This window comes from Natator depressus, chromosome 7 (assembly GCF_965152275.1).
Source record: "Natator depressus isolate rNatDep1 chromosome 7, rNatDep2.hap1, whole genome shotgun sequence".
NCBI lineage: Eukaryota > Metazoa > Chordata > Testudines > Cheloniidae > Natator > Natator depressus.
Window position 1 is genome coordinate 103,109,987 of NC_134240.1, and position 576,716 is coordinate 103,686,702.

The 576,716-nt window shown below is 42.3% G+C and overlaps 6 protein-coding genes and 1 long non-coding RNA gene across 12 annotated transcripts; 5 read left to right on the plus strand and 2 right to left on the minus strand.

The window, feature by feature from the left end:
• The first annotated feature begins 284 nt into the window (after positions 1–284).
• FAM53B (family with sequence similarity 53 member B) lies at positions 285–127,168 on the plus strand. 3 transcript variants are annotated; one of them, XM_074959188.1, is made up of 5 exons: positions 285–784; positions 35,447–35,692; positions 39,070–39,121; positions 57,067–57,845; positions 123,800–127,168. In XM_074959188.1, exons 2-5 carry the CDS (start codon positions 35,624–35,626, stop codon positions 124,151–124,153), a joined length of 1,254 nt encoding a protein of 417 aa, XP_074815289.1. In that variant the 5' UTR covers positions 285–784; positions 35,447–35,623; the 3' UTR covers positions 124,154–127,168. The 3 variants fall into 3 exon arrangements, with proteins under 3 accessions (XP_074815289.1, XP_074815290.1, XP_074815291.1); XM_074959189.1 differs by lacking the exon at positions 285–784 and adding an exon at positions 966–996; XM_074959190.1 differs by lacking the exon at positions 285–784 and adding an exon at positions 1,146–1,165.
• On the minus strand, positions 100,808–101,119 carry LOC141991690 (histone H4). Its single transcript, XM_074960019.1, has one exon. The coding sequence runs from the start codon at positions 101,117–101,119 to the stop codon at positions 100,808–100,810; it is 312 nt and encodes a 103-aa protein (XP_074816120.1).
• Positions 127,169–134,373: 7,205 nt separating the features above from the next.
• Positions 134,374–300,051, minus strand: LHPP (phospholysine phosphohistidine inorganic pyrophosphate phosphatase). 2 transcript variants are annotated; one of them, XM_074959193.1, is made up of 8 exons: positions 299,857–300,051; positions 273,383–273,441; positions 270,461–270,614; positions 264,260–264,323; positions 262,632–262,724; positions 249,294–249,385; positions 139,380–139,418; positions 134,374–137,206 (listed from the first exon to the last, which is right to left on the minus strand). In XM_074959193.1, exons 1-8 carry the CDS (start codon positions 300,021–300,023, stop codon positions 137,014–137,016), a joined length of 861 nt encoding a protein of 286 aa, XP_074815294.1. In that variant the 5' UTR covers positions 300,024–300,051; the 3' UTR covers positions 134,374–137,013. The 2 variants fall into 2 exon arrangements, with proteins under 2 accessions (XP_074815294.1, XP_074815292.1); XM_074959191.1 differs by having other exon boundaries at positions 273,254–273,441.
• Positions 300,052–306,922: 6,871 nt separating this feature from the next.
• On the plus strand, positions 306,923–309,208 carry NKX1-2 (NK1 homeobox 2). Its single transcript, XM_074960021.1, has 2 exons — positions 306,923–307,167; positions 308,586–309,208. Exons 1-2 carry the CDS (start codon positions 306,936–306,938, stop codon positions 309,206–309,208), a joined length of 855 nt encoding a protein of 284 aa, XP_074816122.1. The 5' UTR covers positions 306,923–306,935.
• A 37,735-nt stretch (positions 309,209–346,943) lies between these two features.
• Positions 346,944–377,620, plus strand: OAT (ornithine aminotransferase). 3 transcript variants are annotated; one of them, XM_074959195.1, is made up of 10 exons: positions 346,944–347,062; positions 353,266–353,492; positions 363,699–363,923; positions 364,038–364,133; positions 368,721–368,848; positions 370,602–370,724; positions 372,447–372,575; positions 374,148–374,261; positions 375,295–375,439; positions 376,727–377,620. In XM_074959195.1, the coding sequence occupies exons 2-10, from the start codon at positions 353,294–353,296 to the stop codon at positions 376,885–376,887; spliced, it is 1,320 nt and encodes a 439-aa protein (XP_074815296.1). In that variant the 5' UTR covers positions 346,944–347,062; positions 353,266–353,293; the 3' UTR covers positions 376,888–377,620. The 3 variants fall into 3 exon arrangements, with proteins under 3 accessions (XP_074815296.1, XP_074815297.1, XP_074815295.1); XM_074959196.1 differs by lacking the exon at positions 346,944–347,062 and adding an exon at positions 351,256–351,426; XM_074959194.1 differs by lacking the exons at positions 346,944–347,062; positions 353,266–353,492 and adding an exon at positions 355,640–356,146 and having other exon boundaries at positions 376,727–377,619.
• A 77,003-nt stretch (positions 377,621–454,623) lies between these two features.
• Positions 454,624–509,828, plus strand: LOC141991692 (uncharacterized). Its single transcript, XR_012640437.1, has 3 exons — positions 454,624–454,728; positions 508,210–508,272; positions 509,586–509,828. It is a non-coding gene; the product is annotated as an uncharacterized LOC141991692 (long non-coding RNA).
• Positions 509,829–514,479: 4,651 nt separating this feature from the next.
• LOC141991349 (uncharacterized) lies at positions 514,480–535,035 on the plus strand. The gene is made up of 3 exons (XM_074959646.1): positions 514,480–514,882; positions 515,471–515,921; positions 534,735–535,035. Exons 1-3 carry the CDS (start codon positions 514,480–514,482, stop codon positions 535,033–535,035), a joined length of 1,155 nt encoding a protein of 384 aa, XP_074815747.1.
• Positions 535,036–576,716: the final 41,681 nt, after the last annotated feature.

Consider the following 576,716-nt stretch of genomic DNA (forward strand, 5'->3'; position numbering starts at 1 on the left):
ACTTCAGCTTATCAGAAACACCCCCGTTCCCCAGATCTGTAAACTGATGTGGGGAGCGACGCTCAAATACCACGGATCGGAAAAACCACGACTCACCCCCCACCGCCCCCTTCCTCGAAGGAACCCGAAAAGAACTTTAGACTGATGGGTGCCAGGGACTGCGGCTGCCCCGGGAAATCAGCAGCTCACCGAAGATTTGGCGTAAAGCAATGAGCCACCACCCTCCCGAAGAAAGCCGAGGCAAGTCGATGGCCCGGGTTTGGACGCCGCAACATGCTGCCGGGCTTTGTGGGTGCGTGCTCCAGCGCAGCTCGTTTCCCGACCGGGCCCCCCCGGCGCTGAGGCCGCCGGTTGCAGAGTGCCCAGAGCAGAACGCCCTCTCGCCACAGCCTGGCCGTGAGACGGTGACACCCCCCCGGCCGCTGAGAAAAGCAGCTCCCAGCCCTGCCACCAAAGCTACAGGGTCTGCGCTGCGCCCCACGCTGAAGCCATCGGGCTGTGGACGCCAGCCGATGAACAGCCTGCAAGTGCGATACAGGGTAACCTTGATGAGGCGGCGAGGGCGGCAGCCCTGCCCTGCCCCGTGGTGCGTTTTAAAGGGACGAGTTGAAAGCAGTTCAGGAAGTGACAAGCCTATTTCCTCTCGGTGAGCAGATCGGTACGAAGCACTCCAGATCCAGCAGGGGCGTCTTGCGGGCTCCTTCTGGAGACGGATGCTGCAAACCGTACCCAGGAGACCCACCGCCGGGTGCTGGAGGATGGGGACTTAATACAAAGAGACAGAGTAAGAGATCCCGCTGAAGATGGGTCGCTTTCTTAATGACACGCTGGGCATTCGCCTGGTCTCCTCTCCCCTTTTCCCCATCCCCCTGCCAGTGGTCTGGCCCTGAGCAGATATTGTTGCAATGTGTAAAATAGTAGAGCTGGGACACTTTTATTCTCTTCTCGGAGAGAGAGAGAGAGAGAGAGAGAGAGAGGCTGGCCTGATGGCTTGAGGTGGAGGCTATTTCTTTTTTGTTTCTCTTTGTGCTTGACTGGCTCGCCTGTATCTGAAGGGATGGGACAGGGAAGTGCCCGGGGGAGCCCCAACGAAGCAAGCAAGGGAGCAGGGTCCCGCTGAAAGTCTGGTCCACAGCGAGCGAGCCAGGGGATGATTGATCCTGCGGTATTCGTTTTATCCGGTTTATAACTTCATCTTTCTCGGCTGTCATTACAGAGCCGTTGTTAGGGAAGAGCGAAGAGGAGGGGGATGCGGTAGGGAGGGGGGCGGCAGCTTTCCGAAAAGTTTCGGCGTTATTACAGGACGGCGCTTTTGTTGCTTGAACTTTGCAGTTAGCCCAGAGATCTGGATACTGAGTCGCGCAGTTTTGTTTTGGTGTATTACTTTTGGACCGTGCGGAACCATGCAGTGGCTGCTGCTTGCCACTGGGAATTGCAACTGGAAGTGGGCTAGGACCCCTCCGTGGTTGGAGTTGTTGCTCTTCTGTTTGTGCTGGTTGAAAATTGCATGCTTTGCATTTGCACATGGCGATAGGATCCGTCCTTGAAAGCTTCTTGTAAAGTCACATTTTTGTAATACGTCATTGATTTGTCAGTCCCAGGGGAGTTTATTCCCCAAGCTTGGTGGCTCTTCTCTGAGGGCTAAAAGAAAGAAGTAAATCTGATCATAACCAGGCTTGCAAAGCTGACATGCGTTCTGTTGTCCCTGAGTGCTTTATAGTCCACTCCATAATAACATTTGTCCACAGTGCTCTATATGTGTATGTAGGGCCCACTGTATACTGTAGCAGCGATATTTCCTGCAGCTACTTTAACTGGATATTGTGTCTCCTCAGGTGTCTCACTGCTGGGCTGAAATACAGCTCCTGGATTCTTTATGCCTCAGTGTATATTTTAGACATACTGTACTTTGATGGTGAACAAAGAACAGCTCTTGGCTGCTATGATAAATGGCCTTCGGCCTCCTATAGGCTCAACTCTCTAGCAATATATATACAGTATGTTCTTTGACTATAGGGTACCCACTAGTAAACTGTACATTTTAACTTTAGGTGTATGTCTGTCAGTGCTTTTGTACAAGCCGGTGTATACTTTCCTATATCCAAAGCAAATGAGCGCTGTGGTTGGCTGTTGTCAAATATGGTGTTAGGATTTATTGCTCCCTTATCTTTTTGGGGGTTGTCTTAAGGCCAGTACAAATGTTTGCTATATGCTAACAGAGATATTCAAATGGCTTTTTTTCATTAAAACATGATAGCATACTTCCATGTGACTTCCTTGCCTATGTACTAATAGCTGTATTCACTGGTAATAGCAGACTGATTTCTTGCTGAGCCTACTTACAGCAGGCAAATAGACGGCGGCAGCATTAACTGGCCCATATGGTACATGATCTTGTTAGCCGAGAAAATCATGTATGTGAGAACTCATGACTAATGCTGACCAAAGTAACAGCTAGTCTTGTGAAATTATTATATTTGTTGTCAATTTTGTCATAGGCTCTGATTTCATCTTAATTCGAATACACTCTGTGACAAACCTGGTGCAGCTAAGATATTTGAGACTGGGTTATTACGTGTTAATACTCTGCACTTTTTCCACCATAAAATAAGTTGGGGATGGAAACAAACTGTGTGTCTCCATATTTGTATTACTACCCCTTTTTTGGATCATGGGTATATTATATCTTTGCTGAAATGATGGAAGATTGTGCTTTCATTTGTACTCCCGGTGGTACAGTGCATAAGGACTGCCCTGAGTTCAGCAGACTTTAGTGGTGAGTTGGCTATAGAGAAGCTGTATCAAGCTATAAAACCAAGCAAAATATAATGGTGAAGCTGGCATGTGCTGACAGAATGGCATCAATTAGGTGCTTTGATGTACATTTGTTGCAGGAAAAACAGACAAATTCATATAGCCTAGCCAATGAGGGTTGGGGATGGAGTTGCCCTTCAAGAGTTTGGGCTGTAGTGAACAACCATTTCTCTTGTGTTAGAATTAGTATGCTCTGCCTGTGTAATTTTTTTCCTGAATGTATCAATTTATTCCACTGCCCTTCCAGACTGGGAGTAACGGTTAGCACAGCTGAAACTTGAAAGTTCAAACCACCAGCTACAAAACTCTGATCCACCTAGCTGTACCAGGACTTAAATGCATAGCAGGATGGACATTTGACTGAATGTATTGCATTGACACACTTGCCAGCGCCATCTTTAGCTATTTAAAACTCTTCCCTTCAGTGAGTCCCTCATTTCTTCACATTATTTCTTCCTGTTGGTTGGTAGTAAAATTGTAGAATTTTACTTCCTGAATACCAGGGGTGAGGGGCGTATCTAAGTATCATTAGGTGAATCATTCCAGCAGAGGGTAATGAAGAGCAATCTGACTACCTTTATAGAGATGTCCAATGGAGTTGAATACATTTGGGTTTTACATATATTTAATTGGGTTCTGTAGAATTTACTCTACAAATCTATGAAGTAGTTTAGCCATCCAAAGCGTACTATAGCAAGGATACATTTCTCCATTAAATTATATGGGATTGTTCAAAATACCTACAGAGAGGTTATAATTTTCTTTGTATTGTTTAAGACTTTTCTCCCCAGGAGTCTTAAAAGATTTAATTTCCTTGACACCAAATAATATATATATAGCGTTTGTAACCGAGTGCAAGCTCATGCACAATGAGTAGTTCAAAGGATTCATTTTCCATGCAGCCAGCATATATATCTATAGCTGTCTTCAGCTGGATTTGTAGTTTGGAAATGTACCCATCTGCTTAAAAATCCCTCTAATGTGACATAATAAAAGGTATATAACATGCTGATAAAGTGAGCTTCAGCTGGAGATTCAAACCAGATGTGGATGTTTTCTTTTTAAATGCTCAAACAACAGTAAGAGTATATTTTGACAAATTAAAAGCTACTTGCAAATTGCAAAGGTAACATTATCTTGGAATAACCATCTTTGTAAAAATACTGAACACTTTGAGTGGCTTTACATTTCGTCTTCTATCCTATTTAGTTCCATCACCTTTTAGCCAGATTCTTCATCTCTCTCTTGAAGGAGCCATTTTCTAAACAGCAGTGATGCACATGGCATCTGCATGGCCTGGTCTGCTCAGCTCAATCCCTCTCCTGGCAGCACAGCTATGATTTCTGAACAAATACACAGAATATTAGAGTACAGAATGTGTCACTGTAACAGTTCTCAGCTAACAAAGTGCCCAATCCTGTAAGATAATAAGTGCCTTCAACCTGTGACTGATCTAGGACTAAATATTTACTAAGTCTGGTTGAAAAACCAGAAAATTTAAGACAGAATTTCTGTAAAAATTTTTTGGGTGGCTCAAAAAACCAAATTCTTGGTGAAAAATGTTGTCAAAATTTTCAAAATCTGAATGCTTTGATCAGTTCTATTATTTACGTATGTGGGGCCTCAGCCCACTGTAATTTTGGGGAGGACTATTCCACATATGGAGAGAAAGATGGAAACATTTCTTTGTCATAAAAAAATAAAAATAAAGGCACAGTGTGTGAAGTGTGTGTGTGTGTGTGTGAGAGAGAGAGAGTTTGCAAGGGGTTACAGACCCAGCCCCTTGGCCCCCCAGATTGAGCCAGGTGGATGAAGGGCACACTTTAAACACTGTCTTACCAAAGATGCTGCTTCTAGATTCCGATAGATTCTCCCCCCAAACCCCATTTTTTCAGGCCACTTTAAGCAGCACTGTTAAGGCTGTTTGAAGCTGCTCAGAGGTTTGGAATGTTAGAAGTAGCCCTGATGTAGCTGCATTAATTAGGCAGAATGCAGGTGGGGGCAGTCAAAGGTGCATGATAAGTGCCATTTATTACATGCTTCAAACAGCTGCCATTTTTAAAAAACTGTCTGCCATACAAGTGTTTCTTTCTTTCTTTCACTGTCAGAGGTAGAATTTCCCTCCCCAAATTAAACTGGCTTTAGAATGGCTACTGAAGACACACATTGTACTACATACATTCACAGAACGAGATGACCCACAGCAGGAATTGCTTGCACTCCTTTACATTTCAAAAGTGGGAAGGCAATTTTTGTTTCTGAATCTGCAGATTCAATTTTTTTGTTTCCAGGTCAGATCTAAAACAGGAAGGTTTATATTTCCTGGTTCTGGTTTGGATACAGGCCCGGTTTCAGAGGACAACTTACATGAGACTTCTGTCTTATAAGGCGGATATCTTGTGAGGAAAAACTCAGTTATGCAGCACTATCTAATCTGAACCTAGACCTGAATCATAGTCCTGACTGAACTCTGAACCTGATCCTATAAATGAATCAATATTTATAATATAAATGAATCAATATATGGTCCACTGCCTTCTAGAGCTCAGAATCAGTATATATAGGCTGAGCAGGCAGTGTACAAAGCAGATCCAGAATTGATTTAGGCTAGGGTTCTCATATATACATCTATATTATACAGTCCACTAAAATTATGTATGTAATTATTTATGTAACTTTAGTGTATTTTTTCAATATAACAAGTTGTGATTCAATTTCAACAACTTTCATGGCACAGTAAGGCATACAACTTTTGCCAGAATCAATCTATAATAGATTTGTGAGAACATGTTTAAAGAAGCTTTTCCAGTGAATGAATAGAGGTGTAACTGTGTTTTATACACTGTGTCCATTTTATATTACTGTTCAAGTTCTGATTTTGTGACAGGCTGCTACATGTTTTGAGGCTGTTTCTTCCATTCTTTCCTTTCTCCCAAAATTCTACAGGGTTTCTCTCCCTCACTCTGTAGTGGAAACTCCTTAGCTATTTCTGAGAGTGGATGAAGGAGATATATTTTCTGTGCTATTCCTACAAAATCCCAGTAAAAGAAAGAAAAACAAAACAAACTAACAAAATCAATTTGAATGGTCTGATTCTGATTCACTTACACACCCTTTCACACTGATGTGAAATTAACTTAATTTGAGTTCTTCGTGAGTGACATCAGGCTACATCAGGGCAGAATTTGGACCAAATAGGTGAAGCAGTGAGAACTGTCAAAGTTGTTCACTGGTATTTAAAGGGTTTAGCCCACAGAGCGAGCCTAGGGGTTTGGGATCCTCTTGGCATGTTGTAAGAGGGAGGAAATTATCATTCTTGTAAAATACCTGTACCCAGAAGAACTCTGTATCTTAGGGTGAAAAAACACTGAGGACAAAGTGTTGTTTCTTCTGGTGCCATGGAGAAGCAGGACAGCCAAGGTAGCATGAAAGAGCTAGGAGATGTTTGTACAGTGGAAAAGGAAGAGTGAGGGGTGTCTGTTTTTAGGAACAGAGACCTGTTTGGTTTCTTTTTGCCCCTGTTTCCCTGACAAGGAAGGGAGGGCGAAGGATGTGTGGCAGAAACGATTAGGGAAAATAAAAATATTTGAAGGGCCTTGGAGGACTTTGCATTTCAAAGGTCCCACTTTGTAGAATTTTGTATCATATCACCATGGTTAAAAATTGTGACTGTGACAGCCATTTTCCCCTCTCTTCTGCTGGGGGCAATGGCTGGGCAAGCTTGGCAATCTGTACCAGGAACCTGTGTTTTGCATTGCAGAGGTCCTTGCAAGGCCATTTAAGAAATATCATACTAACAGCCTCTCTTGTGTGTCTGATCCCAGGAGAACTAAATATAAACTAATCAGCATAAGAGAAGAGAATTTTCCACCCTACTACTCTTGTGAGATTGTGAGTGTATCAGCCACTAACAAGATCTGAACCCGAATGGCTGCAAATGGATAGCAGAGCTCTAAATTAGCATGTAGGAAAATTCAGATTTGCACAATAGCCCCCTGAATATTATGAATGCAATTTTATCAGAGTGCAGATTCCAGGCCTATAAAATTAGTGCTATTCAGAATGCAGACCTACTAGCATGTTTGTTAGACTAGATGCTACAGTGATGTGTGCATTAGAAATGCCTAGGAGAGACAGCTATGACATTTCAGAGAGAAATCTAATTCATCTACCTACCTGCTTTTATGGCCCTCTCACCATATGCTCTGGACACCTCTGTAATGATAGAATTCTTTATATATCATGTGGACCATGGACCTGATTTTGACCAGGCTCACACTGGTGTGAATATCTCCACGGAAGTCACTGGAGCTGATTCCTCTCTCACACCAGTTTTGCAAAAGTTTTCCTGTCTTCCATTGAGCTACTCCTGATTTTTATGGGAGTAAGGAAGAGCAGAATCAGGCCCGAGAGCTTCCGTTTTGTACTCTTATTTTGCATATCAGTAATGTGCATGATATACACATGATGAGGGAATTTATTGTTTCATAACAAGGTTATGCTACAAATTCACAGCCCAGCCAACTCTGACCTAGCTATTTGCTTAGGCCAGTAATGCAGAACATGGCTTCGGTACAGTGAACCAGCTAACAGATCATGAGGCTGTTTTGATTCTTTTCATGCTTTTATGGTTGTCCACCTTTAGAAAGACAAAATTTCCAAGCAAGAGTTTAATTTAGAAGTTCAGCCCTGTTGGTGTGAACCTCTGGGACTTCAGTATTACAGAGTTTGCATGCATGCATCTCCAAGTCATCAGCATGTTAAATTTGTTTTGAACATTAAGAGCCTGACCCAGCAATTAATTCACACTCAGGACTTCTGTTGGTTTGAATAGGTTGTTTCATGGGTTCTAAACTTTGTCTAATAAGATTTGCTGCAGAAAAAGCCTTCTATCCAAGGGAATTCTCGGGAAGAAATTGTTTGACATTAATAAATGCAGAAGTATAGAAACCACAACAAATTCCAGTCATTCTTTAGTATAGGGACAAATTCATCCCAGTGTAATTCTGTAGTAATAATTGTATTTAAAATGAAGGTTAAAAATTAGAATAATGAATGCAAAATCCGCTGTGCTCATTTTGTGCATTGTACCAAAAAGGGCCCAAGCAAACCTTGGTCATGGTTTTTGCTTTCAGAAAATTAAATATAACAGTAGCATCGGTGTTGCTGTACTGCAGCCCATTTGAGTCATCCCTTGGGTTACGTAATTCCCTATTTTCATTGAAGTTGGCCATAAAGTTTGCTTTTCACAGCCAAAGGTTTAGCACTTTTTAAATTACACTGTGCTGTAGGTACTGGAATGAAGTGAACAAAAAGAGTTTGTTGTTTGTGCCATAGCTTTACAAATACGAGGCTTTGTTAGAAATGGAATTTGGCAGATGTTGATATAGCAGTTTAAAAATTTACCAATTTTCTTGGTTGCCAGTTCAAAACCAGCTTAATTGGAAATGACCAGAAGTCTTTATGATGGTTATTTTATGGCAGATGAGAAATGAGGTTTGGTGATTGAAGTCACAAAAACGAGCACAACTGGTATAAATCAGCAACTTTGTTGACAGTCTCAGTGAAGGAGCTGAGAATTGGCTGGGTGTGAAGGTAGAGCTATCCTTTTACCCCTAAATATAATATCCTTCCAGGTCAGACTTAAAGCACATTATTGGAGTACTGTGGGGAAGCAAACCTTGCGATTGCTTGTGATGTAAGATAGGAGGACTTCAGTCTCCACAGGGGTCAGTCAGGTACCTTTCCCTTGCACTAAATTTGCATCAAAGCACCAAAATGCTAAGGAGAAGTACAAGAGAATAGCACAAGCATGTAGGGACAAAATGTAGAAAGGCTAAAGCACAAAATGAGTTACACCTACCAAGGGACATACAATGCAATAAGAAGAGGTTTTTAAATACATAAGGAGCAAAAGAAAGATGAAGGAAAGTGTAGGTCCTCTACTTAGTGGGGTAGGCGTGCTAATAATGGAGGATATCAAGAAAGCCTAGGCATTTAATGACTATTTTGCCTCAGTCTTCTTGATCTGTGGCCTTCCAGTATAAATGAAAAGTAGACTGCTCTCATTTGTGCTGGCTGTCAGAAGCCCCACAGCTGAGGAACAGCCAGGTGAACTGGAAACCCAGCCATGCCTCTTTAGTCAGTAGCCGAAATGTATGTGTGTGTGTGTATGGTAGAGGAGATGCTATGCCAACTCTAAACCACCTGAGGATTCCCTTGTGCCAGTGGAGTGGTATAAAGCAACTCCAACAGGCCAACCAATCACAACACTGTTGCTTTGAAGTGGCCTTTTGATGTGTTTGCAGTATTTCTGTGTTGGAATTCAGTTGCCATAACTAGGGCACCTCCATCATGAAAGGCTTCTTAGTTCCAGCTCTGGTTCTAAAGATCCTAAAGATCAGAAAGTCATTTTAAGAGATCTTTTGTTTTGTGTCTGTAATGCACATCTCCAGTAGCCTAGTTATGTGGCCATGTTTTGCCTTTGTTCTGCATGTGGATCAAGGCCTATGGTCCTATTTATTTAGACTGTCCCTAACTTACACATTATGGGAAACACTCACAGAGTCTCTTTGGTCATCACCAGGGCAACCTTCTACATTATATTTAGGATTTCTAGTTTTAGGTTTAGAGTTGTGGAGAAGAAATGATGAAACTAGTCCAACTCATCTTTCAGAGTTCAGTTTTTTTAGTTTTTAAATCAGCACTGGTGCTAGCTATTTTGAAATGTCAAATTGTGTTGTGGCCTGCTGTTATTCTGCATTGATTCTCCTCATGGTGATGTTATTATGAAAACTGGTTTTAAATTTGGTACAAATTTGAGGTATCTATCTCATTTATTTCACATAGCACATATTGTATACTCCACTCACATGCCAACAGGTTGTTTCTGATTGCTTCTGTAAAAGTTTCTTGAGTGGCAATATGTCTGATATAATCAGGAGTTCTATAATATGGTTTGGTAGGAGCAGAGAGATTTCTCCCTGTAGACAGCGGTAGTGTTTTATAGAAAAAAGAAAAGGAGTACTTGTGGCACCTTAGAGACTAACAAATTTATTTGAGCATAAGCTTTCGTGAGCTACAGCTCACTTCATTGGATGCATTCCGATGTGTTTTATAGGATAGCTTTTAATAGGGAGGCATGGTGATCTAATGGTTAGAGCATGGCACTTGGGGTCAAGAGACCTGGGTTCTAGTCCCAGCTTTATCACTGACTAACTGTGTGACCATGGGCATGTCATTTTTCCTCTCTGTGCCTTAGTTGCTTCAGCTATGAAACAGGAATAATAATACTTACCAAAGTGCTATGCATGGATGTAAAGTGCAAATGCAAAGTGCTATGGATGTAAAGCTTTAGGTACAAAATGTGTTCTTTATTATATATTTCTTTGGGATGGTATCTAACAGTTGAGCAAGGCTGGGTGCTCTAGCCATTTCTTGTGTCACAATGATATGCTAAAAGCGACAATACTTTTGAATGGTCTAGGTTTTATATTTGTGTGATAACCTTAGTAGCACTGAAGACTATTATCAAACCTTCTGTGTTGATAATAGTCATACATGTCATGAAGTCACTTTAAGTGTATGCTACTAAAACCAATTATGGGGTTTTTTTTTGCCATAGCCATTAAAAAACAATATCATATAACATTTTTGAAGGGGCAAATTTTAATACAATTAAATATATGTCAAAACATACCATCAAGTGCAAGAACTGAAAATCCATTACAATTAGGAAGACACAGAAAGCTTTAAAAGAAAAATCTACATTAGTCTTTTGTAGCATCTCCATTAACCTAGAAAAGATAATCCATTTATTGAAATATTAGTTGTGTTATAATTGAAATATAATGCAGTAGAGAGTGTTTTGCACAATGAAAGGATCATGTTTAAAGAAGATTTAAAATTACTGATAGATTAATTTGGAAAAACTTATTCACCCACAGTTTCTGTTGCTCATTGTGTATGCTGTTGGTCAAAATTACTTTTCCCATAGAGGTTTTGGATAAATTGTTATTATTGGATACAGGTCAGGAGGGGGCAGAGACTGGGTAAAATTGCAAACATTTTTCATTCTTGCTATCTAGAAGGCTAAACATTGGCTAAATAATTCAGACTATAGATGCGATCCTGTTTCCACAGAAGTGAAAGGCAGTTTTGTCATTGATTTCAGTGGCTGCTGGCGCAGGCCCTAGATCTCTATACAAATTAACTACTCTGGTTATAAACCCATGAACTAAATGAATGTACATTACTTACATGTAGTAGATCTGCTCTTTGTATATATATATATATATATATATATATATATGTATTGAAGTGAGCAATTTAATAATGCTGAATTCTTTGGAAACAAATTTATCCTAAGACTTCCTATCCCATTCCATGAATATAATACATACTCTTATATGTTTTGACAAATTAAGTATTTTTAACTTCATTTTTAAAATTCAAACTCTTTTATGTGATTGATTGGATTGCTAGTACCCTTGTTATATGCAAACTATTGTTTTAGCTGTGTGCACGCCTCTTGTGTAGTGTGACAATGGTGTAATTCACAGACACAATAAGATTACAGATTTTAAAATAATAATGTTAGAACTGAAATGAAAGTCCAAATTACAGACAGAGGGTCTGATTTTTCAAAGCTTGCTCATGGTTAGTAGCACTTACACAAGTAGTCCCATTGACTTCACTGGAACACACTGCTTCTCAGCATGTAAATTCAAACTAATTAGGGAGTATTAAGTTGAGCTTTATTCCTTTTTAAGGATATCTCAGGTATAAGGCATGGTGTAAAGCACTGCAAAGGGAAGTGAGTCTGTCACATTGACAGAATAGTTCTCAGTTATTGAAGAAACCCTGGAAGTTCTGTCACCAGCAGCCATTCTCCACACTAACTTCATAATGTTTGCTTGTGCTCATCAAGGGCAAATCCTGATGTCCTTACTCAGTTCTTCCCAGCTGGAGTTTGTCCAAATTGTGACCGAGTAGAACTTTAAGATTGGGCCCACACACTAACTTCTAAAAGCAAAAAACATTAACTATCTATTCTTTGATATTTATAAGAATCCTATCACCTTAGTTCTTAAGAACTGTACCATTTTCCATTCTATCTATGGAGAGCAGGCACTGACTTTGGCATAAACTCAATGTCTTCTTCTCTTTTAATACTATGTGCTGTTAGTTTTTCCATGCATACTCCTCATATTGACCGTCTAACCTACAAAAATGTGACCACTAGAAAACTCTCTCTTGTATTAATTGGCAGCAGATACATGCTAAAAGCTAATTAATAAGGAAGAACTCAAGAGAAGAGTGAAATCATCTTACACCTGTTGCACAGTATGAATTGGGCACCCTGTTGGAGATGGGTAGTCCAAATGTTTGCAGAAAACAAGAGGACTGTGGGTAGATGGATTTCTGCTCTGTTTAAAACTGGAGTAGGAGAGATAGAGCACGGTTTGATGTAAGAACAGAATTAGCTCTAGTGTTTTAAATTATTGGGTTTGTCATCATTGAGCCAATCATCAGTTTTACCCACACAACAGCTTTTAATTTACATAATTGATGAATGGAAACTTTATTAATCCTTTACACCTGATGTAACTTTTGACACCTAATGTGATAGAAAAGTCATATTTTGGTCATGTAACTGTGTTCTAACATTTCAGAATAATATCTGTACAATTTTCAAGTAGTTTTCGTCCTTAGGGATCTCAAAATACTTTGCAGATATTTTCAGTAGTGTATACAATACCAGCATTTACAGTTGCTAAAAAATCAGTACAGTGTGCATTTTGCATAGACTTTTTCCTGTAATAAATACATCGTTTTTCTATTATTTACTATTGTTATTATTTACTAATATGATGCCAAAGGTGTGCATGCTCTTTTACATATATGTGGGGAGACAAGTTCCCTGTCCTGAATAGGTGCAGAACATAAAAGATCTTATCAAATGAGATAATCTCTCTAGCAAGAGAACTAATTAGGGAACCCTTTGATATGCACACATAATTCCTACTGTTGCTAATGAGAATTGCATGATTTTATTGAAGGCAGAATATTATTTACTTTTTCTATGACTGAAGATTGATTGAAACATATCCTCAGCTGCTGCTAGCTGGCTCTCAATGGAGCTGTGCTAGTTTATACTGGCCCATTTTTTAAAAAGGAGGAAAGATGTCTAACATAGCGTATACCCATTCAGAGAAACAGGTCTTCTGATATTCAGATAACAAAATCCCATCCAGGAGATACTATAGCACTGAGTCAACTTTTATTATCTTGAAAGAGAGTCAGAAACATTCATTTTTCTTTCTCATGCTTTTCTAAGCAAAAGGAGGCCCCTTTAATAGAGAATCATAATGGTAAAAGTGTTTTATGGGACTAAAATAAAATGAAACATAAATCAATTAACATCAAGTAGCTACTGAACCTAAAGAGGGTTGTACCAAGGGGTGGAAGTGCAACACCAGGATTTCACGGGAGGGATGGAACAAACTGCCTCACCAGGCCAGAAGAAGCCAAGTTTTAAATGTCCAGTAGAGCTTATAAGTGAGTCTTTTTGCATTGGACAACCCAGTCACACACACAATTCTGAGAGGGTTTCTTTAAATTCACAAAGAAGCCAAGAAATGGTTACCAGTATCTGATCATAGACCTTTGGTTTGCCTTTTCGTTGGAAGGAAATACATGCAAATGTTGATGTTTCTAAAAAGGGGTTGATGTACGTTAATCAAGTAATATTAGGTAATTACAGTATTGCCAACTCTCGCAATGTTTAGTGTGTTTCTTAAATCCCCAACTGCTGGAATCAAGAGATTTTAAATGAAAGCTGAGCTTCTCATGCAAAGAAATGCATTATGAGCCGAGGCATGGTTGCCAAGGAATGCTTGAAAATGTGAAGCAAATGCTCCCTAAAGGCTCAGAAACCAGTAGACAAAGGGAAAGAACCCAACATTTAAAAAACAAATCTAATGATTTTTAAGCCAATCTCATGATTTTGGGCAGCCTAATTCATGATTTTCAAACGCTTGGAGTTGGCACTACTGTAATTAGCCCATGCAACATGTTGATATGGATTTTCCCGTGTAACAGGGATGAGTTTTCTAGCTTCTGTGTTTGTACTGAGGAATCATTCATTGTTGTGTACTGACAAAACAGCTGGCACAGTTGTTTATCCAAATAGCACAGGGACTGTCGTCAGCTTTGAAGCTGTGTCAGGATTCAGCATTGGGTCAGTTCTTCTCAGGATGTTGCTTTGGAAGAGAACTGTGGTGAGATCGGAGATATGCTGAAGGAGGCTCCTGGGAGCCCTTAGTTAAAAATCATGGCTCAAAATGGACTGAAACTTCTCACTTTTGTTCTTCCTATTTCTCTGCTGCATATGTGAGCACTGAGGAGTCCGTTTCACTTCCTGATTTTTATGGAGCAGGAGGGAGTGTGGATGGAGGTAAGCAAGAAATGAAGTAGATGTTCTGTCTGTGGAGATGGCTAGAAGCACTTGTGGAAGCTGCTGCCTCTCTTCATGCCACCACAGCCTTGCTACCACAGTCTTCTTTCCTCAAAACTGCTCAGAATTGAGAAGGGATAGAAGCCACCAAAAGAAGGCTGGAGTATGAAAGAAGGTTGAGAAATTATGGACTAAAATAAACTTCAGCCTGAGCCTTAACTTCATTCTGACTTGATGTTAATATAGACTTCAGAATAATTATTTTTGAATACCATAAGTAGATAATTATTCCCTAGCAAATACTACAAAGTCAGCTTGCTGTTGGGGGTATCAATGGGAAAATGCAGATTTTCTCTTTTGTGGATGTGCATGCAATTCTAAATGACTCAACACTGAAGGGAATTGAGCCGTATCTCAGAGGCAGCATTTGAAGAAAGCTGAAAATAAGGTGCTTGGTTCAGCCTGAATACAAGCAGATATTTCATTTGTGTTTGCTTTTCAGTATCTCTTTCTAACACTTCAGAGGCAGATTAGATTGCTTTACTTTGTTGGGGCACACTTGCTCATATGAGTAATCTCAGCAGTTTAGTGGAGCTATTCATTTGAGTATGTGTGAATAAGGGTTCCCCAACGTGGCCCTCAGGGAGCCCCTTATAGGTCCAGAATTATAAGAGTTCTAGTCTCCTGCTGTTTCTACCCTCCAGGAACTGAAATACTATGAGAATGATACTATGAGAGTGGTAAACACCCATTTTTTCATGGTTTGTGTGTATAAAAAGATCTTCTGTACTTTCCACAGTATGCATCCGATGAAGTGAGCTGTAGCTCACGAAAGCTTATGCTCAAATAAATTGGTTAGTCTCTAAGGTGCCACAAGTACTCCTTTTCTTTTTGCGAATACAGACTAACACGGCTGTTACTCTGAAACCTATGAGAATACCAGATTTTGTATTATTTCACCCCCATAAATGGCTCCCTGAGGTGTTAAAATGCAAGTGAAACTATAAACATAAATACTAGACCCCCAAATATATCTCACTAGAATGGTTTTCAAGAAAGCAGCTTCTTTAGGTGCTACTTGGCTTTGATTCAAAGGACAGTCATGGCAGGATGTTGCTTTGACTTCTTCAAAGAGGAAGACTTTATGTGAGAAAACATGGACAGGCTGAAGCAACAGCTACTATAACTCATCACAAAATTAAACCACTCCTGAATAGACAGATTCTGCCACTTTTATTCATATAGGGTAGTCTTACTTTGTGAGTCTCATTAAAACAACAAGTCAAATTCTGCCAGTCTTACTCTCACTGTGTAGTGCCTTACTTCTCAAGTGGTCTGACTGAAATTAGTGGAATTACTTGTGACCCTTAGATTTTCCTCATTACCCAAAGACCTGAGAAACTTTTGAAGATATAAGTAATGTTGTCATGCTCATTTGCTCTTGACTTATGAAGGCATCTGCATCCAGTCTGTCCACATAGCTGAGATGGTGGGTCATATGTAACACAGATTTCCTATCTGTCTTTTCATCCTCTCACTCCCTTACATCCCATCCCTGTTGAAGCTTCACAAAGTTCCATCAGCTCTGATGGATACTCTGATGTTCCAAATTTAGAGCTGAGCATTGTAGTGTAGTTGGCAATAGCTAAAGGAAATTGCTTGAGCACTTCCCTCCAAAGCTTCCTTAATTTAGCATAGTGGATGCAACTAGTGTGTCTCTTTGCACTGATGAATTGTGAAGAACAGGAAGGAGAGTTCCCTTCCCCCCTCTCTGTACAGTATTTCCATATTTCCACTGGAACTATCAAAATTGGTTCCTTTGCAGCTTCCACATATAGGAACCATCGTCTGGTAACAGATTGTTGTGTGTTTAATGAACCTGAGGAAAACAAGAAATTTAAAGGCTGCAGGGCTACACAAGTTTGCTGTTCAGTCTGCCAAATTCACACTAACTCAGACAACTCACGGAAGTTTGGCTTCTCATTCGTTAAAGAGATTTATGTAAGGTACAGGTTCCAAAATCTCGTTCCAGAATTCTGGAGAGTCCTGAGTGGCATCAGCCATTTGCAAGCGTGAGATGAAATCCAAGTGGAGCCAGCCACTTACACTGCTCATTACCATACAGAAGGGAATAACTGTCCAGACATTACCACCTCTGCAGGGGGAATCAGAGCAACCTAACTGGTAATAACTACAGTAGAACCTCAGAGTTACGAACTGACTGGTCAGCCACACACCTCACTTGGAACCGGAAGGACGCAATCAGGCAGCAATCAGGCAGCAGCAGAGACAATAGCAAATACAGTCCAGGAATGTTCTAAAAAAATAAAGGGAAAGTTAAAAAAAAAGATTTGGCAAGGCAAGGAACCTGTTTCAGTGCTTGTTTCATTTAAATGAAGATTCTTAAAAGAAGCATTTTTCTTCTGCATAGTAAAGTTTCAAAGCTGTATTAAGTCAATGTTCAGCTGTAAACTTTTGAAAGAACAACTGTAATGTTTTGTTCAGAGTTATGAACATTTCAGAGTTACGAACAACCTCCTTTGCCAAGGTGTTCGTAACTCTGAGGGTCTACTGTATTCCTTAACCAGTTGGCACTGTATTGGCTCAGTTGCCTAGGATCAGTGGGTTCTTTAGGAATGTGTGAATGGAATAACATCCACTGTTATAATTCTGTCTTAGGCCTATTTCAGTCCACTGCAAGGGCCCTTAGTCAGTCAATGTAAGGTACTCAAAAGCGATAGGCACAGAGAATCTATATATTCTAAAGAAACTAGAATAGCATTAAAAAAAGCAAGCCCCTATTCTTTTCAAGTTGCAAAGAAAGCCTCCGTTGTATAACACTTTGCAGTGCTGGTTATTTTGAGCCAGCAGGCTAAAACAAATATACCAACGTGTGTGAGCTTCACCCACGTATCTCATCAGGAATCTAACTTCAGCTACAGTACCTGGATGAGGCCAGTGAGATGTTAACACTAAATAATCAACACACCAATGTCCCTCTTAAATTATTGAAATGTACTAATAAGAGGTATAGCTAGTTTTCATTCTATGGTTCCCTGAAAAGAAGACACCAAAAACATCTCCAGCACTCCACTACTACCGTAAACATAAGACCCAGCTGTCCTATGCCAGCTGTGTGGTATCAGAACAAAGATGTATATATTATTGTAATTGATGCATTTGACCTTTTATCAAACTTTATTATGGCATATTAGCTCAACTGCGTGACACTTTATCTGGCTTGCTTCAAATGAATAGCTACATCATTTCCTTCCACCCTTAGATTTAGATAATTTCTCTCAGCACAGAGTCATTCTAGGCAGCCTTGTTCTTCAAATATTTTCCTTGGGTGGATGAGTAGCTTAAAACCCTGGTTTTTGAAAGGGGTGGTTCTTTCTATATCTGTGTGTTTTCTGAGGCTTTTCAACCAGTAGACTAATGGAAAGCTCTAAGCTAACAGCTCAGCAGTGGAAAGTGTCACTGAGAACATTCGCCTGTTCAGGTTATTTATTAACAAAGATTGCCCAATAACACAAATTATGACAATGGCAGTTAAGATTTTTGAACTGTCTCGAGCCCTACGGATTGTAACCATACTGATGGGATCTGTAATGGAATCTATACTAAATAATGGGGTTTGCATGCTTGTTGTGCCTTGATGACATACTTCATAGGTCACTAGGTTTGAGAAACTCAGATCATTCAGTCTACTTAGTTCATCTGAGCCATTTGAACTTTAGAACTTTCCTGACTAATCATTTTTCTAGGCTTTACACCAGACTCTATGATCTTAATGTCGCCTTGTCACTAAGTCAACAATGCCAGGAGAGCTCTGCCTATCCAGGTTCAGCCTTAAGAAAACAGAAGAATCTGGCTTGCTAACATTGTCCTAACCTGTCCTGTGAAAGACTGTATTCTCTGGTGGTGCAGGTGAATTTCACTAGTACTCAGTCCATCCAGTCCCTCTCTGGTGATCACCACTGACACTTTGACATTGTTATAGGGAACACCTGCATTCTGAGGTATAGTTTTGCAGCTTAAGCTTTCCTCAAGACAAACTCCTTCCTATAAATCATCAAGAACTCTGAGCAAGCAAGTCCTGAGTCCACCAAGAACTCTCTGCCTTTGGAGCATTATTGACTGGCTGTAAGTAGATGGACATCATTTCACAAAGGTAGGCATTGATATGGGTTTAAGTAATATTTGAAGTGTGCCTATGCTTTGAAAAGTGGTTCTGTAAAAATGGCATGGTAGGATTCCAAGTTTATTGTTTCTCAATGACTCTATATTATATTTATTCTGTTTATGGGAAAAAAGTTTTTCTATTTGCCAGCTCAATATGGGAAGTCAAAGTCAAGCTGGATTCTTCCTGGCTTGTGCAGCATCCTTAGTAATTAAGAGTCTGCAGCCGAAACAGTTCTGTAGATGATGCCCTTGGAACGGAATCTGCTCACTCTCCCATAGCTGTATTGGCTCTGAAGTGTTACTGGTAGTAAAAAGTGGTAAAATCTTATTTTTGTCACCAAAGTGAATAAACCAGACTCTGAATACAGGTCTATTCAGTAAGAAGGTGCCTTTTTACAATCATTTTTCTGACCATAACTGCACTTTAAGTTGAGATCTCCCAGTGGCTTAAGATATGAGTGATTCTTTTTGTGCCATTATCATGGTCCTCCACAAGAAGTTTCGTGCAGCCTGAACGGTGGGATCAAAGCCACCAATGGGTTTTCCCGTGTCTCCTTTCACTGTTTCTGTGTCAGTATCACATAGCAAATCAGATATTTGCAGGAGTCCATGATCCTCATGGTCTAGTCAATTAGAAAGCATAGCTGCCATCTCTGAGTAGCAGCCCAACACTCTTCTAGTTTGCTGGGTTCTTATCCATCAATTGGTATTTGCTGCTTGCAGTTACTAATTTTGCTCTTTTTTCCCCTTTCAGTTGCCAAGAAGGAAAATGCAAAAGCACTGCCAGCACTACGTCCTTAATCTGAGAAGGAACAGCAACTGAGATGACTCGGACAAACCACCTCTGACCCTCTCCTGTCATTTCTCTCTATCCCTTTCCGCTGTTTGTTTGTAAGGGAGTCTTTCCCCTGCCACTCCTATTCCTTAAGAGCAAGGGGACAATAAACTGATGTTGTTTTTCACTGACCAGATGGTGTATAATTTTCCTTTAATTACTCTTAATTCTTTCAGTTTAAATTTGTACCTAGAGATGGGCTCCAACCAAAATATTCAGATCTGGGTCTGTGTTTAGATTTCAAACTCTCCCAGCCTTTGGGGATATTTGTATTTAAGGTTTTGTGTTTGGCTCATTATAAAGATCAGGGCTGTTTGCAAAATTTGAAGGCATTTTGCATTTGAAGGTTTGCATTTTGATATCTGCTCGCTCCAAGTGCAGGGGTGTTTGGGACCAGGACTTGGTTCAGGCCCATCTCTACTTGCTTTAGTTATTTATATGTGATTGTGGGTAACCGTTGTTGTTTTTGTGATTTAGGGATAATCGTGGAACTCACAAGTGGGGTTGCACTTGGTCAGCCCTAATGACTGAAAGCTGCCATGCGTTCTGTTTACAGTGCAGCTCGTTTGAAGGTGTGCTTGTAACAGTAAATCTTTGGCTCTGCCTATAGCTGTCATTATTATTAGCATAGCTGTAGAGGACAACCGCTTAGTCTAGAACTATCCTGTACTGGCAATTATCCTCCCCACTTGAGTGATACGGGTTTCTTTGAAGAGAACCTCTCTCCTGCATTAAGATGTTAAACATAAATGAAGAGATCATGTGGGTTAGAGAGCCAAGCAAAGCTGCAGAGCTTCTGTCTTCTTAAACACCAGCATTTATTACTTTGCCCTTTGTTATATGTGTAGTTTAAGTGTTAAATCAAGGCAAGTCTTTTACTTATTAATTGTGAAAGTGTATCTTTATCTTGTTAGCCAGGCAAAACGTTATGGTGTCACTACCACTGGCAGGAAAACTGGGAGACTTCATAGTCCTGCTTTTTTTTTTTTTTTTTATGGCTGAACCATTAAGTCAAGACAAAATTATAGTCTCATGATAGAATTGTTCCTCTCCACGCAATTAAAGTGGTTCTTTTTTATTTATTGAAATCTTTCGCAACACTTGACAGCTACCTGAGTTATATCAGTTCCCTTTATTGTGGTGAGGCTGAATCACTGTTCTGCATGGTTAAGTTGAAGAGGAATGCTGTGGAAAGGAGCGTCGCCTCTTATCATAGAAAGAAGTAGTGTCTTGTTTCTTGGCAAAGAGCTACATGCTGAACTGTAATGAAATGGCAGGAGGATTGTGGTTGCCCTACTATAAATTTTACAACTAAATCCTAGATTTGGGTGTAATAGGTTACTATATTTTTTATAAACTTTACTTTTTCCTTAACATTGTGCTTTTCCATCTAAACAGATTCAGATAAATGACCAAACACACAATAAGTTATGAGGTAAAATGAATTAGAAAAGTGTTTAGGAGACAGTTGGAACTGGGGTTGGGAAAAGATTTATAACAATCCTTTATCCTTGCCCGTTACCTTTCATCTTTTATCCACGGCTCTCCAGAGGCCAGATCCAAAGCCCTTGGAAGTTAGTGGAAAGACTCTCATTGACTACTATGAATTTGAGTCAGTCTCAATGAACTTTACAAATATTAATCAAGCCTTGCAATATGCCTTGTGAGGTAGATAAGTATTATAGCCATTTTACAGATGGAGAATCTAAGGGCTGGTCTACACTAACTCTGTAAGTTGATCTAAATTATGCTGGTTCAGTTACATAAGTTATGTAACTGAAGTCGATGTAACGTAGGTTGCCTTACAGAGGTGTCTACACCGTGCTGTGTTAATGGGAGAGTGCCCTCCCATCGACTTAGAGTGTCTTCACCAGACCTGCTAAATTGACACCGCTGCATCGATCAGAGCAGTGCTGGTTTAACCAGTAGCGTAGACATGGCCTAAGACTGATAAAACTTGGGCTTGTGTGACGTAAAATACTCTTCTCGGCCCCAAAATGGTGGTAGGGATGTTTTATTGTGCTGTGTAGATTTTCTCCTCCTAAATGAAAACATTCTTCATTAATTATTTTGCAGAGTGTCAGAAACAGACCTAAATTACTCTAGAAAGGGGGCAAAATACACAGAACTGAGCCCCTATCATGTCCACTACAGAAGTTAAATTATTTCCTGAAAGAGTGAGGAAATGAGACCACATGTCAAATAATTATTAGAATAAACTTTAATCATACAGGGTTTTCCAAAATAGAAAAAAAAATGAAGTAAACATCAAAGTGAATATGGACCTCTTATCATTTCAGATGCCGATTCTGAGATATCTAAATTGCACAGAATGAGGATCTATTTGAACTGTAGCCTTTAATATCTCCATTCTTATCAGAATCTCTTTCTATTAATATTTAGTCAGCCCTCCAGTTTTGTTTGAAACCTTCTAGGGAAGTATGGCTGTTGTCACATGGACAGTCTCCCCTGACTGGGCAGAAGTATTACACAATATTTATAGCTTTAATTATACCTTTCAGCACATAACTACTGTCCCATACAAATTTTCTGGAGCAATTTGGATTCCTGTGAGAATGCTGGTTGATTTCTAATTTTTGTTTTAAATCTACAGGATGACTTGGAACTGGGAATTTTTTTTCTGTTGCAGAGCTCTGTCTGTGCTTATGCCGTCCTCTGATGACATACCTGCTATACTTTGAAGAGTATGTGCCTGATTCTGACACCCTTATGTGTGATGTAAAAACACTTCACGCCAAAAGAGGTCCCGCTGACTTCAGCAGAACCACTTACTGAGTAATGGACTAGTGAGCACGGGTAAGGGTATCAGAATCTGGTCATAGAAGCAAAGAGAGACTGAAATCTTCAGTATACTGGCCAAATTCTAGCAGAGCACTGCGTACATAAAGCACTCTTCAGAAAACCCTCCTATGCTAAGGAAAGCTAATCCTTCAAAATTCCAGGTAAGAAGTTGGGGATGGACATTTTGGGGCAGGGTGTTTGGCCTGCATGCTTTTGAACCTAGAGTCCCATATTCAGCGGTGGTTTTGCTGCATGTAGAGATTATAATCTGTGTAAAGGGGAGGGGATTTTTGTGTGTATATGCGGCTCCATTGCCAGTCAGAATATGGGTGTAGAATCTGGCCTAAGGGGACTTGGTTTGGACAATGAAACTTGTACATTGTCTAAAACTTGTCAAATAAGATTTGCAAACTGAGTAATTGTTCACATACATGATCTTCAAGTTTGTGATTTTCTGCTATGTGGAAGTGAGGTTTGCATTTTCCACAGTGAAGCCCCACTGCTTTTCCTCTTTGAGAGCCACTGGTGTAAAAATTACTTGTTCCCTTCTATGTCTCACATTCATTTTTCTGTAACTTTACTCGTGGTGTTATTTGCAACGGCTGGATTGCATTTACTGACCTCTCTTGCCCTGGTACAAGGAAAATGTTGCCTTTTCAGCAGTCTTCTAAATAGTAGCTGCCAAAAGATGAACTTAGCTTGGAGACTTGGCCTCACCTACCCTTTCTTATTGAAGCAGATATTTGAGTTGGACTTGGATATAAAGAGCTATTTTGTCACATTTTGCAGTATGGTGATGTGGAAGCTTTTCACAAATGGCCAAATTGGTTCTCAGTTACACTAGTGTAGCTTTGGAGTATTTCTATTGATTTCTGTAGAGTTAACTCAAGAGTTACATAAAGAGCAAATTCTGGACCTAAGTATTTTTATTCCATCACATTTCACAAAGTTTTGAAATTTCACAAAGCTTGTTACAGATTCAGAAGTGAATGGCAATTCTTAGGATGAGCAAAGAGATTTGATTCAGAAATGAAAATGACTGGTTCATTTATTCTTTCCTTTTCTTTTAACAGACACTGTTATATGTTTTGCAAAGCAAAACAGATGCCTGAATTGATTTTACTCTTGCAGTAATCAAAGGAACATTACCATGAGAGTATTTCATTCAAAAATTGAATCTTAGTTCAATCACTTCAGCTATGCTAAACACAGCTTTTTCACTGATGTTTTTTAGCAACCAAATTATTAAAAAAATCAATGCGGAAATGCAATCTGTATTCCAAGATCTATCAAATTTTACTGTTTTTGAGATATATAAATGTAAAATAAGGATCAATTTCTGATTTTCTGTATCCTCTTCTTATAAATGGATTTTATATTAGACTTTCTACTGAGAGATAAATTATTTGCAGCTGAGTAATTTTTGAATTTGTTCTGTACAGAGGGTCACTGTTACAAGAGAGTTTGAAATCTGTGTTTGCTGGTAAAGCACACATACTTGCCCACATTCTTCAGGGTAGAGAGTACGGAGGACAGGGTGGTATATGTGTACGTCATATTAAGTATTGGTCATGCTCCCTTCAGTCATGGCATAGTAGCTGAAATATGTTACAGCTTAATACATCTCTATGGTTGAGTCTCTTTTCCATACTTTTCATTGTGGTTGATGAAGGAGATGCAACTTTGAATAAATTGTAGGGTTTTGCCTAGTGTTTCATTGCTGAATTTGGAGCTGTATTCTGTGCATACCCAAAACTTCCATGGAGGCCACAGTAATATTTGCCTGAATGAGAACAGCAGCACTAAGACTGTAATCATTACAAGCATAATGTGTGGTATTCTTTCATTTACTGGGCATTACCTTTTAATCCCACGAATGAATCTTTGTCTGAGCAACTCGATTATTGCAAATACACAAAAGAGTGCTTCATGTCACTTAGGGGCTAAGAAAGGAGCTTCCCCCGACCTTGTTGGCTGAAAGGATGATGGTGGCCAAGACATGGGACTATGAGATTGAGAAGACAGAGCAAATGTGGGATCTTAGGGCGCTAAACTGGACTCTGAGGACTAAAAGGGCAGAGAGGAGGGAATAAAGTATTGTCAGTATTGTTTTGTCAAAATATCAGTTGCAAAATTGTTCCATAGTTTTCATTCATTCCTATCAGTATGGAATCTAATCTAAAAGTATCTAAGTATCTGCCTATAGTATCAGTCTGATTCTCTACCTGCCTCCCATACAGGGTGAAATCCATTTCACCTTCGTTAAGCCCACGTATCTATGTGGGTGAGTTCACAGATGCTGGGGAGCTGGAATGTACCCCCCCCCAACCCAAGGCCAGAGTTCAGAGCAGCTGCCATTCCAGTTTATAGGATGGAATAATGGCCATGGCCTCTCTGCACAGTTGCACAGGATAGTGATGCCACTGGATCTGTGTACAGGTAGATTTGTGGACCAGACCCTCATTGTATAAAGTCCTTTGAGATTTACTGATGACAAATGTTATATAAAAGAGAACGGTTTTGTTATTATTATTGTGGCCCTGCACACAAGACTATGTGGGACTGGCTCAGAGACCTTTTTGCTGCATGCAGAGGATGTTCCACCAGTGGATGCCTGGTGCACCCCGGTTTGGGGCTTATGTGGTGCAGAGGTCCTTTGACTGGCCCTCTGCATCATGGAGAAATCTCTCCCCTAGAGAACAGTGATGGTGCGGTCTGATATCATGTTCAGAATCTTTGTACTGACATGAGTTTGGGATAGCTGCTTTACTCACAGGTGGCAAAGTTTTACAGGTCATTACAAGCGAGTGCAGATAAAACTTCTGTGCCACACCACCTTGTATTCTATGTATACCACATATGTTACATACTATTTTAGAAATGTTTTAGAAGGGGTTTTAAATGTTTTCATGCTTTTTTTATCCTTCAGCCAGTAAAGCCAGGCTTCCCTAGTTACCAGAACCACTTCGTGCTTCAGTTTCTTCATCCGTAAAGTGGGGACAGTAATAGCTACCCAACTTTGTAGACCGCTCTGAGCAGTGTGGATGAAAAGAGCTAGTTGTAATCAAGCGAAGACATGATCCATGAAGAAGGGCCAGTAAACTGTAGGGAGAGGAAATACATTTCTGAATCATGAAGGAGGTTCTGCTGTGTGATGACATACACAACAATTTATTTGTTCATTAATTAATTTGACAGTAACAAGAGAAATGTACCATTAATTTACAGTATCAACAGCAAAAAATTGTAGACTAGCCTTAAGAAACTCTTCTGGCCATTGATGTTAATTGATAAAATAATACAAATTATGTAGGGTGTTGGCTTCACTTCTAAGTTTCAACACGGGTTACCTCTATCTTCAAACAGCATGAACATTTGTTTTGGCGTTTGATCACAAGACCTAGTGGCCTTACGTGACACTTAGCAATGTTGCTTTCTTCTTCTCATAATGCTGTTTGCTCGAAGAACAAACACTTGGTTGCTGTGATATTGTCCCAGAGAGCAGCTTTAAGATAACCCTGATTCCTCCTATAAAACTGTCAGGGCTACTACATGTGCTTCCACTCAGTCTGAATTTAGAAGTGGTAAATATGGGGGAAATTATTTGCTTGATGTTTCCAATTTCCATGAACGTAGTACTGTTGCTAGAGATAATACTAAAGATAGATATAACCATGTCCGCAATATATTTCTAGGTATGGTTATAGGACCAGTGGTTTTCAGTAGTATTCAGCTGGGTGGTAGTTGGGGAGGGACATAATTTATACCAAAAAGTAAATGTGAAGAAGGTAAGGGGAAGATTTGGACACATTATCATATTGAGTTTGCCTATGCATTAGTTCTCAGTAATGTAGCACTCTGCCCATAGCATTCCTATTGCAGAAGTGAGTCCTAAGAAATCAGGATGTATAAATAACCTTTGGCAGAAGCCGTGGAGTATAAAGAACAAACATGAGCAGAAAAGTAATTCACTTTGCCTCCAGAAGGACTGATCACGGGTGTAAACATGAAATTTGCATCGAGTTTTATAAAAAAGAAAGCCCTTAGCTATTGCCACTGAACTGCAATATACTCACAGAAATACAGCAAGCACAAAGAAGACTAAAGAGAAGTGATACACCCTCCCTTATGACATGTAGCACTGGAGCCCTATGAAACTCACTCTCTCCCATTGTCCCACAAAATGAGATTTTTCTGCTTCTGTTTTAAGGGGACACTGTCCAGCAGTATAGGCCTAAAATTTTGGTTTTGTAGAAAGCAAGGGTTTTATAAGACTGTGATAAGGCATAAAAATACTCCTTAAGTCCAAGAAGAGCCTTTCACATGGGTGATCAAGATGGGGATATAAAAGCAAACAAGCTGTTGCAGTAGCAGTTATCTACGGGGAAAGGTGTGACTCTTTTCTCCCAGCTTGCTAAAAGCTGGGAAGACCTTGGGGGTTGTTACCGCATTTTCTGAGACTTTGTTCTTATCTTTGAATCTTTGTGTTAATAAAGCCAGCCCTGAAGAAAGGGACTTGAACTGGACTATAGTTTGGGCTTTTATTTTACCTTTCCTAGCTAGTATACCTGCACCACTAGTTTACACAGACTCAATGTGAACTGAAGTGTTGGCTTAATTATTTTGTAAATTTCAGTGGTTATAGCAGTTCTGAGATCTAAACTTTCCCATGCAGCCTGGAGAAACCCGGACATAATAGCACTGTGCTGGTGCAGGAGAACCAGAACATGATGTTTCACTGTCTGAGCTGGGTAAAGCATGAAAAGTAAATATGCAGCAAAAATGCAAATTATATTTTGAAATGTCTTTCCATTTTAGTAATCTACTCAACCTTGAAGGTCCACTGGAAAGGAATCTTAGGGTGACATTGCATTGTGCTGTCCGTAGTGTAATATTATGTCATTAAAGTCTTCCCTGAGCCACAGATGGCTCATCAGGCTGACATGGGAATTAGGCATGTCAGTTTCCATAGCCACAGGTACAGATGGGAGTGATGTGGTGAGCATCACTTCCAGCCACCTTTGACTTCCCTAGCCTATGGATCAGGTCCCTTTTGCAGCTGGGTGAACTGGAAGCAGACTGTCAGTGTGAGATTGAGTGAGACTAAAATCCACAACCTCCAGGACTGTAGTCAAGCACCTTGACCACTCGGCTACCACACTTTGATGCACTCTGATTATAGCAAAGGAGTACTTGTAGCACCTTGGAGACTCTAGGGTACCGATGTGGGGATCTGCATGAAAGACCCCCTAAGCTTATTCTTACCAGCTTAGGTTAAAAACTTCCCCAAGGTACAAACTTTGCCTTGTCCTTGAACAGTATGCTGCCACCACCAAGTGATTTAAACAAAGAACAGGGAAAGAGACCACTTGGAGACATCTTCCCCCAAAATATCCCCCCAAGCCCTACACCCCTTTCCTGGGGAAGGCTTGATAACAATATCCTCACCAGTTGGTACAGGTGAACACAGACCCAAGCTCACAAAAGCTTATGCTCAAATAAATTTGTTAGTTTCTAAGGTGCCACAAGTACTCCTTTTCTTTTTGCGAATACAGACTAACACGGCTGCTACTCTGAAATCTGATTATAGTGGCTCTTTGTGTCTCCAGTCTGTGCTGCCTAGTCTTTCTTCCTCCTGGCTGCTGAGAGGTAAGAGGAGGTGTCTGTCTCCTGTATATGTCTTTTCTCTGTCTGCTTCTGAGCTGCTTGTACCTTGTAACCTCTTGGTTCATTTGCTCAGCACTATCATGCTACTTCCTGTGTGTTAAGTGGTGGGGACAGTGCACTTATGATAGGCATTCTTATGACAGGCTTACCTGGGAACAGGCAGAGTAAGAAAGTTCTGATTAAATGTGTGAACCCTGCAAGAACTGATTGTAGGGCCCAAAATGAGTATTACAGACTTAGGTGTTATCAGCAAATAGAAATAGGCCAAAGTTGGAATGCTGTGGAAAATTGAGCTGTGCTGTAAGTGGATGGAACTTCACTGAAATCAGTGGAGTTGTGCCTGCTTACCTCAGGGCTGAATTTAGCTCCTTGCATCTGATTCCATTTGAATTTCAAAGTTGGGTGCAATGGGGTTTTCCTCTTTGAATCTCTGGATCTGAACCCACCACTGAGGTTCTGGTATATGGCTGGACTCAAAAGTGCAGGAGGCCTTTTTTCCAGATCTATTTCAGATTCAGTCCAAGATGGTGGAAAACTAATGAGATTAACTGGTCTAGTGAGATTTCAGTCAGTTTGGTGATGAAATCTCACCAGAACAGTTCACAAGATGTCAGCACTATCTAACTCTAGCTCAGGTTCTGCCTTAAACTCAGCTTAAGCCTAATCTTGATCCAGGTATGAATATTATCTCCTCATCTCATGTCAGCTGAGGAAAATGTATTGTTTTAAAATATTTGGTTTTTATCTAAATAAGTGTCTCTTTAGAAACATCGGCCCAATTGAAAACTGAAGCCTACACCTACAATAGACAAGAAAACTGTACACAAATATATACACTGGCTTTCTTCAAAAAGAGAAAAGTTAATAAAAAGAAGGTAGAAAGCCTGAGGGACATTCTGTTTCTTGTATCATTGGTTTTCATGAATAGGGCATGACAGGGCATGGCTGTGCTCAGGTCACACCTTGCCTCAGGAGTGTTATGAGGCAGGATGGAAAGCCAAAGATTACATTTCAGTGGAAAGTTTGACTTTTCTCTTGGTGGCAAGGGTTTTGAAAAATCTATCATCAAGTGGTAGTTAAAACAAAGAAGTCCGAGTTGAAAATAGACCACCCATGAGTGGACAAACTGAGGGAGACCTGAACAGAAGGAGAACTTCAGATGATCTTAAAACCCAGTTTAGAAGACCCTATGTTTCTCTTTTTTGCACATAGGGAGCTTATTACTACTATACTGTTGCCACATTCTGAAATCCTCACTTATGGCCAGACCAAGATGCCTTGGGGGCACGCAGAACAGAGTACACCATAGTATGTCCAACCAAGGAAGAGTCCTTTTGCCTGAACTTGTCATTGTTGCTGCCTCCTGGGTAGTGCAGTCTTAGGTGTGTATAGGACCTTGTTGCAGAAGCATTAATCATTACCTTAGGGAAAGATAATTATTAGTAGAGAAATCATGCCCTATTAATAAGGAACTTTGCTTAACTGTTTGAATGTTGCTGAGTGCTCCAGGCACTGTACATCCTAACTTTCCACTTACTTATAATCAATAATAATGATACTTTGCATTTTTATAACACTTTCCATCTGATGATCTCAAAGCACTTTAGAAACACACTGAATTCAACCACATGACACCTCTGGAAAGAGGGGAAATATAGTTACCCCCATTTTATAGTTGGGGGAAACAGATACACGGAGAGATCAAATGACTTACCGCTGATGACCCAGGAAGTTTGTGGCAGAACAAAACCAAAATGCAAATATCACCATTCCAAGCCCTGTGGTTTAACCATTCTCTCTTCTCTATGCCTACAGAATGGTAATGGCAGCACAGAGATTAGCAGTGAAAGAGTTAAATCATTACTGTGAACTGGATCTTGAAGTTTCCCAGGGACTGTCTCCTGAAGTGGGAGGGATTTATGGAGCTACAGAATGGGTAGGGTCTTTGGCCTCCCAACCCAGTGGATCGTGGTGGTGAGAGAGAGGTAGGGAAGCTGCAGTCTAGCAGAGAGAGAAGACATCCACATGGAGGGCTGGCCACTTTGCAAAATTCTGCTGGAGCTGTGGCATTGGCTGAGTAGCACTAGCAGCCACAGATCGTGGTTAAAGCAGATCAAATTTGGAGAGGGAGCTCAGCAATTCTGGTGGCTGTAAGTCAGCACTGGTGTTAATGTCACGTGGTTAAGTACTGTTGCACCATCTTGTGGGATGGGATGTGGCACAGGAAAGAACAAGAACAAGAGAGTAAGTATACCTGAAAGGTATCATCTATGTCCCCGAGCAGGCCCTGAGCCATCCTGGAGGGGATGGACAGCTGGTATCCGCTCTCTCTCCCTCTTTCCCTCTCTGCCCCCTTGAGGGGAGGGGGAACCAGAAGGGACACAGATCTTCCTGCAGAAGAAGGGAGGCAGATAGGGGAATCCCAGCTTGGACAGCTCTTCTCCAATTAGGTGCTGCTCGACCTACTGACGGGAAGGCTTGGAGCCCTATAAACTCCTAGCCAGGCCCCAGCTCCTGCTGCTCCCACTTCAGATTCTCCCACCCAACGAGTCTTCATTTCACCAGCCACTGAAGAGGCAGGAAGAGGAGGAACTCTGGTGGAGCTCTGCACCTCTTCCCTTACCCCCAATCCCAAAAGAAGAGAGGAAAAAGAACTCTCCTTCTTGTGTTAGTGGAGGACGGGGAGCTGTGGCTCTCACAAGCTCCCTCTTACTTTAATGTCTGTTGAGCAACTCGCTTGCTGGTTTGACGCCAACGTACCTTGTTCAGCATCCCTAATGTCAGGGCTCAGGCCTCTGTGAAGTCACTAACTCAGCCACTTCAACTTGCTGGCCTTTTCTCAAGGGCAGGCCTCTGATGTCACTGACTCAACAGTGCTTGTTTGCTGGTCTGATGTCAGTGCATAGGCCTTTGTGGTATCATTGACTCATCTCCTTTAGCTGGCTAGGCTTATGTCAAGGTGGAGGAATCTCTGAGGGGAATGACTTTAGCTTATTGGTCAAATGTCAGGGCAGGTCATTGGCTCAGTAGTCTACCTTGTAGTGCAGATGCCAAGGCACAGGCCTCTGGGAGCTTACTGTCCAAGTGCTCAAGTTTTCTGGATTGATGTCAAAGCTAAGGCCTCATTGAGGTCACTAGTTCAGTAGCTTTAGTATGTTGGGATGATATTAAGAGACAGGCTTCTGGAAGCGCTCTCTCATACCTCTCGCTTGCTGGTCTGAAGCCAAGGTGTGCATCTTTGTCAAGTTACTGGCTCAGCCCCTTTCCCTTTAGAGGCCTGTGTTGAAGTAAAGGCCTCTGTGTGGTTACTGGATCTGCACTTGCAGCTTGCTGCTCCGATGTCAAGGGACAAGCCATGCTGATGTCACTGGATGAGTACTTCCAGCTTGACGAGCCTTTGTGAGGTTATTGCTCAGCTCCCACTGCTGGTTACATGTAGAGGTCAAGGCAGAGGACTCTCTGAAGTTACTGACCAGTAACTAGAGGTTACTGAGATTACCTCTAGATTGCTGGTCTGATGTCAAGGAATAGGCCTTTATGAGGTCTTTGGATCAAGAACCTTAAGCTTTTGGGGTATATGCGATGGCCTAGCGTTTTGTGAGGCCTCTGGCTCTGGATTGATAGGATGATGCAAAGCACAAGCTACAGTGAGCTCAGTGCCCTTCATTTGTTGGGCTGATGTGGAAGCACTGGTCTCTGTAAGGTTACTGGCTCAGCACAGAAAGCACCTAGCAACAAAGGCAGCATTATCTCTTTAGCCGATGGATCTTTGTTCGGACATTTATGGGACAGATGATTCTCTGCTCCATGCTCAACCACAATACATCTAGGAGACTTGACCCTATAAAATAGTAGTGGGGACTTCCATGGGGATCACCTGGAAGAGGAGATGAATCAGCAGAGCCACAGCTGTTCCGGGTAGGGTCTCCTAAGTTTCCTCTCTTTCCACAAGCAAAGGAGATGCTGGGATATTACAGGTAGAAATGCTAATTTTAAACCTGATTCCCACCCCCTCCTATAGGCTGAAAATAGCTGCAAGTGTGGCATTACAGAAACCCTACATACTCCAGAAATGTTGTAAGCCTGTGAAAAGAATAGCTTTGAGATTGGCATTTTGTATTTCTCTTGTATTTGCACAAAGTTTAAGTGACTATTGGAAAGCAGCTTTCTTTAAGAAAGTGGCCTCTCTCTCACAGGACCAGGAAAGGTTTGCATTTTTTTACAAAAAGAAAAGGAGTACTTGTGGCACCTTAGAGACTAACCAATTTACTTGAGCATGAGCTTTCGTGAGCTACAGCTCAAAGCTCATGCTCAAATAAATTGGTTAGTCTCTAAGGTGCCACAAGTACTCCTTTTCTTTTTGCGAATACAGACTAACACGGCTGTTACTCTGAAACCTGTCATTTTTTTACAGCTATTAAAGTCAGCAAATCACATAAAATACCACATAAGTGGTCAAGACACCAGTGAGAGTTTGTCTAGGCACCCCTTGCCTATGTACTAGTCTTCATAACAAAAATACTTGTAAGCAGTAAGAGTTTCCTCTATGTTCTGGCCCCCAAATTTCCTTCCCACCACTGTGACATGGCAGGCTGTGTGCTGGTTGTTTGCCAGGCTGCATTTCTAGTAGTGCTATATGGATTTGGTTGGCAAAGTGCTTTGGGATCCTGCCTACAAAACACTTGACAGTGGCTAAGCAGAAGGGAGGCCATTATATACCAGATATGATTGTTTCAATGTCACTTTGTCCTCCTTCCCACACATCTGTTTGTTTATCTTCATCTATTGCTCCCATGTCATAGGTTTAGATTGTTAGCTCTTTTAAGGCAGGCACAGTCTACACAGAGCCTAGCACAATGGGGTGCCCATCCCTGAATGGGACCTCTAAGTGCTGCCAGAATATAAATACATATATGATAAATAATACTAAAATGCTGTAATATAGAGATGTAAATCACTGGGATGTGCTAGTTAGTGCTTCTGTGGCTTGCCTGCTACAGGAGAGATTCAGAAGTGCACAGCTGTGGGTCACAGCCCCTATACTGTGTATAGGTTAAGCAGATTCTTCTTTAGCTCAAGCTTTAGGAGGCTGTGCATTTATAGGAGTACTTGAGTTCTATCTCTGCTATTGACGTGAAGTTCTGAACAGCGTGCCGCAGAGTAACAACTGGGCAGACTGCGGCTATTGCCCTATTATTACAGTGCTCTGCAGTTTGGACTATGGGGGTGTGAATAGCAGCGCATACCGAAGTGCTTCACTATAACTCCCCCATCTGGACACTGCGGGCGCGAAATAAAGGGGTCCTACTTCACGCTAACGTAATTCTTCAAACGGGAGTCTGATGTGATTGATTTCTGGGCCTCTCCCCACTCTGCCTTTTTTACATTGCACACTACTTGCACAAACCCAGGCTATCTGTATTACAAATATGTGGTTTGATTTTGGATAATTATGTGTAATTATGATTGCCTGAAATTCTTTGCTTTTAGCTTTGACAGTTTCCACCTGGTCATTGGGTTGGTCACAGATTTATGTGGAAGCTACCAGTGCATTAAGTTGACCAATCTAACGTGAGAATCTTGAGTCTCTACCATTGGCCCTTTTGAACCGTAAATCATAAGAAAAAAAAGTATCGATTCTTCCCTCTCCCCTTCCCCCAGTTTTGCACTCTGAGTGAACCTTGCTCTCACAAGACAATAGTAGGTAATTTTTTTTTTTTTACTAGCCAGCTGGTCTTTAACTGAACAATCTCAATAATATCCACCACAAACTCTAATCCAAATAAACAAGAAAATATGATTTACAATCTGCAAAGCCAATCAATATCAGTCCATAATGAGTTTTAATGCTTAGCAACATATTCTTAAATGTTATTCTTTCATATAGCAATTTCTTTTTAATTGCATATTAGGAGATAAGGATTTTGTGTTTTTCAAATCATTTATATGAATTATTTTTTCAGTTGCTTTAACCATAATACAGCAAAATGGTGAAAGAGGATTAGGGGAATTATTTAGGAAAAACACTGATTTCTATAATCAGATCTGAATTGCAATCTGTCTGGTTTTGAATAGCAGTAAATTTGCCACAGAGACTGCCAGAAGCTGAGAAATGATTGGGCTACTATTACTGAATATTTGGTAGTCTGCTCAGTACCATGGAAGTCTTACTTGATTTCTTTCTTTTTAAGACACACTGGGGCTTAATTCTGAAGCCCTTATTTCACCTTTTAGTCAGGTGAAATTCCCAAGTAAAGACTAAAGTAAAAAGTAAACTAAGACTGAGTGGAGAATTGTGGCCCTTGGGATTTGTGGATGGAGAACTCTTCCTCTCCCCACATGAAAGGGGGAATCAGCTAAGTCCACCACTCCATTGCCTTCTTCACAAGGGTTTTTTGTGGATCCAGGAATCCATGAGGGGGTGGGAAGCAGTGGAGATCATCAGAGGAAAGTTAATGCAATCAGAAAAGTGCCACTCCCTGCTGGGAAACCCCTAGCTTGGGAGTTTCTAGCAGAGCCCCAGGATGTCCAGAACTGATCTGGAGGCACAGGGCCTTTGTGAGATTGGTCCTGGGACCTTGGTGGATCCCTGTTTCAGAACCTTAATTTCTATTTTATAGGGGACAGAGCCTAGTGACCACTTTTTAATAGAGGAATTCAGAGAAAAGTCCAGAAAGGGAACCACATGGCGTTCCCTGGCCCAATGCATGTATTTCTCCATAGGGAAGTTGTCTGACCATAAGTAAAAATTTCAGAATTTGGCTTATGGATTTACTGGGTGTTTTGCTGGCACAAGAATTGATTAGAAACTGAGTGAAGATTTCAGGATTTGGCCCTGATAGAATTAAGTCAGAGTCAGAGGTGGTGCTAACCCATTGGGGGTCCTAAGCAGGAATAGTCCCCCTCCCTTCAACACATTCCGATAGGGGGTCCCCTTGAGTTGCTCTGGGCCCTAAGCAATTTCTTAATCTGCTTATGCCTCGTGCCAGCTCTGTTCAGAGTAGAGCTCAAGTAGCTACAACATCCCTGGAACTACTGACTAATAATACTTCGCGTTTCTATGGTGCCTTTCATCTGAGGAGCTCAAAGCTCTTATTCATCTTTAGAACAAATACTAAAACTACAGGAAGGTAGAACACACCAGACTTTGTGGTGGAAGAGCACTATATTTAATTTTTGAAAGCATCCTAAAATGACTGTTTTGTGGATAATGATGTGACTTTTACCTATCAGTGCATGTCATCAGTTGTGTAATATCCGTGTCTCTAGTTTAGTATAGATATCACAGCCAAAAGGATTTTAAGCACTGTTAACATATTTATGCATTTTAATACTTACATTACTCCATGTCATTTTATTTGCATCTTACATTTCATGAAATTTCCTATCCTCTAATGTGGTTAAACACAGAGTAAGGTAATGAGATGCAGTGTATCTTGAAGACATTTTTTTAAAAGTAACATGAATTTGAAGTAAATATTCCCCTTAAGTAGCCAGTAGCCAAGACAAGATTATTGCAGTAATTTTACACAATTCACAGGCTGATGTGTAGCCCATTGTTTCACTGACTACAGCACCCAAAATTTATCACATCTTTTCCCATCCTTCCCTCACAGCCTTGCACTTAACTCTCTGGTTTGTGAAAATGCTTGAAAAATGTTTGTGTCTTTCTTTTGTGTATGCAGGGAGTTAACAAGAGTTGGAAACTACGGTCAACCCATCCTGTGAGTGAAGCAGATGGGAGTTGGTTCTGTTGAACTTTTCACTTGGGAAAATGCATTAAAAAAGAAGCGTTGCTAGAACATGGCTGATGCTGACCTTTGCCTGTACTGTAATGGATCCCAGTGCATGATTTCATTACCATGGTGATGATCTTAACCAAAACGCTGGAAAACAAAGGTGCTGACTCTGTGACATGCGGGACTGAGCTGGTAAGATATGTAAAATCTTAATGACAAACTATCTTCCTGCTGATAGCTGCACTGTAGCTGTATAATATGTGTTTCAAATTTAGGGCCAGATCCTCAGTTGGTGTAAAATGGTGTAGCTCCAGACACTTCAGCTGAACTACATCCATTTACACCAGCTGAGCATCTGGCCCTTAGTAAATAACAGGAATGCCGTGGTTTTCGTATATGTGAATCTCAATCTATTGCCATAGAATAAACACATTAAAAAACTGGATAAACACCAACTAGATGAATAGCTTGGATTAGAAGTTGCCTGACTAACAGTGAACAGATGGTCACCGGTAATAGTAAGATGAGCAAGTGGGGAGCAGTATTAAGTGGGGGGTGGCAAGGGTCAGAACTGTGTAACTTAACAGTTTTGTTAAGAATCTAGAGAAAAATGCGAATTCAAACACCATCAAATGAGCTGGCAGCACAGAAAAATCAGAGAGGCAACAAACACACAGAAAGACCAAATTACATTGCCAAGTGAATTGGGGAGAGTGGAACAGTGGGCTGAGTGTACCTAAGGAGAAGAAATAAATGGCACAGATGCAAATTAGGGGCAACTGCCTGGAAAGCAATGAGTGCAAAAATGACCTGGGGGTGATAATAGAGAGCAATCTGAATAGGCTCTCAAAGTGCCAAATAGTCAATGCTAGTCTCAGACGTGTTTATATATAGTGGCATTCAGGAGAATTATTCACAGTCTAGAAAGAAATTAGAACAAGGTGCTGTTGCCTGGAAAATGCTTTGGGAGTTTCAGAAAAGATGCACAAGTACAAATACTCCTCTCTCTCCCTCCCCACCCCAGAAGAAGCAGAGACCTCCACCCCCTTAACTGACAGATCCGCCAAAGATCAATGCGGATTGTGGGGGAAAGCAACGGGCAGCTGCCTATAGCACAGCTGATGTCCCTGTGGAAGGAGGAGGAGCTTCTGTAGGGTTAGAGGAAGCATGTTGCAGAAGCTGAACTTCACCCTTCTGTGGGCACAGGGTCCCCTCTGAGAGCAATCTAGGAGGCATACGACTCAAATGTCTCCCAAAGAGGAGGTGAATATGTTCTATGAGGGAGCAAAGCCCTTGTCTGAACATACATTGTTTTGGTCATTAGCCAATAAAGGAAAAAATATGAAAAACATGATGAAATTTAACTGGTCTGAAAGATTCCCCCAGGCAGGCCTTCTGCAACCCATTGGCTAAAGTTCACTTGAAAGTTATTGGATTAAGTGGGTGGGCAAAGGGAAGTGACAAAGTGTCATGTACAAGCTTCTAATGAGATTTGGTGGCTGTGGGAGACTCACTGGTTTGGGATGAGTAGAAATTATTCTGTGCACTATGGAGCCACATGGAACCAGTCCACTGTAAAACAACAAAAGCAGCCCTTCCATTTCCTTTGCTGGGGGCAAAATTGTTAGCTTTTGATATACTGCAGACTCGTTAGAATGTAATTGCCTCGCTGCAGGGCCCTTGGTTATTAATTGCTTGTTAGCACTTTTGGTGCTGTGTAAATACAATAATAAAAATGGGTCTGGATATAAATTTCTAATTTTCTGGGATGTTACATTGGTGCAGATGTTCACACAGGGGCCTGATCCAAAGTCCACTGAATACAGTGGGAGTCTTTGTAATGACTTCAGTGGGCTTTGGATCCGGCCCAAAGAGTAGAAACCAAACAGTGAAAATTGAATAAAATCTAAAACCAAATCTAAAACCACATATAAAAAACAAAAGACCGGAAAAAACCTCCCAACCCCCGCCCCCAGTGAATTAGTTCACTGTTTTACTTCCCAGTTTTGATGTAAAACTCAAATCTTATGAAATGGCAATCGCACTTAATATAGGAACATATGTCATTTCAAAATGTTTCTTTCTTCCTCATTTTTAGACCTTAACTTTTGTCTCCGAACAGTACTTGCTCTTCTTTGATATTGGCTAGGCAGATGTATGCTGTGAAAACCTGGTTTTCTAGTGTTTGTTCTCTGTTCAAATTTGCTCTTGTTCAGCCTTACTTTTGATACAGCTATTTGTCATCTTTGTTCTCTAGTTCTCTGGTTACTTCATACCTTCTGTAACTAAATTAGGTCCCAATGGATATAAATGTTTCTACTTTACCTGGGAAGTGACAGGATGCTTCAAAAAGGTGGCCAAACTTTTACGTACAACTTAAATGACTTTTTCACATCTGCACAATTGGCATTTTCTGCCTCCTTAACATCTTGTATTAGATTGTAAGGTATGTGGTGTGCATATTTATTAGGATCATTTTCATTAGATAATTTTTATAATGGATTGTCAGAAGTAATCGGAGTATTGTTATGTAAGTGGCCAACATTTAAAATATGAATTGAGAGAGAAGTAGGTGCATATGCAATTGCCTAAACCCAGATAAAATGCAAATGTGGCAGAATGGATCACCCTGGAATTTTTTTGGTGCTGGTACTTGAATAAAATTATCATTACTTAAGTAAAGTAGGATGCAGGTGCAGGGAGAGAAATGTCAGAAGTAGAATAGGGACATTTTTGGGACAGCAGAAGAATGGTGTCCATGATAGGCATTGGTAACATATTCTGCACCTGTAGTGATTTATTGTGTTTAAAGCTGCAGTTTGGTCATGGCAGTTTTTAAGAGAAGGCTTAAGATGATCATGCTGTCAAGGGAAAAATTGTTGGAAAGGGTGTTTAAATAGAAAACATTACAAGTCACTGGAATTGGTTTGTACCTGTAAAACATTGATTTTTCCATTTTCAGTGTAAATAAGAAGAACAATCTAAGTGCTGCGAGAATCATTTGCAGAAGAGCTGTAGTGTGGGAGCCCACCTTTGTTAAAAATGGTCTTTCAGTTTCTAAATGGGAAAATGTAGTGAGCCTCTAAGAAATTCAAAATCCCACTAAGTCCACTGGTCTCTTGCTTGTCCCAACACAGAATTATTGATGAACTCCCCCTCTTTGTTTAGTTTCCCCAGTAGTTTAGGGTCCTGGGTCCAGCAATGAGTAGTCCCTGACTTCAGTGGAATAATCACACTCACGAGTAAGGGCTTGCGTGACTGGATCCTAGTGCTGCCACTTTGCAGTTTTTAACAAAGTTTGATTAACTGAAGGAAATATGGAGGGAGGATGGTTGGCTGGTTAATGCACAAGACTGGGTCTTAGGGAATTTCAGTTCTGTCCCCAGCACAGCCACTGAGTTCTTTGGGCAAGTCCCTATGGATTGCCACTTTTGCTCACGTTAACTAGTCCTACTGAGTGCTAACTCAGCAAGAATAAGGATGGCGGAATTGGGCCCTAAAGTTCAGAATAACTTCGAATGAATTAGTCAAGTCTGTGAGAAGTGAATAGCTTTTCTGGTTGTTTTCAGCACACTCCAAAGATGAGTCAAGGACCTACTCTCTTCTCTTGTGGAATTATGGGTAAGTAACAGAAATTTCTTCAATATTTACTGCATCTCTGCTCCGGTCATTTAATCAGTGACCTTTCATAACTGCATGGTATAAAGGGAAAGCATTTTTTTTGGGGGGGGGGAGGGGGGAGGAATCTTAGTAAGAATATATCCTAGAATTGTTTCCTACAAATCACAAGCTGTGTTGCTCTTTTTCTCTAAATACAATATCTGAACTCGGAAAGGCCTCAGGGCCCTTTACTTTGGAAGCCACATAGCTATTTGTTTATCTCCTGTATGCTACACCTCATGGCACTCTGGTGGGGAGCAGTGTGTTCATTTCCAGTTCGACAACCTGTATCTTCAGCTATATGGAAGCTTAGCATCATCCCAAGCAGTAGAATCTACTTAATCATCCAGCCTGATTATTGCCACATGCATTTAACTGGAACAGTTGCCAGCAATTCAGTGCAAAGCCTTTTGTGACTCTAAAAAATGGCCAAGCGCCACAGCCCCTGTGTCTAAATGGCACGTCCAATGGTGTCCGTAAGCCTGGTTGAAGGAGTTCACAGGTAGGAAATAAGTTAGTGTCTGCTGTCATGCACTACCTACCACTTATTCCAGGGTAGCTTTCCGGCTCCATTGGCAGCTGATAAATAAGTTATTTACCTTGTTTTTCTAAATACTTTGATGCTTTTGCTTATTTTTAGAGTATTCATACAGTACATAGATTGCAAGCCTTTTGGAGAAGGGACAGTCTTTTTATTCTGTATTTGTACAGTACCTAACACCAGGGGGTCATCGGTCAATGACTGGGGCTCTTAGGTGCTACCACAATACAAATAAATAAACAAACAATATTATCAGTAAAAAAGAATACTTCCGAGCCAAAAGTTTTTGGACAAGCCTCTGTTAGTAAGGACAGTTGCTTATTTGGTCCTTTTTTGTCTTTACCAAGAGCATGGATTGTAGTGTATGACTTCTAATGTATTTTGCACCAGAGTGCATCACTTTTTATGCAGAACTGCCATTGACTTCCATGGGAGTTTGGTGCATGGACTGACGATCCTGAGGGACCAATCAGACTGAAAGATGTGGCACTGTATTATGCTCAGTGGACTTTGTAATGTGGAGAGTGACTTGCTAGGCACTGGGCTAAGATCTCCAAACCCAATTAAAATTTTAGGCGGTGATTGAGTCAAACTACTTGATATGAAAGCCAGGGCTTTACAAACAGAGAGGCTGCCCCCTCCATTAACAGATGTAATTCTCATTAGTGTTAATGGGAGCTGAGTACATGCATTAAGGGGAGACATTTCCCAAGCCTCCAGATAACTAGAGTCATCTGAAGGGGGTGGGGGGAAGATTAAATATTTTGATTTTCCGAATGAAAGTCACAAGATTCAAAGTCAAGACCTGACAGAAACAGTCAGTTCTCTTTATTCTGCCTGTCAAGAATAAATAAGGAACAAAGAGTACTCAATCAGTTGGGTTAGCCTTGTGATAAGGCATTTACAGAACTGTCAACAAATATGAAGGGTCTAAGCCTAATTGAAAAACAGCTTGTTAATAGCTTTCTACAAAGCCGTTAGGATCTGAGCTACACTGTGCTGGTCTTCCTTGTGTGCCAAATTATCCTGTTTCCAAGGGAACCTAATCTTACCTCCTTGACCACAGCTCACCATGTAATTGTCTTTGTCATGCCCAGTCAAGAAGAGTGAGTCTCATTGGCATGTGAAGGCATTATTTTGTTTTTAGGCATCTTTCCCAATGCATTTCTTGATGTCTTCAAACTTGTGCCAAGATCACAAACCAATTCAGTGTTGAAACTTGTTCAATGTTTTAAGTCCGTTCAATGATTATAGTGGCATTGAATTTGAAATTGGTTGACTATTTCAGATCAGCTGGCTAGGTTCCCGCTTGTGAAAAGCAGAGAGAGAAATAAATACATTGAAGTTTGGATTGGCAGTAGGGCCAGCAGGAGGCCAAGAATTACAGTCCCATGTAAGATCTCTGGGGATTGGAGAGAACTTGGCTGGATTTCTTGTCCTTTCATTCAGGGTGTCTTAAAAAATTATCCTTTTGGATTCCACTGGAAGCAGTGAATGGAGAGGGAGATATTGCTGGGCAGTCTGTGGACCAAACTGGCATTACATTTTCAGAAGGAAATCCATGCCAACCTCTTGGCTTCAAGTAAGAGGCCATGAGGTTGACTACAGGGAACTGAAAAGTGTCAAGGAATGAAGTGGTGCCAAGTGGTGGAAAAGGGCATGTCCCTTCTTTTTCAATTGTCTATACCTTTGGCTGCAATTTGTTCAGAACTCAAGATCAGCAAGTCAGTTTTTGGATGGGAGTCATGAAAGAAAAACCCAGAATGCTCTAAGTGATTCAGTAAGTGGGTTTCTGGTCTGAATAAATATTGAACCAATACCCCATTTTGGTGACAGTGTGATATGAGAGTTATTGTCTTAAAGATGGGACAAAGTAAAACTCTTTGTATCCTGCTGTAGTAGGGATCCCATTGGCTAAGTAAAAGTGTGGTAAAACAGTTAAGTCATGCACTGCTTGCTGAAGCTTGTCAAACCTAGACTGTGCCAGGCTGCCAGAAAGAGTGAGGTCCAGAAGCACGGGCTCTCCGCAGAGAATACTTTGCACCTTTTTTGGAGAGTCTGTCTCCAAGAAGGAATAGCAAGATTGTAACCACTGGACCAAGGCAAGACATAAGAGGCTATGTATCAGAGATCTGGGTCTGAGACTGTGACCAACACCTTGAATTGCACTTGGGAGCACATAGCCAGTGTAGAGTATGGGGCATTTGGGGCTCTTCCAGTCAAGGGGTGAGCTACACACCAGCTGCACATTCCAGTTGCATTTCAGCAATAGCCTGGAGGAGAGTGGATTTCAGTCATTTCGTTTCACGGTGACAGAGGTGGGGATCACTGTAATAACATCTGGATCAGAGTGTCACAGCTGTCTGGACAACCGAAAAAAAAAAGTATGTTGTGCCACAGGTTACACCTGATAATCCAGAAGCCCGTCTGGCCTCGTTATGACTCTTAGACTATTACTAAGATGCAAAGCTTGGACATGAGCCTCCAACAGAAGGCAATCTCAGGTTCTTGCCCATTCCTCCAGATGTTTGCCCCTCTCCACCAGCATCACCTCCACCTTATTCTGATTGAGCCAAAGTCATTTTACTCTCATCCACATCTCTACTTCCGACAGGTCCTGGGAGAACATGGAAGCCACAGAATTCAGGGTTGCTGAAAATGAGATGTAGAGTGGAGTGTCATGTTCCTCCTGATGGCATTGCAAGCAAAAGCATCTCACGCTCTCCCTTGGCATTTGCACATACACACTAAACACGCTGGGTGACAAGTCAGAATCTTGCAGGATGCTGCATGTGAGGATGGAGAGTAAAACACTTATTACTACTCTCAAGAGGAAAGAATGAAGCCCAACCTAACTTCATGCATAGTGGCATTAAAGGCTGTGAATAAACTTAATAAAAACATAATGGACACAACTACGTCAGCTGCCAGATGGAGACTGTAAAAAAAGAATAGCATTCCCATTCCCATATTACATACCAGTGTCTTAATCCAAACATAAAGGGACTAAGATTTCCCAACATCACTTTATCAGAAATATTTCTCATCAATTGGAGGTTAGAGACCATGCTATAACTGGAACAGTTTATGGCCATTAAATACACCATAGTACTTTTCACACAAGTAAGGCTGCTGTTAGTCCTAGTTTCAGAGTAACAGCCGTGTTAGTCTGTATTCGTAAAAAGAAAAAAGAAAAGGAGTACTTGTGGCACCTTAGAGACTAACCAGTTTATTTGAGCATGAGCTTTCGTGAGCTACAGCTCACTTCATCGGATGCATAGCATATCGTGGAAACTGCAGAAGACATTATATACACACAGAGACCATGAAACAAAACTTCCTCCCACCCCACTGTCCTGCTGCTAACAGCTTATCTAAAGTGATCATCAAGTGATCATCAAGGAAGGCCATTTCCAGCACAAATCAAGGTTTTCTCACTCTTCCCCCCCCCCCCCCACACACAGACACACATACAAACTCACTCTCCTGCTGGTAATAGCCCATCCCTCTTTGAAACCTCTCTTTATAATGCGCATGATAATCAAGGTGGGTCATTTCCAGCACTAATCCAGGTTTTCTCACCCCCCCCCCCCCAAATTCTGATTTGGGTAATTACATTTGGCCTGTGTAAACTGACTAACAGTTTCAACAGGATATGGTATTCTGCTTCACTTCCTTGCCCTAACTGATGGCTAGTGTTGCTGAGCAGTGTTAAACAGCTGCCATGATACGCCTCAGAAGGTTGACTGTAGTTCACTGGTGGATGGAGTGGTATAATATATATATATTGTGACAGCTCTGTCCTTGCCTCCGTGGGTCCCACGTTTCCTGGCAGATTTTACTAGCCTCAGAGGCTCACTGTGACCCTCCACGTAACCCTTCTTTCTCTAGAGACAAGGGTCACAGTCTGCTGAGCCATTTTCATCATAAGCCAGCAAGGGAGGTGAGGAGAAGTTATCGTTCCTTGCACAGTCTCTGTTGTCTCCCAGTCTCAGTGATTAATCTGGGGGCAAAGGTTGGGGGGGGGGAGCCCGGGCCCACCCTCTACTCCGGGCTCCAGCCCAGGGATCCTAATAGTATCAGCTATGGTAGCTGACCTTTTAGAAACATGACATGTACAGTTCCCCGGGCTACTTCCCCCACAGCAGCCCTCACTTCCTCAAGCTCCACTTCACCCTTACCTCAGGGCCTCCTTCCTTGTGCCTGATATGGTGTGTACTACTCAGCCTCTCCAATAGCACAACTTCCTCCCACAGCTCTTGACATGCACACCCACCTGACTGACTGGGAGGCTTTTAACTAGTTTCAGCCAGCCCCTGATTGGCTTCAGGTGTCCCAATCAACCTAGCATTCTCCCTGCCTTCTGGAAAGTTCTTAGTTGGCCCCAGGTGTCTTAATTGACCTGGAGCAGCTTCCATTTCGCTTATCCTGGTACCAGGGATTTGTTTAGCCTGGAGCTAATATATCTATCTCCCACTACTTTTCTATAGCCATCTGGCCTTGCCCCGTCACAATATATATATATATATATAGTTTGCAAAACCCTTTAAGATTCTGCAGACTGAAAGTGCTACACCACTGGAAGATCTTGTCATTCATTCAGGGATCCTCTTCCTTTTGGAAATAAATTATTTTAGATGATTATAACAAATGAATCAATATGAAAACTCGCACAAAAGCTTTGCAATTGTCATATCAATACATCATACAAATGTTTTGTGAAGGAGGAAAAGGTACTGAAAACTACCCTAAGGGGAGAGGGGGGAAGAGAATGAACTAGAGCTTGTAAATCTTCTATATAATTTAGATATTTATAAAGCACTAAACATTATGAGAATCTATAAGAAACATTAAGCTATATAAAGAGCCATTAAAGATTTGATAAGTCAGAAAATCTAACATCAGAACCATTTTCCAAATGACCTAAAGAATTATCTTGTTTTTTATTTTGACATAAACAAGAAATGCTCTCCCAGTGTAATAATAATACTAAAAAGATTGATTCTGATCTTTATAGCTTTGCTTTGCTGGAAAGAGAACCAAAGTTGAAAACCCTACACCTATAAATTCAGCCCTGAGAAAGAACAATTTCTTGCACCTGGCTTGAGTGGTCCTTGAAACATCAGGGAATACAAGACATTTCCTATTATGAAACAGAATTTTTCCATTCCCCTCCCACACAGCCGGCATTACATGCCCGCAGTCAAAAGGCATGGAAATGTAATGGTAGCTGTGCCAGAGATAAAAGCCATTTTATTAGAAAGTTTGGTTATTGCCTCTTGATACAGATTTTCTGTATCTGAGGGGGTTGGGATGGTAAAATCTTTTAAAGAGTTTAACAATATAGTAACATCATCAACTAATTCTTCCCAACCAGATATTGAAGGAACACCCAGTATCTGAATGTCCAACATCAGATACCATTGTGATGGATGGCTGAACAGGAAACTAGATAGATACTTTACTAAAGCTAACATTTCAGGCTATGCATCAGAGCATTAGCCAAATCCAGTCAGCCTTTTATTTTGATTATGATAGCTCCAAGGTCCGTATTAGGACCTCATTGTGCGAGGCACTGTATACACACAGTAAAGACATCGTACAAAGGGCTTAAGCTCTAAAGAGACAGGACAGACAAACAGAAGTAGGCAGACAAAAATAATAACTAAGTAACATTTCATAACTAAAGAACTCTTTGCTCAGCAGAAAATCAGGCTCATAGTTTCTCAAGAAAGTTTATATGTGATGATTGCGTTCTGCAGTTACCGAAAGGAGAAGGATTTTGCATGAGGAACCAAAATGACAATGGGAGGTGCAAGAGTACAACACCCAAGTAAAAATAACGTGCTTATTTTTGGTAAGTTTATGAAACTCGTCGTTTTGGTTCATCATGTTCAAAAAGGATTGTTGAATCATATATTAATTCTTTATAAAACGCACTTTAAAAAAGCAGCCTGCCCTGTTCCTGGAGAATTTACCCAGAATTCATTCCAGTTTAGTACTTTGTCAAGAAAGAGTCCACAATAAAATATGGTGGTGAAGAAAATTCTGAATTTCGTGCATTCTGCTTCTGACACTGGAAGTGGGACTGGAGCAAAGTTTCTTTAAATTCTGTGGGCAGGATTTTACTCAAAGTGAATGGAACTGATGTCAGTGGGATTACTTTAAGAAGCAAGCATGCCCAGTAATGGTTGCATCACTGCAGCTAGTGTTAGTAACATGGCTACATGAAAAAGGTTCTGAGCGCTGCAACAAGGAAAACCAAGAAGTCAGAAGAAAAACTGATAATGAAATAAAAAAAATAAACCAAACCAAAACTTGAGCATATAACTTCAGACATCATCATCATATTAACCTTATACGAGTTGGCAAGGGCGAGGACAATCCTTGTGGCAAGGGCTACAGTCATGCCCTTTTAGACTGCTAATTTGGAAATGTTGCCTTTTTATTGGAATAAGACTGTTTTGCAGCTCTGTTTCCCACAATAAGGCACCATTTTCCCTTCTAATCCACACCTCCTATTTCTGAACTGCAATTTCCTTTGAAAACAGCTTGTCTGTGGAAGGTTCCATCTAAATGACTAATTGCTGTGTACTTGTAACAGGAAATATTGCTCAGAAAGCAGCTCCAACTCTATATGCATAGCCTAGGCTTTGCTTTTCAAGCCAGCCTAACCATGAGAGCTTTGTTCAAGTTTGCTTGGACGTGTAGTTGTATGTGAGAGTATGCATGTGTGCAGTGTATCTACCAGCATCTGAAAACTAGAAAAAAGCACAGCTGGGTAGAAAAATAGGGAGACATTTAACTCCACCAAGATTGGGAGAGCTGTATAGAGGGACATATTAAAGAATGAAATAATTTTTTGCTGAAAAAGAAGGGACTTTCCCTCTTAAATACAGTTGGCACGAATGGTGTGCAGACCACAGACTTGGTTTGTCGTGTTTGTTCTGAAGCGAGAGATTTTGGGACTATCATTTTCATTTCCCACTGAAGCATAGCTGCATGCATCATATTTTAATCTTGTTTGTGAAACAGGAAAGCAGGAGTACTGGTGTGGTTCTATGTCATTGCCATCAACTAATTACAACCATTAAATTTGTTCCACATTTAGAAGCCATCGCTTGCACATAAACAGGGGACAATGGAAAATACAGACTGTCTTTTCCCCTGTGCATAGAATGCAGAAAAGACTAAAATTTAAGTAAAAGAATATGTGAGAAAGTGAATTAAATACAAACTTATCACAAACAAGACATGCACAAAAAGAAGTGTTTGTAAATATGTGTTGTTAAATTGGGATCCAAACAGAATTCATACGCCAATTTAAAAAAAAATTGATTGAAACCCATAATTACTTTACGAGTTGCTGTAATAAATTATTGATTAATGTAAATTATTTCACAGGAAAAGAACATAAAGGAAACATGAGCAGAAGGATCATCCATTATGTATAAAAAGGAACTGTAAAAATATTATAGCAGAACATTTGTCTCGCTATAGTTAAAGTTGTACACCCTTATTTTCTGTGGTTAATAACTTGGTTGTTAAAATTTACACTGTGTCATCTGGGGAACACATTTTTAGTTACACTAATTTAAAAAGCAAATGTGGCCATTTTGAAGCTGTAGAGGTGGAAAAAAATGGCAAAGTTTCCTGTGCTTTTTACTTTGTGTGTGTGTGTGTGCTACAGTAATTCAGAATCAGGTCAATTACTTCATATGAAATTTTGTCGGACCCTAGTTAGTCTGTAATGTGGACTAAACCCTTTTAAAATGGCCAGCTTAAATTTGGCTACTGTGATAATGCAATTTCATATTTTAGATGTTTTTAAAAAAATCTCTCTCCCCCTCCCTGACCTTCCTGGGAGTTGAGGGAGTTCCTGCCCAGTGAAGGAGGAGATGGACTGCTGCATCCATTTGCTGGCTTTAAGGGGTTATTGAGAGGAGCAAAGTTTAGAGCAGGGCTCTCTGTCTCTTTTTTTCCCTGTGGTTGAGAGGTCGTGGAGCTCCAGCCCATGTGGGGCCTCCATTGGGCGTTGGGAAAAGGGGCCTGGGCCACTGTCACTGTTTGCTGGGTCCAAGAGGTGAGCCCATCCTGGTTCTCACCACCACCTTCTTGCTACAGGCATTCCCAGTACAGTGTCTGCTGTTTTAAAAGAGGTGCAAACCTGACTTTAGAATATGCATGATTTGTTATTATTTTGGCAGGCTACCAAAATTTTCATGAGACCTTCAAGAGAGAGATGGGAAATGGCAGTTTTTAAACAGATTCTATCTCAGCAACAGCTGAACAGAATTTCATGGAATTTTTCAAAGAAATGGCATTTCTGTAGCCAAGTGTATTTCCTCTGCCAGCTAACAAAAGACTGCTGCCAACAATGCAGGTGTAAGAAAGAAAAGGTCAAGAGAATCCTTCTTAATGAAAGGTGTGAGGCAATCTAAATATAGGAGTCACTGTCAACTCCCCTTATAATATGGGGCCATGACATGCCATTTCATGGAAAAACTTGTAGGAAGGATGAGGAGTATGTGGGATTCATGAGGGAAGGAATTTCCCCAGTCAGAGGGGTCAGTCCTTGTAACCTGTGGATTTCTGGAGATTTGCTGCAGTCACGTAATAGAACCACACTAACAAGTTCTCCTGACCTACTGCCCATGAAGGGGACTCTGCTGAAAAGCTAATAAATCCTCATGCTGTATGAAATTTCCATAGATTCCCTAATTGTGATACGAAGCTCCGCAGAACACTGCAGTTTTAAAGGGATCTAAATCTGGCCTCTCATTTTGTGCCTGCAAATTATTGTGGGCTTGGTTTTGCAAATGTAACTAAATGCAGGCACTGATAATGGCAATGAAACTTGTAACTGGGGGCACATCCATCTGCCATTATTTGCATCTGCAACTAATTGAACCTACAGTTATATTTCTGGGCACAAAAGGGGTGATCAGGTGTAAAAATCAGGCCCTGACTCATTTTAATGTATTTTTCAGTTTCAAAACACTGTAGAGCTCACCTTTAAATATCAAGTAGGAAATCTCTGCAGGAAAAAATATCAAATTGCTTCATCTAGGCACAATATGTCACAAAGCTTTCCCTTTCATGATATATAATGGAAGGAAGGAGCTCTTGAATCTGCAAAGGAGGCACTGGAAGTGCATTTCAGAAAGTACCTTTCGTCTTTTAACAGTGGATAGCATTACAGCATAGTGGGACAATTGTTGTAATTGTGAACTGATTAACTAAGGCTCCTTGAGCCTATAGGCGAAATTCATTATTGGCCCACTCTTATGCCATCAGTGAAATTTGTCCCTGAAATATTAATTGACTAAGGATGAAATGAATACTATGTAGAGGGCCACCATTTTTAACTCCTGCAGTTCAGGTTTCCTGACCATCTAAATAACTGGTTTGCAGGCACAATAAGTGACCCAGAAAGCCAAAGGATATAAATTGGAATTTCAGTTAGCTTTGCCTGAAAGTTACTTATGTAGAATTGGAGTCCAGCTTCTGAAAAGCTGTCCCTGAGGGTCCGAGCGGGATTCCTTCACCCACTTTGTGAGTTTTGGGTGTGCAAAGAATTCAAACTTCATGTAGTTTATCAAGGGAACTACAGTGTCCTCTTTTTGGCATTAGGGCTTAACTTCTGCTAGGCCAGATTCTGTTGTTAGTTATTTGAGCTTGAATCCCATTGTATTTCATTGGAGTTGGGTGTGTATAACTAAGTGCTGAATTTGACCTTAGATTCCAATGGCAGTTATGCTGTTTTATGGAGGAGAGAATAGATCCCACAAATCCCCTAGGAATTCCTAATACTACAGGATTAAGATCATTAATGCATAACTGCATTTCTTTGGGAATCCAGATGTACTGATTATTCTGATTTTAAAAGCATATTGTGTCAAGGTTCCTTCCCCACTCTGAACTCTAGGGTACAGATGTGGGGACCTGCATGAAAAACCCCTAAGCTTATTTTTACCAGCTTAGGTTAAAACTTCCCCAAGGTACAAACTATTTTACCTTTTGCCCTTGGACTTTATTGCTGCCACCACCAAGCGTCTAACAAATATATAACAGAGAAAGAGCCCGCTTGGAAACGTCTTTCCCCCAAAAATCCTCCCAAACCCTACACCCCCTTTCCTGGGGAAGGCTTGATAAAAATCCTCACCAATTTGCATAGGTGAACACAGACCCAAACCCTTGGATCTTAAGAACAATGAAAAAGCAATCAGGTTCTTAAAAGAATAATTTTAATTGAAGAAAAAAGTAAAAGAATCACCTCTGTAAAATCAGGATGGTAAATACCTTACAGGGTAATCAGATTCAAAACATAGAAAATCCCTCTAGGCAAAACCTTAAGTTACAAAAAGACACAAAAACAGGAATATACATTCCATTCAGCACAGCTTATTTTATCAGCCATTTAAACAGAACAGAATCTAACGCATATTTAGATTACTTACTAAGTTCTAAGACTCCATTCCTTTTCTGTTCCTGGCAAAACAACACACAGACAGAGAAAATCTTTGTTTCTCCCCCCCTCCAGCTTTGAAAGTATCTTGTCTCCTCACTGGTCATTTTGGTCAGGTGCCAGCGAGGTTATCCTAGCGTCTTAACCCTTTACAGGTGAAAGGATTTTTCCTCTGGCCAGGAGGGATTTTAAAGGTGTTTACCTTTCCCTTTATATTTATGACATATTGTCAAGGTGTTTTTCATCATCTGTAATATGTATGACCTTCTAGAAGCTTGAAGGTGAAATCTATATCCCTGCCAAACAACTGGGTCACCGCTCCTCACACCAGTATGCTTAGAAGGTTGCTCATGAGTGATAGGCCACTGCTGCTGATGTATTTATTTTTATCTTAGAAAAATAGAGCCTTTAATTTATTATGAAAAGAAAGCAAAAACGTACATAGTCTCTGCAAACAAATATAAGAAAAAAAGTGGTACATTGCTGTTCCAAGTTTGGGCCTTTCAGCTCCGTTCCTTTAAAGAAACCTTAGCATTGCAGCCTACTGGATTTTTCAGCAGGCCATATTTTCCAGATCTGTTTAAAGATCCTTTAAAGTTCTCTTTAATGTTAATACTCTAAGTTCAGATGATATTTTCAGTTCTGATAAGTGCTGGCATTTCCTAATTCGAGGCAGATTGAGGGGCCCTGATGTCACTGCAGAACCAGTAAACAGCACAGCTAGCATTTAGGCAGAAAGCAGCAACTTCAGGAGCGTTCTGCAGTGATGATCACCTGACCCCCTCCAACTGTCGTGTCTCTTGCCTCTGAAGCTAGGACCAGGTTAACCAGGTTTCAACACGCTTTTTGCTAGAATGCCTCTCGCCCAGTTTTCCTGTTTCATGGACATATGGGTAGGTTGTGTTGCAGTCAGTTTTAGAAAACCTTACTGGAGATTAGGGAGTAGGGCTTGTTTATAGCAGGATTTTGTAAAATGGTTCATACCATAACTAGGGCCTATCAAAAACTTGGTCCTAGCAACAGTCTGATGTATACATAGTTCTGCATCCTAAATCCAATATGGGATGTAGTCTCAGCAGCTGGGGTCGGTGAGGAAGTCCAAGGGATTGCTCAAAGGTCAGGCGGGCAGTGGTGTTAAGGAGCAGGGTGTACTGAACTTGATGCTAAGGAGAGCAGGGGAGATACCTTTCTGATTTCGGGCTACTACTGGCTTCAGGGGTGCAGAAATCAGCTCCTTCTCCCAGCACTAGCATCTGCAGTTCCTCCTCCCTCACTTGCAACTCTCCTAATGGTGTGAGACTTACGTTATTTTGAAATGACCAGCTTTAGAATGGAAAATGGACAATATTCCTTCTTTTAAAAACAAATTCTGCCCTCTTCAGAATCAGATGATATAAATCTTTACTTTTTGCCTTGAAGGAAAGTTCAGAATGTCATCATGGCAATGGCGATTTAACATGTTACCAAAGTTCTGAAGATCAGTTAAACCATATTTCACACACAAGCAGTTTCAGTTCCAACTTTCTGACTTGCCTTAGTCTCTGAACAGGTAAAACAGCATGCCCTAACATTAAAAGCACAGGATGTGTTGGCTCTAGTTGAGGCTTGTTCGTGGCTTGGTAATTGACAAAGCTAGTGTCAACCACAGTTGAGCAGACAAGTCTTAATAGCCGTCAACCACAGCAGATGTAGGTGAAACATTACAATTAATAAGCAGGCCATGGAGAACAATAGTGTAGCTACACTTCCAGCATCTTTTCACCCACATGTCTGATGTGTTTTAGGTTCTTAGCTTTTTGCAGAAAACCACACCTTTTACGGAGTCTTTAGGTTTATGTCATGAAATAGCACCATGTGTGAGAACAAAAGAATCAAGGTCAAATAGGTGCCTGAAGCTTGGGTCATCATGTGACTGTTCTGCTTTGATCACAAAGGGCTTTGGATCCTCTATAGTTAACTAGGTTAATTTGTGCCTGTGTTAAAGGCACAAAGAATATGAGGCTTGAAGACAAACCAGGCTTTTCAAGGTTAGAGGAACAAAGCCAAAGTGGTCAGATTCTAAAATGTAATTTATCTTAAAAAAGATACCGGACCAAATTCATCTTTGTGTAGTTCCTGTGAAATCAATGAAGTTACAATAGGGATGAATGTAGCCCTACTACTTTATTGTTAGCCTGACACAAAAAAGTTCTCTCTGTAGCTCTCCCAAACAATGTCCGATACAGCTTTAAGTTGCCGTCTCCTCAAGAACAAACTTAGAGCCTATACTCACTGAAGTCACTGAAGGTGTGTCTACACTGGAAGCTGGGGGTGTGATTCCCAGCTTGAGGAGACATACTCATACTAGCTCTCATTGAGCAAGTATGCTAAAAATAGAATGTAGCTGCAGCCACACGAGCAGTAAGATGGGCTAGCTTTCCTGAATACATACGTAGGGCCTCCGACAGGCAAGTCGTCAGGGCAGCTAGTCCATCCTGCTGCTCATACTCTGCAGCCTTATTCTGGTTTTAGTGTACTACCTCGATGAGAGCTGGTGTATGTCTCCTTGGGCTGGGAATCACACCTCTCGCTCCAAGTATAGACATATCCTGAGAGTTTTGTCATTAATTTCAATGAGAGGTGAGACTGAGCCCCTCAGGGCTTGATCCAGAGCCCACTGAGGTCAATGGAGACTCCATTGTGGGCTTCAGATCAGGCCCCTAGTGAGAGTTTTGAGTGCACAAGGAATGCAGGATCAGGCTGAACTGGTTGAATGAGATAGCACGTGTCAGAGGGTTATTCAAACGCAAGCTAGATTTTAATAATACTGCAAACTTGGTTTGGAGAGCTGGATCAGTCTGGTCACGTGTCCCTGTATGGCTGGGACAGCCTGTAAACTTGGAACTTCTTTTTAATTTGCTGCTGCTTCATGCCTGCCTCTTTCTTTTGTGCCAGGATACTGTAGTGTGAGTGGTAAGCATCGTTTTCAGACTTCTGCAACACTCAAACACAAAGAGACAAGTAAAGGAAAATTATTCATTATCAGAGTTCTCTGACTTCTGTGGTTGAATGTTACAACTTGAAGGTGCTTAATTGTAATACTTTTATGTCATTTCCTTTTCTTATTGGAGTGTTTAAAATAGAAAGAAGCGGGGGAGGCTATGGGAGGTCTGAGCATTTCTCTGACCACAGGTTTTAAAACTTCTGTAAAATTACTTTCTCGGTTCTTTTCCCAGTTTTTCCTGTGACCTTGGGCAATTCACTAAATCTCCGTGTGCCTCTGTTTCCCCTCTCACCCTTTGTCTTTTCCATGTAGATCGTAAACACTGGAGGGCAGGGACAGTCCCTTATTATGTGTGTTGTAGAGCCTATAGCACAATGGGGCTCTAACCTCAACTGGGATCTTGAGGTGCTACTGCAATAGAAGTAAAAGCTACAATAATCTGTTTGACAGTGACGGTCTGTATTTTGGGAGCTTTGAAAGCTATTTCATGATCAAATAGGTGCTACAAAATGGTATACTCTGCAAATACAGACCTGTGGGATAAAAAAAATTAGGAAAAAAATGTACTGGACATGTGCAATAAGCAACTTGACATTTTCAGTTTTATGGTTGTAAGTTAAACCCAAAAGTTAGTGGCCTGAGGGCCAGCAGTATTTCTTTTTAACAAACTAACTCACAACGATACCTTTTTAATTGCACCTGAGATTCTTTTTTTGTAGCTTCTCTTCCATTTATAAACGGGCAAATAAATGTTGTCGAACAAAGCAGTTTGCTTTTGAGTTGAGATGCTCTCATAGTAAATTTTGTTCTGGAACAAATTTCTGCAGCTGGGTAAACCACATTGAGGTGTATAACTTTAAAAAATTAACACATCCTTAACTACAACAGTATGAAGGGCTCCCCTACAATTAGTATCAGTGTTTAGAAGATGATAATCCTGTTCTTAAAAAAAACAGCAAAACACTTTTTCCTTAAAGGGCTTTATTGAGTCATTTAAAAAGAACACCTCTGCAATATCCTTTTTTTTTTTTCAGTTTAACATCTCATCAGTTTCAAGGTTAACATTTATTTGCTGTGAAAATGATTTCCTGGGTTATCATGTAATATTTAAAAATAATAATCTGATACTGATGGACTACAAGCAGGCTAAAACATATGACAGTCTTCATGCTGTAATTCTTCAGCCCAGAGAGAACCCAGCTAAATATGGCTGACTGAACATATATTGAATCATTTATATTGGCCACCATACTGTAAAGGACATTGCACAGTAGGAGTATGGCGATAGACTCCTCGGTAGCACACTTCATATGCAACGAGAATTCATACTCTCCACTGGTGAAAAGTACGTTTTGCAAGGTTTGTTCTAAAGTGCAAAGGGAAAAAAATCTTAAGTATTGCTCAAGATGGTACTGTACCTTTCATTTTCTTTGTAGTTTTTAGAGATTTATAGCTGTTTGTGCAAAAGTGATATCGAAAGAGGAAGGTATCCTGTATCCTCTTCTTATAGCTCACCAAGGCCTTTTGTGAAATATGACGTCTAGGACCTGAAGGTCATGGCAGCTTGCCATCAAAAATTAGCTTCTATTTCTGTTTCTTTTGTCTGGTGATCTGACCTGAGAAATCTCTCTGTTCGCTGCATTAAGGGGGGAGGGGTGGAATAATAAAGATCTAAATATAGATGTAATTGTTTAGTGTATATTTCTCACTCTTCATTGTGTTTATTAAAATGAGAAAGACAGCAAGGGTTAAAATAGAACTGAATTCATAGCTATGGCCACAAACAACATTTGGCTCTGCAGTTATTAAGTGGCATTCTCTTGGAATTAGAAATAATAAAACTCGCCCAATGCAGTGAGAAATGAAAGGACATCAACCTAGTTAAGTGCCAAATTTGGCCTCTCTGATTGAAATGATCATTATATGTTGGGGAATAGTCTGTTATTATTTATTAATTATTTGTATTATGGTGGTGTCTAGACCTGTGGATTGACTAGCTAGTTCTTTTAAAATCAGCATTCAATTGCTTACATAAAAAAAAACACACTATTTTGATGTGAACACATGAAAACTCTGCAGCAACAGTTAACTGATATATTTTGCCTCCGTTTGCAACAGCAGTCTACAAAAACAGTTGCCAGTCACGCATGGTTAGGTAATTACTTTTTTCCATCACGGCTGTTGATGGCATAGTTCTAACACGGTTTTCCTGTTGAGTGTGAACAAGGATGTTTTTAAAGAACTTCATTAGCCTTAACCATATTGTAGCATATGGGTCAAATCTTTCTTACTTGCGTACTGTCATTGACTTCAGTAGGACTATCTGCATGAATATGATCAACAGGATTTGCCCTCTGTCCTAGGTGGTCAACAGCAATATATCTGAACATAGATGGAACATGATTTGCAACCTTCTTTCGTGTAGCTGCAATCAGTGTTCTAAGCATAACCACATCTGTAAATATTTCCAAACATAATTGTGAGCTGTTGCATGGTTAAGTCAGGACAAATGCTATTCGCAGAGCCATTCACCAGGGACATGCTCGCTGATGGAGCTGATATATACACATTGAGAAATACTCAACAGGAGGTCATGTTGGCTTTTGTTCTGCTATATTAGAAATGCATTAAAAATTCTAAGTGAGATAGACAAAATTGACAGCTAAAGAAATTTCCATGTGGATTTGTTGAATGTAAAAGCCGGGGGCGGGGGGTAAGAGTATAAAAACTAAACACACATTGACTTGTCCCTTTAAATGAAGAAGTATTTAATTGTTACGTATTGTCAGGTTTATCACAAAGCCTGAACAATTTATTGCACTCTTTATGACTGAGAATTCCAAAGGAACCTAAAAGATGGTAAGCACCCATCTCCCACTGAAATTTAATAGGACTTGAGTGCCTAACTCCCTTTGGCTAATTTGAAAATCCCAGCCTATTTACATAAGTATTCTCATATGAACATAGACTGAAAGGCTACTCTGAATTCTTAAGAGACTCAACATTGAATGCTACTATCAAAGTAAGGGCCAACATTTTCAAATATGGGTTCACTTCAGTGAGACCTGTGGCTACTCAGCAGCTACCGTATGAAAATAAGGTCATTTACTTAAGTACTCGATTGTGGATAGAGGTATCTGATGTTAGGCATCCATGTTTGCAAATTTTGACCAAAGAAATTCCATTACAACAGCTACCTCCCCTCATTGATAAGGTCACATTATGTATTGTTCCTCCTACGTTACCCTGCTCTAAAGCCATTCTTTTTTTAAATAGAAGAGGAGTAAGAGCTATCCACTAGATCTCATTGGAGCTTACATGTACTTACTTCATTAGGATTGCTATCTTAAGGACAACTCCAAAGAAAACCTTGGAGCCAGATCCTCAGGTGGTGTAAATTGGTGTAGCTTCATTGACTTAAGAGAAGCTACACCAAAATATGCCGGCTAAGAACCTGGCCCTTGACATTTAATTCTGATTTTAAGTGTTCTTTAGACTCTTGTAACCTTGTAAACCTCTCAGGTAATTGTTGCTTATAGAGTCTAGAACTAAATGCATGATTCTCAAGCGTATTTTATCACAGAGATAAAATGATTATTCTATGCTTTTGTAAAGTTAAGTTCACCTTAGCTAGTTCATTTTGTGTAGTCTCTTCTTATAGCAGTTTTAGTTCAAGATTAACTTTTTTGCTGCTGCTATTATCTCCCTCTCTGTCCATTCATCTGAAAGCAATCACTTGGCAAGCACTCTGGGAAACCATATTCCATGGGTTAATTTATATTGGAAAATGTCCCATGTGTTATTTTTAGTAAATGGACACAGAAAATGACCCATATAATTAATTCATGCTAATATGTGTGTGTGTATAGATATATCGATGTATATAAATTTTTTTTTTATCATTTCTAAACTAGAAAATGACAGATGGAGAGATCTCAGCAGGAAGTATCCACTTCAAATTGAGCAACCTGGTACCATCATCTGGGACTGTCTGCCTGATAAAAGTGAAGATGGCTCAATATGGCACAGAGAGGCAGCTAACACATGTTCAGTGACCAACTTGATCAAAGACCTCAGTCTTAGTGACCATAATGGCAACCCATCAGCACCTCCCAGCAAACGCCAGTGTAGGTCACTCTCTTTTTCTGATGAAATGTCTAGCTGCAGGACATCATGGAGGCCTTTAGGGTCAAAGGTCTGGACTCCTGTAGAAAAGAGACGGTGCTATAGTGGGGGAAGTGTCCAGCGCTACTCCAATGGCATCACCACCATGCAGCGGAGTTCAAGTTTTAGCCTCCCTTCAAGGTCAAACATGCTTTCCTCATCATATGACCAGTCTGGATTTAGCAACAAATTTGGATGTCAGCCATGCCAGGGGCTGAGGAGGTCAACCACCTATGGACAGACAGGTGACATCTGGGGTTATGATCACAATTCTGTAGATGGTAGCCGGGTGGATATGCAGAGGTCCCTCTCCTGTTCACATGATCAGTTTTCCTCTTCAGAATATTGTGCACCCTCGGCAAACAGCACACCTGCCTCAACACCAGAGCTGATGAGACGCTCCAACGGGCTGTCCCGAAGCCGATCGCAGCCATGTGTCCTTAATGACAAGAAGGTTGGAGTTAAACGACGACGGCCTGAGGAGGTTCAGGAACAAAGACCTTCATTGGACCTTGCCAAGATGACCCAGGTAAGACATACTTATGTCACTAACAGTCAAACACAGGTGGCACAGACATTTACAGAACATAATTGAACATTTACGTGTGGACAGAACACAACACTGAACAGGCAGCACCAACATGGGGTTATTTTTTAGTCAACAGAAGCCTGAATTTTAACTGTTTCCATTTGGGTTAAAATTCATTTTCTCCTGACTCAGCTGTATAAATCTGCATTAAATAGATGTGGTTGTTATGGATAAGTGTGTTCCTTTTGTTAGAGCAGAAAACTAATTACTGTCCAGCTGGATGTGTAGCATTATTCTTTTAAAACCTTCCTTCTTTCTATTCCTGCACTCTGAGGCCTGTAGCACACCACATCAATATTTCCTCACAGTATGTATTTCTACCAGAAATAATTTTTAAAGTAGAATTTATGTAGGAAATGTTTAGAGGAAAGGAGCTTTGAGAGCATGCTGGAGGAAGTGAAGGCAACATCCTGGGTATTCAGCACTAACTTTATCACTAGTTGAATTTTCACTGGTAGGGACTGTACTGGCTATTAGCGATGACTTCAAGCAGTCTTGACTCCTGTAATTTTCCACTCCGGAGATATTATCATATTTCATTTTCAGGTGCAAACATAGGGCAAAATTTTCTTTCTCAATCTGCAGTGCAAATCTGCAGTGCAGATAAGAGATTTGAAGTGTGTATCTGAGAGGATTTTGCTCCATAACCCTCAACCTTCAAGACCCAATTACGTGATATTGGCCTTTAAAAATGCATGAGAAAGAATCAAAATGAAAGGATACATCAAAGAAACAGCACAAGAAGCAATTTCATTTTGCATATATAAATTTTTCCACAACCACAGTTTTATGATTCAGCGTTTCTAATGTCAATAATTTACAATAATAAACTCTGTGATAACACCAGCTTTGTGTGGTACAGAGATAAATTTGGGTCTAAAGATCCCATGGCTCTTTTTGCAAGAGTAAGGTATTAACCCTGCTGTCCTGGCCAAATTCCAATTTTTAATTTTACATTCTGCCTGCCAAAATTTTCTCCTAAAGTTTCAACTGGATACGATATTCTTCTTCACTCTCTGTTGTGTAATGTTGCTGTTAAACAGCTGTTGCATTTCATCCCAAAGGTGACAGCATTTCAGTAGGATAGAGCATAATGAACTTTAGTTTATTGTTAACAATAAAACTAGTGACATCTCGTAAGCAGGTACAGTTCAGAAATAGAGTTGCAAATTTCCTTTCCTTCCCGTCACCCAGAGTAATGACTTCTGATGTTATAAATACATTTTTTTCTTTTAGAATAATGTGATATTTTATGACATTTTATGGTTATATGGTTCAATGGTTGCTTGAATGAGTTCATTTGTGTTTGAGGAAGTGACTAGTCTGTCCTCTTCCAAAGAAGCTTAAATGATAAAAAGGGTCAGAAAACAGCGTTCTTGGGTGATGCACTGTGATTGCCATTTGATAATCTGTGTCAGTTACATTTAACACGCTTAGCTTCTTTTATTAGCTAATAAGCTGGATCGGTAGTAAAAGCAATTTACACATGTGGTTATATTTTATTAGCCACAAGTTGAAATAACACAACCGGCATCACTGAAGTCCTTTTCATTTCCTGGCATTGGCAGAAACATTTTAAAAATATAGTTCTGCATATTTGTGCCCACATATATAGGATACTTCATGTGTGCCAGACTGGTCTCCAAGAAAGTGATGGTGTCAGTGGTGGGGGTGGTAGGAAGAGGTAAAAGGGGCAGCTGTGAATGAAAACACTTCTGCTGATGGCTCAGTGTTCATCAACAAGTCTCTAGGTACATTAAACACACTTAAAAGTGGACAGCAGGGGATTTATAATCGCTTCAGGGAGAAGGAGCCTTGGAAGAAGTTGATACTGTGTGATTTGGAATAATTCTGGGGATTTATATTGCCTGAAAGACACAGGGCTGGCTTGTGCAACCTTTGTATTGGTGAGCCAAGTAGTAGTCTCATTGGCTGCAACAGCAGTACTCACACGAGTGAGTGCTCACCACCATGGGGAAGGGTTGCGCAGTCTGGTTCTAAATAAAGGTCGAGGCAAATTTGTAAAGTAGTGTGGAGAAGATGGCATGACTGCTGTGCAATTGAAGAAGCTTTTTCCTGGCACTACAGTCTCTCTCTCTCTTTGCTTTTTTAGAAAAAGCAAAACAGTGGCCCAGCTATGCTACCAAGTGGCCACGCAATCATCTGCCTTCCAAGCATGGTCCTTGAACCCAACCTCTCACTCTCAGGCAGGGGTGTGCTCAGTATTTAAAATTTGACCCCTTTAGGAGGGGCACCCAGGAGCTCGCTCCCCCCTGTGCCCGGCCCCGGCAGGAACTTGCTCTACCCTCCCCACAGCCCTGGCCCTGGCAGGAGCTTGCTCTTCCCTGCCTCCGTCGCCCTGGGGCTGGAGAAGTTCTGTGCCCCTGATGATTATTCGGGGGGGGGACATGCCCCTGTTTCCCCCCTTTGTGCACACCCCTGCTCTCAGGTGGTGGTGCTAAAGGGTGCTGCAGAGGCATTGATGGAGGAAGCCCTTTACGTTACTGTTACTGTGCAGAGAACCCTGGGCTGTTTGCAGAACACCTTTGTTAGGGTGCAGAGAGGGCCTTGTGAGCTGGCACAGACAGGGGGTACCATGCCATGACAAGAGGCCTTGAAGGTGAAAGAATAATGTGCAGCACATCAGGGGTGGGGAGCCATAGGACTTGGGAACACATTCTCCAAACCAGCTGAGTAACCACAGCCCAGAAAATGGATCCCACACTGGGAAAAATCCATTTTTCAGCTACCTTTTACTTAGTCCCTTTGTACCAAGTAGAAGAATACACTTCAATTCCTTTTGCAGCAGCTTCTCATTTAAGTTCAACTTCAGCCCCAGCTGCCTCTATTTCTGAGTGACGGTAAATGACACACTGGTTTGGATTGATGGAGAGGTTTAAATCTGCCTCCAGTGACAAAGACCTTTCAGATCTTCAGGGGCCCAAGAGTCCAGGGTCTGTGAAGAGGGAAGGGTGTGTGATATTCATTTTAAAAGAATGCAAACAAAAGCTAAATCACGTACTGCAAGGGAAGGAGACTATTAAAAAAATTAAATGTGCCCCATTTTTGTAAAATCCTGTACCTGTGCCCAGCGAAACAAACCAACCATAATATTCAGTATCCCCACTCAGCTGAACTCCCTCCTATCTGCGTCATGATTATGCCCCTAGCCGCTCTCTCAGTATTTAAACCCATGTGAAGCTGAAGGTATTTTATGTCCCTAAAACATTTTGGATTTCAGGTCTGTAGAACAAAATAATAGCGAAAAAGAAAAGCAGTGAACTGTAATGCTACACACTGGCTATGTGGCTATAGTATTCTGAGCACAGTTTTCACACACTAAAGATTTCTCTCTTCTGACTTTGGTTCCCACGATGGACCCAAGCTAAAGGGGTACGTACAGTATATCTGACAACACTGAAAAGTGTAGTGTTCCTGCAGCCTGCAGGAGTTTGCGGGTTCCTGCTGTGCAGGACAATGCTGCACAATAGAAATCCTCTGCAGGAACGGGTAACTGCATCTTTAGGACCGCATGACCCCCTCTCCTCCACCTTGTGTTGTTTCTTGAGTGATCTTACCATCTGGGATGGAGTGAACTAAGTAAATTAATCCCAAATAATTATCAAAGTAATGAAAAGCCCAACATTTTGGAATGATACAAGGACCCATCCAAGAAATGTAGCCTCTATGTAATTGTAATGATAACCACGCTGTATCACAACAGAAGTTGTTTTAAAGCAGTGCAAGGCATCATTCCTCTGATTCATGTACAAGGTGGTTTCATTTAGAGTTCACAAACAACTCTTTGCTATAAAAATACCTTATGAAACGGCTTTGACCTATTGCTTTCTGTGTTTAGCTGCAGGACCCTGAAAAATGACACAATATACTCTACAGTAGGGCAGGGCTTAAAGCAATCATTTATTTATAGCATCAGAGTTTTGCAGCTCCAGAAGCATGATCAGTATTTTTCTTCTTGCCACCACACACTGGTGACTGTATTTTTCTTTGGCTCCATTAGTAAGATGTTCATTGAGAAAAAGGTCACACAGGACTGTGTTGCTGCTTTTGAAATTGTGACGATAATGCAGTGATGTCCACTGACAGGAGATGGAGGAGGAAGGATGTTTCTGCAGATAAGGCACTGGACCGAGTCAGGAGAGATGCGCTCTCTTTCCAGTTCTGGCAGTCTTTGTGTGTGACCACTGGCAAACAACTTCACCTTTCTTGGCTCATGTTTCCTCAAAGGGAGATTGTGTGACCAAATTCAGTAATATTTGGGAAGCACAGTGACATTTTTGGGATAAAAGGCATTAAAGAGATGCAGAGTATATTATATACGAAAAAAATCTGCTTACAAGGAGCCAGGCTTTAGGCCGGTTTTTGCATCCTGGCTTGTTTTGTGCCTGGGTAACTTGGCATGCAACATTTGCACAGCATCTCACCCTTGGTCTGTTCCATGCTAGATAGGTTCTCCTACGGCACTCATCACAGATGATAAAATGGATATGCACCCAAACCTCAGTGTTGCATGCAGACGTGGGCTGGGCTTGTAAATCTACCTGATAACATTTTGCTTGTTTTATCTAATGACTTGTGTATGCAAAGTTTGGCATGCCCCAAATGCCCCATCAGCAACCTCAAAAGCGAGTGAAGGGTACTTAGAGATGCTCAGGACTTTTCAGGATCAGACCCAAATGGAGAGACAGTGCCCCTGGATGCCAAATCATTCCATATGCCTCTCTGTTACAATTGCATTTGTTGTAAGAACAGCTGTTGAATGAATAAAATAAATGTTAGTATTTTTATTCCTTAAGTTATTCTGAGAGTCTGCACAAAGGCCTCTAAACTCTCCTCTGTCTTGAGCAGGATTTTGGACATTATGGGAAGAGCAGAAAACAATCCGTACAAATCCTGGGGAAGGGAGAGTTGCAGGGATGGAAGGGGGTTGCAGGAAGAGAAGGGGTCAGAATCAGGCAGACCCTGACTACCAGGAGCTATCACTAGTTTGCAGTTTCAGCCCACTGGACATTGCAGGAGAACCCAGGATCAGTCAGGACCATATTTGGCAGTTTAAGAACGACAGAGGGAAACAGATATAAGAATCAAATATCTTAGTCAATGCTTTTTTTTTAATTGATATTCTCACTTCAGTTTTCTCAGTGTAATGGCCTGGGATCCTTTTGTTTGCTTGAGTCTGTACATACGGAAAGTAAGTTGAATGCTTTCTAAATATCAGGACGAGAGAGAGTAAAAAATGAAAGTGCAACTGATTGCCCCAGCCTACACAGTGAGCCCTGGAACAGCTGCTTGGCTACGCTTTAAATACTATGTTAGTAATTGTTGATGGGGCCTGTGTGTGTTAAACAGGGGCGTGCTGTAAAAACAGGAAAGTTGAGAATAAGTCATCTGTCTTGGCTCGTCATTTTGTATTAAAATGTGTTAGGCTGCTAGGAAAATTAAGAGAACCATTGAGCTGCAGGTCACTGTGCCGTTTGCTGTGGCTTTATGAATTACCCTGCCGTAAGCTGTCAGCGCTGTTATTGCACAAGTAATCTTCCTAAGGTCATGGCGACTGTGCACTCTGCAGCTTCGATCTCACGTTAAAAAAAATTAATGAGTTTATCTTTGAAAATGCCAATGAAGTAATTTTTTTCAAAGGCTCCTTGCAATTTTCTTGTCTTTAATTGTTGGCCATTTGCAACTAAAGATTCCTAAGAGGGAAAAGCCACTGAAAAAGGGAAAAGTAGCACGGCAGAATACACTGTTTCTTCCTTATACAGGGTAAAGAAAGAAATCCTGCTTCCTATGCAAGTGTTAAAATGTAGCTCCAGTCCACCCTTAATGTAGAAGCAGTCCGGAGACCAAAGACATTTGGGAAATTGCTATGGAGAGAGGAGACTTAGTGCCTGGCCCAATGAAGCCAATGGGCATCCTTCTCTTGGCTCAAATCATACATAAGTGCTCAAGGAAAAGCTGGAGAGCGCAGGCTCAGGTTCTCAGTGAAAATGTAGGGAACTTCATTCTGGAAGGGAGGGAGAATGGTCTTGTGGTTTAGTTGCTGGGCAGAGGAGCAGGAGAGCTGGCTTCCATTCCCAGCTTTGTTGCAAACTTCCTGTGTGTCCGTGGGCGAGTTACTGAATTATTCTCTGACTCATTCCTCGATGCGTAAAACAAGTATAATACTTTCCTACCTCACAGGGCGTTGTGAGGAGAAGTCCGTTAGCATTTGAGAGGTGCTCAGATGTCACCAGTGATGAGGGCTGTTGAAGTCGATAGATCGCTATTTGAGAGTCAGAGGAGGGATGTGGTGGAGAAAGGGGGACTCCACGCGCAGTCACTACTTGCCTGAGGTTGTAGGCCAAACTGTTGCTTTCCTATTTGTTTGCCGGTGATACAATGCCAGTTTATTTAGTTGTAAATATTTCACTCTTAAAGCTTTGGGGAATACGAGCTGGGAGGAGGAACACAGAGCCTGAAAGACTGTTTTTGTGGCTTTTCTTCCAGCTGACCCACCCCATCAACCGACATCCTGTAATACAAATGCTTCTTAGTTTTTAAATCAGTGCCTAATAGGTATTTAGACAAGGCAGTAGTGAATACAGATCATTTGTCTCCAAACCTTCCAGTCAGCTCCTTTGACTCTATAGAGATCTCTCTCAGCTGCCTGAGGCTCTGCAGGCATGGCCGAAGGCTTCCAGTTTGTCTCTGTTGTTTCTCTGAGGATTTAAACTACTAAATATTTTGGAACCTGAAGGTAGGGTTACATACTGCATCCTTTAACCCAGTTCTTCAGGTTTATTTCAGTTTTAGCAAAGCACAAAATACAAACAAGAAGGACCTTGGCTGCCAAATCTCGCAGTTTCTCCAACATCTGGTGGCTGTCTCTCACCTTTTCACTGTAGGAAGGACCTCTCCTTCCCCTACTGGACCCGGTAGATAATGTGTAATATTCCCATCGCAGACTGGCAAAAGGGTTTGAACATAGACTGTCACTACTGCAGCACAAACCTTTACCGTTTGTGCTAAGCCAAACTCCCACGGACTTCGGTGGATCCAAGATTTCACTGTAGGTCTCTTTGGTGGAAGCGGTAGTAGGCTGCTATACATAACATGTGCAGCCGATACATAACACACAGTGCAAAATGGGTTACAAATGCGTCTCTTGTGCTGATGGGAATGGATGGATCATCATAGCTGCCCCACTGAGAAAAATGAGAAAATAAATCAGCATAAAATCACCTTTATCACAATTCTATGTGCCATTCACAGCTATTGCACTAACAGAATTGCTCTTCCAGATGAAAGATCCATGTGAGGCAGCAGCTCCAGGGCCCCAGACTGTATAGTGCAGTGACTCTCAGCCTTTCCAGACTGCTGTACCCCTTTCAGAAGTCTGATTTGCCTTGCGTACCCCCAAGTAAAAACTACTTGCTTACAAAATCAGATATAAAAATACAAAAGTGTCACAGCACACTATTACTGAAAAATTGCTTACTTTCTCATTGTTCCCATATAATTATAAAATAAATCAATTGGAATATAAATATTGTTCTTACATTTCAGTGTATAGTTTATAAAATAGTAGAAACAAATCATTGTCTGTATGAAATTTTAGTTTGTACTGACTTCGCTGGTGCTTTTAATGTAGCCTGTTGTAAAAGTAGGCAGATATCTAGATGAGCTGAGGTACCCCCTGGAAGACCTCTGTGTACCCTCAGGGGTACGTGTACGCCTGGTTGAGAACCACTTGTATGGTGCACATTTTTTTCGGGAGGCTCCAAAGCAGTTGCAGGAGGACTTTGAAGGACAGTCCAGCAGCCACAAGAGAGCACTCAGAGATACTTGCAAACCATCTTCACTTAATGTGTGCATGGGTATATAGATAAGGCAAGTTAGAATGCCCCACCTAAAATATTAACTTAGAACCACCACTGCTTCCATCCAGTCTGACCTGTTCAGAGTGATGGAAGATGCCAAATGGGGTGTAGAGGTTTGAGGGTGCACGGAGGAAGATGTGGAACATGTATGATTCCTGCAGGGATGCCCTCCTTTGCTCCCCTCTACGGAGATAAAGAAAGAAAAGCTGCAATGCTTTTCTAGCGTTGAAATGCTTTCAGATTAAAAATGTATGTGGGAGGAACCCTGGATCCATGCTAGTTTAGATATTGTAAACCTCCAACAAATTTAACTCTTTACTTCCTACGGAGGCGCTATAAGTGCCTTTTTGTTCTTTCAGCTGCAGCAGCAAGCATTGACAGAGTTTTCCTTCCTCACTTTCTGTTTTGCAGCATTACTCTAACCCCTGACGTTGTACAGTCTGGGACACTAAAGGCACAGTAACACAAGAGCTCAGTTTGTTACAGTACTGCACTTGGCAATTAAGTGTATGCTGTGGAACTGATGGCATCATCAGAAGGGAACGAGCCTCTCAGTTCTAATAAAATTACACTACTTCTGATGACACTATTGTGAAACAGGACGAGGAAAGGAGCTTTACTGTCTGTAGTTTCACTGTTGGTCCCGAAGAACATGAGCTCATGGGGACAAAATGGTGGACCTAGCAGTCAGTCATATTTTTAAAGGCTACTTCAGATAGATCTCTGAGCCCTACCCAAATCCTCCATATCCAACTCTCAAGGCATTCCAAGTCGGAATTGTACAAATAGCCCCTATCTTTGTGACATCCCAATTGCCTGGATCTGAACTACAGAGGTATTTGAAATCTAGATTGAGGTTTTGTGGCTTAAGCCCTTCCATAATTTCATCATTAGTCTCAGAATCTCTTTCTTCTGTCAGTTTTATCCATGGACCCCACATAATGCAATAAAGTTAAAAGACAGCAAGATCCCCGTTAGTGCTCTGCTTGATAAAAACTACACGCTGTGTACATTTGCTAAAAATGAGCAACAGCAGGAAGAGCTCTGCTGTAGGTCTGGAGCTGAGTTTCCCTGTGTGTAGAAGTCACCACAGCTGTTTGGGTGTCAGTGTTAATTTTGTTTATTCAGATGTCAGTCACACTGGCTCTGCTCCTCCAATATGCTCTATTTTTAAAGTCTCCTTTCTCACCAAGAAAGATTTGAAGGTAAAATGACTTAGTGAGTTTACCCTAGGTGCCCAGTTTTTTCTGATATGACCAGTTTAAACCTACCGATATTGTGAGGTGCTCCTGATACCTTTGCCCTGCTGCGCTACTCAGGTAGACACTGCTGTATGTAAAGAGTTGCACATAAGCTACCATTTGTGGTATTCAACAAGTAGTTTTAATTGGTACTACAAACCCAGGAACATTGTATATTCTTGAGACCCATCGGCCAACACCTTATCTATTAACTATTCACATATACACAGTGATCTCTCTTTTCTAGAGCACTCCTGTAACACACTGCTGGTCAGTTTCATATTGGGGGAAACTGAGGCTAATGCTTGCAGGGCTAGGAGAGAAGTAGAAATCCCTGCTTTGCGAAATCTAAAAATGGACCTGAAAAATCCACCCCATCTCCAACTTCCAAAGATTTTGGCCAATGAAAGCTGATAAAGTGAACAGCCAGCCATAGGACTATCCCACTGATATTTCTGTAGTCCTTTATAAGGACCGATGTCTTAAAGTGTGACATGATCTTTAATTCTAATTAACTGCTCTTTCTCACACACTTGTCCTTATTCCTCTTTTGCACCTCCCATTCCCCTCATCTAAAATGCACACTGAATCTGGTTTAAGGCAAAACCGAATCTCTGACATTTTTGTATTGGGTTCGAAGCTGAAGAGAACAAATATCACAGTGAAGAACAGAAACTCTACAGAAATACAAACTTGATTTGACCGCATTCAAAGTGGGTGTTAATTACTTGTCTTTGGACAAAAGTTGAACAATTCTGCATTTGAAGGGCAGATACAGCAATACCCTTGGATGCTGGACCCAGGGGATGGATCACTTGATTACCTGTTCTGTTCTTTCCCTCTGGAGCTCCTGGGATTGGCCACTGTCGGAAGACAGGATACTGGGCTAGATGGACCTTTGGTCTGACCCAGTATGGCGTTCTTATGTTCTTATGCTTTGAAAAATAGTAGAAAAATAACTGAATACAAAATGTACCTCCAACACAGTAAAAGCCAGATTAATTTACACACAAGAGTTATGAGACTGCTATCAGTGATACACTGAAGGTTGTTAACAATACCAGCCTCTTTAATTGGCTGGTTACAAAGAAGAACTAATAATAAAGTTTCAAAAGACTTTTCAGATAGTGTAACAAACCTCACAGTTTGAGTATAAATCCCCAATCCAAAGCCCATCAAATTTGTTGGAATCGGATCATTCCCTAAATCCTCATGGTTTGAGAGAGAAATTAGTCCAGCTGGATTCAGGAAGAAATCCCAACCCCCTACTCCCCACTCTGTGACATCGCAAAGTATTAAACAAGTAGGTATATTCCTAACAGTTTACACCTCCCAGGTACATACTGTCACTGTTGAAGACAGATTTCCAGTCTAGGTAGACCACAGTTCTGTCTGAAAAAAGAAAAGGAGTACCAATTTATTTGAGCATGAGCTTTCGTGAACTACAGCTCACTTCATGAAAAAATGGGTGATTATCACTACAAAAGGTTTTCTCTCCCCCCACCCAATGAATCATACACATTGTAAGGAGAGTGATCACTTTACACAAGCTATTACCAGCAGGAGAGTGGGGTGGGGGGAGAGAAAACCTTTTGTAGTGATAATCACCCATTTTTTCATGGTTTGTGTGTATAAAAACGTCTTCTGTACTTTCCACAGTATGCATCCGATGAAGTGAGCTGTAGCTCACGAAAGCTTATGCTCAAATAAATTGGTTAGTCTCTAAGGTGCCACAAGTACTCCTTTTCTTTTTGCAAATACAGACTAACACGGCTGTTACTCTAAAGACAACTACAGTGCCCCATTTAGGTGTCGACTGCTTGCTGGATAGCCAAAGTACCTTGATGGGTTTATGGTGACCAGATAGCAAGTGTGAAAAATCGGGATGGGGGTGGGGGGGTAATAGGTGCCTATATAAAAAAAAGCCCCCAAAATCGGGACTGTTCCTATAAACTCGGGACATCTGATCACGCTAGATGGGTTAGAGAGGTGATCTCATCTAGTCCTCCTGGATGCAGGGATGTTGCTGTCACACAGGATTTGAGTGCTGGGTGTAGATAAAGTGGTATCCCCTACTACTCACCATCAACACCCAGAATAAAACATGGTGATGTATGCATCAGAAGGTAACCAGCATTAGAGACAGTGTGTAAGGATTTGGATCAAAACCTCTTAATTATAAAGGAACCCAGAATGAAGATCCAATGAGGAATTTCTTCAAGCCTGACTCCCTATACATCTTCTCTCTTTTTAACCAGTTAAGGGTTAATAAAAGAGTTACTAGCATCCATTTATTGCCTGAGCTATTTTTAGCGGCAGGAGATATTTCTACAGCTGACAGCACATATAGGAAACTATACTCAGGAAAGGTCACAAAAGAGGGCAGGATTGAATACTAGTCTCAGATCGAGAGTCAGTTGCAGTGTTTGAGACTGGGGCCTTGCTTACACTGAGGGCTTCCGTCTTTGGTCACCAGCCATGGGATTAATTTTGCTGGTGCAAGTCCGTAGCATAGACTGGCCAAGCTGCTAAAAGCTTCAGTCTACACCGCTGCAGCTTTATCTGTGCTTGAAACCAGGCTGCTCTAGTGCAAATCACGGCATATAACAGCTTTGCCTGCCTACAGTAGGGCCATCTGGCCACCGATGGCTAAGGGGGGTAAATTCACAGTGTAGACGAGGCCTACGAATCCCCACAGCAGCTGCCTGTCACAAGTTGGTGTTTCCAAATCCTGAGGAAGTAAGGCAGGGATGGGAAAGGCATATTTAACAGTGAGATAATGTTGAATGGAGATTTAAATGTGTTACAGCTTTGTCACACTACCACAGGGCCACTATGTCAGGAACACAGTGTCCACAGAGGCCACTATACAGCCTTGGTAGAAACTAACTATTCCAGTCATGCGGGGAACAAAAAAACCCTTACTAAAACAGAGGTGAAAGAGATTACTGTCGAGGCTTTTTTGTGTAAGACACCCAGGAAGTATAACTATTGGTGATTAAATCTTTAAATTGTTCTCTGAAAACATTGACCTGGCTTCAGGAGCCAACCCAGCCAGCGCTCTGGTATCCTGCAGAGAAGACACCCAGGGGAGGAGGATAGCATTATGACATAGGGGGATATAAAGAAGTACGGATAAGAGAAGTAAAATGAGGGCAAGTGGTAGAATTTAAAATCAAGATGGGCTAGACTAAAGCATCTGGTGTGCTCTCTCTTCACCTCCATTCCCTCCAGTACACGAGGAACATAGGAATCACCAGACTGGATCAGACCCCAAGACCCATCTAGTCCGGCAGCCTGTCTCTGACAGAGACTATATGCTTCAGAGAAAGATGAGAGAACCCTGCACTTGGCAAATGCCTACTGAATGCAGTGTGGGAAAGCCTATTAGTTGGATACCTTAGCTAATTACCAGCATGATACATTTCTGGGCTATATCTATATCCGGTTAGAGTAGTGTGGATCCATGCTCTGAAACTAGGAATTCAGTTCTAATCCTGGCTCCTGACTCTTGCGGGCCTTGGCCAAGTCAGTAGCCTCAATGTTTCAGTTCTCCCAGCAGGGATAATAATAATTACCCACCTCACCGGAATGTGGTGAGGACTAGTTAGTTAATGTTTGTACAGCATTTTTAAAAAGTGAAGCGATTGGTATTATTTCAGCTTTCTTTTGATAGGTATCTGTAGAATGGTTGCATGGATTGGCCGAGGGGTAAGAGAGAAACAGAGTTTGTGCTATGTTCCCCAAAGCCCAAGATGGTAATACACCTTCCACTTGCTGTAGTGAAAAGGCAAGCACTGTTCTTCACCCCTGCAGGGACCCAGCTGCTCCTCCTCCTTCCTAGGATTTGGCACCTTCTCCTTCAGATTCCTTATAGGGATTTGCCATTGTTTCTCTTGCAGCCTCTGCTGGGGTGCCTGGCTTGCAGTAATGTATGCCAAGCAATACTGAAGCCCCACACAGTAGCTCATGTTACATTGATGCTTATACACCTTTATCCAGTGGAATTTGAATTGCAAACCCCATAGGGAAAGGATGAGGAACTGTGGTGTGGAGGTGTGGGAGAAGGAAAACAGACTTACGGCCAGATTTTAGAATTAATTTATTTAAATTGCAGTAATTTTATGCCTTACATTTTTCAGAACAATGATAGATAGAATTTAGATCTTTTTCAAATTTGGTCTATGTGTCTTGAGTTTTGACAATCAGGTGCATTTCATTAATTAAAAAAAAAGTTACAGTACAGTTTTAACTGTTGTAGGTTTCAGGAATCACATGACTGGAGTCAGTGTGATGTCACTCTAGTTCCACGGTAGCGACTCTTGAATCATAACTTTTGAGGTGTGATAGTAACTCAAGACATGGCTCTGTTTTCATAAAAGTTTCCATAGCAAAGTGGCAGGACATTGTGGTCTAACGTTCACAGACCTGTATGCTGCACCAGATGATATTCTACTGTGTGTCTGAAAAGGACTTAGACATACAGTAAAGAGATGCTAATAAGGTCTCAGGAACACAAAAACCAAATGAGAAGTGCGACCAGACAGCCTCTATATTGTCCCATAGGAAGCTCTCCACTTCCACTGCTCAGTGCCGGGCTTGCAGACCCCCGCAGAGCAAGTCCCGCCAGGAGTATGCTCTCTGACTGCAAAGTGGGGCTTGTGTACAGCCAGCAGGTGTGGTTCTCTGGCCACAAGCAGCTCTGCAAGTGCACCAGCACATGCATTTTTCAGTTCTCAAGCTGCCTGACCTGAGACTGCAGGGAGCACCACGCTTGTCATTTGTAAATTGAGGCTGCTGCTGGCTTTGTCTCCCTGGTAATGTGGTTTGAAGCATGTTGTGGGTGGGGGAACCTTTTTTGAAAAGGTTCCTGGACTTTGTACTAAAGTGTTACAGCTTAATCATTAATAAGGGGCAGGCTTGGTACAGTAAGTGTGAAATTTTCTTGAATGGGCAGTATATCCCAACTCAGTGCCAGCAGGGTGAATGTGCTAAGAGGAGGGTGAGTCACATGTCAGATAGATACACCTGCCCTCCACCGAACTGCCCTGTATACCCATTTGCTTTTTGCCTGACTCAGGGGGTGTGTTATGTTACTTTCCAGTGACTGGCCCACAAACAGAGTAAGGGTATGTCCACATTGCAATTAGACACCTATGGCTGGCCAATGCCTGCTGGCTTGGGCTCACAGGGCTTGGGCTAAGAGGCTGTTTAATTATCATGTACAAGTTCAGGCTTGGGCTGCAGCCTGAGCTCTGGGACACCCCCCCCCCCACAGGGTCCTAGAGCCTGGGCTCAGCTCAAGCCTGAATGTCTACACTGCAATTAAAAAGCCCCTTAACCTGAGCCCCGCGAGCCCAAGTCAGCAGGCATAGTCCAGCTGCAAGTTTTTAATGGCAGTGTAGACATACCCTCAGAGAGCCTGCTGCAAAGCCTACAGGTGTCAATGGGAGTCTTTCCATTAACTTCAGTGGAGTTTGGATGCAAGCCGCTAGTGGTAGGTAAGGAATTCATTAGTTCATGTGCTACAGAGCTTTGTTTTTGCTGCCAAAAGTCTTGGGTTCTGTCCCAGATGCCCCATGTTTGAGGATCAGCTGATAACCATGGTGCAGGTGTGTATGCATCCATGGCTTTGTTACACGAGCTCTAATGCTGAGTTCTCTGTGCAACTCACTTGATTTCTCTCTCTCTGTGTTTCCCCATCTGTAAAAAGGCATTCCTACCATACCTTGTGAGTTAATATTTGTATAGCTCTTTGAAGATTTCATATATTATGTAAGTGCTAAGTATTGTTACAGGTGAGGAAAATATTATTTTTGTCCTTTGCTACCTGTTTTAGAGGTCACGGCTACCCATTTAAAGGTGTACTCTCTCAATCCTGTTACATATCTCCCCAAGATATTTCGAGCTGCACCTCCTTCAGGGGTAAACAAACACTCAACAGGGCTCCAGTCTATCTTCATATCTTCCCCACTGATCAAAGCCCTAACCACATACAATCCATCTTCAAAACTTCCTCACTAGGTTAATCAGAAATGAGTTTCATAAAGGGGATATTGTACAGTAGGTAGAAATGGCAACAGAAGAAAAACAGTAGAAGACTAAGAACTAGAGACAGCATGGTTTATAACAAGATGGTTGTGGTTATGAAATAGTCAAGATACTAAAAGCAGCAGTCTGTCACTGTAGCAAATGTATTTGATAATAGAATTTCAACAGATGTGGTGCCGATTATGCAGCATTAGCTGTTTGGCAAGAAACAGGAGATGTAATTTAAAATGGTGTGAGATTAATTTTCACTCACCAGAGGTACAAGAGCGACAGCTTGATTCACACAGAAAAAATAATAGAAAAGTAAATTCAGTGGTGTCAGCCTTAAACCTCTGAAAATCAGGACATTCCCAGTTATGGTTAAAACTCCTACTTGAGTTCATCTTGTTACACCTCTGGTATTGCAACCCATGTGGTGAATTAAATCACACACAGCCCCCATTTGCTAGGGGAGTAAGTCATTTCCCTGAATATAGAGAGAGTACTCACTAGTGGTTAAACCAGAGGAAGGCAGTCAGAATAGCTGGGTTTTATTCCAGATCTGCCATTGACATGCTCTATGATCTTGAGAAAGTCACAGAGAGACAGTCTCTCTTATTATTTGTTACTATTATTTGTTAAGTGCAGATGTCATCTCTGATTTACAAAAACACAGAAAAACCCATTGTCCCTGCCCCAGGAGGCTTACAAACTAAAGGGACAGACAAAACAATAACAAATCCAAACGATCCTGATGGCCAGACAGAAGTTACCAGTGTCATAGACTGGTCTGTAATTGGGTATGTAATTGCTTTTCTAACCTACTGTAAGTGGGTTTACACTGATAATCATTGGTCAGAGTCTGTACATTACTGGCCTATTAAGATAGTTTATGAGTTATAGGAGTAGAAAAAAATCTTAAGCTATTGAATCCATTTGTGTGGGCGTGTGTGTTTTCTTATAACTCAAAACACCACAGCAACCTGATAATTGTTCTTGTTTGAGCCCCATCCCATTGTATGACAGCACAGGGTCTTAATTCACCACTGTATTATTTTAGATGCCTGTGCAAATGGTTAACACAGCAGAATGGTGGCATTTTACACTCCCTTAGCCTTTCTGGAAATGACCACACAAAGTGCAGCAAAGCAGTGGGGAATCAGAGCCATAATTTCCTCTTTTTTGAAGGCAAATCCTGACAGATTCTCCCCAGACTGCAGTGGTATGAATGGGCCACTGTAATAATCTAAGTCTGAAATATGATGCTGTCTCTTGTTGTCATTCTGTCCTGTTTGATCAGATACTGTATTTCATGTCCAAATCAGCAGTTTTTGAAAAATGAATGTTAATGGCTCCTTACTCCTTCTTTGGTTTTGTATTGCATGTCACTTTATGTTCTTGAAGGACATCTAGGCTAGAATACATTGTAATTTTCAGGTCAATAGATACATCAATTAATGTGTAACTTGCATTTCCTACCCTTCCATTCATAACTGGACATTTCCTAACTATAGTTTTGAACCCTGGAGATGACAAGGTGCTGCCAGGATCCTGATACCTAGTGGAGGGTGGGAGGATGGGGGGGTCTTTTAAGAAGCAAAGCACTGAGAGAGTAGTGGATATGGATGGAAGCCCCAATAAAAGATGCTCTTGAGTACTTTAAGATCATACTAGCTTATTCTGTAACCTGATTGGCTCAGAGATCCTTAATGGCTCAAACCTTGACGGCTCTATTCCAGACAATAAAAAATTCTTAATGAAATCTAAATATCATTCTTGGGGCAAAACTGCAGTGCGTCAATGGAGAAATCATCAATTACTATGCATGCTGGAGTCTTGGAGTCAGAAGAGCTGAATGTAGGAGCACCTCTACTCCCCAGTCACGGGAGAACTCCAGTAGGTTTGAAAAATCAGAGCTTCCATTAGTTCAGAAAGATACTGTCAAGGTTGATACAGGCCCAACATTTAACTAATCTTTCCCTCAAAATTACACTCATTTGCACAAAAAATATCATGAAGCTAGTGAAAAAGCCCTGTCAATCTGCAAAACAAGAGCTGCAGGGATTGCTGTTCCTGAACTGGACCAAACAAACCCCACTCTCCATTCAGTCCCAGCCAGTGGTCTTGCAAGACAAGAAAGGTCAGGGAGAGCAGGTGCTGGTTCCCACGCAACTGAGAACCTTGGGTTTGAGGGTAGGGGAAGATCTGTGAGTTGACGCTGTTGCAGCCCTTGGTTTGAACATGAGTTTTCACTAAACATGTAGAAATTTTATAACAAGAAAAATAAGGCAGTTGTTTTTTCCCAGCTTTCAGTGATGCCACCAAAAGGTTGTGAGCGAGGATCTTCAGATCAGCAAGCGAGAGGTGCTTACATATATGCAGTTCTCTGACAATACATATCCCTAAAGTGATGTGGCTAAAGATTGTTATTACTGCAGTAGAGCATAGTCCTGGACCAGGACTTCATTGTGCTCAGTGCAGAATAAACACAGAACAAAAAGATGGTTCCTGCCCCATGAAGGTTACTATTTAAGTATAAGACAAGAGACAAGAGATGGATACAGACTGACCGACGGGGCAATGCAAGGAAACCATGAAATGGTCTTGGTCAGCACAATGGGCAGTGGGCTCAGCACACCAGAAGTCTAGTTCTTGTCAAGTGTTGTGTAGGCATAACAGAAAAGGAGCATTTGTAAGAAGGATTTGAAGGAGGATAATGAGTTAGTTTGGCATATTTTTAGGGGGAGCGTCTCCTCAGTATGCAGGGAGCATGGGAGAAAGCATGGAGATGCTAGTTTGAAAATTTAGCAAGTCAGTGATGGAGGCTGGCACCATTGGCATTCAAGGCAGGAGCTGACAGCTCAATAGGGAATGAGAAATGACAAGTAGGGTGGGGATAGGCTGTGAAAGTGAAGACAAGAAGCCTGTTTTTGATGCAGTAGAAAATGGGGAGCCAGTGGAGGGATGCAAAGACTGGAGTCAAAGGAATGGGCTACGAAAAGAATCTTTGTGGCAGCATTCATCTCTGGCTCCCATGCCACAAGTAGAATTACTGGACAACAACCTTATAGAATACATTAATTGATCCATGACCTTGGATATCCTAGAGGTATCAACTGAATAACTATTGGGCATGTTATTTGTCAGCTGAAGTGTGCTAACAAGGTTCATAAAACTATTTAAGATAATTTGTAAGTTGCTCCACTCATTCATACATGATTAATCTATAAAAAGTCTACAATTTATTTCTAAATGTGTTCTTTTTGGATTTTTAGGGAAACTAGGGGCTACTCTCCAGTAGGAAAGGCAGTACTGTGCTCTCCTGGGTAACTGCAAGTAGTAAGTTGCTTTGCCTTATGGTAGCAAAACCTGGAAACTAGTCCAGAAGCACCCTCCTTCTTTTAAAGGAAAATTTCACTCCTGAAACATTTTGTTATTCCTAGGGCAGGATACAAAACAATACATAAATAAATGTATAAATACATAAAGTAGCTTTTAGAATAGCATTTTAGGAACAATCTGTATTATCCTCAGAGGAGTCTTTTGGAAGTTTTAGTTAAAAAACAACTTTTCCATCATGTCTAACTAAGGATGGCAGCTTGTCAGTGGAAAACGAAACCACAGAGAGTTTGTTCTGGGAGACCCCTCATGAGGGAGAAGAAGTTTCCCTTTCCTCTAGAAGAAAAGAAAGCTTATGCCTGAATTTAGAATATGGATCATGGTTTCATCTTTGAGACAGACAGCCAAGCCCAAAACAATGAAATTTCTGTCTTTCACTCTTCCAAAAACAACCGAATCCATGTTCCTGGAAAACCAACTGCTTAGGAAATGGTTATGTTCATCTCCCAAAGGAGTAACCACACTAATTAGGAGAGAGTCATTAGTGTCTAATATCCTACAACTTGAAAAAGCTTTTATGGAGCACTGGATCAGACAAAAATGGTTTTCAAGCAGTAATCCTGCCAATTTTCATAAACTGATACAGATGTATCATATTGTATCATCTGTAAAATAAAGTGGGGTTAATGATCCTAAAAAGATGCTTTGTCCCTTATTTTTCATGCCATTGCCCTTTATTTCCTACAACCATAGTATACAGTGGCCTCAAGGCAGGGGCTGTAATGGGAAGACTTGACAAGGCGATGATGGGCTCTGATACAGTTACAGAACTGTCCCTCTTTAAAAAAACAAAAGGGTTGTAATTTTACTGTTAAGAAATCTCCCTCCTATACTGAAGTATTACCAAACATCCTGTCATTCTGGGACTACTGAATTTCTCCAGTCCCCATCACCTGGAAGGCAGTTGTCACTGTAAAGCATAGTAGAAGGCAAAGCATATAACCCTATACAAGGATACTGCACACTCATAAAATGCAAAGCATGGCTGATAAAGCAGCATGATCAGAGAAAGCTCTCCCTTATCTAAGAGACCAGGGTGCTAACGGTTGCCACACAGCTGGTCTTCCTCCACCAACCCTGGCAACAAAAGTCCCAAGGTCACTTCCAAGCACAGGTCTCCTTCGTTTTTAGATGCCATGGCGTGGCAGGCTCCAGACATTCTGGCCCTATCCACGCCATGATTGCAACCATGGTGATGAGCACGCATTGGGTAGTATGTGAATAATAAATGATCGTATGAATATAAAGCAACAAACAGTGCTCTATACATAGAGGTTTCCTAACTGGCTTACAGCATGGCTTCTCTGATGTGGGGGTGTTTTTGAGAACCATGTTAGCCCAGGCCTTTTTATACCAGGCTCATGTTTCGTAGAAAAAACAAATCCCTGTGCATGCTGATCAATGAACCCATGCTGGAACCCTGCTAGCAACACGCTTGTTTCAACATGACTGTTGTTTGCCGTTTCAGCCATATTTGCTCCAGGAACAAAATTTTCAAAAGTAAATTATTTTTAAATATTTTAGATCATGGTTTGGAAAATGATCAGGCTCGAGTCATTATCACCACGGACACCCCCATCATCCCCATCATAGAAGCGGAGATTTTAAGGCCAGAAGTCACTATTGTGAACATTTCGTATGACTCCTGCACAACACAAGCCATAGAATTTCACCCAGTAATTCCTGCACTGCACCTATTCCCGTGGGGCTGAACTAGAACATAAACGGCATCTGATCTTGACAAAGATTTCAAGAGGTGGAGAATCCACCACATCCCTTGGAAAATGGTTCCAATGGTTTATCCTTCGGGCCTGCAATCTATGGGTTATTTTCAATTCCTCCCCTTCCCTTGCTCCACATATCCAGGCCATATCCAAATCCTGCTTTCTCTTCTTCCTCAGCATCTTCACCCTTTTCTTTCCATCCCCAGAGACAAGTTTCTCGATCAGGCCCCTATTATATCCCACTTGGACTACTGCAACATCCCTCTTCCTGGCCTTCCAAACACACACGATGCAGCCCTTCAGTCCATAAAAAACATGGCCACAAAAGTAATCTTTCTTGGCTGTTGGTTTGATCATGTAACTCCCCTCTTTGCATCCCCCCTTTTGGCTCCTCATCCTCTATTGCATTGGATTCAAGTGTCTTGTCTCCAGTTTCAAAGTGCTATATAACTGTCTCTCTCTATTTATCCTCTCCTTGTCACGTTTCACCTCACCTCTGTGCATTCCTCTCTGCACCCCCTTTCCACCTGAGGGTTAGCTTCTTTCAGTGCCCAGGCAGAAGGCTTCCATGCCTCCTTCTGTGACTGGTTGGGCCTCCCTGAGCTCATCTGCAGGGACCCTACCCTATTCACATTAAGTCCCACTTTCAGCCCCACTTCTGCTGGGCTGGCTGCTGATTAAATCTGTGGATATGTATAAAATAACCCCCCTAAAGATTGTTCTTCTTCCTGTAACTTCTCTCCACCTATCAGGCATTAGACTAAGCTCCTTGTGCCAGGGACTTCCCTTCTTGAATGCCTGAAAAGTGCCTAGCTCATTGTGTGTGCTACCATAAATAAATAATACATAGCAATACAGTGACTTTGTAGCTTTTACTCTCAGCAAATACAGAGTAACTGTATTAACTTGAGTGGAGTATGTCTGGTTTTACACCATTGAAAATGTGAGCAAAATTTTGCCCCTCAGCTGGTGGTGGAGAGAACACTACAGGGTAACCATTTACCAATCATAATTCAGGAATTCTGTCATTGGCCTAAGTGGGAGCGGGAGTGTCGCTATAAATAATAAGAAAAAGGATCAGACCCAAGTATGGGCTGGAGTTTTATTACTTGTACAGTTCACTTAGGAAAGTAGCCCTACCACCTTTCATGCTAAAGTACAGGATATCTTCATGTGGGAGTAATATATTAACTGGCACAGAGCAACAGAGCAAGATTAGGCAAGTTATGTTGAACATTCTTGACTTTGGTGGAGTCGATTTTCATAGGTGAAAGGGATTTTGACACAGCAGGCAAGCAGGGCAGACTCCTGGAGGTAAAAGGAACATAATGTTAGTGACTTCATGCTGCTTAGGCAGCGGCAGAAACTGGCATAGCTTTGCTGTAGAGCCATGTGCAGTCTAGCACACTTACCATTCCCTGTGGCTGATTCTAATGAGATTACAGGAGTAAGATATGAATTAGAAGTCTGGAGTGTTAGTTGGTGTCAGATAAAGACACCGAATAATGGCTTGTCCTCTTTATTACTACATGTTTCCTCTGCTCTCCCCTTAAGTTTTGGGGAAAGGCTCTTTGTAATTCCTGGAGAAGGCAATCAAAATAAACAGCCTAAAAATTAACAAAATGATTCCAGGGGTGTTCTGAATTTCAGGATCTGGGTTGGCTAGTTACCTTCCAGAACTTTTCAGCAAAGAAGCAAATTTGTCGTAACCACAACAAACAAACAAACAAACAAACAAACTAACAACAAAAGTTTAGTAGACATTCTGTACTTCTGCCCAAATTGAAGTAAATGCTGCTGGTCAATTACCATGCCATGTTGCAATAAAAAATTTACCTCTTATCCATTACTTTTCTAAATTACTTTTTAAAAAAATGTTGAAGGCTGTTTGCATAAGCAGGCTAACTTAAAAGATGTTCTGCAAATCAAATGGATTTACAGGCATATTAAACATTTTTTTCCCCTAGAGGCAGAAAAAAAAAATAGAATGATGAAGTGGCAAGAAGAGAGCTCACTTAATGGGAAGATATAGAATTCCTTACTTCTGTTAATAATAACAACACGTGTTTGTACAAAGCTTAGATCGGGGTGGGCAAACTTTTTGGCCCAAGGGCCACATCTGGGTATGGAAATTGTATGGCGGGCCATGAATGTTCATGAAATTGGGGGTTGGGGTGTGGGAAGGGGTGCGGGCTCCGGCTGGGGGTGCGGGCTCTGGGATGGGACCAGAAATGGGGAGTTCAGGGTGCAGGCGGGAGCTCCGGGCTAGGACAGAGGGTTGGGGTGTGGTGGTGGTGGGGGCTCAGGATGGGGGTGCGAGCTCTGGGGTGGGGTTGGGGGTGCAGGAGGGTGCTCCGGGCTGGGACAGAGGGGTTCAGAGGGTGGAATGGGGTTGGGGTGCAGGTTCCAGGTAGCGCTTACCTCAAGCAGCTCCTGGAAGCAGCAGCACATCCCCGCTCTGGTGCCTACGCAGAGGCGCGGTCAGGCGCCTCTGCATGCTGACCAGTCCACAGGCGCCGCCCCTGCAGCTCCCATTGGCCATGGTTCTAGGTCACTGGGAACTGCAGGGCTGGTGCTTGGGGCGGGGGCAGCATGCAGAACCCCCTGGCTGCCCCTACGTATAGGAGCCACAGGGGGACATGGCACTTCTTCCGGGAGCTGTGCAGAGTCACCGCATACATGGAGTGGGGCAAACCCCCGACCCTGCTCCTCAGTGGGAGCTCGAGGGCTGGATTAAAATATCTGAAGGGCTGGATGTGGCCCCCGGGCCGTAGTTTGCCCACCCCTGCTATAGAAGAATAGTGGTACTAATACAAAGCACTCTTATACCAAAAAACTGTGTCCACACTAGGCCTGTTATATCCCATTTTAACTATCCCAGTACAGTTAAAGCAGTACAACTTGTGCATTTGGACAAGTCCTGAGACTCTTTTGAAATCGAGGCCCCAATATTTTTGACTCTTTGCAATTCCCTTAATTTAGATGGGGAAACTAAGACTGGTCCATTTCACTCTGTGATTCTCATTTAGTAACCTAATGCTCCCAGTTTTCCGATGCTAAATTTAAACAGTCGAGAAAAATTGTTTTCATTGAAATAAAAAAACCCTACCAAAATACTCCTCTTCTGCATTAGATTTTGTTAAAGCCTTTTTTTTTCTTTAACAAAACCCAAACCTATGTTTTGGTCTAAAATTAGTTGCCGTGTCCCCTTAAGGAATATACTCTGGGTAAGAACATAACTGAAAATACTAAAATGACAGCAAAGCAGATTGCAATCTTGCATAATATAAGTATTGAAAGGAAATCTCACCATTAGAAGGAAAGTGAAATGAAAAGTCAGTTTCCAAATCTCACTCCCCTACTCCCGGCCCCCCATCACCCCACAGAAAAGGAAAGTTTGCCTGGAGTTTGGCTTACGTTCTTTCACTGTGCCCTGTACACCTAAGAACTGCCCTCGATTTCTTATCACAGCAATGTTGTTGTTCCTAATGAATGGCAGACCTGTCAGACTTGTTGATTTATGCCTAAACCTGAATTACCTTTATAAATCTCATGTAACAGCATACTGGTGCAGATGCCAGTGTACTTCTGGTCTAAAATTGTTGAGCTGTCTAGACAGCTTGAGGTGATAGGTCATTCAGAAGGCGTTAAAGGACTCCATGTGCTGTAATTGGATTATTATGGAAATCTGAAACTTAGTCCAGTAGTGTGGCCCTTTTAAAAGGGTATGTTTACCAGAGGCCCAAATTAGAATAATAAAGCTGAATTTGATCAAATTACAGCAACCTAGCCACATAGATTTTTTTCTATGTAAATATGAACTTTCAAAGTTCAATATATACAGTGTCAGTAGCATGGATTCTTCTGAAATTATCTCCTCCATATCTAGTGAAACACTTGAGACCACTCGTGCTTAAAGTTAAGCAGGTGCTTAAGTGCTTTGTTAGATCAGGGCCATAGTTCTCCATTAGTATTTAGCTAAATTCTCATTACAGAATCAGGCCCATTAAACTGAATTGCATAAGGGAAAACATTCCTATGCATTTAAAATATAATATATTAGTCATTTATTATTTATAAAGCACCATATGTTTATGTTACTTAGCTATTCATTGATATCAATGGGAGCTCCGTGCAAGTTCAGATCCACTGCACAGATCTAGGAAGAAGAATCAGAATTTTTTCCAGTGTAAATAAAGCCTCTTGTTTCTGTAGAATTGTGCATCACTTTCATTGTATAATTCTAAATACAGAACCAAAGCCTCTTTCTTCTTCTCTTCTTGTTCCAATTTTGTTTTGGGGTTCCTTTTCTGTCATGAGCGTCTTTCCATTCATGTGAAGCTCCATCAACCTGCAAAGTCCCTCCTGTATCCAAATGACTGTCTTTCTAACATGTTAATTAATCCTGCAGCAACTTGCTCTATTTTCTAAATTTAGCTTCACAGCTTTTTGAAATGTTTCTCTACCAGCAAGCTGTAATCAAAGATGGCCAGAATTAAGGTTTATCTTTCAACAGTGCTCTTAATGAGCACAGAGTGTGATGAGCACAGAGTATGACATGAGAATTTCCCCAAAGGTTTGAGGGAGGAAAGAGAAGGGAGGTTTCCATGGAAGGGATTATAAAAGAGGAAAATAATTCGTGACAGGGTCACCTCGTACTGGGGCTGGATTGGAGCCTGCAGCTCCAGTTTCATTTTTGCATTAGATCCAACGACTAATTCGTATTTTGCATTTCTGGTTCAGATGTGTTGGAAATCTTGCAGGAATATCCAGTCTCTTGAGAATTTGGGTCAAGTTAAGGAAACATTGCAAAAGCACAGTGGATCCCATGAAATTTTAACCATCTAGGGCTGATTTCAGCCTAGATGAACCTGGACTCGAACTCTGGCGTGATTCACCTTAGAATCTGAACTCCAATCTCTAGTATATTCTAGCCCCAACTACAAACATCCCTTCTCAACCCATCTCAAGTCAGTGCAGTAAGAACTGGGAGGAAGGTGTGGATGTTGCATGGGATGGCACCAGAGTGTTTCCAGCTGTGTAGGGAAGGAGAAATTAAGCTTATTTTAACTTTTCACTCGTTTGAAAAACAGTATGTTCGTCAGTGATTCTGTCAGACCTCAAAAACCAAACACAGCTGGACCAGGTTAATACTTGTATGGGAAACCTCTGGAGTGGCCAGGGGCTCTAGGAGGTGGTGTTGGGAAATCAGAAGGTGGAGATCCACTTTCTCAAGCCAGACTAGTGTTAGAGGAAGGTACTGAGCTGTTGGAGGTTCTGTCTTTTTGATTGAGATGTTCAGCTGAGGCCCTGACCACCCATGTCAGGTGATAATTTATAATCTCTAGGCATTTTTCACAATAGTAATGGGTATTATAATCCCAGTGGAACGGTCAATAGTGCATAGTCTCATTTGGATAGTCAGTCCCAAACTAGATCTGATTTCGGAAGGTGCTGAGTCCTGGTCTATCTACAGATTTTGTACTGATATAACTATTTCCATTAAGGATGGGATTTTTTTTTTTTTTTTTACCAAAATCATTATACTGGTACAACCCTGGGTATGGATGCCATTATACTAGTATAAAGGTGCCTTTTACACCTAGGGTAGTTGTAGTTACAACTACGAGTATAGTTAATTATATCTGTACAGTTAACTATGCAACTTTTGTGTGTAGACAAAGCTGAAGAGTCCCTAACTCCCACTGACAATAGGGGGATTTGAGGGCTCCAAGGTGGGGCTTGAAACCTTCCAAGACCAGTTCCTAAATTAGACAGACAGTACAGTACAGACAAAGAAATCACTAGAAGGTCAGATGAAGGCTCAAGATCAAAGATGGAACACTTCTTTAATAAAAAGAAAAGGAGTACTTGTGGCACCTTAGAGACTAACCAATTTATTTGAGCATGAGCTTTCGTGAGCTACAGCTCACTTCTTTAATGTACATTTCCCGAAGGCTAGAGGAAGAATATAAATTCCAAACTCCCTTCAGTCATATTTTAGGGGACTTGTTATTTTGATCTACAGGTGGTTAGAAGAAAGTACTAAGGAAGCTGAATTTAGCTCCCAGTCAAATTTATTCCGGCATTGTTCTTGTTTATAATGCAGGATCTTTAGTGCTGATAAGTTCCAATGAAAGGCTATAGGTTTTTAGCTTCTACATGATTTTTTGAGGCATTTTTGGATTAAAGAGATGTATCTGCCACACTACATTTCAGAATCTCATTACTTTGTCCTCACCAGTTATCTCTGACTCTGACACCCTCCTGTTTTGCTCAGAGTCCTGCACAGTGATGACTGTCTGTATGCTGGGGAATCCTGTCGGGCTGGTAAGGCTAGTGTTCCTCCTAGATAAAACATTCCATTATGGAGTGTTCTTGTCTGAAAACAAATAATGCAATGAAAATTAAAAATACATTGACATCAATGGGAGTTCTACAAGAATGCAAGGAGGATGCACAATGGAGATTATGTCCTGCAGATGGGATATCTGCTGTCGAAATGGGATGGGGGAATTTTGGCCACACTGAACACTAACTTGGAAGAAGATGAAAATAATAAAACACTGCTAAAGTTTTTATAATAAAGGATTTTATGCCTTCTGGGTGTCTTTCTATGAGCTGAGTGTTGATTTGTTTGTGATATAGGCAATAAAACTGTTCATCTCTGCTTCCTGGCTCTCTCATGCATACTGTGACATACATGATGAGATTGCTGTCATGCTAGGAACACATACCCTGACACCGTAGATTCATAAGTTATGTAATATTAAGTGAATGCTATTAAACATATAAATGGATGACTCCTGCATTGTTCAGGATTGAAATAGTAACTCGAGCTTGATTTACACGTGCCTAAACCATGTGCATGTTACTGACCTTTGCATTAAGCATGGAAATTACCCCACTTTCTGCTGTAATTCTTTTCCTTGTTATATATGTATATGAGAGAGAGAGAGAGAGAGAGACATCCTCAGCTTGGGTATATCATCATAACTCCATTGACAAGAGGAAGGATGGTTTAAGTATTAGACTGGCCTGTTGGAGACCCATGTTCATTCCCTGCTCTGCCACAGATCCTGTATGATCTTGAGCAACTCACTTAATCTTTCTGTGCCTCAGTTCCCCACATGTAAAATGGGGATCCCTACCTCACAGGAGGTATTGTGAGGCTAAATACAATAAAGATTGTGGGGTGCTCACATACTGCAGTAATGAAGGGGCTCAAAGTATCTTAGACAGACGTCAAGACTGGTGTGAGCATAGGGGACAATAGAGCTGTGTTGATTCACGTCAGCTGTGGATCTGACCCAAGGATTTTAAAAAGTACTAGGTACAAGTTAGAGATGGACCTGAGCTGCAGAGTTTGGATCCAGAGCAAAGCTTTGGGGGTTTTCACATGTGGGATTGGGCTTAGCCCTTTGTAGAGAATAGACCCAAATCCAAAATTCAGTTCTAGATTGAGATCCAAACTTCGTGGGTCTGGTATTCTGCCTTGAGCCCTTCCCTCATGGTAATCTGATAGGAGCAGATTGTGGCGATGAGAACAACTACAGTTTGTGAGCTTTGGAGAGAGATGGTCCTGAGTATATATTCAGCATATGGCTCTCAACCAGAAGTGGCTCCCTCACATAGACTGGAAACACTTAACCATTTTGCTTGTGCAATCCAGCTGACTGAATGAGAATGGTGCCCTCTCTTTTACTTTGCAACAATGAACTAACATATACTGAATTAGACCCATATCTGCACACATTGACTTTGCTAATTCGCATACAAGAAAGTAAACAAAAAAGGGGTCTGTGTTGGCATGGTCTTTTTTAAGAAGCGTTGCATGCATTATTATTGTTGTTTTAAATAAGGGCATTCAACAGGTGAAGACGTTTTACTTACCATACCCACTTAAAATTTTGAAAACAACACAGATGTTATAATACTATAACAAATTAGTTGTCAGTTTCTTTATAACAATGTTCCTTACATTGTAAATCTGTAAAATCAGGATAAGGATACTGACCACCTTCGTACAGTTCTTTGAGATCAGCTGATAGAAAGCGCCACATAACGGCTGGTTATTATTATTGTTTAGAGTTGCCAACTTTCTAATTTCTGAAAACCAGACCTCCCCCTACTCCGCCTCTTTCCTCAGGCCCTGCTTCTGCTCCTCCTCTTCCCTTGAGGCCCCACCCCTTGCTCCACCTCTTTCTTCAAGGCCCCAGCCCCCACTCGCTCCTCTTCACCCGTCCCGCCGTCGCTCACTGCTCTCCCCCTACCCTTTCCTCGTGGCTTGATCCTCTTCACCTCCCTCCCCCACACCTCCCGATGGGGTTCCTCTGCTTCGGGGCTGGGACGGGAGCTGCAGCCTGATGTGGAGCTTGCTGCCTGCCTTCCCACAAGATGCAGGTAAGGGGCGGCCCTGACTGAGCAGGGGCTGGTGCAGATTGATGACCTGGCACATCCCCCCTCCTGCCCACGGTAACTGAATGTTTGGTGTTCATTCAGTACACCTGACCAGACACTGCCAGGTCCCCTTTTTGAATGGATTTTCTGGTTGAAAAACAGACACTTGGCAACCTTATTATTGTTATTAAATTCTGGGATCATAAGGCTCTTTCCCTCTCAGGTAAAATAAAAAAGTCTCCCCATAAAGATGTGCTGTGTGAATACTGACAGATTTCAGACTCGCATTCAGGTCGATTGTAATGGTTGGGACAGCAGCGAAAATTTGAGAGCTTTTGCACCTCAGCTCAAAGTCTCTGGTGGATGGCTCATTGCAGCTGTAATTATAATTGCATTGGTCAGTATAAAGTGATTTGATCTCACTTCCAGTACAGCACCCACTTAAATGAATGGTAAACGTAAAAAAAAAAAAATGGTATCGAAGGGTGAAAAAGCCACAAAGTTTAAATTCCAAATGTATCCCAGGAAATAGTTTGATTCTAATATAAGTCATGAGATAGGTTCCAACTTTTAAGCCTCAGTGTTTTTAAAATAAACATGTATGCAAGACAGTAAAAGTCAATTTGTGGCTTGGTGGGAAAACACATCAGAACTGTATTTCACTTCAAGATCAAAAGGAAATGGCATGGTGTAAATAGTGTAGAGGATATTGGAAGCAGAAGGATTTTTTCTTTGGTCAAATCATTACGCGTCTGGGCATAACTATTCATTATCCCTTAATTTTTATTTAAAAACAGAAATAATTGAAAAAATATTAAATCAATCTTGGAAATTATGTTTAGAACGACATTTAGTGCAGGGATGAAATCTTAATGTTTCTTCCCTTCTTGTTTATTTGACAAACAATTCACCCTATTCATTTCACTGGGCTATAACATCATTGGAATCACATTACTGCTCATGTTCACCAAAGAAAAAGGCAGAGTGAGTGGCACTAATGTGGGGTTACTCATTGGCATGACCCACATTTGAAGCTCAGTGCATCTTATGACCCTGGGAAAGTGGCTAATTTGCTATGATGAATTTCTCCAGGCCTGACATATTTACTTTGCGTTTATAGATCTTTGTGCGAAGCTTTTTCTACATTGTCGCAAAAAGAAGAACTTTTGTTAGTTATCATGGATTGGCCTAGCTTGAGCATTTCATGATCAAAGGAAAACTGCATACATTTTAATACATAAAGCACAGCACACAGAAAGGAAGGATGGTTTGTGGTTAAAGCACTGTATTGGGACTCAGAATATTGATTCAGTTCCTGGCTTGCCACAGACTTCCTGTGCGACCATGGCTCTGTGCCTCATTTTCACATCTGTAAAAATGGGGATAACAACATTTCTTTTCTCCCACCATTTGTCTGTCTTATTTAGTTAGAGTGTTAGTTCTTCAGGGCAGGGTCTGTCTCTGTAGTGAGTCGGTACAGTGCCTAGCACAATGGTGCTCTAATCTTAGCTTGGGCTTCTGTGTCATTCTACTGCTAATAATAATAATATAGGAAGACTGTCCATTTGCAGTCCGGGAATACAGTTTGATGGTAACCTACTGAAGCAGGATATCTTTGAGGTTCAGAAAGAGCCTGTAAGGATGTGATTTGTTGTAGCAGGCTCTGTCTCAGTTATAATCCATTTAGTAATAATATGTAACACAATGACATACTCTGTTTTTACTTGAAAATCAAAACAATCCCATCTACTTGAATTATAATTTGCCATTCTCTTTAAAAAACTTTATCACATTGGTTAAAAACTAATTCCCATCAGACAAACAAACTGAAGTGGATTTAGGGACACAGACAGACCTGGTTAACCTTTGCATAATTTAGCCAGATGTTTCTGGGGTAGTCAAAAGATTTCTGTGATGTCAGTCTCATGGCATGTACTCTGTGCAGCACTGTCTTGTGAACCTGGAATTGTTTTTGATTTTAGTCATTCGAATGATAGTTTTCCCAATGAATTCAGATTAGCTGGGATTTGACCATATAAAATTAACAAGCCAAAAAAGAAAGCTTGTTTTCCTGAATACCCTGGGAGACCACTCTAATCAAGCCTAAACAGTCTCAAGCCACAGAGTGTGTGGTATGAGCCCAGCGGGCACTGCCACAATGTGTACCCTATGTGTATGGTTCCCACAGGTGGCTAGTAGCTGTGGTAGGAAATGCTACTCTGAAGAGGCACATTACAACAGCATTATATGCTGCATTCTTGGGGGAAAGGAAGGGAAAACTGGATATTTTGCCAGTTCTGGAAATCTGAGGCCATAGGTGGCCACCTTTCCCAGTGCCCATCTACCTAGTGCCTGATGTAAGTATTCTGTAGGCTCTCCATACATCCCCTTAACCCAGTTAGTGAGGCCAGAATGGAATTAACATTTTATTATGGGGCAGACAAAGGCTGATCTATGTCCTTTACTCATGTGAATGGAAATGCAGGCATTGCCCTTTAAACAACATGTGAGGCCCAGAGTTGCCCTTATTTACCTCTGTGAAGTCAGAGGGGTGTAGATAAGGGCAAAGCTGGGCCAGCATGATTTCTGAAAGACAACAGTGGGTCAAGTGTTATGCCCTTGTTTGCACTCACATGAGAGGACTGGACTTAAAATACAACAAAGATGTACAGTGTTTCTCTTCAGAATGGGAACAGATTCCAATTGTATCCAAAAGGAATACATCTGAGGTATCACATGTCTGTGATTAACTCTGGAGTGTCTGGGAATATATTGCATACAGTCCCATAAACCAGCTTTTACATAGGCCTAGAGATGTATCCCAAACTTAAAAGATCAGCATTACCCCATTAAGGTTTCTGAAGCAAACTCATCTTTAAAAGGATACAATAATGTCAACTGATCCACAATTGACTGGAGCCACCTGCAGGGTCTGCTTTGAAATTCTTTCAGGAACCCATTGTTTGCCCCCAGAAAAAGATTCTGCTTCCATTTATTGTCAAAACTCTGTTGCTTTAAATGGAGATGGATAGGGCCCATTGTGTGACTTTCTGAGGGAACCACAGCAGGTCTGAATAAAGCTCCGTTTTCTGTATGAATTCCCATAAATGCCTGTCACATACTGGCTCAGAATACACTGTTGGTTTGCTCTTCACCCCAGTGAGCCACATGCCTTTTTATTTAACATTTTGAACAATTGCAAGGACTGGTTTGCAAACAAGATGGACAACTCTGTGGATGAAATGTTGAAGGGATGAATTTCAACCTGGGTTAACTCGGGCCACTGTTGTTGCTTCCTTTCTAAAAGTGACAAAATGTGGCAGATCTTAAACCCCCTTTAAATCTCGATGGGATATTTTTAGTTATGAATGAATACAAAAGAGTGAAGAGTCTAGGTGGGTCAGGGACCTTTGTAGCAAACACAGAAGTTGATTTAGACCCCATGTACCATTTCTTTGTTGGCTAAAATTGGCCTTCCCAGAAACACAGCCTGGCAAAAATTGCTGCCCTCACACAACTGCAGCATCTTTTCTGGAATGTCATTTATTGTCGATGGACAGCTAGCTAAATAACTACCCTGTCAGCCTGTCATATCATAACCTGGTATGTGACCTGGGCTGAACTCCTGTTTACTGAAGTCCTCAAGGCAAATGCCTGATCTAGAAAGCTAGGCAGCTTAAGGGTGACCTTGCATTTTTTTTGTAAGAAGCAGGTCCCTAGCAAAACCCCTTGGTTAACCCACAGCTACAGTACTGGTTCTCAAAACAATCATGAAGGAAAGGAAATTTATGGTGTAATGGAGAAATCAGGCCCTTAAAGTCTCTACAAAAGCTTCTGATTTGTGTTTCAAAAGGAATTGTTCCACTCTGAATGCTCTACTGGCAAGTCCATTGTTTAGCTGCTCTCTGACAAGCCACTAGTGACACCAACAAATTCCAGTTTTGAAGATTGCAAAATTATTCTGAAAGTTCCATCGCTCCTGTTAAGGTTGTTGCCTAACATATCACAGTGAGTCCTTATAGTCCTGGGCTGCTTCTTGATGAGCTAGAGGAGTGCTGACTGTTAATCACCCCTTTCTTAGGACTTGAATGGGGGTGATATAGAAAAAGCCTGGCTCTTTAGCTCAACCTGCAGATACTCATGTTTTTCTCTCTGATGGTTCTAGTTCATTCATTCAGTGTGTCAGCCAAGGCGGCGGCCATCACAATTGCACGTGCAATAAATTTGTAGGCCCACGTCTTTAGTGAGGAAGACTTGGGGCACAAGTCTGGGACTTGGGAGAGCCAGAGTCTGTTCCCTGCTCCAACAGACTTCCTGTGTGTCTTAGTCACTTAGTCTGTCTGTGCATCAGTTCCCCAGCCATAAAAGGGGGCTATATAGCACTTCCTTACCTCAAATGGGTGTGTTGTGAGGATAATACAGTAAAGATTATGATGCATTCAGATACTTTGGTACTGGGGTCCATAGATAGTTTCTGTTTATAGAAAAATAAAACCCTTTGGCAAAGAGTTTCCCACTTCAAGTTAAAGAAATGCTGAGAAAAAGCCCTCTGCTGAGACTCAAGAAAATTGCAGTTCAAGTTGTCATTGCTAGAACTTTACAGCTAATTGTTGCATTCTGCATCCACCTGTAGCCTGAAGATTGCCAGCCTGAGAGCTTGCTAGGGAAGCTTGGCTATTAAATAACAATTGCTTACTGACTTCTGTCTAATCTGCACACATCAGTTTAGCTAAGATTGTCTTATGCACGCAGCAGACATGGAAAGGCTCACCTGATCAGAGGTCAGCCTCCAGCTATTGCAAAGATCACCTCAAGCAGGGGAAATATCCTTTGTCTAATTTGGTGCCATCTAGTTGATGATGCCAACTTCAGCTTCAGCACACTCCATCCTTGAGGAGTGTGTGAGTCAGCAAATGTCATCTGTCCTTGCAAATCACAGTTCAGACTCGGTTATAAAGACTGGAAAAGTTCTTCCATGCACTGGCTGAAACGCACAAGATCTGACTTAGTTTGTCTGTCAGCTGCCACCTATTTTAAACTGAGTATATTCTCTTTGCTGGCTTGGTATCAAGGTCAGGCAGTGTGGCACTTTCTCGCTAGCTACTGCCAGATTCCTGACATACTGACATACTATAAAGAGGCAGCCAACAGCATTTGTTCACCATGTTTTAAGAAATCTAGAAAAAGATCTTTCTTTGCAGTTGTCTTAGCTTGAGAGCCTCGTCAATATTTCTGGTAAATATCACAGCAATGCAATCTGAAAACAGTAGTCTGATATTCCTTCCCCCCCCCCGCCCCCCCAGCTGATAATTGTGTCTTCTTTTTCTGTCTGAGGTTGTTGAAGAGAATCAAAGAGTGTGAGAGAGATCAGAAGAGAAGTAAACAGACAGTGTCCAGGGAACATGCATGGCAGGGCATTAAAAGAAGATTTTGGATCTTCAGCCAATTTCAGCACAGCTGTCATAACAGCTCCTTGGGCATGAGATAATGTTACCATGGTCTCCAGGGCAATGGGTGTTTTTTTAAAAAAAGTATTTTCCAATGGGAAGTTTTGGTAGTCATGGTCAAGCTAGTTAAAGGGGAATCCTGTGCACTGTAATATTTTGGTCTAATTTTGATTGTTGGATTTAGAATTTGGGTACTGGATGGTGTTGGTGGCCTGTGATATATGGGAGGTCAGGCTAGATGATGCTTCTGGCCTTAAACTCCATGACTCTTTTTTGTAGCTCTGTGAAATCATTACAGAAAGAGGAGCCAAATAAACTGAAGAGACAATCAATGCTTCCTGCACCACAGGGATGCTCCAAACTATGCCCAAGTGTGGGCTGCACTGGAAACTTACCTGAAACCAGAGGCTTTCACCTAATTTATATAAAATGAAGCAGATGATGACAGCTTTAATGTGATAATGTGACCCACAAAAATTACAAATCCCAGCATGCAAAATTCCACTGTAATCTGAGATGCCTGCAGATGATATATGTAGTTCTTTAGAAAGATGCACACGTATGCATACACAAATCTTTTATGATTCCTAAAAGCAAAAAAGGCCACTAGAGATAAGTGCTGGGAAATTAATTGTATTTGTAATTCACATTGCTAAATATATGCTTGTGCTTACAAGTTTTTGTTCAGTGACTCTTAAAGGAGCAGCATGATCTTGTGGTTAGTTCATGGGATTAAGCAACAGCAAAGCCTGAATTTTAAACCCAACTCTGCTGCACTGTTGTCAGCTCTTGCAATTTGATCATGAATCTCCTGATATTTGGCTATTTTCTTAAAGCCCCAAGTAACTGCAGACAGGTGATTACATGAATATCACAGTTATTTTTTTAAAGTAAGTTTCTAGGTTTCATGGTTGTGAAGAAAAAACATGAATACAAATGGCTCAAAAAACCAGAAGGCAAATAAAAAGAACTCCAAATCTATTGTTTTGTTAAATCTCATGATTTTGAAGCCAATCTTCTGATTTTTGAACATTCAGGGTTGGCAATACTTGCTTTGTGATCTCATACAGATCATTAAACCTAATGTGTCTCAGCTTCTCTATCGAAAAAATTGAGGGGGATAGTGCTTACCTCACATTGGATTTGTGAGGCTAAGTTGTTGTTTATACAATGCTTTGAGGCGGTTGTACGCTGCTAAGTAGTAATGTTTTAATGATAGCAAATTGCCACACTCCAATAAGACACAGTAAATCATTATACATACCACTTATTTTCAAATCACTGTGTAAACAATAACTAATTAAACTTCACAACTCCCCTCAAGGGAGGGAGGTCTCATGATTCCCATCTAGCACATACAGAAACTGAGAAAGAGGCCTCGTCTACATGGGAAATTCATTCGTGCTTTTCTGCAATGGTGCGGTTTCACTAGGGTGACCAGATGTCCCGATTTTATAGGGACAGTCCCGATTTTTGGGTCTTTTTCTTATATAGGCTCCTATTACCCCCCACCCCCATCCCGATTTTTCACATTTGCTGTCTGGTCACCCTAAGTTTCACAGGCAGTAGCAACATTAGAAGCTGGAGCTTCACCACATCTAGAAAAAGCTCTTGCACCTGTTGGATCCTATGGGAAAAGCAGTTACTGAAATAATCTTTGCCAGGGTGCAGTATGTGCTAACTCCAGCACAGGACCAGTTCTGCTGTCTATGAGGAGAAGGGGGAGAACGGAGTTTTGACCCCATCCCTGCTGGTATGGCTAATGCTGGCAGCAGTGCGAGGCTAGAAGATTGCAAAAGATTCTCAAGGGGACAGGAAAGCCCTGTTACACCCTCTTCCGTAATCCTTGTGCTTCTGCTCCACGATAGGCATAACAGAGCCTTGTGTCTAAATATATGGCAATGTAAAGAGAAACATGCGAATGGCGGCATTGTTATATGCAGTATGGTAGCATCTTAAGGCCAAAACTGAGGGTGGGGTCCCATGGTGCTAGATACTCTATAGACACAGCCCCTGCCTTAAAGAATTTATAGTCTAAATAGATAAGAGAGACAAAGGGTGGATATTCTCTCAGTTTTACTGGTGGTACATCTCTCCCAGTGCTCCTGAGGCCAAGGCTTGTGCCTTAGCCACAAGACCGTCCTTCCTGTCTTGCCAGGCGCAGAGCCCAGTTTTCAAACATGGATAGGTAAGGTCTGCACTTGGGTGCTCAAGTCACTACCTAGCCACCTAAAGCAGGTATTTGTCCAGCCAGATGCCACTGAGAGATGGATGCACATTTAGAAATCTGGCCCACCACACTATACTCAGAGGCTACTGTTCACCTCTCTACATAGGCCATGAAGGCTAGGTCATGTAGATACACCTTCTCTCTGTGTGTATACCCAAAGTACCTGAGATCTATCTGATTTTTGTTATAACCAATATTGGCATGTGCTGGTGGGAGTTGGACTCTGCTGCTTCTTAGTTTCTGTGCAGCACCCCTAGTAGCTGCCTGCACTTTTTCCCTGGTGTATTTCAAAATCTGAATGAGGGTCATATTTAAAAAGACATGGGTAAGCATTGGGTAGATCAGATGCAGTTGTTCTTGTCTACAGCCTGAGTTAACGTTTCAGGCTTAGTAGGTAGAGGCTACAATGCACTCACATCCCATGCACAGAGGGGGATGTGAAACACACATTGACCAGCGGGTTATGTTTCCACTGTTACGAGCCCCTGTGGAGCTATATTGGTGCTAAGGAAATGGTGCAAAAAGTCTTTTTATTCGTATACCCATGGAGTGAAAGAACTGCTGCCTTCAGTAGCTCCTGTTGGGGCACTGGATCTCTATATCATCCCACTACCATGGGCACTGCTTACAATTGCTGCTCTGTCTCCTGCAAATGAAAATCTGATGGATAATTTGCATGCATCCCTGGATATTAAGAAAACTACCTTAGTTAAGCTATAAATGTGGTTGTACAAAATAAGCAATATGGGAAACAAGGAGATCCCTCTGTGTAGATCACATAGGTCACAGTTAGTATTGAATTTTTTAATAGCCCTTTACTTAATTCTTATGGTTATTATTTGTATTTCAGTAGCAACTAGGGATCCCAATTAAGGGATCAGGGCCCATTGTACTACCTGCTGTACAAACAAGTAACAAAGTCCAGGCCCCAGAAAGCTCACAGTCCAGGTTTATGACAAGTTACAGCAGGTGGGTGAAACTGGCAAATTTTGTTCAGAGTGGTTGGAAGGCTGAAATAACAATAAAATAAGAAGGTGAAATAATAAGAAGCGGAAGTTTCAGCTCGCCACTTGTATAGTCATTGCTCAATGTTAGCGTTCATGCAAGAGATGAGTCTTAAGGAGAATGAGGTGGTGTCACCATGCATGTTGATGCGGAGTTCTTTCAACATCTGAGGAATGCCATGGAAAAAAAACAAAGTTGGCCCAGTAACCTAAACCGGTGGTTCTCAAACTTTTGTATTGGTGACCCCTTTCACACAGCAAGCCTCTGAGTGAGATCCCCCTTATGAATTAAAAACACTTTTAAAATATTTAATGCTTCTATAAATGCTAGAGGCAAAGCAGGGCTTGGGGTGGAGGCTCACAGCTCGCGACCCTCACATTATAACCTCACGACCCCCCTAGGGGTCATGACCCCCAGTTTGAGAACCACTGCCCTAAACAGTAACTAGAGACTGGATTAATTATTGTGGTTTCTACTCATAAACAGACACTGTATACTAATCCAAGTAAATTGCTCTAAAAGACAGACTATAGAAACAATCTCATCAAAGTCTGTTTGTCCAATTGTGCAGTGTTGTCCTCTTCCACTAATTCTTGGAAAATCTACTGACTACAGCATTTGACTGTGCAAAATATAGTATTGGACAAGCTGATGTTGACTCATTTGGAAAATGTTCCACTTTCTGAAACTCTTTTCCACAGCTTCCTTTGATGCCCACATTGGCATGCCATGGCAGTGCTCCTTTTGCTCCTAGTTATATTTATCCTGCTGGAGATGTAGACAGCTCTTCCATCACTGAATCTCCTTTCATATACCCACCTTTGCTATCTCTTGCTTAGTCCCTATGTGGGCTCCTATGCACCTGTGTTGGAGCTTCCAACAGAGAAAGGCCACTGCGTGGTGGCAGGGTTTTGATTCTGCTATTGTTAATATTTTCCTTTAGGTAGGCAACATTAAAAGTTCAGAATGATTGGGCTTGTTTCCATTCTGAATTTCCAGACATTCAGGAGCTCTTTCCAAGGGTGCACGTTGGTGCCAGCCACTCATGCAACCTCTCCCAGAACGCTTGGGAATTACCTGGGCAGGGTCATTTTTTCCCCAAAGCAGCTAGTTGGCCATTGATTTAGGACAAGAAGAAGAGTGTGAGGGGATGTTTCGTGCAGTCATACATGGTGCATAAGTCTAGAACCGGCTGCTATGCTAAAATAATTGGATTGCCTCCTCTCATGCAGCTCTAAGAACCTAATTAGGAAGTTGGTTCTCTAACTGAAGGCACATTCCGTTATATTCGGTATAGAGAGAGACATGGCCTAGTGGTCTGAGCATGGAGCTATGTGCCAGGATCACCTGAGTTTTAATCCCCACGTGGAGACATTGTTTCTCTCTATGGCCTCCCATAAATCACTTCATATCTCTGTCTCAGCCTTCCTAGGTGGGAAAGTTGTGAAATTTAATTAGAGCCGCACTGTGGCTCTTAGCTCCAGCCCATGATGGGAGAGAGGGGCAGAGATACACCGATTTAGCAGGAGTTGCTAGAGATAGGCACAATGCGTTGGATAGCACATGGGGGCTAGGGCAGAGAAATCCCTGCTGCATTCTTTGCACTCCCTGGGCTTCACACTAGCCCTTCCCTTTCCCCTCTCTGCCACTGGCAGAAAGCTTTGATTGTAGTTGGCAGGGTGGGGAAGGGGTGGTTGTTTGCAGCATTTCTACACCACCCCAGCTTGTGGGCCTGCCCAGAATTAGGCACCTTCTAAGCCCTTAAGGGTATGTCTACATTGCATCTGGGAGTGAACTTCCCAGCCTGGGTTCATAGACTTGGGTTAACGGGGCCCTGAAGATACCTGTAGATAGTGCTTTGACATTGCAGCTCAGGCTGGAGATTGGGCTCCAAAGCCCCCTCCTCTCTCCAGGTGTCAGAGCCTGGACTTCTGCCCAAGCTGCAATGTCTTCTTGTAGCATGCCAGTGTGAGTCCTGCTAGCACAAGTCTGTAGACCCAGACTGGGAGGCTCGCTCCTAGATGCAGTGTAGACATACCCTTCCTGGCCTGACTTTCAGAGGCGCTGAGCATTTACAGCTCCCATTCAAGGTGCTCAGTTCTCCTGAAAAAAAGGTGATGTGTTTCTAAATTGCTTTCAAAGGGGAAAGCACTAAGAGTGGGATTTTCAGATGCCTTTAGCTTTGGCCTAATGCTGCTCCGTTGACATCAGTGGAAGTTTGACCACTGACTTCAGCAGGAGTGGAGTTTGGCTAGTGCTGAGTGCTTTTGTAAATCCCACTCCAGGCTGCTAGGAGTGACCTTTAAAGTTGTTGAAATAAATGCAGATAAACAGAAGGCACCATAGCCAGGAGCAGTGGTGCACAAAGGCATGAAATGACGTGTAATGAACGAATGTGATTGGTTAAAAGTACTCCAGATTACATTTTCCTCCCATATTTTTTTTTAATCAAACAAAACATTAATTTGATGCCATTAGGAAAAGAAAGTTGACATTATTTTGTTAAAGTAGTTGCTCGGCACTAAACCTGTATCAGCTACATGCTACAGGAGACGTTGGATTTAAGAGCTGGTCCTAACTGTATACTCCCTCCTGTGCCAGCAAAAGTGATGTATATGCAGCATGCAGGAATCATGTATGAAATGCACAAGTACACGATCTTTAGATATTCATTGCATGTTCCTTGCATTATCCCTTAAATAAATGATCCCTGAATATTTTGCATCATCTATGCATGATCCCCCTCTCTCGTTTCTGTTCCCTGTGATAAAGACAATGCTGATGTATGTAAACTTCCTGTTGTAGTAACTGATGCTATCTCACAGAGGGCTCAATCTAATTCTCATAGAAGTCAATGGATTTATTTCCACTGCTTGTAACGAGAGCTGGATCAGGCCCATATTGCATTGTACTCTAACAACACCAAATCACATACCATACTCTATATAGGACTGGGCTGCCATTCATAGTGCACTAAAGATGCCTTGCTCTGGGTATCCCATAGCACTTCTTCACTTCACTTCCATTCCACTGAATCACAGCTTGCCTCATCTATTGTGCTGGATAAATGCTGCTGTGCTCCTTGCAGTCACTCTTGCATATAGTGACCCTGCCTTATGTCCTATCATTTAATGCTAATGTTTCCTTGCCTTTATGATTGCGTCTGGCCTGCTGTGAAACTAACACCATTTCTCTCCTACATGCTTCTGTAAACTACCATGCCTAAATGAAATTACACATTAATACAGTTACATGGTAATAGATTAGTACTAGGAATTTATTAGTATAGGGGTTATTTTCAAGGCACTGTGCAAACACCAACTAATTAGCCTTCCCAGCACTCTGTGGAGTAGGTTAGTAAGATATACCACTCAAGTTTTACCACCGGAGGAAAGGAGATATAGAAAGAATACGTGTCATTCATAAGGCCACTCCGTGAGTAAGTAGCAGAACAGAGATTGAAAACCAGAACTTCCTCACTCAGCCCCAAGATCTAGGCTGACATTGTAGTCCCACTGAACTCACTGGGAGTTTTCCCATTGATTTCAGTGGGGACAGCACATCACCCAGGTCTCTAAGACCAGGCTGATGATATTACTGGGATTGATTTGCATGGATCTTTATAATTCTGCCCTGTTCTGTCCTTCATATGACTAATGGAAGGCTGGAGTAAAATTGTATTCCTTTATTCTCTGGCAGTTCTGGAAACTGCATTGCTGAGTTATGAGACATTTAGCATATGCGGACGCCAAAGAGGAAGATCCAAACCCATGATGATTGTGGGTTCAGTTGACTCTTCCCTTGTTTTTCGGTTACCCTGTATACACGATTAGTCTCATATTATCAAACTCCGAATTCAGCAACCTGTGCCAAATGGAGACCAGGGCTTTTAGGGTAACTTCTGCTCTCAGTTATAACAGTGTAAATCTGCCACTGAAATCAGGAGTTACTTCAGATTTACAATGGTGTGACTGAGAGCAGAATTTGGCCCTTTGTATGTATGTTTTTGTAATGGTTGCTACAGAATAGATGGAGGTGGGGGCGGAGAGGAGATGGGCCAACTGGTAATAGCTCTAAAATCCAGTAGTTATATAGTAACTCTCCTCTGAGGCTTTAGATGCAGACAGTATAATGAACACAAATTTCCAGGGTTCCAGCCAGGGCACTACTGTTCTGTCCTCTGCTAGGCCTCAGCCATGTTTCCCTGCTGGCGGGAAAACTGCAGAAGGCTTTTCCCAGAACCATTTAAGGGATCAATCGTATTTGCATCCAATTTCTCCATAAAGTGATTAATTGAATCGCATTTGGGCTTGAGCGTCTTTCTGAACTGAAGGCTGATAAGAGACAAAATCACAGTACATCTGTTGGGTGCATTGCTGGCTGGTGCCATAGAAGTAGACACTGCCGCAGTATCAGCTATGATTAACAAAGCTGCTAGACTGAACAAGGAGTGAGAAATTAGAAAGGACCATGAAATATTTGGTAGTAGTTCTGTGCTTTCCAAATGAGCCAAAAAGAGCTCACAGCCCCTTTAAACTAAATGGACCTAATTCTCCTCTCACTTACGCTGGTGTAAGTCAGCAGTAACTCCACTGAAATCAGTAGCTACAGTAGCACGAACCTGTGCAAGTAAGAAACAAATTGGGATGTGTGTATTCCATAATGGTCCATAAACAAAAATCCCAGATCAGAATCACAAATGAGAGTATTCAAGGACCTGTATTGAGGATCTTTACGATGATTATTCATGTCACAGGAAAGTGCTATAATTATAAGTGATGTCACCCTTAAAACACTATGGCTCAAATTCATCCCTGGTAACATTCCATTAAAGTCAATGGAATTACACCAGGGATTAATTTGATCCAGTACTTGACAACTTATAGTAGAAATCAGTTTTTCACTTAGTCTTCATTGGAGAGCTGCTGTCTTTCTGTGCCTAACATGTAAATATAATATTTTCCTCATAGAGAATTTTTCTCCAGTATAGCAGTGGAGATTGTTTGAAGCACAGTTTGTTAGCCTGGAGAATTCCACCAGCTTCAGTGGCTTAGGCCAGGGGTTCTCAGCCTTTTTCTTTCTGAGGCCCCCCAAACATGCTGTAAAAACTCCACGGCCCACCTGTGCCACAGTAACTGGTTTTCTGCATCTAAAAGCCATGGCTGGTGTTAAGGGCAGTTGCCGAGGGCCCCATGCCACAGGGGGCACTGTGAAGCTAAGTTACTCAGGTTTCAGCTTCAGCCCATGGTGGCTCAGGGCCCCACACTTCACCCCACATGCAGTGGGACTTCGGCTTTCTGCCCTGGACCCCAGCAAGTCTAACACTGGCCCTGCTTGGTGGACTCCCTGAAACCTGCTCACGGACCCCTCGTTGAGAACCACTGGCTTAGACTGCATGATGTTTCAGGTTGTGGTAGCTGAATGTAGTCTCATATTAATACTATGTGACAGGGTCAGGCCAGATAGCTACAGGAGAGTGATCCTATTGGGATCTGGGAAGTGGGCGGGCTACAGGAGAGTGATTAAACTTAAGTCAAAAGAAAGGCTTAACCCCTGAATCCGTACAGAGTGCGACCCTGGTGTTTTAAAGTGTAAACCACGTCCGTGGCTGTCACAGTCTTCCGCTTCGCATGCTCGGTGTAAGTAACAGCATCATGGATCACGTGTTCGAGAAAAACTTTGAGCACGCCACGGGTCTCTTCATAGATCAACCCAGAAACACGCTTGACACCGCCACGACGAGCCAAACGACGAATAGCCGGTTTAGTAATACCTTGAATGTTATCATGAAGTGCCTTCCGATGGCGCTTAGCACCTCCCTTTCTGAGTCCTTTACTGCCTTTGCCCCGGCCAGACATATTGCTAGGCAGATATATTAGCCCCAGGTTAAGTAGGTCCCTTTTCCCTGGTAAGGTAACAGGGAAGGTTCCAGAACAATCAGGAACTTTCCGGAAACAATTAAGGCCGACAGGCTGATTAGAACACCTGCAGCCAATCAAGAAGCTGCTAGAATCAATTAAGGCAGGCTAATCAGGGCACCTGGGTTTAAAAAGGAGCTCACTTCAGTTTGTGGTGCGTGTGTGAGGAGTTGGGAGCAAGAGGCACTAGGAGCTGAGAGTGAGAAGGCATACTGCTGGAAGACTGAGAAGTACAATCATTATCAGACATCAGGAGGAAGGTCCTCTGGTGAGAATAAAGAAGGTGTTGGGAGGAGGCCATGGGGAAGTAGCCCAGGGATTTGTTGCTGTCACGCAGTTGTTACAGAAGCCACTGTAGACAGCTGCAATCCACAGAGCCCTGGGCTGGAACCCGGAGTAGAGGGTGGGCCCGGGTTCCCCCTATCCCTCCATCCCCCCAAACCTCCCAAATCCTGGTCAGACACAGGAGGAGTTGACCTGGACTGTGGGTTCACAAAAACAGCCAAACTGAGGGCTGCCGTGAATCTCCGAGGCGAGCAAATCCTCCAATAAGCACAAGACCCACCAAGGTAGAGGAGGAACTTTGTCACGACTACTACATGAATATTAATGATAGAGTTAGTTGAAAACGCTCCCGTGGAACAGTTTTCCACTGGAAAATGCGGATTTGACAAAATTGAAAATTTTGTGGAAGTATATCAGTTTTGTTGCATTTTTTTAATGAGAAATTAACAAAATGTGTTGTTTCTACTTTATCATTTTTGTTTATATTATATTGTCATAATATAATATAAAAAGTCAAAACATTTAAACTTTTATAGTTATTCTACTCTATTCTAAATTATAGCAAAATATCATTAATATAAAAGGAGAAACAATAACACTGAAATATTTTCAGAATATTTTGTTTCAAGAAAAATACTGAGATTTCAACTTTTCAGCATGATTTGGAAGGAGATCCTCTTTGATTAAATAGAACCAAAATGTACCAATGCTTTCCACCATGTATTCCTTGAGACAATCTATTCTGCAGAAGGGATCTACTTTTCTTCATGAATGGTACCAGTTAATTGCTCCCATTCTGAGTTAAGGGAACAACTACTGAAGAGTGAAGCCTGGCTTCCTGGGGTTCAGAGGATAACTGGAGGGAATATGGAAAAAACTGCCAGTTCCAAGATGTATGCAAATATATTTTTGCAGCTACTCCGGCTCCAGGAGCTTTAACTGAGCCAGCAGCTTGTTAATTTTGGACATGCAGGACATTTCCAGAGTGCAATTTTAAGTTTTATATATATTGTATAGAAGGAAAAAAAAAAGCACATTACTCAATGAGCCTGCTGTCTACGACGTTTGAACAATATCACAGGAAACCTCTTCCCCTGGCCTGCTTTTGGTAGATATTAGAGAGCTGCCTGCTTGTCTATGTTCAGAGAAAGTGCCCCTACTCATGCTGCAGGGCTTTTAAGACCAAATTGACTTTGCTTATTCTGGAGCGGATTCAGCAAACTTGTCACTGCTCATTTGTAGACCAATGCTCTGGGTGCATAGAGACATGAAACCCAGACTCAGTGGAATGGGCCAAATTCTGTGCTGATTTAACACTTCTAAAAAGCCCAAGTTAAGCCAGTGCATTGCACAGAACATCAATCAGCACAGGGTTTGACCCAGTGTATTTGCTGAACTGGTGGAAGGTGATATTGACATGCCAGAGCATACTCAGACCAATTAGGTGTTTAACAATGAACGCTCCTCTTCCCCGTTATTAGAGCCATGTGCTATGGCTTCCGTGCCTATGCAGCCTCCAGAGCCTCCCTTTAAGTCAATGTGGCCTTGAGTAGAGAGAGCTCTGTGGGAAAGTTAATACAGTTCCAGGTGCAGTCCCCACAGATAGCAGGCATCTAAGTTGCTATTTGTCTCAAACTGGACAGCACTGTTGCTCTTACAACATTCGTCCCGCCTTCAACCTCATCCTCTCCCCCTGGCCTGCCATGCATTCTTCCCACATATAGACAACAGGAGAGCTTGCTGCAGGTCCCAATTAGATAGCTTCCCCCATCCTCTTCAGAGCTGTGGGCAGTTCCAGGCACCGAGAGTCTCTACTGCTCTCCAATATATATGGGAGGCACAGTCAGGCCCCAAATTGGTTTTGTAATCCATGCACCATTCAGTATCTGTGTTACAGAATAAAGGGAAGAATGAGAGGAAGGATGGTCTTGTGGTTAAGGCACTGGAATGGGACTTAAGGGATCTGGGCTCTGTCCCAGACCTCATGTGTGACTTTAGGCAAGTCATTTAATCTCTCTTAGCTTCAGTTCCCCATCTGTAAAAGTGGTTAATAAACCTACCTTTTCCCTCTCTTTGTCAGTCTTGTCATGGCATTTCATAGCACCTCCCATCTGAGGGCCCTGCAGAAGTAGTATTACTTTTCCTTCATGATAACTATTAAAAAACACTTTACAAACTAAAGATGCCCATTAATTTGACTGTTGCTTTTTTCTTTATTATTTTCCATTAGAAGGGCACATGTAGGAGCTGTGATTTTAATTAGCATATTTCAGTGATGAATGCTATGAAATACCAGGAAAGAAATGTCTGTCACAGACAAAGAGCAAACACTGAGCATAGACACAATGTAACCATGGGGATCAAGGAGAAAAGGAGCCACAAAAATTCTGGGAATTTTTTTTTTAAATGTGTAATACTTGTATGGTTTCACAGTGACCTAAATGGGCATATAGACTCCTCCAGCATGCACTCCAGTGGTCAGGGGATATAGCAGAAGGGGTTTTCTTTCGCAAGCATTGATGATTTCTCCCCAATTATTATTATTATTTGTGTTGCAGTAACAGCTAGAGGCCCAACCAAGATCTGGAGGCCCCTTGTGCTAGGCACAGAATATGGGGAAAGACAGTCCCAGCCCCAAAGAGTTTACAGTCTAAATAGATAAGCTAGACAGAGAGTGAAGGGGAAACCAAGACAGGAAGTGACTCATCTAATGTCCTACAACAGATCAGTGACAGAGCCAGGACTAGCACCCAAGTCTTCTGTCTCTTAATTCAGTATCCAAGTTGCTAGACCATACTGACTTTCCAAATCTCTGGCATTTCTTGTTTTAACTTTGTCATTTTAAGAATTGGCTAGTTGATGTGCATCTGGATTAACCTGATCTTTCTCTTACTGCACTCTTCATTCTCTACTATCATGAATATGCAGGCCTATTTTATTCCTTTTTAGTGGGGATGGAAGAGTTTTTAAAATGATCACTCCATGCTGACACACATTTCACAAGAGAGTCCTACTGATGGGTAACATAACACCTTCAGGATTTTTTTTCCCATTCATAAAAACCCACTAAATTCTCCATGGTAATGGGACAATTACAGAGATGGAAAGAAGACGAAATTGAATTGCAAGCAAAATTAAATACAATCTGCAGATTCCAAGGTAGCTTTAAGGCTAAAGAGAGGCTCAAACGCTACAGCACTGGACTGAGACCTGAGGTTTCTTCCCAGCTCTGCCACTGGCTTGCTGGTGACCTCAAACAAGTCATTTCCCTGCTCTGTGCCTCAGTTTCCCCATGTATAAAATGAGGCTAATGATACCTTCTTTGTCAAGCGCTTTGGTGAATGAAAAGCATTATAGAGAGTTAGGTATTATGAATAACTATCTAGTACATAGGAATAATAATAATAATAATAATTAATAATAAAGTATCTAGTCTTTCGAATTCCCCAAGTCCTGCATAACCCTGATGCAGATCACTACGTGACTGGCCAATACAGAACTGCAAAGGAAGCCCATAGCTCAGAGAGCACAGTTCTGACCCCATCTATGTGTGTCACTTCAGCCAGCAAGAATTTGCTGTGAGTTGAAATAATTCAAAAGGGGTAAACAGGCATTAGCTATTAATTATCGGAAAAAATATTGGATGAGCAAGAATTTAATGACCGGACAATATCTGGGCCTGTTTCCCTAGGTATAATCCAGCTCAGACTCCAGGACAGAGTATTCTATTTGTATTTCACATATTTTATAACTGCCCAGTGTTTTTCTCCTTGGATATTTCAGTCATATTTTTTTCTGACACTTCATTAATCACTGGAAGTTTGTTCTAGGAAAAAGTAATGTCAGTATAAAATCTGCATCCTTTCCTCCAGTATGAATGTTGATCTTGGAATTCCTTAGCCTTTTCCTCATTGCCCTAGTATATGATGGCAGTGGTAGCCAATTACTGTTGGTAGAAGTAAGACAGCCACATCTTTCAGCATCCTTTGGAGACAGACTCCAAAGCTCACAGTCACGGTGTAAATTAGAAATCCAGTGCAACCAGCAGTTAGAAAGATTATAGTCCTGCAGTGGGATTAGTACACAGAATCAATGCATTGAGATATTTCATTTCAGCTCTGGGTTTAATGAGATGCTGCTATGATTAAAAATCATACATTTAAAAAAAGAAAAAAATTCCCAATTGCTCTTTCTAATCATATTTTTGATAATTAAAACAGAATGCATTCAAGAATGTAACATACTTTTGACTATTCATGATACCTATTTGTTTATTTCTTAGAGTTTGCACAGTGAAAACAGACTTGTTAGTTTAAATTTAGTCCAAGAATTGTATTATTATTGTTATCTCTTTTACTTTATGTTTTATGTACACTATTGCAATTTAGCAGGGTTTGAGTTGCAACCCTGCATGCCTGCTTGCATCTCAGGTAAAAGCTCACTCAAAATACTCTTTGGCCTAGGAGACCGGAAAGCCTGGATTTGCCTCTTCTACCAACTCATGTTAATACTTCTCTGCAGTTCACAACCCTTGCTACTGAACAAGGTCTCAGTACCCTTTCCCTAGGAGGCAGGCAACTCTCTTTCCTACCAGTTTTTAAGCAAGGTATTGAGAGGCTGCACAAGGTCACAGTTGGTAGAAATGGGAATAGGACCCAGCTCCCTAAGGTGACATATGAAAGTCTCCATCCCTGTGCCATATTCAGTGCTATAGTGTGCCTTTGGCCCAGCCATTAGTAGTGTGTGGTGTATTAGCTGCACCATCCTACGAGTAGTCCCCTGAGGGATTGTGACTGAGAGAGGAGGTGCTGAAGTTGCACAGGGTCACATCTGGCAAAGGGGTAGTGGCCTGCATCCCTTCAAAGGGCACTACTTCCTTTTCTTCATGTGCCCAGCCCCAGCTAGCTCCACTTGCATGGAATGGGGAGGAGCAATGGCTCTGCATACTATTCCCTTTCCCCTTCCACCTCCACCCTAACCACTTGCCTGCGGGTGGGGTGGGGGGAGGGAAGCAATAGCTATGCAGCCCTTGTGCTCTGGAAACAAGATCCTGGCACATGTAACATGGCCATGCATGGGGTGGGGGGGAGGTCTTACAACCTCATGTGCATACCAGGGTGTAAATTAGCCCTAATACATGGTGCAGGTGTGGATACTGTGTACTTTCATAGACTTGGCATGGCATAGACATAGTACTGTAACATACAAGATGCTACACCCATGTAGAAAAACTCTATGTTAAACTGTAGTTATAGTTGAAGACTATTGTGTTATGTACGATGGGGCAGGCAGAGATAACAGACTGCTTAATAATAAAACCTTAACATAAAACTTAACTTAGTTTTTGTAAGCCATTTCCCGGGTTTTGTAAAAGAAAGCAATCTCAATTGATGTTCTGTCCTCTCTGGGACTTGGCATTAGCCCTGCCTGGTGCCCAGCAGCCCTTCTTCTTTAAAAAACAACTATTTATTTATTTCGGAAGTTTTAACTGGTTTACAAATACTTGCCATGTAACTATCAGGGGCAGAACAATAGTCATTACAACAGTGAGTGTTTGTTTATACAGTCATATAATCATCAGACTCTGTTTAACAGGGTGCTGCCATATTGCAGAGGGAGCAGCTTTACACTATCCATGACATGCTGTTTCTGATGATTTTATTAAATGAGTGAAATCTCTGCTTACACATATTTAACAAACCAGGCATTTCTCAACTCCTTCACCTTTTAAGGCCTGCACAGACTGAACCATCAGTATACTCTTCATTACGCAGCTAAACTATGCAACACAGCCTACACTAGTAAAAAAACCTCTGTGCAAATGCACTGTGTATCTCTACAAGGAGTTTTCAAAGAGCCATAACTCAATGAAATCAATAAAAAATATCACCCAAATTCTCCAAATGTATTTCTCCTCAGTGAGAGCTATTTCCATGCCAAATTTCAGCTTTCTTCTCCCAGTCGTTTCCGATGGAGGTCTGTTCAAACAGAGTTGGTTTTTATCATTCTCTTTATATTAAAACATTGTTGAAACATTTTGGCTCAAACTTTCAGACGTGCACACACACAAAGGGGGTTGGACTAGATGACCTCCTGAGGTCCCTTCCAACCCTGATACTCTATGATTCTATGATATTACCTACAGGCTATGACCAAGTCTCAAATACAGTGGCCTAAAATGAAAGTTTGAGAAAATTATGGTTTGACTGAAAAGGGGGTTCGACTGGAAATTTATGGATCTTAAATATTACCAGTTGGTGCTGATCCTGCTATAATTAAGTTTAAAAAACCCCTAAATCTAATGTTTTGGTCTGAACCGCCTGCCTGCACCTCTTTCCCTTTAGTGCAAATGCTTGAGTAGCAGTTGCTGTGTTAAGGAAAAGGCTGATGGAGTTGTTCCATCACAGCAAGATTTCTCTGCAGCATGAGAAGGCGGAATACTTTCCACCCACAGGTCAGTTCTCAGTTTCCTTCTCATAGATAGTTATTTTCAGCCCTATGAAGAAACTGTAGCACCGTGTGTTAATAGGAGGTGCTGACAGTTTAGTAGGTAGGGTTGTTATTGTCGACAGCTTGTAGCATTACACCTTTAACAAGAAAATTGCAGCAATTACCTAACTGGGGGGAAAAGTGTTTGTGCAAAACCCATTCCAAGTGTTTTACCTTGGAGACTATAGTTCTGTTAATATTTATTCTAGCATATTTACTTGGGGATTTCTTATTTGAGGGAGACATTCTTAGAATTTCATTGGAGGAGAGAGTTTAAGTTTTACCTTTCATTGGGGCGGCAGAGAGTTTTATGAAGAAACATGTAAGGTGAATTTCCTTAGCTTTCGCAGTGGTTAAGTTGCCTGTGTTCCACATTTATTCTTAATATATAACTCTGTCTGTTAGATACAAAAACGGTGGCTGGAGGAAATTGTAAGTACCTGGCCCAAAGCCCATTAACTCAATGGAAAGACTCCCATTGACTCCAGTCAGTTTTGCATCCAGTGCTAAATTAGTGACTTGTCACAGAAGAGACATTGAATTGTAAAGTTGTCTTGGGATTGAGTGCTTGATTTGCACATCTTGGAAACTATTTAAAATGTAGTTAAAGGATTGACAGCTGCATCAGGAAGGTGCAAGATAGAAGCTGAAAAATCTAGCCAGCCCCTATATGGTGTATGCAAGGTGGTCATGAAAGAGTTATTTTCCTAAGAATTCAGGCCAAACATTCAACTTGGGTGCCTAAAGCATAGGCACCGAGAAAAGTCAGTCAGTGACCACTTAAGTCAGTAAGAGCTGCACATGTTCAGGTCACTTTTACATATGTTCCTCCAGCTAAGTTTGGGTGCCTGAAATTTGGCTGCCTGAAATTTGATAATTTTGACCACAGGGCTCAGTTGTGTATTCCTTGCATGTTCAGAATTCCCACTGAATGTAATGGTCACAGCTACTCTATAATTACTGCTCTGCTAAAGCACCCAGCTGCAGACAAGAGCCCAGTCTTGCAAACCCTGTAGCACATGAGGAACTTTATACAGATGGAGTAGTCCCATTGATACCAGTGGTACTGCTCAGCGGCCTGATACAAAGCATGTTGAAGTCAATTGAAAGACTTCCACCAAGGTCAGTAGGCTTTGGGTGAGTTAGTGTTTGCAGAATCAATGTGTCGTGCCACATGTGTTAAGAAGCGTAAGAAGTCCTGATTCCTTGTTTAAGGGTATATCTGTTGGTTCCCTCGGAGGTCAGGAAGAGGTAATACATGCTAAAGAAGCAAAAATACAAACAATAACACATTTTTCTCCTTTATTAACCCCTGATCCCAAATGCCTTGTTCATCTGTTATAAGCATTTTACAATCATGCATACAGGTGGTATCACTCCTATCTGAAACCAAGTGAAAACAAACACCAAGAGCTAATTTCTATTATCAGTTACATAGGGTCAGCTCCCACTGAAGTCAGTATAGACTTATCCTTGAAAATGACAGCAGAATTTGACTGCGGGAAAACCATTTAATAATTCACACAAAAGGAATAACAAAATGGATCAACTGACTGGAGGAAAAAGTAGATTCTATAATAGAGCTACTGTACTTTAAATAGAAAACATTATGTTAGAAGAACATTCCCAGCCTTGTTTAAACAGACTGAATCAGAAAAGGGCAGAGATAAGGCCAGCACAACTTGCCCTGGCATGTCTAGGCCTGTTTGGGTAATGCAGAACATGTATAAGTGTGTGCACTCTAAACAAGCAATGTTCTCCGAGCTGTGTAATACTGATTAACCAAAGGTTGGATTAAAGATGCAGGGATGGAGGTTAGGGAATATAAGGAATGCCCTGAAGTGCAAACAGCTCCATGGAATCCTGATCCATAAAACTTAGATTAATTAAAACCTAGATGAAAAATGCCAGTGCAAATACAAACAGTGAGGCCAGCTAGATAATTAAGTGTGCCCTGTGATGCTCAGATAAACACTGCACGTTGTTATTCCTCCTCAGATATGTGGATCGTATTGCTGTGTATTTGGAGTTTTTTAGACATGTTGCTGAGAGTGCTTCTGAGATCATCTCTCTTGCTTGAATTGTTCTGTGCTTCAAGCTTCCCACAAAGGAGGCCCCTGGATGGGGGCACAAGAGTATACAGCAAAAGGCAGAATAGAGAGCAAATAGGCACCCATGGACCTGAGCAATCCCTGTGTAGGGCATAGATACTCACAGGCAAGTTGACAAGATCAGAATAGGCCTTGAAACCAAATAAAGTATCATTTCCCTTTAGAATATATTGGACTCATTGGTCGCTGCACTGTGCCTAGTTTCACAAGACTGGACTGGCACAGAGTAAAGTGCAAGTCAAACAAGAGGTGAGCTGTAGCTCACGAAAGCTTATGCTCAAATAAGTTTGTTAGTCTCTAAGGTGCCACAAGTACTCCTTTTGTTTTTGCGAATACAGACTAACATGGCTGCTACTCTGAAACCTGTCAAACAAGAGTGTGTGTGCTTTATTTAGCATTTACAGCGGTCATACAAGAGGTCTTGGACAGTGCTAAAGGACCTGCCCTGAGGGTGGTCTGGTTTGCAAGAACTGAGGTTGGCAGCCTGTAGCTCCCTCAGGTTGATCTTGCAGCTTTGCGTTTTTATGGCTTTTCCCCTGCAGTTCGACCTTTCGGAGATGTCAGCAGCTCCTTAGCTCTAAAGATGCTAGAAGAAGAAGAGGAGAGATGTAGAAGTTTTGCTTTTTTAGGCTTTTCTTACATATATTTAATTTTTATGGCAATGTTGTTTCTTTAGCATCTTCTTACTTCCCTCCCATATATGTAGATTTATCAGCACTCTCTCTTTGGGCACCTAAGATTTCATATTTTTGGAAGGGATAACAGGATAAACTGAATGGCTCATGAGATTAGAAATGGACTATAGAGCCATTCACTGGTTCAGATTCAGCTTACTTATCGGTGACTGAAAGTTATTACTGCCTGATGGCAGTCCAGTGGGGAATATGAACCCAATTTAGTGAAAACAATGGTCCAAATTACCCACTAGTAATGATCTTACTGAAGCACCCAGTTGCAGACTGGATGTGCAGTGATGAACTCAGTCTTGTTCAAAGTGGATGAGTTTCTACATTACAAAATCTGCCAGCACACTAGGTGCTGTATGTCAACTTTGTTAACAGTCACAGAAGAAGCGAAGGGCTGAGTGGGTGTGGAGAATGAACTACTACTGGTGAGATATTGTGGGAAAGCTTGTACTGCTTATGTTGATGTTGTTTCTGTCTGGCAGATATAAATAGAGGACTTTTTGCCAGTCCAGCACTTTTCACAAGCACTAAATTCACCCAATAAATGAACAAAAAAAAATCCAGATGAATGTAGGACAGATGGTGCAGTGAATATAGCATCTGATTCACATCTGCTCACCAGGCAGCTGAGACATCCAACAGCAGGTGAAAATGTGGGCTTCATCATCACAAAAATATTGCAGATCCTTGCTCAAAAAGCCTTTCCATATTACCATATACAATAACCTCACTAGTGTGTTAAAGTTTCCTATCAAAGTACAGTTATTCCATTACAGACCCAAAATGTGTATGAAAAAGATCTTTTCTTCTAGAGTAACACATGAGAATGAGTGAGTGAAGCTTTTGTTGTATATATTTTACATACTCTATAGCTATAGATATATAACTGAGTTTGGAGAGTTTAAAATCATGGTAGAAGAGGTCCTATTTGTTTAACTGCACTGTTCATGTGTACACACACAGGTCTAATTCTGAATCATCTGCCCCTCCTTTGAAGTTTGATGTTCTCTGTCTGAGGAAAGTCCCTTTAATCAGATTTGGAAGTAGACGTCATAGCCTTCCCAAAACAAATGAGGTGTTTTTCAAGGTGTTTTCCCCCATTTCTGTAGGAGTATCCAAGAACTGCACTAAAAACAGTAGAGCCCATGGGCTGCTCTAACTTATGCCCGGAGACCGCCTTGCACTTAGCAGCCCCTCAGTCGGTGGAGTGCAATGTTGTGCTTGATGCTATTCCCTGATATGCACTGTGTGAACCTGATGCAAAGCCCATTAAAGTCAGTGGAATTCTTTCCACAGACTTCAATAGGCTTTTGGATCAGGCCTTAAATTCCTTGGCAGTAACTGAAGATGTGGCCCAATATGACCCTGCATATCATGGCTAATTCAACTCAGGGCTTCTATCTGAGAAAATATTTATGAATCATTTTTTTGGGGGGGTTTCCCCACATTTAACCATCTCTGGTCCTTACACAAGCACATTTCATTGGCAGCTTTGCGTGTGCAAGGTGTACAAAACTGAGCTCTACAGTGTACAGTGCAAGTGCGTATCTGCAGCTGGGTGACTTGAAAGAATGTTGTGCTTGCGGAGGGTACATTTTCTTTTGTTATAAGGAAAATTCTATTCATGCCAAAAGACGAGAAAGGGAGGTTTCTGGCTGAGTCTACAATGTAGGCAAGACAAACAAAATGTTTGTTTTGAAATTGTGCAAGAGTGAAAAGGTCCTTTGAAGACAATGTGGGATACATCATTAATCCTAGAATGCAGAGGAGATCATCTCCTTCAGGCACGAAGAACTTCATTTGCAACACTGTTCACAAACTTAATACCCCTCATCTGTTACCGGGTAACTAGAGTATCACAGATCCCGCCAAAGTTTATGACATTAAGATTAGCAAGGCTTCTGTTCCTGTTAAAACGGACAGCTGCAACAACCTCAGAATGCCAGCCAAATGAATTGTCATAGGGCCATCTTTTCCTCTCTTTACCCTCAGACCAGTGCAATGAGGATTAGTAACACAGAGGATTTCACAGAAACTCAGTGCCTGGGAAAACTTGCTTTCTAAATTGAGTGCTGGCAAATCAACTTTATAAACAGTGTCTCATTTATAAAGCTGCATGTAGCTCTGAAATAGCAATGTTCTTCCTTCATTAGGCATGGCAACAAAATATACAGCAACCCAAGAGCATATGAGCTTTTCATCAGCTTACACGTGATCCTTCTATTTAATGGTTTCAGTAATCTTTATGTCAGAGGTCGAATTGCAGCAGATGCAAATCTAATTGTGGATGTTATAGGACAATGAGAAAATGACTCTCTACAGATACAGGCTCAGATCCTGAAAAGGTACTTAGGCCCCTAATTCCCACTGAAATCAAGAGGTGTCTCAGGGGGACTTCCAAATCCCACTCCCAATACTTCCCCTTCCATTCACCATTACATGGACCACATCTTTAAGATTGTGTGGACACCTCTCTCCCATTCATGATAATACAACATCCCTGGAGCAACTGCAGCATTCGTTTACATGGAAAATTAATAGCAGAAACCTATTAGATTTATTTTAGCAGGTCTTTTAATACGAGTTGACAGGTGCAGGAGAATTAGCACCCCGGGCAACATTTTCAGAAGTGTTTAAGTGACTTAAGAGTAGAGCTGAGTGAAATTTTTTTGTCAAACTTTTTTTTGGTTGGGGGAGGAGTAAATAATGCAGATTCAACATCATCACACTGTTTTGCAAATTCATATCAGTTATGTGTTGTAAAAAATAAATGTTGAAAAAGCCAGAATGTTTGTTTTACCATTTTGGAAATGAAACATTCCAGTTTTTCAGCGCACAATGGCTTTGTTTCAAAATTTCCTTCACGTTTATTGAGAACAACTTTAAAATGTTAAATGCTCAAACCCCCAAAACAATTTTTTCCCAACTTTTCAATTCACTAAAAAGTTTTTAAAAATTGTTTTCGGTTCAACCTGAAACTAAATTTTTCCCCAATTTTTTCAAAATTGCTAATGAATTGAAAAATCCACTTAGGCTAAGTCAATTTTTAAAAAAGTCCTTGGCATTTAGGAGTCTAAGTCTTATTGGCTTTCAAGGAAACTTAGGCTTCTAAGTACCTAAGTCACTTTTGAAAAATAGGGCTTAGACTGTGAAGTCACTTAGATGCTTAGAAATTTATACTCTCTGTGGCTGACCAGCGGAGCTCCAATCCAAGGGGCCAGGTCAGTGGGTTAGGTAAGGCAATAAGGCAAGGTCAGGCCACACAGCAGGGCAGGATCAGGTGAGATAGGAGGATGGCAAGGTAAAGTTACACAAGGTAGCGAGGCAATGCAGTCGAGGCAGCAACCAATAGGCAATGGCCTGTTGCTCAGGCCAGCTTCTTCTTCTTGTTGGGGTCTTTATAGAGGCCAGGTATCCAATGAGAATGCTGTCTGTCCAGCCAATCAGGGGCTAGGGGCATGGCTGTTGTGAGGCCACAGGCCTTGAGCTCTCCAACTGTTGGTCAGGAGCAGTGATGTAGTGTACTATCTTGTCACAGAGCTGGCGTCCACCATCAGGGTCTTGCCACCAGACCACAAGCAAGAGCTCCACCAGTGGTCACGCACCACATTTTGAGAACCTCTTACTGAAATCATGCTACATCAGAATATTGAAATGACCTCTTTGGCACTGGAATCTCATATGTGTTTTACATAGACCCAGGATGAGAATATTCTGTCAACAAATGATATATGAAAGCCGTTGCAAGGGAAATAGGATATGGATAACTCATTGCAAAAGCACTATGCTCAGCATGCTAGTGTACTTCAGCTCTCCTGCAGCTTCCTAGGGATGAACAGAAAAGTCTGCATTTTGAGACAGGAGAACGCACATCACAAACCAGTTAGAATGCCAGGCCTTTCACATGTGCCATCTACCACTTTATAAAGGATAGTCCTTGGGGCAGTGATTCTTTGCTGTGTGCCTTGCGCAACACAAAGGCCTTTATATGGACTAATACCTAGTCTTTTATATGGACTAGTGCCTTTGATTCTTTGAGGGTTTTATTTTAAAGAAAAGAGCTATTTCCATTTGAAATGCAGCCGCTGAACTCATGCACTAGCTGTTATTTTTCACAAACAGGCTTCCAAAGAAATTCACTCATATGGCTCAATACGCTGCAGTAACCAAGCACCAGGAGTGATAAAAATGCTGTCAGATCAGTTCATTGTTTTCTGCCCCCCTCTAAGAAAAGACTGTTCCTGGCTGAATGTCTGTGCCCTTCCCTCTCCCCCCCCCCCCAAAAAAAAAAAGACATAACAAAACAAAAACACAACATTTCTTATTTCATTTGCCTAGTTGACACTTGCCTCCAGGCAAGTTCAGACCTGATGTAAGCCGGTGTGGTGAGGGGGGTTACCAAACCTAAGGGAGTGAAGGCGCAGTACGGTGGGGCATGCTCCAAGTGGAGGATCTGCTCAGAAAAAGACTCTGACAGTCAAGCAGGGAAGGAGGATGAACGAGAGACAGTTTGAAGGGAGGAACCTAGTTTGCAGCTTCTGAGGACAAAGCAGTCCACAGGAGAGGGTCTGGTAAGGCCCAACTGGGAGTGTAGGGGCCTGCCCCTTTTCCCTCCTACACACACTGCTGATGGAGCATAACTGGAGACTAGGAAGAGAGCTGGAATGATTGAGCTTCTGGGACTGATTGGGTACTCCAACTGGGCAGGAAAGTAGGCTGTGACCACACGTCAAAGAGAAGAGAATGCCGGAAGGTAGGAAGAGGTTGGTCAGGTGCACCAGGAAGAGGTGACAAGACATTCCACCCCTCTCCCCATTGGGTCCTAGGCCAGGACCCAGTGCAGAGGGAAGGCCTGGGTCTCTTTATCTTTCTCAATCTGTCCAGGAGAGCTCTGGAGTACTGGGGAATTGATTGGCTATAGTCTGCCTGCTGGCCCCAGAGCGAAACCTGCTATGGGGTTGAAGGACTGTCAAGCCTTGGCCTGGCCACTAGGCATGCTGGCCCCCAAGTGAAACCTGCTCCAAGGTGCAATTCCATTTAACTTACTGGGGCTACTCTGGCTTTATAGCAGTGTAAATGAGATCAGACTCTGGCTCTGCGTCCCTTGAGTTGGAGTTGCAGGGACTCCTAGTGGAAGACTGAATCACAACAATTTATTATATAGAACTGTGCTTTTGCTTGCAATATCTTATTTTTCTGATGATGCTTCATTTAACATAATGCTCAAGGATGGAGATTAAAGCATTTCAGGAGATGATCAATTTGTATAAATTTAGTGCCGGTGCCTTGGGTTTCTGTGTTTTGAAAAGATAATTGAAGTGTAAAGTAGCTGAGACACTGACACCAGATTACTCAATAGATATTTGGGGTCTGACTCTACTCTCATTGAGATGAGGCTTACACTGGTGTAAATTACCTCGATTGCGTTACTCCTGATGTGAGAGGCGCGCCAGAGACAAATCCCAAAACAAATCTGTGTAGAGTACTGGAGAATGCCAGCCATCAGCTTTACTTGGGAAGTTGGGGTTTTTTTAAATGAAAATTTCTAATAAAAAGCCACAGAATTCTTTGTTTGTATAATCAAGTGAGGCTCCAATGAAGTAATTCTGTATTACCCCAGTGGTGAATTTAGCCCACAGTCTTTAAGAGAATACAAATGCACATATAAACACAGTATGGAGACAGCACTGTTTTCTCCTTTTTATCTCTGCTATCACTAGCTAATATATACATACAAACCTAGTAATGGCCAGTATGAAAAACCAAGCTACTTCATCATTTAAACTCAGGGATCTCATGACCTGCCACCCTATTGCATTCCAAATATGCTACAGGTTATGCCATATGCAATTCCCATGTAGAGAAATGAGAGTTTGTGGGGATGAGAGAGTTTGAATCTAATCGGTTGTTTGTTTGTAATGCATTTATCTGCTTCAGCTTCTAGTTCTTTCAGAAGTGAGTGTCAGATGATCGTCTTCATCCAGAACAGATACTTTCTTCTGTAGGCACATTTATTAGATTCATATTCTAAACAGCTAAACCTGAACATTGGTGGCTACATAGCAGGCTACTTGGCCCATGAAAACCCCCCACATGTTTTTGCTGAGAAGGTCTACACAGCTGGTTTTCATCAGAGCCTTCCTCCTTTGGGAATCATGTGTTTCTGGGATGCAAAAGCAAGAGATAGGCATATGGAAAGGAGAGAGAATAAGTCACAGGAGATAATAATTTACACAAAGAGAGAGCATGTATAGCCTTTGCCCTGTGGTTTTACATAACTTTCACTCAAAACGGGATGCTAAAACGTTTGTATTGGCTGTGGTAGCCCTTTGGTTATAGAGTAACTGAGGTAAGTAGCAACAAACTGTTGCGTCAGAGTAGCTGAAGTAGCTGTAGCTTCTAGCATACACTTTTATTGCTGCATTAAGTCGTATTGTAGATCCCTATAAAAACGTAGATTTTGTTACCCATTTCCTTACACGGATGTACAGCAGGGCACATTTATTAGCTCTCAATACTCATCATAACATCTAGGGAAGTTTTTTTTTTTCCCTCATGGTCCAGACTAGGATTAGGAAAAACTGAAGTAGTGACAGTTCCTCAAAAGGCTGTCCCAGGTATTACATGAAGATCCAGTGCATGCTGGGACAGGAAGCTTGTGGAGTGAGAGTCAGTTCTTTGAAGACAATGAGACAGGTTGGATGTGTTGCATATGGCTCCTGGGGGGGGGGGTCACATGACTGTGCTGCCAAAATTTAATGCGCTCCTGCTGTTTTGGGGTCTGAGAGCAACATTTGCTTAAAATCAAGTCTGAGCTAAATGGTGTTTCTAGCCAGAGTACTTCATGTTTTGCTGGATGCGGGGGGAATAGGGCCTCAGTAGCAAATTGAAGGGTAGTTTCCCCCCTCTCTCCCCCAGAAACATAGCAGCTGGTACAATCTGGTGCATTTTAAAGCAATAAAAGGGGAAAGATGTTTTTCAGCATTATTTTTATGAATCATGGATATCAGTCATTCTGGGAGGGGAGTATAGCAGTATGGTCCCATGGGCTCCTGCAGGGACAGTCACATCACTTCCACTCACTCTTTTAAATCACTGCGTCTAGTACTGCTCAGATAGTGTGTGCACACCACATTGCCAGAACGTGTCATTAAAAAAACTAGATGCGGCAACGTAAAATGGCTGTGTGGTCTTCAGTGTCCTCTTTTGGAAAGTTTGTTATGGCATGGTTAACATAAGTCTTGATTCCTCTCTATGCGTGCAATGAGTTTATTACACCATGTATTTCACAGGAAACAGCCCATCTATTACATTCACACATGTATGCAAGGGGGTCATCTAAGCCAATCAGTAACGCTTAGACCAGTGGTAGGCAACCTGCGGGCCGCACATGGCCCGTCAGGGTAATCTGCTGGCCGGCCGCCATACTGTTTGTTTACATCCTCCCGCAGATCCCAGTGGCTGCAGTTCACCGTTCCCGGCCAGTGGGAGCTGCAGGAAGCAGCGCAGGCCTGGCCACCGCTTCCCGCAGCTCCCCTTGGCCGGGAACAGCAAACCACGGCCAGTCGGAGCTGCGGGCGGCTGTGCAAATGTAAACAAATGGTCTGGCGGGCCACCAGCGGATTACCCTGATGGGCCCATGTGTCACAGGTTGCCCACCACTGGCTTAGACCACAAGAACATAAAAATGGCCATAGTGAATTAGACCAACAGTCCATGTAGCCCAGTATTCTGTCTTCTGACAGAGGCCAGTGCCAGGTGCTTCAGAGGGAATGAACAGAACAGGGCAATTGTGGAGTGATTCATTCCCTGGTGTCGAGTCCTAGCTTCAGGCAGTCAGAGGTTTAGGGACACCAGATCATGGGGTTGCATCCCTGACCACGCTGGCTAATCCTCCATGATTTTATCTAATTCTTTTTTGAACCCAGTTATAGTTTGGGCCTTCACAACATCCCTTGGCATCGAGTTCCACTGGTTGACTGTGCATTGGATGAAGAAGCACTTCCTTGTGTTAGTTTTAAACTTACTACCTATTAATTTCACTGGGTGACTCCTGGTTCTTGTGTTATGTGAAGGGGTAAATAACACTTCCCTATTCACTTTCTCCATGCCATTCATGATTTTGTAGACCTCTATCATATCCCCCCCCAGTCGTCTCGTTTCTAAGATGGACAGTCCCCAGCCTTTTAAATCTAGCCTCATATGGAAGCTGTTCTTTACCTTTAATCTTTTTTGTTGCCACTCTATGCTTTTTCCAATTCTAATATATCTATTTTTGAGATGGGGGTGATCAGACCTGCATGCACTATTCAAGATGTGGGTATACTGTGGACTTATATAATGGCATTATGATATTTCATGTTATCTATCTCTTTCTTAATGGTTCCTAACATTCTGTTAGCTTTTTTGACTGCCACTGTACATTGAGAAGCTGTTTTCAGAGAACTATCCACAGTGATTGCAAGATTTCTTTCTTGAGTGGTAACAGCTAATTTATACCCCATCATTTTGTATGTATAGTTGGGATTATGTTTTCCAAGATGCATTACTTTGCACTTATTAACCTTGAATGTCAGCTGTCAGTTTGTTGCCAAGTCCTCCAAGTTTATTGAGATCCTTTTGTAACTCTTTGCAGTGAGCTTTGGATTTAACTACATTGAATAATTTTGTATAATCTGCAGATTTTGCCACCTCACTATTTATCCCCCTGTTTTCCCAGATCATTTACAAATATGTTGAACGGCATTGGTCCCAGTACAGATCCTTGGGGGACCGTGCTATTTACTACTTTCCATTGTGAAAACTGACCAATTTTTCCTACCCTTTGTTTCCCATCTTTTAACTAATTACTGATCCATCAGACGACCTTACCTCTTATCCCATGGCTTCTTATTTGCTTAAGAGCCTTTGGTGAGGACCTTTTCAAAGGCTTTCTGAAAGTCCAAGTTTACTATATTGACTGGCTCACCCTTGTCCACATGCTTGTTGACCCCCTCAAAGAATATTAAATACTGGTGAGACATGATTTCCCTTTAAAAAAGCCATGTTGACTCTTCCTCAACATACTGTGTTCAGCTGTGTGTTTGATAATTCTATTCTTTTACTATAGTTTCAACCAGTTTGCCTGGTACTGAAGTTAGGCTTACCGGCCTGTAAGTGCCAGGATCACCTCTGGAGCCTTTTTTAAATATCGGAGTTACATTAGCTGTCCTCCAGTCATTTGGTATTGAGGCTGATTTAAGTGATAGGTTACATACCACAGTTAGTAGTTCTGTAATTTCAAATTTGAGTTCCTTCAGACCTGTTGGGTGAATACCCTGTGGGCCAAGACTATAACAGGGTCCAAAAAAGAACTAGATTCATTCATGGGATAGGTTTCAGAGTAGCAGCCGTGTTAGTCTGTATTCGCAAAACGAAAAGGAGTACTTGTGGCACCTTAGAGACTAACAAATTTTTTTGAGCATAAGCTTTCGTGAGCTACAGCTCACTTCCGAAAGCTTATGCTCAAATAAATTTATTAGTCTCTAAGGTGCCACAAGTACTCCTTTTCTTTATTCATGGGATAGGTTCATCAATGGCTATTAGCCAGAATGGGCAGGGATCGTGTCTCTGGTGTCCCTGTTTGCCAGTAGCTGGGAATGGGCGACGGGATGGCTCGCTTGATGATTACCTGTTCTGTTCATCACCTCTGGGGCACCTGGCATTGGCCACTGTCGGAAGACAGGATACCGGGCTAGATGGACCTTTGGTCTGACCCAATATGGCCATTCTTATGTTCTTATGTCCTGGAAATTTATTACTGTTTAATTTATTAATTTGTTCCAAAACCTCCTCTACTATCACCTCAATCTGGGACAATTCCTCAGATTTGTCACCTAAAAAGAATGGCTCAGGTGTGGGAGTCTTCCTCACATCCTCTGTAGTGAAGACTGACACAAAGAATTCATTTAGCTTCTCTGCAATGGCCTTGTCTTCCTAGAGCTGAGGTGCCTGAACAATTTGTAGAGTGGGGGTGCTGAGAGCCATTGAACCAAACTGTAAACCCTGTATATGATAGAAACCACTGCTGTACCCCCAGTTCCAGTACCTATATACTTGAGTGCCCCTTTAGTACCTTGATCATCCACCCTGCTATTAAAGCCTGCCTGTGAGATATGCTGAATCAGTGCATTTCCCAGGGCAATTGACCCATTTGTCCGTGGGCAGCCCTTCCCACTTTCTAAATCAAACTCAGGAAGTGTAATTGAAAACAGACAAGACTAGCTATGAACTGTGCTCTTTTGAAATGCCATATAGGTTTTGCAGTCCACAATGGTGCACCATCATTACCAGTGAACGTAAACTGTACATCTGGAGGTGACTCAGAAATGTGATTGGATATTCTTGTGTCAAGTTCATGCTGAGTATTATCATCTGACCAGCAGTGTGGTTTGTGGCATAATCCTAATATAATGGGGATTTTTCACACCAGCATTCCAAAATACACTGAGCAGATTAGCAGCACCCGTTTGCAGTATAACATTGGTCTGTTCTGAAAGCTAATTATAACCCTAGCCTTGAATTAAAACAATCCTTTTCTACAGGAGGATACAGCAACATGAACTAAACATGTTAACCACCCTTATCTGACTATAGCTCTGATACAGCACTCAGATATTACAGTGCTGGGTTTATAGCAATATGTGGATGGAGAGCTTAGACAGGATATGGCCAGACCAGATTTCTGTGAAATGAGTTAATGCTTACATGATAGCATCACATGGTTGGCGTTTATTTTGGGAGAAGTGTACACAAACCGCTGGATATCCATGCATTGCTTTAACTGGCACTGTAGATGCCAAGGATTTTTAGATTCATGGGGCAGAGATGGGATTACTAGAAACTAATGATTAATAGTAGGCTACCTTTCAGTGTAAGTAGGTGCAAGGACATTTTGTCAGTTTGAGGGGAGTGACATTATTTCCTGTAATATTTTCAGTGATCACTTGACTTCTTAAAGTTATCTTTGTGCTTTCTTAAAGTCCTTGTTTAACTCAAAAGGGATATGCTTTCATTTCTTATCAGCTGATGTTAGATTTCCACAGGTCATTGTTTTTGTGAGACTTCTATCCCTTTTCCTAGGTTTTGCAACTTTGCATTGCCTCTGTCCATTTGTCTTTCTGGTCTCTCCCTCTTCAGTTGTTTTTGCCTCTTTTCACAAACCACTGGAAAATTCAGAACAGGGATTTCCTGTTCTACTGCAAATTGCACTGGTCCCTGGATATTCCTTGTTGCAGTACGTGCTTTGCTTACATAGTGAACATCAGGAAAGTAGCAATTTATTTTAATAAAGATAAGTGATTAGAATTTTGTTTGTTTCTTTTAAAAAGTGTCACTACAAATATGTATGCATGTGCAGTCAGCAGTATCTCCAGGGACGAGAACTGTCATGTCATACATACCATAGCTTAACGTGAGCAATTCTAAATGCCAGCAAAGATCTCATCATTGTCAGTGTTTTGAAACCATTTTGATCGGACAGTATGTGAGCTAATTAAAGAGTTTCAAGAAACTACAACCAACCACAAAGCCTGTTTCATACAGAGATGAGCGATACAGAGATCATCTTGTGTTCCCCTTAATAAATGGGCATGGTACTGAGATGCAGTGCTTATCACTGTGGCATAACCACAAAGGCCCCAATTCAGAAAAGCACTTAAGCACATGCATAAGTCCTATAGACATCAATGGGTCTTAAACACATGCTTAAAATTAGGGTCCTAATCCATATAAAATGGAGCCAGTTCTCCATTTCCTACTACAGAGGTGCAGCCTACCGAGACTACAAGATCAAAGGCTTTCCTGAATCTGGCCATAGATTTAAACAATTTGTAACGAGAAGCACGTATTTAGGAGCAATACTGCAAGCACTCCTATGAAAGGGAGAAGTCTCCTTGCTCAGTAGCTGTGATCCTTTTATGCATGATATTTCAGTAATATCAGCTTGTCCAAAATGTCCCATCAAATGGCAGTAAATGGCTTTTAAAAAAATTAATTCATTTAGTTACAACTGAATGGATCTGTGCTGATTGAGTTCTCAGATCTCAAGGTCCTAAAGCAGCCAGGCTGGGGTAATGTGTAATGTATCCAAAACTAAGTGGCTACATTTGCATCCAGCAGACATTACAGAAGGTGGAAGAAATGCAAGAACTACTGCAAAGGGAACTAACAGTAGGCCTGGATTTCCAGCATGTAAATTGCTGCTGCTAAGAGTACCTAATTCTTACTGGCAGATTTTGGGAAAGTAACATATTAAGTCTTTGAGGGCTTGAGAGAGGCAGATTGTCTGCTAGATGGGTTTGCTGATGGGATTTTTCTTTTTCACAAAGGGTTTACTAAGTGTAATTATTATCTTTTGAGAGACTTGAACAGCATTCTCTGCAGTGGCTTCTGAAGACTCTAAGAGGAACATTTCAATTAATCATTTTGAATGCTGTTGGAGTTCATTTATAGATCTCTGAGGCCAAAAGGGAATTTTAGATCATCTAGTCTGACTTCCTGGATAACACAAGCCTTAGAATTCCATCCGCTTACTCCTGTATTTAGCCCAATAAGTTTGCCTAAAGCATTTCGTCCGGCAAGGCATCCTGTTTCGATTTGAAGACAAAAAGAGATGGAGCATCCACCACATCCTGTCGTGGCTTGGTCCAATATTAATTTCTCTCTGTTAAAAAATTGGGCGTTCTTTTTATTATAAATTTGACGGGCTTTATCTTACAGCCACTGGTTCTTGTTATGCCTTTCTCTGCTAGATTAAAGAGCCCTTTAGTGCCTGGGGTATTTTCTCCCTGGGATAATCCTTAGAAAATGTCTGTGTCATGAAACTTCCATGGTGGGGTGGGGGGGAACACCGGTAAGTGTACAATAAAGACCATTTTTGCTCTGGCAGGGAGATGTCCTAAGGGAAGCAGTACATTTTCCCCTCTCTCTAAATTCAGCTGATTCTATGACCTTGTTTGTGTAAACTGAATGCCATTGTTTCATCTGCCTGTTTTATGTTCCCTTTGCAGAATCGTCAAACCTTTAACAGCCTTAGCACCACAGTAGACGACTGTGCTCCGCAGAATCAGTTCTGCCCTGGTGTCAACAGCCCCAAGTCATGGACAGCATCTCCTTCTTCCTCTGATGTCATGCCAGGCAGGACACCAGCCTGCACCCCTGTGCCAGAGCCGCACTCAAACGCAGAAGAATGTAGAGTTAGCAAAGACGACTCCTCTTGGGAAGAGTCAGATTATTGTGCCACGGAAGACGAGAGCAGTAGAAAAGAAGATGAAAGAGCTTCATGGAAGAATAGTGGGACAGGGGGGCGGAATGTCTTTCCGCTAGATGGTGAATTAGACATTGAGCAAATAGAAAACAATTAAAGGATGTTGTTTGCATCAGGGTTTGGGGATGTGAATTAAGAACAGGGAGTAGTAGAATCTCCTAGGTTTAATCCTCGGGTTATACTGTATTGAGGCATAAAAGCAAATCAATGTTCTCGTCCTATCAGCAATAGGAGACAAAAGCAGCCTTGCCAAAATGTCATCAGGTATCCTGAGAAATTTTTTTTTTAAATCTTGAAATTCTACATAACTACTGTAGCCAGATATCAGCTAGTTTGGTTAAAATAGCCCATGAGGCTTTGGAAAGAAGCATTCTAGAGCTCTCCAAACTGCATTTCCCCCCCTCCATCATTAAGTCAACAGCTTTTAGTAAACTTGAAGTTGGAGCTGTTGTAGTAACTGCAATTTCTTAGTGAATACTTGTGTTTAGATTTTTTTTTAAGGACTGGAAAATAAAGTACTGGTTTTGATTCACAGACTAGGTACTGTCTAGTACAGAGAGCCAGACTGAGAGGGGCTATGTTATGCCTCACTGGGACCCTCATCAGCCTGGACTTCCTGGGCAGCAAGATATAAGGAATGTTTCATTTTAACTGATTCATACCCCCTCTTCTGATTCCATACTGCACCTTAGACACTAGGAGAGGAGAGATTGCAAGGGGGTGATGAATCCTTAGTTTAACATTTCATCCTGGAGATCATTATTCAGCTCAAGTTTGAGTTAGGGAATCTTATAACTGAAACCTTGCAGTCCTTACTTAGGCAACACTCCTAAAGTCATAACCACAGAACCATCCCATATCGCCTTGTCATAAAGCCTTTTTAGTCCTGCAGTCATCAACAGAGCCATTAGAGGGAAATCACAAGCATAGTGCTTGACATTTGATCATGATCACAGCAAAGGATTTATATTTTCAGTTTCCTTAATTCAACGAAAGCAGAGGCTAGGGAACGCACAATAAAAACAAACCCCCCTGGGGCCAGATCATCAGCTGACGTAAGTTACCTTTGACAGCAATGGAGTTATGCCTGTTTACACCAGCTGAGGATCTGGCCCATGCCTCAGTGTTTGGGAACTTCAGATCAGTGTTAGAGCTGTGCCGGGCATTAGCATAAAAGCAAATGCTGCTGTTTCCAAAAGAAATTGCTATTAGACTCAGCTGCTTTAGTGTTCTTCCTTTCAAGCCTCTCTTTTAGACCCAGTGGAAAAATAGTCCAGGTTTCTATTGGGCTTGTGAAAGAAAGGCTTTTAGAAGAGGCAACTCAGTGTTTGGCAGGTAACATGAGTTCTAATGGTGACTGTTCTGATCTCGCTCTCACACCAGTGTCAATCTGAGTACGTCCAGTGTAGTCAGTGGAGCGAAGCCAGTAGAAAACTGGTATAAAGTGAGATCAGAATTGGAGACTTAACAATAAAACAAAACAAACATCCCAACAGGCTCAGATTTTCTTAGATGTCCTTGTCTGGTGTGATAAGAGTACATTGATTAAAGCCTTTGTGCTTGTCGGGCACGTCTGGCAGGTAACATAGAGTGAAATTCTGACCCAGAGGCAAAACTCTCATTGACTTTCATTGAGGGGGGGTCAGAATTTCACATTTAGTTTTGCTGAAGACAGAAGGTACTTCATCACTGCAGGAGAGTCCAAGTGAGTCATCCTCCTCTTTTTGAAGAACTCTTGTGAAAGCCTGTCCAAGGTTTCATACACCAGAACCTTTTTGATTACTCCTCTGCTTCTACCTTCATCTTGCCAGCCTTTTCTCCAGTACTTCTTACTTCAGGGATGTGATTTTTTTTTCTTTCTTTTAAGGGTTCATTAAAAAAAACAACACAAGTTTGTTTTAAATTTGGCATGGAACTCATAATGACTGTGAGCTGACCTACAGAACGCTGCCGGCACAAAGCATCTGGTGCAGCATTCGCTGTGCTGTACAGGGCTTGTTGCCAATGGTCATCCATGTTGTTAGGGTAGATGCAATAGGTGTGATGAGAAAATTGCTTTCTGGTCACTTAGAATTGGTTTTATACTGTGATTTACCAAATCACAGAAATAAAACATGTACATTCAGAGAGGGTTTAAACCCTGTCCCGCTAACAAATACAGATTTTCCGTGCTTTCGTTTGGCGTGTTTTACTGTGAAATGGTTTGATGTACAATGCAGTATGATTATTTGACAAAGTAAGCTCTCAAGATGTTGAAAAGCCAGGTAGCAGCACTGAAAGCTTCCCCTTTCCCTGTCCCCATTTTTAGCAACGATAAAGTGGTGAACATTAAGTTTATACAATTTATCATACCTTTTACCTTGGTAAAATAAGCTGTTCACTTGCTAAGAGGTCTATGAGGAAACAATCTTTTCTTTTCTTTTTTACTTATAGGAGAACAATAGCCTAGATATGGAATTTTAACCACATCTTCTTATGTTACTGCACTTTTTTTCTGCAGTGGTTCAAGATGTGTGTAGCATCTAGTATCACAGTGGAATCCATCCAGTTGTGTGGCTTTATAAAGTGTCCAGTCAAATTGCATAGAGTGTTTTGTTTGTGACAATGTTAATTTCAGCTCTCTCTCTAGATAAGGTGCTGGCACACAGCGGAAGCCAAACAAGTAATCATTTTGGGGGGATGGGCGAGGCTTTTATTTTTATTGTTCGGGAATTAACACAGCTCTGTGAAAACAATATTTTGTTCAATGCATTAATCAAGAAAACACACCTTGTCTAAATTCTTTAGGCACATCGTTTGGAAAGTGTGCAGTCAGAAGTTTGTATGCCCAAGTTGTGGGTGCATAAAGGTGATCACGCACACACTGACCCTTGCATTCAGAAGTGCACCCTGTGACACATGCACCACACTACCTGGGACACATGCACTTTTGTGTGCACACTTTTTAAAAAAGACACACTGACAAAATATCAGTTTCCTCAAAAGCAGACTATCTATTCCGTGAAACCTCTAAAGCAGTGGGTCTCAACCAGGGGTACGTGTGCCCCTGGGGGTACACAGAGGTCTTCCAGGGGGTACCTCAACTCATCTAGATCAGTGTTTCACAACCTGAGGGGGCATGGATGGGGGTGGGGGGGTTGCAAGTGCAGGGTGGGTATTAGGGGGTGGCAAGCAGGGCAATTGCCCGGGGTCCCATGCCACAGGGGGCCCCAGAAAGCTAAATTACATGCCTTGGCAGCGCTCAGGCTTGAGCGCCAGGCAGCAGGGCTCAGGCATCAGACTCCTGAAAGGGGTACAGTAGTCTGGAAAGGTTGAGAACCACTGCTCTAAAGGAACGGACAAGAATAAGATGCTTTGGGGTAGTGCCCTTCTCGTAAAGAACTGCTACTCAGTTCATTCCGGGATGGTCTCTTCTGCTGGAAGATTGCCTAATAAGGGTGGTTTCTTCACTGTATGAGAGAATACTTTGTTAATGTTTTATTGTCTATTTTATCTTTTATAGCCACACATCATACCATTTGGCTTCAGTGACTATTTTGAGTCTTCCTGTGAAAGTGAAATGACTGGTATTTCCCCCCAAATGATAGTTCCTAAACTCTGCTGGTGGCATAGCTCTGAGACATCATTAACATCCAATCAGCTACCAGTTGGACTGATCGAACAGTGTGCAAACGCTCCCAAATCCTTTACTGTCAGTTATGGCTCCTGAACTGTTAGTACTGCCCCAGCTTCTACAGCACCAATCTTGTTCCCATTCCCTCTCCTCTGTCAAGAGGTTGCCTCTCTACTGTGTATCCCGCTGCTGCAGATCCTTCTTTCTGACCTCTACAGCTCCACAGAGGTCAATATTCCTAAGCCTGATAGCTCACAGATGCAGTGGTGCAGTGGTTCACAGATGTAGTGCATTGGACCATCACCACAGTGCTTCTAGAGTATCTCTCTAGAACTATCTAGAGTATCTCTTGTTATGCCGATTTGTGAAAACCTGGACTGACTTGTTTTTTATTTGTTTTCTTTTAGAGCTATTGAAGCACTCTGGTATTTACATATCTCCAACTTTTAATTCATAAGGGCTTTTATTTTTTTTAAAGGGCTGCTATGTCATGTTAAAACATGCACAGTAGGAAAGTGACCAGATGGATCACTACCCAACTGTGTTCAACATAGCAGGAGCATACAGTTTACATTGCAGCACAACCTGTTTGCCTTACTAAAGATGCTTCTACAATGAGCAATGGCCTTAGATGGGCACATTAGCATAGACACAAACGACAATTAGCAACAATTTTAGGCCACAGTGGTGTTCTGTTTTGTTTTGAGGGTTGGTTTTTTGTTTTGTATGATTTTTGTACTGATTTTCAGGTTAATAAAGCCTTACTTTTTAATTTTTTTTCCTGTAGAGGTAAAACATTTCCGGATTTATATGTATATTAAAACAATTTAAAAAAATCTGAACTATAATATAGTATGTGGGGACATCCTATTGATTGTAAAATTAGAAGGTGTGTTGCTCTTCAGAACATGATGGAAGGTCAGCAAGGTCTTAGACATGCAGTGACACCAGCTTAAAAACAATGGATCCCTATGGTGAGGATTTCTTAGCTTTTTAGGACTTCACCAATATTACACAGATGCTTTGAATAACCCGTATTTCAAATTCCTACCATATGCAAGAGTCTGGCACTATGGAGCAAATGATTTTATATGCTAGGTAATTAACAGTCTAATCATCATGGAGATAGACTGTGACTGATTTGGAACATGGATCAATTTGGACTACAGATATTTAATGATGACAACAAAATATCAACAGCAATAAAATTTCAGCATTCAATAAAATTATTTTTAAAAAGTATATTAGTGGATAATGTCCTTCTTGTTAGCACTGGTAACTTACTCACAGGGAATTTGCTGTGTATTTGCAGGTATAGCTCATTGAGGTTGTTCTATGAAAGATTGCAATACATCTTCATATGGAAAAAAGGAGACACAAAGGAAGTATTTGTAGAGTAGATTGTAATTTCTCACATAATAGCCTATTTGGCCAATAAAGTTGTGTTTCAAGTGCATTGTTTAAAGATCTTGGATAAACAGGACAATGGACTTATGTAGGACATTTTAGGATTGTAGCAGTGCTTTACAGAGTCTGTTTTTGATGTTTAAGAATTGAAAGACGATGACGGACAAAAAAAGCCTTCTGAAAGCTATGAACTGAAGTAAGAGTCTCTCCATGTTAATTGCACAAATGCAAATGTACGTAAATGTATACAAAGTTGGATTTGTAGAAGGTGTGATCTTTGTTCAAAGACTGTTCTTTCACCTGAAAGTCAAGAAGACTGCTGATTTGTACTCTCTCAATGACTTTATTGCACTAGAGCAACTCAGTCTCAGGAATTTGCTTGTTACTTTTACTATGTAAATAAAGCTTCCTGGTTCAATAACCGGTTGCCCAGCACTGGTCTTTGTTTATGCTTTGCTGTGTTTCTCCATTACCAGGGTACCACTGGTGTTGACAGAAGACTTCCTCTGCTACTATAAAGACATGGAGCTTTGTGCTGTGGTTGTTAGGCTAGGTGGGCCTTACCAAAGGCAACAAGTACCTTTTAAATCTCCGGGAATAACCATGGTGCCTGAAAAAAACAAGATCCCAAATAATCTCCCTCACACCTGTACACAAATAGGACCCTCCACATGACTTTCCTTCCTGTCCCACATGGAAAGAGGTTGGAGATCAACCACTGCTGTGATAGCTTCACTCTTTCCTCTGGACCCCACAGACACACCCATGCAGGTCCAGTTCTACAGTGCGGGAGAGGCAGAGACTACGTAAAGTGGTGGACTGTTGCCCTAACAACCCTGCAGAAATTCCACTAGAAATTTATCAGTCTGGGACTCCTCTATCTTTTCCACAGGAACCTCTGGAGCAGCCTTGATGATGGGAAGCTACTGACCTCTTCCACATGGACTGCATGCATGTGGCTCCCAGTAGCCAATGGATCACAACCCTTGAGTAATGGTGCTACCCACATATGCCATGGTAGGGCTAGTATTTCTGTGTAGTTTTCCAGAAACACACAGATTTACTGTTGATGAACAAAGCTAACAATTGAGTCTGTTCCTTTAAAGGAAAGGGAATCTAGTAACCTCCCCTCAAATAATAATTGGTTATCTATATTTGGGTTTAGAAGGGCACGTTTACTTTTTGCCCCCACTGAACTTTAATATAACATATATATGTTCATTTTTCTTACAGCATTAAAGTACAATACTATATTTCCTCTGATTTGCTGTGCATTTGTATCATATTTATATAACGATTTAAGAGAGTCAAGCAAAAAGAAATAAGGAATTGATGCACAGAACAAATGGATAATGGAATGACATATACAACACATACACAATTTGGTTCATGATATTTTGGGTGCCAGCAATAATTAAACCTTCTTTATAGTAGATGACCTGTACTACTTAGAGCCACTAGATAATTCACTGTTTCTGTGACACTTTTGATAGCTGTCTTTAATGAGGGTTTATGTTGCCCATTACCAGGAATTAGTACCAGTCAAGCTGGCTTCAAAAAAATGTCATATATGCAACAACAGCATAACATTAGTTTCACTGCGCACTTGTGGTGTCGAGTTGCTGTATCATTCTGAGATCAGGATGCAAAAAGAAGGTGAGTGCGTGAGTACCAAAACCTTCCCTGGACAGCTGAATTGAAGGGGCAGATAATAATATTGGTGGGCTTATCCTAGGCCCAATTCATCTATCAACATTAGGGCTGTAAATTAATCGCAGTTAACTCACACGATTAACTAAAAAAAAATGAATCACGATTAAAAAAATTAATTGCGATTAATTGCAGTTTTAATTGCACTGTTAATAGAATCCCAATTGAAATTTATTAAATATTTTGGATGTTTTTCTACATTTTCAAATATATTGACTTCAGTTACAACACAGAATACAAAGTGTACAGTGCTCACTTTATATTATTATTTTTATTACAAATATTTGCACTGTAAAAATGATAAACAAAAGAAATAGTATTTTTCAATTCACTTCATACAAGTACTGTAGTGCAATCTCTTTATCATGAAAATGCAACTTACAAATGTAGATTTCTTTTTGTTACATAACTGCACTCAAAAACAAACCAGTGTAAAACTTTAGCACCTACAAGTCCCCTCAGTCCTACTTCTTGTTCAGCCAATTTACGGGAGATAATGCTGCCCGCTTCCTATTTATGAGGTTGTTGTATGAAGCTCATTTTAAGAACACTTTCACTGCCGATTTCACAAAATGCAAAGAAGGTTCCAATGTGAGATTTCTAAAGATAGCTACAACAATGAGGAGTCCTTGTGGCACCTTAGAGACTAACAACTTTATTTGGGCATAAGCTTTTGTGGGCTAAAACCCACTTCATCAGATGCATGGAGTGAAAAAAATAGTAAGCAGAATATATATTATAGCACATGAAAAGATGGGAGTTGCCTTACCAAATTGGGGGGTCAGTGCCAACAAGCCAATTCAATTAAGAGAAGTGGCCGATTCTCAACAGTTGACAAGAAGGGGGTCAATACCAAGGGAGGGAAAAGTACTTCAAAAACAGACTCCAACGAGGAATTACAGAACTGGAATTAATTTGCAAACTGGACACCATCAAATTAGGCCTGACTGAAGACTGGGAATGGATGCGTCACTACAAAAAGTAATTTTCCCTCTGCTGATACTCACACCTTCTTGTCAACTGTTGGAAATGGGCTACCTTGATTGCATTGGCCTCATTAGTACCACTGAAGTAATTAACTAACCCTCACCACCCCCTTTCCATGTATTATTATTCCCACTTAAACAGGGAAACTGAGGCAGAGAACATTTAAGTGACTTGTCCAAGGTCACTCAAGAAGCCTGAGGCCCATTAGAACACAAATCTTCTGCATCCCAGTCCAGTCTAAGACGCAAGCTCAATTTTATGGTTAAAAAGCAAAGGGAATTTAGGAGTTGCCTATTAATTCACAGTCCTAAATCAAGGTTACAAGGTTATTTGTTGAGAGTGACAAGCTGATAATTGCAGCCATACAACCAGACAAAACAGGCATCAGCTAACCTAAGGCCGAGTTAGGAGGAAGTTCTGAGGCAGTGAGTGACGCAGTTCAGTACCAGTTCTGTATGATTAGCTGACACATCCTTTCTCTGAAGCTGTTTAGAGGTGGGCATGGAGTTTCTATTGTAATCAGATGAAAGTTCAGGAAGGATTGGATTTGTAAGCATTTGTGTGAAGCAAAGTTGTTGTTTTTTTTTAAATAGTTACTGATGTTAAGGAAATTGTTTTTTATGCCTATAATCCCAGCTGATCAGAGACTCGAAGAGTAGGGACAGTTTTTCTTACCATATTGAGATGGGGAGGGGAGGGGAGAAAAGGCATGATCTTTAGGGTTTTAAAGAACTGCTTTCTTTAGTATTGAAACCAAAGCCAACTTCCATATGGGGTCCTGATTTTCAGAATTGCTGAGCCCCCAGCACTCCAAATGAAGTCAGTGGTAACTGCATGTGCTCTGCTTCTCTGAAAACCAACCCTGTGAATTTCTTTTAAGAAATGCTCACAGGAAGCTCTTAAAACAAGTGGAGGAGAGAATTAAAATGAGTAGGAATTCAAGCAACCTACCCCTCCTATCCTTTTGTGTTCTGATATTGACTAGGCATTAGCAGATGAGGCATTCTACAGGCAGGTGGGATATTCGATATCATGGAGCAGTGTTTGAATATTGTAATGCCCTGGGTCAGTGTGTGACTGATATAAAGAAAGTTAATAATGCTTAAAAAGAGATCTAGGGAGTGGACACTGACTCCATTTCAGCAATAAATCGTAAACTCAACTTAGCACTTCTCAGCAGCCATATTTGCTGCATGGATTCAGCTGGGCTGCAGAGAGAGGCATTTGACTTGGAGTGCCCTTAACATGACATTTACCGCAACATGCACTGTGCTATCTCCAGTAGATCTCCCACAGGGAAATTTATCAAACAGATACGGGTCATAGGGTTCAGGTAGCTACAGTAGTTAGGGTGTGGTATCCAAGAGAATTGGAGGCGAGGATAGAAATAAATACTGCAAAGGAAACTAAGGTGATTGAAAAGCCCTATTTATAAAGTAGTACTGCGCCTTCCTGAGGAGGTAGAGGAGCTGATTAATGCAGCTGAAAAATCTTTTTAACTCCACACTCCAGTATACACCTATTTGAGTTATCTGAGATATGCTCTGTGCGCTCCACTTCCTATCATGATCTGGATTGCTTCGTGGTACACAACTCTGTTTTCTTTAATCCACAGTTAAAGAGAACTGTAACTCACTCTCCTGAAAATCAGTGGCCCCTCCCCCAGAAGCCTGAGTGAGACTTTGCTTGTAAATGCAGTGAGCCTGAATACCAGCAGATAACACAGAGATATTCATTTAGACCATGGCAGGAGCATTACCATTCAGTTATAAAAGCAGCCCTATCCCCGTTCTGAAGGTCATGATAAAGTTTCACAGTAATAAGCTTACAGTGAAACTTTAGCACCATTTATAGCCAGGGCAATTTCTCCAGCAGAAAGGTATAGCCTCCCCACAGTGCAAGAATGGAGACCATGCACAGAGCATATTCACAGTCTCCTCTGCTAAGACTTGACTTTCAGGTCCACAGCAAACGTTGCAGCCTACAGAGGCAATAACACCAGTAGGTTATCACAACGCAGCTTAAAATCAAATATTTTACAGTGATGGCTGGAGGACTGGTGGAGCCCAAGGCTCAGCTGGTATTTTACAGTAAGTCTGCCCCTACTGACTCTGAAGATTTAAGGTGCAAACGGCAGCATCTGGGAGAACTGAAATGCTTGGGGCAGATTTCGGTATCAGGAAGAGAACTAACCTTTTCCTTCTGCCCACATCCCGCACCCAAAGACACCCCAATCCCACCAGCTCCCTGCATTTGCTACTCGTTAGTTGCCAACACCTCATTAGTGTTTGTTACCTAAATTAATTACCTTTTCTGTTACAGGTTGTTCACATGCTAAAACTTTAAAGTATTTAAACCAGTTCTTTGGTATTTAGAGCCACTGCTCTTGAATGGAGATGAACACAAAACAGTCTTGGAAGGCAACAAGAGCATACTTGATTGTTTTTGCTAACTTGTCCAGATGAACTGATTTGAATGTGATTACATTAGTCAGAACCCCCCACAACCCCTGGCCGTATAATAGCTGTGTCATTCCACTGTCTCTGAACATGTATTTGTACAATACTGTGCTAAGTTTGTGGCTCTCCAGAGTTTTCTAACTATTTTCACTCATTCTTCTGTTGTTTGTCACCTTCTCCAATATGGCAAAGGAGGGCCTGGACATTCATGACAGGGTCTGGGACTAGTGTGGAGAAGAGATTGTGGTGCAGCATTTTAGCACTAAGTTATATTTGGTCAAACCACTTTAGTTAATATAGACAACGTGGGTAATACAGCATAGGAGTTAGCATTTTTCTAGTGCTTTGTCTACTCCTTAACCCTCACAACACCCCGGGAGGCAGGTACTTAAGTGTTACTCTGGTTTTGATAGATGATGAAACTGAGAAAGAAAAGCGAAGTGACTTGTCCAACGCCAAACAAAGTCACTGGGAGACCTCAGAATAGCTCTCAAGGTGATGACCTGACTCCCAACCTTCTGCTTATCCCCCCATTGCTGTAAAAAGCCTCCCCACTGACCACTAGGTTCTTTTCTGGTGCATTATTAAGGTTCTTATAAGAACTTTAGATAACATTGCTGCACTGTGTTTGCAGCTGGCTAAAGCTTCATATTGTGTGTTCTATGAAGAGCTTATAGAAATTGGAGCTAGAAGAGACCTGTTACATCAAACAGTCCTTTCCCATATAGCAGTCCATAACACTCCAAGGAGCAGATTTACTAGTGGTTTGTCCAGGCTAGTTTTAAATGTCCCGAGCAATGAGGTTTCTACCACTACTCTTGGGAAATTATGCCACAAAGTCTTATCTTGCACCAAAAGGGAGGAGTGTCTGTAAATAATAGGCCACGTAGGGAATTTGCCATAGGGTAGCAGAACAGCCCTGTCTCCCCCAGTACTAAACACTCCCTACCCCATAAAAAGGCCCACAATTTCCTGAGTGCAGCTTCTTATGCACCCGAAGGCTCCCGTCCTTGACTGCACCCACTCATTCACAGCTGGGTCACTGACAGACTGATTAGGGTTTCTGTCTAGTTGGCTGGTTGCCGCTTTTTTAAAGGGGCAGTTCACAGGCCCTTCAGTTGAGTTCCTAAGGGACTGATCTTTTATAGACAATACCCAAGGATGCTTTATAATAGATCTGTGAGTGACGCCATGCCTGTCACTTGCTGTTGGGAGGTACTATCTGTACTTTTAGGGGAGACAAGACTCTCCTGACTTCCACTTCCAGCTCTTTTTGATCTCACCTAAACTGCTCTCACGAGCACATTCTTGAAAAAAAGAGGCAGCAAGCATTTTAATGTGGCCAGTACTGCTTTATCTAGAGGGAAATGGGAAATAAATTTCCCCTCCCAGCTCTGTGTATCTGTACAACCCTAGAACCCTCTCCCTAAGGAATGGAAGAGTTTCCGTAAAACTACAGGCCAATAGCATTTGTTTAACCAGCAGACACACAACAGTAAATTTCCTCTCTGGCTCCCTAAAGGGACTGGGTCCTCTGGTAACAAGGACAGTTTTGATCACAGTTGAGTTAACTTCTCTGACCACTATCTTTTAGTAGCCAGGGCTTTCTGGAGACCTTCTATTCTCCTGTTAGCAGAGATCTCTCTGGTAGGTCTGTTGTCCCCTTTCACATTACCAGCAAAGGATATTTTGACAGGAAGGGAAATCCCACACTACAAACCATATGTTCTTAACTTAGGGCATTTTCCCTTTAGCTCTTTCACCCCAACATTTTCTCCCCTCTATTATAAGCTTGAGTTTGAAACTCTCTTGGTGTGGATCTAGGCTGAAAGGAAATGCTTTGAAACCATGCTTTACTATTGAAAATGCCAGCACTAGTCTGTGTACATTTTTTAACCCTCTCTTAGCTTTTTCTTTAACTCATAATTTCCTTCATTGCCTTCACTTGCTTTTACTCATTTTACCCCAAGTTGTCTGTCTGATAAGGACTGGTAGAAAAAATTCCCACCCCATTCTCAGGGCCCAGTCATGTTAACACTGGGTTGCAAGTCCTTCAGTAAAAGAAGCAAGCCTCAAAATCCTGATGACCCCTCTCAACCCCCAAATTTTCCCCTGGGAAATGATCTTGGGGAGACTTTAACACTCTGTAAAGAGAAATGAGAGGAGAATCCACGGTTAGAACCCATGTATGTGGGCTTAAGGGAGACAGTGTGGCCTAGTGGTTAGCACAGCTGAATTAGACTAACAGTCCTGGGTTCTATTCCCAGTTTTGCTCCTGACTCTGTGTGACCTTGGGCAAACCACTTAACCCCTCTGTGCCTCTGCCTCCACATCCGTAAAGTTCACTTAATGTTTCCTGCCTTTGTAACATCCTCTCCTGAGTCCCAGCCCAGTGCGCTAGCCACTAAGCCACATTCCCTCCCATAGCACATGCTTTGTACCTTCGAAAAAATCTCCCCATAAATGACTGTGAGTGGAAACAATCAGTGTGATGTGACCAAATGCAATAATGTTCTCACTTGCAGTTACTGGAATGATAGGAGGAGGATCTTATATTTTCTTTCTGTTAATTTGTCCTTTTTGGCAGCCCTTTACACCCAGTTTGACAGGTAGCAAAACAGCTGTTCATTTTCTTATTTGCCTCGAGCTATTTGTATACAGGAACTTCGATGCTTCAAGACTTCTACTGAAGTGTGTTTCCCGTCCTTATCTTTGCCAAAGATGTTCTGTTGCATTTTTTCCACATTCTCTATAACAGTATCATCCTGGCATCCAGTGAATTCAGACGACCACTGGCATCAGCAGTGAATCACCTCTGTAACGTGGTGTGCAGGGCCCTTTAACGAACTGAAGTTTGCAGGCGCAGGTAGTTGGGAATCCACCACATATGATCTCTTCCTTTAATCCTATTCTTAGAAACACGTGTTCCTGAATCAAGAAATTGCCGGAGGTGCATAAAGGACGACTTGGTTGGCTGAAAACAACAAAGAGTCAGAATCACAGTACTTGGGTTTATTAATTCGGTAAGTCAGTTCTCTAATGAAGACAGCCACCAAAAGACCCCATGTCAATCATGTTATTCCTCAATTTGTAATAACTGTACTTATCTCCAAAATCTAAACCACTTCAGCCCCAGACAACTGTCAATATGTAGAGAAATGCAATTAAAGGTTTGACAAACGCATAAAAGGGGGAAATCTGAACATGAAACCTGAATAAACTGCCAGACATGGGAAAACTCCCTTATCATCCTTTCCACAATGACATCATCACAATCTTGGGCAGTGAGAACCCAGAGAGATGTCACACTAACCCTGGGCTAGGCTGTGCAAGATGCACCAGCCCAGATGAAGGAGAGCCACTTGGCCCCAGAGGCTGAGCCGGGGAGGCATCCTGCCCCTGAGTTCCCTGGCACACAGGAGGAGAGCACCTGCTTTTACAGTCTGCAGCAGGTGCAGAATACTCTCCTGGTGCACTGGCTCCACTCTGGAGACAGATGCAGGGGGCCGTGCCATGACTCTAGTCCTGCCTCATCCCCCTTAGCTGGACTGTGTCCCTGATGGTGCCGGTGGAGCACAGAGATTGTAATTGTGGTTGTCCCTTATACAGACCATGCAATGAGGAATGATGTCTCCTTCCCTCTTCCCCACTCTATTCACAGACACAGTCTGATCTCTTTCTATAGCACACACACCTTTTCCTGTTGTTAATTTATGAAGCATTTTTCTCCTCTGTAACCACAAGCGTTTTTGACGTGAGAGTTCATTTTACCCAGGCATTAATTTTTTGGGCCGAATTCACCCCGGGTGTAGCTTCTGTGAAGTCCATGGCGCTGCACCCAGGGGTGAATTTGGCCCCATGTGTTTAGGTGCTATGTATCAGGGTCTAATCCCACAAGGTTCTGGGTGCTCTAATCTCCCACTGGCCTCAACAGGAGCTGAGGGTGCTCAGCACCTTGCAGGACTAGTCCTAGCATATTCACAAGATTTAATTTGCTTCAATGATTAGTAAAGGCTGAAAACCACAAGGGCAAAATATAAAGCAGTTAATGTAGGCAGCAGCGTGCTATTTAATTCACAGATGATTTCACCACCCTCTTCCTGTTACAAGTAAGATTTCCAAGCAATAGCAATGCAGGGCAAAGTCATTACTTGGCTTTTTAAATCTGGGAACTGAACACCAGATCATTAAGCCTGGCATCCAGCAGCCATAAAATAACATCTAAGTATCGGAGGCTATTTTTAGCAGTTGAAGACTAAAACAATGTGACGAGATGGTGACAGTTCAAATGTGGGACACCCATGCGAAGCAGGACTTAAGTGGCCCCTAGACCTTGTACTTTGACTTCAGCTGGAGTGGAGTTGGGCCAATGCTGCGCGTTTCTGAAAATCCCACCGATAGCAGGCCCCGACTGCTGCCCTGAGCAGCTTCAAGGCCCCCCACACACTAGGCTGAGAAATCTCGAACAAGATGCTACTCGGAGCAGATGGTTACACCCAGCCAGGAGGAAATCAAGGATGTCATTACAAGATGAGGGGGTTCCCCCAAAACTTCACCTTGGGACTGGTGTGCGCACGCATCTTACACACAAAGTTCTGCACTCATCTACAGAAAGGGGCAGCCGAGAGCCTGACCTATGCTTCCTGGGGATTCCCCACATGCTGGGGCAACCCGCTGCTCCCTAGGTAGGGACAGAGTCTGGCCCAAGTGGCGCAAGACCCACTCGTGTCAGCTAATTTTATCTGTTCTTCCTCCTGCATGGCTACATGGCACTCAAGGGAATGGGCAGTTGCTAGAAAACCAGACGATTCACGGAAGTCATAAGCACCTGTTAGGTTTAATGTTTTTATCATTAAGGCATTTCATTTTAGTACCTAGAAATGAGACGCTTTGAAAATCAGGCAGTTAACGACAAACTATTAGCATTACTGGTTGCCTATGGTTACTTGCATATGTGTAGAAATTAGGTGAAGAGAGGGAAATTAATTAAACGGGGGAAGAGGTAGCCTGGTGTGTGAGCTGTATGCTAAGCTTCAGATGTCAAGTCCAACTTCTTTGTGCCTTTAAATCAGTATCTTCTACAGCACGATCACTTGTGCAACTGTTTCACAATAATGTCCACTGCTTCTGCGAGGTTGTTCACGTACCCATCTGCCTTCACTTCCGGGTGTTGCTCATCGCAAGGCCTGCAGAGGAGACAGTAGGGTGACACTGGTAAAAGTGGGAGTGGATGTTCCATAAACAGGTACATAAAAACGAATGATGGTTTCTCAGAAATACATGAAGAGAAGGGCAGATGTTTAGTTTTTGTTCCATTGCAACTATCCATTAGTCTGGGAAGTACTCCCATGAAACCTTTATAATATTACCACTGGCACACATCAGGTTTGGGATATTTGTTGGATGACACTTGTCTATCATTAGAACTACGGTAGAACATACTCAGTCATTTCTCCGATAAATGCCAAACCCGCTTAATTGTGATAATTAGCAAGGATGCCTCTCAGCGACTCTAGACCCAGATAACGGCACAGCCTGTCAATCTAAATGTCATATCTAATGTAGAGGTGGGCAAAATTTTTCTACCAAAACTTTTTTCGGCGAAAAATGCAGCTTCAGTGACACCAAATTATTTTGCAATTTTGTGCTAAATTCACCAAATCGTTTTGATTGAAAAAACCCTAAACCCCCCCCCCAACCTCTGCATAATATCAAAACATGTTTGCTTTAACATTTTTGAAACAAAACATTTAGATTTTTCTATTTCAAATGATATTTTGTTTCCAAATTTCCTTTCATTTTTTTAAAATTAAAAATGTAACAAAAGCTTGAAAATGAAATGAAACCTTCTATTTCACCCAAAAGATTTGTTTTACGTTTTGATTCACTGAACGTTTTGGAAAAAAAAAAACTGTTTTCAGGTTGACCGGAAACCATTTTAATTTTTTGATTTGTTAGAATTGCCAGCAAACTGAAAAATCTGTTATTTGCGTAGCTCTAGTCTCAGGGCGTCTGCAAGCCTTTTCATGGCACCAGAAAGCGTGAGCTGGTGTTCCTTCTCACATGCTTCCCAGTATGCAGCTATTAGTTTTCTTTAGCGTCCTTCCATTACGGCGCATAAATAAGTCAATCTCATCCTAGTTTACTTCTGAATATGTTTTACTGTTGTTACTAGAATTATGTGTATTATGGTAGGGCCTACAGGCCCCAATCAAAATAAGGCTTCATTGCGCTAGGCACTGTACAAACACAGTGGGAGACAGTCCATGCCCTGAAGAACTTACATTCTAAACAGACAAAGGATGGAGAGAAAACACTAAGGCACAGAGAGGTGGAGTTACTCCCCCTAAGGTCACAGAATTCTTCCTCTGAGGAGAAATGCCAAACTGTCCCCACTCACTTTCTCTTTATTGTGGCTGGGAGGTAGATCTTTCCCTATGCTTCCACTATCATCTGCATTAGCTCCACTCCCTCTCTGCACCTAATTAATCTCATGAGACGCTCTTCAAATCCCATGAGAAAGCCCCATCTCTCTTCTCTGGCTGAAGATGACACCAAGTCCTCACTCTAATAACAAATAGCAATAATAATGGGCTCTTACATAGAAAGTTTTCAAGCCGCAGCTCTCAAAGCACTTTACAAAGGATCAGTATCATCACCCCCATTTTACAGATGGGGAAACAGAGTCACCGAGAGGCAAAGTGACTTGCCCAAGGTGAGCCACTAGGCCAGTGGCAGAGCCAGGGACAACTCTAACTGATCCTATGTTCTAACTCTGACAGTTTCCCCAAGCTTTATCATTTTTCCTGAAGTTTGGCCTTCATATTCTTTTTTCCCTCTCTTTCCCACCATCTCTACAGATCTTACCTGTGTGTTATATTATATCCTACAAATCTTCCATGAATGTGCATAGACAGATGATTTGGCTGGGGAACATTCTGTGATACCTTGTATGGATGGCGGTCTATATAATTAACTAATTAGCCAAAATATGCATTGTATCTTACATAGCATTTTATCTATATCAGCAAGAGCTTTTAGAAGAGTTTGAGCATCCATGTTTCATTGCAGGCCTCTGATTTTATAAAGTTTATGAGCATTTCAGTTTACTACTACAGAACAGAATTCATTCTTGGCCTGGAAAAATGAGTGGGCTCTATGTAGTTTCAGTTGATGGGGGACTAAGGGTTTAACCTGAGGGACTGTGTCAACTTTATACCTGTTGGGCTGAGTTGTGAATCAGAAAATACATAGATTTTATTCTTAATGGCTTCCCTCTTGAAAGAGACGAGAGCCCAGTTATCCAGCTCCCTTCCCTCTCAGTGCCCTATTTTCTTCTGTGAAGGGCAAGACTTTATTTAGTGAGGGTTACTGTCTTAACGGGGGAAGATGCATTTCCCATCGGATGTGTGGTAGCCATGGAGATTCTTATTATTTATGATGTGAAGAATTTGGTGGGTACTTGTCAGTACAAGTCCCAAATTATTTTTCAGTTTTTGAACTAGGGCTCCCTGGAGCGCTTTCCTTGCTGTTCATTTTTCAGAAGTTCTCAGAGTTTCTGAGTACATGAATTCCTTACAAAGGAGCTGGCAATAGCCTCTTTCAGTAGCCCATGCTGGCTGAGATTTCATTTGTCAGAAGGTTACAAAGGCCAACATACAGCTAGGGGAAAAATATTACTTTGCTATTTGGTTTTGTTTGTGAGATCGACAAAGCAACCTGCAAAACAAAGGAAATGGCCGCATGAAGCAGACTGTACTTTGGTATCAACTTTAACAGAAATATCTTATCTAAAATGTAGAAGATTAGTTCATGACTCAGTGCTTTGGTCTCCTAGTTCTGCTCTGTTACATTGTCATGGTGCAATAATAATAGTGATGATGATGGCAGCTTCATTTATTAGGATTTCTTCACCCAAATAAGCATTTCCTCAGGTCACACATGGGACAGCAGCTTATAAAATACAATGGAATAAAACAGGCAAAATCCAAAAAATATGAAACCAGTAAAAATTAAATAAAGTCTTCAGTTCTGTGCTGCTATCCATACTCACCCACTAACTTCAATGGGAGTTTTGCCCAAGGAAAGATATGTCTATCTTTGTTTCACTTCATATGATACAAGTAGATACCTCTTTCCGAACCAGAATTCAAACTGTACAGAAAGTTCATTTGCATCCTGAGTAGATATCCTGAGTGTAAAAAACAAGACCTCTTTCCATTTTACTCATTAAAATATGCTCCTTTTCTCACTTTCACAGAAAAAAAGATACCAGTATACAAGAATTGTTCAGAAAAAGAAAAACTTTTACAGGAATTTTCAAGTAAACTGCATTCTCTGAGCTACAAAAAAAAAAAATAAAAAAAATGAAATGCTTATCTGAACTAACACTCCAGTGATCTCTCTGTAACATAAGGTTCTGTAAACTTGAGTGATCAAGGTAACGCTGTGTGTGTGTGTGTGTGTGTGGGTGTGTGTGTGTTGCAGGAGGGCAAGCTAGGTTTACAGCCTGAATACTGTAATACTAATTGCAAATATGCTATTGTTTGGGGTTAACCAATTTAAAGATGTCCCTGGTGTACAAATACATTGCAGTACCACCAAAGATGATTGAAAATCAGTCCATAGGTGACTTCTCCAATTCTGAAGAACTTTCAAGGCGAGGCTGGGTGCCTCAGACAGCTAAAGCTACCCATGGTAAGTCTCATATTATTAGCAGTGCTAGAAAACCACTAATGTGCTGTTTGCTAGGAAGTGGTTGAAATAGGCTAACAATACTCTAAAATTATTGCATCTCTTTAGAAAAACTGCGCAAACGGGTTCTGAATTTAATTACGGCTAAGTCATTATGTTGGTCAAACATTTATTATTTTGTAAAAGCTAATTATATTCAGCAAACAAAAGAATATCTACAAGTTATTAGACAATGTGCTCAAGATGCAGTTGTGTTTCTGACACAAGCAGCAAGCGGTTGAGAAGGTCAGACTGTTTTTACTTGGTCAGTCTAGCTCTCAGATGACAGGGTTTGCTTTCAACACTCTAGTCCCAGGTAATATATTTATTTTTGTATACCTATCCAAGTAACATGTGGACACATTACATAGATTAACAGATTGCCAGAATGAGAGAGTTGCACAGCTGGGACCTTCCACTACACAGTGTGATTTCACATGTGCTGATTTGCTTGAGGAAAACCTTTTAGGGGTGGAAAAATTAACAAGAGGCATGATTTAATACCAGGTGACTGTCAGTGCCTATGATGGACTCTGAAAGCAATGTCTGGAAAAGGTGTGAGCGAGGACAACATACTCTGGAGCACTGCAAGCTTTCCCAGACAGCTCTGCTAATGTACCCCCTGCCCTCCATCCACATCTGCAGCACCCTTCCCATTTATCGCAGCCTGCCCATTTCTGTTCTGTTTTGCAGACAAATAGCTGACAGGACTAAAATGATCTATTTGTTACCCATTCTGGATGTGAACTCAACATGGCAATTGGCTTTCTATACAATGCAAACTCTGGTTAGGAGAGATCTTTGCAATTTGTTACTTGCACTGTATAAAATAAAACACAGATAGATGGACACGTAACCCTTATTCAGGAGAAATTCCCATTGAAGTCATTGGGACATAAGCAGGTGCTTGAAGTTAAGCATGTCAACGGGTAGTGATCAATGGCTCCATGTCTAGTTGGCAGCCGGTAGCAAGTGGAGTGCCCCAAAGGTCGGTTCTCGGGCCGGTTTTGTTCAATATCTTCATTAATGATTTGGAGGATGGCGTGGATTGCACCCTCAGCAAGTTTGCAGAGGACACTAAACTGAGAGGAGAGGTAGATATGCTGGAGGGTAGGGATAGGATACAGAGGAACCTAGACAAATTAGAGGATTGGGCCAAAAGAAATCTGATGAGGTTCAACAAGGACAAGTGCAGAGTCCTGCACTTAGGACGGAAGAACCCCATGCACCGCTGCAGACTAGGGACCGAATGGCTCGGCAGCAGTTCTGCAGAAAAGGACCTAGGGGTTACAGTGGACGAGAAGCTGGATATGAGTCAACAGTGTGCCGTTGTTGCCAAGAAGGCCAATGGCATTTTGGGATGTATAAGTAGGGGCATTGCCAGCAGATCAAGGGACATGATCATTCCCCTCTATTCGACATTGGTGAGGCCTCATCTGGAGTACTGTGTCCAGTTTTGCGCCCCACACTACAAGAAGGATGTGGAAAAATTGGAAAACGTCCAGCGGAGGACAACAAAAATGATTAGGGGGCTGGAGCACATGACTTATGAGGAGAGGCTGCGGGAACTGGGATTGTTTAAGTCTGCGGAAGAGAAGAATGAGGGAGGATTTGATAGTTGCTTTCAACTACCTGAAAGGGGGTTCCAAAGAGGATGGCTCTAGACTGTTCTCAGTGGTAGCAGATGACAGAACAAGGAGTAATGGTCTCAAGTTGCAGTGGGGGAGGTTTAGGTTGGATATTAGGAAAAACTTTTTCACTAGGAGGGTGGTGAAACACTGGAATGCGTTACCTAGGCAGGTGGTGGAATCTCTTTCCTTAGAAGTTTTTAAGGTCAGGCTTGACAAAGCCCTGGCTGGGATGATTTAGTTGGGGATTGGTCCTGCTGTTTTGAGCAGGGGGTTGGACTAGATGACCTCCTGAGGTCCCTTCCAACCCTGATATTCTATGATTCTATGTGCTTATGTGCTTTGCTGTGTTTGTACGGCACCTGGCACAATAGGGTCCAGCTCTGTGACTAGGGCTCCTCAATACAAGTAATAAATGATAACAAATACTAATAACAGCAACAACAGGTTCAGAGGGTTTATTTAATTTCAACTGGTTTAACATTTTGCTTGTTTTGTTTCATTGTACTTTTGAAGTTGCTGCATGGTGACCTTCGTTATGTGAGGGGAAACTAATAAATAAAATAGTTCTTTATATTTTTATTATTGCACCGTGACTCCCTTGTGAAGCAGAACAAGGAATCTTGAGCAAACAGTCCAACTCTATCTAGCCCCTTCTGCTAACTGTAAAATAGAAAATTTCTATTACTGTTGACACCAACACACAAGCTGGCCATTTGCTCCAGTTTGCAGGCTGCCTTATAGATCTCAAAACCCAACCATACCGTAACGGTTTTTCCTGAGTTTAATATTGGCCATTGTAGTTTTCTGTCCCAATGGAATATTAAACAATAGCACTAAAAAGCTAATGACAAGGGTTACATTTTCAAAAGCGTGCAAGTGATTTAGAAGCCCAAGTTCTATTTTCAAAAGTGATGTAGGCAGAGCCAGATTTACAAAAGTATGTAGGTGCCAAGAGAAGCAGATAGGCACCCAGTGGAATGTACAAAAGCACCTAAGTGAATTAGATGCCTAACTCCCATGGAGTTTCAATGGGAGTTACGTGCTGAACCTGCTCAGGCTGCTCTGAAAATCCCACTAGGAGCTATCTGCCTCTGCAGGCGCCTAGATCCCTTTCAAAATCTAGCCCTTAAGAGCTTACGTCTCACTGACTACCTACATCTTTAGCTACTTAAATACCTTTGAAATGTGGCCCTAAGTCACTTTGGAAGTGAATTAAACTAAATCAAATTAAGGCCACTTCCATTCTGAATAAGAGAATCCACACAGGGGTTTAATGTGGTTTAACTAATCCACTTTAAAAGTTAATTTGGATTACTTTTCTGAGTGTTCCCATGTAGACAAGCCCCAAGTGGCTGGGACAAGGACTGAATCAGTACCGAGAGTGAACTACCCTCTTAGCTGTACAGATTGTCTTGCCCAGGTCGGGGTTGTGTAGTGTACCTATCGAGGCTGAACAAAGAAGCTCTTTCTCCAGGACTATCAATCTGTCATACTTCATGAGGCAGTGGACATTACCACAGGTTCTCTGCCCATTGTCCCCACTGGCTCCTTCCTACTTCACCTTTGACCCTGCCCCATCCTCCCCATTTTCTTTTCTGCTTTTAGTAAAGACAATGTTGTAATGCAATGCAGCCAGTTCTACAATAAACTAACTGAAGATTTATTGGCTAAGAAACAGAATGAGAGTTAATGAGAGGTTAAAGCAAGAAAAATATATGTACAAGTGAGTCACAGTCTGTAATTCCAAATGATAGCAGAGATGTAGTAATCTGCCAGTTTCCTAAAAGTCTCTCAGAGCTACCCAGAATACCTCTGGGGATCTCTGTCTTCTCATGCAGTCATTTTGCCTTGTTAGAATCCAAACAGTCCAGAGATCAAGGATCTTTCTTTGAATCCATATTTATAATATCTTCATACAGAAAGTAAGCTGGCAGTGTCTCTACACATGTGGGCTTTTCCTTTGGTGGGAGTGAGGAATGTACTTTGAGTCTCTGACCTCAGGTCATCACCACAATGCATAGCTGTGGTGAGTGAAGTTATCCAGGTATTATTTGCACATTAGTATGTAATGTGCTTTGGGATTCTCTGAAATGAATACAGCTATATACACATGAGATATTATACATTTAAGAGGATGTTTTGGGGGGCAGGATAATAGACTATTCATATGCAATGGACACTTTCAGTGTAACTACTTCCCCCACCCCCTAAAATGATTCTTGTCCATTATTACTTTAGGATCTGCTAATTTGTACCTTTGTATGTGTGGTTCCAGGTGGGTGTCTGGTTTTGCTGGGGGTGAACCACTAAACACATAATCATAAGGAACCGTTTATCAGAAAGGACCCCAAGTATTAGAATGTATGTTACCCAGAATGTTCTTATTAGATCATGTAGGCAGTTTGAGACATTGATAGCAAAACCCCTGTATAAGTACAAGTGGGTTACTTCACACTGAAGACATGGTGATCATACAACTCTGCACTAGATAAACTAGCAAGCTGGTTGGAATGTCTTTTTTAAGTACTTTGCTTGTATTACTCTTTAACAAACACATGGAGAGCAAAATGGGAACAGCTGAAGCACTATATGGATAAAATATAAAAGACTTAACACATGACAGTGTAAACTGAGACAGTTGACATGGATTGCCATGGCCACAGGGATGAAAATAGCAAGATTATTCAGATCAACCTCAACTAGACCATCAGAACCTTGACTTCAGAGAATGGGAGCAGATGGTAACCAACTAACACATGATTGACATGATGGATTAAAATTAGCTTCTTGCACAATTCCTTAAAAATAGGAGTGTGAAGGAAAACAGCGTGCAGGGCCAAAGAAAGGTACAGATGTTAATTTGAACAAGACAAATGATCTTGCATTCCAGTGTACAATGCTGAAGTAATTTGGCAAATCTAATCTGTAACAATACGTGTCCCCCTGTTGTTGACCTTTTTTGCAATACTGCATCCTGTAAGAGAGCTAAACTCATTCCACACAACCTCCTTGTGTTTATACAGGGGAATCTTCTTGTGTCACAGCACAGTTCCCACTTACTCGCTAATTAAATAGGATGCACTCCCCCCACATAAAATTAGATTTAAAAGTCTAAATCCATTTCTCTTGGCAATGTGTTCTTCGAGGACTGTTACTGAACCTGTAAACGGCATCAGACACAGTTTAACAGGATTTTCTTTATTAGCAATATAAACAGATACTGTTAACCTTTGCTAGTCTGTTTAGACAGAGGCAATAATTTTACTGAGTGCTACAAGAGAAACTCTTTTTTTAGTCCAACATGGGTAATTTAATTAGTTCAGCACTGCAAATCCAAATAAATCACTATGACTGACAGCACGTTGATGCATCTTTAGTAAATGTCTGTACAGTATGTTTCCCTGACATTATAATTTGAGATGAACCAGAACCAAAACCACAGGGCTGAGCACCCAACTTTGAAGAGGTTTGGATCTCACTCTGAGCTTTGTAGCTTACCATTATCTCTGTAATGGGCTGGGACCAAAACTCCAAATCTAAGCACCTCTGAGCTTTGGGGAACTACAAAATCAGATCTGTGCAATGATCAAACCCCAGGTCAGGACTGGCTCTAGGCACCAGCAAAGCAAGCACGTGCATGGGGCGGCACAATTCCAGGGGCAGTAGTCTGGTCATCCTTTTTTTTTTTTTTTTTGGCTTGGGCAGTTGCGCTCTTGGAGCTTGGGGCGGCAAATTTTTTGTTTGGGGAGGCAAAAAACCTAGAGCCAGCCCTGCCCCAGGTTCAGAATTCCCTTTGAAGAGAGGAAGGATGGCCTGGTGGCTGAAGCACTAGACTGGGACTCAGGAGAGCTGGATTCAGTTCCTTACTCTGCCACAAAATTGCTAAGTGACCTTGGGCAAGTCAGTGAATCTCCCAATGCCTCAGTTTGCCATCCTTTCCCTGTTTTGTCTAGTCTGACTGTAACCTTGTTGGGACAGGGAACTGCCTCTTACTCTATAATTGCACAGTGCCTACCACAATGGGGTTTCAACTTTAAGTGGCACCCCTAGGCTTTGCCATAATACAAATAATAACCAAGAAAAAGCTTGGGTCTGTCTCTAATTATTATATGCTTTCTTTTCTTTTCTATTATTATTAAGGCAAGATTTTTTAATCAGAGATTACAAAACCCTTCAACAAAAAGATCTAACATTAAGGAATATCATAATGACACCCTGTACCTCACTGCACTCTCTATTTCTGGTAAATGCACTTGCAAGAGCAACAGAAAACAAGCCTGTGCAAGAAGTCATCTATGTCACAGATTCCTAGCAACCTCCATCTCGCTTCTCTTACCTTCCAGAACAGCACACATAGCTTAATTGTATTTAATTCCCTCTAATTTACATGCAAGAATCCACAAACAGGTTAAATTAACAGCCAAATTGTTTGCTAACATCTAGGGGAAATCTGTGGGTTTGCCTCCTAATTGTTCCATATCATGTGAAAAAGCTACAGTTTTAACAGAGCAGAAAAACAGACTTAGTAGAGCGTTTCTTCAGGAAACAAACTGTCAAAATGCAGGAAAACACATGGACTGAGGGGTTAGAGGAGTATTTTCCCCTGTAAATCAAAAACGGGACAAATGTTAGGAACTAGTTACCTAGATCGCTGCTTTCCTGCCTTGTTGGAACACATTTTCTGAGGTGAATAAGTTCACTTTTTAAACACAGGCATGCTGAACAAGTTAAACTGAGGCACTATGCTCATTTGTTTGCTTCCTAGCCAGTTGGCTGCATGGTGATGCTAAAGGGGGTGTCCTCATGTATAAAACTCTACAGATAATATTCGTTTAAAAAGAACGAGGTCAATGCTGGTAAGCCTAAAATTAGAACTGAGTGGGTGTGTTTCGGTGTCCGAACACACGCATGCATGTCATACCTCCCTTTGCTTTAGCCCTGTGGGCAGGAAGGGTGCTGAGGTATATTGAAATCCTTTGCTCTGAACTGGAGTACTTGAGAGAGCAGGATTATATTTCAGTGCTCCGCCTATTTACCAGGATGCAGCACAGGGTGGTGAGACATGGACATATGCACTTGTGAACAAACCCAGAACCACAGTCCTGGATGGCAGGCAGCCCAGCAGCGAGGTAAGAATGCTATCAGTGTTGCAGCTCCTTTGTTTTCCCTCAGGATGGGGGGGAAGGGTAGACAGACAGGTTTGGGATGCCAGGTTTTAATGACTGTGCTGGACCTTGGGTCTGTCCAGTTCCTTGATGAACATATAAGAGGACACGAGGAAATTAAAAACAGTTTATGTAATTGCTAAGACTAAAATCAGTGGGGAGAGAATCCTGCTCATGTTCCACTTACATGAAATTTAAGACATATATTATTAAAAGATCTTTGAGTGCAATTCAGTTGTTTGGGAGGCAGGCCAAATCCCTCCAACACCTGGGAAGTGCAGGTATTTCACAGCAATCGGAAGCAAAAAAGAAAGAAGAGCTAACAGGGCTAACAGCCACGATACAGTATACTGTAACTACTTGGTGCCATGCTCGAATTTATGGCTTCCTCATGCCCTCCCTCAACCCTGCCCACTGCATATCAGGGTTCCTCTCAGCCAAAGGATTCCCCATTGTCCCAATTTTGTAGCAGTTCTCCTACCCTCTCTGCTTCCTACCACATCTGAGAGCCACTTCATCTTTCCATGCCCCTGACTCGGTAACTCTGAAAGGAGGCGGCCTGATTTTTTCCATCTAGTGTGCAGAATGAGGGGAAAGGAAGCTGACAGCTATGAAAGCGATCGGAATCCTTCAGAGGTTTCTCTGACAATGAAGAATGCCCTTACAGTGGACATGCTGCTGTGACCACTGCCCATTTGTATTCACAGATTGCTTCGGGCACACTCTTCAAATGGAGTGCGTTCAAAGCACAGGGCTTTCACTCAGGAATAACATAAAAAAACACAGCCAAAGGGAGAGGAGACAGTGATAAAAACTGCTGGGGGGCGGGGGAGGAGGAGGGTCAAGCAGGTCTTAGAAATAAAGGAGGAAAGCAGAGCACAGGCACGATAAATCAGAAAACTAATATCAATGGAGACTGTTTCTGAAAATCTTCTAAGGAACATTGAAAACACAAGATGATTTGGTAAGCATTAGCAAGAAGGTTGGCAATGTGACGCAAGACAGGAAGGAGTGCTTCCAGTAGTTAGAGCAGGAGACTGGAAGTCAGGTCTCAGGTTCCATTTCTCGCTTTACTCCTGAATCACTGTTTGATTTCTGACAAGTAACTTCACCTCTTTGTGCCTCAGCTTACCACCCTGTGAAACAGGTATCATAAAAACCTTCCCAGTCTCCCAATGGGTGTTGTAAGGCTTAAATAAATATAATAAAATAATGGTGATAATACCTTAAGCACCTATACAGGGTTTTTGTCTTCAAAGCACTTTACACACTTTAATTAATTAATTAATCCATCCTGATAACATCCCTGAGAGACAGTAAACAAGTATCACCAGACAGAAAGGTTAAGTGACATGCTCAAAACAAGAGAGAAAGTGAGTATATCAGATTTGCGATAAATCCCAGTTAATTAATGTCCATAAAGAGCTTTGAGACCCTTTGATGAAAAGAGCTATGTACCTTCAAAAAGCTATCTATACTACAGCAGGTTTCTTGCATCTTTGATTTCTGAAAAATTCACCAGTGTGTGTGCTCTTCCATTTCTAAAACAGAGTACGTTGGTCTTTTACGAAGAATAAGGACAAGTGAAAAGAAAAGAAAGCCGTTAGGCAAAATAACTCTAATTTGAAACCCTATCCATTTTCTTAGACAATTTACTGCTTCCATCTTAACATTCTCAATGAATGTAGGTCCAGTGCTGCAAACCGAATGAGTTAGTACATCCCTGACTAGCCGTGGGAACTCAGACACAGAGAGCAGGAAACAAGACACAGAATAGTCTTTCTCATGTCAGTCCACTAAGGGCCTGATCCAATGCCCATTCAAGACAATGGTAAGAATACCATTGGGTACATCTACACTGCAAAAAGACCCACAGGACTTGTGCTATGGGCTAAAAATAGCAATGTAGACAGACATTCAGGTTCAGGCTGGAGCCCGGGGTTTGAATCCTGTGAGGGGGGGAGGGTCTCGGCTCTCAGGCTCTAGCCTCAGTGGGAACGTCTATGCTGATATTTTTAGCCCTGTGGAGACGTCTATGCTGCTATTTTTAGCCCCCTAGTGCAAGCTGTGTGAGCCCAAGTCAGCTGATCCAGGCTCTGAGACTTGCCTCTTTGGGGCTTTTTTTTGCAGCGTAGACGTATTCAGTGACTACAGTGGGTGTGGGATTAGACCCTAAAGGACATATTCTGCAACCCTTACTCATGTTGAGCAGTCCCTTCCTCCACGAGTACTTCCATTCATTCCAATGGGACTAGTAATTAAGTAAGGGACTACTCACCATCAGTTGGGGTGGGCACAATCTGGGCCTTAGGGCCTGATCCCAGGCCCACTGAAGTCAACGGGAGTTTTTCCATTGTCTTAAATGGACATTGGATCAGGTCCATTTAGAAACCCTGTCTCCACCTGCGCTAATTCATTCTGAATGTTCAGTCCTCAGCTGGGTGAATTTTTGTGGCTGTACATTTGCAGGGCCACGAATTTATCTGCATCATGTAAACGTGTAGTCCTGTGACAACCTATCAGCGATTTTCACCTGCCTGATAATGTTCGGCAGCTCACAGCAGAGATCTGTAGCATGTCATCCAAAAGCTGCCCTGAAGACAGCATGTTACTATGCAACTGAGACCCATGGATAATGTATTTCCCATCTGTGCATTTCAGCACTCTGATGCGGCAGTCTTTAAACTCAAATATTGTATAACTGCAGTAAGCACACAGCTGGCTACGTATATTTAGGGGCAGATTCCCCCTCTCTCATTCATGTTGGTAGTAACTTACTCCTCAAGTAGTCCCAATTCGCCTATATTTTAGATTTCTGTAGTTACTGTACCAAACAGTCTATAAATATACAATTCTGAGGAAGCAGATGACATGAGGAATTGTACCCCTCCCCCCGCTCTTTATTTTTTCTTTCAGGAAATGTAGCGCATGTGAAGGTGCCAGATTAAGAGCTTTGCAGACTGACGCCCTCTCTTTACATGGCCTAAGAATACAGCATGGACAGTAGTAAAGAAAGCTTCTCAACAACCCCCCCCCCCACCAATGTGCCTCAGCCTTGTAGGGACCACTGCCAAGGGTGAGAAAGCAGGACAGTTGCCACGTCCATTCAATCTTTGGCCTTTCTGTTGAGACTGCCAACCAGGTGGCAAATTAGTGCCGGTTCTGATAGTCGCGTCATGGTGACATACATCCCCGAGGGCCAGGCACTCAGCTGAGACCAGCAGCCCAGTTCACATTTGGTAGGCTGTACCTACTGCACCAATGACAGTATCCATTATGCTCCCTTTGTTTTCTTCACTCATTCCCATCTCCATGCCTTTATCCACAATGCTCTCTGTGCATAGAACAATCTCACAAAACCTGTTCACTAAGGCCTGGTGCTACCAAAAGCACCACGTGGATGGATCCCTGTTACTTCACAGAGCCCCTCTGCAGTCAGTGGGGCTCTGCAAGCATGAAGGGGCTCACCTGGACAGACCTGGGGGCTACTCTAATTTGTGCCAATTAGCCCTGAGAGTGTGCAATTCCATTTGGTCAAACGACCAACCCAATGTTAAGAATGTTGCACAATGGTAGCCATTCGAAAGTCAATATCTGTGAATAGTTGCCCTGCAAGTACTATCATTTTGCTGTATCTTAAAACAGCACATAGCTGGGAGGGAACTGCTGGTAAGTGTTAAGTTTTAAATGGTGATCACTGTATAAGAAAAGGCCCAGTTTTCACATACTTTGTAGATTCTGTCAAGTGTGGGAGCTAGTTGAACTGGAAATTGCACATGTTAATATACTGGTATGTTACCGGAGGGTTCACATCTGTTTCCTTGATGATAACTTAAGATGTGTCAAGTTTCAGGCAGACTAAGGGCCAAATTCAGAGTGGGGCCTAGTGGTCAGAGCGCTGGACTGGGACTCAAGAGGACATGTGGGTTCTATGCCTGGCTCTGCTGAGTGACCTTGGGCTAGTTACTTTACCACCCTGTGTTTCAGTTTTCCCATCTGTAAAATGGGGGTAATAATACTGAATTCCTTTGTAAAGCACTTTGAGATCCACTGATGAAAATTGTTATATAAGAGCTCGGTATTATTATTATTCTCAGCTCATGTAAATAAAGGTAATTCTACTGAAGCACCTAGGGGAAGAGGTAGCAACAGCATAGGCCTTTAAGGAGTTGCACTTGCTTACACCAGGTCTGCATCTGGCCCTAAGAGGTTATGGAGCAGTGACCTGAGGTTACTGAACTATATACTGTGTATTCAATTTTGTGCATCTTGGACAGGATGTTGCTCTGAACATAATCCAAGTTCAGGCATCCCACAGAACATATGAGACTCCAAACGAGAGATTAAAAATGTGCTTGCTTGCATGAAATGCTAGAAACATCAGTAACCAGAGGACTCGTGCACTGGAAGTGCAAGTGAAAGGCATATTTGTGAGGTTTTGCTAGGATTCCATTGCTCATTAGGAGGAATTTGGAACCTTCTCTGTCGGTATACAGTCGCTTGGTATTGCTTGTGGAGTGGGCCTGGCAGCATCTAATTTACAGAGGATGCTACTTTGTTAAGTATGTTCATGATTGTTGACAGAAGGGTTATTGCCAGACACTTAGAGCAATGTTTCTGAACTTACATTTCAAATAGGAATGGTGAAATCTATGCCCAGCTACAATGAAATGCGAAAGCTATTATATCATTTAATGGACCCTTTCAATCCCTTTGATGACCTCTGAGGGTCTGTTATTTCCTCTTAGAGGAATGGTTCCCTGCATTATGAAGTAGAACACTGCTTTTCTATTGGCTGTAAATCCTTCTGTGTCTTCTATGCCGAGTCACTTGAGTTTTTATATACAGTGCATGCTATCATACTCTGGAACTGTACAGCAGAAATGTGGCCTTTGGTATGAGCAGTTGCCATGTATGTTTGTGTAATTGAAATGGTTCCCATGCTGTGTAATCAGAACAGCTTCATTTCTTAAATATGGGTTCATGCAGGGTTCTCCTTTTGTGCATAGCACAGATGTTTTCAATAAAAACAAAAGTCTCCTCCCTGCCCCTCAAAAGTCACACATGCTCTTTGCTGAGAAAAATCTGAGAAAGAACTGCCACAGATTTGCTAAACTCTCCAGCATAGTATGGCATTTGCAAGCATCGGGAGACTGTCCGTTGCCTGCTTGGATTAATTATTGATGAACTATGTGCCTTTGCCATGTGAACTTATTCAATAAACTAAGAAAATATTTTAAAATCCCAAGAAAGGATTTGTGGGCATAGACACAAATATACATGTACACAAACATGCATCTTATACACAACTCCTGCATTAGCCCTGAACAGATTATGGACTCACTAACACACTGCAGCGGAAATGATTAGCTTCTGGGGCTGGGATTTGCCTAAGGGCATTAGGCACTCAAATCATATTGAAACTCAGTGGAATTTGGGCATCTCACTCCTTTAGACACCTTTTGAAAAGCCCCGCCTAAGAGAACATGTCACTTCATCCTTCTAATTCATTAGACAAGTTCACAATATAATAAATGAATGAAATTCATGCTGACACTTGCATTTGCAAAGCACTTTATGGAAATTTAACTACAAAATGCCTATGGACCTGAATGTTGGGGAGGAAAGGTCTTTTTCAAGCAGTGGAAGAAAGATTTATTTATTTAGGGTTTATGAACTTGTTTGGTGATCTTTAATTATAAAAGTATTGGACCAATTTAATCCCAGGTGTAACTCTCATAAATTCTACAACTACTAATAATGTGATCTTCTAGCAACAAGATGCCAGTGGCTAAATACCCGGTAGCGTTTAAAGGCTGTTTTCCAGGTAAACTTTTCAGTGAAAATAATACTTCTCTTTGGACAATGTCTGGTGAATCATATGTTCTTACTTTTAATTAGGGATGTGGCTATCAGAAATGCAGTGAGACTCCCAGGAAACCAAAACTAAAGAAGAATGACATCTATGTAATCAATTTCCCATCTCAAATGAAGTGATGCCCTATTCATGGCTAGGAACCAGCACTTTATCACCTTAAAACCTTTTTCAGATGGGAGGCTAAAAAAGTTAAATGTTTCCGAGTTGGAAAATTGAAGCAGCTTTTGGAATCACTTAGCCCAGACAAGCCAGTTGTGTAGGAATGTAGATCACAGAAAGTTCCTTGACCTACCGAACAGGAATGATAGGTCAGTGAAGACTTTTTTCTTTCCCAATGGCTTTTTGTCTGATCTCTCTCAATCACTATCTATATTTTTTATAGTAAGACTTAGCCCCTGCATAGTCAAGCTGTATTCAGTGCTCTGTTCAAGAGGTACATTTTCACATGCTTACACCTCTGCAATAAAATGTGGTTTGGTTCATTGGTGATGGGGCAGGGGGTGATGCCATTACCTATTAGATGAACAGGAAAATCATTCATCAAAAGGAAAGACAAACTCTAGAGGCCACAAGCATATCTTTAAAAAGAAACTTATTCCCAAGGTCCAGAAAATTTCATGAGCAGATTTCTGTTTTCAGGTTCTATTTAGGACTGGCTAAACGACGACAATTCCATTTCGCTAAGGATTTCGAGATTAAAAATCTGGCTTTGTTTACAATTGGCATGAAACCTGAAAACGTAGAAATTCTCCTTTAAGGAAAAATCTGAAAGTGTTTTAGTTTCACAATAATCAGAACACAGTTTCAAGTCTGACATTTTAAAATTGTATATTATAATACATACTGAAAACATTAAAAAATTTTGAAATGAAACCTTGCTTCAAAACAAAAAATTTAAGTGTTTGGTTCTGAAATGTCAATTTCCACCCCCCCCAAAATAAAAATTTTGTGAAAATAGACAGTTTTAGGAAGCGATTCAGTTTCAACAGAACTGCACTTTCCAACAGAAAATGGTTCCATCAAAATGTGTTCTGACCAATTCTAGTTCTAATGAAAATAAGACCCAGTGAAAATGATTGGTAATTTACCACACCCAGTAGATTAGAATCACCCCTCTCCTTGTATCCTACCGGTTGGACTTCCCAGGTTAACAGCCACTTGTTTAAACAGGTGGGGCTCTGGTAGCAGCGCATTTCCAGTGATAGGTCTTTGTCGATGAAACTTATGCACCATCTCAGCTTAGGCTGGTGAGTTTCTGGGCATGCTGCAAGGCTCATCTATTTCCCCAGGATTTCATGGCCGTGTAAGGCTATTGACTAGAGGGGAGGGGGATATGTTAACTTTGGGGGGTTTGGGGGTCTGGTAGTTGCCTTTCTGACCTACTGTTGAGCTTGGGGTGTTTTCATATTGTACAGTCCTGGGAGCCCTGGATAGCTAAATATGGCTCTCCTCCTGCAAAGTGATCTGTGTTCCCAGGAGGAGTCCCTTTCTGTTTACTGGGACTCCATGCAAGAGTCTGTCCTTGCAGATCAGCTTGCGGGACTGAGGCTTCATATTTACTAAAAGGAGATTAAGGCTGAGGTTTGCAAAAATGCCTCAAGAACTTGGATTAGAACAAACGAGAATTGGGCACCCATGCACCATAGGTGGCTCTGGAAATCTCAGCCTAAATTTATCAGCGTGCCAGGCTCCACTCTTTCTTGATGCTGGAGACCTAACCAGCGAAACACCACCCGCTAAAATCCAGACTAGGCTACCAGCTAGTCATTTTGAAAAGTTATTTGGATGTCCACATTTACATAAAATTTGATCAAAACTACCTGGCACACTCTTTTTTCTCACCTACCTATATTATTATTATTTCCCTGCAGACTTTCTGCATGGCAGGCTTGGTTAAAATCTTCATAATATAACTCCATAAACTTGCTAAACATGGCTGCTTGCATCAAGAGAGGGAATTGCATTGTGTATCTCCAAGGTCACACCTCCATATTAGAGACGGAGGCAGCCATGAACCACATTGTCCAATGCTAGTGGCTGAGTTTGAAATGTGGACTGGGTGCTCTGGATGACTGCTGTACAGTGACAGTGCGGTACTATATGCATTCCAGAAAGAGTTCTACCATTGAATTCTACATTAAATACACAATGGAACAAACTCTGCCCAAGGGGCAATGAGAAGTCACCAATTTTTTGATATATCTGGGGGTGGAATATAACACCATCAATGCACCAACCCCGCTATCCACAGGGTCTCGGGAGAAGAATAACATAAACGGGTGTGCCAAAAAAGCCAGCACAGGGTATCTCTACACTGCAATTAGAGCCCACGGCTGGCTTGTGCCAGCTGACTCGGCCTTGTAGGGTTCGGGCTAAGGGGCTGTTTAACTGTGGTGTAGACATTAAGGCTCGGGCTGCAGCCCAGGCTCTCGGACCCTCCTACCTCACAGAGTCACAGAGCCCAGGCTTCAGCCCAAGGCTGAATGTCTACACCGCAATTAGCCTGAGCCCCTAAGCCTGAATCAGCTGGGCCAACCGCGGGTTTTTAATTGCAGTGCAGACATACCCATAGAGGCCCAGCTGTTTTAACCACTTAGGAACACGCAAGTAACTTGTAAAATGAAGGGCAATGGGCTTTCAAACTAACTGGTACAGACCCACAGTCTAGCTTTGAGCTGGTGCATTGCTAATCACTGAAGAAACTGCTCAGAGTAACTTGAGGATGTGCAGCTCACTGATTTAAATCAGGGGTTGCTGCCACTTCGAAAGCATCCATTTCACTGTAAACACTGCACATTATGGTTTGTTTATTGAGCAGCTCTGTAAACCAGACTTACAGTGCCTTCTCTTCTGTACCTTGCCTGCTGCTAATGGGTACCTGGCCCCACCTTCAATTTTCATAGCATCAGGCAAGCAAAACAGGTTTGCTTGAAAAAAACCGAGAGAATTACCAATAAACACGAACGTTGATTGTCAAGATTCCCATGAACCAGTTTCACAGACCAACTTCTTCAAATCTACATTGCCTAATTTAGGAGCGGCAGAAGCTCCCTAAAAGTGTGTGTGTGGGGCTGCCGGTGCCTGAACCATGGCCCTGCCCCCGCACTGTCTCTTCTCCCCAAAGCCGCACACCCATGCTGCCCATTCCCCCCAAGGCCCTGCTTCTGCACCGCCCTTCCCCCCCAGTCTTTTAAAAGTGATGGGGCCCCCATGACCCCCTACTGCCCCCCGTTCCGGCGCCTCTGGCCTAATGTATTCATACAGCGCCTCTTGGATTAGAGGGTGTAAGCTCTTTGGGGCAAAGACTGTCATTTTCTATATAGTTGTACAGTGACTAATACAATGTAGCTGACCTTAAGATGCTATTGCAACATATATATAAAAATAAACACACACCCCATTTTTCATGCCTGCATTTGCCTGTTCATGTTTTCTAATAAAACTCGAGTTCCATTGTTTGGAACAGTGAAGTTTGTCACCCGTCCTTTTTCTTTGGGCCAGTCCTAATTTTCCAGGGGTTACTGCCAATTCTTGTACGGCTACCCCGTCTGATGCTGTATAATCCGGAGAAGGGAAAAGCCCTTGTGTGCTTCATCAGGGCATCCTGCTGAATAAATTCCCAGAGGTAGCAACCCACAGTGCTATTCTGCAGACTTTCCATCACTGCTCCAACTGACAGTCCAATCAGCAGCTGTGTCTTCTGTTTTGTGTCTACGATGAGAAAAACAGGCCTGTCTGGCAGCTGAGCAGGTAAGGAAGCTAGCATTGTGTTGTGTGCCTGAAGTCTCTGAGCTACTACAGAGGGCCTGTTTGGGCAGTAAGCTCCTAAAACAGATATAAATCAAGCCTATTCTATTCAGCACTTCATTAGGCAGCTCATGGGTGGGTGGGAAAGTCTAGCAATCAACAACAGAGATCTTAGGATCATCTACCCCACCAGAGACAGATAAGAACTGTGCTCCGCTATCAATGCCTATAAAGGAGTGAACCCGTTCAAAGAGTGAGAACACTTTGCCTGAAAACACTGCATTTATGTAGCATACTTCATCCAAGGATCTCAAGTTCTTAACAAACCTGGAAGGAAATGAGAAAAGATCCGCCCAGTGCAGCAGAGAAACAGGACCATCATGGAACTAGCAAGGGCTCTCTGATTCTCTGTCTGGCTCTGCTCCCACTTGACACAACCACAGACAGTCTAGGGTTGACAACAACTAGCTAACATATTTTCAAAGATGTCAAACCCTGTCTACACTTGTGTTTAAAAATACATTACTGAAAGCATGTTAGCTAACATTTTTTTAAACAAAAAGAAAAGGAGTACTTGTGGCACCTTAGAGACTAACCAATTTATAGCTCACGAAAGCTTATGCTCAAATAAATCGGTTAGTCTCTAAGGTGCCACAAGTACTCCTTTTCTTTTTGCGAATACAGACTAACATGGCTGCTACTCTGAAACCATTTTTTTAAATACAACATATTTTCCTAGTCTGGACGTGCCCAGGGAGTTAGTGTCAGCACAAGGAGTACAACACTGGCATTCCTGGCTCTGAGCCCTCTGTTTAGACCATTAGAACACTCAAAGATGGGAGGTAATTAATTGCCCTTCCTCTCAGATCGGTGTTAGTGCTCCTTATTTGGAGGTTATTAGCATATCCTTCCCTATTGCCATCTACAGCACATGTTCAGTCCTTGCAGATTCAAGGTGAACTCCTGGCTCCACTGAAGTCAATGGGAGTTTTGCTGAAATCCTGGCCCCATTGAGGTCAACTGGGATTTCACACTCAGTATGTTGTATTTTAAATATGAAAGAATTACTAGCATATACTCAGGTTAGAGCGATGAAAAATCTCAAAGATATTCAGGATGCTTAGATTCAGTTCCAAGCGATCTAGACTATAAGATCTTCAGGGCAGAAACTGTTTGCTATTCTTATACAGTGTCTAGCACAAAGCTCTTGGCTGGCCCTTAGAAACTTCCATAAATAACATAGTTAATAACAAATAATAATAATCCTTCCAAATGGCTCCTATATGTTATGCTATGTAATAACAGATCAATATTCCAATGGTAGTTTATCGTGGATGATTGGTAATAGGAGTATTATTCAGACACCCAAGCCTTGACATTTGAAATATTATGCTTTTTAGGGCTATCGTTTTACTACTTATTTGTACTGAACCTGGCACCCTGGGGTCCTGGTCCCTGAATGCAGGCTGTAATATAAACAATAGTAATCATTTCATTCTCAGATCCTGATAGCACTACCTTTGTGAGGCTAAAAGGGTTTCTAAAAGGGATCTGTATAGCTCCTAGAACTGACACATAACATGCACACCACAGCTGTAAATCAAAAGGATGACTCACATGAGGAATGGTTCTCTTTGGAATGTCTTCACCAAGTTCAATATGATGGATGATGTGATTTTTTTACCAGTATAGGTAAATTATGGTTCCTGGGTGTCTGACCTCTCCCAAGTGAGATCAAAAACAGTGCGTGTGTGTCATGCCAGAGTGTACACTTGCATTTCTAGTAAAGGTCCAAAAAGCACTAGTCATAGTTCAGCAGGACATTTCGCACCCTCTGGCTCTTCCCCCATAACCCTGTAAGGGTTTGTGCTCAGAACCTCACAGGATCAGACTGAGGTTTGTAAATTTCTTTTCTTTTCTAAAATATTAAATTGATGAAAAAGTTTTATACTTTTTAAATGGAGGGGAAAAAGAAAACGGGAACAGCAGCTTTCTGATTGCTTCATCCTCTTGAGTTTGTGAGTTCTGCTTTTTTCTGAGCACTTTTGCTGGGGCTTTTTCCCTCCTTTCTCATTCACTTTGAGTGAAGTGTAGTCCTTAGGAAAGTCAAAGTTCCATAGCACCGTCCATAGCCAGGGACAGTGTAGGTGCTGCTACAACCTAAGTTTGCTTGGAATGGGATGAATTTATGAAGCACATTTAACAGTACCCTGTTAATTTATGACTTTGTTACCTATAGCACTACAAATAGCAAGCCTCCAAGGATAACTTTATAATTAGAGTGAAACAGCACCATTAACACACTTTGCTGAATCCTTTCATGGATTCCTATGGTTAGACATAGTTACAAAATATGGAAAAGTAACACATTACAGGGATTTGCAAGACTGGCAAAGAGAAATCTGTGGAAGGCTAATCAATCTTCTGTGCTGTTTTATTCCTGGTCTACGATTAAACAGTAGCTTTAAATCCTGGTTTGGTATTTAAAAAAATAAAAAAAGAATACTTAAGTCCTTATGTGTAAAGGACTTATTAGATCATAAAGAGACAGACCTCAACCTCATTAAAAGAAAAGTTAAATGAAACATTTTAACTTATAGCACAGTACATTAACGCTCAGCAATGTAAGAGGCTTGAGTTAATTGCCTATTGCTTCCCCACCATAAATTATCATCTTCACTAATGGTACAGAAGAAGAACCTTCATCCGGACCTGCTTATAAACTATATGATCATTTCCAAATATAGATCGCACTTGGTGGTTCAAGCTGGAGGGAAAGAATTAATTCACAGTAGGTGGGTGCAATGGGAACACTTGGAAAAAGTGCATTTGACACTCCCATTTTGTACAAGCAAGCAAGAAATTCATATATTCAACCCAAGTGAAACTAGCAGATTGAGCTGCAATTACCCAATTTTCACACAGATATGCAGATTTTGGGGATGCAATCAATGTTCATGAATATTTGTTGGTGCAGCTATTCCAAACATGCTTGGTGATAGCCTCCTATAAAGTACTCTAAATGTTTTTACTGCTGTGTATTTTTTTAGTTTAATAACTATGCAATATGGGGTTAAAGGGCAGGGCATGTCCTGTAATGATCTAATATATCACTGTGGGACACGATGCATTCTCTAAAACTCTCAGTTTGCTATACTGCAGCAATGATCTCCAGAGTCATTAGGCTTACTGTTTTATTGTTGAAAGCAGCCATGACACTTTTCATTTGGCATTTGTTTTTATTGGTACCTGTGTTAAATGACCCCAAACTGCACATATATTAAGGGTGTATTTCTATCTTGTGGCTCTGGTGAGATAGGTATGATCTACTTTTTTGCTGAAGGTCTATGATGACATTACAAACCAGGAGTGCAAACTACTAATCCATCTCTGCCAGGCCTACTTCTAACAGTCCAAACCTCTAAGCAGCTTCACACAGAAATAGGAGGTTTATGCCGGTGGAAAGTGGAGTCCGCAACCAGCCCCAGCTTTCCAGTGAGACTCTCAGCATTTGCTTGCGGCCCGGGAAAATCCAGAAATATTAGGCTTTATAGTTGTGAGGTTTCTGTATGGAGAAAAGGTGGTTCATTTTTAGAAGTTTTAAAAATATATTAGCTATTATTTCCTCCCTGTGAATCTTGTAGAGTTGAATTCATGCTAGCAAAGGCAGTCAGAATTTACAAGTGTGTTTGTCTGCGTGTACACACACACAGACATCCCCACCCCTTTCTGCATGTTTTTAAACAACAGTGATCTTACTGTGCAGAGATTAGGATGGCATCTAATTTAGGCACACTTGGGATGACCTTGTTCTTGATTCTGTACTTAAATATGTTCATGAATCTCTTGATAGTAGTTTCTATTGATCACAGTGACACCTGTTGGTAAGAAATGCCAAAGACTATCCCTGCAGCAACCACTTGTGCCAAGAGCAGATATTTCTGTGAGAACATTACAAACTATTGCTTCACCTTCTTGCCGTAAGCAAAGAAACAATAAAAAAAAATCTGTAGCAAGATCCAACTAAATTGCTATTCAAGGGCAAGTAAGCTTATTATTTTTTAAAACACATTTTTTTGGGCTAACCTAAGGCATTTCATTTCCCACCTCCCTCACCCCCCAAAGGAGCAGTGGAGACTTAGGTTCTTGTTTAGGTCCCAATCCTGCAGGCTGAGCCACAAAGGCTGATCTCTAAGCCTGCATGGAGTCCCATATTGGCCCAAGGTGGGCCAAGGGTACATCGGAACCAATCATCTTGGAGGATCAGGACTTTAAATTGCAATTCAGGAGGCAGAACAGTGAGATTTTTCCACAGTGCTCAGTGTTTAGATTCAGAAGGCTAGATCCTCAGCTGTTGTGAACTGGTGTAGCTGCACTGGCTTCATGGAGCCATAGTGATTTACCGCAGCTGAGGATTTGGCCCAGTATCTGGGAACTTCTGAACCTCTGCTGAACACTCCTTGTGTGTAACTCACATGCTGTCGACATGAGCAAATTTAATACTCAGCGATTTCCCACGAAGATCTTGCAATAGGTCATGATGCCCTGAGCTGTTATTTCACTGTCAATAGTGGTGGGTGGTGGCAGTGCTATGGATTTAAAGCTTCCCTTTATTCACTGATTATTATTAACACTTGTCTCTGGCATTGAAATGCATATCCACAAACCTCCTTCTGTCCTAGTGTCAATGATAATATGGACCAAAAGCATCTGGCTCTAGAGCTAGAGTGCTCAGGAGAAGAAAAAAATGCACTGACAAAGTTCACTTACATTGCTAGTGCATTGGCTTGGTGCAGGAAGTGTTGATGAAAGGAGTGACACATGTTAACAGTAAAGATCCTGTCAATGTCAAAACAAAACTAATCCTAATGAAAACAGCATTTACATTGTTAATGTTCCAGAACAGCAGAGTGTGTGAGCCTTTCAACTAGATTTGCTCAGCTCAATATGTTTTTTCTTCTCACAGTTAATGCTGAGCTACAAATACTTAGGGCTCGGGCTCTTACGGTACCTCACGGGAGATGCTGAGCAGCTATTATTGCCTCGGTGAACTCACTGGGAGTTGAGCCACTCTGTACCAGGGAATGGAAGGTGCTCTGAACCTCTCTGGATCAAGTCTTTAAAATCCAAAACTTGAATGAAGTCTCCAGGGAAAAAGTGAGAACAAGTCTCACAAAAATTGAAGGACAACATGTAAGTGTTACCGTTATGCAAATAAATAATCACCACCACGGCCACCGCAATATATGATTTTAAATAGAAAATTGAAGTTAGGCATTCTAACTGAAATAACTAATTCCTATGGGGGAATGTGCTCAGTTGGTTGGAGCCAGAAACTAGGAATCAGATTTATTGGGTTCTGGTTCCATCTGTGCTACTGATTTTCCGTGTGACTTTGGGCATGAAGTTTTGTCTCTTGTGCCACACTTTGCCTGTGTGTTAATGGGTATAATAATACCTGAAGCCCAGATATTCCGGAAATATGTGCTTCATAGGTACCGTGCAGATATTAATAACAAATTGCACAGCACAGCATTTTAAAAGTATTTTAAATACACTACAAAGAACAATCATGAAGCTGCTAACTTGAAAAGCCATGGATGGGACACAGGCAATGAACAGCTGCTTGAATATAGAGCAACGCAGAAGAACTGGAGAATTGCTGTAAGGTAATTTCTATTATTTTAAAAAATATTTATGGGTTCTTTTACAATGCATACACCCAGGCCTCACCGGCTAATAGAAGTGACCTTACAACAACATGGGAATTCCCTGCTCTCAGCTCTGCACTGGGATGGGAAAGGTCTTCCCCCACAACCTGCTCTGCATCATCAGACTGGACTCCCTGCTGTCAAGTATCAGTATAATATTAGCATTCACTGTGATTATACCACCCTTCACAGTTATGGAGATGCTGAAATAGTGACAGCTATCCTGGAAAGTCTTATATATAGTGACATCAGGATTTACTTGCATTATCCAACTCTCTGATGCAGGTTTTCCATTAATTGGGTTCAGGCTGATATATGCTTTAGATGATACAGTGCTTACACTTCAGTGGAGGCAAGAAAGTCCCCTGCTCACTAAGCCACTAGCCAAAAGTGACCCTCACATTGAAAAGAATACATCTGCCTGGGGTAGAATGTAACCTGCACACAAAGTCTGTAATCAGTGCAGCAGGTAGCTGGCCATAGATGCTGACATGTACCTATGTTGGTGCTTCACAAAGTCCACTGGTTCCTAGTTCATTTCGGGACCAAATTCAAAATACTGAACCTAAGCTACTCTCTCTTAATGGAATGGCACTGGCTAAGTACCTCATCACCCAGGATGCTTTGAGAGAGATGCTCTCTCTCCATGAACAGAGCGGTTACAGAATCCCAGGACAACACATTCAGGTACAGGAGACCTGGTGTTCTCAGCAGCAGGACCCCAGTTACGGAGTTCCTGGGCAAAGAGAATCAGACTGAGCCCAAGCCTGACTGTTCAGCACAAAATGTGCCCTTTATCAGAAGGCCTTTCCCATTTAAACACAACACGTGCATTCCCTGCAACCAGGGAAAGGCGAGAGGACAACACCTCTGGACTTTGATAATTTCTTCATAAATCTCAGACAATGCTTAGAAACCAAGGGGATCAGCCAAGATATCAAAAGCATTTCTTAGAGGGAGGAACAGGTGGTGGGTGTTGCAGCAGACAGGGGTGGTCCACTTTTTTGATTTCTAGATCTCCTCTGAAAGTCCAAAGGTCTGGGAGAAGACTGTTGTGGGTGGTACTGAAACAGTCTGGAGCACTGTGCCATTTGGGACCTACTTCGCTGTCTCTTCATTTCAGGAACATGAATTCCGAGGCAATCTGAGTAAGCATGTAGATTTTACAGTGCTTAAGAAAAATCAGCTGCTAGAAAGTAAGTTAGTCTCAATCTTAACTAAGTGGTGCTGTTGCCCCATTGTAATGTGATGCATTCTTTGGGCATTGGTTAGCCACGGGGGAATGTGTTACTTGGCCCTTCCCTTGCTCTTCAGCAGCTTGATAAGACTTCTCAGAAGGGTGCAGGGTGTTTGCCTTTGCTCTCTGCCTGGGTCTGTTAATCTCCTTGACATTTGGAGGCTTTTCAGCCTCCTATAGCGTTTGTTAGATGTATTCAAGTTTTCAGGGCCTGATGAAATTCATCCCAGTGTATTTAAGGAAGTAGCTGAAATAATCTTGGAACCATAAGCAATTATCTTTGAGAACTCATGGAGGGCTGGTGATGTCCCAGAGAACTGGAGAAAGGCAAACCTATCTTTAAAACCAAAAGGACCCTGGGAATTATAGATCAGTCAGTCTAACTCCGATACCTAGAAAGATACTGGAACAAATTATTAAACAATCAGTTTGTAAGCACCTAGAGGATAATATCATTATAAGGAATAGCCAGCATGGATTTGTCAAGAACAAATAATGCAAAACACCTAATTGCCTTCTTTGACAGGGTTACTTGCCCAGTGGATAGGCGGAAGCAGTAGACATGATATATTTTGATTTTAGTATGGCAATTGACACAGTCCCACATGCCATTTTCATAAGCAAATTAGGGAAATGGTCTAGATGAAATTACTATAAGGGGGAGTGCAAAACTGGTTGAAAGAGTAGTTATCAGTGAGGAGTCCGGTGACACCTTGAAGACTAACAGATTTATTTGGGTATAAACTTTCATGGGTAAAAAACAGTGCTTAAGAAAAATCACTTCAGATGCATGCACTTCTTCAGATGCATGCATCTGAAGAAGTGGGTTTTTTACCAACGAAAGCTTATGCCCAAATAAATCTGTTAGTCTTTAAGGTGCCACCGGACTTCTCGTTGTTTTTGTGCATACAGACTAACACAGCTACCCCTCTGATAGTTATCAGTGGTTCACTTACAAACTGGGGGGATGTATCTAGTAGGGACCTGCAGCACTCAGTTCTGGGCTACTACTATTCAATATTTTCATTCTTTACCTGGATTAGAAAGTATGCTTATAAAATTTTCAGATGACACCAAGCTGGGAGGGGCTGCAAGCACTTTGGAGTACAGGATTAGAATTCAAAATGACCTTGACAAATTGGGGAACTGGTTTGAAATGAATAAGATGAAATTCAGTAACAACAAGTGCGAAGTACCGCACTTAGGAAGAAAAAATGAAATGCACAACTACAAAATGGGGAATAACTGGCTAGGTGGTAGTACTGCTAAAACGTATCTGGGGTTATATTGGATCACAAATTGAGTATGAGTCAACAATGCGATGCAGTTGCAAAAAAAGGTAAATATCATTCTAGATTGTATTGACAGGAGTGTGATATCTAAGACTTGGGATGTAATTGTGTACTATTTGGCACTGGTGAGATCTCAGCTGAACTCCTGTGTCTAGTTCTGGGAACCACACATTAGGAAAGATGTGGACAAACTGGAGAGAGTCCAGAGGAGAGTAACAAAAACGATAAAAGGTTTAGAAAACCTGACGTATGAGGGAAGGTTAAAAAACTGGGCATGTTTACTCTTGAGAACAGAAGACTGAGCGGTATGACGGTTCTTGGGGCACGAGTTGGACTAGATGACCTCTCAAGGTTCCTTCCAGTCCTCCATCTCTATGATTCTACGATCATTGATGAAAATGTTCTGGAATTAATTTGCAAACTGGATACCATCAGATTAGGCCTAAATAGAGACTGGGAGTGGTTGGATCATTACAAAACCTAAACTTAATTTCCCCAATACTAATTTCTCCCTACTATTACTCACACCTTCTTGTCAACTGTCTGTAATGGGCCACTCTCTTACTACTTCAAAAGTTATTTTTCCTCCCTTGGTATCCTGTTGTTAATTGATTTATCTCATTAGACTGACCTCACACTTGGTAAAGCAACCCCCAGCCTTTCATGTATTTATATCTGCTCCTGTATTTTCACTCCATGCATCTGATGAAGTGGGTTCTAACCCACGAAAGCTTATGCCCAAATAAATTTGTTAGTCTCTAAGGTGCCACAAGGACCCCTCGTTATTTAGGTCTAGTACTGATCCCTGCGGACCCCAGCAGAAACACCTCCATTTGATGATAATTCCCCATTGGCAACTACTTTTAAAGATCTTAAAGCTTTTAAAAAATCTTCAGCTGCCTCCATGATGACCCATCACCTCTCACTAAAATCTGTAGGAAAGAAGCTTGTATTTCCATTCCATGAAGTCTGGAACCCATCCTCTCAAAGTCCAAGCCCTGATCTCCTACACATTAAAATGTTTCACTGATTAGCCCAGTTGCTTTGTATGACCAAATCTGAAAGGTTTTCGTAAGCCAGAGTCATGGGTGAGTCCCAAGGAGGAGGCCTAACTCAAATCTAGTGTAGACTGAGGAATCTTAGTGTGAAGGAAAAATGCTGATCTCTTAAGTCTACTTCTGCTGTGAAACTTAACAAAATATTGATTCAGCTTCCAAAAATGAAGCGAGACGAATACCCACACACTGTGAAAATCTTCAAACCCACAGATCTAGCAGCAACAGCAGCAGCTGCCCACACGACCCTCTGCTATTTAAAGAAATTATGAAACCTTACTTTACAGTAAAGGTTCAACAAAACTGTGGTAAAACCAAGTATATCTCTATCTTAAAATAACCCCCCTAATCACCAAGAGAATGTGATGATGTTGCAACCTCTAGACTGCTTTGGGGGTTCCGGTTTCCTATATTTGACTACCTTTTTTTTTCTCCGGTCCCAAGAGTGTTTCAATTAAAAAACAACATCAAAATCAATGCTAGGGTGATGCAAGCAGATAATCTGTATACAGTATAGATTCTACATTTATATTGTCAAAGTTTTTCTCCCTCCATCTCTCTCTCTGCGCTCCTTTTCCCAAAGTCTTTCCTTGACGGAATGCAAACCCAACACCATTTAAGATGGAGTTCAGTTTCAAATCATGATGCTCAAACATGATGGAAATTTGGTAAAACAAGTTTATAATATCGTGGTGTACACTTAAAAATATCTCTGTACTTTAAGGGGCTGATTTCCAGCTGGGGCTCAGGCACAAACAGGAGTTCAGTTTTCAACAGCTATCATTTGCACTTTCAGTTTGTTGTAGGCACAAAACTACTAGGCAGATATGCCCTGAATCCCAATCTAGTTACACTGGTAAACTCTGGTTCAGTGCCTTATTTGTCTTGTGGACTGTGTTTTGTAAGAGCCACTGTGGCTCAAATTCTGTAAGGTAAAATTTCAAGGGCTAGACATTTTGAGGAACTGGATAGTTCATAGATTGGCACAAGGTACAGAATTTTTACCCTTTAGGTCAATAGTTCTAATTCAGGCCTAGTCATTATTATCTGCTTGGATGGCAGGCAATACATGAAATGAGTTGGGGGTCTCTGTCTAGATCTCAGTGAACACTAAAGCCATCAGAATCATTGGCACCCTTATCGACAGACTCTGCAGAAAGACCATCGAAAAGTGAATGGGCATGGGAGACTGAACTAGCTTCTCAGGCCTGAAAGTGGTCCCTTTAATTGAGACTTTAGGCGGATGGTCAAGCTCAGTTGGATGCTCAGTTGTCCCACTCAGTGTTAATAATGTTTTCTTTTTTCTTCATTGAATTAGACAAGAAAATACCATTGAAAAAGAACATGAACATAAACATGCTCTCATACCTTCCTCCTGCTCTGCTTTCTATGTACTCAATAAACCCATCATTATTCGGGAAGAAGGCTGCAGTTGTATTTTCACAACCCAAATAAGTGGTCATTGGTACAAGTTTCCAAACCAACCTTTATAAATTAACACTGGTGACCTTAGCAACTGATGGACTTGATAGAAAATCTGGGGCGAACATCTTTCCTGCTGTGAATGGTACTGAGTTCTCCTGATAATGTGCTGACCACACCAGGTAGAGGAGGCCAAAGGCACTTGCCTGGAAGGGATGGAGCCAGCCCTACCCCTCCCCACATATTTTTATTAGCATGATGAGGCCATTCCAGATCACTCCCCACGCTGTGGCTCCCATATAAAGAGACCTCAAATTAGAGTATAACATCCCCATCTCTTTTCTAACCCCACTAGTTATCATAAGCAGTAATTCCTTATTGGGTCAACAATCAACAACAGAATTTAAACTGATTTCCCCCCCCAAAAAAAGTGAATGATATATAAGAACCTGAGTCAATCCTGTATGACCTTATGGCTTCTGATTCTGCCATGGCTGTGACCAAAGTCACAGAGTTTGTTATTTTTATGGGCTGTGTGAGTGAATGAGACCCAGTGAGAGTCACTGGGTGAACGAGCAAGCACAAAAGTCAACAGCTGAGACAACTTTATTGAGAGTGTTGAGGGAACAGCACCACAAGACTGTGAAGAACTAAAGAGAATGTGAGTGAAGCTCATTAGGAGTTCTGTGCAGAGACACAGGACCAGACTGATGGCAGATGCCTAGCATTTACATTGTTATAATATGTTCAGGACAATCAGTTTGGATGATGGGGAGCGGGGTGGTGGTGGAGCAAGGGAAATAAGAATCACGCAAAGGGCCATGTGGGACTTCTAAAATTTGGACGTACACACACGGCCAGTAGGGATTACATATGGAAGAAAGATTCAGATGGTGGACTCCCAGGTTGGCATGAGCTGGCCTTTAAAACTGAAACAAGAAACAAAATACAAACCAAAACAGGAAAAAACCCCACTTCTTAAACAGAGCAGACATGTGGCTTTACAAGTGTAAACTGGTTTCTGAAAAACCTGTGACTTCTTGATTTTAGCGATAACTTATTCCCCTAAATTTACCATAATAAAGTTACTGATAACTGCCTGAGACCATAGAAACTACCAACCTCGAATTTTTACCTACCTAAGTCCTGGCTCCGAAGTTGAGAGAAATCAATAGAAAGACTCCTGTTGATTCCAGTGGGATCTGGAGTCTCGCCCTGTTGCCCTCTGACCCTGAATCTGGGATGGTAAAGCCATTAGAGATGCTATTTCTTTGACACTACCACAACTAAGACTTAGCACTTATGCTTTCCATCCATGTTTGAACTAGCTGTAGCCCCTCACCCAACTCTGTCTCCATCACTGTCCACTGAATTTTATTCTGTCATCTCCATGGCTAGTGCTTATCATGGTAGTATTTTATACTCCATCAAATATTGTTTCAAACTACAACTTTCTATGCTATCAAAACCACCACACACTGTTCAGAGAATATTAAAGATCTGGCAGTCTCACTGAAGTGAAATCATGCAAGAAAACAGAGTTAAGACTGAAATGATCTTAACTCATGTTTGTGCATAAAAATTGTAAGACAATCTGTACCTTAAGATTCCCACTGTTTGGGAATCTCTGCAAAACTCTGGCATGGCTGCATTAACTGAGAACTGGCTTCAAAAAGAATTCCTAATTTCTTGGCTTTTGTGTATTTTTAATCAGACCTTTGAAGTGCTCTGAATGCATTTACAGTGATTCACTTCCCTTTCCTTTAGTTTAGCATTCTAAAACTTGTTTAATGGTGTCCAATGAAGATAGCCCAGGGGGAGGATGAGATGACGTTGGTGGATCAGTAGATGACATTCTCCTCTCTAAAGGCTTGTCTTCACTTGCAAGTTAGGCTGCATTAGAAGTTGACCTTGAGGAGTCAGGGTAACTAACAAGGGCCAGCAATCAATGTAGACAGGGGCTGTCATGTAACTTCATGTCAGCTTGTCATAGTGAATGCTATAGTGAATCAAGCTAACTTTACCCCAGTTAAAATTATTATTTGCTAGTGAACACAAGCCCTAAATTAATGCTTAGGAATAACTCAACACTCTGTTAGGGGTACCATGAAGCTGTAGATGACTCCTTTCAGATGAGATACAAAACTAACATCCTGATCACCGGTGGTCATTGAATATCCTGCAGCACCTTTTGCAAGTGTGGGGCCAAAGTCCAATTTGCATAGTTGCGTCTTCCTCCCTAATCTCCCCCATTTATCTGGACATCTTTTTAATCTCCTGTCCTTTGCTGTCTGCTATTGGGCATTTATTGTGTTCCACCCTAGTGGTGAATTTATTTCAGTGGTACATAAAATAATTCTGGTAACCAACCAAAAACAAAATCCTACCGTAAATAAAGAGTTGTAGAATCTAGAGAATTCTCCCTAGTGGACCATAGAAATGTAAATATATTGGTGTATAAACCTACCAATAGTGTTTCTTTAAACCTGATGGCATAAGAGGGTCAGTAGAATGATAAGTGGATTAACAGGCTCTCATTGCTTGATCACTAGTTCAACTCCAGCCTGCATCAGCAGTGACCATCTACTGGCTCTAGGTGCTCTCAGTCTAGTGCCATGTAGACATATGTCCCTTTCACAATTAGCCACCCTTAATGGCAGCATCATTAGAGAGACCGGTTTGGTATGGAGACTGCTCTACCTTTTTCTCCCTACAGGTCATAGTTGATGCACTTTTGCAGGGAAGACTGCATGGCTCCCACCTGTGCTATACCTCTTGTGCAGTTAAGGTTAGGACTGTGGCCGCCAGCGCTGTCAACCCTCCTTTCAGGAGTTCTAAATTCTTACACTATTTTTTTTTTGTAAATAAGGTGATAGATTTTTAACTCTAAGAATAAGTGTTGTCTAGAATCCTGAGCTGAGTGTGCATTTGTGTTTCTGCCCAGAGCACTTTTTTGTGTGTGTGACTAAATCACTAATCTGAAAATTGGGGGGTTATAATGGAAAGGCTGACAGACCCTAAACTACAGTGGCACTGTTATGCTGAAGAGCATTTTCAACCCATGCAGGCTGAGGAGAATATGATACTTTGGAGTGATTATAGCCACAAGCAATTATATACTTTACATTCAGTTAGGTTGGGGATTTTTTTGTTTTGTTTTGTTTTGGTGTGTGCTCCATAAAGTAAAAGCTGGGGAGATTTTATTTATGACCAAGTCCAATCAGTTTTCTTCCATCATTCTGATATTTTTCTACATGTTCTATTCCCTGCTTCAAGCACAAGTCAATAAGCAGTGAAAAAGGCAAAGAAATATGTTATTTCCACACTAGTCCTTATCTTCAGTTTGGGGCTAGTGCCCAAAAGCAAAGACAATACACCACTGTCACTTCTGCCACGATGCCCACAGAATGCTGCCAGCTGCTGATAACTAGGCAGGTAGCAAGAATAGGTCCTCACTTTCTCTTACCTTGTCTTCCCTCCACACCTCCGTTTGCCTGTTCGTTCACCTGTTGCATCTGGTCCTATATCTAGACTGTGAACTCTCTGGGACAGGCACTGTATTCTTGTTGCGTGTCAGTACAGCACCTCACAGAATGGGGCCCAGGTCCTTGATTCTGGATCCTAGGAGCTGCTGTAATATTAGTAATAACCATCCACCTAGGCAGAACACCACCTCCTCACCCTGTCACTGAACCAACCAAACCACTTTACTCCCAAAGTTCAGAAACTTTCCAGAAGACCTTGGTGGGGAAAACCACCCTTCTGACAGACTCGGGCATTGATAAGCTTGTGAAACACTAGAATCAGCTCCAGACCCAAACCACCGATGAGGCAGTTGCCAGGTTACCTCTTCACCCACACACTCTGGCAGCTCACCATGATTCTCTGACAAACTATGGAGACTGAATCATGAGAGCACGTGACTGGAGTGCCCAGGGCACATAAGCTAAATTGCTACAGCACATGAACAGCTCACCTGCGTACACAGGCTGCAGCCACAAGGGATGCTAAAGGAATCTTCTTCTCACACACAACTGCATCACCCAAACCAAAGCAGCAGAACTATTCTGTGAAGTAAATTGGCTAATTGACCTGAAATCAACTCAGACATGTACACATGAGCAAGTCCTGCCCACTGAAAGACCTCCTATGCTACTTCATAGACAAAATCAAAGGAGGCCTTGCTGAGAAAGAGGTAACCACACCAATATCAGAAACACACATCCAACCTTCCACCTGGCTTGATGGAATTTGAACTAATATCCCACAGACAAACCCTGAAACATCTGAAAAATGTCCCTCCCATGTCCTGGGAGAAGAACTCCTGGCCCTTTTGGCTGCTGAAGTCTTTCAAACAAAACCTAAACCCCATGATGCCAGAGAATATTTTAATGCTTCCTTCAAAAAAGACAAGCTACCGATCCTCTAAAAATGTAGCAGACCAACCAGTCCTGAAGAACTCTACACTTAATGCCAAATCACCTAGCCAGAGACCCCGCAATTGCCAACTCCCCTCTTCTTGCCAAAGTCATCAAGAAGGCAACAGCTTCCAAGCTCTATCAGCATCTACCCTCTGCCAACATCTTGGATCCTGCACAAGCAGGTGTCAAAGGAGCCCATGACACAAAAATGGGCTTGCTGTTACTGTTACACTATACATTTTAATCTTGGACAGGAAACAAATCTCTATGCTGAAAGTGCTAGATCTCTCTGCAGCCTTCAGCACTGTTGATCATAAACCTGAGTTCCTGCAGTAGTAGAATATCCTTGTCATGGACTTGTGCATCAGAATTTAAGCTTTCATTAAAAAAATTTTTCCTTACGTTTTAGGTTACAAAGAAAACCTCAAAAACATGAATCATGTGTAAACTGACACATTCATGTCTTCCAGAGTGTTCAGAGATCCTGAAAGAATAGCTCTGCGTGGTGTGAACTGTCCCATGCACCTTGCGGAGTGTTTGATCTGACACCTCGAGAAAAACTCCACCAAGCTTTTAATGGTTTGGGACCTGGCTACTTCAGAGACCACTGGGTATCTAGCTGGTGAATCTTGCCCACATGCTCAGGGTTCAGCTGATCGCCATATTTGGGGTCGGGAAGGAATTTTCCTCCAGGGCAGATTGGAAGAGGCCCTGGGGGTTTTTCGCCTTCCCCTGTAGCATGGGACACGAGTCACTTGCTGGAGGATTCTCTGCACCTTGAAGTCTTTAAACCATGATTTGAGGACTTCAATAGCTCAGACATAGGTGAGGTTTTTCAGGAGTGGATGGGTGAGATTCTGTGGCCTGCGTTGTGCAGGAGGTCAGACTAGATGATCATAATGGTCCCTTCTGACCTTAATATCTATGAGTCTATAACCCTTCAAGACAGCACAATTCCACGAGGATGATATAGTTGGAGAGTCACAGGGTTACATTATCAGGCACATGGGGAACAGCATTCTCTGTTGTGGGATCCTGACTATGGAACTACTTGCTGGAAGAAAACAGACTATACCCAAGCCTGAAGACATGCCTCTGCCATAAAGTCTTTCCCCACAAAGGATGGTTATAATGAAAAACAAACAAACAAACAAACTCCCTCCAGCTGTAAATTCACACTCCCCTGTAAGCAGAAGGAACAGAGAAACAAACAAACCATGTGATAGGAGCCTTATAAACAAATACCTAAGAAGAAATAAATCAAACAATTAACTACAATAACTTCCTCATAAACCATATGCAACAAACCCTTGCTGAAGATGGCCAAGAGCATCTGTAAGGTCAAAATCTCTTCTAAGTTACAAAAATGAAATGGAGTACTTGTGGCACCTTAGAGACTAACAAATTTATTTGAGCATAAGCTTTCGTGAGCTTTTCTTTTCTTTTTGCGAATACAGACAAACATGATTGCTACTCTGAAACCTGTCAAAAATGAAATGCTTACTGACTACATACTATACCCATACTATCTGGATGAGGAAAACAAATTTCCATTGAAAACATTTGGCCTTGGAACATGAAATCAAACAATTTAAAGTGGCTCACAAGCTCGCACACAACCTCAAACGGCTGATGCCCTCAAGTTACCATTGACAAAATACAGACTTGAGAAACTGAGAATAATGAAACAATTCAAAACGGTGGAGCAGGTCACTGGAGCAGTTACACTCAAGAGAACTTTCAAATTGGAGAGAGTTACAGAATCACAGGGCCAGATTCTGACCTCAGTTACCCTGGTGTAAACCTGCAGGAACACCGTTAAGGTCAGTGGTGATGCACTGCTGTAAATTCAGAATAACTGAGACCAGAATCTGGTCCAAGTTCCAAAATAATGAATTACCCCCTCCCCCCATGTTCAGAGTTGCAGGATTGGAACTAAATAACAGCCACTGTTTATAACACTGAAATGGCATAATGAGAAATGACTGAGTTCTAGAGCTTCCCACAAATTTGGGTAAAAGAAACATTTCAGTTATAAAACATAAACCTCTCCAGTTTTATTGACAGAGATGGAAAGTATCAGATAATGAAAATTGCTAAATTCAGTCTCTGATTAGCAATTAAGCACTTATACAGGGGTAAGCCTCTGGGCAACAATGACCTTACCATTGATTTAGTATAAAACCTTCTCACATAAATTAGCTGCCCCATGATTTCAGTGCTTCAATATGCCCTTGTCAAAGGGGTTCTTGCAGAGTTCTGTGCAGCAACTGGCAATGACTTCTCTTATTTGGAAAGCTGGCAGAAATCCAAATGACTATGGACTCTCTAAACTATTCCATTACTGAACCATATTACACTATTAAAAGCTGAGCTGGAGCATAGGGTGTACAGATTGGCAAGCTGTTATGTTCTTTGTGGACTGTATTCCTGACCACATGGTCCCACTAGTTCATGTAGTTTGTGCTTGTGTGTACAGGAGAGGTAACAAATGTGAAATCATGGCCAGATTCCAGTCTCACTTATGCCAGTGTAAATCTGAAAGAAATCCCTTGACTTTAGTGATGATGAAGTCAATGGAGCTCCTTTGGATTTACACCAGTGCATCTGAGATAAGAATATGTCCCTTTGACTTTAATCTGTCCCTTTGACTTTAATTCAAATAGCATATGCTTCCTGTTTTTCAAGCATAAACAATGTGCATAGCTCATGAGTGGACTGCTTTCAACTTTTCAGCTTCTTTTGTATACCTTGGGCTTGATTCCAGCCTCTCTTATACCAGTGTAACTACACTGACCTCAGCAGAGTCCCTCCTGATTTATACTGCTGAAAGTGAGATAAGAATCAGGCATTTTCAATATGAAAGGGATTATATAAAACCAAATACCTATTCATTTTACTGACCCATCATTCTCACTGAAAGCTGAAAAAATTCAAGCCTGATTCTACCAGGACTATCACTTCTCCCATACATAGTGTTCTGTTTACAGACCTTTGAACATACTTGACAATATCTAGGAGTTGTTTCCCCTCCACCTCCTTCCACAAATATAAAGCTGCAATTGGAAGTCCAGGTCCTGGGAGGGAGTTCTGTTTTTTATCAGATGGTAATGATGAGTACATCATGAAATAATTTAATAGCTCTCATTAAATGCATTGCTGGATAGCAGGCTTGATTTATGAACAGTATGCCATGGTTATAAATAAGCTTAACTTTGCTTGTAACACAGCTGGTCAAGAAAATTAATGTTTTGTTTTCCATAACCTTTGTACTCTCCCTTCCTCTGCTACTATGGCAAAGCTCAAGGCGTGTAACGTGATCATTCTCTGAAAGACAACATACATCTGAATGCTTCTTACAAGCAAAATGTAACGTTAGGTACTCATCGTTCAAAAAAGTCAGAATGCACATCTTCCTTATAGTTTCTCTTTTTAAAAACTGACTTACTTCCAGACCTGCCACTTCTGCACATATGCTGGTGGGGTCACTAAAGCAGCATTTCCTGGCACGTTCAGTACCACTAAAGACTGATATTTAGCTCTGGCACACTTTGAAATATTTGTATAACATTTCAGTAAAGGACTTGTCTCTATTTATCCTTCTTCTTTTTTTAGCTCAGGGAAGTAGAACAAAACGCACTCCACATTGGATTTAATGTCCATCTTCCCAAATAAGAATAAAGGAAATAGGACACAGTTATGGTACAATATAGTGGTCTGAGACACTTTTTAGTGCTTACATTCATTATGGTGCCTAATCCTAGGCACATACTTGCTAAGTTGGGTAATGTTTTTCCAATAGATCTTTTACTCACAGCACAAGGTGTGCATTGTACATGTAATTCAGCAAGGGAAAAAAATCTAACTTTCAGGGGTAGACCGATGTAGGTGGTGCTTAGGAGAGGGAAGATTTAAATATGGCTGAAGGGAATGATTCTGATCATATGGTTAACAGCTGGAATGTATGGGCATGATCATTTTATAACCCCTGCAATTTCACTTATGGGCCTAAACAGTTGTATAGTGTTGTTATGCAGCATTGCAAAAGTCGCTACATTCTACCTTAGAGGTAGCTGCATTTCAGTGAGGGGTGAAGTGACCTTAAATGCAAAGCTTGTAAAATGGTTTTGGAGCTTTTTAGATGAAAAGTACTGTGCAACCAATTTATGAAATAATTATTACAAAAATAACCTGCTTGCTTATTCAATTACATTCCCTCTGCAAGTCAACTGGATAAAGTTCTCTTTTTCACTGTCAATCCATATGATTATGTAGTGTTAATGTGAACTACTAGACAGCACCAGAGCTGGCTGCATTTCAACAGTGTGGGAAGTGATTCTTGTTATTATATTACTATTATTATGCCACCCACTGATACATTCCTACAAGAGCGGTAAATAATATAATCTTTTACAAATGTTTTTGCAAGAATGTATTTGTTTAAAGAACACAGAACTCAGAACAATATGCAAAACTGAATAACAACATACAAACTGCATTAAAGCTGAGGTACATGTAAGAAAACTCTTCTGAGTGAATAATAAATGTTCTGTGAGGAACGGTACGAACATCAATCCAGCAGGGATGAGGCCTGGAGGGCATCACCGTTCCAGAGGTCAGCCAGGGAGATGAGGGAAGAGGACCTTTGGAAAAGAAGAAGCCCACAATACACAACAGCAATAGGGAGGGGAAGGAGGAAAGTGCATAACAGAATAACAATGTGTGTGTGAAGTGGGGAAGAGTTAAAGCAGACTTCGCCACACAATAGTGTTGGATCCAGGGAAGGAAGGAGACCTCACAAAAAACACAGTAATGGGGGCAAGAAGGCCCACAACATTACAGCACTGAGGGAGAAGAAAGGAGGGCCATCAGATACTTGAGCAAGGAAGGAAAGAAACCCCATAGCAACTAGTACTTGGTGACATCTCACTACACAACACTTGGAGGGAGAAGGAAGGGGGCCACCGTGATGTTATGGTAATTGAGGGAGAAAAGAGACCTTTGCACAACACAGTGTCAGTCAGGAAAGAGGAAGCTCCCCACAACACTAGTGGTAGAGTAGGTGGCCCATACCCCCCGAAGCGTTTATATGAACAAAGGCAATTGGCCTAGAGAACAAGGTGTCAAGCCTATTTATTTTCCCACCACCTGGGTTGACCTTCCTTTGATGAAGGGCTGCTGGGAAAGGGGTTTGATGGTCCCAAGAATGGGGAGCAGTGGAATACAGGAGGTGAAGAACTGTTTGAATATGCAAAAAGAAAAGGAGTACTTGTGGCACCTTAGCGACTAACCAATTTATTTGAGCATAAGCTTTCATGAGCTACAGCTCACTTCGTCCGATGAAGTGAGCTGTAGCTCACGAAAGCTTATGCTCAAATAAATTGGTTAGTCTCTAAGGTGCCACAAGTACTCCTTTTCTGTTTGCGAATACAGACTAACACGGCTGTTACTCTGAAACCTGTTTGAATATGTCGTCCCTCTCCTGGCTGCTCCTCAGATTGCATCTCGGTGCTTCCGTAGTAGACTAGCTTTTCTACTTCATAGGGCACCCTGCTGAAGACCTGTGGTCTTCCTCTTGTTATGACTTTTTCCAGCCCTTAGGCCAATCACCCTTGACATCGTGGTTGCTTTATTATTTTTAAGCATGCAAATTTTGCATACATTAAGATCAGATACAGGTTCTAAATGCCTGGGTAGGTTTCATCAGTTCATGTTCCATTTAGCAACCTCACCTCCCTCGGCAAACACTAAAATTGAAAACAAATGGCCACATCCTCAGTGGATATAAATCTATGTAGCTAGGTTGATTTATGCTGGTTGAGGGCAGACAGCTATGACTGTAAGATCTTTTGGGCAGAGATCATCTCGTTCTACATTTGCACAGCACCTAACACAAAGGGGTTCTGGTCCATGACTAGGGCTCCTCGGTGCTACAGCAATACTAATAAATAATAATATATCAATTTACATCAGCCCAGGGGAGGTGCTGTGCTGATTTATAACCGCTGAGGATCCGGCCAGATTCTATGAGAATTTGATTGGCTGGTTCCTGACTTTGCAGTGATTGAACCCAAGTTCAGTATTTTCAGTGATTTAATATTTTAAACAAAACTGCCTGAATTCTGTGTTTCCCAAAAGGCAACATTATTATTGATGATATTTATGTTCCCTACGGTAATAATATTCTTCAGTAAATGAGAAACAGATGGAAATCTTGGAGTCACCTGGGCTTGATTAAAACGCGTCAGAGCATACTCTATAATAATGGGGCTTTTTAAATCTGTGCTGTAGGCAGCACCATCTCTAGGAGAAAATTTCTGGAACCTGAGTGGTGGTGGGGGTTCCAGGTTTCCTCTCTCCAAGATTTCCAAATCAGGCAGAATCAGGCCATGTGTCAGAAGCTGATTGTTTTTCTAGCGATGGAAACTCAGCCTGGCCTGTGAAAATCAGTCTGTTTTGTGCACCATCACTAGTAACAAAGATTCTGCAATCAGACCTCAGCTCACAATGCATAAGTCAGGACAGAATGAGGCTCACTTTCCCAGAGCTTTCCCTGGCTCAGCAGTGCTAAGGAGTAAAACCTGGTGTCTGTTAGTAACATGAGTACTTGTGACACAGAGAGCTATGATCTCCTCTCAGTCCTTGTGCAGAATCCAGTTGATAAGTGGGATTTTCAAGTGTATACGTTATTTCAGAGGACAAATCCCATTGACTTTCCCACCTGATACCAACATGAGTTCAACAAGCAGGACAGATCCCAGGCTGTTGTGCATAGGGAATAGATAATAAGAAGGTGCCATTTTTCTGTTTCTAATGTTTTAATGTGTCTTTGAGCCTGTCTGTAGTGTTGTAAAGATGATAATAAGGAACTGAGAGAGCCAGTCTGATGCATGTGTATATACTCATATTTCACATACATTATCGCATCAAGATTTAAAATCAAACATGAAGATCCAATTTCCATTTAGTACAGCTCATCCCAGTTTCTTTTGAACATCATTCACTGACTTCATCAGGGTCATTTCTAATCTTTTACTACATACTGTAGTACCCCTTTTCTACTGACTTTACAATATTTATTTTCTGGTTGCAGCCTAGACTTCACCTTTACATAGTCAATCATTTTTTGAATATGTACATAATATATAAAGTAACAAATTCACGTATGATGTGATCCTTGGAAGCTACCAGTCAAAACACGGGAACGCAGAGAACAAAATGATTGTGAAAACCATGTCTAAACACTGCAGGGAATATGGAAATGGCTAATCTCTGTTAGGACTAACTTTTTTTTTTTTAAGTGTTACTCTACCATTAAACAAGCTCTTTTGTTTATATTTACCATGACTGAAAAATATCTGCAACAGTCACTTAACCAGAGCTAGAAGCACAAAGTGGAACATTCTCACCAACCACCTGGAACACTAAGGCATTCTACAGTGAATTGCTGTATTTTTATCCATCTAAGAGTTCAGTCCTGTATTCCTTGGGCTACCCTCACATGAAAGTCAATGGGCCAAATATTGAAGTCCTTATTCAGGTGTTACCTCGTGATAGCTCCTATAGTTCAGCTTCCTCCCTTGGTTGATAATGTTGAGCAAGAGCTGAGTGAAAGCTAGGGAAGGACTTGAGGATTTGGCCCAGGAGGGACTGCAGGATCTGACCCTAGATTTTCATAGACAGTCATAATGTTACTATTGCTGTGTGCATCTTCGAGGCATTAACTTAGTGCATGGACACACAATTTGGATCAAAATGGCTCCAGTGGTGACCCCTAGTTTTCTTACTTGGCTTGTTCACATTTGTAGAACCATATCACCAAGAAATGTGAAGTAATAATATTTTGACATGCAAGTATCACTGATTTAAAAATCTGGAATTTAGTTATTAATCCAAAGAAATGGAGTAGAGAAACAAGTAATACAGTAACTGCTGTATTATATCATTATTACATACTGGAATTGCTAATATAAAATAAACAAGGAATTTATTCTCCAACAGATATTGGGCTGTTGTTAATAAGATCCTGAAAACACTGTCATGATTACATGCACACGCAGAGAGAGCATATATGTTAATTATGGATGGCTGTTTCACATTAAGATCTTTCCCCTTTAAACGATATATAAAAGAGGAAGACAATTCATCTCAATAGAACAAATTTATTCCTGGTTTATTGCCTTTGTAGTCAATGGAGTTATACCACAGCTAGATTTAACCCAATGACTCTAGCTTGTCTTTCCTGCTGGTTCCCATCTCTATAATTAACTTTTACTGTAGTTTCTTGCTATTTATTTATGTAGAGGAGTATTAATATTGCTGCGATCATTAGCATCATGGTTTCCCTCAAGCTATCTGACTTCAGCTGATTCCATGGCTTGTGGATCATCTAAGCTCTTTTTTGGCACAAATCGATGACTATTTTAATCTCCCAAGACAAAACTCTCATTTTCTTTTCGATGCCTCTGGTTTCTTGCAAAACAACAGATTTTCCTAGGTGTGGCTGGCTGAACTGTCTACTGTTAAGGTTGCCAGACGCTTTCCATTATAGGGTCATATTTACAATTGCTTACAACTTTGCCAAAATATAACCATGCAAAAACAATGAGGAGTCCAGTGGCACCTTACAGACTAACAGATTTATTTGGGCATAAGCTTTTGGGGGTAAAAACCCCCACTTCTTCAGATGCAACCATGCATATAACCATACGCAACCATGCATATAACCATGCAGCTCTTTAGATGCAACCATGCAGAAATTTTCCATGCCGGGTGTCTGAATGAGGCTGATTTTTTGGTTTAGCTATTTCCAAGAACAAGACTAGGAAAAAATATGTTGTGTTGCCCATGTTAAAAAATCCTGATAACCTTTTCTTTAAGAAATGCTAGTGACCCCCAGGTTCTGGAGGAGGAACATGAAATTTGGCTTGGATGTTTCTTTATTTTAGGGATGTATCTTTTGCTGTTCCTGTGAAAATCCATCCAAATTTAGCCAAATTATAAGCCATTGAAAAAAATCTCAGTTTGCACATGCTCAGAAGAGACTTACAGTTTAGCCGCTAAAATCTCCCAAGATTCTGTCATAATTGAGGCTCCATCCCCTCACAGATCCTACTGCTGACCAGACTGAACATGCACTAGGTTCCAGTCCAGGGCTAAAAGGGGGAAGCTGGACTTTCCCTGTACTGGCTATTGTGGGCCAGGCTGGGGCTGGGCACAGAAACTGAGCCTGTCTCTCCTGTGTTCTCAATGACCTGCCCCCCAGGCAAACACCCAGGCAGCATACAAGAACAAGACATCTGATTTGAAAGCAGAGGGGACAAGAGACAGATCGGGAGGGAGGGAAAGGAGAAGATTGGGAGAAAAAGCCTAGTGAAACTGGGACTGGAGTGTGGGGGTAGAGAAACTTGACTGGGAGTAGCAGGACACTGGGAGCTGACTGGTCAAAGAGCCTGGGACTGGAAGCTGGTTGGGAGGAATGGCGGTGACTGGCTGGTCAAGGAGACCGAGACTGGAAAGCAGGGGTGGGGAAGGAAGGCTGGGACTGACAGGCAAGAAGACAGGGACTGGAAGCCACTGAGGGAAATGAAGGTGGGTTCGTGGGAGTGAGTAGGAGCCAGCTGTGGGGGAAATACTGCAACTGCTCATGGAGTTGGGGCAGGGGAAGAGACTGGGACTGGCTGGACAAGGACACTGGCATTGGAAACCACAAGGGGACATTCCATCCGGTTAACAGTTTGCTTTTTTTTAAAAAGTTTGCTATATCTCCCCAGGCCATTGTGGGCAGGGAGCACTGATGCAAGAACATGCTCAGTCCTGTGGGGAAGGTAGCACCTCACAACTTTGAACAGAAGCTACTCTAGTAGCTTGAGAAGCTAGCTATGGTGAGTTCCAGTGGAGACTCATCCAGTCAGAAGACAAGAAGAGTGTTGCTGTGACATTTGGCCTTGAGAATAATGGTATGAAGCAGGTAGAATTGGTGGGATCCTCAGGTTTTGACAGATACACAGAGACAAATCCAGGGAAACAAAGGGCTGCCTCTGCCACAGATTTCCTGTGTGCCTTTGGGCAAGTTACTTAATCTCTCTGGATGAACTCCTTGTCCTATTGAAGACACTGGGAGTTTTAGCACTGACTTCAACAGTGTCAGGTCCCCATCTGTAAACAGGGACAACAGATGATTCTTTTCTCTCACACTTTGTTTGTTTATCTATTTAGATTTTAAGTTCTTCACTTACAGTGCCTAACAATTTTGGTTGGGGCCTGTAAGAACCACTGCAATAAAAGGAAAGAGCAATAATAATTCAGGGACCGTGCAGTACGGATACAACAATGAAATTAGCATATTTGTCTACAGTACACAGTATATGGGCCAAATTCTGATTTCTGCTACTTGGGAGGAATTCCCTTTGACTTCTGTGAGAACTTAACCATTGCAGCTGAAAGCAGAATTTAATCCTGTGTGTATATGTTTCCTATATAAACAAAGCAGGAAGGAAAAGGGGTCTTAGATAATCATCACAAAAATGGTCTTGACATTTTTAACACTGCTGCCAAGAATAAAACTGACAAAGCCTTAGACTCTGGGCTATACCTGAAAGCTTACTCTTTCCTGCACTAACGCCAGATTCAATGCAGATTTGTTTCTTTGCATATGAGTGTATCTTATCCTCTTCTGTCACAAAAAGTTTAATTTAAAGGTGTATGGAAAGGGGAAGTCAGAACGGTCATCAAACTGTCCCTGACATGATCGGCCTACGATTGGCATCTAACCGCTGTATTGACACAGACAGGGCAGCCCAGTGGATAGAGTACTAGACTTAGAGTCAGAAGATCTGTTTTTTACCCCTGGCTCTACTACTGACTGACTGTGACTGGGTACAAATCAGCTATTCTATAACTCAGTTTCACAGAGTGTCAAATGAGACACTACTTGACTTTGTAAAGCACTTAGGGATTTATGAATGAAAATTGCTACATAAGTGCTAAATATTTTTATCTAACTATGTTGCTCATTTTAGACCAAAATTTACCTTTGTCCCACTTGGACGTCATTATCATAGCTCAGTAGTAATTCAGAATATTGCTATGAAGTGTTAGGATTATTATTCTGTAGATGGTCAGTTTTGCTGCTAATGGATATCTGCTGGCTGCTCAGACAGACCACTGCTTTAGTTGTCTTAATAAATGAATCACCACAAATGACTACCTTGTAAAGAGTTAAAACTGTGTCTTAACTTCAGCTAATGTTCAAGCTTTCAGTTAAAATAAATTATTCACCATCATCATCTGGGCTACATTTCGAATAGTCCTTTCTGCTGAACATTCTCTGTCCTTACATCAGTCACACAGAGTCTGGAGGAAGAGAAAGGGGGTAAAGCATGCACAGTATATACAACAAAGACAAGGCTGCTTTCTGTTAATTGCTATGAAACGTGTTGCCCAAGGCAGAATGGAGATCACTAGTGTCAATTATGTTACAAAAGAGTACAGCAAACAGAAATAATGCACTGACTTATGAAACAGATGTAGCTGCCTATTTATTATCTAACAGAATCATTCACCAGAATTCACCTTCTACCCTCAGTAGTGTTAGGTCTCTTTCACTATCAACCAACCCATCAATCGGCGCAAGAAACATTCCAGGTCTCCAGTTCCATGAGATGTAGAAACAGATTCTCCATCAGAGTTGAGAAGATGCTGTAAATAAATAACTGAACAATGAGGGGCCTCTGGCACATGCTCTTAGGAATCAAAAGAGCCAGAGAAAAATAATCTCACACAGATCAGGCTGCAGCATTTAATAATACCCGCCAATCTGCCTATTCATTGGTCTCTCTAAATGACGCACCAAATATGGAAAACAAATGCAAGAGAGCCTGCTTACAGTGAACTTGGAGGATACCGAAACTCAGTTTAACATGAAATAGACCCTCCTGATTCAGTGCCTTGTAATGTCTGGTTGTTGTGAACTGCATGCTTAGAAACATAAATCTAGTGGTCTGCTCGAGTATGTTGGCTGGGCACCGGGGATGGAGACTATTCCCCACTGGCTGTACAGTGGGATGGGGCTGCTTCATGGAGGCTGCTCTAGTCTGGTGGCTCAAATAGTTTTTATGACCGTCCCCTCCCCTCCCTGGTGAAGCTGAGGTGGGGTAGCAGGACCAGAGGTTCTGTGCAACAGATGATTTTCTGACCCCCTTCCATCTCTGCCCAGCCCTGGCTTATGTAAGATCATGAGGCCCTGAAGAACTCTCCAGGCAAGTGATGCTCACTATTTCAAACCCATTCCTCCTCTCTTTGTGGGTTCTTTAGCCAGATGTCCCTCAGCACCCATGGAAGAGGGGGTAGGTTTGCTATACTGAAGCTGGTAAGAACGAGATGGTGCTCCTATAAGAAAGGCTCATCTCATAGCTGGAGAAAGAAGAAATCATCCCTAAAGGAATCTGCCAGTGTGAAGCCAGGTGAGTTTTCTGTTCTTCTTGCTTTTGAGTAGAAGAGTTATTTGCATTTGAGTGTTCTCCATATGTGGCTTGCAACAGGGATTCAGTTTAACTGAACGAGGAGGTGCTAACTGTATGGTAACACTAGCTGCAGCCCGAAGGATGAGAAGGTACAGGGATGTGGGAGATCTTCAGCCTAGTCAAGTAGGATCAGAATGCCAGCCTCGCAGATAACTAATGCCTCACAAGCAGAGCTCCTAGTGACCGAGAGCACAGGAGTCTTCTCTTTCATTCAAGTGTGCCTGAGCAGTTGGAGCAGTTGGGGCCTACTAGGAGTTGTTCTGTATCGCCAGAGTGCAGAGGTGTTCTGGCTACATAGCCCCTTCTCCTGGAACACCCTCCATGCTGGGGAAGCCAGGGACAGGGGGCACAGAGCACGAGGAATATTCAGGCCACCAGATCAGCACAAAGGAGATGGCAGGAGGTGCCAAGATCTGACTTGGATTAACACCTAAAATCTTGTTAATCAGCAAGGCAGCACACTTTAAGGGTGATGATGGGTGACAATATACCATTAAAGTGGAGGTATATGTTCTGGCTCGCTGTCATAACAAACCCAGTAAGGTCATTTTTATTCCACTTGACAGAATATGGCTAAGTGGGAAAACACTGTGGTCAATAAATAGCATTGTTGAAAATGAAGTGGCTTGCAAATAAAATAGATTAACCCTTCAACTAAAAGCTAACATTAAGAAAGCTCCATTTAAAGTATCTTGAATATTGTCTGCGGAAGACGCGTCATATAGCATGGGGAATGGCAGTATTAGCATCTTAACCTTGCCAGCAGAGCGGTGGTTTCTGTGACTGGGGCACATATCCACAGGAAATGGTCTGACTCCACCAAACTCAATGATCAACAGAGAGTAAGTGTGTTTGGTCACTACTGAGTTGGGGCCTGGCCCTGCCAGCTATTGATCACCCAGAGCTCAGCACCCTGCAGATGTTCAGCAGCTTGCAGGATCGGGGCCTGAATGAGCATGGATTTGAACTAGTGACTTAGAACTGAAAAGCAACGTTGTCTGTTGCTGAGAGTAGCAGCACTGACCGTGCTGCAGTGAGGACTACAGAGGTGTGAACTGCAGCATGCACCAAAAGGTTGCGCTCTATCTGCCCCATGTGGATCACAATATCTGGTGATACCCAAGACACTTGAAAGAGGTAAGCAGTGAGAGGGCAGGCAGTGCAGCCTAGTAGGTAGGCACTGGATTGAGACTCAAGAGATCTGGGTTTGCCACTGGCCTGCCGGGTGATCTTGGGCAAGACACTTCGCTTCCCTGTGCCTCAATTTTCCCATCTGTAAAATGGGGATACTGACCTCCTTTCTACTGAAAAACATTATATGGGAGCTAGATATTACAATATTACCTGGAGGAAATATGCTGTCTCAGTGACAGGGAGGAGAAAGGATACTTGCTCTAGAAATGTAACAAATTGCTTAATGCACTGGAACTACAGGAGTTGTACTTCCCTAGAAGAACTTCTGCCAAGTATAGGACTAGATATGTCATAAGTCACTACAGTAGTGAAAGTTCCCCAGGAGGGGAGCCTTCAGACCTCTTGTGAGAGACAGATTGCAGAACAGGAAGCAGTACCTCTCCTGGAGCATTCACTGGGGGCAACCCCCTTTGCAGTGCCCCCCAGTTCTGGCTGCACTCAGCAGGGACTAAATGAGGGTGCTGTCATGAATCACGTTAGTGTTAACTGTTTGCATGAGTCAGCATGAGGGTGATGAAAACATATGTGAATGCACGTGAGAAAGTTAGTTGTGTGAACTGTGAGATGCTGGGATGTGCAGGACATGGAGCAACCTACGTTCTACTAAAAACTAGTACGAGTCAGCCTACAAGTGGGTGTGCGTGGGTGCAAACAAATACAAATGCAGGAGTGTTAAAATGTCCTGGTTGACATGACACATACGATACACACGTGCTCAGATCTAATTAGGGCATCAGGAAAGCCAGTTAGCCATAAGAAGAAGGAAGAATGAGATCCAGAGCTGACACTACTTCATGCAGATGTCATGAGAGTTCCTTCATTAATGGGTGAAATGTACCCCAGCAGAGGGATGTCACAAGTGCTAAACACCACTTACTGCCTATTTTGAGGGCTTAAATGGGACTTCAGAGGTGCATAGGTCTTCTGTAGAGGGGTGAATTTCACCCTTCTGCTTGTAAAGCTATTTGAGATCCTTGCATGAGAGACACTAGAAGCACCAAAGGTTATTACTATTATTAAAATTATTCTATTACCAGTCACTTGAGTCACCCAGCCCCCTCTTTACTGCTCTGTGAAAAGGCTAAAATGCCAAAGTAATCATCCTGGCAGGAAGTCCAGCAATGTAAAAATAATACCCTTTCCAAGCAAACAAACAAAAAAACCCACAACCCTTTGAAGACTGGTTTGAAAAGCAAATGATATATTGCTTACAAACAACTTGGCTCATAAATCAGAAGCTACACAACACACAGGGCTCCTTCCAAAGTGCTGTTCCCCTGCTTAGTTGAGTTGATGCAGGTCAACTCTTAGCTGTACTACTTACTTCTTCAAAGGCTGAAGAAAGTAACAAGCATTTTTTAGTCCTGCTCAATGCTAATCTGGGCATTGAAGACAAAAACAAACAAAACCCAACAACAACAACTAGGGTTTCACCAAATGCAAGGGCCTTATCAATATTTAAGGCAAGACTAATGCAGAGCAATTTGTTTTGTTTGGAAACACCCTGGCAGAGTTTGCATTAAGAATGCATGGTGTCTAATATGGAACATGTGTTCGGTGAGGATAATAAAACACTTGAGCTGGGACGTCAGGAGAGCTGAGCAACCTCCTCCTTTCTGCTGCCTGGAAATTGCTTTATAGTTTATTACTTTAAGTGATAGAACATGATAAAACAGGTGGGCCTGGCACATTAGGATGTTTCACACCAGCCATCTGTCCAGAGAATGTACACATCAAGGGGAAAAATGTGTGAAAACCACCAGCAATAATGCAGGCAGGCAGGATTCTTAAACATCAGCAAAACTGGGGCCTACTCCAAAGCCCATTGAAATCAATGGGAGGCTTTCCTTTGACTTCAGTAGGCTTTGGATGAGGCTCTAGATTTCTCTCAAACAAAAGCTAACTATAAATTAGTTTTCTTATTAATGCTCAGGATTATACAGTGCAATACGTGACAGCGTGTCACATAATGTGCAGAAAAAGTCTGGGAGCTTTGCTCAGGGAGTCCTGCAGACTTTTTTGGGGGATGGGGGGCAATCTGTTTGAGACCTTAGGCTAGACAGAGACAGTCTGCTCATGCAGAAGTTGATCATGACTCTAAGGCCTGGTCTATACTTAAACTTAGTTTGACCTAACCCCAACTGTAGACACAGCTAGGTCAACAGAAGAATTCTGTGGCACTGTAGTGTCGACACTACAGCGACGGAAGGTGTTTTTCCTTTGCCATAGTAAACCCACCTCCTTGAGAGGTGGTCGCAAGGTTGACGGAAGAATTCTTCAGTCGATCTGGCTGCGCCTACAATGAGGGTTAGGCTGACCTACCTACGTTGCACAGGGCATGAAATGTTTCACAGGCCTGAGCAATAGCTAGATTAACCTAATTTTTAGGTGTGGACCAGGCCTAAGGCAGAGTGTTCTACTTCAACCCTCAACTAGACCTACCTCACTGCCAGTTCTGAGAGAACAGCCGTCCCCCAGTAAACAGCCAATATCCCCAATGAAAGATATTACTTCACCCACCTTGTCTCTCTAGCCATTCCCTTAGCAGTTCTCCTGCCCTACATAACTGGGATCATATAGAGCAGAGGTCAGCAACCTTTCAGAAGTGGTGTGCCGAGTCTTCGTTTATTCACTCTAATATAAGGTTTCACATGCCAGTAATACACTTTAACGTTTTTAGAAGGTCTCTTTCTATAAGTCTACAATATATAACTAAACTATTGTATGTAAAGTAAATAAGGTTTTTAAAATGTTTAAGAAGCTTCATTTAAAATTAAATTAAAATGCAGATCTTATCAGTTTAGTGTGATCCTTGCCCTTGCTTTTCTTTGCTGAGTTTTCCAATGTCTGGCACATATTTGTATACTTTAAGCTGCACACAAGCTTCTGAGTGATCAGTTGTTAACCGGCTCCGAGAGGGACAGAGGACAGATTTCATGTGTGAAAATATCTGTTCACACAGGTATGTGGATCCAAATGCTGAAAGCACTGCAAATGCAATTTTCTTCAAACAGTTAAATTTCACTGGCAGGGATGTCCAGCAGGTCAGAACAGAGGCCCCATGATCTCTGTCAGTAGCTTCAAGTGCACTCTGCAGATCTCCAAACTTTGATGCCCACAATTCTGAGCTTTTTAACTGAACGAGCTGCATTTCAAAATCTTCAACACCCATCCACTGAAATACAGACAAATCCAAGTCGCTTTTGTTGAACTTTTCAGGTTTAATTAGAAAAGAAAGCATTGGGCCAAATCACTGGAAATCTTGAAATCTGTCAGAAAATTCTGATTCCAGTTCTTGCATGTACATTCTAATCTCAATGTCAAATGCCGTGCACTGTTCCACGTGGCGTGATAGTGATGTAAGCAGCAAATCAGGACTTAAAAATATCCCACCACAGTGGCGCTGGAACAATTTTTAAGGTGGGGGTGCTGAGCTGTGCCCCCTCTTGCCCCTGTCTGCATCCCTCACTGCCCCAGGCTGGGGTCATTGGGCCACAGCTGGGGGTGGCTGCAGAGCCCCGGGTCGGCAGTCAGGACCCCAGCCCAGCAGCAGAGCCCCCCGGACTGGTGGCCGGGACCCAGGGCCGGCAGCGGGCTGAGTGGGGCTGGCGGACAGAACCGACCCGGGGCTGACAGCGGGTTGAGCGGGGCTGACGGACAGAACCCCAGCTGGCAACGGGCCGGCGGCCGGTTACCCCAGGCCAGCAGCGGAGCCCCCGGGACTGGTGGACAGGACCAGGGCAGCGTGAGTGCCACTGAAAATCAGCTTGTGTGCCGCCTTCGGCACGTGTGCCATAGGTTGCCTACCCCTGCTGTAGAAAGTATTGGAGCAAGTTTTGTGTTTTCTCTGATTTACAAGTACTAAATACAGAGATATATTTAAAAGTTTGCATTTACTCTCCAGTGATTTCTTTTTAAATTTATGAGGCAAAGCCCTGAACATGTGACATTTGCAACTAAAGAATTGCTCTTAGTTTAGCTGCAGTGCTTTGAATAAGCTTTAACATCAGTCATACCTAAACTACTGTACACAGGACGGCTTTCTAAATGTAGCCTTTATTACTAGTATTATATGAAAAGCAGCCTGATCTGTTTCAAATCTAATGTTTATTAGCTGCTTATGCAGCTGGAAGTGTGGTAATTTCCTAGGATCACTGACCTACTTGGGCAGAAAGAGATTCCAATACTCTATGTTCTGCCTAGAAACTGGAAATGCACTTACTTTAAAGTACCAAAAAGCGTGCTAAATAAGACTTAGCACCATCTCATTAATTTAGTTATTCGCACTGCAGACAATATCTATCTATTGTACTTATATGGCCCCTATCACCATAGAACTGAGCACCTCACAGTCTTGAAGGTATTTATCCACACAGCATCCCTGTGAGAAAGAGCAGTGCTATTCCCCTCTTTTACAGAGGGGGAACTGAGGCACAAAGAGGCTAAGTGAATTACCCAAGGTCACAGGGAGTCTGCCACAGAGCAGGGAATTGAACCCAGGCTCCTGCCTGATCATGCTTCCTTCTCTGTATTACCTATCTTTTGTAGACTGGAAAACTGGCATACTAGGATGGTGCCACTTATGGCAGATCCTTTATGATACAGCAGTATTTCACGCAGGTGTATAATCCATGGGACTGAGCCTTGACTATTCCCAGGTGTTCAAGGGTTTAATGTAACCCTGGAGTACAGAACTTGTTTACTGAGTGAATTAGAGATGGATAGTTTGCTGAGAACACACTGATCAATATTTTCCAACTGCCAGTTTAATCAGGATTAAGGGAAGGTCTAATAATTTTTGTCTTTTCCAATAACATCTGGCTACCATATAAAAACGTTTCTTCTATCTTTACATAAATTAACCTTGATATTGGCTAGCGGACATTTTAGCAACAGTTCTATTTTAAAAGCCCAAGACTAGTAATCTGGCTTCAATTAAAATGTTTGCTTTCCAGGGAGTGGCTCAGAGAAGACTCAAAGAGGTGATCACTAGAATGATTACTATGGAGTTCAGGCTGAGGCAGGCAGCCTCTGCTCAGCCCCTAGCCTGAGGCACGCATTGTTTTCTCAGAAGTTTCTCCTCTGGGATGGAAATTGTTGTGTTTGTTCAAAGCCCAAAGTTAAATTTTATGGGGAAAATCTGCTGAGCCACATTTGAATTCTCCAATAGATTTTTTGGTCTGGAAACATCTGCTTTGTTTGCGGAGGGGAGAGAGGGGCTGATAACTCCGAAACAGGTTCTCCCCCACCCCGACTTCAGGGTTGGTGTTTACATAGCTCTCAGTGGGCTGGTAAGGCAATACCAGTAAAATAATGCCTGAGGGGTACAACACTTCCTGCGATATTGCCAGAAGCAGCACAATCTCAAAACAGGTTTTAATCCTCAGGCAATATTTTACTGCTAATGAGACAAATCCTGCATCCTGTTAGCATCCTACACTCCCCCTGATTTCAAGGAAGTATTTTAGCATTCCGACACACACAGAGAAACACATTCAGTACACGTATTTTACCACACACGTTATTTCATCTATACTGAATATTTAAATATATACACACATACAGCACTACTGGAATGCACCCACCTCTGGGGAGCATGCAGCAGTCAGCCATATAACATAACACAATACAGTGTGTGGATACGTGTGTGTGCGCACTGCAATATTACCATTTGGATCATACTGGGATCAAGCTTCCTGTCCCAGAAGTGAAGGATTCTTGCAGTACCCTGTGCAAATTAATAGTTACAGTGGAAGAACTGTAGTGAAAGGCCAGATTCTGACCCCTTTACTCACCCTGAATGATACCTTATTCACTTCACAGAGACTACCTGTAGAGGAAAGGGCTACTCACCATACACAAGGGGATAAGAATCTGGCCACACGAAACACACTTAATCATAGTTTAGGCCATTCATAAAAGTGAAGCTAAATCCTTTTTCATTGTAATGGTTCCTTCCAGTGCAAAGGCACCAGGAACTACCCCAAAGAAAGACCAAGAAGACAGACAGAACTGGGCATTCCTTCCAAGCCTCCTCTGAAATCACATTTAGCAGAGGACCCCTAATTTGTTGAAAAAGTATGTGAGAGCGTGCAGCCAGAGTTGTTTTCAGGTTGGATCTAATTTGGGTTTTTAAGACCTCTGGGATCTCATTTAGCTGTAAGAATAAAACCTTGTAAATTCTGAATAAAAAGCCAGTTCCTATATAAAAGTTCAGTCTTGAATGGATTCCAGAAGAGCAGCTGATGAACGTGCTTATTAAGCCAAAGCGCTCCTCTACGGCAATTAATGCCAGAGGGAAAGAAGGCCTCGAAACCACAGGCTAGAAATATCCTGCTCCTGAGGGTACATGCAAGCACTTAACCCTATTCTAATGACTTGGATTGACCTTTAAAAACCAAATCCCGGTCTCAACCTGCAGCCCAACTCCATAGGCTGTGGTCTTGGGATCTCCACGTGGGTGTGAAGTGGTTGGAACCCTCCTCCTCCACAACCAAGTTGCCACTGCAGCTCCAAGAGCCTATACGTCTGGTGCCTGGGCTCTAGGACCCTGTGAGGTGGGAGGGTCCTCCAGTCCAGAAGTCTACACTGCAGTTAAACAGCCCTGCAGCCCATGTCCTGCAAGCCTGAGTTAGCTGACACAGGCCAGCTTTGGGGCTCCAACTGCAGTGTAGACAGACTCTTTGTATGTGCACATGCACCCACACCCACACACTTTTGAAAATGGTTACACTGAGCAAGTATTACCCCTTTGAATAATTAAGGTCATGATATAAAAAATACACTTACTACTTACTAATTACTGCATAATTAAAAAATGCCTCTGCACCTATAATGCATGTTGCCCTTGATCATTTGAAAGCAAGAGAGAACAAAATCATTAAGAGCTAAATTATTCTAGTAGCCTATTATCATAGTGTAATCTTATTAGGAAAAATTCATGCTGGTAGAGCCTCTTATCTTCTCCACTTACAGATGAGCCATGTGGCTTACCTCTGAGTGCACAAAGATAATGAAATTACAGTGAATTATGCAGTCCACATATGGAAAAAGGAATAGAATTCTGACCCTTTAGGGAAGGGTGCAGATTTTTCATCGGGATGGGAAAGCATCTTTACTCAGTTACCACGTATAAAGATCTAGTAACTGTTATTTGTAGACAAACACAATTTTGAAAAATCATTTAGGGCTTCTATTGTAATGCTAAAAAGGAAAGTCTACTGCAACAAAACAACCAGTACTACAATACTATATCCAGTCTGCCACTGACGTATTGGAAGACATTACGCATAACATTTAGGGGTGGATTTTTAGAACTGCGCATACACTAGTGCACATATCATGCTATCAACGATCATGGTAACTGCATGTTCCGATAACTTTTTCACAGTTTTTGTGACTGTAAGTGCAATCACAGTAACAAATTATGCTCCTTGTATTTTTTTTTCCCCCATTGACCACTCCAGCCTGGTTCCCAACAGCTGGAACAACAAGCAAGCTGCGGATGACTGGGTTGCCAGGGGTTGCCTATTTGCAAATGACAGTGTAATCAACCCCACTTGGTCTGCTGATGCAGTTTAAACCCAAGACACTCATGAACTTCCACTGTTTGAGCTAAAGGACTAAGTCCCCTAGCTGGCAGCTGTAGCAGACTCATCCATCTGTTATTTGGACCAACCACTAAAGGGGGGACAAAGGCCTAAGCTCCCCTAATGTGGGTTATGCTTCGACACCAAGGAGGAGTGGGGAATGGGAAAGGGGATTTCAGGGAAACACTGGCAGCTCCTTTTAGCTGTGGAGAAGATAACGGGGATGAAGAACTCACAGGGCACAACTGAGGAAGAGGCACCAGAGAGGGATGTAAGCAGAAAGTGGGGAGCTCACACGGCCTGCAGGACACAACTGAGGAAGAGGCACCAGAGAGGGATGTAAGCAGAAAGTGGGGAGCGCACAGCTGAAGATACCAGTGGGTTTAAGCCTGGCCCTAGACCTCTATCATCCATCTTGGAACCAGCATGCATATCTCCCCCCGCCAAATGCAGCAAAGCTGCTATGCTCCTAGGTGAGATTCTAAAGAGGCTCCTGCAGTCCCATCCAGGAAAATACTTCAGTCTAACCAATTACATAGCAAGTGTTCAGCACTGTAAAGGTGGGAGGGATAGAGAAGGTAAAACATCTCATTAATCCCTCTGGGATTCAGTATCTCCACATGTGCAAGGGAGATAATCATATTCACCTAGTCACAGAGGAGTTGCTGATCATCCACGTGGCTAAAGGGCTTTATGACCAGCAGGGGAAAGGGGAAATTATGGTGTGACTTTGGTCAAGTCACTTCCCCTCTCTGGGCTTGGTATTTGAAAAGTGGAGGCCCCACTTGCATGTCTACTTGTTGCACGTAGGTGCCCAAATCAGGGATCTGTACACAGAGATCGCTAGGTCGGCACCTCCTGTAGTTGGCTACATGTGCAAACAAATCCTCTGTTCACACACATCCATGCAGTAAGTAGGCATGCAAAAGTAGAGGTGGACTTCAGAACCCACTGACCTTGCTCTATGAAAGCCAGCCCATCTGTAACCCAGTTCTCCTGTCAATAAAAAGGGATAATCTTACCTACTCATCCTGGCTCTGTCACTAGTCTGCTGGGTGACACAGGGCAAGACACATCCCTTTTTGGGCCTCAGTTTCCCCATCTGTAAAATGGGGATTATGACACTGACTTCCTTTGTAAAGCACTTTGAGATCTACTGATAAGAAGTGTGATACAAGGGCTAATTATTTTTATTTTATTATTATTACTTTTATCTTTATAAAACAATTTGAGTTCCTCAGATAAAAAAAGTGTTCTATATGTGCAAAATATTTATTATTATGATTAGTTTTATTACTTTGCAGCCTTCTCTCTCAGACAGCTGTAAATGTTAGCCACTTAGCTGCATTCTACTTTTTTTACCACATCATATTGGTATAGGCTGCATTTGAAGGTGTCTTAACCAACCTGAATTCAACTGATCATGAACTTGTGACTCTTATGGAGCAATAGTAATAACCTGATTTATGAGTAAGTGGCATAAAGATAGCGTAGCCTTAACCCTCTCATTATCATCTGTGAAGGCCTATCTAAAGGATATGCATGCAATTAAAAGTTTTCTGCAAATGTTAATTACAGTGGGCTTAATTAACTAATGACTGATTGATCTTTTGATTGTATTAGGTTTATAAGTAGAATTATTTTAACTAAAGTATGGATTACAACCATGTTCTAATTAAAGCAAAAATGCTTAGTTTATGTATTAGGAATCAGAAGGACATTTAAGAGCTGTTTAGGGTCATACTGTTAAAAAAATATTGATGTTTTCTCTAAGGCCTCCAGAATTTAGTTAGTATTTTCTATTGAAGTTGAAAAGATAGTATTTAAAATGGTATATCCAGGTAAGATTTTCTGGTGCTCTTAAAAAGGAGCTGGAAATTGATTTGGACTGTAACTCTCATGCCATACGCCTGTGACCTTGATATAGGAGTGCTGACTTCCTTGATTTCCTCAAAATAAAGTAGGTCAGTGAAAGGATGAGGAAGGCTAATGTTCCTGAATCAACTGATGCACTGATTAAAAATGCATTTTTGCACAGGATTGAAATAGGAGCAGTACTGATTGCTGCTCAACAGTTGGTTCCTCCATACACCATATAGTGGAGGAAACGCCTCATTAGCCTGCCCTGTATTTAGATAGTGATGGAGAGCATAGCATTTATTCTTGCCACTAGCCATAGGGAGAAGGCATTTAGCATTTGACAGATAAGTAGCACTTAAGTATAGCTCTGATCAGACGAGCAAAATACTGATCAGAAGGGGATAGGACTAGAATAGCAGGAGTATTGAAGGTCAGGATTGAGGTGCATTAGCAAAGCAATGAGAAGGATGTGCAGCTGTTGCCTGCACGGTGCATGATTCCAGCCAGCTCTAACAGTCTTTGCAGCACTGAAAGGAAGTGACCTAGTTTAACCAAACTTTTGAAAGCCAAACTAACAGTTGCTGGAGTTAACTGGGGGCTGGGAGCAAGGCATTCTCAGTGGAAGGGTCTGAACTGGGGAATTCATTTCCACCACCCATCTGATAGTGCCTGTGTTTGCACATCTTTAAGGCACAATGCAAAGCCTTTCTTCTTTCTCTCCCTTCTGTGTGTGTGTATGGGAGGGTGGAGTGGGGGAAAGGCGTGTGTGTTGCTGGTGGAAACCTCAGACAGTTCCTACAACAGCTAGACACTTGTAGAGTCAAACAGCATGCACTTTATATGTGTAAAATATTTCAATATAAAGGTACAGGGCCTGTTAGTGCACAGTCTGAGGAAGCAACTCAATAACGCAGCTTCCCCTGGAAAGACAACTGTACTAGCAAAGGGACGATGCAACTCCCTTCCGGACTTCATACAAACCAGCACCGCTCTTTCTGAGAACTAGGGTAGTAGTAATGAATGTTCAAAGAGACACTTGGTGAGCGAGGAAGAAGCATGAATTCAGGAAGAGCTTGTGGTTATGTTCGGAGGTGTCATGAAAGCCACTAAACTAGCAAATGAGATGGCACTTATAACCAGCCTAAACTGAAGGCTTCCTGTCATAAAAATACTTGACTCTGGGCACACTGCAGCCATTCTTGGAATAGACCAAGCGACTGAAGGGCGTACAGCCGTAGCAGGGACTACACTTGAACCAGTCCCCAGAACACTGCTGTTAAGTTCAGATTTATCCATGAAAGCCAACCGTTTCATTAATTCCCATGTTCAGTCATGAAAAGCCATGTGCCTAAAACCATTCCCCCCACCCCTAGCCACTGTCGTCAGAGAAGCTTTAAGTATCTCATTGTAAAACAACTTGAGTAACTGAATCTTGGCTCTTCAGTGCTGGAGTTGTCGTGCACTACGCTCATTGCCTTACTCACACTCCCAGCACACCTTTGTCCCCTGTTACAGAACTCCCTTCAGAAGGGCTGACATTCAAGTTATGTGTGACTAGAGCGTTTAGATATTTATGCAACTGGCTTTCACCTTGTCTTCTCGTAACATACCACACAGACTTGTTGCAACAAGTCTGATCTTGCTAATGCGCCTGTTCCTGATGATGCCCATAACCACAATCATATGTTCGTCCTTTAAATGTTTTACACACATTTCTTAGCATTTATTTCTCAGAAAAGCTGTTCCAGTCACCTCTCTTCATCCGACCACCATGTGAATAAGGCGGCCAGGGATGAATCCCACCATCCATCTTTCTCAACTTGTTACTGCCCATCTTTGTTAAGCCCGTGTATGACAGTGTCATGACAGCATAAACTCATCTGTGGTTTACTTAGTCACAGCATAAACTCATCTGTGGTTTATTTAGTCACAGTCTTGTTATATTGGGTGAGGTGGTCTTTAGTAAAGCATTTCTGGGTTCCCCTTGAGACGTGGTCATTTTTGACACCATTTTATAACTAGTCTTCTTCACCTAGTAGCTCCAGCTGCTGGATTCTGCCTACCCAAATGAGAGGAGTACTTAAGGATGCGGGGAGTAGGGCACTGATGATGAAATTCTGAATGGGATGTAAAGAACCAATTCCCGCTTCCCTGACTTAACAAGTCAATGGAACCACTTGGATGAGTAGGGCAAACTGGATTTGGTCTAAAATGAACTGATTAGTATACATGGTCAGAAAGCAGTGGGATAGTGAATTGATTCAGCACAGAGATGAAGCAGTTGACAAATGGAAAGCTACAAGGATTAGTGTTGAGCCCAGTCATATTCCTATTAGATTGCCAAGAGCCTGGAGGAGAGAACATGCTAAAAGGCGTGCACATTTTCACAGAATAAGGAAGTGACACAGCCAATCAGTACTGAAGAGGATGGAACCTGGAGCCAAAAGGATGCAGACAGAGTAGCCATGCCCAGATAAATAATGGACTATGTAGATTGGTGGAGAGATGAGGACTAGGTTAAAGAGGATTATGCCTCAATCAAATGGAGCAACATAGATGGCTACATGCTGTAAAAGATTGCATGTTGATCAGGAGTTAGACTCTGGAATGATAATGGATAGAAATTTAAAATCTCAGAATCAAGCATCAGATAGGAAAGCTATGAGAATAACTGGCTGCTTCAATAGAGGAGCACAGTGCCAATCAGCATAGATTCTGTAATGTGTGAGGTGTGATGATACCACCTATTAGATGAATGTGTACAGTTAGGTGCCATATTACAGAAAGTCTGCAAAAGAACTGGGAGGGGAAAGGTGTCAGTGTGGGAAATGACAATGGTTATAGCTATATGGATGTGTTGGGCAAACTAACTTGGTATTCATTAAAAATGAGGAATAGAAGGTGGGAAATGAATGAGGGGTTAAGGTCCTGACTGCTCTGTCTGGTATTTAAAAAACAAACATCAAAGATTTTAAACCAGACAGTGCTGCCAGGACTTTCTACCCTTACACTCAACATTACTAGCAGTGGCTTCACCAAAAAATCACTCCCAGAAGCAGCCACAAATGAAGATGCTACTCAGAGAAAATATCCTCAAGCATGTGTGTGCTACATACCCGCCCAGCTGGAGCCCTGCCCTTGAGTTCACACTCAGAGAAAATAGAGAAATAAGGAAGCAGTGCCAAGCACAGCATCAAGAGGGAGAGGTAGTGTCTGCTTAATAATAGAACTGTGTTCTACATCTCTCTTTCTGTCTGATTAATTGTCCTCCCAGATATGCAAAGAGAGGCCTCAGATATGTCTGAGCCTATATATAGCACCACCTGACATCGAGCAGTAATAGGAAAGTCTGCAGACACCCTATCAGAGGCGCAAGAAGGAGTAAAACAATCTGAATAAAAGTGATATGATTTAACTTGAAAAATATAAGCTATACATTCCTTTAAAATCCACAGACTTTGTTCCTGAGCGGCCGAGCAGTAAATCCCTTTAGCAATAGGATTTACATGTTGAGATGAGGCGAGGTAAAGCAGTGTTAGGAAGAAGATAACACACATGCTACTTCACCGGCCCTGCTAATTTTCATGCAATTGTGTTTTGAGATAAAGAGGCCCCTCTTGTTTGTTTTTTTATGAGCGCAGTAATAGAAGATATTCAAAATATACTGTCCTTGTGGCTACATCTGTCTTCTTTTTAGAGTATGTATCCTGGGGAAGCACAGTACGGGTGGTGAGGTGTGTTCAATAATTCTCTTGCTGCAAGGCTCATCTGTTTCCTTGGGCTTTTCCTGGAGAAGTAGGGCGAGAGCTTTGTGGTGTCCAACTGTGGGGCATTATTATTTAAAGTGGGGTTCTTAATTGCTAATTGGGTTTTTGTGCTATTGATGGATTCTGTTGAGACTTGACTATGGGCAGAAGGATTTGTTTTGTATTATGGTTATTTAGGCTCAGCTCCTCAAAGGTATCTAGCCACGTATTTCCTATTGAAATGAATGAGAGTTAGGTATCAAAATACCTTTGAGGATCTGGGCCTTAGTGAAGTTTTTGTACTTTTAGTATTGTATAAGTACGTAGGCTCTGATTCAACAAATCAATGTTTTTCAACAAAGCACTTAACCGCATGCTTAACTTCAGGGACATGTATAAGTCCTGTTAAAGTTAAGCACTTGCTGAAGCGCTTTGTTGAATAAGGATGAACTGAAGCACATACACAAGTGGTTAGCTGAATTGGGTTACCTAGAGCATGGCTAATCTTTTTTAACCCACTGGAACAATAAATAAATATAGTAAAAAATGAAAGAAAAAGAAATATACTCCTTATACTGGAATATACTGAGCCTACCCAGGTATATGCACCGTAAAAGCAACTAACCTCATCTAAAACATAATACAAACTCATCTTTTGCAACAATGACAGGTGGTTCATTTACGAAACAGGGACACGTTTTGGTGCTTTTTTAAAAAATCAAAACACTGTGGGTTTTTTTAAAGTTTATTTAAGGTTAAGCAAATTGAGTAATTCCACCCCCACTCTCCCATTACAACAAACCTTCCGAGATTTTGTAACACATGCAAGCAGCTGAATCACAGAGACAATCTATTCTCTGGTATTTAATTACGATATAGACTTGTCCCTAGCTGTCCCTGCAGTTCTGACCATTACTGATGCTCAATGAATTTTGAGCATGCAATCATGAAATGCATAGCGCACGTAAGAGTTGGTTGCTAGCCTTAAATCGATTTCACTGGCACAACTATTAAGAAAACGTGTGTAAATCTGAAAATTTTGACATGCAAATGACCTGGCCAGAATTTGGAGAGAAAGAAGCATCATGCTGCCAGCATTCCCACTGCATATGGCTTTCCTGATTTCATATCGCACTACAGAACCTCATCATCGCTGTTGGGACATGTGATATGCTGTGTTCACTGAAGAAGGCAAGCAAGCAGAAAACATTCACCGTCTGCCTCACCCTTCATTAAAGATGATGGCCAAACTCCTATAAAATGCAATGGGAACCAGACTAGGTCCTCTGAAATTACGGGATAGTAGCCTAACCACACTTGTGACCTGAAAACCTCTTTTCCAGGCCAAATGTGGATCTTGGCATAAAGATGAGCCTTTCTGGTACTGCTACAATGTCTACATGCTGTAACCCTGTTACCATAAAAATATGCAGGAACAAAGGCTGAAACAGACAGGATACCTTAAAATGGAACTACTATATGATAGTATCCCTCTGGTTTTGCAAAAGAATGGGCTGCTTTTGGCACTTCCATTGGATTGGATTTGTAGTGGCTTTGGGATTAAGCTTCCGGTCACATGTCAAACGATAAAGAGCCTTTTTCTTTTGCAAGCAGCTGTTGCTGTTTGAAAACTACAGTATAAGGGTTTGTTGCATGATTATAAATAGCGAATTGCACAGACCAAGAAAGAGGATTCATTTATTCTCTCCTCAGTGCATGTACAGTCAAACCCTACTTCTCTTATTCACATAAGCTGCCTCATTTATCTCAATAGGACTGCTTAAGAGAGCAAAGCCAGCAGGATTTGGCCCCTCTGGTCTAAATCCTCAGGTATATTATTCTACTGTGCAAATAAACATTCTTGAAACCACCTCCCATCTGGAACTGTGTCTGGGATTGGGGCTATACCAATAAAATGCCATGAATCCTGCCACCAAAAGGCACAGCGGATGAGTCCGAGCCACGCAATAGCATTCTTAGTGGCCCAGTGAAGCTCTCGGAGCCCTCTGCTGAATTTGGTTAGTGCAGTGGTGCCCAAACTTTTCCTTTTGCCCCCCACCGTTCACCAGTAATGGAATCTGTCCATGCCTCCCTTCCATTACTGCATAGTTGACTCAGCAGCAGAGCTTGGGCTGATGGCGGAGCTCGGGGCAGAACTGGGGATGGGGGAGGAGGTGGGGCTAGAGGTGTAGCTGGCGTGGGGGTGGAGAGGAAATGAGGGCAGAGCAGGGCTGGGAGTGGAGTGGAGCTGTGGCTGGGGCCAGAGCTGAGCTGGGGGCAGAGCTATGGCTGGGGCCAGAGTGGAGCTGGGCAGGGGGTGGAGCTGAGCTGTGGCTGGGGCTAGGGGTGAAGCAGAGCAGGATGCCACTCCCTTCCTGCCCTCTGTGGGGGCTGGCCCGGGCTCCACTATGCACCCCTGTATGTTCCTCTGCGCCCTCCTGGGAGGGGCACACCCCACAGTTTGGGGACCACTGGGTTAGCGGGCGCTCCTTGACAATGTGTATCATTGTTTGAGCTGCATTTCAGCCACAGCTTGGATTGTCTCAAAGATCCCAATGGTGCAGGTTGGCTGCACAGAGAGCTTTCCCAGTCTGGAATCGGTTAAGGGCCCACTGACAACATGGCAGGTCGAAGCCAGGTGGGCGAGCAGTAAGGGCTGTGACAAGGAACTGATTGGTGGCTGATGTTAAACACCAGCCTTCCAGCCACAGAGACTTCGCTGTCGTGTCCTGGTGTGACAGCCTCGACCACAGTGGGTGTTGTGATGAAAGACGTGTAGCTGGTGAGCTAAAAAGATCATTAAACAAGGACAAGTTGGGTTGGCACGTACCTTCTCAAGCAGCATGCCAGCTGCAATCAGCCTCCTGATGTAAGGGGGAGCAATGTGACTCAGAACTGGAAGCCATGGAAGATGAGTCAGTTGGAGAGTTCCTGATGATGTGCATTGTTGAGCTGAGTTGCATGTCAACAAATTTGAGGTGTCCCAACTGACTCCATACTGGCGCACAGTATTCTGCTCTTAAGTATGAGATGGCAAGGGCAGAGTTCCTTAGGGTTGGAGCATCCACTCCCCATGAAGAACCTGCCAGTTTGTTGAAAAGGTTATTGTGTGTCTTGACCTTCACTGCTCTCTTGCTCAGGTGGCTTTTGTATGTCAGTGTTTGGTCAAGGGTCATGCCTAAGTAAACTGGGTATGCTTCAGCTTCTGGCCATTCACTATGATTCAGGCTGTCAAGCGATTAAAAAAATTAATCGTGATTAATCGCACTGTTAAACAATAATAGAATACCATTTATGTAAATATTTTAGATGTTTTCTACATTTTAAAATATATTGATTTCAATGCAACACAGAATACAAAGTGTACAGTGCTCACTTTATATTTATTTTTTATTACAAATATTTACATTGTAAAAAAACAAAAGAAATAGTATTTTTCAATTCACCTAATACAAGTACTGTGGTGCAATCTCTATCATGAAAATGGAATTTACAAATTTAGAATTATGTACAAAAAAATCCCATAAATGTAAACAAACTTGTTTCTCTTAGCGATTGGTTGAACAAAAAGTAGGACTGAATGGACTTGTAGGTTCTAAAATTTTACATTGGTTTGTTTTTGAGTGCAGTTATGTAAGAAAAAAAATCTGTATCTGTAAGTTGCGCTTTCACGATAAAGAGATTGCACAACAGCACTTGTATGAGGTGAACTAAAAATACTATTTTTTTTATCATTTTTACAGTGCAAATATTTGTAATTAAAAATAATATAAAGTGAGCACTGTACACTGTATTCTGTGTTGTAATTGAAATCGATATATTTGAAAATGTAGAAAAACTTCCAGAATATTTAATAAATTTCAATTGGCATTCTATTGTTTAACGGTGCGATTAGTCGTGACTAATTTTTTGAATCACAATTAATCACGTGAGTTAACTGCAATTATTTGACAGCCCTAATTATGACTTTTAATTCCCTCTTAGCATTGGCATGATGGAGGTGGAAGGTGCCATAAACTGTCTAGCTGGTGCTAAGCTAAAGGCGCCATGTCTTGCAGTAGTCGGCCAGCTTTGCAGCGTCGTCACTCAGGGTCTTCTCCAACTCAGAAAAAATTCAAGCCCATAATCCGGAGTAAATGTCCTCTGCATAGATGAACTTCTGTGACTTGGTTGGTGGCAGGTTCACTGATGTATAAATTGAACACGGTTGAGGGTAGAACAGACCCTGGGGGTAACCCATTCATCTGTTTTTCCCCAAGCACTTTTCTCACACACATTCACCCTGAACCGTCTGTCTTGGAGTAGCAGTTCGATGGCATCAGTAACCTATTCTGGGAGGACTCTTGATATTTTAACTAGTAGATCCAGGGGCCAGACTGTATCATACACTGCAGGGAGGTCAAGGAAAATAGTGCTTGTTTTCAGGTTTCTTTGTATTGAGATGTATTGAGAAGAGTGAATTCCAAGAATTAGTAAAGTGAATGTCATGTTCATTTTCTGGAAAGGAAATTGTTCTCATTGACCACTGCAGAAGAGCACATTGCTGGCAGTATCAGTCTATTTGCAGTATCCATTTAATCCTAACATTTAGGGCCAAAGTCAGCCTTGGTGAAAGTGGGTGTATCCCCAGTGAAGTCAATGAAATTGTATCAGCTTAAACCATGAATTTGATCTCTGGACTCTATCTGCTAAACCTAAATCTAGTTTTCCTTCTCCCTCCTCAATCCCCAGCCCAGCCTTTGTTGAGAGCATCACTAATTTGCTTCTCCTCAAGGACCACTTTTCCCAGCACTGCTTTTCATCAGCAGGAAACTGGCAGGCAGTAATGAAAACCAGAGGTTAGTACTGTCATCATTCCCAGACAGTCCTGGCCTTGGTGGGTATCAGACAGATATTCTCCCTAAAGCTTTAGGTCCCCGAGGACATCAAGAATGACAGTCAAAGGCCTAAAAAGAGCACAACAATCTGAGAATCCCAGTTGAATCTTCTCTGGAGAGCAAGCTTTTCATTTGCCGTCTTGAAATTCCGAGAAGGGATAACCTCTTAAACGAATGTGTTATCCTTACCAAGATTTGTTTTGGGTTTTTTTTTTAGCCCTACGAAAGCTCAGTATCAGTTGCATCTCTTTGACAGCACTTTGTTATCTCCATATCTTTGATGTTACATACACATAATTGCAAATCATGTTTTCTTAATGACTCAAAAGATTATTGCATTTTTGCATCTATTCTAAGCATGGATCCAAGCATGGCAGTGCTGTTTGATGTAGGGCAAACGCTTTATTATCTGGCACTCTAGCATCAATGGTTGTAGGTTTGCACTGTCTTACAAACTCACCTCAGGAAATCTGTCAACAACTATTCTGTTGTGTGTCTTCTGGACAGTACATTAACACTCAAAAGTGCGGGGTGATGAAGAAGACTCTAAGTCAGGGGTCTCAAACTCAATTTATCTTAGGGCCAGTTCCAGTCCTCAAATCCTCCCAGCGGGCCAATAATGTCACTCATGCCACCCAGAACCCGCCCCCCACCTGCCTAAGGCTCTGGGAGGAAGCTTGGGTGGGGGAAGGGGTCTGGGGTGCAGGCTCTGGGATGGAGTTTGGGTGCTGGGTACAGGCTCTGGGCTGGGCGTGGGGGTGCAGGAGGAGGGGGTGGAGTTGCAGGCTCTGGGACGGGGGAGGGGTGCAGGCTCTGGGAGGGAGTTTGGGGGTTGGGGGTGTGTGGGGAGGGGGTACAGGCTCTGGGAGGGAGTTTGGGGGTGGGAACGGGTATGTGGGGAGGGGGTGGGGGTGCAGGCTCTGGGAGAGGGTCAGGGTGCATGGCTTACCTGGGGCTCCAAGGCGAGGTGGGCCGGGAGGGACCTCCGCACGCTGCTGCCCCCAGGCACCGCCCCCGCAGCTTCCCATTGATGGCAGGGGTGCTCGGGGCGGGGGCAGCATGTGGAGGCACAGCCCCACCCTGCCCCAGGGCCACAGGGCTGGGGCCGACAGCCACTGGAGTGAGCAGGCAGATGCCGCTCAGCTCCGCTGCACTGCCGGGGCCCCAGGGGGTGAGGGAAGCACCCACGGGGGGCAGGTGGGGCCAAGGGAGAGACCCGGCCCCAAAACTGCTGGAGCCCCACGGGCCACATTGCAGAGGTTTGCAAGCCACAGATGGCCCGTGGGCTGGGAGTTTGAGACCCCGGCTCTAAGTGTTGACTGTATATTATAAAAAACAGGTATTTAGAGGCTTCCAAATCAGCTTTGTCAATTTTATGCCCACCAGACCTATCTAAAGGATATATAATATTATTCTCTGGTTTTCTTTCTTCAAGAAACATACTAGCTCTGTTTGGTAAAAAATTGTACTGGAACAGTGTCCCTCTGCACTTGTTGCTTAAGGAATCACCTAACCCCTACTACTACAGCAAGTTAAAGTAAAAGGGACTAACATTTCAAGGGAAATTTTCTTCAAATTCCTCCTCGCATTTTTTTTAATTCAAAAAATTAAAAAATTGATTGTTCAAAATTCAATTTTATTTTTTTACAATTTTCAGCCAGCTGTAGAGCTAGTCAATAATAGGAGACAACATTTGAATATCCACTACGCCCATCATCTGCCATCCTGACATGGGGAAGGCTCTTCACCATCCTGACTAGCTTTGAAACCCAGGTTTCTTAGACAACTAAAAATTGTGCTTTCCATTGATCCAACAGGACACGCACCTAATAATCTGACAATATTATAAACCAGCATAGCAATAATCAAAGATACCAGAGGCATGATCCACTGACTCTTGCATAAAAATCCTTAGGTTAGCAAAACATAAAATTTCAAAAAGCTTTTAATTGAGAGCCATTTGGCCACAAAATGGAAAAATCCCAGAACTTAACTACTGGTCTTACATATTGACATTAATTTGGTGTGTGGTATAACATTGAATGATATCTCTATGAGGGCAGTACTAGAGACAAGAAAAGAACATTTACTTTTGATCCTAGACTAATTTAAATCTAAGTCCTTCAAACAGGTATCAACTCTAGGTTTAGCTGGCAAGAGCTGCCGGCTGTAAAAGGCTACACAGAGCAATTTTCTACCTCAAGATCAGTTGCCAAGTCTAGTGATGTGATTAGAGTGTGGCATGGAATATCTTTTAGGACTTTATCAGTGAGCAGCTATAGAACTGTTCCTAAATGGGAGCTTTGTCAAGTGTAAACGATTCATTCATTTGTTCACATTCTTTGCTTCAGTCCTGTTGGGGAAAAAATGTAATTGCATTTCTGGGACTATTTTTAAAAGACTGTCAGAAGTGTTGTTAAGGACATAAAAGTTGACAGTACCTTAGGAGACCTGATGAGTAGGTGCAGATAGCTAAATTCCGGTGCTAGAGGAGGTTATTGGCACTAAGACTTCCAAAATTAAACCTTAACCAAGATTTAGGTTATAAAGACAAAGCACCGGACCCCATGCTGGTGTAAATCGGCATAGTTCCATTGACTTCAGTGGAGTTACAACAACTCACACCTGCTTGAGGATTTGGTCCAAAGTTTTTCCTCTTATTCTAGCTGCTACAGTGTAAATTAAATTTCACAAATTCGGGAAAACAAACACCACATGGGCTTTGTGTAGAAAATGTATATGGCTTCTGAGAAAGTGACTTCATTATTTTTTCACATCTTGACCTCATCTGGGTATTAAATGACATCATGTTAATGGAAAAATCAAAAAGCAACACAGTAGTATGTTGAGTTCTCATGGTTGCGTTCAGCATGCTCAGCCCAAAGTGCTCAAGAGCTCTGTTCTCCATACAGTTAAGAATTCACAGTAGCATCAATAGTAGTTGATGCATGGATCTATGAGGCCAATGTTTTCAAATTTGGGTGCCTAAGGTTAGGCACCTAAATCCACATTCTGTCACCTAAGTGCTTTGATTTTCTAAGGTGTAAGTTGCCAATAAAGCCAGTGGGAAGCCATGAGGTCTTAGCCCCTCTGAAAATCAGGCAATTAGGTGCAGGTGCCTCACTTTAGGCACCCATGTTAAAAAAAAAATGTGGGCTAAACTCCAAGCTGTAATCTGAAGTTAACAGCTATCAGGAATCATCTCTTCTATCCAGAATGGGTCACACGGAAAAGGACAATACATTCTAGGTGACCGGAGTAGACGGATCACCAGAAAAACTCTGACACAAGTGGAGTGAGCTACACTCCAAAGGGTCTCTTCTTCCCATCTCTAGCAAGGAGGTTTCAGAGTGAAACTCCCATTAGTGTTAATGGAGATAACCTGTCAGTTCTCAGTGCAGTGCTACAATAAATTGCTGGGCTCTGTTCTCTATGACCTGGTAGGTCTTGGATGAAAATTACTGAAATAATTTTCCAAACCTCTTCACTTCTTTTTAAATGATATCTCTGTAGATCACACATTAGGAAAGAATAACCGGACCATCCATGGAGTGTTTTTGAACCTATCTGTTTGCCTTCCAGGATGGAAGAATGTAATTACATGATATTCACCCCAGTTTAACTGGAATAAAATAATTACAAGAATGATTAATTCTCAGGTTTGTAAATCTTCAAAGCTGGGAGCGTATGAATATTCAGGCTGAAACTGAGCATGTAATCTTTTAAAACATCGGAGAGCGAATTTCTCCGTACACTATCAAATGGAACTCACCAGCACTCCTCTCCAATTTTCATCTTCTTTTCTAACAGGTTTTCATGTGTAGATTAAGCATGTAACACTGAAGTATGCTTTGTACCATAAGACTGCACATTCATATCAAATAAAACTGCCTGCCACCTCCCCAGTTGTACTTTTCTAAGAGGCCCTTTCATCTAAGGAAGCTTGTGCTGACTGCTGAAACCACAGGAGACCCATGACTGGCTTAATTGCTGTGTGGCCAATTCTCTCCCTGCCCAGACACTGCCTCCCGCAACCACCACATAATGGGCCCGACCTTACATTCCTTGTACATCCACTGAAGTCAAAGTGGGCTTTGAATGCAAGAGGAATATAGAATTAGGCCCAATGTATGCATTTTTTTTTTGACTAGCAACCAAAGGACACTAGCTTTTCCTTGAACTCACAAATGGAGCAGAAGACAAATCTAATGGAATAAAATTCCAGCTCATTCATTTTAATAATTAAATCAATCAAACAAAAAACCTGCTCAAATGTATTGGTTTGTTGATTAATTCCAAGCCCTGGGATGCAGCTTAAATACTCCTCACGTGGGCTATGCAACTACTAAAAGGAACATATTTGTGATGTAGTTATTATATTTAAAATAAATATGACCCAGATTTTCAAAAATAGGAGCCTTAAGATAGTAATCTACATCCTGATTTAGGCACCTGCCTGGTTTTCGAAAGTGCTGAGCGCTCAATAGCTCCTATGGACTGCATTTCTGCTAAATTTGAGTTTAATTTTGAAAATGTTTCCATTTAGGGGACAAAAATAACTCAGACCTAGTGCCGGAGTTTTCAAATTCTGCATGTCTACCCAGATCCACTGAAAACTCTCAATGTGGGGCAATTGCTCTACTGATTCCATGGCACCTAAACTCAGGAGTTTGAAAAGAACAGCTGCCTCAACTATTCAGAAGCCAAAGTTAAATTTATTACATACATTTTTTTTAAGTAAATATCATCAGTCTACATCAAAGTGGTTCACACTATCTTTGCAAAATGCTAATAAATAGGTAGATGTGTGCAAAAAACTAACCAAGGAGAGTGATTTTTGGGTTAGTACCTGTGCCTCAGATCTCAGCATGAAAATATGTCTCCTGTTGCAGAAATTACCAAGGGGTTGATCAGGGGCTCAGAATGAAAGAGCTGATATAGCCTCAGCTTAGAAAATGTGGCCCCTATATTAAAATAAGATCTTATTTAACTTAGAACTAAAACAAATGAATGTCGCTCTCTTTTACAAAGCACACCTATACTGTGAGAGCCAGGAAGGACCATACATAGAGTCTTATATCTTCTTTTCAGTATTGTGGCAATCACACACATACACACACTGGGGGGGGGGGGGGGGGAATGGGGCGACTTTTTCTCTAAGTTACAAATAATCTTAAAATTTAACCAACAAAAACAATTTAAATGGACTTCTTATGAACTGGTGTTTCTAATTATACCACCTTGTTGAGCTGATAGGCTCCTGAATCTCCAGTAGTCTCCAACCCAGCTCATTTTCTATAAAGGTGACTGCAATCCAAGGGCTGAGGTTTAGCACTGATATTCTGCTTCTCTAATGCCCCTGTAAAATGTGAATTCATGAAAAACACTAGAGAGACAAGGTGGGTGAGGTAATACCTTTTACTGGTCCAATAAAAGATATTACCTCATCCACCTTGCCTCTCTCTAATATCCTGGGACCTACAGGGCTACAACCATACTGAAAAACATTACTCATTACTTCCTAGTAGGAAGCCTAGAGCTGTAGTGAAATATCCTATCTTTGATGCCACCTAATGGACATTTGGGTCCATGACAAGCAAGTGATTGAGGGAAGGTCACATTTTGAAGGACTGTCCCACTTGTGACTAAATGAGTTATTAATGTAGAATAATTTAGTGCATACATGCATGGATAAAATGGCAGAAAGTGCTGCACTGGATCACTGATGTATGTCCCACATCTTATAAGTAAAGTTATAAAAGAAAAAAATAGACAATTAGAGTCTCTGCTTAAACAATATGGGTGGGATTTTCGAGGCACCTAGGTGACTCTGGAGCACAGGACCCATCAGAAGTCAATGAGACATACTCCTAAGTCACTTAGCTACTTCCCACCCTACAAGCCTTGCTAAGGACTGATTTTTGTCAGTTACAGAACATCGCATTCTAGTGTAATGAGGCTCTCCCACTACACAACCTACACCAACTGAATATTTATCAACACAGATTACTCTTTGTGCAAAGACACAAATCAGCCCGAAGTTGCAGGAGGACGCACCTGTCCAAAGAGGGGACCAGGAAAGGGGAGCAAGACAGTTTATCAACACTAATTCACAGTAGCAAAAGAAGTGCCCTAGGATGGGTGTAATGTTGCCAGCCATAACGCTGGTAATTGCTAATTTATGCCAAGTGTCAGCTTCATCAGTAATAGTAGGGATTTTAATTTTTTTTTTTTAAAGAGTTGAGTCTGAACTTAGGGTTGCCAGGTGTCTGGTTTTCCTCCCTAGCCCGGTGAAATTGAGCGAATGAGTGAGGGTGGGGGAGAGCGAGCGACGGAGGGAGGGGGGATGGAGTGAGCGCTAAAGGGCTTTGGAGAAGGGGGCGGGGTAAGGGTGTTCGGTTTTGTGCAATTAGAAAGTCTCCAGATCAGAAATAATTTCCGAACCACTGAACTATCACACAGTTTGGATATGAATTTCATCTCTGATTCCTGTCTTTAAAATGGACCAAACCAAAACCCTGGATCCAAAATCATCATGCCTTCATTTGAGCTATAGTGGACTCTGGATCTTATGGCTGAAGTCCACCTCTAGAACTTTTAAGTAAGGATGGAGTATTGTGGCAACTAAGCCTTTGGCAATGACTAGCTTCTGTTCCCCCATCAGTTTGCTTTTTATTGCTCCTAACCAATGTATTGTGATCAGTGCAAGAAAAATTTCTCTGTTTATTTAAGTTTCAGCCTCGTAAGATGTTAACACAATTAACCCTCTCGAGTGCTGAGTGTCACAGTTCAGGGTAATTATACCTTATTCCCCCTCCATGGTCCCTTGAGGGCACCCACTTTTAGGTCCTCAGCCATCCAGTCTCTTGGGCAGAGATCTATATCTCTCTCCTTCCTGACCAGGGTTATTCCAGGCTTCACAGTTCCCTGCCTACACTGTGATATCTCCAGCAAGCTAGATGGGCTAAACAGGCCAGCGTCTGTGTTTAGCTTTCTTTCTGAATGCGATAAGCAGCGTAATTGCCAGCCATTACAGTTACCATACAATTCCTTATAAGCATCACATTTATTATTAAAGTAAAAGTATTTCAGAGAAAACATATTAAAAACAAAAGAATCTACAAGCATGTTAAAAAACTTACCAGAGGCCATCCCAACTCCAGCTTTGGGTTCTGGTAGGTGTCAGTCCTTCAAAACCCACAGCTGGGTTTTCCCCATAGTCACAAGTTCATAACGGTCTTAGATTCAGAACCAGAACAACCATGAATAGTTCAGTATTTCCTTTATAGAATGTGGGCCTTAGATTTTGGCCTCATGGAACAAGTGAGCAGCAGACAATGACTCACTCCTTGGGATGTAGCTTCAAAAGGCTGGGTTTTGCATAACCTGCTGTGGGAACTTTGCATTCACCTCCCCCTAGATATTCCCCAAGAAAACCACTTAACTTTTTTTGTTCCAAAAGCCCATTCTTGTCTGGCACATTGTTCAGTTTAGTCCTTTGAATTCCCAGGTCTCACATCTGTCACATCTCCCCCCTTGAGTGGTTACATACAATCCTGGCCCACAATAATATCTTAACCATTCATTTAGTGCAATGGACCCAAAGATACTTAAACTTAATTCAATAAGGTCTCCCAAGGATATTGCAGGAAATTGACATATGTCACACTGAGCATAGTTTTAAAGTGTATTGTGAGATGCCCCAACTAAGACCATTCAGCTACTCTGTGACATGCTAGGCTATCACTACATTATGCAGAAACCTGTAAAACAACTCCAACAACATTGCAGATGTCCCTTTCATAGTTCTGGCTACTTTAAGAGGGAATTAACAACCTTATTCTATACTTCTACTCTTTTTTTAGGATACTCCCTTCAAGACTCCAGTGGCATATGGCAGGTGGTAACATTTAGCCTCCTTTTGCACCAATAGTTCCATATTTTGGGTACAGACACTGAATTTCTTCCCCTGAACCCCTACCATTTCTCCCATCAACAGCGCACGTGCTGGCATTGGAAGCAGAGTCAGCGGTTCTCTGGACATCAGACACGTCAGCATCAGTATAGAGCACGCTTCTCCAACGCTGTCCTCTGAGACCAACCAGTTCCTCGGCACTGAACTCTCATCATGTGTGTTTGTGGAGACATTGGGCCCATTCATCACATAGAAGAATTTAGCTTGTACTCTGCTCTTTTAGGCCCCCATTCAGCAAGGTACTTAAGCACATGTCTCACTTTAATGCATTTAAAGTTAGTATTACCACTGAGGTGAATGGGACTGCTTGCTTAAAGTCCATGACTTCATGGAATGGGACTACTCACACCCTTAAAGTTAGGAATGTGCTTAAGTACCTTGCTGAATCAGGGCCTAAAATTACATAATTATACTGTACTGTTTTTCACTTTCTTATTGCTATGTGAAAGACCCACACAAACTCGAGAGAGGAAAATAACTGACTATTCAGGGGACACAGTGAAACCGAGTATAAACCAAGGGCTGTCAAGTGCACAAAGTAAGCAAGCCGAAAACTTAGAGAAAAGGTCACTTTTTTCCCTCTAATCTCTTACAGTTGTACTAACTTTAGGTGTTACTTGTAACAGCAGCAAGTAGAAATTTTCCAGACAGAAGCAATTTTTAAGTTGTCAATGTGACTTTAATTGGCCAAATAAAAAGGCCACATTTGGCCATATCACTACTCAAGTAAATAGTCAAACCTTGCTGGGGTGCCTTTACTGTATATCGGGGATGTTTTTTATTGCTAGATAGCGTGCAGCTCAGATATGTGACCTGTACAGAGACTATCCAAAGGTATTAACAAATATGCCTGAGAAAATCAGTTATATGGAGACAGAACCATTGCCATGGTGCTGATCGTTAGGAATTCATTTGAGATTTATGTGACTGTTGCCTACTGTAATTTCAGAGCCTGGGTTAATCTACACCAAGGATACTCATTGGTTGGTGAGTGAAGAGATTCTCTTGTATTGGCTGAAGTCTATAGGATAATTCTGCCCAATCTACTCCCCGCAGAATGTTCTTGTGTGGTAGGTTTTCCCTATAGCGGCTATCAGCAGCAGTATGAAACTTACTAGAATCTGTATTGTGTCTATGATCCTACTAAATTTCACATCGCCACAGGGGCTGAGAGTAAACACTACTCCAGAGGAGCCTGATCAGAATTAATTTTCTCTTCCCAACTGCCAGCAGAGTACCCAGAATAAGAACAAGAGGGAAGGAAACCAGACAGAGAAAAAAAGATAGAAAACTGAGAAAAAATAGGAAGGTAAAAAGAGAAAAGGAGGGAGAAACACTGTGTGTCTGGGATGCAGATGCAGAGAAAGGGTAAAAGAGAGAAAAAAGGAAATATTCTGTGTATTTTGTATACTAGGCCACACTAACCCTTGTCTAGTAGCTTGCTACCTCTCATATGCCCTATACATTTTCTACAGGGATCTGGATTGGTTCTCTGTAATCTCCATACAAACCAGGTGGATTAAATTCTATAGAATTCTATAGGGTTCCTATAGACATATTTCTTATACATTTTCTATAGGAATCTCTCCAACTTCCCTGCAGAGTAGCTGACATTGTAACTTATTGATTTGTTCCCCACTAATCCTACAGGAGTTTTCTATGAAGACAGCGGTTCCCAAGTTCATTTGTTTCTAGATGACATCAGATGGGATTTAAGTCGTTTCCTAACTGGTTAAGATTGCAGTGAATATGGAACCCATACTCCTTATAGTTACAAGACATATAACAGTAGTAACATTCAATACAGAGATGTTTTTTTAAGAAAGACAGCAGCATGTTATTTTGCTTTCACTTTTTGCTCTCTTTTCCTTTTCAACTGGCTGGCCACATTAATTCTATCTCCCAGGTTGCCAAGGCTGTGAAAGGGAGAACAGGAACAGCCAGGTAATCAAATTACAGACCACTGAAAAGGTCAGGCAGAAGTGAAAAGGACACTGTCAATTACTTTTGTATATAGGTTGTTTTATGTCTCCATTTTTTGCAATGCCCTTGAAAAAAGCTCCAAGATCAGATTTCTTTCTGGACTTTTTCTCAAAGGGCTCTGTTCTTTTTATATTTAGCAAGCACAGAGCTAAAACAGGCATGGCATTTTTTGTTTATGCCTTAGCTGGGGCACCATCATCATTGATAACGTCTGCCCAGCTTTGGGAATGGGTCTTGCTAAGAACATGTCTGGGCCCTGGATTGCAGGCTGGTACTGTTGAGAACTTAGGTTTGGATTCCAAGTCTCTACTTAGCCACAAAGCCAGGCGCCCCCGGTACTTTTCCAAAATCCATCTACCTGCTCACCTTCCAATCTGGCCATCTGTCCTTCAAAACTCTACTGGGCATTGGTCTGCCATTGCTGCATTGAAACTTTTGCTCTTGGTGTTCTTTGCTCAGAAATGCCTTTGAGGGTGCTATGTACCAGGTTGGTCTCTCCCTTCCCCTGTGAGATCTGAACCCCAGTGAGTGTGAATGATCTGATTCCTTTTTTCTAAGAGGCCCGAGAGTTACAACTGAATTACTCTGGAAATAGCTTGGAGCTTAGCAGAAAGGGATAGCAGATTTGCAGGGCCTGTGACCAGATGCTGAAAGCTCTGCAGTGTGGTTTGTGTCAACTACACTGAGTAGAGAGAAAAGGAGTACTAGTGGCACCTTAGAGACTAACCAATTTATTTGAGCATAAGTACTCCTTTTCTTTTTGCAAATACAGACTAACACGGCTGTTACTCTGAAAACTGAGTAGAGAGAGGAAAAAGGGGATCTGGCATGGAGTGTGGAGAGGCAAGAGTATGAAGGAGGGGAAGGGGTCAACTTTGTGGCCAGAAACAGGGAAGTGATCAGGGTCAGAGACAAGGAATAGATGGACTCTCCACTTCTGAGCTCTGACAAAGTTTCAAATAGCCTGAAATTTATTACTTGTTCTTTTGCTTTGTCCAGCACCCTAGTTTTTGTTAAATAGCTGATATTGCAAAGCCAGCCCAGGGGTCTTTCAGAACAATGTGGCAGCAATGGGCAGGACTGGCATCTCTTTTCCACCTGATAACAGCTAGGCAGTGGTGTGCTGTGATTACTGTACTAACTGGCTAAGAAGTATAGACACTACTATTCAGTTCTAAAGCATCCTATTAGTTCTGCTACCCTATCCCTCACCCATCCCCCTGCCCCCAACTTCTTTGTCTCATCCAACTGTTATGCCTGGTATTTTAGACTCTCTACTCTTTGGAGCAGGGATTGTCAATTACTTTATGTTTGTACAGTGCCTAGCACAATGGGGGTCGGAGCTAGTTGAGGCCTCTAGGACCTACCAGAATAGAAAGATTACAGTTTTATTAACAAATTTCCCTTTTTTTAAAAGTGCCATTCAGAATACAAGGGATATTCCCCACTAGATCACAACCATTTAAGGTAAGTCAGAGTTTTGAAGGTACTTGACACTGTCTCTTTAACTGACAAAAGATGCAGCATATTTCCATTCTGACAATGATCATAATAAAAATGAGAAACAATACAAACTGCAAGATCAATTCTACCCTCCAATTCATGAATGCATGTTGCTGTGCATTCTTTGATGTCGGGAAGAATACAACATAAGGACTGGAGCAGAAGGCCAAAGTCAAAGCCCCAACACTGGGCATGTTCTGATCTGCTTCTGATCCTGTGGCTCATGCCCGTCTCTACTAAACTTAACAACACAAACTCACATGTCTGGGCTCAGGACTGAGATATTAATCTAGGCTTGTTAGCAATCTCAGTTTGAATGCATGGGCTGAACTGCGGGGTATTTATGTAAAGCCCTGTTTGATTCTGCATAACATTAAAAGCTATCTTGGGGGGCTTATAGCTGAGTCAAGCCCAGAGTCAAGCAAACAAGAAGCAATGTTAATTGGAATAATACCTGGTGTTATTATAAACTGAAGAAACTGGGAACAGTAAAGCCATTTATTTGAGTATCCGTCAGGTCCAGTTTGTTCATTCTAATCCAGGAAGCATCTCCCTGGATGAAACGGTGCTCTGCGCTGCCCTCCATGGGTACGGTTTAAAACATTTTATATGGAGAACCCCATTGCTCCCTCTGAATTGTCTTTTGTAACAGGCTCTGCTCTGGGAGGGACAAACCACTGAAAACCACCATATTAGTACAGAAGTGCATGGGAGCAGCATGCCAGAAGCAGCACTTTTGGGCTAAATTACACATGCTGTAGTTGGAACACAAGCGCTGACACTCTTCTGATAGAAAAGCAAGTAGGTTACTACCCTCCCACTCTCTTCTGTCAACACACTATGTAGCATCTTCAGTGCTTCCCAATGCTTTCCAAGAAGCCTCTCAAAGCAACTTCTGAGAAATCCTTTGTTTACATAAGATGAAAAACACTCTCCAGAGACAAGATGCTGAGAATATTGCAGCAATTTTTCTATACCCGAATTCCAGGTCATGCTTTTATTACCAAAATCTTCACTGTTGTGACAGGGATATGTTGTATTTTAAAACGCAAAATAATAAAAAGCCCAAAGACAGACATATACTTGATGCTTATCGGACCTGCTTCAACACTCACACGAAAAGACTCCCATTGACTTAAATGGGAGTTGGACAAGGCTCATACACAGCTTGTCAACAAAGGGTTTCCAGCTGCTTCACAAAGGTAGGTGATTAGTATTATTCCTATCAACAGCTGAGGAAACTGAAGTGTCTTATCCAGGGTCAGACAGTGAATCTGTGGCAGAACTAGGAGTACAAAACAGAAGTCACTCCCAATCCCCTGCTCTAACCACCAGACATTTCCCCTTCCTTAACTGCTTGTATAATCTCTTTGCCTTTGCTAACATTGTTTAGTGAATTAAATGACACATTAAACCTCTAGATTTCCCAACACTCAGAGCTGAATTTAGTTCTTACTTGCTTTTAATGGAGGTTTGTGTTCAGCTGCTTCTATTATGGCTGAATTTGGAGCTATACCGGCATAAAATGCATCATCATTCAGCACTGGGAGCACAGACCAGGCAACACCAAAGGCTTCATGCAAATTGCATTTTATGTTTCTGTCCCAACATTTTCTCAATCAGTTATACTTACAGCATGTGCAATGCCGTCTCTGTCTCGCAAAAGTGCACTCACTCCTTGCACAGTCTAACAATGTCAAAGTTCACAAAGTACAAAGCATTCATATCCACTAATGAGCCACAAAACATTCTGAGTCTAATTCCCAATCCTACTCTCACTGACCTCAGTGTCCAAGATCTTCGTGACTTAAATGGAAGCAGAAGCGCTAAAGGCAGGCATCTGGTTTACAAACATGGACAGTGTGAGTCCCGAACAAGGGGCTGTAAACTGGTTTCCAGACTGATTCAATACTGGTTTAGAGAGACACGGTGGGCGAGTAAATATCTTTTATTGGACCAACTTCTGTTAATGAGAGAGACAAGCTTTCTCTCATCAACAGAAGCTGGTCCAATGAAAGATATTACCTCACCCATCTTGTCTCTCTAATATCCTGGGACCGACATGGCTACAAGTACACTGCAAACATCAATACTGGTTTAGCAGTCAGGACACAAAAGGGGCCTGTACTGTTTCCAAAACACTTGGGGTAAAATCTGGGCTTCACTGAAGTCAATGGGAGTTTTGCCACTGACTTTAATGGCCACTGACCTTTGTTTTTGAAATCTGTAACTATTATAACTGTATATTCTTGTTATCCATATAAATGCACTAATAATCAATAGTGAGATGGAAATCAAGGATATACTGTTTAAATGGACTAGATCAGGGGTTCTCAAACTTCATTGTACCATGACCCCCTTCTAACAACACAAATTACTACATGACCCCAGGAGGGGGGGACCGAAGCCTGAGCCCACCTGAGCCCCACTGCCCTGCGTGGAAGGGACAAAGCCAAAGCCTGAGCCCCAGCACCTTGGGCGGGGGTCCAAAGATGAAGCCCAAGGGCTTCAGCCCCTGGCAGGGGACGTGTAACCTGAGCCCTGCCACCCAGGGCTGAAGCTCTCAGGCTTTGGCCCCTGGTGGTAGGGCTCAAGCATCGGCCCTGGGCCCCAGCAAGTCTAAGCCAGTCCTGGAGACTCAATTAAAATAGGGTCACGACCCACTTTGGGGACCTGACCCACAGTCTGAGAACTGCTGGACTAGATGAGGGTTTCAGAAGGGACATGGAAGAAAAATGATACTACGGAGGGGAGTGTCTTCTTCTGAATACAGAGGGTTGGCAAACACAATACATCAACAACAAGCTCAGAAATGCCAAGCCGTTAAAAACATATACAAATAAACTAAAAAAAACAAAGCACGAGGCACAAAAGTGCTTCACTGCTGGGCTGAACAAACTGGGGGCATTTTTCTTTAACATTCAATGATGCTGGCAAAAGGACTCCCACTGCAGCAGCTCTGTCATTTTGGCTCATTTTGTGTTTTTTTTTAAGCTGGTGCTTGACAGCGACTTCCCTTTTTTAGAACTAAGATGGACTGTGTAGCATACTGAAGTCGTTTTCATTCCAGCAAGTAAATACAAGAACCCACTATTGTCCCTCCTTCTAGGAAAGGTTTTCAGATTGATAGACTTTGCAAAATGATACAAGTGATAAATGTGGATTGCCATAAGGAAATCACAGTGAACCCTTCTCTAATTCAGGAATCACAGGAGGCTGCTGGAGGGGAGATGTGAGAAGACTCCCCTGCTACCCCGCCCCAATCCCTTCCCATGGGAGAGTCAAATTAGGCTTTCAGTTAAAGCTGCTCAGGCAGGACTGGTACTTCCTACTAAAAACAAGACGAAGGGGACTATTTTGGATTACTCAAAATTCAGTCTTATTTTTCTGACTGTACAACCTGAGTCTTTCCACTGCACTCAGTGTTCCCACGGCCTTCGTGAGCAGTGACAATGAAAACACCCAGAGCAGGCTACAGATTCTGTGGACAAACTCTGAAGTATTTAGATTGCTAAACCATACCTACATAAATCTAGCTGATCCTCAGTCACCGGAACACATGTCCAGGGTGTTAGATAAACAGACAGTACATTCTGGGGGATTTGGGAAAACTGGGATTGTCACTACTTTTCCATTCTAAGAAGGCTGACCTTAGTTATAATTATCTAAGATATATTCTGTCTTTCAATAGATCATACACTGATAAATGGAGCATTCAGTTTCACAAATGCATCTCCTTGTCCTAATGTATGCAATGTGTTCCAGATGGGAGGAAAAACATTTTTTCCCCCTACGCTTGCTTAGCTATTTCCAGACACACAATGGTACACATCATAGCAGGTGTGTAACAGCATAGATCCACTGAAATCCATTTAGGTTCACCTATTTAACATCAGCTGAGGATTTGACCCTATATTTCTGAACACAAAATAATATCCTATAACATATATGTGATATTAATATAACATAAAATCCTAACAATATCCAATAGATACTATTGTAAGAGAAAACCGCCATACAAACACAAAAGATTGCAATTGCACAAATAATTTTGTTTAGCCCAGGCTATGTGACTGCCAGCTTAACGCTGTTCATGGGTAAAGCATTTGTGTCCATTTTGTACAAGTAGGATTTGGCCTCAGGATTCTTGGCCAAAATTTGTCCCCTTGCCCACTTGTGGTACCCAGCCAGTTACCTTTCTCCTCCCCGGAGGTGCGTGTATGTACTACACACATGTTCAACAGAGATCGCACTCACTCTGATTCTGGCCACCTTTGGTCATGCAGCAAGCCCCTCCTTTGATAAAGCTTTTCCACCATAACCAGAACAATGTTTACAAACACCAGTCTTCTCAATCCTCTCCACCAGCAAGCAGAGATTTCTATAACCAGACTCCATGAAGTCCAGCAAGAACCTCATTGTGTCCATCTGATTAACCTAGAAACTGCTCAGCACATGCATTATTATAGACTTTAATTACCTGATCACATTCTATTTTTTCCATAGGACCCTGGCCTCATCTGTTGCAGAAGTTGAAAAGTATGTAGTGAATGAGGCAGGGAATTACAGGAAGAGAAAGGATGGTCTTGTGGTTAAGGCAGTTGAATGCTGTCCTGGAGAACTGGATCCCTGCCTTTGCCACAGAGTTTCATTGTGATTCTAGTCAAGTCACTTAAACCAAACTTTTCTACTAATTGTGTGTATCCCATTTCCAGGGTGCCCAGCTTGAGATATGTGGGGCCTGATTTGCATTGACAGCTGTAACTGAAGTCAATGGGAGATGGGTGTTGAGCATACAAAGTGCTGTATAATCCTACATACTCTGAAAAAGCAGGTCGTAGGTGTCTCACTGTGGTTACCTGAAGCCCCTTGGCACTTTTGATGATTTTTGCTTTAATCTCTATGCTTCAATTCCCCCCTTGTATGAGGATAATACACCACTTCACCTCACAGGGATGTTGTGTAAATAAATGCATTAAATGTTTGCAAAGAATTATATTACTGGGATGAGAGCACCATAAAAAAAGCTCAGAAGTAAATTAATAATTCTGTATTCAGAGGGTTTGGAGGGTGTGTAGTAAATAAACCCCGGAGCGACACAAAGAAGGGTGATGATTAAAAAAAACTGAATAGCTAACCATTTGGTGAGTACCATCCATCCTATGCTCTGAATGAGGCAGGAGTTCTGGGGGAAAATTAGTATAGGTCAGGACCATTTAATTAAAGACTGTCTCATAATGCGTACCGCACAAAGGAGCTGAATTAATGTCACATGGGCAAACTTAATATTCTTTTAGTGTAATTTTTGGATGCAATATGCATAAAGAATTGTACGATGAAATGGAGACATGGGAGATTGTTGAACAAAGGGATATTAGTCATGTCAACAGTTTCACGAGACAGACTGCATGAATCAAAAGTCTGTCTGGTTTAGTAAAGGTGAACTCTTCCTATAACAGAAGCCACTAGGCATCACCTTCAGCCCCCAACTAAAACCTCTCCAACGCATCATCAAGGATCTACAACCTATCCTGAAGGACGACCCATCACTCTCACAGATCTCGAGAGACAGGCCAGTCCTTGCTTACAGACAGCCCCCCAACCTGAAGCAAATACTCACCAGCAACCACACACCACACAACAGAACCACGAACCCAGGAACCTATCCTTGCAACAAAGCCTGTTGCCAACTGTGTCCACATGTCTATTCAGGGGACACTATCATAGGGCCTAATCACATCAGCCGCACTGTCAGAGGCTCGTTCACCTGCACATCTACCAATGTGATATATGCCATCATGTGCCAGCAATGCCCCTCTGCAATGTACATTGGCCAAACTGGACAGTCTCTACGTAAAAGAATAAATGGACACAAATCAGACGTCAAGAATGATAACATTCAAAAACCAGTTGGAGAACACTTCAATCTCTTTGGTCACTCGATTACAGACCTAAAAGTGGCAATTCTTCAACAAAAAACCTTCAAAAACAGACTCCAACAAGAGACTGCTGAATTGGAATTAATTTGCAAACTGGATACAAATAACTTAGGCTTGAATAAAGACTGGGAGTGGATGTGTCATTACACAAAGTAAAACTATTTCCCCAAGTTTATTCCGCCCACTCCTGCCCCCCCACTGTTCCTCAGATGTTCTTGTCAACTGCTGGAAATGGTCCATCTTGATTATCAGTACAAAAGGTCCCCCCCCCCACTCTCCTGCTGGTAATGGCTCACCTTACCTCATCACTCTCATTACAGTGTGTATGGTAACACCCATTGTTTCATGTTCTCTGTATATATAAATCTCCCCACTGTATTTTCCACTGAAAGCATCCGATGAAGTGTGCTTGTAGCTCACGAAAACTTATGCTCAAATAAATGTTAGTCTCTAAGGTGCCACAAGTACTCCTTTTCTTCCTATTTAGAGGCTGTTTTAAAATGATATGAATATAAGAATGCAGGGAAATAGGATGACTTCTGTAACATCTAAAACAACAGGGGAAATAAAAGCTATGTCTACAAGAATAAAATCCAGCTCATCGATGAACTTCATTCATTGATGTCAGTTCCATTAATGCCCCATGAAAGTAGGGGTCTGCACTTGAGTCAGTTGACCTACGGCAGAAGTGGCAAACATTACTGAATTGCAATGGATTTATTTCAGCTGTTAAGGTTTACAACCTTGCCTTTCACACAATTATTCATTTTACATTGTCATAGTAAAAGATATTGAGGAACAAAAGCTTTTAAAAAATCCCACAATTCATTTGCGAGTAAAGAAATTCTCTCTATTAAAGAGAGCAGCTTCACGTGATTGGTTTAACACAAAAAAACAGATGAAACATGGAGGTTTTGACTAAGTTTCACTTTGAGATTTAGGGTTTGTTTAAACCCAGAAACTCAAAGCCAAAGTCTGGACATGGGAAGCATGAAGCAAAACCAGAGGAAAAGCTCACAGACATCCTTAGAAGTGAAACTGATGACTTTCACTCAACTCCAGTCAGGGCTGGCTCTAGGTTTTTTGCCGCCCCAAGCAAAAAAAATTTTTGGCCACTCCCCCTTTTTTTTCGGCTTTTACACATGTACCTGCCTGGACCTGAATCAGGGTCCTGCCAAAGGAATTAACAGTACTGGGGTTCACCCGGCTTCCAGCAGCAGCCGCCAGGGCCGGCTCCACCGTTTTTGCCACCCCAAGCAGCGCACCGAATTGCCACCGCCGTGAGCGGCTGAAGATAGAAGCTGCTGCCGAATTGCTGCCGCCGTGAGCAGCTGAACATAGAAGCTGCTGCCGATCTACCATTGCGGGCGGCTGAAGAGACAGGCTGCTGCAGAATTGCCGCTGCAGCGGAAACGCCCTAAAGGCACACGGACTGCCGCTCCTTGCAGATTGCCGCCCCAAGCACCCGCTTGGAACGTGGGTGCCTGGAGCCGGCCCTGGCAGCCGCACCCTCTGCACGTCCCCCTGAGCCGCAGCGTTAGCCAGCAGGTCCCTCTCGCCGCCTGCAGCTACCGCCCCCGCCTGCATGCCTCAGGGCGCTAACTAGCCAGCTCGCCCCGAGCTCCCCCACTCCACCGCCTTAACTAGCGGCACTGCTGGCGTCGCCCAGCATGACAGATTTGCACTGCCTTCTTTTTCCTTACAGTCCCGCCCTGCTCCGCCCCTTCAGGGGCACGTGCGTGCAGGGCTCCCCCCCGCCAGCCATGGGTGACACTGCAGCCCCCAGCCGCGGGAACGATCCCAGGAGTAACTTGGCTGTCGCCTCCCTTCTCCTCTCCCACCCTGCTCGCCTGCTGCACGCGCGCTCCCCATGCAGAGAGAGACCACAGCGAAGCCCTGCCATTGCGCAGGGAGGCAGCGGGGGCGACTGCAGTGGCTGGGATTGGAAAGCAATCCCTGCCCATCACAGGCGCCCTGCCGAGAGCTGTCCCAGGCCCCGCTAGCGCTGCGTGCCCTCGTAGCTTTCCTCCGCCCTGATGCTTCACCCCTTGCACAGCCACTCTCCTCTCCTCCCAGCTGAGAGGTGTCCCCCCTGCCTCGCTCAGTCACCCCCGCACACGTGTATCCCCCGACGCGACCCCCTCCACACTGAGCCTTGAGTGCTCACTCTCTTCCTACAAAGAGGGGCGCCCTGTGGCTCGGCTGACCGCCAGCTAAGCGTCGTCTCCTCTATCTTGACCTTGACTTTGCCACTTGACAGCAAATCTGGACCCAAGGGGGTCTCAGCCGGTCAAAATCGCTCTCCTGATCTCGACAGAGTGGCCCACACGGTGGATTTTTCCGAAAAAGAAGGCTGGCCGGAATGCCGCCCCTGGAAATGTGCCACCCCAAGCACGTGCTTGCTTTGCTGGTGCCTAGAGCCGGTCCTGACTCCAATATTCATCACCCATTGATCTGATGCTATTCAAATGTCCCGCGCGCCAACCTCCTTCCACTCCTCCACTTCTGTCTTGGCTCACAAAGAGCCTACCCTTAAAAAAACACCTTTCCGCAGTTACCTGATTCTCTTGGCACCCCTTGTGGACTAGTTAGAACAAACCATGTGAAGTCAACCCCTGACCCTCCATGGAATAGCACATCTGCCTTCACGAGTGGCTCAGCCAATACCAATCAGAGATCCCTGAGACACCTCCCAGGGTCAAGACACACCAGGAATGTTCTGGTGGATCAGCCAGTTAAATCCTAACAGGGAACTGACGAAGTGAAGAGTATTCAATTGTACTTGGTTTCACTGGCAGATAGGTATATGACGAGAATTTGCCTGTTTGAAAAGACCAACCAATAAAAACCTGCATTTGATCAAAATTTGCTCTTATCTTGTGTTTAAAAGGAGAGGGCAGCTTTCAGCCACATCCAAGCTCTGTGCAGCATCTGGTTTCTGGACTGTGCTTTGGGTATTCTTGTTGTAATAACACAATAAATATGTAATGACAATTTAGAGGGGGTAAGGGAAAATGGCTAGTGGAGACTCTGAATTAAATAGGTGGCCTACCTCCATCTCAAAGGCTCCACAATATGCAGTATAGTCTGTTCAGTGCTCCCTGACAACAGACAGAGGAAAGGCTTTCTTGTTAGGAAAAAAACACAAAAGATTCCTGGAATGGCATCTGATGGGAAGAAGTCTCTGAGCCTGACACACTGATTTCAGAGGAAAATGCTCACTAACTTCTCCGTATGCTACTGTTACAAAACAATGAGTCTAAACAAATCTAGGTTCAGGAAACATTTCGGAAAGATTTCAATGAGCAAATCAAGGTCCATTCATGCTACTGGAACACAGATTTTGAATGAGACTCTGATAGTCTGAGATAGCAGAGTTTCTCTCCAGACTCAAATATCAGAGCACAGAAGTCCAAGGACTGAGGTTCCCAGATGACCTGGTATCTAGCTATCTTAGGTACTTCTATGGCCCATGTGACCACAGTACCTGAACAGCTCACAGTCTTACGTATTTATCCTCACAAAACCCCTGTGTGGTAGGGAAGTGCTGTTATCCTCCTTTTACAGATGGGGAACTGATGCACAGAAAGGTTACATGACTTGCCCAAGGTCACACAGGAAGTCTTTGACAGAGTAGGGACTTGAACCTAGGTCTCCCAAGTCCTAGATGAGGACTCTAATCACAGGGAAATCCTTCCTCTCTATCAATAAGGGCTATAGGGAGAGCACCCATAATGTTTTCTCAGTGCTACATAGTACTGCCCAGTGTATTACCCTCAAACAGGGACTCTTTTTTATTTCTCCAGGAGCCATTGTGAAGAAGGGTGGAGTGTTCACTTTCTAACAGGGAAAATTAGAAAGGAAAGGTAAAGAGTTGGTATCAACCCTAGAGAAGGAGCGGTGTGGGGGTTTCCATGTTACACTCTGACAGACAGACAACTAGAGCCTGGATGGTTCTGAGGGTTGGTTATAAAACACAGAACTTTTCACCTTCGGGTTAGTGGTTTGAATCTGGCCCTGGTTAGTAGCAAGTGAAGGTCATTAGTATCTGACAGACGCTTGGTGAAACAAGCTGGGAGGAGCTCAGTCCATATGCTAATGGACAGGTTACAAAAGCTGACGGGAAGGAGGGAGGCATTCTCAGCCAAGAAGCCAAAGCCTGCATGGGCTTCTCACCCCCTTAGAGCAGTGCCATGGGTGAGGCACACTAGAGTAAGCCCAATGCCAGTAAGCTTGCCATGCCCATGCTGTGAGTTTTCGGTCTCCAGGGCTGTCTATCTGACTCCTTTTTTGAACACTAGGTTCACTTAAAGACATTTACAAAGAATGACCAAAGCAAAGAGTAAGAAAAGCTTTGCATAAATCTTGAAATCAAGAGCTATATCTAGATACCCAGCTGCACCAGAGCTCTGCTTGGCACAGCTGAGGAGGAGCAACGTGGCTTGAAGTCATCTTTGTGCTCCCCTGATCCCTGGCAAACTTCGAGCAGGTTCTAGGTTGCTTTAAGTTATGGTGACTTGTAACACCACCTGAGGTGCTGTCAAGCTGGGCAGAGATCACCAGAGCACAGCAGACACCCTGCAATGCTCCCACCCATATGCTAGGGGACGCAGGAGTGCATTACCAGTTATTAACTCTACACCAGCAGATGATTCCCACACGCTACAGGAATTCTTAGCTTTATGGTCTCTTTTCCCAATTGGAGTGGAGCAATGAAACTGCAGAGTGGGCCTGAATCCATCCCTAGAATCATAGAATATCATGGTTGGAAGGGACCTCAGGAGGTCATCTAGTCCAATCCCCTGCTCAAAGCAGGACCAATCCCCAACTAAATCATCCCAGCCAGGGCTTTGTCAAGCCTGACCTTAAAAATATCTAAGGAAGGAGATTCCACCACCTCCCTAGGTAACGCATTCCGGTGTTTCACCACCCTCCTAGTGAAAAAGTTTTTCCTAATATCCAACCTAATATCCAACCCTGATAGTTCATATCATTTCCCCTTAAAATAAGCACAAAGGATGCTCCTCCTAACACATTTCGTCCATCTCCCTCCTCTGTCTCTGTCTCTTCTCTCCTTCATTCCCTCTTTCCTTCTTTTGTTGATTCATGATCATTGCAAATGTGTTGCATGATGATTAGCTGACAACTGTTTAGACTTCCTTCACAGAAAGCATCATTCTGAAAGCTTTTCCAGCTTCCCCTCCAGATGATGTAAGCTTGGGTGAGAGCCAGGTTGGGTTATGAGTGAAAATTCTTCCTTTCAGGGTCAGACACTTTAAACATTCTCCTATTTTTAGGCCTGATTTCAGTCTCCTGCAGCCAATGGCTGAGCAGAGCAGTTAAGGTTATTCAACTGCAAATGTCTGTCAGAGTTCAAACAAAGCTTCACTTTGTAGCAGGTTACAGTGCTTCACAGCACAGGAGCCTCTTTTAAAGGACGGCTGCAGCTGCTTTGCTCAGCGCAGCATTCTGAGAGTTCACATGGTGAAGAGAAACACTTCAGGCTCCCACCATCCATCAACTGCGATTGTAAACCCAAAATAACAGTTTGAATTTGATCTGGCACTTCAGAGCCTTCTGCTGGCGGCTTTATGTTCCAGGCAGCGCTCTGGAAATTCACACCGTGGGAAATGCATCGCATCAGATATAAACTGGAAATTGGCAGCTTTCAGTGGGGGTCTCTTTGTACAGTGCCGCCACGCAGGTCCTGAATGTGGAGCCTGAGTTTGGGGCTTAAAGAGATCTGATGCCATCAAAATCGTGTAGAGTTTACTCACTCGATATTGACCCTACTGCCAAGTCACCGCACACCTGCTCACCACAGCTCAGGTCTGTCTCAGACTCCTAGGGCACATGGCTGCGTGCACCTACATAGTCCAGCATGCAAGAATGAGGCTGAGGCCCCCTTCAGTTGTCATCGATCTATTCCCCAGCCAGACACCCCCTGGACAGGCTCCTCACGATTCCGCCCTGGGTACTCACCTCCCTCCAATGGTGGTGCAATCCAAATCCGGTGATGGGAGGGGATCCGTTTGCAGCTCCATGGCCCACAGTATTCCTGGTGTTGGATGCGTCTGACCTCAGCTGGGGAATGCACCTTGGTGGCCTCAAAACTCAAGGACTATGGTCACGGGAGGAGCTGTAGCTTCACATAAACGTCAGAGAGCTCAGGGCCATCCGCCTGGCATACGAGGTGACACTTCCCCATCTCTCCGGTTGAGTGGTGCAGGTACTGACAGACAACACAGCCTCCATGTTCTATGTCAACAGACAAGGGGCAGCCCAGTCGTAAGTCCTGTGTCAGGAAGCCCTTCGCCTGTGGGACTTCTGCATCCAGCATGCTATCCACCAAGAAGCCTCCCACCTCCTGGTGTTTGGAACACGCTGGCTGATCACCTCGGCAGTCCTTCTCTCACCACGAGTCATCCCTCCACTCGGAGGTTGCCTAGATGCTCTTCCAAAGGTGGGGAGCTCCCCAAGTGGACCTGTTCGCCACCAGATAGAACATAAAATGCCACCAATTCTGCTTGCTACAAGGCCTCGACTGCAGCTCGCTATCAGATGACTTCCTTCCGTCGTAGTCAGAGTGTCTTAAGTATGTCTTTCTGCCAATCCCGCTGATCAGCAAGGTCCTTTTCAAGATCCAGAAGGACAAGGTGCAAGTCATTTTGATCGCCCCAGCCTGGCCTCACCAGCATTGGTTTGGCACTCTACTGGACATGGCAATGGCAGCCCATGGGCTCTCCCCAGCCATCTGGACCTGCTTTCTCAGGATCACAGATGGTTGCTACATGCAAACCTCACCTCTCTCCACCTCACAGAAGGGATGCTGCGTGGCTGAGCCCTAGGGTGACCAGAGGGCAAGTGTGAAAAATCAGACAGGGGGTAGGGGTAATAGGTGCCTATATAAGAAAAAGCCCCCAAAATCAGGACTGTCCCTATAAAATCGGGACATCTGGTCACCCTACTGAGCCCCGAGCAGCAGGCCTGCTCCACTCAGGTCCAGCAGGTTCTTCTGGAAAGCAGAAAGCTCTCCACTAGAGCTACCTACCTCGCGAAGTGGAAGCGCTTCTCCTGCTGCGCTTCGGAGCAGAATCTCTCCCCTATAAGTGCCTCTTTACAATCCATCCTGGACTACCTCCTGCATTTAAAGCAACAGGGCCTTGTCTTTTCATCAACTAAGGTGCACTTGGCGGCTATATCAGCATTCCATCTGCATGTCCATGTTAGATCAGTACTCTCAAATAAAATGACGATCAGGTTCCTCAAGCGCTTCGAGAGGCTGTTTCCTCCTGTTTGTGATCCGGTTTCCCAATGGGATCTCAAACTAGTCCTTTCAAGGCTTACCGGTCCTCCTTTCAAGCCTCCAGCCTCTTGCTCTCTCTCCCACCTGTCGTGGATGGTCGCATACCTTGTAGCTATTATATCGGCGAGGCAAGCCTCTGAGATTAAAGCTCTTATGTCGGAGCCCCCGTACACAGTGTTCTACAAGGATAAAGTCCAGCTGTATCTCCATCCTGCCTTCCTGCCAAAGGTGGTGACACACTTCCATGTCAACCGGGACATTGTCCTCCCAGTGTTCTCTCCTAAGCTGCATGCATCCAATGGGGACAGGCATCTGTATACCCTAGATGTCAGGCGTGCCCTGGCTTTCTACCTGTAGTGTACTAAGCCTTTCTGCAGATTGACTCAACTCTTCATTGCGGTGGCTGACAGAATGAAGGGCCTCCCAGTGTCGTCCCAGGGGATTTTGTCCTGGATCACCACCTGCATCTGTACCTGCTACAAATTGAATCATAGAATATCAGGGTTGGAAAGGACCTCAGGAGGTCATCTAGTCCAACCCCCTGCTCAAAGCAGGACCAATCCCCAATTTTTGCCCCAGATCCCTAAATGGCCCCCTCAAGGACTGAACTCACAACCTTGGGTTTAGCAGGCCAATGCTCAAACCACTGAGCTATCCCTCCCCCAGCAGGTGACGCCCCCACCAATAGTAACTGCTCATTCCACGAGAGCTCAGGCATCGTCGGCCGCTTTCCTGGCTCATGTCCCCATCCAGGGCATCTGCAGAACCACAATGTGGTTGTCAGTACATACCTTCACGACGCATTATGCCATCACCCAGCAAGCCAGGGATGACACTAGGTTTGGCAGAGTTGTGCTGCAATCAACACATCCATAAACTCCTACCTGCCTCCGGAGGTACTGCTTGGGAGTCACCTACAATGGAATGGACATGAGCAAGGACTTGAAGAAGAACAGAACCAATTCAGTTTACTTGAGAGAGGGTAAAACTCTGTAATGTAAGAGTCCAATTTCAGATAACTTAGATGTATAGTCATTGGCAGGTAACTTAGGTATATAACCACTTATGTGTACACTGAGGAGACTGTCCAAGAGTTAAGCACATAAACAATACGCACTGTAAATAATTTTGGCACAGCAATATACCTACCAGCTGGGATCACTATTCAAAGGAATATTAGACCCATCTTAAGGCATAACAACCTAGATTGTGTAAAAGTTCTGTGTAAGCTCAAAAGCTCATCTCTCCCACCAATTGAAGTTAAAATAAAAAACTCAATAATAATGGGGGATTTCAACTATCCCCATATTGACTGGATACATATCACCTCAGGAAGGGATGCAGAGATAAAGTTTCTTGACACCTTAAATGATTGCTTCTTGGAGAAGCTAGTCCTGGAATCCACAAGAGGAGAGGCAATTATTGATTTAGTCCTAAGTGGAGCACAGGATCAGGTCCAAGAGGTGAATATAGCTGGACGACTTGGTAATAGTGACCATGATTGAATTAAATTTAACATCCCTATGGCGGGGAAAACACCACAGCAGCCCAACACTGTAGCATTTAATTTCAGAAAGGGGAACTACACAAAAATGAGGAGGTTAGTTAAACAAATTAAAAGGTACAGCACCAAAAGTAAAATCCCTGCAAGCCGCATGGAAACATTTTAAAGACACCATAGTAGAAGCTCAACTTAAATGTACACCCCAAATTAAAAAACATAGTAAGAGAACCAAAAAAGAGCCACCATGGCTAAACAACAAAGTAAAAGAAGCAGTGAGAGGCAAAAAGGCATCCTTTAAAAAGTGGAAGTTAAATCCTAATGAAAATAGAAAGGAGCATAAACTCTGGCAAATGAAGTGTAAAAATATAATGAGGAAGGCCAAAAAGGAAGTTGAAGAACAGCTAGCCAAAGACTCAAAAAGTAATAGCAAATTTTTTTTTAAGTACATCAGAAGCAGGAAGCCTGCTAAACAACCAGTGGGGCCACTGGACGATTGAGATGCTAAAGGAGCACTCAAGGATGATAAGGCCATTGTGAAGAAACTGAATGAATTCTTTGCATCGATGAGGGAGATTCCCAAACCTGAGCCATTGTTTTTAGGTGACAAATCTGAGGAACTGTCCCAGATTGAGGTGTCATTAGAGGAGGTTTTAGAACAAATCGATAAACTAAACAGTAATAAGTCACCAGGACCAGATGGTATTCACCCAAGAGTTCTGAAGAAACTCAAATGTGAAATTGCAGGACTACTAACTGTCGTCTGTAACTTATAATTTAAATCAGCTTCTGTACCAAACGACTAGAGGACAGCTAATGTGATGCCATTTTTTAAAAAGAGCTCCAGAGGTGACCCTGACAATTACAGGCTGGTGAGCCTGACTTCTGTACCGGACAAACTGGTTGAACTATAGTAAAGAACAAAATTGTCAGATGCACAGATGAACATAATTTGTTGGGGAAGAGTCAACATGGTTTTTGTAAAGGGAAATCATGCCTCATCAATCTACTAGAATTCTTTGAGGGGGTCAACAAGCATGTGGACAAGGGGGATCCAGTGGATATAGTGTACTTAGATTTTCAGAAAGCCTTTGACAAGGTCCCTCACCAAAGGCTCTTAAGCAAAGTAAGCAGTCATGGGATATGAGGGAAGGTTCTTTCATGGATTGGTAATTGGTTAAAAGATAGGACACAAAGGGTAGGAATAAATGGTCAGTTTTCAGAATGGAGAGAGATAAATAGTGGTGTCCCCCAGGTGTCTGTACAGGGCCCAGTCCTATTCAACATATTCATACATGACCTGGAAAAAGGGGCAAACAGTGAAGTGGCAAAATTTGCAGATGATACAAAACTACTCAAAATAGTTAAGTGCCAGGAAGACTGCAAAGAACTACAAAGGATCTCTCAAAACTTGGTGAGTGGGCAACAAAATGGCAGATGAAATTCAATGTTGATAAATGCAAAGTAATGCACATTGAAAAACATAATCCCAACTATACACATAAAATGATAGCTGTTACCACTCAAGAAAGAGATCTTGCAGTCATTGTGGATAGTTCTCTGAAAACATCCACTCAATGTGCAGCAGCAGTCAAAAAAGTGAACAAAATGTTGGGAACCATTAAGAAAGGAATAGATAATAAGACAGAAAATATCATATTGCCTCTATATAAATCCATGGTACACCCACATCTTGAATACTGTGCGCAGATGTGGTTGCTCCATCTCAAAAAAGATATATTGGACTCGGAAAAGGGTGAGAAAAGGGAAACAAAATTTATTAGGGGTATGGAACGGCTGCTTATGAGGAGAGATTAATAAGACTGGGACTTTTCAGCTTGGAAAAGAGATGACTAAGGGGGGATATGATAGAGGTCTATAAAATCATGACTGGTGTGGAGAAAGTAAATAAGGAAGTGTTATTTACTCCTTCTTATAACACAAGAAGTAGGGGACACCAAATGAAATTAATAGGCAGCAGGTTTAAAACAAACAAAAGGAAGTATTTTTTCACACAACGCACAGTCAACCTGTGGAACTACTTGCCAGAGGATGTTGTGAAGGCCAAGGCTATAATAGGACTCAAAAAAGAACTAGATAAATTCATGGAGGATAGGTCCATAAATGGCTATTAGCCAGGATGGGCAGGCATGGTGTTCCTAGCCTCTGTTTGCCAGAAGCTGGGAATGGGCGACGGGATGGATCACTTGATGGTTACCTGTTCTGCTCATTCCCTCTGGGGCACCTGGTATTGGCCACTGTCAGAAGATAGGATACTGGGCTAGATGGACCATTGGTCCGACCCAGTGCAGCCGTTCTTATCACCCAATAAAAGATACTACCTCACCCAGCTCGTCCTCCCTTTAAAAACACACACAGGGTCAGTGAAATGGAAGGTAATGTCTAAAGATGAGAATCTGGATGCAGTTACAATGTGTAACTACGTGTGTAATGTCTAGACAGCTGGGGCTTAGTCCTCTGCTTTATATGTCAACAAACCAACTGTGATTTTTTTAGGGAAGCATATAGGTTGGACGTAAATGACGACTATCAATGAGTATCATGAAGAGCTCATTCAAAAGTGCTGGCCATACATTCTGAATTAGCTAATCTTCTGGAAAATCACAAAGGACAAGGTTTGAGGTATAACCAAACGCGGTTGCTTGGCGATGGATGGAAACCATGATGACCGATTGTCGTAACTGTTATGGTGCAACACGTGCGCCTGGGTCACAACAGAGAGTGTCAGCTGCAGACTATCTTCAGTTCCTATCAAACGCGTTACACCAAACGGGGAGCGAGGTGAAGGAGGAGAACTCTGTTCCTCAAACAAACCCCATTTCTCCCAATTATTTGTCATTCTTGCCATGCCAAGCAAAAGAGGTGTTGGTGTCTGAAGTGACTGTAATTTCATGGTAGTTACAGTAGACTTATCCCACCATTCGATTATTAACGTTCTTTTAACTGTCTGTTGATCTCTCTGCGTAAGGGTGTAAAGTCTTTGAAAGGACGTGAAGTGTTACGCAAGCCAGGCACTGGAGAGGCAGCTTTAATGTAAACATTCCCCCTTCCCTTGTCCCAATCAGCACCCTCAACTCTGCTTTAGAAGGGGCTCTTTGCCAGTGTAACAGGATAGCTGTCCCCTTAAATAAAATTGGGCCCAACGCTCCTGGTCCAGGTTTTCCTTAGTTTGCTGCAACGAGGAGGGCAAAACTGCCACTGGGAGTTACAAATGAGAGTACAGAGTCCCGAGAGAGATCCCAGAACAGGAGCTCAGAAGCAGGGTAGAGCTGGGCTGAGAGCTTCAGGGAAGGGATGCCCCTGAAGGGGAAAGCAGTGAGAGTTTCCTAGTGAGCAGTGGAGCCCAAGCAAGAAAATGAAAGCTGAAGACAGTCAGGGAATCACACTTCCCCGGACCAGAAAGCCACAGCCAGAGAGCTGAAGGCTGAGAATGGCACAGGAAGACGCCTGCTGGCTCTCCGAGAAGGCTGGGGAATGATGGAGGGGTAGGCCCACTAATGTCTCCAGGAAACTGGAACCACAGCTGGGAAGGAAACAGGATAGAGAAGCACCCTAGGTAGAGGGCCTGAGGCAAGGTGTGATGAGAGACCTCAGAGTCAAACATGAGAGCTGGGGGAGGAGGGGTGAGACATGCTGGAGCCGTACTGGGTGCTGGACTGTTGGGACTAATGCACTGTTTGGACTGTGCTGGGGGGATTCTTATGGTAGTGGGATTTTTGGTAATAAATTAACACCATATAAAGGGCTATTAATATACTCCCACAGCTGCACTGAGTTTATCTGAGGAACCAAGAGGGGAAAGTGAGGCGAGAGACTGCTGGCAGGGCCACTCATTCATAGTAAGCATGAAAGATTAGTCAATCATCCTTGCCTGTGGATCTTTTACACACACAGAATCAACTTTTACTCTCTTTTACACCAGTGACTGGCTCAAAGACTGAGCCTAGTTTTCAAATATAGGTGCCTAAATAAAGGCACCCAGTTCAACATTTGGGCAGGCTAAGTGCCAATTTGAGCACCCCAAATTTGGATGTGGGTGGACTCACTCAGGCCCCCACATTTGAATATTGGGCTCCCTATCAATGCTACCAGGCTACAACAGTTTGTAAAACAGGCCAATGGTTTCTACCTTACCATAGCTCATAATGGCTGGTCAAATGGAAGCTCCCTTTAGGGTCTCCTAACAGAGATGTTTATGAAAAATTTAGGATCCCAATTTGAGTCTGAAGTGCAATACATGTACATGATATAAATCAAGTAAGTACAGTCACCAGATAGAGGACTCTCTTCATTAGATAAGCCCACTGTGGTATCTGCCCACCAGCTGGAAGAGAAGTTCACTGTTATTCAGCAACTGAAATTAGCCATCCCAATTATTTTAGATTGTATGAATTTTACTGCAAGTGGTTTACTTAGATTGTAAGCAGTTTGGGGCAGGGACCATCTTTTTGTTCTGTGTTTGTACAGTACCTAGCACACTGGGGTCCTGGTCCAGAACTGGGGCTCGTAGGTGCTACCGTAAGACAAATAAATAAGAAGAGCATAAACCAGAAGAAAGATGAAAGTTTTAGGTAGTGAGTTGCTTGTTTCAATGGAGTTAAACTAGTGATGAAGTTAGCCCCCCTCTTTTTTTTTTTAAATAAACGCTTTGGTTTTATCAGACTATCCAAGTCTAAATCAGACCTCTCCTTCCCTATGCCATTTACTGAAAGCCATTGCTCAATTATCATACAAACCAAACAAGCCAGATATGACATTTAACAGAAAGAGAAAAACACAGAGAGCAGGAACCTGAGTCTTAAAGGAAATCTCTAGTGAAACCACAATTGTGCAGCTGTCTCTGCGCTGCTACTTCTGAAGCACATTTCAACACACTCATTAGCATTTTTACAGAAACAAAATATTTAGCTATTGGTAATGACATTCATCACTGCTGTCAAATGTTGAGCTAGCTAATATTTTTGGCACACTGCAAATGACAAGAGTTGAGAAACCATGTAATGTTTGATTAACCCCCATGACTACTTTGCTGTGGAATTTTTCTACTGCAACACTACATTAGCACTGAGAAAAGGCTACCTCCCGCACCTCTATCAAAAAAAGGCCTATTTCCTGTATTGTCTTATCAGGCTGAATTACTAAATCTTGCACAGGAGGGAAAGATTTGTGTTATGGTAGGAGCTAGACCTTCACCCATCCATAATGAGGCAGAGAGGCTGCTCAATGTGCTGCCTGGAGTAGATTATTCTTTGGGGATGCAATGGGTCTCTCTTTCTACACAGTGTATTGTACAGTGGGATGAACACAATCCTTAAGAAACTTTGGAGAGCACTGAACAGAATGTTGCTTATTATGCATTTCCATTTCAGCTACCACTAGAATTCCTGTCATGTCATGAATTATGCATTTGTAGGGAGGGGAGAAATATAAACTAGTTTGGCCACACATTTGGGAATCTAAAGTAGCCCAAGGGCTCTATTGTTATTTATGTAGCAGCAAAAACAGCACTATAAAATATAAGCACAGCACCAATCCAACAGCTAGCCCCTGCCTGAAAGAGTTTATGCTAGAGAGGCATATTTGGGTGGGATACAGTACTGGAACAAAACAGAACAGAAACAAAGTGGTCATTGTGGCAGGGATGCTTTTCAGAATAGGTGGTTTTTAAGCAATCTAGTTCCATGCAACCATTGCGTGTCAGCCCCCTGTCCTCTCACATGCCTCGACCTATTGGTTCTTCCTGAGTGACCTTTGGCGTCATTTTTTTCTCCTCTGATCCCACTGTTAAGCAGCCACTGGGCAGAAGGAACAGCAACCTTTAAACCTGCTATAATCACTTGTTAAACAGCTCCTGTGTGGAAGCGGAAGGAGGGGAGTGGTAGAGCTGAAACTGACACGGTCACTTGCTTCTTTGTCATTCATGAGAAGAACATTGTTCCCTGGTGTAAATCCTTGAACTCTGACTGTTTATTAAATTGGGGATGCTAAGGAGAAGTTAGTTGATCGATAGCTATGGAGTGGGTGTGAAGGGACTGCTGCTTATTATACCAAAAACCATCATTTCATTGCAACCCTGTCTCCCCCGCCATGCCCCATTTGTTAATCTCTCTCTGTCTCTTGTCTCATCATATGATTAGAATCTCTTTGGCGTAGGACTGTCTTTTTATAACACATATGTACAGCACCTAACGCAACTGGGCCTCAGTCCCTCATTAGGGTCTCAAAGAGCTACCACAGGACAAATGAATTAATAATAATCTCACGTCTCACTTCTGCTGCGAACCTAACACAAGTTGTGTGTTTGTTAGCTAGTTAGTGGGGATTTTGCCCGGAAACCAAACACTTCATTATAAACTTAAATCTAATTGTAACTGGAGAGGGCGGATGGGGGAAGAAATTTCTTCTCCCACACCATGAGTGGTAGAGGCAGGTCCTCACTTTACCACATGCCGTTTCATGGGGCTCTGGAAGCTAGTGGGAGGAAGGGGCTCTGGAAAAGTCCATTTTCATTCTCAATGAAAGCAACTGCAGCAAAGTCAGGAGTTGAAGAGATCTCCTTATTGCTCCCTCCAACCCCAACACCTCACCCCCATATCTAAGTAGCAACCTTTTCGTCTTCTCCTCCTTCGCTCATTCAAAGCTGAGGAAGAAGCGGGAGGGGATAATACTCTTGGAACACACCAGTAAATATCTATCCCATAGGTGAACATGGCTGCAGCCCAAGAGGGTTAGATCAGTGTAATTTCATTGTAAACTGAGTGAAAGTTCACTGTGGAACTGATCTAAATGGGGCCTCATCTTCATTAGAAGAAAAAGGTGTGTTAACACATGTTAACTAACAAGTTAAAATCCTAGTGTAGACAAGGCAAGATGTAGTTTTAACAAGTCAACTGTTCAAGGATTTACCTCAACCAGCATGTGTTAAAATTACATTTACTTTGTCTACACTAGTTTTTTAACACAGTTAGTTAACATGTTTTAGCTAATGTATTAAAATACACCTTTTTTCCTTACACAGATATGGCCATGGAGTCTTTCCATGGATTTCAATGAGGTTTGGAACAGGCCTTATATGAGGACTGAAAGTTTATCAACAAGCCAGGAAATCACAGAATTGTAGGACTGGAAAGGAGCTTGAGAGGTCATCTAGTCCAGTCCCCTGCACTCATGGCAGACAAAGTATTATCAAGTGGGTAGTGACTCAGTGTTTTCTCTCTGCTTCACTGTAAGTGGAGTTTCTCTATAGACTTGTTTCCTGTAAGTGGGTTCCACTGCCCTGCATCATAACCCATAAAACGAGAGCACGCTAATGGTTGGTTGGCTGTGGTCAGTAAACACAGTGACTCAGTGAACAAGACTCTGAGGTTATAGCAACAGTGGGCCTGTTATCACTTTTTTAATATCCTCTGGTGCTAGGGACCACTAAAAAGCCTCTAGAACTGCTAAGTGTTTGGAAATTGAGAAGGGGAAAAATATTGGGGGAGACAGTAATCTAATAAAACCAGCTTGACTGATTTTTTGTTTAATATTACAACAGCTAAATTTGCTCTGGGGGGTAAGCCCTTGAGAACTGAGTGGACAGTTTCAACCTGGAATGAAGCTGTGCTGCCCGATCCCGAACCCTTGAAAATGGTGCTCGATAATGTACATGCTCCAGGACCTCCATTAATGGCGATACCATCAGTTACTGCAAGACTGAAGCTCCATGGCCAGTGTTGCACTCTAGCTCACAAAGGTTAAATGAACTGCAGTGCAAGAGTAATGCTGCACACCACACTTACTTTGTTTCCAGTGTATTGCACAGATTAGTCCTATACAGTAACTCCTCGCTTAACGTTGTAGTTATCTTCCTGAAAAATGTGACTTTAAGCGAAACGATGTTAAGCAAATTCAATTTCCCCCTAAGAATTAATGTAAATGGGAGGGGTTAGGTTCCAGGGAAATTTTTTTCACCAGACAAAAAACTATATTATATTTATACACACACACACACAGAGTATAAGTTTTAAACAAACAATTTAATACTGTATGCAGCAACGATGATTGTGAAACTTGGTTGAGGTGGTGAAGTCAGCGGGTGGAAGAGGGTGGGATAATTCCTAGGGAATGCCTTACTGCTAAATGATGAACTAGCATTCAGCTGAGCCCTCAAGGGTTAACACATTGTTGTTAATGTAGCCTCATGCTCTACAAGGCAGCACGAATGAAGGGAAGGGAGACAGCATGGCAGACAGAGACAGAGACACACACCCTGTGTGTGGGAGAGAGAGAGAGATGCGCATTGCCCCTTTAAGTATGCTGACCGGACTCTAAGTACATTGCCTTTAAAAAGATCAGGAAGTTGAGACAGCAGCTGCGGTCTCTCCCTCCTGAGCCCTGTCCTGTCCCCACCCTGCTCTATATGGAGAAGGGATAAGCGGAGGGCAGGAGTTGGGGGAAGGGGGACAACCTGACATTAGCCTCCCTCTTCCCCCCTCCCCTGCACGGCAAGCAGGAGGCTCCCAGGAGCAGCTCCAAGGCAGAGGGCAGGAGCAGCACATGGCAGTGGGGAGAGGGACAGCTGATAGCCTGCTGGGCAGCTGCTGCACAGGGAATTTAGGGGAGTAGGGAGCTGATAGGGAGGCTGCTGGTCCAGCCTGGTTCCGAGCTCCCACCAACTAGCTGCAATAGGCTGCTCTTCCTGCAAGCAGTGGACAAACCAGGCCGCTGCCAAACAACGTTATAAGGGAGCATTGCACAACTTTAAATGAGCATGTTCCCTAACTGATCAGCAACCTAACAACGTTAACCGGGACAACTTGAAGTTAGGAGTTACTGTACTGTATTTGGGAAATGATACTGCAGTCATCTGTCAGCAGTCCGTTGGTGGGTATAAAGATGAATGCCAGAGGGAACCTTAAGGACTCCTAGCTGAATGATACAATGAGCTGGGTTTTTGTGGACTACATCAGTCTCCTTCCCCACTGATGCCATTTCAATGTAGCTTGTGTGAACACTTCATTCCACAGCAGTGCAAAATTCCTACACTGCAATTCTCACCCAAACCCCTGCCAAACAGTTAAACGTTTACAACATTTCATACATAATAAAAGCTTAAGGACAGTGAATATTCTGCAGAACCAGAGAAATCCCTGTAGTTTGGTTTATTTCAGCCAGAGTCCACTATTTAAAAGCAATCATTGTAAACAAAAAGCAACTCAGTGATTCCTCCAAATCACTGCACATTTGACGTGTTGATACATCTGAAAGCTGCTTCTGACTTTATTCAGAGAGAGAGAGAGAGTGAGAGAGAGTTTGAAATGCCTCTGGGTACATTTCTGGCTCTGCTCTAACTTGCTCTCTACAAAGACGAATCACAATAATAAGCAGCACTGCAGAATCAATGGTTATCTTGGAAAGACTGGTTTGATGTCGATGCCAACTAGCTGCAAGTGGAATTAGCACATATCCATTTTCCTCCACAGAGTATGAGTTCCTCATTACACTGCATGCACATTCACTATAAAGACTCTGCTACGGAAATTTCACATGGGTGCTCATATAAACTGCTTAAGGAGGGTCAGATTCAATAAGTACACCATCTGCCTTCCATGCTGTGAAAATCCAGACACCACCATGCTGTTTCCCCCTCTCCTGCAAAATGGAATTCTGTGGTCATGTTGCAGCCTCCACGCTATGGACGGCAGGCAAAGTCTTCACTACATTCAGCCCAAAGTGAACCGCACAGAAAACTTTGCTCCCCACCTATATCATTAACCAGGAATCACACGAATATGAGATTTCCGAATGGCATTCCAAACATTTTCATCTGTCTCCAAATAACGCATCTGGCCCTTGAGCCTTTTGCCAATTTTCAGATGGGCAGAAATCTCTGAAGGCCCATAGGAAATCCCAGAATGCAATGGGAGTGGATACACTCTGTAAAGCAGCAAGATGCAGTGAGGGCCTGCCTCATCTGTTGTCTGCCTGAAATGCTAGAGATCATAGCAGAGAGAGAGCTCTATTCTTCCACAAGTGGGCAGATGGATGAAATCTTTTGTGAAGGGATGACACTGGCAGGACAGGGCAAACACTGGACCATCACTTTACATTTTGGATTCACAGCTGATAACAATGGGCCCATCATAGCATCACTTGGCACATGTATAAAACTGAACCACTCAACCAATCAAAACTTCCTCCTACATCTTAGAAAACATGGTGACTGCATTAACTCAAAAGAATTCCTCCCAGTCATCACGCTGGACCGTTCCCATCATCACTCTCCTCAAACCTGAGAAAACAGAAATTACAGCTAAATATTGCAGATAGAATTTGTTACATTTTACAGAGTGACCTGCTCTGGGTCTGGTTTGATTACTGGGTAGGAGTTCGGCATTTGGAGCTTGAGAGTCCGTTCTAATACTGAGGAGGCTGATCAGATTGACTGGAGGTGGAACATGCAGGAGTGGAGGAAACAGTGGGTCTCCCTGTTCCCAGGAAGCCCCACCACAGGTACACTGAGGACTTTAAGCTTTGAAGATCCAGCAGGGGCAGAACCAAGAGAGAGCCACTTATGATGACATCCATCCCTTGTGTAAGATGATGCTGATCCTGTCATCATTCTTTCATGGTAACCCTCCTCACTCTAAACCTCACCCTGGGAACAGCTTCTGTTGAAGCCCTCATGGGTGCATAGTTCCTGGAAAGGCAGTGATGCTATGCAGTAGGGAGAAGCCCCAGACAAACACTTGGAAGCACCAGGCCTCCATACAGATGCCTTCAGCCTCCAAAATTATCCCAAGATCCCCATGGATCTCGAGTCACCTACTGTTTTTCTATTCCTTCCACAAAACCAATTTCTCTGTCTAAGTTCTGATATGACACCCATCACCACAGTAACTAAGCACCAAAGCACAAACCTCACCCTTTGAAAGACCAACTAACATGAAATTTCAGTTTGAAACTCAGTTTTCTGGCCCCTATGTGGGGTTGTAAGAGTGATACTGGTGTGGTACCACACTTCTATCTGTGCCAAGCAAAGTATTGTATAAGATCAGAGTCCAGTGTATATCAGAGGCAGTTGATAGCATTTTCAGAAAAGAGCAAGCTGGTTTTCGGAAAGGGCCTGGATGCACAGAGCAGATCTTCACTCTACGAAACATAATAGAACAGTGCTTAGAATGGCAATGGCAACTCTGCATAAATTTCATAGACTTTGAGAAGGCTTGTGATAGCATTCACAGGACCAGCCCATGGCGCATTCTGCGGGCATACGGAATTCCTTTCCATATAATCAGTGTCATCAAAAGCTTCTATTTCAACTATACATGCGGTGTTGATCACAGTGAGCTCAGTTTTGAAGTCAAAACAGGAGTATGTCATGGGTATGTCATGTCTGCAATCCTCTTCAACGTTGTCATCGACTGGGTAATGCAGCTGTGACAGGTTTGGTCACAGAGATCCCCTTGGGACTGTCACCTAATTTGCTGAAATTACCTCTGAACCCATTTTCCCAGCTTGGGACTCCAGAACCCTGCCTTGTGCAGCCAGACATGTTAGCCTGCTGCAGCGCAGACCCAGGGTCTGGGCCACACTCCCAAAGCCACAGACTTTAACTAAAAACAGCTCAGCAGGTTACCTGTCTCCAGCACCCAGACCCCAATGGGATCCAAACCCCAAATAAATCCATTTTACTCTGTATAAAGCTTATACGGGGTAAATTCGTTAATTGTTCGCCCTCTATATCACTGATAGAGAGATATACACAGCTGTTTGCTCCCCCCAGGTATTAATCACTTACTCTGTGTTTATTAATAAACAAAAGTGATATTAAGTATAAAAAGTAGGATTTAAGTGATTTCAAGTAATAACAGCCAGAACAAAGTAAGTCACAAAGCAAAATAAAACAAAACACGCAAGTCTAAACCTAATACATTAAGAAACTGATTACAGGTAATATCTAACCCTCAAAGATGTTCCAATAAGCTTCTTTCACAGACTAGACTCCTTCCTAGTCTGGGCCCAATCCTTTCCCCTGGTACAGTCTTTGTTAGATCCAGCAGACATCTCAGGTGGTAAGCAGCGGTTTTCTCATGACTGGCAGTCCCTTTTGTCCTGCTCCACCCCCTTTCATAGCTTTGTCACAAGGCGGGAATCTTTCTTCTCTCAGGGTCCTCACCCCTTCTTCTAAATGGAAAAGTACCAGATTTAAAATGGATTTCATTATCAGGGGACATGGTCACATGTCACTGTAAGACCCCTAGTCTCCATTCCCTATGGGCTGGCCCACACATACACAGGAAGGCTTTCAAGTAACTAAGGCCATTTACAACTGATTGTTTCTGGTGCAGCCTTAATGGCCTCCACTTAATATGTTTACATCAGTGATACAAGTTTATATCTTGTTCTCCTAACTCCAGATATAGAAATAATACATGCAAACAAACAGGATGAACACACTTAGTAGATTACAAGATTTCTAATGACACGTTTCAGAGTAGCAGCCGTGTTCGTCTGTATTCGCAAAAAGAAAAGGAGTACTTGTGGCACCTTAGAGACTAACAAATGACACCATACAAGGGTGTAAAGCATATTCCAGTTACGTCACCTTCAGAAGTATATTTACATAAAGCATATGGAGTGCAACGTCACAGTGGCGTACAACAGAAAATATGCCAAGAGACATTAAATGGACACTCTTCTCATCCCTTGAAGACCTGGACTTCGCAGATGATGTCGCTCATCACATACCCAACACCATATACAAAAAAAAACAACAACTCGACTCAACACATTCAGCCAGCAAATTGGACTGAAAATCAATCGCAATAAGACAGATATCATAACTATTAATATTGCCTCACCATCACCATCATGGATAGAGAATTATGTTCTCACCAATGCAGAAACATTCACATACTTGGGCAGCACCATCAGCCAGGATGGTGGAACAAGCCAGGACATCCAGAACAAAATCAATAAAGCCAGGAAAACCTTCAGGAGCTTAAATGCAGTCTGGAAATCATCAAAATACAACACCAAAACCAAACTCAAGATTTATCAGAGCTGCATACTTTCAACACTACTTTATAGTGCAGAATGCTGGGGAATGAGAAAGTATGACATGTCCAAACTATCTTCATTCTATACAACCTGCCTCAGAAAAATCCTCTGTATCTTTTGGCCCAGAACAATCTCAAACCAAGACCTATTGACACAGTGCACCCAAGAGGATCTGAGCACTATCATTGCCAGGAGACACTGGAGATGGATCGGTCATGTGCTTCGGATGGAAACTGATTCCATCACCAGAGTAGCAATAAGATGGACACCTGAAGGCAAGCAAAAATGAGGCTGCCCAAAAACAACATGGCGAAGAGCTGTGGAAGCCGAGCTGAAAAACCTGGGGCACAGCTGGGGAACCATTGAAAGACCTTCCAGAAACAGACAGGAGTGGAGGAGCTTCGTCAGTGCCCTAAACGCCAGAGGCGTAATATGAACATGATGATGATGATGTGGGGTTTTCAATTTTTTCAGTATTTAAACTTTTATGTAGGTGATTTGACAAAAAGGATGTTCCGATATCAGGGTTTATCACAGCTGTGGGTAAATAGCATAGCTCCTTCAATAAACTAAGCCCTAGGATCATTTGTTGCCTCTAGAGTAAAAAAAAAAAAAAAAAAGTTTATAAAGTTCCATAAGGTGATATGTGGTAACACTGGATCAGCCCTGCCTACATTTACACATGATAACATAACTCCTTTTGGATTCAACAGAACTGCACACATTACTGAAGGCAGAACTGGATTACTTAGGACAGAGTCTGATCTCCAGTACTCCAGTGTAAATCAGAATGACCCTACTGAAATAAGTGCAGGTGCCCTGAAATCAGTGTAACTGAGATCAGAATGTCTGTGCTTCAGGGGTAAGCATACAGTGCAATAGATCTACAGTAGAAATGCTCAGCTTACAGAATGCTAGAGTAAACTGCCATATATATGGTACCTTGTGAGAACAGTCTAATCCCCATTTATTCATCGGTATGTTGGGAAACACTACTGGAACAGTTCCCATCCAGAATTCCTCTCATTTGCTCTTTATCCCACGGAACACAAGCTTTTGGGCCTGACTCTGCCTCCATTTTGTTTTGGGCAGCCAGCAACCTCCTGGCTCAAATGTGAGAAAGCTGCTTCTGGTCCACAGGCATAAAGGGAGTTATCTGACATCCACAATGAACTCAAGTTTGGTGAGTTGCAAAATTTTCATGGGTGAAATTTCCAGAAAGTGGACTGTGCTGACACCCAGCATCTGCACTATAACATCCTAGTGGAGCATTCATGGTGTATGCTGATTTTGCAAAATTAGTTTTAGCTTTCATGGAAAGGCTGTTAGTCACATCAAGTATATGTACTAACGGTGCCACCCAGAGGTACTTGAGCATAGCACATAGGTCTGTGTGCAAAAGATATATCTATGTGCAATTATAGATCCAGGCATAATGTCAAACCATCAGTTTTTAATCTGTATTAGGAATTAGTCTTTAAATCAACCACAGAATAATTTTGCTCTTCTTTTATTTTTCAAATTTCTTGCCTATCAGTTTTCATTTGATATTTGTTTTTTGTGATGTTTCCTATTGTGTTCTTATTTATTTTCCATGTAAATTAAAATAGTAGTTCTTAATAAACCAGTGTCTCTAGTCTCTATTTGTATACAAGACATATTGTTTGATTTTATTGGTGGTTGCTACACACAGCAATTGGAATAGCACCAGGTGTTCAATTCACAATGGGATGCCACTATTTTTCATACCCATATAATGGTATATGATTTTGGATAGCAGCAAACACATATTTGAATGTGAAATTTAAATAAGGACAGAGGGAAACATTCTCTTCTATCCAGAGCAATTGATCATTCTCCTCTAGCTGGTATTTATGTGGATCATAGTTCATAGAAACAAATATCTTTCTGATGTGAAAAAACAACATTCCCACTCTTATTTTCAGCTATCCAAAAGACTGTATTCCATGGTCTCCTGTGGGGTGCTGAGCACCCTTGAAGTTCTCAGCACTTTTCAATCCTAATTTCTTTCTCTTTTCAGGAAACAAAACCCCTAAACTGATTGTGTGACATTAAGATGTAGATTTTCAAAGTGGTGCATGCTGATCTCCATCAATATCAATGAGAGACGAGCTGTTAAGAACAAGTCCCTTTGAAAAACTCCCCTACGGAAATTAATGGGATCAATAACCCCAGTCATGCAAAACAAAAAAATGTTAATACAGAGATTTATAGAAATAGACAGATAATTGATTTTGAGATTTTATTTACTAATGCTTAAAAACGTGAGTACAAAAATACACTGTACCTGCTTCTAGCTACAGACACCTTAAAATTACTCATTTCTCACAGATTGTCATAAGAATTGGGAGAGCATGTACTATTTTGGCTTCAAAGGTCTGTGTCTTTGCTAATCCAAATCAAGTGGAGACTGAGGGACATGCTCCCTTGAAAACTAACTTCATAGGGGTCCTAGCTCATCTGTCCATCCTGCTTACTTATCTCTGGAAGAAAGAACATTATCAAGATCCCTGCACTAACAATCACTCATTTTACTGCATCAGCATTTCCAGATTGAGCGTACTTTTGGATATGTAACAGATAGGACTTCTTAGATCATCCAGAGAGGGAGCCTAGCCCGGATACACAGGTGGGCCTAGCAGAAGAAAATACAGTCAGAAGAAAATACCCATAAAATTGAGTTTGATCCATTTGTAAAAGCCTGCCCTCATCGACCAGTGGGCAGAAAGGGTGCTCAATGAGAGAATATCCACCATATCCCAAATGCCTCAGTGATGCATGTGGTACAAATGCCTAGAGATATGGACACACATATGGAGGTGCCCTGTGATTGCAATAACACCTTGGACAGGGTAGACTTGAAATACCCAGAAACTTGCCAAAAAATACAAAAGAGCTAATATTAGGTCGGATTTTGTGATGTTGGCCTCACTGAAAGTTGAGGGCTCTCAGCATCTTGCACAAGGAACTCAGCAGCTAGCAGGATTGGCCCCTTAAATTTTGCACTTGGATTACTCGTGGTGGAATTCAGCCAAGCAGACAGGGGGTCCTCGTCTTTAGTAACAATGGTGCAATTTGAGAATATCAAAAACAAGCGTAGAGTAATTTACAAGCCCATCAAACATTTTCACATACAGCAAGCATAAGGCAGACTTTATCAAAGAAACAAGAGCTGTTGCATCACAGATGACTCATTTGCTCACACACAAACAAGTTTTATCAATAATCTGTGTGCTAGAAAGGAATTTTTTTAAAAAATAATCAATTACTGTGGGTCTGATCTCCAGGTCCCAGCTTCCACTTGTGCACACAATTTTGTCCAAAGGGTTTTTGCTCGTGGAAATTCTAATGCCTGCCAGAATCTAACAATAGTGTAAGCAGAGGTTTGTGCTGAAAAAGTGGTTGCACAGGCTGATGGCAAAATTATTCAACAACCAGAGGGGATCTGGTAGAGGCCTCTCTGAAAATCAGATCTGGCATAAATGCTCATTTTGCAGCACTATTCTGAAACAGCATTGGGTGCAATGCCATAACTCCTCCTTCCCTTTTAAATCAAGGTGTCATAAGAATACTGGAGCAATCTGTACCTGAGGACAAACGTAAATACAGCAAATCATACTCAGCCGTCATATTCCCTCTTTCCGTGATTAGCCATGTGGAGTGTAAGGTGTATAATGTGCACTGACCTGTACTTCCCTGTCCGTACTTGTAGAGCTCTCATACCGCACTGCTGGGCACCTCCTACATCATTCACAATATCGTCTCCAATCATGATGGCCTGTCACAGCAATGAAATACAGACAAAATTGGTGTCAAGTGAATTTTATTTCTGCCATACTTCATCTTCCTTGACATAATAAACTGCTTGATTTGATGTTTAATACTGCCATCATACAAATTAAACAAGATAATATTGTCATCATATTGATTAAAAGTCATCCTACACTGAATATAATTCACACTGCACCTCTGCTGGCTATACAGTTGAACAGTATATATCCACAAATTTGAAATCAAATCAGAAGAGTCAAAAATGATTAGGCAGAGTACAAAAACAATGTAGAAATTCATAAAGTTAGTCCTACATTCCTACCAAACATGTTTTTATGTTATGGCAATGGCAGTTAAGATAATATAAAGTTTTAAACATTTCCTTAGAAGTTATACTATAAAGGCTGATCAAAATGTTTGCAAATCTATGAAAAAAATAACTTGGGAACATTTATTCTCAAATCACACTTGGGAAATATGAAAATTTAGACAGACATGCATCACAACGCAGTCCAATGTCATGTTATGCAAAAATACATAGCATTTTCCATGTGTGTAGCAATGATCGCATCAAAATCAGTTACTGTCTATGAAAGTGAAATACTGTATAAGCAAACTAAAGTACATTGGTTACAAAGCAAAATTTAACTGAGAAAAGTCTCTGTGTATTGTGACAATACTCTGTCCTTGACTCCGTGAGTCCCGCGTTTCCTAGCGGATTTTGCTAGCCTCAGAGGCTCACTGTGACCCTCCACGTAACCCTGCTCTCTCTAGAGACAAGGGTCACAGTCTACTGAGCCATTTTCATCATAAGCCAGTGAGGGAGGTGAGGAGAAGTTATCTTTCCTTGCACAGTCTCTGTTGTCTCCCAGTCTCAGTGATTAATCAGGGGGCAAAGGTGGGGGGGGAGCCTGGGCCCACCCTCTACTCCGGGCTCCAGCCCAGGGACCCTATTAGTATCAGCTATGGTAGCTGACCTTTTAGAAACATGACATGTACAATTCCCTGGGCTACTTCCCCCACACAGCAACCCTCACTTCCTCGAGCTCCACTTCACCCTTACCTCCTCCTTCCTTGTGCCTGATATGGTGTGTACTACTCAGTCTCTCCAACAGCACAACTTCCTCCCACAGCTCCTGACATGCACACCCACCTGACTGACTGGGAGGCTTTTAACTAATGTCAGCCAGCCCCTGATTGGCTTCAGGTGTCCCAATCAACCTAGCATTCTCCCTGCCTTCTGGAAAGTTCTTAATTGGCCCAAGGTGTCTTAATTGACCTGGAGCAGCTGCCATTTCACTTATCCTGGTACCAGGGATTTGTTTAGCCTGGAGCTAATATATCTATCTCCCACTACTTTTCTATAGCCATCTGGCCTTGCCCCATCACCGTGCATGCTCAATACACACAGTTTTCATATGGTGATATCTTTGTTAAATCAAAATCCATTTGTTTCAAACCAAACTAGAGTCGTAAGTGACAAGTTTCAAGTCTTTGCTGTCACCCTGCCTTCCCCTCCTTTGGATTTAAAAATGGCTGACTGCTTTATCTCAAACTTCCCCCATGCCCCAAAAAGAAAAAAATAACCTCTGAGCAATCACAGAAAAGTTCAGCCCCAAATTATGACTCAGCATTCTTTCCTCATCCAAATCTCTCAATAAATTCTGGACTGCACCCAAGATAAACGAAGGCAGTTTACATTAGAGGGCTACAAAGTGCATTATAGGGTAGACTGGGAAAATACATCTTGTTCAAAAACATGTCAAACAACAGGTTTTAGCTCCCATTTTTCAAACATGACTATGCACCTACTATAGACAGAGCTAGTTGTGTTTGAAAATGTATTAACTAGTTACATGACCAAACTATCTTAGCTGCAAGTTTGCTACAGTAGCTGCTTAACTTGCAACCTTACCTAAAGTGCTACCAGGCTTCCACAATAATTATACCTCACAACTCTCTCTCATTACTCATTTTTTGCCGAAATTTACTTCTCTTCCACATTAAACTTGCTATCTCAATTATTCTAACATTGCCACAGAATATAGACTTGTTACACGGGGGTTACACACAGTATTTATTTTTATACTATATAAATTGGTCTCACATTTTAAGCGCTCTGCCCTACATTTTTTCTTGTGTCCCTCATTACAGGTCTATGTTCCACCTACGGGCCTTTGTAGGTTAAAAGGCACACTTGTAACTGGACCAGAATTGCCTTAGATGGCAATGGTGTTGCCAAGAATAGCATCAAGGGGACTCCACTGAGCATGCACAGAAAACCAGCCTAGCATTTTTCCATCTGACTTGGGCGGATAAATAGGCCATTGTCAGAGAGGTCATGGGAATGAGTCACGTACACCACAAATGGGGGTTGGCTTCTCTAGTAACCATATTCTAAGGGGAATTCTGATTTGTTTTGGTGTTTGTATGTGTGGCGTGCAACAGCTTTATTAAAATAACACACAGAATCTTTCTATTTTAGGCATCATTCCAGTTACCATTTCTAGCTAATATTAAAACCTCTTCTTTCCTAGCCTGGTCCTTGAAACACATCTTTTTCATACACGATGCAGCCACATAGCAGCATGCGCATCAAGTGTTCCCATAATGAGGGCCAAATTTAAGAGCCTTTGCTCTATACAGTCACACTGTTATCACAGCCCCCGCCGCTGCTGTTTAGATAGAGCACAAATGAAGACTCACAAACTGAAGTAACAGAAAACTTGGTTGCCATAGTGTGTTGGGTCTGATGCTGGGGAGGGAATGAACCATTTCCATAGATTCACAGAATTTAAGGACAGAAGAGATGACATGCTCTGGCCCTCCATCACCATACCTTATAACTATTAAAATTTTCAATTTGTAGCATTCATGGAGCTATTCTGTGTCTGCCTCATTGTTTCAAAGAGTTTAAGGCCAGACAGGGCCAGCAGATCAACTAACCCAATCTCTTATATGTACACCCCACGCCATTAAGTTTCACCCACTTACTCCTGCACTGAGCCCAGTAACTTATGTTTGACTAAAGCATGTCTTCCAGAAAGGCATCCAGTTTTAAAAGATGAAGAATCCATCCTTTCCCTTAGTAGTTTATTCCAACGGTTTAATCACTTTCACTACAAGTGACAGTTAAAAACTTGTGCCTGATTTCTAATTTGAATTTGCCTGGTTTCAGCTTCCAGCCACTGGCTCTTGTGATGCCTTTCTTGGCTAGGTTGATGAGCCCTCTAGTACCTGGTGTTTTCTGCCCATGAAGGTACTTGTATACTGTGATCAAGGCACCTCTCAATCTTCTTTTTGATAAGCTAAACAGATTGAGCGGTTTAAGTCTCTCACTGTACGGGCATTTTGTTCAGCCCTCACACCGCTTTTGTGGCTATTTTCTGCATTCTCTCCAATTTCTCGACAACAGGGAGCACTGGGGACTGGAGTGAGGAAGGAGGCAGCGCCTCCCTTGATATTTCAATGTGAAGCAAACAGGGATTCCCCGAAGGAGTGCTAGCTGGGAAATAGCAAGGCAGCCAAATAGGCACCTTCTTCCTGATCTAGCACCAGAGCTTCACAATGCTAGCAGCTGACAATGGGGGCCATTAGCCCTCACACACACACACACAGAGCTCCACAGGCATTGGGAAAAGGGGCAGGAGCAGAGCCTCTTGCTTTCCCTCCAGTCATCTCTCACCCACAAGCATCGGCTTCAGTAGCTTCGAAATTAGCCCCCTCATCATCAAACTCCTCCCCCTCCCTTCAGGCAGCTCTCCATGGCTACTGGTGCCTCCCTGACTCCTGTATGGGAAAGGGGGCAGAATCCATGGAGAGTCAGTGGAGGCTGCAGGGAGATAATATGAATGAGTTTCTCGTCTCCTGTATGTCAGCAGGACTCTACTGCAGGCATGACCGTCCTCAGATTCACTGCAGAGCTGCCTTCCACAAGGGCAGGGGCCCATGTGGCCTTGGTTTTGGGGACTGTAAGGATATATCTACACTGCAATTAGACACCCGTGGCTGGCCCATGTCAGCTGACTCAGGCTAAGGGGCTGAGGCTAAGGGACTGTTTAATTGCAGTGTAGCCATTCGGAGTTGGGCTGCAGCCCAAGCCCTGGTGCCTTCCCACCTCACAGGGTCCTGGACCTAGAGCCCGGACTCCCGCCCAAGCCTGAACTTCTATACTGCAGTTAAACAGCCCCTTTGCCTGAACACCAGTCAGCTGGCACAGGCCACCTGCAGGTGTTTAATTGCAGCAGTATAGACATACCCTAAGAGGACATGAATTCTTAAGGAAATGGGTCTTCACTCCAGTTCTAAAACCCTAAAAGGGGATTTCCTTTGAAAAAGGGAAACCATGAAGATGGGTTTCTGAGGGATCTGAGCACTTGTGAGTAGCTGAGAAGGCTGCGCACCAGTGGTGTGTTATATTCTGCATAGGCAAGTTTTCATGCAAGAAGACAGTCAGCTCAGAAAGTGCAGCTGCAAAAGAGCACTGATGCCTATCCAGGCCAGCTTGTGGCATACGCATACAAAAATGTACTCCAACCTCGGGGGATTTCATAGATTTACTATCGGTGAAGGGCAATAATCACTAAAGGAGGAGCAATTATTCCCAAATCATTTAGGATTTAAAAAAATCATTGGCAAGAAGATAGAGGTCAAGAGGTGCACTGTCAAGGGAAATAAAAAAACTCTACCTGTCAAACCTAGGTTTAACTTCCTCTCTGACTGTAATATGGAGAGAGAGAGAGAGAAAGAGAGAGAACTGAAAGGTCACACACCCACTGAAAGCAAGAATTAAAAGATCCCCACTTATGATCACATTTTACAGAGGGAACACAGGTGATTAGTCTGTTCAATGAGCATGTGGAAGTTATTTCTTTTTAAAATTCAACTAAAAATTTACCAAAAAAGACAAAATGTACTAAGGCTGTCAGAAAACCGTGACAATATTAACTGGATATATCAAAAATTGGAAGGAGTTGTAATATATATTTTTCTACATCCTATAAAATGGAAGCAATGAAAGAGGGTTTATATATATTTCTTGAAAGAATGCATATTCTCTAAAAATTACACTTTACGGGAGCGCTGGATGGCTCAGGGAAATTGGTCATTATATATTTTTAAAATAGCCCTTTATCTCCAGGATGCTGGTTCAAATCCAACCCCAATCAGTAGTGATGAGAAAACAGTTACTGTGAAATGGCTGATCAATGACATCTGACAGCCACAAAATAATCCCTAGTGGATATATGGTCATATCATAGATATCACCGCTACAACTGGAAATCTTGTTGGCAGTCTGAACACATGTGGACTGAACCATCTTCTCACCCCCAAAAGTAGTCCGTGCTAGTAAGCTTATGGAGCACTGGTAGGGCAGTATGTGGAAACTTTCTCTTACTGTACCTGTTCTGTGAATAGTGGAGTTTAGCCAGGGTTGCCGACCTGGAACTATATACACACACACACACACAAACAAACTCACACGCTAATTTTGAAGGAGAAGAAATTACAGATTAAGAAGATGAATGACACAGCCAAAACATCTATGCTAAACAAAATAATAACTTTGTGTTTTTTTACACTTAAGCCAAGCTCACATGCTGTATTTTGAAGTGAAGTGAAGTGCATGGAGAAAGTAAATGGATAAGATGCCACCGAAATATCTATGCCAACTTTAATAGAATTTTCATACAGTGTAACCTCCAAGAATAAAAAGTATTTTTGCATAAGCAGATTTTTTCTACAGGCTTAATAGCCATAATCATGTTAAATATGACTGGGATGTGCAGCAATAGAAGTCTATATGCAAAATCTTAACTAATGTATTAAAATCCTTTATAAGAGAAACTTCTTGTATTTACTTTTCTCCTCTTTCCCCTCAGCCTGATAATCATCTAGGCTTTGAGATTCCAATTCACTTTAAAATGATGTGTATATCTGGGACCCCTATTTGCTGAGCAACCAAACATGCAAAGGGCATCAAATGTGAATTCTGACCTGCAAGATATTGTACAATAAGGCAGATAAGATAGAGACAAATACGCTGGGACACTGGGGCAGTTTTCCAAACGCCTAATGGGCAGTTATATTTGAATTCATCTTTCAATGGAAGTTGAGCGCCTAACTCCTATTTGTGCCATTACAAATCTCTCCTAAACCCCAGAGGGGCGATCCCATCCCAAATAAATGCAGAAAGTACAACCACAGAAGTAGACACCTTCTACCACTCTTGGAGTGACCTCACTGGGTTTTATGCATCACTAACTCCGGGGTTTGCAGGTAACAGAATCAGAATTTGTTAGCTACCTGTAGTTTATGTACTCTGGTATGACATGCCATAATTCCCATTAAAACAAGAAAATCTGCTATAGACAGAACTTTTTGTGATAATATAATATTTCTGGAACCTTAACATTATTTAGGTTTTATTGTAAATTTGTCAAAATCATCCATAGTTTCATCAGCCTTAAAACATTTGAATTACGTATTTCAATAACCTATAAGATGTGTTATTCTTTGCCATACTACTGAACCATAAGAAGGCTCTGGCTACCTCTTAGAGATTTACATTTCCAATCTACTAAAGTAATACCATCAATCTGTTATTTTTATGCCACTGAGGAAAGACTACAATGAAAACTGGACTTCAGGGAGTTCCTTCTACTCCAAGTGCAAGTTGAAAACATCTCAGCAGTAGAAGGCAAAGTCAGGGTCTCAGTAAGAAGCAGTCATCAAGGGAAATGACTGGTGATTATTGATTAAAGCAGCCTGAGAATGTTAAACATTGACACAGCCTACCATTACTGTAGTGAGATAGCATTATAAAAAAAAGATATTTTTTCATTAAAAATAAGGTAATAGAAAATTGTAATATATTTTATAAAACACAATTCGTCTAAAATTATTTAATGATTGTGTGCTACTGCTGATTTGACGTTTAAATGGATTTCAGAAATGGAATAAATTATTACTGAGTATTTTATAATGCTAGAAGCAATTAAACTGCTCCTTATTTTGCAGTCATAGGTATAGACATACAGCACATTTAGGAGAGAGAGAAAAACATTATATAACAGATCATTAGGGAACCAATTGTATTGTAAGAACACTGTACTTTTATATGTGTACACACACACACACACACACACTCTCTCTCTCTCTCACTCTTACACTTGCAAAGTCTAGTTAGGAAATGCCAGAATTAATGCTACCCAAATAACTTTGATTTGGCCCCATTGTGCGTATGCATTATGGTACAACCTATTCTTCAGCCTACATACTATTTTTCTGCAATGAAAAGTGTCAAGCAACTTAAACTATCGGTAGCACTACCAGCTCTGCCTATAATATAATTTCTTTCAGTTATTTAATACACACACACACACTTTTTATATATAAAAACACATACACAATATATATATTGAATATATAAAAAACATTCTATATAGACACACGCAACGTGGAGGCGTCTACCCAGGCCCTGGTCTTGACTTGCTGCGAATGAGGCCTGCATGTCCCTGCTGATGAAACCCAGGCTGAGGGAATCACCTGGTATGAGAGGTGTTTCCCTTAGGAAGCAGGTAGGAGAGCTGCAAGAGGAGATGCTTCATCTGCGTAGCATCCAGGAGCATGAGGATCTCATCAACAGGACGCTCATGTATACATCTGGGACGGAGGACGTTACCTGTCTACAGAGGACTACAGCAGCACCAGAGGAGGAAGGAGGAATGGCTGTTTTAAAGGGAAGAGACTGGTTGCTGGCCACATTGGCATTAGACAGTGCTCCACCCCCCACCCAAGTCCACTGTCTATTGTGGTGACAAACAAATATGCTGTACTGGTAACAGGAAGTTGAGGAGCAGACCCCAGTGACTGAGGAGGACCTACCTACCCCACAGGTGGAAGTCTCATGGCCACTGCACCCAAGAGGAGGCAGCGTAAGGTGCTGGAAGTCAGAGACTCTCTTCTGAGGGGCATGGAGGCACCCATCTGCTGACCTGACATGATGACCAGAGAGATGTGTTGCCTGCCTGGGGCCCATGTCAGAGATGTTATGGAAAGGTTGCCGAGGCTCTCTGATCACTACCCTATGCTCCTCAGCCACATGGATATTAATGATCCTGTCAGGCAACCCTGAGGAGATCAGCAGTGACTACAAAGGTGAAGGGGTCAAGGCACCAACTGAACTCTTGTCCATCCTCCCGGTTGAATCATAGAAGATTAGGGTTGGAAGAGACCTCATAAGAACATAAGAATGGCCATACTGGGTCAGACCAAAGGTCCATCCAGCCCAGAATCCTGTCTACCGACAGTGGTCAATGCCAGATGCCCCAGAGGGAGTGAACCTAACAGGTAATGACCTAGTGATCCCTCTCCTGCCATCCATCTCCACCCTCTGACAAACAGAGGCTAGGGACACCATTCCTTACCCATCCTGGCTAACAGCCATTAATGGACTTAACCTTCATGAATTTATCCAGTTCTCTTTTAAACCCTGTTATAGTCCTAGCCCTCACAACCTCCTCAGGCAAGGAGTTCCACAGGTTGACTGTGCGCTGAGTGAAGAAGAACTTCCTTTTATTTGTTTTAAACCTGCTACCCATTAATTTCATTTGGTGGCCCCTAGTTCTTATATTATGGGAACAAGTAAATAACTTTTCCTTATTCACTTTCTCCACACCACTCATGATTTTATATACCTCTATCATATCCCACCTTAGTCTCCTCTTTTCCAAGCTGAAAAGTCCTAGCCGCTTTAATCTCTCCTCATATGGGACACGTTCCAAACCCCTAATCATTTTAGTTGCCCTTTTCTGAACCTTTTCTAATGCCAATATATCTTTTTTGAGATGAGGGGACCACATCTGTACGCAGTATTCAAGATGTGGGCATACCATGGATTTATATAAGGGCAATAAAATATTCTCCGTCTTACTCTCTATCCCTTTTTTAATGATTCCTAACATCCTGTTTGCTTTTTTGACTGCCACTGCACACTGTGTGGACGTCTTCAGAGAATTATCCACGATGACTCCAAGATCTTTCTCCCGATTAGTTGTAGCTAAATTAGCCCCCATCATATTGTATGTATAATTGGGGTTATTAGGAGGTCATCTAGTGCAACCCCGTGCTCAAATCAGGACCAACACCAACTAAATCATCCCAGCCAGGGCTTTGTCAAGCCGGGTCTTAAAAACCTCTAAGGACGGAGATTCCACCACCTCCCTAGGTAACTCCAGTGCTTCACCACCCTCCTAATGAAATAGTTTTTCCTAATATCCAACCTAGACCTCCCACACTGCAACTTGAGACCACTGCTTCTTGTTCTGTCATCTACCACCACTGAGAAGAGCCTAGCTCCATCCTCTTTGGAACCCCCCTTCAGATAGTTGAAGGCTGCTATCAAATCCCCCTGCCCCCACTCTTCTCTTCTGCCGACTAAATAAGCCCAGTTCCCTCAGCCTTTCCTCATAAGTCATGTGCTCCAGCCCCCTAATCATATTCGCTGCCATCCGCTGGACTCTCTCCAATTTTTCCACATCCCTTCTGTAGCGGGGGGCCCAAAACTGGACACCATACTCCAGATGTGGCCTCACCAGTGCCAAATAGAGGGGTATAATCACTTCCCTTGATCTGCTGGCAATGCTTTTACTAATGCAGCCCATTATGCCTTCTTGGCAACAAGGGCACACTGTTGACTCATATCCAGCTTATCATCCACTGTAATCCCCAGGTCCTTTTCTGCAGGACTGCTGCTTAGCCAGTCGGTCCCCAGCCTGTAGCGGTGCATGGGATTCTTCCGTCCTAAGTGCAGGACTCTGCACTTGCCCTTGTTGAGCCTCATCAGATTTCTTTTGGCCCAATCCTCCAATTTGTGTAGGTCACTCTGGACCCTATCCCTACCTTCCAGCATATCTACCTCTCCCCCCAGCTTAGTGACATCTGCAAACTTGCTGAGGGTGCAATCTATCCCATCATCCAGATCATTAATAAAGATGTTAAACAAAACCGGCCCCAGGACCGACCCCTGGGGCACTCCGCTTGATATCAGCTGCCAACTCGACACTGAGCCGTTGATCACTACCCATTGAACCCAACAATTTAGCCAGCTTTCTATCCACCTTATAGTCCATTCATCCAAACCATACTTTTTTAACTAGCTGGCAAGAATACTGTGGGAGACCGTATCAAAAGCTTTGCTAAAGTCAAGATATATCACGTCCACTGTTTCCCCATATCCACAGAGCCAGTTATCTCATCATAGAAGGCAATCAGGTTGATCAGGCATGACTTGCCCTTGGTGAATCCATGTTGACTGTTCCTGATCACCTTCCTCTCCTCCAAGTGCTTCAAAATGGTTTCCTTGGGGACGTGCTCCATGATTTTTCCAGGGACTGAGATGAGGCTGACCACTCTGTAGTTCCCCAGGTTCTCCTTCTCCCCTTTTTAAAAGATGGGCACTATATTTGCCTTTTTCCAATTGTCCGGCACCTCCCCCGATCACCACAAGTTTTCAAAGATAATGGCAATGGCTCTGCAATCACATCAGCCAATTCCCTCAGCACCCTCGGATGCATTAGATCTGGACCCATGGACTTTGTGCATGTCCAGCTTTTCTAAATAGTCCTTAACCTGTTCTTTCATCACTGAGGGCTGCTCACCTCCTCCCCATACTGTGTTGCCTAGGACACCAGTGTGGGAGCTGACTTTGTCTGTGAAGACCAAGGCAAAAAAAGCATTGAGTACTTCAGGTTTTTCCACATCATCTGTCACTAGGTTGCCTCCCCCATTCAGTAAGGGTCCCACACTTTCCCTGACCTTTTTCTTATTGCTAACAAACCCGTAGAAACCCTTCTTGTTACCCTTCACATCCCTTGCTAGCTGCAACTCCAGTTGTGTTTTGGCCTTCCTGATTACACCCCTGCATGCTTGAGCAATATTTTTATACTCCTCTCTAGTCATGTGACCAAGTTTCCACTTCTTGTAAGCTTTCTTTTTGTGTTTAAGCTAACCGAAGATTTCACCGTTAAGCCAAGCTGGTTGCCTGCCATATTTGCTATTCTTTCTGCACATCGGGATGATTTGTTCCTGCGCCCTCAATAAGGCTTATTTAAAATATAGCCAGCTTTCCTGGACTCTTTCCCCGCCTCATATTAGCCTCCCAGGGGATCCTGCCCATCAGTTCCCTAAGGGAGTCAAAGTCTGCTTTTCTGAAGTCCAGGGTCCATATTTTGCTACTCTCCTTTCTTCCTTTTGTGAGGATCCTGAACTCAACCATCTCATGGTCACTGCTGCCCAGGTTGCCACCCACTTCTACTTTCCCTACCAATTCTTCCCTGTTTGTAAGCAGCAGGTCAAGAGGAGAACAGCCCCTGGCTGGTTCCTCCAGTAGTTGTACCAGGAAGTTATCCCCAACACTCCAAAAACTTCCTGGATTGTCTGTGTACTGCTGTATTGCTCTCCCAGCAGATGTCAGGGTGATTGAAGTCCCCCATTAGAACCAGGCCCTGTGATCTGGAAACTTCAGTTAATTGTCTGAAGAAAGCCTCGTCTACCTCATCCTCCTGGTCCAGTGGTCAATAGCACACGCCCACCACGACATCACCCTTGTTGCTCTCACTTCTAAACTTAACCCAAAGACTCTCAACAGGCTTTTCTCCAGTTTCTCCAGGCAAGGGCTCACACAGGGACACACACATGCTGGAGATGAATGCATGGCTGTGCAAATAGTGTCGATGGGAGAGCTTCAGCTTCCTCGACCATGGGATGCTGTTCCAGGAAGATGCTCTGCTGGGAAGAGATGGGGTCTACCTGACCAAGTAGTACTCTGAAGGACAGGATTAGAATTCAAAATCACCCTGACAAATTGGAGAGTTGGTCTGAATTCAACATGATGAAATTCAATAAAAGATAAGTGCAAAGTACTTCACTTAGGAAGGAAAAATCAAATGCATAACTACAAAATGGGGAATAACGGGCTAGGTGGTGGTACTGCTGAAAAGGATCTGTGGGTTAAAGTGGATCACAAATGGAATATGAGTCAACAATGTGATGCAGTTGAGAAAAAGGCTAATATTATTCTGAGGTGTATTAACAGGTGTGTTGTATGTAAGACACAGGAATTAACTATCCTACTCTACTAGACACTGGTCAGGTCTCAGCTGGAGTATTGTGTCCAATTTCTAGTTCAAAAAAGAACTAGATAAGTTTATGGAGGATAGGTCCATCAATGGCTATTAGCCAGGATGGACAGGGATGGTGTCCTAGCCTCTGTTTGCCAGAAGCTGAAAATGGGCGACAGGATGGATCACTTGATGATTACCTGTTCTGTTCATTCCCTCTGGGGCACCAGGCCACTGTTGGAAGACAGGATACTTGGCTAGATGGATCTTTGGTCTGACCCAGTGTGGCCGTTCTTATGTTAATTCTGGGTACTACACTTTAGGAGAGATGTGGACAAATTGAAGAGTCTCTTGTGGAGACTCTACTTTTGTTCTTTTTTGTGTTGTTGTTTCCTTTAACTTAAGTAATAGTCCTTCCTTCTGAAATACTCTAAGATGGTGGAGAGGAGAAAAGAGGGTGTGGTAAAAGGGGAGAATCAGAGGTGGTAAGGAAGGAAGGACAGAACAATTGAAAAGGGAGAGGAGGATGAAGGGATAATTAGGGAGAAGAAAGGTGTATGGTACAGAACACGCAGCGTGATAGGAAGAGGGAAGTAATGGAAGGGCACAAAGGATCACAAGAGGAAGAGGACAAAATATGGAAAAATTACGTTGTATATTTCAGGAGTGAATTTCCTGCATTACAGTACTTCTACTAGGTGATTGAGAAGAACATGCAGTGGAGAAGAAACAGAGTAGGTCACTGCACTCGGGTATTTATACTACATTTACACTAGCAGACAAGGTCAGACTCTGCTGTCTAATTAGATTTGTGGGTTGGGCCAGAAATTTTTTTCTTTACAATGTTATTTTAAAGATTCTTCATCAGATCTTTCGAAGATCTCATGGGAATAAATATATGTATAATGTAAATATAATGTAATATTTTAGAATGGCCATTAAACAAAGCACTTTTCATTTGCCAGTGTGGGCCCAATCCTGAAGTCCATACTCCATCAATCTTTCCACTGGTTTCAATGAAAGTTTTGACTGAGAAAAGATTGCCAGTTGGTGTGCCAGAAATATACTTTTTTTATTCAGGTGACAATAGCTGCGCAGCACATCTAGTGAATGTTGCACAAGACATCTTACCTGCTGTGGCTCAACTTCCATTTCTGCCAAGGCTGATTGGAAAAACATTTTTGCCGGCTTTCCCACCACCTCAGCTTGAACATCACAAGCATACTAAGAAAAAGAACAGAAATAATATTGTACAGATTAGAAATGGATTTGTTCAACTCCACATTCTCTGTAGATTGTATGAAAGAGTATGTGATTACTGACTGATTCCTTTCAATAACGTATGGATTAGTAGATGCAGGTAACTTACAGAGGATTTGGATAATACAAGTGTTGACTGTTCTGTTAGGGGCAAAGGCCCTCTTGAAATGTGTAGAATTAAGAATTGGGCATATTTTCCAACATGAAAGTAGTTTTCTAATTCTAATCTTGCTCACACTTGAGTCACAAAAATTCATTGTTACAGCAATGATGTGCTTTGCTGACAAACTTGTGTTCAGGAATTGTGGGTGAATTTCAAGGATATGGAGGTTTTGTGAACCATATAGCCCATTTTTAAGGTTGAAAGCCTTATTTAGCTGTAGTTATATACCCATGTTGTAATAAATAAGACGTTCCTAGCTAACAGGAAGCCTGCACTGTTTATTATGGACAGGCAACCCTCCCCAAAAGCTACATTGGCACAAGTGAGTTCACAGCATTCACATGGTACAGTATATATACATGCTCTTTATTTTTCCATTAGAATGCTCCCCTCCCCTCCCACTTTGCTCCTTTCTCCCTAGTTGCTCTGAATTTATTTTTAATCCCTCTCTGAGCCTCAGGGCAGATCTACACTACAAACTTGCATCGGTACAGCCGTAGCGCTTCTGGTGAAGATGCTCTAAACTGACGGGCAAGAGCTCTTCTGTCAGCTTAATAATTCCATCTCAGCGAGAGGCAGTAGCTATATCGGTGGGAGAGCACCACTGTCTACACAGGGTTAAGGTCAGTATAACTATGTCGCTAAGGGGTGTGGATATTTTCATACCCCTGAGCAATGTAGTTATACCAAAATAAGTGTGTAGTGTAAACCTGGCCTCAGTAAAAGGGGCATAATAACTCTTCCCTTCACTCATATTTAGCGTGACTTATCTAATAGGCCCCATTCCTATTATGACTTCAGCACACGCCTAGTTTCATGCATGAGTCATCTAATTATAATCAATGGCATTACTCATATGCTGAAAGTTGGACATGTGCTTAAACATCTTGCTAAATCAGAACCTTACACTGTAAGCTCTTAAGAAAATGGAGTTTCTTACCATGCACATTCCTAGCGCAAAGCCTTGCATAAAGGGGCACCAGTCCTGGTTGGGATATCTAGCCTTTGTAACAGGAATTCTCTCTGCCCCATTCTTCACTGAATTTCTTCATTGTATTTTTCCTCTCTGACTCCTTTTTCCACTGTCTTTCCTTCCCATACAGGAGCCCAATAATATTAAAGTTCAAGCTGAAACTTTTGAATACATAATATAAGAATGGGGTCAGAGCCAAGCAGAATGAGTTCACCCATTCACATGCGCAGCAATGCAGTTAATTTATAGTAATTTCCTCTCCCAAAATGAGCAAAAAGAATTACAGAAGATAACACATATTTCTATCAGTTATTTTGAGCAAGGTGCACAGAGCAGGTAAACATAATACAAGCTATAAAATACCTCCAATGCCTTCATATACACTCCAACATCAAGTTTCAGACCATCGGTTTCTTTATAATAGCGTCTGGAAATGGAAGTGATAAAGATGTTGGCAATTGAACATAAACTATATTCCATTAATTCTGTGCCTATGCAAATGTGTGTATGGCTGGGACTAGAAGATAAGTAATTAAGAATTCTGGAGCCTTAATTTACAGTGAATTGTACTGCGCAGTCTGTCCGCTACTCAATGTGGTGCACTGCTAACGGGGAGACCTAACCAGATCCCAAGATCAAATTCAGACCTGCCACATGTTGCATAATTCCACTGACTCCAATGAAGTTCAACCATCCTATGCCAGGGCTGAATTTGGCCCCGTGCTTCTATTTAAACTGGTTACCACTGCTGTGTATTAGTGTGTCTCACAAAGGATGACAGCTGCGTTACTACTCTCTAATTGCTAATCGCTAACCCATTTCTCTCACATGAAGAAAACAGGGACATTAGTTCGGGGGGTAAGCTGCCTGAGGGGGCTCCTCGTTCAAAATAACACAACCAGTTTAAGAGCGCCTCTATTTTCTTGACTTTTTTTTCTTAGAAGTTCATCTATCCAAAAAGAGATTAACTGCAAAATTATTAGCATTGACTTCAATGGAGTTGCAACTGCTTATGTCAGGCCCAACATAATTCTCTGGTTCTATCTGGCTACAGTTCTTAAGTCATAGGGTCTACACCTCCTCCCAGTGAAATCAATCAGTTTTGCCATTAAGTTTGGCAATTGCTGCACAGTATTGGGACTATATTGTACAAGCCACAGGATACACCACTTACACACAAACAATTCATGGAGAAAGATCACATAATATATTAATGACTAAATTTTTTCACATATCTGTTAACAAATGTTAAAACTTTATAGTTTGTTATTATCATTTGTATTGTGGTAGCAGGCAGTGGCCGCAAACAGATTCAGAGCCCGACAGTGGTAGTCACAGTACAAACACATACACTTTTCCCATGTGTTTCCTGCAAAGTTTAAATGAATACTGCAGGGAGATGTTAGTGGAGAATCTTGCTGATTCACTGCTGCAGGTGTAGTCTGTTAACTCCACCCTGGATAGAAGGGAAGTGTGTGTGGATTTTTCTCTTGAGTGGTCCTGTGAACAGGACCGTCTCTAGGCACCAGCAAAGCAAGCACGTGCTTGGGGTGGCACAATTCCAGGGGCGGCATTCCGGCCACCCTTTTTTGCTTGGGTGGCATTCCAGCCACCCTTAGGCAGTTGCACTCTCGGAGCTTGGGGCGGCAAATTTTTGCTTCGGGCGGCAAAAAACCTAGAGCTTGCCCTGCCTGTGAACAAAGGGTTGGAGCTGAGAAGTTCTAAGAGGGAAGTCAAGAAGCAATCTGGAGAAAAGGCTTACACTGTCATTTATGGCCAAGGTCTTCAAAATTGTTTTGGGTGCCCAACTTGAGATGTTTTAAAGGGACCTCTTTTTCAAAAATTGCAGAGCACCTATCCTCTGAATCAGCTGCCTCAAGCTGAGCACCCAAAATCACTAGTGGCTCTGAAAATCTTGGTGCCTGCCTAAGTGTTATAATGAGTTATCTTTTAAAATAAAGCCATGCCTCCTCTCCTCCCCCCCCCCCCCCCACAATCTTCCACTGTGTGTGTTGGCTGTGTTTTGGAACAGGAGGAGCACCATCCGTTCCAGCACCTAGGACACAATACCTTGGGCTACATTTGGCAACCTGTTTTCTTCAGGCTGGAGAAGTCCTACTGGGGAGGTGAAGCTTTTCAAAACGCTGATTTAGTCATAATTATTTTTGAGTTTTTAAAGAGCAGGTTATTAATGCTAAACCAAAACAGAGATAAATACCGGTGGCCCTGAAGGAGCCATTCTTGTCTGTTGTGCAACACACATTTTGGTTTTTTTTAAATGTTAATTCTTGGCCCCAGAAGCTGTAGTGACAACTTCTTATCTCAAGGGCTCAATAGACCATAATGGAAATGGAAAAATCTTCTTAGTTTGTGGATTATTGACCTGTTGGAGAACAGCTTAATGGCTGCCCAGGAGCAGTTAAATCCATTGTGCTGCTACCCCTTGACACATTTTGTCTGTGGATTCTTCAATATGGGTGAAAAGTCCCTACAACTATTCATGTAGAAGAATAAACAGAAAGATAAAGAAAAAGATTGAGAACCAACAATGTCATCACTTTTGTACATCAAAGAACCAGCTGATTGCAAATAACACTGTCCTTCCAAATATAAAACAGAATGACCCTATGTTATAGATCTGCAACACAAAAGTGATAAAACCTTTGAATCCCATGTGTATTTATTTATTTGTGTTGCCTTAAATTAAAAACAGGCTGACCAATTTTTTATTAAAGATTCTTTTTAAAAAACATATGTTCAAATTCTGTGAGCTCAAATTTCATCTGGAGCCTATTTTTTATGACCAAGCACATGGACACTACAGACAGGGGTGCTATAGAAATTGCTGAGCTAGACAGTCTGCTAGATAGGTTTAAAGACCCTGAAAACAGAGGTTGTATGAGACACAGTGGCACAAATGATGTCAAGAATAGGGTCAGCGATCTAAAGTGCCACGTAAAAAGCATCAACGAACTGCCCTTACTGTTCACGTATGGAATTAGAATAATTAAAAAAAACAGAACACCTTGACTGATTTCTTCTAAAGTTTTAGTTCATTCTCTAGAAAGCAAAAGTGTCAGAGTCACTGAAGCAGAATGCCCTCTTCCTGAAAATGGAGTGATTTACATTTAGCATCTGTTTTGGACTGAGAGTGGGAATTGGCTTTGTAATTTCTTCTGTCATGCCACTGTCAGAAAATTAAGCTGTTTACGCTAGACTATAGAAGGTTAATGGCTGTTCTAGCAAAGGTCAAGTGGCCATTTTAAAGAGAGGCTGTGCTGAATAATCGAAAATGGCAGAAGGATAAAGCATAAAATCTTATCTGACTGCTCATTGTACATTTTTTTCAGTCATACAGGGACCTGTCTGCAGCCTGATCAGGAAAACTTTAAAGATCTGTGATAATGCAAATTACCATTGTAATAAGAAAATATAAAAGTACTAAATAATCTTAAAAGCTTTGGGGTAACTTGACCATACTTAGGGCAAAATTAAACACTGTTATTTGATTTGTCTTGGTATAAATGCTGGCAGCTCATACTTAGTCATGATGGCATGCAATTTGCCTGTCCTGTAAAAAAGAAAAATTAAATCACGTGCAATGTAAAAACAAGTAAAGGCTTTTAAAAATAACTTGTGAGCTAATTCTTTTTTACATGTGGTCATTTGATTTGTTTTCTTGGATCATGAAGTGCATTTTGGATTGTTTTTTTCTACTCTGCAGGGTCTGGAATTTTGTTATTTTCAAGTTAAAGTTGTATGTAGTTCATGTTCAGATTTTGACAGTATTAAATATAGCAGCTTTTAAAAAGTGTCAAAGCCAGAATATAATTTCATGACCTTTTTCATGACAATTAAATCACTATGTAACATTTATATCCTCTTCTGGGACAGTTCTCCATCCCATTAAAACCAATAGCAAAACTGCCACTGATTTTACTCGGAGCAGGCCTGGGCTCTATCCTCAGCTTGTGTAAACTGTAATAGGCCTGAGGATCTCCCACTGTTACTATATTGGTTGAATTATCTTAACACTGAATGTTGCCACCTAGTTCTCTTTCAATTTTAAGCACCCAGACAAGGGGTTTGATTTCTGTCTCATGCAGGTGTAAACTGGGAGTAACTTCATCAAGAGACAGGTTTTAGAGTAGCAGCCGTGTTAGTCTGTATTCACAAAAAGAAAAGGAGCACTTGTGGCACCTTAGAGACTAACAAATTTATTTGAGCATAATGCTCAAATAAATTTGTTAGTCTCTAAGGTGCCACTAGTACTCCTTTTCATCAATAGAGTTACACAGGTGCATAACACGTGTGAGATTAGCATAAGAATTGGAATCAATCGCATAATTTATACAAGGGTGCTCAAACTGCTCAGAACCCAAGGGTGCACTGGTAATTTGCAGTGTGCAGATTACTAATCTCTTTGGATACCAATGAGTCAGATTTTACAGCCATTCTGTTAGAGAAGTGTTTTCTCCCCCATGCCTTACAGTCTTCAGCTTAGCTTCCAGTTAACTAACTTTTAAACACAGTTGTCTTTTCAGGAATGTGCCACTGGCAGGGCCATCCCTAGAGGAGTGCGGGGCCCGGGGCAGAAGTGACAGATCTGTCTCTTCTGGGACTGACCATGCCGGCCAATTGCACTGGCCCACAGGGCCCACCAAAGCGCAGGGCCTGGAGCGGTTGCCCCAGTTCGTCCTACCTAAGGGACAGCTCTGGCCACTGGACTTTTCATCTCCATCGCCTGGTTCAGAATATATGTCCACCTTTACACAACTTTTGCAACATTAATGTACGTCTGTTTGTGTCCCAAATTTGCATAGGCCCTGAAACTGCCCCACACTCTGAAGGCATGCATGTATATAAAATCTTTGTTCGTGAATCAGTATCACACATAACACCAGGACAGTACTAAAAATAGCACCTGTTAGTTGAATGCTACTACTTGGCCAACAAAAGGCCTATCAACCCACATGACAAAATGAGGTATCATAATCAAAATTTTAAGCCCTAATTTTGCTGACACCACTTTGCACATTCTGGCAATCTCAGCAGAGAAGCCAAGGATTAAAGGGATATGAAGACTAAACTAACCTCTTATTCCTAGAATTGGTCCCTCAAGGACACTTCCCATGCTTAACCTGTCCTGCGCCCATGATGCTGTTGACTCTATACCCATCACAAGCACACTGCTGAGTCAGAAATAATTTTTTGAATTATTTTGGTAACAGTCTTTAATTATAATTATATTGCTATACTATTGTTCATTGTTTAGGTGCCATATATCACTTCCTACGTAAAAGGCAAGACTCATCATGATTCGTTCCAAGTGTTCTCTTAGACTCTAAGATCTTCAGTTTCTTTTGTGGAGTCTGTGTTGATCTTTCTTACTCTGTTACAGCACAGCAACTTAAACCCACGCTAAACTTTAAATATGGGCTTCAGTGATTAGCTGGAACCGGGCCTCTGAGAATAGCTCCTTCAGTATAAGCTGAAAGCTGTGCTTATAATAAACACTTGCCATGCTGTCGAACCTGTGCCATACCAATGAGCCCCCTTTACACCAAGAGCATAACTGAAGAGTGAATCTATATTAACAAGCAAATATTGTTTAGCCTCCAACCTCCAAGGACTTTCAAGCAACTGTATAGAAACCAACTTCTCATTTACATGGTTCTCATAGCTCATGGTGGAGCCCCAGCATAGAAGCCATTCTTTAGGAATGCTGCTTCTCTAGTTAGTTTTCACAGATATCTTTTGAAAGTAGAACGTGCCCTGTGATGGCCAACTTATTTCACACAGACCACTGAACAGCAATTAGCCTAACATAGCATCAACTCACTACTGATCAGGGCAGGGTTTGAACCTGGAAGTGAAAATTTGGCTCGCTGTTCACTCAGACATAAGGAACCTTGTTACCAGCCGTCTGAGCCATCTGATCCTCCCCAACATTAGCCTGTAATGGCTTCATATGCATGTGGAGCTTATGGACCACCTCGAAGATCACCAACGCCAGGAAGACCCAGCTCTCACAGTGGGTCAAAAGGCTTGGCTTGCAGCAAGACACCTCTGTTTGAACAGGCCATCCCACAAGCTAGACCGGGGTTCTCAAACTTCATTGCACAGCGACCGCCTTCTGAAAACAGAAATTACTTCACGACTCCAGGAGGGGGGACCGAAGCCTAAGCCCGCCCAAGCCCCAATGCCCCGGGTAGGGGGTCCGAAGCCCAAGCCCCACCAGTCTAGGCAGGGGGGCCAAAGCTGATCCTGATTCTTGCTTACTGAACTTGGCTCTTGCGAGTCCTCCAACTTCTGCTCAACAACTATCATCCCTGACATGCAGCCCCAGACCAGCTGTGACCTCTAGGTCATCTATGCCCCGATCCCTTACACACATGAATTGTGTGGCTACATCCCCCAGTTGGCTTTGAAAATCTCAGTCATTGTGTCAGCAGAAGAGAGCGATGGGATTCATGAGGTCTGGCGACAGGTATGTACAAACAGACTTGGAACACTAGCAAAATATACAGCCCTAGGTGTACTAACTAACAGTGCTTAACTCACCCTCTTCCCAGAGATATGAGAATAGGATTTTCCAGTCCAATCAGAACTCTGAAAGCTTCACTGAGATTTTTGTAGGAGAAATTGTCCGCTGCATCTCCAATTACCACGCAGTTTGGGTTTGCTTTATCAAGCTGATCAAATTCAGGGACCAGATCTAAAGAGAAAAGAAACAAAATAAAACACAAATCCCACATCTTGTAAGAAACAATTGGAATTGCTGGTTTTCTTCTAGTTTTGCGTCTCTCCTCTATTCATTGCCTGATGGGCAAAACTATGAATGCCAGGTTAATATCTACATGCCAGCCCCTTTTAGTTTCAAGTAGCAGTGGATCATGGACCACATGCACCTTCCCTCCACAATGTGGCATGGGAAGGAAGGGGAGCAGAAGGAGACATGGGGAGAAGGTTAGCAAAATATGTTGTATTTCTTGACTATGATACAATAAGGGAACCCAGAGAAAACAGCAATATTATCAAGAGGTCGAAGGCAAAAAAAACCAGCCTTCCTGTACTTCAGCAGTGGTTTCCCATCCGCAAGTTTGTGGGCTCCAATGGTATATTTATTTCTAGAACTGTAGATCCCCAAAATACAGGCATTTTGGTATTTTGAGAAAGGAATGCATGAATAGGAGATGGCAGGCATGCATCAGTTGTTTAGAATGACTCGGACACAAAGCTGAAGATCAGTATTTCAGTTACATTTTGGAAAGGAGTTTGGATTGATAACAAAATACAGCACATCTCTGCAGTCTCAAAAATGACATCTTCCAAATGGGACCACTGTCAAGATAAACTGACCTAACAGCCTAATAACCTTCCGGTGTCCTTTTCCCTTCCCTGGGATTTCCACTGCATCCTGTAATTTCCCTGAGGATCTTTTCATATCTTCCCTTCCTTAAATACTGCTTACCATCTGCCTTGAGGACTCTGGACCTCATCCAAAGCCCATGATGTCAAGGGAAAATACTTTGAATCAAACCCTATGTCTTACTGAGAAAGATTAGAGAGATTCAGTTTCCCTAGGAACCTGTTTATAACTCTCCTTAATTGACTAGAAGGTTGCTATTGAATGAAATGAGATGTTCTTTGTCCCATCACACTCCTCCTTCTCCACAATCTAGGATGTGAGGTTGGAAATCAAAGCTAGATCTCGGGGCCTGGTGTGGGAGAGTGTCCTTTTCAGAGACCATGAGAATATGGTAACCCATTGTCCTCTTTCTAAGGGAAGGCAGCATGATTACATGGTTAGAGCACAGGACAGGGACTCTAGATAAAGTTTTGATAAAGGAGGTTTCCTCAGTTATGCTACTTAGGAGGTGAGGAGTGAAATTCTGCTCCTTCCATTTCCCTCCAGAAGACCCTCCGTAGATTCCAGCTTCTGGCCAGTCTCTATTGATAATCAAAACATCCTATCAGATGCCATTTTGATTTTCACACACAGAAGAATCTGCTCTCTCTTAAACACAGTCCTCTTGGTGATATTGACACCTACAGAAACTGAGCATATTATTTTAATAAATCACACATCATACATTCATTCCTGTCACGTCGAACAAAAAAAATAATGAAAAAAGAGTAGGCCAAGCCCATAAGCTCTTATATTTTAATTTTACAAGGCCCTGGGATTTTATTCTCCACCCTCCCTGGAAAGAGCTAACTTTTGCAGTCCTGATAAACTGATCTCTCCATTTTATGAAATCCCAGTTTTGCTCCAGAGTAACACAACGTGAGCTCACCAGGGACAGCCAAGTAGGGATGTAGAGCCTGCTTATGCAGCTGTTTTGCAAAATTGGAGCTACACTGTGCCTTCTGGCACATCCCTGAGCAAGGTGTGGCTCCAGGAGGCACTGTGTAGTAAACTTGTTGGCCTACATCAGGAGCAAACTGTGACCCACTATGTATGGTCAGCGGAACTGGTGGCATTTTGGGGAGTCAGAGCCAAGGCTCCATCATTCCCCACTCCACTGCGTGCATAGTTACTCCAGAGGGAGCGTAAATCAGCACACACTGTCCTCTTACCTGTGGGCACCTGTATGCAAAGTCTGGGTAGCCCAGACACACAGGTGCATCTTCCACTGAATTCAATGGGAGAAGTATCTATGCAAGCAAAGAATTTGGCCCATAATACACTATAAGGGTGAAATTCAGCTTCTGTCGTCAGGGCCCCAGAAGGTCCCCAGCACAATGGAACTGCAGAGACTCATTTGGTATGCAATTTCACCATCTTCCAGCAGATCTATATACCATTTCAATGGATCTGTGACAGGGTGCAAGGACATCACAGTGCCTGATCCCTGATGAATAAGAGATTCATGCAGCTCAGCCTCCCCCTCCTTTTGCCCAGATAAAGGCTGCTTGGGAGACAGAAGGGGGAGAATACCACTGGGAAGATGAGACTGCAAACCCAGGACGGTGAGGTTTTTGTTCTCTTTATTTGCCTGTGTTCTCTGTTTTATTGCTTGTTATAAACATTGTTCCTTAAAGAAAAAGCCTTGATGGCTGTGCGTTTCTGCTGAGACTAAGTCATTCCACCTGCTTACAGATCTACTGGGTGGCACCAGGGTAAATGAGAACTGAATCTGGCCCCATCACGGACATTTACTACAGCTACATTACTGGAGAAAATGGAATTAAAGAGCTTTTCCTGACAGGAAAACATCAACCAGACGTTCTTATCCTCACAATTTTCTCAGTAAAAGTGACATCTCTCCTGACCCAGACTGGCTGTCAATCCACGGCATGCTGAGCTGCTAATCTGTATTAGTCTCAAAGTCTACTAAAGTGTTGTCCCACCATCATGTACGAGGAGGTGTGGCCTCAGGTTTCGCTCCTTCAGAATGCGACAGGCTGCCGGTGCCGGGGCAGTGACTTCATTTACCGAAATGTTGAACCCCAAGCGCTGAAGCTTCTCCACAAACTTGCCTCGAGTGGCCTGGGTTTCATTGGTGCAGAACCGCAACTTCAGGCCGGACGCTTTGATCCTGTTGTGTAAAATGAGTGGAGATGCTAATCAGACAGGTAACGTGTAGGGAGAGAAAGATTTGTCACCTCAAAGCCCATGGATAACCAGGGTGGGAAGGAAAGGGAGGAATACATTTTAAGCACAAATGCAAAGATTTAGGAGTATTATTATTTACTTTTAACATCGTGCAACAAAAGTAACAGCACTTTACAAACACATCAGAAGACAAGGCCCTGCCACAAGGAGCTCAGAATCGAACTCAAAATTGTAATATACATGAAAAGACCAGGTGCCAGCATGGAGTAGCCCCCTTCTCTATGAACACCCATCCCCCTCACTTACTGCACTTAGTGACGGTCTGCAAACGTTTTAAAAATACCGTCCTAGGACCAGGCATGACCGTGGATCACAGGATGTGACTTTCCTGTTGCACCTGTAGATCTAGGGTGGTATCTAGCATTTAAAACTGCGGTCTACTTTCAGCTTCCCCTGAGCTACCTTGAGGCTGTGGACTCCTTATGATGGACAGCCCACCCACCGGGGAGCCCAAGCAGCACATGAGGCCTGGAGCCTACTGAGCCAGTCCAGAAAGTGGTCAGCACAAAACGGAAAGTGTCTGGCCAAGGCACACTAGAATCATATTGATTCAGCTCATCTCATAGGCAACCTACACCAGCAGAGCCATAGCCATAAAATAGAACTGCAAGCAATGCTGGCCATTCCCAGGGGGTGAATCACCCTTACAAATGCACTTTCTCTCTGTGTAACAGAAGAGGTAAATCTAGCTCTGCATCTTTCAGCCTTTGGTCCAGAGAGTTGCACTCGTTAACTGAGGGCATTATATAGCCATAATGACAAAGGTTAGCATGATATCATCATGTAGTAGCATTTTAACTCAGATTTGCACCTTCCCACTTACTTAACTTCTGTTCCAATGATCAACCCTATTATATGGCTGTTGAATTACAGTGCAGGGGAGTTACCCTGTTATATAATAAAACAATAATATTTTGCACTTGTATAGTCACAAGGTACAGCCAGGCCACTTCCTCATGTTGCAATAATGGTGCTCATATCAATATGTGCATGAGTGCTGTAGCAGCCACATTTTAATCTCTTCCCCAAACAAAACATCTGTGCTGTTATTTGTTGACTTCATTGGGAGTCTGGGGGCTGAGCAACTCTGAAAAACAGGGCCCTATTTGGTAGGTACCTTTATATGGATTTATTTTAGGCATCCAAACTTGAAAATGTTGGTCTTAACCTCCGTGTGCTTCAATATACCCATCCATGAAATGGAGATAAATGATAATGCTTGACTATCTCACAGAAATATTGACTGGTTTAATCAATGTTTGTAAAGCATGTCTGGCTCCTTAGAGAAAAGGGAAGTAGTTATGGTCCAGTGGTTAGCGTACTGAACTGGGAGGCAAGAAACAAAAGTTCTATTCCTGGCTCACTGCTGTGAGATCTTATGCAAGGTTTCCCCATATGTAAAACAGGTATGATGGTACCTGTATAGCACTCTGAGATCTACAGATGAAAGGTGCAATATCAGAACTAGTTATTGTTATTATGCTTAATTACAGCCATATTGACAATTATTTCATGACTCTATCCTGTGACATGATATAAAGGCCAAGATTTTCCAAAAGCAATTTAGTGATTATGGGTTCCTCAAGTTTTCGTTGCCCAACCTGAGATGCCACAAAGAGGCCTATTCTCAGAGGACAAGCACTGAGGATTTTCTGAAAATCAGGCCCTTGAAAGGCACCCCAAAATGGAGCCATGCCACATCACTAGTTGCTTTAAAATATCTTGGCCAAAAGGACTGAAGTTAATATGGATTTAGGTGCCTAACCTTAAACACCAGTGTTTGATAGTTTGGAACTAATTTTATACATTTTTATTAAAATGTAAGAAGAAACAATAGTTTTTTGTAAGGAAAGGATCATTCTGCTCTGCTTCTCCTCTCAAGATGACAAAATGTGTGGATTCTTTCCCCAATGAAGTTCATAGTAGCATGGTAGCAACAGAAAAACTAGTTAGATAAAATATATTTGGTGAAGAATCTTCCATCAGAAAGAATTCTTAGAAATCTGATCCTAATGTAGGGCGCCCCCTCTACACATTTACACTGTCTGGCAATGTCTTCTTCAATAACACAGGTGATTCATTTCTTTCTTATTATTTGTCTTTCCTAATCATAGGTATGTGAATTATCAATTACACTTAGTGGTTAATTGCCCTTCATAAAGATAGCTTTTCTATTTTAAATTAGGCAGTTAATATATTGTAACTAATAGCATTCACTTGTACATTATAAATATATCTTCATTGATTAGAGCAGTGAATGTGAGATTAACTCACAAGTTAATGAAGCAATTGAGTGAAGAAGTGCAGGGTGTACCCAGGGAATAATTATTGTTAATGAATTATGATGTGACCTTCTCAGAACAATGAACAATTGGTGTGACAGTTAGATGACAGTATTTCACATCTGTTATTCTAAACGTGATTTCAGGTGCAGTTAAAAAACAAAACGATATATTTTATATATACAACAAAACTTTAGGGAGTGTTTTACAGTTAAAACAATTTAATTTAAACACAAATTGTATTGTCCCATCCTTGGAAAAAATCATGGCTCATGACTGGCTGAAACAACCATGTGATGAATAAAAATCTACTGTTTATTTCCTCAAAGATCAATAAAATGAGTTCTAGAACAACATTAAACAATCAAATTTTATTGCAAATAACTGCAACTTGATAGGTTATGATGTATGCAGCAAAAATTATTATTCAGCTCACTGGAAGTGAATAATAGGGTTTTTTTTTAAAATATATTTTCTAACTCTTCTCCTCTTTAGAATGTTAGAAGGAAAAACACTTACACTTCTGAAACTCATGATCATACTGGAGACATTCAGAAATATTTAACAATGCTAATATCAACCTCATATTTTGATGACCATCAATATTCATTGTCTTTCAGACCAATGACTCTTAGTGTTTATGTCAACAGAAGTAAGTAACTACTTTGCAGAGCTGAGCCCATACTAAGTAATGAGTAGACTTGGTCAGAAAAATGGGTTTTTTTCCTGTGGAAAATGTCTATGAAAAAGAAAAAAATAGTTCTCCAAAAACGTTTGGTGAAAAATCAAACACTGAACATTTGGATTTGGAAATGCTGCCAGGTCACCTCATGAGAGTTGTAGTTTGGGTGCCTCATGTCTACATTTTCTTCTCCAGGCTGAGCTTCCTGGCCAGACTATATCAAAACTGAATAGAAATGTTTTGGTTTTCAGACAACATTTTTCAATTGAAAATCAAAAACTTTGCAGTTTGGAGGTATTTGGATTTTCAATGAAAAGCTGAAATTTTCCACTGACAGCAGACACTTTTTACTAAATTATTTATGTTGTCGAAAACCTTGAAGAACAGTTTTGATGGAAAATTTTTGACCTGCCCTAATACTGAGCACTTTGGCCTGGATCAAACTCCTGGCACTAAGCAGTTGTTCAGTCATAGTAGGTGCGTATTTTCAAAGATATTAGGAGGGATATTTCAGTGTTCACCTTAGTGCATGTGTATTGAGCCTACAAGTTATTGCTCTTTGACAGACTATTGTGCCTATTACCCTTGCACAGCTATGAACTTTGTAATTGTCAAAGGACTTGACTCTACAGTCAAACCACACATACGATGAAATCCTGGTCCCCTGAAGTCAAAACTCCTATTCACTTCAACAGGGTCAGGATTTCACCCATGGAAGTGTTACAAAACAGGGACTGAACAATTACATTTGTTGAATACAAGATGCCATGCAAAGCAAGTCAATACTTACTATATTTGAAGCCATTGCCCCTGAATTAGCAAAGAAAATGAGAAATCCTGTGTCGTTAAACTGGTTCAGCTATTCATGGTCAAAAGTTGTTAGAATCTGCTATAGGGCAAGTTAACAGTGATCTCTAGTGTTAGCAAGTCTGTGGGTGTACTGGAGATAGTAGAAAGGAGGATAAACGTAAAGATCAAATTATTTGCAACAAAACTCGTTAGAAAAGAATCCAACCTTATCAGCTAAAGAATAATCCATTCAAAAAATTTCCTGCAGGTATAAACATACTAACCCTCCCCTTATCAAAATTAAAAATACAACAACACACTTTGGCCACATTTGTAGTGGAACTACAGATTTATGCTTATTTGTATTACAGTAGCAACTACCAGCTGCAGTCAAGACTGGTACGCCCCCATTTGTCTATAGCAGTGATCCCCAAACTGTGGGGCACACCCCCCTAGGGGGACATGGAGGAATGTTTGGTGGGGTATGCGGCGAGGTCCGGGCCAGCCCCCGTGGGGGGCAGGGATGGAGTGCCACCCAGCTCCACTCTGCCACCCGCGCTGCCCCAGCTCCGCTCCACCCCCTGCTCAACTCCGCCCCCCTGTGCTGCTCCGGCCCCAGTCACAGCTCCACTCCGCCCTCTGCTCCGCCCCCAACCCAGCCCTGCCCTCATTCCCTCTCCACGCCCAGGCCAGGTCTGCCTCTAGCCCCAGTTCTCCCCCATCCCCAGTTCTGCCCCCAGCTCCACCTTCAGCCCAAGCTCCTCTGCTGAGCCAACTGTACAGTAGTGGAGAGGGCAGATTCCATTACTGGTAAGAAATGGCGGGGGGAGGCCCAAGACAGGAAAAGTTTGGGCACCACTAGTTTATAGCCATTGGCTGTCTCTTGTCTGATACACAGATTATAAGCTCTTTAGGGCAGGTACAATCTTTTTGTTCTGTTTGTACAGCACTTAGCACAATGGTCCATGACTAGGGCTCTGAGGCGCTGCAGTAATACAAATAATAAATAACTAGAATGTGAATAATGAAATGATCAGGGCTCCAGCAATGTCAAATATATCGCTGCTGTGACAAATATTTGATTCAAACTCTAAAATTATTATAAATCAACCATGGTTTGAGTTCAAGCTGTGTACACAACCAAGCAGTGGACCATTAACAATTATTTTGTACCCATGAACTGTCTGAACAGCTTTGTGAAGATTTTTGCACTTGCCAGGTATCTATGGACATTCTAAACCTGCTTTTCACTTGTGATTTTTGAGTGTGAGTGGTTCCCTTGTCACAGAAGCCAAATCACATTACATTTTCCAATATGGCCTCTAGTCCCTCTTCTGCTTCCGATTAACTCTGTGCAGAAACCCATGGAACTCAAACTTTGCTTGTGAGTCCAGAGTGAAATTTTAACAGGGAAAAACTGGGTTCTTACCTCTTGGAAGCTCAAAGACAGCAAACCTGTATAACCTATTTCTGATGCAAAAATATTTCTCAAGGCCCTTTCAAAGCAATCTGGAAATGAAATAGAGTTCGCACAGCTCTAGGCTGCATACTTAATTTTGCAAATATTGTTTATACTTACATGGAAAGCAATAGACAGGAGGAAGAGTTGACTTTAATGTAATCAATACTGTGAAATATGGAATTGGGTCACAAAAGAAATCTCCATGTCAAGAAACTAAAAATGGATAGGTTAGTAACGAATTAAAGACCAACAGGTGGAGGCTAGATGACATACTTTCCTTTAACACTTACAGTAGGAAGAATTTTTTAACCTGCCTAAAACTACAAAAATCATCGCAGTCTCACCCAACTAATCCCTAAATCATAGATCAGGGGCACACTCCTGACTTTGCTTGTATTGTGAATGTGTGTGTACAGGATGTATGAAAATCAGTTTTTTAATTTCAGTTGAGAGCTGTCCCTCATACTACACCAGTTCTTTGAACTGACCTTTACCTCATTCTGACAGAACAGGACAAGACTCTGAGTGACAATGTCCCACAATGCAATTACTGTGCGTCAGATGAGCTGGTCCCTTACAAATCACCTCGAACTTTACACATCTGCTGGCTGTCAGCATCTGCCAGGTTCACTCACCCGAAAATAATGAAAAAACTCTCATTATTGTTCCATAACAGGTAAAGTGTTAGGACAATTATTAGATATCCTGACTGACCTTGCGCAGATTTAACCAACTGCCCTTGCCAACCTTTTCTTGGTTAGACTTTGGGCATATAAAACACAAAAAATGTACTTTTAGACCACCAAAAGGTTGTGACACCATCAGGAAAAAAAGCTGAGGAATGTGGAGGCAAAGCTGTCATTCCGTTCTAAGTTCATACTCTTCTGCAAAAGGCAGGATAAAGAAAAAGATACATGTCCACAAGTTATAGACAAGTCAGAAGGCGAAACTTGGGACATCCCCTCCTCCACTGGTCTCTGTCACAACTCATGCTATTTCAAACACAGCACCTGAAAACCACATTTGCCTCATTTGGCGGCAGCCTATGTTGATGAATTGGATGACAGGAGAACCCAACCAGAAAATTCAGTCACAGATAAGGCAACAATCTCGTGTGGGGTGTTTTCCTGAGAACAAGTTCAACAGGACTTGGATAGATACCGGTTACACAAGATTTGCAGAACTGGCCACTCATTATATATAAAAAAAAAAATCTTGCAACATACCTATGTGTTTTGGAGTGTTTAACCTTTGTATGGTCAGTGTGTGATTGACATAAAAAGTGGCAGTCATGGGTCAGTGATCTAATGATTGTCTCAGAGACAAGAGGAAAAATGAATATTAGACAACTACCTGTGACCAAGCAATGAAATAAATTTATTCAACACACACTGCACTTTATCTTCATGAATATGCTGCATCAGCTCTATCACTCTGGGTAGGTAACATCTGGGTTATTTTCCTCTGGAGGGGCTCAGATCTCCTGTCCAATCAAGTACAATTCCCTCTTTAAGAATGGCTGAAAACTTTGGAAAACACTTAAACCAGCTGCCAGGCTGTTTTTAGCATTTTGCACCACTTTCATAGCACTAATGTTATATCATATGATGTCATCATATATAAAGCAACACAGTATAGAGACACAGCATCATGTGTGATGAAGTGAATGCAAAAAGGCAATGACTCTCCTGCTTCTAGGCTTACAGAAGTAAGTATATGAATGATTAGAAGAATGGCAGCTTTAAGTGCTAAGAGGTCCAGAAATAAGCCATTTGCAGAGAATAAAACAAGTATATTGGTTCCACAAAACCCAGGAACTACATTACAAATTCTTGAGTGCCATCTGCTGGTATCATATGTGTTAGCTAGCTATTTACATACCTACCGACAGAGAGCACTCTCAAAACAGTAAGGATAAGGGCAGAATTTAGACATTTGGGGGCAAATTAATTCCTGCCATAACTCTGTTGAGTTCATTGGAAGCTTATTTTGCTACAAGATGAGAAGGAAAAATTTAACATGTACACAGGGAATAGCCTTCAAGATATACATCTCAGGTGGCAAGGCAAAGCAAAATAGAAAGGTCTTATAAACCAGTAAAATGAATATCAATAATAGTCAAAGGTAGGACTACCCCTCTGATTCTATCTACAAAGGATTCTATCCACAAAAACAATGAGAAGTCCGGTGGCACCTTAAAGACTAACAGATTTATTTGGGCATAAGCTTTCGTGGGTAAAAAACCTACTTCAGTTGCATCTGAAGAAGTGGGTTTTTTACCCACGAAAGTTTACGCCCAAATAAATCTGTTAGTCTTTAAGGTGCCACCGGACTCCTCGTTGTTTTAGTTTAATGGTTTTAAGAAAAGTTAAAAAAGAGTTTTAAAACAACAGAACTAACAGGATAGACCTGCTTTAGTCTACACAAGTGACAGGAAATCCCACTGCATTTTGTTGTTTTAGCCAGTATATGAAAAAGCAATGATAATAACAAGGGTATTGCAGCAAACAAATACACATAAGAACCTCATTAAACAGCACTAATGGTGAGGAAAGCCAGGTGTGGATTGAGGCCTAGTGAGTGCTGCTGACACTAGACACATCAGAACCCCCAGCCAGTTAGGACATCCTGAATACTAGGTGACGTAGCGCTCCCCTACTCGTATGTGAGCAGCATAACATCACCCATGCTGGCACTACACTTGGCACAGCTGTAGAATCTCATTCAACGGTCCCTGAATATATTGCAAAGTTAAAAATCCATCTTCAGCATGGGAGTGCGGTTTGCCAAAGTGCAACTTTAGTGAAGTTCTGCTATGGACAGGCAGAATAATCAATTTGCCTGAGCACAGAAACAAATTCCACTCAAAAGATAAGAAAGATTAAGAGATGAGCACTTTGGTTTCACAAGTGGAAATGAAGTAACCAGTAGTGGATTAACAGCAATATGAGAAGCAGAAGTGGGTCTCCACCAGAGTTAACAGCTAAGCTCCCGTTATAAAGATAACCTATTATAAACACGGAAGGCAGCAGTAGAAAGATCTGTGATTGAGCATTTGCAGATGATATAGAAGTGAGAGAGGAATGTTCAGAGAGCTAGGCAAATGGAAGAATTATACAAACTGTCACTAAGTGAAGATGAGCCTAAAAAAGTCAGAAGTAATGGTTACAAATAAGGTAGATGCCTTTCCTGTCACTATCTGAATACTATTTATTTAAATACGTAGCAGAAAGCCAGGCGGAATCAGACTGTGCAAGGGTAAGCAGAAGCTCCACAGTGAAGGAGAGGGAGAGAGAGAGAGAGAGTAGAGATTTAGGGACATTGCTGTTTTATCATTCTAATAAAGTTTCTTGTTCAGAGTTAAAAGGAAGCAATTCATTCTACACTTCTCCACCACTGTAACTGGACACTGTCTACTTGCAGAATGAAGCATGGCAAGGTGGCTTAGGGCTTGTGCCTGTTAGTCCATCCCCACTAAGAGTGTGTGATTGTATTGTATACATGGAGGTCCACATTTTCAATGCTGGGTGCCTAAAGTCAGGCACTTCGGGGGAGATTTTCAAAGGCTCAAATGACAGTTAGGTGCTTAAATCCCATTAACTTCCAACAGGAGTTAGGTGCCCAACTGCCATTTGGACTTTTGAAATCTGCCCATTTAAATTAATTTTTAAGCATCTAACTAAAAGCAGCCTCATTTTCAGAGATGCTGGACATTTCCAGCTCCAATTAAAGTCAATGATCAAGGGCATGGAAAAATGCTCATGTGAAGAGATGGAAAAGACAGGGACTGTTTACCTTAGAAAGGAGATATGATAAAAAAAAAAAGTATATAAAATGAATGGTGCAGAGAAGGTGGATGGGGAACCCATTTGCTCCCTGGCTCTTTAACAAAAGAACAAGGGGACAGTCAATGATATTAAAAGGTGGGAAATTCAAAATCAATAAAAGGAAACACTTTTTCTCAGAACACATGATTAACTATGGACCCATTGGCCTCAATGACTTTCTATGACAAGAACCTGACAACACTGATTGGATATTTACATGGATACCAAGAATATCCAGTGTTGCCAGAATTAATTAAAAATTTTAACAACAAAAATTTTGGAAGGGATATTAAACCTCATGCTTCAGAGTTTATAGCAATCTCTAACTATCAGAGAGCAGGAAGAGATCTATAAGGGTGCAGAAATATCTCACATATGCCTACTGCAGAGTTCTTATGTCAGTCTCTGAAACATCTGGTACTGGTATTCTGTCAGACAAAATGTTGGACTAGCTGGACCTTGGATCTGATCCTGTCTGGCAATTCCTATGTATATCTAAACTTTAGACTTTTATTTAAATAACCTAAATATGGATTTTGGGACCTATGTTCTGAAAATTTGGCCTATACTTACGACCATTTTATCTATTCTGGCTTTGAACGGCTTCTCTTAATGGCATTTCAACAATCCCCTAGTTTTATAATATTACTCCTATTAGTTCACCCTAGGGTTGCCAACCCTCCGGATTGTCCTGAAGTCTCCAGGAATTAAAGATTAATTAAAGATGTCATGTGATGAAATCTCCAGGAATTCATCCAACCAAAGTTGGCAACCCTAGTTCACCCTTAGCTACCTTAAATAATACTTTCCTCCTTTTTTATGTCCTTCCTCTAAGCTGTACCTACTAATCTCCTTTCATTCCTGTTCAGAGGCAATTCCCTACTATTCTTTTATCCTCTTTATGATCCTTCCTCAGATTTCCTCTCGATTATCATCTTCAAAAGAGTAAAGGAAGCCAAAGGTGGCAGGATAGGAAATTGGGCAAGTGAGATAGTAAGTGGGGAGACTAGATTCAGACTTCGGTGCACAAGGATGAGTGGGCCAAGAGTGTGATGCACAAGAATGCGTAAGATCAGCCTTGCTATATGGAGCAGAAACCTGGGCCACCAGGGAATGTGATTTTTAATGAATGCTGCTGTACCTGAGAGCAGTGACAGGACATGGGTGAATGAAAGCACAAGGTGATCAAAGAAGAGGCAAAAATAGCAGCAGAGACAGAAAAGATTTGGTCAGCAAGACTAAGGTGGTTTGAGCATATTGTGTGGACAGAAGAAGGTCATCTGGCCAGGGCATAATGAGATACTGGTGCCCTGGGAAAGAGTCACTAACCAGAAAGAAAGAATGAACATGTGGCCAAGTAACAGTAGCGTATTTAGGGCTTGATCCAAAACCCACTGAAGTCAACGGAAAGATTCTCACTGACTTCAGTGAGCTTTGCATCAGGCCCTTAGGATCCAATTGCCAAAGACTCAGGGCCTAGTCACACCCTTGAGGAAGACTTTGCCTTTTCCAAGTTGCAGTTTGACAGTGAGAGGATTTGCTATGTAATTAAGGCCATGATTCAGCAAAGCACTTCGGTATATGCTTAAGTTCAAGCATGTGAGTAGTCTGATCGATTTCAATGGGACCACTGGATCAGGGCCTATATCAGCTCATTGCAGCTGCCTTAAATCACATTGGGCAACATTCCTAGCCCAAGCATCTGTGAACAAGAGTACCTACCACCAAGCAAAAGGTGGGGAGGATAGGTGTGTGTATGTAATCACAAGAGTACAATACTTTAAAACTTGGCAAAAATTGATGCAAAGTAACTGACAGCTCATTTTACATCTAGCCTTCCTCTAGTTGTTGAAGTAATGATTTTGTCTGGTGTTACTGTAAAAACAGAGAGACCCTTTGTACTGGTATATAAAAGCATGCTTGTCACTGAAATTGTTAGACAGTATGTGGACTCAGTAAACGTCCAAAGAAGATGTAATACATGATAGCAAATGGTATGTAAGTAGATACAAACATATCCAGAACACAAGCAATTCCTCATCTAGATTTTTAAAAGGTTGTATAACTTTCCATTAAAAAATAATGGGCCAAAATCCTACAAAGCTTTCTCAGACAAAACGACTATTGATACCAATGGGACAGTTGCCTGAGAAGGACTAAAAGATCAGGCCCAGAATTTGCAGTAATGCATAAATGAAAGCTAATCTAATGCTTCAGGATAACATGATTATCACAGAGGTCACAAAGGAACATTCCCCCTCCTTGTTCAGCATTGTACAATTTGCTAGGTGAACTCTGGAGTTTTCTGGGGGTGAGTGGAGAAAAGGGTTGCTTTTCTCTGATACATTGGCTCCAGTCACAGGCAGAATACGAGATTTGCTGAACAAATGGTCTGGTCTGGTCTTGTAAATCCTATTCCACCTATGTAAGTGAAACAATTTTGTAGCACATCAATTTACTAGATAACTAAAGGTGAACTGCCTTGTTATTTTGCCATAGAAAAGACTATTATTAATTATTCATTTTACACGTATTCTCTTAATGAACTCCTATAGAAATGATATGTGAAGCAAAAAAAAAAAAAATAAAAAAAATGTAAGAAATCTGTTTGGCCATTATGTCAATTCGAACAATTTGTCTAGTTACACCAGATTCTTCTATCATGTTAATGCAAAGCATAAAACTAGTAGCCCCAGGGTTTACCACATATTAACTGATTGCAAGGAAATCATTTAGGTTTCCTCAGTCAGCCTTCTGAGGGGTTGCTGATCTTTAGATTATGACTCAGCAATATGTAGTGTATTATTCAAACACATGGGTGTCTTTGCTTGTAAGCATATTTATATGTTCTCTGTTTCATTATTATTCTGTATCAAAGAATATGGGAAACATACAGGAGAAAAATTAAAAATTAAATACTAGAACTTTTTGCTTTGGCTCCACAGTATCCCTTCATTTCTACATATCTCTGCACTTCCATGTGTCATTTAGGACTGAAAGTGTCAAAAAACTCTAAAAGGGTGTTCTCAAGGCACTGATGACCTGATTGGAAGCAGGAAGGACCAAAATCTCATGGGAAAGTCTAGCTCGCTGTAACAAGAAACACAGCGTTTCTTAAATGCAGCCACCAGGGGCTTTTCTTGTGACCACAGACTCCTGGGCTATGACTGGGAGCAAGGGGGCAAAGCAGCGGCCCCTATTCCTCCCTGTTGCTCTTGGATGCATCACCTTGGTGTTGGTTGCTGGGACCACCAGCAGGGGTTAGGCCCTGCCTCCCTCTGGAGACACTAGGGGCACAACACTGGAGGAGCATGCAGCCAGTGAGTTCCCCACCTTCCCAGGGTTGGTGGGGCTCAGGCTTTGGGCTTCAGCCCTTAGGTGGTGCGGTGGCAGGCTCTAGCCAAAGGGCTTTGGTCTCCAGCACTGGGCTCCAGCTGTACTATGGCAGACCCCAGGCTTTGGCCATGCAGCGTCAGGCTCCATCCCTGGGCCCTGTCCCCTGGCTGTGGGGCATCAGGCTCCAGCCCCACACTGCCTCCCCCGGCCCCAGGTTTGCCAGGGCTGAGTAAGTCTGCTGTGAAAAGTGATACTTGTATGTTTGTTAATATCACTTTTCACAACAGACTTACTAGCTAGCAATAAATAAATGGACGTGTATGTGTGCATATTTATTTGTTTTTCCCTAAAGCTAATTAAGTATTTTAGATAAAAGTGTGAGAGCAGCCACTAGCCAGAGTTGGTGGCCGCACTCTGAGGCCACCAAATAATTTGTCATGAGAACCAACACAAGTGCTACAGCAGCACAGCTGCAGCATTGAAGCTGTGCCTTGTAGCACCTGTAGAGTAGATACTTGCTACCGTGGCGGAAGGAGCTTTTCTGTCACTGTAATAAACCCACCCCTTCAAGAGGTGGCAGGTAGGTTGATGGAAGTATTCTTCCACTGACCATGTTGTGTCAACTCCAGGACTTAGTTCAACTTAACTACATCTCCCTGAGCAACGTAGCTAGGTCAGCCTAAATTTTAGGTATACACCAGGCCTCTGCTAGTAAGCTTCTCAATTCTGGGGTTCTTATCCCAAAGAAACATCCGAACGTTTGGGTTTCAACCATTATTAATTAGTACAAACAGCTCTGGTTATACGTTTATTTGCAGTAACTACTGTACTGTGTTAATTTAATCACAACATTTTTATGGGTAATACAATCAGATAACCATATTACACTGGCCTTTGTTCCATACTGACAGATAGTTAACAATTTGTCTTTGAAGCAACTCATTATTCATATATAAGAGCCAATGAAACCTAATATCTTTTCCACTGTCAAATCATTATTATACTTGGCATACAAAGGACATGTGTTGGTAAACAGTTAACTGTATTTCTGGAAAGGAAAGGAAAGGAAAGGAAGACTTTGCCTCTTTTTATTCAGTGAATTCTTTTTTATGCTCTCAAATAGGCAGGTAAAGTGGATCATTCAGCCATCTGTGCTCCATTGAAAGAGCAATGATGTAATCACCTATTTTATTACTAACATCAAAGATATAGGGCTGGGCTCATCCTTGGGATAACTATTTTGACTGTTATCCCAGAGATTCATTTGGCCTGTGTCACAAATAAAAATTCCATTCTCCCACCTGTTTTCCTTTCACTCCTACTTTAAATGTACCACAGTACTCTGTAGTAATAGCCCCAAACACTGCGCTCTCATTAATGTAAGATGGAGTGTATTGTACTAGTAACTGTAGATTGCTGTAGCATTTATGTAAGACTCTCTCTGAAATCCTTTCCTTTATCAAATCTAATTTAAACAAGGTCAGGTTCATCTCTAAACTAGGGGCCTGATCCAAGTATCATTGAAATCAATGGAAAAACTCCACTCACTGACTCTGATGGGCTTTGAATCAGCCACTTCATGCCTAACACAAGAACCTACATCCTTTTTGATGCATGCCAACCTTCCCTATTTGAGTGGGGCAGTCTCTATAGTTTAAACAGAATATTTATGATTTTTCCACTCTGCCCCTTCTCCTGAATGCTCTCCTAAACCAGTGAATTTTATCTGAATTTACAGTTGTGTCCTTATTTCTCTCCCCAATGTCCCTTTATGTTAGTTTCAAATGTTCAGTAGATATTTGTGATGAAAAAAAAAAGCAAATTTCAGCCTGGTTTATCTTTACTTCAGTGGAGTTACACAAGGGATGAATCTGGCTTATTATCTCTATCACTAGAAATAACTCAATCAGTATTTATCAGCTTTATTTTTGTCATATTCGCGAGCTGTATAATTCTCCATACAGCTTAAGCTGTGGCTCTACTCTGAAAAGTGACTGACAAAAAATGGTACCAATCAAACTAAATAGATCCTCTCCCTGTATGTGTGCAGAGTCCCATCTGCTGACTTCTGTCCTAAAAAATTAATTTTTACTGCTTTTTACGCCTATAAACCCTGCAGAGCCAACACATATAAGAAAGAGTGAGCAAGACTATTCCTTCTTATGTTTCATCAACAGAATTGTTTACTGATTCCCAATCAGTTACACTCTGGCAACCCCACTGGAGACAATACACAAGGATAATTCAGGGCCTAATTAGGCCTCCAGAAATTGTCATATTGGTGATGATATGTGAGAAGTTTCATTCTCAGCTTCCAGGTGGGAAGTTAGAAAAAAAAATCTTTTAGTTTTAAACTGAGCCATGATTCAGGTTCCCATCTGCAAACTGGGAAATAATAGTACTTTTCAGTGGACTGTTGTATGGATTAATTAGTTGAAATATATTTGCTCAATGCTATGAAATATAAAGTGATATTGTATATAAATAAGTGACGAGTATTGTGGTAATCTTTTTTCCTCATTATCTACCCACTGGTGGATGTTTCCCCATAGCCAATTATGCCACTGGATAATAAATAACTCATGATGCTAAATGTCAATTGCATTTAAATTCCAGTGGAGAGACAGGAGTGTTTTCTCCTTTCAGCTGACGCAAACATCCACAGGCTTGGGGGTATATGCCATTTCAGAAAAGGAGGGTCTTCAAAATAATTATCAAACACAGTACTGATTAACTTAATGAAAGTATGGTCCAGTAGATAGGGCAATGGACTCAGGGAACTAAGAGACCTGGGGGCAGATCCTCAGCTGGGGCAAATATTCATAGCTCTACTGATTTCAATGGAGCTATGACAAATTTACACCAGCTGAGGCTCTGTTCCCCAGATTCTATTCCTGGGTCTGTCACTGACGTATTGCGTGACCATGAGCATGTAATTTCATCTCTCTGCACCTCACTTTTTAGGCACTGATGCATACCTTCCTTTGTAGAGAGCTTTGAGCTCTACCAACAAAAAGTGAAAATGCAGAGCTAAGTAATAATTAATTAATTAATATTTGTAACATGCTTAGACATCTTTGATTGAAAGACTCTTTCTCAACAAACCCAACCCCGACCACTGGAAGCATTTCAGATGTAGCATGCTCTCGAAACTCTGTACTCGAAATGTCTGTAGCAGATTGTGCGAAGAGATTTAAGACTAAAACTGTGAATTTCTCTCTTGTTCTACACGCGCCTTCAGATGGCTCTTTGTAAACTTGCAACTGATCTCCATCTACTAACTCACTATTCCCCCCACCCCCACATGCTGAATTGTTTTATGATTACAATTCTCCTTGTTTCTCTCACAATCTTAGCCTTGTAAGACTCTGCAGGCATTTTATTTTAACATGGCTGTCCAGCTGCTCCACAGCCTCCCTATGCCTAAGATTTCCATTGCTTTTTTAAAGAGCCCTGTTAAAAGTTGTGCTAACAGATGCACTATACTGACCAAACAACAGGATGTTGTAAATGTCTAACCTCTGCGTGCTTTTCATATGTATATGCTAATAGGCATGCTATGAGCATACAGCTGTAAATGCAAACAACAGATCTCAGGATGGGCATGTTTTATGGATGTTTAACCACCTTCTGTCTTGGAACAGACCAACTCCTTACTGTTTGTAACATGAAAAGTGAACCTCATTTTCATGCAGTGTCAATCTATCAGGACCATAATGGCACAGAATAAAGGAGCTGTTAAGGTTAGTTCTGAAGGAGTCATTTAAATCACTGATGTATTTTCGGATTCATTACAAATGTGATATTCTGGTCTACGCAAGTTATTTCTATTACATGTAGAGGAGACATTTCCTATGTTGTAGTCAGCCCTACTATAAGGAATTTTTTCCCCACAACAAATGTATGCCGCGTCGCATGAATGACTAACAAAATAAACAATCACAATTCAACTTGATTTTAAAGTCTCTAAATAAGCTTTTCTGCAACACAGATAACAGGCCAAATTCCCCTATCATTCTACCTGTCTCAGGATTTTATACTGCCACCTATCACTGTTGTATCTGAGTGCCTTTCACGAAAAATCAGTAGTAATGGTCTTCATGGAGTTTCTGGCACTTTCTCCTTTTTCGGGGTAAAACATCTGTTTGGGGTTGAATTTTTGTTTTTAATTTTTTAGGTTTTTATTAATTTAATTTATTTTTTGTAATGTTGATTGGTTTCAGGGTTGCTGTTTGTGAGTTGGTTTTTTGTTGTTTTTGTCAGTTGAAGTATTTTGGGCAAAAGGGGGTATCAATGCTCACGGTTACACCAGTGTAAATGTGGAGTAATCCAGCAAAGTTGTTGGAGTTACTTCAGATCTACACCAGCATAACCAAGAGCAGAACTTAGCCTATCCTGCAGAATAAGCATTTACTTTGGTTTTTATTTTCAGACTCTGATTTGGCAATTTCCTTCCAGAGTAATCCTAAAATATTCCAATACCACAAACTGTAAAAGAGATGCATTACAGTTAAAAAATACTAAGAAGGAATGGATACCCTTGCTGTAATATTCCTAACTAGGAATATAGCTTTAGTGGAAGGAAAAATCGCTTCCTCTATCTCAGATCTACTGCAAAGGAAAATGTTGCTTTTGTGTTTTCTCCTTGTGTACCTTGTGTACTGTATACTGTTACGTGAGATTTCAGTGCTGCGACTGCGTGCGGAAGATGGTACAGCAAGGCATTTGAAGAGAAGGTCAGCACTTGCATTATATGAGAGCAGAAACATCCTTTCAGCAGTATCTATGTGTCAAAAATATATTTACGAATCATATAGAGAATAAAATGCATATTTACTAAGAGATTTATTTAGGCATGCATCACACCAAACAATTATTGTATGAATCTGAATTATTTACAGGGTTTCTATTTATTTGCATCTGAATGTGAGACTTTTTAGAAATCTTGATTAAAAAGCAATTTCTTAAAAAATAGCAGCTTTTAGTGTCAACACATTTGCATACAACTACATACTGACCTATGCTATCATCCAAACACAATATTAATGATCAGTTGGTAATGAGATAATGAGTCAATAAGGGTTTTAAATTATGTGAGCTAGAATAATTTCTTGTCTAATAAGGAGATAAATAAGGCTCCTGGACTTCACTGAGCAAAGTGATCATTCTTAAGCAATTATATTGAATGCCATGAATAATGTTTTTCTTTGGCACTTTTTGGCACGTATTCCTGCTGCACCAGATTTCCATGACTATGGCTGTCACTTCTGTGTTGCTCCTTAGTATAAAACTGCCAAGGAGCTATACAGAATCAACAATGAAGATCTAGCAAGACAGGCACAAAGATCAAGATCAATATAATAATGATGTCACAATTGTGAGGATTCATAGGTGCTGTGCAGATGCATATGTGCTAAGTATTACTCTGAAGGCCAGTGAGAAATTGCAATGCTCATTGGGGCGGGGAGGAGGCATTCAGCAGCTGCACATTCTGGTGAGCTCATTCTTTCATTTCCGTGGTGCTTACTGGACCCTGTGCACAAGTGGGAATGGGAATAAAAGTGCAAGAATCTCAGGAGCCAGGGGCATACCTGAGCCTTGCATACCTCCTGAGTGAGGTTAACAACCATAGTTGTACTAGCTCTCCAAAGAGGGCAAAGCAATGTCCCAAAGCACTGTACCATAGAGCAAAGCAGCCTGAGTGCCAGCAGCCACACATCTGGAGCTCAGAAAGACCTCATGCCTGCTTGAGGCACAATGAGCCCTACAGCTTTATGGAGAGGAGCTCCTATGACCATTGTGAGTACAGTGCTGTGCTGTGTGTTAAAGGCATTGTGGAGCCCATCGACCAGGTTAGAAAGAAAGCCAGAAGCTTTATAAATTATGCTCATGGTAGGAGACTGAATGACTCAGCGTATACAGGGTGAAATTCACCCTCCGTTCCCCACACACATATCTGAACAAACAGGCTTTGTATTTGGAACTATACAGAAGCCACTCTGCAGTTCATGAGCAGGGTGTGGGGTCTCCCCTCAGCCTTGAACTTCTTACCCTAGAGGTCGTAGCCACTGGATCCATGGAATCACAGATCCATGCATCATACCACTTCCCCCAGCTGATGCCAAAGCTGACATACAAAACACGGGGGCACAGATTCCTCTGCACACCCAGCCCCAGTTGCAGCAGCAGCTCTGCTGTGCCAGAGGCCTTCTGCAGTCCTTACACCACGGGTGAATGTCATATATTGTCTTCCAGTTTTGTTACACTTCAACTCCAACCCAAAGGAGTTTGACTATTTGAAGACAGCATCCAGGGGTCTATAGTTAGTTAGGATCTCAAAACCCGCTTTGAAGACTCTATACAGCCTCCCCCAGGTCAAATAAGCATACAGACCAAATTAACTGCTGAAATGTAGTGATCTCTAATGAGGAACAAGGGCTTCGGGATTTCCAGCATATCAAGAGAAAACTCTTAACATCTTGCATTGTGCCCAAGGCCAGAGTTTTACTGCTATTTCAGCCAACATATTTCTGACATTACTGTAAGTTAAATTACAGTCTATGTTGCTTACATACAGGAGGTTTCAGTAAACGCAGCAACAAAACTGTTTAATAACAGTATGTAACCTAATAAAAAATTAAGTTGAAAAACCTAAAAGAAACAAAACCAAATCTCCAATGACATAGGGGGGATTTTGGTGGAGATATTATCAAATATTTCCCAGTTTTATAAGAAATTACCTGTTTTCCTGCAGTAATTATATGATTGTTATTGTTTATGTTTATTGTGGTAGCACCTAGAAGCACCAGCCCAGGTCAGGGCCCCAGTGCTAGGCACTGTACAAACACATAGTAAGAGACAGTCCATGTCCCAAACAGCTTGCAGTCTAAATAGACAAAGGAAGGACTATTATTCCTGTTTCACTAATGGGGAAAGTGAGGCACAGAGGATTAAATGATTTAGCCATGGTCACACAGGAAGTCTGTGGCAGAGCAAGGAATTGAACTCAGATCTCCTGAGTCTCACACTAGTTTCGCTAACCACAAAACCATCCTTCCTCTTTATATAAAGATATTACAAGCAACAAGGAAAATAGAACCAGTCTGATTTTTAAAACTCCTTATTAATCCAGTCTTTATTCAGGAAACTACAGAAGATAATTTCTCAATAAGAGGTCCTGAAATGCCTAGGTTCTTATCTAGCAAGTCCAGCAGTGGCCAATATCCCATGCTTTACAGATTCCAAGGCCAGAGGGAGCATTGCTACCATCCCAGCTGACCTCCTGTATAACACAGGCCATAGAACGTCTCCAAAATATTTCCTAGAACATATCTTTTAGAGAAATATCTAATCTGACTTAAAAAAGGTCAGTGATGGAAAATCCACCATGACCCTTGGTAAGCTCTTCCAATGGTTAATCACTCTCAGTGGTAAAAATTTACACCTTATTTCCAGCCTCAATTTGTCTGGATTCAACTTCCAGCCCCTGGATTGTGTTGTACCTTTCTCTTCTAAACTGAAGAGTCCATTATTAAATATTTGTTCCTCAGGCAGATACTTACTGTCATTCATTAACCTTCACTTTGTTAAGCTACACAGATTGATCTTTTTGAGTCTATCACTATAAGGCATGTGTCATAAATATAAAGGGAAAGGTAAACACCTTTAAAATCCCTCCTGGCTAGAGGAAAAGCCCTTTCACCTGAAAAGGGTTAAGAAGCTAGGATAACCTCGCTGGCACCTGACCAAAATGACCAATGAGGAGACAAGATACTTTAAAAGCTGGAGGGGGGGAGAAACAAAGGGTCTGGGTCTGTCTGTGTGATGCTTTTGCTGGGGACAGAACAGGAATGGAGTCTTAGAACTTAGTAAGTAATCTAGCTAGATATGCGTTAGATTATGATTTCTTTAAATGGCTGAGGAAATAAGCTGTGCTGAATGGAATGGATATTCCTGTCTTTGTGTCTTTTTGTAACTTAAGGTTTTGCCTAGAGGGACTCTCTATGTTTTGAATCTAATTATCCTGTAAGGTATTTACCATCCTGATTTTACAGAGGTGATTCTTTCTTTTTTTTTTTTTTTACTTCTATTAAAATTCTTCTTGTAAGAAACTGAATGCTTTTTTCATTGTTCTTAAGATCCAAGGGTTTGGGTCTGTGGTCACCTATGCAAATTGGTGAGGATTTTTATCAAACCTTCCCCAGGAAGGGGGGTGCAAGGTTTTGGTGAAGATTTTGGGGGGGAAAGATGTTTCCAAATGACTCTTTCCCAATAATAAACCTAGTTAGACGTTTGGTGGTGGCAGCGAAAGTCCAAGGGCAACAGGTAAAATAGTTTGTACCTTGGGGAAGGTTTAACCTAAGCGGGTAAAAGTAAGCTTAGGAGGTTTTCATGCAGGTCCCCACATCTGTACCCTAGAGTTCAGAGTGGGGAAGGAACCTTGACAGCATGTTTTCTAATCCTTTAATCATTCTTGTGGCTCTTCTCTGAACCATCTCCAATTTAACATTCTTCTTTAACTGGGGGCACAAGAACTCACCATGGTATTCCAGCAACAGTTGCACCAGTGCCAAATACAGAGCTTAAAATAACCTCTCTGACTGCACTCAATATTTTCCCCCAGTTACTTGTCCTCAATGGCACTATTCCCATGCTTGAAGCAAAGCACGTACATAAGTACTTGCAGGGGCCCTGGAATGCATATGCCTCAGAGAAGAAAATTACTTTAGTTTTGTGTCTTATACCAGTGCCACTGTCACTGTGTACACTGTCAAAACTTACACAATATTAATAATAATTGTTTGAGTCTAATGGTAGGAATATCAGACCAATTAGCACAGCAGTGGCTGACACTCTGAGAAAGTTTGACTTTCTGCAAAAGCATAAAGAAATAGAACGCATATCAGAAAGGTTCGATTAGAACCCTTCTGGTCTAAGATGAGGAACAGGTTTTGATACTACTTTTAAAAACATACAAAGCCCATTGAAATCAATGGATCAAGCCCTAAAATAACATTAGGAGTCAACTTTGGCAGTGATTTTCACTCCTTTACAATCCCAATTGATAATTCAGCACAAGAATTAGGTCCTCATGGTCAAACATAAATGAACACATCAGATGAAAAATAAATCTTCTCCTGTCGTGAACTCACTTTGCTGTATCTGTGGTTGTAATGCATGTGACTTAAGTTTAGAGATCCCCTCAAGGTGAAGGGCTTCATTCATTTCGACCAACAAAACTAAAATATGCCCTCTTCCCCCAGCTAGGGAAGAAAGTCTGACTTGGGGGCAGCAAAAGCTCCTCATACTAACCACTGCTCTTCTGAAGTGTATGGCCCAGGAAGCAATTGGTGCTGGCCAAGGAAGATGCAGGGACAAGGCACCCAGGAGATGTGCTCATTCAATACAGTGGCCTGCTTTCCTTAGGTGTGAATCCCACTACTAATGCAGATGAACCCACAGGTGGAGAGGGGTTCAAACTGCATCCTAACCAGAGCTCATGGTGCTGAATCAATTGTGTAGTGTGACAGCTTTAACGGCAAATTTCCTTGCAGGGGCTCGTCCTGGGTTATGGTGCCTGCCACTGCTTTGTTGATGACCCTCCAGTGACCTGATGTAAGATGACCTGGCGATCTCTACTGAACCAATATCTATAACACAAAACCACCACCATAATTTGCACCATTGCCAGCTGTCTCAACCAAGGGTCAATGACTGCCTAGGAGTGGAGATAGATCTACCCCCTCACCACTCAAGTGATGGTCCCTTCAGGACAGAGTTGAGACACACTGGCAGGGCAGCATGAGGAAACTAGCGCTGATGCTGCTCGGACGTACCTGTTCCATGTATAAATGGACAACATTAGTCTTTGGGCTCCCAGACTGGCATCTTACACAAGCCCTAAATTCAATTAAAAAGAAACTCCTTGCATGTCACTGCTGGGTTTGCCTTAAGCTGCCCTAACACCCAAACACTAATTAAACAATAGGTATGTATTAAGGGAAGGTACAGTAACTTTGACAATTTTTGTATTGATTTGCATGTTTTTATAACAGAGGTCGTGAATTCTATTATTAAGAATAGCCCTTTCTATTATAACACCCTGTTTTCAATTGCTTATTCACCATTTGGGCTGAAATTTCCCATGCTTGGTGTCTGCCTCAGGTTGAATTTTTTGGGGCAAAATATAAACTAATTTGACTGCTATGTTCATCAACTTGGGATAGTACCCTATCGGTGCAGGCAATTTTTTTCAACTGATTAATGATTGAACATACTAGAGTTCACAGCTACATTGTCCTCCAATTTTAGATTTAATATACATAGTGACTAAAGTAAATATCAGCTGAAACTGAATCTAACCTGCCTATATTTCTCTGGGGTTGGGTTACTATTTTTTGCTAGGAGCCCTAGGAAAGCAGAGCTTCAAACTCAATAGATTCTCTCCTGGTTGAATAAACATTTTTTTAAAATGTCAAGGTAAACCAAAAGTTTCATGTTTGTTTTCCTATCTTACTCAATTTTTAAGACTACAAACTTGAGGTCTGGAAAGTCTATTTTTTTACCCTGATCCTACTTTATTTTTGGATATAATTCCACTAACTTGAGCCAAATAAAAAATGTAACTCTTTAAATACCATGGAACATGTAGCATAGTCAAGCAAAAGGGTATATGGCTGGACACTATACATCCTGATGACAGAACAGTAATTATAAATAATATCTAGCTCTTTGGTAGCACTTTACATCCATAGATTTCAAAGCCTTCACAAAGGAGGTAAGCAAAATTATCTCCATTTTACTGATGAGGAAATTGGGGCACCGGAAAATGAAGTGACTTGGCCAAGGTCACCTAGTACTCTAGTAGCAGAACTGGGAATAGAACTCAGGTCTCCTGAGTTCCAGTCTAGTGCTCGATCCAATAGGCCAGTGGTTCTAAACCAGGCTATGTACCCCTGGGGGTATGGAGACATCTTCCAGGGGATACATCAACTCACCTAGATATTTACCTAGTTTTACAGCAAGCTACATAAAAAGCACTAGCGAAGTCAGTACAAACGAAAATTTCATACGACTTGTTTATACTGCTCTGCATACTATACACTGAAATGTAAGTACAATACTTATATTCCAATTGATTTATTTTATAATTATATGGGAACAATGAGAAAGTAAGCAATTTTTCAGTAATAGTGTGCTGTGACACTTTTGTAATTTTGTCTGATTTTGTAAGCAAATGGTTTTCAGAGGCTCTGAGCATTGGCAGTTTACAACAGTGGCTCTCAACCTTTCCAGATTACTGTACCCCTTTCAGGAGTCTGAGCTGTCTTGTGTACCCCCAAGTTTTACCTCTCTTAAAAACTAAAGCACAATGCACTAGTTGCTATAGGTACACTGGCACCTCCTGAAAAGCTGTCTGAATTGCTTCTTTTAGAAAAAAAATGCTAAAGTTTTGCTTTAAAAACATACCCACACTTTCAGTATATAGATAATACGGCCTAACAGTCGGGGGAGAGCTGCTCCTCTGCAGACAAACCATCTAGCCACAGAGTCAGGGTTTACAAAACTAAAAAAAGCCCAGTCCAAACCCCAGTGAAATCAATGGAAGGACTCCCTTTCACTTGAAAGAGTTTTGGATTAGAGTCTTAGAATAAAACTCAACAGAAGCCAAAGACCAATTTTATTGGGTGGGGATGGCTTGGAGATCTAAGCATCACTTCTGGAAGACCAGGATCCCTGAAATTACAGGTCCCAAATGTGGTAGGATTCACTCAGTAATTCCACCAGAGAGAGATTTAGCACCACTCAATTTATTGTACTGAAGATGTGGGGGCACAAGAATGACTTTCACATAAGACCTTATAAACCAGAGGTTCTCAAACAGGGGTCTGCCCCTCAGGGGGTAGCGAGGTTGTTACATGGTGGGGTCACAAGCCATCAGCCTCCACCCCAAACCCCACTTTGGCTCTAGAATTTATAATGGTGTTAAATATATAAAAATGTGTGTTTAATTTATAAGGAGGGGTCACACCCAGAGGCTTGCAATGTGAAAAGGTTCACCAGTACAAAAGTTTGAGAACCACTGTTATAAACTATGGTTCTGTCTTCCCCTGCTCCACCAATTACATGAACGTGCTTTTAGCACCTTTTATGAGATGGGGATTGACCTAGTGAACTTGGTGAAAGTTTCCTTTCACCTGATTGTTGTACAAGCATGATGCTGTCCTCTATATTTCAGTGGATATGTATGCATATATGCATGCAGACTTGTGAAACGTTTTGGATAGAAGAATACTACACAAATGGACATTATAGGAACACAGGAATTGCCGTACTGGATCAGACCAACAATCCATCAAATCCAGCAGTGGCCAGTACCATCTGCTTCAGGGGATGATACAAGAAACCCTACAGAAAACAGTTACAGAATAACCTGCCTCCAGGGAAAGCTTCCTCCTAATGACCAATATTTAAAGGTTGTCTTATGCCCTGAAGGTTAATTATTTGGAGACAGATTCTCCCAGATATTCTTTGTGGTTGCTGGGAAAATGTGGTTCAGTGCACTGTGTGAGCTGATGAGGAAAAAAAGGTTTTCTCATTAATGAGAGCTCTAGATTTTGAAAATAAGTACAGAAAATTAGAAGATCTAGCACAGATTTCACAAGATATTCAAAGATTTTCAAAAGATATTGCAGGTATGTGCTAATTCATTCTTTAAAGGCCTGCACAAGGTAGTGAATAGGTTATAAGTTATGGCTCTGAATCAGAAGAACACAGTCCTCAAGTAGCTGAAGTCCTGACATTTGAGGCACCAGCCCCACTGCAGTTGATGACCCTTTGGAAAAATTCAGAGTGAACACACAATCTGATTGTGATTAAGAGGCGTGGGGGAGGACAGAATGCATGGATATATGGCATCCTAGATGCCTGGTTTGGAGGGGAGGAGGTAATGCAAGAGTGAATGGCAGGAGGGGGAGAGCATACAGGGAGCATTGCGTAGCGCTGAAGATGCATAGCAGATGGAAGGGAGAGCATGTGGGAATGGTGTACAACGCCCAGCATACCAGCGGGAGGTAGTGGGAAACAATGTAAAATAGCGTGTGCCACCCAGTGTACATGGCAGCAGGGATAGGTGAAATGTGGAATAGTGTGTTGCACCCAGTATACATGAGATGAGGGAGAAGTGAAATACTGTTTGGTACTCAGGATACACGGCCCAGGAGTCGGAGAGGTGAAACTGGAGTGGTGATTGGCAACCAGGGTACATTTGGGGTGGGGTGGCAGGATGAAATGTGAAATGGTGTATGGCATCCAGGGGGCAATGTAAAATGATGTGTGGTACCCAGGATACACATCAGGCAATGTGGAATGGTGTATGGCACCCAGAGTATATGGCAGAGGTGTGAGGGGGAGCTGGAACAGGGTGTGGCACCCAGGAAACATGACAGGGGGTGTGGAGGGGGAGGTGGAACGGGAGGTGGCACCCAGCATACATGGGGGAGGAAGGGGAAGGGCGTGTGGCACCCAGCATACATTGGGGATGGGGGGGGTTGAAGTGTGGCATAGTGTGTGGCACCCAGGAGAGGGGGCAGGCAACGGGGCACGGCGTACGGCCCCCAGGCGTGCCCTGCTGGGCTCTCTCCCAGGCCTGCAGCTCTGCGTCCCTTCCCCTGCCCACAGAGCTAGGACCGCAGGTTCCCAACCCGCGGTAGTTTGGACCCTTCTCCTGGGAGCGGCTGGAAGCACCGCGAGGAAGGAGCCCGGCGGGACGCCGTGGCCCCTGGCTGAACCTGGCGCCGGCCGAGAAGGGGGCGGCCCCGCACAGCTGCAAGGAGGGAGGGGGCGGCGCCCCCTTCGCAGCGTGCCCGGGAGGCGGGGCGGGTCAGGGCACCGCCGGGTGGGGCGGAGGAGGGGGCCGGCCGCCGGGGCTGTGTAACGCCCTAGCTCTGCGGGCACTTACTTTTCCACCGCTTCTCTAGATCCCGGGATGGGAACCCCGCCTCCGTCTCCTCCACCGTCATACAAGACCCCACTGATATCTAGCACCACTCCCTTAATGCCTGCATGCTGCCTTGCCCACTCTGCCATAGCGTGCACAGCCCGGCCTGGGGCGTGCAGCCGGCGCATGGGGTCAGCTGAACTCCGCCGAGTCCAGAGCCCTTCCTTCCGCCAGGGCCGCTGGGAAACGTAGTTTTTCATTGGTGTTAATTTGAGCAGGAGAAGACAAAGTGCGGGCACACAAGGGGGGGCCAAGGGGGGGAGGTGGAACGGGATTGGCACCCAACATACATTGGGGAGGGGGCGACGGGGCGGTGCACCTGGGTGTGCCACCCAGAATAGATTGGGAGGGGGGCTGGAACAGGGTGTGCCACCCAGCATACTTTGGGGAGGAAGGGTGGAATGGGGTGTGACACCCAGCATACCTTGGGGAGGGGGGAACATGTGTGACACCCAGCATACATTGGGGAGGAAGGGTGGAATGGGGTGTGACACCCAGCATACCTTGGGGAGGGGGGAACAGGTGTGACACCCAGTATACATTGGGGAGGAAGGGTGGAATGGGGTGTGACACCCAGCATACCTTGGGGAGGGAGGAACAGGTGTGACACCCAGCATACATTGGGGAGGAGGGTGGAACAGGTGTGACACCCAGCATACATGGGGGGGTGGAATAGTGGGAGGTGTGGCACCTAGCATATGTTGTGGAGGGGCAAGGGGGAGGTAGAACGGGGACTAATGGGCAGGCAGCATATTTGATTCGCTGCTAGTGATGACAGTGAGCAGGGGGAGAAACAGATTCTCACGGTGGCTGTTTGAAGGAAGCTTCTACACGCAACTTCAGGTCACAATCTGCTTCATTTGTGTCTTTTATAATAAATAATAGTAATTACTATCATACTATGGTCTTGCACTTAGCAATCATCATCACCACCACGCACACTTCACCCAGCCCTTTACAAGTCATTTTACAGTAGTATCTACAGCCCCCAGCCAAGATGAGGGCCCGCTTGTACTAGGCACTGAACAAACACATAGTAAGCGAATCTCTTATATGGTCACACTTCAGATCACTCACAGACATAGAACCTGATCCCCATCCTCATGAAATTAATGATAAAACTGCCATGAATCTCAACAGAAACTCTTTTTATTCAAATCTTCCATTTAAAGAAATCACTCCTGGGCTGAGATCAAACATTCAGAATAGCAGCCTGAGTAAGTTACAGGCACCTGAAAATGACTCATCAGAGTGGAAAGGCTTGTGCAGCCTTACCTACAGGCATTGCTATGTGCTCTGCCTGTAATTTAAAAAGGCTGCAAAAAAGCAGGGCAAGAAGAGAAACAATTTAAAATTCTTTATAATATTATCTTGATTTTCTTATTTTCATGGAAGGTTGCAGAGTGCCAGCCTTGGAAACTGACATCCTCTACTTCTCCCCACAATGCAGGCCGCAGTGGAAACTTCTCCACATTGCCCTACCTCTGTTCCTCAATTCTCTAGTGAAGGGACCACCTCCAGGGAAAAGAAGGCAGCTGACGCACAGTCTCCATACCTATTCACTCCTTGGCTTCTGGGATGAGACTGTATACAAGAAAGCCCATTAAATTGATAAGAGAAAGATTAAACCACATGTGACAGATGTTAGCCATGTCGCTTAATGCACTACTAGAAGGGGCTCCAATACTACGGGGATGAGGAAAGTACAAGAACCAGAATAGAACAGAATAAAATAGACATATTGCTATAATGAACAGAATTTGCATCAGTGGTTATCAGTGACAAACAGTTGAGTGAATGAGTGGTCAGCATGATAAAGAGTGTTTGAATAAAGAGAAAATTCCAAAGTATGTAGACACTATGAAAGCTGCTCTTTTGCTCAGAGCAAATGTTAACAACACTTCTTCAATGTTGCATGATAAACTCATTGGGACACTAAGTTACTGGAAAAAAATCCTCCATTCTAAGGAATATACGTCACTATTGAGTCAGACGCTGCCAGTAGTAACAATGGCACACACTTATTTGTTAAAAGTGTAGTTTTGTTTGTCTTTTGTGGGAGTATTTCATGACCCTGAAAATGTTGGCACAAAAGTGTCTTGGGTTTTCATTTTGAAAACATGGTCACCTTCACATTAGGGCCCCGGTTTTCAAAAGTGCCCTCCAATTTTGGGGGCCTCAGTTTTTGCCTGATTTAGGCACAAAGGGCCTGATTTTCAGAGGCACTGTGCACTGAATTCAGTAGAACGACTTGGTGTAAATATGGATTGCCAGCTCGGATCCCATTTTTTATACTGACTGCTTTTTAAGCTCAGCATTTGCAGCACAGGCATACTACCATGCAAATTTTTGCAGTGTAGTAGAGATTTGATGTAAGTATAAAATGGGGCCCATAGAGAGCATATTTACTTTAACTGAGGCTGTGTTGATCAAAAAAGTAGCAGAAAGCCTGGCAAGACCTTTTTGACCCAGCCAAAATACAGACTAAGCTGTACCTTACAAAGTTTGTGCCTTTACATAAAGTACATCCCATTACCTCATAGAAACAACTGAAAAAACACTAGCCTGTCACATAAAGAATTAGACTAATCCTCACTATTTTATAATCATGGGTAAGATCTTATCAGTTGCGTTCCAGCCTTACCGATAATATTGTTTTCCCCTTGATACAATGCAGATAGTTTTTGTTCTTAACACTATAAATAGCCTGCCACAATTCACATAATATATAAGGAACTGTGTTGGAATTATAGTCCACTTTGTTTTGAAAAAAAAAAGCAGGGTAGCCTTGGCACCGCTGATTTGCATCACTGCTTCTGGAATAGCCTCTGGCTTCTCCTTACAGATAATATCTAAACAGTGAAATTAATTAAATAGACCCAGAAATGGATCAGGTTATTTAAAACAACATCGCTAATGGTGCAATATCTCAGCTGTCCACACTGATAGTGAACATTGTCTTGGATAGTGTTATCAGTCCAGGACACCCGCTATGAATATTGATCCAGAGCTTGTTACAGCCATCACTTGCCGTCAGGACAGGTCAGGGTTGAAACCCACCTAGCATCAAAGCAATTTAAAGACAGCACTCAGACTGAATTTTAATGCCTGAACTGAGAAACGAACCAACTTCAAGCAAACAGTTAAGACTAATATGTGTGTGTGTGCACATGTGTATGTTAAACTGACAATATGTGAAGATGTCTGCTAGCTCAGAAATGTATATCTTAAAGAATTCCATTACTACAACTCACCTTTTACAATTTTGCAGCCACAATATTAAAATATATCCACAAGGCTATATTTTGTAATCTTACATATATCAGATGGTTTGGATTTTCTCTTACAAAATAAGGCCTTGATCCTGCAAAGACCTATGCATGTGCTTTAAGTTAAGTTAATGCATACACAGGCCAGAGGAATATTTCCATATCACAGCATCTGAGATGGCATCATAATTGTTTCTAAGTAATTCTTTACACCACAGTTATTAGACTAGCATGTTAAGTTTTAAAGAGAATCACGTTTCAGAAATATTGATAAGAAATATGTAAAGGTCTGGTATCCATTTTCCTTAGTTGATCACACTAAGAACGATATCCATGTGACTATTACTCTTCCCCTTCTTTCCTTTTCCTACTTTCTTCCTCCCTACCTCTATCCCAATTAAAAGAAAAATACAATCTAAGTATCTAACAAAGCGTGCCAATTCTTTACTAGGTTCATTTGTCCCTGCCCTGTGTCTGTTTGTACCTTTAGACTGGAAGCCCTTCGGGTCAAAGATTGTCTCTTTTTTATGTTTGTATAGTGCTCAGCACAGTAGAACACCACGCTAATTGGGGCATTTGGGTGCTGCCATAGTATAAATGATGATAATAATTAATCATAATAATTCTGTAATTTGATTCCTGCACGTCTTCATCTTTTTTTGTCTCTCTTTCTTCCTAGTCAATTATTTTAGGTTCTGTGATATCAAAATGGAAAATAAGGGTCAGATTCTGCCACTTTTAATTCCATTACCTTAGTACTGTCATATTTTATTTCATTTTATTTCTTTAGATTTAACAACAATTTTATCCATACAGAAGCTCTGAGCACCCTAAAAATAATTAATTTCAATGGGACAATTGGTAGTGTAAGATACTACTCAACACGAATAAGGGTGGAAGAATCAATGGCATACCAAGGTGCAAAATATATGTTAACAAGATGATTCCCAAATACAGACAACATTAATATTGCCATCCCCAAATCCTTCATCCAGAAATAATATTCTTTTTTCCAATGTTCATCCTGATTTGTCAGGTCAAATGCAAATGCGAGAGTGAGAAGAAAATCCACCTTATAGATACAGTACACACAGTTTAGTTAGTGTGAAGTTTAAAAATTTACAGCTCTGTGATTGCTTGAACTGGTAATGGCCCCCCAGTCATGGTCAGGGGGATGGCACACTGGCTGAGTGGTGTAGAGAAGCATGCCCTGCTTTTGTCAGCCCTCTACCTGTTTTATATATAAATAGAGGATTTTATTCTCCTGTAGAATAGGAGTCATTTCCATTGAGAGTTATTCCTGTCCTGTGGTGGCGAAGAATCAAGCCACCACCTTAATCTGCCGAGAGAGAGAGAAAAAGAGAGAGAGAGATTATAACTTCTTTTTCAATAGTATATAAATATTTATTTCTGCCACTGACTTGGTGTGTGAGCTTGGGTAACTCACTCACGTCACTTATCCCTCAGCTTCCTCATCTATAAACGGGGAATCATATATATTCCACAGGGGTGCTGTGAGGATTAATTAGCTCAGACCCAATCCTGCCCTTCATGCAGTGTGGTGATATAGGGGCTGATCCAAAACCCATGGGGGCCAACAGCAAGACTCTCTTTTATTTCAGTAGGTTTTGGATCAGGCCCATAGTTTTGCCACTGATGTCAATGCCACAACCCTCAAGGAATTCAGTGAGTGCAAGATCTCATTCTTAATATTTGAACCACATTTAGATGACATAAAATGCCATAGAAGGGCTTAATATTTTTCTGGACCTTTTTAAAACATAAGACTCAATCCCGCATACTTTGTAAACTCCCATTGACTTCACTGGGAACTTTGGATACACAAGGAATGCAGGATCAAGCCCTTAAATCTAAAGGTGGTTTATACTGTACTCTGTGCTAGGTAATAACATAATAATGCTGGAATAACAGAAGTCATATGCATGCAGTTGCTCAAGAAAATTTGACCATGCTGTATAAAGATGATATATGCTTAAATAGTAATAACCTAAGCCCATGTTTAATTATTAAAATTCAAGAATTTTAAAAGATGCTACTTAGATCACTCTTACTTTAGCCTGTTTTCATATTTGACTTACTTAACTTTCTCTTGAGGCAGTAAAACAGGTTCAGTCCCTCCTTCGCTGAATGCTGAAGGTAAAATCCCAACTAGTAGACGGTTTGCATTATAGAGGATTTTAGCAGGGAAGTTGGTAGGTGTTTTAGAGCTTGGATGAATACTGCAGCAGGCAAGGGGGTGGAGAAGTGGAGGTTTGAATGAGAAATGCTAAAAGGACATTGCTGCTTTAAAAGCTCATTTACAACGCCAGCTGGGTATAGGAGGCCTAGAGCTATAATGTGGTGGTTTCTCCTCCTCTTCCTATTTCATACCCACTAAGACAATATTAATTGCTAACCTATTGCTCCATAACAAAATCGAGGAGGGTTGGCAGTGAGAAGGTTGCAGGAGGGGTGGGGAAAGGAGATCATTAGCCTCCCAGTGCTATTTCCGGGTGGATGGTCCTTGAAAAACCTTCTAATTTGCCTTTAAAAGATGCCATGTCATGTCCCAGGCTGCAGTCTGTTCGGCCTACAAGGGGTGTGATATGTTCCCCAACCGCAAAGAGACTTACCCAGTGAACTGATCGCTTAGAAGTCATTTGAATTCCTTGCACTCTTTGAGGATCCTGAGTTCACTTTTAATGTCTGCCTGTTGTCTCCGTCCGTGCACCATTAAAAATTAAAATACATTTTTGGAATCAACCTATTTCAGTGGGTTTTTAAATCAGTGTGCAACGAAACTCCTGTAGGACAACCTCGCTATTAGAACCTTTCCTGCTACAAATGAGTGTGTCGGGTCGGGGCGATTTTGGCCGGCAAAGGGGGTGGGGGGCCTGAAACGGTCCATTGGAGGGTTGAAAGCATTGCAATTTCTATGCCCTTTCCCCAATCATACGGCGAATCCAGGTCTGACCTGGATCTGGAGTGGAGATTTTCTTAAATCGAAGCAATGGGGTTTTCTGCACCTGAGAACGTGTGGCAGCGGTACACGTTGTTACAACGTGTTGCTGTTACCTGGTGGCCTCTAAGGAAAGGGCACACGTTGTGCGTGTTGGTACAGCGATGTCCTAGGTTAAAACTAGACTCTGTAATTCGTTGGTACGTAGAGCTATGAATTCCCCCAAATCAAACATCTGTGATCTTCTGGGCTTTTAACCCACCCTCTGCAGGGGTTAACCCCCCCCCCCCCCATGACACGTTACTCTGGGAGACACGTCTGGCTCACACCACACACACACACACAAGCTGCGTGTGTGAGTTCCAGCCGGCGGCTCTTGCTTTAACGATATTAGTGCAGCTTTCAAAGACCCCTCTGAAGGCAGCCCGCGCTGCTCTCTCCACGTGGCTGGGGCAGCCAGGCTGGTGGGAAACCGGAGAAAGTGCCAACGGCGGGGCAGCCCCCTTCTCGGCCCCCACCCCCACTTCCAACCCTTTCCCTTTCCAAGCCTGCATCCTCCTCCGAGACCGAAGCAGAGGAGCCGCTTCCCTCCAGAAGGACATCTGCAAAGCGCAAGCTTGCACACCTCAGGACCCTTCCTCCTACGGACACAGCGTCCCCGGGGGATCGAACCTGCAGCGCGCAGGACTGAAAGCCACGCATCGACCGAAGGCATCTTTGGCACCACGTCTCTCCTCTCTGCGAGCAGCTGGCCAATTGCCTGTGCATTTGTCTGGGGGCCCCACAACTCTTTCGGGACCTTTGAGGGGGGAATGCTGGAATGTCAGGACAGTGGGGCCAAGGCGGCCCCCATCCATCATAAAATCTCCTTCTCCATCTTAGACATCCTGGATCCCCAGAAATTTACCAGGAAAAGCAATCCGGCTGCGCAGAGCAGGGGCAGCATCTCGCATTCAGGAGAGCCAGAGAAAAGTTTTGGCGGAGTTGAAGTAGAAAAGGATCCCGCGAATCAAAGGAGCAGCAGGGACACACTAGAGGCATATGGTAGGAATGCATTCAATCTGCATGGTTATTTTCAAACAAATTAACAAGAAACCGTGTCCCGTCTATCAGCCGAAAGGGGCCAGTTCCATAAATTGTGTGCGCAGGCTAAAACAAGCTGGGTTAAAAGCAACGAGGATTATGTTTTAGTGTGTTTGCGAATTATTTAGCGGGTCTGCAGAAGATGTCATGAAACAGGCAGCAGAACGGGGCTGTAGTTGGTTTAAAACCTGATGATATATTTTAAAAAACAAGCTAGTAGACTGGCTCGTTTTGGTGCTGAACTATTTGAGCACGTGAATTAGAGTGGGAGTAGAGCCAGGACTCCCACAGAACAGCAACACATTGCTGATGAGCGTAAGTCAAAATTGGCTCATGCAGCCTGTGTCAGCGATGGGCACGGAGATATTTATTAACCCCTTCCGCAGAATGTTTCCCAAGGAAGGGCGGGCAGGCAGCGGTTAGCCGCTCCTGGTGTGGGGACATGTCACCTTTAAGAAGCTGCCGTGGAAAACTGCTTTGGGAGGAGGGTCATTAGGTGCAGATTTCCTTGAGCCGTGACCCTGCTCGGGTCACCGCTTATACTGCAGCGCCCCCAGGTCTGATGGGAAACCAAAAGTTAGATGCAATTGTTTTCGACTCCAGCTCGTTGGCTGGCCCTGATTGGCACTGGGACAGCCAGGCTGGATAATTGTGCAAATCGTCCCCACAAGAGGATGCCTTAGCTCCCCATTGATCGATATCCTATTACTGACTCCTGCATATCTCCTTCCCGCAGCTTGCAGGTACCAACTTCAAACCTCTTTCCCCCTGCCTGATCCTAATATTGTTCGATTAAAACTTACCTTTAATAGATGACATCTATCGATCCGCCCCTCACAAATCTGAAACTCTATTAGCGCGGCTGGGAAGAGCAGATGGAAAGGGGGAGGGGATTTTTGTCTCTTTAAAGGGGGCTTTAATAACTTATTTAATTGGCTAGAGATCCATACCGCCGCACACAAACGAGTTTCGCACAGCTTGCGGCACATAAAGGGTTTCACATATCAGGTTTTTCTTAAAGGGCATTTTTAAAAATAAAATCTGATTTAAAAAAAATGTTTTAAGAGGGAGGAAACAATCCCAAATTGGCTCCCGTTTTAAAGAGGGACCGGAAAGAAGAGCCCCCTTCAATTGCTCAGTCTGGGGGGCGGGAAGTGTCTTTTGCAAGCTGAGTTTAATAAACAAATGCGGAATTGACATCAGCCGGCAGCAGGCGCCTGCCCCAGCCGCGCGTGTCCCCGGTGACACAGATGCGTGCGGAGAGCAGCTGGCGGGAGGGGAGCGCTGGCGCAGGTCAGGTTGGATCAGCGGCAGGCGCAGGGATGTGGCAGGGGAAGGGCTCGTTCTGTCACTCTGATCAGCCCCCTTCTCTCCCTTAGATGCCAACTCCAAGGGAGAGAGCGAGGCCGCGTCCACCCTGGAGGGCTCCGCGTGCGAGGGGGAGGAGCCGGCCCCGGGACCGGACCGGAGCCAGCCCGCAGCAGCCCCCCCGCGCTTGCACGACTTCCCCGGCTCTCCCGATCCGGAGGAGAGAGACGACCCCGGCTCCCCGCCAGCCTCCAAGCGGCGCCGCGCCGCGCCGAGCGGCGCCAAGCCCCGGCGGGCCCGGACGGCCTTTACGTACGAGCAGCTGGTGGCCCTGGAGAACAAGTTCAGGGCCACCCGCTACCTGTCGGTGTGCGAGCGCCTCAACCTGGCCCTGTCGCTCAGCCTGACCGAGACCCAGGTCAAAATCTGGTTCCAGAACAGACGGACCAAGTGGAAGAAGCAGAACCCCGGGGCGGACGGGGCGGGGCAGCCGGCAGCCAGCGCCGCGGTACCCCCGTGCGGAGCAGGCGGCGGCAGCCCCAGCCCGCCGGGCCCTAGCGCCCTGGCCTTCCAGACTTTCCCCTCCTACCCCTCCGCCAATGTCCTCTTCCCAGCGGCTGCTCCCCTGCCCCTGGCCGCGGCGCCCTTCCTCGGCCCGGCCTACCTGGCCCCCTTCTACACCCCGCACCTCTAAAGAGCCCGCCCGACCAGTTCCAGCCTTCCCCACCCTGGGGGCAGCCCGCGGGGGCTCCGCCCGTGGGTGTGTCTCGCTGCCCCTCCGCCAAGTGCGTTCACAACCCCCGCGCTCCCCTCCCGGTGGGATCGCAGCCCCTTAGGCGGCCCCCGCCGCCCTGCCCACGTGAACACCGGCCGCAGGACCGCAGGAGAAACAGACAGCGCCTTTGCCATCTGCAGGGAGCGCCCCTCCCGCCCCGTCTCCCCCTCTCCCACGGCTGGAGGGAATGGCAGAGGGGCGCAGGGTGACTTGCAGGGCACACGCGCTCTGGTGGTGGTGGTGGAGGTTTCCAGTTCAGACAGCAGCGGTCCCATGTTTGCTGTCTCTGTGACCGCCCGGAGCGTGCAGTCCGGTCAGAACCGAGGACCTGGCTGAGGCTGCCCGGATGCAACATGGAGTTTGGAAACTGGAGAACTTTAATAAAACGTGCATTGCACTACGCTCAGGTTTGCCATCTTCCCACGTGTTTGGTATTTTAAGGCATCCTTCCCCGGCATAGTTTACGCCCGATCTTGGCCCCATCGCGACGAATGGGAGTTTCCGTGGGAGCCGGGGTCGGGCTCCTCCCGTTAATCCCTTTAAATTGATGGATATCTATGAGCAGAGCAGCCGCGCTTCTGTAAAGGCATATTTGAGTTCAAGTGTAGTTTGTGGCATGTAATGATTGATTTCTTAGATTATACTTCACAATCGTGCTGCGCTATATCTTTGGATAAACAAAAGTAAAGGTCCTGATATACATAGATAAACGACTGTGACAAACCAAACAGGTGGAACATTCAGACATTATGTGGTCCAAATATTTATACATACATATAAATGTATATCATTTTATACGTTTTTCCTCATTAGGCTGCAGAGTTCAAGTGTACATTTCTGATGGTTGCATGGTAATTTAAAGTGTAAGAAGTTGATTTTTTTGAGTCTTTACCGAAGCATGTTTTCGTCGGGGGGGAAAAAAGTAACCACTGGATTTTATTGGCATATCTGAGATGTAATCATAGGCCTAGGAGATGGAAAAGAACCCTCTCTACATTTACTGTACCTAACACTAATTCTCCCAAGTTTCTCTCCCGAAGTTTCCTTTTAAAACATTTCTCTTTGTCATTTGGTTTGGCAGGGCATCCCTCATAACCTGAAAACTCAGAAACTCTGAGACTAGTTACTGTTGCTTTTATATGAATGATGCAGATAAGAACAAAAGATGCCCCTAAGCCCTGCTTTTATCTCTGGAGATCAGTTACCTGTTTCAGGTGGGTAATACAACCTTATAAAGGGGCAATTGCTGTAACCTTAAAAATCATGTTAAAACTCCTATCGACTTCAAGGGTGCTGCGTTGGGCTCAAAAATTGAAAGCTAGGAGTCTGGCATCCCAAGAAATTAATGAAGAGAGTTTGTTAGTGGGAATAGGAAAGTAATACTGCTTACTGCTACTTGAAACTTTAGTTCTGTAATTGTCAGGCAGGGTGTGGGAAACCTGGCTGACACATGAGGAAGTATCTAGTTATTGGTGATATACCTGCTACCTCTCTACCTTTCATTTCTACTGACTTCGGTGGGTTTTGGATCAGGCCTTAGATCAAAAGAGCTTTTTTCTGCAATTATTCTTTTAATAACACAGCATTAATGCCAAATGAGGTAGAAAACATACATCAGAGAAAAGTATTACATTATTATTTTTTAAAGGGGTGGTTGTGGTAGAAAATAGTTAAAGTGCAGAGCTTCCAGTATGCAGTGCACTCTTTTCCATAACAGAGGAATCTGATTTTTTAAAGGATTTGTTAAAGAGGAAAATCACGTTTCATCTTCATCATTACAAGCACCATAATGAAAAAGAATTTTAGCTGGGGGCTTATCCATCCCTGAACTGCCAGGAAGTAATTGGTTCACAAAAATCTGTCTCATGCAGTTTGCACAAATTATTACAACATGTTGTTCAAGAACGTATCTCTTCTGTGTCATGATGCTTAAAGTGCACATTGGCTTTCCAACCAAAAAGGTAGCTGGTAAGTCCGATCTATCTATAGGTGTGTTTGTCTAAATAAAGCAGTTTTAAAAATTAGACTTTGTTTAATTGTTCTTAATCATTCTCAGATGAAATTATTTTTGTTTTGTGGACCTTTTTCCCCCCAGGGTCCAAACCTAAATAATCCCTTGCAACACTACCCTGGCCATGACCCCAGGGAGAATCCTAAAACTCCTTGGTTCCTGAGCCATCATTTTCAGTTCTGTAAAACCCATGAACCCTCTAGTGGCCAGATATAGTTACTGCGTTTATTCTCTTACCAGAAGGTCAGTGGACCAGCCTCCTCTTATGGTACCAACCAATCATAGACCTGGAAGGGACCTCGAGAGGTCATCTAGTCCAGTCCCCTGCACTCAAGGCAGGACTAAGTATTATCTATACCATCCCTGGCACTGCTTCTTCATAAATAGACTGAAGACTGGTAAGAGGTGATGATCAAGTGGATACCTGTTTTTAAGCAAATCACCTTTGTGGCCTGCATAACTTGCAGCTTCCTGGGGAGCAAGTATCTGAAAAACACTTTTAAGCCCAGGTGTTATGAATTGCTACTTCCCGTGCTTCTGTCAAACCACTGGGTGGACTAACTAAAATTGATTTTGCAGCTCTTTTCACATAGAACACATTTTTTATAAAACAAATGTTAATGTCTTTTAAACTATCATATCTATAGAAAGACAGATAGATAGATAGATTAGATGGTAGAGAAACCCACCACTAGATGGTTTGATTCTTTCAGGTAACAGCGACACTAGAAATCAACTATGCCAGGTTACAGCAAGGTTATATCTTTAAGGTAAAGAGGATCTAACTGGGAGGAGGTGGGATCATTATAACTGTGCCTCCTAATGTGTGAAGCAACTGACTGCTGTTTAACAACATGCACAAAAGGTAGCAGCAGCAGCTTTGGAGATATGTCAGAGTGGATTAATGACATAGCACTTAATGTCTAGAGGCCTGGGTTCAAATGACTTGGGAATTAATTAGAAGGAATATGGTGGTCTCAACATGGTCCTCTAAACATTATAGTGGCATGGCAATGCCACTATAGTTAAGGTTTCATCACAAATTCTGTTTAAAGGTCAATCTTTCTAAGTCCTCTAAAATTGATGTGATTAGTCAGATTCCTTTGAAATTTGGTGTGTCTCAGGAGGGTGGCGTGCAGTGTAGGGTTAGTGACCCAAATTGTGGATCATTTTGAGCTAGGGGTTGCAGAAATATAAGCCCTGAAAGAAATGACCATTTTTCAAATAGTTTCTCAGCAGAGCTAGAGGTGTAACTGTTGATGTGATACAGGCCAAAATGGTCTCTCTCTGTCAAATTTTATCCAAGGTTGTGCATGGCACCCACTAAATCTTTGGGGAACCCAAATTCATAGTGGTATTTAAGAAAATGTAAAGTTTTATAGTGCTCATGACCCAAAACAGAAAAGCAGTTAGAGGATTTCCATTCCCACCATTTTAATGCTCTAAAGCTCAACTTTTGAAAGTGCTGTAAAATCCAAAGGGTTCCTTGGATTGCCTTGAAATTTGTTGTGCCGCATGGGGTATCATTAGTGAATCAAATCTGGGATCATTTGACCAAGAGGTTCCCAACTTACATCACTTCTTTCCCCCCAAACACACCTGGATTCCTTCTGCTGCCTTGTACTCCTAAACTGAGAGGTATTAATGACTGGATGAATCTCTTTGAGATTGATGGTTGTGAACTCACCCTACAATTAACATAAACAAGGAGAAGTTAATCAGAAGCCCCCACCTAAGAAAAAAGGAGTTTTGGTTTGGACTGAGTGCCTGGAGATTGCTACAATTTGTGAGTCCTGCTGGCAGTTTTATTTTGGGGGGAATGTAACCTAAGTTTTTCAAAAAATTAAACATGAATACTTCCTGGGAGGGGAGGAGTATTAGTGGGGAGAGGAATGGGGGAATAGGGAGACAGGAGTTTGGGGCTGCAGTGAGGGGAAGGGGATTATGGGAAGGGACATAAGTGAGAAAGAGTGGTAGGGGCAGGTAGAGAGGTTGGGGCTCAGGTGAGGGAGGCCTGGGACTTAGGGGGAATGGAGGGGTGGGATACTAGGAAGGGGGATATTGGGGTGAGTGGCAGGAGGACTGTGGGTGAAGAGGGGCAGGGTGCAGGGACATCTGTCAGCCCCCCACATTCTGCCCTCTCATATGTGCACTCAGATCTAGAGGGACTCTTCCCCCTTTAGGAGGGTCTGAGACCTGTTCCCTAGCCCCTTATATGAGCTGGGATAAGGGGACCCTTGACGCTCTGGAGTTGTCTGAGCCCCTCTTCCTACCCCCATGTGAGCTGCTGGATCTGGGGGGCCTGTGCCCATCTCCAGGAGTTGGATGCCCTATCCCTAATCCCATCATATGAGCCAAGTTCTGAGGGGGCATGCTCATTTGGGAGCGTCTGAGGCCCCCTCCCTGCCCCCCACGTGAGCCAAGATCTGGGGAAGTCCTACCTCTTTGGGTGAGGAGCTGAGAACAGGTATGCTTCATGCATATCACATGCTCTAAAGCACTCAGGAGGGGGATGGAAACACTCACTGAGATGAGAGGAGAGGCTCTCACATCTCAGAGCTATTTTGTTTCAGGTTGTATTCATCTGTTTGGGGTGTTCTCATTCAGCCGAGAACATCACATTGAGATGAGTGGGCGACTTCACACCTTTAAGAGCCCCCAGATACTCCAGAGGAGATCTTTCCCTCCATTCTCTATTACTAACTGTACCATTCCTGTTTCATGGATCATGCTTCTAAGTGCTCTAAAATTCTGTTGCTTGCATGGATTTTCTTGAAATTTGCTATGCCTGGTGGGAATGCAGAGTAGGGTTAGAGAGACAAATTTGAGGTCATTTGATCTAGGGGTTCCAGAGATATAAGCCATTTTAAAAAAAGTTTCTAGGTTTTTTTTTTCTTTTTCTTTTGCACAGAGCTAGAGATCCAACTGTTGCAGTGATGCAGGTCAAAATTGTCTCAGTAGGTCAATTTCCCCCCAAAGTAGTGCATGGCACCCACTAAATCTTTTGGGGATCCACACTGAGAACAGTATTCAACAACATGTTTATTTCTTAGCTTGTGTAGATATGCAGTCTGGAAGGAACACAGTGTGCATGCCCCGGTAAACAAAAGAATGTGAGAGGGTTTCTATGCAGCCACTTTACGCTTGCCTGGATAGTTCGAGGAAATGTGCCAATGCTGTTGACCTGGTGAACTTCCCCACCACTGACCTTTCTAGTTGAACCTTTGTACACCTGTGTAATAAAGATTTAATAAGGCATGTTGCTTATTACAAATTATCTCTGTTATAATATAACATGTTTTTATTTTATAGGGATGTTTACTGTGAACACCGCAGAAAAGTCAGCAGCTGGTCTAACCAAAATTGTTGTTATATTAGATGGGGTGGAGCTGGAGACAGAGGACTTTGTATGGGGGTTGGGGTGATGGGGGAAGAACTGTGGCTTCGGGGGGGGGGGGTGGAAGGGGGTTGAGCAGTGAGGTCAGAAAGTAGGCAAGCCTTGGATTGGTTGAGAAAAATCTGTATTTTACTAGCTCCTGGGGATGGGTAGGAAGTGGCATGGTGTTTCCAAAGACATATAGTGCATATATTTGGAACTGACAGCACGGGTATCTTGACTACTGAGGGTAAAAAAATACGTGTGCGGTCAGAGTTGCCAGTGTATGGATTCTGGGCAATTCCTGGATCACAAGGCTGTAGAAGTTTGAGGGAAAGCAAGGAGTACACCATGACATGGGGATTGCTGACTATAGGCTGATTCGACTTAGTGTGCAAATTGCAGGACGTCATATGTATAACAGCCTAAATCAGTGGTTTTCAAACTGGGGGTCTCGCGGAATGGAAGGGACTGGGTTGCAGTGGCTCTGGTCAGCACCGCTGACAGGGCCGTTAAAAGTCCCATCGGCAGTGCTGCCTGGCTAAGGCAGGCAAGTCCGTACCTGTTCCGACACCGCGCTGTGCCCCAGAAGCGGCCACGTACTGCCACCGCCCCGAGCACTGACTCTGCACTCCCATTGGCCGGTTCCCAGCCAATGGGAGCAGGGAGGGGGGGTGCCTGTGGGCGAGAGCCACGCGGAGCCACTTGCGCACCTCTGCCTAGGAGCTGGACCTGCTGCTGGTTGCTTCTGGGGCGCAGTGCGGTCTGCAGTGCCAGGACAGGAGGGAAGCCGGCCTCTGCACCCTGGCTGCACCACTGACCAGGAGCCACTGGAGGTAAGCCCTGACCCCCTCCCACAGCCCAACCCTCTGACACAGCCCTGAGCACCCCCCCCCCCAAATCCAGAGCCCCCTCCTCCACCCCAAACCTCTCATCCCCGGCTATGATGACCAGATGCTAAATACAAAATATTGGCACCACCACAGGGGGAGTGCCTTTTCAATTGTTACATTCACCCGGCACATTCGGTGGCAGGAAATAAATCTTGCCGATGAAAAAAGAAGTACCCGCCGCCAAAATGCCACGAAGCCCATCAGCGACTGAAGTACTCGCTGCTGAAGTGCCGCCGAAGACCTGGACATGCCGGGTGAGTGTAACAATTGAAAAGGCATTTCCCCTGCCTGTCACCGCCACCTAAGGAAAGAAAAAAAAATGCGCCCAAAACAAAATATTGGGACAAATGGCATCCTGACCGTACTTCGGTTGGGACGCGGGACAAACTGCTCAATGTCGGGACAGTCCCGATTTTATTGGGATGTCCGGTCACCCTATCCCTGGCCTCACCCCAGAGCCTGCCTCCCCAGCCCAGAGCCCTGACCCCCCTCCTGCACCCCAACTCCCTGCCACAGCCCAGAGCCCCCTCCCACACCCTGAACCCCTTATTCCTGGCCCCACCCCACAGCCCTCACCCCAACCCTCTGTCCTAGCCCTGAGCCCCTCCCACACCCCAAGCCCCTCATCCCCAGCTCCGTTGGGTCACGGGCATCAACAATTTTCTTCAACTGGGTTGCCAGAAAAAAAGTTTGAAAACCACTGGCCTAAATGATTCTTAACTCTTAAAAGGAACAGATTGTTTCTGTAGAAGGGTGGAAGAATGTTATTATTGCAGTATGCTGTCAAGGCAGCTAAGCTATTACAGCTTCTCAGTGCTTCTGTCCTTGGAGCTCTGGTGTTATCAGCCCTAGCAGAAAGCACAGCCTGCTAATTCAGCAGACCTCAATGTTACTCATAGCAAAAGACCAGAGACACGGTTCAGGAACAAAGGCACTCCACCAGATTTATTACCCTCTAGGCACAGTCCTAATGACTCTGACAACTTGCACAAGTACATTAACATGAGTGCCCTGTGGAAGGAGCGGCTCAGTCAGCAGCAAGAGTTTCTGCTGTCCCCTTGGCCACAGAAAGGGTTAAGGCAAGGTACCCCGACATTTACAGACTGAGACAAACAACTGGGATAAACACCTTACATACCACCTTACATATTCTGTGACATCTGTTTGTTACCTCCCCTTGTTCCGGATATCTTGGACACAACATCCCTTTCAACTGTTCTGTCAAACCATCTTATCTTGTACTAGACCGGGGTGTATCTGTACTAGCCTTCTGGAATGTATTTAGGTAAAATATCTAGTGCCCACTACTTCTTAGGAGGGCCTATGCTTTAGCAACACTAGCAGCAAGTTTGCCAAGTTCATGTACTGAAAAACTTGTAAGCATCTGCTTTTATAGCCTGACTTTGGTTCACAGCCTCTGGTTCAGACCTCAGATCTTGGAGCAGGCCCCATACTCCAGGCTCTCTCGCTTTACTACAGTTTCCTGTTAATATAGTTTTTGCCATTGAATTGCCTAGTTTATTTAACACAGAGTTAAGTTTGATTCGTATGTTGTCCCTTTGCAGAACACTGAGTTGAGCAAAACTCAAACTTCAAATTTCACAGGAAATGCACAATAAGGGCTGCGCATGCAGGGTTAACTCTGCCCTCTGGTAGGTGCATTCCTTGTGTGCATTTGGTCATTGTTGAAAGAAGGAAGACTCATGGTTGCATGGACAATTTAATTGTGTATTTCCTGTTTTCAGAAGTTTGAGTTTGCTCAATTCAACATTCTGCAAGAGATAACAGACCACGAAGCAACCTTCATTCTGTGTTAATGTGGGGTTTTTTGCCATTGCATTATTTATTATCTGTATCAGAACAGTCACATGTTTTATTACGTTTGAGAGTCTGACCAACAGACTCCCAGGATAAGAATAGTAGTGGTGCAGCTGGTCAGCACTCAGGTGTATTAGAATCATACTCAAAAGCTTACAAAACACCGGCCCACACTATGCCTTGCTCTTGATAAGATGGTTAGTTTTCCACTTTAATAAGGAAATATTATGACAAAGTGTGTAAGAACATTACATATTAAAATAAAAGGAATGGTAGGGCACTAGTTTCCTCCTTTGAGTTTTCAGCATTGACATTCATGTGCCTTTTTAAGGCACCAGGGTTTGTAACATATTTTGTCTCTCTGTTTGGCTAAATTACTCTAGTTTCCCAGAAAATCTTAATACTTAATTCTCATATATGCCAATTAGGGAGAGAAAAGCTGACCAAATGACTTTTTCCACCCTCTATCTTCGCCAGGAAAACACTTATCTTTATAGCAAAGACAGTAGCTCTGGAGTCATAGCTTTAGTGCTACTTTACAAAAAAAAAAAAAAAAAAAAAAAAAAGTCAAACATCCCCAACTTTATATTAGTTCTTGTGTACCACACAGTGTTGAAAGAATGATGAGTAGCAGTGAAGAGCAACATTACTGCAGATTATGCAGCATTGATCACAATCCATCAAGTGATGTTCTGGCTAAATGGTACAAAGTGGTCCAGACATTACTCCTTATTTTCTCTTTTGTCCAGGGTCAGCTGCCCCTGAGGATGACCTCTTTGTCAGTCAGCTCTAGATATGATAACGTGCCACTTACCAAAGCTGTGATTCCAAACCCGGTGCTGAGAACTAAATTGTTACCAATTGTTCCATCATTCAAACATTAGATTGTCCGGATTATGTTATTCTCAATATAGGCCTTTATCACTTTTGTAAATGTTCCACTGAAGATCCATTATCTCTAGGGCAAGGCATGACCGTTATGAATATGTAGTTTTACAATAATCTCAGGCAAAAATTGGCTTTACCCACAGACAAACATAAATGTTAGATGTGAACCACAATTGTGTCCCACATGTAAAATACAAAGAACGAATCTCTCTTAAATTAAAACAGTTTTAAATGAAAAATGTTCCAGTCAGTATAAGGAAATTAGTCTCTCTCATTCCCATCACATTGGTCCTTCCCTGACTTCCGGTAATAATGTCAGCCATATTCATGCATCAACAACTGAGAGTTCAGATTGACTGAACAGAAGGTAACTTCTCAGTGGGTCCTGCAAACACACATTCTTGCTTGCACTCACTTCATTCTAATTCTAGAATAACATCATGGGATTTGCGACAGCAGATCAGACCCTGGGCCATCTAATCTGGTATCATGTCTGCAGCAGTGGCTGATATCTGATACTTCATAAGAAGACAACCAAAGCACTACAGTGCACTTAATAAACTGTACGGTGCTGTATGAGGGACACACGGGGTGGATTTCTTTCGTGACCCACATAGTGATCATCACCCACCACGAATCATGAAACTTGTTTATCCTTCTCATAACAGACATAACTAAAATGTTATTGTTGGTCATACAAGCAACCATCCCCTTTTAAAATCTACTCTATTTAACCTTATGACCTACAGAATTATGCTAGAGCTGGTCACAACAACATAGTTAAGGATGCATTAGAAATCTTAGTTTAAATGTAGCTTTAAACTTTTATTTTGTAAAAATCTCATAAATATAGCATAGGGTCCGATGGCTGGCCCAAGATAGAAAAAACAGCCCCTATAGCCTTGGAATTGTCAGTGGAGAGTATTAACTCAAAGGGAAGAGATAACCTATTTTTCATAAACATATTATTACAAGCCATTAGAAGCATGAAACCAAAACCCATTTCCTTACATCCAATGGGATGAATCTGCCTTTAAAACCCCCCCTATTTGATGGAATATTAAGTAATAAGATATATCCTACCCCTTATATGGGTTTCTGAGCAGAGGCTAGGAAACTTAATTTCCATTTGTGGAGTTTTCTTCCAATAACCTTATGTGGAACATGAAGAGGAACTAATGGATGGCACAAAAACTGGACAGCTCAAGACCCTTTTAGACACGACCGTGAGACAGGACATCCACACACAGGCCCAGTACCTCTGCAATACTCCTTGTGCTTCCCTCTCACTTGGCAGAACAGCTCCCTCAGAAGAGACACTTCCATTTTGTCCCTGCCAAGGCTGGATGTAAAAAAAGTCCTGCTCATGGTGGGGCAGGTTGTAATTAAATAGGGAGATGCCTGGCAGTAACTTCTGGGCAGATTTCCACTAGGAACTCTGATGACACCAAAGGGTGTGCTGTGCTGACCTTGCTGTGCAGAGTAGCTAATACACATAAAACCGTAATGGCGCAGGCTTGCCCAGTGCTTATTTTGCTCGTTAAATGCCCATAGGGCTCAAGAATAGCCAAATTCTTGAGAATAGTGGGCCAAATTCATTCTTTCTGTAACTCCATTGACTGCAATTCCATGATTTTACCCACACCAGGGATAAATTTGACCCACTCTATCTACTAGTGTCCACTGAAGGAGTTGGATAGGAAGTGTTTAGCTCATCAATGCAAAACACACTCAGAACCCGTTTATGATTGATCAGTCATTGCAGGATATAGTAGCGAAGGCTGGAGTGGATTCCATCTAATGATCACATTCTGGTTTAGACATTTTTGAAGCAGGTGAACTTTTTGCTGTAAGATGCAGAATCTTGAAGATGCGCTAGCTGAGTGCTTAAAAGGGATTAGCAACGTTCAGGTCATATTGACCACCTTGCCTATGGACATCTGCTTCTACAGAGCCTCATTAATACACAGCTACAAGGTTTGTGCAACACAGCTCACAGTGCACACACTACAATTGCTAAAAACCTTTTCAGCATTTGCCCCCTTATTTAATAAAGCTAGATGGATGCTATCTTTGGCAATCTGCCAGTTGTATAGCATGTTCAGAAAAGTGATGATAATAAAGACACCTGGGTGTTTATCATCAAAAGCCTTACAAATCATAACAGCTGATCTATTAAATGCCTCATCAGTCTGCTAAGAAGTCAGGTCGCCAAGGATTGATTGGGTAATGTTGGTTTTGGTCTATGAATTGGCCAGGAATGAGATAAAAAAACCTGTTTTTAGCAGCTTTGGTACTAGCTAATCTGGTAATATTTCTGGTTAGTAAAATCTTCCTAGAGAAAAGTGGATTGGAGGGCTGCAACATCTTTAGAAGCTGGACAAATTCTTTGCTTTCCATGACAGAATATGACTGCATATCAGCTCCAGTCATTTTAAATAGAGCTTTATGGTTCCTCACTGACTTGGGAACTGACACATGCCAGAGCCTATTTCTGGCATTACACTCAATACAAGTTTTGCTGGGAAGATGTTGATGATTGCAACTGATTTACAAACTGCATTATACTGGTGTGTTTCAGCCTTTTGGTAGGTGACTTTGTACACCTGTGGTTGCTTTACTCATATGTGTTTCATTGTGGCTGTCATAATATCTTTGATTATATCTATATACGCACACACACGGTGCTAGTCACCTCAATTTTGAGGATGACATTGACAATCACAGTTTGTACTTATGGGTCTTGGCATGACTCCATAGGCCAATCTGGGAAGAACAACAGTTACTGCACTGGCCACTGTGGCTATGTCTACACAAAGATAAAACCACCTTGTGGCTGGCCTGGGTCAGCTGACTTGGGCTCGTGGGGCTTAGACTCTGGGATTGAAAAACCCCCGTGTAGATGCTCTGGCTCAAGCTGTAGCCCAAGTCCAAACATCTACAAAGCAATTTTTACCCCTGTAGCCTGAGTCCCGCAAGCTGGAGTCAGCTGACCTTGGCCAGCTGCAGCCATGGCACGGGTCTTTTATCCCTTTGTAGACGTACCCTGAGCCAATATTGACACCCCCTTAGCACTTATTAGTGGTATCAGGACAGACTCAGACTGGGTAGGCCTGTACACATCTTTGACCACATGATAGAAACCTTTGGAGTCATGTTTATCAGCAAGGGCCTGTAATTCATCCGCTTTATGGTCAACCACATCTTTTGCATTTGGTGGAGTTTGCATTGGCATGTGCTGCAAACTGCCCTCTGGTGGCCTTTTTCAACTCAGAGAGTGGGTCAGTTAAGAGTGTGGCATGTGCTTGTGCTTGACCTCAAGGAGATCTGATATTTCAAGATCATTATAATTGAATCAGTCTGCATGACAGTGTTTTGTATACTTGTCACAGGGTGCACTCACTGCTAGTGGTACCTGCTCCTTGACATCCTGGGGATTAGCTCTGGCTAGGTATTGTGTCCTCCTCTGGCGGTGTTCCTTCCGTCATCCTCTCGCCCTGCAGACCAGGAACTGCAGCCTCCTCTTCGTGACTCAACCCTCAGGCCAGGTCACTATGTGGTTCCCTCTTCTGGCAGGGGGTGTGTGTATCAAAGTCCCACTATGCAAAATGGTGGTCTTCCCTTAGAATCATAGAACTGGAAGAGACCTCGAGAGGTCATCTAGTCCAGTCCCCTGCACTCAAGGCAGGACTAAGTATTATCCAGACCATCCCTGACAGGTGTTTGTCCAACCTTCCCTTAAAAATCCCCAATGATGGAGATTCCACAACTTCCCTAGGAAATTTATTCCATTGCTTAACCACTCTGACAGTTAGGAAGTTTTTCCTAATGTCCAACCTAAACTGCCCTTGCTGACTTTTCAAAGATAATTGCTAATGGCTCAGATATCTCCTCAGTCAGCTCCTTGAGTATTCTAGGATGCATTTCATCAGGTCCTGGTGATTTGAAGGCATCTAATTTGTCCAAGTAATTTTTGACTTGTTCTTTCCCTATTTTAGACTCTGATCCTATCTCATTTTCACTGGCATTCACTATGTTAGATGTCCAATCGCCACCAACCTTCTTGGTGAAAACCGAAACAAAGAACTCATTAAGCACCTTGGCCATTTCCACATTTTCTGTTATTGTCTTCCCCCCCGTCACTGAGATACGGGCCTACTCTGTCCTTGGTCTTCCTCTTGCTTCTAATGTATTTTTAGAATATTTTCTTGTTGCCTTTTATGTCCCTAGCTAGTTTGATCTCGTTTTGTGCCTTGGCTTTTCTAATTTTGTCCCTATATACTTGTGTTATTTGTTTATATTAATCCTTTGTAATCTGGCCAAGTTTCCACTTTTTGTAGGACTCTTTTTTGAGTTTTAGATCATTGAAGATCTCCTGGTTAAGCCAGGGTGGTCTCTTGCCATACTGCCTAACTTTCCTACACAGTGGGATAGTTTGCTCTTGTGCCCTTAATAATGTCTCTTTGAAAAACTGCCAACTCTCTTCAATTGTTTTTCCCCTTAGACTTGTTTCCCATGGGATTTTACCTACCAACTCCCTGAGTTTGCTAAAGTCTGCTTCACTGCTCTGAGCGTGCCACTCCTCCAGTGGCTGGTAGGAGAACCCAGGCCCACTTCTATTCTGGGTTCCAGCTCATGGGCCCTCTGGTCAGCAGCCAAGACCTGCACTGTCCTACCTTGCTGATTTCTCCCTGAGCCTTTTCCTACCTTCCTGGCTTCCTCCCTGTCTGAGTTTGCCAGCCTCCCAACTCCCTCCTCTCAGGGAGTAACCATCTATAGTCCTGAACACACCTCCCCTCTCCCAGGGAGTGACTGCAGATGACTTTCTTGCCACCTCCTTCTGTTGCCAGCTACCTAGCTTTATACAGGCTCCTTCTGTTCCTGTACAGCTGAGCCTTATGTCTGATTAATCAATCCCTGCTCCATGGCTTCTTCTCTAGGAGCCACCTATAGATTAATTGGGCCTAATTTACCCTGTCAGAGCCAGTGTGGGGAGTACACCCCATCCCAATACCCAACACAATCCACAATAGTGTTATAGATAGTGTCATACAGGGATACCATTCAGTAGATATGTCATCACTGATCATTAGAAGAGTTTCTAATACAATAGCTGTGGTGAAAATTGTTCAGTGACTGTCAGATCTTTCAGCCGGGCAATACACATTTAACTAACTGGTTTTTACACATTTTTAACTGAAAAGAGAAAGAAAGATTTGATCAAATAAGATTGGTGGATAGTCCAACAATCAGCTTTGTTATACACACATCTTGTAGGTCGCGCTGTTGGCCCAACATGTAGTCGATCATATGCCAATGATGTGAGCGAGGATGCATCTAGATTGTTTTGTATCTGTTGGGGGATAAGAAGGCAGTGTTTGTAATAACTAGATGGTGCTCAATATCTTGTTAGCTGAAGTAGGCCATTCCTGTTCATCTTGCCAACACCATGGTTGCAAAGTAAGTCGCACCCTGCAGAATCTTCACCACCAACATGAGCATTAAAGTTACCTAAAATAATCAACTTGTCTTCATAGGGAGTCAGTCGGATCAGGTCATTTTGTTCGGAGCAATATTGATCTTTGATGGTATGCTCACTCCTCACTAGCCTAGAAGGGGTTAATGAGGTGAGAAGAAGCCAATTAACCGAGTAGTCCACAGCTGAGGGGAATTAGGTAGCCCAAGTAACCCCTGAATGATAATGGAGCCCAACTGAGAAGGAACAGGTAGGGCTAGTATAAAGTCAGGAAGCTAGCAGCAGAAAGGGGCTTCTTAGAATCTGCAATGCTGGAAACTGGGACCATGGGGTTCTGTGCTGCTGATGCCTCTACATTGCCATGGGAGGCTTAGGCTAGGCTACCACAGGACGACCCTGGGAGGCTGGGTATGGCCGAAAGTACCACCCAGCAGGACTTGAGTGATGGCCCCTCAAAGCCCACTGACTGGCTGGTACCAGTACTTAAATCAGGAAGCAATGAAAGGGAGCTGTCTGAGCAACAACACAGACTGCCTGCCTCTCTGCTCCCAACCCTGCTTGCAATTGACCCTAGACTCCAGCTTCCAACTTCGGTTTGTCCTTGACTTTGCTATTCAATTGCTGTCTGTAACCTGAGTCTGATCTCCTGGTAAGCTGATCCTGCCTGCCTCCTGATGCCTGATTCTTGGTTTGCCCTGGGGCCCATCTTGGACTCTGACCTCCTGGTACCTGACTTGGCCTGACTCCTGCTCCTACCATTAGGTCTGACCACCCACTTCTTGGTCATGTCAGGACTGCAGTGAGAGAGCCTGTAGCCATTCTCCGGACATTAGAGAGGGAAGGAGAAAAACCTAGGGGAGAGGGTGTAGGAAAAGGCACTTCCTGAGACAGCTTGTATGGAAAGATTCTGATACCTGCCTGGAGGACCAAGCCACAAAGAGAAAGTACCCTGAATCACAGAGAAAGAGAGGCGGCAGGGCATGTGAACAAGCGGCAGAAAAGGGTATCAGTCTTGGATGGAGCTAACCTCCACAGCAGCCAGGAGGGGGCACTCTAATGGTGAGTGAACCTTCGTGACATGCTCCTTAACCTCATCAGATAGTCATTGCTGGTGCTTAAACACTGATCAGTGAAGCATAATGTCCACTTCTCAGAGGCAGTCAAAGCTTCATCAGTCTGTCAGTCTCTCCAAATGATAGCCAAGATTCTTTCTGATTGCAAAGCTGACTCCTGCATTGTGTGGCTCATTTTGTGAGCATCCCTTCTAGAAGAAAGTGTACTCAGCACTGTCCTCAGCCAGATGACCCTGTTCAGCAAGTCGCATCTTGCTCAGCACCATAATGCCTATACAATCTCTGTCAAGTGTAAGCAGTGTCAGGATGAGCTCCACCCTGACATCTGGTGGTGAGGTGTGGCAAGTTGTGGAAAAGAACTTCAGGGGCCGATCTCATTTGCATAGGCACACCCACCCTGCCTAGAATGAGGCCATAGCTGCCCAAATAGTCACTTTGCCTGCTGGGGGATCCCCAGTGTCTCTGTTATTGGGTCAGGAAGAATAAATTGTTATTACCCTTTGTCATAAATATAAAGGGAAGGGTAAACCCCTTTAAAATCCCTCCTGGCCAGAGGAAAAATCCTCTCACCTGTAAAGGGTTAAGAAGCTAAAGGTAACCTCGCTGGCACCTGACCAAAATGACCAACGAGGAGACAAGATACTTTCAAAAGCTGGGAGGAGGGAGAGAAACAAAGGATCTGTGTCTGTCTATATGCTGCTTTTGCCGGGGATAGAACAGGAATGGAGTCTTAGGACTTTTAGTAAGTAATCTAGCTAGGTATGTGTTAGATTATGATTTCTTTAAATGGCTGAGAAAAGAACTGTGCTGAATAGAATGACTATTTCTGTCTGTGTGTCTTTTTTGTAACTTAAGGTTTTGCCTAGAGGGATTCTCTATGTTTTGAATCTAATTACCCTGTAAGGTATCTACCATCCTGATTTTACAGAGGTGATTCCTTTACTTCTATTTACTTCTATTTCTATTAAAAGTCTTCTTGTAAGAAAACTGAATGCTTTTTCATTGTTCTCAGATCCAAGGGTTTGGGTCTGTGGTCACCTATGCAAATTGGTGAGGATTTTTACCAAACCTTTCCCAGGAAGTGGGGTGCAAGGGTTGGGAGGATTTTGGGGGGAAAGACATGTCCAAACTACGTTTCCCAGTAAACCCAGTTAGAGTTTGGTGGTGGCAGTGGATATTCCAAGGACAAAGGATAAAATTAATTTGTACCTTGGGGAAGTTTTAACCTAAGCTGTAAAAGTAAGCTTAGGAAGTTTTCATGCAGGTCCCCACATCTGTACCCTAGAGTTCAGAGTGGGGGAGGAACCTTGACATGGTGGGCAGAGTGGTGGGATTAACCGGAAATCATTTTGAGATCAATTTGAGATTTTTTGAACTAGAAATACAGATTTTAAAAAGGAAATTTTTTTTCCTTTGGAGCTGCTGGAAAGCAGCTTGTTTTTTCTCTGCTTTGGGGCCAGAGGAGAGACAAAAGGGGATTATCTTTGTGAATTGCAGGTTTTCTTTGCCTGGAGGCAGGGTACTTAACCTCCTGCAGGGAAATTCACAGTCTTGGTAAACCAGAAGTTTTTTTTTTCCTAAAAGTAAATGGGGGGGTGTTCTACCCATTTGCCTGGAGACAAAAGTGGCAGGGGCTTTTTTTTTAGGATTTTGATTTTTTTACAAGGAGCACCGGTTTGAAAAGGAATTTTCTTTCCTTTAGGCTGCTGGTAAGCAGGTTTCCAAGTAGTTGGAGGCTTTTTGCTTTGATTTGGGGCCAGAGCAGAGACAAAGGGAATTGTCTTTTTCTGTAGGCTGACAATCACTATCAGAGAATAGGTATCCTATTCCAGCACAGCAAAATTTTACAGCCAAGTTTGTTTGTTTATTTCTAAACCTCGGGTGTAAAGTTAGTTAAAAACAGAGAGGTTAGGATGACAAAATCCACGGTTCAACAAAAGCTGGAATTAGCCAGATTTCAGGCTGAGGAAAAACAAAAGGAACATGAAAGAAAGATAGAACTCATGCGGCTGGAGAAGGAGGAGAAGGAAAAAGAGAGGAAGCATGTGGAGGAGGAGAAGGAAAAAGAGAGGAAGCATGTGGAGGAGGAGAGGGAAAAAGAGAGGAAGCATGCACTGGAGATGGAGAAGGTAAAGGCTCAGCAGAATATACCAACAAACCCTAGCAATCCTTCTCCAGGTACCACTCCCCATCCCAGAAAGTTCCCCACCTACAAGGCAGGCGATGATACTCAGGCCTTCCTAGAAAATTTCGAAAGGGCCTGCCTTGGGTACAACATCTCTACTGACCAATACATGGTAGAGCTGAGGCCGCAGCTCAGTGGACTCTTAGCTGAGGTGGCAGCTGAAATGCCTAAAGAACACATGAACAAGTATGAACTGTTTAAATCCAAGGCGAGAGTCAGAATGGGGATAACACCCGAGCAGTCTCGTCGGAGGTTCAGAGCTCTAAGGTGGAAACCAGACGTGTCATTTACCCGACATGCCTACCACATTGTGAAACATTGGGATGCCTCGATATCAGGAGCAAGTGTTGAATCTCCAGTAAATTTGCCCTTTCTAATGCAAATGGAACAATTCTTAGAGGGTGTTCCTGAGGAAATAGAAAGATACATCCTAGATGGGAAGCCCAAAACTGTAATCGAGGCAGGAGAGATTGGAGCCAGATGGGCGGAGGTGGCAGAGAAGAAGAAAACTGGTCGCAGTTGGAGCGGAGACCAGAAGGGACAACCCCAGACCACACCCTATTACCGGGGGCCACCCAAAGCCCCACCTACCTCCCAAAGAACCCTCCAGACCCCTTATCGTCCCACCACCCCGTTCTCCAGCAACCCACCTCGCCCCAGTGACCTGTCAGCTGGACGATGTTTTAAATGTAACGAGCTGGGGCATGTAAAGGCCAACTGCCCCAAGAACCCCAACAGATTACAGTTCATTGCACCAGAATCACACCAGAGGTCCGCAGGCCCAGATACCTCCCAGATACCCTTGGAGCGGAGGGAAACTGTGAGTGTGGGCGGGAAGAAGGTCACCGCGTGGAGGGACACCAGAGCACAAGTGTCAGCTATCCATGCTTCCTTAGTGGACCCCAGTTTAATCAATCCAGAGATCCAAGTGACAATTCAACCCTTCAAGTCCAACTCTTTCAATTTGCTACAGCCAAGTTGCCTGTCCAATACCAGGGCTGGTCAGGAATGTGGACTTTCGCAGTCTATGATGATTATCCCATCCCCATGCTGTTGGGGGAAGACTTGGCCAATCATGTGAAGCGGACCAAGAGGGTGGGAATGGTCACCCGCAGCCAGGCTAAACAAGCCGTGAGGCCTAGCTCTGTTCCGGAAACTTCTATCAGGACCCGGTCAGAGGTGATGGACCCGGACCCCAGGCCAATGTCTGCAACAGCAGTAGTGGATCCAGTCCCAGAGACCCAGACGAAACCAATCCCAGAACCAGAACCAGACGAACAACCAACACCAGACCCATTGCCAGCACTGAATCCAGTACTTGCAACCTCAACACCAGAGGGCCCCACCGAACCTGAACCGGCAGCAGCCAATAACCCTACACAAGAGGCTCAGCCGGAGCCTGAACCCCAACATAGAGCACCAGCGGAAAGCGGTTCACAGTCAACGGAAACAGCCCCATCCCCTACATCGCTTCCAGAGGGACCAAGCATAGGTCCACAATCCAATGAGGAACTTATGTCTCCAGCATCAAGGGAACAGTTCCAGACCAAACAGAAGCAGATGAAAGCCTCCAGAGAGCTTGGACGGTGGCATGGAGCAACCCACCGCCTCTCAGCTCTTCTAATCGATCCAGGTTTGTTGTAGAAAGAGGACTTTTATACAAGGAAACTCTTTCTGGTGGACACCAGGAAGACTGGCATCCTCAGAGACAGTTGGTAGTTCCAACTAAATACCGGGCCAAGCTCTTGAGCTTAGCCCACGATCACCCTAGTGACCATGCTGGGGTGAACAGGACCAAAGACCGTTTGGGGGGGTCATTCCACTGGGAGGGAATGGGCAAGGATGTTTCTACCTATGTCCGGTCTTGTGAAGTATGCCAAAGAGTGGGAAAACCCCAAGACCAGGTCAAAGCCCCTCTCCAGCCACTCCCCATCATTGAAGTTCCATTTCAGCGAGTAGCTGTGGATATTCTGGGTCCTTTTCCGAAAAAGACACCCAGAGGAAAGCAATACATACTGACTTTCATGGATTTTGCCACCCGATGGCTGGAAGCAGTAGCTCTAAGCAACACCAGGGCTACAAGTGTGTGCCAGGCACTAGCAGACATTTTTGCCAGGGTAGGTTGGCCCTCCGACATCCTCACAGATGCAGGGACTAATTTCCTGGCAGGAACCATGGAAAACCTTTGGGAAGCTCATGGGGTAAATCACTTGGTTGCCACTCCTTACCACCATCAAACAAATGGCCTGGTGGAGAAGTTTAATGGAACTTTGGGGGCCATGATACGTAAATTCGTAAATGAGCACTCCAATGATTGGGACCTAGTGTTGCAGCAGTTGCTCTTTGCCTACAGAGCTGTACCACATCCCAGTTTAGAGTTTTCCCCATTTGAACTTGTATATGGCCATGAGGTTAAGGGGCCATTTCAGTTGGTGAAGCAGCAATGGGAGGGATTTACACCTTCTCCAGGAACTAACATTCTGGACTTTGTAACCAACCTACAAAACACCCTCCGAACCTCTTTAGCCCTTGCTAAAGAAAACTTACAGGATGCTCAAAAAGAGCAAAAAACCTAGTATGATAAACATGCCAGAGAGCGTTCCTTCAAAGTAGGGGACCAGGTCATGGTCTTAAAGGCGCTCCAGGCCCATAAAATGGAAGCATCGTGGGAAGGGCCATTCACGGTCCAGGAGCGCCTGGGAGCTGTTAATTATCTCATAGCATTCCCCACCTCCAACCGAAAGCCTAAGATGTACCTTATTAATTCTCTAAAGCCCTTTTATTCCAGAGAATTAAGGGTTTGTCAGTTTACAGCCCAGGGAGGAGACGACGCTGAGTGGCCTGAAGGTGTCTACTACGAAGGGAAAAGTGCTGGTGGTGTGGCAGAGGTGAACCTCTCCATGGCTCTTGGGCGTATGCAGCGACAGCAGATCAAGGAGCTGTGCGCTAGCTACGCGCCAACGTTCTCAGCCACCCCAGGACTGACTGAACGGGCATACCACTTCATTGACACAGGTAATGCTCACCCAATTAAAGTCCAACCTTACTGGGTGTCTCCTCAAGCTAAAACTGCTATAGAACGGGAGATCCAGGATATGTTACAGATGGGTGTAATCCGCCCCTCTGGAAGTGCATGGGCATCTCCAGTGGTTCTAGTTCCCACACGAGATGGGGAAATACGTTTTTTCGTGGACTACCGTAAGCTAAATGCTTAACTCCCCCAGACAACTATTCAATGCCACGCACAGATGAACTATTAGAGAAACTGGGACGGGCTCAGTTCATCTCTACCTTGGACTTAACCAAGGGGTACTGGCAGGTACCGCTAGATGAATCTGCCAAGGAAAGGTCAGCCTTCACCACACATCTCGGGCTGTATGAATTTAATATACTCCCTTTCGGGCTGCGAAATGCACCCGCCACCTTCCAAAGACTTGTAGATGGTCTCCTAGTGGGATTAGGAGAATATGCAGTCGCCTACCTTGATGATGTGGCCATATTTTTGGATTCCTGGGCAGACCACCTGGAACATCTACAAAAAGTCCTTGAGTACATAAGGGAGGCAGGACTAACTGTTAAGGCTAAGAAGTGTCAAATAGGCCTAAACAGAGTGACTTACCTTGGACACCAGGTGGATCAAGGAACTATCAGCCCCCTACAGGCCAAAGTGGATGCTATCCAAAAGTGGCCTGTCCCAAAGTCAAAGAAACAGGTTCAATCCTTCTTAGGCTTGGCCGGTTATTACAGATGATTTGTACCGCAATACAGCCAAATCGCCGCCCCACTGACAGACCTAACCAAAAAGAAACAGCCAAATGCCGTTCAGTGGACCGAAAAGTGTCAGAAGGCCTTTAACAAGCTTAAAGCGACACTCATGTCTGACCCTGTACTAAGGGCCCCAGACTTTGACAAACTGTTCCTAGTAACCACAGATACGTCCGAGCGTGGTGTGGGAGCAGTTTTAATGCAGAAAGGACCTGATCAAGAATTCCACCCTGTAGTGTTTCTCAGCAAAAAACTGTCTGAGAGGGAAAGCAACTGGTCAGTCAGTGAAAAAGAATGTTACGCCATTGTCTACGCTCTGGAAAAGCTACGCCCATATGTTTGGGGACAGCATTTCCACCTGCAAACCGACCATGCTGCACTGAAGTGGCTTCACACCGTCAAAGAAAATAACAAAAACTTCTTCGGTGGAGTTTAGCTCTTCAGGACTTTGATTTCGACATCCAACACATCTCAGGAGCTTCTAACAAAGTGGCTGATGCACTCTCCCATGAAAGTTTCCCAAAATCAACTGGTTAAAATCGTCCTTGAGATGTGGAAAATATTGTTAGTCTTTATGTACTTGGTAGTATATTTAGAGATGCATGTATCTTATTAACTCTGTTTTTCCTAGAGCTCCAGGAAGAAATCCCAGCCAGTGTTTCACCCTAGCTGAGATCTGGGGGGCGTGTCATAAATATAAAGGGAAGGGTAAACCCCTTTAAAATCCCTCCTGGCCAGAGGAAAAATCCTCTCACCTGTAAAGGGTTAAGAAGCTAAAGGTAACCTTGCTGGCACCTGACCAAAATGACCAACGAGGAGACAAGATACTTTCAAAAGCTGGGAGGAGGGAGAGAAACAAAGGATCTGTGTCTGTCTATATGCTGCTTTTGCCGGGGATAGAACAGGAATGGAGTCTTAGGACTTTTAGTAAGTAATCTAGCTAGGTATGTGTTAGATTATGATTTCTTTAAATGGCTGAGAAAAGAACTGTGCTGAATAGAATGACTATTTCTGTCTGTGTGTCTTTTTTGTAACTTAAGGTTTTGCCTAGAGGGATTCTCTATGTTTTGAATCTAATTACCCTGTAAGGTATCTACCATCCTGATTTTACAGAGGTGATTCCTTTACTTCTATTTACTTCTATTTCTATTAAAAGTCTTCTTGTAAGAAAACTGAATGCTTTTTCATTGTTCTCAGATCCAAGGGTTTGGGTCTGTGGTCACCTATGCAAATTGGTGAGGATTTTTACCAAACCTTTCCCAGGAAGTGGGGTGCAAGGGTTGGGAGGATTTTGGGGGGAAAGACATGTCCAAACTACGTTTCCCAGTAAACCCAGTTAGAGTTTGGTGGTGGCAGTGGATATTCCAAGGACAAAGGATAAAATTAATTTGTACCTTGGGGAAGTTTTAACCTAAGCTGTAAAAGTAAGCTTAGGAAGTTTTCATGCAGGTCCCCACATCTGTACCCTAGAGTTCAGAGTGGGGGAGGAACCTTGACACCCTGATTATGGGAACTGTGCTTGGAACTGTACTTGGCCTTTTGTTATGATGGAGGGACTCACCATCAACTAAGTAGCACTCGCTAGGCAAGGGTCATGGGTTCCAAAACTCTGTGAATTGAGAGAGGCTGGGGACAAGTATTAATACTTGGTGGCATGGGCCCCTTGGTGAGGGCCTTACATGCTAATTGCACTTCCTCCTCTCTCCACTGTGGAATATCAGAGCTAATTTTGATTTCATTGGAAGTCTAGTTACAGGCTGCTGAGCTCACTTTGGGCTAATAGTGCACCAGCACTGAGGCTCCCCTACTACATGCTGAATTCACCAAAGAGCTGAACTGACTAAGAGCTGAAATCACTGAGCGTTGTGTTAAGTAGTGGGGGAGCCTGAAGATATATTGTGGAGCAGTTTGCGGGACGGCTGGAGTGCCTTGTGGACAGGCTGGTGGAGCAGTTCATAGGACGGCAGGAGCTGCTGGTGGGACGCGGAGCAGTTCGTGGATCGGCTGGTGGAGCAGTTCGTGGGACGGCAGGAGCTGCATTTGGGCCGCAGAGTGGAGCTGAGCGAAGCAGTTTGTGGGGCGGCTGGCGGAGCGGAGCGAAGCGAAGGCCTATGGAGCTGTGGGGCGGTCAGCTTCAGATCATGTAAGGTACCTCTTACCTCCGCCCCCATCTCCACCCAGGTTGGGAGGTAAAGCTCTGTAGATAAACTTTTGAACTCTGGGGCTGCCCTGACCAGGGACAGAGACTTTTGGGTCATTGGAATTTTGAGACTTTGGGTGATTTGGAGTTGCTGGACTCGAGAACAAAAGGGAAAGGGCATGCCCCAATTTTCTTGGGGTGGGTTTTTTGCTCATGGGTTGTGTTATGAATGCTGTTGGTGGTGTTTCCCCAACATAATGCCACATTGTTTCTCTCAGTTATTAAAAGGCTTTTTGCTACACTCAGACTATGTGCTTGCGAGAGGGGAAGTATTGCCTCTTGGAGGCGCCCAGCGGGGGTGGTATATATTTGTCCCAGGTCACTGGGTGGGGGCTCGAGCCGGTTTGCATTGTGTTATTGGAATGAATCCCCTAGATATTGAACCCGGCCCTTATTGCTGCCATCTCTGACGGGCAGAAGTGTTACACAAGCAGTGTTACACAATCAGAGCAGTCTGCCTGGCAGCACGATCAGTGTGGTTTGAACAATCAAAGACTGTATGAACAATCTATGTCTTAACATTGAGACAAAAGGAAACTTTTCAAGGCTTGTTTGAATTTTAACCACATGATCAGACACCCTCCAGCTGTAGTAAGATGGTCAGGGCTGTTCAGGATGAGCAATTTTTAGGGCATCTTTTCTAGCCCCCTCCTCAGATTGAGTTGGCTGTGTTGTCTCTGACTAGAGCAGCCGAGGTGATCAAGATGCTTCTGGACTGTTGCATCACCCCACACCGAAGTCTTGACCTGCTCACATGCAGAATCACGACTGACTCCTCGCAATGGTCATAGCCTGTCACTTTTGCAGTTCCTCCATCACTGTGGGACTTCTTGGACTGAGGGGTGTGTGAGAACTTGTTTAAAATGGATGAGCAGTTGTGCACCAATTTGCACACTCTTGGCCAACAAGTGGCAAGGTAAATTGAAACAACTGAGGGATGTTGTCAGAAAAATTTGGGCTTGGCTTACGCAGATGGGAAAATACTATCTGCAGCTGTAGTATTACTAACAGGGATAGATACAAAACACTCACAGATTCATGGGAATAGAAGGAGTATGAACAAGCTAACCTTGAGTTTCTGCAAGTTTCTTACTGGGTGCCTGAATGAGTTTCTTGTTAAAAGTTGCTTTTGCTGATACATAGAATTATGAGGTTTTGCTGTTAGGAAAATGGTTTTAGCCCATTAGGGGGGTTATGATTTATTGCATAGTCATGCTTTATGTAAAGTAATTAGATAAGGTATAGATAAAGACTCCCATTTTAACGATATAATGAGGGACAGAAGAGAAGCTTGTTGGAACCTAACTCTGGGACAAAGCTGCTAGAGTTCTCATATCCTGCATGACCATACTGTGCAGCAGCTAGAGCCCCAGACAATATGATCCTAACTGGCCATCAGGAGACATCCATCTGCTTTATTGGGAGTGGTGAGCATTATATGCTTGGCGGATGTATTCTGTTGATTAATTGTTGATAAATAGAGGTTAAGGTTTTACAGCGTGAAGGCTCTTTCACTGGGAAAAAGTCCTGTTAATCCATAGAGGGCCCTTGCACCCAGAGGGGGAGGAGAGGGCTCTAAATTTGTGTGAGTAACACCACCACATGGAGGAGGGATTGGATTTATGGGAGGTCTGTGGCAGCACCACCTCTGCTTGTTAGTATTTTGCAAGTTTTAAACTAAATTTTTCTAGGTTTTTGGCCCTCAAACACAAAAGAACTCCCACGCTGGTTCTACTCTCAATGCATTCAGCTGATAAAAGAGACAAGAAGGGAGGCTGCCAGCCTTCCATGAATGGCTGATTTTAATGGCGGATTGTCCAGATTAATACAGTATGAATCGTGCCACAGGACAAATATGATAAAGCTACAATGTGCGATAGAGCAGTGGTTCTCAAATGTATTTGATCATGCCACCCTTCTTTGTGTCTGTCGTAGTTTATACACCCCTCCTCCCGCCACACAAGTACATACAACGATATATGTGGTGGTTCACTTGAATCAGTTTTGGCTTCTTTGTTTTCCACTTGAGTTTTTTTTTCTTTGTGCAAATGAGCCAACAATCCATTGTGATAAGAGTAAAAACAAAATTACAATTTTGGTCCATACTTACAATTAAATGTGCACACCGACTTGTAGCAAATGGATTCACACAGAGATGGCAACAACTTTGTATACTTCTATGCAAGCTTAACAGAAATCCGTCAAAATGCACAGCGCCATCTGAGGACCTGATATGTCTGGAGGAATCAAGTTTGCTAGTTATTCATTGCTGTGGGTAAAATGTACACAGTAAGTTTCCCCCCCCACCGCCCAAAGCTTCTCATGCCCCTCCACAATACATTCCGTCCCCCACCCCCAGAGCCCATCCCCCACTTTGAGAACCTCCATCATAGAGCTTAAACATTATGTCATATCACTTCAGAGGGATCACAGTGGTATTCAAGATTTATGCCTTTTTACTAATCAGCCTGTGATAAGCCCAATACTTTCAAAGATGCCAGATCAATGTACAAATTGAATACAAATAAAATATTTTGTCCCACCAGTAGGCATACTCTTTGTTGTTGTAGGTTTGGTAATAAAAGTTATTTTGCTGGCATTGTTTTAGAAAAAGAAGTCTTAAATATTTTTTTAGAAACACAAAGAAATACATGGAGTTTGCAAAGAATAAAAATTGAAGGGATAGGTCAGATTTGGGGTCTATGAACCTTAAAGCACCTGACATTACAAAATGAATCTCAGTCAAGTATAAATGCAGTCTAGTCAGCATAGATCAGTTTTATGATTACATCCTAATGTCTAGAGGCTAATACTTATGCCAAAGTCTTTAAAATGTTTTTTTTTCTAAAGCAAATATAGGGTTTGTGAAAGGTGTTGGACTGACAGTACTTTCCTGACATTTAATCCCTTCCATTTAATTACACTGAAGGAAGTCAGTTTGAAACACAGAACAATTATATATATGACAGCAAAAAATAGAATGTAAATTTAAAGTTAGCTGTAGGGATTTATAAAAAGGAATTAAATGTCTGACTTTGACTACTTGCAAAATTAAATGCCATATTGAACTTGATTTGCAAATTATCATGATTTGGCACTGTTAATTTATGACAGCCATTTTTACCCATTGTATGGGTCTGCCATGCGATAGTTGGGAAGTAACTAGGACCCGAATCTACAAAGGTATTTAGGCTCCTAACTTGGCTCTGGGCCTAGTCTCTTCGCAAGTGCTTCCTATTTTCTGCAAATCTTGCCTTCCTTTGACAATATGCCTCTCCACTTACTGATATCTCAATTTGGTTGATTTTTTTTAACATTGAATTTTAAAGGAAAGGATGTATACAAAAAAATCTATAAAAAGTCCAGCAAATAGCATTGTAATTCTTTGCTAATAGCCTGATTTTTCAGAGGTACCGTGCATGCACAGCTACCATTAAATTCACAGGCACCAAAAAATTCTTTGAATATTTTTTGGGCTTCCTTTGAGATTCCAGGATAACCTAGCACCAATTTTTCTGTCCTGAGTGAAGTAGTTCAGTAAATGTTTTTTATCATAGGAAGACAACAAGCGGCTAGGAGGTGCAATGGATTAACTTAATAGCCTTCCACCTCAGGGGAGCTAAGCTAAAATTTTGATTTGGGTGAGGAGTTATATATGCTTTTCAATCTTGAACTACAGTAATCACAAGTAGATGATTATTCCCATCTCCCACAATTTAGCAAGATTAGCGATCTCTGCTGTAGAGATGCCAAGGATTAAAAGAGCAAGGTACTTCAGGTCAACATCAGTGTGTTTTGATAGAGTTGTTTGTAAAGCTTGTCTGGACTATCAATACCGCAACTCCTGAAATAAAATGTTTCCAGCTCCCAAGTGCTCAGCCCTGAGACTTATCAAATTGTCAAGGAATTTATTCCTATCACATGATTAGGTATATCTATTTTTATTTGAGCTCTAATGGCAGCTACAGAAGACGTCTTGATTAGATTTCAGGAGTTTGGAGAACAGGTAAAGAGAGAACCTTTTCTGGTCAGTAACCGTCAAGATCAGACTTAATTAAGTGAAGTCATTGGGAGGTTTGGGAGTACAAGAAATGCAGGATTAGGCTCTAAAGCCTGGACCCACAAAGGTACTTAGACACCTAACCCCAGATTCAGGTGCCTAAATCCCATTCATAGGCACCACTGCAATCGACAACCCCCCTGCTGAGCGGCTACAGAACACTGTAGGTGTTTATACTCATGCGGCATCTAAGTTTTTGCAGTAATAGTTCCCTAGGCACTTACGTTTCTGCATCTGGGTATGCATGCTGCTGTCTCACTCTAGGCATGAGAATACCTGTCTGTTGCCTAAACCCAGAGCAATCCACAAACCAGGGGAAGATAGGCATTCCTGTGCCTATCTTGCCGGCAGGGACTAATCTGGTGTGCTCACAGGCTGACCAAATTCCACACAAAATAACTGGGGGCTGGAAGAGGAGAAGAAGCTCCCTTATAACCTGAAACCTCATGATTAGGGTACTGACCAAGGATGTGAGAGACCACCCATTCAAGACCCTTATGAGGAGATGGAATTTGAACAGGGATCTGCCCCCTATCAGGTGAGTGTGCTTATCACTGGACTACAGAGAGATTCTCAAACTCACAGTCTCTCTCTGTAGCTCAATTAACATTTAATCATTCAATCACTTAGCTAACGTGGAATAATTTCAATAGGAGAGGCGGAGGGAGTCCTACATTGCCTCAGATAGTTCCCATAGTGCAGTTGTTAGGGAATGTATCTGAGAGGCAGCAGATTCCTGTTCAAATCCCTTCTCAGGCAGAGAGGGGACTTGAGCAGGTGGTCTCCTACATCCCAGGTGAATACTCTAATCACTGGGCTAAAGGTTATAATGAAGGGGCATTTCCTCCTCTCCCCCAGCCTGTTTTGTTTGGAATTGGGCAGCCTCTGAACATAGGCAGGCACACACTTATCTTGCCCTTGTTCATGGATCACAAGCAGAGACACATGTCTCCTCCAGTCTGGACCTAGGCACTAATCTCTGTGAGAAGGGCAGGGTTTAGCACTTGGTATAACTGTGACACAGTGGTCTCTTGGCAAAGGGTCCCCTGTTCTTTGCAAAAACTCTCACTTCAGACCAGACAAACTCACTATACCAAACACAGATCTTACATGTTGCTCATTATGGATTAATATCCTGTAAGGTATCTACAGAAAGCTCCAAAGAGTCCAGGTGCCACAGGACTCTGCCACTTTTACAAATCCAGACTAACATGGCTACCCCTTTGATACAGAAAGCTCGTAACTTGTCAGGATTCATAATCATTGTTAGCTCTATGTAAGGATTATATTTAAGGAATAATATATTTATCCTGAAAGTATGCTTTATGGCAGGGGTTGGCAACCTTTGGCACCCGGCCCGTCAGGAGCATCCGCAGGCACGGAGCCCTGCAGCTCCCACTGGCTGCTGTTCGCCATTCCCGGCCAATGGGAGCAGTGGGAAGCAGCGGCTAGCACGTCCCTCGGCTCGCTCCACTTCCCACAGCTCCCATTGACCGGGAACGGCGAACCATGGCCAGTGGGAGCTGCGGGGCTCTGTGCCTGTGGACACTCCTGATAAACAAACCGGCCCGGAGCGACAGCGGCTTTACCCTGATGGGCCAGGTGCCAAAGATTGCTGACCCCTGCTTTATGGACTTGGAGTAGAAATTAGTCATTAGGAGATAATGTGTCTCAGTGGTGGCCCACTCAGGCAAGGGGAAATTGTCACACTGCCCTGTCTGGGCAGTGATGCAGTGCAAGGCTCAATTGCGCAACACTAAGACTTTGAATGGGAAACTATCAGAGGCAATGATAAACAAACAATCAAAGCCATTTAAAGATAAAAAATAAACTTCACAACAAGACAAAGGTTCACCTTATCTATGAACAGAAATAAAAGGCTGTTTTCAGTATAACATAGAGAACAAGAAGCACTCTGTGCCCTTTCACTGAGGAAAACGCCTTGTGGAGCAGGGGTGCTTTTATGAATGTTTGAATCCTGGTACCTGAGAAACCAGCTAGGTCTGTAACAGACTGAACCTTGTTACTCTGCTCTGTTAGACAGGAAAGGTAAGTATTGAAAAGTGACAGGTTTCAGAGTAGCAGCCGTGTTAGTTTGTATCCGCAAAAAGAACAGGAATACTTGTGGCACCTTAGAGACTAACAAATTTATTTGAGCAAAAGCTTTCGTGGGCTAAAACCCACTTCATCGGATGCATGCAGTGGAAAATACAGTAGGAAAATATATATATACACAGAGAACATGAAACAATGGGTGTTACCATACACACTATAATGAGAGTGATCATTTAAGGTGAGCTATTACCAGCAGGAGAGAAAAAAAACAACCAAAAAAACCTTTTGTAGTGATAATCAAGATGGGCCATTTCCAGCAGTTGACAAGAACGTGTGAGGAACAGTAGGGGGAAAAAATAAACATGGGGAAATAGTTTTATTTTGTGTAATGACACATCCACTCCCAGTCTTTATTCAAGCCTAATTTAATGGTGTCCAGTTTGCAAATTAATTCCAATTCAACAGTCTCTTATTGGAGTCTGTTTTTGAAGGTTTTTTGTTGAAGAATTGCCACTTTTAGGTCTGTAATCGAGTGACCAGAGAGATTGAAGTGTTCTCCGACTGGTTTTTGAATGTTATCATTCTTGACGTCTGATTTGTGTCCATTTATTCTTTTACGTAGAGACTGTCCAGTTTGGCCAATGTACATGGTAGAGGGGCATTGCTGGCACATGATGGCATATATCACATTGGTAGATGTGCAGGTGAACGAGCCTCTGACAGTGTGGCTGATGTGATTAGGCCCTATGATGGTGTCCCCTGAATAGATATGTGGACACAGTTGGCAACGGGCTTTGTTGCAAGGATAGGTTCCTGGGTTAGTGTTTTTGTTGTGTGGCGTGTGGTTGCTGGTGAGTATTTGCTTCAGGTTGCGGGGGCTGTCTGTAAGCAAGGGCTGGCCTTTCTCTCAAGATCTGTGAGAGTGAGGGATCGTCCTTCAGGATAGGTTGTAGATCCTTGATGATGCGCTGGAGAGGTTTTAGTTGGGGGCTGAAGGTGTCGGCTAGTGGTGTTCTGTTATTTTCTTTGTTGGGCCTGTCCTGTAGTAGGTGACTTCTGGGTACTCTTCTGGCTCTGTCAATCTGTTTCGTCACTTCAGCAGGTGGGTATTGTAGTTGCAAGAACGCTTGATAGAGATCTTGTAGGTGTTTGTCTTGGTCTGGGGGGTTGGAGCAAATGCGGTTGTATTGTAGAGCTTGGCTGTAGACAATGGATCGTGTGGTGTGGTCTGGATGAAAGCTGGAGGCATGTAGGTAAGTATAGCGATCAGTAGGTTTCCGGCATAGGGTGGTGTTTATGTGACCATCGCTTATTAGCACTGTAGTGTCCAGGAAGTGGCTCTCTTGTGTGGATTGGTCCAGGCTGCAGTTGGATGGAAATTGTTGAAATCATGGTGAAATAGTTTTACAGACAGAGACAAACACCTACACGATCTCTATCAAGCGTTCTTACAACAGTTCTGAACTCGCTCCAGTTTGTCAATATGTCTCTGGTAATGTGCTGCCCAGAAGGGAATATGATATTCTGGGTCGGTCATACCTGAAACTCACAGAGAGGACCTCTTATGTCTTTGCCTTATAAGCTAAAACTATCTATAAATAAAAGAAATTAAGCACTACAATTAAGAAGGTTTATTATTCCACGTTTCACATTAGTCACCCTGCAAAGGAGAATTATATATATATCAAAGAATAAACCACTAAGGAATAGGAATACAATGACTATTCTCTTCTCATTTATGATAGATTCAGGAATCAGGCATCAATAAAGGAGGAATGAAAAACATTTATTATAAGTTCAGACATTCAGCAATGTATATAGAAGAGGATGCAGTGACTTTATCTAATTTGACGTTAAGAATTCAGTTATCCACTTATATTATCTAATAATGATGCTAGAGCAGGGGTACTCAATTATTTTTTGTCAAGGTCCAAATTTCTCGGTCAAGGTATAGTCAAGGCCCAGACTCCAGAGAAATATTTTTCACATCGCAATAACAATAATGATGATAATAAGTAAATAAAAAGATTTTGTGGTCTGTTCAAAAGCATCTGGCAGTCTGGATTTGGCCCACGGTGTGACTATTGACTACCCCTGTGCTAGAGAGAGATACTGATACAATATCTCCAAAAATCTTTGAAAAGCAAGCAGCCTCACACTCATTGAGGGGTAAATATTAACTAAAGCTGAGGCTTTATCTTGTAATGTAGTTTGTACTAAGAGATATCTACTCCAAGGGTCAGTCACTTCAACTGGAATTTCTAACATATCATCCATCCCAAATGTTGCCAGACAGCAGTGATTCTGGGGGATCCGTACTGTGCTCTGCAAAAAGTAATTTGGAGGACGTTTAAGAATCTCTATCTGAATTTGATCAGGGGAAACCTTCTGCATGAACTACAGCTTGTAGCCATTGTGTTATGATGTGATGCCTTTGCATAGTGTCTCTGTGATGCTGCAGAAAAGCATGTGCATATATATTGTCTTGCAGAAGTCTTAGAAAGTAGAATCCTGACTTCAATGAATAATGGGAATAATTGTGCAAAGTCAATGGAAGGGAATTTGCCTGATTCTGTGATGACCCCTCCACTCCCAGTCTTTATTCAAGCCTAATTTAATGGTGTCCAGTTTGCAAATTAGTTCCAGTTCTGCAGTTTGTTGTTGGAGTCTGTTTTTGAAATTTTTTTGTCGAAGAATTGCGACTTTTAGGTCTGTAATTGAGTGACCAGGGAGGTTGAAGTGTTCTCCGACTGGTTTTTGAATGTAATAATTCTTGATGTCTGATTTGTGTCCATTTATTCTTTTGCGTAGAGACTGTCCAGTTTGGCCAATGTACATGGCAGAGGGGCATTGCTGGCACATGATGGCATATATCACATTGGTAGATGTGCAGGTGAACGAGCCTCTGATGGTGTGGCTGCTGTGATTAGGTCCCATGATGGTGTCCCTTGAATAGATATGTGGAAAGAGTTGGCATCAGGCTTTGTTGCAAAGATAGATTCCTGGGTTAGTGTTTTTGTTGTGTGGCGTGTGGTTGCTGGTGAGTATTTGCTTCAGGTTGAGGGACTGTCTGTAAGCGAGGACTGGCCTGTCTCCCAAGATCTGTGAGAGTGAGGGATCATCCTTCAGGATAGGTTGTAGATCCTTGATGATGCGCTGGAGAGGTTTTAGTTGGGGGCTGAAGGTGGCAGCTAGTGGTGTTCTGTTATTTTCTTTGTTGGGCCTGTCCTGTAGTAGGTGACTTCTGGGTATTCTTCTGGCTCTGTCAATCTGTTTCTTCACTTCAGCAGTTGGGCATTGTAGTTGTAAGAACGCTTGATAGAGATCTTGTGGGTGTTTGTCTTTGTCTGAGGGATTGGAGCAAATGCAGTTGTATCTTAGAGCTTGGCTATGGACAATGGATCGTGTGATGTAGTCTGGATTAAAGCTGGAGGCATGTAGGTAAGTATAGCGGTCAGTAGGTTTCCGGTATAGGGTGGTGTTTATGTGACTATCGCTTATTAGCACTGTAGTGTCCAGGAAACGGATCTCTTATGTGGACTGGTCCAGCCTGATGTTGATGGTGGGATGGAAATTGTTGAAATCATGGTGGAATTCCTCAAGGGCTTCTTTTCCATGGGTCCAGATGATGAAGATGTCATCAATGTAGCGCAAGTAGAGTAGGGGCGTTAGGGGACGAGAGCTGAGGAAGCGTTGTTCTAAGTCAGCCATAAAAATGTTGGCATACTGTGGGGCCATACGGGTACCCATAGCAGTGGGTATTTTCTGTGCTTTGATTATAAATGCAAAAAAAAAATTGGGAAAGGAAATGAGTTACATTCCATAGATCCCAAATGAAACTTTGGTCATGGCTACATGTGGATAGTTCCAGAGGCCCTCTCTCCCAGATATTAAACAACTAGACTCCAAATGTGAATTATTTCCTGCTTGTAGTCCTTTGCTTTTAGTTCAGAAAAAAGTTCATATCAGTTTTTAAAATACATTTACTACACAATCTTCTGTACATTTTATATTTATATTTTATATTATATTTGTATTTGAGCATAAGAGCAAAAGAATGACTTGTTTTCTTATTTCAGGATCTACTGACACTGTGAAAAAGTTAAAAAAAAATAGACCCCCTTTTCCCCATTCTGACATGAACTATTTAGGCCTGCAGATTTAAAGGCTGGTGCAAGACTAATGTTGCTTAAGTTAAATAAGAGTCTCATTCTACAAAATCTGGGTAGAATGTAGCGTTCAATATCTTAGTTGTGTGAGTTGGAAACAGTTCTAGCGAGGACAAAGGCATACTTAGTGTGACTCTAATAAGCTGATAAGATAACATATCTAATGAGGCAATAAAATGCCAAAGGTCTAAATATCAGGTCCAATTTTGCAGGTACTGATTTCAATGGGAGTTTGCTTGTGCAAGGATTGCAAGATCTGGTGCAAGCTTATACCAGGGCTGCATTTGAGCTGCTAAATGTAAACAATTGTCCTACGGGGTAGATATGCCATTCCTTGTTTTTCAGGTCACTTTTTCGTGTATGTGTGAATCACCTCAGAACATAGCTTTAACTAGAAAGAAACTGGTTTCATTGCACCCTGAAACACAACTGCTTTAAGAATGATGGTAGGAATTTTACTTAGCACAGTATTGCTGCTTATCTGTCAGGTGATGTGGTTGTGAAACATGTACTGCAGTTTAGTACTAAGGGCCCAATCTTGCAGCACTAAGAGCTCTTAATTCCCATTTATTTCAGTGGCAGATGTGGGCATTCTCCGTTTTGCCGCACCAGGCCATAAAGAGGCAAAGAAATATTAGCAGAACTGATCTCAAATATATGTATATTTGTTAAAAGCATAGTCTTTTGTGGTACGCTCCCATTCATTCCACAGAATGCTGACTGTACATAGGGAAAATGTTTCTCGGAGGGTATTGTTCTGTAAATTTATGAGCAGTGCTGCTCTATCTCTGACTGCCAAGGTTTGAACAATGTAGTAAGAGGCTATGACAGGATTCAGAAATGTTTTCAAAGGCAGGAAGATATGCTAATTCTCTATACTGTCAACCTCGTATAACTTGTTTTCTCTGTGGAAAAAATGTACTGCTCTCCAGCATCAACAGACTTGTCAAGGACAGTTTATGAGCAAAAACAAGAGGCCCCAATAAAAGATCACTGTTTAGACTTTGTTTTTCTGATAACAATGAGAAGATAAAAGTAATTATGCTCAGTAGTTTTCCCAGTCTCTCTTTCTGTTCAGAATAGGACTAGCATATTTATCAAGCTTACCTCACAGTTCACCAATGAATTTAAAGTTTTTTCTGGTTATAAAATGCTGTCTATAGGTAAAATTTAACACGGTGAAGCACCAGAGTCATGGAAGGACAGTGGCTAATTGTATCTTCCTCCCCACCGGTGCCTTCCTGTCTAACCCCAGCTGAGAGTTTGACAAGGGAGATACCTCTCAATTGTCCCTCGTTATGAGGATGTCACTCATTTTAGTCCCAAAGTTACCTACTTTCCATACTTATCTGGTATCCCTTCATTTTACTGCTGAAAATTTACATCAGAAATAAAAATCGTGGGACTGAGGTTATAGCAAGAGTTATTTACACCAAAAGAGTGACTCTCGCCGCTTCCTGCATGAATACATTTGTGTCACTCTTTTTGGGTTTTTATCACACATTTGGGCAGGTTGAGAGAAGTGAGAGCCAGTACTGGGAGTGACATTGGCACCAAGCTCATTTTTTGACCCTTAACACCTGCCATAGGCGGCCAGCTGCCCTACATAAAAACACTAATAGATTTTTCCTCACCAAGGGTTCATTTGTTCTGGCTCAGCTATCCTCGGCACGGAAATATGGGAGAATACTGGTGGTGGTGGCAAAATTGGCTTTTCACCAATCTGGCATCTCTCCATATTCTGAGAGTATTCAGGATCCACCGCAGCCCCAGACATAAGTTATATCCTTACACTTACAATCTTACACTTGGCTGTCCAGCATCCCTGGGTACTATTACAACAGAAAAGAGTAGTCAGAGTTCAGTGGTGCTTTGTTCCTCCACCCCACCCCTTTCTCAGCCTATCCTTTATGCTGGAGGCTGCAAGGAGGGTGGGCACAGAGCCTCACAGTCTCCATCTTGGCTCCCCTTTCTGCCAATCCTTCCTGCTGGAGGACAAGGTCTTGAAGATGGCATCTCATCACACCCTAGAAAACAAAGTCCGTTTCACCCCCAGTGATACTAGCAACAGTATGGGGAGTGCTGAAGGCAGTCTCTGTGGCTCAGCCTCTCCTTTTCTTACCTAGCCATGGAAGCATCCTTCAGGAATGCCTTTTGCTGGCCCAATTCCATAACAGAGGGAATAATCTATTAGTCAGTGTGGAGGAAGGTTTTACAGTCAATGCATTCTGCATGTAAATATACCACAATTCACATGATAAAAAGGGAATTCAATAGCAAACTTACTGAACCACTGACAAATATTTATGAAAAGCCACAGTTAACAAAGTAGAAAAAGATTAGGGAAAAGCAAATGTACTCTTTTTGAAAAAAAAATGGAAAGAAGAGTAATCCTGGCAATTACTTTCCTATAAGTCTAACTTCTGTACCTAGTAAAATAATGAACATTAACTGGTAGAAAAATGTGTAGAAGATGACTAAGTGTGTAGAATATGAGAGAACCACAAGCAGCAGCATGGGTTGACTATAGCTGAACTGTGTATTTGTTTGCCTAATGACTTCCGTTCTAATGGGCCTTTTTCAGTTTCTCATAACTTTCTCAACTTTTTGCCTTTGGGGATGAAACTTTCCAGAACTGATTTCTATCTGAAGCTGCTTGGACCATTGGTATAAACACCAAAACAGCAGTGTAGATGGGACTCTAAATACACTAAAAATTCCCTCAAGCACACAGAACTTCAGTTATGCATATGCAAGGCCTGATTAACAAACTCCTACTCATGCCTACTGACTAGAAAGTATGTAATACGGCAAAAATAATTTTGCATTTGAAAGGGGGACTGAATACTCTAGTTGAGTTGCTCTCATTGCAAAAGCCTCAGGCCTGGGATAGTATTTTTTGTGTGCTGCATGATGACCATGCATAAATAATACAGTAATTTGAAAATAATTTGGACTGTGGTCTCTAGTCTATGATCCGACAGGGCGGCTGGCAACTGCTGGTCTCTCTCATCAGTTGTGTGCATGCTGCAGTTGGGTTCCTGGCATGTGGTGTATGAGACATTTGCCAAAGCAGCCTATGTGTGTCAGTTCAGGGCCAAGCAGCATTGCCACGCTGGTCTTTGTGTAAGGACCAGAAGTGGAGGTTGATGGAAGGACAGAGAGGCTGTTTAAGGTGACTCGTCTGGAGAAGGGAGATTGGTGGTAGAAGGGCAGACAGCCAAAAACTGAGTGAGGGGAGGTGAAGAGAATGGGGGAGGGGGAGGGGAGTAAGCGTCAGGTGAGAGAGGGGGAGCTGGGGAAAGGCCCCCAGGAAGAAGAGTGGGAGCTGGGGGGAGCGGGCCGTGAGTAAGGCCCAGGGAGAAGGGGGGAGCTGGGGAGGGGAGTGAGCCCCAGGTGAAGAAGAGGGGAGCTGGCCGGGAGTAAGGCCCAGGGAGGAGGGGGGAGCTGGAGCGGGAGTAAGGCCCGGGAGATGGGAGAGGGCCCTGGGGGGCACGGGAGTAAGCCCTGGGGAGCAGCTGGAGCAGGATCCGGAATAGATCCGGCAGAGGAAGAAATGGGCGGGAACCTCGATAGGAGGGTGGAGTGGCGGTAGCCAATGGGCAGTGGGCATGGGCGGTTTGGTCGGGCCGTGATTGGCGACGTGTGGCCGAGGTAGCCAATGGGCGTGTCGCTGGCAGAACTTGCCCTTAGCGGAGGTGTGACGTAGCCGGGGCTAGAGCGGTGACAGTTGCCGTGTGCGAAGCCTCCGCCTCTTTCTCTTGGGTTGCGGGCGGAGAGGCAGCAGCGCGCCGGTGCTGAGGGGTGAGTGCCGGGCTGGGGGCTCCCGGCGCAGCGACGTGTCCGAGGCCGCGCCGCTGCCTTCCCCCGTGCCGGGGGCTGAGCTCGGCGGCCACGGGGATTCGGCGGCCGGTGACAGTGGCGGCCTGACAGCAGCTCCCGCGCCCCCCCCCCCCTCAGACGCACGGGCCTGGCTCCTCGCCCCGGGAGCCCCGGCTCTGCCCCGAGCCCCAGTCCCGGCAGGGGCAGATAGGGCCGGGCGCTTGCACTGGCGGTGCCGGGCCAGGGCTGCGGTGTCCGCTGCACGCACATTCGGCTCCCCCGGCGCTGGGCGCATCCCACGGAGATGCAGGGGCGAAGCTGGGCTTGCCTGGGTACCGCTGTGGTCGCTAGTGGCCGTTTGTGTTGCTGTGGCCGCCCTGGTCCCAGGGCACGAGCGAGGTGTCAGCTCTTCCCGGGAATCTGCCCCCCACCTCGGTCCAGGGGTTAAACCTACTCAAGCGCCCCAGTCCCGTTTCCAGAAGCGATTCGGGCATTTGGAGCAGGTCTCTTTGAAAGCCAGTGGGATGCAGGTTCCTCAGGCTCTTAGTGCTCTGAAATCTTTACCGCAGGGCCCCTTCTGCCTTTTTGTTCTCCTCCTTCCTCCATTCTCCTTTCTCTCTTACTTCCCTGTTTTGCTAAATTCTTCCTCTGCATGTTGCTCTCAGCAGCAAGTCCTAGTTCACACCGTCCCGTGAGTTTCACGCTCCCCTTCTTCCCTAGTCTAATTGCTAAAGTGGTCAGCAATTCAGTAGTTAATAGGGATATCGAAGTGTCATCATTGAGTTTTAGCATTAATATCCCAGTGAGATTAATAGGGGGAGGGAAGTTTTGCCCTTCTGAGTCATTGTTTCCTGCTGTCTTCTGACTCAGCTGGACACCACTGCATCAGTTACATTCGGAAGACTTTCCTCTTAACAATGAGGGCTATAAACTCGATTTCCAAAATGAAAGCCTATATTCTGCATAGTCTGAATCTGTTCTGTGGATCACATAAATACATCAGATGGGCCATGTATTTGACATTCTGGGCTAGTGGAAACTGAATGAAGGGGGGAGTTCAAATGTCATTGAGAGAGACACCACAGCCCACCTGTTCCTCCAAGGTGATAGGACACAGGGCCTTACAAATAGTTACCTTCTCCCTTGGCTGTGTAACATTAGCCTTCCCTGCTGTTTACATCCTCAGTGTCCTGCTTTTAACTTGTCTTTGATAGCTCTTGGCAGAGAAGAGAGTGATGGCACAATTGCCCTCTCACAAATGACCCAATTATTAGATCTCTTTAATGATGTATATTCCTGAGCCTGATTCAGGTGTGATGTAATTTTTGTGAAGATCTTGTTTGGAAAAGGTTTAAATAATACATAACCAGCTGTAGCTGTTCCTCCTGAAAGCTTGTGCCTTGTAGCCAACCAGTCTAATCTGTGTAATCTGAGTCTTTATAGACTGAAAATATTTCACTGATTTCTCTGTGTTATATTAATTCTCATGTAAAGACATAGACTTACAACATGGGATGACTTTTTGATGCTTTAGTAAGGGCAGTGAACAATAGTTCAATTTGTATGTGAGGACTGCAACAGCACTCCCTCATGAACATTCTTTGTAACTGGGTGAAGTTCTTTACGTGTTTTCTGCAGTCTGTCTTCCATCCTCACCCAGGAACTGCTCTCCGTCCACTTCATCAAATGCTTTTGCCCAATAACTATATTTGATGTGGCCTCAGCATAACTCAGTTTTTCTCCCTCCCAGAGCTGTTACCAAGTTCTTGTTTTTTTTTTCTGGTTTACAGTACTCATGCAGGGCAGGGTACACATGGTTGTTGGGTTGTTGCCTCCCCATTGTCTGGGTTTCTAAGGAAGATTCTTTAAAAAAATCACAACTTTCAAATCCATTTCAGTGTTGCTGATTGACATTTTTCTTCTTTAAAGGAAAGTAAGAGGGAACCCAAATTGGTTGTCTCCTAACTCATAATGCCTAAGGCCCTACTAAATTCACAGTCCATTCTGGTCAATTTCATGGCCAGAGGGTTTTAAAATTGGTAAATTTCATGATTTCAGCTGTTTACATCTGAAATTTCAGGGTTTGTAAGCATGGGGGTCCTGACCCAAAATGTGATCTGGGGAAGGGGTGGAGGGGTTGGACTGCTCTTAGCCCCAGCTGGAGTGGTGGGGGGGCATGGAAGCCCCAAGCCTGGGCTGCCCCAATATCCGGCTTCTGTGGCAGAGGGGGTGATCAGATTTCACAGGGGAGGGCTGATTTCAGGGTCTGACACATTTTTCACGGCGGTGAAATTGGTAGGGCGCTAATAATGCCAAAAGGTAGCTTTCTAATAGATGGCATGTACAGCTTAAATTCCCTACTTGTCTTTACTTAAGGCTTGTCCATTCTGGAAATTTTCCCAATGTAGCTGTGCTCTTAGTAACACTGGCTACACTACTAGGGAGGTGTGTTGAGGGGCCTGGCTGTCATGGACCAGTCACATTTGAGTAGTTGTAATTTTGACTGATGCAATTGAGCTGCATTTCAGTTATCTCTTTGACGTTTCTATTTGTAAAATCTCTTTATGTGATGTGTGTTTTGAAAAGCTAACACAAAGCTAATATTTAACAGCAGGGGCAATGGCTGGTAAGATAGTCTCTTATTTGAAAAGAAAAATATTGATTTTTTTTTTAAAGAGCTAAACATATAGCATCAGTTTATTTGAACAATAAACAATAGGGCTTTAGCTTTACTTATAAATTGAGCTTTGAGAGTTCATAACTGTGGAATTTGCTGCAAAATGCATCCCTTGTTTTAAAGTTGTCCAGCAGGATCTAAGCTTATGTTTTTAGCCCTTATGAAAACTTTTTCAAATATGAACCAGAATGTAAACCAATGCTTTTGTTTTTGAGTCTACAGACAGCCTGAAACTCTGAAATGTGAACTGCCCGTATTTGTGTCCACTATTAATCTCTGTCATTTGACTAGCTTTGACAATGTGCTTTTTCTGCTGTGCAGCACAACCCTCCTCCCCCCACTGTCCTTGCCCCAGAGATCTGCCTCCATTTCACTGAGAAATCCAAAGGTGGGGGCTGATTTACTGTTTTTCTTTTTCTCTCTCCTCTCTTTCCACTGCCCAGTGAAGGGGTAACTGTGAAATCTAGTGAGGATGAACATATCATGTTTCCACAAACAATTTAAAAGCTTATTCATCTTTATTGGAGATAGTGCCGGGTAGCAAGAGAGCTAGTTGTTCTGGTGAAGAACAAGGAGTTCAGGCCTCACAGTGTCTCACCTCTGTTCCTGTTCAACAGGAAATAAACAGATGTATCCCTTTCACAGTGCAAAGACTCAGTTTCCTTACATTTTTTATACCATCTTACACACATCTCCAAATGCTAAAAACCCAAACTGTCCCCTACTCACTGCCAAAATATACTGTGCCTCCTGTGACAGACATCTACTGCAGTGCAGTCGTGTTATATTAAAGATCCAAAATCTTGGGACAGAGCAAAACGGAATTCAGTAGCAAAATACAAGAGAAAGTGTGCTAAAATTGTCTTATTTTCATGTTCTTTAAAAAGCAAAAATCCATAATTTCTCTGAAGCTGCTGCAGAATTTCTTGTCTGCTGCTTTGGAATGGCACAGAAACCAGGGTCCCATGCTCCAGAGTTTAGGTCCAGGTTGCTGCAGAATACATTGAAAGGAGAGTTGCAAGTTTTGTTAATTGGATCACTTTTCTGAGTTAGTTAGAACCTTTGTGTTTCAGTCCTTGTTCATTGGCAGCTGAGTTAGATCCCAGTGAAATTAATGGAGTAGTTCATACCTTATAGCTATTGGCTCTCTGCAAACTCAGGCAGTTTCTGATTTGTAATATCGTATAAAAATAGAATACATAAAAGGAAAATGGTTTCCCAGCAGGCTTATTATACAATGGAAATTTATTTTTTTAAAACTTTAATTGTTCTTAGACTTTAATTCGGATAAAACTTTTGCCCTAATGAAGAAGCTGAAAGCTTCAAATGGAAATCTGTTAAACAAGGTGGGCTCCGTTGTGTAACGTTTAAAAAATTTATTGGCCATTTTATAGTTACCTGTAACTTTAACATGAAATGTGACTCATGTCAGTTTTACTGACCTAAATTAATGCTGAGTTTTTATTTTATCCAGCAAAACTATGTAGTATTAGAAGAATCTTGGTCTCCTCTAGTTGCAGTAGTGTAACTGAAATTTGTAAGTGCTGGTTCTCTTCAACTCATGAAGAAAAGCTTTAAAAGACTAGACTCTGTTAAACTTTGTTGCAAAATAGAAATCTGAAAGAACTAATTCAACTTTTCCGAGGCACCCATCATAGAATTTAAGTAGGTAAGTTCTTAAGCTTTTGCCTTGCATAGTGTCTACATATCTTACATTATCCTATGTATTTAATTTGTTATTTACGGGAGGCTGTAGTTGCACCTCGGAACTAAATAGTGAGCCCTATTTTTTCCCCACATCACTCCTGTTTTTTTCTCTTAACTGTTCTCCCCCTGGTGTGGAAAAATCTACACAGAGTGAATCTAGGAATATTCAGCTGTACCTTTTGTCAGATGTTTTACAGAATTTGAATGGAAAAGTAGTAGTGTGCTACTCTTCTGTTGAAATTATATAATGGTTGTTTTTTTCCTCTGAAAACGCAGAGAATCTGTCCACTCTGGAAGCATGGAAAACACAGAAAATGTCCTGGAAACTTCTGTAAAACTGGTTGTATAAGTGAACTCTGCCCTGATATTATCCTTTGATGCTAGCATTACAAGGTTCATGTTCTAACATGGATTAATTGTTCTTTTAGAAAGTTCGTTCTGTTTTGCATAAACGTGTTCATTCTCTGGCACAATGTCACTTTCCACCTATTTAATCTTAACTTCAGAAAAAATAATCACTCTATTAAGATGGAAAATTCCATTCTCCACAAAGCTGTCAGAGTGTGGAATGGCTTGCATTTTTAAATAAATTCTGTTTTAGGAGAGGCTTCTTGTGCTCTCAGAGTAGTCTTATTTTGCCATTTCGTTTTTGTCCTCAAGATCTAATCTCTTCTTCAGGTTTCCAAGCAACTCTTATCTCTAACTTTTGTGTTTAGGAAATGACTTGAGTTTAGATGGGCTTCTCTATTGCATAATTAGAGACAAGATATCTGAAGTCATGGGTTTACTGGGGAGTTATAAGAATGTAAGACAAACATTCATATCCAGCTGCATCTATTCAGTAGTTAATTATTCAAGTAACTATCAGAATTTCTGTAGTGAAGTCCTTTCATGAGTCTGCTTTTCAACTTAGCCATTGATTTTTGTCCTCTAAATGAAGCAAAGGGTTCCATTTGCACTTCTTAAGTGATGTAATTTTTAAAATCTATATCCTTTATTTACAGACAGACAAACTTCACATGATGAAAGTACAGGAGAATTTATATGGAAGCACAAATTTCACTTCCAAAACTCAGGCTCACCTAAACTTTGTGTGGAACTGTTTTGCTCCTGTCAAACTTGATAGTACTGTCATCTAAGCTTTGGGTCAGAGCTGGGCACAAGTTTTGCCTACTTCTGGATGGTTTTATTTACTTTCTGATCTTATGTTAATGTTTTTAAAGGATACAAATTTGCCTCATCTGCTGAACTATAGAATAAAAATTATTATTGATTTTATATATTATTTTTTTGCCTTTTTATTTATATTGTATTTTTTATTATCTTACTAAATTAAATTAATACAATAAAAATACTACTGTAGTTGAAATGGTGCTGATTATTGCTTTTTCATGAAGATGAAAGTAAAACAATTAATTTCTCTGAAGCTGCTCCAGAATTTCTAGTCTGCTGCTTTGGAATGGCACAGAAATCTGGGTCCCATGCTCCAGAGTTTAGGCCCAGGTTGCTGCAGAGTACATTGAAAGGGGAGTTGCAGCTTGTGTGCATACACAAGAACTTAATCAGAGATGTTAACTTTCTGTAGACCACTGAAATATAGTAAATGAAAGCAAGAAACTTGTTTTATCAGGTATTTGATGTGGGTACTACATTCCTTGGTACCGAGTATAAACTTTTTCAGTTGAATTGCAAAAGAGTTGTAAATTCTATAATCCTGGTGGAATAGGCACTTGAACCCCTGCAAGGATTTCCTCCACAAGTAGAGTATGTTAGTTCTAAAGTGTCAATTTTCTCTTTTCAGATCTGTAACAATATACCTGAAGTCAAGAATGTTTTCCAAACTAGCCCACTCGCAAACCTTTGCTGTTCTGCGTCGTGGCGTTCATGCTTCTGTGAGTGCTTCTACATCAGTTGCACCTAAAAAAAACAGCCAGGGAACTCTGTCCTCTGAGTACATATTTGAACGTGAAGCTAAATATGGTGCACACAACTATCATCCCCTACCTGTTGCTCTAGAAAAAGGAAGAGGTACTGTATCTTGATTTGCCTTTATGCTGCACAAGAAAGTGTGATGCTTCAAAACTTTTTAGGGATGTTCAGGATTTTAAAAACTTGAAGGTTGGCACATAATTTGGTTGCATCCAAGATAGTTGATGAAACCTAGGATTTGTCTACACAAACAAACACTTAATTTGCAACAAGCTGGGGTATAAGTCTACCCAGCACTAGCCTGCTGTGCACTAATTGTACATGTGTTCCCTGCGATTGCACCCTAAAATGGGAGTAGATCATACCATACTATGGAATTCTTAGTGTATTGCAGCAGGGTCCCCATGGACACTTAGTGCACAGAAGGTTAGTGAGGGGTAGATTTATACCCTAGCTTGTGTAGACAAACCCTCTGTTGCTAATGAGGGATTGTGCAACTAATGACTTCTAATAAAACTGTTTGATTTGGTTCAATTCACTCTGAGGATCTAAACCTTGAGAGGTCAAACCTTGATTGGTCAAAAAGTTTTATGTGATTGCTTATTTCAGTCTCCATTATAAATGCTTAATATCTAGACTGAGTCTTGCTATGAAGTCTAAACCAACTGCAGTTGGTTTGGCACTGCAAAGCTGGTATTTAGGGTGGGATTTTCAGAAGCATTTAACTGATTTAAGAGAGAAGTCCCATTGACTCTGTGAGGTTTGTGCTACATTTACTTAAATGCTTTTGAAAAATAATCCTTCAGTCTTTTTTTTTTTTAATAGCCTTAATTGGAAAAATTCCTCATCTTTAAGTTAGAATGTAACTTATTTGAAAGACTCATTATTCTTGTCAAGTAATGAGTTTCTTTTGCTGAAGATGAGAGCTTGTTTTCTTACAGCTCTTTCCTGAACCTTAAACAGTTTACACATTTTTACTAGAGTAAGGAATAGGCAATGGTATATGAGACACCCTGGCACCCCCTTATTCAGCACTGTCATATAATTAGGATATGTTTTGTACAAAGTATGCCTTGTGAGGTATCATTCTAAAAGTCTTGATCTGCTAGACATTAATATCTCATTGGATTCTACGTGCTATCATATGTGAAGTTAGGCTAGGTATGTGTTACCGAAACATGTTGTGAAATTGAAAACACCCATAAGCAGCCTTTCATGTACAACAATAAAAAGGCCAGACAATGTTAATGGCTTATTGAGGAAATGCACACAACACAAGGATTATCCCAGGAACTGTGTACAACAGAAACCTCTCATAGATAGTACTGCACAATGGGGACTATTTGACCCAGGTCACAGCAAAAGAGCTTTCCAGCAAGTGGGAAGAAGATACAAAAGGGGGAAATATCATGATGGTACCTCACTCTCCCTACACAACACACGTGGAAACACCTAAGGAACAAAGACTGAACTGGGGAAGTGATGGTCACAGGCTAAAGGGATTTCTAGCCTGTGTATGAAAACCTGGGAAACCCAAGCTGCAAAGCAAAGGCAGCTTGTGCCTTAAGAATCTGCCAGCCTGTTTATCACTCAGGGTGAGAATTTGCTAATTCATATCCTACCTATCTAGTATGTTAAGCTCAGTTTGTGGTTTTTGTTTGTTTACTAGGTAATCTGCTTTGATCTGTTATCACTTAAAATCTATTTTAGTAGTTAATACTTACTTTATGTTTAATCCAAACCAGTGTGTGTTTGATTAGGTGTCTGGGGAAAATCTGTTTGGTTACCACAAGTGTGCATGGTCCCCTTCACATTGAGGGAGAGGCGGACCAGGTGTTAAACCCGTATACTGGCTAGATTCATCCAGGGAAGGACGGTACTGCTCTAGGATCCTAGGCTGGGAGGCTGGTGGTTAGAGAGCCTGCATGTAACTGCAGCTGGGTACTGTGTCCCTATCTGTGTGAATGCTGGTGAAAGTGCAGCTTGGAGGGCTTTGCAGCTTGTCACAGCAGTACAGCGTGCGGGGGAGCCCAGCCTCGTGGGCCAGAGGGCTCAGTGATACCCCAGTTCCAGGTGGCACCCAAGGGGGAACCTGTCACAGTGGTATAGTCAGCAGGATCATTTGCACAGCTTGTTGCTCTGAGTGAGTTTTGCACTGGTGGTGATTTTTAAGTGTGAAGGCTAGAGATCAGTCAAAGAGGTTACCAGTTTATTATTTTCTGTTTTGCTTATTTCGGCAAAGGAAGTAGGGACAGAAAAGCAGCAAAATGAGTGAAAGTTAAACTAGTAAGAAGCTGGAGCTGTGCAGACTGCAGGCAGAAGAGAGAAAAAACACAAAAGACTCTTGGAATTAAAACAATTACAGATAAAAGAAATGGAAGCAGAGAATGTCGGACAAGAAACTGCACACCAAAGAGCTGTGGAAGCAGAGGAGGCTAAGCAAAAAGCTGAACATCAGAGAGTGTTGGAACTGAAACAGACAGAGGCTGACAAAGAAATGGTGATCCAGAAATTAGCTATGGAGGAAAAAGAAAGAGAGGAGTGCCAACTGGACTTGATAGAGAAGCAGAACCAGAACACCCACACGCCAGTGAGTCCCACCTCTCCAAAAATCCACAAATGGGAACAGTTGTGTCCTGCATACAGTGAGACAGGGGACATTGCTGAATATTTCTTCACCTTTGAGAGGCTGTATGTACTTCACCAGATTCTTGAGAACCAAAAGATGCCCACTTTGATTGCAAAGTTGACAGGTAAAGCTCTGGTAAAGCTATTGAATAAGATGCCAATTAGAGATGCTTCAGATTATGGTCAATTCAAGGAAATGGTTTTGAAACAGTTTTAGATTACACCTGAAACAGAGTAAAATTTTGAAGCCTCAAGAGGGGTGCTGGGATGAATAATGTGGCATATGTAAACCACATGAAAGATCTGATGGAAAAGTGGGTAAGGGGGGAAAGGTGTTACAAGCTTTGAAGGAATATATGACCTTGTTGCTCTTGAGTATATGAAAAGATGATGTAAAGCAGTGTTTGTGGGACAAAAAAGGGAAAATGGTGAAAGAACTGGCTACTCTAGCTGATCAATTTGAGCAAATTCAAGCGTCTATTGCAAACAAACCACAGACAGAGGGGTTTAAACCTGACGGGAAGCTGGGTTCCTATTTTACCCCTGGGAAGAAGGAGGGTGGATCGGAGGCTGGACACTTACCGCTCCAAATCCATTCCTCTAGTCCTCATCCCAAAACTCCTATAAAAACAGAGGAGCCCAGAAGGTGCTATCAGTGTAATTACAGTTAGCATCTGAGGAATAAATGTCCTGTAGTGGGAAGGAACAGGCAGCTAGCAGCATTTCTGTGAATATCTACCCTGAGCACAGAGGCACCTCAGGGTTTGTAAAAGTAGCCTCTGCCCAGCCGGGCATGAAGCACGAAGCCTGTCAGGATTAATGGCAAAGAATACCTTGGGTGGGAAGAGACAGGGTCAGAAATTTCTGTGGTTAGAAGGAATATTGTACAGGAAAGTGACTTACTACCAGGACAGATTGCAGAGCTTTTATTAGTGGGAAGTTACAAAATCCTTGTGTCTTTGGCTAAAGTGCACATAGAAAATGAGGATTTGGGAGCTGTATGGTTTGTGGCAGTGGTAAGTGATAATCCAGTTGCTTTGTTACTGGGGAATGATTTCTTCTGTGTAGCTCGGGCTGTCAAGGAGAAATTTTATGCTGGACTCCCAGAGGGAAAGGTTGAAGTCCCAGGAACTGCTGTGGGAGTGTCTCTTTAATTTCTCTGAAGCAGTGCTAAACAGTATGCTTCCAGGGGTGGGTGTGGTTTAGGCCAGCTCCTGCTCAGTAGCTAAAGGCAGGATCTCCTCTAGGGAGGAGGGGAGTGTATTGCCTGTTAGTGAGGAAACTGTCCAGGTTGCTGGCTGCCAGCAGGTTGTAGATAAGCAAGGGACAGACCTCGCTCTAGGGTGCATAGGGATTCATAGAATATCAGGGTTGGAAGGGACCTCACGAGGTCATCTAGTCCAACCCCCTGCTCAAAGCAGGACCAATCCCCAATTAAATCATCCCAGCCAGGGCTTTGTCAAGCCTGACCTTAAAAACTTCTAGGGAAGGAGATTCTACCACCTCCCTAGGTAACGCATTTCAGTGTTTCACCACCCTCCTAGTGAAAAAGTTTTTCCTAATATCCAACCTAAACCTCCCCCACTGCAACTTGAGACCATTACTCCTTGTCTTGTCATCTTCTACCACTGAGAATAGTCTAGAACCATCCCCTTTGGAACCACCTCTCAGGTAGTTGAAAGCAGCTATCAAATCCCCCCTCATTCTTCTCTTCCGCAGACTAAACAATCCCAGTTCCCTCAGCCTCTCCTCATAAGTCATGTGTTCCAGACCCTTAATCATTTTTGTTGCCCTTCGCTGGACTCTCTCCAATTTATCCACATCCTTCTTGTAGTGTGGGGCCCAAAACTGGACACAGTACTCCAGATGAGGCCTCACCAATGTCGAATAGAGGAGAACGATCACGTCTCTCGATCTGCTGGCTATGCCCCTACTTATACATCCCAAAATGCCATTGGCCTTCTTGGCTACAAGGGCACACTGTTGACTCATATCCAGCTTCTCGTCCACTGTCACCCCTAGGTCCTTTTCCGCAGAACTGCTGCCTAGCCATTCGGTCCCTAGTCTGTAGCGGTGCATTGGATTCTTCCGTCCTAAGTGCAGGACTCTGCACTTATCCTTGTTGAACCTCATCAGATTTCTTTTGGCCCAATCCTCCAATTTGTCTAGGTCCCTCTGTATCCTATCCCTACCTGCCACCGTATCTACCACTCCTCCTAGTTTAGTATCATCCGCAAATTTGCTGAGAGTGCAATCCACACCATCCTCCAGATCATTTATGAAGATATTGAACAAAACCAGCCCCAGGACCGACCCTTGGGGCACTCCACTTGATACCGGCTGCCAACTAGACATGGAGCCATTGATCACTACCCGTTGAGCCCGACAATCTAGCCAACTTTCTACCCACCTTATAGTGCATTCATCCAGCCCATACTTCGTTAACTTGCTGACAAGAATACTGTGGGAGACCGTGTCAAAAGCTTTGCTGAAGTCAAGAAACAATACATCCACTGCTTTCCCTTCATCCACAGAACCAGTAATCTCATCATAGAAGGCGATTAGATTAGTCAGGCATGACCTTCCCTTGGTGAATCCATGCTGACTGTTCCTGATCACTTTCCTCTCGTGTAAGTGCTTCAGGATAGATTCCTTGAGGACCTGCTCCATGATTTTTCCGGGGACTGAGGTGAGGCTGACTGGCCTGTAGTTCCCAGGATCCTCCTCCTTCCTTTTTTTAAAGATTGGCACTACATTAGCCTTTTTCCAGTCATCCGGGACTTCCCCCGTTCGCCACGAGTTTTCAAAGATAATGGCCAATGGCTCTGCAATCACAACCGCCAATTCCTGTAGCACTCTCGGATGCAACGCATCCGGCCCCATGGACTTGTGCACGTCCAGCTTTTCTAAATAGTCCCTAACCACCTCTTTCTCCACAGAGGGCTGGCCACCTACTCCCCATGCTGTGTTGCCCAGCGCAGCAGTCTGGGAGCTGACCTTGTTCGTGAAGACAGAGGCAAAGAAAGCATTGAGTACATTAACTTTTTCCACATCCTCTGTAACTAGGTTGCCTCCCTCATTCAGTAAGGGGCCCACACTTTCCTTGACTTTCTTCTTGTTGCTAACGTACCTGAAGAAACCCTTCTTGTTACTCTTAACATCTCTTGCTAGCTGCAGCTCCAGGTGTGATTTGGCCCTCCTGATTTCATTCCTACATGCCCGAGCAATATTTTTATACTCTTCCCTGGTCATTTGTCCAATCTTCCACTTCTTGTAAGCTTCTTTATGTTTAAGATCCGCAAGGATTTCACCGTTAAGCCAAGCTGGTCGCCTGCCATATTTACTATTCTTTCGACACATCGGGATGGTTTGTCCCTGTAACCTCAATAGGGATTCCTTGAAATACAGCCAGCTCTCCTGGACTCCTTTCCCCCTCATGTTATTCCCCCAGGGGATCCTACCCATCAGTTCCCTGAGGGAGTCGAAGTCTGCTTTCCTGAAGTCCATGGTCCGTATTCTGCTGCTTACCTTTCTTCCCTGTGTCAGGATCCTGAACTCGACCAACTCATGGTCACTGCCTCCCAGATTCCCATCACTTTTGCTTCCCCTACTAATTCTTCCCGGTTTGTGAGCAGCAGGTCAAGAAAAGCTCCCCCCCAGTTGGCTCCTCCAGCACTTGCACCAGGAAATTGTCCCCTACATTTTCCAAAAACTTCCTGGATTGTCTATGCACTGCTGTAGTGCTCTCCCAGCAGATATCAGGATGATTAAAGTCGCCCATGAGAACCAGGGCGTGCGATCTAGTAGCTTCTGCGAGTTGCCGGAAGAAAGCCTCATCCACCTCATCCCCCTGGTCCGGTGGTCTATAGTAGACTCCCACCACTACATCACTCTTGTTGCTCACACTTCTAAACTTAATCCGGAGACACTCATGTTTTTCTGCAGTTTCATACCAGAGCTCTGAGCAGTCATACTGCTCCCTTACATACAGTGCTACTCCCCCACCTTTTCTGCCCTGCCTGTCCTTCCTGAACAGTTTATAACCATCCATGACAGTACTCCAGTCATGTGAATTATCCCACCAAGTCTCTGTTATTCCAGTCATGTCATAATTCGTTGATATCACCAGGACCTCCAGTTCTCCCTGCTTGTTTCCAAGGCTTTGTGCATTTGTATATAGGCACTTGAGATAACCTGCTGATGGCCCCTCATTCTCAGTATGAGGTAGGAGCCCTCCCCTCACAGACGTTCCTGCCTGTGTTTCCTCCCGGTATCCCGCTTGCCCACTTACCTCAGGGCTTTGGTCTCCTTTCCCCGGTGAACCTAGTTTAAAGCCCTCCTCACTAGGTTAGCCAGCCTGCTCGCAAAGATGTTCTTCCCTCTCTTCGTTAGGTGGAGCCCGTCTCTGCCCAGCACTCCTCCTTCACGGAACACCATCCCATGGTCAAAGAATCCAAAGCCTTCTCTCCGACACCACCTGCGTAGCCATTCGTTGACTTCCACAATTCGATGGTCCCTACCCCGGCCTTTTCCTTCCACGGGGAGGATGGACAAGAATACCATTTGCGCCTCAAACTCCTTTATCCTTCTTCCCAGAGCCACGTAGTCCGCAGTGATCTCAAGGTCATTCTTGGCAGTATCATTGGTGCCCACGTGGAGAAGCAGGAAGGGGTAGCGATCCGAGGGCTTGATGAGTCTCGGCAGTCTCTCCGTCACATCGTGAATCTTAGCCCCTGGCAAGCAGCAGACTTCTCTGTTTTCCCGGTCAGGGCGGCAGATAGATGACTCAGTCCCCCTGAGGAGAGAGGCCCCGACCACCACCACCCGCCTCCTTCTCTTGGGAGTGGTGGTCGTGGAACCCCCAACCTCAGGACAGCGCATCTCATGCCTTCCAACCAGCAGAGTCTCCTTCTGCTTTCTCCCCCCAGACGTATAATCTGGTCCACTCTCCGCAATGGTACCTGTGGAGAGAACATGAAAACGGTTACTTACCTGTGTCTGCGTTGCTGGTACCTGGACATTCCCCCTACTTCTTCTGGAGGTCACATGTTGCTAAGCTTCTTCACTGGCCTCTTGGCTCCACTGTGCAACTTGCTCTAAATCTTTAGAGCTTTGTGCCCGTAGAAGCATATCCTGACTTTTGTCCAGAAAATCCTCAGATTCTTGTATGCAACGCAGGGTCGATATCTGCTGCTCCAGACCTTCGATCTTCTCTTCCAATATGGATACTAGCTTGCACTTTGTACAGACAAATTCGCTTCTGTCCTGTGGAAGAAAGACAAACATGGCACATCCTGTGCAGGTAACAGCTGAACCCCCCCACCCCCCTCCATATCACCTTCCTACTATGAACTTCCTCAGAGAAGCTGGCAAGATGTAAGCCTCACCGGGCTCACCCCAGGTGAACTCCCAGGCAAACTCCTGCTGTGTGCTGCTCTGCTAGTTCGCCGCTGCTCAGCTGGTTCGCGGAGCTCTGGCTATTTTTAAACAGCCAGGCTTCCCTGAAACAAACAGACACCCCCAGTACCTGCCCCCTGCAGGCTACCACCCAATCAGGCACTCACTCGGGCTTTCAAACTGCCCTCCCAGCAAACACACACGGATACTCACTCAGCAAACACGCACTCGGATACTCACCAATCCCAGGCAAAGGGAGATGTGTCCTAGAGGGAAGCCTAGAGGTGGGTGATGGAATCGTAGAAACCACTGTGGTGGGTGAGGCAAACCCAACTCAGGAAGGGAGGGGTGTGTAGTGCCTGCCCGTGAAAGAACTATTCAGGCTGTTATCTGTGAGCTCTTTACAGCTGAGCAGGGGATACATCCCACTCTAGAGGGCAGAGGTGTGTGCCTTAGATGGGGGCCCAGAGGAGGAAGCTGAAAAAGAATTAGTAGGGGGTACAAGAATGTCTCCTCACTGATTACATGGGGGTGTGTGTGTGGGGAAAGAGGTTGCCCAGGACAGAAACGTTGGGTCAGCTTCTGTGCAGCTAGGCACCCAACCTGTGGCTCAGGTTTTAAGAGGGAACTGTGTAACTGATCTCCTGGAGGGGAGCAGTCACACAACTGACCTCTTGGGGATAGTGAGGGGGTGACAGAAGATATGGTCAATCCAGGTCCCACTTTTGCAAAATGCTATTCCTGATGCACTTGTGGAAACTAACTGTCTCTTTAAGACAGGATGAGAATCCTACTAAAGCCTTGAGTGTCAGTGAAAATGCTAATGACGACCTCCTTCCCCCCCCCCCCCAAGAGAAAGGGGAGGAGGAAGCAATTTCCTGGTTGGGTAAGATACAGCAAGCAGCTAAGGAAAAGCTGCTGGAAGATCACAGCCCTTTAGGAAAAGGGGGTGGGGAAAAGTCCCAGTGCTGGAGTGAAAAATCATAAGAAAACCCTAGGGTGGGGGTGGATTTGTAATATCTTAGAGTAGCTCCAGCTAATTACAGATCATCATAACTGTTGTATGGACATAAGTCTCTTTTCTCTTACCATGAGTGCTTTGAGTGTATAATATTGAAACAAAATATGGTACTGAATAAGGAAACAAACCAACTCCAGTAAATAAAGTTACTGTATTTAAACACCATAGAGAAATGGAACGAATCTTGTCAGCTCACTTGTAATTTAAAACAAACAAACAAAAAATCAATAACCTCTTACACATGCCCTTGGTTGATCAAGTGTCACTTGGCATATATGATGACAGAATCACTCAGCTGCTCTCTATGGTTCCCATAATTCCTAAAAGGGGTTGAAGTGGTTCTGTGTCAAAGATATGTATGTAGAAGCAACAGAATCAATTTGTGTTTGAAAGGGGGATGTTTTTAATTAGGTTGTGGTGTGTGGAAGAGCAAAAACTGCTGGGAAGATGTTGCATGGACATTTTTCCTCACCTTTAAGAAGTCAAACTAGCAGCAACTTCTTACCTTCAGTTAGCTTATTAATGCACACAGTTTCAATTCAACAGTGAATATGATGAAGCTTGTTGGATCCATGTGATGGTGTTTGTATACTGGTCCCATTTGTGAAATCAACTGCACTATTATTTTAAAGTTGCCCATCTCTTTAACCTTGTTTCAAGGTCTTCTTACATTGATTTCTCTGGTTCACAGGTTCAAAAGTATAAATTTTTCCAGTGTATTTAACTGTTGTTCCACTAAGATGATGTGGTAGTCAGTTTGCTTACCCATGCCGAACACATTTTGATAGTTCACTTGAAAACTGTCAGCCTCCAGTTCTGAGTGGGAAAATTGCAGGATCCCATTATTAAGACTATCACTATTCTTATACTTAACTCCTCTTCCAAGTTTAATCCTCTTTATCGTTCCAGGACTCCAACATGGGGGAAATGAGGGATATGAGTAGAAAGCAGTACTCGTGTAAGCCTGTCTAGCTTCATGGAGCAACAGCTCCACTATGGAAGTGCTTCTGCACTTGAGTGCTGGTTGGGGCATTGGTTATGTGCTGCAATAGTCTGACACCCATTATGTGGCTTGTGAAGATATTAACTCCCAGTCAAGGAGCTTGTATGGCAGACCCACCAGGCATTCACATTTTAAGGAATTGCTAGAATACCATATATACCAGACCCCAGGTCATTTTTGTTTTGTAACTGTAGCTTGTACTGTTTACCGATGGCCTCATTTTTCTCATGTACTCATCTAACCTAAACTTTTCTAGGTATTTATATGTGGGATGTAGAAGGCAGAAAATATTTTGATTTCTTGAGTGCTTACAGTGCTGTGAATCAAGGTCACTGTCATCCAAAGATTGTGGAAGCTCTGAAATCTCAAGCTGAGAAACTGACCCTTACCTCTAGGGCATTCTACAATGATGTACTTGGTGAATATGAAGAGTATATCACCAAAATGTTCAACTACAGCAAAGTTCTTCCAATGAACACAGGTAAAGTACTGTCCTCCCGTCTCTGTTTTACCCCCTACATGTAAAAGAGTTACTCTTATAAAGGAACAAAAATTACAAGTGGCCAAATTGCACATATATGGTTCTTTATTTTAGGGGTGGAAGCTGGAGAAACTGCCTGTAAACTGGCTCGCAAGTGGGCATACACTGTGAAGGGAATTCCAAAATACAAAGCAAAGATTATTTTTGCAGGTACGTGAAGTTCTCATAAGAGCTTGTTTTTCAGGGGAGAAGAGAAGATGCCCTATCATAATAGAACCCCAAGCATAGGCTAAAACACTATAGTCTCCTAGGGTATGATGATTACACCATAGTATCTTTAATGTCCGAATCTCTCCCGTTCATTGAATTGGGTTGTAATGGCGGCCTTTACCTGTGAGTGCCCCTGGCAGCTCAGTGCAGTGCTGCTGTTACATCTCTGCCTCAGTTTTCCCAAATGAAGGTTTTAATAAATCCACTGAAGCTTGTATATTGGACAGCACCCTTCAAGGATCTAATTTATTCAACCCCAAAGGCAGAACATTACATGAATTAGGCCTCTCCCTGAGTATCTCTAGCTGCAGGGAGGAGGGGCTAAATCAACCCTAGTCTGTCCACCCCAGTTATGTTCAAGGTCCCTTACCTGCAAGGCCTTTGTCACACAGAACCCTCTTCTGGAGTCAGGGGCTTCTTGGTGCTAGCTGGGAAGGGTCTTGCTTCTTGGGTCAAGGTTCCCCACAGCAACTGAACCTCAAGGACCGCATATAATTCCTTTAATCTAGGACTTCTGCTGTTACCTTGTGAAGTGGTTCATGGGAGCCAGCTTTCTCTGAGATCTAGCATTCATAGTCCTTTTCTTCTGGAAACTCTTCCATCCAGGAGTATTATCCCATTGCCGGTGAGCCCCTCTCACCTTCTGCCCCCCAAGAAGCCTTCTCTATAGGAGCTTTCTCTTTGTGCACTCTGGGAATTGTTCGTCTCCTAGGAGCCTCTGTTCTCCTAGCTTCCTGCACTGGCTGTAGATTTCCTTTTATCATGCCTAGGTGCTTCCCTCCTGATTAACTGTCTCCCAGTTACTCAATGTGCTAATTAGTCCCAAGTGAACCCGAGTTACCTCATTCCCCCTTATGGCACCTATCAGTGGTAGGCTGAGCTCTTGACCCCTTCAGAGGGCCAGCTACCCTCTGACATAGGTCAGTTGTAGGTTGTGAAATAGATTAAGCTTTAATATCTTAAATCTATCTCCGATCCCAACTGATTATCAGGAATTTTTAAAAGATTCATGTAATATAAATAACATATATTGTCTTAATAGAAATACTTTTTAAAAGCAGGAGTTGAAAATTAATTCTTTCTTGCCTTCCATTCAGAGTTCAGGATACTGTTTTCTTGGCAAAAGTTGATACTCCATGTATCAACAAGACAATGAATATAGTTCCCTGTTTTGTTATTAGGTGCTTGTGATGTGATGTCATCTGTTGCAGGGGCAAAAGAACTATGAACTCAGGTCCTGGAAGGTAGAAAGTCTTCAGTTTTCCTTTCCATATTATAGAAGATACATATTCAGTGTATGTCTACAATAAAATGAAAGCTTTTTTTTTTAACACACTTTTAAAATTACTTTTCTAAAATCAGCTGCATGGTTGGTAGCAATTTTCACTGGGAGGCAGTCAGCCTCTTATGAGGCTACATCACAGCCCCTGGATACCACTGCTGATGTGTTAAAGCACAAACCATATTTGCTGCCCTCACCCTCTCCAAAGCCTACCTGTCATCTTCATGCAGCTTCCAACAAGTTAGAGGTTTCTGAAATGGCTGCTAAACCCAGAGTTCAAGACTTCAGCATAGAAATCCCAGCAGTTGGGATGAGGCTTTCATACCAGATGTGGCAGGAGTTGCCATTTCGGCGATAAAACTACGTTGTATACAGTCTTGATTATGTAGTGACTATAACAGGAACCTTGAGTTAATACTGGGAGCTGGAATTGCCTGATGTTACCTTCTAATGCACAATGCATTCTATAAGCAGAACAGGGACATGTTACTTGTGATTGAGAAAAGTGTATACATAGCGTAAAAAATTCTCGTTTCTGTATAGCTATAATTACTGAACTTTGGCTCCCTTTGGTCACAGAATGCTGTTTTAAAACAATATTAAAATGTCAGGCAGTGATTTTGTTAAATTTATCTTTTAAAACTTTTCTACTACTGCAGTTGTCAAGACTACTTCTGGCACTTGGTGCACATGGTGCTTAAACCATAAACCTTTGAATCATTAGTAGAGATGGGTGAAATTTTTTGCACAACTCTTTTTGGTGAAAAATGCAGATTCAGTGGCACAAACATTTTGCAAGGTTATGTCAATTTCATCAAATTGTTTCAGCTGAAAAAACCTTAAAAAAAATCCAGTAAAAATGAAAATATTTTGTTCTGACACTTTGTAAACAACTTTCCATTTCAGATTTCCCTTTAACTTTATTTAACCCTCCCCCCCCAAACATAATTAAAAATGCTTGAAATCTAAACAAAACATTTTATTTTGGTTGAAGGAAACGTTTCATTTGACCCAAAACAAACATTTTTTTTATTTTTTCAGAATTGCCAGTGAACCGAAAAATCTGTTATTCGCCCAGCTCTAATCAATAGTTATGCTTTTGTAGCCTAATTGAATGCAAGTAAGTTTATAAATGCTTTTTAAAGTCTGGAGTTGAGTAATACATTGTCCTCTGAAGAGACAGATGCCAGAGTGCGTGGAAGTTATAAACAATTGATTTTTTTCATATATTTTTAACTTACAGTATTTAAATAGTGCAGTTTAACAAGTACTTTCCCATCATGAGGGGCATATTCTACTTATATGAATTCCCCATCATAATATCTTAGCACCTGCAAATTATCTAAAATAGAAATAATCCCTCTCTTTGTGAGAGGTAAGTGTTGTGGAGGGATTGTAGAGACAGTGTCCAGCTAGCTAGGGCCAGCCCTCTTGGGGGTTTTGAACACCATGGCAGAGTACTTAAGGTGGATTTTGTACTGGATAGGGGACCTGAGAGCAGAGCACTAGGGTGATGTAGTGTTAAGTAGACAAACTGTGGCATGTTGTACCAATTCAAACTTATTTTGCTGTGTGGTGCTTTGATCCTAGATGCGTGAGTTGTAGTAACCAAGGTTACAGATCGTGTATGTGTGTCTCACTATAGTAACATGGCTGCTGTAACAATCCAAGGGGTCTTCAGAGCTCAGGCATTGCTGCAGTGCAGGGGTGGTTCTGGCCATGCCCCTTATGTTGGGGACCAGAAGGAAGGCTGTCTACAGCTGGCTTTATGAGCTCTACAGCACCTGGGGATTTCCCCCAGGATTCCTAACTGGCTAAATCAGCTGACTTTTATGGCCCCTTTACACCAGCAAATTGGCACAAAGAGTGGATTAATTTTTGTCACTGATTTTTTTTTTAATTATCATTTAAGTCAGCAAGGAGGAAACCTTGATTTAAATCTATTTTAATCTTGTTTTGCATTTTACTTTTTATTTTCAGAAAGAAAGGTTCAATCTCATTTGTTGGTATAACTATTAAAACATGTTGATTTGCAACCAGATGTACTCTTTGCAGTATATTTGGTACTACTTTTTGGTAACGAGAAGGATACATTATATCTATACACTTATTAAAGAAATTATATGTTTTAACATACATTCTGATTGTTACTTTTTACAAGCAGGGGTTACATTAGAAAATGGTGAATGAAGCACTTCTTATTTACAAGGTGATTTTTTTTCAATGCAGGACTTGTGTCAAGCTGAATCGGACGGAAATTAGAATTCAAATAATGTATAACAGCATTTTTTTTTAGTTAAATAAAACTACCTAAATGTGCTGGGTACATAGGAAAAATATTTTGTTTTAAAAACTCTTTTATTAAACAAAAGAAGCATTATCAGTAGTTAGTGGATTGACAGATTTGTTTCTGGTTACCCTGTACTAAACAGGTTCCTTACCTGCCTCTCTGCTTTTTGAAAATCCCACGAGGTTAGGCACTGAAGTGCCTAATTACCTTTGTAAATCTTGCCCCATGTCTTTCAAGTTCTTAGAATTAGTAGATCTCATCCTCTCCCACCTGATTTTGATTTATAAATTGGAAGAGGAAATCAAGCTTTCTTGCTTTTTCAGTTCCCAGTTGGTTTCTTAACTTTGAATGAACTAGCACAGATGAGGAAAATATTCTGTCTGCTCTGCTTAGCTAAATTGAAACCAAGTAATTATGGCAAAAGCTGTTCTGCACAACAGAAAATGTAAATGCAAGCATTTGCTCCTTTTGTAAAGACTGATGATAGTATACTTAGTGCAATACGTGGCATTTAAAAAGCTTGAGTTAATCTCAAAAATTAAACAATGTTTTCCCCTAATTCTGTATATAATTTAAAAATTAGCATAATATTTTTTCTCCTGCATAGTCTGTTTTCTCCTGTGATGTTGGTGGGTGATGTGGCATGGTTTTTTTTTTTTGTTTCTGGTGCCTTTCATATAGCAATGGGGAGAGAAATAGTCTTAGTGTGTTTTGTAAATCATAAATTAGCAAAGGGCCTCAGAAATTAAATAATTCATTTAAAAAAATAAAAATCAACCAGCTTGAAGTCTGGTTGCTGCCGCATCACCAATACTGACTGTTGGCTGACTGGTGTTCTTTATGTGATTCTAACCATCTCATAGCTGAAAACATATAATAATTCTGTCGGCCAAGTGCTACAGTTGAATGCCTTTACAAGTGTTAAATATCTATTTTTTTCCCCCCCTCCTTCTAGCTGGGAACTTCTGGGGCAGAACAATGTCTGCTATCTCTAGCTCTACAGATCCAACTAGTTATGATGGGTTTGGACCATTTATGCCAGGTTTTGAAGTAATTCCGTACAATGACCTTCCAGCTCTTGAGGTATTTCACAATATCTTCCTCTAAAATATCATTCTTAATCTCTCCTTGTAGGTATAGTAAATTCTGATGCAAAGAAAGTGAACATGGTTTATCCTTGGAACAAATGTTTGACTAAAAAATATAATGTTTTGTACTTGTTTAGTTTTTTTTGCGGTTTTCATTTTAGAACCCAAAGGGAGAATTATACTAGCTGCAGTAGATTGCTCAGGACATGAGTGAAGAGTATCATGTATATCTGTAACTGCAGAAGGAATTTGGATAGGCAGAATAAATGCAAAAATTGAAACTTCGATGTTAGTCCCAATACCCTGACCTACCTTTCTGACAAATGGCTTTTCAATGGCCAAATGATTAGGCCTGACATTTGAATGTAAGTCACTTCCTATAGCACAATGTCCCCTAAAACCATTCTGGGGTGGTGTTTTACTTACTTAACTGAAGTGCCAGCACCATTTCTTGCAGCATCCTGGGTTTTCTTGGGAGGTTTCCCATCAAGCTACTGGCCAAGCTTGGCCCTGCAGTGTTTGAGAGCTGACAACCTCAAAACTCAACCTATGATTGTTAGCCCAAATAAATAAGTGCATCTTAGTGCTAATAGGATGCTGGATTAATAGCCTCGGAGACTGAAGGCTTCCACTTAGCCATAACACAAGTAAAGCTCAGTGAGGTGCAAGCTTTACCATCTGCCTTTCTCATATACTTTAGCCATGATCTGGAGACAACGCTTAAAGGGGTGAGAGGTTAGTTTGGTATCTGTGCCAACAAGGATGCCAGTGATTTGGAGAGGAGGTGGAGATTGATGTGGTAGAGATCTTTGTTTCTTAAGAACTCGACTGAGACTACATACTTAATTCTTACAGAAACAAAGGTTTTTCAGTATTTAGTTGCTTTGAGGATAAGATGATTCAAAATTGGATAGACTATCTTCCTTCATGGTGGAAGCTCTGTTTTTATCTGATTTCAATCAACTTCGTTCAGGTTCTGGAGGTGCTTTGAGCTGTGGTCTGTAACATAAACTCATACTTATTTTCTCTGATAATAAACATACATTGGTTGTGTTATTAATGGGAGGCTCTGACTATCTCTTTCTGGGTGGCTGAGGTGCAAGCATCTCATACTGGCAATTTTTGGGTCTTTGCTTAAGAAAACTTCTCCTAATGCTGACAAATCTTGCCAGTTCTAACCTTGTCTCTACCCTTATGGGGGAAAGCTTATTGAAAAAGCTGTAGCAAAACCCCTCTATGAATGCTTAGTCTCTGAGTTTCCTCCAACTTTTAAGGCTTGAATCTGTGTTTACGTGTCTGCAGACCCTGCTATGGAATGATAAAGCTGCACTTGAATGGCTCCATTCTTGTGAGGAGATCCAGGAGCTACTATTGTTCAATTGCTTTTCTCTCTCAAGAGCTCTCACAAGAGGTTAACCAAGTTAATACGTTTAACTGATTTGATAAGCCACTTGTCTGGGTGCCCAACCCCTTTTAAGGCTTCTAGTCTCTTATGCATGCAAACAGACTAATTTTTTGAGGCACATGGTGATGTATGCTTAGGTATTGGAGACTGAAATCTAGCCTTTAGTCCTTCATGCCAATAAATGTTAAAATACATTATTAATGTGACCCAAAATGCTTATATAAGGTAGAAATTTCGGGTTAGATTTAGGTTCTGTTATAGGGATTCATCTGTTTCCATGATTAACTTCAGTAAATGGTTTTTTTTTTTTTTTTCCTCCTTTCAATCCACATGTCCTTCATAGCGTGCACTTCAGGATCCAAACATAGCAGCTTTCATGGTTGAACCAATTCAAGGTGAAGCAGGTGTGGTTGTCCCTGATGAAGGTTATCTACCAGGAGTGCAAGAGCTCTGCACAAAACACAATGTAAGTAATTCATTTGAGCTAAATACTTTAAAATACATCCTGCCAAAGTTGAGTATTTACCAGACTCTTGGCCTGTAAGGCCCTTGTAAATAATTGATGCATTTAAGTCAAAATGTTGAGGCCTTCGTGTATTATTAAACCATTTGTTTTCTTCCAGCATGAATGAGGAGACTGCCTAACAGTGCCTTTTTCAGATTCTTCATGACAAGCCATTACAGTATTTTGGAGCGGTAGTAGTTAATACTTAGGTCATTAGTGTGTTATCTAATTATTAACTTCTTAAATTTCACAGTGATGGGAATCAAAATTTGCGGGCTAGATCTAACATGATGTGTCTGAGTAAAATCAAGTGTGTCATGGTATTAACAGTAGTCAAGATGAAATGGAAGTGTAAAGCATTTGAGTTTGTCCTTTTTTTTTTTTTTTTTTTTTAATTAATTCTGTGCCTCGAGAAATATAGCTGCTGTTGAGGAATAATGCTAGCAAGCCAAAAGCTGTGTTCAGTCTCTTGGTGCCAGAGGCATACCTCCTAATTATCCATGTAATGGACAGGTTTCAAATAACACAACTGACAAAGTTCACTGGCACTGGTGCAAGCTACTCATGACTGCGTCCAACCCCGGATCTGCATTTCGTATATACACAATGGGCCAGGCTAATCAGTGGTATAAGTGGATGCACTCTCTCAAATTATTGGAATTGTCTGTTTATCCCCTCAGTGAATTGACTCAATGAGACAACTGCTGCCATTGCAGATCCTGCCATCCAGATAACATCATTTGGGATCAGGATGCACATGGAATTCTGGTTTCCTCCAGAAGCTCATAAGAGAGTGGTCCAAAAATTAATGCATAGCTAGTACTACTTTAGGCCTCTGTAAAGCACTTAATTAAAATTAATATCCCACATGCCTCTGTTAGTCTCTTTTGCCTGACAGTGATTGTCTTATGGTCTCCCTGTTCAACCATTTTGTACGGAAACCCAAACAATGCATCCTCTTCATAGTGGAGTATCTGCTCCATAATCCCTCTCTTTTTAAAGTGAGGACAAATATAATACCAGCAATTAGATTTTCATGCATAATACACAATTATCTCCTTCTCCAGACATAGTCAATGCTTCTCTCTCCTTAGGCTGTCATCTTCTTCCTCCTCCTCCCTGAGCATTTTTCCATGCAGCAACGTGACTATAGGTTGCATCTCCAGATAAAGTAATTTAAGATGGTAGTGTTTGTAATCTATTTTATTACAAGACCAACAGACTTACTACCTAGGGCTGTCAAAAGTGCTCAGCATTAGCCTGCTTCTGCTCCCATTGCAGTCACTGAATTAACTTCAGTGGGAGTAGAGTTAGACCGATGATGAGGGCTTTTGAAAATATTACCCCTTGTAAAACTATTTTCTGTAGAACTTCAGGTGTTATAACAATGTGGAATCTGCTAAATGTAGAATAGAATTCTTGTCTGCTCTAAACAAGTCTTAATGTAAAAATTACCATATAGTACGTCGAGCAGTAATTACAGTCAGTGTGTCATGGAAACAATGGGTTTTCAGGAGTTTTGCGGAGGCAAAAGAAAGGTGCTTGATGTAGGTTAGTTGGCAGATATTTCAGATACTGGGGTGACTTTGCTATGTTGTGTGTTAACTTTCTGAAAGATCAGTCTGTCTAAATCTTAATTCGATATCTGAGTAAACTGTCATTCATTGTTGAATTTTTGTGAAGGTTCTGTTTATTGCTGATGAAATACAGACTGGCTTAGCTAGAACTGGGAAAATGCTGGCTGTTGACCATGAAAATGTGAGACCTGACCTGGTGCTCCTTGGAAAGGCCCTTTCTGGTGGCTTATATCCTGTAAGTAGCAAAACACTGTTTCAGTTTAAACTAACCGCTCATATTGGAGAGACTGTGTTGTCACAAACTAAATGTAAAATTGGTCTGATATGTGGCATTCTTGGGAAGGTGATGTACATATAGGAATAACTGCTTCCAGAATTATGAGGTACTCTGAACCAGATACCCTAACTTGCTAGAAACACAGGTGAAATTCATGACATACACAATTTATTAGTTGCTTGTCCAACTGTTAGTATAGTAAGCACTATATATTAATGATTGGACTAATGGTATTCTTGCCAAAAGAGCAGGGCCATTTGCTATCATCTTCCAAGCCAACCACTGAGACTTGTTCTTTGGAGGATTGGCTTCCAAATTAGTATAAACGGTATGAACTATCCTAGTTCTTATGATGGTGATTTAAGGTACTGTGGTTCTGACATTCAAAGTACTGCAGTATGTCACTTGTGTCTCATTGAATGTTATCTTAACAATTGTAACTATCAAATGTTAAGGGCAGGATTCTGCTCTGTGTCAGAGTACTAATCATTCTATGCTCCTATTCTCATAGAGCTATTTCATTGCTATTTCTGTGCTGAGCTGAATGAACTTTGAAAGCTGAAGAAAATTCTCTCACACACACACACACACACACACACACACACACACACACACACACACACACACACACACACACACACACATGGCTTCTGTTAAAGATTTGTTTCTGAGGGAGCATTAGTCTTGATCTTGTTTTAGTTGTCTAGAATGCCTATGTGAACTGGCTTAAATGGCTCTAATGTAATGAAATTCCTGCTGAGTAGGAAAGCTACAACCAGTAATTAAGCATTACTGCTAACTGGAGCTCTGTCTGAGCTGTTAATCAGAATACTGAATATTAAAATCCCCCCAAAATGCTAAACAATGCAAAGTGCTTCTCATATCTACTAAGACATTATACAGTACCTGTGTAGTTAAGTGGGTTGTATTTAGACTTGGCAGAATTTGTTCTTTTATTATTTTTTATAATTTCAATGTTTATTTTTAAGCTTTTTTCAGTTTATCTTTTTATTTTTAAATTTTCACAGTTGCAGGAAATTATGGAAGGGATCAGACAATGGGGGATTAGACAATTATTTAATGACAGTAGACATTGATTCATAAAGTTAAAGCTTTTTAACTATTAAAACACAAATTGCCAACATTATGTCAAAGTAAATATCCTTACATCAAACTGAGTTCTCAAGCTGAGTTCTTCTTTCTTTGCCTATCTGTATATTGCTATTATCACTGAAAATACTGTTTCATCAGTTTGTGTATGCATGGTGAAATCAATGTTTACTAACATTTACTGATATAAATCTAATTCTTCCAAGCTTAGTTATATTGTGCCATAGGACTGCTAGACAGCCTCTCCTTCTATACAGATCTGTAGATGTGGAATTTATACAGGAATGTGGATGTTCGTAACAAACTATGCAGATTGAGAACTACCAATTTCTAGGTACTGAAGAAAGTCTGGTCTAAGTGTAAAATTATTTTGATCATTACATATATGCAAATGAATTGATGGACATTCCCAATCTTTAGGTATCAGCAGTACTGTGTGATGATGAAATTATGCTGACCATTAAGCCAGGTGAACATGGATCTACATACGGAGGAAATCCGTTAGCCTGCCGTGTGGCTATGGCAGCACTTGAGGTATGTAGGTTCTAGCTAAGGTTTTGAAATTCCAGGGACAACGTTAAATTTGATAGGGTTAGAATGGAAAATTGCTTATGTTTCAATGATACACTTTAGCAAAAGTCGATGTGTATAAACAATGGAGAATAATGACTTCAAAGTTTTACTAAATAAGCAGCATTTCTGGTGGTGCTGTCCATTTGAATTCTAGGTTTAGATAGGAATGGAAAACTGATGGTAGCTTACTATAATTTGTATATATTGACTGTTACAACACACATTCTGAAATAACTGCTAGAAATGTATCTACTTTCTGTTAATTTTACTGTTTTAAAATTCTTAAATATTCCAATAGAAAAAAGTTGGGGATGATAATGCCTTACATATCAGCTTTGTCTAGTGGAAGACCAAATATTTCAATGGCATTATTTGGAGTTAATAAAATAACATTCTCCTATGCCATTTTTAATAAAAAAGCTTCTAAATTTTGTCATTATAATAGACTAACATCCTTCTACACACTAATAAAGTTAGTTTAATCAAACATCTGTGGTGTCACAATTCAAAACAGATGTTACAATATCATGTCAAGGAATCCATGTTTTAAGAATTATTTAATGTAAGTTTCCCACTAAATCATGAAGCTTTTTTTTTTTTTTTTTTTAAAGTATTGTCCAGTATATAGATTCAGGAAAATTAATGGATTAATAGATTGTGTCTTCGAAGAGTGTCCACCTGCTTGTGTGGAGTTTAAAAAAAAAAGTGAACGTAACAGGCAAAAGAAGGCAGACTTTAGATTAAAAGTTCAGAGCAATCCACAGCTTGTCTGCATGAAGTATTAAGGACTCCTAACGTACAGTAATCAGCTTGGATGGTCAGCTTCCACCATGATTTTTCTAGCAGATATGTTTTTTTGTACCCCAAAACTAAGTGCTGTACTTGGTAATATATTTCATTTTTATACGTACCAGTATGGTGTATTCCACCTTAGCAGAGAGACTGAAACAACCAAAAAGCCCTTCAGATATCTTCAGCTTCAACTTCTTTTTAGGTGATTGAAGAAGAAAGCTTAAGTGAAAATGCAGAAGCAATGGGCAACCTGTTAAGAAGTGAGCTCATGAAGACTCCATCAGACATTGTGACCTGTGTAAGAGGAAAAGGATTACTAAATGCTATTGTTATCCGTGAAACTAAAGGTAAGAAAACTTTCAACCAGTTGCAAAGCCAAAGTGAGTGACAGGTTTTTAACTTGACTTGCAGATATTGCATGAAATGGAGGATGAGTTAATTACAGCACCTTTGGTTTCAAATCATGGCTAACTCATCTTACTCTCCAGTGGCAGTGTCTCCACACAACTGTATGTTTCTGACAAGAGATACTTTTCCCTTCTAGTGTGTGTACTTTCAAGCAGAAAAAGCTGGTTAGTTTGTCACATCAAGCATTGTAAATTCCCACAGACATGACAAATGCTAAACTATCAAACCAATATGGGCAACAGACATCACACATCTTTATCACTGTCAATAAACACCCTCCCAGCTAATTGCCCAAACAAAACTGGATGGAACAGATAGAGATGTCGTTTGTACTGTGCCCTGAAAGTCAATCCCAGCCACACACAGAGGGAATAGCTTTTAGAGTTGAAGGCACACTATTAGCATGCATTGCTGCTGTGCTCCCAGGTTGTCAGTCCTTGAATAAAGAGGTAAAGTGTCACAAATGAGTACAATGAGGCATTGGGAGGGGAAGAGATGACCCCTGAGAAAAATCAGTTTCCAGGGACTAACACCTTGAGTTGCACCTGAAAGTGGCTTAAAAGCCAGTGCAGAATACAGAGTAGTGCTGTCATATGCTCTCATTAATTTTTTCTGCTGATTCTGGTCCTGTTGCTTTCTGTGGTAAAGTGCTGCAGGGAAATACTGCAGTTACCTTGGTAGTTTTAAGACCTAATGCACTGATTTAGGTATATCATATGCACCTTATTTGTAACCTCTGTTCAGCCCTCCTCCTCTCTTTCTCCACTTTGTTTATATGTAGATTTTAGCATCTGGGCACCTAAAAATTACAGTGATTGGGAAGGAGGAGAGGGTCTAGATGGATAGTAATCTCATCAGAGCAAGGGATATGTGTTTTGTGGAGGACAAAACTTTTGGATTCTCCATTCCTGTCTGTTTTATATCTAGCCAATATAGTCCAGAATAAATTGTATCTTATTTCTGTGTCAAGTTCTCAGTAGCAGAATAGCAGAAAACCTATGCTGGAGATAAAATATGGATATGCCACTGTCCCATGTGTGCAGTCCTAACATTTACCTGGGAAGTAGCTCATAGCTGGCTACTCCATTTAAGATAAAGAACACTGCGTATGTAATCTAATTACTGTACTGCCAGACAGCAGAGAGGCTGCAGTCTGGTACCACACACTACAAGTTAACATGGTGACATTTAATATGCTGTAGCATAATTTTTTTTTTTGGCTTTAGACTATGATGCCTGGAAAGTGTGTCTGCGGCTTCGTGATAATGGACTTCTCGCCAAACCCACACATGGTGATATCATCAGGCTGGCACCCCCACTTGTGATCAAGGAGGATGAAATCAGAGAGTGCATTGAAATCATTCATAAAACCATTCTGTCTTTCTGAAGACATGTTGTTTCAGCACATCACCTTGGGTCAACTAGCAGATGCATTTGAAAGATGTGCTATAAAGACCCCACTCTGAAAGCAAACATCCACTCCCGTATATCTTAAAGGACTTATACTTCTAAAACTTAGTTATGTTTAGGTATTTAAATTTTAATGGATCAGAAGAAGGTAAATCATGACTCTGAAATTTCCAATCTCTTGTGACTATTTGCAAATGAAGAAGTGAAGCTATATTCAACCAATTATGTACTGTATGCTTTAAGTTAAACTTCTTGACAGGAGTCTGTATGTAGACATCTCTTAAATTGCTGAAGGTCTCAGCCAAAGTTTAATGTGTAATTTACACATATTTTAATAATAAACATTTCCTTTTGTATAACTGCACAAAGCTTTGTATTTGGAATTTTATCTCGCTTGATGCAGTACTTGTAGGACTCAATCTCTTGCTGTGGACGCTACTGGTTGTCATGCCGAGAAATCCTGGCTCCCATCCTCAAAGCATCAAGAATAGCATAATTTTTCTGTTCTTCTTTTGCAATTTATAAAAAGGCATCTAACCATAAAGGTTTGATAAACTGGATGTTCTACTGGTAAATGTGTCACGGACCAGCTTATACTCTGTATGTAAAATCTCTTGAATGTATGACAATAATAGACATTGTTTTCAAGAATGTGATCTCAGTGTTCTGTTTTACAGATTGTGAAACCAATCAGTGTACAGATCTTGGTTTGCCATTCTAAAATTTATAAAAATCTATAATTTGATGTTTATTTACATTAAAATAAATACATCTTCTATTAAGAAATGTCCATGTTCAATTAAAACTGTCAATGTATTAAAAAAGGATTAGTCTAACTTGAACCTTACAAGTACTTTTCTTAGTAGCTGTGGCCAAGTAGCTCCTTGATATTAATGAATATCCCATCTGTTTGCAGCCACCTTAACACTGGAGGTTTCTGCTTTACTTTCCTTCAGGACTAGTGTTTCTAATCCTTCCTGCCTTTTGGAAATTGCTGGGTATAGTGTTAAACATGCACATGTGATAGTCACTGCTAATCTTTCACGAGGATACTCCTTGGTCCTGGTTAATCAGTCTCCCTTCTTTGAGTGCTTGTTCATGTCAATTCCAATCAGGTGTGTATGCGCCGCATGCAAGAGAGATGGAAGATTTTTCCCCTAGCAGTACCCAGAGGGTTGGCTTAGGCGACCCCTGAAGTTGTGCCTTCTTGGCACCCAATATAGGGCCCTGCTGACCCGACCCAACCCCCCCCTCAGTTCCTTCTTACCGCTGGTGATGGCTAGCTGGAACTTCTCTCGCTTTTGCAAGCGCCTTTAGCAGTGTCCCACTGTCAGCTGTATAAAGTTAGATTATTAGTAGATTCTCTACGTTTCCGTGTTGGGGGTTCCCCCCCTCCATTTTGTTCCCCAACACCAGGGCATGCCTCGGTTGCCAGGGTTCAAATCATGTGAAGTCTGCAGGAAGTTGATGCCGAAGAGTGACCCGCACACTTCTTGTTTGAAGTGCCTCAGCGGGAGTCACCAAAAAGACAAATGCTGCATTTGCAAGGGGTTTCGGCCGAGGACCCTTAAGGATCGCGAGAAGAGACAGAATTCTCCTCATGGAGGCAGCCATCCATCCACAGTCTAACCCCGGGTCGGCGGAGCCCATGCTGAGCGCTGCCTCCTCTGCATGCAGCGCACTGGCACCAAGAAACGAGGCTAAGAACTCCTGGCACCAACATGGCGGTGAACATAAGACTTCTGGCGGACAGGTATCATTCGTCCCTGACGCCTCTATGCTACTCATACTGGATTACCTTCTCCATCTCAAGCAGCAGGGGCTATCCATGTTGTCAATAAGGGTTCACTTGGCCACCATCTCTGCTTTCCATCCAGGAGCAGAGGGCTGGTCAGTGTTCGCCAACCCTGTGGTCAGCCATTTCCTCAAAGGTCTTGACAGGCTATACCCGCAAGTCAGACAGCCGGTCCCAGCTTGGGACCTCAACCTGGTCCTTTCCAGACTGATGGGGCCTCCTTTTGAACCCGTGGAGACATGGTCCCTGCTCTACCTCTCATATAAGGTGGCGTTTCTAGTGGCAATAGCTTCAGCCAGGAGCGTGTCTGAGCTCAAGGCCTAACATCAGAACTTCCTTACACCATCTTCTGTAAGGACAAGGTTCAGCTCAGGCCTTACCCAGCTTTCCTCCTAAAGGTTGTCTCCCAATTTCACATCAACCAGGACACCTTCCTCCCAGTGTTCTATCCTACGCCGCACTCGAGTGGTAGGAGCAGAGGCTTCACTTGCTGGATGTCTGCAGAGTGTTAGCCTTCTACATCGAGAGAACAAAGCCATTCCAAAAGTTCATCCAACTATTCGTGACTGTGCCAGACAGAATGAGAGGTCTTACAGTCTCCTCTCAATGAGTTTTGTCGTGGATCACTTCCTGCATCCGAGAGTGCTACAACCTGGCAGGGGTACTTGCCCCTCCGATCACTGCGCACTCCACCAGGGTGCAGGCCTCTTCAATGGCGTTCCTGGTGCAGGTACTCACCCAGGAAATATTCAGAGCAGCGACATGATCCTCCATACACACTTTCATCACACATTGTGCAATCACCCAGCAGGTCAGAGATGACGCGGCCTTTGGTAGAGTGATACTCCAATGGGGGGACAACTCCGACCCCGCCTCCAGAATTTAGGCTTGTGATTCATCTGATTGGAATTAACATGAACAAGCACTCGAAGAAGAAAAAACGGTAACTCACCTTCTCATAACTGTTCTTCAGGATGTGTTGTTCATGTCCATTCCAATACCCTCCCTCCTACCCCTCTGTCGGAGTACCCGGCAAGAAGGAACTGAGGGGGGGTCGGGTTGGCAGGGCCCTATATTTGTTGCCATAAAGACGCGACTCCAGGGGTGCCCTGGCCGACCCTACGGATACTGCTGGGGGAAAAATCTTCTAGCTGTTGTGCACGTGGCATGCGCACAGCTGATTGGAATGCACATGAACAGCACATCTTGAAGAACAGCAGTTACGAGAGGGCGAGTAACCGTTTTTTCTTGGACTATGTAATGCAGTTCCCACTGAGGTAGGGCAGTGGTTAGTCAATGCCATGCATCTCACGCTTTAAAAAATTCCTTTCTCAGTTTGCCCAGTGCAAAGACTTCCTACTAACTATGAACCAGGACTACTAAATAGTAGCAGAGTATATAAAAATGGTGTACACGGATCTTGCAAAGGCAACATTAAGTTGGTGGTTATTTATGGAAGTGAACAGGACTAGAGAACCTTATGCTGGCTCACGATGTACATTATTTAGGAAAAAGGGATGGGATGAATATCAGCTGTGGATGAGTAAGAATGAGAGTGAAGTTTTCCTTAAAGGTGAATATGTATTTGAGAGAGAGAGACATAATGGTGACTGTTGGGTTTGGAGATAAGGGACAAAATGCCGGAAGGTGTGGCTTGATGTCAATAGCACTTAGAGGTGCAAGATTGCCAGGTAATATAAACAGGGCTAATGGTATAACAGAAAGAAAGTGGTATATAATCCATGACTGACTAAGTCCCTTCAAAAAGTAAATCATGGAGCCTTGTAGCACCATGGAGAGTAGGTGGAAGCAGGACCTTGGATTCCTATAAATCTTAGTGACTTGTGTGTTTGTTGGTGTCAGATGTTTTTATTAAAATTAAGCCCTTTTATCTCAAGTCTGATCCTAGAGCCTAGCACAGAAGTTTACCTTCTCCATGCATCATATTCACTTAGTAACAAACATAACACATCCTGCCTTTTGTTTAAGGCTCTCAGACCTGCTATCATTACTAAGCTAGTGCTATAAACATACTTGGCAGGACATCCATACAACTTGGGGAAGAAGGAAAGCAAACAAACCCCATCTCGGTTCCTTTTATTTAAAAGGGTGGAGACGGTCAAGATGTTGGAGAACCTCCCATGCAGAGAGGATATATTCCATTCATCATCAATAAAAGACTCGGGAGGGTGCTCCAGCAAGATAGTAGCAACAGTTAGGATGACACTAGGACATATCAAAATTCCTTCTCTCCCCTCTCCCCCACTGCTCAAAGGGGTGAAGTCATAATACGGTTAGACTCCCACCTACTCTGGGTGTGTGTGCACGCGCGCATGAGCACTATGGATTTTTCCCTTGGTAAAATTGTTCTCTCTCTGTTTCTCTTGTTCCTCCTTTAATAGGCATAGCTGTAATCTCTTCAGTTTATGGATATAAATAAATAATGGATCGTCTTGTTTTTAAAAAACAAAACAGAACAAAAAAGCAACCCTCCTGTTTCATTTTCCGGAATTTTAGTTTGGTTTAGAAATTTTCTTCAAGGTGGTTCTTATACAAAAAAAGCAGTAGACAACGAACCTGTTACTTTACCTCTTCCTTCCATAAATTCAATGTCTGAGCATGTATGCTCCCTTGACATATTCCTGAGGCATACTAAGCCTATGCCATAGGCCACTCTGCCGCACAACATCCTGAACGTGTTAGAAGTGTCTATGGTGGAACAAACCCTCTTATTTGTATTTCAACAGCAAAGTTACTGGCTTTGATTTTTACTTCAGTTAAGGCGAAAAACATGTCCTCAGTTGCTTTCTTTCTCCACTTCATTTTGCAGTAGCTACTGCTTGTTTATTCCCTGTCTCTTTCAACTTTCCGTCAGCAGATGGAGCCAAAAGCTCAGCTTTGTGCTGAAAGCAAAGTCATGGGTGTAGCATTAGTGGAAATTGTTCCTATTTTGGGCTTGCTTCTGATCTTTGATAGAGCCGGGAAAAGCCACACAAACACCACTGCATCTGTGTGTGCTATGCAGGCAGAGGGACTTAGTGTATGGTGAGGTAGTGAAGCTTTGTATGGATGGGGCTGTGCAAAGGAGACTAATTTAGCTACATTCAAATTGCCACTGTTTTACAAATTAGGTCATTTAAAAAGTATACTCTAAAAAGTGCAAAGAAAATTACTTGTAAGAGCTCTCAAAGTAAACTCATAAGCGCATTTTGGGTTTTCTTATTGCATCCTAGCTTTATAGGTAGAGGAGATTTTTTTTAAAAAATCAATCAATCTATCCCTCCAGCAAGGTGGAATTATTCATCAGAGTGTTATTCTCCCCCATAAAGATTACTAAAAAATACTGTGTGATTCATACCTGTCAACATGTGAAGGCTATAACTAGGGAAATCTTGGAAGAAAAGTAGGGCTACTGAAACACCAACAGACCCTGGTTGTTAGCGTGTGGGATCAAACCAGGGACCTCAGTGCACGAGCCGTTACTGCGTGAGCTAAAAGCCATATCATGCTTAGCTAAGGCTGTAGAGCAGACTCATTAACCTCTCTTTAGGTGGGACAGAACACCACACCCAGGAGGTGTGTGGGTTACACTACACCTTTTAATAACACAGAAATACAGGGACTGGGGGACCTTTTTGTGAGATGAAGAGGGCACACTTATAAATATTTTGTTCAAAAGAATGGGACTGGCACTCCTAAACCAGGACAGTTAGCTTGTGGGGATGTAATCTCCGTGTCTGATTATTACAAAGTATATGCATCTGTGTGACTGTCCAATCCAGTGATCTACTGGAAAATATTTTTTACTATGTAAAAAGGGATGTTTTACGTAATGTACGCTCATCCTAAGGCAGGAAATGCAGAGGAGGAGCTAACGATACCAGCAATGCTCTGCAGTTAAAGAATCCTAGTCATAAGTCACTTGTGTTTTAACAGAAACATGGCAAAACTACTGAGACATTACTATGCGCCTGGGGTCTCAGCATCTGTGCCAGATGCCAGACAGTAATAGCTTTTTAAATTTTCTTTCCTGTACTGCAAAGCACTGTGGGAACTGGACAGCTATAAAGCCCTACTCCAAAGGGAGTTTAGACACTCTGAGCTAGATGGGGTCAAGGACGAATTGCTTGAGGTTGGGTTGCTTCTTGAAAATGCTCCTTTGTTTTTCTTCCAAATACTTGTAAACATGCTTTTTATTTCATACTTTAGGCAGCTGGGGTTTTCATCTAATAGCCTATCATGCTGACAGTAACACAGACCAGATAATACTGGCCTGTAGTGAATTCTGTTGATGTGTATGGAAAATCCCTCTTGTTGTTCCTCTTCCCTAATCTTTTGTCTGTCTTTATGTGCATAAAGTGAAGGCTCACACTGAGGGTACTTTGGGACAGTGACTCTGCTGGCTGGAAAATGCCCAGCACATTCGTGGTACTATCACAAATAAGACTGCAGCTTACTCCTATTCACCTTGCTCATACAAGGAGTCCCATTAATTTCCCAAGGTTTAGGCTACATAACACTCCTCAGGAATATGAACCCTAAAGATAACACAGTGCCCAACAGTGTAATTTAACCATGTTCAAACTTTCACCTCTTTTCTAGTATCCTACAAATCATAGGGACTATTCTAAAGTTAACTCATTTATTCAAAATGAATAAAGATCTTAAATGAAAGGTGTAAAGAAAATTGTAAATAAAATTTAGCTTGAAATAATTCAGAGTAAAAGGATATATGTAAAATTAGTGTTGTTCTAACATACATCGCTGCTACTAGAGGTGGGGAAAATAAATATGCAAGCTGGAAAACACTTTAGGAAATCTAGTCCATCCATCTGTCATATTTCTCCAGAGTAGGCACTGAGACTGGGCTTGCTTGGTGTGGGGAGAAACAGGAACTGGCCCCACAGTAGTAACTGTGATTAGCATTATGTATATAGAAATAATCTCTGGAGGAAACAAGAACTTAAATAGCCTATCCAACTTGGGCAGGCTCAGGTGCAATATCATTATCTACATTTTCCATAGCATACCCCAGCAATATTGTATCCCATAGTTGGCCAGTATAAACAGCAACAGTTAGTTTTTCAGCATTATAGGCGTGACCAGCCTCATTGAGGATACTGCAAAGTTTGCTTCATATTTGTAAAGTGCTTTGAGATCTTAGCATGAGATACACTTCCGTAGTGCTTTGAACTATTACTAAATATATTTATGGTAACCGCTGTTAAATTATATCCCATTGGTTGGGGATATTATTTCTTTGCTTTGCTCAATGGGTTATAGGTATCAGGGTCTGTTTTCTAGCATTCCCTCATATTTTTTCTTTTGACTTGCCCCCAAGTAGCAATCAGAGAGTAGCTGGTTTGCACAGACATTAAATATGAATTACTTGATATTTCAAAAGCTTTTGTTTTTTTAAAAATGTGATGACTATCACAGTTTCCCGCAAAGGGCACTGTTTTCCACACTGATGGAAGCATAATATCTGAGGGAATCATAAAGACTTCAGCTATTATCTTGAGCTCTGATCAGGCACACATTTTGTCACGAGATAACGTCATAAAGCTTACCCAATCTGATTATAACTGAGCATCCTTCCTTTGAACACAGTCTTAAGCAACAAAGATAAAATACGTTCCACAGGGATCCCATGTATTCTGACATCCCACGTGGATGTAGGATGAGGATTTTGTATTTATTTGTATATTCATGTGAAGTGTTATCTAGATGCAGAAGCCCTCAACTTTACATGCTGTGTGTCAAATGTGAAACACGTCATAAACACAGCTAAATATCCGGCAGAAAATCAGTGGCCATATTGTGTTACAAATGGATAAATTCATAAATATTATGATGGAAGTTGAGTGAACCTCATTGGTCGGTGTGATACATGCCCTTCATTCGGGATAAGTGTAAGAAACTGAGCTATGTGCACAGAGGCGTTTTGTTAGGTGTTGTTTGATGGAGATGTATCTGTTCGTTAGTAGAAGCAGGCAGAGACATGCATCCAAAACCCAAGCAGACAGCAATATAAAGCATCGGTAACTTTGCTCTGAGAGAGCGATAACAGTTTTTTAGGCAGAGTGATAGTTGGCTTAGAATGGTGAGCAAAGAAATGGTTTCCTGCTGTGTTCAGGGCAACAGGATTTTACAAACGTTCTGTGTAAATAAATGGGATTGAATCAACCAAATCCCCGACATCAATTTCTCCTCCTAACGGAAAGAACCTGCAAGATCCCAAGTATTGCCTCACTGCTTTGGGCAAAAGGGGTAGCTATATGTTGCACTTAGACATCAATTTCCACTCAAAGAGCCCAAAGCACTTGCAAATATTAATCATTTTTAGACTTCCATGTGAGATTGGGAAGTATTAATCATTCCCATTTTACAGCTTGGGAATTGAGGCATAGGGAAATTAAGTGACTTGCTGAAGGTTACAGACAAAGTCTGTGTCAGAGACAGGAATGGAACCTAGATCTCCTGCCTCCTCTGCCTTAAACACAGGGGCATCCAAGATGAAGGCTGGGCTTGTGGTTAGGACTCTGGTCTGAGACTCCTGAGATTTGGGCTCAACACCCAGCTCTGATGCAAGCTTTCGATCTAACTTTTGGCAAGATGTTTAGTCTCTCTCTGGCTCAGTGTCCCATCTGTAAACTGGGGCTAACGATACTTCCTGTCTCCCTGCCATCTGCCTGTCATGTCTAATTAGATCGGAAACTCTTTGGGGCAGGAACTGTCTTGTACTATGGCTATGTGCAGTGCCTGGAACAATGGGGACTCAATCTCATTTAGGGCCTCTAATAGAAATAATCATCACGTAAACAGTGCCAGCGTGAATAGGACTGAAATCTGTTTTTATTGCCATGGTAGTAAAACATAGTCTTCAAAGGAGAATAGTCAGAAAAAATAAAGGACCAATTAAACAGTATCGTGAACAGGTTCTTCTCCATTGGCTTCAATAGCATTGTGTCCTGCTACAGCAGGGCTGACTTCGTCCCAGAGGGAGGACAAATCTGAGCATGAACCAGAGCTATATAACTAGGTGATTTTGTATTGTCTGAACAGCTTGCAGTAAATGTCACACAATCTGAGGAGAGGCAGAGGAATGAGGTCTTGCTGATACACTTCCTGATCTCTTATATTCACATGTGCAGGGAACAGCTCCTTCCTATCAAGGTTAGTCACTTTTAGACACTGTGAGAAAATGACTCATATTTGCATGCTAGCTGGACTGTGAACAAAGCAAAGGTTTGAGCTCCGAGTTCTGAAGTTAACCTTCAAAAGCACAAAAATAAAAACGAGATTAAAACCATCCCAGGCAGGCATTCCTGTGCAGACAATCAATTTCCAGGGATGATATCTGCATTATGAAAGACATTAGACCAGTGGTGGGCAACCTGCGGCCCGCGGGCTGCATGTGGCCCATCAAGGTAATCTGATTGTGGGCCGCGAGACATTTTGTTGACTTTGACCATCTGCAGGCATGACCCCCCCACAGCTTCCAGTGGCTGCAGTTTGCTGTTCCTGGCCAATGGGAGCTGCGGGGGGCCGTGCCTGCGGATGGTCAACATCCACAAAATGTCTCGCGGCCTGCAATCAGATTATCTTGATGGGCCGCATGCTTGCTCACCAGTGCATTTGACTGATGCAGATAGTGGCCTTCCCAAGTACCAGTGCTTCTTGCTAGAGAAGGAGATAATGCAAAAATGAAATTCTAAACGCATTGTCCTGCACGCCCTTGTGTGAAGATGAACTGAAAGTATTTTATTAATGCAATTACTACATGGTTCCTTCCAAGATGATTATCGCCAGTAATAATCCCTTTCTTACATCTGCAGGCATGAGTCGTAGAGATGCATAGCCATTTGTTAACTATGCCAAACAATTTTAATTTCTTAGGAATTGCCTTTGTTGCATAGGCAGGATGCATTTTGTTTGCTTTTTGTTCATCAGGCAGTTTGTCAGCACAGGCTCTCTCTTTCTGTCTCAGTAGTGGATACTCTCCTGGGTTGGCAGGTTAGCCATGGCCTACCCAGTGTTGAATCAGATGCATTACAGTTTTCCTTCACTGGTGTCAATCAGTTCTGAATGTTCCTTTCCATGTCAGTTTCACCTGCCCACTTCTTGATAGGACTAGCATGGACAGAGTTTAATTGTACCTGCTGGGTTAGTGATTGTAGTGTGAATGTCTATCCTGAAAAACTATAGGGCTCTAGCTGGTGGCAGATGGCACATCTAACAGATCAGCTGGTGCATGAACAAATTTCAATTTATAAGCCGCAACCCCGATTCCAGTCCCTCTTGTTTTTACATTCAGATACCGTACTAAGGATCCTATTCTCTGCCAGTCACTGTCATGAGTGGTTGCATAGCCATCCCTATCGGGGTGGAGGGTGACAGATATTAGGGTGGTACCATATTTTGAACCCAAGAATGAGTCTTGCTCTGCCAGTACCACCATAATGCATTCTGTGCTTGTTTGCAGAGAGTTCAGCATTATGAAGAGACAGGAGCACGGGGACTAGCAAAGGAAAGAGTACAGCTGTCAGTACAGATGCTCTCTGCAGACTACACTGTACCAGGGAAAGGGAAGGAGATGGCATAGGGTGGGGAGTGGAACTGGGACTAGGACTGTGGGGATGAGGGGAGGGGCAGGAGGAAAAAACCCTCAAGTGTGAGTCATGGAAAATATCAAATTTCTTAAGAACCACCCAAATTGAGGTAAATTCATGGTCTAAACCTGTGACCCTTCATGAGGGTGGGGAGTCAGGGTGGGATTGTGGTATGGGGTGGGATGCTCTACTACATCTGCATCTTGTCCCAAGATCAAGCCCTTACTGAAGTACTGGAGTCCAGAGGCAAATTAGACAAATGCTTTCTATTAGGGACTACATTCAACTGATTTTAATTCAGGATACATGAGTTTGAGCAGGAATGTTTTGCTTACATCTAGGACTCTGCAGACTATTGAGTGGTAATGGGCCAAATCAATAGCAATAATAATAATAATTAATAATAAAAAGATTCTGGCCCTCAAATTCTGCAGTCTCAGAATTGTGGCATTGCCTTGGCCCTGCCCCCCCACAATAAGAAACCCTTTGCTGATGGTATGTGGGCCAAACTTTACCGTTAGTTGCACCATGCAACCCCAGTGAAATGATTTTGTGATGGTTACAGGTGTCACTGATGTCAGAATTTGGCCCCAGTGTTGAAATCCCAGTGACAAATGGAGGTATAAAATGACCAGCCTTACAAATACATCATGTTATTTACATGCGTTTGAGGATCCCGGCCTAAAGAAAATGAAGTAGCCTAAAGCCTGAACATATTTTGGGACAGACCTTACTTCCCCTTTGCCGCCGCTTCCTCATCCTCGCTGTGTTCATCAGCACTTTGTGTCTGGCATGGCCACTGAGATTTCAATTACATATTGATAAAATAACCTGGAAGACATTTGTTTGCATATGTGGCATGCTGTCTGTATCCCAGCTGCCCATGAAGCCCTGCGGAACGCAGCCTCAAGGTGAATGAGATCCAGAGAGAAAAGCAGGGCACTAAAAAAACTTACACGACTGACCTGTTGCCGCGTTCAACAGTCCTTTGCTTTTTGTTTCTCTTTGGAGAGCTAAATCAATGCCATTGCACAGCTTCTGTACGAGCGCATTAAAATGAATCCTGAACGTGGTCAGCATCTCCCTGAAGCAATATGAAATGGAGTGGATGTGGCAGAGTGGAGACTCGGAGAAGAATCAGTTGGATCAGTTCACTAAAGAGTAAACAATAAACAGCACAGGAAAAAAACTCTGGAATTCTCTGTGCAATTAAGGAACATATGAATGTGCAAACAGACAAATGCTTCATCCAGGATCAGAGGCACATAATGGCCCAATGAAACCCTCCCTGCTGGGTCATCTTGTTATACACTTACTCCAGAGATGATCCAATCGCTCACATATCCCTTCATATCTCTCTGATAACATCTAATTAGGGCCTGATCCGAAGTCATTAGGACTATTCACAAGCCAAAGTAAACACATTCTTAAGTGTTTTGCTAGAGTGGAAGCAGAATGCTCGGCACTTTGCAGCATCAAGCCCCTTAATACACAAGGAATGCCACTGATTTCTTGAGGCTCCATGCTTTGGAGGATGCGTGCAGACTTGCAAATACTTGGCTGAATGCTTTTGCCTCCCTTGCTACTAGATAAGGGAGTTATAAATCGCCTGGTCTAAATCCTCTTCCAGTAGGTTGGAAACCATAGTGCCAGCCAGGTCAGTTAGAATAAGGGCAGGATCAGGGAAGTCTTTCAAAAGATAACACCTTGAACAAATCAGAAAACAAAGCAAAAACACCCTGCTGATTAGATTGTTAGCCGTTCAGGGCAGGGATTTGCTCTGTCCTATTTGTGTACTGCACTCAGCCCAGTGGGGTCCTAATCCCAATATAAGTATCATACAAGTATTTAATAAGAATAATAGGGAAGGGCAACAATGCTCATGGAACAGAAGAGCTTCAAAACTTCACAAGCCATTTTGGGAGAGTGGCGAAACTAGCTGGCACACACAACCCCTTTTCCTGTCATTTAAACCTTGGGCGCTTTCAAGGTTGATTCAAAAAGAGGACAGGACAGCATGTTTTCCTAGTTAAGAGGAAGCCAGTCAAAGTGCTAGGTTGACACAAGTGCTAGGTTGACACATCCTCTTTATAGTATTTGGACTGGAGATAATTTATATTAGAAATTCTCTCTTTGTCTTTCACTTTCCATTAGATTTTTTTTTCCTCTCTGCCCCATCCCTGCTCCTACTTTACAGTCTCTCCTAGCACAAAGTGAATCAAATAACGTCCAAGTTATGGCCTACCTTTTGACCCCACAGGTTTGGGTGAGTTAGTTATTAAGCAAAATAAATTTGCCAATCCTGACTCCTAGAAGTGATTCATAGTTCTCTTACACTGTCCTCTACAGAGGCATGGTCTGAGGTGTTGGGGTATATTTGAGAGGGTGATGTTGAAGAAAAGATAAAGGTAACTGAAGACAAGATTGCTACTTCAGTCCTGCTACTGAAAGCTTTTAAATTAAGGAGGCAGATTAATCACTGAGACAGTATGAAGAATATTAAGACTATGATCCTGGCTCATTTGCTAATTACCTAACTCTAAACAGGCAATTAACACTAAAACCACATTACAGTAACATGGATGTCCTTCAGTCCGTATTGCTCTATCCCCCCAGCCACCATCTTATGATTATCGCTGTATGACAGTAATTCAAACATCTGTTCACAAAAGCATATCTCAGCATATTAAAGCATTTCTCTTCATTCACACATAAGCTGAAGGATTTGCATGGAGATGGGGGAAAAAGAAAGCAATCTAACTTTATAACTGTGGCTTATATGAGCACATAAATTTAAATTAAAATCCAAAATTAGATGCTGGTTAGAGTTCAAATCAGATTCCTCAGGTGGGAAAACTTTCTCCACTCAAACAGATTTTTCTCTAGCATTGGCCTCCCAAAATAGCAATACGTATATTTTTTTCTGTACCTTAACCACAGATCAGCAGGACACAGAAGAATTGATGCCAACATCTGAAATGGAAAGTCATATTTCTTAGACACCAAACCTTGTCTTTTGCCTACTTACAATGGCCAAAGATCGGGAAGAACTAAATTCCTCTGGTTCTTATATATTTAATGGACCAACTGGTGTATATCAGCACAGATGCAAATCAACTGAGCAAAGTTGATTTACATCAGCAGAAAATATGGCCCAATCTTTCTTGCTGCTGCTAACTTCATTTTCTCCTCTTGACTCTGTTTAAAACCCACCTTCTTTACCGTGGCTGTTCAACATACAGCTGCATCCTGAGCTGCTTTTACTCTAATTAATTCTTCTAAGCCATCCCCAGACAGCCGGGGGCTGGAACCAAAACTCCGGAACTAATCACCTGAAACTTTACAATATTTGGTCCAGACTACACAGCTGGTTGATATTATCTAACATGAGTCAAACCAATAGTCTGAATCCAAGCACCTTAAACTTTGGGTATGTTTGGACCAAAGAACAAACAAACCAACAACAGCAACATCCTCACTTTCTCTTTATCTCAGACCTCAAACTCCATAAAGCCAGGTGCAGTGAGTTGGCTCAGATTCATCCCTGGTGTATCTGTATTAAAGTCAGGGATGAATTTGGTTCATTAAGTCTTGTCAGAAAAGTGCCCGGGACCACACACATCATGGAAATGTTGGAAACAATCTCGGGACCTAGATCCTGAAGAAGTGTACAGTCCTTGTGTTGGAGGGTAAAGCGAGGAGTGACAGAGTAGAGTGCATGACCACTGGGTGAAACTCACTGTGTTGGATAAGCACAAGGCCACTGACATCCCAGTTAAATCCTCAAGGACTTCAGTAGCACATAGGCCGCTGCACAGGGGTGAGTTTCGCCCATGAAAAGGAGTATAGAGAAAAGGGCAAGGTGAGAAGGAAATAGTAAGGCTTCCAAGTGGCAAGAGTCCATAGTTTAAGTCCCACAACATTCAGATTATCGCAAAGGGAGTAAGAAACACTGTTAGAAAGAACTACTCAGGCAGGTCCAGACTTCGTTACAACACTCAGTGCAGCTAGCTACACTGAGCCACTGTGTGTGTGTGTCTAGATTATGGGGCTGACCCTGCACCCAGACTTGTATGGCACAGACTCATCTTTGTGCTGGAGCAGGCACCAGGCCCTGGATGAAGAAGAGGCAGATAGTGCCTCCCAATATCAAGGGCCACTTGTGCGGTGGAGGGAACTAGTTCAGCCCCCAGCGCAGACTAGAGCAGCCTTCAGGATGTCACTGCACTGTGTCTCTGTCGCAATGGGCCATTGCAGGAGTACAGAAAAAAACAGGGTATAGGAGTGCCTTGGCGTCTCTGCCCTGCCCATCCTTGCTCCACTCAAGACCCACCTCCATGTATCCCCTGATGCCTCTATGCCAGTGGTGGGCAACCTGCAGCCCGCAGGCCGCATGTGGCCCATCAGGGTAATCCGCTGGCAGGCCGCCAGACAGTTTGTTTACATTTGCTTGGCCACCCGCAGCTCCCAGTGGCCGCGGTTCACCATTGCCGGCCAATGGTTGCCCATCACTGCTCTGTGCCCTCTGTGCTGCCAGGACAGGAGCCATGGGAGAATGGGACTCCAGTGGAGGCAGCCCAAAGCTGGCTGAGTTGCTCTGTGTATGGCATATGGGCAGGGGTGAAAGTAAGTTAGAGGACTTACCGGTATGCCGGCGTCCTGAGCAGGGGGCGTGGCCTCAAGCGGAAGAGGCAGGGCTTTAAATCCCTGGGCCCTTTAAATCAAGATTTAAAGGGCCTGGGGCTCCAGCTGCTGTAGTGGCGGCTGGGAGCCCATGGCCCTTTAAATCACCCCCGAGCTACCAGCTGCAGAGGTGGCTGGGAGCCGCGGGGCTCGGGGGTGATTTAAAGGGTCCCAGGGCTCCAGCTGCTGCTACCGCAGTGGAGCCCCGGGCCCTTTAAATCACTGAAGAGCCCTGGGAGCTCCCGGCTGCCACCGCTACTCAGGGGCTCTGGGCTCTGGCAGAGCTTTAAAGGGCCTAGGGCTCCACTGTGGTAGTGGCTGCCAGAGCCCCGAGCCCTTTAAATCCCCGCCTGAGCCCTGCTGCCCGAGCCCTGGGGTAGCGGCAGTAGGGCTCTGGCAGGGATTTAAAGGGCCCCGGGGCTCCAGCCAACACTACTGCCCCAGCCCTTTAAATCTGTTCCGGGGCCCCGCTGCTGCTACCTCAGGGCTTCGGCAGCAGGGCTCAGGCGGGGATTTAAAGGGCTTGGGGCTCCGGCAGCCGCTACCGCCCTGGCCCTTTAAATCCCCTCCGGAGCCCCGCCGCCACTACCCCAGGGCTTTAAATTGCCGTCTGGGAAAGCCGGTCCCGGTACGGTGCACCGGCTCTTACCGGTATGCTGTACCGGGGCGTACCGGCTTACTTTCACCTCTGCATATGGACCTTCTGTACCATTTTCAGTCATCAGTGGGTGGGAGAACTTCTAGGCACCCTGTGATTCCTTTGCATCTTCCTAGCTGCACTGAGCAATGGTTATAGCCTCCCTAGTGCAATGGGACCACTATGAGCCTGGCCCTATGGGACTGGGCCCAAGCTCTGTAGCAGCTTGGCTTTTATATTGATATTGAAGCTGTCGGACGAGCTCTTTGTAGTCTCTTTGTGAGATTCCTCATATCTTGCTGACAGCCAATGGACCAATAATTTCATTGTACATCGTAGGATATGACCCCCCAGATGACGAAAACAACATGGCTCTTGATAGCAGAAATAGGAAAAATCAAGATGAGAAGGTATGAGGCCAGAGGAGATAAAGTGGACAACTGACATATCTGAAGGCAGCTTGCACAGGAGAAATAAACTCCTCAGTTATCTCACATGTCCTTCCAATGTATTTCTTGGGGAGCTGAAGAGATTACGAGTGATGCTGTTTGGCTGATGTCACAAGAGGTCGGGGTAATACTCTTTTATTGACATTTGTGCCAGCAATAATTTTTTTGTTTAAGAATTTTAGAAATTTGCTATTAGTAACATTTCTGGTCAGAGGGGATCCAGACCTATTATTATATTTATGAAGCAAACAAGAAATTTCGCAAGCAGATAATCACTTGCTAACATGTGCTGCTGATAATGGAACAGATAATAATGCATGCAAAGTGATGAAGTGAGCTGTCGCTCACAAAAGCTTATGCTCAAATAAATTTGTTAGTCTCTAAGGTGCCACAAGTCCTCCTTTTCTTTTTACTTTTTAAGGACATTTCAAATGGATTTTTGCTATGCTTGCATACAGCGAAACTGCAAGATAACGTTCCTGTTAAAAGTTTATTTCTATCAGGCAATAACTTCTCTAACTCATGTCAACACCCCTACAGTTCAGAGACAATTTCAAACAAGAAGAGAAATCTATGAAAAGCACCTCTCCAACCCAAAAGAATTCCCCACAAATAGAACCAAAATGCAATTTTACCCAAATAACTCATTATAATATCAAGCATCTGATATAAATAGGGGAAAGGTGGCACAATGCAAGTGGGATTTTCAAGCGTGCTTAATGATAACTTATCTCTGCTCCCATTCCAGTCAATGGCCTTGAGTGCAGTGGGAGCAGAGTTAGGCCAATGCTCAGAGTTTTTGAAAATCCTGCGCTGGGATCCACAGCTAAAAGTCCATACTTGATTTGCTTTTGGTGCAGCTCAGTTCCCTTTTGTCCTCTAAACCAGGAGTTCAGTGGTTCAAGACTCACACTAGGAAGAAGGTTCATGTTCATGGCTTACCTGATACTCTGGTGATTAGAGGTGCCATCTCTCAAATAAGGCTTTAACGTCAAGGCTTTCCTGTTATGCTGGATGTCTGGTTATAGTTCCTACAGCACTTTTTGAAAAGAGTGAGGGAAAGTCCTGCGGTCCGGTCTCAAACTTCCTCTCAATAGTTTGTATGTATGTAATCTGCATGTGTTGCAATTTGTTTTCTTGTACAGTTAAATGGAAGTAAATCCCCCATCCGGCTGCATAGGCAGCTGCTGTTTTGCGTGTGGATGCAGCCTACTATAGATGAGACACATATGTTGTCCACTCTGTCATGGACACCTGACTGCAGTTTTGTCTTGTGTTCCCAGAATAAAGCAGAAGACATTCTGACTGAAAGTGGAGGGCTGCTTTCTGTTTATGGAAAAACAGCATCAATAACAAGCAAGTTCTAGTGCTCAAGGCAGTATGAGCTATTCCTGGGTCCATTATTGCTGTTCTGTTTGCCTATGCAGTCATTACATTACCACTTTCTAGCTCATTACTTGTAATATTCTTTGAGGTATGGAAATGCTCTATGAAAGTAAATTCTCTTCTATGCTCTTCCTGATTTGCCCCATTGTCTCTTCGTATTTCAGTATGCAGAGGACAGTAGGTTAAATCACAGAGCTATGCAACACTTAGATTCCTAGATTTATAGATTCCAAGGCCACAAGGGACCATTGTGATCATCTAGTCTGACTTCCTGTACAACACAAGCCATAGAACGTCCCCAAAATAATTATTAGAATATATCTTTTAAAGAAACATCCAGTCTTGATTTAAAAATGGAGAATCCACCATTTTTGCTCCAACAGTTGCTCTAACAGTTAGTTACTCTCATTGTTAAACATTTATGCCTTATTTCCAGTCTGAATGTCTAGCTTCAATTTTCTGCCATTCTATCATATTATACCTTTCTCTGATAGCTTGAAGAGCCTTTTATTAAATATTTGTTCCCCATGTAATTACTTATAGACTATAATCAAATCACCCCTTTAACCTTCTCTTTGCTAAGCTAAATGGACTCTAGGAGTTCAAGCTATCACTATCAGGCATGTTTTCTAATCCTGTAATCATCCTCATGGCTCTTCTCTGAACCTCTCCAATTTATCAGCCTCCTTCTTGACTTGTGGACACAAGCATTGGACACAGTATTCCAGCAGTGATTGCACCAATGTCAAATATAGAAGTAAAATAACCTCTCTACTTCTACTTTAGTTTCTCCTGTTTATGCTTCCAAGGATTGCCTCACCAACCTGTTTGCCTTCTATGATGAGACAACTGGCTCTGTGGCTATGGGGAAAGTGGTGGACGTGATATTTCTTGACTTTCGCAAAATTTTTGATACGGTCTCCCACAGTATACTTTGCCAGCTAGTTAAAAAAGTATGGATTGGATGAATAGACTATAAAGTGGATAGAAATCTGGCGAGATCCTTGGGCTCAACAGGTAGTGATCAATGGCTCAGTGTCTAGTTGGCAGCCAGTATCAAGCAGAGTGCCTCAGGAGTCTGTCCTGGGGCTGGTTTTGTTCAACTTCTTCATTAATGATCTGGATGATGGGATGGATTGTCAGCAAGTTCACGGGGGAGAGGTAGATACACTGGAGGGTAGGGATAGTGTCCAGAGTGACCTACACAAATTGGAGGATTGGGCTAATAGAAATCTGATGAGGTTCAACAAGGACAAGTGCAGAGTCCTGCACTTAGGAAGGAAGAATCCCATACACTGTTACAGGCTGGGGACCGACTGGCTAAGCAGCAGTTCTGCAGAAAAGGAACTGGGGATTACAGTGGATGAGAAGCTGGATATGAGTCAACAGTGTGCCCTTGTTGTCAAGAAGGCTAACGGCATATTGGGCTGCATTTGTAGGCGCGTTGCCAGCAGATCGAGGGAAGTGATTATTCGGCACTGGTGAGGCCACATCTGGGCACTGCATCCAGTTTTGGGCCCACCACTACAGAAAGGATGTGGACAAATTAGAGAGAGTCCAGCGGAGGGCAACTAAAATGATTAGGGGGCTGGGGCACATGACTTATGAGGAGAGGCTGAGGGAACTGGGCTTATTTAGTCTGAAGAAGAGAAGAGTGAGGGGGGATTTGATAGTAGCCTTCAATTACCTGAAGGGGGGGGGTTCCAAAGAGGATGGAGCTCGGCTTTTCTCAGTGGTGGCAGATGAGAGAACAAGGAGCAATGGTCTCAAGTTGCAGTGAGTGAGGTCTAAGTTGGATATTAGGAAATACTATTTCACTAGGAGGGAGGTGAAGCACTGGAATGGGTTACCTAGGGAAGTGGTGGAATGTCCATTTTTAGAGGTTTTTAAGGCCCGGCTTGACAAAGCTCTGGCTAGGATGATTTAGTTGGGGATTGGTCCTGCTTTGAGCAGGGGGTTGGACTAGATGACCTCCTGAGGTCCCTTCCAACCCTAATCTTCTATGATTCTATAATTAGCCTTTTGGACACAGTGTCTCACTGGGAGCTCATATTCAGTTGATTATCTACCTCCTCCCCAAATCTTCTTCAGAGACACTGCTTCCCATTTTAGAGACCCCCATCATGTAAGTATGGGCTACATTCTTTGTTCCTAGATATATACACTTACATTTAGCCATATTAAATGCATATTGTTTGCTTTCACCCAGCTTACCAAGCGATCCAGGTCGCTCTGTATCAGTGACCTGTCCTCTTCATTATTTACCACTCTTCCATTTTCTTTTTATCATCTACACACTTTATCAATGATGAATTCATGTTTTCTTCTGGGTCATTGATAAAAATGTTAAATAGAGTAGGTCCAAGAACCAATCCTTGTATAACCTCTCTAGCCACACCCATTTGATGATGATTCTTCATTTACAATTACATTTTGAGGCCTACCAGATAGCCAGATTTTAATCCATTTCACGTTTGCCATGTTAATTGTATATTTTTCTAGTTTTTTTTAATCAAAATGTCACCCAATACCAAGTCAAGAGCGCTACAGAAGTCTAAGTGTATTACATCAATACTATCATCTTTAATCAACCACACTTGTAATGCAATCAAAGAAAGATATCAAGTTGGTTTGATAGGATCTATTTTCCATAGACCCAGGTTGATTGACATTTATTACAGTATCTTCCTTTAATTATTTACTAATTGAGTACAGTATCAGTTGCTCCATTATTTTTCCCAAGATCGATGATAGACTATGAGGCCTATAATTAACTGGGTCATCAGCTTTACCCTTTTTCTATATTAGCACAACATTAACTTTCTTCCAGTATTCTGGAACTTCCCCAGGGTTCCAAGACTTATTGAAAATCAACCATAACGGTCCAGCAAGCTTCTCAGCCAGCTCTTTAAAAACTCTTAGATTCAAGTTATCTGAATCTGCTGATTTTAAAATATCTAACTTTAGTAGTTGCTGTTTAACATCCTCCTGAGATATGAGTGGAATGGAAAGAGTGTTATCATATGATATGACTACATCATCTGTTTTCCCCCAAATACAGAACTGAAATATTTATTGAATACTTCTGCCTTTTTTGCATTATTATTGATGATTCTATCATTTCCCCCTAGTAATGGACCAGTACCATTGATAGGATTATTTTTTTCCTAATGTACTTTAAAAAACCCCTTTCCTTTTTAGCATAGTCAGAGAAGAGCTCTGCAGTCAGCAAGCCAGAATCTTTAGCCAGGTTCTTTAAATATTAACCTGATCCTGAATAAGTAATAAGAATGTACAGTGTAATATGTTAATGTTTTAGTGTAACTTTGCCTTAATGAAAAGTTTCAAAAAAATAAAAAAATACGTAGAAACAATATAACACCCCCTTCTTACTGTCCTTAACTCTGCTGGCCACAGATGTCGCCTTGTGTCCCTTTGCTTCCCTTATCAGTTTTGTACAATTCCTAGTAATGAATATAAATCAGAAGCTATCAACTTTCTCTCATTTGTTATAAATTGTTCTTTTATTTTTATTAGCTGCCTTCACTTCCCCTCTAAACCAGATATTTTAAACCAATATGGCCTTCTTCCACAATTGTGGCTTTTTGGGGCATCTAGTAAAGTGTTCTCAAACAATTCCCAGTTATCATTCACATTTTTCTGATTAAATTCTTCCTGCCAGCTGAGCTGGCTCATAATTGTTTGCAGCTTTGTGAAATTGGCTGCTTTAAAACACCAAGTAGCTATATCACTGATCTGGACTGTATTCTGTTTGCACATTATAAATGTGATCAACATTTCGATCACTTGTTACAAGTTACCATTAATTTTTAGTTCTGGGATCAGTTCCTCTTTATTTGTCAAGACAAGGTCTAATATAGAATTCCCCTGCATTGGATGCAACACTTTTTGAGTTAGAAAAAAGAAAAGGAGTACTTGTGGCACCTTAGAGACTAACCAATTTATTTGACAGACTAACACGGCTGTTACTCTGAAACCTGTTAGGAGTTAGGAAATTGTCATCTATAGTACATCAACCATGCATTTTTAATCTTAACTCTGAATATCTTGCCTTTCATCACTTGATGCCAGAGGCCTAATATTATCTTATCATAGTTTGTGTGTGTTTGTATACAGTATAAATAACAATAGATAGCCCTGAAAGGCCCATAGTGGATACACAACTGAATTTACTCTCAAGGTTCTGCTGTTGTTCATAAACCACTCTAGCCAGACTCCCACTGTTTATGATAATGAAAAGAGTCCCTAAACTGAATTGCAGCCTTGTCTAAAATACAGGACTGTCTGTGATCTCATATGTATTGGACAAGGAAGACAACAGCAAACTTGCAGGGAGTTAAGAAATAATAAAGCAGGTCACAATGAAAAAGCCAAAGTTATATTGCTGGAAATAGGAAGAGAGACTTAATCATAAGAAAAGGTAATAAAATAACATCTAAATCTGTCAAAAGAGCAATAGTGGGTGGAAATCTATGAATGTCCTTCTTCATAGCATCCCCATGTATTCTGTTCTCAAGATAACTTTTTATGGCAAACAAGGAAGATCCGATTCTTGTGATTTCTGGCAAGTTCAGCTATTGAGGGGAATAAGCTTATTTTATTTGCTATATTGTTTAGTTTCCTTTTTACACACACAACTTTGCTGTGTTAGCACAGTCTTGTGTTGGCGAATAGAACCTTACACTTCTAGATTCAGAGGTGCTAGAACAATTTGTACAGTGGGGGTGCTGAGAGCCATTGAACTAAACTGTAAACCCTGGATATCATGGAAACCACTTCAAGCCAGCAGCAGCACCCCCAGCACCCCTTCCAGCATCTATGTCTAGATTGCCCATTCACACTCAGCCTGGGGTGCTAGCAAATGATAGTTATTACTGTGACAAAGTAGAGTTTTTTTGTCTGTCTGAATTGTGGATGACTTTAAGAAATTGTCTAATGAAATTATGTCATGGAAAGTGTGTAGGTATGTGGATCCACCCTGAGTTATCAGGGTTGTGTCATGTCGCTGCCAGGCCAGAGTCAATGGTGAGTAATCAGCACTTGGTGATCGTTTATTCAAAGTAAAATACCTTGGGACAATGGGTTTGATCTAGCTGGGAGAAGACACTTCCTCCTCCTATGTGAAAGGAGTGGGGATGTGGAAGTAGTGGAAAGTTACCAGGAGGAGAACAAAGGAAGCAGGTGAAACCAGGAGAAGTCTATAAAGGCGCAGGGAGAGAAATGGGGACAGGAGTAGGCGGGCCACCTGTCCGGTATTAAACCAGACACCATTTTGAAGAGCGTGCCATTCTGCCTCCATGCAGGGTGACCTTGCAAGCACCAGTTGTCCAAGGTCATGCTGGCAGGGGTGAGGTCATGCTGGCAGGGGCAGGCCCTCACTGTTCTTAGAGGTACCAGAATGTCCAGTATTGTGGGAATGCTTGAGTACTAGATGCACCAGGGTAATATGTAGGAGGCTGCTGCTGGAGCAGGGTAGGTAATGGGGTGAGAACACAGATTATCTCCCAAGAGAAGGGTGAGCTAGTGAGGGACATTGTGCTTAGCATGTTTTATTGCTGTGTATAATCTGTTCTGTCCTGTGCTTTTCATGCTTAAATATAAGAGCATAAAGATGCTATTGGGCAACCTGTGAGTGTGTGGACTACTTCACAACTACTGTGTGTCCTTGAGAGAGTGAAACTAAACCAGAAGCTACACACCTGTTGGGTGGAGTTCTGGGAGAGAGGTGTGTTTAAGTACTGGGGAGTCAGAAGAATCCAGGCTGTGCCCAGAGAGGCTAGGTGGCTGGACAGTAGGTTACAACACTAGGAAGGGTGTGTGTGTGTGACAGTTAGAATCACAGAAGTGTAGGATGGGAGGGACCTCAATAGGTCACTGAGTCCAGTCCCCAGCACTCAAGGCAGGACTAAGTAATAACTAGACCATTCCTGACAAGTGTTTGTCTAACTTGTTCTTAAAAACCTCTAGTGACAGAGATCCCACAACCTCCCTAGGCAATTTGTTCCAGTATTTAACTACCCTGATAGTTAGAAAGGTTTTCCTAATGTCCAACCTAACCTCCCCCCGGCCCCCGCTGCAATTTGAGCCCATTGCTTCTTGACCTATCCTCAGAGGTTAAGGAGAACAACAGAAGGTCTGTGCTCTGAAGGTGTGTGTTGGGACCCTGAGATGAGAGATGATGGTTGGATTCTGTTCAGGATCTAGTAGCTTGAAACCCCCCAAGAAATCCAGAACACAGGGGCTTGGATTCCCTTCACAGCAATGCTGGTGGGAGGCCATGAAGAGGTGCATGCTAGATCTGTGACCATCACCAAAATTATTTGACCTATGTGAAAAGAGCTTGGTGGTTTAAATCCAATTCCCATAGGACTTGGGTTTACATCATGAAAGCCAACACCATACTTGACACTGATTGGCACCCTGAGCAAAGTGGCCAAAGATTAATTTGGCCTGGAGACTGAACTGTCTGCTCTCACTAGTCTTTACATGTTGTAATAAACAAACAGAGACAGACTATAGTTATCTTTTGGGTACTAGATAAGCTAGAGAGATGACCACCAGTTCTTGTGGCGATAGAGATTCCACAACCTCCCTAGGCAATTTGTCCAGTTCCCCCTATGAGCTTCTATTTCAATCACTACTGTCTCCTTTTCTTTGGCCAATTGGAAATTTTTTTTGCTATAGCAAAATGTTGTCCTCATTCATGTCTTCACTATGTGACCAATGTTGTCCCTCTTTATTCAGAGTCATGCCTATAAAACTGTTTAATTCAACTGATGCAAAATTGGGAGGGTTCTATTTCTCACTTCTAAATTCTGCTAATTTTAACATTCCTGGCATATGTGCCTCACTCATAAAATTCAAATTCAAAATATCACTTGCAGGTGATGTAGACCTGTTTACTTGTTAAATGTATCCATTGTTTGCAGTTTGTTATCTGAGTTATATGCCACTTGGAGATCAGGTCTTTGCAGTAAGAACATCAAATATTGGGTTCTGGGCTGGGCTAGGTACAAAGATTTTCTACAACAAACTTAAGAATAGATTGTGCTCTGTTTCTCCTATGTATCTTTTCTCTCATCTTACAATGCAATGAAACACAGCCAAACAATTGTCACAGATATGTTCTGTCCTGTCTGTGTTAGATATCAGAGAACCAGCGAAATACGGTGGTTTTTCTGCAGAAGGCAGCTCTACACTCACTGCAACTGGATTAATAAAATAATTAAATCATATTTTAGTTGATGTTAGTTAAGTGATGGAAATGGTGATCCATGTTTTCATGCCTGATTATGTCTGTCTTCCCAATGCCAGACATTACATTGTCCATGATTTTCCTTAAAGAAATACTGACCGCAGATATATTTGGTATTAATTTTGCCACAGTTTGCCATCACACACAAATCTCTCTAGATCTATTTAAAACTGTGGAGTGGGCATTTCAGCTATAGCTTTTATTTGCTCTTGGCTGTTCTCTCTCACTGCAAAACTTACCTAAGCCTCAGTTATTATGTTCTCTAGTTCAAAAAATTTAAACTTCACAATTGTTAATTATTCAAAGATCTGTGTAATTACTCCTTGAAATACTTTGGGAGCAGGACTAATATCAAACATCATTCATTTAAATCTATAATATCCAAATGTATTAAAAGTCACTGCCTTAGAGGATGACCCACCTGACTTTACCTGCCAAAATACATATTCTGCATCTAATACCAAAAGTATTTTTGCTTTTGAGAGCTTAGTTATCACTCTAACTAATTTCATCAGATAATATTCATGTTTAGTTGAATGGCTTTATTCACATAGATCAATGCATATCCAGACTTGATTTGGGTTTTCAACTACAACCCTAGCATAAACAGTCTGTAGCTTGTTCTACAATTTCAATGACTTCCAGCTTCTCTGGTTTATCTAATTAATTTTACTTCATTTGTTAAGGGATATTTGTTGGTGGCTAGATCCCTCACTGATTTGTCTGTTTACTAATTTGTCTATTTTAAGGGTATTCATTTTCCAAACAGCCTTGCAATACATCTGAGAATTCTCTTAGCATGTTTCCTTTGCTCTCTGTATGTGATTCTATGACATTTACAGCAAATACCTTTTTAAGATGACTTCTTAGGAAGATTTTTTTTAGTCCTAAAATGTGCATTTACTGTTTGGAAAATTGTTAAGTTGCAATAATTACTTGCTCTTTATTTACCCTCAAAGCACACGGGTTTCTGTCTATACTTGTAGATTTGCTTATGTTATGGCTTCATTCTTTGTGGAAGGCTTGGCATGTCAGTTGTGACATGTGTGCCAGTTTTGTCATGTTTGGGATATTCAGTTCCAAAAGCATTGATTTAAGATATAGACTTATATAGTAGGATAAAATTGAAAAAGGGTAATAAGAAAAACCCCTGTATATTGCTTATTTTCTTCACTTTGTTGTTTGTATAAAATCTTTATATTACTCATGAGACATGGTAACGTTCAGCTGGCAAAACAAAGGTGTGCCATTTTCATTTCATAGTCTGTTCTTTCCTAATGAGAGGCTCCTTCTAAGACCTTGACAGATCCACATCCTGCCCAGTGCCAGCCCACAGCCTTGGCCTGTCTCTGCTCCCGCTGATGTCAGCGGTCAAGCTCCCAATGGCCTCAGTGGGAGTAGGACCAGGTCAATGCTGAGCACTTGAAAATCCTACCCTCGGCTCACATGCTGTGGACCTGAAGAGGCCTGTTCCCAGGCACTAGGACAGTGTGATTTGTAGGCCCACAGATCTGCAGATGTGTGCTTTTCCACCAGGGATTCTCTCTCTGGGGCTGGATAAGCTGCCAGGTATTAAGGGGTATTGAGGTATTACCCTCAACATCAGAGGAGTGCTAACACAGGCTGTATGAGGAATTATAATGTGATGCAAAAGAGAAAAGATGTACATGATGATACATAACCCTCAAATCAGTCATGCATCTAGACCAAAGTAAATGTCTCTAAATGTTGTAGCCTTGAGGTAAACCCTATTTTCTTTTGCATCCCACAATTCAAGGTTTCTCTCCCATCTCACCCATGATTAAAATGGATATGAATGAGTAGAGAAAGTTAGAAGCCCACAGGAATAAAGGAAATCCATAGAAAGTGTTAGCAAGCTCTGCAGGGATTTCTCCCCATACCTTTGGAATTTCACCAGGGGGTTTTTCTTTGGTTTTCTGTTGTAGCTGGCACAACTCAGTTCCAGACATTTTGTAAGACACAGAGTGGAAGGATATTCCAGAATTATTAATTATCTTATGACACTGAACTGTCTTTGCTGCTTGACCAAATTTTATCTAAGAATAAACCCCAGGATTCCATCTCACTTAGTCAAATAAATGAACTCATGCTCAGTATTTTAGACTAACTCCTGTTCTAGTACTCTAATTCCTACAACCCTTTAAAATTTAGAACTTTGATCTTTCTAAACCAAATCTGAATGAAGTGATAAAAAACATTGAGCCAAATTCTCTGGTCTTGCTGAACTGTGTATGGCACAGGCTTTGGGTGGGGGAGAAAAGAGGGCTTTAAGACACCTTTATGGCTTCCTGGGGCTGTTTAGCCTGCTCTGCTTTTCTCTTGGCTGCCTATGACCCCAAGTGGCTGATCCACCATCTGGCGATTGCCATGTCCTAGCCATGTTTCTGTCCCCCAGATATGTTCTCTACACTAGGGGCCATGCAGTGGGCGACACAGAAGCTGTATTCTGGTCTTTTTACTACTGGACTATTCTCCTACACAGAGGAGATTCCCTGCTGGCCAAGTAAGCTGGCTTTAAGGCTTCTTTGCACTTCACTGTATTCATCTTCCTGGATTGTCATGCCAACCACATTATGCCCCCCTTTGTTTCCCTCCATTGGCTCCCCTGGTCAAACATTAGCTCCCGATCTTTGTCTCAAAGGCCCCTCACCATTTAGCCCAATGCTATGTATTTGTTTGTTGAACTGTTGACCCTCAACATCAGAGGAGTGAGGTTCTGGAACAGCCTCCCAATAAGAGTTGTGGGGTCAAACCACTTAGTTGTATTAGAGCTGGACAAATTTATGACTGAAATTGTATGACAGGGTTACTTGTGATGCTGGGGAGCAAGGCTCAACTGTCCTGGGGCTCACTTCCAGTTGATAGCTTATGTTCCTAAAACTCATGCTTCAGGGTTTGAGTCGGCCACCAGCAGGGGTCAGGAAGAGAGGTATTTTTATCCTCTTCCTCTGAAGTATCAGGGACAGCCATGACTGGGTTCTGTGGTGACACTGAACATTCTCTCTCTCTCAAGTGCTTGGCTGGCTGGTTCTTACTCACATGCTCAGGGTCTAACTGATTGCCATATGTGGAGCTGGGAAGGAATTTCCCCCCAGGTCAGATTGGCTGCGACCTTGGGGAGGTTTTGTCTTCTTCTGCAGAGTGTGGGTATGGATCATTTGCCAGGATTATCTGGGTATATCTCATTTAATCATTTCCCTGCCATTCCAGGGGCCTTGGCACTGGGGCACCTCGATGCCTCTGGCACTTAATGTCTAGTCTCCTGTGGGTCCCATTTACTCTGGTGTCATTTCTAATGTAGGGTTTAAGTGTGAAGGTGCTGGAGGGTATTGGTGGCCTCTGATATACATGTGGTCAGACTAGATGATCTAGTCGTCCCTTCTGGCTTTAAATTCTATGACTGACTCACCATTCATACAACCCTCATTTTATCCCCTTCTAAATCCTTCCTCAAAACTTCTCTCATCTGTGATCCCTACTATTAAAGTTGCAGGGCAAGCTATGGTTTAGATCTCTTTGTGTCCCTTTTGAGTGCACATCTCTGGGGCAGCTTTCACTACCATCCCTCCTCTCTGGGTGGAACCACATGGCTTCACGGCTCTTGGAGTGGGTCCCTGGGCTGCAGTTCTTCTGTTTACCAATTGTGAGTGATATCACAACAGGTATAACTGTGTTTGGCACCTGTAAACCCTTTTCCTCCAGGTGCCTACGACCAGCAGCTGATTAAAGTGATAGAAAAACAGCTTCTCCAAAACCCAGCATTATTTATTCACTTATGGGTATATAGCAAGCAGAGAAAAGAGATAAAACAACAAAAAGCTTATCTGACTTGGTCTCACCTAAACCTTATTCTTTCCTTGCAAATTTTGGGTAGGTTCCATTCAGCCCAGACCCCTTCCTTCTGGGCTGGGAGAGAGGAACAAACCCTGACACATTCTCTGTGTCCCTCTGTCAGACTTATTTCCAACTCCTGCTGCTTCCTCCTCACACCCCTTCCTCCTGAGGCTGGGATCTGTAATGGTTTAGTTCCCCTTTGATCCTAGGCTCTGGCTTTGAGAAAAGTAATTCTGCTAGCTTGTCTGGAGCTGGGCTGATAGCCATTCCCCAATTAATAGCCCTCCACTGTTCCCTTATGGACCCTGAGTATTGTCTCTGAAGGTAACTTCTCTCTGCCATTGTTTCCTTTCCTGTTTGTTTCCCCCTAACAAACTCCTTTGATTTAACTACGTGCAGTGAGGCAGAATAATATCAAGCAGGTAAACTGCAGGACATATGATGTTCATAAAAATATAGATATCTCCTTCATTCTCCACACCATTCCCATCTACCCTGGTTAGTCAAATGGAAAGCTGTAATATCTGCTTGTCTGCTAAGCTCTGCTTTACTGTTACCTCATCCTACCAACCCATTTGTGCAAAGTTTGTCTACAGTGCCTTGTCGAACATGTAGACTGAGAATTCCCTGGGGCAGGAACTGTCTTCTTTTCTTGCGGGTACAGTACCTCACACAATGAGGACTGACCCTCAGATGGGGTTTCTAGACACTGCCACAATACAACTAAATAAAGGGTGGTGCAAAGCAACCAAAACAGAGCAGCTCATCTGGTTCAGTGTTTTTAATACTTTGAATAACTCAGTAACAGCGGAATGGAATTTTCCCAGACTGTCCACAAAATGCCTGCCTGAAATAAGAGGCAGGAGGAGAATTTAAGACCAATGGAAATATTACTCCAAAGAGTTTTATAAGCACCTGAAAATTAGGTCTTATGATGAAAATACCTTGTCACCTTGAACTCTAGTGTCATGGGTGTGTTTGTAAGGAAAACCTTTCTACCCTGGTGATATGCAATATTATTACTAAACATCATTTCTTATAAAGAGAGGAAAGAAATGCAAACCCCTCCTGCTATATCATGACACATTGTTGTACAAAGCATGCCATATCTGTAGTTCCCAAAAGACAACAGATTCTTTTCCACTTGTCATTCCATGTAAACAGAATTTTACTGAATGGTTCATTAAACTTTTCCACTGTTCTTTACATAGGTTTTTCTGACATTTATAAAACTGGCAGCAAGATAATGTAGATGGATGACTAAACTCTTTACAAGTTTCATACTCCAGATATTCCAAGTCTTGTTGTGAAAGCAGAGGTAAGTGAAAGACTCATTGTTATACTGTTGCTGTATGTCTGTCCATTATATATATTTAAAAAGACACAGCTGTGTGTGACACAGGTCAACTGAATACATCCTTTATCTTTGTGCCTGCATGGTGTGTTCATTTCACGGTCAGCTGAAGCACAAAATGGATTGCTCTCATTACCGCAAGAATGAAACTCAATTAAAATAGGCTCTTTTGCCATGAGTACTTAAAATAACAGGAGTCTCATCAGTTTGAGAATTCTGGATGACATCAGCAAATTTGTACTCCTGGGGGAATTCTGCACCACTGTGCAGAATTTGTATCCCCCACAGATTTCTTTGCTTCCCCACAGAAAAATGACTTTCTGATGGGGAAGCAAAGGGAAGACACAAGAGCGGTCATGCGACCCTCCCCGCACTATGTTTCAGGGGCCCAGGGCAGCCAGCAGAGAGGTAAATCACTGTGGGGCAGGAGGCGGGACTGGAGAAGACCTGGCTGGTGGCTCCTACCCTGCGCTGGTCTCAGCTGCTAGTCCTGACTAGGATGGGGAGGACAGAACTTCCTCTTCCCTTGCTCGGCATCCAAGGACGGGTCAGACCCACCCCCAGATTTCTCCCCCGGCTGAAGGAAACTCTGCAAACTCCCCCCGCTTCCTGTGCCCATCGGTCCTCAGCTGCAAGGGGAGGCATCCATGTACATGGAGCTGCTTCCCCATTCACCCAACCCCCTCATACTCAGATCCTCCTGATGAGCCTCACCCCCCCACACACTAAGAACCCCCCCATAAGCCCCATTCCCCCTGCACCTGGACCACCCCGATCAGCCACCTGCACCTGGATCCTCCCCCACCAAGCCCCAACCAGCTGCATCTGGCCCCCACACTGAGCCCCCTGCACCCATACCCCCCGCCAAGCTCTATCCCCACCACATCCAGATTTTCCCCTGCCCCACTGAGGCCCAACCATCTTCACCTGGACCCCCCTCCAGAGTCCCATTACCGTTGCACCCAGAACCCCCCAACAAGGCCCTGTGCATCCAGATCCCCCCCTCCACTCCCAGATCCCCAACTGAGCTGCTCACACCCAGATTACCCTATACAGAACCCTCTCAACCCACACCTGGATCCCCCCCACTAAGCCCCTCCACACTTGGATCCTGCCTTGCTGAGCCTGCCTGCTCACACCTGGTGCACCTGACAAGAGGGACAGGGCCCTGAGGTGTTTCTGGGGCAGGCCCAGTCCTTGCACTGTGTCAGAGTTGGATGCAGCCTCACCACTGAGTCCAGGTCCCGGGAGGAGCTGCACAGTGATCTCCAACCTCTGTGTAGCCAGTGGCCTGTGCTCCCCACTACCATACTGGATCCTCCACATTTATTTGACAAATAAAATTTGCAGTATTTTGCAGAATTTTAAAATATTGAGTACAGAATTTTTACTTTTTGGCACAAAATTTTTAATTTTTTGGCACAGAATGCTCTCAGGAGTAAAATTGGACACCTGTGAAGAGATATTCACTATGATAAGTGCATAATAAAATATCATCAATATGTTTTGCCAAATATTAGAAAAGGTATAAAAATAATTAAATATGTCAGTGCAAGTAGCCTTTTGGAAATGATTGAAATCCTGGTTTTATTAGGAGTTATATTCCATAGTTTTCTATGATACATTTATATATTCTGGAATCACAATTTCAAAATATGAATATTCCTGAATATTGATCTATTGGGCCCAATCTTGCTTCAATTAATTATTTACAATCCCATTGATTTTAGTTTCAGAGTAGCAGCCGTGTTAGTCTGTATCCGTAAAAATAAAAGGAGTACTTGTGGCACCTTAGAAACTAAGAAATTTATTAGAGCATAAGCTTTCGTGAGCTACAGCTCACTTCATCGGACGCATGCAGTGGAAAATACAGTGGGGAAATTTATATACACAGAGAACATAAAACAATGGGTGTTACCATACAGACTGTAACAAGAGTGATCAGGAAAGGTGAGCTATTACCAGCAGGAGGGGGGGGGGAACCTTTTGTAGTGATAATCAAGGTGGGCCATTTCCAGCAGTTGACAAGAACAGTAGGAGGGGAAATAAACAAGGGGCAATAGTTTTACTTTGTGTAATGACACATCCACTCTCAGTTTTTATTCAAGCCTAAGTTAATTGAATCCAGTTTGCAAATTAATTTCAATTCAGCAGTCTCTCGTTGGAGTCTGTTTGTGAAGTTTTTTTGTTGAAGAATTGCTACTTTTAGGCCTGTAATCGAGTGACCAAAGAGATTGAAGTGTTCTCCAACTGGTTTTTGAATGTTATCATTCTTGACGTCTGATTTGTGTCCATTTATTCTTTTACGTAGAGACTGTCCAGTTTGGCCAATGTACATTGCAGAGGGGCATTGCTGGCACATGATGGCGTATATCACATTGGTAGATGTGCAGGTGAACGAGCCTCTGACAGTGCGGCTGAATTGATTAGGCCCTATGATAGTGTCCCCTGAATAGATATGTGGACACAGTTGGCAACGGGCTTTGTTGCAAGGATAGGTTCCTGGGTTAGTGGTTCTGTTGTGTGGTGTGTGGTTGCTGGTGAGTATTTGCTTCAGGTTGGGGGGCTGTCTGTAAGCAAGGACTGGCCTGTCTCCCAAGATCTGTGAGAGTGATGGGTCATCCTTCAGGATAGGTTGTAGATCCTTGATGATGCGTTGGAGAGGTTTTAGTTGGGGGCTGAAGGTGATGGCTAGTGGCGTTCTGTTATTCTCTTTGTTGGGCCTGTCCTGTTGTAGGTGACTTCTGGGTACTCTTCTGGCTCTGTCAATCTGTTTCTTCACTTCAGCAGGTGGGTATGGTAGTTGTAAGAATGCTTGATAGAGATCTTGTAGGTGTTTGTCTCTGTCTGAGGGGTTGGAGCAAATGCGGTTGTATTGTAGAGCTTGGCTGTAGACAATGGATCGTGTGGTGTGGTCTGGATGAAAGCTGGAGGCATGTAGGTAAGTGTAGCGGTCAGTAGGTATCCAGTATAGGGTGGTGTTTATGTGACCATCACTTATTAGCATCGTAGTGTCCAGGAAGTGGATCTCTTATGTGGACTGGTCCAGGCTGAGGTTGATGGTGGGATGGAAATTGTTGAAATCATGGTGGAATTCCTAAAGGGCTTCTTTTCCATGGGTCCAGATGATGAAGATGGCATCAATGTAGCGCAAGTAGAGTAGGGGCATTAGGGGACGAGAGCTGAGGAAGTGTTGTTCTAAGTCAGCCATAAAAATGTTGGCATACTGTGCGGCCATACGGGTACCCATAGCAGTGCTGCTGATTTGAAGGTATACATTGTCCTCAAATATGAAATAGCTATGGGTGAGGACAAAGTCACAAAATTCAGCCACCAGGTTTGCCGTGACATTATCGGGGATACTGTTCCTGACGGCTTGTAGTCCATCTTTGTGTGGAATGTTGGTGTAGATGGCTCGATTACAGACCTAAAAGTAGCAATTCTTCAACAAAAAAACTTCACAAACAGACTCCAATGAGAGACTGCTGAATTGGAATTAATTTTCAAACTGGATACAATTAACTTAGGCTTGAATAAAGACTGGGAGTGGATGTGTCATTACACAAAGTAAAACTATTGCCCCTTGTTTATTTCCCCTCCTACTGTTCTTGTCAACTTCTGGAAATGGCCCACCTTGATCATCACTACAAAACGTCCCCCCCACTCCCCCCGGTCTCCTGCTAGTAATAGCTCACCTTTCCTGATCACTCTTGTTACAGTGTGTATGGTAACACACATTGTTTCATGTTCTCTGTATATATAAAATCTCCCCACTATATTTTCCACTGTATGCATCTGATGAAGTGAGCTGTAGCTCAAGAAAGCTTATGCTCTAATAAATTTGTTAGTCTCTAAGGTGCCACAAGTACTCCTTTTCTTTTTATTGATTTTAGTGGGATTTGAACTGGGGTATTTGAGAACTGAACTGGATATTTTTGTGTTTTTCTCTATTTTGCTGCCAGTTCTACACACAAAACAACTGTCTCCTTGTAAGCAATTGATTTCACAGAGAACCCACAAACACCTGGCTGGGTTTTGTGCCCAATCCTAGCCCCAAACACAGGTTAGGGTAGTCTAAGGGCTGCTCTAATTTATGCCATCTGGAAATAGTTGCCAAGAAACCATATGTGCTCTGGGGATTACCAGAGCACACTGCACTCAAGTCTCTCCCTGATACACCTGGGCTCTGAGTGGAGGGAGGCACTGACTGATATAAGGGTGGTGGGAAAGGAGGTAAAGATTGCTAGACTTCCATACAGCAGGGGTATCCCCAGCAGGAAGTTTGCAGCCAGTCACTATTCCCTTTGCACCAGGGGAAAAGAGCGGGGGAGAGGATCTGCATACACTGTAGTTAGTCCAAACACACACTCTCCCTGAGGGGTTGACTCTGGTCATTCAAACTACAGTGAAATGTAAAATTAGGTCTAAGTATAGATCTGCCCTAAATTTCAACCCTAAACATGACTATTCCTAGGGTTTCCATTAGGGCTGTCAAGCGATTAAAAAAAATAATCGCAATTCATTGCACTGTTCAACAATAATAGAATACCATTTATTTAAATATTTTTGGATGTTTTCTACTTTTCAAACTTATTGATTTCCGTTACAACACAGAATACAAAGTGTACAATGCTCACTTTATAATTATTTTTATTACAGATATTTGCACTATAAAAAAACAAAATAAATAGTATTTTTCAATTCACCTAATACAAGGACTGTCATGAAATCTCTTTATCATGAAAGCTGAACTTACAAATGTAGAATTATGTACAAAAAAACTGCATTCAAAAATAAAACAATGTAAAATGTTAGGGTCTGTAAGTCCACTCAGTCCTACTTCTTGTGCAGCCAGTCACTCGGACAAACAAGTTTGTTTACATTTGCAGGAGATAATGCTGCCCACTTCTTGGTTACAATGTCACCTGAAAGTGAGAACAGGCAGTCTCATGGCACTGTTGTAGCTGGCATCGCAAGATATTTACGTGCCAAATGGGCTAAAGATTCATATGTCCCTTCAAACTTTAGCCACCATTCCAGGTGACATCCGTCCTTGCTGATGACAGTAACAATCCAAAGCAGTGCGGACTGACGCGTATTCATTTCATTATCTGAGTCCGATGCCACCAGTGGAAGGTTGATTTTCTTTTTCGGTTTGGGTTCTGTAGTTTTCTTATCTGAGTGTTGCTCTTTTAAGACTTCTGAAAGCATGCTCCGCACCTCATCCCTTTCAGATTTTTGAAGGTACTTCAGATTCTTAAACCTTGGGTCGAGTGCTGTAGCTATCTTTAGAAATCTCATATTTGTACCTTCTTGTGTTTTGTGAAATCTGCAGTAAAAGTGTTCTTAAAATGATGTGCTGGGTCATCATCTGAGACTGCTATAACATGAAATATATGGCAGAATGCGGGTAAAACAGAGCAAGGGACATACAATTCTTGCCCAAGGAGTTCGGTCACAAATTTAATTAATGCATTATTTTTTTTAATGAGCGTCATCAGCATGGAAGTATGTCCTCTGGAATGGTGGCCAAAGCATGAAGGGGTAAATGAATGTTTAGCATATTTGGCACGTAAATACCTTGCAATGCCGGCTACAAAAGTGACATGCCAAATGCCTGTTCTCACTTTCTGGGGACATTATAAATAAGAAGCAGGAAGCATTATCTTATGTAAATGTAAACAAACTTGTTTGTCTTAGCGATTGGCTGAACAAGAAATAGGACTGAATCGACTTGTAGGCTCTGAAGTTTTATCTTTTTTTTTTGTTTTTGAGTGCAGTTATGTAACAAAAAAATTCTACATTTGTAAGTTGCACTTTCATGATAAAGAGATTGCACTACAGTACTCATATGGGTGAATTGAAAAATACTATTTCTTTTGTTTATCATTTTTACAGTGCAAATATATTTGTAACAAAAACAATATCCACTTTGATTTCAATTACAACACAGAATACTATATATGAAAATGTAGAAAAACATGGAAAATACTTAATAAATTTCAATTGGTATTCTATTGTTTAACAGTGTGATTAAAACTGCGATTAATCATGATTAATTTTTAAAATTGCAATTACTTTTTTTGAGTTAATCATGTGAGTTAACTGCGATTAATTGACAGCCTTATTTTCCATACAAAAAACTCTCTGTTCTAGTTCCCTCAACCAAAGAATCACCCCAACCTCCTTTAATGAGCCACATCTACCAAAGAGTCAGCAAGACCCAAACAGTATCTCACTGCAGAGCTCTAACAACTGCTAACAAGTCAGCCCCTCATGTCCCATTTAATTGATGGATTTAATAGAATAATAAATAACAATAATTCTCACAATTATTAATAGGCAAGCTCACAGTTTTTGAATTGACTCACTTTATGGCTGTGCAGTTTTCTCTAGCTAGCACATCTAACAGCCCAACTGTTATTAGCTCTGGATAGCCAGTTCACAGAATGCTCAATAAACTTACAAAGCAAATAAAACAAATTGATGTTTTCAAGTCAAAAACTGCCCCCAAAGATAGGAAGTCAATTATAGTTAGGAAGCAGCTAGGCAATCTCAAGATATTATGATTAAAGTGGTGCATTAATTGCAATTAGTTGGTTTTGCAATTCCCAATGAAACAAATAGAAACCATTTTAAAACAATGATATTTTGTCAATGAGAGTGGGCAGAATTAATATGGCTTGCATGGAACCAAATGCATATAAAACCAAACATATACTAGACAGAGAAGACTGAATTACATGTTGAAATACCACTGCATTTCCAAAGGATCATTAAAAATTAGCAAGAGCTTTATTAGTTATACTTAAATATTCATCTTAGGCTATTCTGTACTTGGTAATGTTTTGGCAGAGTGACGTATAATTGTGCTTCATTTGTGTCCCCCTGGAATTATCTCCATTAGGTTTTAATAGAGACAGAGTTAGTTCATGAGTGCTCTTTTACATGTATTTTCCATTTGTTAACAGTCCTGCCCTCTGAAAGTGTATTAATTCTAACATTTCATAACAATTTCCATTCTGCTTCTTATACAAAGAAATATGGTGGAACTATTCAAAAATAATATAGTGGGATGCACAATAATGCCTGTGAACATAAGAACGGCCACACTGGGTCAGACCAAAGATCCATCTAGGCCAGTATCCTGTCTTCTGACAGTGGTCAATGCCAGGTACTTCAGAGGGAATGAGCAGAACAGGTAATCATCAAATGACCCATCCCCTGTCACCCATTCCCAGCTTCTGGCAAACAGAGGCGAGGGACACCATACCTGCCCATCCTGGCTAATAGCCACTAGTGGACCTATCCTCCTTGAACTTATCGAGTTCTTTTTTGAACCTTGTTATCGTCTTGGCCTTCACAACATCCTCTGGCAGAGAGTTCCACTGGCTGACTGTGCGTTGTTTGAAGAAATGCTTCCTTTTGTTTGTTTTAAACCTGCTGCCTATTAATTTCATTTGGTGACCCCTAGTTCTTGTGTTATGAGAAGGAGTAAATAATACTTCCTTATTTACTTTCTCCACACCAGTCATGATTTTATAGGCCTCTATCATATCCTCCTTATTCATCTCTTTTTCAAGTTGAAAAGTCCCAGTCTTATTAATCTCTCCTCATATGGAAGCTGTTCCATACCCTTAATAATTTTTGTTGCCCTTTTCTGTACCTTTTTCAATTCCAATATATCCTTTTTGAGATGGGGTGACCAGGTCTGCACATAGTATTCAAAATGTGGGTGTACCATGGATTTATATAGAGGCAATATACTTTCTCTCTTATCTATCCCTTTCCAAATGATTCCCAACATTCTGTTAGTTTTGTTGACTGCCGCTGCACATTGTGTGTGTTACTCTAAAACCTGTTACTTTCTTTCCCACAATTATTTTCCTATTTGACATGGAAAAGGCTTGTCATTCAGGACCTCTCACACTGATTGCAAAATGAAGGTGCAGAGCAGTCAGTGTTCGTTCCAAAGCTCACAGCTGCATATCACATTGAGCACATGTTCTAGCACAGTGTATTATTTTACTCATTTTGATGTTGTGCTCAGAAGCTTAGCTAATTTCATTCCTTTCTGACGCACAGAAACTGATTTTAAATAGAAACCTGAAAGTTTTACAAATTAGGAAAAGCTGTGATTTTAGATTAGGTTCCATGTTTCTTGATTGTCAATGATTTTATGAGCACACAAGAAAAAGATTTTGGGAGTCACCATGGATGGTTCTCTGAAAACTTCAGCTCAATGCACAGCAGCTGTCAAAAAGGCTAACAGTATGTTAGGAACTTTTAGGAAAGGGATAGATAATACTAGGAAATATCATAATGCCACTATATAAATCCATGGTGTGCTCACAGCTTGAATACTGTGTCCAGTTCTGGTCACCCCACCTCAAAAAGGGTACAGTAGAACTGGAAAAGGTTCAGAGAAAGCAAAGATGATCAAAGGTATGGAATGGCTTCCATACGAGGAGAGACTAAAAACATTAGGACTCTTCAACTTAGAAAAGAGACGACCGGGAAGAGGGGAAGATGACAGAGGTCTGTGAAATCTCGAATGGTGTGGGGAAAATTTGCCCTTTCCCACAATATAAAAACCATGGGTCATCCCATGAAATGAATAGGAATAGGTTTAATACAAACAAGACAAAGTACTTTTTTTACACTATGCACAATTAACGTGTGGAATTTATTGCCATTGGATGGTGTGATAGCCAAAAGTGTATCTGGGTTAAAAGAAACAAAACTAGTTAAGCAAATCCTCTCAGTTTGAAGATAGGAAAGGTTTTTTCGTAACCCTAAACCCTGAAAACCCATCTTGGGATCTGAAAATCAAAGTGAGTTATTTCCAATTAATTTATCTTTAGTCTGATTGAACTGGCGTAGATAAGGTACAATTGAGGTATAGACCCATAATATATCTTGCTTGAGCAACAACAAGTTCTCAATTCCCTTGCTGAGGGAGCTAAATGAAATTTAAGTGATGTATACGTTTTGTACAAGTCTTCTGCACAGAAGTGAATGTCACCTTGTCTGAGCACCTGTCTCATGCCGCGAGCAGGCAGGTGACGCTGAACAGCAGTCAGGACAGAGAGTTGGTTGCCAGCGGGTAGGGTGCTCACCTCCCCATGTCAGGGGTGAAAGTAAAGGAGAACACTTACTGGTACGGGGGCCGGTTCCAGGCCCGGGAAGGGGCGGGGCCTTGGGCTGAAGGGGCAGGGCTGGGGGTCAGCGCCACCCAGAGTTCCAGTGGCGATTTAAAGGGCCTGGGGCTCTGGGCCCTTTTAAACTTTAAGCAGGGTCCTTTGCTGTGGCAGCACTTTAAAGGCAGCTGGGTATGGGCCGGTTCTGATGGCCACTTTTTACCGGTACGCCATACCGGTCTGTACCGGCTTACCTTCACCCCTGCCTCATGTCCATATGAGTGATCTAGTGAAATGGGATTGTGTGTGTGAGTGAAAAGGGAACAGAAGCTTTGTTGATTTTCTCTCCTGACCTACAGGGTGAAGGTAGAGGATCCGTTCACTGTCATCCTCTCCAGTATCGTGGGGGGTGAATGAGAACCATTAGCAACAGGAGGCTTGCAAAGGAGAATCTGCTCCTCCTTCGATAAGTCCCATACATGGGTCCACCCAGAGTCTATGGAAGAAGTCAGAGGCTTGCTGGGAAGAATTGGAATGAGCACAGCTAGTCAGATCTGGTGGCTGCACATAGTGGTAAGGGACGAGGGAATTCCCTTCTTCCACCCCAAAAAATCAGTTCAGCACCATGCTTGTTCTACCTTCCCTACCCTGAACTCACATAACTAGTCTGGGATTTGAATATACTCTCCTTAACTTTCTCATTTCAGTCTCCAGCCTCTAGTGTCCTTTTATGTCTGGAGAGATAAGAGAGACCTGTAAGAACTTTCAGATGGTGAAGGACTGAATGATAAATAGAATTGTGAAAGCTAAGGGGGAAAAAACCTGCCTGCGAAGCAAACCTGCTTCTTTTTCAAAATCTTGTTAAGCTTGCAAGTCTTGCAAACAGATCAGCAGTGGGAATGCCGAGCTCTAACGAGCTTCTATGCCTTTGTAGCCACACAAGAGGTTTATGAATATCTTATTTTTAGTAACTATAGGAGATAACCCCTTATCTCAGTTTATAGCCATTTGTGCTTTTTTTCATACTTAAGGTAGTAGGGTCAAACCCAAGCAGTGCAGTTTAAAATTACTCTTGCATTTGCTAGTTGAGGTAGTCAGTAGTAACTCAATATTTTGGGAGTATTTTTAATGGAGACGAGAAAGAGGGAATTGATCTCTGATGTGGTTTCATCACTGTTTTTCTCAGTGTAGTTTTCAAGCACTGATGCAATGTTCTTCAGGTGGAGTTCTTTGGCTGGAGAGTTTCCCCAGTGTTACTGGATGTAGCAATACCAGCAAATCACATCTCAGATTTTCCAAGACAACTAAGGGAGCTAGGTGCCCAAACCCCTTTGAAACTCAATGGGATATGGGCACTTAACTCTTGCAGAAACCCCAGCCAGAGGTAACATTCTGGGACCTAAAGTCTATGGAAGCCAAATCCATTGCAGAGGCTGCTGCTACTAACATTTTCTTTTGTGTTTTCCCCCTTTTCTTATGCCTCCCCATGTCCCTCCCTTTTTATATGTGCTCATGACCCAACCTTTGTGCTGTTTTCTTCTGCTTCTAGCCTCCCATGACACCTTGCTACTACAGTGATATCAAAAATACTAGAGGAAACCTAACTGCAGGATCAAGACATAACCTTGAAATTTTCTGGTGGCACCTTAAAGACTAACAGATTTTTTTGGGCATAATCTTTCATAGGTAAAAAACCCCACTTCTTCAGATGCACGAAGTGAAAATGACAGTACGGGCATAAATATATATTGGCACATGAAGAGACGGGAGTTACCTGACAAGGGGAGAATCAATGTTGAAGGCCAATTTAGTCATGGTGGATGTGGTTCGCTCCCAATAATTGATGAGGAGGTGTCAATAGCAAGAAAGGGAAAATTGCTTTTGTAGTGAGCCAGCCACTCCCAATCCCTATTCAAGCCCAAATTGATGGTGTTAAGTTTGCAAATGAATTGTAGCTCAGCAGTTTCTCTTTGAAGTCTGTTTTTGAAGTTTTTTTGTTGAAGCATGGCTACTTTTAAATCTGTTATTGAGTGTCCAGGGAGATTGAAGTGTTCTCCTACTGGCTTTTGTATGTTACCATTCCTGACGTCTGATTTGTGTCCATTTATCCTTTTACGTAGAGACTTTCCAGTTTGGCCAATGTACATTGCAGAAGGGCATTGCTAGCACATGGTGGCATGTATCACATTAGTAGACGTTCAAGTGAATGAGCCTCTGATGGTGTGGCTGGTGTGGTTGGGTCCTATGATAGTGTCGCTAGAGTAGATATGGGGACAGAGACGGCAACAAGGTTTGTTACCGGGATTGGTTCCTGGGTTAGTGTTTCTGTGGTGTGGTGTGTAGTTGCTGGTGAGTATTTGGGGGGCTGTCTGTCAGCGAGGATTGGCCTTCCTCCCAAGGCTTGTGAGAGTGGGGGATCGTTTTCCAGGATAGGCTGTAGATCATTAATGATGCACTGGAGAGGTTTTAGCTGGGGGCTGTATGTGATGGCCGGAGGTGTTCTGTTATTTTCCTTCTTGGGCCTGTCCCATAGTAGGTGATTTCTGGGTACTCATCTTGCTCTGTAAGGTAACTCCCTTCTCTTCATGTGCCAATATATATTTATGCCTGTATCTGTAATTTTCACTCCATGCATCTGAAGAAGTGGGTTTTTTACCCACAAAAGCTTATGCCCAAATAAATCTGTTAGTCTTTAAGGTGCCGGACTCCGCGTTGTTTTTGTGGATACAGACTAACACGGCTACCTCTCTGATACTTGAAATTTTCTAAACACAGACAATCTTACTTGCTATGTCTCTTTTGTCTCCTGGCTGTGTGTGATGGAAAGGATACTTCTGCTTTTTAGTTGTCATCTCTTTCTCCTTTACAGTCAGTGCTCATTGCAAAACTCTGTTATACACAACAGTAAAACCTTTCCATAAAATCTTCTTGTTATTGTACAGATTGGATACAAAGCTCAGATGTTTGTTCCTTGTTCCTTTGACCCTTTCTTTAGGCTTTTTCACAGTTTGGTAATGATAGCTGATTCTAAGTATGCTGCAATTTCAAAGTCAGTTTTGACAGGCCTGCAACATCCATATATGAATGCGTGCAACAGAGGTTACCCTGTGGTATGTGGCACTCCATTAAACTGTTTTGGTATTATCTGAAAACAGTTTGAAGTCACTTTTAATAAAGACTTTTCACTTGATTTAGCAGGAAAAGATTGGTTCCCTTAAATAACATTTTCCCTCCAGTGTATTTTACTTTTTGCAGAAAGTAAAATAGATCCATAATAAAAATAGAGGCTGGATGTAGTGAATTAAAGTTACAGCTCAGTGAGTCGAATGTATCTAGCAGAAAATAAAAGTTTGCCATTAGAGAGAGAAACCACAAGTTATCTGCAATGAGGGCAGAAGTATTTAGGAAGGGTTATTTCTAGGAAATTACATTATTCTGTAGTAATACAATAGTTCCTCAGAAGACTTGAATGGAATTGGGGCCCATTGTGCTAGGTACTTTGTGCTAGTAAGCAGGCCCTCTCAGAGGTCCAGAGAGGCCCGGGCCACTTCTAGCTTTTGAGGCCCCTAGCCATAATAAAAATAAAAAATGACAACACATGAAAAAAAAATACGGCACACAAAAAAAGAGAGACATAATTTGGATATTTTTTTATTTAACAAATGCTTTTCTAGCCTTTTTCTGTGCAAATGCACTAATTATTGAGGAAAAATCTAGCTTCTGTGCAATGTCACAGTTGATATTAAGCATGGCGAGTCCATTCAAACACTCTTGTCCCATAGCTGAATGGTGATAGTTCTTTACCTGCTTCAACACATTGAAAGTGTGTTCACCTGAAGCCACTGATGCAGGCAAACTGACAAAAATATTCAATGCAACTGTGATATTAGGAAACACCCCAGAGAGTCCAAGTTCAAGTATTTCTTCAAGCAATTCCTTTAGCTTGCAATCCAATTTAAAGTTTGTGGAATATATTTGTTTGAGGAAGATGACCTCGTCACTGAGAACTTTTGAGATTTCTTTGTTGTACTGTTGCTGAAATTGTTCATTACTCAGTCTGTTGAATTGCCAAAGAAACCCCAAAACGGTACAAATTAGTCTCAGTGACCCAAATTGACATGTAAGACCCGATTGAATAGAGTCAATGATGACAAGGAAGACATTGACCTTATAATGCTGCTCGGCATCGGATTCAGTGGGTAAGTTGCGACTGGTGGAGAACTCAAATGAAATGCCAGTATTCTGTGCTACTAATTTGGACTCAGTCAGGATCGCACCCCATTGTTCATGAAAATGTTGAATATCATTGATAAGATTTTCAATGTTATTCCTCTCCACATCAAGTGTAGCACTGCATGCTTCAATTACCAGATTAGTTTGCTGGATCATTGTAAGTAGCTTCATCCGCAAAGATGATATCAGAATGCATTCAAATTTGGACATGTGCTTCTGAATAGACTGAAGTTCAGTTCGAGCCTGTGCAGTGAGATTGAGAGATTCAAGCTCATTTAAAGCATTTCTCACTGAATTCAAATGCTGCACAACTGGTTGAACACAATCAGTCCGTGCAAATCATCTTATGTCCAAAAATTTCAAATGTGTGTCCTCACAAAACTCACTGTACCAGATTGTCCTCACAAATTTTCACCTTGAATCTTGGCCTATAGACTACGAAAGCCTATGATGATGGCCAAGCTACCAAGCTAGGGCTCAATCAACCAACCAGTCATCCCTTTTAGCTACCATATGAAGATAATAGTGAGGAATTCTCACACATAAATAATTCCTTAGTCAACAAGATGTAAAACTATAAAGATACTAAAATGTGACAATTCTCTACTTTTCAACATGCACTTGATTCAGCGCCAGCCACTAGTAGTGGTTTGTTTGTATAATCAGCTGATCTGAGAGAACACATTCATCACGGTCTAATCTTGTGCCATCAGAACCGATATATTTTTATTAATATTTATGAATATTTTTATCTCTTTAATGGACAAAATCTATATCAGTTAACAAAAAATTATGTCTTTTACCAAATCACATCTTTTATTCGCTTAAATTTGCAGCTCTAAACAGAGAGTGTGTGTCACATTTTGGTCCGATAGGGATGCGCATTAAAACGAGTTGTGAAACTTATCAAATGCCAAAAAATTAACAAGTGTCTAAATTTGAGGCCCCTTTGAGCCCCCTCTGATTGGCCCTGCTAGTAAGAGAACACTTACAGGCTAAACAGAGAAGACAGACATGAAGGGATTTAAGATCACACAGCAGGTTAATGGCAGAGCCAGGACTAGAACCCAGGTCTCCATGCTAGGTCCCTATTCACTGGATCATGCTGTCACCCTTAGTTTTCTATCTTGGATATCAAAAGGTTAATACCTAAACTGAAACCATAAACATTACATATTCCCTCATTGTGGTCACATCCTTCAGGCTACTCTTTCACAGAGGAAAACACTTTAACACCAGGTGATTGTGATTGACAGTATTCTGCTCAAGAGCTTTCATTAAACTTAGTTTACAATGGTTTTTGAAATGCAACTCTTTGTTTATCTTGCAGTTCTAGTGTTATTACCCCAAATAGCCCTTGATCATTTACATCATCCCTTCAAATTATTACAGCTTTATCTTGTTAAAAATAAAGTTTTCTTGTTCCAAAGTTTATTACTGTTGAATCAACAAGTGATTAAGTATATTATTAAGATGACGTTAAAAAAAAAAGTGAATGGTACAGAGTTTAAGCACAGAAGTTTCTGGTTATCAGGGAATAATCTACAGATTATCAAGGGGTGTGAAGTTCGGTTTAAGATCAGATGGCGTAAGGAATACATTAGAATAAATATGTTTTCCTGTTCCAAAGTTTATTACTGTTGAATCAACAAGTGGTTAAGTATATTATACTAAACTCCTTGCAATTTGTCCTTTGGCACTGCAAACAACACTTTCCCACTGTCCTATAACTAAACAATCGATTTGTAGGAGTCTAGTTAATTCTGGAAATAACAGATTTATTCTCTAGGTACCACTCTCCTATACTGTTCTAAATGGGTTCTGAATGTTTTTGTTGTTCAGAATGATTATAATTTGTTCTTACCATAGTTCTTGTTTTCATGTGCTCCAGCCTTCTGCCTGCTCTGTGTTTACCTTGAATGTTACTCTTATTAATGGGATGAATTCTGAACTGACTTCAGAAGGGGCTGCACAGACTAGAAATCAGTGCAGATCAGGCCTAATGTATCTAATTCTGCACATATTTGAACATGTAGGAGTCAGTGTGCCGAGAATCTTACTCTGGATGGGATCCTTTCTCCATGGTTCCATAGTGTCTACTACCCTTTCTTTCCCTCATGTCTTAAGATGCTGTTTCAATCAGTGCTCATTGATTTCATAGGTCATACCCTCAATTGATGTAAATTGGCTTAACACGAAATGGAGATACGTCAGTTTCTCCTAGCAGAGAATCTGGAACCAGATATCTCTGTTGTCCTTGTAATTTTGTGAAACTTGCTCCCTTAAAATCTGTGAACATTTAATAAACAGCAGAAACCAAAGAACCATCCAACTAAACCTCTGTGTCTTCAGCCTCTTGTAACAGGGAATGTTGCCAGCTGAGCAGACCAATTTGCATCCTTTGTCCCAACCTGTGGAGGCTTCTCTTATTATGGGCCAGATTGTGCCATAAACAGCACTGTCAAAACAGTTTTCAGCACTGTACAAAATTTTAAAACATTCCTTTCTTTTGAAGGAGTTAAAAATCATAAACCAACCCCTCTCCCACATCCAGACCACGAGATTAGCTTAAAGCTGAGGCTGTTTTTGTTTGTTGTTTGTTTTTGTCTCATAAGACGTTTACAGAAAAAACCCCTCTTGCCTTCAGTTTGTATGCGTGAGACCATCAAAGCTTAATGTACTTGGAAATATGCAGTCGCTCCCCACTGGCTGCTTGGATGGGGAAGATTTCAGAGTAGCAGCCGTGTTCGTCTGTATTCGCAAAAAGAAAAGGAGTACTTGTGGCACCTTACAGACTAACCAATTTATTTGAGCAAGTACTCCTTTTCTTTTTGGATGGGAAATGCACTTATCCTCTGCCAACACCCAAGATGGGGAGATGCTATTTTAACCCTCTCCATCCCCCTGAGAGCTACTGCCCCTCCTCCCATCCCCATGATCCATCCTCCCAGATTCTCATAATCTCCTGCCCACATCTCCCCATCCCCGCTTGCCCAAGGTCTCCTATCTCCCTACATTCCCCTCTCCCTCCACATTCTGCCTCCTTCCCCCACTTCGTCTCTTGCCCCTCATTTTCCCAATCCATTCAAATTCTTATACCACACCCATCACCATGGTAACTGTTCTCTAGTCTCCCTCCTTCCTCTCCATCTTCCCATGTTTCCTTTCCCCCTCAACATTCCTTGCCTCACAGACCTCTTCACATTTATTTAAACCCTCCCTAATTACCACTTCCCACTACTACACCAAACACAGTATGGCCATATACTCTTTATCTTCCACCTGTCTTCCTAACAGATTGCCCCTTGTCAACTGTGGCAACCTTTTATTTACTTTAAACCACCTAATTCATTATTGTCCCTCTAGTGATTACCTTACCTGTCTCTAGCACCACAGAACATTGTTTTCTGTTAATCATAGTTTGGATTTGTTCAGAGTTTCGCTGGCATCTTTCCAATTGATTTTTTCCTTATCAAATTTGAGATATATTTTGGAGAAAGGTGGTAGGCATTCAAAGAGTAGGGACTGTGCTCCACATGGTAGATACACTAGAGAACAAGGATAAGGGAAGGGAAACAGACCCCAGTCCCAGGTTACATGTCCTCTTTTTCTCTCATTTTATGTTTTCAATCTTGGCAAAGCATTCCAAGATAGAGTACGCTACATAAAGGCACTGATGCATGCATGCAACTTTAATATAAATGATTTACTCAGAGTATGATCACAAGTCCCAGTAACCTTGGCAGCTCTTCACAGCCCATATTTTCCACATACAAGAATTGTCTTTGAAAATTCCTCCAATGCATTAGGCCTGAATTCTGGCCAGCATCAGCTCCATCTCTTTTCTTGTTTCACTTATTTCCCCCCCCCAATCATATTGATTGTGACTAGTGCAAGAAAAATCCCCCTCAGCATTCCGTTCCAAGTTCCACTTGGCTGTTCTTTGAGTTCCACTATGCCCCTTGCAGTAGGCCAGGCTAACACTGTGGTACAGGATCTTATAACACATCAATACCTTTTAAATCTTGGTTTCAGAGTAGCAGCCGTGTTAGTCTGTATTCACAAAAAGAAAAGGAGTACTTGTGGCACCTTAGAGACTAACAAATTTATTTGAGCATACGCTTTCATGAGCTACAGCTCTTCCACTCCATATGGCTAAATCTGTTAGTCTCTAAGGTGCCACAAGTACTCCTTTTCTTTTTGCGAATACAGACTAACACGGCTGCTACTCTGAAACCTGTCATTATGCAAGGCACTGAATTTAGCTGCATGGAGTGGAAATGCATCCGATGAAGTGAGCTGTAGCTCACAAAAGCTTATGCTCAAATAAATTTGTTAGTCTTTAAGGTGCCACAAGTACTCCTTTTTTTAAATCTTTGAGACTCTAGGGTCACAGACCAATTTACAGTATTTTTGGCTGTCTTCTAATATTAGTTCCATTTTACTTGTATGTGGGAGAGGGATTAATTATCCTTATTTTGGCATGTGATGATACAGGATATTCCACTGTCTACTCCCAAGAGATGAATGGACATCCAAAGAGATGTGTTCTACTCAAGCACAGTGGTATTAGAACTCACTGGGGGCCAAACTGTGAGTTGGGCTAGGTGTCTGGGCTGTTGAGTAAAAGGAAGTAGGACCCCCACCATCATGCTCTTACACTTCTACTTGGACTACTCACCCCTTGGGTCTAACTGTGAAACACATTCTTACCATCAACCCCAGAGCGAGAGGGCAGAGAAGGGGAGTAGGCAGAGCCTTGTCTACATCACTTGCTGGGCAGTACAGCTGCGTCTATGTTGAGGCGTCTTAATTTGCTGGTGGTATAGGCCAAAAGAAACCTACTACTCCCAGGGAGCAAGGAGGAAGCAAGGGAGGAACTATGGCCCTGAGGGCGTGGGGAGGGGAGACGTAAAGTAAAAATCCAGCCTTAGATTTGAAGACCAAAATTAGGAAATTTCCAAGAATGACCCAATTTTGAATTCCAGATTGGAGATACAGTGCAGTTATTAATGAAGTGTAGATGGCTGTAACCATGAATCAGTGCAAAGTGCAAGATTTTAAATGTACAGCAAAACAGCCTGAAATAAAAAATCAATGTGTTGGAGTAAAAATAAATTAAACTTTATCTTTAGAAACAGAAGGACAGATAAAAGACCAACTTTTCAAAGCTTTTCCCAAGGTGCTCTCTGGAACACTGACCAGCTTCAGTTGATCTAGACACTCAGGATGACAAACTGCAATGACATCAATATGCAGTTAACAGGCTTTGTCACACCACTTGGGAATTCCTCATTGTCAGCCTGAAGCGAGCCATGCTGTCCAGATAATCCAAAAAGCATAGACTTGATTTAAAGAGTAAATATACAGAGGTACTAAAAACATAAATTGCCCATCTGCTTTTAGCACCGGGATCTTCCTCCTTTATTCATGTCAAGCATAGCTTACTCCATAAATAGCTCCAGTGGTGTTACTGGGACTATACTATAAGAGTAAGGGGCAGATCTAGGTCCATAGCATTTGTGATATATCTGATAAAATCCTTAATGGCTCATTTCATTATTACTAACCAAAGCAGGAGTTGTCACTAATGTATGTTAAGATATCCTGATACTGGGTTCTCAATGGTTTATGTGACCTGCATTTATATTTTCCACAACACAGATGATTCTGTGGAATTAGATTTGAGCAAATTATCAAAACTATTTTCCTGAGTGTACATGAGATTAAAATATACTGAACTGTCTTTGACTGCTCTCCTGCCCTTTTGAGTTTGCCTTCCACAGGTAGCCAAGTGCGCCAGTTTACAAGCAGGAATATGATCAGAAACAGCAAATGTTAAGCCAAGTTAGAGAATATTCATGGGAAGCAAAGTTTGAATTTGCAAGAGGTGAGCGCTTGCACTGGAAGCTTGATTATAAGTTACTCATCCAATCAGGGAACATAATGCTGTGACCTGTGCACCCATTCAAAACTGCATTTCACGGGGGGTTGAGTTTTATTGGTTGCTGAGGATATGCTACTATAAATAACATTTTGTCTATCCTGGCTATTTACATGGCCCCATTACCTTACTATCTGAGGACTTCACAGGCTTTAATGTATTTATCTTCACAAGCCTGTGTAAGGCAGTGCTGTTATTTCCATTTCACAAGAGGTAACTGAGGAACAGAGAGGCTATGTGACTGGCCCAATGTCAAAGGGGGTTCATGGCAGAGCAGGGTATTGAACCCAGGTATCCCAAGCTAGACAGACCATCCTTCCTTGGTCTTGTAATTTGTGTAGGGACCACCTAGAGGTTTGTATAAGAGCCCCTTTGTAACAAATCTAGATAAATAAATACTCATCACCTCTGGAATTCTGAGTAGTCTTGAACTTCTCATGAACAATCTGCAGATCAAGAATTATTTGCTGAAATTTGTGACTAGACTGTTAATCCTCCAGAGCAGGGATTGCCTCTTTTCTTTGTATGTAGAATGCCCAGCACAATGGGTAACAAATCCGATTGGGGGCCTTTGGTCACAGCCATAATAAAAACATTTGCTACCAATAATATTACATTTAAAGAACAGCTTAAAAATCCATATTGTACATTCTTTTAAATAGAGCTTATTTTGAGCCTGGAAATACTTTAAAAAGTCAAATAATTCAGTCCCAGTTTTCACTTTCAGCTTACTAACCATCACTTTCAGCTTGCTAGCCATAATATGAAGTGATATCATACATTCCCAGTCATCTTCATTTTAGGTTTTCAGATTACTTTGGCTTTACTGGCTGTACTCCCAGTCTTGTTCTGTCAATTGTTGCTTAATTCCCAGCAAAAACCTTTCTCAATCTGTTCATGCTGGTGTATGATCAGGATGTGATCAGAAAGCTTACAAATGTACAAAGGCAAGCTATAAAAGAACAGCTCCAAAACAAGTGCTCAGCACGGAGCTGACTCCACTCCAGCTGATCTAACAGTCAATGGGAACAGAGTTAGACCAATGATGGGTGCTTTTGAAAATCCCAAAATGAAACAGCCTTGAAAACAGCTGTGTTAGAAAAGAGTTAGCTATTTAATGGTCAAAGATAAGAGGATAAGAATCGGCACATCACAAGTGTTCCTCTTGCTAAACAATTTAGTTCTCTGTATAGTTTCTCAATCCCCAGCCCCCCGTTTTTTTGCTTCAAAATCGGTGGGAACAGCAACACTTTACTGGTGTTGGTGGCCATTATATTCTCTCTGAAACACTAAAAAGTAAAGCATTTCTCCAATACTTGATGCTGTCAGAGGCACATAGGGTAGCATATGATCCACAGCTGAATGATGATGAAGAGAAGTCTGACACTGCATGGCCCAGATTCTCATGGAGAACTGACTAAAGCGTGTCAGAGCTTGAAGCACAGACAACAAAATTCACAAGGTACAGGTATAGACAGTAAAATGGATCACTTTAATTCCAGGCCTGAAAAGATGCCATGAATGGATTCCACTGAAGGACAGACTGCAAGCCTGGAAACACATACACATATTTTGGAATAAACAGGATTCATTTTCATTGATTAAAGAAAATCATTGTTCAAAGTAACATCTCAAACTTTCTGACACTAGACTGAGGAATTCTATCTATGGAACTTATGTGGCTCCAATCACTGTAGTATCTAATCACCTCACAAGACCTGTTGAGATAGGGCACTCCCATTTTACAGATGAAGAACTGAGGCACAGAGAGGCTAAATGACTCTTCCAAGGGCACACAGTAAGTCTGTGGCAGAGAAGGGAATGGGATCTGGGTCTTTCAAGTCCCACACTAGAGCCCTAACTGCTAGACCATCCTTCCTCTCTTGAAACCATGAGAATCTTGTACTTTCTCCACAATCTAAAGGTTAGTTTCTGGTTTGGGTTGAAATAAAAACTGAATAGGTCAATGCTCACCCATTATACTTGGATACATTTATAGGATCACAGGGAGAGGCTCTCAGCACTCAAAAACTGGCAATATCACAATGATCATCATATCTTATATCTGGAAAAGAGACAGATGCTACAAGCAACTAGTAAGAGCCTGATATTTTTAGTGGAAACAGTATAGCATTCTCTACAAATCTATCTTCCTTAGCCACTTACTGCAACAGACTTTTCAAAAACCTGAGTTTTTTCCTGTTAACTCCAGTCAGGACATCTAGATGAGGAAACTGCATTAGAATGATAATATACTTCTCTTATAGCTATGAATACTGCATCAATAATAACTCTTTCCTGAATTCGAACTCTCAAGAATTTGCCTATGGATCCATTCAAGGTCATTCAGGACCCAGTCAGCTATTTGTCTTCAAAAGTAAAAGTGTTTGACTAAAAGTCTAAAAAGTCAAGACTACATTTAATGCTTTATCGGTAGGTTGAAGGGATATTGACCACTACTGAATTAATGAAGCACTCTTCCTACTGAGACCTTCGCTTACTTAAATCACTTTATACCTCATTGGTTTTACCAAGCCACTGGGAATAAACAGGAACACTATCACCACAGAAAACTCATTTCCTCAAGACTTCTAGTAAATATACAGCTTGCTGAAAAATAAGTGAGACTGGCTAACTTGTCCTACATTTGAAGCTTATGTTGCTCTAGTTTGATGCTAAACAATAGTGTGCCAACTGTGAGAATAACTGGCATCTGCTCAGAAATGTTGTCTTTAATGTTCTATCACATCATTTGTTGTGGAATTGAGTGAATATTGAAATTCTATTTCCCACTCCCACCCCCCAATAACATTCATTTGAAGTTCAAAGCTAATTAGCTTTAACTGAGTTTGTACATCTTTTGTGTTTGTTTTCCATTAATATTCCAGGGAATGGGGTTTCTAGTAGGAATGTTTTCAGAATGTTCACAGAAAACAAATTCTGAATTCCTAATCCAAAACCGCCCCATTGAGGGAAAAGATACACACCCTGTGACCTACATATTCAATCCAATTAGTTTGACTTTTGAATATTAAATAAATTATGAAGAATGGCTTGTGAGCTTGCAAGCTGCTAACCCAGAGTTATCTACAGAAATTATTTGGTGAACAATGTCAAACAACAAATGCTTTTGAGAAAATCTTAATCTGCTCATGGACAATTCAAGAACAGAACAAGGTAAAATTTGATGAATCAGTTACTTCTTAAAAAGTATTTGCTCTATAGCTCTAAAATGTTGTCACTTTACTCTTGTGTTACATTAAAATCAAACACACACTATATACCCACATATACACATGGAGTGTGTGAGCTGTAATATGAGCTGTAATACACACTCACAGTTCATCAGTATAGAGTGTGTGTATGTTTGACAAGATCTAAAATGAGTAAAAGTCTATTAAAGTGTGCTGAAGTAATTTTGGATTCCCTCTCTGCTTCATTGTAAATGGTTTTTCACACCTGATGAGTTAACTATGAGCTAAAATGTTCCCATTTAAGTCAATGGCAAAATTCCCACTGACTGTATTAGGAACAGTATTTGTTTCTGTAAACAGGTTCTGCTTTAGACTGTATATATAAAAGTCAATAATAGATAGAAAATAACTTTTCTTTTGATACTTTCATTAAAATGTAACACTACCTTCTCTCCCCAAACCCAACTATCCTCAAATACAATCTATGAAAAAACCCTGGGCCAACTGATGTAAATCAGCATAGCTCCAGAAAAGTCAATGAAGTGGTAAAGACTGACACCAGCTGGCCTAATGATTATTATATAACATCAGTCATCTAGACTCATGTGTCTCAGGCAAGCCTATATCTCTTCTATGTTCCTATTTAGTAGCCAGCAATACTATGCTAAGGCATCATCATCACAGTTGATATTTCACAAACCTAGGAGCATAAAAACAATGTTAATCAGTGCATCATCCTATTCACAACTAGTTGGTATAAACTTCCTTTGTCATATAATATTGTAAATTGATTGATGAGTATTTGGGTTTATTTTAATTGCCCAATAGACATGCAAGAAGCCAGCATACTTGTTTCCCAAACATCAAGATTCTGCAATCCTTAATCCCGTTTTAGCCAAGGTGAGTTCTGTTCCATTCATGACAGCAGAATTGGCGTAAAAGTGAGCTTCCATGCCACCTGCAATAAAGTTAGAATGTTTTGCAATAATTTCAAAGACACTGGAGTTTTGGCAGCGCTTCTGTTCCCACCCCTTTTCCCCCATTTCCCTCTTTAATGTCTCTTTCACAGATGGAAAAATCCTCATTAATATGTTACAGTCATCAACCCGACTTTCCCATCTGGTCTGACTGATGTTGCCTCACACAGATGCAACTCCACATGTACCACTGTGGCACAAATGCTTTTCATATTCAGAAATGTTCTGCTTTTGACCAGGAACATTTTCCAGTTTGAAACAGACCAGGCTGTTTGCATTAAGACTCTTTGACTGCATGCAGCATTGACTCATCCTCAATACCAAAGAAGTGATGTCCATGGGTAGGTGGTGTTTTCTCCATGCCTTCAGGTATTGCTCAACTCCGTGTATGTACAAAACAGAACACAAAATAAACCCTCGGACTGATTATTTAACATGTTGTTTTTAACCAGTAAATATCTCAGTTGTCTGGGATGTTGTTATCTGACAGTAGCATCCGGCAGAGTCACCCGAGCTCTAGCTACCCTGGTTGAAATAGCAGGGGACTACTGCCATGGCTTTCTCTATGAAGGCTTCTGATCCTAGGACTCACTTGCACCCTTGTTCCTCCAGAATCTAGATTTGTTATACTGAGGACACATAATAAAGTTCATTTTTTTCCACAGACATTCTGGGATGGGTGGGTTGAAGAAAGCCTCTGAAAAAGGGTGGAGGGATCAGAATGAGGGTCATTATTTGTGTTATTGCAGTGGGCAATACAAATCTTATCCCATAACAACAACTATGTTAAAAGAATGCCAAGGTTGCAAAGAGAAGCACAAAAATGCCAAAAATTGTCCAAAATTAATATGAAACCTTAATTCTCTGCTTCCCTCTGTGTACGTATTAAGATTCAGGACCAGGTCCTCTGCTGGTGTACATTGACATATCTCCATTGACTTATCTCCATTGACTTCTACAGCCTTTAATTGCACGATCACATAGCATCTTTTGCGCTGCACATCTCTTTCTTTCTTTCTTTCTTTCTTTCTTTCTTTCTTTCTTTCTTTCTTTCTTTCTTTCTTTCTTTCTTTCTTTCTTTCTTTCTTTCTTTCAGTAATCATAGAAATGTAGGACTGGAAGGGACTTCTAGTAGGTCTTCTAGTTGAGACTCCTGCATTGAGGCAGGACGAAGTATTTTTTAGACCATCCCTGACAGATGTTTATCTAACCTGTTCTTAAAAATCTCCAATGCCGGAGATTCCACAGCCTCCCTAGGTAACTTGTTCCAGTGCTTAACTATCCTGAAAGTTAGGAAGTTTTTCCTAATGTCTCACCTAAATCTCCCTTGTTACAATTTAAGCCCATTAGTTGCTGCAATTTAAACCCATTATTCCCTGTCCTCTGTGATTAAGAAGAAAAATGTATTGCTCTCCTCTTTATAACAATCTTTTTATGTACTTTCCTCATAGGTCATATTTTATAGACCTAATGGCTGATACTTGCTTGTTGAGGCAGTTGTTCAATATATGTTTTGTCTTTCCTGTTCACTGTCTGGTTCTCTGCCTTTTTCACTGTACACCAACAAACTCTGTGCACATATTGTGGAACAGAGAACGCCCTGCCTCATATACTGTCCAACCTGTGTGCTGAATGAGGGAGGAACAAATAGTATGTGTAATTAAAGAATTTATTAGACTGAGTACACAGAGGCAGACTTAAGGTTGCAGAAGCAACCTTAACTTTGACACTTTCAGGCTCTGAATGCTTTATTGGCATCTTTAATGTTTTTAAACAGGTTTTTTTTGTATAGAATTTCCTAGTAAAAATAAAATCTATTATAAAATTCCATTGTTTGGAACTATTTGCTAGACATTCTCTGTTGCACACTATGTGCCTTCAGTAAAGCAAGGACATTTGTGGAGCCCAGCATGACTGAGTGCCCAATTTTGAGATCACATAGAATAAGTCATATTCCAGGGTCACCTCTAAATATGGGAGAGTGTGTGTCAGATAATAGACCCTGCCAAAGATTAGCAGAGTTTATCTGACTGTTGCGTCATGTACACGGGATACCACCCAAACTCAGATAACTAGTGTTGAGAGACTAGCGCATATTGGTGGGACACTCACCCTACCGGTGATAGTAAGCACACTACTGAAAATGCTTTGGGAAGCTGAAATCATTAGCTTTTGGAGACGTGCACTTGGCACCATGGGTCACATAAGCATTCACCTTCCTACACAGCAGAATCTTGTCTCTTACATGATGTTTCTAGGCTTCAGAGGCTGTCAAGAGAAAAATCTCTCTCTTGGGCTACTGTTAATATGCTGGCAGCAAAGACCATTCTTCTAGGGTGACCAAATAGCAAGTGTGAAAAATCAGGACAGTAGGTGAGGGGTAATAGGAGCCTATTTAAGACATCTGGTCATCCTACATTCTCCGAAGACATGGGAAACTGGCAGTACAGGAACAGATGGCTTCCAGAACAGACACCACCAGAGAAGAGGTGAGAGGTGGTGCGGTCCAATGGCTAACACAGAGGATTGAGACCTGGGATCTATTCCTGCTTCTGCTACTGACCCACTCCGAGCAAGTCACCTCTGGGAAAACCTCTCTGTGTTTGTTTCTCCAACCACCCTTTGTCTGTCTTGTCAATATGAATAGTAAGAGACAGCCCGTGTCCTGTAAAGCTTGCCATGTGTTTGTACAGCGACTAGCATAATGGAGCCCTGATCTCGGTTTGGGCCACATAGGTGCTACCGTAGTTCAAATAATGATGATAATAAGTAACCCATAGAGCAGAAAGAAGAGGATGCTTGGTATAGATTTGGGGCCCTATCTTCTACTGTATTTACCGACAGTTAGAGGCTAATTCCTGCAGTAGCTTTACACTCCTACATGCTTAGATACTATGATGAGGAGGGGCATATAGGTACCTTGATAGACACGCTGTTCCTCTTTTTCTTCCTCTTTTTTACCCTGTGGGGTAAGGATAAGATAGTTGTAGGCCATACACAGAACTGTATTCATCATCATTTTTCTTTATGGCTGTAACTCATCTTTTATGTGGTGATCTCAAAACACAATAATCAGAATTAAATACTTAAACAGAGTGCTGTGCCTCGCCATCAGCTGTGTCTGTGAACCAGCCAACACTCTGTTCTTGCTGTTTACTGCTCCCATGCTGATGGGCAAGTTGCCTTCATACCTCAGATCCCTGGGAAGAGCTAAATGATCTTTAACAACAAAAACAACCTTAAATACAAATACAGTTAGGTTTGCTGGTCTAATTTTGTAATAAAGGAATCCCTAAATTCAGCAGTCAGATACAAATAAAATAATATTTAAAAGGAAAGGAAAATTCCAAAGAACATTTCAAATTGCACACTAGAAAAATATGAAGTACTGAAACAAAAGCAAAACTGCTCCGAGGCATAAATATCAGTGATGGGCCTATTCCCACACTGATTGCAATCCTGGAATCCCAGCCATGCCTGAGATCAATTGAATTCTAAGCCTATTACCAATAAATTACTAAACTCATAGATTAAGCAGAGGTTGCAAAAGGAATAGTTTGAAGAAAGTGCACTGCTGCACACTTCACCAGACCTAAGTGTCATTATATTTAAACCCGAAAAGACTTCACGTCTTTGGCTATTTATCACAAGGCATGTTCATCCAGTCAGCTTGCAGAGGATCAATAAACTATTACATCTTAACAACTAACAGTGTCCCTAATGGTCTAGGAGATGATGTAGGGATTCTATACAAGAAAAATCAAATAGTGGTACAGTGGCTTTCTTCTCATCTAGCAATTGTTGGTGGATGACATGAGCCTATGGCAATGAGGGTGGCTACGAGATTAATGGACATACCGGTTGTTTTTGTTTATAGATAAAAATTAGCTTGCATAAATCATAAGGGATAATGTTATGCAGTGTCTCAGAACAATAAAACAACACTTTGAAGACAATCCAACTAAGGTATGCTGTGCTGTGCAACTCTGCTAGCGGCTTAAAGTACATTGAGAAGTGATTTCAAACTCATACATTATTCATCAGAAATAACTCTCCTGCAAGGTAGAATTTTCAGGGATAACAACAATCAATGCTTATTCACCACCACCATCATCATCTTAAAAAGGACAAGCCCATTACCTCAGTGCACTAGAGCATTCTATCAGCATCTCTCCCCTCTTGGGCCTCTATGAAAAACCCAGTAGGGTGTGACAAAATTATTTCCTGACAGTCCGACTGACTCTGAATATCTTCTCCCCAGAATCCCTGTCTCTATTCAGTGCTTAAATTTGCATCATATGTTGCTTTGCAAATTCAAGTATCTACAGTCATAAAGATACCAAGAACCCATTTGTAACACAATGTAGAGAACTGTCTGTTTTTCTTTTGGCTAGGGACATTGTTTAAGATGATTTGTCACGATAAACATCAATGTGTATGGAAATAATGGAAAATATATATAGGTAGACCATATGCAGTTTCAGATGCTTAGTTTAATCATTTTTAAATAGATGCTGCATTATGAAAAATAGCTTTTCCTCTTCAAATTTGATTTTATCAGCTAGCTCAGCTGCTTCTGGCATAGACCAGAGTATCATAAAAAAATGCCACGAAGATCAGGACAAATCACAGCTGGAGGCTTCTAGATACCTATTAAGTCAATACCACCCTGGAGAGAAGTCAGTTTTCTTCTCTTAGCCAGACTGAGCTAAGTGATGAAAAGTCTAGATGAGACAAATAAGCATGGATAAACCCAATACACTAGGGCATTCATTCATTTGATTTTAGCTTTGAGTGTGGATGGGATATCCATGTAGTAGTTTGCTTTGGTTTGTGAACCTTGTTTCTTTGTGTTAGAATAACAGCTGTTTTCATGTTGTTCACCCCCTCCACTTACCCCCTTACCTTCTATCTAAGATTTTTTCCAGGGATTTAGTTGCAAGTATTAGCATGCCTCTCAATTCATCAAACCCAGAAATAAGGTACAAATGCAATTTCAGTAATCAAGAACAGTCTGTTTAATATTAAGATGCTGATTGCGAGGGGAAAAGCTGATATGAAAAAGAATGCTCAGTTGTTTTTTAAAACTCAGATATTGTTTTGTGTGTTCTAAATCCCAGTTACTAATGAAGAATAAGAGTCAGATGGAGAAAGGGAAGAAAGATAAAGAGAATTTTGGTGCACAGTCACAGATTCCTTGAAAACCTAGATCTTGAGATGTGCAGGATTTCAGTTGGGTGGATCTGAACATTTCAGCATCATTTAAATGACACCCACAATACAGGGCTCTGATTGGAGTAGCATGAAAAAAAAATTGGTCAACTGTGAATCATCCCTGAAACTGTACACATCTCAAAGCATTTCCATTTACTCTCAGAGATGCGGGTGTTGGGTGGGGACTGACATTAAAGAGGACAGGCGCTAGGGCTCCAATCCAGCCAAGCACTTATTTATGTGCTTTACTTTAAACATGCATGTAGAATCACTGAAGTAAATGCAACTATTCATGTACTGAAAGCTAAGCATGTACATAGGCGCCCTGGTTGATCAAGGCTCAAGTGGAACTTTTCACAAGGGAAAGTAACAATATTTGGGCTTGATTCACCAGTGTAAATCAGGAGTAAGTGTACTGAAACCAATAGCGTTAAACCGAAGTAAGCAAGAGAAGAATTAAAATCTTGCACTTCATTCAGGAAACCTATATTAACAGAACGCCTTCTGCAGACATCTACAATAAAATAATCATGACAATCTATGGGTGAGGTTATTGGATCAGTTCCTCAGTTGCTGTAAATCACCACTGCCTTCAATGGAAGCACAGCAATTCATAGCAGCTAAGGATCTTGCTCATTATTTTTTAACGGGGTGGAGATGATTATGAAATTGCTTAGAAAACACATTTACAAAGTACATCCACTTCAAAGGGCTTATAGGCCAATACAATATATACAAATACTAAAATATTACCCAAAGGGGCTTTTTAGGGCCAAATTAGCCTTGGTTTCTGCACGTGTACACCAGGGTCTTTATGCAAGGCTCAGGGACAATTACCTCCCTTACAATGCTGTAGTTCCACGCCAACCCTAATGCAGGTCTGTGCGTAAATGGCATGATCTAGCCCTTAATGATCAGTATGCAAACATCACATTGCTATGGGCAAATAAATATTCCATGCTACAATATAGGCAACATTAACCTAGTTCCTACATAGTTTAAAGCTGAGCCTTAAACTGAGAACCCCTTTGAATGCTGCAATTTGCTGAGATTATGAGCAGCAGAAAGTCTATTCATAATGCATGCACAACAGCTACGGTAGCACCAGGCATCCATAAAATAATTTAAATGTCTCTTTATCAGCCTGAAGAACCAATCCATGAAGCAGTACCTATAGAGATTCTGCTTGGCCCTATCTACATCTGAACAGGGTTTTCTGGCTTCCTCCTACCATATATTCTGGCCCATATTTTAAGAGTCGAGAATGATGCTTCATATATGTTACATAGCTGCCCTTTACCTACAGAGGATAAGAAAGGGTTTCCCCATCGCCAGGTATGGAATTGCTATGAACACATGCCCACAGAGGGCCAATACTTTCAGAAGATCAGCATCGTTTTGGGGACAATTTGTTCCCACCAAAAATATGCACCTGCATTTTGGTGCCCCCAAAAGCTACTCTGTGTTTTTTGCACCTTGCAAATGAATTGCAGATGCAAATGCTAGTACTTACACAACTAACTACCTGATTGCATGTCTGACAGAGTACAAGGAACTGTACCTGACCCAGCACTCCGGTTACTAGGTACCAGCTATTCCTCCCGGAGGGGACTTAATTAGGCAGGGGCTGCTAAGCTAAGGAGAGCAATCAACCCATCAGCTGGGAACAATTAAAAGACAGGAAGGAAGGAGCAGGTTGGCAGGGGTCAGACGACACAGGATCTCAGGATGAGGCAAGCTTTCCCTCCCTTTCCCTGCAGAGTGAGCTAAGGGGGAAGTTTCTGTCCACTTATATGTCGCTGCACAAGCCTGTACTGTTGAACTGGTAGAGGGGATCTAATAAATAACACACTGGTGCTTATAAACCTGCAAAGAGTCCAGCCTGTTTGTGGCGCTCCAAAGGGCGGGGAAGGTAGCCCTGTCACGGCGTGTACTTTTCTTGCAGGTGCAATTTGCACCCAGGAACAAGGCTTCTTCTTCACTGAAAATGTACATCCCAATAACAAACTCTCTCCTGCTGTGCTAGTGCTTTGCTATTGCACTCTATATTTTGGACAGAAAATAGCGGACAAAATTCAGCTTAGCCCTTGAATGGTACAGAAGGTACTCAACATCCTCCAGAGTATATTACCTGGCCATACATCCAAAAGATTTGAGTAATACCCCTCTTGGTTTGTCATTGTCAGTCCTCTCCCTTCTTCTGCTACGTTACCAGCTGCTTGCCTGATTTATCACTGCTCTCATGTGACTCTTTCCCGGAATTTCTGCAAGAATCACTGTATTAGTGAGTTCAGAGCTGAAACGAGGAGCAGAAGAAAGCAGTTTGTATTTCTCTGAACAAGAGTCTGGTAAAGTTTTCCCCCATGGTCAAAATTTGTAGGCCATTGTAGGCATAGTTAAAAGTATGAAACAAAATAAGGCTATGAACAAAAGAACACCTTGTCAGAAGAGCAACCCTAGGTATCAGCTAACCAAGTAAGCACATTCCTGAGCAAATGATCAAAGGATAGTAGAAAGAGGGGCCAAGGGGACAACACTATGTTGATTGAGCTGTTACTTTGGCACAGGCATACATGTGTTAAGTGTACCTGCACTTTGCTATGTGGGGCACTAGTACCACGCTTTGTTGACAATAAACCTGGCCGACCCTTCACCACCAAACAGAGCTTGTGGTCTTTCTTTATGATTAACATTGAGCTTTGCTGAATCAACAAGCTGCAGACTACCTTGGTGCAGCTAACAGTGGAGTTCCAAGAAAAGCATAGGAACAATATAGACATAATAGCAACAGGCATGAGAAAAAATACCATCATCAGCTGTTATCGGGACCACACACAGTTACATCTCATCATCTCAGAAATGCAGATAATTCAGTAACTGTTTTAAAGAACAAGTTAGCTGGATCTGAGCTCTCTGTGACTATTGAGGGAAATCACGAGCTAAATTTTCCATGCATTGTAGCAGGTCATAGCAATTCAAATGCCAAAGTCAGCGCAAAGGATTCTAAAGAACAACCATCAAAACTGGATTTAAAAATAGACATACAGTGAAGCTTCATAAAACCTTAAACTTCACAGCAGAGATACTGTATGAGCACAGAGAAACCCACTCTCTGAATGCCCTGCTACTCCATGGACACCAGGTGATCGGCTGCATGGTGATGACCTTTCCAGAAGACCTGCCTATGTGAATGATGTTACAATGTGGTGAGGGACAAGGAGAAACAGGCAATTTGGCCCAGTTCCTTGGATCTGGTGAAGCTGGGTTTGGTGGAGAACCCAAGGTGGGAGCAAAATTGGCTTTAGGCCTCTAATGAACTTCCCCAATCCCTAGGGACTGGTTTGACCCTTTGTACAAGTTACAGCAGCCCCAGGACATCCTTCCTTAGTGGTCTGTGAGGTGGATGACTGCAGAGACAAATATATTGGCTCTAGGCCACATGGCAGTTCACCTATGCTAGGATAATTCCCGATCAGGCCAACATTAAGGTTGTTTGTGCCACTACAGCAGCCTTATAAGGTCTGAGGATCTGGGCCTTTCTCCCTGGTTTTGGAGACTAACTGAGGGAGCCAGCCTACTACCACAATCTGGGTTGATGAATAATCCAGTTCTTCCAATCCCTCAGACAAACACCTAGCATTCTTAAAACTACAATACCGACCTGGGGAAGTGAGGAAACAGATTGACAGAGCGAGACGGGTACCCAGAAATCACCTACTACAGGACAGGCCCCACAAGGAAAACAAACAGAACACCACTGGCCATCACGTACAGCCCCCCAGCTAAAACCTCTCCAGCACATTATCAACGATCTACAACCCATCCTGGAAAATGATCCCTCACTCTCCCAGACCTTGGGAGACAGGCCAGTCCTCGCTTACAGACAGCCCCCCAACCTGAAGCAAAATACTCACCAGCAACTGCACACCACACCACAGAAACACTAACCCAGGAACCAATCCCTGTAGCAAACCTCGTGGCCTACTCTGTCCCCATATCTACTCTAGCAACACCATCAGAGGACCCAACCACATCAGCCACACCTTCTGGGGCTCATTCACCTGCAGGTCTACTAATGTTATATATGCATCATGTGCCAGCAATGCCCCTCTCCCATATACATTGGCCAAACCAGACAGTCCCTATGTAAAAGAATAAATGGACACAAATCGGACATCAGGAATGGTAACATACAAAAGCCAGTAGGAGAACACTTCAATCTCCCTGGACATTCTATAACAGATTTGAAAGTAGCTATACTTGAACAAAAAACTTCAGAAACAGACTACAAAGAGAAACAGCAGAACTAAAATTCATTTGCAAACTTAACACCATTAATTTGGGCTTGAATAGGGACTGGGAGTGGCTGGCTCATTACAAAAGCAGCTTTGCCTCTCCTGGAATTGACACCTCCTCATCTATTAATGGGAGTGGATTACATCCACCCTGATCGAATTGGCCCTGTCACACTGGTTCTCCACTTGTGAGGTAACTCCCTTCTCTTCATGTGTCAGTATATTTATGTCTGCATCTGTAATTTTCACTCCATGCATCTGAAGAAGTGGGGTTTTTACCCACAAAAGCTTATGCTCCAATAAATCTGTTAGTCTTCAAGGTGCCACTGGACTCCTTGTTGTTTTTGTGCATACAGACTAACACGACTACCCCCTGATCCTAATGGGGAGTAATTCATATACCCAGCACAGACACACTGTGTTTCACAGCTATACTTCAATGTCTCTAAGCCAGTGGTGGGCAACTGCGGCCCCTCAGGGTAATCAGATTGCTGGCCACAAGATATTTTGCTGATGTTGACCATCCACAGACACCACCCACCTCAGCTCCTAGTGGCTGTGGTTCTCCGTTCCTTGCCAATGGGAGCTGTGGGAAGCGGTGCCTGCAGGCAAAGGGCAAATACAGTTTCTTTACAGTAACCCCAAGGATTTAAGAGAGCTGACTTCTTGACTCAGACATACAGTTATTATATCTATACGTGGGACATACAGCCAGATTTTCAGAAGGGCTCAGCTCCCATGTAGGCTCCAAAGTAAGTGGTCAATGGGACACACTGACCTTTTCTGAAAATCTGACCCCAAAAGTGACAGTGAGAGTTGTTGGGGGTGGAATATTTTGCAAAACCTGGCCCTTGTTTACATGCCTAAATAGGAGCTGAGCTCTTTTGAAAATCTGGCTTTGAGTTCTCTTGCAAATTGTACCACGTTTTACTTGGGCAGCTCAGATACCACAATGGTAAGTATAGTATGAAACTAGACAGACAGATATACACTGCGGGAAATATGGCCCTAATTAAATCAATGGAAAAAGTCCCACTGACTTCAGTAGGGCCAAGATTTTACCCCAGATGTACACAATAACCGTTTCCCACTAAAGGAAGGTGCAGTCTATTTAACATTAATATACAATAAAACATTTTCCCAGATACAATATGCCCCTAAGATTTAGCATAGCTAAAAGAAAATGTTCCCAGATTTTAGAAATATGGAAAGGAAGAGCAAAATATCAGCCCTTGTTGAAAAGTTCATACATCGTATTGTCAATTAGTACATTTTTTTCCCTATATCATCCTTTTAGATTCATGGCTTCAGGGTTTTCTTTTCAAGCCCTCACTTGCCTTACTACCTTTTAGGGTACCTGCTGAGGTGGTAATGTAGGTTCGCTACTTATTCCCCAGATGTCCCCAAAACCAATGGGCAAGAAAAAGGGTATTTAATAGATCAACGAGAGACTAATATGTCAGTAAATGGGAAGAGGCAGAGGAATGTCTTAGCGGGCAGCTGTTTTCTGATCTTGACTTTCTCATCAATACTTTTCAATCTAATTTGCTGAGAGGGATATCGTTTCTAATTCCCCCAGGTCACCACAGACACACATCAAAGCTGTAATCTTTAGGCTGGCTGCACTGTGAATGTATTTCTTTATTGGTCTTTGTAGTTGTCACTGAATAGAATCTTTCTATATTTCTCCTTCTGAATGATGTGGTTGATGACATGTATGGAGTCTGGATTAAACCATTGGTTTATGACTGTGTAAAGCTGATGTACAAATATTATCATATAACAATTATGTCTTTCAAAAACAATTTATTGCCTTAGAAAGTCTTGTGATATTATAGCCTACTCCTATAAAGATAAGGAAATGGCAACACTTTAGTGCAAATCTTAATTTTCAGGGCTTTCTATAACTCCGCCATCAAATTGTGAGGAAAAATCAGTTTAACTCTTCTAAAGTTATAGTAATAGAAAAAGAAATTGCAATGTTGGACAGCTTTTGTGACTTGCATAACTCAAGAACAACTTTGATTGGTGGGGTATAGATGGCACAGGGAACTGGTAACGGGCTATAGAAGGTTTTATAGGCCCCTGGTTCAAATCCAGGCCAGGTTGATATTAGCCAAAAGGAGAGTGGGGTGGGAGGAAGTTTTGTTTCATGGTCTCTGTGTGTATATAATGTCTTCTGCAGTTTCCACGATATGCTATGCATCCGATGAAGTGAGCTGTAGCTCACGAAAGCTCATGCTCAAATAAACTGGTTAGTCTCTAAGGTGCCACAAGTACTCCTTTTCTTTTTTCTTTTTACGAATACAGACTAACACGGCTGTTACTCTGAAACCAAAAATGTCTGTTATCTAATAGCTGTTTAGTGCAATTAATTGATGATCTTATTCATATTCCTAGTGGACAATTATGCTGTCATTAATACCAACATCAAAACTGGCACTAACAGATTTCTTCATTGGCTGTTTCAGCAAAATGAATGAATGAGGATGGAGACTGATTTATCCTCTCATGCCTAAAGAAAGTTTCACTAGGTGAGGGTCAAGGCACATTGTGGGGTAATTTGGGAGAAGCTTGCACTGCCATTGCCTATTCTGAACCTGTGTTGGGGCTGATCCAGCATCCCTGGCCAAATTTTATGTGCCTTATGATGCTCCTCAGTGTTCTGTATGTATTCTCCTTGGGAATCCGCATGTTCATTACTGCTGATGGAAACAGCAATTACAGGCCTACCTGGCTATCACTCCCCTTGGAAGTTGGAGTGGGTGTGACCCAATAGCAGCATATCTTCTAAAGGGAATGAGCTCTGCAGAGCATAAGAGCATAGGGGGAGGGATAGCTCAGTGGTTTGAGCATTGGCCTGCTAAACTCAGGATTGTGAATTCAATCCTTGAGGGGGCCAGTTAGGGATCTGGGGCAAAAATTGGGGATTGGTCCTGCTTTGAGCAGGGGGTTGGACTAGATGACCTCCTGAGGTCCCTTCCAACCCTATGATTCTATATTTTTTGGGGGGAGGGATAGCTCAGTGGTTTGAGCATTGGCCTGCTAAACCCAGGGTTGTGAGTTCAATCCTTGAGGGGGCCTGTCATAAATATAAAGGGAAGGGTAAACCCCTTTAAAATCCCTCCTGGCCAGAGGAAAAATCCTCTCACCTATAAAGGCTTAAGAAGCTAAAGGTAACCTCGCTGGCACCTGACCAAAATGACCAATGAGGAGACAAGATACTTTCAAAAGCTGGGAGGAGGGAGAAAAACAAAGGGTCTGCGTCTGTCTGTATGATGCTTTTGCCGGGGACAGAACAGGAATGGAGTCTTAGAATTTAGTAAGTAATCTAGCTAGGTATGTGTTAGATTATGATTTCTTTAAATGGCTGAGAAAATAGCTGTGCTGAATAGAATGAATATTCCTGTCTGTGTGTTTTTTTTCTAACTTAAGGTTTTGCCTAGAGGGATTCTCTATGTTTTGAATCTAATTACCCTGTAAGGTATTCACCATCCTGATTTTACAGAGGTGATTCTTTTTTTACTTCTATTAAAAGTCTTCTTGTAAGGAAACTGAATGCTTTTTCCTTGTTCTAAGATCCAAGGGTTTGGGTCTGTGGTCACCTATGCAAATTGGTGAGGATTTTTACCAAACCTTCCCCAGGAAGTGGGGTGCAAGGGTTGGGAGGATTTTGGGGGAAAAGACGTTTCCAAACTATGTTTTTTCAGGAACCCAGATAAAGTTTGGTGGTGGCAGTCCAGGGGCAAAAGGGTAAAATAGTTTGTACCTTCGGGAAGTTTTAACCTAAGCTGGTAAAAGTAAGCTTAGGAGGTTTTCATGCAGGTCCCCACATCTGTACCCTAGAGTTCAGAGTGGGGAAGGAACCTTGACAGGGCCATTTAGGGATCTGGGACAAAAATTGGGGATTGGTCCTGCTTTGAGCAAGGGGGCTGGACTAGATGACCTCCTGAGGTCCCTTCCAACCCTGATATTCTATGATTCTATGGCCTGTGAGAATGGAGACTTGTTTCTCCATGGAGCCTATGCCTTCTCAGGATTTCCAAGCCCCAGCCCCTCCTTGATCTCCTAAACCCCTCTCCTTAAACAAGGCCTGGTCTGATGCCTGTTAAAATCAATGGAAAGCCTCCTATTGACTTCAATGGGCTTTGGATCAGCCACAGTGAGCAATCTGTGAGGTGAACCCGGTAGTGCTTATTAGATACACTTTCCCTTCAGTGGGTGCATCCCCATAGAAGAGGTGAGTGTTACATCTACGCTGCAAAAACAACAAACAAACAAGTAAACCCAACCCCATGGCAGTGAGTCTGAGAGCCTGGGTCAATTGACTCAGGCTCTCAGGGCTTGTGCTATGGGGCTAAAAACAGTAATTTAGATGTGCCTGCTTGGGCTGGAGCCTGGGATCTGAGACCTTTCCACCTCGCTGGCTCTGAGAGCCCAGGCTCCAGCACATGTGGGAATGTCCACACTATTTTTAGCCTTGTAGCACGAGCTTAAGTCACTTGACTCAGACTCGCTGCCTCGGGGTCATTTTAAGACAGTTTGTATCCTACTTTTATGCCGGTGTAACAGACAGCACATCCCTTGTGAAATGCGTGTGTAGGTATTTATGGAAATATTATACAAAGGTGTTTTTCCCTTTACTAAATGAGTCTGGTCATAACCAAGTTGGTAACTGTCAAACAGCACTGCATTGGGCATCCATATTGCTGGTGTCACAAATGCTAGTGCTTTTCAGCTGCCACTAGCAGAGGCATGGAAGTGTCCATTTTAATGAACAACTGGTGAGAAATTCTTCTCCCTGTGTGAACTCCCAGAATGCCGATTTCAGCAGGAGATGGGCTGCTTTCTTTTAAGGGGAAATAAAATGAATTTCAGCTTTTGAATTTTTTCAGGGCTTGCATCAGAACTTGAACGGTATTGGAAAAGGGGCTTTTTGTTCAACATTTCACTTTGGACAGAGCAATCCTTTTCTTTCAGTGTTATCTAAAATAATTTCTCAAATAAATGTAAAATCTGAGGGGCCAGATCCTCGGCTTCGGTAGGTTGGTTGGTATTGCTCCATTGATTTCAGTGGAATTGATTCACTGGAGCTATGCCAGTTTACAAGCACCTGAGGTTCTGGCCTTATAAATGTATGAAAAACCACCCCAACCCCAATCCCGCCCATCAGTTCCCCCCCCAACCAAAAAACTAGAGGGCCTGAATCTACAAACCCTTTATTGCTTGAGTACACACATGTATTAGTTTTTATGCCAGTGCTAGATTTGATGCTTCCACCACCAGTGAAAAGCTGTGTATTGTCCAGTAATAACGTGCTCCTCTTTTACTGAAGACCAGCCTATTACGCCATCAGTAATTAGATCATACCAAATTACTAGGTCTCCTAACATACAGCACTCTCTCTAAATCATCTCCAACAGAAGCAGTTTAGGATTGCAGACATGTTTCTTTTCAGGGAGTACATCACCAAGATATAGCAAAGCCGAGCTAATAAAAATATGACTGGTTTTCTAGCAAACAAAATGATGCAAAGACACATTGAATAAAGACACAGGGAAATGCTCAGTTACATCATAAAAAAGTCTGTCAACGAATTTGCAGAATAAATGAAAAAAATATGCAGGGTAGTTTTGTGTGCTGAACTCGTGGAAATTATGCAAGATAGTACTAATAAATGGAAAATTGTTCAAAGCAGTTGAAAGGTGAGACAAAGGAAAATAGCATTCAGGAGACAAAACTAACGAAAGTGGTTTAAAAAGATAATAGAAACAGAGATAGCTCCACAGTCAACAACACAACTGTTGGAGAAATCTGCCAGCAAACCAGATGCAGTGGCAGTAGAAAATAACTTCCACCACTTGGCATTTGACTCCTGTAATTGCCAGTGACAATGGAAAAATTTTACAATGTGGTAAGTAGCACCGCAGGATCCAGAAACCAACTGCATACCAATAGAGGGTTTGTTTTTTTTCAAAACAAGCACAGCTGCTCATTTTGGAAAGCACCCTGACAAAGGAGGAATGCAAAGGAACTTTTGTGCAAGGAAATTATATTCAAATTTTGTTTGTTCATGTAATTTCTAGGTCTTGTGACATTTTTCTATGTGTAGGTAATAGCCTGATTGCAAAATTTTCCATGTGAATAGCTGCAGTGATGCATAAGAGGCTGATTTGCCAGTACTTACTACCAGGTGTAATGCCTATTACTGTATGATGATGATTTATTATTTGTATTGCTATAATACCTAGGAGACACAGTCATGGACCAGACCCCCTTGTGCTGGGCACTGTACAAACACAGATGGAGTCCCACGGGGGTGGGGGGGTGGATAGAGGTTTGGTGCAAGAGAGAGTCAAAGACAACACCCATGAGGGTGGTTTTTTTTGTTTTATTTTGTTTAAGTTTTGAAAAAATATGAAAGCACTGCCTCACCTTTAAACAGCCCATTTTGTACTTATTTTCACATGCACATTCTTGAAGGATGCTTTTGAATGGAAAGGCCAGTGGGTGTAAAATATGAAAAGAAAGCACAACCTCCAGCCACTAAAAGTACTGCCTAGTTTACTCGGAGCATACTATATTGCACCTGTGTAAACTTACAGCTGTAGTCTCGTAATTTGTAGTGAGATCTACATGTGTACTGTAACTGTGCTGAGAATGTCAGGCATAAATCCCCTGTGGTCTGAGATAAGAATATAATTAGCTACTTTTTAAAAGTACATATTGCTAAAAAGGAGACTGTCTGAGGTTTTGAATGGTTTGTTTTTGGAAGACTGTGGATAGCCATTTTTCTACTTAAATATTTCCTGACTTGGATTTCCTTGAGTTTGCCTATTTGCCTTTAAAAAAACACCCCAAAAAACAAAACATTTTTTATTTATAACTTTTTCAGTGCAAAGGAAAAACCACATTAAAGTGTGGTTTTCCTTTGAAAAATGATTGGAAAAATGGCAGTATGGGGTTCCATGTTTACAGTGTCTCAGTGATTCAGTACCATATTTGCTCAGCTTACAACTAAAATTGTTGTTGTTTTTCCTGAATGCCAGCTGTGCAAACATGGGATCTGAAAGGCAAGCTGGGTTCTTTCTGGTCTTTGGCCATCAGCTGTAAAAGAGACTGCAGGTCTAAGTCTGTACTCAGTTATACCTGAAGTAACTGAGGGTGGAACTGGACCCCTGGTGTTCAAGATTTTCAGTGGATGTAGGTAACTGGTATGTCATAAACATACAGCTAAGGGTAGCATAAAATCCCTCCTTTACCTGTAAAGGGTTAAGAAGCTCAGATAACCTGGTTGGCACCTGACCAAAAGGACCAATAAGGGGAAAAGATACTTTCAAATCTGGGGGGGGGGGGGAAAGGTTTTTGCTTTGTCTCTTTGTGTGTGTTCTCTTGGAGACAAGGAGAGAGACCAAGCAAGTAATCTAGGTCCTACTGAATGATACATCTAATTTACAGAAATAGTAAGTAGTAGCAAGGAAATGCATTAGAGTATCTTTTGTTTTAGCTTGTGACTTTTCCCTGTGCTAAGAGGGAGGTTTATCCCTATTTTTTGTAACTTTAAAGTTTTGCCTAGAGGGGAATCCTCTGTGTTTTGAATCTTATTACCCTGTAAAATTACCTTCCATCCTGATTTTACAGAGGTGTTTCTTCTACTTTTTTTTCTTTATAATAAAGTTCTGTTTTTTAAGAATCTGATTGGTTTTTAGTGTCCTAAAAACCAAGGGTCTGGTCTGTGCTCACCTGGTTTACCTATTTGGTTGGTAGATTATTCTCAAGCCTCCCAGGAAAGGGGGTGAAGGGGCTTGGGGGGATATTTTAGGGAAACAGAAACTCCAAGTGGTCCTTTTCCTGAACCTGCGTCTAACTCACTTGGTGGTGGCAGCAGTACCCATCCAAGGACAAGGAAGGATTTGTACCTTGGGGAAGTTTTTAACCTAAGCTGGTAGAAATAAGCTTAGGGGGTCTTTCATGTGGGTCCCCACATCTGTACCCTAGAGTTCAGAGTGGGGAGGGAACCTTGACATGGTATCACTCCTGACTTTCAAGTTCAGGAGAAAGAGTTAAATGCCACTGAACTGGGCAGTGTAGAGAAATTACTAAGCTAAAATGAAATAACTGGTCCATACATTTGATAAAGTCTTTCTTAATTTAAGTCATAGCTCAGCGGAAGTAAACATATTTGTGATAGATGATTTTCCTGCCACAAATGTATACTGAGTATTAACAATACCTAGCTCTTATACAGCAGACCTCAAAGGGCTTTTTATAAAGGAGGCCAGTACCATTATCCCTATTTTACAGATAGAGAAACCGAGGCACAAGCAGGTGAAGTGACTGATTTTTGTGATTACCTTTATAGTTATGTTTAGTCTGTGTGCTTTGCACTAGCAGCTTATATTTAATACAAAAATGGTTAAAACTCCTCCCCTAGCCCCCTGATAGACAAAAGCCCAGAGAGAAACCGAATTTATATGCAGACGTTCCCTGTTGTGCACGGGAAAACTACAATAGGACAAATCTGAAAAGAATCCTGCCCATGGTACTGGATTTAACTTGGATGTAATAAACTCCCACAGTTTTCATATTGTGCCCATGTTCACCATATGCAACATCTTGTGAGCTTTGTATCTAAGGTGTTTGAAGACGAAACATGAAAACATGAAACAGCGGCTTCCTTCTTATTAGTAAGTAGTCACCAAAGTCAAAAAGAAATCTGTATGGATCAGAATCAGATAGGGCATGGATTGTGTAAAACGTTGGGCCGTGACCTCCTGGGGGGTCATGACTATGTTGCAGGAGATCAAGAGCACCATCTTTTTTTTTTTTATGGGTAGCTGGAAAGTGGATCCCAAAAGCTTTTTTTTCTTCTAAAATTGCATCACAGGATGGAAAATGTTGGGCAACACTGAGACAGGAAATGTACATGAGCTACAAAGCACTTTTGTAGTGGGCGGGTCCTCTGGTTGACTGTAGGGTACTTTGGTTGCATTAGATCCAGGCCTCATTTATCCTTCATACACCACGGCTGCCCAGTTCAGGCAGTCCTAGAAACAGAGAGATATATGAACACGCTAAGTGTTGCAGGGCAGAGAAATGAAGGGAATTGGTCTACAACCAATATTTTTCACACATGTTTAATGTCCAGACAAGGGTCCTGACTTTGAAAGCAGGTGGGAATATAGGGAAAATAGATACTGGGACTTTTTTGGATATCTCTTTGCCTTTGCTGATCTCTTCCACCCTGGATGATTATATTAGGCCAGTTTAAACTAAAAATAAGTAATTACCAATGTCTCCACTGCCTTTTGTCCCATAGTTTTCTTCATTGGCAGAGATCTTACTGAATCTGAGTAAATAATATCAGGAAAATATAATCCTCTCTGACCCTGAGGAATTTACTTTACAAAATATTCTCCCAAATTATACTGATCAATCTAATATTCTTGCCACATGATTTATTCTCAGTAGCTTCCATCTTGTTTTTGACATAAATCCTTTTAAATCAATCTTGTTGGAAGCCATCACGGTCCTTTATAGTGGCTTCAAGGATAAAGATTTTGCCTTTCATATTAAACAATGTTCATGCTATTATGCATGAATTGCAGTGAAAGATTCTGGCAAGGGATCATCTCTTTCAGGTTTTATTTCCTTGTTATGATCAAGTCAGCGGATCTGTGAATCTTTTTGTGGTTCTGGCATGGGATCTCAGAGTCTGGAGGTGCCTTGAACACAGCAATGGATTGTTTTGTTGGTTGTCAATTTGTAGCCTCTGAACTTCATATCCTCTGTGTAGCAACTCATTGCCAGAGAAAGAGAGCTCATAAAGCAAGAACAGCAGCACATGACTGAGCTCAGCCCAAGCCAACACCTGTCTGTCAATGTGCTTCTGAAGTATTACCTTACATAAGGCCCAGCGGGTCTTGAACCCAGTTCTACACAACTGGCAGAAAGCAAACATCTCCACCCTGCCACCCAGCAGCAGCAGCTTCAACCACCTTGTGCTCCCCTACCCACAATCCGTATTGGACACACATCACAGGAAGTCCCTTCTCAGGGCGTTTGACGGACAGCAGCCTCCTGGCACCTGACTGGCTCTCCACACTAAAGAAACCCAAGAGGCATTCCCAGCAGTATTCAGGTAACAATGTGGTTTTCTAGTTAGCTACCAGGATTACCCACTTTGGACCCAGATACCCAGTATTGACCCTGAGCCTGATCTCTAACCTGTCTGCAGTTTTGGCCTGACCCTCAGCCTGACTATTAACCCCTACATGGACTCTGAACCCGGGCAGTTGTTCTTACCGACTGAGCTCCTGCTACTCGTGCTACATAACTTTGCTCAGGATCCTGACACCGTATCACTTTCTTAAAATAAATATATATTAACCAGATAGATCCAAAATGGCATGTGTAATAATACCGCTGAGAACTATTTTTTTCTAAGAGCAATTTAATGTTGTTGGTCATCTAAGAGTGTTACGATGTCAAAATACTTAACCCGGACTGTCCAATGTAGTTATTTGGAAACATTATTTATAAACACTTATGACACCAACAGCAGCATGGTAATCTAACTGGTGTAACTAGCACAAAATTTACAATGATATGACCATTAAAAATCCCATTTACTCCTGATAGCTTCAAAGTGCTTTAAAGTGCATAATAGCCTGTTTTGTAGCAGGCTGTTAAAAAAAGAGAAAATGTACCTCTATATTTTGATTTAAATATGATGTTCAATTTCAGGAATGGCATTCTGAGAGTCAAGTACCACAGTGAGGGCAAAATCCTGTCATCCAGGTAAGGGCGAGAAGAGGTTGAGAATGTAGTGGAATTGCTCCACTCGTCCTGCACGAAATAAGGATGGTGAAGGTCAGGAAGCAGGGAGCCTAGGCAGGGTGGGGGTCCAAAACCCTGTGTACACTCCCTGTTTCCTAGAAGTAAGGGGTTGGCTGCAGGGTGGGACCAGTGACTTTGTGGATCTGCTGGATAAATGCCAGCGAGGGCCACTGCAATCCTAAGAACAGTGTAGCATCCATGAAGTAGCTTCACTTCTGCTCTATAGATTCAGTCTATTTCTCTCACTACGGCATATAAACCTGAAGACTCCACGTGGCCCCCCTGTGAACCACAGAGATCTCAGTGCTTAGCCCATTTTGTGCTGAGGACAGGATTTGGCTGTAAGCGCATAGCATGTCCGATGCTGAAATGGGTATGATGGGCATTCACTAGAAAGGAAGGAAACCAAGGGCAAACCTTTAACAGGGACAGTAACTCATTTCCTTTGATCTTTTGCAGAGGCATAAAGAGGGAATACTGCAACTTGGATCCAGTTACTGAGGAGAAATGATTCCCAGGCCTGTAAGCCTGCAGATCTAAAATTGGATCCAGGTGCTCATAGAGCTCCACCTGGCTGGACCCAGCTGAAGTACTGGGGCCTAAGAGGATGACAGAGTGTGTTGTTGTATCTTAAATAAACATACAGACTGATCTACCATACTGTGATTCTGGAAAAAACAACTTATGTCTAAAGAGGAAAGAGTAAAAGACCAAACAGCCCTGGAACCAATGACGTAATAAGCTCAATGGACTTCAGAATTATAACTGTTATGACAAATGTCATTGGTTAATTCCTGTGCAGCTGTTTCCTCACTTACATTTGAGCTGTTGTCCAACCAAATCAGAAGCAATAGTTAAGTTGGAAACTCCAAAAGTGGTTGCATTAAAAAAAAAAAATTGAAAACCGCAGTGCATTCTTCTTGCCTAATGTAGCCCCTGTCAATGACTTCATACTGCATATGAATGAAGAAAAATTATGTTTATAGTCCCTCGTGACAGCCAAATGTAGATTTAAATGATTTAACTTCCTTCTACTCCTCTGATTTCTCCAGTGCAGATGAAAGAAAACAGTGCATCAAATATTAATAAGATAAAGATTGTGAATCGTGTTTGTACTCCAAGAGTGCCTGAAATTGCATTACACTTGTCCATTATTCTTGACTAGTGGTATCATGATGCTGATAATGATACAGAACAACTGTAGCATGTACAAATTGAATGTGAATTCTTCTGATGGGAGTAATATGATAGAAACCTTAATATATTATGGCTATACTGTATAATATGCTAGAAAACAGCTATACATCAACCTTTTTTGTAATAAATGTTACGATACAAGGGGGTACAAATACATCTGTCCAAAATAAAAGCAGGTCATCACTAAAAATGTAATACTTTTTACATTTGTAAATGTAATGTAAAACTATGCTCGGTCCGACATAGCCAGAGAAGCTGTGAAACATGCTGTTGATAACACATGGCATTTAGGAAACTGGGCTACTGAAATCGATTTGTAACTCTGCTTTATTCAGGGCCAGCTCTAGGTTTTTTGCCACCCCAAGCTCTGAGAGCACAACTGCCCAAGCAAGCAAAAAAAAAAAGGATGGCTGGAATGCCGCCCCTGGAATTGTGCTGCCCCAAGCATGTGCTTTGCTGGTGCCTAGAGCCAGTCCTGGCTTTATTCATATAAAAACATCCCATTTTCAATCATTACTGGCCAAAATACTCATTTAAAATAATTAAAACAACAATTTCAGAATAATTTAGTTGACAACTGCTTGATTTGTATAAACACATACACCCAATACCATAAGAATGTTAAGTGTTTTTCATCAAAAAGCTAGCATTAATGCAATATTGGAATACAAGAATTCAAAAGTTCAGAAATGAGGAAGTGCATAATTAAGGTTGAAAGCATAGCCATAGCTTTGCCGTCTTGTGCTTATTCCTTCAAATATTATCTCTATATTATCAATGTTTCATTTAATCCAACATACAATTTACTATAGCATGCAAACTGGATTTTTGTAAACAATTTACATGCAGAAGTTAAAGTACACGAATACAATCTTCTGACTTGGCTTGATTTTTAAGTCTCAGTGAGATCTACAACAAAGACAAGTTTGAAAACAATATTCTTAATAGTTTTAAAAATTATCAACATTTAGGCTCAATTTTCAAACTTAAGTATGTGCAATTACATGTATACATTTTACCACATCTAATTTGAGTGCTCAAATGGCTTGTGGATTTATGTAAATAAGTTATTAGCATACAGACATGGTCAACCTACATGTGCAAATACCTGATGTGAGTACACATATCAGATATCGATGTAAATAAATTAGGTTTGTGAAAACATATGCGTGGGCAGAATTCATATTCTCATCACCATAGAATTTGAGCTCCTTAAAGTGAAATAAAAAGGGTGGTTCATTGCCATGTTGTTCCCTGTCTCCTCTTACCACAAGATAGAGAGGAATAAATTGTTCAGACAACTTGGAAAGCCATGCCTCAGACCTCTTGAATATTTACTTGCTAAAGTGAGTGAAGCATAATGTTTTAGTCTGTGATGGTGCATTATATTATTATGTTACAGATTTTGTTCATCATGATGAGGACTCAGAGTTTATGACAAAAGACACACAATGGACTGGGTCATTGATAGCCATGGACTTTTGCTGTTTTAAAATTTGTGGCATGTGTGCCAAACTGCTGCTTTCCTATATAAAAGTACAGCCACTTACTGCTGAATTTGGATCAATGGCCAGCACGAAAATATGTCACCTTTTTGAGAAGCTTGTAGGCTTTGATACCTATTCATCTTTTATATGTACTGTGGTTTGTGACATCTTCACCAGAAACATGGCTGTAAAGTCTTTTGCTGTGATGCTAAAGCAGTCAGTGTGGTTGTTTTTAGGGGGAAATGGCGATAAAAAAATCTCTATTTTTTAAAGATGTAAATCAAACAATTTGTTTTATCAGAAAGGTCACAGAATATGTGGTAAAAAATAAAAAGACCAGCTTCAGGTGCAGTGACCATTGTAGGGAACTGGCTGTGCTTGAAAGGTATGGAGAGTTTGCACATTTTGTTCCTTGGCTGGTTCACCAAGTTGTCTAACAGAAACAATTATTTTACCACAAGCAAGTTATGCAGACAGATTTGATAGCTGAGAGTGAGGTGAACACAATGTAGTCACAATTAATTGCTTACTTGATTTTGACACATGGTTTACAACCAGTGGCTTTCTACTCCAAAACTGATGTACGCAGTTAAAAGTAATGTGGCATCTATTCTGCTAATGTGCAAGAAAGTATATGTACTTTACAGGGAAATAGCAGGATAAAGTATCAGTCATCCTGTCAAAGGGTATTCTTAATTTACTATAATATGGTACAAAGTAATAACTTTAGTCAAAACTAGGGCTGCATAAAATGTGCTAACATACACTTTGGCATACAGTGCTGTGATGTGCTTTGTACAGGACTTAAAATTGATTTCAGACAACAGTTTTTAAAGAAACTTCAATTCATTCTGACAAACGTGATCAAGCGTAACCTATAACATTGATTCATGTTATGGTTTCCGTTAGTCCGAGACTCCTCTGTCAACAGATGATTTCCTCTCTGTGAAGCCCATGATTTGTTTATTCATAAATCCCAGGGTCTGACTTAGATGTAGTCATGGAGGACATAGGCAAATTTATCTTCAAAGAGGGAATTGGCATATTGCTCTACCATGGTATTATCACTTTGTCTGGACTTCCTTTACGCATAGGCATTGATCTGTCTGAAGCAGGAACTGACAGTGATTATATTAACAACTGCAGATGTTCGAGGGCAGAATTTGCACTTCATTTGTTACAAGTCCCCGGATAGTCACAATCCAGTCATTAAGGACTGTGTGTCAAAAGCGGAGAAGGAAATCAGGGCAGGTAAGAAGGGCAATCTTTTGTAAAATAGTTGGTTCAACTTCCTGGTTTTGACTGTGTAATAGGAGTGAGCTGTTGTGCCAATAATATTATGCAGGAGCTAGTAAATTTGAGGATATTCAGAGCTGACTGAGACGATCTGACAGCATTTCACTGTTCACTAAAAAAAACCCTAGTGAGGATCGTACCTGGCTTCATACACACACTCACAAAGCATTTCAGTAACCGACACTGAAAACAGGATGATTAGAGTCTCAGGTAAATAGGATATAGCAGATTTTTAAAAATAGAAGTATTCAACTGTAAGTAGGAGAAGGCTGCTGCTGTGAGATGTCTATTTGATATCCACATGGTTGTCTCATCAGAGTGCAGTGAGCTTTACCATGTAGCGAAAGAGAACCGTTGACTCTGGATCTGTTTATATTGCCCAGTGCCTGTGCTGTTATTTCTAGTGTATTAGTTCATTTAGCTCAGTCTGAGGCTAGATGGGAACGTAGCTGGTCAGAAAATTTCCATCCAAACAAAATTTTGAAAAGAAGCAGAAAAATGTTATTTGCACAGTTTTGCCATTTCCCCCCCAGCTCAAAGTAGAGAACTCGCTCTGAGGACCATCGGCCATTCTGCTCTTGATGACAGCAGTGTAACGTAAGGAAACTCTGTTGACGCTAATAGGGTACTTGGTTCAGCTGTTCTGTTTAGGCTCATCTCTAGTAAAACATGTACCATGTGTATGATGATGGATATGGTAACAAAACCTTACTTATCACTGTGTTAACGATATAGTATCATAGTCACTGGAAATACGCATCTTCAAAGGAGAATGTTAGGAATACATGAACTCTCTGAAGAGGTGTGAATCTAGATTATTGCCAGAAATCACAGTCATAATTTTGGGTCTTAGAAAACATTCTAGCAATTAGAAAATCTAATTAAATCATAATTAAATCACTGTCCTCATTCTGAGGAAATGTCACATTAACATTTCATTGACACTCATATTCATCTATAAAATAACAATTATTAATCAGCATTACAATACTTTTAGAGCACATAATACATTGGAAAGCAATGTGCTTTTTGATCGTTTCCCCCCACCGGTGGTTAGAGCACAAGATCAAGAGCTAGGACATCTGAGTCCTATTCCCAGTACTACCACTGACTCACCATATGATGCTGGATAAATAATTTAACTTCTCTGTACCAAAGTTTAGGCATCTAAAAATTATTACAATATTACTCACCTCTCAGAGTGTTGATAGATTTAGCTTTTGCAAAGCCCTTTGAAATGCTTGGATGAAAGAGACTATGTAGGTGCAGAGTATTATTATGTTCTTGCAAAGTTATTTAAACACCATATTCTTTCTCTGCATTGTTTCATGTCAAAAAGGAGAGTATATAATTCTAAAAAGAAAAATTGCTAGCAGTGGCAAAGATCTCATAGTTGTTTTACACTTATTATCTCAGCAAGGCTGTGCACTTCTGTCAATTGCACTGGGGGAAAGGAAGCCTGGCAATATTTTTCCTGGCATAGATTACTTCCCTTTTTGAGTTTGCTCACATGCTCTGGCCAGGACAACTGGTGGCCTGAGTTAAAACTCCACCTACTCATAGGGTGACCAGATGTTCCAATTTTATAGGGACAGTCCCGATATTCGGGGCTTTGTCTTATACAGGCGCCTGTTACCCTCCACCCCCTGTCTCGATTTTTACACCTGCTATCTGGTCACCCCATCCAACTCATCACCTCTGTCCAGCAATGGCTGCTTTCTCCACTCACAGGGTCTGGGTTCCTTATGCTTCCTTAGTCCCTGGTGCAGCCATGCAGCTCATAACAGAGGCTAATATGATTGTTTTTCCATTATTTAATGTACACTACACACTAATACAACAGAGCTCAGAAAAATGAACGACAATTTGTTATTTTTCCCATTTTACATAGGAAAATTTTACAGATGGTCAGCGCAGAAATGGAAACATTTGCATTTCTGTCACAAATTTAGTTTACAGATAGCATTGACCTATTGTGCAGGTGAGATTAACCTCTACAATGAATGAGAAAGAAATCAGCGTTTCTAAATTGAGCTAGAATATATTTTAAAGTCAGAACTACACTTTATTATTAAAACAAATGTAATCCATTCCTTAGCATACAACATGTTCCATCGGGGGAACTTTTAGGGGTAGAGCCAATTCCTGTCAAAGTCAATAGACACCTTTCCATATCTATTGAAGTTGGATCGGGTAGATAGAGCCCATGTGACACATTTCTCTATTGTGTACATCTATCTCAATATCCACTTCCACTCTGAATGCTGACATTATCCATTTGGAGACTAATAAATATTTTCTGTGCCTTAATCTTTTAGCATATATAATGGTCTAACAAACATCACTGAAGCTTGTAGGCTTTTCTTTTATTTTTTTTTAACTGTACGTCTCTCACTTCTTTGGGGGTAGGGGGAGGAGGGAGAAATGGTAAAACTACCTTTCCACCTACCAAATCCTATAACACAGTCTGCCAAATTCTGGATACTTGTTATGGTTGAGATTGTGACCCCTTCCTCCTATTGGTCAGCTGAGAAGGCCCATGGAAGTCCAAAAAGGTCACACTCTGGTTTTACGTTACTAGGAATAAGGTGTTAATTATGAACAGTAGATATAGGCCTGAACCAAAACCTCTAACTCTGACTATTTAAGAATATAAGATTGCATCTAGATTAAAACTGCACTCTTTTTTTCTACTGGATCAGCCCCTTCACTCATCAGATTATACATTATTTGATTGCTGAATGTTAAATGCATACTACTATTACTCATACCTTGCTCTTATATGCTGCATTTCATCTGTAGATCTCAAAGTGCTTTACAAAGAAGGGCAGTATCATTATCCCCATTTTACAGATGGGGAAACTGAGGCACACAGCAATTAAAGTGAGTTGCCCAAGGTCACCCAGTAGGCCAGTGGAATAGAATACAGCTCCCAGTCCCATGCTCTGTCCACTATGACACATTGCTCTACATATTAATCTTTAAAATTTTATTTGTTAAGTATATTAGTAATGTGAAAGGCCTTAATGCTTTGGCTTTTCTCTTATATTCTTCTTATCTGATGCTGCAATGCATCAATTCGTTCTGAGTTTAAAAAAATCACCTATAGTTAAAATAGTTCACCTCTCCTTTTGATGCTAAACCATTATGAAAGCAGGATGCAAGCTGGCTTATGACTTTAACACTGGGCCTGCATAGTGCAGGTATGAAAATGATGTCACTTCTCAGCAATGTGGGAGCCGCAAGCAGGAGGCTAACAAGTTCTGATTTCAAGCAGGAATGGTCATTTCAAAATCAGTTTACATATAGGAAGTACTATGCTCCAGGAAACTGCACTGAGTCAAAACTGACTCATATAATGCAGTTATATCTAGGTAACATGCTTTGCTGAGACTCCTGAAAGACTTCATCAATAAGGAGCAATGTACAGACAAAGAGGCAGACTTCATGTTGCACGTCAGATGGAGATATAGGCACTACTGTAATACTACTACTTCTGAACAATGGAAGTAAGAGATGGCAGAGACCAAGGTGGACCCTGTCTGTCTTTGCCCAGTGTAGGAATGTACTCTGATTTACCTTTTCCCAGTGCTTTGTCCTGGCTACTTTTAAATATCATTTCTCTTGAGAAACTATTCTAAAATCTAAAAGATTTCACTGTCAGGAAGTGTATGGAGCCTAATTCATCCCATTATTTCCACTTAACTTTTTCCGCCACCCTAAATAATTCCTCTCTGTCCTTGGCATTGCCACCCTCAGACAATGGCAGACAGTTACCCTGTCCCCTCTTGTCATCACTTAGCCAAGCTAAACATATGTATCTTGTAATCTTTCCTTATAAGTCAGTTCCTCTGTATGTACCGTTTCGATCTTCAACAGGAAGTGAGGCAGGGACTGAGGAAGGGGAACATTTTACAGGGAAAGAGACAGCGAGCAGGAATATCGTTTTGACCAGTAGACATTTTACAGGGAAACAGACAGGGAGCGGGAATATAGTTTTGCACAGGTTTTCTTGTTCAAATAAAGCTTCTGTTCAGTATTAGAAGAAAGTGAGATTATGTTTCTTACTGTTGTCACATGATAGCTTTAGCTCTCTAATATCTTTTGCTGCTGTGACATCTGTAGCTCTTCCATGTGAGGTGTGCTCTCTCTCTCATTCTCTCTCTCTCACACACACACCACAACAGCAAAAACATGAGAACATCCTGTACCTTGTTGTAGGTATAGAACCACCATTAGGGTTATTATTACTATTACTTATTTCAGTTCAGTTTCTTCCACCAAAAATCTCAGCTTCCCGTAACACAAACAAACACTCAACACTAATGCCGTATAATACTTAATATTATATGTTTATATTTAATGCTGTATGGAATGTAAACAAGCACTGTAGTAAAATCTACATTTCTGTTAACTGTAAGACGGGTAGGCAGCTGTCTCTCTCTGGGTAATATTGACTTCAAAGAGATCCTGGAAATCTTGTTCCTAATTTGTGGGGTGCAATTTTGTGGTGGTGCTGAGTTGTGGAATCTATAGTCAGCTCAGGTCACATACTATGTCCCATCTACAATTTATATTGTCTACGGACAGCTACTCTTATTTGCTTCTTAAAAATTGATCTTCAAAGGTCTGGTTTAAGGAGACCCAGTGGAAAATGAAGCTTTCAGCCAAAAAGTAAAGCAGATGGTGACTGGTCTGTGTTGCTGTGTGGGGCATTTCTGCCAGCAAAGGAGAAGCTAGTCAGTTTTTTTAAAATAACGTTCTTTTCTCAATTCATAGACTGTATTCCTCTTTTTTAACATTTGTGTAAACCGTTATGCCTAACCCCTGGAGAATAGATAATATGGGACTGCAAGTAGATGTTTGATTCCATTAAACTTCATTAATTCCTGGAAATTTGATTATGTAGGTGATGAGATCACTATTATTAGCAACCTACTCTTGGGTGCTGGTTTTTGCAAACAAAACGAGTAGTATGTTACAGGTATATGCTGATGTTGTAGATAACAAACAAAATACCTCAAGCCATTTTGAACAGACATGGATCATAACAAAGGCCCCGAGGCTCCAGATAAGTCCCATGCAGTCCATAAGTATGTGCTCCCATGGTTGTCTCAGCTACTCACAAGGGTGGTCTAGTGCCTCTTGTGGTGCATTCTATATTGGCAGAAATACTATAAATCCTTTGGCCCCTGTTCAATTGTCTATCTGTATTTGACCACCAAACGCAGCTTCTTGCCAAACCTTTCATTTTAATCACCCCCAAAAGGCCTAAATGCCGCTCTTCCAGCACATGTTGTTACAGCTTCCTATGTCTGTACTACCAGCTAGGGGTGTGATTCCCCTGCTCATGTAAACAGATTGGCCTTAGCTCTCATCTAGCTAGAGTAAGTATAAATAGCAGCGTAGCCGTGGTAGCACGGGCATTGGAGGTATAGCTGAGCCATGCTGGATACATACCCACCAGTTTCAGGTGGATTTGTACTCGGCCTGGCTTAGCCACTACTCATGCTACTACACCAGCTACTGCAGTATGTGGACGCAAGCCCGGGAATCACACCCAGAGCTCGTAGTGTAGACATAGGGTAGGATGACTGTTCAAATGGTTTGCATTAGGCACTCATCATGAATGGCTTGTGATGGGATTGGCTTGTGATGGGATTGGCTTAAACTCTCACTTTAAGGAGAGAATATATTGGCTTTCTTTCAGAGTAGCCTCATATATCTTTACTAAAACAGGATAATTCCTAGCTGCTTTCTTCAGCATTGCACAGGTAACTGGCAAAGTTCCTATCTGAGATATATTGAATACATCTGATGTGTCTGTTCTAGACGTTAATTCAACGCTCACGGGGGATAGTTGACCACATCAGCATTTGAATGCTCTGCTGTGTTCATGTTCCATTTTGTATTGGTATTCACTCAAGAACAATGCATAGTGTTGCAAACACAGAGCAGCTGTAACTGGGATCCTATTTCTGGGCTGAATACATATGACAGAGGCTGATGGTCTGTTAATAGGGTTAGAAGTATTAGTGAAACTTCTGAGTTTCCTCCATCAAATTGCTCGTCCCTTTTATTTATTTGCACAAATCCTTTCGGTTGGTGTTAATGAAAGAGATGTAAATACAACTCACAGCTGTCAAGGCAGAACATATGACAGCACTGCTCCCATGCCATGGCATGAGGCATCACAAGCCAATCCCAGGGCAAGTCCTGCATCAGAATGCATGAGCACAGTGGGTAAAATTTTCAAAAGCGCCTAATGGTTTTAGGAGCGTAAGTCTCATTTTCAAAAGAATCTTAAGCATTTGGGAGTGAAAGTCAATGGGACTTAAGTCACTTAGACACTTTTGAAAGTTTTATCCTTTATCTGAAGTTATAACTCTCTTGGCTTCCCTCAGTGCTTCTGCAAAGGCTATAAATCCTGTCATTTTCTACACTTCTTGAGCAGCTAAAGCACAGAGTGGGTGACTATTGCAAGGTTGGCAAAAGAAGATTATAATAATTTATAAATCCTAAAAAGGAGATATCTGTGGAATGTTAGGGCAAGGGGCATTCTCTACAACAGTTACGTTATTCACTAGTTTAGGCAGGCCCTTAGCATCTAGCACATGCACACAGTATTCAGTTTCCTCTTGAAAGAATTCACGTGGCCTTGTTTGCTCTCAGCCCATATCTTTCCAGCCTTAGTAACACGCTGCTTAGGTTTCTGAAAAGTCCTGCATCGGTTTATCCTGTGAAGATATTATTTACATAACACTGAATTCCAGAGTTTTCTTGCAAAACTTACCACAAGCACCACTATTTCATTTCTGGTAATATCCACAGTGTGCTAGGTACTTTCCAGACATATGAGTTATAATCACTGCCCTGAGGGGATCACAAAGTCTGACTTGCATAAGTAAAACAAACTGACAGTGGGAAGAAGGTATTTGAGAAACAAATATACTGTTGTGTTAACAAATATATAAAATAAGACACATAAACAATTACCAAACTACTCAAGTATTGGGATGTTTCTTATAGGCACCTTAACAGAATCACTTATGCTATGACTCTTTCACAATGCTGGGGGCAGATGTTCCTGGAAAGGGCAGTTTATTAAACTGAAAACAGTCCCTTATGGGTTATTATCTATGAAGAGTGCATACCATTCAGGGCTCAATTCCATCTGTAAATAACCATGAGCTAAACTGACCTTCTGCCCACCCGGTAATGGAGCAAAGATATCTAACATGATAAGGAGTATGTTTTCTTTTAAAACAGGATTGCTAATTAGAAATAACCACAGAGGTCAACTGGTGTTGCTTGTTTACTTTGCTCTACCTAGCTCACAACTCCTTCATGTGCTAATCTCTCCATTATAGTCAAAACAGTTTTTGGCCTGGAAGCATATGGCATTTGCTAGGCCTTTTAAAAACTTGGCCGGCATCCTTCTTCCAGTGTTAAAGTGACCTGAATATCCTTTCGTTTATCCATATCACTGACGAAAACTTCAGCATGCTTTTCCAGAAGTTTTGTTAAATCACTTCCAGGGCTTAGAACTACAGTATATGCTGTGACACTGCCCTAGTGTCCTGCCAGTCTAGCTTTATATGATGGAGCCATTTCCTTCTCAAATTCCAGCTGTGCATTCCCAAAGATTGGCCATAGTAAGTAGAAGTGGGATAGCTCTAAGAAACCACGCATAATCCTTCCAGTAGAAAATGGAAACTGCAAACCCTGTGTCCAGTCATTTTAAATGATTCCCATCCACTTGTAGTTCTAGCCAAATAAGAGGTGAGTTTCTTCAGCGTTTGTATATATTCATACTAGCTACCTTATAGTTACTGTCACTAGCTCGAGCAGGTGATCTCTCACACATAACCCAATCTGTTGTATTTGTCACCTGAATTTTACACAATTGCATTTACTTTTACACAGGCTGAACATGCCTTATTTTCAGGCCTTTCTGACAACTCCACTTTGAACCAACCATCTGTTTTACAGTCTGTTAGGCCTCTGAAAAGCCATTTAAAATTCACTAGCCTGATCTGACCTTTGGCTAAAGTGGCATTAATTTGGTGTACTGTACATCACTTTTACCTTAGGCTATTTCTTCTGACTCATGTGTTGCAATCTCACAGCAATTTCTACAGCTCAAGTATACGCACGTTAGCAAATGTTTCTGTACAGCTTCCTGTCTCACAGACCCCACACCAACTGAGCCCTCAAAGGATTATACAAATCTGCTCCAAATTCACATTTCTGTCTGAACATCTTAAATTCTGCCACATGTGCACTTCCCAGCTCCAAAGATGTCTGGTTCTGCTTATGGAACCAGCTGGGGACCCTGTTTGGATGGGACACTGTTCTGAGCATGCTCAGTTCTTCACTCCACATACTAGGAGTAAGCTGCTGGGCATTGTGTAAGAGCTGAAGCATTCTAGGCCTCACCAAGTGGCAGATCCTCAGCAGAGCTGTCAGAGTTGTGAATGCACCCATCCCCTGGGAGGGGAATCAGATTTACAGAGGGATGACAGTGACCCTACCGGTGCATGGGTGGGTTCCTAGGTGCCTTGCCCTCTCTTCCTATGACTGATAACGGACTGTCCCATCCCTCCCGGGAGTGATGCGAGTGCCTGCTGTAGGTCCTCTGCCCCACATATAATAGGCCTGGTGGGCAGGTTTTCTCTGATCTTACACTTGAATGGATCTGCAAGGGGAGCAGATGTGCTTGAACTCACCCTGCCCTGCAACTTGATGCCTTTGGATATTTTAATATGGTTTCCCCTGTAATACAAACCCTAAACTCTGAAGCCAAAAATAAGGTCTCATAACACAGAGCCATTTATTGGTCTGGTTGTATCCATTCCATCCCATCAATACCTGGCACTTTTCACCCTAATCTCCTTCTGGAGGTGGATGTGGCAGGCACGCAGATACTGGTGTAACCCTTCTGCCAGGCCGAGTTGATAGGTTCAGTACACAGGGGTTCCCTCTCATCAAAGCAAATGCAAAACTGGCTCGAGCCCACACCCAGTGACCTAGGAAAATCTTACACACACCCCCGGGCGCCTCAAAGAGGCAATACTTCCCCTCTCACAAGCACAGAGTCTCGGTGTAGCAGAGAATCTTTAATAACATGAGGTAAATGACATCAGCATTAAATTGGGAAAACACCACAACTAGGGTTCCTCAACCAAACCATGAGCAAAGACCCACCCCAGCAAATTAGGCCACGTCCTTTCCCTCGGGTTCTTGAGTCCCACAACCCAAACGCCTCGAGTCCAGCAATCCAAAAATCACCCAAAGTCCAAAAAGTCCAACAACCCCAAAAGTCCAGCCCCAGAGTTCAAAAGTTCATCTGCAGAGTTTTACTCCCCAGTCTGGGTAAAATGTGTGTGTGGGGGGAGAAGAGGTAAGGGGCACCTTACGTGACCTGAAGCTGACTGCCCCACAGGACTTCACTCTGATCCGCTCCGCTCCGCCAGCCGTCTCACGAACAGCCCCGCTCCGCCAGCCATCCCACAAACAGCTCTGCTCCACACAAGTGACTCCCACAGTCCCATGAACTGCTCCACCAGCCCATCCATGAATGGCTCCGCTGCGCTCTAGATCTTCAGGCTCCCCACTACTTGACACAGTGCTCATTGATTTCAGCTCTTAATAATTTTAGCTTGTAGTAGTGGGATCCTTAGTGCTGGTGCACAGTACCTGTAGCTAGACTCTTAATAGACCCAAAATTAGCTCTGACATTCCACAGTGGAGAGAGACAGAGGTGCAATTGATGTTTCAGGCCCTCACAAAGGGGCCCACACCACCAGGTACTAATACCTATCTCAAGCCTCTCTCAATTCACAGAGTTTTGGAACCCATGTCTCTTGCCTAGCGAGTGCTACTTAGTTGATGGCGAGTCCCTCCATCATAACAAAAGGCCAAGTACAGTTCCACTGTCCTTGATTCCCATAATCAGGGTAATAACAATTTATTCTTCCTGCCCCAATAACAGAGACACTGGGGATCCCACAGCAGCCAAAGTGACCATTTGGGCAGCTATGGCCTCATTCTAGGCGGGGTGGGTGTGCCTATGCAAATGAGATCAGCCCCTGAAGTTCTTTTCCACAATTTGTTACACCTCACCACCAGATGTCAGGGTGGAGCTCATCCTGACTCTGCTTACACTGGGAAGGCAGGGAGAGGCTGAAAGGCAGCAGAAGCGAGAATCCAGTCTTTGCAGTCCCTTGTTTCCATGTGATCACACATAACTTTCAGTGATCAATACTCATGTGATTTGTTGTTTCAGTTTGCTCTTGCAATATTGTCAGTACATATTTTCTTGCCAAATGTCTGAATGATGCTGGATCCTGTAGGCAGGAAGAGAGCTACATCTTTTATTGGCATTGCCTGAGCTGTACATTATTTGCCTTTCAATATAATTCATATGTGCTAGACCAATACATAACAAGTAGCAGCTTTTGGTTTCTGGGTTCCTGATCCTACATGTTTTGAAGTCAATGGCAAAAGTCCCACTGGTTTCACTGGGAGCAGGATAGTCCCCGACTGTGTGATAGTACAAATTTCTTGGATGGCTAACTAAAACAGAATGAAGACAGGAGGAGCCTTATTTGGGACAAACATGGCCAGGAAATTGGCTGACAAGCAAAGAGGTCAAACAGCTGCTTTCTTATCTTGTACTTGTTCACTAATTATGTGCAATTGTATTGATCCATCAGTCAGGTAAGCTTGGAAGGACCAGTTTCTCAAATAAATATGCCCAGCTTTCTCACCACAGCGCAGAAAAATCTATTGAACCTGGATGTATTTATTTGTTTGCTGAACAAGGCTGGCAGCATTAAAGTTACAAATTTCTGATGAAGGTGTTGCTTTGTAAATTATTTTGCTATTGGAGCTCAGTCAGGTTTCTTCTGAATTGATGAATGAGTTAAAGAAAAACCAGACTTTACAAGTTGCTTCTAATAAGGCTTGTTGGAAAAAATTGTGGAAAGCGTCAACATTTTGAACTTTTTTGAATTTACAACCAACTCTAGCTCTTAACCTGTTTTTTAGTCATTTCTGGAATAAAGAGTTCAACATTATTTCATATATATATAGATAGATAGATAGATAGATAGATAGATAGATAGATAGATATAGATATATATCCAAGGAATTAACTTCTCTCTTCAACATCCACTTACTTTCATTTGACTCTGTTGTCACATCAACAGTCTTGGAGCCGTTAGGCACTTTTAAGGCAAATAGAAAGATAAATGGGGACCAGATTCTGTTCTGTTACATTAGTGTAGATCCAGAGTAATTCTCATGCCTGCCATGAAGATACTTTGTCATTTGGTGTGACTGAGATCAGAATCTGGTACAGGATTTCTTGCCTGGAAGATAGCTGCCTTAATGACCAAATTCTAGTAACTCTGAAGTCAGTAGTATTTTTGCCATTGCCTTCAGTGGAACTAAGATTTGGCTCTGTATTATTTATGGAAGGCTGTATTAGGACGACCTTTTTTTTAATGATCAGTTTCTCACATAAGTAATCACATTGGGACTACTTGTGTTAATAATGGTGTGATGCTGGCAGACCAAGTACCAGCTCATGCCAAAGCCCTAGGCCTCACTGATTGCTTACAAATGCATAGCCAGGCCAATTCACTTGTGTATTATAGAGCAAAGTGTCTGTTAAATGTATAAGAGCATATGTGGTGTTTAAACTTCATGAAAGCGAATGGGATGTTATATGCACTGTTTTCACTTATCTGTACCCCATTATAATGTAGTAGCAAACATTTACACTGTATATACCCCTATAACCCATCAAATGAGAGAGAAGCGTTGTGGAATGCAAATGAAGAACTGTAACAGAAATATTCTAATTTCAAAGCAAGTGGTCATTGTGTGTGATGACCGGATATCAAAGCATCTAAATGCATTCCTCACTCTTTGTCATCAAAGGAAGAGCCTATGTGGGTAGAGTCCCTGGTAGCTTGTTCTCTGTGAGAAGAAGCTATAAGTATGGATTCAGGGAAAGATCCTTCTTCTCTGGACTGTCTGGATTCTAACAGGATGAAATAACTGAACGAGAAGACAGAGATCCCCAGAGATATTCTGGGTAGCCCTGAGAGATTTTTGGGGAAATTGGCAGATTACTACATATCAGCTACCCTTTGGAATTATAGACTGTGACTCCCCTGCACATATAATTTACCTGCTTTAACCTCTCAAGAACTCTCATTCCTTTCTCTTAGCTAATAAACCTTTAGTTAGTTTACTATAAACTTGGCTACCAGAGTTGTCTTTGGTGTAAGGTCTAGGGTACCATTTGATCTGGGATAAGTGACCGGTCTCTTGTACTGGAAGCAACCTAAACATGGTGTGATTTTTGGACCTTTTAGTCCAGTTTGTCTGGGTGGCAAGATAGGCTGGAGTGTCTAAGGGAAGTCTGTGACTCCACTGTAAGACCGGTATAGCGATCCAGGCATTCACATTTGTTATTGGCTTGGTGAAATTTATTTACAGAATACACCACCAATTAGGGGTGTCTGCCCTATTTTCTGACAGTCTGTCCTGAGGTAGGCACTCACGGTCATTAGCCAATCCTGAGAGTGAGACAAACGGATCTCCAAGATGAGTAAGGAAGGTATCATAGTTTAACTCTAAGTAAGATGAAATAGAAATCTACAAAGAGAAAGGGAGTACTTGTGGCACCTTAGAGACTAACAAATTTATCTGAGCATACGCTTTCATGAGCTACAGCTCACTTCATTGGATGCATGCAGTGGAAAATACAGTGGGGAGATTTATATTCACAGAGGGTATGTCTACACTACGAAATTAGGTCGAATTTATAGAAGTCAGTTTTTTAGAAATCGGTTTTATATATTCGAGTGTGTGTGTCCCCACAGAAAATGCTCTAAGTGCATTAAGTGCATTAACTCAGTGGAGTGCTTCCACAGTAGCGAGGCTAGAGCCGACTTCCGGAGTGTTGCACTGTGGGTAGCTATCCCACAGTTCCCGCAGTCTCCGCTGCCCATTGGAATTCTGGCTTGAGATCCCAATGCCTGATGGGGCTAAAACATTGTCGCGGGTGGTTCTGGGTACATATCGTCAGGCCCCCGTTCCCTCCCTCCCTCCGTGAAGGCAAGGGCAGACAATCGTTTCGTGCCTTTTTTCCTGAGTTACCTGTGCAGACGCCATACCACCGCAAGCATGGAGCCCGCTCAGGTAACCGTCACCGTATGTCTCCTTGGTGCTGGCAGACGTGGTACTGCATTGCTACACAGCAACATCAACCCATTGCCTTGTGGCAGCAGACGGTACAGTACGACTAGTAGCCGTCATCGTCATGTCCGAGGTGCTCCTGGCCACGTTGGCCAGGAGCGCCTGGGCAGACATGGGCGCAGGGTCTAAATTTGGAGTGACTTGACCAGGTCATTCTCTTTAGTCCTGCAGTCAGTCCTATTGAACCATCTTATGGTGAGCAGGCAGGCGATACGGATTGCTAGCAGTCCTACTGTACCATCTTCTGCCAGGCAGGCAAGAGATGAGGATGGCTAGCAGTCCTACTGCACTGTCTTCTGCTGAGCAGCCATGAGATGTGGGATGGCTTGCAGTCCTTCTGCACCGTCTGCTGCCAGCCAAAGATGTAAAAGATAGATGGAGTGGATCAAAACAAGAAATAGACCAGATTTGTTTTGTACTCATTTGCTTCCCCTCCTCCCCCGTCTAGGGGACTCATTCCTCTAGGTCACACTGCAGTCACTCACAGAGAAGGTGCAGCGAGGTAAATCTAGCCATGTATCAATCAGAGGCCAGACCAACCTGCTTGTTCCAATAAGAACAATTACTTAAGTGCACCATTTCTTATTGGAACCCTCCGTGAAGTCCTGCCTGAAATACTCATTGATGTAAAGCCACCCCCTTTGTTGATTTTAATTCCCTGTAAGCCAACCTTGTAAGCCATGTCGTCAGTCGCCCCTCCCTCCATCAGAGCAATGGCAGACAATCGTTCCGCGCCTTTTTTCTGTGCGGACGCCATACCAAGGCAAGCATGGAGGCCGCTCAGCTCACTTTGGCAATTAGGAGCACATTAAACACCACACGCATTATCCAGCAGTATATGCAGCACCAGAACCTGGCAGAGCGATACCGGGTGAGGAGGCGACGTCAGCGTGGTCACGTGAGTGATCAGGACATGGACACACATTTCTCTGAAAGCATGGGCCCTGCCAATGCATGCATCATGGTGCTAATGGGGCAGGTTCATGCTGTGGAACGCTGATTCTGGGCTCGGGAAACAAGCACAGACTGGTGGGACCGCATAGTGTTGCAGGTCTGGGACGATTCCCAGTGGCTGCAAAACTTTCGCATGCATAAGGGCACTTTCATGGAACTTTGTGACTTGCTTTCCCCTGCCCTGAAGCGCATGAATACCAAGATGAGAGCAGCCCTCACAGTTGAGAAGCGAGTGGCGATAGCCCTGTGGAAGCTTGCAATGCCAGACAGCTACCGGTCAGTTGGGAATCAATTTGGAGTGGGCAAATCTACTGTGGGGGCTGCTGTGATGCAAGTAGCCCACGCAATCAAAGATCTGCTGATATCAAGGGTAGTGACCCTGGGAAATGTACAGGTCATAGTGGATGGCTTTGCTGCAATGGGATTCCCTAACTGTGGTGGGGCCATAGACGCAACCCATATCCCTATCTTGGCACCGGAGCACGAAGCCGGTGAGTACATAAACCGCAAGGGGTATTTTTCAATAGTGCTGCAAGCCCTGGTGGATCACAAGGGACGTTTCACCAACATCAATGTGGGATGACCGGGAAAGGTACATGACGCTCGCATCTTCAGGAACTCTGGTCTGTTTCAAAAGCTGCAGGAAGGGACTTTATTCCCAGACCAGAAAATAACTGTTGGGGACGTTGAAATGCCTATAGTTATCCTTGGGGACCCAGCCTACCCCTTAATGCCATGGCTCATGAAGCCGTACACAGGCAGCCTGGACAGTAGTCAGGAGCTGTTCCACTACAGGCTGAGCAAGTGCAGAATGGTGGTAGAATGTGCATTTGGACGTTTAAAGGCGCGCTGGCGCAGTTTACTGACTCGCTTAGACCTCAGCGAAACCAATATTCCCACTGTTATTACTGCTTGTTGTGCACTCCACAATATCTGTGAGAGTAAGGGGGAGACGTTTATGGCGGGGTGGGAGGTTGAGGCAAATCGCCTGGCTGCTGGTTACGCGGAGCCAGACACCAGGGCAGTTAGAAGAGCACAGGAGGGCGTGGTACGTATCAGAGAAGCTTTGAAAACCAGTTTCATGACTGGCCAGGCTACAGTGTGAAAGTTTGTGTTTGTTTCTCCTTGATGAAACCCCCCCGCCCCTTGGTTCACTCTACTTCCCTGTAAGCTAACCACCCTCCCCTTCTCCCTTCGATCACCGCTTGCAGAGACAATAAAGTCATTGTTGCTTCACATTCATGCATTCTTTATTCATTCATCACACAAATAGGGGGATGACTACCAAGGTAGCCCAAGAGGGGTGGTGCAGGAGGGAAGGAAAATGCCACGCAGCACTTTAAAAGTTTACAACTTTAAAATTTATTGAATGCCAGCCTTCTGTTTTTTGGGCAATCCTCTGTGGTGGAGTGGCTGGTTGGCCGGAGGCCCCCCCACCGCGTTCTTGGGCGTCTGGGTGTGGAGGCTATGGAACTTGGGGAGAAGGGCGGTTGGTTACACAGGGGCTGTAGTGGCAGTCTGTGCTCCAGCTGCCTTTGCTGCAGCTCAACCATACACTGGAGCATACTGGTTTGATCCTCCAGCAGCCTCAGAATTGAATCCTGCCTCCTCTCATCACGCTGCCGCCACATTTGAGCTTCAGCCCTGTCTTCAGCCCGCCACTTACTCTCTTCAGCCTGCCACTTACTCTCTTCAGCCCGCCACCTCTCCTCCCGGTCATTTTGTGCTTTCCTGCACTCTGACATTATTTGCCTCCACGCATTCGTCTGTGCTCTGTCAGTGTGGGAGGACAGCATGAGCTCAGAGAACATTTCATCACCAGTGCGTTTTTTTTTCTTTCTAATCTTCACTAGCCTCTGGGAAGGAGAAGATCCTGTGATAACTGAAACACATGCAGCTGGATGAGAAAAAAAAGGGACAGCGGTATTTAAAAAGACACATTTTATAAAACAGTGGCTACAGTCTTTCAGGGTAAACCTTGCTGTTAACATTACATACATAGCACATGTCCTTTCGTTACAAGGTCGCATTTTGCCTCCCCCCACCGCGTGGCTACCCCCTCAACCCTCCCCCTCCCCGTGGCTAACAGCGGGGAACATTTCTGTTCAGCCACAGGCAAACAGCTCAGCAGGAATGGGCACCTCTGAGTGTCCCCTGAAGAAAAGCACCCTATTTCAACCAGGTGACCATGAATGATATCTCACTCTCCTGAGGATAACACAGAGAGATAAAGAATGGATGTTTGAACGCCAGCAAACATACACTGCAATGCTTTGTTGTACAATGATTCCCGAGTACGTGTTACTGGCCTGGAGTGGTAAAGTGTCCTACCATGGAGGACGCAATAAGGCTGCCCTCCCCAGAAACCTTTTGCAAAGGCTTTGGGAGTACATCCAGGAGAGCCGCGAATGCCAGGGCAAATTAATCCTTTCACATGCTTGCTTTTAAACCACGTATAGTATTTTAAAAGGTACACTCACCAGAGGTCCCTTCTCCACCGGCCGGGTCCAGGAGGCAGCCTTGGGTGGGTTCGGGGGGTACTGGCTCCAGGTCCAGGGTGAGAAACAGTTCCTGGCTGTCGGGAAAACAGGTTTCTCTGCTTGCTTGCTGTGAGCTATCTACAACCTCATCATCATCATCATCTTCTTCGTCCCCAAAACCTGCTTCCATGTTGCCTCCAGCTCCATTGAAGGAGTCAAACAACATGGCTGGGGTAGTGGTGGCTGAACCCCCTAAAATGGCATGCAGCTCATCATAGATGCGGCATGTTTGGGGCTCTGACCCGGAGAGGCCGTTCGCCTCTCTGGTTTTCTGGTAGGCTTGTCTCAGCTTCTTAAGTTTCACGCAGCACTGCTTCGGGTCCCTGTTATGGCCTCTGTCCTTCATGCCCTGGGAGATTTTGACAAAGTTTTTGGCATTTCGAAAACTGGAACGGAGTTCTGATAGCACGGATTCCTCTCCCCATACAGCGATCAGATCCCATACCTCCCGTTCAGTCCATGCTGGAGCTCTTTTGTGATTCTGGGACTCCATCATGGTCACCTCTGCTGATGAGCTCTGCATGGTCACCTGCAGCTTGCCACGCTGGCCAAACAGGAAATGAGATTCAAAAGTTCGCGGTTCTTTTCCTGTCTACCTGGCCAGTGCATCTGAGTTGAGAGTGCTGTCCAGAGCGGTCACAATGGAGCAATCTGGGATAGCTCCCGGAGGCCAATACCATCGAATTGTGTCCACAGTACCCCAAATTCGACCCGGCAAGGCCAATTTAAGTGCTAATCCACTTGTCAGGGGTGGAGTAAGGAAATCGATTTTAAGAGCCCTTTAAGTCGAAATAAAGGGCTTCATCGTGTGGACGGGTGCAGGTTTACATCGATTTAACGCTGCTAAATTCGATCTAAAGTCCTAGTGTAGACCAGGGCAGAGAACATGAAACAATGGGTGTTATCATACACATTGTAACAAGAGTGATCAGGTAAGGTGAGCTATTACCAGCAGGAGAGCAGGGGCGGAAAAAACCTTTTGTAATGATAATCAAGGTGGGCCATTTCCAGCAGTTGACAAGAACATGTGAGGAACAGTGGGGGGGAAGGGGGGATAAACATGGGGAAATAGTTTTACTTTGTGTAATTACACATCCACTCCCTGTCTTTATTCAAGCTGAAGTAAATTGTTTCCAGTTTGCAAATTAATTCCAATTCAGCAGTCTCTCATTGGAGTCCTATTTCCCCATGTTTATTCTCTTCCCCCTCCCCCGCCCCCGGCACACTGTTCCTCAGACGTTCTTGACAACTGCTGGAAGTGGCCCACCTTGATTATCACTACAAAAGGTTCCCTCGCCCCCCCCCCCGCTCTCCTGCTGGTAATAGCTCACCTTACCTGATCAGTCTTGTTACAGTGTGTGTGGTAACACCCTTTGTTTCATGTTCTCTGTGTATATAAATCTCCCCACTGTATTTTCCACTGCATGCATCCGATGAAGTGAGCTGTAGCTCACGAAAGCTTATGCTCCAATAAATTTGTTAGTCTCTAAGGGGTCACAAGTACTCCTTTTCTTTTTGCGGATACAGACTAACACGGCTGCTACTCTGAAACCTAGAAATCTACAATTACTGTAGGTAGGAGACAAGGGGAGAAAATAAAACATCTGTGCTTATTTGTAAGAAATGAAAAAAGCACTGGAAAGATATCTAACTTCCAGTTCAGAAAATGAATGATTTTGTTTTATTCTTCATGCTTCAACAGCAATAGAACATGAATGTCTGGCTAGCTAAACAGTCCCTTTCCCCTGAAAATCTTCCTCAAGTTTCCTCTCAGATGGTCTTTACAGATTAGCCAGGTTTCTCTAGGACTGGAAATTCCTGGCAAAGAGAAAGCTCTTTGATTTGTCACTTCTCTGGAAACTTAGCTGACAGTTTTTTTCCACACACCAGTATGTTCCCTCTTTATTGACCTGGATATTTCTTCTTGCTTGGAGAAGCTTTGTCTTATTATGGAGAAATTAAAATACTGACACATTCTCATCTTTCATGCTAAAACTGAAGACAAAAACAACAAGGCCTTTGGGGCTTTAAAAAAATTATAGGCATTTCCGATATGTTAAAATTGCTAAAATTCGGAGTCTGGTAAGAGATGAGGGAGTTCATTCTTCATTAATTTCCTTTGTGCCTTTTAAAAGCTCTCTCTTGTATTTTTTTTTTTATGATGGCAAAAGAGCAATTTAGAAAATTGTAACTGAAAGAGACTTTATACCGGTTATAGTATTATACATTTGACTGAAGCAGTACAGCAGACGACAATACCTAGTGAAAACACCACTTGGCAAATTGCAAACTGTCCAGAACACAAACAGTAACATAGCAGCACATTAATGGGCATATTGATGAGAGATGTGGTCTCATTGTGTAAGCATAAGCTAAGATAGGGAGCTAGGAACAAATTCTAATCTTGCATTTGCTATTAACCTTTTCTGAGACCTTGGGATGTCACATAACCACTTTGTCTTGTAATGCTTACTTTGAAGATGAAATGCTAATTGGTACATCCTGTAGTGGTTGTGTTATAAGAAGTGATGGGAGGTGTGACAAAGCTCTGTCCTTGCCTCCGTGGGTCCCGCGTTTCCTGGCAGATTTCACTAGCCTCAGAGGCTCACTGTGAACCCTCCATGTAACCCTTCTCTCTCTAGAGACAAGGGTCACAGTCTACTGAGCCATTTGCATCATAAGCCAGCGAGGGAGGTGAGGAGAAGCTATCCTTCCTTGCACAGCCTCTGTTGTCTCCCAGTCTCAGTGATTAATCAGGGGGCAAAGGGGTGGGGGGGAGCCTGGACCCACCCTCTACTCCGGGCTCCAGCCCAGGGACCCTAATAGCATCAGCTATGGTAGCTGACCTTTTAGAAACATGACATGTACAATTCCCTGGGCTACTTCCCCCACAACAGCCCTCACTTCCTCAAGCTCCACTTCACCCTTACCTCAGGGCCTCCTTCTTTGTGCCTGATATGGTGTGTACTATTCAGTCTCTCCAACAGCACAACTTCCTCCCACAGCTCCTGACATGCACACCCACCTGACTGGCTGGGAGGCGTTTAACTAGTTTCAGCCAGCCCCTGATTGGCTTCAGGTGTCCCAATCAACCTAGCATTCTCCCTGCCTTCTGGAAAGTTCTTAATTGGCCCAAGGTGTCTTAATTGACCTGGAGCAGCTGCCATTTCACTTATCCTGGTACCAGGGGTTTGTTTAGTCTGGAGCTAATATATCTATCTCCCACTACTTTTCTATAGCCATCTGGCCTTGCCCCATCACAGAGGGTAGCACCAAGACAAAATAAAATACTGCCAAATAGGCCCAAGTATTGTATTTACTTTCTTTCCTTTCCAGTTCATGATTCCAAATCAAGCAGTTTCATATCACCACAGCCAAAACCAAAATCCAGTCCTGCATATTACTCACTGAAGTAGTCCTTAGTTACACAAACGATTCCAATGACTTTTAGGCAGGGCCGGCTCTAGGGTTTTTGCCGCCCAATGCTTAGGTGGGGCTGGGGCTTGCAGGCGGCGCTGGAAGCGGAGGGAGTGATGTCACCTTCTCCCAGCGCCTGCAGGGGCTTTACCCCCTCCCCCGCCCGGCCGCGCAGAGAAGCCCCGATATAAGGCAACGCAGCAGCCAACGTGCAGATGATGCGGCGCAGCCCCAGCAGGACTCGCCCTCTCTTCCCCAGGTGGCGGCTGGGCCCTGGCAGCTCAGCATCCCGGGGCTGGGGCTTCCCCTTCCCGCTGTGGCGGGGGGCGCGGTGCCCTCACCCCGTCTAAGTGGCGCAGCTCTGAGAGCGCAACTGCCCGGGAAAAAAAAAGGATGGCCGGAATGCCGCCCCTGGAAATGTGCTGCCCCATGCACGTGCTTGCTTTGCTGGTGCCTAAAGCCGGTCCTGCTTTTAGGAGACTAATCACATGGGTATGGGCTGCAGGAGTGGGCCCCTCCCTTAATTTAAGTGTCTAAACTTAAAATTCTATGACAACGAGTTCTACTTATTTGTCCTCTTTTACTCCATGAGTGACATGACTGGCTGGATCCTTGCTGACAAGTGTTTGACATTATTGATACCATCATCTCACACCATATTGCAGACTCTCTTGTTGAACTAAAAGTTCACGAAAAACACTGTTATGAACTTTAGATTCACTTTCTGAATGAATAGAGGAATGTAAAAGAAAAAAAAAAGGAGTTCTTAACTACTGGTCAGGAAATGAGTGTTGATGAAGAAAATCCCCCATAGTAAAACATACCATATAATTTCTATGAGGTAGTTTTCTCTAGCATTCAGGAACACCTTCACCTCTTTGTTTTTCAGTGAAAGAGCGTGATCTCAGTATTTGTTTAAAGAGAGTGCAGAGGGAAATTCAATACAGGCTGGAATTCAGTGAACAAACATGCAACTTTCCTTCACTTAGGTCTGTTTTGCAGGGATTGCATACTTTCTTCCATTCAGTTTGTGGCAGCCTGAAATGCTGCACAGAAAACCATCAGAAGGTAAATAGAATAGAATGTTCTTACGTTCCCCCCTCCTTAAAGAGTTGCCCATGGATTCCAGGAGAAACTGTATAGAAAAGGAAGATGAACCATGCTGTTAGAAACTTACTGTACAGTATTTGCTCTAACGATTCTATCTTTGACAGTACTGAACATAAAAAGAATGGTAAATAGATTAAATGCTTAAATCAAGCTATAAATCCATTTAGTTCCTGGTCAGAGAATATTACATCCTTGATTATTAAAGTAGAAAGCAGAATTGCTAAAAGGCAATTGACTGACAATCTTAGGGAGCATAGAAATAAACTGTGATGAGCAGATGGGCAAAAAAATGTCAAGATGTCAAAAGCGCCTTAAGTAATCAGCTGAAAGGGTAGTCAGGATGGATACGAGGGATGGATTAAAGCAATGAAGAATGAGGCAGGCCATTATCGAGCTTCTGTGTAGGCCAGTAGAAACTTCTGTGTCTGAATTTAGAGCCATATACTGGAATGAAGTTAAGGATATACTAGAAGATGTGAATGCATAAGTAAATGAAAGGGTCACTAGCAGAATGTACCTGCCCAGTTCATGGGTTGATAACCACCATGTTCAGAAGCATATGAATTCTTATGGGGATAAATCATTCCATTGCATAGCAGAGGAGAAACATTATGGAAGGTGAGCAGTTTCAGAATAAATGCTCTGATTCCTCTCCCATTTTATGGTCCTAGATATGGGTTTGCAAGAACTCAGGGCAAAAATTTAGGGGCATATATTTCAGAAGACTTAAAAGAAAAAGGTAAGATTTCAGATATTGCTGACAAAGGGATGAGATATATATAGATATTAATATTAACAGGGGAAGCACCAAAAAGAATCTGTATAAATAGCACACAATACTAAATTTATTACTTGTTGGTAAGGCTAAGATTTTGTCACGGATATTTTTAATAAAAGTCATGGACAGGTCACGGGCAATAAAGAAAAATCCATGGAAGCCTGTGACCTGTTCCTGACTTTTTACTAAAAATATCCATGACAAAATGGGGAGCTGCAGGCTCCCCCCACCTATCGCGGTGGCTGGGCAGCAACGGGGACCCCGATTCGGAGCTCCAGGGGCCCCGCCGCCTGTGGCTTGGAACTGTGGGGTCCCCCTGTGGCTTGGAGCTCTGGGGGACTCCATCATCTGCGACAGCCAGGAGCTGTGGGGAACCCCTGCCGGTGGCAGTGGCTGAGAGCTGCAGGGACCCCCACCGCCCACGGTGGCTTGGAGCTCGGGGGCCCCCTGACACCTCTGGCAGCGAGGTTCCCCCCCTGCTCCCAGCTCTTGTAGGCTGCAGGGGGACCCTGCCACTTCCAGCTGCCATGGGCTGAAGTCACGGAGGTCTCTGGAAGTCACAGATTCCGTGATTTCCGCGACCCCTGTGACAAAATCATAGCCTTACTTGTCACATATGTTTAACGATCATTTGAGTAATAGATGTAAATATCTATATGGCCTGCAGAGAATGTGCTCCAATGGACTCTTTTGGGCTGGGAAACTTATTGCTATGATGGGCCAAATGATCCATGGATTCAAATGGCAAAAATGTGAATGCCTGAGAACCCTGACTTAATCACACGGTTAAAGTCTGTGGCTGCATTAAAGCACAGTTCTGTCATTAAATGGTTACAAACAGTACGTACTGTAAACCACCAAAATCCAGCTGGTATTACTGGCAACATTAGCCCCAAGCAGAATATACATTTAATTATATCACCAGATAATGTATTAATAATGTGATAATGAATTAATCACATCATATTATAATCACTGCATATGCAAAGTACTGCACTGCATAATTATAAATGGGCCAAATCGTGTCATCCTTACTCAAGACAAACTTCCATTGGCCTTATTCGATGATTTCTCTGAGTAAGAACTGAAGGATCAGATTCTTGATGGAGTGCAGTAGTAACATTACATGTTTGTTACTGTCGTAGTTTTTATTAGCAAAGGGGAACATAAACAGGGTACCTAAAATAATATAAAAGTGAAGATATCTGGGGCTAAGATATGCATTTAGGAAAAGTACAATTTGGTACACACAGTAGGAGGTTATACAAACAGATGAAGACCTTTTAAAGCTTACTGCTGTACTACTGTTACTACACATTCAGTATTGATATTATTTTATTTTTCAGGCTGCTTGACTCACTAGGGAGGAGCTCAGCACTGGCAAGAAGGTAGATAACACATGTTTGGAGACTTTAGAATTAGTTCAGCCCATTTCTTCAGCAAACTCATGCATTAACATTAAAGCCAATAATGCCTACTTGTGTGAGTGCCTTTTTTTCGTAAAGGCTCTTACAAAGAGTGTGGTGTTTCAGCAAAACTTCACAACAGTAGGGCTGGGGGAGAGGAGGGAGAAATCAATTATAGCTTTGACACTTCCAGAATGAAGTGTTTAAAACACAGGAGGAATACATGTGAATAATACATCTCTTTGTCAGGTTAGTAGCAATAAAGTGCTTTATGTGCACTGAAACAAAAGCCTATGGTTTATATCCCATTGGAGGCCGCTTCCCAGGCGAGCAGCTCAGGCTATAGTAATTTGATTATGCCGCATACCTTAAATGAAATTAGTCTTGATTAAAGACACAAGGATATTAAACATCTACGTAAACTAACTAAAGCATCCTGCCAAATTCTGTACAGGTTTTAAATGGTGCACCACTTCTGTTACAATGTACAGATGGGTTTAGCTTCTGTTATGATGGTTTAGTAACCTCACCATTAATTGTTGATATTGCTTATTCAGTCACGGCATTCATTATTGCAGCCCTGCCACACAGGGCTTTGGAATTACAAACATCCATAAAGTGCTTACTGTTTTCACAGTTAAAGCACACGATTTTTTCTTACACTAGAGTGTTCATGCGTTTCATACATACTGTCTCTATTTACGCAGGGCTGTTTCCTCACTGAAGTAAGACCCCCCGTTTGATTGGAAAGACCCAGCGTAGCAGTAAGTGTAATACAAACAGACCCCCTGACAAATATGTGGTAGTGTATTTTTGAAGCAGTTACTTGATTCCCTGAGGAGAGTTGAAACTATTACATATCACTATTTCCCCCCGGCCCATATGAATGCCTTTTAGTTTTAGGATTGCAAGCATATCTTTGCTTTTCATCCATTTCAGTAGGGCCATATGTTTGATAGGCAGAAATGCATGTTATGGCCATCAGGAGTAAAGAGATGAATCAGCTGACATTTCCCTGGTGTAATAGCTTTCAGATTTACTTCTGAGCGATGAGGAAAAGATTCTGTCAGAGAGGTCTAGAATCCCAGGCTGAGGAAACATGTTTGTGTAATTTGACTTGTTGATGAGAAAAGGCTGACCAATGGCTGGTGCAGTATTTTTTTCTGATTGATTCAAAACAGGTAGCTTGATAATTCGAGAAATTGATGAAAAGGAACCTTCTAGTTGCTAGGGATGGGAGCTGCAAGGAATTACAGAATCCTTACAGCAATATTTCTGAGGGCTTTTATAGACGCCCATTTCAAAGCCCTGAAAAACAGAAGAAGAATATTTCATGTTGGATTTGGGGGGTTTGTGAATGAAAGCTATGTTTTCGCTGGGTAACGTGTGTGGATGAAAGGGCTGAGTCACTACTTCATCCTCAACAGAGTACCCAGACCCAGGAATTCGTGTCCAAACTCACCCCACTCCTAGGCTGGTGCCAGTGTTCCAAGTTCATAACCCCCAGGCTCCCGGACACATATTTTTACTCCATTGTTAAGTCCTTCGGGTCTCAGGCTTGAGCCAGCAAATTGCCCAGCACTATGTCTCAGTGTTACCTTGCACTCCTATCTGTTGTATTAATCTCTCTCTTGTCCTATGCTTAAATTGTAAGCTCCTGAGGCAGCGCCTGACTTTTTATTCTGTAGCTGTACAGCACCTACCTCAATGGGGTTCTGGTCTACGATTGGGACTCCTCGGTAGAAATATAAATAATAAAATAATAATAATAATAAATGGTAAGAAGGTATGTGGCCACTTTTCTGGATTATGCTAATCTGCAATGGGTATTTTTCCTCTAAGAAGCCCAGCCAGTGCAAATTAGCAGCTTTCACAGCTCCAGAGTCTGTGGCAATATCCTATCGTTTAGAGCACGGCATACAGCTTATGCCTCCCCTGACAGAAACGGAGTCCAACAGATAGCCCCAAAGCTGCAGAGGCTAACCACTCAGCCACAAAATAAGACAGGCAATGCCTCCGAGTTAAAAAATCCAAATGAATTTCCCAAACAATTTTGAATGAGATGTGATTATTTTTTATGTTGCTCCACATTTTTTGTGGAATTTTTTGATGAAAACAAAAATGAAATTTTAAATTTTATTTCAAATAGAAAACTTCAGCTTGGTTTTGGATCTCAAAGACTGAAAAAAGGGGGGTTCAGTTGTTTACTTTCCCCCTCCCCTTTCTCCCCCTTTTTTATACTGGAAAATTTTCAGCCAGCCCTACCTGCGGGTCACTTCTGAGTCCCATTTTGGCCGGGGAAGGACTAGGGCTTACTAGCAGCCTGAGCAGTGCAAATAGCATAATGAGTCCCTAAAGCAGCTGCTCCTGAAACTGTTGCTTCCATTCCTGTTGAGCTGCAAGTTGAGCTTGTTGCCATTCCAAGCCAGTAATCTTACAGCGACCTGTATTTCACATCCATCCAACAACGTAGGGGTGCTAAGTCAGCAAGCTCACCAATAGCCCATGCCCTGAATTCAGTCCAGCAATACAGAAGTACTGAACCAGCAGCCTCAGAGAGTCCTCTGCCTTCACGTCAGCCTAATCACCTAGAGGATCTGGCTTTCCATATCCTTTGGCTTTCATCCAGCAAGCTGGAAATGCTGTGCCAAAGACCTCACAGAACCATGTCCCTGGAAATCAGCCATCAAGCTAGAAATGTTATGCCAGTGACCAGGTCCTGAGTCAATAACCACAGAACATCCTCTGCCTTGACATCAGCTCAGCCAGGTACAGGAGCAAGACCAAAAACTTCACAGAAGGAAGTCTGCCCCTGGACATCAGTCCAGCAGGTTAAAGTTGAAAGACCAGTGACATCACAGACATCACCCTTGACATCATCTATCAAGCTGTAGCTGCTGAGCCTGTGACCTCAGAAAGGTCTCTCCTTGATAGCAGAGCAGATATCTAGAGTTGCTGAGTCAGTAACATCACAGAGGCCTGCTCCTTGACATCAGCCCACCAAGAGGCGTTGAACCATTAATTTCAGAGAGGCCTCAGATTTGACATCAGCCCAGCATGCTAATGCTGCTGACCTAGTGAATTTACAGAGCACTAAACCTGGGCATTAGGCCAGTAAAATGAACATGCTAAATCAGAGACCTCAAATGAATTTGTCCATTAATGACAGGACACTGAGTCAATGATGCCCATTGACATCAGTCCAGCATGCTACAGTTGCTTAGCTTATGGCCTCACAGAGGCATGAGCCCTGACATCAGACCAGTGTTCTGTCGCTGCTGAGCCTGTGATTTTACAGAGATGAACCTTCATATAAGACCAATAGGTTAGAGTTGCTGAGTCAGTGAGCTCACAGAAATCTGTCTTGACATTGAGTCCAGCAAGTTGGAAAAACCTAGCTAGTGACAGAGCATAGTGGCAGGCTCATAGAGGCCTGCACCTTGACATCAGACCTGCATGTTAGAGCGACTGAGCCAATGAACTTACAGAAGGCTGTGCCTCGACAGCCCACAAAACTAGAGATGTTGAATTACAGACCTCACAGAAACCTGTACCTTAAAATCAGCCCTGCAAGCTAGAGGTGCCATGCCAATGATACTTTGACAACATCCCAGAAGTTAGAGCTACTGCGCAAATTGAGCTCAAAGGCCTGCCCTCATCATCAACCCAGCAAGCTAGAGGTGCCATGCCAATAACTTCAGCTACTGATACTACTGCAGCAAGTCAGAGTCATTTAGTAACTCATGATGCCTGTGCAACTTGGAGTTGCTGAGCAGGTGTTAAAACAAGAGGGACCCTGTGAGAGTGCAGCTCCTCCTCCTCCACCTCCTTCCCCAGGGTTTCGTAAACCTGAGCTCTCACACCAAAAGTAGTAACTGAGGTGGAGGTGTTCATAAATGCACTCACAGCCCTAACAGAACATTTGACACACATTCGCAGGTTTCTTTTGAAACTTACAGCAGGTGCAAGATACTTTTCAATATTAATCCTTTGGAAATTAAGGGCCCCTTAGCACTGTAATGTGGGAATAACTTGCATAGGACAGATGAATTCCACTAGCTGAAAATAGTGGCACTTCCTATGAGTTCTTATTGAGGGAGTGGGAGGTTTAGTCTCCTGGCAATGAACCCAGAGGCTCCACCCTCTTAATCCACAGATCCCTCAAGATTGGTCAGGAATTGCACAGCTTCTCCTTGCCTCCACTCTGTTGCCTAGCCCCATCAGTTCTTCCTGGCTCCTGGACTGCATAGCTCATAGGAATTGCCATGCTGGAGCAGACCAGTGGTCCAGCTACTTCATTCTCCTGTCTCCCAGATTGGACAGTAACATCTGCTTCAGAGGAAGGTGCAAGAAACCCAGCTGTAAATGGTAAAAGAATAACCAACCTGGCCAGAGGGAAAATGTCTTCAAGTTAGATGTTGGCTTATTCAGGAGCCATTCTTCCATGGACTATCAGAGATGCCCCAGAACTGCCCCCATTTCCACTCTTCTTCCCCAAAGGTTAAAAACCAAGGAGAAGTATGTTTCACCTTGGGTTTGGGGACAGAAACACAAAAGCTCCTGGCCATCTTTCCTGCATTTTCCAGCTCCACTGGGTAGAATTTTGCAGAGAGTTTTCTATTGGATCAGGGAGGAAAATGTAATAGAAGCAGATGTTTTCCAAAGGCAACTAATATTTTAATTTTGTTTGGCAATCTGTGGTCCCCCATGATCACTGCCTGGTTCATATAGACCCCAATTTGTCATGAATATACATACTGGACTTTTCCAGATTGACAACTATGGTGACAGTTCAATACATGGGACCTTGTCTCAGGCACGAGTGTTGCCCTTGGAAAACCCCACATGTTAAAGATGAATTAATGGAAACACTTAGGACATTTGACACACTGGGTTAAAAATAATATTACATCCCCTTAGGAGACTCAGTTTAATTGTTGGGATTATGGAAACAATATAAATATCAGGACATTGGGAGGAAAAGTACCAGGAAATAGGAACAGAAAAAAGCTCTCCCTTGGCTTCCCTCACTAGGGAAGGAAATGGGCCTCTGATTCACTTTTGCCTTTGAATCAACCTAATGACTAAATCCTGCAAAGATAATTGGTGTTATGGCCATTTGTGCTGGCAGCTGAACTTCAGTATTTTTAAAGTCATTATCTGTTAAGACTTTTGTAAACATACAGCATATGTCTGGCAATGCCTCATGAAAGCACTGAAGAAGAGAATCATGAAATGTATTGCCTGAGCCCTGACACATAAGAGACATAGTGTTACAGATTTGTTCTGAATGTGTAAATTCTTTTATCACTTCAGGGAGATCTCAAATCGTAGAGTCTGGCCTGCTTCATTATTCTACTCTGTTAATGCACTTGAGAAATCTAACCATATAGAAAATGTATTAAAAATGTAACCATACTGAAATCAAATAATAATCAAATATATTTATAGAACATTTAGGCAACAGACCGATATATAATATTTACTGCCAGTCAATGACATTTGGTATAGTTGATCTTCTCTTTTAGGGCCTTATATTTAAGGCCAATTTAAGTTAGTGGAAAGACACCCACCAACATCACTGAGCTTCGGATTAGGCCCTTAAATCAGGAAATCCAGAATTTTACTATGAAAGAATAAATTTGCCAACAAGGCTTAGGAAAATATCTGATCATCATGGCACTAAACTGTACTGAAACTCATTCTATGTCACAATATATTCTTGGGACAGACCTTTGGACAATCCTGTATTTGCTTTGCTGTTATTTCACTCGTACTGTGCTGTAAATTATTTATATTAGAAATGTGGAATCATTAAGGATCAGATTCTGTAATCTGTACTCATGCTGAGTAGCACTTAGGTGAGAACTCCCATTGAGTTGAATAGACAACATGTGTCTCACCGTGTGTGAGTACTGTTGTAGCTGCCAGGCAAGGTACTAACAAACTTCAACAGGACTTTATTTTTTAAAGTGGAAACCTCTTTTCCAAGCTGCAGCTGCACCCTCTTCAACTCCTCCCCCAGCCTCTTCAACTCCTCCCCCCTCCTTCCTGTTTCCTGTCCTTTCAGACTCCCACCAGCCAGCGCTCCCAATTCTAATAATTACAAGCAACATCTAAACACCACAAGTACGGACTGCATAACTGGCCTCTAGTTGACGGTAGACAAAATATTATTTATCCTAATGAAACTGATTCCATACTATGGTAAGCTTCCTGCACCTTTATGCTTTCTGGACCTCATTTTGGGTCTTTACGAGTGGAGAGGTATTTTTCAGGAATGATCTCCCCATTGATGTATATGTATATCACCTGTTAGTGTGACTGGGTATTTCATGTGCACATCCATGACAGAATAAATCCCCTTTGTGTGACTTCTCTGAGGAGTTAATCTTCCGAGGATCAAGCCACCTACTATCTATAAGATCATAAACCAGTTCCATTAAATGACATGGTTACTAGAACACTGATGTGTTGGACTTCATAGCCATACTATTATGCTGACAGAAATATAGAGCAGAAACAATAAGATGACACTATCCATAAACTAACACATTTTTATGATCTACAGTGATTTAATTCCTGGATATCATTCATTTTGAGTTAATGCTGAAACACAATATGTATTTCAGAACTAGTAAATTTCCATATAGATTAAATACCACTTACTGTATATCACAAATTGTATGAAACCTTTTAATATTTCTTGAAGCTAGATTGCTGAACAGTGCTGCTAAGAGCCTTTTCTGGCTAGATAGTTTTCTACTCAAAAGAACGTCATTCCTCATGTAAATTATTAATGGCACAGAGTACCATTGGGCCCCTAAGTAAAGGAACATGGAAGACCCACCACACAGATCTTTCCAGTTCTTACTGTGCACCCAAACCATGCTGCCTCTGTGGGACTTCCCTCCAACCCTGACACTGCAAAGGTGTGGGCCAGGGATCTACATCTTATACAAAGTGGGGGAGGGGAGAGATGGAATGGTAGAGGGAAACATCATTCCTTTCCCTTTGCCTCTGGAAAAAGGCACCAAAGGTAAGCGCTGACTCCATGTTGGGAAACCCATCTTTTTATTGTTATTATTTATTATACATATTACAGTGATGCCTAGATGTCTGTTGTGCTTGGTGTTGTTCATACACAGTTCCTGCCCTTTAGTAGGGGCTATGGGACAGCTGCTAGCTAGGGATTCTCTGGCAGCGCAGGTCCGTAGTTTTTTGCCAGAGAATTTCCTTAGGTTTTAAAAATTGTGCAAGAATTGTTCAGTGATTGGAGTCCCTGTGGGTATTTGGACAGGCCTTGCAAGCTGCATGGAGACTCACATCATGCAAGGAACATGGGGTAGACACCATTCCTGTCCAGACAGCCTCCCTCCATGTGTTGCTTCTTTTCTCTCATTTCCCATACTTGATCCCATGTACTTCCCATTTCCCACCTGTTACCTGCCTATCATGCCTCCCACTCATGGTCGTTTGTATTTGAATGATAAACAATTTATTTAAATGAACCCTGGATGCTATGCAAAGTGCCCATCAGTCATGCAGGCTTTATATTGTAACTTAATTCCATGGCTAATCTCTAAGGAATTCAACACTAGTCTCTTCCACCTTTCCACACTTTTGCAAACCAGTCAAACTTTGACAGGACAAAGAGAAGAAAACAAATTGAGAATTTGCCATTTTGAAAAATCTTTCACCTCAGTTTTTTGACCCCCTATGTCCCCCAAAGGCATTCACAGATTTGCTCCAAACATTCCAGAAAAATTCTACCCCAGGATAGATCTGTTATGCTGGATTTTAGGAGGATCAGTTTGGCTTTGGTGAATGAGCCTGAGGGTGGGGTGAAGAATTAAATCTGGTTTATGTTGGAACTCTGGCTCTAACCTTATCCCTGGAGAGACTGACATCTCTCATAACAATTAGTATCTGCCACAGAAATGTGAGCCTACGGATTTTTCTTCCCACTCCTCCCTGAGAGTTTTTCTCTTCCCCTTGGATTCTTTCATGTAACAGAGGAGATAGATTCCTGAGCAAAGCAGGCAGCCATCAGTGCTGAGGCTCAGGGTCCCAGCCATTTGCAGCTGCACAGAGCTCAAGCTTGTGCAGTCACAAGGTGAAGTCTCCATCAGGAAAATGCCCGGTACTCACAGCCCGAAAGAGCTGGTTGTCTAGGTCATGACACCAAACACAGGACTGAGAGCCAGACATCGTCAGTTAAAAACTACTAAAATAATTGTGTGCATTCTCTAACCTACCAGGGACACCAACTGTCTCTCACACCTTTCACGTGGTGTGGCTTCAGAGATTCTAACTTTCTGAAATGATAATTATGTTTTGTCCTTTAATTGTACCTTTAATATGAGGATTTTAATGCCTTTAAAAACATTAAGGGCTTTGTCATGAGCACTGCTGTATGCACTAAGTACATTGCCAGACTGCTATTCCTCATCCTGCGCTGGTAGGCAGGAAGAAGGTGAAGGAGTGGACAGAGCCTTGGTTATATGCCACAAAACACTGGTCACTACTAATGCAGCAAATAATCTCCATCAATAGTAGGGTTGCCTCAGCTTACCTCCTCCCTGGAGCAAGGGGGAAGCAGGAACCAGATTGTGATGCAAAGTCCCAGTCTGGTTCCTGCCCTATTCTGGGATCTGTGCAGCTACATGCTGCTGACTTTGTAAGCCAGCTGTAATTAAGTAAACTTCATAGTTCCTGTCAGATAGGTTCATGGTGTGATTACAAAAATACACAAGCATTTAGGACAGGAAGTGAAGCATACCCCATCCCTATAAAATGTTTTGGGAATCAAAACAGGCAGAACATAATTATCTGCTCTGGAATTTAGCTAGGATCTCACAATAAACATACCATACTCTTCAGTTTTACTTTGTCCCTGAAAGTCAGCACAGTACCCCTAACACCATGAGAAGCCAATGGTTATGTACTGACTCAGAGGAATGAGATTCACCTAGTAAATCACCGTCCCCACTTTCTGCAACACCTAGATTTCTCTGAAGGTCTCCACAGACTGATCATGCCCAACTCTGCTTCGGTTATGAATCTAGGAGGAACACAGTACAAAGTGGTATGGCTGCAGGACATCACAAACGTACAGAGTGACACTCAGGTAATTAGTTCATTTCACCAGAACTTTGAGATGAAATTATAGATTTAATTTCCATACATCTTGTGGGTCAAATTTTGAAACGCATCTGTCTGTCCATCAGTGTGTGTGTTGCTTCCCTGACTTCAGTGTCTCATCCTTCTCTCCTATATCTCTGTGGAGATGTCCCTTTTATTCCATCCTAGTCTAGCCATCGCCAGAGTACAAGGGGTTATAGGCTAAATGGTGCAAATAAAGTAATTTTGCAGTATATTATAATTTTATTGACATTGACCATTACATCCGTAACAATCAATATACATGTAAGTTGTCTGTATTATAAGTGGTTCAAGAACCTACAGTATTGTTTGGAATTTACATTTCATCCTCTGAACTTTAGAGGGGGGATGTGATTACTAAACTGACCCTCCATTAAAGAAAAGCTGGAAGAGGAACTGAGAGGTTAACTGAGAGGTTCGAATGATCTGTTTGTTATATTAAAGACTTAAAACAAATCTGGGGTTTGTCAGATGGGCTAACAGTAATGAAAGACAGAGTGGACTGTTCTGATATCAGCTACGCTGGTTCTATATTAGTGTAACTCAGCTGATTCCAAGGAAGTACCTTCTCATTTACACACTGGTGTAAATCATAGCATCATCCAGCCCAGGAAGTGAAAGGCTCATTCACTCCAGCTCTTTAACAATATCAAGCACAATGATTATCACTTTCCATTAACATGTAAAATGAAGCCAAAAAGGCAGAGCAGTTTGTTCCATCTCTAATTAGATGGGTTTTGTTATTTTCCGGATCATTCACCCTTGGTTCAATTTAAGTTTATATTATCACAGGCTAATCAGCCTTTTAACTGGAGGAACCATAGCCTCCCACTGTTCACATGAGGCTGTGCCTAATCAAAGAAAAAGAACAATTCTGCTTTGTGTAAAAATGAGATTGACACTAAGTGTAAGAAATAGCCTGCTGATGAGTCACTGGTGCAGCGTGCCACAGTATGCCAAACTGAATGGTGCTCTGGGATGTGGCATGACTGCATCATGTCACATCAAATGATATATTATAAATCTAGCAATGAGGCAAAGGACCTAGGATCATATAAAAATATGGGGTATGGAATATTTCTTTCCTACTTGTTTGCATTCTGAACAGTTATTTAAATAGAGGTCCAGAGAACAGGACCAGATCTTTTTCTGGTGTAAATCAGCGTAGGTCAATGAGGATCTGGGTCACAGAGTTATAATTTTGGTATAAAACCCATTGTATTCAGCTTTTTGCAGCTTTGAAGTAAGAATGCATATCAAACAATAGCTTTTTTTAAAGTAAAAAACTGAACAGAGTAAGTTTAGCCACTGCGTTATTTGGGGGAAAAAATCCTGTTTTGCTGGTGTCAGAGAGATTTTGCTCTGCTGGAAGAAAAGAAATAGCCTGTGTTAAAATGAAATTTATTAGGTGCTTTGACCTGATCCTGCATGCTACGCCCTCACTATCTTCAGTGTAAGTTAACGGTTCTCACTATCTTATGGAATCAGGCTCTTTGACTTTCACCCCAAATTAAAGAGCTTTATATTTAAAGTAACATTGGTTTGTTTCTGAGAGGGAGTATTAATAGCATGAATATGTTTGTACACATGCATGTGAAGAGACTGCATTCCAGGTGGTTTGGTATAGATTAAACCAAGAGTAGCTATGCTAACACCCAACATAATTGCTTCCCATGTAAGTTTTTGTGATGACTGGCATGTGTGTTTTGTGTTTTGCTTGTTGCTTCCTGTTCCTTGTTTGTTTCCTGGTTCCTGCTCCCTGTACTCAGTGTTCCAGTTCCTGTTTGCATGTGTGTATGAATATAGAGTGGTGTATGTGCAGTTACACAGTCTGCTGCTACATCCCTCCTTTGGGCTACTATTATGTTTTGTTCAGACGGTTGCTGATTTAACTGGTAAATGGTTATTATGTGTTTTGATTGACCACCTACCTGCGTGTCTTGCTTCAATTTCCTTGCATTTTGGAATTGCTGTTCTGGATGCATCCGTGTAAAAGTTTTGCTTTTAGGGAAAAAAAATATTCAGCTTGTTTCCTTTCAAATGTTTTCCTTTTTTCAGTACATCCTCACTCCATTTTGTACTGGCTCTGTGCCTTCTTCTGTGGTAAGCAGACATAACTAATACAGAGTCTGACACTTATTTTAGGCCAGATTCATAGATTTTAAGGCCCAAAGGGACCATTGTGATCATCTAGGTCTGACCTCCTGCATAATTGAGGCCATAGAACCTCACCCAATAATTTCTGCATCAAGCCCATAACTTCTGTTTGAGCTGTAGCATATCTTTCAGAAACACGTCCACTCTTGGTAAAGGCTGTAAGTGATGGAGAATCCACTATACGCCTCCTTACTCCCCAAGTCATCCAACTGACTTCAGAGGAGGACACAAACCCACCTGAATTAGTGATCCACCCTCCTCAACCCTATTTTGATTTACTTCAGTGGGATTACTCCCAGCTCATGGTTCTACTAAACATGCATGGAGAGTGGGGGAATCTGCCCCATATTTTATATAAGGAACTACTCACATAACAGAAGAAACCATAACAGTCTTACATTTAACCAGCTTCTCACCTTCAAACCGCTAGTTAGAAGACCAGCATTATGTCAATATTTTTGTCCTAATCAATCAATTTTCTATCTTACGGAGAGGTATGCTCCAGTGGTTAATGTAGGCCAAAATAGAAGGGAAATTGGAGGTTATGCCGTCATGGGTGTGGAAATCATGTGCTGAAGTAATTTTGCAGTATCTTTGTGATGGGACATGGCACAGGGCATAGAATGAGAACAAGGGAATAACTATATCTGGAAGTAGCCTATGTTCCTTATAGGGGGGGAAAAATCTAAATCCTGCCAGCTGCCCTTCCGCTCTGCACACCCTCCTGAGGAGTGCCAGGCAGAGAGAAGGAAATGAAATTGAAACAAAATGTTTCAGTTTTATCAAACTGAAATGTTTCAGTTGATCAACTGTTGTGTGGGTGGATTTTGTTTTGTTTGTTTAAATTGCATTTTGCTGGAAATTTCAAAAATCTCAATTCAAAATGAAAATATTTTGGAATTTCCCACTACATTGAAATTCTGGTTCTCCCACAGCTCTCATAGCAGGGTTGTTAGCCCCTTCCATGGATCACAAAATTACCTGTACTCACCATTGTAGTTTCCTTTACATATATGTTATGTGAAATTTCTCTTCAGTCATTCAGATCCTGTTCCTGCTAAAGCAACCAACCTGTTACTGGCTAGCTTGTCTCCCTGTTACATGGGCATGTTCACTGAGCCATCTTAGCAGTGTAATTTATAGCACCAAAATTACAGACTAGTCCAATATGGACTCACCATGGCAAACCAAAGCCAACAGTCATAATAATTGCGGTTGGTAGTCAGTGTTAGCCTTGGAAATACCTGTGGGCATGAATGTGACATGTGCCCACTTTATTTAAATGGACAAACTGGTATCCAGGCTTGCCATTTCTGTTTTTTGCATCTCTGATTTCTACGATAAATTATAAGAAACTCTAACTCATTCCTTAGCATCTTGGTTTCTGGTAACATAATAAAGCAGAAAAGGATGAAATATTACTAAATCCTTGCTCCCACACTCACAAAACCTCCATCTATATAAACTATTACAGAAACCACATTCCTGTCCTCAGAATCAGTGGTAAATAAATTGACTATATTTGACAATAATTGCAGAAAAGTATTTTTAATTAATACAGTAAATTTGTATAAACAAACAAGTCTGAGATTTTAGTAACAGTGGATAATAAATGTGCACAACTACGGCATATGGCCATAATTTGTTCAGAATGCAGGGAAATCATCATTGGATGATGAAAAACAATGATAAACATATTGAGTTCAAAGACCCAGAGTCAGGTTCTGCTCTCACACCCATGTAACCCCATTGCCTTTAGAGATGTTGCAGGCAGTAAATGAGAGCAGATTTTTTCTCCTAGAGTCTACATTTACGTTTAACATTTTTGGAAGATAAACTGAATAAATGATGCTGTCCGAAGGCATTTTGTATGCAGCAGTTGTTTGTTACTGTAAATACCATAATACAAATTGTTTCTGTCCTCAAAGATAAATCTCTGAAGTTTGTTTTAACTGCTCAAAATTATTTGGCTACTTTCCCATGAATTTCAGAACTGTTCATCAGAGCTAAGCAAAATATTGTTGGATTGAACAATTTCATGAATTATGATTGTTATCTGACAAGAAGTATTTTTTCAGGAACTTGGCCTCAGAGAAATTTTTAAACTAGAGACAGGTTCAAACCAAAACATTGGTTAAAACTTTTTAAATCTAATCTATGAAGATTTATATAATTCTAGATGTCTTGTTATAAAGATGACTTTGTGCTGTGTTTTTTAAAAAAAATCTCTTACTTCATCATCAGTAATAAAGATTCTGCAATTAAAACTTGTGTACTTGGACTTTCAAAAAGCCTCTGACAAAGTCCCTCAACACAGACTCCTATGCAAACTAAGAAGTCATGGGATAAGAGGGAAGATCCTCTCATGAATCAGTAACTGGTTAAAAGATGGGAAACAAAGGGTAGGAATAAATGATCATTTTTCACAACGGAGAGAGGTCAATAGCAAGGTCCCCCAAGGAGCTGTATTGGGACCTGTGCTGTTCAACATATTCATAAATGTTTTGGAAAAGGGGGTGAACAGTGGCAAAGTTTTCAGACAATACAATATTACTCAAAATAAGCCCAAAGCCAACTGTGAAGAGTTACCAAAAGATCTCTCAAAACTGGATGTCTGGGAACAAAATGTCAGATGAAATTCAATAATGATAAGTGCAAAGTACTGTGCATTGTGTAAGTGGGGGAATAGTCCCGCTATTGTGGGGAACTTTCCTGGCTTCTGCACTAACCCAGTGAAGTGGTGGGGAACTTTCCTGGCTTCTGCACTACCCCAGTGTAGTGGGCTAGCGAAAGGATAGCTAAAACTTTTTTAGTCTAATCTATGAAGATTAGATCACAAAGTCTTGCTCCCACTTCCTTTACCCAGAGGCCTCCCTGCCCTCGGGGGCTCCCCTTCCACTCTCCTGTCTGGCAGACTCCTTGTAACCCTAACAAGGCTGGGCCCAGGATTCCTGGGCGGCTTGACCCCCAACTCTGCTGTGGTCACTCAGGACAGGGGCTAGGGTGTCCCCACTCTGGGGTACTCTCTCTGCACTGGGCACTTCTCTGACCCACTGATGATTACATGCAATTTAAAGCAAATGTAAGTTATTTAATCAACAGTTAATTTTAAAAAGAATAAGGAAAAATGGGAAAGGTTAAAGGAAACATCACCCTGCTCTGTGGCAGGGAACATCACAAACAGTGTCTCTGAAATGTCAGGGCAGTTCACAGTCTGTTCCTTGTAAGTCCCAGGCCTCCTGCTCAGGCTCTGGCTTTGCTGCAGGGATGCTGTGGTTTCGACACTCACTCTGGTGGTGGCCACACGCTCTCAGGCTCTAGGTGGCAGGGCCATTCTTCCCAGCATTGCCCCCGCCCTGTCGGGGGTATCAATCCCACTCCGAGTCTGGCTAGCAGAGCCTCCTGGCTGAGGCGTCTTCCTGTGCTGGGCCCACTGACCAGGGTCCCCCCTCGCTCTCCCCAGCTGCTCACCACACCCTGCTCTGGACTGCTCCAGCCCCAGCCCCAGCTCCAGCTCCACTCTCTCTCAGCTCCAGCCCCCTGGGCTGCTTCTCTGGTCCCCCGGGCTCTGGTCGCTACAGCTCTCCTCCCAGGACAGGTCTGCTTTGCGGGCTGCTTCTGTGACTCTGCTCCCAGCACTGACCTGCTTGGTGAGCTGCTTTTCTGGCCCCTCTGGCTCTGTTTGCTGCAGCTCTCCTCCCAGGGCAAGTCTGCTTTCTCTGGGCTGTGCCTCTGGCTTTGGGGCTGCAGCTCTCCTCCCAGCACAGGGGCTGCTCTCTCTGGGCTGCTTTTCTGGTCCCTCTGGATCTGGCACAGCTCTGCTCCCCAGCTCAGCTTGGGCCCCGTTTTCTCCTTAGCTTGGCCCCACTCTGTCTGACCCAGGCAATTCCAGCTCACACGGAGGATGGGACCTCCTTGGCCTCCTGACTCCCTGTTTAGCATGCCCACCCTGTCATTCAGGCTGACCTGGAGCATTGGCCTCTCCCCATTGTTCCTGGGGACAGTCAGTCTCAGGGTCCTGATTTCCCATCGACCCTTCCCCCTTTTAGTACTGGGAGCTAACAACTAAAACACCCCCACTGAATGTTAGTAAGGGGGCAACAGTCCCCTTACAATTGGAAAAAAAATCCCAACTATACATACAAAATGATGGGGTCTAAATTAACATTTACCACCTAAGAAAGATCACGGAGTCATCAGGGATAGTTCCTTGAAAACATCTGCTCAATGTGCAGTGGCAGTCAAAAAAGCTAACAGAATGTTAGGAACCATCGGAAAAGGGAATAATAATAAAAAGATAATAAAACAGAAAATATCATAATGCCACTATATAAATCCATGGTATGCCCACAGCTTGAATACTGTGTGCAGTTCTGGTCGCCGCATATCAAAAAAAGATATATTAGAAGTAGAGGTATAGAGAAGGGCAACAAAAATAATTAAGGTTATGGAACAGCTTCCATATAAGGAGAAATTAAAAAGACTGGTATTGTTCAGTTTAGAAGAAATGACTAAATGGGGGAGGGGGAAAATATGATAGAGGTCTATAAAATCATGACTTGTGTGGAGAAAAGGTGTTATTCACCCCTGTAACACGAGATCTAGGGGTCACCTGATAAAATTAATAGGCAGCAGGTTTAAAACAAAAGGAAGTACTACTTCACACAAAGCACAGTCAACCTGAGGAACTAATTGTCAGGGAATGTTGTGAAGGCCAAAAATAGAAATGAGTTCAAAAGAGAATTTGATGAGTTCATGGAGGATAGGTTCATCAATGGCTGTTAGCCAAAATGGTCAGGGACACAATTCATGCACTGGGTATACTTAAACCTCCAACTACCAGAAACTGGGACTGGACAACAGAGGATGGATCACTTGGAATTGCCCTGTTCAGCTCATTCCCTCTGAAGCATCTGGGACTGGCCACTGTCAGAAGACAGGATACTGGGCTAGATGGACCATTGGGCTGACCTAGTATGGCCAGTCTTATGTAACTTGATGTTCGGTTTTAATTAGTGTTGTGTCATCTCCATGATACTCTGTTTACCCATTCAAATCAGAACAGGTTTTTCCTTTTACTGCCAGCACATTTTTGTCTACTATAAAGTGCTCGAATGTCATGGAGTAGTTTTGCTCTTTCCCATGTAGAAAGGACAGTTCTGAATTCTGGAACGTAGCATTCACAATTGGAACTTGGCGAACTGGAAAGCAAACAGCTATTTCATGTTGACGTATCCTGATTGACATTCAGTACAATGAAAAAAGAAAAGGAGTACTTGTGGCACCTTAGAGACTAACCAGTTTATTTGAGCATGAGCTTTCGTGAAAGCTCATGCTCAAATAAACTGGTTAGTCTCTAAGGTGCCACAAGTACTCCTTTTCTTTTTTCTTTTTACGAATACAGACTAACACGGCTGTTACTCTGAAACCATTCAGTACAATGCAGACAAGATACCGTACATGTGATTTGTATGTCCATGCATATGCCATTTCAAGAACAAAGGACAGCAAAAAAAGTCTTTTTTTTACCAAGTAACTTTCCTTGTTCTTTGTATTGAGGTTGTCCCTACAGACCCCAACCAAGATGCGGGCCCCCATTGTTGTAGGCACTGTAAGTATACTGAGAGAGAACCCAGACAAGGTCACAATCTAAACAGACAAGCCTCTGCCAGGGGAAATAGAGGCAAGAGAGGTGAAGCAAAGTGACTTGCCTGAGGTAATACAACAGACCAGTGTCAGGAATTGAACTCATATCACTTGACTCTCAGTCCAGTAGACCACTGTGTCTCCCATTCTTCCTAAAATAAATATACTTTAAGGTCCCTTCAATGTACCCTTAGGGCTCAGTATATTTTCTACTACTTCAAAGGACTGGTCTCTCGCTTTCACTGTGGCCAAGATTCTGTTTCTCTTAACAGTTCTTCCTGGGCCCTGAGTCAATCCCCTGTCCTCTCTTGCTCTTGGCTCCAAACTTTTCTTTCTGTCCTCCATTTTCCACTTGGCTCCTCAGAGTTCTCTGGCTTTGTTACAAAGGCTCCAAGGATCACACACCCTCTCATTCACCTCTCTCTCCTTATTCTCTATAGCTTCTAACTACAATTGGCCTGATTCAGATCTCTCAGTGATTTAATTCTAATGGCTTTAATGCAGTTAATCCCTGCTTTATGGCAGTGTTGTTGAGCACAAAATATTTCTACTTTCCATGGTCTTTCAAATACACATTTTTGGATATGGTTTACCTCAACATCCCCCTAGGTTAGAACTGGCTCCCTGTTTCAAAAACTGTTGTAAACTTTGCCCATATTTCTTGGGTCTCGTCTAATCCTGGCATTTTGTCACTTCTGAAAATTCCTTGATCAGTTGTTCAAGCAATCTTGATTTCCTGCAATGTTTCTCTTTTGAACAACGTACATCTGCTGTTGGCATCAATCCCACATCCTATTTTGTGAACAGTGAAGCAAAGCATTCATTTAATTTTTTTTCTTAGCAGAGTCAGAATCTATTGTCAATAAATTATTACCCTTGCCTTGGATGCCATCCTGTCTCCTTCACTGACCTCCTATTCTTTCTGTATTTGAAACGTTTCTTACTGCTCATCTTTTGGTGAAATCTTGTTTCATTCTTTATCTTTGCTTTACTTGTAATTTCAGTCTCCTAATTGAATCTGTAATATGTCTAGTCTTTCCCTGTAACTACCTTTTTCTTCTCTATGATTACTTTTTGCACTTCAAGGGACAACCATGTTTGGCATTTTGTGCTTCTAGTGTATGTATTGTTTAATGACATACATAAATCTGTGACAAGTTTTAGAGTAGCAGCCGTGTTACTCTGTAGTCACAAAAAGAAAAGGAGTACTTGTGGCACCTTAGAGACTAACAAATTTATTTGAGCTTAAGCTATCGTGAGCTACAGCTCACTTCATCGGATGCATCTGTGAGTCTACTCTAATTTGGTTTGAAGTCTCTATATTTTTTCTAAAAAGAAAAGGAGTACTTGTGGCACCTTAGAGACTAACCAATTTATTTGAGCATAAGCTTTTGTGAGCTACAGCTCACTTCATCGGATGCATCCGATGAAGTGAGCTGTAGCTCACGAAAGCTTATGCTCAAATAAATTGGTTAGTCTCTAAGGTGCCACAAGTACTCCTTTTCTTTTTGCAAATACAGACTAACACGGCTGTTACTCTGAAACCTACATTTTTTCTGTGTCATTTCTTTCCATTACTTTATTCCATTCAGTTTCATCTGCATTCTTCCATAATTATAGCTACTCAAATACAACCACTTCCTTTTTTCCATTTATCCTCTTACTTTATCATGAATTAAACGCCATAGGTAACAAATTTATAGTCACTATTGAAATACTGGTTTCAGAGTAGCAGCCGTGTTAGTCTGTATGAAGATGTTTGTCCTTCTTAGTGTTCAGAACTAAATTGATAACCTCTTTCTCCCTCCTTGTACTTTTCTGCTTTAAATTTTGTATACAAAGGCAATCTCATGCCCCTGAAAAGGTACTGATCAATTTATTCCTTAGTGTGTTTTGCTTATATCCATAAAGTTAGCATCTTTCGTTTATTATACCATATTACACAGTGTAAATCAATAAAGTAAAAATTAAGAACACTTCTAGTCTTGCTTATAATAGATCTTTAAACACAAGACACTTTTATGCTTCATTGAAGGATTGTTGATACAGATTTTACTTTTTGGTAAGTATGAAGATCCTGCAAAACCTAACATTTATAATAGATGCATACAGGGAATATTAATATAGATCGAATAAGAATTTACTGAGCTCACAAAGTGTGTATGGGTGCTTTGCTTTTATTCAGTAAAAAGCAATTGTCATTCAAAGCCCGTGTGTAAAATTAGACCCCTCCCCTGATCTTGCAATTGATATCATGTGGGTGGGATTGTAGCAGCTATACAGAGCCCCCTCTGACTTCAGGTATCATTTTGGAAGACTTGAATGAGGTTCTATGTGAGTATGTTACCAACTGCAGAATCAGAGTCGTAGGTGGCAAAATATGCTCTGACCTACATGTATATCTCACCAGTACGTGCTCAATAGATGGCATCCCATTTAGAGTAGGTACTTCTATAGCTGATTATGAGTTTTCAGGCATAAGCAGAAAAATAATAATAAGAGAGTACAATGAAGGACCTTATCTACACACATCAATTTGAAGAGCCGTAATCTGTTCTGTATGTGCCATTCCAAACAGTGATAGCTTGGATGTCTAAAGTGGTCTCAGCATTCACGAAATTCAAAGAATGTTGACTAAACAAAATTATTCCCAAATAGCTGGGCACATCTGTATATATGATTTATGCTACAAGCTTTACCCCATAAGAATGCCACAGATTTGACTAAGCACAAGAAAGAATTAGGTTTTCATAAATGAGCAGCCACATCCAAAAAGGTGCCAAATAAATGTACTGCCATAGTCATAATTGGTATAAAGCAATAAAGTGGCAACAATCTTTTCTCAATTCCTGCATTATTTTTTTATCCAAATTTCTTTTAAAAATTTTTGTAATTAAATGTCTCCTATAAGCAGGATACAGTCTACTGGCAGTAACCTCTATTGTTAAAGTTGCCTAACATTTCTCAATATAATCTCCTATTTTTTTTTAAACTGAATGAAGCAGAGATCCTGTGGAAAAAATTACATATGATCATGTAATTAACAACTGTCTCCTAATGCATATGCAGAATAGGGCAAAATTAAGTTTGAATGGACAACTTTAATTCTGGCATTTCTTAACTTTTCAGCGCCTGACTTTGCAATCTTAAGAATATTCTTTTAATGTAGTTTTTGTTTGCAGTCCTGGTGTAAGCCTACCGCTCTCTGAATGCTTTAGTCTACCTGACATTCTGCTCCTCTGCCTGTCAGCCTGTCATGTTGTTTTTTCTTCCCTTTTCTTTCAAATTAGCTGCTTATAAAATGTCATTTTTCAGTCAATTAGCTGCTTATAATATGTCAGGTTGACAACTTTGGAGACTTCAGTCTTCTGTCTCTCTACAGAACCATCACAGCATGGACAGCAGCAGTTCAAAACTTTCCTCTGTCACCCCATCAGAGATGTGAGTGTGTTTTAATCTCAGTGACCATTCCTTCCTTCCCCATGGATGACCTTAGAGGGCAGATATGCGACCCTTGTTAACAGAGTCAGCCTTTGTGCTCTATGACGGAGAATCTTAGCTTTCATAAAAAAACAAAAACCTGCTTATTTTCCTTGTAGAGATAGTTTTGAATCTGTAAAGCAATGTGCAGTAGCTCCTGTGTACATGTAAATTAATGGTCAGGTAGGCCCACTTCTGCAGTAGGAAACTGGGGAGAACTTAAGGATCTCCAGCTCCTGCCACACATGCTATTTAAAATTGGTCTGTTAACACTGGAAAGCATCCTAAAGCATTGTCTTGCTGGCCTCCCCTGAAATCTTTAGACCAACTCTATGCATAGAGGAAAAGGGACAGTTTTGTCTGGGGTTACAGGAGGTGGCAAAAAATTATTTCACAATCCCAGCCAGAATTCTAAGGCTGGTTCTTCTTGTTAACATTTTCAGCCCTCCCTGAGGCTGGGACTATGCCAACAGCAGTTCAGGTGGCTCTACTTTCTTCTTGAATCCCTCACTGTGCCTGTGGGAGAACATGGGAATGCACCATGTAATCCCAACACATTCCTTTGGCAACCAAGCCAGTAGCACAAGAGAAGTAGAGCAAGCAGGGACAAGCTGCCATCGCTGTAGCTTTTCTCCTCACTGGCTCTTCCCTGCCCAGTCCCAGCCCAGAGTATGAAGACCTAGTACTGGGAAGAAGCCTGGAGCTCTGCTCCCCCTTGGAACACTGCCACCATCAAGGGGAAACCTACTCTCATCCCTCTACCACCAGCAGCTAGGGTAGGCCTCTCCCATACATCTAGACTTCCCACCCAATATTCTACATTACCTAGGAGAGACCTGCCCACCTGAAACACTAAAAGGGACCTATTCTGCAAATACCAGCAGAGGGGATCCACATTCACTCAGCCAATCAGCACTGCCAGCATGCCCAATTTATCTTTTCTGGGCCACTCATTTTGAAATCCTCTCATGTCCTCTTCTTCATTTCATGTGCAAACTAAACCATCCCAGTCTTTTCAATCTCTCCTCCTATGGACGTCTAAGCATCATCACTCATCTCTGCAATGTCATTTCTCACCTGGATAGACTGGACATGGTACACCCTGACCTAGTATACTGTGTTCATTGAGTCATAATTTAGTGTTATATTTTCAGTATCATTTTCTTTAGCTCATTCTTTATACATCCTACTATTTTGTTTGCTTTTTTGACTACTGCTGTTCACTAAGTAGTTTCCGTTGAATTGTTTACAATGATCCCCAGGTATTTTACTGGAGTGGTTACAGTTAATTAAAAACCTAGTAATGTGTGAGTAGATCAAATTATTTTTACCAGTGTGGATTACCTAAGTACATCAAGAATGAATTTTATCTGCCCCTTCACCTTATTTTATGAGGGCTCTGTCTTCTCTTACCGAATCTTACCTAATCTACTTAATTTTGTGCCATCTGCAAATTTTGCCTCCCATTTCCTATTTCAGATCTTTGATGTACTATATTGCGATCCCCCATCCTACCATGGACTCTTGAGGCAACACATTGTTAAACTTTTAACAAGTTGAAAGTTAACTATTTATGTGTACTCTAGTTTCTACCTCTTAGCCAGCTTCTAATCCACAATACTTCACTTCTCACCCTTGACTACTTGTTTATCTTAATAGCATCTTCTAAGTGGCTTTGTCATAGACTTTTTAAAAGTTCAGACAAATATCAGCTAGTTCTCCTTTATCCATTACTTTGCTGACATGCTCAAAGAATTCTAGAATATTAGAGTGACAAAATGCCAAATACCCAAACAAAACCCCCACCATTTGATCTGACAAACATTCATTTGCCACCTTCTCTGTTTTACATAAAGGCTCTAGCTGAGCCCTTCTTGGTTGAGGCAAATATCACAGTGAAACAAATACTGACAAGATGGGACAACTTGCAAAATGCAATGATCTGGCTGGAAGATGAAATTAAATCATCAACTAATGAAATTAACAAGGTCCTACTAACTTTGAAAATTTGAAGAGCATGCAGAAAGCAAGACATGTAAACAGTTACTGATTAAAAGCATGTGATAGCAAGTCATCTCCTGGCCCACAGTTCCCCCAAAACAGAGAGCTAGAAATGTTGGCTCAAACTAGAAGATATTTATTTCACTCAACATGAAAGGCAGGATTTCTGTAACAGCTATATTCCTTCTATACTAAGTGATATATGCATATTACAAAAAAAGAAGCATAGAGAAAGCAGAGATACAGGGGGGAGGAAACCTGTAGTAGTGCATTTTAAAGAATCTCAGCTTCTCTAACTTGAAAACCTTGTTACTCTCTAAGAGAGTGCTCCCTATAGCTTAATCTCCCTGCCCACCCACCTTCAGATTCTCACCAATCTGTAGAAAGGGAGTTGTTTTTATAGTAAAGTCTCCACCCCTTTTCCCCACCATGTCTAGCGCATATATAAGCTAAGAAAGCTAGCTCTCATGGTGGACTACATTTCCCAGCTACCCTACCTTGCAAAATGCAGGTTGATTATGATGGTCACAATAGTGGACTACATTTCCCATCTTGCTTTGCCACAGGCCTGCCTCTAAAGATGGCCACAAGGGGAGTCTATATTTTTTTAGAGCTGGATGAGAATGATTATAAATCATCTCTGTAGTCCTCACCTTCCCCCTTACTGCAGAATCTAGCCTTGGGCCGGAAAACTGGGCACAATAGGATGTTTTTCTATTTTAGCATCATGGTACTTTCGTGAGGCTATATCATCTCCTTTGGTAATAGCTCCTATTGTCCTAGAGTAATTTGACTTTTGAATGAGGAACGAAAGAGTTTGATAATCAGAACGGATCTGATTAACAATGCCTCTGTTTATCTGGAGAAATACTACAGAGTTAGTCAGGCATGGACACAACAACTCCTCTAAAAAGGACTTTAAATGAAAAGCCCTACTTTAGGAGAAAGTCTGTGTCTTCTTGGAAACAGGATCAAAAGAAGAACTAACTTTGGGGGAGGATTTTTTCTTCTTCTCTCCTGATCTTAAACTTCACAAGCAAGTTGGAAAATGGAATTGACTGATGTTAAGAAGAGTTCCTAGTAGAAGCTTGTCATCTGTTCCCAGATAAATAAAAATTGTGTCCCAAAATAAGGATCTATTGATGTAGGAAGCAAAACTCCTATTGACTGCAAGCTAATTGTATTTGTCAACTAAATTAATTGACTTCATTGACAGTTTAGCTTAAGGAAGGCGTGCAGGAATGGTCCTGAAAACATTTATATTCTGAGACACCACATCCTTGAACCATCTGTTTGAAAATAAAAGATGGAAGGGGAAAAAATAGCCAGCAGAAATCCTTTGGAAGGAGTAAGTTTGTGGCAAGCTTTTGAGAGTTCATTAAATCATATTTCTCTTTTATTGCATTTTAATTTGTAATTGCTGTTTTATTCATGTTGTTCTTTAAGACTTAGTCTTATAGACAACATGTATCAGATGCCAGTGACCCAGCTGGCTGGGGTAAAATAGTCTCTAGAGAAACAGAGTTGCAAGAGAAAAGAGGTCTAAGATATATTATTCATCCCCCGGAGAGAGAGAAAACAAATTCTAAAGAAAATATCTGGAGGTTATGACCATTTGAAGTGTGTATATTAATAAATTGGAGATTGCTGAAAATGCATTTTAAATGAGATGCTATAATTGGCGCCTTAGCTAATACATTAACAAAGTACATGATGGGTCATTGAGTCATTAAAGGTATATTATTTTTCTATGTTTAGAGTAGTTCACTTTGCTCTTTAAATGCCATTAGGTGAGGCTATGTGCAAACGCTCACCCATGGGCAAAAACGGGGTGGGGTGTAAGGAATCTTTACTCTGCAACTGTCAGATTATGGGAAGTGGCAGTACTTCTCCCCCTTTTGCTCTGTAGGAACATCTGAAGGAGGGGACTCAGGCAACAGTGTGCAACACCATGTTTTACACCATTCTGTCTCCCCCGTTCTCCCTTTCTCAGAGCCAGTCAATAGCTGATATTCTGCTCAACTGCACACACAAAGACAGGTCTGCAGGCAGCTGGCCAGCGGGGGAGCACCAGAGTTAAAAACTTTTTTCTTCCAGAAGTCTGAAGATTCTAGCTCCCCAGCAGTAGGGAGGAGGAGCCTGCTTGGCTTCACACAGAGCTGAAGGGGAACAAGTAGTGTGGGAGCGACATGGGAACCAGAGGCAAATGGAAACTTGAGGAGAGGGCAGGGGGAAGAGAGGGAGCCCAGTTCCAAGGGTGTGTGAACAGGGGGAACTACAGGGGAGAAAGTGGGAATAAAAGAAAAGGGGCAGGGGGAAAACAGCATGAAGGCAGCAGAGGAGAGAGGGCACCTTTAAAACCAGTTTCTTGTCATCTCCTCTGAACTCCAGGGCCAAAATTATTCCCCAACCCTCACCCCAAAGCCTGTAGGCAAACTCTACAAATAATTTGCTACTCAAACAGGCAAGGTTCTTGTTATTTTTGCCCAGGTTCTAATGTAATGTCTGGATGCAGTCACTATGGGCCAGATTCTGCCTTTATGCATGTTGATCAGTCCCTTCCTTTGCCAGTAGCTACGCTGTAACTGAAGGGACCACAAACAACGTATAGGAAGGACATACTCAGTGTGGATAAAGTTTACATAATCTAGTTCTGTGTGAGTGATAATGTACCGTATGAGCTCATCCCTCTAAAACCAGATGCTGGGCTCCCTGGTAAAAACGTGTCAAATAGGGTAGGGGATTCATGAGAGTTTGGAAAACATCCCTGGAAAGAAAATGAGAATGGGCAAGAATTGGGGGAAAGGAGTCATCTGTGAGGAGTCTGAAAACTCAGAACCCATTTTGGGGAATATGGTGGATGACAGGAACACAGTGAAACTAGGAAGAATAGGAAATAATTCGCTAAAAGCCATAGTCATGATCATTAGAGACGAAGACAGAAACAAGAGAAGTGATTCTTAAGAGAACTGTTTTGGGGTGAATTGGAGACATCTGCAGGAGTAAGTCTAGTAGCATCAGATACCCAGCCAAGAATTGTTTCCAACAAGCTGCATAGTGAGGGATAACACTTGCTCTTTACAACCTGCCCTGCAGCTGCCTTCACCACAGCTGTCTAGACTTGATTCTGTGTCCATCGTGTCAATCCAGAGTAACTCCAATAATGCTTATTGAATAAATCAACTGAGTAGATGTCAATGGAGTTATTACAGATTTACACCAGTGTAAGGAACTGAATTTTGCCCAGTGGATTTAGTCTACCAGTAATTTATGTTGGGCACTTGTTATTGGGAAAAGATATAATGCTTGTTCAGCAAAAATATTTTTTTTCATGTTTTCCTTCACTCTTTCTCTATATTGCATTGGAAACATTCTGGTGCATATCAAGTCCTGTCTCTCCTTATGGTGTGGCACCAGCCAGTTCTTCTTTCTTTTTTTTTTTGGTGGTGGGAACTGGAAACTTTGTACCCCAACATGATTATGAGTGTGATAAATACTTTAAAAAAACTATTTGCAGCAATCCAGAACTGCAGAGCCAAATGGATCTTGAACTTCAAAAGTTCTAAATTCTGTTCTAGAACCAATTAATTAGAACTTTGGAATAAGAAGTTCTCATCTCTTTAAAGATCTATGATGCATTATGCTATTATTTTTATTATATTTATTTTGCAGCACTCACAATTGTGCTAGAGACCTGGCAATATAGAAAAGAAGATATGGGTCCTGCTTTGGAAATTTTAGCCCAGATCCTGCAAAGATTTTTGCATGTGCCTAATTTTATGCCAACTTTGAGGTCAATGAGACTACTCATAGTGCATAAAGTTAAATACATGCAAAAGTCTTTGCCGTATCCAGGCTAAAATTTCAGACACGATAAAGGGGGCAACAAAACAATAGGTGGGAAATGGGGAAGAAAGGGCAGGGTTACAGTAATAATATGACATGCTTATGCAGTGAAGACAGCTGTGCTGCATTTGGTTTAATGCATTTTTAAAAATTTCTATCTACGTAAAAGAAAAAAAAATGCCTGGAAGCAGTGTTGCCTGTTAGCTAGAGCACTGGACTGGGACTCAGGAGATCTGGTTTCTATTCCTGGTTTTGGTAGGTGACCTTGAACAAGTCACTTCAGCTTCCCGTGTCTGTTACCCTATCTGCAAAACAGGGATAATGATACCATTCACCTGCTTTGAGATCTATTGATGAAAAGTTCTGTATATGACCTCAGTACTATTATGATTTGAGTTGCCATAGAGCCTAGTCCTGGACCAGGACCCCATTGTGCCAGTTGCTGTACAAACACAGAACAAAGACACAGTACCTGCCCCCAAAAGATTACAGTCTAAATTGGCTGACTTCCAATGGGCATAACAGAAGTTGAGATTTGAATGAGGAGACTGTAGTTGCTTGCCAGATGACCTCTGGAAAAGCATTTCATGAATAGGGAGCGGCCTGGAGCAAGGTGCTGGTTTCATTGTCAAAGTGGACAAATTAAGTCCTGAGGCCAGCATCACAATGTTTACCATTTTCCAACTAGCTCTAGCTATTAGGCTGCACGAGAATAGGAATGTATTGTAACCTTTTGTGCTAGGTTTCAGAGTAACAGCCATGTTAGTCTGTATTCGCAAAAAGAAAAGGAGTACTTGTGGCACCTTAGAGACTAACCAATTTATTTGAGCATAAGCTTTCGTGAGCTACAGCTCACTTCATCGGATGCTCAAATAAATTGGTTAGTCTCTAAGGTGCCACAAGTCCTCCTTTTCTTTTGTGCTAGATTCACTTCCCATGTCCTCTGTTAATAAAACGCAAATGTTCACAGAGGGAATGGAAGATTTTAGCCTGAAAATTAATTGTTAAACAGTAGAAAGAAAAAAGAAGGTAATATTGTAGATTTAAATGATTGTTTTAAAAACATAACCAAACTAGCAACAATATGCACTTTTTCATTAACACCGGTCCTCCCTCCCTAATTCCCTTTGATCATTTCTTACACCTACTCAGTGTTGCCAGCTCATGATTTTGTTATGAGTCTTGGGATATTTGGTGTTTAGCTTGAAGCTGCAGCTGCTTGTGACATGTGAGTTCATGAGAATCTCAGCTTTCATTTATTAAATAAAAAGAAGTTCCTAGTCCTCATGGTTGTGAAAAAAGCTTGCAAATATGACCCCCAAAGCAGAGGGCAAATAAAAAGAACCCCCACTTTATTGATTTGAAATCTCATGATGTGAAGCAAATATCATTTTGGAATGTTTGGGCATGTCAGTGCTACCTACCTGTTGCATCCTGTCTTCAGTGAGACCCGCCCAGTCTGCAATCTGCTCTGTGTGGCTGGGCCCTTGTGCCCATGCAGTCTCACTGCAGTCAGCGAGACCCAGAAATGCTGGGATCAATCCAACCAGCATGGACTGAAAGGTTTTAAAATAATTGAACTAAGGCCTGTCTTTCACTATGTCTTTGTAAAGCACCTAGTCTCACAGGGCTGGGTACTAGTGCAATACAAAATAACAACTATGCAGTTATAACATTCCATATCAAGATATTTTTATATCCTTTGCCTTGTAATACGCCAACATCTATTCAAGTATAATAATCTCTGGTTAAAGCAAAATCAAGACCATGGGGTTTAGATGATATTAGAAGAGTGTAGTGAATTAGGTAAAATTATCTGTCAAAAGTAAGCTAAAGGGCCAAATCTGCAGTGTAACTTCAGTGGAGATGCACTAATGGAAATGAGAGGAGAAGTGCCCCATAAACTTTAAGATCTTCATATGTGCAAGTCTCATTGGTTTCAGAATTTCCTGTGCTATGTACATGCAGGGCTGAGCACTTGGCTTGAATTAAAAGAGAAATAAAATCACTGGTGTTAACTCTCAGACCTCAAGGGCCAGATCCCCAGCCATTGTAAATCGATGGCGCTCCACTACTGTCAGTGGAGTTATGGTGATTTACACCAAGTGAGGATCTGACCCAGAAGTTTTATTGGATACCAAAATATGTGTTGTGTCTCTTTGAGGTAAGTGCCATAGAACCTTTTAAAATTACAATTGAATATGAAGGTGAGTGACAGAAGAAAATAGGCAGGCTTCATTTTATTTTATTTTTAAAAAGAAGTGTCAATAACATTCCCCTTCCGCCCCCTCAAAGAAACAATGTACAAAACAAAATTTTTTTAGTATAATATAATTAACTTCACCCAAGTGTATATGTGTGAATAAAAATCAGGAAGTACATTTACTTTCTGAGAAACAATTCATAATTTGAATATAGCTCAATTTCACATGGGCACTACAAATATGAATCCTTCTTCGCAGTTGTTTTTAACAGACTAATTGTTTAGAACTGCTGGACATTTTGGGTAGCTTTGCCTAAATGTCATAATCATAGATACTCTGAAGGCTGCACAGCTTTGGAATTTACTCCTCTCCTCGATCCAAAAGAACCTGAATCAGTGCACGTTGGAAAGTTCCCCAGCAGCTGAAAATAGGTGACAGAAGGGGAATTGCTAGAAGGGCCAGGGGATATGAGTTTTAAAGTTGTCTGGTTTGCTGGGTGTAAGTTATATTAAATTGTCATGCATTGAGGTCCTGATCCTGCAGACACTTACAAAGACGCTTACATCTACTACTGCGAGTAGCCCCGTTGAAATCAATGGAACTACTTCCAGTAGTAAAGGTAAGCATGTGTTTGCAGGCTCAAAGACTTAGAATGTATTTTTAAGTTATGTCGGTTAAACACAGAGCATATGCATAGGGGTCTTTTCTTTTTAGTATTTCTATAAATCTAAATAAACACACTTTCCAATTAAGTGCTCTTTATGATTTGGAGGCAGCTGTGGAACAAAATACAGAGATAAATCTATATTGATTATTACAGTTTTCCCTATGTTTAAATACAGGACATCATAATCATACACTGTAGAGTGTTGGTGGTTACATAGCATGCCTGCATGTTAAAGCAAAGTGAGCATGATCAACACTGTTGACAGGAGCATTAATTTTGAACTAATGATGCTGTAAATACTGGACAGAGGCTATAACCTTCACAATAATGTATGGTATAAACTTTGTATACGTATTGGACACTACCTGTGGTCTGTGTAATTATTAGCATCGGTTATGCCAACAATATTTTTCAGAAGTAATTAAGGAGGTGGTGGAGAGAGGACACGGGAGTGAGGCTCACGTACCTGGGTTCTATTCCTGGTTGACTTCACTTGGCTGTCTTTCCCCATTTGTAAAAGTGGGATAATTACACTTAACTTCTTTGTAAATTGCTTTGAGATCTACAGATGAAATATACTATATAAGAGTTGTATTCTAAAAGAAAAATGCATGTCAACCCCCTTCCCTGAAAGAATCCCCAAAGGGCTACAACTCATTATCAGAAGGAAGAGATAAGACAAGCGACAGTTTGTATCTGCTTAACTTTTGCTTGCATTTGCCCTTGAGAAGTATGTTGATTCAGCTTTGTACTCTGTTATATCCACTGAATATTTTTGCATTCTTTATAGATGCCGACCTTGTATGAACTTGCTATTTGAACTGCCTAGTGGAAGAGCCAGCCACACACGCAGGTACAGATTTAATACTTATTTGCAGAGCTCCAGCAGCCTCTGGCAGCTTTTGTATTAAATAAAGATATGGGCAGAATTTATTGTAGTTTGGTGGCCCTTAAGAGACACTTTGTGGCATTTCTTTTATGTTACTCCCTAAAAACAATAAAAAAATCATTTAGTTCTTTAAAAGAGTTCCACAGACTGAAGCCTCATCAACACACAAACTTGCATTAGTTTATTTAAACTGGTGCGGTAGGCTATACAGACACTTTTTTCGATTTTAAGGGTGGCTTGGCCTAAAGTTGTTCCTAATCCATTTAAACTAAACTGGAGGAAGCCTGTTTTAAATGGAAATAAGAGTGTCCCCACAGCCTTTTGCAGCAGTTTAACTATCTGGTTTAAAATCACTCCTTTAGTTAAACAGGTGCAATTCTACATATAAAAAAGTCAGAAGCTCTTGTCTGAAGTGTTACTGCCAATCAGTTTCAGCTGTTGGTGGAGTGTAGTATTTGGTTAATATCCTTTACTCCATAATTGTCATGTATTTTTGCTTAAAGAGGTGCCTTTTATTTCCGACAGACATATTCAATGAAGATAGAGAGAGTCCAGCACTGAGAACCTCCATTTTGTTCTTGTGCATAGGGAAGAGACAGGAAGGGTGGGGGTCCAGCAGTTAGGGCACTAGCTTGGGACTTTGGAGCCCTAGGTTTAATTCTTTGCTCTGCTAGACTTCCTGTGTGAGCTTGGGCAACCCATGTAACCTCTGTGTGTCTCAGTTCCCCATCTGTAAAATAGGGATACCTACCTCCCAGGGGGGTTGTGAAGATAAATACATTAAAGAATGTGAGGTGCTCAGATGATATGGTAATTGGGACCATACTGAAGCAACTGTGCCATTGTGACTACTTCATCCATGGCTGTGAGCCGCCCAAAGATGTGCCTGAATTTTAAAATGTGGAACCAAGATTCTACATGGGAGAATGTCTGAAAATAGCAGACTATGAGATGTTAACTTCACTAACGTTAATTAAGCATTTCTTTCAAGACTGAGGATATCTGGTTACAGTAGGTGAGATGGACCAAAACTTAATCTCCAGATGCACATCTCTTTGAAATTTAGAGAGGTTCAGATCTGGATTTGGATGTGAACCTTGCAGTTTGGACGTATCTTTGGATTGGGGCAGAGGTGAGTTTAATAAGCAATAGTCTGGGACTCTGTCAGTTAAAATGTTGTTGTTTTAAAATAGTTGACATTAAGATTCCCTGTTCCAGAAGTAGTCTGTCTGGATGATTGCTATTTGATTTAGCATTAAAACATGCATCTTTGGCAGATGACCATCTCAGCTTGGTGCTGTTTTGAAGACCTCTGCGTGCAGGAGCCAGAGAGCACTGTATGTCAAACAGACCCTCCAACCCTGGGCTCATGCCACCTGCAGGGCTGACCCAGGAAGACAAGAGGAGCTGCTTTTTGGGAAGTCGTGCTGAATAAAGGGAATTTCAAGCATGAAGCAAGTTGCCTCTCTGAAGATGTGAATGGGAAGGATTAGCAGGGCCAGGAACCCCTCTGTGCAAATGGGGTGAGGGAGAAGAAATTCATAGTGAACAGCTGGAACCCCTCGAAACTCCTTTGTGGTAGATGGGGATGGTGTTGAGCCCCTAACTCCATCTCTCCTGAACCCTCCGCCAAACTAATGTGGAGGAATGGCCCTAATCCTCCAAGAAAAGGCCACTGTGATGATAAGAGGTCCCTCTATCCCTTCAAAATGGCTGTTGCAGGGATCTGTACCCTCCCCCCAAAGGCTACTGAATAGTGATGTAATGAACTGAGTGATGCAATGAAATAATGTTGAATTCCTTTAGTCACACTCACAGTGGAGTTTCCACCCTCCTCACACTCTCCTCCTATAGAGTGAATGGAGGTGTGGGGACGAGCATGTTGCTTTCATAGCCTGCCATAAGCGTTGTGATGGCACCATCATAGAGCGTAAGGATAGTCCAGTGGTTAAAGCATGAACTTGGGAGATATAGTTTCAGTTCCCTGCTCTGCCACAGACTGTCTATGTGACATTGGGCAAGTTACTAATTCTCACTGTGCTTCAGTTCCCCATCTGTAAAAAGGGGATGATGTTGTGAGGGCAAATACAATAGAGACTGAAGTGCTCAGATACAGTGGGATTGGGGGCCATTTCCATTGCATGAATAGTGCATAGAAGGAGCAAGTAAATGCTGTGCTAATAAGCCTTCTCCCTCTTCCTAGGGATTAGCATATGGAAACAAATAGCAAAACCGGAAAATTGCAGATCACATTTGAAAACTACTCTCACTTGGAGGTTTCTAAGTTTTATTAGTAGTGTAACTAAAGGGGAAATGATTTTTAACAATACTATTTTAAAGACAACAGTGTCCTTTTTAGACTAACTGGAATGCTTCCAGCATCCTTACCTTGTTGTCTGCTGTTTAATATGTGAAATTGCTTGGTGGCTAACACCTCTGTTTGAGATGTGAACTTGAATTTAGACACTAAATATGCAGTAGCTTTGCATTTAGAAAACATAGGTCTACAGTTCATTGTGAAGCTGTTCTTCCAGCCCTGATGAGAAACTATTTTGACTGTAAGTCATTATTTGCCCCATAAGAGTGGTGGAATTAATTACCAATAAAAATTGGCCTGTTGTTCCGTGGCTAATGAGTTATATTTTCCAAGACATAATTATTTAAACTTGTTGGGTTTATGGTACTGTACTAATCCTTTCAAAACAGAGCTAGTGGCTGAAAAGATGTTGCAACACTGATCGTCGAAAGGAAAAGCGACGTTTGCCATCTCTAGCAGGTTTGTCTCAATGTAAAATCTTTTTCTCTGTCGTGTTAAGAAAAAGCTGATGTGATGAGCTGTACATTCAGAAACAGTAGCTCCTTAAAACTGCCAACACAATAATTACATTTATCACAAGCTGTTAAAAGCTTTCAAAAACATGCTCTGTAACTACTAGATAATGTGTTACACTGATATAACAAATTACGTCATCAGGTTCATCTCCAATATCAAATGTTCCTAAATAAAAATGTTAAAAGTCAAAATACTGAAGCACATGATTGTTAAAAAATTCTAATCTGTTTTTAAATAGAATCTGGCCTGAAACCTTTAGAATTTTTTGCTTTTGAATAATGTCTAATCTGTTGGGTGCAGAACTCAATATTTTAAACCATTTACCAGTTTGATATTATCAAATAAAAACATTTAATAATTTGTTGATTGCATATCAGAAACAAAGGCTGCATAGCATATTACAAAGTGAGATCTCATCTTTAATCTAATTTTAATTGTTTCATCTTGTTTCTTTCTCCGCAGCATACATCAACGAACCAGCATGTTTTCTGTAAGGGCGATAGGGAGGTGGTATCATTTCTTGAGAAAGTAAGATCTTATCTCTTGATCTTTTGACGGTTTAGTGAAGTTCAGATGTATAAGCCTGGAACACAGAAGGCTTTGCAATTCTAAAAATACATTTATGAAAGAGCACCCATTTGTCCTACTAGAAAACAAATGACACACTGCCTTTGAGGTGCAGCAGAGTGAAAGGTTATCTCTGTGTACAAAGTAAAATCTTGAATCTTGAATCTTGACAGAATCTTGAAGTCTGGCTACCAAGACATAACTACTGTGCAGGTGGATTGCTCACCCACTGAGGAACTTCACAGGAGTTGGAGAAGGGTAAAACAAATAAAGTGATCAGGTGGCAAAAAGTAAACATAACAGGTCTTTCAGTTACTCTACCCACTTCTCAGTGGTCTGATCCAAAGTCCATTGAAGTTAATAGAAGAATCCTATTGTCTTCCATATGCTTTGGATTGGGCCCCTACTGGACAGTAAATAAATTTTTTGTTTACTGGTCCACCGATTCCACACCAGATTCTCAGCTGGTATAAAGTGTCATAGGCCCATTGTTTGTAAAGGGAATCGAAGTCAATGGGTCTATGACAATTTAGACCAGCTGACGGTCTGCCCTTCAGGCTCCATCTATTTATAGAGACTCATTATTAGTCATAGATTATAAAACCAGGCAAGGGGTCACTGGGATTATCTAGTCTGACCTCCTGTATAACGCTGGCCATAAGACCTCCCTGAATTAATTCCTGTTTGGACTAGAACATATTTTTTAAAAAAAGATCTAATCTTGATTTAAAAATTGCCAGTGATGGAGAATCCACCATGACCCTTGGTAAATTGTTCCAATGGTTAATTTCCTCGCTGTTAAAAATTTACATCTTATTTCCAGTCTGAATTTGTCTAGCTTCAGCTTCCACCCATTGGGTCATGTTACACCTTTCTCTGCTAGAATGAAGAACCCATTGTCATATTTTTGGTCCCCATGTATTATAGACTGTGATCAAGTCACCCCTTAACCTTCTCTTTGTTAAGTTAAATAGATAGAGCAGCTTGAGTCTATCTTTATAATGCATGTTTTCCATGGCTCTTCTCTGAACCCTCTCCAATTTATCAACATCTTTCCTGAATTGTTGACACCAAAACTGGACATAGTATTCCAGTAATAGTCACACCAGTGCTAAATACAGATGTAATATAACCCCCCTACTCCTACTTGATATACTCCCGCTTATACACCCCAAGATTGCCCTTTTTGCCACAGCACCGACTGGGAGCACATGTTCAGCTGATTATTCACCATGACCCCCAACTCTTTTTCAGAGTCACTGCTTCCCAGGTTAGAGTCTCCCATCCTTCCTACTTTCATTGTTTCTCAATGCATAACTTTACATTTGGCCAAAAGTGAAATGCACATTATTTGCTTGCACCCAGCTTACCAAGTGATCCAGATTGTTCTGGATCAGTGACCTGTCCTTGTGTTTTTTCCAGGTCATAGATAAAAATTGTAAATAATGTAGGGCCAAGAGCCTATCCCTGCAGGACCCCCGAGAAACACACCTGCTTGATGATCCCCAGTTTGCAGTTACATTTAAAACCTGTCAGTAAACCAGTTTTTAATACATTTAATGTATGTCATGTTAATTTTGTATCATTCTAGTTTTTTAATCAAAATGTCATGTGGTACCAAGTCAAATGCCTTACAAAAGTCTAAGTATTTTACATCAATGCTATTAACTTTATTAACCAAACTTGGAATCTCAGAAAAAAAGCTATCAGGTTAGTTTGACAGGCTCTATTTGCCATAAGCCCATGTTGATTGGCATTAATGATATTACCCCTTTAATTCTTTAATTTTTTACTAATAGAGTCACATATGAGCCATTCTGTTATTTTGTCAGTCTGACAGGCCTATAATTACCCAGGTCGTCATTGTGTACCCTTTTTAAATATTGGTGCAACATTAGGTTACTTTCAGTCTTCTGGAACATTCCTAGTGTTCCAAGATTTATCGAAAAATTAGCATGAATCAATAAGCTCTTCAGTCAGCTCTTTTAAAACTCTTACGTGCAAATTATCTGGGCCTGCTGATTTTAAAATTTCTAACACTACTAGCTGCTGTTTAACATCCTCCTGAGTCACTATTGGAAAGGAAAGTGTTTAATCAATGATCATCATATGATATGACAATACATCTGCTTTTCATTTCAAATACAAAACAAATATTTATTGAATACTTCTGCCTTTTCTGCATTGTTATTGGCAGTTCTACAATTTCCGTCTAGCAATAGACCAATACCACTGTTAGCCCTGGTCTACACTAGGACTTTAGGTCGAATTTAGCAGCGTTAAATCGACGTAAACCTGCACCCGTCCACACGATGAAGCCCTTTAGTTCAACTTAAAGGGGTCTTAAAATCGATTTCCGTACTCCACCCCTGACAAGTGGATTAGCGCTTAAATCGGCCTTGCCGGGTCAAATTTGGGGTACTGTGGACACAATTCAACGGTATTGGCCTCCGGGATTTATCCCAGAGTGCTCCATTGTGACCGCTCTGGACAGCACTCTCAACTCAGATGCACTGGCCAGGTAGACAGGAAAAGAACTGCGAACTTTTGAATCTCATTTCCTGTTTGGCCAGCGTGGCAAGCTGCAGGTGACCATGCAGAGCTCATCAGCAGAGGTGACCATGATGGAGTCCCAGAATCGCAAAAGAGCTCCAGCATGGACTGAACGGGAGGTATGGGATCTGATCGCTGTATGGGGAGAGGAATCCGTGCTATCAGAACTCCGTTCCAGTTTTCGAAATGCCAAAACCTTTGTCAAAATCTCCCAGGGCATGAAGGACAGAGGCCATAACAGGGATCCGAAGCAGTGCTGCATGAAACTTAAGGAGCTGAGGCAAGCCTACCAGAAAACCAGAGGGGCGAACGGCCTCTCCGGGTCAGAGCCCCAAACATGCCACTTCTATGATGAGCTGCATGCCATTTTAGGGGGTTCAGCCATCACTACCCCTGCCGTGTTGTTTGACTCCTTCAATGGAGATGGAGGCAACACGGAAGCAAGTTTTGGGGACGAAGAAGATGATGATGATGAGGAGGAGGTTGTAGATAGCTCACAGCAAGCAAGCGGAGAAACCGGTTTTCCCGACAGCCAGGAACTGTTTCTCACCCTGGAGCCAGTACCCCCCGAACCCACCCAAGGCTGCCTCCTGGATCCGGCAGGCGGAGAAGGGACCTCCGGTGCGTGTACCTTTTAAAATACTATACATGGTTTAAAAGCAAGCATGTGAAAGGATTAATTTGCCCTGGCATTCGCGGCAATCCTGGATGTACTCCCAAAGCCTTTGCAAAAGGTTTCTGGGGACGGCAGCCTTATTGCGTCCTTCATGGTAGGACACTTTACCACTCCAGGCCAGTAACACGTCCTCGGGAATCATTGTACAACAAAGCATTGCAGTGTATGTTTGCTGGCGTTCAAACAACATCAGTTCTTTATCTCTCTGTGTTATCCTCAGGAGAGTGAGATATCATTCATGGTCTCCTGGTTGAAATAGGGTGCTTTTCTTCAGGGGACATTCAGAGGTGCCCGTTCCTGCTGAGCTGTTTGCCTGTGGCTGAACAGAAATGTTCCCCGCTGTTAGCCACGGGGAGGGGGGAGGGTTGAGGGGGTAGCCACGCGGTGGGGGGAGGCAAAATGCGACCTTGTAACGAAAGCACATGTGCTATGTATGTAATGTTAACAGCAAGGTTTACCCTGAAAGACTGTAGCCACTGTTTTATAAAATGTGTCTTTTTAAATACCGCTGTCCCTTTTTTTTTCTCCACCAGCTGCATGTGTTTCAATGATCACAGGATCTTCTCCTTCCCAGAGGCGAGTGAAGATTAGAAAGAAAAAAAAACGCACTGGTGATGAAATGTTCTCTGAGCTCATGCTGTCCTCCCACACTGACAGAGCACAGACGAATGCGTGGAGGCAAATAATGTCAGAGTGCAGGAAAGCACAAAATGACCGGGAGGAGAGGTGGCGGGCTGAAGAGAGTAAGTGGCAGGCTGAAGAGAGTAAGTGGCGGGTTGAAGACAGGGCTGAAGCTCAAATGTGGCGGCAGCGTGATGAGAGGAGGCAGGATTCAATGCTGAGGCTGCTGGAGGACCAAACCAGTATGCTCCAGTGTATGGTTGAGCTGCAGCAAAGGCAGCTGGAGCACACACTGCCACTACAGCCCCTGTGTAACCAACCGCCTTCCTCCCCAAGTTCCACACCCAGACGCCCAAGAACGCGGTGGGGGGGCCACTGGCCAACCAGCCACTCCACCACAGAGGATTGCCCAAAAAACAGAAGGCTGGCATTCAATAAATTTTAAAGTTGTAAACTTTTAAAGTGCTGCGTGGCATTTTCCTTCCCTCCTCCACCACCCCTCCTGGGCTACCTTGGTAGTCATCCCCCTATTTGTGTGATGAATGAATAAAGAATGCATGAATGTGAAGCAACAATGACTTTATTGCCTCTGCAAGCAATGATTAAAGGGAGGAGGGGAGGGTGGTTAGCTTGCAGGGAAGTAGAGTGAACCAAGGGGCGGGGGGTTTCATCAAGGAGAAACAAAGACAAACTTTCACACCGTAGCCTGGCCAGTCATGAAACTGGTTTTCAAAGCTTCTCTGATGCGTACCACGCCCTCCTGTGCTCTTCTAACCGCCCTGGTGTCTGGCTGCGCGTAACCAGCAGCCAGGCGATTTGCCTCAATCTCCCACCCCGCCATAAACATCTCCCCCTTACTCTCACAGATATTGTGGAGCACACAGCAAGCAGTCATAACAGTGGGAATATTGGTTTCGCTGTGGTCTAAGCGAGTCAGTAAACTGCTCCAGCGCGCCTTGAAACGTCCAAATGCACATTCTACCACCATTCTGTAGTTGAACAGCTCCTGACTACTGTCCAGGGTGCCTGTGGGATACATATAGGCATTTCAACGTCCCCAACAGTTATTTTCTGGTCTGGGAATAAAGTCCCTTCCTGCAGCTTTTGAAACAGACCAGAGTTCCTGAAGATGCGAGCGTCATGTTCCTTTCCCGACCATCCCACGTTGATGTTGGTGAAACGTCCCTTGTGATCCACCAGGGCTTGCAGCACTATGGAAAAGTACCCCTTGCGGTTTATGTACTCGCCGGCTTGGTGCTCCGGTGCCAAGATAGGGATATGGGTTGCGTCTATGGCCCCACCACAGTTAGGGAATCCCATTGTAGCAAAGCCATCCACTATGACCTGCACATTTCCCAGAGTCACTACCCTTGATATCAGCAGATCTTTGATTGTGTGGGCTACTTGCATCACAGCAGCCCCAACAGTAGATTTGCCCACTCCAAATTGATTCCCAACTGACCGGTAGCTGTCTGGCGTTGCAAGCTTCCACAGGGCTATCGCCACTCGCTTCTCAACTGTGAGGGCTGCTCTCATCTTGGTATTCATGCGCTTCAGGGCAGGGGAAAGCAAGTCACAAAGTTCCATGAAAGTGCCCTTACGCATGCGAAAGTTTCGCAGCCACTGGGAATCGTCCCAGACCTGCAACACTATGCGGTCCCACCAGTCTGTGCTTGTTTCCCGAGCCCAGAATCGGCATTCCACAGCATGAACCTGCCCCATTAGCACCATGATGCATGCATTGGCAGGGCCCATGATTTCAGAGAAATCTGTGTCCATGTCCTGATCACTCACGTGACCGCGCTGACGTCGCCTCCTCGCCCGGTATCGCTCTGCCAGGTTCTGGTGCTGCATATACTGCTGGATAATGCGTGTGGTGTTTAATGTGCTCCTAATTGCCAAAGTGAGCTGAGCGGCCTCCATGCTTGCCTTGGTATGGCGTCCGCACAGAAAAAAGGCACGGAACGATTGTCTGCCGTTGCTCTGACGGAGGGAGGGGCGACTGGCGACATGGCTTACAGGGTTGGCTTCAGGGAGCTAAAATCAACAAAGGGGGTGGCTTTACATCAATGAGTATTTCAGGCAGGACTTCACGGAGGGTTCCAATAAGAAATGGTGCACCTAAGTTATTGTTCTTATTGGAACAAGGAGGTTAGTCTGGCCTCTGATTGATACATGGCTAGATTTACCTTGCTGCACCTTCTCTGTGAGTGACTGCAGTGTGACCTAGAGGAAGGAGTCCCCTAGATGGGGGGGCGGGAAGCAAATGAGTACAAAACAAAGCTGGTCTATTTCTTGTTTTGATCCACTCCATCTATCTTTTACATCTTTGGCTGGCAGCAGACGGTGCAGAAGGACTGCATGCCATCCACATCTCATGGCTGCCTGGCAGAAGATGATGCAATAGGACTGCTAGCAATCCGTATCGCCTGCCTGCTCACCATAAGACGGTTCAATAGGACTGACTGCAGAACTAAAGAGAATGATCTGGTCACGTCACTCCAAATTTAGTCCCTGCGCCCATGTCTGCCCAGGCGCTCCTGGCCGACGTGGCCAGGAATCCTCGGACATGATGATGACGGCTACCAGTCATACTATACCGTCTGCTGCCACAAGGCAAGGGGTTGATGTTGCTGTGTAGCAATGCAGTACCACGTCTGCCAGCACCCAGGTGACATAGGGTGACGGTTACCTGAGCGGGCTCCATGCTTGCCGTGGTATGGCGTCTGCACAGGTAACTCTGGAAAAAAGGCGCGAAACGATTGTCTGCCCTTGCTTTCACGGAGGGAAGGAGGGAACGGGGCCTGACGATATGTACCCAGAACCACCCTCGACAATGTTTTAGCCCCATCAGAGTGCTCCATTGTGACTGCTCTGGACAGCACTCTCAACTCAGATGCACGATTGTTTGCCGTTGCTCTGATGCAGGGAGGGGCGACTGAGGACACGGCTTACAGGGTTGGCTTCAGGGAGCTAAAATCAACAAAGGGGGTGGCTTTACATCAAGGAGTATTTCAGGCAGGACTTCACGGAGGGTTCCAATAAGAAATGGTGCACCTAAGTTATTGTTCTTATTGGAACAAGGAGGTTAGTCTGGCCTCTGATTGATACATGGCTAGATTTACCTCACTGCACCTTCTCTGTGAGTGACTGCAGTGTGACCTCGAGGGATGAGTCCCCTAGACGGGGGAGGGGGGGGAAGCAAATGAGTACAAAACAAATCTGGTCTATTTCTTGTTTTGATCCACTCCATCTATCTTTTACATCTTTGGCTGGCAGCAGACGGTGCAGAAGGACTGCATGCCATCCGAATCTCATGGCTGCTCGGCAGAAGATGGTGCAATACGACTGCTAGCCATCCTCATCTCTTGCCTGCCCGGCAGAAGATGGTGCAATATGATTGCTATCCATCCTCATCTCTTGCCTGCCCGGCAGAAGATGGTACAGTACGACTGCTAGCAATCCGTATCGCCTGCCTCCTCACCATAAGATGGTTCAATAGGACTGACTGCAGGACTAAAGAGAATGACCCGGTCAAGTCACTCCAAATTTAGTCCCTGCATCCATGTCTGCCCAGGCGCTCCTGGCCGACGTGGCCAGGAGGACCTCGGACATGACGATGACGGCTACCAGTCATATTGCACCATCTGCTGCCAGAAGGCAATGGGTTGCTGCTACTGTGTAGCAATGTAGTACCACGTCTGCCAGCACCCAGGTGACATAGGGTGACGGTTACCTGAGCAGGCTCCATGCTTGCCGTGGTATGGCGTCTGCACAGGTAACTCTGGAAAAAAGGTGCGAAACGATTGTCTGCCCTTGCTTTCACGGAGGGAGGGAGGGAACGGGGGCCTGACGATATGTACCCAGAACCACCCGCGACAATGTTTTAGCCCCATCAGGCATTGGGATCTCAACCCAGAATTCCAATGGGCAGTGGAGACTGTGGGAACTGTGGGATAGCTACCCACAGTGCAACACTCCGGAAGTCGACACTTGCCTCGGTACTGTGGAAGCACTCCGCTGAGTTAATGCACTTAATGCACTTAGAGCATTTTCTGTGGGGACACACACACTCGAATATATAAAACCGATTTCTAAAAAACCGACTTCTATAAATTCGACCTTATTCCGTCGTGTAGACATACCCTTAGGACTTTTGTTCCTAAAATACATAAGAATCTCTTTCTTATTGTCCTTAACTCTATTGGCTATAGATATCTTCTTGTGTTCTTTTGCTTCCACTATCTGTTTTCTACAATTCCTAGCATTTGATTTGTATTCCTTAATATTACGTTCCCCTTTCCCTTCCAGTTGTTGTACACTGTTCTTTTATTTTTATAGCTGCCTTCACTTTCCCTGTAAACTACCTCCCCTCTTAGCTAAGCCTTTAATGATATAAAACATTCAGAAAAGGGGGGTCTGACTTCCCATTCCCTAAAAGTAAAGGTGTTTCAAGGGGAGAGTGTTAGGAGAGTCTTTCCTTGTTAAAAAATGTTTTGATGCAAAATACAGTCTTTGAATGCACTATCGGGAGAGCAATGAGCATGCATTTTTATTTGTTTAATGGAATTCCCCATTTCATAAATCAAAATGATTAATCATGAGCTAAAATGCCAAAAATATGATTCACAGCAGCACATCAACCCGTAATGGTTATGAGTTAAGTAAATACTCCAGTTTTTTGCTTCCTTTGTGAGACAAGCAAACAAACGTTGGAAGGTGGGAAAAAAAAGACAACAAAAGCAATAAACAAACAGAATCTGGGTTACACCTTTTATCACTTGTAAACAAGTGTAAACACTTGCAAACTTGTAAAAAAGGAAATCCTTCCATTCTTAACTCCTTATATTAGTAGATACTGGATTTTTCAACCATTACCCTAACCACATACTATCATTCATAACATAGCTTTGAGGGAAGTAAATAAGTCAATAAATGCTCTCAGTCTCTTAAAAAAGGACTGTGATTATCCTCTGGCTGCCATTATTCGTTTAGCAATATTTATACCACTGACTGCAGCTGCAAATCTTTTGTTTGTGGAATAGACCTAGTCCAGTATCTCATAGTACATATGCTGGCAGGTAATATTGTTGCACTGTTGAGCTTTCTAATCAAAAGGAAGCAAACTTTCTATCATCCTTTTCTTGTATCTCCTAGTTAGGAGACCAGCATAAGAGGAAGAGTGGGAGATTTTAAGGCAGGACGTCACAGCTCTCTTCTTAAGTTTTGTAAGAATTAAAACAGATGATGGGAGAAAAATACATAAGCTCAGTGTGACAAAGGAATATAGAAAAGAGTTCATGCCTAACTGGAAACAATCATTTACCAGTGACAGTTAAAATGGTTAATTGTACAAAGACACTATCGGTGCAAGAAAGAATAGATTGCTCCTCTCACCCTTCAATTACCTTAGAGCCCTTCAGGCTGACTAATTCCACTGAAGTCAATGGTGTTGCTTGTGGAGTAAGATGCTACTCAGCGTGAGTTAAGGGATCAGAATCTGGCCCTCCAAATGCCTTCAGCTAGCACACATTTCTGCAGCCTTCTCTCTAATTCCCTATGAACTAGATTGTGGACTAGTTACTCACATGAATAGACTAGACTCATTGAAGGCACTGGGATTGCCTGTGCAAGTAACTGCTCCCCAGTGGAAGAAAGGGGTTTACAATTTAGTCCTAGGAGTTTATTATTATCTGTATTATAAAAAAGTGTCTAGAGGCCCCCATTGAGCGTGGGGCACTGTTGTGCTAGGAACTATACACATAAAGTAAGAGAATGTTCCTGTCTTGGGAAGCTTAAAATCTAAATAGATAAATCAGACAGAGGGCGGTAAAAAAGGAATATCATCCCATCCTTACCAGGGCCGGCTCTAGGTTTTTCGCCACCCCAAGCAAAAAAATTTTTGGCTGCCCCCCACCCCAGCCCTTGGCTCCCCGCTACCCCCGTGCTGCCCCAGCCCTGGGCTCTCCCCCCCACCCGCACCCCCTGCCGCCCCAGCTCTGGGTCCCCCCCAGACTCCTCCCGCTCCCCCCTCGCCTTCAGCCGGTCCGGCACTGGCAGGGTCCGGGTAAGCAGCTGGGCTCCCGGGGCACGCCTCAGCCCAGGTCCCTCCAGCTGGGGTTCCCACCTCCAGGACCGGCTGGGAATCGAGAGGCCAGAGCCGGGGGGGGGACCGCCCCGGCAGGGGGCTGAGGAGCCGGGGCAGGGCAGCCCCAGAGGGAGCAGCTGGTGGGGAGTGGAGCCCCGGAGAGCAGGACGCGGGCCCCACACGGCAGCGCCCCGAGCACCAGTCCCCTCTATGGACCCACTGCTGCTGCTGCTCCTGGCCTTCCTGCCACAGCCCCTGGGCGGCTCGGGCCACTTCGCCTAGCCCCGGCTTGTGGGCAGCTGCGTGTGCTCCACGGGGCGGCCCCCAGCCTGAGCGTCCCGCGCTCCACGTGTCGGAGCCCGCTGGATGGCTTGGCCATGGCCGGCCCCAGGGCGCCCCCGTGCTGCTGCTGCTGGACCCCAGTCCTGGAGCCAGCATTGGCCACCCGCTGCGGCTCTTCTACCTGGACTTCGGCGTCAGCTTGGGGGCTGGGACAGCATCTGCCTAGGTGAACGCCCGCAGGGCTGGTCCCCAAGCCAAAAAAAAAAAAAAGGCCCGAATGCCGCCCCTGCAAATGTGCTGCCCCAAGCACCTGCTTGCTTTGCTGGTACCTAGAGCTGGCCCTGATCCTTACAGATGGGGACCATACAGAGGAGTACCGAGAGATTAAAGTGACTTGGCCAAGGCCATGCAAGAAGCCCTTAGCAGAGCTGGGATTTGAATTCAAATCTTCTTAGTGCCTTATCCATAAATCCATCCTTCTTCAGATTGCTGTTTGACAGAATTCTAAGCTTCTTTTGATGGGAGCAGGAGCAGACCCATGTTGATCATGCTCCATAATTTACAAACACTCACATATTAGTGGAGGCTCATCACAGGTAGATCAAATGGAGTGCCATTAAGTTTAACATTCCTGAAGACTCTCTGGTAGCACAGGTGAAATGAGTTCCTTGTGAAAAAACAGTAAAAGGAGGTGCATGATCGCTATGTATCTCTCCTTGAAAAATTCAGCTCATCTTTTGGCATAACAGTAAAAGCTAAAGACTACAAGAAAATGCGTATATTGGCCCATGGAAGCATACACATGTATTTGAGCCCACAAATCTGGTGACTGTGCAGGCTGATGTGTATTTGAAGACATGGGCCTCAACCTCTGCTTTACAAAAATGTGACCCTGGGTGAAGTATTATCAACAAGTATTGCTGCCCTCAGGTTCAGCTCCCCAATTAATAGGTCTATGTCTTCAATAATGGACTTTACCTTTACTTGTGTCTTGAAATGAAGAATGTTTGTTTAAAAACAGAGGTCTCTTCTTCCGCACTATTTTCCTCCTTTCCCCCTAAAAATGATAAGGATTGTTTGATTTTTGGGTTTGTGTTCTATTCATATTCAGCCACATTCTCACCTGGTGACATTTGGTGCAGTTCCTTTAAATTCAATGGCTCTACAGCAAAATAGAGCAGCTGAAGATCTGGGCTTTTATCTACTCACTTTGGACAGAGTTTTATCCCCAGATACACTTGTGTACCGCCTTGGGCAGAATTTGGCTGTTTATTTTTAATATTTGAAATTAAGGTTACTAAATACTAGAGATATATTGGAATCTAGATCAAAGACCCCAAAGCTTCCAAATGTTGAGCTTTTGGAATCTGGAAATCACATCTGAATTTCACTGCTAGTTCCTAGCCTCTAGTATAGGGTGAGCCAAAATCATGCTTTCAAGCTCCCCAAATATGGGAACCAGTTCTGAATTTTGAGGCTCAAGCTCATCTTTACTAAGCCTGTTGCAGTTGTCTCATGAATTTTAAACACACCTGTGAGTTCCGATCCTGCAAAGATCCTATTTTTGCCATAAAGCTAGTATTTCACAAAGCTTAAAGCATATTTGGCAGGGACTAGGATATGGCATTCATTGTTATTCTAATGAGATAATGTGTGAGAGAAAGCATGTACATTCAAGACAGCAACATCAGACAGCTTGCCATTTGTAGCTGATGAAGCTAATCAGTGATATGGGATTGTGTACGAGACCTGCTGAAAGGGTGAGGATTGTACTGAAACAATTGAAAATGATATTAAAGTGAGATGTATAGTAATACACTTGATGGAATTTAATTATTTATTAACTGCAGTACTGTTAGAGAAGGCAGTGTAGCTAAGCAGTTGTTAACATAAATCCCTTGGACATTAAGGATGTGATTTTCAGTACCCAGACAGATGCTTAAATTCTTGACGTGCATTTACATGGGTAGATATGTGTTTCTCTGGTCATGTGTGTGCAAATCAGGGATTTGCTTGTGCATATCTGTTTTGCTTATGTGTTTCTCTGTGTGTAAATACACACTGATCTGGGTGCTGAAAAACAGGTCACAATTATAGTGAAACCCAAAAGTCTTCATTGGTTTCACTGATCAGCACACTTTAAGGATTCAAAGGAAGCGAGTGCCCATGGTCTCCTTGTTGAGTTTCAGGATGGCAAAGTGGAATATTGCTTCTGAAGGAAGAAGAGAACAAGATGCTAAAAAGGGAAAGGAAATGGAAAGATGGGAACAGTAAATGGGGAAGAGAATGAGGCAAGTTTCTTCTCTTACCATCCACGTTGATACATAATCATCATCACCCTAGTATCTAAGCATTTCCCCAGTATTTAGCCTCACAACCCCCTTCTGAAGTAGAGAAATATTATCCCCATTTCACAGATGGGGAACTGAGGCACAAACTGATTAAATGACTTTCCCAAGCTCTCCTGAGCTCCAGTCTATAGCACCTTAACCACAAAACCATTCTTTCTAGCACCACATATCATGTCTCAGGTTCCCACTTGGGTTCTCCCATAGGTGTGGATTTTATTTTCACCAGAAGAAGATAACTTTTTAGTAGATCTTTTTATTAATGTCTGATGGCCATACAAATGAACATACAGTATAACTCTCAGACAGTCAAAGTACAAGTCACTTGAACAAATGCAGATAAATGTACAGATACAGCCTATACAAATAGAATCCAATTGGTTTCAGTAACTCCAAAGTTACAAAATGTAACTGACAAGACAATTAGGCCTAATGGCTGGTTTTTATTACTTTGAATGATGTCTATTAGGAATCTAATTTTGTTCAAATGCATTATTTTAAATGAAGCCCACTTGGTTCAGGCATATATTAGTTTGAGAAGTATAATTTTGAACAGTGTAGTGTATAGTACCACAACATGCCAATACCCTTATTCTTAACCAGTCAAAGCTCTCGTTGACTTCAGTGGGTGTGTAGACAGGTAGATCTCCTGCCATGTTTAAATATACGTTCACTACAAATTCCAGACTCAGCCTCTTCCTTGGCAAAAACAGCAAGGAGTCCTTGTGGCACCTTAGAGACTAACACTTTTATTTGGGCATAAACTTTCTGATGAAGTGGGTTTTAGCCCATGAAAGCTTATGGCCAAATAAATGTGTTAGTCTCTAAGGTGCCACAAGGACTCCTGTTGTTTTTGCTGACACCGACTAACATGGCTACCACTTTGAAACCTCTTCCTTGGGTTTGGCCTTACTGGCAACAATTGACAGAATGTAAACCTCAGCTCTAGGCTTGGCTGTCCCGAAGATATCCTTTCAGGATCCCTCTATCTCTGCCCCCAGTTTCAATCTGCCAGCCACTCCTTATACTCCTAGATTGGACCTAATCTGACCTAATTTGATGGGTCTGATGTAACCTCAGAGCAACTCTGTGAACATAGTTCTGCAGCTCGGGGTGGGGTTGAGGAACCTAACAAGAGGATGACTCTGCAGAAGAGCGCTAGCATGTGCTGTTCTATCACAGAGAGATTTGATGGATTTAAAGACCACACGGTTTGGCCCAAGGATTTTACAGTCTTCCTTGATCAACATATGTATCTGCAAGCTGCCTTTCCTCATCTTTCTCAGCCTTTAAGGTAACTGATAAATGGCACATCCTAGTGATATAAGTAAATTGCCACACTGAAAGACTGCATTATGTGTCCTCCCCTCCACTTAACTTCTTACAGAATTTTATTTGGAATCCAGATGAGGTTGGCTCCTTTCCATTGTTGAAAGCAGAGATTGCCTCTAGTATTTCTTCTTCCTGTGGGAATTCAAGTTTATTTATTTGAGGTTTCTCTTTTTTCCTTGTATGTGTTATGTTTCTGAACAGAAATCCTCATAAAATGATGTGAAGGGCCTCTTTAGGATGCTATTTGCTCTTCACTCGTCATTTACTATTCTTGTTTATGGATGAAATTTTGCTACTTCAATAAACAAGAGTTTGATTTTGGATTCTTGGTTTCACTAATGGAAGCCCTTTTACACTGTGAAATCTTGAGCACATTGTGGGTGCTTCTAGAAAGAATAATGATAGCTAAAAGGTGTTGTAATCATGAGCAGAATCTGGCTCATTTTCATTAACAGCCAGATTCTGCTAGTCTTCATGTTGAGTACCTTGCTCTGCAAGGAGACACATGGTAATCAGTGTCAATTAGGGTATTGAAATCAGGCCCTTTAGGTGCAGAGAATTTGTACAGAATAACATAAAACGTTGAAAACATGGTGATCTATCTGGAACCGAAAGAAAAATAGATCCTGAAGGACTTTTAATAAAAACACAACTGTCCCTTCACTCCACATCTATTTTCCCTTGTCTTTCAAGCACTAATATTCTCCAAAGATAGAGGATGATATCCTGACCCTACTGAAGTCAATGGCAAAACTCCTATTGATTTCATTGGAGCCAGGATTTCACCCAGAGACTCTAACTTGATCTCCCCTCTCCTAGCCCCCAATACAATATTCTGCCCAAGAAACTTCACCTTACCCCATCAAAGCCTGTTGTTGTGATCTTTGATGATCAGGCTTATGTAGCCTGATTCCCAGCATGACTCCATGAAACAAGTAATTTTGACCAAATATCCAGTGAAACCGAGAACTCACCTGACTCCAGATCAAGCCAGTTTACCGTCACCTCACTCTGCTCCCACTGCATTTCACTCAAAGCCCCAGCAGCCTTTGGATCATCTCCTTGCTGCACTTTCCTTCCATTTCCTTCCCACTCTCAAACCCTTTTTCTTCAGTTCCCAGTAAGTCCTGGTAACACAGTCTTCAGCTGAAACTTCTTTTCTGCCCTCTGTAATATCCCAACCCTTGACCACCCTCACTATTGCTGCTTTAATGTCCCAGTAGCAAAGATTTTGATCCCGAGAGAGGCTTAACATTTAGAGCTCTCAAGATTTAGCTCAAAGTCCTTTTCCTCTTGTACTGCATTTTATCTCCTAGACCCAGGGCCAGATTAACTCTCCTCTGGGCCCGGGGCTATTAAATTTTGTAGGGCCCCTGTCCGTGGGGATATGGGCTCTGGGAGGGAGTTTGGGCGTTGGAGGGAGTGCAGGCTCTAGACTGGGGGAGGGGAAAGGGGTGTAGGAGGGGGGCAGGGGGTCAGCCCTTACCACGGGCGGCTCCTGAAAGCAACCAGCACACCCCTCTGGCAGCGGCTCTTAGGAGGGGGGAGGCAGGGGGTCTCCACGGTGCACCGCTGCCCACAGGCACCACCCCCACAGCTCCCATTGGCCGCAGTTCCCAGCCATTGGGAGCTGTGGAGTTGGCACTCGGGGCGGGGGCAGTGCACAGAGACACCCCGCATCCCAGGGGCCGCAGGGACATGCCGGCTGCTTCTGGGACGGCCGCGGAGCGAGGGTGGGCAGGAAGCCGCCCTAGCCCCACTTTGCTGCCGGTGGCAGCTGTGGCCCCCGAGCCCTTTTAAATCACCCGGGTCCCTGGGGAATTGTCCCCTTTGCCCCCCCATCAGTGGGCCTGTTGCAGGACCCCCCTTAGCCTGAGGCCCTGGGCTGCAGCCCCTAAAGCCCCATGTTAATCTGGCTCTACCCAGACCCCAAAAGTAATAGGAGATTCTCAGGGGGACTACTGATAGCAAATTCCCATGCCCTTGCCAAAGTGATCTTTTGACACATTGTGAGGGCCTGTTTCCTTCTGGGAACAAACTCTTCACTGTGGAAATATTTGGGCAGAGGAAGCATTGGAGCAGCTAAGAGCACTTTCCACATGTGTACACATTGCAAATTCATGTGAGCATGCTGCCTTTAAATGTGAGTGATTATATGCTAATACTGTCAGCTCCTCGTTAGCTTGTTCATGTTCTTTATTTCACTTTGCTAATGCACTCTATTTATAACCATGGATATATGATATTTTTTGTCATGCTTCAAGAATCCTCTATCTAGTCTGCATGTGCTTACTATTTTTCTTCCCTTCTAGAGAGAAGCAGCAGTTAGAGCTTGAGATGAGTTGAAACCATTAGCAGGAGATGGTTTTTGCACTTGCACTATGTCAGTTTACACCAGCAGAGGAGCTGGCCCTTGGAGTTGAGGTTCAGCTGTGCTACTTATCTAAGTCTATGTGCAAGATTTGTCTGAGGATCTTGTGAGACCAAGGTTTCTTGCCTGGTTCCTGATAGTTCCTGCTTCACGTTAGGCTGGAAATGCCACAGGAGGAGATATTCTTGTGGCACTGTTTTCACTTCGACCTGAACTTAGGAGAGCACAGGATATATGGAAATGAAAAGTAATGGAGGCAGTTAATGGAGAATTCAGAATCTTCTACGTGGTTTGGTTAACTGTCAGTTCGAGAAATGGCCAAATAGTTGAGGGGAGGAAGAGGGAGTTCTTATTTTTGCTGACTGGTTCATCCATCCCTACATGTGTCCGTAACTCTGAAAGCCCTGCTTCTCTGTTCTATGTACAACTGCCAGTATTCATATTTACACTGTTGTGTGTTTGAAGAATTACACAGACTACTCATTACTGTAGGCATTCCCACATGTAATGCTCTCTTATGCTAAGAGACACGACATAACAGAACCCTAACAAACCTTGTTAATTATTGTTGTGTTTTTAAATGAATTTTACCACCTTTTGACCAGGGACAACAGGCTTTAGCAGAAGGGCTGACTAATTTAGCTTGATAGGACTTTACAAATTTGCACCATCTTAGATGAAAATTTGCTGGTTTTTTTTAAATAATGTGAATGAGCTTTGTAATATATAAATGCAAAAAGGATAATAAAACATAAGCTAAAAACTAACCATGTATATAAACAAGTGTAATTAGTTCATGTTCAGAAAATGGTGCTTACGATAGGGGCCACTTCCTCATTGATGTACATGCAGATGTACATTTGGGCCTATTAAGTTTTAATGATGTATTAACCATAATTAAAAACACATACTTTGGAATGTGTAATACAGTTCACCATCACAAACCAGGCTCATACAATGTGAAGGGTCTGGTTTTACTGTCTGTGAACATCCCTGTTTTATGGGTTAAGATTCAAGGCCAAATCTTGCTTTCTCACCTACACTAATATAAAGCTCAGTTATTCCAATGGAATTTACTCACTGGCGTAGAGATGAGCACATTTTGGTCCCCACTGTTGGTTATGTGTTTCATGGCATTGTCCCTAGGTAGTGCAGAAAACACTAGGATGGTTGTGATTTAGCCACTTTGTCAAGACCTGTATAACACTTACTGTATATAAACTGGGCAGGTAAAGAACAGAATATGAACTTTAATTGTAATATAATAAATAATAATACCTAGCTTTTATATAGCGCTTTTCTTCTGTACAACTCAAAGCATTTTACAGCAGTGGGAGTATCAGACCCATTTTAAGATGGGGCAACTGAGGCAAGAGAGATGAAGTGATTTGCCTGAGGTCACTAGCAAGCCAATGACAGGGTCTGGAACAGAATCCAGGTCTTTTGAATTCCTCTCTAGGGCTCTCACTGCAAAGCTACATTGTAATATTATTGCTTTTATGGATGTGACTCTTAAAAAACTTCAAAGAATGCATTTTTCACTCAGAATGGGCTCATCCATATGGATCAGGAGTAATGCCACTGAAATCAATAGCATTTACTACATTCGCATAAAACTAGGGTTGTCAAGCGATTAAAAAAATTAATCACGATTAATCACACAATTAATCACACTGTTAAACAATAGAATACCATTTATTTAAATATTTTTGAATGTTTTATACATTTTCAAATACATTGATTTCAGTTACAACAGAGAATACAAAATGTACAGTGCTCAACTTATATTTTTATTACAAATATTTGCATTGTAAAAAACAAAATAAATATTATTTTTCAATTCACCTAGTACAAGTACTGTAGTGCAATCTCTTTATCATGAAAGTTGAACTTACAAACGTAGAGATTATGTACAAAAAATAACTGCATTCAAAAACAAAACAATGTAAAACTTTAGAGCCTACAAGTCCACTCAGTCCTACTTCTTGTTTAGCCAATCGCTCAGACAAACAAGTTTGTTTACATGTGCAGGAGATCATGCTGCCTGCTTCTTGTTTACAATGTCACCTGAAAGTGAGAACAGGCATTTGCAGGGCACTATTGTAGCCGGTGTCGCAAAATATTTACATGCCAGATGCGCTAAAGATGCATATGTCCCTTGATGCTTCAACCACCATTCAGAAGACATGCATCCATGCTGATGACGGGTTCTGCTTGATAACGATTCAAAGCAGTGCGGATGGACACATGTTCATTTTCATCATCTGAGTCAGATGCCACCGGCAGAAGGTAGATTTTCTTTTTTGGTGGTTCAGGTTCTATAGTTTCCACATCAGAGGTGTTGCTCTTTTAAGACTTTTGAAAGCATGCTCCACACCTTGCCCCTCTCAGATTTTGGAAGGCACTTCAGATTCTTAAACCTTGGGTTGAGTGCTGTAGCTATCTTTAGAAATCTCACATTGGTACCTTCTTTGCGTTTTGTCAAATCTGCAGTGAAAGTGTTCTTAAAACAAACACTATGTGCTGGATCATCATCCGAGACTGTTATAACATGAAATATATGGCAGAATGTGGGTAAAACAGAGCAGGAGTTATACTATTCTCTCTGAAGGAGTTCAGTCACTAATTTAATTAGCACATTATATTTTAATGAGAATCATCAGCATGGAAACATTTCCTCTGGAATGGTGGCCGAAGCACGAAGGACATATGAATGTTTAGCATATCTAGCACGTGAATACCATGCAATGCCGGCTACAAAAGTGTTACGCAACCGTCTGTTCTCACTTTCAGGTGACATTGTAAATAAGAAGCGGGCAGCATTATCTCCCATAAATATAAACAAAGTTGTTTCTCTTAGCATGGCTCAATAAGAAATAGGACTGAGTGGACTTATAGGCGCTAAAGTTTTACACTGTTTTGTTTTTGAGTGCAGTTATGTAACAAAAAATGTGTAAGTTGCACTTTCACGATAAAGAGATTGCACTACAGTACTTGTATGATGTGAATTGAAAAATACTGTTTCTTTTGTTTATCATTTTTATGGTGCCAGTATTTGTAATAAAAATAATAATATAAAGTGAGCACTGTACACTTCGTAGTCTGTGTTGTAATTGAAATTAATATATTTAAAAATGTAGAAAAACAGCCAAAAATATTTTTAAAAATTTTGAGTTAATCGCATGAGTTAACTGCGATTAATCGACAGCCCTACATAAAACCAATGTTATCAAAAAGAGAATCAGGCCCATTAATTTTGGGTCTGATCCTCAGAAGGGACAAGCAGCATGTTGGAGGCTTTAAAAGGTCACATCCAGTTTTTGTTCTTTACCTCTGTACAATCTATTTTTATAATCAGCAGAAAAGGATAAAAATATGAGATCTGGCATTTTTCTTTGGTGCGTTCATAGTGTTGCTGTTGCAGGAGGGCAGCAAATTGTGACTGTTGGCCACATGGTGATCAAGAAAGACAACCTATTTGTTTCCACCACAGCCACATTTGATTTTTGAATACAAACCCATTCCTATGGTAATTCTAACCACATGCTAGTTTGCGTTCTTCGAAGAGGAGTTTCTGTGAACCTCCTTTGAAATACCCAAACCAAAGCAAGAGTCATGCCTGTAAGAAAATATTTCTCCCTTTGAACTGGAGCCTTAGCTTTGCTAACAGCCATTTCCTGCTGCCTTGAATTTTGGTTTATGGGTAAAGCATAAATTTCACAGACTCTCACTTCTGCCTTGAAAATATAATTTAAGAAATATATTCTCCCCTCAATGAAACATGGTTTTCCCTCTGCTAATGTGAGGAGAGGGAGCAAAACCCAATAGAAACCAATGTAAGGGTGATGAAAGGAGGGGCAGTAGCTCTGTGCCATGCTCCCGCTTCTGCTGCTCCCCCAGAAGTTTCACCAGAACAATGTAGGTTACATGGCGGTGGCAAGAGATGGCCACACTGCATGGCATTGTCCTCAGCAAACCCACAGAGGCTTCCTTACTGAAGAAGTATCCCTAAAAGCTGTGAAATGTCCCCCAAGGAATTGCATTTTTGGGCAGCCACTGGCTGGGAGCTCAAAGCAACGGAGGGAAGGAAGAAGGGGTATCCGATGAGCAGTGCCGTCTGTCCCTGCTGATGTCCTAACATCAGAGTTTCATGTCTGAGAAGCATATATGAAGCAGAGAGGACATGATTATACCCTGTGCTGGGTGCTGCTACTTATCACTGCTTCTGAAAGTCTCACCTGACCTACACAGCCCAGGATCCCCACATAAAGATCTTGCATCAGTTCACCGTTTTTCTGGCTCCCCATCTTGACAGCCAACTCACAAAGAAAAATAAACAGGCTTTCGGCTTCCTTAGGACTTCACCCCATCTTTCCTCCTATCTATCTTGGTACCTGTCTTGTGTCTCCACCCCCCCTCCCCACCCAATGTACATATGCATCATGGGACAGTGTGCAATTACAAGATTACATACTATTTCTTAAATACTACTGTTTACAGTATCTATCCCATGTCAGTCCACTCAGCAGTGCTGAACATCAGGGCTCAGATGACATGATGTAGATAGATAGTCATATAGGCTTGGGAGATTTTTAAAAACATAATTTTGATGTTTACTTTTAAGCATTGTTTTCAAATTTTTATTGATTTTAAATTTTCATAGTTGTGGGAAATTATGGTGAGGTTAGACAATGGAGGGATTAGACAATAATTGTTTAATGATTGTAGATGTTGAGATTCAAAAGTTAAGACTGTAGAACTGTTTAAACACAAATTATTAACATACTGTATCAGAATATACACGGTAAATATCCTTAAATCAAATTCTAAATTCTCAAGGAGCATTTTTCTGATTTTGCCTATCTGTAAATTTTGATTATTATTGATGGAAATATTTTTCATTGGTTTGTGTATGTACAGTGAAATAGACATTTACCGATAAAAATCTAATCCTTCCAATTCCAGCCATTTAGGCACAGAGGAACACTAAGTACTCTAGGGTAGAATGTAAAAGGACTGGAGGTTACAATATTCACAAAAATCCTAACTATAAATGTTTTATATTTTTAGTGGTTACAATAAAACACAGTATTAACCCACTGGATGTTACTTGCTAGAATAAACATAAGGGAAATACTTTTAATATCTCATCCAGACAGTGTTTTCTAACATCTTCTTTTGCTTCTCCATGGCATGCATGTATGTGAAAAGGGAACTTCAAAAAATCTAATTTGAATTATTTTGTTATGATCTGTTAAGTAACCTAAAAAATGTACATAATTTTCTTTACAAAGGTAGAGTGCTATTAGCTTCTCTATTTCACATTTCAGTCACTACTAAGCCTCCCTCTCACTCTTCAGATATTGTTTTGATTTGTTCGGTTTTGAAACTAGAGAATTAAAAGAAAAGATTGAGCTTGCTATCTAACATATGTCATGAATGGTTTAAGAAGACCAGATTGACAAAGGAACTAAGGAAGCATGCAGTACCAAAGCCCTTTGATATGATACTGTTTATAATTATATAGAACGACATTAGATATACTGCATTTGACTTGCGTGGTATTCTACAATTATCTATCAGCTGAAAAATGAAAGGGAAAAGCAAATGCCTTTTGAACATTGATTTCACAGAAGGATGTTTTAACACCTACATAAACCATATTATTATGTGGGCTTTTAGGTTAGAAAAGCTAAAGAGAAACCAGAACGCGTTTTACAAATATACTGTTTTAAAAATAATTTCCCCCCAAAGACCAGAGTTGTCTGATTCAAAAAGACTTTTTCCATACATAATAAAGGCCAGATCCTGCAAACTCCTTAATCATCTGAGTAGACTGTACTCTGTCAAAAAAGCCTGTTGATTTTAATGGAGCTACTTGGGTGAGCAAAGATTACTCAGGTGAGTAACATTTTGCAGGATCTGGTCCTTATAGACAATATGATCAACTAACAACAGATAAAAAATGGAAAATGGGAGTTGGCTGGGAAATAGATAGTACAGTCCAGATGATACAAACCTTTACTCATGAGAGTAAATCCTTATGCAAATAGCCCCACTGATCAATTGACAAAGGACTGCTGCCAAAGCAAATTTATCACCATTGTAAGACTCCTCCATGACCAGATGACTGCCTCCATCCTGGGCAGTGGCTCTACCGCTGAGCCCTTTGTCATCCCAACTGGCGTAAAACAAGGCTGTGTACTGGCACCCACCCTTTTCTCTATTTTCTTAGCAGCTATGAAAACATTAACCCAAGACTGTCTACCACAGGGCTTTGGCATCCAATATTGGACTGACAGCAACCTCTTCAACAACCTTTCTCGTCTCCGTGCCAGAACTAAAGTAATATCGGCAACAATAACCGAACTCCAGTACGCAGATGATTGTGCTGTAGTTGCACACTCAAAGGAGGATCTACAAACAGCCCTTAATTGCTTCTCTGAAGCTTACAAAAGCCTACGGCTAACTCTGAACTTCAGCAGAACAAAAGTTCTCCACCAGCCAGTCCCCATTCAATCATCAGACCTGGCAAGGAAGATCTACATGGACAAAGAAGACCTGGAAAATGTAGAATATTTTGCTTATCTTGGCAGCTATCTCTCACAGAGGGCAGACACAGACATTGAGATTCAGCACAGAATTCACTGTGCCAGCCTTGCCTTTGGCAGACTGTCTTGCTGGGTGTTCAACAATCACAACACATACTAACTTTTAGTTTATAAAGCAGCAGTAATCCCAATTCTCCTCTACAGCTGTGAGACTTGGGTGACCTATAGAAAACACCTGAAAAACCTGGAACGCCAGCACCAGCATGTTCTTCGGAAGACCCTCAATATAAAGTGGGAGGATCATCACACTAATGTCAGTGTCCTCAGAGAGACCCACATCTTCAGTGTTGAGGCTCTGATTATCCAGCACCAGCAGAGCTGGAGCGAGCACTGTGTGCGCATACCTGATGTACACTTACCAAAACAACTGCTGTACGCCCAGCTCACCAAAGGAGAAAGGAAGTGGGAGGCCAAAAGAAACGCTTTAAAGACACCCCCAAGGTAAACATCAAGACATGTGGCATTGACACCACACACTGGGAGACAGCAGCCCAGGATAGGGGTAACTGGCAAAGACTTGTCAGAGAAAGAACGTCTACTTTTGAGGAAAATCGCCTTGCCTTGGTCGCAGAAAAATGCCAGAAAAGAAAGACAACAGTAACGCAGCAATCACGGCCTAACCCTGTCTTCCAATACCACCTGCAATGTCTGCCAATGAGCCTGTGGCTCAAGGATTGGACTCCTCAATCACCAAAGGACACATGAAAAATAAAACCTCTGAAAGGGATCATCCTTGACCTTGAGGGATCGCCAATGATTTTGCACAAGCAAGAAGAGTTTTCAGGACTGGGCCCTAATCTCTCTCGATCCTCAAAACTATTAAATTAATTGATGAGTTGTTATTATCAGAGTGGCATGTTCTCACCCTTGATTTCAGAGGCTTATAATTCACCAGTAAAAAAAACAAAACAAAAAACTGTCATAGGCTGGGACTTGGTAGAGAACATCTCAGTCTGGGTACAATTTATATACGTAAATAGTTAAAGAAATCTGTGCAGCCAGCTAATTGATGAGCTGGGTAAATGTCAATGCTAAAATTAAATGGAAATTCATTCATGCTGGGGTGTTCTTTTTGGACATTATTTGAACAGGGATTTCTGCAAGAAAAATGCAAGGGATTTCTAGGGTTTTGGAGGAGACCTATAATTCAGCAGAGAAACATGAGACTGATCCAAAGCCCACTGCAATCAGTGAGAGACTTTCCATAGTCTTTAATGGGCTTTGGATCAGGCCTCATAAAAGCAGCATGAACTCAGTGAAGGAAATCATGTCTGAGAAAGCCCCTCTTGAGATCAGAGCTCATCACCATGTTTGTACTGTCCAATTGCTGGAGAAGCACAGCACCCCATCCCTATTTTCTTGGAATTGTAATGCACATTTTAAGGAACTACTGCATTTATCCATGCCTTCAGGGTTTTTTCCTCAGGTGCTTTTTTAATATCTCCTGTGGGGGGGATGTGCTGTGGTACAGTTTATTTGATTGCAAAAGAGGTTGGAACCATATTTTTGTTAAATAATTTTTACATTCCCGACCAGCCTCTGCTAGGGAGTGTTTCTCCTTCCCTGCAGCTAGACATAATTGCTATAAATTGTTACCAATTTTTCAAAGCCAGATTCTGCTCTTAGTCACACTGCTATAAATGGGGGGGCGGAAATCCACAGAAGGCAACTGAGATAAACCAGTGTTAATGTGGTGCAAGGCAGAGTAGGATCAGTGCTGTGATGAAGAGTGATTTTAAAAAAAATTGTTCAAGGGCAAGAGAAGTTTGACTCAAGAAAAGACACAGGAGTTTGGGAGACTACAGTGGTTCAAACCTCATTTCCAGAGCTACTGAGCACCTAAGTTTCCCTTGATTTCAAATTGGAGTTGAGAGAATGAGATCCATATGAAGCCTCATCCAAAGCCCATTGATATTAGTGGAAAAACTCCTCTTGACTTTGATGGGTTTGGGTCAGGCCCATAGTTCTTATCTTGCCCTTGAGCTGCAATGGCCATTTTACATGTGGGCTGAGGGCAGGATATGGCCCTGTGGCTTGAATGCACATGTATTCCAGTCTGAGGATAACTGGGCACAGTTTGGAGTGCTACATGAGCTCTCTTTTCTCGCCACATGTCGGTAGCGAAGTAAATTCTTTTGTTAGAAGTAATTTCCCCAGTTCTGATTCTTTTCTCTGCTTAGTTCCATGACAGAAAAAGTGAAATACCCCACCCATTTCATTCCAACAGGAAAAGACATACCAAATGTACTGTTATTTTAACACCCTCAGATGCTCTTTTCGGGCTGTGTGGTCCCTTCCGGCTCCCCGCCCATTCCGTGTCAGTGTGCTCCCTCTCTCCCCCACATGGTTTAAATGCTGAGTTTCAAAATCTCCTCTTTTTCCCTATTCTCTTCTCACCAGTCATAACGTAATTTCTTGGTTTTCTGCCCTTTTTGCACGTGTTCTGTCCTCTGCGCATCTTCTGGGCTCCCATTTGAAAACAGATTTTTGAACTTTAGTCAAAGCCTCCTTTGCCCGGCCCCTGGCTAATAAGTGAGCTCTTACAAGTAAGGATGGGCCCATGCAACAAAAGTCAGATCAGGACTGTGAACATTCTGGTTTGGGAGCATATATACTGGAGGCTTGGGTTAGGCTCATTATCAAGATAGGGGCTACTGGCAAAATTCAGATCCGGCTCTGGGTTCAGAGACTGCACACCTACCAATCTGAGGGGTATTTTGTTCTGGGGGTTGTGTCAGGCCCAACTTTAATTATAAATAGCGGTCTCTTTTTGGCCTCTGTACTCTAAGTCTAGGACCAGCTACAGCCACTGTCTTATTGCTCCTGGTGCAGTCCATTCCTGGACACCTTATTGCACCATGGCACTCTTGGAACAGTAGCTCTACGCTCCTGTTCCCATCACTCCAAGAACTGACAGGTGCTGCTTTCAGCCTAAATCTAAATGGCACTGAAATAGTCTGCTCATTGTATTCTCATCGTAGGCAGCAATTGAAGCCTCAAGAATTAGATATGGTGGGTTGTTATTGGGTCTGCGGGGTGACGGAAAAGAGGCTCGGACATGCCAAACTCCCCTACAATCAGTGCCTAGTGATAAATGATATAACACTATGTGAAAGATTTAATAAAAATATAAAAGGAAATTGAATGAAATTGGGGTGTGGGAGAACCAACACATAGGTACATACAACACTGAGGAGCAGGATTCTGCACCCAACAAAGTGAATGGGAGTTCTGCTTATGACACTGGGCTCAGGATTGGGCCCAGTGTCATTCTCTATCTTTACATTTCTTGACTTTCTCGTTTTTCTTGTTAACAATAATGTTAATTACATGTAAGTATAGCTTTTAGTCTTCAGTAAAAATGACCTTTTGTGCAGCATTCTCGAAGAAGAGCTGCAATTTCAGCCTGTCATTTCTTGAATAACATGCAATTTTAAGTGTATGTGAGACTTTGATGTTCAAGAAAAGTACAGGAGAAACAGCACTGTTGTGAGCCATGGAGGGCTGAATGAAAAGCCTCCTAGTGACTTCAGTGGGCTTTGGTCAGGCTCAGAGTCAAAGCAGGTTCCATACATGCTTCTCTGAACAGCTCTGTGAAACTACCTTATACCTGATTTAAAATAATGTAACTAAATTGTATGAAAGAAGATTGTGCTTTGTGATACTAGCAAATGCTCCTTCAGGACTAAGCTTGCATACATAAGCATCCAAGGCCAACACATGAAGTTGTTTCAATTTGGGCACCCTAAAAATAAGGCATCTAAAATTATTGGCTGCATCTGAAAATGTTGGCCTAGCTCATTATAACAGATTTGGCCTTCTATACTGTTAATTAACCTGGTAGAAAATCTTGCAGTTGTTTCTATTTGTTTTTACTTTTCATCTTCATTGTAAAAAATAAAACAAAACTTTAAAAATACTGTTATTATTGTTAGAGAGTCTGTTTCCAATGGCTGGAAATTACCCACCATTTGTCTGCTAAAATTAATTGAGCTATTTGCGTAGAAAAAGTAAAAGCATTGGAATATTCTGATCAGTTTCATATACCAGATTTGAAAAATAGGTGTCAAAAATGGTGTAAATAATTAATGATGCAGTTATGTGGCTAGCCATGTCATGGGAAATTTCCTGGGAACAACATTTTTAGTACTTTACTATTTTTATTAGAATTATTTCTCCTTTTTATATTGTTTATTCAATTTATTCATCGTTATTTTAAAAGCTAGATTTTACTGCTATCGGGTAGTGTGCAAATGTAGTAATGCAAGAACATCACAGCATTTCTAGATAGGCAGCATTCTGTCCCATCTATGTTGATCCAAGTTCTCTTCAACAACAAGGGACCCAAGTTTTGGGGTCACTTGTTTTTTTCAGATTATGCTGTCTTGATAGGAATTGTATCATGTCCTTTGCACATGAGAAAATTTAAAGTGCAATGATTTAGGACAGAAAAGGTCTGTATTAATTTACAGTTCATGGCGTTCATGCCATAAAAATGAGAATGGGATGTAACTCTCTCTGTGCCTTGACAGGCTGAGCAGATCAAGAAAAGGGTTTTTAGGTGGAGCTCAATGCATATTCTTACTATGCCTGTTCTAATTCAAAACATCTGGCCAAAACATGGGGTTACTAGCATGCCTAGACTTAATGCAACAAAGTCTGGACTGTGGAGCACTAGCATGTATGTTTATCGATAGGAAGAATTGTTACAAGGATATTTCACTGTTGTGCTTTAATAAAGACTCGTTTGTTGCAACCAGAAACACTCTATTTTATCCTACCAAAGCCATAAGTAAAGGTAAATAGAAATGGTGGAATTCAGTGTATGATCTTATTTATATAAAGGACTTTCACATTTCTGTGGTTTTTTCCCCCTCCCTTGAAAAGCAAATTTGTCTGTTTTCATTTCCTAAGGGAGATAAGAATCCCAGTCCTTGGAAAAAGGCCATTAAAAAAAAATCAACCTCAATATGCTTTAACCTATAAGACCTGATTGTATGAAAACCACATGAACTGAATGTAATTACAAGATTCTGCTTCATCCTATTTATAGAGTGACCAGATGTTTTGGTCAGTTATATCCAAACCATGGATTTTTCTTGGATGTAATGTAACTGGCAGTCTGTCTGGGCACCACTCCTTGCCCCCTGCCTTTCCCTGACTACTTCTATCACTCACTGCAGTGCCTGTGTTCTTTCCTTTCCCCTATTCTGTGGCTGGAAAAGGAGGGACTGCGCCTAAGGTGGGTGACTGGCAAGATATGGGGGAAAAAGAACTATGGAGAGAACAATGGCCTACTGTAGAGTGTAATAGCGTTCTACAGGAATAGCCCCAAACACAGCAGTAGCACCACAATCAGCTGTAATGTTTTGGACTAGTGCTGTAGGGAATTTTATAAGGGTAAGAGGGTAGAGACTGTGGTTGGGAGGGTGGCAGCTGGGAGGAGAAAGGAGGTTGAAGGAAAACATAGACTTAGTCCTGCTGGAATATACATTACTGTATATAGCATCTCCACACCTTCCCTGACAGGTGCTCCAGATGTTTAGCTTGGTCATCCCTTCTGAATTTGAATCTTTCCTGTCCTATCAAATATCCCTTAAAACACAAACAAAGCTCCACTGTCTGTCTATCCCAGGCCACTTTTTGCATATCCTCTGTGTTAAGTCCCATTATTTTTCCCTCTCTAAGTACTGTTGGATGGAAGGATTCTTTCAGTTGCCCCATTTACGTGTTCCTTCAGCTGCCATAGCACGACTGCCAGGGCAGACACTCTGGCTTCATTCTTAACACGTCTCCAGCCATTTCTGTCTTCTTCTCTGGGTAACTTTGGAGATAAGAAGTTGTTGAACTCTCTGATGAATCTCAGCATTTGTTATAAATTCATTCCATTTAATACCTAGTATCTTCCTGAGGCATTTGCTTTCAAGGCATTTATGCGTCTATCTATGCCTTTCGTGGATTTCCACTTTTCACATCCCTATGTTAAAGTAGAAATAACATTTGTATTGAAGATTCATAGTTTGGTCTTTAAGTTGTAGATTTCTGATGACTAAATTTTGATGAATGCAGATGCTGTCTTGCAAATTTTTGACATTAATTCTGGACATCCCAAATTGGATTACATGTTACTGCTAAGGTGACTAACCTTTTGTATTCCTTAGCCTTCCAAGTTAATGCTAGAGTTGAGAGTGCCTGGGGTTCTCAGACTGGGTTATTTTTCATAACTAGTTATGAACCCTATCTTTTTTGCGATGCTGGACTGTCTTTCAGACTTTGCTTGCATAGTGGTTGAGCTGTCACTTATCAAGGCTATGTCATCAATGAAATCTAAATCTTCTATTGTATTGTTTTTAAGCCACATGGTGCCACTATTTTATCCATCCACACTTTTTCTCATAATAACGGCAATGGCAATGCCATACAGGACATGTGAGAGACTGCATCCTTATTTGACATCAGTGTCTGTATGAAACCATTCTCTCAGGTCTGCATTTACTTTGACCATGCAAGATGCACTTTTGATATATAAAAAAGGCTTGATTATGTTAATTATTTTTGTTGACATACCATAGCATTTCAATAGGTTCTAGAGTGAATCATGATGGAGGCTGTCAAATGCTTTCTTCATATTTATGAAGTTTATGATGAGAGGTTTTTTCCATTCAATACTCTCTTTGATAATTATTCTTAATGTGAAAAGCTGGTCAATACATGATCTTCTGGGTCAAAATCCAGCCTGCTGTTCCCTTAGCGTTGCCTCAACCACTTCCTTTATTCAGCTTATGATGATACTGCAAAAGCGGCAAAGAGTCTTGTGGCACCTTATAGACTAACAGACATATTGGAGTATAAGCTGTCGTGGGTGAATACCCACTCTGTCGGATGATTATGCTTATAGAATCATAGAATATCAGGGTTGGAAGGGACCTCAGGAGGTCATCTAGTCCAACCCCCTACTCAAAGCAGGACCGATCCCCAATTAAATCATCCCAGCCAGGGCTTTGTCAAGCCCGACCTTAAAAACTTCTAAGGAAGGAGATTTCACCACCTCTCTAGGTAATGCATTCCAGTGTTTCACCACCCTCCTAGTGAAAAAGTTTTTCCTAATATCCAACCTAAATCTCCCCCACTGCAACTTGAGACCATTACTCCTTGTTCTGTCATCTGCTAAAACTGAGAACAGTCTAGAGCCATCCTCTTTGGAACCCCCTTTCAGGTAGTTGAAAGCAGCTATCAAATCCCCCCTCATTCTTTTCTTCCGTAGACTAAACATCCCCAGTTCCTTCAGCCTCTCCTCATAACTCATGTGTTCCAGTCCCCTAATCATTTTTGTTGCCCTCCGCTGGACCCTTTCCAATTTTTCCACATCCTTCTTGTAGTGTGGGGCCCAAAACTGGACACAGTACTCCAGATGAGGCCTCAACAGTGTCGAATAGAGGGGAATGATCACGTCCCTCGATCTGCTGGCAATGCCCCTACTTATACATCCCATTGGCCTTCTTGGCAACAACGGCACACGGTTGACTCATATCCAGCTTCTCGTCCACTGTAACCCCTAGGTCCTTTTCTGCAGAACTGCTGCCTAGCCATTCGGTCCCTAGTCTGTAGCGGTGCATTGGATTCATCCGTCCTAAGTGCAGGACTCTGCACTTGTCCTTGTTGAATCTCATCAGATTTCTTTTGGCCCAATCCTCCAATTTGTCTAGGTCCCTCTGTATCCTATCCCTACCCTCCAGCGTATCTACCTCTCCTCCCAGTTTAGTGTCATCTGCAAACTTGCTGAGGGTGCCATCCACACCATCCTCCAGATCATTTATGAAGATATTGAACAAAACCAGCCCGAGGACCGACCCTTGGGGCACTCCACTTGATACCGGCTGCCAACTAGATATGGAGTCATCGATCACTACCCTTTGAGCTCGACAATCTAGCCAGCTTTCTATCCACCTTATAGTCCATTCATCCAGCCCATACTTCTTTAACTTGCTGGCAAGAATACTGTGGGAGACAGTGTCAAAAGCTTTGCTACAAAGTCAAGGAACAACACGTCCACTGCTTTCCCTTCATCCACAGAGCCAGTTATCTCGTCATAGAAGTCAATTAGATTAGTCAGGCATGACTTGCCCTTGGTGAATCCATGCTGACTGTTCGTGATCACTTTCCTCTCCTCTAAGTGCTTCAGAATTGATTCCTTGAGGACCTGCTCCATGATTTTTCCAGGGACTGAGGTGAGGCTGACTGGCCTGTAGTTCCCAGGATCCTTCTTCTTCCCTTTTTTAAAGATGGGCACTACATTAGCCTTTTTCCAGTCGTCCGGGACTTCCCCCGATTGCCATGAGTTTTCAAAGATAATGGCCAATGGCTTTGCAATCACATCCGCCAACTCCTTTAGTACTCTCGGATGCAACGCATCCGGCCCCATGGACTTGTGCACGTCCAGCTTTTCTAAATAGTCCCGAACCACTTCTTTCTCCACAAAGGGCTGGTCACCTCCTCCCCATGCTGTGCTGCCCAGTGCAGCAGTCTGGGAGCTGACCTTGTTCGTGAAGACAGAGGCAAAAAAAGCATTGAGTACATTAGCTTTTTCCACATCCTCTGTCACTACGTTGCCTCCCTCATTCAGTAAGGGGCCCACACTTTCCTTGACTTTCTTCTTGTTGCTAACATACCTGAAGAAACCCTTCTTGTTACTCTTAACATCTCTTGATAGCTGCAACTCCAGGTGTGATTTGGCCTTCCTGATTTCACTCCTGCATGCCCGAGCAATATTTTTATACTCATCCCTGGTCATTTGTCCAATCTTCCACTTCTTGTAAGCTTCTTTTTTGTATTTAAGATCAGCAAGGATTTCACTGTTAAGCCAAGCTGGTCGCCTGCCATATTTACTATTCTTTCTACACATCGGGATGGTTTGTCCCTGTAACCTCAATAAGGATTCTTTAAAATACAGCCAGCTCTCCTGGACTCCTTTCCCCCTCATGTTATTCTCCCAGGGGATTTTGCCCATCAGTTCCCTGAGGGAGTCAAAGTCTGCTTTTCTGAAGTCCAGGGTCCGTATTCTGCTGCTTTCGTTTCTTCCTTGTGTCAGGATCCTGAACTCGACCATCTCATGGTCACTGCCTCCCAGGTTCCCATCCAGTTTTGCTTCCCCTACTAATTCTTCCTGGTTTGTGAGCAGCAGGTCAAGAAGAGCTCTGCCCCTAGTTGGTTCCTCCAGCATTTGCACCAGGAAATTGTCCCCTACACTTTCCAAAAACTTCCTGGATTGTCCGTGCACCGCTGTATTGCTCTCCCAGGAGATATCAGGGTGATTGAAGTCTCCCATGAGAACCATGGCATGCGATCTAGTAACTTCTGCGAGTTGCCGGAAGAAAGCCTCGTCCACCTCATCCCCCTGGTCCGGTGGTCTATAGCAGACTCCCACCACGACATCACCCTTGTTGCTTACACTTCTAAATTTAATCCAGAGACTCTCAGGTTTTTCTGCAGTTTCATTCTTGAGCTCTGAGCAGTCATACTGCTCTCTTACATACAGTGCAACTCCCCCACCTTTTCTGCCCTGCCTGTCCTTCCTGAACAGCTTATATCCATCCATGACAGTACTCCAGTCATTTGAGTTATCCCACCAAGTCTCTGTTATTCCAATCACATCATAATTCCTTGACTTTGCCAGGACTTCCAGTTCTCCCTGCTTGTTTCCCAGGCTTTGTGCATTTGTGCATAGGCACTTGAGATAACCCGCTGATTGCCCCTCTTTCTCAGTATGAGGCAGGAGATCCTCCCCTCTCACATGCTCCTGCTCGTGCTTCCTCCCAGTGTCCCACTCCCCCACTTACCTCAGGGCTTTGGTCTCCTTCCCCCGGTGAACCTAGTTTAAAGCCCTCCTCACTAGGTTAGCCAGCCTGCTTGCGAAGATGCTCTTCCCTCTCTTCGTTAGGTGGAGCCCGTCTCTGCCTAGCACTCCTTCTTGGAACACCATCCCATGGTCAAAGAATCCAAAGCCTTCTCTCTGACACCACCTGCATAGCCATTCGTTGACTTCCATGATTCGACGGTCTCTACCCAGGCCTTTTCCTTCCACGGGGAGGATGGACGAGAACACCACTTGCGCCTCAAACTCCTTTGTCCTTCTTCCCAGATCCACTTAGTCTGCAGTGATCCGCTCAAGGTCATTCTTGACAGTATCATTAGTGCCCACGTGGAGAAGCAGGAAGGGGTAGCGATCCGAGGGCTGGATGAGTCTCGGCAGTCTCTCCGTCACATCGCGAATCTTAGCTCCTGGCAAGAAGCAGGGCGGCAGATAGATGACTCAGTCCCCCTGAGGAGAGAGTCCCCGACCACCACCACCCGCCTCCTTCTCTTGGGAGCGGTGGTCGTGGAACCCCCAACCCTAGGACAGTGCATCTCATGCCTTCCAATCGGCGGCGTCTCCTTCTGCTCCCTTCCCTCAGACGTATCCCTGCTCCAATACTGTTAGTCTGTAAGGTGCTACAGGACTCTTTGCCACTTTTACAGATCCAGACTAACACGGCAACCCTTCTGATAGATGATACTGCAGACAACTTTACGTATCCCTGAAAGGAGTGTAAAATCTCAGCACCTAGTCACCCTGCCCACTATATATATACAATATGTACAGTATCTATGACCTTTCTAAGCTTCTGTTTTCTTAGTAGTTGGGTGTCATGACTCACAAAAAGCCCTAAAAACAATAAAATGCAAAAATGGGCCTGCAATTCCCAGCTTCCACTACTCCCTTATCCCAGCCGATTGTACTTTGTTTTTTCTAGTATGATGATCCTTGTATCAGGGCTTGAGGTTTATTCTTGCTTTCCCCCCAGTAACTGTATTTCCTAGTTTTGGTTGGATTATTAATCTAATAGTGTAGGTAAGTTTTATAACCTAGTCTTATGAGACTGTAATGCAGCTTTCAGATAGATGTCACTACTACTCTGCCTATAGAAGACTGGTGAGTGAGCGACAAGGTCAGTAAGCCTCAGTTTTGGGGGTGAATACTCACTCTGGTGCAGCTGCCCATATGGGGTCCTCTTGGGAGCTTGACTGCTGTGCATGTGTAATTTCCTCTCTGCCTGCTGGGGCAGTTGCACCTGAATTCACCTCGCCCCTCCCGAGGGAGGCCAGGTGGCAGTAATGTCACTGCACTGTCAGGGGTAGGCAACTTGAGATTAGCTGGGGGTCCCTGACATCTCCCACCTGTCATGGGTTCATCCCCTCCCTGGCCACCCATGCCCACTCATTAAACAGCACTATTGGACTCTGGGGCTGGGTTTTGGGTGGTTTGTGCCATTGCCATTGCCTGTAGAGTGGAGGGACCACTTCTAGTGTTTCCACGCCTGCTAAATCCCTCGCTTCCTTGATGAAATGGACAATAATGCTGCTCTTTGTGATGGTGCTTTTTGTAATGGGAGTTCCTGTCCAATTGGAACTAGACTGAGACAGGCTGATTTCAAATAGGCCACTGGAAAGCAACAGCTGCTGGCTGCTATGGGTTTGGACTGGATTTGAACTGGTGACATAAGTCAAAGGCCCTGCAGCCCATTACTAGTCCTCTCAGTCATTCAGTCCCCCAGACTAATCACATTTTATGAGATGAATTATTTGAATGAACTCTATATCTGTTGGACATTAACAAAGTCATTGTGGTGGTATAAACTTATACTTTCATGTCATTTGCAGTGCTGGTGTAGTGATGGTCCTAGAACAGTAGAGACACAAAAAAGTGGGTGAGGTAATGTCTTTTATTAGACCAACTTGCGGTCTCCTTCACCAACAGAAGTTGGTCCAATAAGAGATTACCTGACCCACTTCCAAGTCAGCCATTTAAGATCATGTGAGCATTTAAAAGCCCTCACAAGCCCTGAATCCCTTGAGCTGATAGTAGACCGATTCTTTAATAGTTGTACTCGTTTGTCAATTAATACTGATTTAATGAGCTGGGAATAATAGGGTTCTTGTCCCAAAATCAGACATGAATATTCATTCAGATGCCCAGCCTTCCATGTCAATGTTTTACTGCCTTACCCCAATAATATTGGGGTGCTTTTATCCTATAGGTTAACATATTAATGCCTTTTAGTTCATTATCATATACGTCAACTATTGCTAAAGCAAGTTTGTGGTTAAACATCTGCCAATGATTTTATCTTAAAATAGCCAAGCCTAGTATCAGTTCAGTATTCTTGTGGTTGCCTAGTATCATTATGTACTGTAAAGGGACTAGGCTGGGGCTCAACCCCCTCCAGGGCAGCAGGGAGCCACACTGGCTCGCTACACACAGTTGACTTTGGGGAATTTGTCCGGCCACCGGAGTCTCCCTTGGCAGCCGTTGCGGTAACTGGAACGAGCACCGTAGGTCCGGGCCCTGAGTCAGGGCGGGGCACCAAATAGTAGCTCAGGCCCTCAGGCAGGGGCTGAGCAAATAGCCCAATGTTAGCAGGCCAGGCCCTGGGTCAGGGCGGGCAACAAATAGTCAGTAGCTCAGGCCCTCAAGCAGGGGATGAGCAAATAGTTCAGTGGTAACAGGCCCAGGCCCTGAGTCAGGGCAGGGCAACAAACCGTCAATAGCTCAGGCCCTGAGGCAGGGGCTGAGCAACACAGCATATGTGAATTAGCCCAGGCCTCCACGGACCTGGAAGAGGGGGAGACTGCCACCCACGAGTTGGGTGTCAGGGGGGACGCAGGCCCACCCACTCCACTGCGTCCCAGCCCGGGGCCCTAGCAGCGGCAACAACCCGCTGCTGGGTCAGTGGGGATCCTGACCGCAACACGCTGACATGGGTTCTCGCAAAGTTACAGCCAGACTTGGGTCGGCTGTCCCCGGGCTACTTCCTGACTCCCCCGCTTCTGGTACGTGGGTCACGGCGGTGTTCCCCGGGGGGTCCAGCACCAGGGGTTCCTCGGGGCAGTGGACAAGCGGCAGGCCTGGGAACTCCCCTGGACAGCTGGTGCAGGGCAGGTCCGGCAACTCCCCTGGATAGCTGGCGCAGGGCAGGTCCGGCCAGTCCTGGCGTGGACCTGGGGCCGCGGGGTTTTCCCAGTCGCTGGCTAGGCTGGCTGCGTCTGGCTCCCCGGCGGCTGGTCCTCTAGTGAGCTCTGAGGGCCCGCCTTTCTACTTCCAGGTCGCCGCCTGTCCCTCTGAGGGGCGGGCTCAGAGCTTCCTGGCTCCACCCACTCTGGTGTCTGGAGGGGCTCGACCCTCTCCAGGGCGGTGGGGAGCCACACCGCCTCGCTACAGTACCAACAATCCTCTTAACCAAAATCTAGGGTAAATGTCAGGCCATTTTATCTATGGTAAGTGTCATAGACCTATGCTTCACTTATGCTAACCTCCTTAAGTCAATGTCTTACAAGATATAGGCCTGTAAGTTCCTTGTGTTACTACTAAGTAAAATAAAATGCCAAACAAGCTCTATGAGCTGTCAAGTAATCTGATTTGGGTGCTGGCTTCCATTCCTGTTCAAAAAACCAACAAGGAGTCCGGTGGCACCTTAAAGCCTAACAGATTTATTTGGGCATAAGCTTTCGTGGGTAAAAAACCCACTTCTTCAGATGCGTGGAGTGAAAATTACAGATGCAGGCATTATTATACTCATACATGAAGAGAAAGGAGTTACCTTACAAGTGGAGAACCAGTGTTGACAGGCCAATTCAATCAGGGTGGAAGTGGTCCACTCCCAATAATTGATGACGCGGTGTCAATACCAAGAGAGGGAAAGTTGCTTTTGGTGGTGAGCCAGTTCCTGTTCAACTTCATATTACAGCATTTCAGCTACCCCCCTAATCTCTTCTACATTCTGAAAACCATATTGAAAGGGCTTTCACCTGACTCCTCCTGAAAACCTTTCTTGCTACCAGTTGGGGAAGCAATTACCCATCTCAAATTGAAAACCAATTCATAATAGTTAATCTGTCCAAAAGAGCTTGCTTTGCGAAATGTGCACTTTCCTTTCACTTACTTATCAACATGTCCACACTCATTTTGTCCCTATTCCTACTCCCCTTCATATTTTTTAAACATTGAAAAAAAGGTTTACTTCCATATGTCAAGCGATAACTATATTTTATAACACAAGAACACATAGTTCTGGTCTTATTCCAGAAAAGACTTATAGGAGTTGAATTAATTTACAGCTGGCAAGCATGCTGATAAAGCAGCACTACAAAAGTCAAATACTAAATGGAATTTTAGGCTGTCAAGTAATGATCACTTAATAGCAGAGCTAATTTTTTTTAAACAGAAGAAAAAAATTATACATTTTCTATACCTATTAGAGCTGTCAAAATTTGAGGAAAACTATCGGGCAAGCCATATTTTTCATTAAAAAAGTGAGGAACATTATGTGTTCTTTAACTGTCTTTTATCCTTTGAGAGGTATACAGACAGTTTGTTTTTTTTCCTTCCAAAAGTATTTCTGTTCAAGGGTTTCCCTCCCAATATTATGTCAAATAACAGGCTCTAACTTTCCCTCTTGTTCTTGACTTCGCCCCTCTCTGGAGGGCTGAGAATATGATGACATCACAAGTGATGGTTGAAACCTAAGCTTCATCCCTTTCAGCCTAGACTCAGCATTGTAGCTGTATCATGTTGGGGGGCCAAGGGAGCTGCGGCTTAGCCTTCAACCCCCAGATGTGATCAGGTTCCAGATCTTCAAGTGATTGCTAAATCCTCTAGGAAAAAGAGATGAAACATGGCAAAGCAAATAAATGAATAAATAAAAACTGAGGTTGTTTCTGTGCGTCATAAAGGAGCAGTGAAAGGTCTGTTTTTTTTTCTTTGTAAACCCAGAGAGAGTTTAAAGTCATTAATTCCTTTCTTGGAATTTTTCCTAAGTGTTTAAAACTTCTATTTTTATGCTAGGCTCATCTCTTCCTCTCCTCCTCCAGTCTCTCTCCTGACTTGGACTTTGAGATAAAAATCACTGATTCAAGTACAGTATATAAAACCCAAAAGGTTATATCTCTTTTCTCTTGACATATACTCCGAGCTCTCCAGACTTTGGGCCTGCCTCTGAACTCACTTTGCCCCGGGTTAACTCCACTGAAGTCAATAGAATGACATTGGAGAAAAAGTGGCTTGATATCAGAATCGGCCTCTATTAACTCTATGAAAGATATGCCCTCATTCAAACAGAAGTTATAGGTGTGATGCAGAAGTTACTGGGTGAGGTTCTATGGCTTGTTTTATGCAGGTGATGAGACTAGGTGATCGTAATGGTCTTTTGGCCTTAAAATCTACTAAACTGATCTCACGCTGATAGGACTCATTGGCACCAGAGTGACACTAGTATAACATGGGTATAAGTGAGTCCAGGATCAGGTCTTGCTATTCCCCTTCCACTCAGTTAACTCTTATTTCCTTCACATGCCTCCTAACAACCTAGCCACTACCGATGCAAAAACCTTCTCCACTGCTCTTCTTGCCACCTGGAACATCCTTCTTTTATATCCTGCTTCACTGATTCTCCCTCTCATTTCAAAACTCAGCTGGAAACATTTTGTCTCCCTTGCTTATAAAGCACCTATTAATTTTCTTCTGATATTATTTGAAGGTGTAATTATATTATATACAGTCATTCTGTAAAGACCTTTAGGACGGAGTTTGCAATTGGTTTGAATGAACGTATTTTAGAGGGGGGGAAAAAGAAAAAGAATGCGTCTGCTCCCGAATGTCTTTGCTGCTCTGGGTTTGTCTTTTCCTTTTTTCAAATGTTTTTAATGTACAGTTCTACTGTGAAATGACTACATAAAAATAGCACATTCTTATTTACAGATCTGCTCTTTGTGTGTATTCAGACTCAGACTTACTTATGGAAGTGGTAAAAAATAAGTTTTTACTGCCTTTTTAATTTTGCTAGCATTAGAGCCAATGCAGCTAAAAGAGTGAATGGGATTTTATTTCTTCTTGTGCATCATCAATCCACTTTAGTAAGTTCCAGTTGCCTGAAACTATTCAAATGCATTGATGATCATGGGATTCTTCAGATGTCCAGGACAGCATAACTGACTTCCACTTGAAGAACCTGTATTACAGCTCATGATGTAAGAGAAGGAAAGAACTCAGCTTTACTCTTAGATCCTAGGTTGAGTGTGCAGTGCAGACAGTTACTAAAAACATCTTTCTACATGTCACCTTTGATCCGTAAATCACTGAGATACAATAAACTTGGAAACTCATGGCAAGTTTTAGAGGGTCAATTTTCAGGTCAGAGCTGCACCATAACCCATTCCTTGGTGGAATCATTTGCACAAAGCAACACAGGCAAAGAAAGTTCTCTAGAGTCTAGAAAGAGGAAGCTTCTAATTGATTTCTGAGGGTTTTCCTAGCTTATGGCTGTGCTACTTTACAAGCACAGCCAGCATGCACACTGACAGCCCAGCTCCTCAAGACAAGTTGTGGGTTATATTTGTTTACTTTAACTTAAGTGTTAGAGGCTTGTGTTTCTGGAACTGAAGGCCCTCAGTTCTGTTTCCTAAGCTGCTTGTGCATAGTATAGCTTTGGACCATGATGTCCTTGAATTCCTGATTCATGCTTTACTGAAGGAGCTTATATGGGGTGTGTTCATCAAAAATCTAAAAGCCCAGTATTCACCAGCTCAATTAAATAGGTGTTCTAGTATCAATTATTATGCCACTGAAGATAATGGGACCCTGTTGCATTTGGGAAACAAGCTATAACAAGACCGATTAAACAGAGACAACTCACAATGAAGTTAGTAGAAGTTGTGCCCAAGTAGGCCGAGGTGCATTTGGTCCAGCATCTTAAGGGCTCTATCTTAGGGGGTGCTATAGTATATAAGTTAATAGAAATTAGCACGGCTAGAACTCTATATTCTGTTAGAACAGATCCAGGACAGATTAAAACCTTTGATTAAAGCTTCTTGCAGCATGTAGAATCATGGAACCAGAGATGGAAAAGATGTCTTTGGGTATCTAGCCCATCCTCCTTCCCATGCGAGATTGTCTACTGCATTTTTTCTTTAACAGTCCCATTGTAATGGTTTGAACAATGGAGGTTCTACCACTTTCATTTGGAGAGGATTCCCTAGGTTAGTATTGTAGACAGAAAGGCTATTTCATTTTGGGGAGGGGTGGGGGGGTAGAAACCATATACCCAGGTAGCGCAGACACCCTGTACCAAACTTTTGGTACTGTAATTGCCTAGGGGGAGATGAGATTTCCTGCTTCACTGTTGTGAAGAAGTTAATTAAATTCAGATTTATTTTTTCCATTTGGGATTAAAAGATATAGGTTCGGATAAAAAAAAGACATGTGAAAATGATGTAAACAGCCAAACTTTTGGCAAGTGAGCTGCAGTGTATAGTATTGTTCCATAGAATATTTTCTGTTGATTAACAGATCTTACTTTGGCTCCAGTTTTTATATTATTTGAGCTACAAAACTGAAATTAAATTCTCTCCGATCTGTCTAATGTCTTACGTTTTTGGTGGACTTTAATGCAAAATGTTTATAAATAACCAAGCAAGCCTTTTCTCCGCTTTTTATGGTGCAATGAGGGAGGAGACTAGTGGAAGGGACACAAATGTTCACTAAATTTTGCTCACTAAATGTTCCCTGCACTACAAATCTTTAATGTGGATGTCCTGGATGTTAATAAATGAATTTAAATTGATTTCATGCTACAGCTGAATGTTCTGATAAAAAGGAAAGATGCCCTTTTTTTTAAGCAACAATAAATTTGATACTAAAATCAGATGGCACCTCATATGCACATTCAGTAACCACTAAATAGTCAGAGAAGCAAGGGCTAGTGGTCCGAGCACAGGACTGGGTGTTAAGAACCTGCAAATTTGTATTCTGACTGGCATGAACTTTTTGTGTGAGCTTGAGCAAATCCCTTTAACTTCTGTGATTCATTTTCCAAATCAGTGGAAATATTCACAGAGAACATTACAGAGTTTTTGGAAGGGCCAGTTAGCTAAAAGCACAAAATTAGGGTCTGATCTTGTGGGCTGTGCATAAACAGAATGCCCACTGATCTTCAGAGAGAGCTCTGCTAATTGTCTGATTCAATGGGAGTCTTCCCATTGAAGTCAATGGGTGTTCTGTACATGGAGCACATATGGGACAGGTCTCTTAGTGCGAAGGGCTGTACAAACATGACAAGGATTATTCTCTACATTTCTGATTGTATTGTATAAAAAAAATGTAGAGAATAATGTAAAGTTATTTATAACATTATATTGGTTGAATCCTGCGATAGAATCAGTATAAAAAACAGAGGCCCAGGTTCCCAGCTACAGCCACAGAGCACCAAGGGGCTTTTGGCTTTCCCTCTTGATCCTAGGGCTGGCTGGTAGCCCACTATCCATCTTAAATTAGAGCAACCTCAGGGCTGCTCCAAACTACATGCCCCCCAGGACTTGTTCTGCAGCTTGGGGGATTTTGAGGGTGAAGGGATGCCTTGCGTGCCACTTATTCCCTAGCTACACCCTAGACACAGTATAGGAACCAGCTTTAGGGTAGCTTGGTGCTGGATAAGATGTAAGTTTTCCCTATAGGACCCAAAATTGGGCCTGGAGCATTTATGGATAGTAATACTAGGCATCTTTGATTTAAAAAATCCCCCAAAATGATAACCTTCAACACAAGTAATGAATTCTACAGTATAAAGCAGCTCAGAAAAGAACATAACATGTTTTAAGCAATAAAATCCATACAGATATAGGAAAATGAAAACAGTAAGTCACATGTTGTTCTTGATTCCCTCCACAGTAGCAGTTTTAGATGTCAGTGTCCATATTTTCTGTTGGCTGGGGAAAAGTAAGGATGCCCCACCGGTACACTTTACAGGGATGTTTGATTATGAAGGAGCAAGTCAGCTAAATGCTCAGGATTTCTTCTACAGTTTAGAAGCCAAATTCATTGGTAGTCTCTGGTGCTTTGGTGATGCAAAGGAACCATAAACTTCGCTTAATGTACTGAAGCCAGGTTTATAAGTGTTTTGTGTCATCCAAGGGGCCCAAAGCAACCTGAGCATACTGATAAATCTGGCCCAGCAAATCATCCAGACAGGTTTTAGTTATCAATATTTTCCCATTTCCAAACAAAATACAGCAGAATCATGTAAAGATTTAGTTACTCTGGGTAAAAAATAATTGCTGTTCAGAGAACCAGCACAAGTCCTATGAGCCAGTTGCATCTCACTTAAACTGAGGCTTAAGACAGACAGAAATGATATCTAGATCTTGTTAGCTATTCACATCGGGGTGAATTTCATCCTGTAGGATTAAAAGGAACATACCACAGAATAAATGGCAACAGTATACAAGAAAATGGAATCTTCTAGAAGTTTCAGTCTCTGAACTCATTTAAATTTAGTCACAAAAAGTAGCTAGAATCAAAGTGCGATTCCAACATGCACCATTAAAATAACTTACACTGGCACAGTGGTTTATGTTAATTACTTATTTAATATTAACTCAGGAGACAATAAGAGCATTTTGGTGATCAGCATTCAATTAAAAAAGTCAATTATACTCAATTTATTTTTCTGATTAAATCGTAAATCTGAATTACCTTCCCTGCAAATTGTCTGACAATATAGCCCACAGTATTTCTTAATAATTGTAAATAGAAATTGCTACACTTCAGTAAAAAGATTGAGGTTATCAAACAGGTTTTGAGTGAAAAAAGAATTAATTATTTCAGAACCGTACAAAGGACTTACAAGACCTTTGTTTATATAAGTGAAGCACAAAGTATAGTCCAAACACAGCAAATACTTACCCGCATTTAACTTTCCTCCTGTTTCTTAAGCACAATTGTGTTTGCAGGTTTGGAGCCTTTATTTTCTTTAATTGGCCTATTGAGCATTCTTAACAAGTCTCAAAGAAACAGTTTCATAATATATTATTGAGTTTCCTTGTATAGAGCAATTTTCCTCTCTGAGAAAAGTTTTTCATTACAAAAGGGTGGTCTAACTAAATATAATCCTGTTTTCAGAATTCATTACTTTCTCAAGAAAGCATTTTATTAGGAGTTTTATTCAGTTACATATGTTGAATAGGATTTCAGAAAGAGTTGTGTTTGTTTTCTGAAGCGTGTTTAATGTGAGCCTAACCATTGGACACAACTGCTTCATTACCATTCTCAGCAATGGGCTTGAATAGATTAACATTCATTTCCACATCCCACAGAAGATTTTCAGAAAAAATGAGCATTGCATTAAATACCCCATTTTATGTGAGGAGAAGAAGTTATAGCCAATTAAGCATGCCAGCTTTCTGTTCCCAGTGGTATCAGAAAGTTGAGAAAATGGGAGAGAGCATTGCATCTTACATATTCCCTTAAGTAACTTGCCATCCTCAGTTTTGTTTTTCTGTGAATAACCCAGAAGGAACTTAATTTTTTTAAATTCAGTTTATAATCCCCTAATTAATTCTGTAAAAGAATCGCTAATGAATGTAAAGGGAAAAAATTTGAAGTCTCTTGAGGGAAAGTTCAAATATTAACAATTAACTCACAAGTGAAGATTTCTACTCTGGACTAAAGCCGGGGTGCTGATAGCTTTCCTTTCTTTATCAAGAATAGACAAATGCAAGTAAACAAAATGGGGGAGTGGAAGAACACCACATAGGACCATTACATACGCTTTTAGAAAGTATTCTTTCTAAACAGAAATGAGAGCAATCATAAGACGTTAGCCAGTGTTCAGGCAGTGGATGACTATATCTTAATGTGACCACTGGGGCCCTATATAAGACAGAAGGGCAGATTCTTGACAAGGTTAGATAAGAAGGCAACATCCTCAACTGGTATAATGGAGCTATGTTGATTTGCACTAATTTAGGATCTGCCCCTAAGGATCTAGAGAGGCGTTAATCCTAATCCTCATTCTCTCTGCCAGGAATCCCTCGGCCTGTGTTCTTAAACCAAAATGTGAACTGGGAAAAATAAAGTGTAAATCAGTATAGTTCCATTGATTTTAATAGTGCTACCCTCATTTACATCAGCCGAGGATCTGCCCCAAAAACTTAGAACTAATTCTTGTCCTGCTTCAAGAACAACCCAGGGAATAAAACAAGACAACCAACAGCCTAGGATTTATGGTTTGCCAAATCCTGATGGAACCTGAACCTCAACACTTCAAGTTCTGGTTTGATTCCTGAACCCATGATTTTTTTGGAGGTGGGGTATAGGCTTAGCTAAAAGATTTCTCCCATCTGTGAAGTCAACTTAGTTGGGGCAGGGCCATTTGGAGCTTCCTTCCTTACTGTTTGCCCTCTGGCAAATCTGTTTTTCCTCCCCTAAGTAAATCCCTACTAATAAGAACAATTTTGAATATATTATAGAGAAAGATGTGAGGCAGAACACAGTCTGCTTGTTGGCACATCTGCACATAGGAAACACCCTTGGAAGCAAGTGTGTTCCAGCAAACAGTGAGCAGGAGTTGGCTGTTCTAGTCCTGGCTCTGCCACTTATTCACTGTGTGACCGTGCCATTAAAACACTCCGTGTCCTAGTTTCCCCATCTGCAAAAAAATGTGGGTGATTAAACTTATCTGCATTGTGGTGCACTGAGCTATAGGGATGAAAGGCTGCTAACACCTGTAGGATCATCCACACACTTCTTATTACAAGGAAAGTGTGTATTTGTACACATATTACAGCTCTATTAAATCCAATGGGAAAGGCTAAGAAGGTAGATTTTAGTTTCCAGAATATTTTCTTCACAAATGTAGTGTAAAATATAAATTGCTTTTTTTCTTATTTTCTTGGCTGGGACTACCTTATCCCAGATAGACCAAGACTGAGTAGAATAACCTCCTTTGTAAAAGCTGAGGCCTTCTTAGAAGCCAATTAAAATGAAAACATTCAACATTTAGAAGAGATCTCTCTTGGTATCCAGCAACTTAGGAATCAGGAAGTAGATAAATTCATAAGTAATATACAGAGCAAAATCAGATAACTGGAGATGGCTGTAGAGGACAGTAAAGAGAAGAATGACTATGCCTTAAAACCAACATCAGGGAAGTGCAGAAGAAGCTGTGGGATTCGAAAAGGTGGGAAACAACAGGCTAAATCAGACATTTAAGTTGATTGATGAGTGAAAAGAATTAGTTAGGAGAAGAACCCTGTAAGTTTGCCTAAGACAATAAAACTAGACACCATGTACTGAGAAAACAGGATAGACAAAAAGGACTAGTGAGTGCTGAAGACCTCTAACAGAGAGGTAGCTGCTCTTTCAAAGAGATTCATACCTTTATTTGGAGTACTGAGTTATTAAAAGTCTGCACATATGGACAGCAGATGGAAAAAATCATTTGATCCAATATAAAACTGACAAGTGGATGGAACATATTTAATCCATTATGAACTGCTCTAAATCCCTACATGCACACACCCCTTAATTCTCACTGAGTGCAGTGAGCTTACAAAGCAGAAGATGTATAAAGAGGTGGCAATAGCTGTAAAACAATGACTATATTAAGAGTACTTGACATGAAATAGAAACCTGAAAGGATGAAAGATTGACATTAAGCCAGGCAGTAAGTGTGATGAAATATAGTGTAGGGAGGTGTAACACCAAGCTTGTGAAGAAGTCATCATTGCAAATCATCCCCCCTCCCCCCACCATCCCCACAGAAGTGTCGTCACATTGTTCCTTCCATGATCAGAAAGGTGTCATTCTGTCCCCTAGCCTAGGGGAAGTCCTTGTCATTATCCAAGTGAAGAGACTGAAAGGATCTTCATTACGCAAACAGGATCAAATAAAATAAGAATGATTAGAACAAAGTGTATTTTGAGAGTTTAAAAAAAGTTCATATAGTTCCAGTAGATGAAAGGCTAGAATACTACAGACGGGTTGTTCTTGTGTTTTTTCTGGCCTAGTTGGAAGCTGGCAATACTGCAAATCTTAGGACACAACGTGACCCTATGGAATTTCTAGCCCCCTTTTGCAAGCTCAAGAAGTTCAGCTGGAATAAGGTTCATATAAACATATGAACTTAAGGGTACTTTTTCTGAAACTTTCTTGTTGCTGCTCTTAACCTACTGAGAACTGAACAGTTCTCCTCCTCTTCCTCCTCCAGGCATTCCTGCTGTGAACATTGTGACCTGTTGGGTGAGGGATGTCATCCTCTGGTTCTCCTCAACTTCACAGACATTCTGAAAGTGTGATTATACTCAGAAAACTGGCTCTGTATCTTACTGAAGTGGGCAGATGTTATTCAGAGCACATACAGGAAGCAGATCAGTTGAGTAAGACGGTTCTAATTTTACAGATACTTTTCTGACTTTAGTGACTTTAATGCATTCACTAGTATTCAGAAAAGCTCTGTTGCAGTTTCTTTTTTTACTTTCTAGAATTAGTTTAGGGCTTGTGAAAGGAGCTGGATCAGACAGCCCTACGGTGGAAGTTCCCTTTAAATTGACAAGTCACATGGAGAATGGATATGAGCAATGAGAGCTCCTCCACATCACCCCATCAACGTACCTTTATCATGGCATGGGTGGATTACCACCGGAGGTTGAAGAGTAGCTCAGTCTCAGCCCACCCACTCTTCCTGGCTATTAATATCAACAAGGATTAGTAGATTCATAGAGTTTAAAGCCAGGAAGGACCTTTAGAATTTGTAATGACACCGACCTGGGATGGGTTGTGAGCACTTTGAAGGATAGCATTAGAATTCAAGACTAACTTGATAATTTGGAGAATTGGTCTGAAATTAGGATGAAATTCACTAAAGACAAGCACAGTACTTTGTACTTAGGGAAAAAAATCAAATGTACAGTCCAAAATGAGGAATAACTGATTACGTAGTAGTACTGCAGAAAAAGGTCTGTGGGTTATAGTGGATCATAAATCAATGTGATGCAGCTGCAAAAAAGATTAATCATTCTGGGGTGTATTAACAGGAGTGTCATGTGTAAGACACAGGAGCAGGCTGCTCCACTCCATTTGGCACTGGTGAGGCCTCAGCTGGACTGCTTTGTCCAGTTCTGGGTGCCACATTTTAAGAAACACGTGGGCAAACTGGAGAGAGTTGAGAGGAGAGCCACAAATACGATAAAAGGTTTAGAAAACTTGACATATGAGCAAAGGTTAAAACAAACTGGGCATGTTTACTTTTGAGAAAAGAAGACTGAGAGGGGACCTGGTAAGTTTTCAGACATGTTAAGGGCTGTTAACACAGGATGATGATCAACTGTTCTCCATGTCCACCAAGGGTAGGGCAAGTTGAAATGGTCTTAATCTGCAGCAAAAGAGATTTATGTTGGATATTAGGAAAGTCTTTCAAATTAAAAAGGATGGTTAAGTACTGGAATACCAAAGAAGATTGTGGAATCTCTGTCAGAGGTTTTTAAGAACAGGTTAGACAAGCACTTGTCAGGGATGATCCATGTTTACTTGGTCTTGCCTCAGCACTGGGGGTGGGAGGGAGAACTAGGTGACTTCTGGAGCTCCCTTCCAGCCCTACATTTCAGTGATCACCTAGTCTGACCTTCCGCATATCACAGCCCATTAAAATTTCCAGCCAGTTACCTCTGTATTGAGCCCAATAACTTGTATTTGACAAATGCATCTTCCAGAAAGTTATCCATTGTTGATATTAACACATCAAAAGAAGGAGAATCCACCACTTCCCTTGATAACTTGCTCCAATGGTTAGTCAAAGGTTCCAATTATTGTCAAACGTGGTGGGTGTTTCTGTAATGTGGACACCTGCTTAAGAACTGGACTGAAAACTACCAACAAGCTTTACTTAGGCCAACAAAGAGGTGAAAAATGGCAATGATTTTCACTTGCTGCTGAGATGGGGTGGATTCAGACTGTTAACCTAGAAATTACAAATCCCAGAGTTTACCACAAAACCACTCAGAGCCATCTCTACTGTATTTTACACAGACTAAGTCAAACCATGGATGAAGAAAAGACTTCTTTCCACCATGACAAATATTTCACTCATCTCTAGATTGGTCTCTGTCTGAACAGATGGGCAAGTAAGACTCCTCATCAATGAGAAACAAAGTGACACTCATTTCAGAGAAAGAATAATCAAGCTATGCAATGCTTGATGCAAGAAAGTGAGATATACAATATTGGTCTGCATATGTACAGAGAAAAAAAGCCATGAACGTTGGACAGTGCAGTATGGAGGCAAGAATTAAAGGAAAGAAGATTAATGTTGTTAAATAATTCTGCTATCTAGGAAGTATGTTCTCCTTCAAAGGAAAGGTTGACTTATAAGTAATCTAGGTAGAAATTGCAATTTCTTGTAGAATGTTTATCAATTCTAGATCTTAGCCAGCATGTGTATGGGAGAAAATGGGGCCAGATTGTCTGTCCCAATCACCTTACTTTGGGTGAGATGCTGTCAGGGATCCACTCCTACCTGCCCCAACACATCTCTGCTGATATGCCCCCTGTGTAAGGGTGCAGGAGTTGTCTTTCTTATAAATATCTAGATATTTATATTAACCCCATTACCATAGTGCAGGGGTGGCCAACCTGTGGCTCCGGAGCCACATGTGGCTCTTCAGAAGTTAGTATGCGGCTCCTTGTATAGGCACCGACTCCGGGGATGGAGTTACAGGTGCCAACTTTCCAATGTGCTGGGGGGTGCTCACTGCTCAACCCCTGGCTCTGCCACAGGCCCTGCCCACACTCCACCCCTTCCTGCCCCCTCCCCTGAGCCTGCCATGCCCTCACTCCTCCCCCTCCCCTCCCTCCAGAGCCTCCTGCACACCACCAAACAGCTGATCAGTTGGTGTGGGGAGGAAGGGGGAAGCGCTGATTGGCAGGGCTGCCTGTGGGCGGGAGTTGCTGGGACGGGGGGTGGGAGGAGTGAGGGCACGATGGGGGGCTGCTGAGGTATTACTGTGGCTCTTTGGCAATGTACATTGATAAATTCTGGCTCCTTCTCATTCTCAGGTTGGCCACCCCTGCCATAGTATCTGAGCACCTCACAATTTTGAATGTATTTATTCTCACAACACCCCTGTGAGGTAGAGAAGTACTGTTATCCCATATTATAGGTGAGAAACTAAGGCACAGTGAGACTAAGTGACTTACCCACAGTCACACAGGTCTCCTGAGTTTCATGCTAGTGTCATGTCTGCTGGGGACTTATTCCCCCACACTTGAGTTATCCCCAAAAGAGGCTTAGACTAGGTTTCCAGTCTCTTTTCACCTGAAATTTCCAGAATTGTACACAGGGAATGGGCAGGGCTGTGAATATGGCCCATAGTCTCACATAACATAAATGAGACACTCTTAGCATAAGAATCTAAAATGGCAAAGTAATTTGTGGAGGAATACTGAGTGGGCAAGAAACTGTGGTGAAAGATTTCAAGGTGATCAAGAACAATTGGAGTAACAACCAACAGATAGCTTGTTGTCACATTTGCTGAACAACCAGGCATGATTTAAAGCTCAAATTCCAATGGTGAGTTAAAGTTTCAATGTAATATCTGCTGTATGCATCTGATTATGACATACAATAATAGAAGCAGGATCATTAGACAGGCAAAACAACTTGTCAGAGATGTTGTCCTCTGAGGCAGTGTTTACTCAGCAGCCATCTCTTTTTTGTAATTAAGATTGTATGGAAAGATCTATAATTACACACTTCAAGTTTGCAAAGATAATAAAGGGGGCAATCCAGCACCGTGTCTCCAGCCAACTTCAGCTTTATACAGGGACATAGACTATTGTCCACAAAGACAAGACACTCCCCCTTCCCATTTATACATTGGTAAAGATGAAGTAGAAACATCCTAATGGGGACAACCTGAAACACGGCACATAGCAATCAAAGCACAAAGACCAAGGTGTAAAACCTATGTCACAGGAGATTACAAGAACATCATTCATCATCTAAAGAGAGATACTGAAAATGCTTCTGAGTTACCTCATGCAGGAAGCTTTCAGACCCAGGCTTCAGTTAAAAAAAATATGGAGTTTCAAACGTATCAGAGCTATTCTCTCCAAAGATTACAAGAAGCATTGGGTATTGAATCAATTTAAGATTAATTGAATGGTTGCTGTAAGGGTTGTTTGAGACCATAGGTAGGCAACTGGTGCACTGCTGCTTAGTACACAGATCTGAGTTCTTTCACTGCTCCCCTTGCTCCCCCCCCCCCGCTGATTTTGGCATCCACGTTGACTTATACTTAGAATGTAAGCTCTTCATGTCAGGAGTTGTCATGGCATTATATAAGCACAGAGCTTAGCACAATAGAGCCTCTGGGCACTAGTGCAATAAAAATATTCAGTAATTCTGAAGAGGCTGAGAGTGTCAAATATTTCTCAGTTCCCACCACGGGCAGTAAATGTGATCTCAGTCCTCCCCCATGATTCTGGGAGATCCTGCATATTCATGGCTAACCTGTCTTGTGAAGCCTTACCCTGCTAACCCGAACAGGAGCAAGCTTTGTTTACCAGGAACAGTTTACAAGGTCAGCTCCCAGACTGCTGCGCTGGGCATCACAACATGGGGAGTAGATGACCAGCCCTCTGTGGAGAAAGAGGTGGTTAGGGACTATTTAGAAAAGCTGGACATGCACAAGTCCATGGGGCCGGACGAGTTGCATCCGAGAGTGCTAAAGGAATTGGCGGCTGTGATTGCAGAGCCATTGGCCATTATCTTTGAAAACTCGTGGCGAACGGGGGAAGTCCCAGATGACTGGGAAAAGGCTAATGTAGTGCCAATCTTTAAAAAAGGGAAGAAGGAGGATCCTGGGAACTACAGGCCAGTCAGCCTCACCTCAGTCCCCGGAAAAATCATGGAGCAGGTCCTCAAAGAATCAATCCTGAAGCACTTACATGAGAGGAAAGTGATCAGGAACAGTCAGCATGGATTCACCAAGGGAAGGTCATGCCTGACTAATCTAATCGCCTTCTATGATGAGATTACTGGTTCTGTGGATGAAGGGAAAGCAGTGGATGTATTGTTTCTTGACTTTAGCAAAGCTTTTGACATGGTCTCCCACAGTATTCTTGTCAGCAAGTTAAAGAAGTATGGGCTGGATGAATGCACTATAAGGTGGGTAGAAAGTTGGCTAGATTGTCGGGCTCAACGGGTCATGATCAATGGCTCCATGTCTAGTTGGCAGCCGGTGTCAAGTGGAGTGCCCCGGGGTCAGTCCTGGGGCCTGTTTTGTTCAATATCTTCGTAAATGATCTGGAGGATGGTGTGGATTGCACTCTCAGCAAATTTGCGGATGATACTAAACTAGGAGGAGTGGTAGATACGCTGGAGGGCAGGGATAGGATACAGAGGGACCTAGACAAATTGGAGGATTGGGCCAAAAGAAATCTGATGAGGTTCAATAAGGATAAGTGCAGGGTTCTGCACTTAGGACGGAAGAATCCAATGCACCGCTACAGACTAGGGACCGAATGGCTAGGCAGCAGTTCTGCGGAAAAGGACCTAGGGGTGGCAGTGGACGAGAAGCTGGATATGAGTCAGCAGTGTGCCCTTGTTGCCAAGAAGGCCAATGGCATTTTGGGATGTATAAGTAGGGGCATAGCGAGCAGATCGAGGGACGTGATCGTTCCCCTCTATTTGACATTGGTGAGGCCTCATCTGGAGTACTGTGTCCAGTTTTGGGCCCCACACTACAAGAAGGATTTGGATAAATTGGAGAGAGTCCAGCGAAGGGCAACAAAAATGATTAGGGGTCTGGAACACATGACTTATGAGGAGAGGCTGAAGGAACTGGGATTGTTTAGTCTGCAGAAGAGAAGAATGAGGGGGGATTTGATAGCTGCTTTCAACTACCTGAGAGGTGGTTCCAGAGAGGATGGTTCTAGACTATTCTCAGTGGTAGAAGAGGACAGGACAAGGAGTAATGGTCTCAAGTTGCAGTGGGGGAGGTTTAGGTTGGATATTAGGAAAAACTTTTTCACTAGGAGGGTGGTGAAACACTGGAATGCATTACCTAGGGAGGTGGTAGAATCTCCTTCCCTAGAAGTTTTTAAGGTCAGGCTTGACAAAGCCCTGGCTGGGATGATTTAATTGGGGATTGGTCCTGCTTTGAGCAGGGGGTTGGACTAGATGACCTCCTGAGGTCCCTTCCAACCCTGATATTCTATGATTCTATGATTTTGCAGAGAAACAACACTACTATGAACAATCTTATGTTGACTTGGCCTGCAATGTTTTGCACGATATTCGTGAAAGCAAATGGGACGTGTTCCATAGGGACTGAATGGAGTAGTTAGAGGAAGCCATGGTAGCTATCATGTTCAGAGGTGAAATACTGGCCCTACTGAAGCCAATGAGAGTGTTGCCATTGACTTCAACAGGGCCAGGATTTCACCTCAGGGCTCTATAGCTACTGCCCAAAGCACGTATGCTAATATCAGTCAGGATGTCTTCGGCCAGCAGTTTACAAAGTGAAGCAACAGAAAGCGTCAGTGCTCAGAACTGTGAAACCATGTGACTATGTGCTGGGTAACAGTGATCTAGTCACACTTGAGTGATGGAATCTTGTAAGGGGAATCTCTTTTGAATGCTGGCAAATTGTAACTAGAACACGAAATCACCTTGCACTTTAAATTGATGTTTTAAACACTCGAGTTTTGTTTAATTCGTTAAAAACAATGCCATCACAGCCACATAACTCAAAAATAATAGCAGAGCTGCGACGTAGCAGATAAGCATAAAAGCTGACCTGTTGTACTGCACTTTAATGTTCAGGGCCAAACATCACATAAGGGGAGAGAGGAAAGATGGATAGCTTCGGGGAGAAATATATATGGGAGTAGTGGAGACTGTTTATGATTAGGGTTTTTAATGCTGTCTGGCTGGAAGCTACTCCTTCTGCCTGAACCCCCAGCTAGGCAAGGAAGGAAGAATATGCAGTGACATCACAGATGGGAACAGGTCTTCATTACACTCTCTAAATTCTTAACAGATATGCACTGAGAATTGATGAGAAATGATTTTTCAATCATTTATAATCTTTAATTTTATTTTTCCCTATCAACCAACCAAAGTTTTGGGGGGTTTGCTATGTCCATGCCAAATTCAAGTGAGTTTCAAGCCTCACCTATTTGTAATGCAACTCTATTCAAAAAAAGCACTGGGTCACAGAGACCCAAGTGGCTTTATAACAACAGCTGTTCCAGTCCAGATATGGTAAAACAAATGGAATATATTAGCCTTCCACCACCAGGGGAAAGGATAAACAGACAAAAAATACCCCACAATTAAGTCTTATATAAACTGCTGCATAACCAATATAAGAATCTTAGTTTACAGTTATATTGGTTGCACTCATTAACTACCTCTGAACCAGAGATTCCCAGACTAGCCTCAGTTCTCCTAAGTTTTCTGGTTTTTGTTTTTTTAAATCCGCCTTCCTGTGCCTCAGTTTCCCATTTGCTCACTTGCTAGGCACATGCTTCCAGGCCAGCAGGATTTGGCAAATCTGATTCTTCCAGTCATTAGTATACTGACAACCATCAACATTAGCGTTTTACACAGGGATGTGTGTGTGTGGCAGGGGGTGGGGTGGGGGATTAGTTATCCTTTCCCTAGTTTTCTGGAAGGTTGAAAAGACTCTTCCCCCACTTCCTCCTCCCCAAACTGAGTAAAACCAAAATAATATTGTACTATCTTCATTCGTAGCATATTCACTTACATGCTCAGACCACACCAAACAAGAAACCTAAAACAGGAAAGACAACAATCTCTAATGGGGTGGGGTGGGGGGAATCCAAATAGTTTCTTAAAGAGACAGAGCACCCTATCACACCCCACTATTTATATTTAACATTTGGAAAAGTTCAGGTATATATATATATATAAAATGTCAAAAATGGATGAAGGGATACATATTTAAGCTGGCTGTAAATCAGAGAGAAGCAACAGTGTGATTTAGATAACAGTCTAGAATTGATAGATTAACAGTACTAAAATTATCCTGCCAGTCAGGATGGGAATGCATCCAATCTCTCTTAATCAAATTGGAGAGGAAGACTCTCACTATAAATTTTAAAAATAAATCTACTACTGGAAGATATCTCTAAATTAACTCTCACTCCTTAGAGCGGTAAGAGACTTATCTCAACCTCTTTCAGACATGAACCCCCCTCCCCGCCCCCGCCCCATTTCTGGAAGTTAGAACCTGATACAAACTTCATGGCTCAGTAATGTCTGGAAGAGCTCAGAGAAAAACTGCTGGTATGTTACAATCAGTCCTTAAGGTTGCATGGTTAATTAAGGAAATGCCAAAGTTAAGGTTACACCAACAACTTTAAATCTCCTCCTTTTGCAGATGGATTATGCTACTCATTAGATATGTGATCAAATACATAATATTGTTTGGGAAATGGCAACAGTAAACAGTTTTTCTACATCATTAAACCAAGATGCTGAAAGCATTAAGTATCAGCAGAACAAATCTATATCTATGTAATATGGAACTACATGAAGAAGGAGTGTATGCAAGAATGCTGGGGAAAATGAGAGGGACAATTTTGTCATTAATATTTACAGCTTCATAAGGAGAGAGAAGAGGAAATAAAGAAATGAAGTTTAAAATGCAGTTAACATACGTCAGTAACTGACAACAACCACTTATATAGTTAGGGAAACAAAGAAAAACAGTTCCATTCCTGGTAGCTTTCTCCAGTGAAAATGAGGCACATACAGACCTTTTCACAGTGAAAAAAAAATAGTATCACAGAAGTAAAGGACTGAAGGGACCTCAAGAGGTCATCTAGTCCAGTTCCCTGCACTCAAGGCAGGACTGAATAATAACTAGACCATTCCTGACAGGTGTTTGTCTAACCTGTTCTTAAAAACCTCCAATTAAAGGGATTCCACAACCTCCCTAGGCAATTTGTTCCCGTGCTTAACCACCCTGACAATTTGGAAGTTTTTCTTAATGTCCAACCTAATCTGCCCTTGCTGCAATTTAAGCCCATTGCTTCTTGTCCTATTCTCAAAGGTTAAGGAGAACAATTTTTCATCCTCCTCCTTGTAAATACCTTTTATATACTTGAAAAAGGTTAGGTGCCCCCTCGGTCTTCTCTTTTCCAGACTAAACAAACCCATTTTCCCACTCTTCCCTCGTAGACCTTTAAGCATTTTGGTTGCTCCCCTCTGGATTTTCTCCAGTTTGTCCACATCTTTCCTGAAATGTAGCACCCAGAACTGAACACAATACTCCAGATGAGACCTTAACAGCACAGAGTAGGGTGGAAGGATTACTTCTTGTGTCTTGCTTACAATACTCCTGCTAATACACCACAGAATGATATTCATTTTTTGGCAACAGCGTTACACTGTTGACTCATAGTTAGCTTGTGATCCACAATAACCCCCAAATCCCTTTCCGCAGTAATCCTTCCTAGGCAGTCATTTCTCAGTTTGTATGTGTGCAACTGATTGTTCCTTGCTAAGTGGAATACTCTGCATTTTTAAATTAAATTTTCTTTACTTCAGACCATTTTTCCAGTTTGTTCAAATCATTTTGAATTTTAGTCCTATCCTCCAAAGTACCTGCACCTCTCCCAGCTTGGTATCATCTGCAACAACTTTATAAGTGTACTCTCTGTGCCATTATCTAAATCATTGATGAAGATATTGAACAGAACCAGACCCAGCACTAATCCTTATAGGATCTGACTTGATATGGCCTTCCAGCTTGATTGTGAACCACTAGTAACTACTCTCTGGGGATGGTTTTTCCAACCAGTTATGCACTCACCTTAGAGAAGCTCCCGGTAGGCTATATTTCCCTAATTTGTATAGGAGAAGGTCCTGTGAGACAGTATCAAAAGCATTTCTAAAGTCAAGATATACCCCATCTACTGCTTTCCTGCTATCTGCAAGACTTCTTGTTATCCTGTCAAAGAAAGCTATTAGATTTGATTTGTCAAGAACAAATCACATCAAACCATGTTGACTGTTACTTATAACCTTATTATATTCTAGGTTCTTGAAAATTGATTGCTTCAGTATTTGCTCCATTATCTTTCCAAAAAGAAAAGGAGAACTTGTGGCACCTTAGAGACTAACCAATTTATTTGAGCATAAGCTTTCGTGAGCTACAGCTCACTTCATCGGATGCATACTGTGGAAAGTGTAGAAGATCTTATTATATACACACAAAGCATGAAAAAATACCTCCTCCCACCCCACTCTCCTGCTGGTAATAGCTTATCTAAAGTGATCACTCTCCTTACAATGTGTATGATAATCAAGTTGGGCCATTTCCAGCACAAATCCAGGTTTTCTCACCCCCCCCCCCACACACAAACTCACTCTCCTGCTTGTAATTATCTTTCCAGGTATTGAAGTTTAACTGACTGGTGTGAAGTTCCCCCATGTTGTCCTTATTACGTTTTTATAGATTGGCCCTATGTTTGCCCTCCTCCAGTCCTCTGGAATCTCTCCCATCTTCCAGGAACACTTCCTATAAAAAAGGGACTACAATATTCTAGTATTTTACAGCAATCATATATGATACTGCAGTATTGCTGTTGTACATAGTAATGTTTTGTATCTGTACATATTGAAGAATACCATAGTATTTTTTTAAAGGATATAGTAAACCTACGGTGGAATCCTGGCTCCACTGAAGTCAAAGGCAAAGCTCCCATTGATTTCTGTGGGGCCTAGATTTCATCCCTAGTTCACAAATCCCTATGGCCAGTTATACCACTTCACCCTTTAACCTTCATTTTCTAGGCAACAAATGACATTTGATCTGTACGCAGTTTGGACTTGTCTGTGGTGATGTGAGTTAACTAAATGGTGCATATTCATCTGCTGCGGGTATTTGGATTACAACCTTTGTTGCTGCTTGTTAGGAGTTTCTGGAAGAAAGAAAATGCTAGGACAGATCAGCAGTGAGGAAGGCTACTTTCTCACCTACCTTCTGCTGCATTTCTGCCTGGCCTGTAGGGCCTGTAATAAAAACTGGTTTCATGTATTTCAAAATTATATCCCTGCCATTAACGGAGATGAGCTCCTGGAGAGTAGGAAGCCACTTTATGGTGTGCTCTTTGGCAATGAAGTCCATTTCCTCTTCCTGCAAACAGATATGCTAGAGTAGATTAAAAGAGAATTTATTTTTCATGTCTGAGATGATGTGGTAGAAGATACAAGTTTTGCCAAGGGCATTCAATCTCACTGACTGATATGCTGCTATTTTACAGGAATTTGCTGGCAAGTGCCAAGATGGGCCCGGCAAGATGATTCTGGAACAACTCGTTGGGGGTTGAGAGGGAAACCACCACAGCATATGCAAAGGGTTGGGTACCACTTGAACTAGAATTAACTTTACAGAAGGCTGTACTTTTATTGCTAGCTACATTGAGTCTGCTATGGGCCAGGCTAAAAATGGTTCAGGGGACTACGGACCATGACCAGGCAGTTAATTCAGTGACAGTAGCACCAGTCGGTCAGCATCAATGTAGATGGCATCATAGAATTAACTCCTTGTTTTCTAAGCGAAAGGCAAGTTTTTCACATAGATCCACATGCACAGAAACAAGTAAGACAATTGTGATTAAGAACGCTCCATTACTGCAAGCCACATTCTTAGAGTTGTCAGGCATAGGACGTTCAGTGTGCTGGATTTGTAGACTGGATATCAGACTTCATTGCTGTCTGCACGGATAGCTGGGATCTTACAATTTTTATAGCCTAGGAAGAATTTTCAACATAAAGAAACTTTGAGAGCTCTTCAGTATAAAATATAAGCTTGCATGATGATCTTTTAGTGGATACATGGCTGATGTGGATAAATTGCAGAAGACGTCTTGTCTCATTTTCCTGGGTCAATAATTGATACCAACTGAACCATGATGCTGCACTAGTATCACCTGTCATTACTGCTGTCTCTGCAGAGTAGTTCAAATCAGCTTTAGAATTATGACCTGTGCTACAGATGTGTCAGATAACATCATTTTGATCCAGATGTCCTGTTCTGCTTTCTCATCTGTGAGGAGTTAATGTCACGTGATGTGTGTATGATATATGACATTCAGTCTGCCTGTTCCTAGTGTAATCAAATGAAGTATTTGATCTTTCTTCTGGTGACCAGGGAAAGGCTCACCAGTGCTATAAAATAGCTTGCCAGTCACATGGTAAAACAGCTAACACATGTGCATCCAGTTCCCTCACCTTAGGGTGACCAGATGTCCTGATTTTATAGGGACAGTCCCGATATTTGGGGCTTTTTCTTATATAGGAGCCGATAACCCCCCACCTCCATCCCGAGTTTTCATACTTGCTGTTTGGTCACCCTACCTCACCCGCATAGGAAAAGACTGCTAGTGAAATGTGAAACCACGCTAGTGGATTGCTGTCATGCTATGGCTGTAATTGATTACTTCAGCAAGTGGCCAGAAGTAACCTTAATGCTTCAGGTAATTGCTACAGTGGTAAACAACATTTTTTATAAATCTTCTGTTATGAAGGGATGCTGGAGGAATTAGGCTCTAACGATACAATGGACATAAGTTCATATCCGTGGAATTTCCAGAGTTCTTGAAGACTTATGTAAATAAAACAGACAATTTTCCATTTGTTATCCTCAGCATGACAGGGAAATAGAATATTGTAATCACATTTTGCAAGACTGTTTGTAAATGGACCTAAATGGGATCCCCTGGAAATAATTTGTCAAATTTAATACAGATCTTGAGAGCAGTCCATGCTATCTACATCAAAATAGTTTCACGGGCAAAGCACGCGGACTAAATTAAATGTTGATGTATTCCAGGATTCTAAGGCTGATAAATAGGTAAAAACACAATTCAACACAACAAAACATGCAAGTCTGCAGCTGACAAAAGCAGAATAAAAATAAATGGTTCACAGATAAACACAGTAATACCAGGTACAGAAAATGTTCCTCCCTGGGCATTGGTAGCTGATGGCTTCAATGGTGAAAGCCATAGCGTAGACGGTGCCAGGTGTTTTCTTCATAGTGTTGCCTAACCCCAGATGGTGAAGATACCTGAGCACACTCGTATCTTCCTGACTGTGATAGGACTACATGTAAGTTAGCAAAGAAACTGTTCAGGGAATGCCACTTAAAGGGAGACAATTGAACCTATAATCAGAGGTCCAAGTAGTGAAATTTGCACCTGAGATTGAACTGCACTCTTGATTGCACCTGAAAATGAATTGTGCAAAATGTGGGCACAAATATTGTGGCTAAAATTTGGGTGCACAAGGGATGGCTGTATTAATGAGCAACAAAGCCACAAGTGGCTTAAAGTAGGTCTAAACTTTAGACCATGTCACAACTGCATGCATTCTACACATGCCAATATGTTATGCAAAACTGTTTTTGTGAGAATCGTTTAGAGTTTGTGGTCTATTATTTCTTGCTACCCTTTCCAGTACAGCCAGTGGCCTTAGCTAGCATGAGTCCCACTGTATAGAGCTCAGAAGGAACCATAAATTCTATAAACATGACCTAGCTAGCTTTTTGATATACAAAAAATAATAATAATAAAAAAAATCTTGGGGCTAGCTGGAGTTAGGAGTGAACATTGTGTTGGGTTCTACTGGGAGGCTGAAATTCCCTCTTCCTAATGGGCTACAGCTCCTGTTGCAAGCCCACAAGATTAAGGTCTTTAAAGCTGTGGCATCTGTAGTTATAGAAAGCTGACAGTGTCCCCCCCTCTAAATCTGGTCTATCTTGGACCTTCCATATTTGACAATTCTACTGTGAGTTTCACATTCTGAGGAGTAAAAGGAGGAGGAAACATTGCCATGAGAAGTTGAATTTATTTATTTATTTGAATAAAGGCAGCTGCTTGAAGCTCTATAGGAATTTGTAATGTTAGAAAAAAGTGCTGGTGTACTGAAGAAGTGGACAGGGGATGGGGTCAAAGGCAACTTATCTCAAAACCTACCTCCACATTTATGGTGTATGTATATAAATCTCTGTGTCAAACCTACTTCTGTTTTAAGTTTCCCTTGACAGTGCCCTTCTTGACCTATTTTTTTTTAATTCAAGATGATTTAGGAATAATTGCTCCCCCTTTGCCAATTATTGTCCTTCACTGATAGAGAAGCCATGAAATCCCCAGAGGTTGAAGTAAAGTTTTGTATGTCTATACCACAAGCCATTTTGGATAGGCATTCCTGCTCATGTGAAGCTGCACTTTCAGAGTGCCCAGTCTTCTTGCACAAAAACTTCTGTGGATGATAAAAATGCTTCAGGGATTGTGAGATCCACTGGTAATGAGTGAAATTCATGAATTCGTCATTCAGATTCCTTCACTGAGTCGTTCAGACAAGCCTAAAACACAATGGACATTATTTTGCTCTCACATCCATGCAAAATCACTGATAACTGCACTATGTAAGAGCAGATTAGACTTGTGTAAAACCTGTGTAAGTGAGATTAGAATCAGTGTTGTGTGTTGTTCAGAGCACTAATCAGTCTAATTCAAAGCCCACTGAAGTCAATGGGAGTTTTCCACTGATGGCAATAGACGTTAGATTGGGCTCATACTGATTTCTCACTTCAAAGAAAACTGTTTCAGTGATTTAGAATTGCAAGTGATTATATTTTCTTATGCAGTTGCTAGGACATTTGTGAACAGTAAGTGGATAAACCCTAGCTAAATTCATACAAAATCGATAAACTGTAAAATGGGCCAATTCTAACAACAGTAAGCAACTTGGAGGTACTTTTTCAGGGTCCAGCCACTCTTCTGTCTGCAAAGATTAGTACACTCACTTCCCCAGGCTCCCACAGTCTTGCTGGTCCCTTAAAGGGAAATAGTTTATGTAGAAAAATGAATTAAGCTATTTCAGAACACAAAACATAGAGGAGTCGTCATGGGTTGAAATTAAGAAAAAAAAAAATCTCCACTGAATCTGAGAAGATCCTGAATGCTGAAATTTGTTAGCTTGCAGAATTATTCTCAAAGGAAGTGACCGAAACCTAATCACATGATTTGTTAAAAAATTAATCCGATCAATCCTTCACCTTCTACACATTTAAATAAAAACATAACTTCTGGTGCTTCCCTGCTATTTCTTGGCTGTTCATAGAGTTACAAGAACTTCTTACCAGGCTGCAACTGTTCGGACCCCAAATGTCAAAAAGAGACAATTGGCCTGAAGGGTGCCACAAATGCCCAGAAGATGACCAGTGAAGAATCAAAATGTTTTAAGCATTAATCACTTCCACGGAATATCTGAAAGGGCTAATGGCTGCTGCTCAGACTTACTGAAAGTATTTGTTTTCCTCTATTAGTAATTTATACACCCTAGAGCAAACTGTCAACTACTATTAGAACAGGGCAATTTAGTACAGGCAGAACTGTGTATAATACCTGGAACCCTAACATTATTTAAATATAATTGTAGAGCTGTAATATCACCCAATGTTGCAGCAGCCTTCAAACATATGAATTTGGAATTTCGGTAACTTTTAAAATGTGTCTTATCATTGAATTGTAATACTGGCTTGGTGCTTATCTCTAAGAGGTTTACATTTCCCCTCTATTAATGTAATTCCAGCAATCTATTATTTCCAGGCCATTTAGGGGAAGGTTAAAATGGAGATGGTCAGGGACACAACCCCATGGGCTGGGAGTCCCTAAAGCTGATTGCCAGAAGCTGGGACTGGATGATAGGGGATGGATCATTTGATATTATCTTGTTCTGTTCATTGCTTCTGAAGGGTCTGGCACTAGTCACTGTAAGAAGAGAGAATACTAGGCTAGATAGACCATTGGTATGACACAATATGGCCATTCTTATGACCTTTTTAATTTTACCTGCCAACAATCTGGTTTAGGTCCTTCCTTTCTGTATAGGCTCGTCCTTTCCCCCAAAGTTCCCTGGCTCCTAATAATAGTCTCATCCACTCATTGACAGCCTGCATTTCTGCCTGTCTAACTCGCCCTTTATGTGGAACTGGAAGCATTTCAGAGAATGCTACCATGGATGTCCTGGACTTTAATCCCTTACCTACCACCCAATTTGGCTTCCAGGACCTCTCTCCTACCTTTCCCTATCTCACTGGTACCTACACATACCACAAACACTTGCTCCTCCCCAGCACTTCACATATATCTGTTCAGATGTCTCAAGAGGTCTGCAATCTTTGCACCCAGCAGGCAATTCATCACAATGTTCTCCCAGTCATCACAAACCCAACTATCTATATTTCTAATGATCAAATTCCCCATTACTATTACCTGTCTCTTCCTAATAACTGGGAACCCCTCCCCTGTAGGGTATCCCCAGTGTGAAAAGATACCATGACATCATCTGGAAGGAGGGTCCCAACTATGGGACCATTTCCCTCCACTCTAGCTTCATGTTCTATTTCCAAGATTTTTATCCTCCTCAACAGCACAGAGGCTGTCAGACTGGGGATGGGACCACTCTGTGTCCTTCAAAGTCTCCTGTATGTATCCCTTAGAGCCTCCAGTTCAACCACTCTGTGGACACCGTGTCCTTTTGAATATAATATGCCCATTTTGCAGGCTATAGCTCCAACATGCCCATCCTGGCTAGTGCACTTCTGTGGGAAGCACAACTTACCTGAACCCCGGTTGCTTTTTCCTTTGAAAATGCTTAGTGGAAACAAATGGCACTTGTTGCAGGCACAGATACCTACTTTAGAAACAAAAAGCCTTAGAAAAAAGTTAGCCCTTGATGCTAGTTATGCTTATTGTTAATAGAGTAGCTGCATTTTCTTCATTAATTTTTTACAGTGCATTTGGGAAATTTTAAAATACCTATAAAAGCCAGTTTAAAAACTCTAATTGTAGTAACTGCTTAGTAAATGCATACTCTGGGATTTGTTAAAATGTAGACAAATCAGCTGGATACAGCAATTAGAGTGCAGAATTTCACACTTTCAAAAACACTGATTCCTGACACAATAGACACTGGTTCTTCTGCGGATGAATATGCCAGTACTTATTAAAAGGATATTTTGTTCATTGACGCACTAGTCTACTAACGGCTCCTTCTGAGCTGCCACATATGCAGAGTAAATTGTAAGGCACCAAATTCTTGTCAAGTGTGTGATTGCACAGTGAGTGGCTTTAAAACAAATAAATACATCATGTTATGTATTTTCACATAGTAAAACTGTTTAGTCCACATTATGGATAAATAACTTCTTCAGTATGACAATTTTGGAGGCAGTGGGCATAATTCTTAGTAAAGGGGTACTACTTTCTGCTTTTCCAGGAACTGGGGGTGGGATGTGTGCGTGTGGAGGGAAGTGGGCAGGTTTCTGATCAATATGGAAGACTTCCTAGATATGAGGAGGGAACAGAGAACACTTTCACTAATAGAAATGCAAAACAGTCAAAACCATTCCTTTCCTTTTCACTTTTATTAAAAAAAACTTAGGAGTTGGTAAATTGAATTTCTCAGTATTTTATTGGCTGGTTTGCTTAACATACTACACTGTATGGCTGAGATTTTCAGATTTAGTAAACCTTTAGTTAACTTTAGTTTAAACTTTAGTTAAAGAGTTATAACCTCTTTGGTTATAAGTGTTGTCTTTGATGTGAGATCTAAGGTGCAAATTGACCTGGAGGTAAGTGACTCATCCTTTGGGACTGGGTATAATGTGAATATTTTGTGATCTTTGTTGTAAAGTAACCATCTATCACAGCGTCAAGCTTGCCTGGGTGGCAAGATAGGAATGCCCAAGGGGATTGTCTGGGACTCCATGTTAAGGCATTATAGGACCTGAGGAGATTATGTTTTTTTACTTGGTTAGTGAAATCTAATTATAAAACTCACAGCCAGTTTGGGGTTTGTGCCCTGCTTCTGAACAGTCTGCCCTAAGGTGGGTATTCTTGCTCGTGAGCCACTCCAGACAGCGTGGCATCCATTATTAAATATTTGCTCACCCTGTTGGTACTTATAGACTGTAATCAAGTCATCCCCTTAACCTTCTCTTTGTTAAGCTAAATAGATGAACTCCTTGAATCTATTACTATACGGCATGTTTTCTAATTCTTCGATCATTCTTTTGGCTCTTCTCTGAATCCTCTCTAATTCATCAACCACCTTCTTGAATTGGGAGCACCAGAACTGGACACATTATTCCAGCAGCCGTCAGACAGGTGCCAAATAGAGAGGTAAAATAATCTCTCTACTCCTACTTGAAAAACACCAGCTGGTGAGACTGAGGGGAATCTCATTATTTATCCAAATTGGAATGAGTCATTGGAACAGGGGGCTGGCTTCTGGGTCTCCCACATGGGTGCCTTAACAACAGTCAATCTCCCTCTCTCTCTGAGACCCAATTACCACTGAAACACAGTGGAACAGCTTCAACAGGTTATTCACCAGAATACCCCATAATTGAATGGCTGGAGCACTCTCCTGAAAGGCAGGGCATCCCCGCTTTACACCCTCTCTCCCCCCATCCCTCAGGCAGAGAAGGTAGTTGAACTTGGGTCTTCCACATCCCAGGTGAGTGTTCTAACCACTGGGTTAAAAGTCAGAAGGTGAGCAGCAGTCCCACCATCTCCTAACTTCCATTATAAATCCACGCCTAAGTGACTTGCACATGGTCACAGAGGAAGTGTGTGGCACAGCAGGGAATTGAACCCAGGTCTCCCACGCTCACACCCTAGCTCCCATACCAGCCTTCTCCTTGTTATAGCAAATTAGCTTTACCAGAGAACTTCAAACTTCCAAAATGAATGTGCGGGAACAAATTTGTTTTTGCACAAACTCGAATTAAAAAGGCAATATTGTCATTGTCACGCTTGGGGCCATTTTCCTTGTAAAGCTCTATTAATTAGACACAGAGAGAGGCAGACAGAGGAAACCAGTTATAGGTCACTGGAATATATACCAAAGCAAAAAGTTGAATATTGGTGGGGGGAGGGGGGAGAGAAGTTTTTTTTATACCTAGTTCAGTTAATGAGAAGGAAAATCTTATTTTCCCCAGAGTAATGAGCAGCCAAGGAGCAGAAACAAGTTGCATTTGTCAGAATCAAAGTAGCCATCTGGGGGCACACCCACCTGTTTATGTCTGCTACATCTTTGCAGAGTGAAAACTGTTGTATCAACATGGTGCTTCTCCAACTGAACATTCTTTTGAAAACATGACTCACGAGGTAGTGCAGAAAGATAGTCTTTCTCAATCAGGAGGCTATTTCTGAAA

What these genes read in the sequence shown, in the direction of transcription:
- NKX1-2 (XM_074960021.1), top strand. Translation starts at nt 306,936, where the DNA reads ATGCTGGAATGTCAGGACAGTGGGGCCAAGGCGGCCCCCATCCATCAT. An exon ending in GGACACACTAGAGGCATATG is followed by an intron (nt 307,168 to 308,585) that starts GTAGGAATGCAT and finishes TCTCTCCCTTAG; the next exon opens with ATGCCAACTCCAAGGGAGAG.
- LHPP (XM_074959191.1), bottom strand. Translation starts at nt 300,023, where the DNA reads ATGCGCCGGCTGCACGCCCCAGGCCGGGCTGTGCACGCTATGGCAGAG. An exon ending in GTACGGACAGGGAAGTACAG is followed by an intron (nt 139,419 to 249,293) that starts GTCAGTGCACAT and finishes TCTCCTCTGCAG; the next exon opens with GCCTTGCGATGAGCAACACC. An exon ending in CCGGAAGTGAAGGCAGATGG is followed by an intron (nt 137,207 to 139,379) that starts GTACGTGAACAA and finishes TGTTGTTTTCAG; the next exon opens with CCAACCAAGTCGTCCTTTAT.
- FAM53B (XM_074959188.1), top strand. Translation starts at nt 35,624, where the DNA reads ATGGTGATGATCTTAACCAAAACGCTGGAAAACAAAGGTGCTGACTCT. An exon ending in CTTCTCTTGTGGAATTATGG is followed by an intron (nt 39,122 to 57,066) that starts GTAAGTAACAGA and finishes TTTCTAAACTAG; the next exon opens with AAAATGACAGATGGAGAGAT. An exon ending in ACCTTGCCAAGATGACCCAG is followed by an intron (nt 57,846 to 123,799) that starts GTAAGACATACT and finishes TTCCCTTTGCAG; the next exon opens with AATCGTCAAACCTTTAACAG.
- OAT (XM_074959194.1), top strand. Translation starts at nt 355,768, where the DNA reads ATGGAAGCAGAGAATGTCGGACAAGAAACTGCACACCAAAGAGCTGTG. An exon ending in AGTTCTTCCAATGAACACAG is followed by an intron (nt 363,924 to 364,037) that starts GTAAAGTACTGT and finishes TCTTTATTTTAG; the next exon opens with GGGTGGAAGCTGGAGAAACT. An exon ending in ATGACCTTCCAGCTCTTGAG is followed by an intron (nt 368,849 to 370,601) that starts GTATTTCACAAT and finishes TGTCCTTCATAG; the next exon opens with CGTGCACTTCAGGATCCAAA.
- LOC141991349 (XM_074959646.1), top strand. Translation starts at nt 514,480, where the DNA reads ATGAAGGACAGAGGCCATAACAGGGATCCGAAGCAGTGCTGCATGAAA. An exon ending in AGGCGGAGAAGGGACCTCCG is followed by an intron (nt 514,883 to 515,470) that starts GTGCGTGTACCT and finishes TTTCTCCACCAG; the next exon opens with CTGCATGTGTTTCAATGATC. An exon ending in CCCAGACGCCCAAGAACGCG is followed by an intron (nt 515,922 to 534,734) that starts GTGGGGGGGCCA and finishes TCTCCTCTACAG; the next exon opens with CTGTGAGACTTGGGTGACCT.
- LOC141991690 (XM_074960019.1), bottom strand. Translation starts at nt 101,119, where the DNA reads ATGTCTGGCCGGGGCAAAGGCAGTAAAGGACTCAGAAAGGGAGGTGCT.